Consider the following 576,716-nt stretch of genomic DNA (forward strand, 5'->3'; position numbering starts at 1 on the left):
AGAAAGAGAGAGAGATAGTAGAGAAGGCACAGTCTCCCTTGCTTGCCTCTTCCTAGAAGTAGCATACTTCTGGTCCATTGGCAGAAATATAGTCCATATGGCAGTAATAGCCCTATGGCCCCACCCAGATGTAAAGATGGTAGTGGGAAGCTGAAAACTACAAACCAGTAGTGAGCCAAGAAGAAGAAAGAGGGGGAAACATCTAGCCAGTCTCTGCTGATTGCCATTTTATCTCACAGATCCCACCAAATGGGAAAAGTCTAAGAATGAAGTTGAACAGAGATGAGAAAGGGAGAAGGCAGGAGGAAGTAAAAAAGAGAGGAGAGAAAAAGGGGAGATAAATCATCACAATCCTCGAATCCAATAATGTTAATAAAATTCTTACTTTTGTTTAAGTAAGTGTAATCAGGGATTTTGTCACCTAAAACAGAAATAACCTGGTTAACATACTACTTTGTCCTGGCCATGTTATGTCTAGCCCCTAGCTCAGTCCTTTGCATATATATTAGATAATCTAAGTATTTTTGGTATCAACGAGCATAAGAATGAATACTTAATATTAAGACATTGAGTTAAAACTGTGTATAGTTATTGGTGCGATCGATGTTAACTAACAAGCTTATCTCTTACATTATTCCTAAAAGTTGTAGTCTCAGGTAACTAATAAGTGTGCAACATTTATTCTATTATTGTAGTTCCTGTTTTTCTGTTCTGTCACTTACCTATGAATGTCACTTACCTGCTGGTCTATGTAAAAATTGTCAGTGCCTTTTATCTGGGTGGGTATACTAAATATAAAATGTTTACATTCGTAATTAATCAAAACCAAGACTTCCATTGTAATTCTATTATTCTAAGCTTGCCTAGTCTTACTAAATACCGTAATTATCTGTAAAATCCTGGAATGTAAGGACATTAACCTTCCTCCAGTGTTTATTCTGAAGAAATGTTTGGCTAGCCTTCCTCATCTCACTGCGTGACCTTGCAGTATAGAAAAATACCAATCATCGTGGCTCTTAAACAGTTAGAACTAACTGCCTAGCTGAACATCATAACAAAATTCTTCTACCAAACGACAAGGCATGGAAGGAGAACACTCCCCGTGTGCTAACTTTCTTTATGGTCGAGCACACCCTGCCAAAACAAGCAGCCAAAAGGCCTGACTTTATGTCCTAGCCTAGGCACTGTATGGGATCCTGGGGAAGTTATTTAGATACTTTGTGTACTTTTTTCCTCATCTGCAAAAGAGTGACAATTATAACACATGCCTCATTGGGTTTTTATGAAGGTTAGCAAGGTTAAGAATTTGAATTGGTGTGCAATACCTAGTACATGGCAAATAAATAATAAATGTATTATTGTTATTTTAAATTACCCACTATAGCAGTTAAGGGTTTTGTTTTAACTCTTTCATTTTCACTTAAATTTTGCCTCAGAGATTACCTCTGACTTTGTTCTGATAGAAGCTTTTGGAAGAGAATCACTAAGGCTGCGAGCAATAAAGAAGTTTAAGACATTTCAGTTACTAAGGCTGGAGAAAAGTCTGATGCAAATAAGTAGAAAATCCAAAAAGGTGTATAAAGATGCACAACTTCTATGTGGACTACATATAGAGAAGACTTTTAAGAAACAGTGCATCCTTTCCATTCATGTCCTTTTGTGTTTATAGTCCCTGATAGTGTTAAAGCCATTTGTGTGCTTATTTTTCTGTTGCTCCTGTCACATGCCAGGCTGCCATCACACAGAGCATGAGGACTCCATCTACACACATGGCACCTCCGGTGCCTAGCACAACATCGGACTTTACAATTTTTTGACAAACATTGGCTTAATTGATTTCAATTAAATCAATCTCATATAGTCCCATAGAGTTTAGGTGAGGAGAGAGAAAACTATATATATATATATATATATATATATATGTGTGTGTGTGTATATATATACATATATACGTGTATATATATATATATACGTGTATATATATACATATATACGTGTATATATATATACGTGTATATATATACATATATACGTGTATATATATATACGTGTATATATATACATATATACATATATACGTGTATATATATACATATATACATATATACGTGTATATATATACATATATACATATATACGTGTATATATATACATATATACATATATACGTGTATATATATACATATATACATATATGTATATATATATAATTTTAAAAAATCTTTAAGTTAAAGAAAAAGAATTATAGCTTAAGAAAGTAATCATGACTATCTATAACTTAGTTTAATAGAAACTTTTGTGTTCTAGAGCACCACACCTCAAAGAAAACTCAGGTATTGATATGGTTTGGCTGTGTCCCCATCCAAATCTCATCTTGAATTGTAATCCGAATTGTAATCCCCATGTGTCGAGGGAGGGACTTGGGGGGAGGTGATTGGATCATGGGGCCGTTTCCTTCATGGTGTTCTTTTGATAGTGAGTGAGTTCTCAGAAGATCTGATGGTTTAAAAGTGTGTGGCTTCCTTTGCTGTTCCTCTCTCCTGCTGCCATGAAAGATGGGCCTTGCTTCAACTTGGCCTTCTTGTGATTGCAAACTTGGGATTGCAAATTTCCTGAGGTCTCCCCAGCCATGCGGAGCTGTGAGTCAATTAAACCTCTTTCCTTCACAAAATACCCAGTCTCAGGTAATATCTTTATAGCAGTGTGAGAACAGACTAATACAGGTAGTTACAAATGGTATTGGTTGCTTTTAACTTGAGGGAAGAATCAATGACTCTCATCTTTCCCATCACATAATGTAATATTTGACCCTTAGGATTAGTGTATATGGTATTCACATTTTCAATCTCTGAGAGGTTTCCTGAAGAACTTAGATGGATAGTACATAGCAATTCATAATTTGAAATGTGATCAGCCTATGCAGTTGCATGGCATTTCTTGTTCTGCGTTTTGTTGGTTTGTTTGTCTTGGTTTGAATACTCATTGTTACATAGCAAGCAGCTAAGGTAAAGAGATTAAAGCAAAAGCTGAAGCCACAACTCTGTTTCTTTTAGAGAAATGCTCCTCCTAAAAAGGTTAGCTATTATTGTTGGTGGTGGAAGTGATGAGAACATAAATAAGTGCAAGACAGTTGTGTTTTAAGACAGAAAGTAGAACAGATAGATTTAAAAAGGGAATTCAGTAATGGCTCAAATCTACCAAGGGAATAATCTCAATTATGCTGCCCTCAGGTAGAGGAAAAGGTGGTAGATGAGATAGCCCCTTCCAGGCAGTTCATCCATTGCAGAATTCACTCATCAATAAATGCTTGGGAGAAGTTGTAAAATGGTCAAATGTGTTATTACACACAAAACAACACATCTGTGAGTTTCCATTAAAATGAGGTTGAAGAAAGGGAGTCAAGAGTGCAAACATTTCAACAAAGCTACAGGTGGTGAAGGCAAGTTGTAGGCAGCTAAACTAGGCACACCTGTAGTAAATGTTGCTTTTAAACTTCCAGAAACATTTTATAGTTTTTGCCACATGTGAGGTCAACAAATGCATTGTTTGACTTACTGCCCCACTTGTGTTCTCTTGACGGGAAGAAACTCCTAGAAGAGAAATAATATGTTTAATAAAGAAAATACTGGCCTATGTTAGAAGAAAATACTTTCCCAAATATTCATCCATGAGATGGGTAAGAAAACACGATGATTTAAGGAAGCCAAGGATAAATTGACTCATCTACTTTTGTGGCAATGCAGCATATTTTGGGATTAAGACTCACTTGTTTTCCTGTTCTGCCATTTCCCAGTATTAAGGAACTTGAATAGGAACTGGCTGAATGTTTATTGACATTCCATTAAAAAGAGCATAAGACACAGCCAGATTTTTTTTTCCTTCAAAAATGTCCACAAGTACATTGAGCTAAGGTGGTATTTTAAAACGTGGGTTCTCAGTATTTTCTTGACATATCTGTAAGAGTAGGAGAGCGTACTTTCTCTTTCTTTGTATGTCTATTGACCAAGGAAAAACAAACTTCCATACTCTAGAAAGCGGTGAATCTCAAATATTTTGGGGCCCTTTTATCCCTTTAAAAATTCTCAAAAACCTACAAAACGTTTGTTTATGTAGGTTATATCTACTAATATTTACCACAATAGAAATTACAACTAAAAAAAGAAATATTTGTTAATAACAATACCACAACTATGATATGCTAACGTAGGTAACATTTTTATGATAAGGAATCATATTCTCCAAAACAAAAAAAAATAGTGAAACAAATGGTGTTGTTTTATATATTGACAAGTTTCTTTAAAGAAGATAGCTGGATTCTAATATCTTGTCCTGTATTTAATCATTTTAACATCACATGTACCCTCCAGGAAACTCCACTGTAATATCTCTGTATTATTATAAGAACTTTTTTTTTTTTTTTAATCTTGGGGCTTTCCTGAAAAAGCTTCACAAATCTTGCTCTAGAAACTCGCTACTCAAAACCAGCATCTGCATGACCTAGAGCTGGTAAGAAATGCAAAATCTCAGGTTAGACCCCAGACCTACTGGATTTGCAGTTTCACACAACTTCCAGATAATTATCGTATGCATTAGTAAATAGAAGGATGCTGTTACTTTGTTTTCATTGCTTACTGACTTCTCCCCAGGGAAAAAGTGGATCAACTTTTTCCACTTCGGTGACATGATTGGTGGAATGAAAAGGTAGACAAATGTTGGCCTACATTTCCCAGTTGAATGTAATTAATTTGGCAAAAATCACTGGGTGTATGTGGCCTTTTTGTGTGTTGAGGTGGTTGGAGGGTGGGATGGATCCTCTGTGCTTAAAGTTTCATGTAGCAAACCTGCTAAATGTCGTGCTCTTCCCATAGCAGGTCCCAAGGCTAACCAAGGAAGTCAGAAGGATAGAGAATCAAGTTAAAGCACCATCCTTCAATTAAGCTTTACCAATTATATTTTGATCTGTATCCTGTTTCTAAGCTGGTTCAGAAAGGGAGAAGACTGTGATAATTTACTATTCCCACATATCTCTAAACCTAGCAAATGTCTTCCGCACAATGCCTAGCCCAGTCAGTGCATGTACCCATTATGTGTTGCTGCTGCTATTGGATGTAGAAAAATAGACTAGAACTTAATATTGGTTCAATTATTCTTTTTCTTTTTTTCTGAGACAAGGTCTCACTCTGTTACTCAGGGTGGTGTGTAGTGGTGCAATTACAGTTCACTGCAGCTTTGACTCCTGGGCTCAAGCGATCCTCCCACCTTAGCCTACAGAATAGCTGGGACTACAAGCACATGCCACCACATCTGCCTATTTTTTTTTATTTTGTTGTAGAGATGGGGTCTCATTATGTTGCCCCAGGCTGGTTTGGAACTCCTAGGCTCAAGTGATCTTCCTGCCTTGGACTCCCAAAGTGCTGAGATTTAGGTGCAAGCCACGGTACCCAGACCAATTATTCTTTTACTTTGAAAAAAATAGACTGTAAATATTTTTACAAGATTAGATATTAACAGCTAGGATCCACAAAGCACATAAAGTTTATACTTTTACACCTAAGTTACAATTAAAAATATATAAACTTACATTTTAAATTTATATTTATGCATGTTTACATCCCTCTACTCAAGCATGCAGTGAATATGGGTAACATAAAATATGAAAAGAGAAAAATAGAAAAACGCATTCTCTAAAGCCTATCTCTTTAGATCAGAAACAGAAACTCAAAGTTTTGAGATGAGAGGCTTTCTGGACTCTGCGATAAGCAGGCAATGGCATCTAAGTGTTTGGCCCCTGTGTGCTAATAGAGGCAAAAAAAAAAAAATAATAAAAAATAAAAAAAACCCAACTATATCACAATAAATGGAGACCTAAAGTCTGTCTCATTAGTTAAAGCTCAAACTTAAATCTTACTACTGATCCCTAGATTATGGTAGCAGGCTTAGGAAAATGGCAACTAACTGTTACCTGCAACAATGTTTTGTAGCAAGCTATGGTCCGGGTCAGTAACAGAACCAAGCTCGGAAACCATAAACTGAACCAAGAAACCTGGTGGACTAGTGAATACTTCTGTGATATCCCTAGTGTCTCCTCTGGCAGGAGCGCTGAAATCATGAAGTGTTAGGCTGTTAGAGCTAGTGACTGCTAAACAGAGATGGGTAAGTACAGAGGAAAATTTTAAAAAAATTCCCATCTAAGTGCACAAATGATATTACACAGAAATCAAATGCTAAAATTACAGCCAACAAAATCAAAATTCAAAATATAAATATAATTTCAGTGGAGGTTGACAAAAATTTTAAGTGAAGTTTCTGAGGATGTTTGAAGAGATAAATGAAGAAATAAGTTTGATTAAAAAGAATAGAATATTTGGTAAAATGAAGGTAAAATATAAAGTAAGAGGGCCAGGCGCAGTGGCTCACGCCTGTAATCCCAGCACTTTGAGAGGCTGAGGCGGGCGGATCACAAGGTCAGGAGATCAAGACCATCCTGGCTAACACAGTGAAACCCCGTCTCTACTAAAAATACAAAAAATTAGCTGGGCGTGGTGGCGGGTGTCTGTAGTCCCAGCTACTCGGGAGGCTGAGGCAGGAGAATGGCGTGAACCTGGGAGGCACAGCTTGCAGTGATCCGAGATAGCACCACTGCACTCCAGCCTGGGTGACAGAGCAAGACTCCATCTCAAAAAAAAAAAAAAAAAAAAAAAAAGTAAGAGGAAGTAATAAACTCGAAATCTTGAAAGTAAAAAATATATATTTAAAAAACATAAAACTATTTTAATGGATTCCGTAAATGGTGCATACATTTGAAGGGAATTAGTGATTTGGAGGAAGGTACCTTCATCTAAAGTTCTTCATAATAGAGACACAAAAGGCCAGGTAAATGGTGTATAGGTTAATAAGGAGGGTAGCAATAGAATAAGGGAATGAAAGGAATGATAGAAAAGCATATATGAATAGAAAATATTTGATAATTTTCCAGAATTCATTAGATCAAAACTTTACTCTGAATGAAAAATGAATAAAAATAATTTTAATTTAGACTCATCGTGTTGAATTTTACTAACAAGAGGGATAATTCATTTATCTTAATGGTTTCTAGATTGAGGAGAAATCCAAATTAATACATTTTAGGCAAATTTTTTTATCAGCAAAAGTAGATAACAGAAAACAGTATATTCATATCTTTAAAGGACTGAAAATTTAAACTTAAATTTTTATACCCAGCTATATTATTTTTCAAAAATGAAGACAAAATATTCTTTAAACATTTTTCAGAACTAAGAAATTTTACTATCAATTAATAGGCCTTTATAAAGGAATTGTTAAAAAATAAAATTTAGCAAGAAGGAAGGCCAGCACAGAGGGAAGATGATGAATGCAAAATTGATAAAATATGTTGATAAATATATTGAATTTTGATATAGAGGTAAAACAGCCCAGCTTGTGTGCTTTTTCTTATTTTGTTCAAGGTAATAAGATGGGAGAAATTATGAGCTTTAATATAGAAGCTATCCTGAAAAAGCTTCTAATGGCCAAAGATGGAACAATTTGAAGAGCAAAATAAATGACGTAGTGTAGGATTGTAACTCAAAGCAAAAAATAAATAAACATCTATAAGTCCATATTGATATGAACACATTATTAAACAAATAAAAGAAAGAAAAGATACAAATCTTCCATACAGAAGAATACTACATAACATGTTAACACTCCCTTTCTTAAGGAGTTAGTGCTTAGCTCTCTGTCTCTTGAAAATGGGTTACACTTAATAACCTGCTTCCAATGAATACAGTGTGGAAGGGGAGAAAAGTGTCTTCACAATAGAAAAATCCTGCCAACACTACCTTGCCAGGGGATCGAGATTAACTACATCACTGATAATTAATGTGGATAGTATGTAACTGTCATATGATATGATGAAAATGACACTTCATCTCTACTGTCTTCCTTTTTAAAAACTTTAGTCAAATCATGAGAAAACCACACTGAGAAAATGGGGGAGAGGGGGGCTAATGTTGCTGGAAATTTAGGAAGGAATAAAAAGAGGGGAGAGTTATGAGGGGCCCAGAAGGCTTTTTAGTGAAATTGAAATGTAAATATACGAAAATAAAATGAGGGAAAATGAAGGCCAGATTCAGATCCAACTGGACGGACAGAAAGAACTAGTGAGCTTTTAAAGCTTTAACAATGAAAAGAGACAGAAAATTGTCAAGTAATGTGTGGCAATATCCAGACAGGATTTAACTTTAAAAAGTGAGAACTCCTGGACAAGTTGAAGGGAAAGAGAAACAGATTTTGTGAATGGTGATGCTGTTTTGGAAAATTTGGTTTTCTAAACCAAGTTTGAGTGCCTATACCATGGGACAGAACTCAGGCTAAGTAGGTAGGATAAGGCTCCCTCGTTTATGATTTATACATGACGTTGATGGGAAATGGTTCCCTTTTTTAATTTCTATTTTTTAAGAGCAATCCATCATCTACAATGTTGTATAGAAGGCAAGTCTACATAATCTAAACATAGGGTGGCCATGGGAGTCTCAGATTCCAGATCTCAGTTTTCTCCAAAGAGGAGGCTTGGAAGAGAAGATTTTACCAGATACAGGTGTGGTAAGAGGGAATTCCTAGAAAGTACTGAAAGCAAGAGTTGAGGACTATGTACTTTGCATCAAAGGGATCACTCTTAAATGAATTTTCTCATGCTCTAGTAAATTCAATGAGGCACTTGTCTTAACTACAGGTGGTTCCCACTTACGGCAATTTGACTTATAATGAGTCATAGGCTCAGTGCTCTGCCAGTTACTCAGAGCCCTGGCAGAAGGCCACACACAGCTACATCATTGGCACTGTCTTCTTTCTGACAGGCACCAATATTTAAGACCCTTTTGCCTGGGTCCTTGACTTTAGATGACCTCTTAAAAGCCTTGCAGCTTCCTCGGTGTGGGTTCTCTATGGTACTTGTTTTCAAACATTCCTGCTAACAATCAATAATAACAATGTAGAATATATTATATAAAGCTTTGCTACTTACCCTTGTGGACATATTCTTTCATTCTGTACTAACATCAATAGCCAAGTATCTATTGAGCACTTACTATGTGACAGTCACTATAGCAGTCACTTTAAATAGATGAGTGTATTTAATCCCCTAAGAGACCTATGAGGAGGACATTATTAATTGTATTTTGCTTAAAAATGCTGATATGGTTTGGCTGTGTCCTCACCCAAATCTCATTTTGAAATGTAGCTCCTCTAATCCCCACGTGTCGTGGGAGGAACCCAGTTGGTGGTAATTAAATCATGGAGGCAGTTACCCCCATGCTGTTCTCGCGATAGTGAGTGAGTTCTTATGAGATCTGATGGTTTTATAAGAGGCTTTTCCCGCTTTGCTCGGCGTTTTTCTCTCCTGCCACCGTGTGAAGAAGGTGTTTCCTTCCGCTCCACCATGATTGTAAGTTTCCTGAGGCCTCCCCAGCCATGAAGAACTGTGAGTGAATGAAACCTCTTTTCTTTATAAATTACGCAGTCTTGGGCAGTTCTTTATAGCAGCATGAGAAATGACTAATACAGGGAAATTTAGGTTTGAAAATGATGTCTGACTTGGGTAAAGGCAAAGAGCTGGTATGTGGGAGAGCTGGGACTAATATCTAAGTTTCCTGATTCCAAATACAGTTCCTTTTTTACTGTACAATTTTGCTCCTCCTCAGGAAGACCCTTTATTGTTAATTTTCAGCTACAAGTCCTTCTACCAGTTATACTTTCAATCATATTTGTGTCTTATTATTGCATTTGTTCAAGTATATTAGCTTCTATGTATGTAAAAACCTTTATACCATACAGTGTATAAGTTTATGCTTTAATGACAAATAATTTTGATAGGCTGTGATTATTTCATTTACAAATTGAGCATCAGGCTGTTGATTAGGAAATAATCCCTTATTATGACATTGTACCTGTAAGAAAACTAAAGTCGACTTGAGTCATTTCATTTATAGCTTGAGTAATTAGCTTTACATTCAAGCACTGTCTTAGAATGATCTAGGAAAAGAATAGAGGGCAAGGTCTGAAAGAGAAATATCATCTTCACTTTTGATTTTTGGGTATAGAAAGTATGACATTAACTTGAAAGAGACTAAGACATCTAGCTATTTTCTTGTACTTTGAAACTGCCCTCATCAAGGACAACTCTTAATTCTGATAGGGTATCATTCTGAGGTGTGAGTGGGCTGTATTTTGAGTTCAGCTTACTGTTCACCAAAAATTCTCAGAGATTCTTATTACCTTGGTGAATTTTCATGGTCTAAGGTCTGGTCATTAGTCTTGAAGATAAGAAACTGGGCCTTTCATCTCCCCAGCTCACCCACTGTTTTTCTGCTGACAACCCTCCTTGATATGCACTTTCTTTGGCATATTAAATTTGCTGATAAAGTCAGCAGCTCCTTTAGTCCTGGAAAACATTTTTGTACCCTCTCATTTTGTGTTGAGTCCAATAACCAGCAGGGGATAACCTTTTATCCTGGCTAGTAGTAAGATGTAATATATATAAACATAGAAATGTATGTGCTTCTCCCTTTCCCCACCACTGAGTTCTTTCTTTTTAAAAACCCTTAAAATATTTTCAAAAATAGAATAAATTACAAAAGAAATTGTTTATCTTAAAGAGTCAGTAGTAAATTTTGAGTTATGTAACATGGAAAAAAGTTGAGGAAAACATGGTAATTACCTATAATAACACTTTAGTTGTTAAGCAATGATAGTTTTTACATATTTTTTCCAGCCTTCAATTTTACAATTTTGTTAATTGTATTTTTTATCACCTAGAATTTAAAAAAGGCTAAAAGGCTTAAAGTGAACAAATAATGTCCCCAGGCACCTCCAGACCCACTAGTTTTATTCCTCAGAAGTAACATTTCCATTTTCAAAGTGTTTTAGCTATTTCTTTTGATATTTATTTTCATATTATGAGGTGTATGTTAATAATGTGCTTTCTTTATCAGTTTTAGTCATCACCCAGTTACTTCTCACAGTAGCCAAAGACTGATCTTATATACCCTTCCCACTCGTTTCTTTTCCCTATATATACCCAATATAGATAAATAAAATGTTTGGGAAAAAACAGTAGTGTGCAGAAGTCCTGTTTTTTCAATAACAAGGAGCAAGGGTACTAGTTGAGAGTGAAGGAAATTCGAGGTCTGAGGTAAGAGGAGAATAAGAGGAAGGATGGTCTGGGAGTAAGAGAATAAATTGGTTAATGATTCATTTCAGTATGTTCTTGAGAAAGAAAGACAATTAATACATGTGATCAATCTCATATGCTTAAAGAACAACAAAAATCACAAAAATTTATTCACAAAACATGCATATAATTAAATGTTATGAGTTTTTATTTAGCTTAAATATGATGGTCAATGGTATACCATGGTTAAAAATAAATAAAGGCACTTTGAATTCCAGAGATGTAACATCTCTAGTTGAAGCGTGTATGTATGCCCTTAGCTACCTGCTTTAAACCAATCAAAGAAAATATCTATAAATATGCTAAGCTTTCATTACAATAGAAAAAATTTTTGCCCAAAGAACTAAATCTTGGTCAAAAGAAACAAAAATGTGTCGATTATTTAGGGATTTTAAGCAGCATGTTCATGAGGTAGCTTGTTTTGCTAAGAATAGCATGACTTTGGGGTTGAAGAGTCTCGTGTTTGGTTTGAATCTCAATTCTGCCAGTAAAATCCCTCATCTATTAAAATATCTACAATAATACTTTTGTCATTTATTAAAATGAGGAAATTACCAGTTTTCATATTTATTACAATAACTGTTCCTTTGCTGCAATGTTGGGTGGAGTAGAAGTCATTTTTACACAGTACCCAGTACATTGTAGGCCTTTAATAATTAGAAATTGCTCTGCCATAGAATTACACCATAGCAATTCTATGGAGCATCCATTGGAGGAAATGCATATGGCATGCTATCTGTATTTAAATCCAAAGCATTTCAAAGTCAATCAATTAAAGGTTACATTTTTCATTTCTGTTCAAGGCAATATTAACATTGGTATTGGTAACTGATTAACAACTTATTTTAACAGTTTCACATTTTTCACTTCCATGTTTACCATCCTCCTGTGTCCAGACTACAACCTCTTCACCCACCATCTCTCCTTTCCACACTGCCTGCCCAGTCAGAAAACAAAACAAAACACAAAAGTTCCACACTTCCAGAGTGACTTGTTTCTCTCCTCACCCTCCTTGCATTGCTTGACCTCCTTCTGGTCCTGGAATCACTCCAAGCTGAACATCATTAACCCAGAGCTCGGACAAATTAGGTAGATAGAAATATTTATCAAGTGAATGAATGAATCGTACAAAGAGCCCACAAGTCCCCCTATCATTCTTTTTTCAGTTAATGACATTAGTATTCATTCATCTGCTGAATTAAGAAGCCTTGGATTCATTCTCATTCCTGACATATATTTGATCAGCAAGTCCTGGCAGTTTGACTTCAGAAATAACTCTTAAATTCATATTCTTTCCGTCACCTCTGTCTTATAATCTCCCCCGGGATGTTGCCATTGGTTTTTTAACTGGTCTCCTGGTCTCTGCCTGACCCCACACTAGTTTCTTCTCTATATGTCTTCTAAGGTGAACACTATAACATATAAACAAAATCATATCTCATGAACCCCTATTGGCTTACTGCATTAAAGATCTTGAGAGTTCCCCATTTCTTACATATAAGTTCAAATTCCTTAGGACCACACAAAAAGTCATCCACAATAAGGTCCCAGGTTACCTCTTAAACTTCATTACTAGCCTTCCTTTCGCTTATCCCCTACTCCACTCAAATAGGCCTGTTCCACATTGTGAACACCTGTTACTATTTGATTGCCTCTGCACCTTTGTGCTATCTATCTAATCACCTTCTTTCTCTTACTTATCTGGATAAGATGAATTTAATCTGCAAGTACAGCTGAAAAAATTTTTGTGACATGACCTTGACTCAAGGAGAAAGCAGTCTTTCCTTTTTTGTTAATGATTCATTTCATTAACACCATTAATGTTGTTTTTGTAAAGGATTTTTATTATTTCTGACATGTCTGTGAACCCTACAAGACTGTGATCATCTCTGTGAAGGGATTCCTGTCTTTTCTTTGTACCTGTATTAATTTTCCATGTCTTCTTTAACAAATTATCACACACTTGGTGGCTTAAAAAAAAAAAAAAAAAAAAAAAGAAGACATTTGTTCTCTTCTAGTACTGGAGGCCAAGGGTTTAAAATTAGTATCTTTAGGCCAACAGCAAGTCATCAGCAGGGCCATGCTCCCTCAGGAGGCTTCAGGGGAGAATCTAATAAACATTCCTTCTCTTCCTGGTGGTTACAGGCACCTCTTGACTTGTAGCTGCATCAATCCATTATTTCCCTTCGAGGTCACATTGCCTTCTCCTCTCTTGTCAAATCTTTCTCTGTCTCCTTATGAGGATGCATGTGATGGTATTTAGGACCCAAGCAAATAATCAAGGATAATCTCTTTATCTCAAGACCCTTAAATTAATACCTCTGCAAGTACCTTTCCTCCCCTCCCCCCACAAATAAGGCAACAGTTACAGGTTCTTGATTCCTTTGAGGACCACCATTCAATCTACTACAGTTTACCCTCTGGCCTCCAAAGTTTCATGTCCATCTCACATGCAAAATACACTCAAACCATTTCATCATTTCTGAAAGTCTCAACCCATTACAGCATCAACTCAAGCCCAAAATTTCATTTAAACATGTCTGATTAAAAGCCCAAACCTCATCACCTTAATCATCTAAATCAGGAATAGATGAGACTGTGGGTATAATTCAACCAAAGGCAAAAAACTCACCATCTGTGGACCTGTAAAACTAGAAAACAAGTTATCTACTCACAAAATACAATGGTGAGACAGAAGTATAACAGTTATAGAAATTCCTATTCCAAAAAGGAGACAATGGAAGGAAGAAAGGGGTTACTGATTCCAAGCAACTTTGAAATCCAGCAGGACAAATTAATTGGGTTTCAAAACCTGGGAATTATTCTCAGTGGCTCAAGGCCCTGGCCTCTGCTTTTGAAGTTGTGCTTGCTTTTTATTGAAGGGTAGTGCATGCCTGAAACTGAGTAGTTTCATCATCCTGTTACCTGCTTCTAGAGCTTTGGAAGTCTGACAATCTTCTTTCATTTGCCTGTCTCTGTTACTTTCAAGACAAGCTCACAGTGTTTTTGCTGCAATAACACTCTCAAAAATGTTGTGGCTCTCCTGTGTATGTTATGGAATTCCTTCAATTAGACCAAATGATCCTCCAAAGAGCTTTCCTAGTTAATTCTGTCTCTGTTTTTGTCTTCTGCTGAGATGACCTGGTAGATCCATGAGTCATATGCCAAACCTCTTTAGTACCAGCAAAAGGTTGTCCAGCCACACTTTTGATCTTCTCTCCAGAGCACCCTTTCCTAATGAGTGAATCACCAAATTTTAGCATTTTTGTTTCCAATCTGGATAGGCTGAGAATTTACCCATAATTAAATGTAGATTCTTTTTTCCTTAATTGTTCTTTTTTTCACTCTACCTCTTTCCACCCTCATTTTACTATCAGCAGAAAGAAGCAATTGAGCTGCACTTTCAACATTTTGCTTGAAATTTCCTCAGTTATATAGCCAAATTCATTGCTTTACAAGTCTTGCTTTCCACACAACTATAGGGCACAATTCAGTTAACAAGCTGCCACTGTATAACAAGAATTACCATTCCTCCAGTTTCCAATAACATGTTCTTCATTTTTTCCTGAATCTTACCAGAAGTGTTTTTAAAATCCATATTTCTACAAAAAGTCTATTTAAGGCAATCTAGATCTTTTCTATCCTGTGTCTCAAAATCCATCAAGCCTCTACTCATTACTCAGTTTCAAAGCCACCTCCACATATTTACTTGTTATATTGGCATCCTATACCCTACCTGCTGGTACCAAAATCTATATTGTTAAATTTCTACCAGAGAAACAGAATGAATGGTTTGAATAGGTTCTGTTTTCTTTCTTTCTTTCTTTCTCTCTCTCTCTTTCTTTCTTTCTTTCTTTCTTTCTTTCTTTCTTTCTTTCTTTCTTTCTTTCTTTTCTCTTTCTTCTCTTCTTTCTTTCATTATCATCTAATCTACCTATCTATAGCTATCTATTCAAATATAAATATAGACAAAGATATATATATAGATACATTAAGAGATTTGTTGCAAGAAACTGGTGTATGCAATTATGGAAACTGGTGAAGTAGATAGAAAATCCATAGGGCGGGCCATCAGGAAAGCCAGGCTGTAAGTCTTAAGCACAATCTGAAGCTGCAGTCCACAGGCAGGATTTCTTGGTCAAGTATGTCTCAGTTCTGCTCTCAGGCCTTTTAAATGGATGAAAAATAATCCATCTGAATTATCTAGGATATCTTCTGTACTTTGTAGACACCTAATTATTATTATTTTTTAAAAGACTGGGTCTTGCTCTATTGCTCAGGCTGGAGTGCAGTGGTGCGATCATGGCTCACTGCAGCCTCAACCTCTTGGGCTCAAGTGATTCTCCCACTTCAGCCTTCTGGGTAGCTGGGACTACAGGTGTACCACCACACCCAGCTAATTTTTTTATATATTTGTTTTTTGTAGAGATGGAGTCTCACTGTGTTGCCCAGGCTGGTCTTGAGTCCTGGCTCAAGTGATCCTCCCACCTCAGCCTCCCAAAGTGCTAGGATTACAGGCATGAGTCATGATGGCTGGCCTAATTACAGATGTTAGTCACATCTACAAAATGCCTTTACAACAACACCTACATCTGTTTGATTGACTAACTGCAGACTGGGGATTGTAGTCAAGCTGACACATAAAACTGATTGTCACAGTATTCTAGTGGTTAGGACAGGTTCTGGTACATCGTAGGCCTTCGCTTCATTTATGCAAATAAATAAGTGATGTCCCACTTTATAAGCTATACTTCTGCTATACTTGACTCTCTGTGGAGCTTGAATTCTATGGTTAGTTTCTTAAATAATGCCATTGTGAACACATTTAGCCATTCCTCAACAAGGGGTCAGCCCCACTGTGCATTTTTACCACTCCTGATCATAGGTATTAGTCATGATACCAAGAACATTTGCATAGAAAAATCATAGTTAAGAAGGGAAAGAAGTCTATATTGAGTCTCTAGTTTTTAAAAGGTACTTTTCATAAACGTTTCAAAGGATTTATTGTTTTGAATCCATTATTTAAAAGCTTATTTATTTAAATAATCTTATGAGTGTATTTGAGATTAGTTTTTCCCTCTTATTAATTACTATTCTATATACTTACTATATTTGTTCCTTTTTCTCTACCTCCCTTCCAGAATCATGAATATGAGAAGTTATCTAGTGGTAGCAAGTTTCTACACACAGTTTACCAAGCTCTCCTAGAAAATTTCCAAAAAGTCAAACTAAAGTTAAATCCTTAAATTCCCAGAGATGTGAACTCTTCTTAATATACTGAAATACTGCAAGTATTCCACATAAGTTTATTACCTCATTAAAGTGGAAATCCCTACTCTACATTTTTAACCACTTTGAAAATCAAAATGATATGTTAGTATTTTGTAGTTTTCACATTTTCCACGAATTACCAAAGATTACCTATAGAGACTTGGCTCATTCTCTGCAATTTTGTTCAAGTTCCTACAATATAACTCAGCAGGCCCAGACACTAAAGCATATTAAAAAATTAATATCTGTATCTATAATCCCAGCATTTTGGGAGGCTGAGGCGAGCAGATCATTTGAGGTCAGGAGTTCGAGACCAGCCTGGTCAACATGGTGAAACCCCGTCTCTACCAAAAATACAAAATTTAGCTGTGGGTGGGGTTACATGCTTATAATCCCAGCTACTCGGGAGTTTGAGTCAGGAGAATCGCTTGAGCCTGGGAGGCGGAGATTGCAGTGAGCAGATATCGTGCCACTGCACTCCAGCTTGGGCAACAGAGTAAGACTTTCTCAAAACAAAAATAATCATATTATCCTTGCTCTTTTTTCACTAATTTGAGGCTTCAATTTTAACTAAATGATTCATCTGTGTTTGAAAGTTACTCTTTTGACAGAGAAAATAAAAATAATATATAAGATTGTTGAATCTCAGCTCTTAAACTTATACACATCAACGATGTATCTCCTCTATTTTGTTTGGGTCTTTCTTAGACTTTAAACAGTTGCTGAATGAATGATAAATTTTTACTGTTCTTAGCGTTTCTCAAAAGCCTCAGTTTTGTACTGTTTCTTCAGTAGTTTCAATTGTTATTTGTCTCTAGTAACCACTACTTTTCTTTCTTGTGTTTTTTTTTGGGGGGTGGTGGGGGGGTAGCGGGGAACGGAATCTCGTTCCTTTGCCTAGGCTGGAGTGCAGTGGCATGATCACAGTCTCAGCTCACTACAACCTCTGCCCACCTGGTTCAAGTGATTCTCCTGCTTCAGCCTCCTGAGTAGCTGGGATTACAGGCACCCGCCACCATGCCCGGCTAATTTTTGTATTTTTAGTAGACGGAGTTTCGCAATGTTGGCCAGGCTGGTCTCGAACTCCTGACCTTAGGTAATCTGCCAGCCTTGGCCTCCCTAACTGCTGGGATTCAAGTCATGAGCCACCGTGCTCGGCCTCTTTTGTGTTTCTGATTTGCAACTATACATGTACCCAGGAGCTCTTAGCCCAGATGTGTAGATTGCCTGAAGCATATGAACATTTTTCTTCTCCATGGGCACAATTTTTAATTACATACTTAGAATTTCACTTGCGATACACCCCAGTGTTGGTTCGTGGCTGGGATTCTTAATATTCCATCTTAATATTCCCTCCCTTGCAGAATTTTTATTCATGCGATCATCTTTGTGCTTTTTTCTCAATTTCTTGAAATCCTGGTTATTAACTCTAGAATTTATGTTTGATAGGGTCAGATGCCAGGCAGTATGGATATACCAAATTGTTAAAATGTATTTCAAGTTGAGTCAACAACCCAGGGAATTGTTGAGCTTGTTTGGTGTGAAAATTTGAGTCAGGTACATTCTGTGGAATATTTTAATCTGAGTTTCCGTTAAATTGATTGGAAAAATGCCAAACCATGTGTTATTCGTAATTTGTTTTTCCACCCTGCCTCCTCCACTGTTACCCACATTCACCTGACCGTAAAAGGCCTTTTAACTAGGACGAACCCATCCATGTTTTGGTTCCTCAAATGTTTCAAGTTATTTTTCCAACTGTTGGGGTTTGGCAAACTCTTGTCAGCTTTTTGCCAAGGTGGTTATTTTTTTCTTTTAAATTTTCAAACCTGAGTGTGTTTTCTGGAAATGTAGTCCATATGTTTCTTATTTTTTTATATATAACTCATAAAAATAGTTTTTAATAATTATTTTATGTTCACAATATCTGTATGCTATTCCGTATCGGTCTCTTAGTCCATCCAGGAATGTTCCACCTTTTGTCTTTTAACTTAGGTGAAAAATTTTGAACCAAATCTGAAACTTGATAGGCCAGTACATTGAACGGTTGGCAAAATTTATTTTTCATTTCTCTCATTACCTTTAATAGAAACAAATAGTGTCCCTTTTGCCTAATTCAACAAAAAGTCAGGTCAGCTCAAATAACTAACAAGGAACACATGCAAATAGTATGTTAGAAATCAATGGGGAATGAGTTATTTATATTGTATCTATAATTGCTAGACCCTTTTATTTTGGAAATCTTCTCCTTTCCACTCCCAGACAGACTTTTTTTCCAGAGACAATCATAATACTAATTCTCAAGTAGAACACATTTGAATTCTTTTCATTTTTTAGCATAAACCAAAAATGTTCAGTTGAATTTAAATCTTGATGTCTAAAGTCACTGGCACTTGTACTAAATTTTGACTTGTTTTCGTGTTTCATCTTAACTTATCTTACCTCCATCAGCTTACCTACTGTCTGAAGTGTGTTCTCCCTGAGTCTGCCCCAGCACATCACCGCACTAGTGCTGCCATTGCCCTCACCATTACCCTACAGATCTCTTTCCTTGCTTCCACCTCTCTCTGCCTCTAATCCAGCCTTCACACTGCTACCTGTGAGGCTGAAGGATTGTATTAGGTGCTTTATCTGACTCCCTGAGTTAATTATTTTTAATCCAAAAGATAGGTAAATAGATTTAAATTTCTGCAAGCATAAGAAAATCATTGGTATCCAGTGATCACTGCTCAATTTCAGTTTGCATATATGTTCAGATTTTTAAGGAACAAAATCAAATCCATTTAATTGCAATAAAATACAAATATAACCCTAGAAGTCGAGCTCAGGGGTAAATGTTAGCTACTTTTACAATTTCATAGAGAAGCATGGTATTGTCTATCAGTCAGTGAGCCAGGAGGAAACAGGTAATACATTTAAATGATGATCATTCCAGAAGGCTTTAATGAAGGAACTGTTGGCAAATGTGTGGGCATAGTGTGGGGGAATCAAGGGTTGGTGCAGGGTAATGAGAGATAATGACAGTGACAAAAGTTGGGCACAGCAGGAAAAGAGGCTGAATCAGTTTTCAGGACCCTGAAAAGAGTCTGTAGAAAGGGACACATGGAAAGGAGCAATGACCTTTGGTTGAAGAATGCAGCCAGCCTGAGGCAACCCCACAAGAAGATGGCTTTGGAGGCAAATAAATTCACTTGCCTCCTCTTTTTTGACCAAATGCAACAGAAGCCAGAAGACAATGATGTCCGCTAATATACAGATGTTCCTCAAGTTACAATGGGGATACATCCTGATAAACCCACAGTAACTTGAAAATATCATAAGTTGAAAATGTATTCAATACACCTAACCTACTGAACATCATAGCTTAGACTAGCCTACCTTAAACATGTTCAGAACACTTACATTAGCTTACAGTTGGGCATATTCACCTCTATTTTATAATATAGTGTTATCTCATGATTGCTACCCTTGAGTGTACGTGGCTGACTGGCAGCTGCAGCTCCCGGCCACTGCCCAGCATTGCGGAAGAGTATCTTCCCCAACTTCTCCAGCCCAGGAAAAGATCACAATTCAAAATTCCAACCACATTTCTACTGAGTGTGTATCCTTTTGTGCTATTGTAAAATCAAAACATCTTAAGTCAAACTATCATTAGGGCCCCTTCTGTCGTCCACACAGGTCAGCTTTCCAAGAGAGAAGGCAGGGTGGAAAAGGATGGGAAATGGATTTGGAGGGTCTAACAGAAATTTATCTGGGACATATTGCAAGGGCCACCAAAGACTTGTACAGTGAAGCTACAAAGGAGACACAGTGTTTACTATACTCACTTGACTAGATAGTTCTAGGTACCTTCAACAGCTTTATAATTCATTTGCTTTTGATAATTGTCTCTGGTGTTGCTGGTTGACATCTTCTATTGCATATGGACAATGATCATCTATAATGTCAGGATAATCGCAGGCCTCTAATTAAAAATGAGGAACATAATATTCTGTGACTATAAGCCTGGGAAGGATTATCCTGCTCAAGCACATGGCCTTCAAAGAATATACTGTACAGTCGCCCCTGGTATCCAAGGCAGACTGGTTCCAGGACCTCCATGGATACCAAAATGTGTGGATGCTCAAGTCCCTTAGTCAGCCCTGTGGAACCCGTGGATACAAAAAGCTGGTTCTCTGTATTGGGGTTGGGGGATTGTTTCACATCCCCCAAATACTGAACTGTGTTCTCCATCTGCAGTTGGTTGAATCCCAGGAGGCAGAACCCATGGATACAGAAAGCTGACTGTATTCAATTTTTGCACTAGATTGTATCAAGTTTCCTTGGACTATTCAGATCCAATTTCTGGGGCCATCACACATGCCCTGATCTTGCCTAACCCTTCAGAGAGCCTCTTCTGATGGAAGGAGCATGGGTGAAGGAGTTAACAACAGACAGGTGAAAATTTTGGTTTTGGTTCTTAGAAAAGCCATTTAACCTTGCTTAAGATTTATTAATGGGTTCCAGCCACAGGCATTCTGACTTGGTAGGTACAGGATGGTTTCTGGTTGTTCATGTCTTTTTGTAAAGTTCCACAAGTGATTTTCATGTGTGGTAGGACCGTTAATATGCAGAGTTCGATAAAGTGGAAGTGATTGCTTTGAGGGTTACATAACACTCCCTGCCTCTTAGCCACTGTAGCTTTTTGTTGAAATATTGAGTGGCCTTATTCACATTTATGAGTTTTTGTGAGAACCATGCGCTGCTAAAGAGATAAGACAGGCTACTGGCATCAGACAGATTTAAAGGTCTGAATATACTCTCCCTTACATCATTTCCAGACTGTGTTCCGTAAAACTCTAGGTCTCAACAAAAATGCTTCTGATTTTTTAATAAATGTTTGATTTAAATTTCATTTTTATTTATTATTGACAAAAATTTATATATTATATATTTACAGTGTACATTGTATGTATGTGTGTATATGTATGTGTGTATATGTGTATATGTATATTTTTATATGTATGGTTATATATATACATAAATATATATAGTGTATATATAAGTACAAATATACATGTTTAATGGTTCAGAGCCCTCAATAGACAATGCCATTATGCTCAAATTCAGCTAAATATTGACCCATTGGAATAACCAGCACATTAACTTGAACTTTATAGTGTATCTTTTTTGGGGGAGCGGGTGGAAGTGGAGTGGGGGAAGGTCAATCTTAGAAGAAATATTTTTCTGTAATATTTAAATGTCTAATAAATATATAATTGAAATAAAAGTATTAATTTTGCATTATTTTTAAATTATCCAGTCTAATGCATATCTGCAAAAGTAAAATAATACTAGAAAATGTACTCTTTCCATACCTGTCATTAGGGTAAAGATTAAGGTCATCTACTCAGTGAAAGATGTTAATTTCACTTGTGAAGTAACAACTAATGTCATTATATCTCATTGGGATGATTTGTTAGCTATATCAAGCACTTGCTATAGGTAAAGCATGACAGCCTTGTTTTTAAGTAATTCAACTTTGAAACAAAATTGCTCACTGCAACGTTTTTAAAATATTTGAATTGGCTTAGCCTGTCCTGAGATTGCAAAGAGAGACACTGAATGACTGGTGTCATTATAATTGCTTATTTATGTATGTCTGCTTTTCTTAGAGAAATAAAATATTTGCAAGGTTGATATGGAAACAGACAAGCATAATGCATACTTAAAAATTTTTTTAATAAATTTTTAAAAATTAAAAAAATAAATACTTTTTTATTTTAAATTAAATTTTAAAGAATAAATTTAAAAAAATTTAAAAAAGTGTCGGTATTTTCTTAGAGAAATAAAATATTTACCAAGGTTGATGTGGAAACAAACAAGCATAATCTATACTTAGTTTTAAAAAATTATTCAGCAGAGCTTCATTTTCTGAATGATTGATTCTGCCATAAATTTTAACTTACCAAACAAACTCATACCAATAAAAGCTGTTCGTATCTGATTGTGGACTGTGATGAGTGTATGAGTGAGATTTTATTTAGTAAACAGTTTTCCTTGCTAAAAATTAAAATATCTGATAACCGTGAATCTTATAGGCCTATACCCATTGAAAACCATGTTGTTTAATAGGCCTAAAAGAATGACTGTATAACATGAGTTGGCTAGTTGAGCCTTAATGACTATAATTGCATCCTTCTCTTTCAAAATAAACTCTATTTTCTCAATTCTGTCTCAGGGCTGTTTAGCACCTAAGCTATTTCATTTCAGATGTTTCTGGAACAATTTGGCATGCTGGTTTTCCCTCTATTTCTTCAAGTTTTCCTATAGAACAAGTCAATGTCTGGTTAATTAATTCATTGTTTCATTTAATTTTTATTATGATCTAGGCACTTTTCTAGAAATAGGATACAAAAATGATAAAAAGGACTTTAGAGATTCTTGTACTCAATTGTTATACCCGGTGGTTAATATCTTTTTCTTCCATGAGCCCATTAAGTTTTTGCTGTTGTCATTATGAATTCATTTGGTTGTTTTCTTTTCTTTCTCTGTTAATATCCCTTCAAGATATCTAGGCTATATATATTACCTTCCTAAATCACCGTGTGGAGCAGGGTAGACCAGCTTTTTGCTCCCACAGGTGGACCAGGGAAAGAAGCTAGACAAGTATGTTCAGGAGTTTCCCACAGGATATTGTGAAGCTTAAATCATACCAAGAGATTGTCCTGCCCAGAAGCCAGGGGGATGGACTGTTAGGTCCCTTTTCAGTTAGCCATTGGCTATGAGGCAGCCCAGGAGTGGTGGTGGGGCGGAGTTAACTTGGTATGCATCTCCAGTTGAGTTAGCTCCTGTCTTGGTATAAGCTGTTAGCAGCCAACTACCGCAGCATCTAAGGGGTGAATACAGTGGTTCAGTGAAAGGAATCTGGGTAGGGCACCAAGAAGTTATGTTGCAGATATTTTGAGAAGTGGGTAAATTTCACTGTAATAGAAATGTGATATTTGAGAAAGATGGATAACTGGTAGAGGCATATATATATATATGCCCCTAAGATTATATGTATCTGCTAATGTATGTGTGTATATGTGTGTGTGTGTGTATACATATATATATATGTATGTATGTATCTGCTAATGTGTAGACATACACATACACACACACAGACATACATATATATCTTAACGGAATACTTGGAATTTGAGGTTCCAGATAAACTTTATTGTAGGAAAAATACCAGCATCCCATGTTTAGTTTCTTTTTTTTTTTTTTTTTTTTTTTTTGAGACGGAGTCTCGCTCGGTTCCCCAGGCTGGAGTGCAGTGGCGTGATCTCAGCTCACTGCAAGCTCCGCCTCCCAGGTTCACGCCATTCTCCTGCCTCAGCCTCCCGAGTAGCTGGGACTATAGGCGCCTGCCAACACGCCCAGCTAATTTTTTGTATTTTTAGTAGAGACGGGGTTTCACCGTGTTAGCCAGGATGGTCTCGATCTCCTGACCTCGTGATCCGCCCGTCTGGGCCCCCCAAAGTGCTGGGATTACAGGCGTGAGCCACCGCGCCCGGCCCTGTTTAGTTTCTTTGTAAAAACTTTATCACCTAATAGTGCCAATACTATGTCTTGAATATGAAATTATACAATTACGGCACTAAGATGACTCATTAGTCCAGGGATATGGTTATATTTGATCACACAACCTACAAGTTCTGTCATTATTCCATCCCACATAGTAACAAGGGTATGTAATCCCTGGATTGCCATTACCAGGTCGCAAATGGACCACCCTCATGACCCCATCATCAGCCATTGGTAATGATAAAAGAATAATGGAGACACCCCGACAAGGCACACATTGATTCAATTTTCAATGAACACAGACCCTGAAAGTGGCAAGAGTCTTTGGTGTTTTTTCCCCACATTTCAAATACAAGTGCACCTGTGTATCCATTCATAGAGATTGAGCATTTAATCTCTATGAACTTTATTAATCTACCTGAAGACCTCCTAAATTCACCAGTCCAGTCTAATCTGGTGATGAAGCTGAAATGTCAGGAACTATGAGACATAGAATTGAGGCTTCATTATGTATGAGGCCCCACTGGGGCCAGGAACCTACTAGGCATCACTTGTTGGGGAAAAGAGCTCCTAAATTGAACATTGATTTCAAACTACAGTAAAAACTGGCTAGAATGCTAACTTTGCCCCCAAGATAAATCATAGTGTAGAGTTACTTCTAAATCTTACTTATTAACCCAAATCAACATAATGACAACATCTATCACTTCTGGAATAGGACAAGTTTCTATTAGATCCTTACAAGCTTCCACTGTTCCCTGACTAATTAGTTAAAACTTCATCAAGACCAAATTACAAGGAAAAAACTTACGGTTTCCAAATACTTCTAAGAAATCACCAGCTCTTCCCTCTGGAACAACACACTCAGTGATGACCCAATAGTTCAGGATGCATCACATTAGGCCAAGATCCACTGTTAGACCAAGATGCCACCAAAACCAAACCACAGCTTTCAGCATCCACCATGTCGTTCCTATGCCAAAAAGGCCACAGACAGAAGTCAGAGGCCTTGCTAGTCCCTAAAGAACAGCACTAGACTCCATGAATTGTCAACAGTTGCACAAAGGAATAAGTAAGTTCCAACCACCAGGCCCAACCCACAAGTTTCACTATTATAAATATCCAAAAGAGAGCTCTTTCACCTTTGCCTGGCAACAGACCTTCACACTAAATCAATGCACTTAGCCTTGCAATGGTCTGTGCACTGCCTTCTCCTCAAACCAGACTCAAGTTAAGGTTTGGCAGGTCATCCAAAGCTTTTGACCAATTTCTTCTTGCCAAATCCAAGCCCAGGGAAACTCTGCTTGCTCTTCCACTGAAGAGATTTCAGATCCCAGGATCCTCATCTTTCTAATGATAATCGTTTTCCTTATAAGAACCTGTATTCGTCCATTTTCACACTGCTATAAAGAAATACCGGAGACTGGGTAATTTATAAAGGAAAGACGTTTAATTGACTCACAGTTCCACATGGCTTGGGAGGCCTTAGAAACTTACAATCATTGCAGAAGGTGAAGGAGAAGTAAGTACCTTGTTCACCGGTGGCAGAAAAGAGAAAGAGAATGAAGGGGGAAGAACCTATTATAAAACCATCAGATCTCGTGAGAATTAACTCACTATCACGAGAACAGGATTGGGGGAAACAGCTCCCGTGATTCAGTTATCTCCACACAGGAAATAAGACACACGCATATGTCCCTCCCGTGACACGTAGGGATTATGGGAACTACAATGCAAGATGAGATTTGCGTGGGGACACAGCCAAACCATATTAACACCTAACAGTTTATACAAATTGAAAGCTCACACAGACTTTACTTTCAAGTAGAGATGATCCTAATGAAAATATAAGGGTCAAGTTTTCTTTGTATTATCCTTTCTTTCTGTTGCCACAGCCCCTGATCCTGACAGTACCTTCTTAGTTCAGCCCTTCCTGGTGCTTAAGCATGACACTTAGGTGTAATGATGTTTTTCAGGATGAAAAGTGTTATTAGTTCTATCCTCTCTTTGGCTTGCAAACTGGTAAACCTGATAAAGAAATGTGCTCCAGAAACATTTTAACTGTGGCTTTTTTATTTGTTAGTTTTTTTGAGGATAATGTCCTTACCTTGTTTGCTAATTTTCTGGTGGTTTTCACACACTAAGCCATGACAGGCTTAAATTACTTCAGCCACCATGGAAAGCAGTCTGGATATTCCTCAAAAAACTTGAAACTACCATTTGACCCAGCAATCCCATTATTGAATATATACTCAAAGGAGTACAAATCATTCTACCAGAAAGACATACGCATATGTACGTTCATTGCAGCATTATTTACATTAGCAAAAACATGGAATCAATCTAGGTGCCCATCAATGGTAGACTGGATAAAGAAAATGTGGTGCATATACACCATGGAACACTATGCAGTCGTAAAAATAATGAGATCATATCCTTTGCAGCAACATGACTGGAGCTTGATGCCATTATCCTTAGAAAACTGATGCAGGAACAGAAAATGAAATACTGAATATTTTTACTTGTAAGTGGGAGCTAAACATTGAGTCCATATGGACAAAAAGAAAGGAACAATAAACACAGGCCTACTTGAAAGGGGATGGTGGGAGGGGAGTGAGGATTGAAAAACTACCTATTAGGTATTATGCTGATTACCTGGGTGACAAAATTGTCTGCACACCAAATCCCCGTGACATGCAATTCACCGCTGTAACAAACCTGCACACGTACCCCTTGAGCCTAAAATAAAAAATGAAAATAAAAACATAAATTATAAAAGAAGAAAGTTATTTAGGCCAAGCATGGTAGCTCAGCCTGTAATCCCTGTGCTTTGGGAGGCCAAGGTGGGAGGATTGCCTGGGGGTTTAGTTCAAGACCAGCCTGGGCAATATAGTGAGACCCCCATCTCTAGAAAAAATTTTTAAACTAGCTGTGTGTGGTAGCACTCGACTGTAGTTCCAGCTACTCTGGAGCCTGAGGTGAGAGAATCATTTGAGCCCGGAATTTTGAGGCTGCATTGTGCTATGATTGCACCACTGCACTCCAGCCTGGGTCGCAGAGTGAGACTCTATCTCTTAATAATAATAATAATAATAAAGTTATTTAAAGAACCAAAATGATGAAGATGCAGATCACATTTTTGTGTTTTACTATGAAGATGCAAATACAGCAAACACTATGACCAATAACTGCCATTTATGAAGCACCTGCTGTCTGCCAGACATTTTAGGTGCAATATAATATTCAGCTGTAACAATAACCCTAAGAAACAACTACTATTATCCTCATTATACATTTAACTCAACTGATGTTCAGAAATGTACATCATTTGTCCATAGCCAAGTAGTAATTAACAGAACTGCTGTTAGACCCTGATTACTTGAGATGCTAGAATGAGGCCTCTTCTTTCACTGCCCTGTGGCCTCCCAGCTAAGTGAGATGAACTCAGGCTGGGGCATGTTTTCAGAATGTGGTTTCTCGGGAGGTTTTTGCTCCAAATATTCTTTCACCAATGATTATGATGCTTGAAATTTCTCCAAAGGACATTTATTTCTCTGAGTCAGAAGGGATTTTAGTTCATGTAGACTCTTAAACTAAAATACAAATGCACTTGAGGTTAAAATGAAGTTTAATTAGGTAACAACTTAACAATTACTGATGAATGGCTGGCCAGAGCTTCTGTGACATAGGAGAAAAAAGTCCACTGAAGGGATAAATGAGAGCAATCATAAAATTTGCCACTTTTACTTCTTAGAAATCTTGCCATTTTGGTTGCTTCTGACCTTGCTATGCAGTTTTCAAAACATCGGACTCGAAGAACAAAACATTTTGCTGAAGTGGAGTGATTTGTAACATTTGCATTTTAGAAGAGCAGTTGGGTATTCCCTTTGATGGAGTCTCTTAGAAGTGGTGGAAAGTAGGCCTTAGGAAATGGTCAATGGTTATCAGATGGCACTGGCTTATAAAACCACAGGGCTCTGGGAATCTGCTCTATCTCTAACTCCAACTTATGGACAAGCACGTTAGTGGTCTGGGAGTTCTAGCAAAGGCCATGATTATTTTAAAAGGAATAGACTTGTTACAGTTTTTGGGGTCATGGATACATATGATTCTGTGTGTCTGTGTGTATACTCTGTGTGTTTGAAATTTGAACTGAATGGTTTTCTTTACAACATTTCTGAATACACCGACAAAATAGAAAAGGAATGAAAATATTAATTACTTTTTTGAATAATTGCATCTAAAGTGATAATCTTACCTCAAACATAGTTATTTCAAAGAGGCAGTTTCCTTAATATCAAATTCTTCTATATGTAGATATTCACTATACATGAGACTCAATAAATTGTTTTTCAAGTGAATTATTAGCCTTGCATTAGTTTGTTCTCATGCTGCTAATAAAGACATACTTGAGACTGGGTAATTTATAAAGAAAAAGAGGCTTAATGGACTCCCTGTTCCACATGGCTGGGGAGACCTCACAATCATTGTGGAAGGTGAAGAGGAAGCAAGACATGTCTTACATGGCAGCAAGCAAGAGAGCTTGTGCAGGGGAACTCCCATTTATAAAACCATCAGATCAAGGTGAGACTTATTCACTACCAGGAGAACAGTATGGGGGAAACCACCCCCCTGATTCAATTATCTCTACCTGGCCCTGCCCTTGACATGTGAGGATTATTACAATTCAAGGTGTGGTTTGGGTGGGGACACAGCCAAACCTTATCAAGCCTCCATGATAGATGGTGACATATGCTTTCACCAGTAGCAAAACACATTAGAAAAGAATCAGATTATAGAACTAAACTTCTTTAATAACAGCGACTTTTTAGTTTGAATTGAGAGAATTCTCAACTGATGGACTTTAATTAAAATATTCAGAAATATGACTTTTGGAAATATCTCGATTAGGGTAAAATCATAACTTTTAAAAAATATTTTGGAATACTTCCAAACTTACAGAAAAGTTACAAAAATAGGACAATATTTTTACCCTTAACCGTTTTTCAGGAAATAATTGTTTGATGCCCTTCACCTCTGAATACTCTAGTGTATAATTTCAACAAAGAAATTACCCAACATAACCATGATATAACCGTCCAAATCAGAAAATTAGCACTGATAACATGACTGCCACCTTCTCCTCAGATCTCATTGAGGGTTTTCCAGTTGTCTTCAGAAAATGTCCTTGATAGCAAAAGAAACCATTCCAGGATTATGTATTATATTAATTTCATGTCTCTTTAATCTTCTTCAATCTGAGAGTTTCTCAGTCTTTCCTTCACTTTCATGACCTTGATGCATTGAAGATTATGGAACATATATTTTGTTCTGTCACTGCCTCTCCACCCGCCAAGTTTGGGTTTGCCTACCGTTTTCTTCCTGATTAGATTCGGATTTTGTGTATTAGCAGAAATATCATAGAAAGGGTACTTTGTTTTTGTTAGTGCATTCTATCAGAAGTTATGTGGTTTCAATTTGTCTCATTACTGGTGATGTTAACTTTGATCACTTGATTAACATGATTTCTGTCAAGTTTCTTCACTATAAAATTACACTTTTTTTGTAATTAATACTTTTTCTGTAGGGAGGTACTTTAAAACTAGGTAACTATTCTATTCTTCATCAGTTTCTGCTGTGACTATTTCTCCCACTACATTAAAAATTTATTATGACTGGCTTATTGGAAAGCTATTGATTTTATGTGTTTACCTTGTACTTAAGTGTGTTTCTAAACATTTATAAGTTCCAATAGATTTTTAAAAAACAATTCCCATGAATTTTCTGTAGTAAATTATTTGCCAGTATAGTATGTAAGTCTTTTTATTTCCTTCCCTTATTTTATTGTCATGCCCAAGAATTCTAGTAAAATGTTAAATTTCTGGCTTAAATGAAAGTGCTTCTGAATTTTCTCCATTAATTACTGTTTTTAAGATGAACTTTTTACAGATGTATAATCAAATAGGTCTAGATTTCTAAGAAGACCGTTTTGTTTTATAAATCAAGAATGGCTATGTAAATTAGTAAATAATTTTTGGCAACTGTTGAATTGATAATATCTTTTTCCTTCAAATTTTAATATAGTAACTTAAATTGACATATTTTCTAAAATAAAAAGGACCTTATTCTTGGAACAAACTCTAGATAGTTATAATATATTTTTAATGTACAGCTGGATTAAATCTGCTAATATTGTCATAGGATTTTCAAAACTTTATTCACAGGTGGTAGAGTCCTGTACTTGATTGTGTGTGTATGAGTGTGTCTATGTGAGTGAGTATGCACTTTATTCTTATTTGCTTGTATGATCTTTCTTTGTTATAATTCTTATTAATTATAAGAATTCTTATTAATTATAACTAATTTCAGGGCTACCCTTGCATTAACCTCTTTCAAGTCCTGTTATCTAATTTTGTATTCGTAAGTGTGTATTCTCTTCTCTAAAAAAGATATTCCATGATTATGTAAACAATGGATTCCAAAAGCTTGGATCACTCTTTGAGTTGAGCATATTAATGTTTGTCAACACAAGGAAATTCTAACCATAGAAATAGCCATATTGGTTTCAACTCTGGGGACATGGAAGATGCAATCATCATGCTTCAGTGGAGCTTCTCAGCTCTAACTTCCAGTACCTACCTACTCAATAGGCGGATATGGGACAGGAATTAGCCATGAGATAGCAGTTTATATGGTAGAAGGTGGATTGCTATGAGATTCTTGCATCTTATTTTGATAGATCTTTCTTGTTAAATCGTTGTTGATTATATCACAATAAATTAAATTATAGAACTGATTGTACTGCATGAACTCAAAATTTTGTCGATCCTAGAAAATGGGTTATAGATTTGATGAGTTTCCTTCCTTTTGCTATAAGCTCCATGATGGGCTCTCCATGATGGCAAGGACTGTATCTTGTTCGCTGTCTCTATTAGAATGTGAAACACATACTAAATAATCAGTGATTATTTGAATGATTCTTGAATAAGGTTTTCCCAGAACAAATAACATTGTTTGTTTGGAATACATTACAAACTCAATACACGGTAAAGTGTGGACAAGCGTCAGGAAGAGTTTATGTCTTGTAAAGCTGCTTAATGACTGCTAAAGATAAATTTTGCTTGGAATTTCTGGATTAATATGTTTAGATAATAAAATATTTTTATTTATTTTAAAAATTATTAGGTCTGTCTTACAATGATAAAGTCATCGCATCTTAGCAGCTTTGATTCAGAGATAGGAAGCAACCAGGCAAAAAAGTTTTGACATAATATAAGAACAAGAAACTTAAAAAGGAAAAAGAAATATTAAAAAATATAAGAACTCTAATTCAATTTATATTTAAATTTTGTAATCTAAAATATAAAAATTAAGAATATATAATCCATGGCTCAAATAATACCCATCTGGGCTTCAATATATTCCACGAATCAAATTTAGATATTGTTTGTCTTGAGCAGAGCGTTTTTTCACCAGAATACCTTTTTTAGTTGAAAAAGCAAAGGCAAATGAAAACTATAGAAGTTCTAATTGCTAATAAAGAAATGCCATCTGAAAATTACAGATAATTTTATTTTAAAATTTTATTTCAATAGTTTTGGGGGTACAGGTGGTGTTTGGGTACATGGATACATTCTTTAATGGTGATTTCTAAGATTTTGGTGTACCCGTCACCGGAGCAGGGTCCACTGTACCCAATATGTAGGTTTTCATCCCTCACCCCCCTCCCACTCCTCCTCAGTGAGTCCCCAGAGTCCATTATATCATTCTTATGCCGTTGCATCCTCATAGCTTAGCTCCCCCTTATAAGTGAGAACATGCAATATTTGGTTTTCCATTCCTGAGTTACTTAAAATAATGGTGTCTAGCTCCACCCAAGTTGCCACAAAAGATATTATTTTTAGATGTGTTGGAATGATTTGATTATTACTCTATAAAACAATGACCTGTCCCTTTGGTACAAGTCTTTAGCATACTTGCAGCCTTATAAAATATAATCAGATGATAGTAAGCCTTTTCTTTAATGAATTTGTCCTCACTCTACCCTTTTTCTCTTAGAGTATTTAACATAAAATAAAACTGATTATTTTTTCTCATACAATATTTAGCATAAAATAAAACATTATTAAACCATGTTTATGGCAGCCTTGTTTGATATCTCATTTTTTCTTAATTAAAAATTTTATGGCTCTCTGAATCACTTAGAATGAATTTTCTGAAGAGAAACATCAAGAACTTACATCTCATTTCTGTTGCTTTTTCAGGAAATCTCATTTTTAGAATCTGTTTTATTACCACTGTTGTTTACCAGACCACAGAAATATCTCCTTTGACTGTCTAAAATCCATCTGCACAAATTATTTACCAATCATCCTTTTAATGTGTCTGTGTGTTTCTTGAAGCTAGAGATAATGCTTTTTAGTCCTTTAAGCCATACCCTAATAGAGTAAGGCTTAAAGCAATGCATAAGAAATAGCAATACACAAGTAATATTAGTCTCTTTATTCACTCCCCACTATCATCTACTTCCTGAAAGCAGACTTTTGCTTCAATATATTCTAGCTGTCAAACATTATGGCACATTTTTCTGTTTCTGCCTCATTAGAAAGAATCACTAGGAGAGATTCTTTGCAGTAATTATCACACAAACTTCTCATCTTGATTAGGTGTTATCTTCTGGCTCATTTGGCAGGAAGATTTGAGGAGCAAATACCCATAAACTTCACGATCACCTACAGGCTATAAGGAATGAGATTGCATATACAGGCTGGATTTTAAGTTGATAATGTTTCATACTTTACTTGGAAACATAGTCCTGAAGCGTTGCATATTGGAAAGGATATTAATGTTATATTAATATTAGAGATGTCATGAATTTAACTCGTATATCTGCTATTTACTGGTTTTCTTTGATTCTGGGATAGTTACCTTAATTTTCTCATTTGTAAAAGTCTACAACATAGGATAGCAAGGCATAATATTTTGGGGTGATGAAATGAGGTGCTCTATTTAAAAGAATATTTCTTACACAGACTTATAAAGAAAGATATATTGTATCATCAGTGATATTAATTCATGGGACTCCAGTTTGGTGGCCCATGCCATATGATTGTAGACAGTATTACACAAAATGTTAACAACTAAACATCGCTTACCCTAGGAGAAAGATTTTTTAAGAACTCTATTACATTTTGTTCCATTTTAAGTTTTTTTTATGACTAAGAATGGTGTGTATCTTCTTTTATTATCTTTCAAATAAAAGATCCTAGAGAAGAATTTTAAAACGTACCATCAACCCAAGGGAAAAAGTACAGGTAGAAAACAGCCAAAACTGTCTAATGTGATCTATTTTGCAAACAGTATGGTAGTGGATCCAAAATAGAATATTAAACCACACCACATAATCAGGATGGCAGTATGCTGCCTTATCTTATACTTTTAAAGAAAAAACAGTAAATGATTGTGGCTAAGCAGTAGAGTGGGGAAAATAGGATTCCAAAAAAACACGGTAGCATCTGGCATTGTGTTTAAACTAAAAAAATCAAAAACTAAGGTTTTACCCTAATCAAGATATTTCCAAAACAGTCATATTTCTGAATATTTTAATTAAAGTCCATCAGTTGAGAATTCTCTCAATTCAAACTAAAAAGTCACTGTTATTAAAGAAGTTTAGTTCTATAATCTGATTCTTTTCTAATGTGTTTTGCTACTGGTGAAAGCATATGTCACCATCTATCATGGAGGCTTGATAAGGTTTGGCTGTGTCCCCACCCAAACCACACCTTGAATTGTAATAATCCTCACATGTCAAGGGCAGGGCCAGGTAGAGATAATTGAATCATGGGGGTGGTTTCCCCCATACTGTTCTCCTGGTAGTGAATAAGTCTCACCTTGATCTGATGGTTTTATAAATGGGAGTTCCCCTGCACAAGCTCTCTTGCTTGCTGCCATGTAAGACATGTCTTGCTTCCCCTTCACCGTCCACAATGATTGTGAGGCCTCCCCAGCCATGTGGAACAGGGAGTCCATTAAGCCTCTTTTTCTTTATAAATTACCCAGTCTTATGTATGTCTTCATATGGGAGATTTTAAGGACAGCTTGTGGTAAATATTCTCTCAGGTAAGAACTTTGCAATACTTGTACATTGTGAGTAACGTGAGAAAATAAGAAAGGAGAACATTAAATATGAGGTATACTTACTGCTTGGATTATGTTTCCTGTTTGTGTTACTACATTTCAACCATAACATAATTCAACATTTAGATTTCACATCTTATTTGTTTCTCTTGCTTTGTAAAAACAAAACATTTAAATTATTGTCATATATATGTCATACATATACATATTCAGACCATTTTGCAAATAAAATGGAAAATCAAGACAAATAATAAAACATTTATGTCAAAAAGTCTCAATCTCACAGTGACCTGAATTCCTAAAAGAATTAGCAAACCCAAAACCTGGTTCTGAAATTTTGGTAAATTTCTCCAACCTCTCTTATGCCTTAGTGTTCCCATATTTAAATAGGAATATTAATATGAATATTATTATTCTGTAGGATTTTTGTGATTATTTCAAAGGGTCCATTTATTAATTAAACTTGAGAAGCACTGGTCAAAGGTCCTCTGTTTCTATTAAATAGGGCCATTCAGTAATAATCTGTGTTCACTGTGGGGAGCAATTGCTGTTGATGTCCCCTGGTTCCCATCATACTTGTCTCCCCAGTCCCGCTCATGTCCCTGTATACCAAATGGCCAGAACCTGCATACCAATGCCCAAGAGCTTTGCCCTGATGCTGGAGCCCCTTTAATGGCCACTGAAGACCAGGACTGTGGCTTTCAAAAAATGCTTTTGTTTGTAAATACCATAGCCCTCTTACCCTCATGTATGATAACTATAGAACTTGTGTTCTACATTGAATCCCAGAGTTTCTCTAATGGAGTTAGTCTGTAGTCTCTAGTGCCACTAGTAGTAGACACCTTTTATTAGCTGCCTTCTTTTTTTTAAATCTCACTCCCAACCTCCCTACCTGGCCTCTTTAACTTCCAAAATAAATGATTTGTATGGTATACAAATTCTTGTCTCAGGGTCTGCTTTTGGGAAGCCCAAACCAAAACACCCTATTCTCAGGGTACTTTAACTTTACCATTTCCCAAAATAGTATACAAGATTTATGTAATTTTGATGTCCCTTTTATCTATTTAATCTGCTATGGAGAGGTATCAAAAATGTTCTTGGTCACACAATGATAGATGTCTTTGTGTCAATCTGCATAGCACTGAATTCTTGTGGGTGGGCACCACCAGTCACAAAATATGAAAACCATAGGAAGGAGATGCTCTTGCCAAATGAGATCCCTAAGGGAAAATATTTTAAAAATTTGAGCCAATGATCACATTGTAAATATATGAGGACTTGGTATACCAGAAAGCTGGCTCTATAAATCAATAGTTTAAAAAGCAGATTGTTTAATACATGCTATTGAGGAAACTACTTCCTCTATGGAAGAAAATAAAACTTTAGATGGATTAAAGAACTAAATATGAAAAGTACAAAACTATAAAATTGTTAGATAAAAGTATAAGAAATTATCTTTTTGACATAAAGTTAAAAACAAGTTGCCAGAATAGGAAAAATATTGAGATAGCTAAAATTGAGAAGAGGGGAACAAAACCTAAATAAAGTGCATGAAAATCAATAATTAAACGTAGAAAATGGGTAGTATCTAGGAATAGGAAAGTTAAAGAAGAGGAAACTTTAAAATCTTAGAATCATATAATAAAATACATTGAATATTTAATGCCAGGGAAATGCAAATTAAAATGACGTATACATTTGTATATCTAAGACTGAAAAAAATTTACAAATCCAGCTAATGTCAAATGTTGGTGTGATCATAAAGTCTATCTGTTTGGATGGGCAAGCATTAGCTATGAAGACGAATAACACAAAAACCTTGGTGGCTAAATACACTGAAGGTTTATTTATTGTTCATCCCACATGTAAATTACAGTGTTATAGTCCCCCACTCATGCACGCAGAAACCCAGGCTCATATATCACAACCAATTGAACATTGTTGATCATCATGCAGGTGGGAAAAGGAAAGCTCTCTGAGCTGAAAATGGGGGAGTTAGTTGTGGGGAACTGGGGCTTTGTATAAGCAAATAAATGATGCGTGTAACTTCTGCCCACAATTCACTGGTCAGAAGTATCCATAGGTTTCCAACTACATGGAATGAAAGGAACCCTCAAGCATTTCTGGTAGAAGTGAAGGCTGCTTTGACCCATTTTTGCAGGGCAATATAGCAATACTTAGTCAAGTTAAGAATATTTGTACACTGTGTTCCATTTTCTTCTTAGTGACTTTAAAACATCTCTCTGTTAGACTGCTCTCAGCTAAAGGTGCTGCAAGACTCTCAGTTTTGTGTCCTAGAGTATCCTTCATTGCATTAGACTCTCTTAGCATTTGGAAAGATATCAATATATTGGAACTATCAATACCACTGAAGCAAGATACTTACGCCCTCCTCGGTCTTTCTTACAGATCGAAACTTGTTTCTGTCACAGTTAACTTTTTTAAAGATGCCAGATTTTTAACTTGTAAACAAAAATTCAAAACTAAGCATATTTTTCATATAGATGTTTCCCAATAATACATGATGAGCAGTGATGTCAAGCTACCTATTTTTAGTTTAATAATTGGATTTTCTTGCTCACCTGGAAGGACAGTCTTCACGGGGACAGAGAACTCGCTGTCATCCAGCCTGTCTGTGTCCTTGTTGCTATTTTTGAGACTTAATGGATTTCTCCCCTTTCTCTTCATCTGCATGATGCTCATCCACTCCGGTCCATTTGAATCTCAACCTAGTGTGCCTCTTGAAGAATGGTTTGCTTAAATTGCTATGGCAAAAAACAAAGCATAAGGGGGAAACTGTTTCTAGAATGAATCTTCTCCATTCATATTTCTGAGCAGTATTTGTTCAAAGCCTTAAGGATATAATCCAAGCCAAAAATAATGCATCTGAGGCCGCTGGCCCACAGATGCTCAGCAAGCCCTTGAAATGCACTTTTGTGGAGTCTTTTCCTCTTGTTAGAACTAATCCTTTTGGAATGTCAGATTGTCCCCAAGACTGATAATTAAACATGAAAAATTAGGCTTTGGGGAAGTCATGAAAATTAGAGCCAACAAGCCTTGACTTCTTTCTTACTGTTCTGTACCTAGAAGAAGAATAGTTTATTCCCTTTAATATCTAAAATGTCCTGATTATGAACGTTTCTTTTCTGACTGTTTCCAATTTACCTGTCAGTTCACCAGAACTGGAGACACTTAAAGCTTGTTTTACAGTGTGTTGCTAGCACCCAGAAGAGTCCCTAACATATAATATAAGCTCAATAAATACATGTTTATTGAACGAGTAAATAAATTACAGGTCCGGTTTCATGGAAAAAAATGAAAATGCATTGGAGATGTGTCTTCAAAACATAAATAAGTAACGTAAATGGAGAAACTTGCAATTTAAGAGACTAGAAGCAATATCAAATGATGAATCAAGTATTTGTTACCCACAAGAAACTATTGGTCAGTTTTATGGGTTGAATTTTGTCCCTCAATAAAATTCGTATGTTGAAGTTTTAACCTCCAGTGTCCCTGAATGTGACCTTATGTGGAAATAAGGTTATTGCAGATGTAATTAGTTAAGATGGGGTTATACCAGACTAAGGTGGTCCTCCAATCCAATTTGACTAATGTCCTTAAAAAAAAGGGAAATTTGGATACAGACAGGCACAAAGTGAGAATGCCATTTGAAAACTGGAGATATGCTGCCATAGTCAAGGGAGGTCAGAGATTGCCAGCAAACCACAAGACCTTACAGAAAAGACCTCAGCCATTTTCCATGGTAAGCAGAAGAAACCAACTCTGCCAACATCCTGATTTTGGGCTTCTAGCCTCTAAAACTGTGGGACAACATATTTCTCTTCTTTAAGGTACCCAGTTTGTGGTTCTTTTTATGGCAGCCCTGGCAAACCAATACAGTTAGTAATGGTGATATTGTTTTAAAAAGTTAATAGAGGGTTGGGCACATGGTTCAGTCCTGTAATCCCAGCACTTTGGGAGACTGAGGTGGGCAGATTGCTTGAGTGCAGGAGTTCAAGACCAGCCTGGTCAACATGGTGAAACCCCATCTCTACAAAAAATATAAAAATTAGCCGGGCATGGTGACACATGCCTCTAGTCCCCGCTACTTGGGAGGCAGAGATGAGAGGATCGCTTGAGCCTGGGAGTGAGCTAAGATCACACCACCACACTCTAGCCTGGGTGACAGGGCGAGACTCTCTCAAAAAAAAAAAAAAAAAGTAAATAAAAAAACTAAGGTTGATACAGGTGCTTGTGACAAAGCCAATAGCTCAGACAACATTTCCCCTGCAAACTCAGATTCCATTAATTCACGGAAAAGTTTCTCTTTTTGACATGTGCAATTAGAAAAATTAGAACAGTGGCTGGACTCTATGTTACTGAAATGCAAGGGTGTGTACAAATGAAGGTTATGGAAGAGGATGTGCTCCAATAATAAATGAGAAAGCTGGGCAAGTTCATGAAATATTTCAATTTGAGAAGGTACCAGTTTGCCAGAGACTAACAGGTCCTACTCAAAGTCTTCTAGTGTTTTATCTACTTCCCTAATTTTAAATTAAGAATCTCAGTACATCCAATGGGGACCCTGGGATATTCAGACGTAGTTTAAGAATTGAGAACCATCCAGCTGCTGAATCTTGAGTAAGAAGGCAAAGACTACAATAAGCTGATAGGAACACATGTTCTCTTATCTTTATGCCTTTCTGCAGGGAGGCAATCATAAAACAGGATGAGGAAAACACTCTGATTTGGTTTGGCTGTGTCTCTACCCAAATCTCATCTTGAATTATAGCTTCTATAATTCCCATGCATTGTAGGAGCGACCTGTTGGGAGGTAATTGAATCACAGGGACAGGCCTTACCCATGCTGTTCTCATGATAGTGAATAAGTCTCAGGAGATCTGATGGTTTTATAAAGGTGAATTCCCCTGCACAAGCTCCTCTTGCCTGCCTCCATGTAAAACATCTCTTTGCTCTTCCTTTGTCTTCCACCATGATTGTGAGGCATCTGGAACAACTCCTGAACTAGGATTACATGTGGAACTGTGAGTCCATTAAACTTATTTCCTTTATAAATTACCCAGTCTCAGCTATGTCTTTATTAGCAACATGAGAACAGACTAATACATCCTCCTGGAAACTTTTCAGCTGACTTAGTCCAGCAGAAACACCATCACAACACCTAAGTGAAGGATGAAGGGTGAAGCCTGTGACAATGGCTTTCATAGTGGATTTCTCGAACAGGATTTATTTTCTGTGACAGAGATGTGTCTCTGATGCCATATCTATAAAATATCAATAAAGCTGATAAAGAAAATGCCAAATCGGAAGTGGCTGAGGGGAGAATTTTCCCACAATACTTTGAAAGAACCCCATTGATAATTTTTCTTCTCTTCATCAAAGATTGGGAAAACAGTGAATCAAAGTTGGGCACTTCAAATTAGATGGAGTAGAGTTGTTTATATGATTTTTTTTTAGTAATGTTGCTTTCCCACATCCTATTCTGACTCTTTTTAAACTTCATGTTGGCCATTCAAAGCAAGGGGACATTTTTAGAGGCATGTTAACTTGCTATGGAGACAGTGACCCTAGCATTTGGGGCTTCTGTGGGAAGGAAGGCCTTAGCCACAGGCAATTCCTGTTGACGTTCACAGTGAGGCAGCATCTGAGACGATCCTTCTACTCTTCAAAGTGTAATAAAAGACATATTTTTAAAAGTGAGTACTCATTTAGTGAATGCTTCCAAGTAATCTTCCACCTAACAACTTAGGGCAGAGAGTTTGTACTTCGGAATATATCGGGAAGATACATGTATTTGTTATCACCTATTTTTACATTTATTTTTATTGAAATAGATATTTAGGCCACTACCCTAGTTTTGTAGCTACATACTGGCAGAAAATTCTTAAGTTATTAGCAAGATTCATGAAAATAACAAAGATAGAACAAATATAGTTCGTGTGAAATGAAGAGTTAACGACAATGTCAAAGGGGAAGTCATAGGAAGATGCAGATTTACTCACTTCAGCTCTGTACTGGAAACTCTTATTTTTTCTCCTTTACAAAAATCTACGAACTATATTTTGCTTTGTTAATTTGAACAACTTAGGTTTCTTCTTTGTTATTTTTCACTCATGTAGGTGCAGAGATATAAAATCAGTGATTTTGAAGAGTAACTAAAAATGAATTAATAGCCATACATTTATGCAGACAGAACTTTATTTTTATCATCTGTTTGTCTAAATAAATAAAAAAGAAGTAACCAAACCAATTTTTCCTTTGCTGTTTGTTATTAGTCATTCAAATATTTGCCTTCTCATTGAGTTAGCGTTTTAGTCAAAATAGCTTTCAATATGCTAAAATAAGTAAACTATTAAGTTCTGGTGGAGTTTTTAAATTAAAAATAATTTATTATGCAGTGATGTATATTAAATGGATAGTTTAATATATGTATATGTAAATAATGTTTTTAAATAGCATTATATTTAATATAATATTTAAATAAATGTTGCCCACATTTAAAAATTTCTTATTTGTTTTTAGTTTAGTAGCTCTAAAAATTCTTTAAAATATAATACAAAATAAAACACAGTAGATTCTGTCAATTACTGAAGAGTGTATGCATATATAACATACCTATATGTTACACATATATAACATGCACATGTATAACAACATATAATGCTTTTCTTTGTTGTTTTTCCAAGGGCCATTATTATAAAATCAGAGATATGTTCTTCCAGAAAATGTTTGACTTGAAACATAATGGAAAATTTTAAATTAAATAACATTTAATTTTAAGTAAAAACATCTTCTGACATGATATAAATTCTCAACCTATTATTGTAATGAATTTTACCCTAATATATTAACTGGTAAAAAATATGAAAAAATACCTAAGGTTGAAATTTCTTCTTAAAATATACGTGCTAACTTTATTTATTTATTTATTTATTTATTTTCAGACGGAGTCTTGCTCTGTCGCCCAGGCTGGAGTGCAGTGGCGCGATCTCCGCTCACTGCAAGCTCCGCCTCCCAGGTTCATGCCATTCTCTAGCCTCAGCCTCCCGAGTAGCTGCGACTACAGACACCTGCCACCACGCCCGGCTAATTTTTTTTTTGTATTTTTAGTAGAGACGGGGTTTCACCGTGTTAGCCAGGATGGTCTCGATCTCCTGACCTCGTGATCCGCTGGCCTTGGCCTCCCAAAGTGCCGGGATTACAGGCGTGAGCCACTGTGCCCGGCCATATAGGTGCTAACTTTAAATAATAAAGTGCCATTTACCTCCATTAAAATAAAAAATGTTTAAATTATAATAGAGCAATTAAGGAAGATTTGGAAGAAATTGATATGCTCATGTGAAGAAAAACAATTCATTCAGAGAGACCACTGATTATTTTTTCTTGCAATTTATCCCGAGAGACTTAGCATGAGGGAAAATAAGAACAATAGAAGAAAGCTATTTCCCAAACTGTTCTTTTCTTGTATACAATAATTCAATATTTGCTAAATAGGGGAGTAGTTAATTAAATCAAGGCCTATTTACTTAATCAAAATATGTGCCATTAAAAGAAAATTTATAAATATTTTGTAAGAATATGGATATAGTGTTAAGTTGGAAAAAATAAAAATTGTTCTTGTTGTAATAGTGTTAACAACACATTAGAAGTACGTGTATATATTTGATAGTAGTCATTGCAGTGGTTAGGATAGTGAGATTATAGGTAAAATTTCTCTATTTTTCGTAATTTTATGATATCACGATATCACCTGTATAATGCAAAATAAACTTAAAGGTATTATAATACATTTGGAATTCTAAACCCCAGTGAAAGCTCTTTATTATTTCCTATGTACCAGACAGTTAAACCCAATGATACTTAGAAAGTAAAGGCAAAAAAGCAAGTGAGAATCTTCCTGAAGCTGGAAGCCATTACCTTCAGCAGACTAACACACAGGAACAGGAAACCAAACACTGCACGCTCTGACTTATAAGTGAGAGCTGAACACTGAGAACGCATAGACACAGGGGAGGAGAACAACACACACTAGGGCCTGTCAGGGGGCGGCGGGAGGGAGTGCATCAAGATAAACAGCAAACAGGGCTTCATACCTAGGTGATGTGGGTTGATAGGTGCCCCAACCCACCATGGCACACGTTTACCTGTACACAAACCTGCATGTCCTGCGCATGTATCCTGGAACTTTAAAAAATGTATTTTCTATATCCACTCTCATTATTCTGTGTTGTGCATTATTCACAATAGTCCAGGATAAGCTGTGATAAGAAACATGCCCGGCCTGTCAGAGTCAGAACATATCAACAGTTTATTTCTCAATTGCATGGTGCCTGGTGACTCTGTGCTGACTCTTCTGCTAGTAGCTACACTTGGCTTGTAAATTCTCTACCATCAGGGGAAGAGAAAGAGGAGGCACACAAGCTTTTAACTGACTTGTTCCAGAAGATACACACAACACTTCCACACACAGAACATCTACTGAAAGTCTGTTGATCAGCAGGAGACACAGTCCTGACGGTTAACTTCAAAGAGGTCTGGGGAATGTTGCAGAAGGCCATGGCCTATTAGATAATCTCTGTCACATTCAGAAAGCAATAAAGTTCTTTGTTCAAACGACTAAGACCTCCACAAACAATGATTCAAATTCACTTTCTATCACTCACCAGCAAATAATCAGACATGTGGAAATGACCATTACGGAATTCAAAGCTAGAAGTGATGCAGAAAGCTCCTCTCCTTAGAGGGGCAGCTTGAGACTTTATTTTCCTCAATTTGATGTATTCTGATTCATCAGGTGATAGCTGGAAGCTTCGAGTCTTATACCTCAGCCTGTCTAACCCTTGTTTGGGATAGTGATGTACTCTCTTTCGGGTATCCTCTGTTCTGTTTAGTTTCTCTCTTCCTTGGCATATGGCTTTCACTTAGATTTACAATTACTATTTTTCTCAACAGGAATGTCCTTCTCTGACATCATTTCTCCTTCTTTTACTATTCTCCAGCATTGTTTTAGGTGCCAGGAATTCTTATGTGATTAAGACCGGAAACAATGTGACCCTCTTGGAGATTACTTCCTGTTGGTGGAGGGGCCATACATGAGAAAAAAAAGAGGGCCTTCAGGCCTTCTGGAGAGGACTGCCCAGCTGCTATCCTCCACAGCTCTGTCCATCATTATTTGCCTTGTGACTAAAAGGACCAATCTCATCATGCGCTTTATTGCTGGAATGTCAGTCATCTCGTATGTTTATTTCTCATCTCCCTATAGAGTATGGGGTTACTTTTCTGATTGCATCTCCCACTCCCTGCTCATATCCCTCCCACTCAGCATCATTTTAATCCCTTCTATGGTTTTGATGACACAGTCAAAATGCTTATACCTTATCTTTCCAAAGAAGGTTTCATTCTCCTTCTTGCCCTGGCTTGCTGCTGATTATACAGCTCATCTTGGTGTGTCAAGTAGTAGCTGTATCTCACCAACAAGCTTGGCATCATGGGCTGCAAATGGAGTAAGTGTGCTTTTTGCCTCTCTCTGAAGTTCTGAAACAATTCTTACTTCCTCCTTCCTAAAGTGCCCCCCTTTTCCCCTTTAAATCTCAAGCCTTCAGACTAAACCATTTTCTCTCCTTTCTCGTGCAAGTGCCTACTGATCTCAAAACAAATCCCTTTATTCCCTGATGACATTAGCCCCCAGGTGAATGTCACATGCACCAAAGTATTCCTCTAATAATTTTTGTGAATATCTGTGTAAACCTTTCCTTCGATGGACCTCTTCATGTTTTACTTCCTTTGGAGTTATCTTATTCTCCACCTACGTCAGTCACTACTCGTACAGTCATAGTTAGGTTAACAGCAATTGAAAACCCTCTATACTCTCAATTTCAAGTGTGTCTCCTCCTGACCCTTACTTACTACCATGCTAACTTATGTCTTTCCGGTAGCCTGACTTCAACAATCTTCTGATCCCCACATAGACTCACAAGCCATTCATCCCATTGCCTTTTCATTGCCCCATGCCCCCTAATGTTAGAGTGATCATATGTTCTGGTTTTCCCAGGAGAGTTTTGGTTTAAACCTGGTAGCTCAGCATAATAATTAACAGTGCTCTAGTTTAGATAATAAATTATGTGGTTACTCTGCCTAATGCTCTCACTTCCCTTCTTATTTGGCCAAAATTCTGTAGACAATTGTTGTAAACATAACCTTGTACAGACAGTTGACCCTTAAACAATGTGGCAGATAAGAGTGCAGACTTCTTGCGCAGTCAAAAATTCATGTATAACTTTTGACTCCTCCAAAACTGAACTACTAATAGCCTACTGTTAACTGGAAGCCTTACTAATAACACAAACAGTCAACACGTATTTTGTGTGTTATTTGTATTGTATAACGTATTCTTGCAATTAAGCTAGAGAAGAGAAAATGTCATTCAGAAAATCATGAAAAAGGGAAAATATACTTACTATTCATTAAGTTTAAGTGGATCATCATAAAGGTCTTTATCCTTATTGTCGTCAGGTTAAGTAAGCTGAGGAGGAGGATAAGGAGGAGTTGGTCTTGGTATCTGAGAGGTGGAAGAGGCAGAAGAAAATCTCTGTACCAGTGGACCCATTTGAAATTCATTTACATGGTCAACTGAACTTTACAACTGCCTTGTTCCTCTTCCCCATAATCAATGCTATGCCAAAAGCCCCAAGTCAGGTTAAATTCAACTCTGCAAATGTCTTACATCTGCATCTGCATCTGCATCTCAGTGTGGCTGGAATTAAATAGAATACCATGCTGTCAGACCTCATGTTAAATTTGTGACCTCTAACTTTTTGCTGTCGAATAATTATACTATATTACCCCAGTTAATTTATTCATCCACTCTCCTAGGTGATCAGTTTATATGTTTAGTTTTTTTCCTCCGTGAACTTTTAAAACTTCTTAACCTATCTGCATACTGAGCTGATGATCTCGTCTTGTATTTCTCTAAGAAAAGGGAAGCAATCAGAAAATAACTTCCTCAAACTTCCACTCCATGGGGAACCTGCATAGCACCAAACCCTCCACCTGGGCACCAGCTCCCACCCAACCCCGGCTATTTGACTCTTCTCTTTTTTTCATATCCCAGACACAATCTACCTACAAATATTGTCAGTTCTATCTTCAAAATAACCAAAATAATCTCTCTATATTTACTGCTTCTACCTTAATCCAAGCCACTGACTTCTCTCAACTAGACAATTGCTTTTGCCGAATAACTGCTTCTGACCCAGAAGTCCTTGCCTATTTGCAGCAGAGTTGTTAAATGATATTGTTAGGATATAAACTACATCATGTAATTCTTCTTTTCAAATCCTCCTTGTGGTGACCCATCTCATTAGAATAAAGACAAAATTCAACAATGACTTACAAAGGTCTATAAATGTCTGGCCTCCTTCCCCATCCCGACTGTTTTTTGCATTGGCTGTTTCCTGCCCTACAAATGTCTTCTTACCTACTCTCAACCCCCACCCCACACTGTCACCAGGACTTAACTCAACAGAACACTTTCTCCATGAGGACTCTCTAGTCCACTCTGGTCCAAATGGAAGGACTCCAACCCAAGCCAGGCTCTCCAATCCCTAGTCCCTACCTTGTTTTTCTCCTTAGGATCTCTTGTCTCTTTTTTTTTATAACCACTTCTTTTATTTAGAGAATTAATATATAGTTACATATTTTACGTATATACATATTCCATTTTTCTGGAATTTTATCCATGACTTTCTAAAAATTCATTGGGAAAAAAACATTATTTTTGGCCAGGCGCGGTGACTCATGACTGTAATGCCAGCACTTTGGGAGGCCGAGGCAGGTGGATCAAGAGGTCAGGAGATGGAGACCATCCTGGCTAACATGGTGAAACCCCTTACCTACTAAAAATACAAAAAATTAACCAGGTGTGGTGGCACGCTCCTGTAATCCCAGCTACTCAGAAGGTTGAGGCAGGAGAATAGCCTGAACCTGGGAGGTAGAGGTTGCAGTGAGCTGAGATCACACAACTGCACCCCAGCATGGGTGACAGAGTGAGACTCCATCTCAAAGAAAAAAAAAAAAAACCATGTTATTTTTATGAATGCAAAATCTGATGGCGTGGTGGTGAGAGACATGGCTGGAAAACTCCCTTTCTTGGTTAGTATCGGTAATATCTTAGACAAATTGTATGGACATTTTGATGTTCAGTTTCCTTATTATTTTAATGAAGAAAAGACTAAAATTGCACTTTATCTTTTCTTTATTATTTGAGGGTTAAATACAAATGTTCATAAAATACTTATAAAACAAGATTATAATTGTTTTATACAATTATACAATTAAAACAAGATTAAATTGATAATAAATTTCTTTAATTAGCTGTTATTATTCCCAGAATTAGATTGGCTGCTAATAAATTGAATGATAAGTTCAGCCTATATTATATTTCAACCTTCATCAGGTCTTCACATCCTTTCTGTGAGGTTATCTGATGATGAGTGTAATGGATAAGTCTAAAATTGTTAGGAAATTGAGGCTTAGCACATTTTTAATTTCACTTTTATTATGGCCCGTGTTGAAATGCAAAATTTCTGTAGGTTTGATGTTTGCTAAAGGCACTGGGAAAAACACACACACACACACACACACACACACACACACACACATATTCCTTATATGACTAATTCAAACACCTTTATTTTAAAACTCTAAGTCAGCAACAATAAGAATTTTAGGTGGACCCAGTTACAGTTCTCATAATGCTTGGTTGTTCACTTCATCTGAATTTTCAGCAAAGAAAAAGCCAAGTTTAAAGTGATGAAATATTTAACTCAGAAAGAGTAGTTGTTTGAGCATCTCTGGATTTTTATAAAGCTGGATTCCAAAAGAATGACAGAAAACATGGCTTTATTTAATGGTTTCTACATAAGAAAACAATAGTATTACAACATTAAGCCTAAAAGAAACCTGTATTATTTCGTATACTTTCTAATTGGGTGAAATCTAAACTTCTTTGAAATAAAACTTTTATGACAATGCAGGGATGTTAGTAGGTCATTAAGTTTCTCTTGCAGAGAAAAATGAATAATAAAGATTGTTAAAATATTCACCATTATATAAAGATAGAGTGAAAAAGGCTTTCCCTTAAATTGTAGAATAAAATCTTTCTGTCCATTAGTGTCTACAATTACAAACATAACTATGCAGTCTTACACACATAAAAACATATTTGTTTTAAATGTTACCTTCAAAATGTCTTATAGTTAGGGTTTGGGAAATGAAAACACTTACATGTATGCATGCACACACACACAAACACACAACGCACACAAAAGATTGGTGATGAACCACATTTAAAATAAAACATTCTTGCTGATGAAAAGTGTTTTAAAGAGTAAGTCATTATTGGCTTTATCTCTGAAAAGCTCTATTCCATTGCAGTTAATTACTTCTCACTATAGGAGGAGTATTAGAATTGGAAACAGCCTTCAACTCCCACCATCTAAATACCAGTATAATGTACACCCACCCTTCTGCCAGAACTGATTGTTGCAAAAGGAATAATTTGAACCAGCAATACTTAAGTAAGAAGAACACACACCAATCTGGCCTTCTTTGTGAATTGCTTAAAACAATAGATTCTTGGCAGAATAACCTACAAAAGTTGCTCTTTACAGCAAGGATTAGTATTAGCCAATATTTCTTCTTAATTTCTTCAGGATAACCGAAGGGTGGAAATAATGTGAGGATAGGTCAACACTCCAACAGTCTTCAAATTGGCAATTAATATTTTGTGAAATGCCTGCTTTTAATTATCAATATCCATATTGGCCAGTTAACAGGTAAAATTCCTTAACTTCTCAAGGAATGCATGCAGACTTAAATCAGCAATTTCTGTTAATAATTTCTCCTTTGGAAAACCTATACCATATCAAGTGAAGCCTCTCCGCTGTCCCCATCTTGCAAACAGACTTGATTGCTATCATGTCTTGTAAGCAGTTGAAAAGCTATAACCGTCAAACCATGCACAACATCATAACTCTGCTTCAACAAATTGGAGGCAAACCAAACTACTACATGCAGTCAGCCTGCTCAGAATTCTCTTCTTCAGATGACATGGACTTTTTCACTTTCTGAGGCATGAGCAGCACCAGCCTGGAAAGGCATTGGGAAACATAATTGCACACGAAGCGTGTGCAGGGTAATGAAGCGAACGGCCCTGATGCACAAACATTGTGACCGTGCAGGAGCAAATCTCACAGGGAAATGAAAAGACCTTCAAAAGGAAAACTGAGCCAGTCCTGTGACCTGGCTTTCCTCTTACCCTGGTTTGAAAACTAGCATCAAGGGAGATAATCTCAAAGGCAATAGGTGATGACAACTCAAAATAGCTGGCTGAGTATAGTGACAGCAAGTGCCAATATATAATTCCCCACCCCTTTCACCACTACCATGCCTGAAGTTCCAGATTCTCTGCTAATGACCAATTCGTTTAAGTTAGGAACAACCCCTCCTTTCAAACAAAATCTAATCCTGGGACAGTTTAATGAGATTATCAGCCATATATCCTTTATTTGAATTTATTTTATTTTATCAGATTGCTTTCTTTCTAATATCTACTTGAAATTTACAGAAACAAGAAAAGAGGAATTTTTAATGAAGGAAAGAGAGAGAAAAGGTCATTTGTAACCAAGAAAACTATGAGAACAACTTTAATGTCTCTTCAAAGCTTTGGGCTTTGTAAATCAGAAGACAAAAATTAGAATGTGGGCTTCAGACCCTGAAGGATTGGATGCGGAGAAGCAGCCAGAGGGCTGAACACCAAGATCGCCAAGAGTTTTGCTGAAGACTTCCATTGCTCTCTAACTTATACTTCGGTACTTGTGCAATGAGAAAATGTGCCAACTATCTCAGTTTATTAATGAAATAGTTATTTTTCTTGGAATAGAATTTAACAAAAATTCATGGTATTTCACATTCGCCCATGTCTATTTTGAAATCTGGCATTGTTTATCCTCTTTCCTAGGCTTCTTAAAATTCACCCACCCCAAACAGACACACATTCCCACTTGATCCAGTTAAGGATATAGAAAACAGATTACTGTAATTCTTTGCTTCTGAAACTCAGACACATGCATCTTCTAGAAAGTATATTAATCTACCAAGGGTGAAAAAATACAGGCCAGGCATGGTGGCTCATGCCTATAATCCCAGCACCATGGGAGGCTGAGGCAGGCGGATCACTTGAGGTCAGGAGTTCAAGACCAGCCTGGCCAAGATGGTGAAACCCTGTCTCTACTAAAAATACAAAAAATAGCCAGGTGTGGTGGCGTGCGCCTGTAGTCTCAGTTACTCAGGAAGCTGAGGCAGGAGAATCGCTTGAGGCTGGGAGGCGGAGGTGGCAGTGAGCCGAGATCATGCCACTGCACTCCAGCCTGGGTGACAGAGTGAGACTCTGTCTCAAATATATATATACGTATATATTATATATATGTATATGTATATTACATATATTATGTGTATGTATATTATATATACATTTATACTACATATATGTATATATTACATATATACATATATATTACATATATATGTATATATATGTAATATATACGTAATATATATATTTCCTCTTTTTTGCAAGTAATGCAAAACAACATTTTTACATTAAAAGAGATATAGATCTATTTTAGATAGGTTTCAAAATTTACGCTGTTCTAAACACGTCCAAGAAATTTCCTGCTTCTGTGAATCACTATCATTTACATCTCTAGACCCTCTGTGTGTATTTTTTTTCTGTTTTAAATGTATGTTTGTGGGAAAGTTTTTAAAGCTCTTTGAATAGCATTCTTTTGGAACTAGTTCTGCCACTTAATAGTTATGTGAACATAGCACATTTCTTCTCTAGTCTAAATCTATTTCTTCATCTGGAAATTAAAGACATGGAAATAATACCCTCTCAGTTCCTTTGTGGAGACAGAATTGTAATATTATATGACTACTTTACATCATCAGTTATGATTGAAAGTGCTGGAGCTCTCAGAGCCACATTTCATGACCCTTGTTTGACAGGAACTTTGCTAACAGATGCAGGGAGGGACAGCCTTTGGAATTCCTTGAGGTAATGTTATGTTATACCAAAAATATCTACTAGGGTTTTACAGAAATGCCAAACATTTTCGTAGAGTCTTTGGAATTCCTGTAGAAGGGTTTTACATAGGAGCCATCATTTTTAGTGTACAAATTTTCTTGTGATTTCATCATGGAACATTTTAGTCTTCCAAATATATTTTTGAGAAACAACTTTGAGAGAGAATTTTTTTTTCATAAGATAAAGAGCCCTCATTAAGAAGTGTGAAAATTTTCTTAATTTCAATAGAAGAATAATATTCTAAAGTCTCAATATAGATATGTGAGAATATAGAAAATACTTTTCATTTTGGGACAGGTCATTTATAAAAGGTAATTTATTTGACAATTTCACCATTTTCAATGCCTAAAAAAGATAAGTTTGGCATGATGCACCACTATCATTTTGTTGCTTTAAAAAATACATTGCTAATTAGACCTTGGAAACAACATTTTTAGAGTTTGTTTTGCAGAGAAACACAGATACTCCTTAAGGTGACATGAACACTTGGTAGCAGAATAGAAATAATAGTAATCAATATATTGTTGAGTCTGGACACTCCATGACCCTTAAACTACTAAAGGACAGTGTTAATGACATCATGGTCAAAGATTCTCATCTACTGTAAACAGGCCAGTTAGCTCAGTAAAGCTCTACACCAGGGCAGATATGATCTTTAAATGGTGTGTGAAAGAAAACCTCACAACTCAGAATGAGTTATGAGAAAGTGTGTTCATCACATTCTAGTCAGGAAAAACAACTTTTCACCCTAAGATAAAAACAAAGCAAAATAAGACAAAGCAAACTCTTGCGGGAAGTCAGGGACCCCAAATGGAGGGACCAGCTGAAGCCATGGCAGAAGAACGTGGATTGTGAAGATTTCATGGACATTTATTAGTTCCCCAAATTAATGCTTTTGTAATTTCCTATGCCTGTCTTTACTGCAGTCTCTAAACATAAGTTGTAAAGATTTCATGGACACTTATCACTTCCCTAATCAATACCCTTGTGATTTCCTATGCCTGTCTTTAATTTAAGCTCTTAATCCTGTCAGTTGAGGAGGATGTATATCATCTCAGGACCCTGTAATAATTGCGTTAACTACACAAATTGTACACCATGTGTGTTTGAGCAATATGAAATGTGGGCACCCTGAAAAAAGAACAGGATAACAGCAATTGTTCGGGGAATAAGAGAGATAACCTTAAACTCTGATCGCCGGTGAGCCGGGCAGAACAGAGCCATATTTCTCTTCTTTCAAAAGCAAATGGGAGAAATATCGCTGAATTCTTTTTCTCAGCATGGGATATCCCTGAGAAAGAGAATGCGCACCTAGGGGTAGGTCTCTGAACTGGCCCCCCCGCCCGGGGCGTACCTGTCTCTTATGGTTGAGACTGCAGGGGTGAAATAAACTCCAGTCTCCCATAGCGCTCCCAGGCTTATTAGGAAGAGGAAATTCCCACTTAATAAATTTTGGTCAGACTAGTTGATCTCAAAACCCTGTCTCCTGATAAGATGTTATCAATGACAATGGTGCCCAAAACTTCATTAGCAATTTTAATTTCCCCTGTGGTCCTGTAATCTCACCCTGCCTCCACTTGCCTTGTGATACTCTATTACCCTGTTAAGTACTTGATGTCTGTCACCCACACCTATTCGTATACTCCTTCCCCTTTTGAAAGTCCCTAATAAAAACTTGCTGGTTTTTGTGGCCTGTGGGGCATCACGGATCCTACCAACGTGTGATGTCTCCCCCGGACTCCCAGCTTTAAAATTTCTCTCTTTTGTACTCTCTCCCTTTATTTCTCAAGCCAGCCGACACTTAGGAAAATAGAAAAGAACCTACGTGATTATCGGGGCAGGTCTCCCGATAGCAAACAATATTTACATTACTTGTAATGGCAAAAATCGCAATTTCTTTTGCACAAACCTAATATAAAGTGTTGTGCTTTCCAGCTCTAGTTCCTCTCAAATGAATGAAACATTGGTGGGATTGTTAATTTAAGGCATCAGTTTGATTGAGGTGCCCAGGTATTTAGTCAAACATTATTTCTGGGTGAGTCTGTGCAGGCATTTCTGGATGAGATTAACAGTTGAATTGGTAGACTAATTAGAGTAGATGGCCCTCCTCAGTGTAGGTGGGACTCATCCAATCCATTGATGGCCTGAAGAGGGTAAAAGGCTGAGTAAGAAAGAATTCTTTTTCTCTGACATTCTTTAGCTGTGACATCAGTCTTCTCCTGCCTTAGGAGTTGGACTCGAACTCAGACTTGGTTTGAAACTTTCACTATAATTTCTTTTGGTTCTCAGGGCTTCAGACTCAGTCTAGATCCACAATATTTGCTCTCTTAGGCCTCCAGCTTTCCAACTGCAGATCTTGAACTTCTCAGCCTTCATAAGATTATAAGCCAATTCCTTCTGGTGACTATCTATCTATTTGCCTATATTAATAGTCCTGTTTCTTTGGAGAACTCAGAATAATACACTTGGATCTTACTTGTAAGTTGCTGATTCCCTAACAGAAATAAACTTTATCTGTGCATTTTGCAGTGGTGATATCTAAAGATACATCCGTTGTGCATATGATAACCATGAGAGAATATTGCTAGGTTTAACAATGCAAAGATTAATTTATAAACTTAGTGACTTTGTTGATTTTCTATTATAGTTTCTCTTATTCCTCAGTTTCTTTAAATACATTTTGTGAATTTTGTTTGTTGTCTAATGGTAAGCCAGTCTTTCTGAAACAGACTTTCTTGCAAACCTTTTTTACAATTACGTGTCTTTTCTTTTGGCCTAAAAGCTTTTCTACCTAAGTCTTTCTTTGTTAGATATATTGCTAATTTTGAGGAAGGAAGTGAAAGAAAATGTGGAAATCAGAATAGACAATAAAAAGAGAGCATGTAAATTCAGCTATAGAAGTTAGCAGACATAAAATTTAAAAATATATTACCAATATAAAAAAATGACAAAATGGGGGATGTAACTATAGAATTGGAAGCTATTTTTAAAAGTACCAAATAGTATTCCTATAATTAAAAAAAAACTAATGCTTAGGAAAGTGTGTAACAAAAATGTGAGTAAAAATGAAAAGTTATAGCATACATAAAATTGGAGTCACCACAAGAGAAGAACATGAGAATGGGGCAAAAATTATATTTTAAAAAGTAATGATATAGAATTTTTCAAAACTGATTACAGACCTTGGGCCACAGGTTCAAAAACTTACAAACTTTGAACCAATTTAAATAAATTATGCACATTTACATCATAGTAAAATTACTAAAAACCAAGAAAAAAGAAAAATCTTAAAAGCAACCAAAGGGAAATAATGAATTATTCTCAAAAGCAAAAATACCCGTTGATATCTAGCTTTTCAATGGAAATAATGAAAGACAGAAAACACTGAAATGTCTTCTTTAAGGGTTGAAAAAATATAACTAATAAATCAGAATACTATTTCCAACACGAAATATTTATTTTAAAAGGATAGCAAAGTAGACATATTTTCAGAAAAACTGAAAAGTTTTTAGCTCTCTATAGTCATGCACTTTCTGTGTCAGCAATAGACCACATGTATGATGGTGATCCATGAGATTATAATGGGATCTATGTAATGTAAAACAAAGCATTATAACCTCATGGGATCACCGTCATGCATGTGGTATCATACATGTGATATGTTTAGCTACACGAATACAGTCGTCCTTCAGTATACTCAGGATTGGTTCTAGGACCTCCACCTATACCCCTATCCCCACATTCTCAAGTCCTCCAGTGGACCCTGCAGAACCCATATGTAGGAAAAGGAAAAGCTGGCCTTGCCTATACACGGGTTTTACATCCCGGGAAGCACTATAGTTTCAATCTGAGTTTTGCTGAAAAAAAAATATGCATATAAGTGGACCTGTCCAGTTCAAACCTATGTTGTTCAAGGGTCAATTGTGTTTACCATGGTGTTAAAATTGGCTCCAGCATTCAGTACAATAACATGCTATACAAGTTTTTTATCCTAGGAGGAATAGGCTGTGCTGTATAACCTAGGTGTATAATAGTCTATACCACTGAAATTTGTACAAGATGCTCTGATGTTCTCACGACTATGATATCACCTAAACATACATTTCTCAGAATGTTCCCATTATTATGTGACACATGAGTGTATATATAAACACTGCATTCAACAATTGCAAAATGCATTATTTTCAAGTGTACATGGAACATGTACCAAAGTAGGTCACTATATGCTGGGCCATAAAGCAATTCCCTACAAGTTTCAAAGGATTTGATAATGAAATTAAAGAGAGTATGTTCTGACAAAAATGAAATTAAACTGGAAATAAAAACCACAAAAACAGAAATATAAGTAATAAAATTGAACTTTAAATGTTAAATATTACATTTGGAAATCATCCATATGTCAAAAAAATCACATGAAAATTAGAAAATATTTTGGACTTTCATAATGTATGTAATATTGTCATAAAATATAATGACAATGCATAAAGTCGTCTTTGTTCTAGTAATGTGAGTGATATAAATTAAGGTAATTTACTGAATTAATAAAGGAGAAAAACATATGATCATCTGGTTAGGTGCAGAAAAGTATTGACAAAGTCAATATCTGTCTTTTAAAAAATGTCTTGGAAAACTGGTAATAAAGGGAATTTCATTACTCTGATAAAGAACATTATGTCAGTTTGTTATTCCAGCCTAACATTATCTCAAAACTCAATGACTAAAAATACATATTTATTTCATTTTTGATACTTTGGATTGGCCCATGTCGAATGGATTTGCAACTAACAAATAGAAAATAAAATATATAAATAAGATTTTTTAAAATAGCACCAAACATATTTAATGCCTATAAATAAATCAAATGAAAGATGTACAAAATCTCAACAAAGAAAATTACAAGACAAATATTACTGAAAGAATAGAAAAGTGCAAACAAATGCAATGATCTACCATGTTTATGGGTAGAAAGAATTATCACTTAAACATATCAACAACGTCCCTCCCAATAGTAAATACAATACAATATCGCTCAAAATCTCTGCAAGTCTGCAAGTGTGTATGTGTGTGTGTGTGTGTGTGCGCGTGTGAATGTATATTAAAAACTGATTCAAAAATGTTTCTGGAAATTCAAGAGGCAAGAATAGCAAAGAAAATTGAGAAGAATGAATTTGGAGAACGTACACTACCAAATATCAAGTTTCGTTATAAAACTAAAGTAAAACTGTGTGGTATTGACACAATCAAACAAATAGCATAGTGGGAAAGCAGGAGGAATACAAAATGATACATTCATAGAAACAAACACACCATTATAACAAAAGTATCAGAACAATGCAGTAATGAAAGGGTCATATTTTCAGTATATGATGCTGGATGAATTGGGTGCCTATATGGGGAAAAATAGAACTTGAAATTTTCATTAGATGATGCTGGGTCAATTGGATATCTAAATGAAAGAAAAATTGAATTAAATGTTTTGTCATGTCTTACACCATATTTAAAAATTATGTGTAGATGGATTGAAGATTCGAGATGAATTGAAGATCTAAATGTGAAAGGTAAAACAGTAAAGTATCCTCTCACCTTCAAATTGGGGACTGTGTTCATTGTTACAATGTGGATGAGTCGCTTTATAAATTTGACTGTGAGAAGTCAGATAGGACAATGTATACTCTGCGATTTCATTTACAGTATGTCCTTCTTAGTCTCATTGATAGATTCTTGGAAACGGAGACCATAAGCAAAGCAACATATAATAAAACCAATATTACCATAGCCTGATTAATATAAAAAAGAGTTAAGTTCCTACAGCATATTTCTCATCTGGAAAACATCACCAAACTCCTCAATAAAGACCCAAACACTTCTAACATTTAACATTGAAATAAATGTGAGCTATACATCCATTTAAGAAAGGGGAAAAGGCCGGGCGCGGTGGCTCACGCCTGTAATCCCAGCACTTTGGGAGGCGGAGGCGGGCAGATCACAAGGTCAGGAGATCGAGACCATCCTGGCTAACACGGTGAAACCTCGTCTCTACTAAAAAATACAAAAAATTAGCCGGGCGTGGTGGCGGGCGCTTGTAGCCCCAGCTACTCAGGAGGCTGAGGCAGGAGGATGGCATGAACTCGGGAGGTAGAGCTTGCAGTGAGCGGAGATCACGCCACTGCACTCCAACCTGGGCAACAGAGCGAGACTCCGTCTCAGAAAAAAAGAAAGAAAAAAAAAAGGGGAAGAAAAACAAGTAAGATAATTACTAGCCCAATTTTTGGTGGGTCATTGAGTGATGGCAGTCATAGTAGTGGTGGGTTATGTTAAGGAATAAATGTTTGCAAAGTGAAAATTCTAAGGAGCACTCCCTACCTCCACGCAGTTCAAAAACAAGCATTAACACATATGGCAGACTTGCTGAGTGCTTTCAGACCACATCATTGATTGTTATGCATTTGTATGGTAATAGTATAAACATTTTTATTTTGCAATAATTTGTATGCATTCATTCATTCATTCCTTTTTCAACCTGCTTATTCCAAGGTCTCGGGTGACAAGAGCCTATTCTTGCAGCTCAGGAACAAGGCACAAACTAACACTGGACAGGACGTCATTCCAACATAGGTCACACTCAAACACACACCCACACTCACTCAGACTGCGACAATTTAGACAGGCCAATTCACCTAATGTGTGGATCTTTGTGATGTGGAAGAACCCAGGGTACCCAGAGAAAACCCACACAGACATGGGGAGAACATGCAAACTCCACACAGAGTGGCCCCAGGAATCATTTTTTCCTCATCAGTGTTACAAGGAAACAATGTTGAATGAAACAACTTTATTCGAGAACCTGCTATATACAGAGATTCCCCCATAAAGTAAAATGAATCAGTGATGCTGGAAGTCACACAGTAGCTACCTTGGAGGGCTAATTATGTGAATTTGTATGAGGTGTCTTCTGTAGTGCTGGTTGTGTCTGTAATGTCGTTTACAATAGCCTAAAAAAGCTACCAATGCCCATGAATAAATTGAATAAAATATGTGAAAAGCTTCTCCATGGAGAACTACAATATTAAAAAACTAGAAAAATGAAAAAAGAATGCATGGATAAGTGACGTGCCATTTTCATGAGCTGGAAGACGCATTTCTGTACATATGGCATCTGTACCCTTAAAATAATAAATGCAAAGCAATCACAGTCAAGGGATGCCATCTTATATTTCAACATAAAGCGTATGTACTTTGTGCTTCAATAAAAATGGCACAAACAAGAAATAAAACACAAAATGAATTGTAATTACTTAGAAAAAAAGAAATATGTTGTTGTTGTAGCATATTCTTGTTCTTTCATGGTTTGGATGATGAGAATGTAAGACTGTCTAAATAATATGGTGCTAATACATTCCATTGCTCATGTCAAATTTCTCACCTTCTCATATGGCATGAGTGCACACACATTTCGGACCTTTATATCTATGACATTTTGGGAAATGGCTTTACCATGCCACAGCAATATTTTACAAGTGAACTTGATTTGGAAAGAATCACTGGCCTGAAATGTATTTGTTCTCTATTAGAACTGTTGGCAATCTTCTCAGTGACAGTACATCACAATCATATCCACGTGCATCAGTGTTCTGATGCCCATTGTAACGTACTTCACTATCACATGAGACAGGGCATAAAGGAAAGTTGGAATCAAAGTACTGTGTTCTACTTTTTTATTTCCAGTTAAAATCTGTGACCGAGCATAGCACATAGCAGGTCCAGTAATTTATGAATGTAAAATTATTAAAGAAGAGAAAAGCTATCCTACTTGTGTAATAATTTAATAGTTTGTTATAAGGCTGCACAGTATTTTATGACATTACTGAACAGATGATTTGTGAGTCTTTAGAGATAAATGAATCTGGCTTCTACTTGACACAGATTTCCCCTGACATGTGGCTTTCTAAATGCTGTTTGAACACCTCTAGAAATGGAAAATCCATTATGGAGCAGTTTATTAAATTTTATAGATTTCTTTTAAATTATTAGAAGACTTTTATGCTAATCTAAAGTATCTCTTCTTGTGATTGATCTTTTAAACAATTCTTTCTTTTGGTGCACACAGAATAAAAGTTTAATTTCAGGCTATATGTCACATACTCACTTTTTTTTTTTTTTTTTTTGAAACGGAGTTTCGCTCTTGTTGCCCAAGCTGGAGTGCAATGGCGAGATCTTGGCTCACTGTAACCTCTGCCTCCCAGGTTCAAGCAATTCTTCTGCCTCAGCCTTTCAAGTAGCTGGGATTACAGGCACCCGCCACCACGCCTGGGTAATTTTTTTTTTTGTATTTTTAGTAGAGACGGGGTTTCTCCATTGTTGGTCAGGCTGGTCTCGAACTCCTGACCTCAGGTGATCCACTGCCTCAACCTCCCAAAGTGCTGGGATTACAGGTATGAGCCACCGCATCTGGCCTAGTCACATATATTTTTATATTGTTTATGATATTTTTTGGTCTTTTAGATAAAATCGAGCTGAAATTCATATATTTTGAGCTAGGTAACATAGTGTGTTCAATGTACTGAGTTCAATAAAAATAAACTTGTATTTTGATTTTTCATAAATAAATCGATAATCGATTTCTATTCTAGACCTTCTTTACATATGTCTTCTTTATCCAAAAGTGTGGGATCATCAACTCAGTTACTAAAGCCAGAAATTCTTGACTCCTCTTCCTCGAACTCTCCACATTGAACTTATCAGCAGATTCTGCAGGTTGTACCTAACAGGTCTATCTGACCTCACTTTTGATCTCTCTATTCCATTTTTCAGACAGAACTAGCAGTCTTTTAAAGTTAAAAAATCATGATATTTTGTAGTACGCAGCCTTCTAAGGCAGACCACAGCAATCTCCATCTCCTGATAGTCATGTTATTGTGCAATTCTCTTCTCCTGAAAGTTTCATAGATATATTGACATCTAATGCATAGAATATGGATACCATTTCTGAGCTTATGTTGCAAAAGACTGTTACTTCAGTCTTGTTTGCTCTGTTTCTTTCTGGCTCTTCTCCATTACTCCCTCTGATGAGGGAAGCTGCCATGCTGCACATTGCCTTATGGAGAGGTACATGCAGCAAGGAACTGAGGATGGCACCCAGCCAACAGCCAGTGAGGACCTGAGGCCCTCTGTTCAACAGTCTACAAAGTGCTGAATCCTGCCAACAACCACGTAAGTGATCGTGGAAATGGATCTCAAGTCACGCCTTTAGATACCTATATTCCCAGCCAACACATTGCAGTCTTCTGAAAGACCCTGAGCCAGGGGTTCTCAGTAAGCTGCAACTAGATTCCTGAACTATAAAAAACATAAGATGTTAAATGTTGTCTTAAGCCTCTAATTTTGTAGTCATTTTGGACACAGAAATAGATAACCAATGCATACTCCTTTGCATTAGTAAAAAATACAATACAGTACAAAAATCCCTTTGGTTAACAATGCAATCAGTAGCCCACTACCTACTGATCCATCCTCCCCTTGTGCTTCTCCATTGCCTACAATGCTCTGGTCAGACTAGGCTTCTTTTAGTTCTTGGAGCAAGTAAAGTTCTTGGCCACTTAAGGCTTTTGTTCATGTTGATGTCTCTACTGGTGTGCTTTAAAAAAGTATTTTATTCATACACAATTTTACATATTACATATTTACGGCATACATGTGATATTTTGATACATGCATACAATCTGTAATGTTCAAATCAGGGTATTTAAGATATTTATCACCTTGAACATTTATCATTTTTTTGTTGAGAACATTTCAAAATTTCTATATACTTTGAAATATACAATATTTTGTTGTTAACTGTAGTCATCCTCTGGGCTATCAAACATTAGAACTTATTTCTTCTATGTAACTGCATTTTTATACCTATTAACCAACCTGTCTTCATTCCTCCTCTCCAGTCTTCTTTGGTATTAGTAGAGAGCAGAATGATAGTTACCAGAGACTATCATTCTACCATTCTCTCATTCTTCCATGAAATCTATGTTTTTAGCTCCCACATAGTAAGAATATGTGATACTTGTCTTCCTGTGTCTGGCTTATTTCACTTACCGTAATAATCTTCAGTTCCATCCGTGTTGCTGCGAACAACAGGATTACATTCTTTTCTATGGCTGAATAGTATTCCCTTGTGTATATATCTGTTTATCCTTTTATTCATTGATGGACACTTAGGCTGATTTTCTCTCTTCTCATGGCTGGCTTCTCATCACCCTTTGGTCCTCCTGTATCCTCTATGTAATAAAGCTCTTCCCCAATATCTCGATAGATACTTTAGTCCTTTGTTATGTTCAGAGCACTTTTCTAGCTTGATATAATTTCAATTATGAGGCTTTTTCCTTTTTTCTTGTTCTGCTGAAAAGAAACTCTGAGGCCTGGTCCAGCCAGGATTCCAGCCAAGGTCTTGGGCACCTGAAGCCCTGTATTCCCTCTGTGCCATGGCTGCTGACAACATTGGATTGTCCTTGTTTGTAATACTCTGTAAATTAATGCATTTGTTATCAGATTTTCATTGTAGTATTAGAGGATGCAACCTGAATATTTAAAAAGTTTCAATAGTATTTAGAATAACAATCAATAAAGAGTTACAACAAAGACCCAAGTCAAAATCAGTGCCATATGCTAGCCCTTTCATTCTCATTATGGAACTTAGTTCTGTTCATATATATTTGTAGAGTTTTTTTTCCGTCTAAGATTACATTATGAAGAGATAATTGAGACAGTTTTATTTTTTGTAATCCAAAATGTACCTTACAATTAAAATTTAAAAATTGCTCAGAATATTAAATTGGATTCTTAGCTGATAAATGAATACAGCATATTTTTCTCCTTCATCAGCCATCATGTCCAGCCTGTGGGACACTTGAAGCCATTTAAAATGCATTGGTATGAACTTTTAGAAAATGTTTTCATAGTTGTATATTAAGGGGAGAGTCATCTGAGATGAATAAATATTGAGAAAAGTATCAGGGAGTAGATGTATTTTAGTACTATACTACCCCTTTTTTAAAACAGTTGTGAAAACCTCTCGGACTAAGTAAATGTCATATCAATAACATTAACATCCCTGGAATATTTTCATAGAGGAACTCACAGAAATCCTTGGAAATAGATGGATGCATTGGTCTCCGTTTCGATGACACTGACTAGCATTAAGGATAAGATTCTATCACTTAAGAATTTACTATATTGAGTATCTAAGAGCCCATTGCCACTTTCAGTGTGATTTATCAGCATGATTCAAACTATATAAAATGAATTCATTCTTCAGTTGGTCAATTTTATTTGCCCGATTTATTGAATGGTTCCACCAACTACGAGGAAGGACAGTCAGTTCTTTCTTCTTTTTGAAAATATCTGAGCTTTCCCTTTCTCCTTCCTTCTGCTGCTTGCCTCAGGGCCATTTCATGCTGAAAAGCTTTGGATTGATTTCTGTGCTCACTGGTGCTTCCATTTACCATCTGTTGGCTGAAGCATTTTTATATTTAGAAACAGAGGAAGGATAGCCCGTGATAAATTGGAGAGGTTTGAATATATAGCAACTATCAAACATTTTATATGAACAAATAGTTATTCCTAATACATGGAGAGTTGTAATAAGACGTGAGATTTTAAGATCATGGGATAGCTGAAAAAGCACTGAAGCAAAGGGAAAACCAATGACTCAAAGAATGTGTAAAGAATGTTAGCATACACTGGAGTTTTTAAAACTAGAGTTTTTTTTTAAAAAAAAACTTTACTGATCATCTTAAAAACTGTTAACTTGTCAAAAAGTTTATTATTGGTGGAGGCAAATGTGTGCATTAAACCTGACTGAAAAATATTGTAACCCTGTCTCGTGTCTTGATCAGTTTATTGCTGCCTTGAGAGCATGAAGAGCTTCTTAGTGGAGTATTAAAATTCACCTGTATTAAGAGAAGGCAATAAAATGTTTTAATTTAATTGTGTAAATGCTTTGTAATTCATGAGTTGTGTAGATTAATCCTTTTAAAAGCATATTGGAAAGTAAGCATCTTAGAATAATGTGAAGGTATCATTCTGGGGTCCGAACAACTCCAAAAGAAGAACTTGTAGCATCTTTTGTTATTTAAGTTACTCTCTGAGGTTTTCACACATACACACACACACACACTCTCTCTCTCTCTCACACACACACACATTTGAACAACCAGTGAAAAGCTCATTCATTATTCTGTCTGTCTGGATTTTTTTGGCATTCTCTTTCCCTTAGACTCCCCTCGCTTCTTCCGATGTTTCACCTTATTTTTCTGCGCTTCCCTTCTGGTTGTCCTGTGATTCTGTGCACCTCCTTTTGGTGGACTCTGGCCAATGTCAACCATTGTTCCCATGATGTTTACTACCTCAGTTAAATCAAGCTGCAGCTGAGCTCTGCTTCCAAGATTTCTTTTCCCATAGCAGTAACTGCTCCCACAAAGATTACATTTACCTAATATGTCAGCATCTGGAAAATCTGTGGAGGTTACAGCTTATGATCCACAGTTAGAGCTCTGACATCAGCAAGTGCATGAGGCAGTGAAGAGGAAGGAACTCAGGACATCAAAAACAATACCCATGGGAAGCATTTGACCCACCCTGTCTCTGTGTCCCCTAAAGGGATTCAGAAAAAAAAAATTCCTTAAGATTTAATCTTTAGAAGAGGAGGATCAGAATAGAATTATGAGAATTTAGAACCAAAGAGGACCTTAGAGATTATATGATTTATATGCTCCTTATCCTAGTTTAATGATGAGAACGCGGATAATGAAGACAAGAACAAACAAACTTGGCAACTTTTAATTTTCTGGATTTTTTATATAGACACAATTTGAAACTTGAATAAAGTTAGTTTTTTGTTTACTGACCACTGCACTTATAAACTGGAAAAACTGTGTGTGTGTTTGTGTGTGTGTGATTGTGTATACGTGTGTGGTATATATACAAATATTTTTGTTAGCATAGATTTTGAAAATCTTTATCTACTTATGTAGCAAAATTAAGATTGTTTTTGTAGGCTTGACTATAGAATAATAGACATATTATCATGCAATTTGTTCATAAGATTAATACATAACCATACAAGAATATATTATGCTGTAACTCATAGTTGACATAGATTTACATTGTATAGGTACTTAATGATATAGTTATGAATTTAGCTTTGCAATATTCTTAGACATTTGGAAGCCAATACATATTCTCTACCCCAGGTCTCAAGCATTGTTATATGCCCTCAGAAAATCAGGGTGCTTAGGCAGTGTGATTGTATTGCCTAGTAAGTAAAATAGTCTTGAATGTAATATATTGGAAAGAGATCTGAACTAAGAAAGAGAATTGATTTCATGTTTGCCACCAACTAAATATATGTCCTCTGGAAGGCCACTTTTCCTATGTGGACCTCATCTGAAAAATAACAGAATTAAACCAATCATCTTTATATCAATTCCAACTCTAAGATACTAAGAGACTATTTTGAAAGAAAAAAAAAAAAAAAGGATATTCCAGTCTCATTTTTCAACGGACAAGCTTGCTTAGTCAACTCGAACTAAACAGAATATTGAATTGAAATAGGATTTGCAGTTTCTACTATATATCTCTTTTTAAAAATTAGTGAGTTTTAAGGCTCAGATAAAAATATCATAAACTCCCTTTAAGAACATCTAGTTTTCATTTATTTTGAGATTTTCTAATATGATTGATAAATATCTTGCGATATAGACATATACTATGTATATATACACGCACACACATATGTGCATGTATATATATACACACACGTGTTTTTGTATATATATGTATAGTATATGTATACATCTTGAGATACATATGCTATACATCTTGAGATACATGCATATACTATACATCTTGAGATATATACATATACTATACATATATACACACACGTGTATATATACACGCACATGTGTATATATGTATATACACATGTGTGTGTATATGTGTATAGTATATATACACACGTGTGTATATATATATGTATAGTATATGTATATATCTCAAGATATATATCTTGAGATATATACATATACTATACATATATATATACACACATATGTGTGAATTAGGCTGTCATTTCATTGTACTTTTATTTTTATTTTGTACTATGGTTGATAAATATCTTGAGATATATATATTATATATATATATGAACTTAGGCAGTCATCTCATTATTGTACTTTTATTTTTTTTTGTGCTATCTACTTTTATTTTTTTTCTTTACAAAAGTTTAAAATGTGCATAGTATCTGGATAAAAGCCACTGTAAGTTCTATTTTCCCTGAGAAAGGGACTGCCCAACTACCCCTATAAATGCCAAGTAGAGCACCCCATATTAGCAGCTGATATGCTTCCTATGCAAGCCTTGGGGGCCTGGCTATATGATGACAGGGGTTTTCACCTGGGGAATACGCCTGTTATATATAACATATTAAAAGTAGATAGTTTTTAAAAGGCCCTGATATGGGATGGAACATGGAGTGTTCCCAACACTAACAGCAGCCCAGGAAGAGAGGTAGTCAGCAGGGAGATGTGTGAAGGAGGGGTTTGGGAAAGAAGACTGGACCCAGGCAGTCTTAAAAGACATGATATAGATTTATCAACTTAAATTAACAATAATGAAATGACTGCCTGAGTTCTAATATCTCTACATATCTCTCAAGATATTTATCAATCATATTAGAAAGTCTCAAAATAAGTGAAAACTAGATGTTCTTAAAGGTAGTTTATGATATTTTTACTGGGGCAATGTTGAGATAAGTTAATCAAAATAAAGATCAACAAAGGACCTTCTTCCTTTAGCTCAACCCCTGGTAAGAACCCAAATTCTTTTTCACCAGAGAGGGTAAAATGGTTTGGGGGTAGAAAAAAAAAGATTCCTGGGACCAGAACATAAAATATAAAAGTTGATAGGATTATGAAAGTTAACATATTTAAACACACTTTGTATAAAGTAGTTGTATCTCCATCACCTAAATGTTTTCTGGGAATAAATATTGTATATGATTAGAGGATGTTCCCCCTAGGGCATGGTAAGCGCTGTAGTTAAGGGGGCCTCTAGCAGGCACCTGTTACTTAGGTCACGGCAAGTGCTATGGTTAAGGGGGCCTCTTCTATGTGGGCACCCCATGTTGTGATGTTCCCTTGGAGGAGCCTTATCAAATTTGGTGTCTCAGCTTTTCCTCATGGGTCTTATAGATGCTAATAAAACATTAAGTTAGTTAAAAAAACAAATGGAGACAAAATGGAGAGTCAAAGGATTCATCCCAGGGAGGTGAAAATCTTTAAATGGTTATTTTTTTAAATAAGGTAAATGAAAAAGAACACATTGAGAGGGATAAAACTAAAACGTTAAAAAAAAGGGGGGAGGGAAGTCATGGGACTCATCTCAGAAGGGTAGAAAATCTTTACTTGGTTACTAGGAAACCGAATGAATGAAAGGAAAATTGATGGGATTAAAACAAAAGTCTTAATACAACACTACTTAAGGTTGGGTGGACCAAAGAGGGTCCTTGCTGGTCCCCCAACATTAAAAGCGTACAAGCCAGTTTTCTCTATTTACTTCTGATTAGAAGAAGTTCTTAATAATAATCAGAAGGCAAAGACTGGAATGAGAAAGCTGACCAACAATTGCTTGGGGCAATGTTGAGATAAGTTCATCAAAATAAAGATCAACAAAAGGACCTTCTTTGTTTGGCTCAACCCCCCTGGTCAGATCCCAAATTCTTTTTCGCCGGAGGGGATAAAATGGTTTGGGGGTAGAAAAATTTAAAAAAAGATTCCTGAGACCAGAACATAAAATGTAAATGTTGATAGGATTATGAAAATTAAAATATTGAAACATGCTTTGTATAAAGTAGTTGCGTCTCCATCACCTAAATGTTTTCCAGGAATAAATACTGTATCTGACTGAGGGATGTTCTCCATAGGAAGGCCCATAAATCTACCCTCCCAGCAACTTTCTTTTCTTGAGGCTTTATGTATTATTGTGTTTCTTTCATTTTTTGAACTTATATTTACAAGTGGGAGTGACGTGCCACAAAACGATTGCAAACTCTGTTCACGGGTGGATTTTCCTAGAAGGTGATCTGGATTGGCTGTCCTGCTAGGGAACCCCAAGGAGCCTGTTAAACTAGTTGGTTTCTTCAAAGAGAAATTTTTTCATTTCCTTTATACAAGTTATAATTCTAGTTGCCAATTGGTAGATCTGTGTGTAAAGAGATCTAGTGTGGTCTTGCCATTCCCTGTGTAGACTTTAATTGTTCTCAGTATGTCAACTTACTCTTGTCAGAGGCATTCAAACCAGAGTCACTCCATCCTGAATAGGGGCTGGATAAAATAAAGCTAATACCTACTGGGCTGCATTCCTAGGTGGTTAGGCATTCTTATTCACAGGATGAGATAGGAGGTTGGCACAAGATGCAGATCACGAAGACCCTGCTGACAAAACATGTTGCAGTAAAGAAGCCAGCCAAAACCCACCAAAACCAAGATGGCAACAAAAGTGATCTATGGTTGTAGTCACTGCTCATTATATGCTAATTATACTGCATTAGCATGCTAAAAGACACTCCCACCAGCACCATGAGAGTTTACAAATGCCTTGGCAATGCCCAGAAGTTATCCTATATGGTCAAAAAGGGGAGGAACCCTCAGTTCTGGGAAATCCCTGCCCCTTTCCCAGAACACTCATGAGTACTCCACCTCTTGTTTAGCATATAATCAAGAAATAACTATAAATATATTCAGTCAAAGAGCCCCTGCCACTGCTCCACCTGTGAAGTAGCCCTTCTTTTATTCCTTTACTTTCTTAATAAATTTGCTTTCACTTTACTCTATGGACTCACCCCAAAATCTTTCTTGCGTGAGGTCCCAGAACCCTCTCTTGGGGTCTGGATTGGGACACCTTTCCGGTAACACTCTCAACTATAATTGCCGTCCACTTTTATCTACTTCTCTACAATATAAATATCTAATTTCTGCCAGGGTTCAGTTTAGTCTTTTTACTAGTGGATCATTTTTGGAGAAGGAATTTGGGAGCTAAACTGCATCTCATGTAGTCTCTCAACCAACACTTATATTTTCAGTCAACAACCCCACTTTAAAAGGTATCAATGCCTCCAAGTTTTGAGCATTTCTTGGGGCCTATAGCACAAATAATACTGTTTTGAGGTTCTGTTATTGCAAACATTGCTTTTTCACCATATTTTGTTAGTTGTTAGATGTCACTAATCCACCAGCTCTCCAGTTTCCAAAATACTCTTGCTCTTACTTTTTCTGCCTCCTTTTTATCCTCCTTATAAATTTGTCATTTACAATTTTTTTTTTTTTACTGTCATTTATGTGGAATTTTGGGGGGAAATAGAAATAAACAAAGTTTCAATTCACCATCACTTGCAGCTATCATTCTTTAATGTAATGCAAAGATCTCCTTTATTGGAACTTCAAAAAAATATTTTAAAAAGTATGTAATGTGGCCAGGCATTGTGGCTTATACCTGTAATCCCAGCAATTTGAGAGGCCAAGGCTGGCGGATCACTTGAGGCCAGGAGTTCAAGACCAGCCTGGCCAACATGGTAAAACCCTGTCGTTACTAAATATAAAAAAATTAGCCAAGCATGGTGGTGTGCATCTGTAATCCAAGCTACTTGGGAGGCTGAGGCACGAGAATTGCTTGAACCTCAGAGGTGGTGGTTTCAGTGAGCGGTGATCATGCCACTGCACTCCAGCCTGGGTGACAGAACAAGGCTTGGTCTCAAAAAAAAAAAAAAAGAAAAAGAAAAAAGAAGTAGATGAAAGGATGAATGAATGAAAATAAGCCTACTTTATGTAATACAATCTGATAAACACTTAGTATAAGTGTCTACAAATATACACAGAAGATGTATGCAGTTGCTTTAAAGTAATAGATCATTTCTATATTTCTAACGTGTGCTTAAAGCTAAATACAGATTTATACAAATGCTAGCGTCTAAGAATGGATAATGCTCCAATATGCAACTGTGTTTTCCATAGCTAACTGGGTACAAATTACCATAGTTCATGAAGAAAATATTTTATTGGCATGTGCCATGTACTAGGCTATTTGCTGAGAATACATTGTTGAATTAAATATAGGTCCTGCCCTCAAAAAATAGTTCATGCTTTCTGTGATGTAGTGTGATATATAAATTCTGTTGACATTTGAAAAACAGAAAACTACTCATTTAACTGCTTTCTCAAAGAATATGTCTTCAATATTTAAACAACAAAATTTACTCTAATAGTAATTGCATCCTGTGTCAAATTGTTGAATCCCTGTAGATGACATAGTATCTGGATTAAAATTCACTGACACGAGCTAAGGACCTACTATGTGTTAGACTTTGAGGTGCTTTTGCCTACCTTATTTAATCATCTAAGCAATCAGTTTCTGTAAATAGAATTATTTCTTTCAGGCAGAAGAAATGAAATCCCAGGTTATTAAAAAGAATGACTACATTATGTTGTGGGAGCAAAGAGTAAACTGCAAAGAAGAAAACTACAAAATTTCAGTGGCTTTAAACAAAAAAATAATTCCTCATGTATACAAAATGATTAATGAGTTTGCCTTTCTCACTCAGGGTCCTTGAGTTTACTCTCTAGAACATTGCTGATTATGGTAGAAGAAAGCAATAACCTGCTTGACCTTATCCTATAGTTACTTTAACCTATAACCATAGAATACAACTGGTTATATGACTTATCCTAATTTTAAGGGGTCAGTGATCCCCTTCTTCCCGCCTATAAATAAATGTAAACCTGACATTGGTGAATAGTTGTCATGCTTAGTGGGCCTGGTGGGTACTTCCTAACCAGAGCTTAAAACAGACTGCCATATATATGGCAGGTACCTTCTGCATATACTGGCTTCATAATCAAATCCAATACTTCCCAAACACTGTCCTCAAACACTGGACCATGACTGCCTGTACTTACCAGACACAAACCTGGGATGTCATTGAGAAGGGGATTCTGGGAAACGTAGTTCCAGACCTCTTCTCTGGGATATGTAGGGAGACATAGAAGCAGGTGGGGGTAATGAAGCATTGTAGCACACTCAGGAAAATTAAACAAAACATCTTAAATTCCAACAGGAAATGTGTGGCCACACATCCCTTATGAGACCAATGTTCTATAACTGCAAGTTCAATATTATTTTTATTATGCTGGTGTTTCTTAGGCTTTATTGCAATTATAATAACACCTTACCTTGCTATTTATATCCTTTTAAATTTTTGACATTATTTTTTGCTTAGAAGCTTTTTTTTAAAAAAAAAAAATCAGTGCATGAGAAAGTAAAAGACAGCGCCAACTTAGGAAGGACCATGGTCCCAGACAGAAATAGCAGTACCCAGAACTAGAAGAGAGAATCTAGGAATACTAAGGCAGGACAGAGAGATGTATCCCTGGTCCCATGGGAATGAGAAAATTAGCAATTTGGATTAGAGAGTGAACAGTTGAAAAGCAGACACACACAGGGTTCCTGATATTCTGCCAGAATAAGAGAGCTTGAAACCACGAAGGAAAGTTCTGCCAAGGATGAGATGGGAATAGACTGACATTTGAAATTCAATGTATGAGATGATGATGGACCTGGGAGAGCCAGGCCAGGTCTGAGAAAGCAGTGCTGGTGTTGAGAAGTGGATAGATCCTTAGGATGGGGGATAGAGGTTGGGCTAAGGGACAGAGTTGGCTAGGGAGGCATGGAATTTGAAGTTAAAATTATCATGAGAGATGGTTTAGGGAAAGGTGATAAAGGAAAAGTGTGGGTTAATATTATATGGGCCTTAAGTTGTTTTTGGGGTGAGGAGTAAGAGATGGTCTTGTGACTGGGGTGTGGTGGCTGAAGCAGTGAGGACCTGGGATGCTGCTGCAGGTTAGAGAGAAAGTCTCCTACATCATATTAGAGCAGTGTTGGGTTGGGAGATCCTGCAGTAGCAGGCATCTCTGCTCTTCTGAGCTAGGACCTTGAATGGACCAGCTTCTGTTAAAACTGGGCAAGGAAAGATAACATGAATACCATTTTCTTCTTTTATTTTCTTCTTAGTGCCTCATGGTTCCCTTTCACATCAACTCCAGTCAAGGCAATAAATAAATAGTGTATAGGTAATATCTTTTAATAAGCATTAGTTTAACAACATGTGCTCTCTGATACTAAGTAAAATATTCTTTAACATTTTTGTGGTTGCAATAAATAAATGGGAAAATGTATCAAGAAGATTCTAAATTGCTCATTTTTTTACCTTTGTTTTTAGATTTTACTCCTTAATTGAAACTGATGAAAATATTCAAAAGTTTAGTCAATGGAGTGTATGAATATTATTTCAATTTATGTAATGCACAATAGAAATATGCTTAGATTATTTTTAACAAATAACATGGTAGAAAGTGCTATCAACTTTTAATCAACAGAACTCAGCTATGAATATCAGTGTGTGTGTGTGTGTGTGTGTGTGTGTGTGTGTGTGTGTGTAGGATAAGGGTATTTTCCCTGCCTTTTCTTTTCTTTTTATTTTTCTTTTGAGGAAGCAAGACTGAAATTAGCACTAAAATCTGGACCATTTACAAGGTTGCTTGGCTTTATGAAGATTGCAGATATCTAGGCCTTGGGATCCGGTGCCTTAATGCATCTTGTTTTACCCTGAGAGGCACCTCCTTTTTTAGAAATCTTGTCCTTTCAACAAAGGAAAGTCACTGAGTGGTAATTTAATCTTGAAAACTAGCTTGGATTTTCTGGCAACAAAAAAAGAGAAAAACAGTATTGGAAAAAAATAATACTTGCAACTAAAAGCTGGAGAGGAAGGGGGAAAGAACTCCTTGAAAACAATTATGACTCAGGCAGTTTCATCTGTTAAAATGCGTGGTACTAGGTGAAAGAGCTTGAGCATTGTGGGATCTTGTCACCAGCTCCAATTAGGGACCAGCCCAGAGGTCACCAAAAAGAGAAGGTAACTCACAAAAGATTTTCCTCTTTAAGAATATTTTTGTTTTTTACTGATGGAAGAATGAGTTATTTACTTGTTTTTCTAGGACTGCAATATTTTTAGAGATAAGAAAAACAGCACAATAACATTTTTATTGCTCTGGAATAAGGCATGTCACATTTTTTTCATTGGATGTAATCACGGTGTTAAGAATCTGATTGGATTGTGGTTGTTTTTGCTATTGTCACTGAATGTCATATTGGCAACATTTAAAAGCCAGATGTGTCAGGAAGTGATGTGGAAGGGAACTACTCAAAACAAATGTGCGCAGCTGACTTTTAAAATATTTATGCTTTTTTAAACAGAAAGATTATACTTTTCATTTGGATGCTTCTTAAATGATTTATTTTTTGTAATTTACTCAGAAGTAGTGTATTAGTCTGCTGAGGCTGCTATAACAAAATACCACAGATGGGGTGGTGTAAACAACAGGAATTTATTTTCTCACAGCTCTGGAGGTTGGAAGTCCAAGATGAAGATTTAGGCCATTAAGTTTTGGTGAAGTGTCTCTTCCTAGCTTGCAGGTGGCCATCTCATTATATGCGCATGTGACTTCCCTGTAGAGAAAGGGAAACCTCTCTCTCCTTTTCCTATAAGGCCACCAGTCCTATTAGGCCCCATTCTTATGATGTCATTTAACCATAATTAATTATTTTCTAAACACCCTATTTCCAAATACAATCACATAAGGGGTTAAGGCTTCAAATACCAATTTTGGGAGGACATAATTTAATCCAAAGCAAGCAGCTTACACTAAAAGTGTTAGTGTCATAATAAAGACAGGGGTAAGATGTGAAAAATGGTGACTATTCTTAGGGTTCTAGGCATTCTTTTCAGAGTAGCCCTTTCCATTTACACACACACACACACACACACACACACACACACACATACACACACACATTTAGAGAGAAAGACAGAGTAGATTGTTGCCAATGATGGACTATAAAAGTTGACTTCTTTCTTGAAAATGCATTCGTATGAAAATCTGAAAGTGACTCCAAAGATAGCATTAGAATTTGCATTGCATGGCTATTGTTAAGCTTAAGATATACAACACCTTACATTTAGGTTTCATTTACTATTTTTTAAATCTCTCTCCAGGCGAAATATTTTGTGTGATCCTTGCAATTCTTCTGATAGGAAATCTGTCCTTAGGCCTTGGCTGTGTGGCTGAGGGAACTGAGTAATAGCATAGTAGAGACAGCAGTAAATACACTGTAAAATTAGAAGTTCCAGAGAGAAGCTCCAGCTCTTCACCTGCAGGAGGTTAAATTAGTAATCTGGGATATGGGACTCTCTCTCAAACATGAGGGTGTTGTATTGAATGAAATTCCAAGGCTTCTCCTTGTTTTAAAGTTCTGTGTTTCTATGAAACACTAAGAAAATGAAGAGATTTGCTTTTAGCCACACAGTGAATTAATAAAAGTTATGAATTTAAAACTATGTTTTTCTGACTTGCAGCTCATGGAATTTTGCAGAAATATCAAAGCTCTAGCGTCAAGGTTCCTCACCCTAATTCTCTTGACATCATTGGAGTCTTATGTTTCGCTTAACTTCAATGGTTAAAACACAGAAAGGACATCTCCCTTTAAGGCTTAGTAGGAGAAAATACCTGTTTTCTGTTCTATAGAGAGTTGTGTCTTTTCTTAGAAGAGAAAAAAATGATGACTGCAGATGTTTAAGAGGGCGGCTATAAATCCAGTGAGCTATAAACAAGAATTGTGATGAGAACAAAACCCAGTGCCCTTATAGGGAAACCCAGACATGCAAAGATTTGTACATGCGCCTTGGGCTATGGTTGAGTGTTTTAAAGCTGCTTGTGGTGGTGCTAAGAGTTTGTCTGTAAAATGAGACATGAATGATATCTGGCAGAGCTGAAGCTCAAAGAACAATCTGAGGCCGCTTGTGTTTACACTTGCACAATGATAGTTGTAAGCAGATCTTTTTAAACAAGGCAGAACAATTTAGAAGGATTAAGAGATCTAAACTAAGCAGAGTGTGTGCCACAATTTTCTTCCTTTCTAAAGCTTCTTGAAATTAAGCTCCCCATGGTGATAAACCTAGAAGAAAGGGATTTTGAGAGTTCCTTTTAAGAAATTTGCTCCCTATGGGATCTTGTTGCTTGTTCCTTGAGTTTATAATGTCACTTCTTTTGTTCCATGGGGCTAATCCATTTTGGTTATTTTCCATGAGGTAGCAAATAGTTTCAATGAGGTGGCTCCCTGAGGCTAAGGTAAAAGGGCACATAGATTTTCAGTCTCATTCTTTGTTTACATATGTTCAGAATATAATGGAAAATGTCCTTCAGTTCATAAATCATCCTTGTTTTGTCTCCATTCCAAGATAAATTTAGTTTAGGAGAAGTTGCAATACCATTCTCTGTCACTTTTGATTTATGTTAGAATGAAAGAAAAACTCCAATGGTGGATCCCTTCTCTACTGCTGTCCTGGGACTTCATTTAGTATTAGGGTTGCCTTTCCAGTGAAACCACATAATTAGTCCTTTGGCTACTATATTGAACAACAATCTCAATTTCTCACATTCACCCAATGTGGGGGAGAAACTTCAGCATAATACCTTTTGCTGCTTGGAAAGAGCACATATGTTTTGATACATCAAATTGGAAGTCACTCAGAGGAGAGTCATAAGTCCATGACTAAGCTATATATCCAGATGTTTCATCACTGAGTACTTTACCCTGAATAAGAGCATGGCTCAGAATATTACTATATATAAAAACATAGGACTGATTAGCAGGTTCTTGTGGACAGGGAATTCTATATATTTATACATATATAATATACCTTATACTAACCATATAATTACACTCCTATAATACAAGTGATAAATTAATATATTATATATAATAGAAACAATAAAATTAGATTATTGTCATAATATTCATACAATTATGTAGATCTCATTCAATGAACTGTTTTTTGAGTAATTTTATTAATTTAGCTCTCATGTTGACACTGCTAAAGATACAAAAGAAGGGTATGACAGTCCCCGATTCATCCAGAACTCTTAAAATGAAAGTGTTATATATGGTTCCACCAGGCTAGAGGGATATAATACAGCTAAATCGCTTGAATAATTTTTTTTTTTTTGAGACAGGGTCTTGCTCTGTTGCTAGGCTGGAGTACAGCAGTGACATTACAGCTCACTGCAGCCTCAAACTCCTAGGCTCAAGCAATTAGGCTCAAGCGATTCTCCCACCTCAGCCTCCCAAGTAGCTGGGACTGCAGGCACATGCCACCACGCCCAGCAAATCTGAGTAATTTTCATCAAGAAAAGAATAAATTTGCGATTTACTTTTTCAATGTGATTACTTTTTAAGATTGTCAATATAAATTGATGTATAACATTTTACTGCCCCAATAGCTTTCTCTCTCTCTCCCTACCTTACCCGACATCCCTGCATCTTTCTTTTCATTTCTTTTCTTCTTTTTTTTATTGATAATGTTCTAGGCAACCTCTGGTGTTATGCGGAGTTAGGTAGGGCAGGTAGGCTTCAATTGCTTCTGCCTCACCACATCAGTCCCCCTAAGTAGTTCAGAGACCTTTCTGTATGTTCTTTGTTACTGCCCTTCCTAACATGAATGCTCAGCTCAACTTTACTACAGTGAGTACAGTTGCCTTCTTCTATCATATTGATATGGAAGGGAAGTGCTGGGAAGGGAAGAGTGTGGTCCCTTTAAATGATACAGAACAGGGAAGGGAAGGGCATGGTCCCTGGCTGGGGCTCCATCTCCCAGGCCTGTGCCCACAGACCTAGGTGAGGACAGGTATTTTTGTTTTCCAGTCCAGATATTTCATTTCCCAAGACCACTCTGACCTGCCACGCCACCCATCTTGTGCCTATGAAAACTCTGGAGACCCTAGCAGGCAGGCACACAAGTGGCTGGACATCAAGAGGAGCGGATCGGTGGAAGAAGATACAGGTAGCTGGACGTCGAGAGCAGCACATCAGTGGAGGAACAGATGGGCAGTTGGATGTGGAGAGGAGCGCATCAACAGGCACCGATACACTGGCAGGCCACCGACCAGCAGAAGAACAATGCAGAGTTTGACTTGGGGCAGTAGGAGGAGAGCCCAGTGCCATGTGGCACTGAGAAGAATGTATATACTGTTGATTTGGGGTAGACAGTTCTGTAGACATCTACTGGTTTCACTTGATCCAGTGCTGAGTTCAAGTCCTGAATATCCTTGTTAATTTTCTGTCTGGGTGATCTGTCTAATACTGACAGTGGAGTGTTAAAGTCTCCCACTATTATTGTGTGGGAATCTAAGTCTCTTTGTAGGTTTCTAAGAACTTGTTTTATGAACTGGGTGTCCTGAGATATCCTGAGATATCTTGTATTGTGTGCGTGTATATTCAGAATAGTTAGCTCTTCTTGTTGAATTGTTCCCTTTACCATTATGTAATGCCCTTCTTTGTCTTTTTTGATCTTTGTTGGTTTAAAGTCTGTTTCTTCAGAGACCAAGATTGCAAGCCAAGCTTTTTTATTTGCTTTCCATTTGCTTGGTAAATTTTCCTCCATCCTTTTATTTTGAGCCTGTGTGTGTCATTGCACATAAGATGGGTCTCCTGAATACAGCACACCGTGGGTCTTGACTCCTTATCCAATTTGCCAGGCTGTATCTTTTAATTGGGTCATTTAGCCCATTTACACTTAAGGTTAGTATTGTTATGTGTGAGTTTGATCCTCTCATCATGATGCTATTTGGCTATTTTGCACACTAGTTGATGCAGTCTCTTCATAGTGTCATTGGTCTTTATATATTGATGTGTTTGTGAATGGCTGGTACTGGATTTTCCTTTCCACATTTAGTGCTTCTTTCAGAAGCCCTTGCAGGGCAGGCCTGGTGGTAATGAAATCCCACAGCATTTGCTTGTCTGGAAAGAATTTTATTTCTCCTTTGCTTATGAAGCTTAGTTTGGCTGGATATGAAGTTCTGGGCTGAAAATTCTTTTCTTTAAGAATTTTGAATATTGGTCCCCAATCTCTTTTGGCTTGTAGAGTTTCTGCTGAGAGGTCCACTGTTAGTCTGATGGGCTTCCCTTTGTAAGTGACCTGGCCTTTCTCTCTGGCTGTCCTTAATAGTTTGTCCTTCATTTCGACCTTGGAGAATCTGATGATTATGTGTCTTGCGGTTGACTTTCTCATGGAGTATCTTAATAGTGTTCTTTGTATTTCCTGAATTTGCATGTTGGCCTGTCTTGCTAGGCTAGGGAAGTTCTCCTGGATAATATCCTGAAGCGTGTTTTCCAGCTTGTTTCCATTCTCCTCATCTCCTTCTGGTACTCCAATCAATTGTAGGTTCAGTCTTTTCATTGAAGTCCCTTATTTCTGGGAGGCTTTATTCATTCCTTTTCATTCTTTTTCTTGTATGCATACCTTATTTCAGTAAGGTGGTCTTCAAACTCTGATATCCTCTCTTCTGCTTGGTTGATTCAGCTATTGATACTTGGGTATGTTTCAGGAAGTTCTTGTGCTGTGTTTTTCAGCTCCATCAGGTCATTTATGTTCCTCTGTAAACTGGCTATTCTAGTTAGCAATTCCTCTAACCTCTTATCAAGGTTCTTAGCTTCTTTGCATTGGGTTAGAACATGCTCCTTTAGCTCATCACAGTTTTTTATTACCCATCTTCTGAAGCCTACTTCTGACAGTTCATCCATCTGTTCTTCCATTCAGGCACCCTTGATGGAGAGATGTTGTGATCATTTGGAGTAGAAGAGGTCCTCTGGCCTTTTGAGTTCTCAGCATTTTTTTCTTTGATTCTTTCTTATCTTTGTGAGTTTGTCTAGCTTTGGTTTTGAGTCTACTGACCCATGGATGGGGTTTTTGTGGGGGCCTTTTGTTGTTGTTGATGCCATTGTTGCTGCTTTCTGCTTGTTTGTTTTTATTTCAATAGTCAGGTCCCTGATTTGTAGGGCTGCTGCAGTTTGCTGGGGATTTGCTTCAGGCCTTATTCATCTGATTCACGTTCCCCATGTGGCTCTTAGGTGGGCCACCGCACCACACTGTTCTTCCTTCTCTTCATGGGTCATGCCAGACTTCTAGTCAATTTTGATGAGAGAAACTGGATACCTTGGTTGCCAGTGAAGGATTCACATGCATATTATGGTATTTTTCGATGGGAGTCTCTGAACACAGCTGCTTCTAGTCTGTCATCTTGGCCTCACCAATATTGCTGATTTTCATTTAGCTGTAAAAATAACATCATTTCCTCTAATTTTAAGAAAGGACAATGGGGAAAAAGTATTTTGAATCTATCCCATGTGTTCCCATTATAAATGTTCTGATGGTTAATACCAAGTGTTAACTTGATTGGATTGAAGGATACAAAGTATTGATCCTGGGTGTGTCTTTGAGGGTGTTGCCAAAAGAGATTAACATTTGAGTCAGTGGGCTGGGGAAGGCAGATCCATCCTTAATCTGGTAGGCACAATCTAATCAGCCACCAACAAATATAAAAGCAGGCAGAAAAATGTGAAAAGGAGAGACTGGCCTAGCCTCCCAGCCTACATCTTTCTCCCATGCTGGATGCTTCCTGCCCTCGAACATAGGACTCCAGGTTCTTCAGTTTGGGACTTGGACTGGCTCTCCTTGCTCCTCAGATTGCAGACAGCCTACTGTGGGACCTTTTGCTCATGTAAGTTAATACTTAATAAACTCCCCTTTATATATATATATACACACACATATATATACACACAGAGGCATATATACATATACACACATATATACATATACATATATACACACATATGCATATACATATATACACACATATACATATACATATACACACACATATACATATACATCTACACACACACACATAGGATATATATATATATAGAACATATGTGTATATATAGGATATATATATAGATATATATAACATATGTATATATAGGATATATATATAGATATATATAACATATGTATATGTAGGATATATATCCTATTCTATCCCTCTAGAGAACATATATATATATAATATATATATATATAATATATATATGAAAAACAAACAAGGAAAAAGCAACAACAATGGCATCAACAACAACAAAAAGGCCCCCACAAAATCCCCATCCAAGGGTCAGCAGCCTCAAAGACCAAAACTGGACAAACTCACAAAGATGAGAAAGAATCAAAGAAAAAATGCTGAAAACCCAAAAGACCAGAGGGCCTCTTCTCCTCCAAATGGTCGCAACATCTCTCCATCAAGGGTGCAGAACTGAATGGAGGATCAGATGGATGAATACCAAAATCTGTATTTGTCAGGGTTCTCTAGAGGGATAGAACTAATAGGACACCCCTCTATAGAACCCTGACAAATACAGATCTTGGTCCCGGGAGGCATTCTAGACAAATAGAATATTAAAGATGGAGTTCTTTTGTTGGTTTTGGGGTTTCTGGAGTTGGCTGCTTGATATGATTAGAGCCCAAAATGCTAAGGACTCTACTTCTAACAGTATGGAGAATACTGATAGTCATTGGCATGAACTATTTAGAGAGTTTTGCAAAATAAATGCATTTGTCACTCTTGATTCACTGCTTATGAGAGGTGAGGAGTTTAGTTACACAATACCTTTGATCATATGTGGAGAACCAAGGAACGTAATGAAGCTGGTTGGTTGCTCCTAAGTTCAGTGGACAAAGTGATAAAAGAAAATGATGAACTCAAGGATTCTGTCTCCCAATTTCAGAAGCAGATACTGAGCCTCAAATCTACTAAGATTGCCCTGAGTATCTCCTGTAGAGAAAGAGTTCAAACTGTGGAAAAACAGTCACAAGCTCTTATCATGCGAGTGGCTGACTTGCAAGGAAAAGTGCATGCGCAGCCTTGCCAGGTGTCTACTGTTAAAATGAGGGCATTGATTAGAAGAGAATGGGACCTTGAAACTTGAAACATTCGTGAATGTGTAGGAGGACCCTGATGAAGCTGGGGACACTGAGTTTGTAAACTCTGATGACCCTTTTCTATTTGCCAGAAGGAACAGCTTCCCCATCCCCAGTAGTGGCAATATCCACTCCCCTCCCCGACCCATGCTACCATCATCCTTTCCACCTTTGTCTGAGGAGGTAAACCCTGTGTTGCCTGAGGCAACAGTAATGGCCTCCCCTGAGGCAGTTGCCAGGCAAGATAATGTTGATTATCCTCAGGAGCCACCCCCAACACCCTTGTTTGCTTCTAGACCTATAACTAGACTAAAGTCCTGGCAGGCCCCTAGAGGTGAGGTTGAGAGTGTGACCAATGAGGAGGTGTGTGCTATACTCAAAAAGAACTGTTTATCTAATTTATATGAACAGAAATCAGGGGAACAGTTATGAGAATGGGTATTAAAGGCATGGGATAATAGCAGAAAGAACATAGAGTTGGATCAGGCTGAATTTATTGATTTTGGCCCTCTAGTTGGGACTCTGTTTTTAATTTTGCAGCTCAGGGAGTTAAGAAAAGGTTCTCAATAGTTTATTTGCTTGGTAAGCTGAAATACGGATTAAAAGATGGCCCACTAGGAGTGAGCTGGAAATGCCTGATATCCCTTGGTTTAATGTCAAGGAAGGGACCCAAAGGCTTAGGAAGATTGGGATGGTGGAGTGGATTCGTCACTTTAGACTTACTCATCCCAGCTGGGAGGGTCCAGAAGACATACCCTTGACCAAGGCATTTAGAAATAGATTTATGAGGGCAGCACCTGCATCTTTGAAGAGGACTGTAATTGCTCTTCTCTGTATGTGAGATCTAACGGTGGGAACTGCAGTCACTCAACTACAGAATGTAAATACAATGGGAATAATTGGATTCCGAGGTGGCAAGGGCCAAGTGACGGCACTCAGCCATCAAAGGAAGGTGCATGTGGCTACTGTAATGGACAGCAGAGGCAAAGCAGTAATCAGAATAGTCTGACTTGTGTAGAGCTCTGGCATTGGCTAATTAATCACAGTGTTCCTGGAAGTGAAATTTATAGGAAGCCTACTGCATTCCTACTTAATTTATACAAGCAAAAAACTGCTAAGTGAAATTTACAAAAGACTAATTTGAATTATAAAAACAGTGTCATGGCTCCTCAGTCAATTTCCAGACTTGAGTCAGTTTACAGACCTAGAACCCCTTGAATGAAGGGGAGGCAGGGTTTCCTCTAAATTACTGACAATTTGTGCAGTGAATCTCTCTCCCATCCTTCCCTTCATAGACCTCTGGCCTTTTAGCAGGCTAAAGTGCACTGGGGAAAGGGAAATAGTCAGACACTTGGGGGTGCTACTGGACACTGGCTCAGAGCTGATGTTGATTCCAAGGGACCCAAAGCATCATTGTGGTTCTCCAGTTAGAGTAGGGGTTTATGGAAGTCAGGTAATTAATGGAGTTTTAGCTCAGGTCTGATGTACAGTACATCCAGTTGGTCCCTGGACTCATCCTCTGGTCATTTCTCCAGTGGCAGAATGCATAATTGGCATAGACATACTTAGCAGCTGGCAGAACCCCCACATTGGCTTCCTGACTGGTAAGGTGAGGGCTATCGTGGTAGGAAAGGCCAAATGGAAGCCATTAGAGCTGCCTCTACTTAGAAAAATAGTACGTCAAAAACAACGTCACATTCATGAAGGGATTGTGAAGATTAGTGCCACCATCTAGGACTTCGAAGATTCGGGGGTGGTGATTTCCACCACATCCACATTCGACTCTCCCAATTGGCCTGTGCAGAAGACAGATGGATTTTGGAGAATAACAGTGGATTATTGTAAGCTTAACCAAGTGGTCACTCAAATTGCAGCTGCTGTACCAGATGTAGTTTCATTGCTTGAGCAAATTAACACATCTCCTGGTACCTGGTATGCAGCCTTTGACTTGGAAAATGCCTTTTTTCTCCATTCCTGTCCATAAGGCCCACCAGAAGCAATTTGCCTTCAGCTGGTAAGGCCAGCAATATACCTTTACTACCTCAGTGGTATATCAACTCTCCAGCTTTATTCAGAGAGACCTTGATTGCTTTTAGCTTCCACAAAGATATCACACTGGTCCATTAAATTGATGACATTATGCTGACTGAATCCAGTGAATAAGAAGAAGTAGCAAACAAATTGGACTTATTGGTGAGACATTTGCATGCCAGAGGACAGGAAATAAATCCAACTAAAATTCAGGGAACTTCTACCTCAGTAAAATTTCTAGGGGTCCAGTGGTGTGGGGCTTGTTGAGATATTCCTTCTAAGGTGAAGGATAAGTTGCTACTTTTGGTCCCTCCTACAACCAAGAAAGAGGCACAACACCTAGTGGGCCTATTTGGATTTTGGAGGCAACACATTCTTCATTTGGGTGTGTTACTCTGGCCCATTTATTGAGTGACCCAAAAGGCTGCCAGTTTTGAGTGGGGTCCAGAACAGGAGAAAGCTCTGCAGCAGGTCCAGGCTGCTGTGCAAGCTGCTCTTCCACTTGGGCCATATGACCCAGCAGATCCAATGTTGCTTAAGGCTTCAGTGGCAGATAAGGACGCTATTTGAACATTTGGCAGGCCCCCATAGGTGAATCACAGAGGAGGCCTCAAGGATTTTGGGGCAAGTCCCTGCCATCTTCTGCAGATAACTACTCTCCTTTTGAGAGACAGCTCTTGGCCTGTTACTGGGCTTTGGTGGAAACTGAATGTTTGACTATGAGTCATCAAGTTACCATGCAACCTGAACTGCCTATCATGAACTGGGTGCTTTCTGACCCATCTAGCCATAAAGTGGGTCATGGGCAGTAGCATCCCATCATCAAATGGAAGTGGCCTATACGTGATCGGGCTCGAGCAAGTCCTGAAGGCACAAGTAAGTTATATAAGGAAGTGGCTCAAATGCCCATGGTCTCCACTCCTGCCACCCTGCCTTCTCTCCCCCAGCCTGCACTGATGGCCTCATGGAGAGTTCCCTAAGATCAGTTGACAGAGGAAGAGAAGACTAGGGCCTGGTTCACAGATAGTTCTGCTTGACATGCAGGCACCACCCAAAAGTAGACAGCTGCGGCACTATATCCCCCTTCTAGGACATCCCTGAAGGACAGCAGTGAAGGGAAATCATCCCAGTGGTCAGAACTTCAAGCAGTGCATTTGGCTGCTGTGCACTTTGCACAGAAGGAGAAATGTCCAGATGTGTGATTATATGGTGATTCTTGGGCTGTAGTCAATGGTTTGTCTGGATGGTCAGGAACTTGCAAGAAGGATGGTTGAAGATTGTTGACAAATTTGGGAAAGAGGTATGTGGATGGACTTTTTTGAGTGGTCAGAAACCATGAAGATATTTGTATCCCATGTGAGTGCTCACCAACAGGTGACCTCAGCAGAGGAGGTTTTAAACAATCAAGTGGATACGATGACTCGTTCTGTGGACACCACTAAGCCTCCTTCCCCAGCCACCCCTGTCATTGCCCAGTGGGCCCATGAACAAAGTTGCCATGGTGGCAGGGATGAGGTTACTCATGGGCTCAGCAATATGGACTTCCAGTCACCAAGGCTGACCTGGCTATGGCCACTGCTGAGTGCCCAGTTTGCCAGCAGCAGAGACCAACACTGAGCCCTTGATATGGCACCATTCCTGAAGATGATCAGCCAGCTACCTGGTGGCAGGTGGATTATATTGGACGTCTTCCATCATGGAAAGGGCAGAGGTTGGTCATCACTGGAATAGAAACTTACTCTGGATATGGGTTTGCCTATCCTGCATGCAATGCTTCTGCCAAGACTACCATCCATGGACTCATGGAATGCCTTATCCACTGTCACAGTATTCCACACAGCATTGCCTCTGACCAAGGCACTCACTTTACAGCTAAAGAAGTGTGGCAGTGGGCTCATGCTCATGGAATTCACTGGTTTTACCATGTTCCCCATCATCCTGAAGCAGCTGGATTGATAGGACAGTGGAATGGCTTTTTGAAGTCATAGTTACAACGCCAACTAGGTAACAATACTTTGCAGGGCTGGGGTAAAGTTCTCCAGAATACCATATATGCTCTGAGTCAGTGTCCAACGTATCATACTATCAAACTGTTTCTCCCCTAGCCAGGATTCACAAGTCCAGGCATCAAAAGGTGGAAGTGGAAGTGGCACCACTCACCATCACCCCTACTGGTCCGCTAGCAAAATGTTTGCTTCCTGTTCCTGTGACGTTACATTATGCTGGCCCAGAGGTCTTTGTTCCAGAGGGAGGAACACTGCCACCAGGAGACACAACAAGGATTCCATTAAATTGGAAGTTAAGATTGCCACCTGGACACTTTGGGCTTCTCCTATCTTCAAGTCAACAGGCCAAGATGAGAGTTACAGTGTTGGCTGGGGTGACTGACCCAGAGTATTAAGATGAAATCAGTCTACTACTCCACAACAGAGATAAGGAAGACTATGCATGGGACACAGGAGATTCATTAGGGTGTCCCTTAGTATTACCATGTCCTGTGATTAAGGTTAATGAGAAACTACAACAGCCCAATCCAGGCAGTACTACAAATGGCCCAGATCCCTCAGGAATAAAGGTTTGAGTCACTCCACCTGGTGAAAAACCACAACCTGCTCAGGTGCTTGCTGAAGGCAAAGGGAATACAGAATGGGAAGTAGAAGAAGGTAGTCATCAATACCAGCTATGACCACGTGACCAGCTGAGAAATGGGGCCTTTAATTGTTATGAGTATTTCCTCCTCCTTTTGCTAAAAATATGTTTGTGCATGTATACACTTGTACTAAGAAAATATCTTTATTTTTTTCTTTTCTTTTATCATGTGATATGAGATCCATTGACTTCATATCAGCCTTTAAATATTGTTAAGTTTATGTAATAGCATTTGAGTTGGGGATTGGTGTGTTTCCGGCTGTACAAAGGATAGTTGTATTATGTTAGGCATAATTATGACCTTATTGTTGTCTTCATTTGAAGATTATGTATGATCTCAGGAGATGTGTATGGGTTCAAGTTTACAAGGGGTGGACTTGTGATGGCTAATACCGAGTGTCAACTTGATTAGATTGGAGGCTACAAAGTATTCATCTTGGGTGTGTCTGTGAGGATGTTGATAAAAGAGACTAACATTTGAGTCAGTGGGCTGGGAAAGGCAGATCCACCCTTAGTGTGGTGGGCACAATCTAATCAGCTGCCATCAAACACAAAAGCAGGCAGAAAAACATGAAAAGGAGAGACTGACCTAGCCTCCTAGCCTATGTCTTTCTCCTGTGCTGGATGCTTCCTGCTGTCAAACACAGGACTCCAAATTCCTGTTTGGGGACTTGGACTGTTTCTCTTTGCTCCTCAGCTTGCAGACAGCCTATTGTAGGACCTTGTGATTGCGTAAGTTAATATTTAATAAATTCCCCTATATATATGTATACATATATATGCATATAGTGTATATATACACATATATATGTGTATATATACACAAATATATATATGTGTGTGTGTGTGTATATTTTTATATATATACATTTCGTATTAGTTCTGTTCCTCTAGAGAACCCTGACTAATACAAAAGTATTGCTTATAAGAGTTCTTTAGGTCTAGCCCAAGTGTGATTTTTTATGGGTTTACTGTCAAAATTTCTGAGTCACTTAAAAAAAGAATGTTCTCAGGTCAAAAGCAGAGACATTATTTTTGTAAGCTTTATTAATTGCTTTAAATGATTCAATGTTTTATTTTGCTTCACATTTGTGATTTTACCTTACTGTGCAAGTTTTAAAAAATGTTTTTCCAGGAATTTTGAAGTATTTTTCTTTTTATTGCATTATTTGCCTATGTCATATTTTTAAGTGTTTTTCCAAATGTTCATGCATTCCATAAAGGGGAATTCCCCTTTCATTCCCAGATAACTCTATAATTCTATCTGGGAATCCTGTTTTTTTTTTTTTTTCTCTCTCTCTCTCTAATATGCACTGGTTGCTCTTTAGTCCAGATATACTGATGTTTTAGTATTTCCTTTATTGCTCTTCAAGTTCAGATCCACTGTTTTTGAATTCTATATTTTTCCCTTCCTTAGTTTATTACCTTATTTGTGGGAATATATTCTCAAGTTACTTCTTAGGAAGATATAAATGGAGATAAACTCTCTACTTACATGTCTGAAAATATCTGATTTTACCACCTTCATTGGTAGTTTGATTGGGGAGACATTACTTGGTTTTATCAGTCTAGATGTTTTTATGCTGCTTCAACAAACAGCTCACAAATCTCAATTATTTAACATAAAACTTTATTTTTTAGTAAAGATACATGTCTAGTGCAGATTGGAAATGGAGCTCTGCTCATTATGGTTCAATTCAGTGGGTTTGGATCTCAACAAATGATTCTGCAATTACCATGGCAGAGAAAAGGAAATACAGTATACTGACTCGGAAAATTCCATTTGAAAGTGACACATTTATCTCATTTATTCTTTATTGGCCAAACAACTCACAGGGCCACCTTTATCAAGGCAGGTAAAAGGGAGGATGACACATCATGCACCTTCTACCTTGAAGTGATAGATGTGGCTATCACTCATACTTAACTGGCCAACACTACGTTTCCACATTTAATATTAAAGAGGACAAGGAAGTGTAATTCGCCTGCCTAGCTAGGAGAGGAGAATTAGATCACTTGTGAGTAGTCACTGCACTACAAATTGATTAAAAATAAGTTCATCTTTGATTTTCAAGGCATTATTCTATTGCGTTGTATCATCCAGTAAACTTTGAGTGCCGTTCTTTTGTATGTGATCTGTTTTACCCAGATAGGGTAAGATTTCAGGATTGTCTTTTTATCTCTGGTGTTGTGAAACTTGTGATATGACTCAGTGTGAATGTTTTAAAATTTATTTTACTTGGCATTAAGTAGGACTTTTAAGACAGAAAGCTTGCATCCTTCAATTCTGAATAAATCCTTGAATTATATCTTTGATGATTTTCTCTCCTCATTTCTTTATTCTCTCATTCTAGAACTCATACTAGCTTATGTAAAGAAGAAATAGAGCTCTGAAAATCTTATATGTGAGATCAGAAAACTGTGACAGCAGAAATTCCTGTAAACTCAGGTGAATGATGAAGCAAAAAAGATATCTGTCTCACAGTTAGTTAAGTGCCATGAAGAAGAAGTAAATGAATCAGGAGGCAGTATACCATATAGCTTTCTTAGCAAATTCTGTGACTCCATCTTCTCAACATCTCTCTCATCAAAATATTTTAATCCTAATTTTTCTATAATGGGCACAAAAACTGATAAATTATTTTTAAACATAGAAAATAGAAGAAATAAGTTCCATTACTGTATTGAAAATTATTGACATAAAATGAGAATGATACATGTTACATTTTAAGTAATTACTTATAAATATATGATCTAAGAATCATATTACATTATGTATTACCTATACCCTGTGTCAATTAAGATTATCTCAAGTGTAAGTAAAACCAAGCAATAATGGCAGTAGATTAAAGTAAAAAGAAAATTATTATATGCTTAATAAGAAGTCCAGAAGTGGAGGGGCCTAGAATTGTTTTGGAAGTTTTGCCATAATATCAAAGAACACAGCTCCTTATAGTGTTTCATTTCACCATTATGAGGCTTATGTCTCTAGTGGATATGAAACATTTATTGTAATGATATTATTTGTATGGGTGCTAGCAATTAGGTGACTTAAAATGACTAATATATTTTCTAGAGGTCAAAATTATAAACTTATGCCTGGGATCTTCACCTTAAACAAATAAATGAGCCAATTTTGCTGGGACATATATTATTCCAGACCAACTGAAGCCTAATTAAATACAATGCTTTGTCAGTACTTAGTTCTAAGATGTGTTTGGAGGCCGGGCACGGTGGCTCACACCTGTAATCCCAGCACTTTGGGAAGCCAAGGCTGGCGGATCACGAGGTCAGGAGATAGAGACCATCCTGGCTAACACGTGAAACCCCGTCTCTACTAACAATACAAAAACAAAATTAGCCGGGCGTGGTGGCGGACACCTGAAGTCCCAGCTACTCGGGAGGCTGAGGCGGGAGAATGGCATGAACCCAGGAGGCGGAGCTGGCAGTGAGCCGAGATGGTGCCACTGCACTCCAGCCTGGGTGACAGAGCGAGACTCCATCTCAAATAAATAAATAAATAAATAAATAAATAAAAGATGTGTGTGGGAAACAGCAATTTCCTTCCTCTTCATCCCCCTTTTACTAGGGACCAGTTGTAAGGTCTTCCTCAGCACCAGTAAGGGAATGCCATTTATCCCTTTGGGATCCAAGAGTTTGGATAAATGCTAACCCAAAGGTGACAGGTTCTGTCCTAAACATCAAATGCCTTGAAGAAAGTCCAGTTTCACTGTGTTCCAGGAATCAATGCCAAGAACAGAAGCCAAGTACAGTTGGATTGACATGAAAGAAATTCTATTCTTAGGGTGACTTAGCAGCAAGAGTCAAGATCCATAGAACCTGGAATAGAATAAAGTGCCAGAGATAGGGTGGCAAAAGTTACAGAATACATCTGCCAAGAAAAAAGAGACTGTCTTTCATTTTTGTAAGGAATCATTTTCCCCACTTTTGCTTCTATTTGTTTAACAACAAAATGAACGTAATGGTCCTTTAGCCTTTAATTTTAGAACTAAAAGAAGATAAATTAAGCCATAAGACAAAACCAGATTAAGAATCACCACAGTGGAAAGGGATAATCAGAAGGTTAAATAATATGTTCTTTGCACTTAAGGGCAATACTTTGTTTTATTAATGTATTTATATCTATTTCTATCCCAAAGTATGTTGTATTGTGCCCATTTCCCTTTTACCAGGTACATGTGTGGACTTTTTGAGTGGTATTACCAAAGACTAGTTTATTAAAATGTTACTTAAGATGTTGGCAGTATTTTAGAAATCTGAAACCTATTTCAGAATATAAAGTTGTCAAAGGAGCACTAAGTAAGATGAAGGAACATGGATTTTTTTTACCTGCTTTTGTTATGAACTGGTTATGTATATTTTGGCAACTGTGTACACTCCCTAGCCCTTTTCAGCTGTAATGTGATGGCTTTGGACCAGATGGCTCTAAACTCTTTCCAGTTCCAACAGCAATGAATATGCTTAGGCTTCCTCTTGGTTCACATTCCACCAGGCAACATGGGCGTGCAGCACATTTAACTTTCCTCTTCAGCCTGGCATAAGCCATAGCTTTTGGGGAAGAATGAAAGCAGCTAGTTTTTACCCCACTCCTTCCTTCTTACTTCATATGTTTTCATTCCTAGAATAATTTCATGCATTTCTAAATTTTGCTTCAACAAGTCACGGCCAGCACTTCACCTGAAACAGCAGAGAGCACCCCACAGTAAACAAAAATCACATCTATACCCACCTGCTTATGCTGCAGCTGGCTGTTACCTGCAAATGTCATCTTCTGTCATGTAGGTTGAACCACACAGCCCAATATAAAACCAGCTGACAGAAGTGCGTAGGACCATAACAGCAAAGCCAAAAAATCCCACCCAACACTTTCCCAGATGAGAAGAAACCAGCATAAGAATTCTGCCTCTGTGAAAAACCTCAATGTTGTGACACCATCAAAGGTTCACTCTAGCTCCCCAGTAAGTTTCTAGCCAAAATGGAGGCACAGAGGTGACAGATAGAGAGTTCAAAGCATGGATTGCAGGGAATCGCAACAAGATCCAGGGCAAGGTTGAAAATCAACACAAAGAAACTTCTAAAGCAATCCAGGAAATAAAAGAAGAGATAAACACTTAAAAAAAAATCAATCAGAGCTACTGGAACTGAAAACCTCACTTAGGGAATTTCAAAATATAATTGAAAGCTTTATCAGTGGACTAGACCAAGCAGAAGAGCTTGAAAATCAGTCTTTCAAACTAAACCAAACAAAAATAAAGAAAAAAGAATTTTAAAAAATGAACCAAGTCTTCGAGAAAAATGGGTTTATGTAAGGTGACCAAATCTATAAGTTACTGGTATTCCTGAGAGAGAAGCACCGAAAAGTAAACAACCCAGAAAATATACTTGAGGGAATAATTCAAGAAAATTTCCCTAAGCTGGCTAGAGGGGTAGACATGCAAATACAAGAAATCCAGAGAACAACTGTGAGTTACTATACAAAATGAACATCATCAAGACCTGTAGTCACCAGGCTAAGATCAGTCCTAAAAAAAAAATTCTTAAAGGCAGCTAAAAAAATGGTAAGATCACATACAAGGCCATCCAATCAGGCTAACAGCATACCTCTCAGCAGAAACCCTATAAGCCAGAAGAGACCGAGGACCTATTTTCAGCATTCTCAAAGAAAAGGAGCTTCAACGAATAATTTCATACCCCACCAAAGCTTCATAAGTGGATAAATGAATTCTTTTTTAGACAAGTAATCAATAAGGAAATTCATTACAACTCAACTAGCCTTACAAGAGAGTCGTAAGGGAGTTCTAAACATGGAGAGAAAAGACTTATGCCTGTTTCCACAAATCACACCTAACTACCTAGGCCTTTTAAAGCATCTACACAATACAAACTACAAAACAACCAGCTAACAACTTCATGATAGAATAAAAACCTCACTTATCAATATTAACTTTGAACATAAATGATCTTAATGCCCCATTTAAAAGGCACAGAGGGTCAAGTTGAATAATAAAACAAGATGTATCTGTCTACCATCTTCAAGGAGTACATCTCTCACATAATGAAATCTATAGACTCAAAGGGTTAGAGAAAGATCTATCATACAAACAGAAAACAAACAATAAGCAGGAGCCACTATTCTTATATCAGATAAAATAGACTTTAAACAAACAACAGTAACAAAGAACAAAATATTATCAAAAATGTTCAATCTAACAAGATGAGTTAACTATCTGAAATATATATGCACCTAACATCGGAGCACCCAGATACACAAAACAAGTTCTTCCAGAGCTACAAAAAGACTTGGAGAGCCACACAGGAATAGTGGGGGACTTCAATACTCCACTGATAGTGTTAGATCACTTAGACAGAAAACTAAAAAAGCTATTCTGGGCTTGCATTTTACACTTGAACAATTGGACCTATTAAACATCTACAGAACACTCCACCCATCAACCATAGAATGTACCTTCTTTTCATCTGTTCATGGAACGTATTCTAAGATTGATGATATGCTCAACCAAGAAGGAAGTGTCAAATCAAAAAAAAAATCATACCAACCATACTTTCAGACCACAGTGAAATAAAAATACAAATCAATACCAAGAAGATCTCTTAAAACCACACAGTTACATGGAAATTGAACAACTTGTTCCTGCTCCTGGATGACTTTTGGGCAAGCAATGAAGTTAAGGCAGCAATTAAAAACAATCTTTAAAATAAATGAAAACACAGACACAACATACCAAAATCTCTGGAATGCAGCTAAAATATTAAGAGGAAAGCTTATAATACTAAATGTCTACATCAAGAAGTTAGATCTCGAATTAGCAATCTAACATCACAGCTGGAGGAACTTAAAAAAAGAACAAACTAACCCTAAAGGTATTAGCGAAAACAAATAACTGAAATGAGATCAGAACTGAAAAAAGTTGAAACCCCAAAATCCATACAAAACATCAATGAAACCAAAAGCTGCTTATTTGAAAGGATAAACAAGATTGATAGACAGCTAGCTAGATTAATTAAGAAAAGTAGAGAGAGGATCCAAATAAGCATAATCAAAAAGAACAAAGGTGACATTACAACCAAGCCCACGGAAATAAAAAAATATTCCCAGAGACTATTATGAACACCTCTATGCACACAAACTAGAAAATCTAGAGGAAATGGACAAATTTCTGGAAATATACAACCTTCCAAGACTGAGGCAGGGAGAAATTGAAACTCTGAACAGACCAATATAAAGTTACAAAATTGAATCAATAGTTTAAAAAAAAAAACCTTCCAATCAAAAAGAGCCCTAGACCAGATGGATTTCAGCTGAATTCTACCAGATTTACAAAGAACAGGTAGCAATCCTACTGAAACTATTCCAAAAAACCGAGGAAGAGAGACTTCTCCCCAACTTATTCAGTGAAGCCAGAATCACATTGATACCAAAATCGGGCAAAGACAAAACAAAAAAGAGAAAGGCACAGGCCAGTAGTCCCTGATTAACATAGATGAAAAATCTTCAAGAAAATACTAGCTGACTAAATCCTGCAGCACATCAAAAGTTAATTCATTGTGATGAAGTAGGCTTGATTCCTCAGAGCTGGTTCAATATGTGCAAATAAATAAATGTGATTCACCACACAAACAGAATTTTAAAAAAATATTATCATGTAAATAGATGTAAGAAAACTTTTGATAAAATCCAATACCACTTTATGATAAAAACCCTCAACAAATTAGGCATCATAGGAACATACCTCAAAATAGTAAGAGCTTGTATAACATTCCACAACCAACATCATAGTGAAAGGGCAAAAGATGGAAGAATTTTATGTAAGAATTGGAACAAGTCAAAGATACTTGCTCTTTCCAGTCATATTCAACAGAGTACTGGAAGTCCTTGCCAGATCGTTCAGGCAAAAGATAGAAAAAAAGGTACCCTGATAGAAAAAGTAGAAGTCAAAAGATCTCTCTTCACTGATGACATAATTCTATATCTAGAAAATCCCAAATACTCCACTAAAAGACCTCTAGAACTGATAAATGACTTCAGTAGGGTTTTAGGATCCAAAGTAAATGCAGAAAAATCAGTAGCATTTCTATACACCAATAATGCTCAACCTTAGAGCCAAATCGATAACACAATTTCATTTACAATAGCCACACACTCACCCAAAATAAAATACCTAGGAATACATATAATCAAGGTGGTGGAAAATCTTTACAAGGGAAACTACAAACACTGCTGAAGGAAATCATAGATGATACAAACAAATGGAAAAACATCTCATACTCATTAATTGGAAGAATCATTATGGTTAAAATGGCCATACTGCCCAAAGCAATCTACAGATTCAAGGCTATTTCCATCAAACTACCAATATCATTTTTCACAGAATTGGAAAAAAATTTTCTAAAATTCATATGGAACCAAAAAAGAGCCCAAATAGCCAAAGCAATTCTAAGAAAGAAAAACAAAGATGGAGGCATCACACTACCTGACTTCAAAAAATAGTTTATGGTTACAGTAACCCAAACAGCATGGTATTGGTACAAAAACAGACACATAGACCAATGAACATAATAAGAACCCATAAGTGAAGCCACACACCTACAAGCATCTGATCTTCAATGATTTTGACAATAACAGGCAATAGGAAAAGAACTCTCTTTGAATAAGTAGTGCTGGAAAAACTGTCTAGCCATATGCAAAGAATAAAGCTTGACTCCCGTATTTCACAATATATAAAAATTAATACAAGATAAATTAGAGACTTAACTATAAAACCAAAAACTATAAAATCCTAGAAAAGAATTTAGAAAAAACCATTCTGGGCACTGGTCTTGGCATTCATGACTAACACCCCAGAAGCAATTGCAACAAAAACAAAAATAGACAAGTGGGACCTAATTAAACTAAAGAACTTCTGCACATCAAAAGAAACTATCAACAGAGTAAAAAAACAACCTACAGAATGGGAGAAAATATTTGTAAACTATGCATCCAGCAATGGTCTTATATAAAAAACCTATAAGGAACTTAAATAAATAAGCAAAAAACAAACAGTCTCATTAAAAAATAAACAAAAGAGATGAACAGACACATCTCGAAAGAAGACATACATGTGGCCAGGAAATATATAAAATAATTCTCAACAGCTCTAGTCATCAGAGGAAGACAATCAAAACCACAATGTGATACCTACCATCTCACAGCAGTCTGAGTGGCTACTATTAAAAAGTCAAAAAATAGCACATGTTGGTCAAGCTGTGGAGACAAGGAATTGCTCATACACTCTTGGTGGAAATGTAAATTAATTCAGCCACTGTGGAAAGCAGTTTGGAGTTTTCTCACTGTGGAAAGCAGTTTGGAGTTTTCTCAAAGAACTTAAAACAGAACTTAAAACCATTCAACCTAGCAATCCCATTACTGGGTATATGCTCAAAGGAAAATAAATGTTCTACCAGAAAAACACACGTCTCAGATGTTCATTGTAACACTATTCACAATAGCAAAGACATACAATTAACCTAGGTTCCCATCACCATTGGGCCGGATAAATGTGGTACATATATATCATGGAATACTGCACTGCCATATAAAAGAATGATATTATTTTTTGCAGCAACATGGATGCAGCTGGAGACCATCATCCTGAGCAAATTAATGCAGGGACAGAAAACCATACACTGCATGTTCTCACTTATAAATGGGAACTAAGCATTGAGTACAGATGAACATAAAGATGGGAACAACAGATTCTTGGGGCTATTTGAGGGGAGGGTGGGGGGAGGGTGAGTGTTGAAAAGCTATCTATCAGTCGCCATGCTCACTGCCTGCGTGATGGGATCACTCATACAGCAAACCTCAGTGACATGCAATTTGCCCATGTAACAAACCTGAACATGTACTCCCTAAAACTAAAATGAGTTGAAAAAAAATTTAAGATAGTTCTGAGAAATTCCCAGCAAACCTTTGGCTTGCTTGTTGGGTTTGTGAGTCTACACCCACTTTCTTTTTTACCTCTTTTACTTATTTCCCCTTTCTTCTCCAGAATGGTTTAGATGAACATATTCTGTCATATTCTATTTGCTTTTTCTTCAGTATTATACAACTTTTACACACATTAGACTGCATACCAAAGATATGTAAATATAGATTCTTCAACTATACACTTGTTCCATCATGTCCCAAATAAACCCATTTCTAAAAGCATTAACAAACTGGAATTTATCTGGAAGAGCTAATACAGATGGTTCTCTATTTTTCAAGTACAGTGAATTTTCTCTGGCAGTGAGGAATGGGAACATCCAACATCTGAGCTCATGGTGGCTCAGGCCACATGGAAGCTGCTGCCATGTTGCCTTGTCATCTGCAGCTTGGCATCACTTAATGGGTTCTTCATTTCTCTCTCATTTTGTGGGCACACTTCAGCAGTAGCTCAAGACACTCAACAGTTTGTATTCTACATTCATTTATAATTGATCTTTGTAAAACAAATATAAGAAATTTAAGACCAGCTAATTGGCTGGTCTTAAAATGGGGAGATTATTCTGGATGATTCTGCTGGGCCCAATATAATCAGAAGGATCCTTAAAAGTGAAAGAGGGAAGCAAAAGAAAAATCAGAGTTATGCAAAGTGAATAGGATTTGACCTGCTGTTGCTGGCTTTAAAAATGGAGGAAGGCACCATGATCAAAGGAATACAGCAGCCTCTAGATGCAGAAAAAGAGAAGGAATCACATTCTCTTCTAGGACTTCCAGGAAGAATGCAGTCCTGCCAACAGTTTCTTTTTAGCCTAGTGATATCCAAGCCAGACTTCTGACCTGCAGAACTAGAAGATAATAAACATGTGTTATTCCAAGCCACTAAATTTGTGGTGATTTTTCACCACTGCAATGAAAAACTAAAATAGCATCATATGATTAGTGTCAATGAGAGGTTAAAACCAGCCAAAAGATGGAGAGACAATGTATGAGTACTTTTTTGAACTTAAAAGCACTATTGAAATAGAAGTCCATTCTTTACTGTAAAAAAGTAAAAACAACAAAAAGGATAATAATACTTAGTACTTATCTCATAAAGTTGTAATAAACATTAAGTATTCCCCTTTCTCTTGAATATAAAACAAATATATAATAGGTCAGGTGTGTGTATGTTTATATATATAAATATATAATATATAAAAATATGTTTATAAATATATAAAAATATATGTTTATAAATATATAAAAATATATGTTTATAAATATATAAAAATATATGTCTATAAATATATAAAAATATATGTCTATAAATATATAAAAATATATGTTTATAAATATATAAAAATATATATAAATACATATAAAATATATAATATTTATGAATATATAAATATATAAATAAACAAGTATATACAGATATATAATTCAGTATTCAATTAGGAAAGCAGAAAAATTCCACATAAATATAATATTGAACACTAATTACACAGGTAAGGGAAGAACTGGGAAGCCAAACAGGAAATGCTGAGACACTCTAGAGATTAACAAGAGCGGGAAGTCACCAGTACCCCCAGGGCTAGAAGGGCAACAGAAGGAAGTGGCATTCCCAAACCCCAGATTCTGGTCATCCCACGGAGGCCATACCCTCCATGGGTGCTGGTGTGTGGTGCAGACTGTGTACCAAGCAAGAGCTGGAGTTTGAAAGGAGATGCTGCTGTCCAAGAGAAAGAGAAGGAGAATTGTCCTGTCTTCATCTTTCCTTCCATCATCTAATCTCACATCAGTGCCACCCGTTGGTTGAATCCAGCAAGAAACCAGCTGAAGTAAGTGCCTGGGAAGTGTAGCCCTCCTGTCAAGAAAATGTGGCACATATACACCATGGAATACTATGCAGCCATAAAAAATGATGAGTTCATGTCCTTTGTAGGGACATGGATGAAATTGGAAAGCATCATTCTCAGTAAACTATCACAAGAACAAAAAACCAAACACCGCATATTCTCACTCATAGGTGGGAATTGAACAATGAGATCACATGGACACAGGAAGGGGAATATCACACTCTGGGGACTGTTGTGGGGTGGGGGGACGGGGGAGGGATAGCATCGGGAGATATACCTAATGCTAGATGACGAGTTAGTGGGTGCAGCGCACGAGCATGGCACATGTATACATATGTAACTAACCTGCACAATGTGCACATGTACCCTAAAACTTAAAGTATAATTAAAAAAAAAAAAAGAAAAGAAAATTGCACCAGGAACAAAAAAAAAATAAGAAAAAAATAAAAAAATAAAAAATAAAAAGGCACATCAGTTTAGAAAAAAAAAAAAAGAGGGAATAGGGAGTTACTGTTTAACATGTACAGAGTTTTAGTACAGGATGATGAAAAACCCTGGAGATGTATAGTGGCGATGATCAATGTGAATGTACTCAATGCCTCTGAACTGTACACTTAACCATGCTTAAAATGGTACTTTTTATGTTATGTATATTTTACCACAATAAAAATCAATTAAAAAAAAAACCAAAGGGAAGCAGGGGAAAGGAGAGAAATAAGAGAGAAAGAAAAAAAGTGGGTACAAAAATAGTCCTTACATATTGCCTTGTTGTGAGGATTAAACTATCTGAATTGTGTGAAGCACTAATATGGCACTCATTAGCGTGTATTCAGTTGATGTTTGCTATTGTTATTATTGCCTTAGCTCTAATTACACAATTAAAGTAATGAAAGTGATGCTTAAAACTTCTCACATAACCTAGGATTGTAAACCATTCTAAATGCTTTCCAATCTATTATAGTTTCCTCTAGAGGGACATTATCATGTGCTGAGCTTTATTAGGCAACAAAACATTGCTGAAGGGTACACCAGAGACAACTTGATGAACGAGATACAAAGCTAGCGTAATGTGACAAGTGCAAACAAATCTTCCCCTCACTCAGCTCTATCATCTTGCTTTGATCACATGTTGGTGAACTCTACAAATAACTTTTAAATTATCTTTTGAGAAAATTTAATAATCGTGCTTGGGCTGTCTCCTGAGTTTATTTAAGAAACTTATCTACTATATTGTCAGCATGGAAAACTTAATATCTTGCCAACTAAAATATACTTGTAAGTCATTGGTAAAGTGTTTAATTTCTGTCTTGTTGCATGTCTGTGTTTGGTGTTTGCAGTTAAAAAGACTCCTACATAGTCTTTAATTTCATTTCACTTTTCATCCTTTTAAGACATCTACATCATGTCTGAGATTCTAGCTTATTTTAGGTCATGGAAAAATTCCTGTATGTGTATACTGAACAGACTCTCATGTTTATCCTTCTGTATTTTTGCTGAGCTCTAGAACCATATTTAGTTACTCAGTGGGGATTTCTACTCAGTTTTCCAACAGTAAATCATGCTTACAAGGCAACACATCATTGTTAAGCACAAATCTTCTGCTTTTGACCATGGCACATGTTTGCCTATGTAACAAACCTGCACATTCTGCACATGTATCCTGGAACGTAAAGTAAAAAGAAAAATCTTCTGCTTTTGCTCCTGTAATTTATATCTTGGTGAATGAAATCATCTTCCCCCTCCTAAAATCAGAAAGAGTCATAATAATGTCCCCCACTCACTTCCTCTTTTTCTTTCTCCTGACCCCATCCAAACAGTCAGTACATTGTGAATCCACCTTGTTCAAAAGTCTCCAATCTACTTCATCTTCTCATTTCCACAACCACTGTCTTAGTTCACTCTCATGCCACCCGTTACCCAGCAGACTCCCTAAGATATTGATCTTATCTCCTTGCTTCCAACATGACCCTTTTCCCATCTAGTCTCTAGTGTACAATTAGAATATTTTCACACACACACAATTACAACTTTTCCAAATTTAGAAGTATTTGCTTGTTTCCTATGGTTTCTAGTTAAATTTCAAAATATTAGGCTAATATGCAATGCTGATGAAATTTGTCATTGATGAACTCTATAGCATTATATCCTGTATGTACGATTTATAGCAACAATATGAAATTACTTTTATTACTCTAAGTAGCATCCCTTCCTCAAGAATGTCTTTTCTGCAAGAGCTATCTTACTTAGATGCTTTTTTTCCTTGAATATTCCTATCACTGCAATCATCAGACAGTGCTTTCTTAGTTTTTACATGTGTGCATCTTACTTATTTGACTATAAGCTATTTAGAGGCAAATACCATGGTTCTAGATGTTTCTATTGCAAGTACCTCAAACTATGGTATCCAATATGGTAGTCACTAGTCACATGTCTGTTGAGAACTTGAAATGTGGCTGGCCCAAGTTGAAAGGTGATATAAGGGCAAACTACCCACCAGATTTTGAAGACCCAATATGCAAAATTAAAAAATATATTATTTTTATATTTGATTGCATGTTAAAATAATATTTGGGGCATATTAGATTAATGTTATTGCTAAAATTAATTTCATCTGTTCTTACTTTTTTATGGCTCCTACAAAATTTAAATGACATACGTGGCTGACATTTGTGATTCTCATTAAATGTCTATGAGATGGCACTGTCACAGAATAGAACAGGATCAAGAAGCATTCACAAGTGAAAACAGGCCTTTGAAGGAACACTCTGGAAAAAGTCTAGGCATTTAAACAAGATCGAGAGTGCAAACTAAAGTAGAAAAGAAAAAGAAAAATAGACCACATACTCAGCTTTGCAGTTGAGATTGAGTCGTCTAGGAAGGAGCAGCTAGAAGTCCACATAAGATTTTTTTTTCTTTTTTTTTTTGAGACAGAGTTTCGCTCTTGTTGCCCAGGCTGGAGTGCAATGGCACAATCTCGGCTCACTGCAACCTCAGCCTCCCGGGTTGAAGCGATTCTTCCACCTCAGCCACCCAAGTAGCTGGGACTACAGGTGCCCACCAACACGCCCAGCTAATTTTTGTATTTTTAGTAGGGCCAGGGTTTCACCATGTTGGCCAGGTTGGTCTTGAACTCCTGACCTCGGGTGATCTGCCTGCCTCAGCCTCCCGAAGTGCTGGCATTACAGGCGTGAGCCACCGCGCCCACCCACATAAGTTGTTTTAAGCTTATTTGTCCTGGAGATGAATCTGAATTTTGATTCTGAATCTTGTGTGTATGGGAAAGATTTTTGAAACAGGTGAATATGAGCTACTTAAACATGGAAGAGTGATACATAAATTGTTCTGGAGCCACTTAAAGACTCTTAAAAAATAGCTGCCAAATAAATTTTTTGAAAAACAATACAACCACAATGACAAATAGAAGGGGGTAGCAGATAATAGTAATAACATTTTGGAAAAAGAAATCAGAGAGATAAGTAGTTAATAAGCAATGTGTAAGTAGAAGAATATCTCAAAGATATTAATATTCCAAGAGGGAAAACAAAACATGAACCAAGAAATGTGTCTTATGAAGCACTTCATAAAATATGAAGAAACTCTTGGAATTTCTTGAACCTGAGAGGCGGAGGTTGCAGTGAGCTGGGATTGTGCCATTGCACTCCAGCCTGGGCAACAGAGCAAGACTCCATCTAAAAAAAATAAATAAATCAATAAATAAAAGCTCTTGATGTTAAAAATATGCTGATATAAATGAAAAACTGAGTGGAAGAAATGGAAGATAACATTGAAGATAGCTAGAAATCAGAGCAAACAGAGACAGAAAACAGAAAAGAAGATAAGAAAATTAGATGATTTGCTTAGGAGAGCCTAATAATAGGAGTAACAGAATGAAAAAGTTGAGAAAACAGAGATAAGAAAATTATCATAGAAATATATTTTTAAAATATATTCATTACTAAAGAACGTGAGTTTTAAGCCAGGGGTGGTGGCACACTCCTATAATTCCAGCATTTTGGGAAGCTGAGGTGGGGGAATTGCTCGAGGCCAGGAGTTTGAGACCAGCCTGGGCAACAATGTGACACTCCATTTCTACAAAATATTAAAAAAAATTAATTGGGCTCAGTGGGACACACCTGTAGTCTCAGCTACTCAGGAGGCTGAGGAGGGAGGATCTCCTGAGTCCAGCAGTTTGAGGTTTCAGTGAGCTGTGATTGTGCCACTGCACTCTAGCCTGGGTAACAGAAAGAAATCCTGTCTCTAAAAATAAAAAATAAAATTTTTTTCTAATTAATAGGGTCCCAAATGTCTTACACAATAAATGCAAATAGACCCAGACCAAGAAACATAATTAAAATTTTAGAATAGTGGAGGCAAAGAGAAGCCTCTAGAAGCTTCTAGAGAGAGTTTTATGCAAAGAGTAAAATATCAGAAGGCCATCACACTTCTATTAATAGAACACTGGAACCCTGAAGACACAGGCGACATATTTTCACCTTCTTAGCACAAATAATCTACAACAAAACTGTTAAGCCAAATATCTAGTGTGGGTTTATGGATAAGATAATTTAAGAACTAAAAAAAAAAATATTGTCTATGATCCTTTTACCTTTCTCAGGAGGTTGTGTTCTGCTAAAGTCAAGAAGAAAACCAAGAAACAGGAAACCATGAGATGTAGCAGAAGAGGGAGGCAAAGTAAAATCCTAGGAAGATGCAACAAAAGTATCAAGACCACAGCAAGCCTAGATCAACCAGTCCAAGTCTGAAGGCCTGAGGACCAGGAGCACTGATGATGTAAGTCCCAGTCCAAGAGCAGAAGCCTGATGTCCCAGTTCACATAGTCCACAGAGAGCAAATTCTCCCTCCTCTGCCTTTTTGTTTTATTCCAGCCACTCAACAGATTAGATGATGCCCATCCACACTGTGGAGGGCAATCTGCCTTACTCAGTCTGCTAATTCAAGTCCTAATCTTACCTGGAAACATCCTTGCAGACACACTCAGAAATAATGTTTTAACATCTGGGCACCCCATGACCCATTTAAGTTGATGCATATTTTTAACCATCACAGATTCAATTACAAAGTAATCCATTAAAAGAGTTTAATATGTATGCTTCTGGAGAGGACAAAAATAATGAAAATATTAAGCATCTACTCTTTCTCATAACCTGTCTTACAGAACTCTTTGAGTTTTAAAAAATGACTTAACATGTATGAGTAAATATGACTAATTAACAAAATGTGTATGTATGCAAGTCCAGAAGCACTGCACAGTTAGAGCATATAGATAGTTAAATGAGGACAAAAAAATCTGTAAACAAAGTCCAGTTTATAATACATACCAGTTCATGAAAAATCAAGCAGTCTCAACATGGTGCTAGAAAGCTCATTTTCTGATTTTAGGAAGAACCATGGTTCCACACTCAAACTTCAGCTGGTTGGGTTTAAAACATCTTTTTCAGTTTTGTTTACACATTATCAATAAGTAAATGTGGCTTACATGAAACTTTACAGAGTTTATAATTTGTACAAATTTTGATACACAGTATATGTGAAATATGTCTTCACAATAGCAAGGTAGACCTATATATAAGCCTGCTGTAAGGCACCTATTATCAAATAATAGTAGGAAACATTACTGAAGATTTTGGAGGTGTGTGGCATTGCCATCAACCACTGATTTATGTATTTTCTCATTCAGTAATCCCATGAAATAGAGTGAGCTGTGTGTATCATTGATAGGAAGTTAAAGCTCAAGAAATAAAATAATTTGCCCAAAGTCCTGCACCTGCTTTTGATCCCTGAGCTGTAAAGACTCTTCTAAATGGGTGGTGATTGTTTCATAGTAATCATTTTAAGAGGTGTTACATTTACTTCGCTGATACTGCTACTATTGTTAAATCATAAAAAAGTGTAACAATTTACATTCGGAAACGTTGTTCCCATCATTCTTGAATATTTTCAGCTGGCAGATATTTCGGTCTTTGAGAATGGATTTGATTTTTCTTTAATAGACAAAATTCAATTGGAGTGAAGCCTGATAAACTAAATTAATAATTAACTTGAGAAATGTTTTCTTTTTTGGTCAAAAGCTGCATTTGTGAATAAAAGGTATGTTTTGTAATTAGTAACTTTGCTAGGAAGGCATTTCTCAAAGAACTCCAAATATGTGGTATGTAGATGATGTCATGAAAGTGTGTACAGCTTTGCATAGCAATATTCTGAATGACATTTGAATGCATTTCTCTCCCTCTCTCTCTTTCTCTCTCTCTCTAATTTATCTATCTATTCATTCATCCCTCTGTACTTGTTAAAAATTCCATGCATTTAGGAGTACATGTGCCATCATACTCATCAAGAACTTGCATTAGGGAAATTTATGTATATTTCTGGAGGACACGTCTTTTCTTCCCAGTCTCGGTCATACTTGCTTTGCCTTGCATTCCCTAGCACTCTGTGTTTGTGTTGTACCATGTCCATAAATGCTTACTGCTGTGAAGGGATCCACTATGAAAGGCATAAAAACATTCTACATTTTTGCACTAAAAATACTAAAAAATATTTGGAAATACTTGGAAATGGATTGTTGTTGTCCCTCCTTTTTCGTAAACATACCTAAAAAGAGTGAGGTTGCATCCCAGAGGGTATTTCTCAGAAGCTGGGTCTTCTGCTTGCTTATAGGGTCCAAAGTTCTCCTTGAAAGAGAAATGACTGCTACACTGTCACTTTCTAAAGAAGAGTCTTAGTTTTAAAATTTCTTGGTCACTTTTGTTCAGAGTTTGGTTTACTGAGCTGTAGAGTACCTGTAGAGCATACATTTTGTTTTAGCCTATTAGATGGTTAATATTGAGTGTCAACTTGATTGGACTGAAGGATACACAGTATTGATCCTGGGTGTGTCTGGAGGGTGTTGCCAAAATACATTAACATTTGAGTCAGTGGGCTGGGGAAAGCCGTTTCACCCTTAATCTGGTGGGAACAAGATAATCAGCTGCCAAGGAATATAAAGCAGGCAGAAAAAGGTGAAAAGGGGAGACTGGCCTAGCCTCCCAGCCTACATCTTTCTCCGGTGCTGGATGCTTCCTGCCTTCCAACATCACACTCCAAGTTCTTCAGTTCTGGGACTTGGACTGGCTCTCCTTGCTCCTCAGCTTGCAGACAGCCTATTGTGGGACCTGTGATTGTGTAAGTTAATTCTTAATAAACTCCCCTTTATATGTGTATCTATCCTATTAGTTTTGTCCCTCTAGAGAACCCTAATACAGGCTGTTAATTAATTTTATTGAATTTCTCCATAAAACAATGATTTTAAAGAACAAACCTGAATGAATATTAAATCCTAAAGTCCTCATTATTTGAATACAATAAATTATTTTACTTTGTTGGTTAAATGAGATCTAGCTAAAGCTTAATCACACTATTTAAGGAAAGAAGAGACGTGCGACCAAGAAGTCAGAAATACTTCCTGGAAATTGCTTCTTTTGATTTTGCCATTTCATCATGCAGCATGGTGACAGGTTCCTGGGCCTATTGCTGTGACAGCATGATCACGAGGCAGCATGTGCACTTGGCTCACTGTGACAATCATCCTAAGCCAATTATCCGCACATGATGAAATGCTCATCCTCAACGCTATTTCAATAGTGATTCAGAACCTATCTACTCATTTCCTAGTGCTCTCTTTCTATCCTGGTTTTCCTTTCGTCAGAAGTGATGTAAATAAAATACTTTGAGGTTTCTGGAAAGGAGAAAGGAGTTTATGTTAATATCCTTCTAATTTTCAGCCCTTAGTGCAGAATTCCAAATTATGGCTGAAACTTTGGGAGGTCAGCTAGATGCCTGCTTTGTGTTTTTATTACTCCCTTCCGGACGTACGTGCTTATTTCAGAGATATTTTGTAATCTCTGCTCTTACTCAGAAACTAAGTGGCAAGGAAGCAACCTTAACCATAGAACCCTTTAATAGCAAGAGAAAAGATTTTGCTAGAAAGACTAATCATTTAATAAAGGTAATTATCTCTGGTATCTATTAACTTCAGTAGTCTGAATTCTAGTTTATACCTCAGAATTAAAGTTTACACCTCATGATTAGACTCTGCATGATTCCTCATTCACTGAGAATGGCTCTCCAGAGAACATTGCCTGGCTAGAATAATGAAGCTTTCTATCCTCAAATACCAGAGATAAAAAAGCACAAGGAAAAAGACAGATATATCTCATACACAGGTGAACTATTCTATGTAAAAGATAAGTTGAAATTTTCTACCCAGCTTTCATTTCCAAGTCCTGGTAGAGACAGAAGTATTTGACCTGGCTGAAAAGCAAGCTGACTTAAGGGGTATGATTATGTCGTACTTTGAACAATGTGGCTTAAACCATTATTGGAAGTTGGTACAAATAAACCTCATAATTTGAGAAAGATTGGAAAATATAAGGCCTTCGACAAAATGCTCACGCAGAGAACTTTTCCATCTTGTACTTCTCCTTAACTGCTTCTACTCTTGCCTTGTCCCTGTCTTCTATCACAAAGGGATCATGATCTGTAATTGATATGCTAACTTTTGGATGGCAGCAAAGGCTTAATGAATTATTCCTTCTGGACAGTTTTTGAAGGTCAACGTTCTTCAGGATCTTAAGCTAAAAGATGAGTCAGGGGACATGTAAGCACCGCTGAGAATATTCTTGGTCAGAATTTTTAGAGAAAATATGTCCCATGTCAGAAACACAAGGACACACATTACATGTCTCCCCTTTGCTTTCAGAGGAAGGAATATTTCCTCTGCTTCTCTTTGTTTTCAGACACAACCTGCACTTTATAGCCATTCTCTTAGGAACAAAGAATATATAAAGGAAATAAAGCACACGGTCTCTTTGCTTTCGGAAAGCTATTTGTGAAAGTTATTTGCATATATTTTTCTCTTCAGGAGAGTTTAGAAATCACTGGAGAATTGCTTTGTGCTTTAATGGACAGTGGAGGGATTTAGTAATCAGAGAGATGGGGCACTGAATCCCAGCCCAACAGCTAACTGGCTTTGTGATTGGTCTCAGTTTGAATGTCCTCATCCATAATAAAAGGATGATAGAGATCCTAACAAGGTCCTTCTGAGCACCTGCCAGCAGACAGCCTTTGGACTGGAACGGAAACATCAATTCTTCCCTGGGTCTAAAGTCTGCAGGCCTAACACGTAGATTTTTAGACTTGCTAATCCCCTCCATAATTGCATAAGGCCATTCCTAAAATAAATCTTTCTCGCTCTCTCTCCCTCTCTCTCTTTCTCTGTCTCTCCACACACACACAAACACACACACACACATGCATGCATGGACACACACACTCACATCCTATTGGTCTGTTTCTTCAGAGACCCCTAAGTAACACAGATTTTGGAAGCAAGACCACTGATATTTGATAGATCTTAATTAAACTCTCATTTTGTCACATTTGTAATGTCTGAGAAGGATGATGGCTATCTTTTTTCCTTTATTCATTTTTACATCCTCAGTTTATGTCAGAAAGGTGACAAAACTGGATGAACACCTGAACTCAAATAAGTCTTAGGAGTCAATAATGAAGTATAAGAATAATTTATTGGGCGCCTACCAGATACCTGACTTCCTACTTGTTGACCCAGAAATTATATTGATTTATACGCATATCAATATATATGAATCAATATCATTCAAAATGAATGATTCAATTGTCCATTCACTCACTGATAAGCTCAACAAACATTAAATGAGTCACAATTATGTATCAGTGTGTTACTTGCAGAGGATGCATGAATAATTCTCTAGTGGAAAGATGCATACATAAATCATTACGATAATCCTCGCAATTAACATTTGATGAGTTCTTACTAAGTGCTGTGCTCTTTGCTAATCCTTTTACATGAATTATGTTATTTACACCTCAGAATGACTTTACGAGACAGGTGCTATTATTATATCAATTTTACAAATGAGTAAATAGGACACAGATGAAGGAACTTGTTTAAGGTCAAGTAGCTGGTTAGTATTTACAGCAGAGGCTCTGAAGCCTCTTAGACACTTTGATCTCAGCTGGGGGATAAAGGACATATGAGCAGTTTGAAGCCTATGAGTATGAATCAAGTTTCACAGATGAGATCATCTTTGAGCTTGGAGGGTGGGAGAAAATAAAGAAGGACAGATTCATAGGACCCGGGCCAGAAATGGCTTTATTTTTTACACCATCATGTGGAAGGAAACGATAGTTAAACTTTTCTTCTTTTTTAATCTTTTTTGAGACAGAGTCTCGCTCTGTCTCCCAGGCTGGAGTGCAGTGGTGCGATCTCTGCTCACTGCAACCCCTGCCTCCCAGGTTCAAGCAATTCTCCTGCCTCAGCCTCCTGAGTAGCTGGGACTACAGGTGCATGCCACCACGCCTGGCTAATTTTTTGTATTTTTAGTAGAGACAGGATTTCACCATGTTAGCCAGGATGGTCTTGATCTCCTGATCTTGTGATCCACCCACCTCGGCCTCCCAAAGTGCTGGGATTACAGGGGTGAGCCACTGCACCCGGCTGACATTTAAACTTTTTTAAAAGGCAAATTATATAATCTGATTTGGATTTTAGAAAAATAACTCGTAGCTGGAGAGAAGGAAGATTGGAAGAGAATTAGATCAGAGACAGGGAGATAGGTGATAGAATGCACAGTTATCTGGGTAAAATTGATGAGAGACTGAGGTAAAGTGGCAGGCTGGGTGGAGGGATGAGATATGTCACAAGGAGGGCTGAGTGGCTCGGTTAATGTATTGGTTTGGAGGCTTGCAGGAGAGTGAGAAATCTTGGATGACAATCACCATCCACCACCAACATATTTCTATTCCGGTTGACTAGGGTGGCGATGATGCCATTCTCTGTAATAGTGACCAGGGACAGTGCATAATCTGCTAGTGGGCAGGGGGCTGGGAGGATGGCTTCTGTCCCATGTTAAGTTTAAGCAGCCCATGCATACTGAGGAGGAGAGTCCATTAGTCTGAATATAGAGATCTAGACCTCAGAAGGAAGGCTGGGGCTGAGATATCAATGTAGGGATTATCAGCATTCAGGAGGTGGCTGAGGCATTTAGAAGGTATGAGGCCAGGGAGAGTGTGGACAGAGAGGAAAGAAGATGCTCAAGGTCAGAACCACGGTGAACTTTAATAGTTAAATCCAGAAAGGTAGAGGAGGCCACAAAGGAGACAAATAAGAAGTGAGGGAGGCCTTGTAACTTATTTTTTAAAAAGTTTTTTTGAATGGCTATGCAAACTAAAATGCAGTTACAGTTAGCCTTTCATATCCATGGGTCTGTGGATTCAGCTAACACTGGATGGAAAATATTTGGAAAAGAGAAAATTCCAAAAACCAAAACTTGGATTTGCCTTGTATCAAATACTATATATATTTATATTTATATAGTATATATATTTATATTTATATATTATATATATTTATATTTATATATTTTATATATATATATATATATATATTTTTTTTTTTTTTTTTTTTTTCTGAGATGGTGTCTCACTCTGTCACCCAGGCTGGAGTACAGTGGTGTGATCTCAGCTCACCGCAACCTCCGCCTCCTGGAATCAAGCGATTTTCCCACCTCAGCCTCCCGAGTAGCTGGGATTACAGGCACATGCCACCACGCCTGGCTAATTTTTGTATTTTTAGTAGAGACAGGGTTTCGCCATGTTGGGCAGGCTGGTCTCGAACTCCTGACTTCAGGAGATCCAATTGGCCTACCTCGGCTTCTCAAAGTGCTGAAATTACAGATGTGAGCCACCATGCCCAGCCTCAAATACTGCTTTGAATCCATATGAAGAAAGTAATATGTAGGCATTGTGTTAGGTACTATAAGTAATCTAGAGATGATTTAAAGTATACAGGAGGGTGTGTAGAGGTTACATGCAAATCCTATACCATTTTATATAAGGTACTTGATCATCTGTGGATTTCAGTATACTCAGTGGGTCCTGGAACCAGTCCCTCATGGATATAGAGTGGTAACAAAACAGAAAGTAGGTTCAGAGAAAGATGTCAACAATTTCTGAAATATGGAAGTAGATGAAATTCAGAGGAAAAGTGAATGGAATAACATCCCTACCATGAGAGTGATACTGAACTTTTTCTTCTGTATTCGAACTCTATTTACATATTTAAAAGGGTAATATATAGCTTTGGCCACTTTAGTTTTTTGCTTTTTTCTTTCTCATGATTCTTAACCATGTGAATGATGATGTATATGACTGCATTTTTTGTTATTTATAATGATTTATTCATAAAACATCTTATAGTGCATGGCCAGTTGTCTCCCAAATTTAATTTTTTAAATTTCTACACGTACAACTGTGCTTTTTTGTTACAGTGGAGAGGTCTTTGAGCTGACATCTTTTCATCAAAAGGTTATAGATTCTTCTCACACTTCGCAGTTTCAATTGACAAAAGAATTGCTTTTTTTTTTCATAGCATTTTCCCAACTGCTCAGGATATTGGAATGGCTACATGTATAAAACAAATGACTCTTCTGACATTGGACATTGAATGGCTCCACTTTCTCACACATTCTTGGACTATGCAGTGTTTTTCCTGTGCAGGGCCTGTGACCTACAGATGGCCATGGCAGATTCAATAAAATGAAAAAAGCTAAACAAAACACAAAGATGCTCATTATTACATTATTCTACGTTTTCCTTTTTCTTCTCATGGGATTGTTTGACAATGGCTAAATTTAGTGGTTGGCATTCAGCATAAATGATTGGTGGTACAGGATCTCGCTATACAGAACTCTATTTCAGCAGAATTGATTTCTAAAATGCTGTTCACTTATACGCAGGGGAATCATAAATTTTAGCACAGTGTTGATCTATATATACTTCCCAGTGGAAAAGGTCTCCTTTGGCAGTAGAAAGACTTGAAGTAAAAATTACTTAGAAAAGTTCTGGATTTGAGAATGGAGATATGAAATAAAATAATATTTTTATTAAATTTTTTAAAAGTTTATTATTTATTTTTTAGAGACATCATCTTGCTCTGTTGCCTAAGCTCGAGTATAGTGGTACAATCATAGTTCACTGTAACCCCCTCCTGGGCTCACATGATCCTCCTGCTTCAGCCACCAGCACATGCTACCATGCCCCGCCAAAATAATATTTTAATCAAATAGATGGTAAATTATAATCTTAGGAAGTGTGATAATTCTAGTACTCAAATATCTTTCACTATTAATATTATTTGAATAATCCTAGGTTAGATCATTATAACATATACTTGGAAAGCAAATAATAATGCTGATTCGTTGTAAAATAAATGCAAATACATTTTGTGTTAAAGAAAGCTGATATCTTCAAAAAAGCCAGTCCTGATATTCTTTGATTTTCTTTTGGCTTCTGTTTTGAGAAATGGTAAAATATTAGAGCATTAATGTCAGACTTGCCTGACACAATATTTTCTTCTTGTTTCGAATGGTCAACTACTAACATCATGGTGTTCCCTTGGTTTTGAGATGCTTTTCACAGCTAATAGGTGTGATGAGAAAGAATCATAATAATACTCCGTGATCTGGAGAAGCATTAAGAGGGCAGCGGGGCGGGGGGGTAATGTAGTGGATAAGGTCAAGGGCTTCAGTATTAAATAGACAGGGCTTCAGGTCCTAAGTTTTACTGTGTGATCCTGGGCAGGCTTTGTTTTTTGTTTTTTTAAAAATTTCAAAGCCTTGATTTCTTCATCTGCAAAATGCTGATGTAGTATTTCAAACACTAAGGTCTACCACCTTAGAAAAATCCGCTGTAAGTGGCAATTTGGGTCAAAACAAACATGTCACGTTAATGGAATCGTGTTTATCAAGCTGATTGGGAGAAGGCATTTTGGAGTCCCTAGGGCAGGACTGTGGTAGGGATGTAGGGATGCACATGGCCTATTGTGGGAGATACTGGGGTTTGGTATGCAGAGTGGGGTAGAATTTGTCCAAGACAACCCACAGTTGTTTGGTGGTGGGTACAGAGTTGACAGCAGAGCCCTGGTTGAAGGAAAGCCAGCTGTTAAGTAAGAAGCCCTTGTCTTTTCCAATGGCCACATAAGTACAGGAATGACAGGGTAAGTAAAGATGTTAGTACCTGGGAGAATGGTAAACAGGATATGGAATGTGGATAAATGGTTTGGAACTAACAGGGTGATGAAAGCAACTACCTCATACATAACATGAAAGAAGCATGTGAGGTGTCTACAGCTGTGAGCTTGGCCAATAGAACTTATAAACTATACACTTGTGTATTATTAGCATTATGATTTTTGAGCAATGGGTTGGAAAAATGTAGCCTCAGGGCCGACCTCCTGAGATTATGACTTGTGTAAAAGCACAAGACTTTGTGTTTAGAAGGAACTGGTGCTTGGTTTGAGGCTTCTTTGACATTTTTAATATTTTTTGAACAAGGAGCTTGCACGCTTATTTTGCATTGAGCCCTAGACATTTTGTAGGCAGTCCTGTGTAGCATGTCTATCACAGACATGTGGTTTTGACTCAGTCACCCCACCTCCCTGCCTGTGGGACATTTGACGATGTCTGAGTTGTTTTTGATTGTCACAGCTGGTGTATGCTCCTGGCATCTATTTCATAGAGCTCAGAGATGCTATAATTGGACTGAACATGGTGGGTCACACCTGTAATCCCAGCATTTTGGGAGGCCAAGGTGGGTAGATCACTTGAAGTCAGGAGTCCGAGACCAGCCTGGTCAACATGGTGAAACCCTGTCTCTACTAAAAATACAAAAATTAGCCAGGTGTAGAGGCACATGCCTGTAATCCTAGCTACTCTGGAACCTCAGGCAGGAGAATAGCTTGAACCCAGGAGGTGGAGGCTGTAGTGAGCCAAGATCATGACACTGCACTCTAGCCTGGGCAACAGAGTGAGACTTCATCTCAAAAAAAAAAAAAAAATGCTGTAAACATCCTATAATGCACAAGTGACAGCCCCGTAATAATTACTTGAATTTTTTTTTTTTTTTCTTTTTTTGAGATGGAGTCTCGCTCTTTCGCCCAGGCTGGAGTGCAGTGACGCGATCTCGGTTCACTGCAAGCTCCGCCCCCCGGGTTCACGCCATTCTCCTGTCTCAGCCTCCCGAGTAGCTGGGACTACAGGCGCCCTCCACTACACCCAACTAATTTTTTGTATTTTTAGTAGAGACGGGGTTTCACCGTGTTAGCCAGGATGGTCCTGATCTCGACCTCGTGATCCACCTGCCTCGGCCTCCCAAAGTGCTGGGATTACAGGCATGAGCCACTGCGCCCAGCCAAGAATTACTTGATTTTAACTATCAATAGTGCCAAGGTGGAGAAACCCTTATTTAGAATATTTTAATAAAAACAAATCCGTCTGTGGATCCTTGGACAACATTATTGTTAGCAAATCTGGGAAGGTGCAAGGTTGACTGGTAAACTCTGGAGGAATTAAGCTCCATCTAGTTCTGTGTTGCACATTTGGCATGGCATTCCTGCTAATGGGAGGATGTATTTTTATAACTGAGTCAAGGTATCATAAAGTTGAACCTAATGGATGCCAGAGGAGACTCATTTGACTTGGCAGCTATAAATAGCTCACCAGCAGCACCTGTGTAACTCTTATAAGCCTTATTTTTAAAATCTGGCAATGAAAAGATGGATTCTGGCTGAATGGTCACAAAAGCTTCTTTTCTAAGTGTCAAATCACACTCCTTGCTGTAGTTCACTTCTGGGTCAGTTTCCTATTAGCTCAGAAAAAAAAAAAAACCATCTCATTCCCTTACATGCATAGGTTAGAACAATGCACTGTTTAAGGCAGGGTTTTCCTAAAGAGTTTTGGAATAAATGCTTTACCATATAAACAGGGCCCTATCAGCTATTTACTCTGTTGTCGTGTTCATTTGTTTTTGTGGGTTATAAGGATTGAGCTAAACAGCCTTGTGCCCTAGAGATTATTTTACATGGACCAACATTGCGGGTTTCCTTCCTATGTAGGCAGGGCTGCTTCAGTCACAGGAAAACTATTTTATGGCCCCAGATCTATCACCTGTATCTAAGGGTCATGTCAGAAATGTGGGCAAGTATGACCAAGGATGTAAAAGGAAAACAGGTGATGGCAAATGGACAGACTCATTAACATAACTGGAAAAATAACTCAAAATGCATAACGTCATTACTGTGGGACAATCCCAGTCCATTTGTGCAAGAAAGCCAGCAGGGTTGTTTTAAATTTACATTTTAGACCATGGAGTTTTCTTTTATGTTTCTTCCCACGTGGCATCAACACTCCTTATCGCTTGTCTGGAAAGACTTGAGGATTAACTGCTAATAAATTACATTATCTCCAAAGTAAATTTAAGTGTAGTCATGGATTCTAAGTCTCGTTTCTCTGCTTTCAAATTGTTTACATATTGGTTGTCTGAACTTTGTAATCCCATTCGAATTTTAAAAAGTGATTTTCATGATTTATTACAATGACTGCATTTTAAATACATCCTAGAACTCAAGACCGCAGAGAAAGTTATACAACCTGGAGTTTCTCAGGCTCTTCAACATCTGAAATGTTTAACATGAGAGAGATTGTACACATCAGGATCTCTTATCCCTGATAAAATCTTAGAATGTCTACTCTTTACATATAGCACAAACTAAAAAAAAGACTAAATCAATCCCATTAAAGAGTGATTTTAATAAATAGGTTGGTGCAAAAGTGGTTGCGATTTTTGCCATTACTTTAAAAAACAAAACAAACAAACAAACAAACAAAAAAAAAATGACAAAAACCGCAATTACTTTTGCACCAACCTAATATTACTGAGGTTTAATTTTTTCTATGTGGACAAGGGAAAGTTTGTTTCTGGAGAATTTTTACATGTTTGCAATCTTTTAGTAGTATTTTTTACCCTAAAGGTATGTAAACAATAACTTTATAGTTGATTATGCTTTTCAGAGTTAAGTATAACTCAATCATTCTGATCTAGGGAGACTATTCTTAAGAATTGTTTTCGGCTGGGCGTGGTGGCTCAGGCCTGTAATCCCAGCACTTTGGGAGGCTGAAGTGGGCGGATCACGAGGTCAGGAGCTCAGGACCATCCTGGCCAACATGGTGAAACCCCGTCTCTACTAAAAATACAAAAATTAGCTGGGCGTAGTGGAGGGTGCCTGTAGTTCCAGCTACTCGGGAGGCTGAGGCAAGAGAATTGCTTGAACCCAGGAGGTAGAGGATGCAGTGAGCCGAGATTGCACCACTGCACTCCAGCCCCGGTGACAGTGCGAGACTCTGTCTCAAAAAAAAAAATTGTTTTCACAATGTATCAAAACATAATTTTAAAATAAAACTGGAGGAATAATTTGCATAATTTTTTCCATAGAAGAAAAGGAATAAGAAAAGGTATCTATTTTCTAAGATGTGCTATAGATTGAATTGTGATCCCCCCGGGTTCATATGTTGAAGTCCTAAACTCCAGTACCTCAGAATGTGACTGCATTTGGATATAAGGTCTTTACAGAAGGGATTGAGTAAAAATGATTGTTAAGTTGGGCCTGAAGCCTAGAGTGCATTTATAAGAAGAGAAGATTAGGACACAGACACACACAGAGGGAATGGCATGTGAGGAGACACAGGAGAAGAAGGCCATCTGCAAAATAAGAAGAGAGGCTTGGGACAGATCCTTCTCTCTTGGCTTTTGGAAGAAACCAACCCTGTTGCCACCTCAATCTTGGACTTCTAGCCACTAGAAATGTGAGAAAATAAGTATGTGTTGCTCCAGCTCCCATTCTGTGGAATTTTGTTATCGCAACCCTAGGAAACTAATACATCATACAACTATTTTTTGGCATGGAACATGGATTTTGTTTACCTTTGATTTTTTAGCATTGATAGCTGTATCTTGAAAATAACAGATGTTCAAAAAATGTTTCTGTTTTTGCATTGAGCTATCTGGATTGAGAGGAGGATTTATTTATCCTTTGTAGCACAGACCCCCTGAAGTCCATCAAAAGTTCATATGTCAACTTCTAGAGCAATGTAATTCAGAACTACATGTCCCACCCAGCCTCCTTGCATCTAAGTGGGCCACTTCATCATGTCTCCTTATCAGAGAATGACAGGGAATGATTGCCAAGTGGCTTTTTTTTGGCCAAGCATGGAAGGAGCACATGCACCTTCTTCATTCTCTTTTCCTTTCTGCCTCCTGGATGTGAATGCCCAAGGCAATCCGGTACTGAAGATTCTGAAGCCGCCTGAATCCCTAAGAGCATGAACAGAACAGAAGCACTTCCTCACCCCATGTAACCTTCTTGATGAGGCATCTCTAAGGGACTGTTACTTAAATGGGAAATAACCTCTCCTGCGTTTAACAACTGAGATGCTATGGCTCATTTGTAGAGCAGATAACATTACCCTAAGCTGTATAGATGTGGTTATATGCAGCATGTGCTACTAAAATAAAAACCTAAAATATATGGCAGTGGCTTGGCAGTCAGGCAGCAACCAAAGAGGAAACACGCTGCACAAAGAACCACTTTTCTTTTTTTTTTTTTTGAGATGGAGTCTCCCCTTGTTGCCCAGGCTGGAGTGCAGTGGGGAGGTCTTGGCTCATTGCAACCTCCGCCTCCAGGGTTCAAGCGATTCTCCTGACTCAGCCCCCGAGCAGTTGGGACTACAGGCGCCCGCCACAACACCTGGCTGATTTTTGTATTTTTAGTAGACATGAGGCTCTACCATGTTGGCCAGGCTGGTCTTAAACTCCTGACCTTAGGTGATCCACCCGCCTTGGCCTTCCAAAGTGCTGGGATTACAGGCGTAAGCCACCACATCTGGCCAGAACCACATTTTTTATGGCAAAACATTTGGTAAAATTTTGCTTGTAATACGTTGAAAGACTGACTACCTGTTTACTAAGCCTGTAGGGGGAAAAGTTTGGAAAAAGTCAGATATTAATAGCTTATGTTGGTTGTCATTTGCTGAGGTGAGCAAGTTATTACAAGGAAAGAGATGAGCTCAGGCAATAATTGGTGTGATTGAGAGCTTACAGAGATGAGAATAAAACAGTGCAGGAATTGAGGCCTCTTGGGGTTGGAAAAGCTTCCATTGCCAAAATGAGAAGACCTAAGGCCTAAAAAGCTTTCAGTCTCAAAGGCCCATTAAGACTCAGCACTGTGTCAAAGGCCGCATAAAATGTGGATTTTCTCATCCATCTGATTGTTATAGTAGCAGTGTAGTCAACATGATCTTGAAATGGAGAGCTATCGCAGTGAAACCAAGGAGTAGACCTGGTGTGAGGACAGTATCTACAAAGAACTTGGGGTATTATTCTTGATACATGGATGCAAAGAATTCACGGTAGGGTAGCCAGATTTAGCAAATACAAATATAGGACACTTGGTTAAATGTGGATTTCAGGTAAACAACAAATAATGTTTTAGTATAGGTATGTCCCTTTTAATCTATTCTATAGTAAATATAGTATACAATATGTGGGGCAAACTAACGCTAAAACATTATTTGTGGTTTATCTGAAATTCAAATTAAACTGTGGGCACTCTGTTTTATCTGGCATCCACAATTCATGGGCCATGAAGATTTTGAAGGGAGCTATATTACAAAGAAGCCATAAGCCCAGTACTCTGAGTATTAAAATCTTTAAATAACACTTGGGTCCACTCCCGAAATTTCAGAAGAAACAAGTGAGCATGGAAATCTGAGGAGCCTGCTATGAGGGCATGACTTCCTAATGTCTACTTCAGATGTGGCATGGAGAATAACATTTAAGGAAGAAATTTCCAGAAGGCAGAGTTACGGGCTATGGAGAACAATGAACAAGGATATTTCTCCTAGAAGTAGAATTAGGATCTACTCAAATACTCCCAGTGCTAGGACATTTGCACCTTCTTGTGTTTTTCCATGATTTCTGTGTATGTTGCTACTGAATCTCCTATTTTCCTTGTCATGGATGATGATTTTTCTCGCACCGATCCTTGCTCTGTTGTTTTATATTGACTGTGAGCAAATGCATAAAAGTTGATGATAACATAATTTATTATTTTCTGGTTTATGAAGAACCCTATCTGGATTGGAGGACAGAGATCCTAGACTTTGAGCTGGATGCTGTAATGGGATAACACTTAATGTAGTTCCCTAGAGAGAAGTATAAGAGTTCTGTATGTGGGAGGGAGTCCACACATAGACACTGAGAGGCTACAAGGGCTGAATATTCCAGCAATCTGCCTCTCAAGTCAGTTTTTTTCCCTTTGCATAGGAAAGGGTCAGCAAATTTTTCGGTCAAGTTCCAAAAAGTAAATATTTGACACTTTGCAGGCCAAGAGGTAAAATAGGGGACATTATGTAGGTACTTTAATAACAACCATTTAAAACTGTAAAACACATTCTTGGCTGGCAGGCCATATAAAAATAGGCAGGAGGCTGGATCTGACCCAAGCCTGTAGTTTTTGATTCTTGGTACTGAGCTGTTGGTAGGAAGCAGCTTCCTAGCTAGGGACTTTTTTTTTGCCCAGGCTTCTTTGCATTTTTTTGGGATCATGTGACTAGTTCTTACCAATGAAACGTGAGCAGAGTAAGTCACCTTTAACATGAAAGTGTGCCATTTTCACATTTTCTTTCCTGTCTTATCACCTGACTTTAATGCATAGTCAGCCTAGAAAGTCAACAATTAAAAATGCAAAATAGAGACCGAGTGCGGTGGCTCACACCTGTAATCCCAGCAATTTGGGAGGCCAGGGCGGGCGGATCATGAGGTCACGAGATCGAGACCATCCTGGCTAACACGGTGAAACCCCGTCTCTACTAAAAATACAAATAAAATTAGCCGGGTGTGGTGGCGGGCGCCTGTAATCCCAGCTACTCGGGAGGCTGAGGCAGGAGAATGGCGTGAACCTGGGAGGCGGAGCTTGCGGTGAGCCGAGATCGCGCCACTGCACTCCAGCCTGGGGGACAGGGCGAGACTCGGTCTCAAAAAAAAAAAAAATGCAAAATAGAAATCAGCTGGCTCCCTAAGGAGAGGCTAAAGCAGATGTCTACAACTCCAAGGACACATGCATTGGTCTATTATGTGAAAAAGTAATCCATTTCTATTACATTAAGCCAATGGATTCTTGAGTTTGATTTATTACTGCAGCTAGTGTTATAAAGCACTGCTCATTTCATTGATATGTTTTAAGATTGCTAAAGCATATTTAAATGCAGCGCCCCTCCAGAAGCCTAGCATTCTTGTCTATTAAACACTTGTCTTTCTTTTGTTAATTTTGACAGATCAAATGTTCATTCTTTTTCACTAATATATTGGATCCACTTTTATTACAGTAAGTCCCTATTACATTTTAGTTGGCTTTTACTCATTTAGTTTTCCAAATCTACACACAAATTATAAAGTTATATCTTTAGAAATATTATTAAGTTAATGCAAAAAATGCCTACTATTAAAGGAGATGTTCATGCACTGTGCAAACTTTTGAAGCTTTATCAAGTTATCTGTTTATATTTGTTATATATGTTCATTTTGTCACCCAACCAGTGAGAAATTGGCTGCTTTATGATATCATCATATGATCTGAATAGATAGTATGAAGATATGTGAACAGCAAGATTATTTTCTTTTAACTTTTTAATTCACATACTTGTGTAGTCATTAATTGTGGGAAGGGGAGGACTCTTACTGAAACATATATTATTTCCTACCTCTCTTTTCCTCTACTAATGAGAGATAAAATCTGAGGTCCTTTAATCAAATATTTTCATAAAAAATTATTTAAATCAAAATATTTTAATATTAAAATTTTTATTCAAGTATTTATTAAAATGACTAGAAATTATTGAATCTTAGAAGAGGTACAGATTAGACGCAGAAGAAAAAAGAATGAGGAAGCAAAGAAAACTGAGATGCTCTCAGAGCAACTCAGTATATTTGATGTCACCAAACAAAACAGATCAGATAAGTAAAGATGTCTTAAGGCTCATTCGGTGCACATGGGGAGGAAAGATTCACAAAACGGTCTGTCTTTCTCAGCATGTCCCCTAAACTAGAAGTAGTTTCCTGGTACCCTCTGGCCGCTAAAATTAACTTTCCCTTTGCAAAATCAGTTTGCCACGTATGAAATTTTAAAAGGCAATGTAAAGTTGTTGTGGACTTTAAAAAATGTATAACATATTTGAATGATGACACCGTATAGAATAAATTCAAGTGGATGTGATGTTTCTGGTTTGATGTTAGAAATATTTTATCGTCTGTGAAAGTTATAAAGGATTAGCTCTAGAAATAAGTATCATTAATATGGGTCAATAAGTCTTCCACAATTATAAAAATATTTGTTGATATAATAGATGTGACCCAGACTTCTATGAATTACATATATCAGATAAATAATAAATAATATGCTCCTCAAATGGTAAACAAATGCAAACAAAATTCCAGCTGATTGCTACCTCACCAGCTCCTCTATTTGCCTGTGGCTTTAGTTTCTCAGGTTTATTGGAGCCCAGCTTGCTGGGGGACACCCCAGCTCAGGTGTCTTCTTTCTATTGTCTGCTAATTCCAATAGCATTTGTCCATGAGCCTTCAGACTTCTCAAATTTTGTCATTGTCTTATCCTCTTCTATTCTTTCCATTTTTGTGGATGTATGACTTTTTTTGGGGAAAAATGTTTTGTTTTCATATTTGTCAAATCTTAGGAGAATGTGAAACTTGATATTGATCAAATCTATCATGCCTGTTTGTAAGTTCAGTGTTTTCTTTGATAGTAGGGTAAACACAGCTTGATATTGGTGAAAACTGGGTTTTAAATATGTGTGATAGTTTCCTCAGAGGGAAACATCTACATTTTATCAAAACAATAACAGTCCTCTTAGGAACAAACACTCTCTGACCACCAACCATCAGTGCCTAAATTACTCATGTCTTTAAAATAGCACAAGAAATGGTCAATAGAATCTACCTTGGTTTGTTATAAATAGCTGGAATCTTATATTAGGAATTAAATCTCATTCTCCTGGAGTCTTAATCTTGTACTAATTTACTCTAGGCTAGGAACGCACTTTTGTTTTTCTCCTAAGAGGAAAAATATAAAAATATAATTAGTTTGTTCTTGGATATGTTGGATTTAATGGACTCAGAGAACTTATTCTCCACAGAGCCAGATAAACATATTTGGCTTTGTAGGCCTTATGATCTCTGCCACAATCACTCACCTTTGTCACTCAAAAAGAGTCATAAACAATAGGCAAACAAACAGGACAGCTGGGTGAATTGCTTTAGCCTAATGGGTAAGACTCCAGGAAGACCATGGATGTATTTTAAATGAGGTTTTTCAGTAGTTCACATAACAATGACAAAAAACGCAACAAATTGTTGTTATCCTGATCATCACTGCAATCTACCAAGCAAACACCAGTTGACTGAAAAATAATTTTTAGCTAATTAGAAATTTCTTTATACCCAAGAGTTTCCCCCAGAGCTACTAAAACACAGGCAGTTATGTGAATCATGTGTTATAAGAGGGGGCTTAAAGGCATGGTTAGACATGGTTAGCGAAAGTCAAAATGAGAGATAATAGTTTATATTGACGTTTCCTTTGTTTTTGTTTTTATTTCATCTTTTCAAGTTTGTGTAGCTCTATGGGATAGTATATGATGATCATCTTCAATCTTTAGCATGTGTAAGAAATATCTACAGGACTTGTTGGGTGCCACTACAAGAAACTCTGAATTGATAGGTCTGGTTTGGTGCCCGAAAATTTGTATTTTGAAGTTTTCAGGTGCACTCTTTCAGTAAAATCACCCAAGGAAATCTTTGCCCTGTATGTACTTGACCAGATTATATGCTCCATGTTAGATTTTAGAATAGTGATGTTTTGTATTATATTTGTAGACTTATGACCTATGTTTTTCTTCTGCTGCTAACCTAACTGGGAAGACCAACTATCATTTTAAGATAGAGTCAGAGGGCCGCGCGTAGTGGCTCACGCCTGTAATCCCAGAACTTTGGGAGGCCGAGGCAAGTGGATCACCTGAGGTCGAGAGTTCGAGAATAGCCTGACCATGTGGTGAAACCTTGTCTCTACTAAAAATACAAAAATTAGCCGGGCATGGTGGCATGCATCTGTAGTCCCAGCTACTCAGGAAGCTGAGACAGGGGAATTGCTTGAACCTGGGAGGTGGAGGTTGCAGTGAACCAAGATCACACCACGGCACTCCAGCCTGGCCACAGAGCAACAAAGCAAGATCTGTCTCAAAAAAAAAAAAAAAAGAATCAGAGAAAAAATAAAAAAGTGCATGCTTTGTAATACCTGTAGATTTATGGCAACTGGTAGAATGGAGGATAGAAAATTGCATAATATTGGATTGTGCAATTGCATAATTAATCTCAGGAAACAGCAGTAATTCTTGTTTTATTACAAACATCATGTGGTTTTAAAAATTATCTTCAATGTGATTTTATATATTACATTTTTAGAAAAATATTTTTGGTCTTTTTGTGAGCATAATAGTATGCATGTTAGGGAAATAAGCTGAAAAGAGTGAAAGTAAGTATTCCACTTGTTCTTTTTTATTTTTTTCCTTAATGATTCTCTTGAATAAGTTAGGCATTCAAATCGGTTTCTTGGAAGTTCAGAGTTCTTTCTTGAAAAGTTTATCTTTCCTCTTTGCCTTTTCTCTTGCTAACTTTGACTAAGATTTAAAATTGAGCAAAAAACCACTGGATTCTTTGTAGCCTGTTTCTGCGTACAGGGTTCGTCACTCTCTTATCTCTTTAGCTTTGCTTTGACATTCCCCTTGTGAGCAAAATCATTAAAAAGCAAGAGAACCTTTTGGACTTTCCTTTCGGATGGTTTCTGATAACTCTGACCATTTTAATATATATTTTGGCTAACCTGTAGTAAGTACATGGTATTTACTATTACTACTGTTACTACTGATATCATTGGTCTATATTTATGGAATTCACCTCTTTTTCCCTTTTGGAATACTGGAATATATTTGCTTTCCTCCAATTTTCCAGAACCTTTTCAATCTCCACATTTTCACAAATACCTGAATCAAATCATGTACTATTTATTCTAAGCATGCAACTTAACACTTGTTTAAGGCAACCTAGGTGTTTGCGTATCCATTGCTCATGAATCTTGAGTTTAAATGATGTTCGTTTCTATTCCTATCTGCAGATCATTCTTACCAGATGGTTCACAAGAAAAATTACTTTATATCCATCAGTGTTGCATAACTACACACAATGATAAAAAATATTCTTTGTGTGACTCTGCTCAATGAGAAATATTTACCATATTTTGATGATCTTAGTATATGTAGAGTAGTTTGTATTAGCCTTTGCTACCCATATTCTACATATTTCCCTTTAAATAATTCCTAGAATTTATTTTCTTGTTGTATTTCAAATTTTAGTAAGTTTGGTAAGTTCTTTAAACGTATTAACTAATTTAATTCTCACAAAACCCTAAAATGTAGATAAGAAACTGTGGATAAGATTATGCTCCCTACATTTTAGATGAAAAAATTGAGGCACCAAGAGGTGGAGTAACTTGGCAGTATCACCCAGTGGCTAAATTTCAGAAGGAGGTGGGATTCAAACTCAGGCAGCTGGATTGCAAAACTGAAACTCCTAACTGCCCTTTTACCTTGTTTCTATAACTTCATTGTAGAGACACCATTTAAAAAAACTATTATCCCTTAATTGGGGATTGACAGTGTCTGTAATTACAGTTAGGATTATATTATTTTAAATGTATTCTTTGGACCGTCTTATCTTTCAGAATTTCATGCTTTGAAATTGTTTTTTTCCTGAATATTTTACAACCAGCCTTCCCAAAGATGGCAACCTGTTTTGGGTCATTTCTTCCTTCTAGTTTCTTGTTATTACAAACAATAAGGTGATATAGCCTTTTTCTCTCTAAGTCCCCACAATCATATTCTGTCCAGGAATCAATCAATTACTCCCTATTGATGAAAATTATATACACTGATATAATCATTCTAATGTCTCCTCTTTCCCTCTCTAAAATAGAATTGGAAAAGTCAAGAAGTATTTAATCCTTCTGTATTTAGTTGAAAGAGAGTTTGTGCAAATAAACTGAAGTTGAGATTCCTTCCTTACAATTCTGGTCCATTTTTGTAACAGTTTGTAAGTGTAAAGAATGCATCACTTATTTCTTTTAGCCGGCTGGAAATCCAAAGTGAAGTCTGTTATCATTTCTCTTTCTCCTTTTTGTCTGTACATATTATACTCTTATTTCTTCTTAACCCCTATGCTCCATGCAATTCTATACAGGAGTGGTTGGTAAAACCAATGCCCCTTGGGTAAATAGTCTTTAGAAAAAATTCCCTTTAGACACAAGATATAGTCTACAGCTTGTGGCTTTCAGTAAAATGTAATCTCCCAGGTATTCATCCTGCACAATCATACAAAAACTATGCTAATATTTTAAAACATTATTTCATTTAGTTCTTACAATCACATGAATTAGAGATAATACTGATTTACAGTTGGGGAAACTGATGTAACTATTTTACAGTGGCAGGTAGAGGGCTCTGTCAAGTTGTCTGGCTCTGAATCTCTCTCTCTCTCTTTTTTTTGTAAATAAAGTTTTTGTTCCCCCAGCTTAAAGTAAAATAAAAATGGTATATATTTATGGTATGCAGCATGATTGATATACATATATTATAAAATGATTACCACAATCAAATATATTCGTCACCTCTCCCAGTTATCATTTTTCAATGAGAAATTTCAGATCTACTCTCTTAGCAAATTTCAAGTATACAATACGGTACTATTAACAGTCACCATGCTGTACATTAGATTTCTATAACTTATTTATCCTGTCTAACAAACTTTGTACTCTTTGGCCAACATCTCACCATCTCCCCCTCACCCAGGCCCTGACAACCACTTTTTAAGATTTCACGTATATATGAGATTATGGAATATTTGTCTTTCTGTGTCTGATTTATTTACTTAGCATAATGTCCTCCAGCTTCATCCATGTTGCACATGACAGAACTTCCTTATTTCTTGAAGGCTGAATAATATTCTATTGCAGAGAGGTAGATAATCACATTTTGTTTCTGCAACCATTAATGAATACTTAGGTCGATTCCATATCATGACTATTGTGACTAATGCTGCAATGAGCATGAAATGTACGTATCTCTTTGAGATACTGGTTTCATTTCCTTTGGATACGTACTCAGAAGTAAGGCTGCTGGATATTGTGGCAGTTTCATTTTTAATTTTGGGGGGAACCTCCATACTGTTTTCCATAATGGTTGCAACAATTTACATTTCCACCAAAAGCATATCAGAGTTTCGTTTTTTGCACATCCTGGCCAACACTTACCTATTTTCTTTTTGGTAATAGCCATCAGTTGTGCATTTGCCTGGTGATGAGTGATGTTGAACATTTTATCATAAACCTGTTGTCCTGGTGCTTGAGCTGTCTCATATAAATAATAGGCTTTATTTAAAATTTGAGTCGTATAAAGTGGATGATAACTTTTAAATGTGTCTGCTCTATTTATTGCTAATAATTTGATATTTGGTCAAGGTAACTTTGACTTGAATTACTAAAAATTTGCCTGATGACTTTATTGATTTTGTGTTGTTTTATTTTCCAGCTAGTTTCAAAAACTGATGGCATGCAAAACAGTGATAAATTTGGCTATTTAAGTACTGTGCCAAAGTTGATGTGTTGGCTTATTTGTTGTTGGAGTAAATCAAAGACTAGAAAATATATTAAAATTGCTCTACCTACTTGCCGTGCAAATTATCATAATGATACAAATGACTTGGGAAATATTATATAAAACATTGTCTGAAAGTTAGTAGGCTATTCGCTCTCAAATTTATTTTCTACTCTTCCTCCGCTCTGTATTCATGAGACCCTAATTTACCATAATCCCTTGCCTTTTAACTTTCAGGGAAATGTTAGGGGGCCTGCCTTTTATCATTATGGAAGACTGAATATAAAATTCTGCATTGTCAGTCTTTTACTTTCTGGATGTTAAAGATGTTATTCATAGTTTTCAGTACTGTCTGCTGAAAAGTATGCAAATATATTCATGTTTGTTCATCTGAAGGTAATGTGTCATTGTTCCTCTGGCCACTTTTTACATTTATTCTTTATCATTGTTTTTAGTAATTTGATAACAAGCCTTGGTGGTCTCTTCCTTTCTTCTTTTCTTTCCTCCTTATTTATTTTTTCTGTGTGCAGGATAAACATGCATGCACACAGAAAAATGACTTCAGATTTGCATAGTTGTATCTTATTTATTTTTTCTGTGTGCATGTATGTTTACTCTGCTTGGTGTTTGTTGAGGTTCTCGGAAGTGTGGGTTGATAGTTTTCATCAAATTAGAAAAGTTTTGGCCAATATTTCTTTAGATATTTTTTCTGGTTCCTGATCCTTTCAGGGATTTTTGTTACACAGATGTTAGACCTTATTAATGTTCCAGAAGTCACTGAGACTCAATGACATATTATTAGGCTTTTCTCTGTATTTCAATTTGAATATATTCTACTACTATTTCCATTTCTTAAAATTTCTGCTCTTCTTTTCTCCTCTCCTCTCTTCTTCTTCTTATGTTTGTTCTCCTTTACTGGAGTTCTTAAATGTATGTTATAAACGCTGTTTTGACATGCTTGACTGCTAATTACGTTGTCTCTGACTTTGTTTTTAAATGTAGCTTTTTGTATTATTCAGATATTTCAAGACCAACAGATGAGGAGACAATTGCAATTGAAAAGATAGATTATTATACTCAGAGTTCCCAAAAGGGGGTGGAACCAGGGTTTGTCTGGAGGCAGAAGGAGCAAGGGGAAAATGTGGGCAATAACTTTTATTGTGGTTTTCATGGGAAGGAGTGGAAGAGGCTGTATAAACGGGTTTAGAATTGGCTAGCTTGAATAATTTCAGGGTGCTGCAAAACATGAGTTATCCCTAGTTACCTGGCACCTGACCTGGGGTCGTTAAGGCAGAGGAACAGTGGTCCTAAGTGACAGAGACTGTGAATACCCGGTTTAAAAGGCAGTTGGAGTGTTGGCTGTGGATTGGTTATTTTGCATATAAAAGGCATGCTTACAGAGAGTACTGTACTGTTTCTAGAACTGGCCAACTCTGGGAGGAGCAGTCCCTCACAGTCAGCAAGGCCTCAAGATGTCAAAGCATCAAATACGGAAACTAGAAAATGTAGTTATTACCAGATCTTTTTTTTTTCTTTTTTGAGACAGTGTCACTCTGTTGCCCACACTGGAGTGCAGTGGCACAATCTTGGCTCACTGCAACCTCTACCTCCTGAGTTCAAGCTCTTCTCCTGCCTCAACCTCCAGAGTAATTGTGATTACAGGTGCCTTCCACCACACCAGGCTAATTTTTGTATTTTTAGTAGAGACGAGGTTTCACCATGTTGATCAGGTGGTTCTACAATTTCTGACCTCAAATAATGCACCCTCCTCGGCCTCCCAAAGTGCTGGGATTACAGGCATGAGCCACTGCACCCAGCTATAAGATCTTTATGTCTGTTTATACTGATTGATTTTTCTCTTTGTTGTGAATAACATACCCTTGCTTCTAAGAATGTTTAGTATTTTTTGATTGGATGTTGGGCATTGTGAAGTTAAATTGTTGAGTGTCTGGATTCTGCTGTATTTCTTTACAGAGTGTAAAATTGGTGTTGGTATGCAGTTAAGTTACTTTCAGATTAGTTTGATCACCTTGATGTGTGTTTTTAAGTTTTGCTAAAGTGGATCTAGAAGAGATTCACTCCAAGGATATTTCAGCCCTCCTACTAAGGTACAAATTTAGTTTTCCTTATGGAATTATTTTTGTCTTATTATTAATGAATATCATGAATGCTTATAAGGTACCAAGAAGTGGACTAAAATATGCAACAGAACATGAAAAAGGTACAGCCTATATCATTTTCTCATAGAACTGTTAAGTGGAGATAGGCATATAAATAAACTAAATATGTGACCAACAGTGGCATATGAAAAGTGAGATACTGTACAAAGTTTTGACCAACAGTAAAATATGTACATGCAAAAATATTTAAATTACACTGTATTCAGTAAGGTAGGCCCTGAAAAAGTCTGTTAGGGCTTCATAAAATTGTATGTGCTTTAGCATTTGAGCATCTATTGTGTACTGCCAGCCTAGCATTGTGCTAAGTCATAGAGATACAATGGTAAAGAAAACACATCCCTGGCTACAAGGAGCTTATCATCTTATGAGGTACAAAGACAAGTAATAGTGCTTCTAGAAGAATAAGTCATTTGTGTCGTGAAACTGTATATGTGTAAGCCAGTCATTAGGCACCATGGAGACCTTCTAAGATGAAGCTGTATAAACTAAAAACAAATGATTATTATAATTTTGTCTGGCAAAGGAATAAGAAGATTGGGAAAGTGCTTAGAAGTGATTCATAGTAGAGGAAAAATCACACCTAAAAACTTAGAGCCCCGAGAATAGTGAACATTTATGGAATGAAAGTTATAGTAGTTTGTTTCTGGTAGGACCTGCTAGTCAGGAGTAATGAAATATGGCACAGAGCAAGACAAAATAGGCAGGAAGTGGTCAGCCAATGGAGAGTTTGCCATGAAATATGAAAGAGTCTGTATCTTATCTTGAGAAGAGTGGGATCCTTCCAATGGTTTTCAGCACCGGAGATTATGGACATGAAGCTCAGGAGAGAGGCCTGAAATGGTGGCTCATGCCGAGGCTTGAAGGATTAATGTATTAGTTCATTAGGGCTGCAATAATAAAGTAGCACAAATTGGGTGGTTTAAATAATAGAAAAACAACAAAAATAGTTCTAGAGGCTAGAAGTCTGAGATCAAGGCGTCATCAGAACTGGTTTCTTCTGAGGGAGACTCTGTTCCATTCCTCTCTCCTTGGCTTGTAGATGGCCATCATCTTTCTATGTCTTCACATCATTGTCCCTCTCTACTTGTCTATGTCCGTGTTTCCTTTTCTTGTGAGAATACTGGTCATGCTGGATTAAGGCCCACTTTAATGACCTCATTTTAACTTGATTACCTCCACAAAGACTATTCCAGAATAAGGTTATGTTCTGAGGTATTAGGGGTTACGACTTCAACATATGAATTTTGAGTGGACACAATTCAACCCATAGCACCCCCGTGTAAGAGCTGGGAAGGGAAAGTGGCTAAGTTGTGCAAATGTGCACATTGGTTGGAGATGATTAACTTCTGGCATGTAGATTCAACACCCAAGAAGTGAAATACAATGGATAAAAATGGCTAGAAGATAAAGTTGACAGTGGCAATAACAATATGGATTAGACTTGGCAAAGTTATGAAGCAGGAAAAGTGGGTATTGAGGCATCCTCTACTTTGATGTTAGGAAATTATTTTTTAATTTTCCACTGATTTTAATTTATAAATTCTCTGATTAAAAATTTGTTATAGTCTTACCTTTCTAGGGCTTGGTTACTAGGCTATAGTACAAGTTACTATACACTATATGTAAAGAGTATTAGATTGTATTTTTGTCTTGTTACCAGATAAAGTAATGGTCATTTAAAGCTATTTCTTCCAGCCATGAAGTCAGGGTATGATTAAACAAAATTCCATAAATAACTTGATCACTATGAAATGAAATCTGTCTTCTTATGTTTGGCATTCAATTGACTACATCAGATGTTGTTTCGAAAGTCTTTTCTCAACAACAGTAAAATACACAGCCTGATATTCCCATTGAGAATAGACCAAATTCTTTTGACCTAAAACTAGAACTAGTGAGAAAGTTGTATAAAAAATTACACCCATGTTAAAATGGATACATTGCTCTTACCTCTAAATAGACAAATACTGGAAGCATTACAAATGAAGTAATGTTTTAATATTTCACAGCTCAAAAATTAAGTGCTAATGTATTTTTCCCCTGAATTTGTTGAAAACTATTTTTATTGCTTGTGGTACTCCTGAGAAAACGAAGGTTCTGGATTTTGATTCAAGATTCTAATGTGTATATTTTCTATGTCTTTGGCTTCATTGTGTTTTTTCATAGCTGACCCAGCTTTCTGCAGAAAACAGGGCAGTCAATATATTTGGAGCCTTGACTCTCTAAACTTTAACCACACAAGAAGAGACAGACTCTCTCTATTTGTTACAGTTCCTAAATACTCTAGCTTAGGACTGATATTCACCCTTGACCAATCAACTGTATCTAGGCCCGGAATCTTGGGGAAGGGCCCTGCCATCTTGGGTCAGGTGATGACTAGACTAATCCGTTATGGTCAGGGTAACAGAGAATTAATCAAGTACATTGAAGCTCACAGGAAGCACATATGTAGGTGCAAAGAGTTAGGTGGAACACGAGGACAGAAGTAAACTCCAGAGAAAAGGAAGTGCTGGCCAGGCGGGGCGGCTCACACCTGTAATCCCAGCACTTTCGGAGGCCGAGGTGGGCGGATCACCTGAGGTCCGGAGTTCAAGACCAGCCTGACAAACACGGAGAAACCCCGTCTCTACTAAAAATACAAAATTAGCCGAGCGTGTTGGTGCATGCCTGTAATCCCAGATACTTGGGAGGCTGAGGCAGGAGAATCAACCTGAACCTGGGAAGCGGAGGTTACAGTGAGCTGAGATCGCGCCATTACACTCCAGCCTGGGCAACAAAAGCTAAAATCTGTCTCAAAAAAAAAAAAAAAAAGAAAAAAGAAAAAAAAAAGAAAGTGCTGAGTAGATATCCTTCCAAGTAGGTGTTTCACAATGTTGTTTCTTTACATAATGCTGAAATTAAGTATTTATTCTTAATTCATGTATTCTGTAAACCTTTTTGAGTATCTCTGTGCCCAGCACTGGTCTAGGGTTTGGAAATGAGACAGCAAACAAAGCAAAGTCCATAATATCATGATGCTTACTTTCTGGTGTGGACATGGAGATGGGAGGCAAACACAGAAATGCATGAATAAAATACCTTGTCCAAGACGGTAAGAGTAACAGAGAAAAGTGAAAAGGGGAAAGGAGAGAAGAGAACTGAAGTGCAGTGTGGCTGCATTTTATATGAGTAATCAGCAAGCTTAAGTGATAAGGTAGCATTGAATAAAGGCCAGAGGAAAGGAAGGAGTGACCCATGAGGATCTCTGAAGAACATTCTGGTAGAGGGAATGGTTTATGGAAACAAACAAACAAAACTACAATAAACAAAAACTTGTTTTTCTCTAATCATGGTATATATATATATATATATATATATATGTAGATTAGCATGCTTTAGAAATTTACTTTTCTTTAAATAATATATAACTGGATATAAAACAAAGTGAAGATTTTACTAACATTAGGTTTGGTTAATCATACCTATAGTAACCCTCAAAGTAAAACACACACTCTATTGCCCTCCTTATCCCAGCATGATACTTACAAGAACAGAAAATAGTCCAATGCATGTTAACATTTGAAACTAAAACCTAAAAAAGAATGATAAATGATATAATACTCTTCCCACAATAGGAATTATATTTCTAATTTCTGAGATATCAAAAGAAGTAACATTTTAAAAAAAAGTTGTATATCCATCCCCTAACCTTCTCTTGATTTATGTTAGAGTTTACCTTAGAAACAAACCTAACTTTACCTTAGAAACAAATATAATTCACTGGCGATGTAGCCACTCTTGCCATGGCAACTACCATGTATGGCCAATTACTAAGATATGGCCCAGTGACTTTCAGGGACGTCTCTATACTGTACTCTGTTTACACCCATTACAGCATTGAGCAATATCACCACAGTCTTAATTTTTAAGAATGGAAAATGAAAAGAACATTTACTGAAGAAATTGGAGGCCAGGTATGGATACTTTAGTCATTACATTTGTTTAGTGACTGTTGGCTGAATAACATACCAGGCAATGTAAACAGAGTATTTGCATTTCCCCCAAGTTTTCTCCAAGACTACCATAGACATGGAGCCTCAGAGTCATGCTAAATAAATATGGTTTAAAAAAGACTGACAATCAAGAATATCAAACATTAAAGAGAGCCTGATTAAGATATCTTGGGAAATAAAAATGTTGGCAGCTGCTGGCAGTGATGTCTTTGTTACTATTTTCTAATTTCTTGCAAAGAAAGAGATGTCAATGTATCTGACAGATTCCTCTAGTTACTACTCAGACTGGTGAAGACAAACTGCCAAAAACTGTGGGTTCTTTCACTCCAATTAATTCTCCCTTCTCCTATCTCCCTTGTTGGAATTCTATCAAGGCACCATTTTGACCATTTTAAATTGAAGAGTCTGTCATCCACTTCTGTTACTTCTGAAGAATTTTGATTTCAAGTTCAAAACACAATTAAAATATTTACTAAGGTTAAACTAGTGTTTGAGTATCATGTGATATATATTTATTTGTTCTTGGAGTAAACATAACATTTATTTTTCCACAAACAACACTATTTTATAGATTTATTATTTCAGAACATATGATCTGAAAAAAGATTTTAAATAACTTTTGATATAAAATGATATCTTCAAACTATTTTAATTATCAATTACTAAAATGGCTTAGGAGTTCATGATTAGAATGTATAAAGAAAATAAGGCAACTTCGAGCTTATACTACATTCTACTAAATGATAACAAACTTTTGGAATTACTATTTGTTCTATATCAGATAGAGTTTTACATGTTATAAAACAAAAAAAAGTTGATCAATTTTAAAACAATCTTTCTATTTATGGTTAAGTTATATCATGACAAATTCCTTCTAATGCAGAGCTTTCTGATTTTCTTAGAAAATATGTTCCAAGGTTTTAATGCCAAAACAGCGAGTAAATAATACTCCTTAAGCAGTCAACTGGCACACAACTACCAATCCATCAAGAGTTACAGCAAAAGGAAGTAGAATAAGCCTTGGTATTTATAAAAGAAAGAGCAATCAACTCGGAGAGTAACTAGATCTGGCTCTTTCACTAATTGAAGCTGCAGAACAAGGACCAAGTCATTTGACACTAAAATTACCGCCCTCACAAATGCAACTCCAAGGTCACATCTCTATTTTTTTTTTCTTTAAGTTGAGGTCGGACAGGGTGGCAGAGACATTAGTACTTGTTCATTTTTAGTTTTCATTTATTGTGCATTTGAAGGTTATACTTCTCTGTCTCCTTTTAGTTAGGTGGAGCTGAAGTGATGTGTGTCACATCCAGGAAGAGCCATTTAATTGCTTATGTGAGACTCTAGCAATCTCTTGGAAATTGTAGAGGAAGATCATGTTACAAGGGAGTTGCCACAAGATTGAAACATTCTTGATTTCTAGGTCACCAAATGGAAACAAGTTGTCCTGGATAGTCACTGCGATTCACAGTAAACTTTCTATGAACAGGAAACAAACTGTAAAGGGATTAAGTCACTCAGATTGTGTTCTGTTTTGCTACTACAGCATGATTTAGGTTATCCTGATGAATTCAGATATTGGAACTAGAGTTAGTATGACACTATAAAAAAAATTTGAAACGTAAGGCACTGACTTAGTTGTTGGGCAATGTTCAGCTTCTAGGAATATGGCATGAGAGGCTATAAGTAAGACAAAGGACTGCATTAGTTACGGCACAGCAAGCACCATTGTTTTGGCTCTTTTTGTACCCCGAATTCAATGGAGGTAATGTGGAAAGGCCCAGGTGGATGGTGCATACGTGGTTGGTTTGTATCATACCCGAAGAACCCTAAGTTTAAGAAATCTGAACCTTCTCTGGGCTGCAAGTAATCTGTTTGAGCTTTGCCCCAGAGAGAGAGAGAGATTGTCTTTATTTTATTGGAAAGCAAACCAATCTACCTTCTGATCCGTAGGGAGATAATATATCCTCCAAAGCTGTTTGCATGCTAACATCCTTAAAAAATTTATCTGGAACAAAGCTAGCTGGTGCCTGTGCTCAGAAGACATGCAGAAATGTAAGAAACCCATGAGAATTGCCTCCCAACCCACTATTTCTGTTTCCTTGCTTAGTCTTTCCCAATGCATCTCAAATTCTACTTCTTCATGAATTTTTTTTCTGGACTCCACCAGTCAAGTACATTTTTCTCCTTTTAACCTTGCTGTATTTTGTGTTTCTCTTTTAAGACACATATTAGTTTGCACTTTTTCACTGTTTATGTAGTTCTTTATCACCGAATTCTGAGTATTGGAAGTTTCTGGATAGCAGATACTGTGTTTCATTCATCCTTACATCTCTTGTAGGAGATGATACATCTTTTACCTAACTCTCATCCTATGTTTTAGAAACTGTTTTACTAACATAATATAGCATGGAATTCTTATGAATCAGATAAGCAACAGTCCTAAGGGAGATACGGTCAAGGCATCAGAATACAACAAAAATACCTAAAATACCTTTTAAAGTATAATTTGCTATAGTCAAATGACATTCCTGAAATATTCAATAATGAGATATTTTTAGTAGAGTGCAACCTGAAGAAAATCTAGATAACTTTGTAATTATGTTATCTGTTATAACTAGTAGCATGAAAACATTTTTCTACCATTGCTGCTGCTACCACCAGCATTTACCTCGATCACTTTTTGCTGCTACTACCATTAGTTTGTTGCTACAGCGGGTTTTCAAATTACATGTTTTAAACTTTGTTATTTTATTTTGAGATGGAGTTTTGTTCTTAGCCACACCTGGCTAATTTTATATTTTTAGTAGAGGCGGCGTTTCACCATGTTGGCCAGGCTGGTCTCAAACTCCTGACATCAAATAATCTGCCCACCTCGGCCTCTCAAAGTGCTGGGATTACAGGTGTGAGCCACCGTGCCCGGCCACATGTTTTTAACTTTAAAACAGTGCAAAAGCAATATGCATTTAGTAGAAACCATACTTCGAATTTTGGATTTTGTTCTGTTTCCTGGCTAGCAATATATGGTACCATACCCTCTCATCATGCCGGCGAGCAGAGAAAGCTGCAGCTCCCACTCAACCACGCAATCACAAGGGTAAACAACCGACACTTCTTACTTGATATCTTCCTTAAGAACACTGCACCTGCTAAACCATCAACAAGTGTTGATGCCCCAGTGCCTTCTATCAGCTATTCTCAAGCCTCATCAGAATAAAGAGAAATTGATGACCCTGTCACTTCAGTATTTCCATCATCCAGCAGTTAATTTTAGTTCAATGCTTTAAACATTCTTCACGCCTGGTGTGCTTTCAGTTGTGTATATTCATGGTGAGTACTCATACAACCATTCTGTTTTTCACTTTCAGTACAGTATTCAACTAATTTAATGAGATATTCAACACCTTATTACAAAATAGGCTTTGTATGTAGATTTTGCCCAACTGCCGCCTATGTAAATGTTCTGATCACATTTAAAGGTAGGCTAGGCTAAGCTATAATGTTCTGTAGGTTACGTGTATTAAACATATTTTTGACTTACAATATTTTCAACTTGATGACAAGTTTATTGGGATGTAACACCATCGTAAGTAGATGAGCATCTGAATTCTATAGGGTGCTAGAAACTGTGCTATACACTTCATGATATTGTCTCTTTTATTATATTTTAGAATTTTATATAGGGATATATGGATTTTTATAATCCCAAAGGTCAGATGAAGAAACAGAGGCTACCAGAATAACCTGCCCAAATTCACGTAGTAAATAAGTGATAGAGTTGAGATTCAATTTTTTTTTTTTATTTAGTGCTTAAGGCTGAATTCTTAACTATTATCAAAGTGGCCTGTGTATGAGCTTATAAAGATTCACCAGTAAATACAACATCAACCAAGGAGGAAGGATTCTCCCATATTGATTACATTTTAAAACAAGTATTTGATTCTGTTCAACAAATTGAAGTGCCCTATTCTATTCTTAGGTACTGAGAAAGGAACTGCCATATGACTACAGATGGTCTTCACTCTTTTGATTCTTTCAGTAGTGTTTGTAGAATACCAATTTATAAATCAACTGTAAAAACAAAGAGAAAAAGAAATCAGTCAGTGGCTCTTAGAACAAGTCACAATTTTGTGATAATAAAGTACAGGATATAGTGGGTAGATTTTCCCAAATGTCAATCAATGTGGTGATAATTTTTAAGGATTTTAATAGTTGAACTTTAACATTCAAAATCAACATCAAAGTGATATCTTGATTGTTGCCTGTTGATCATGGGAAAGGATGGTGAAGAAGGTTATTAGAGAATATTTTTTGGTGAGTGCTATTGGGCATCTTAACTCTAGTGTTCTGATTTGTACAGTCATAACCATGGCATGCTAAACCAAGCTTTCTGGATTCATTGCCATTCACTGAACCATGATATATAGAGATAACATTTTTTAATGGAAGAAATTAGGTTCTGTCTCATGTCAAGGCATGCTATTTAAATCTGGTGACTTTTGAAGTATGAGACAGGTTTTTTTTCATTGGCTTTGGCTTTGGTTGTTTTTTTCCTTTATGAGAGTCTCACACTGCCAAGTTTTGAATTTTGCATGTTCAGGTTATTGGGGATTTTGTTTTTCTGAGTGCACGAAGAGTTCAAGTTTCTTAAAATAGGGAAAATTATTGCTCCCATTCCCCTCCCACTTAAAACATGCTTATAGTTCAACACTATTTGGTTTAGGTTAAAACTAAAAATAAGTTCTTTCAAGTTATGACTAAACAAGACAAATTTCTGCTTAAAACTGCTTCTTAAAAAGTCCTATTTGAGTGTAAAGAAAGTGGATGAAGAATGACTTTTGCTTTTGAAATTTAACCCTAACAAAAAATATCCTTTTCTGGAAAATAACTGCAACCCCAAACTACCAGTGCTTTCTAGGTGTGTGAGCAACTGTTAATATTAAAACCTGATTTTTGTTATTGATTTACTAGCCTTAGTCAGCATATCTCATTTTTAATTTTTCAGTCTTCAAAGTAGAGAGTTGCTTGATTTGCACACATTCCGGAGAAAGTACATCACCAGAATACGTTGGTCAAAGAATAGGAAATTTCATTTAAACAGGAGAAATAGAGTCAAGAGATCCACATTTAATACAGCATGATTTCTATAGTTAGTAACAATGTATTTATTATATTCTTGAGAAGTGCTAAAAGTAGATTTGAAGTGTTCTCACCAGAAAAAAGAATAGGTGAGGGAATGCATATGTTAATTAACTCAATTTATCCATTCTGCAGTGTATACCTCTCAAAATACTGTGTTGTACATGATAAATAAATACAAATGTTTTGGTAAACTTAAACAAATAAATGAGGGAAAAAAAAGAAAATATGTTATTCACACTCTGAACATGAAAAGGTAGTTTGAAAATGCTTTCTCAGAAACACTGTCATACTTTAATAAGGCTGAGCTCATAAAAACATTGTGAGGAAGATCAATCATTTTAGCTTCCTCTCAATTGTGCTTTTTAATGTTCCTTCTCTCCAAAGGTCTCTGCCGGCTGTTCCATCGCTATCCCAGGCCCTTCTTTTAGAAAGTCTTACTGAGATTTTTTTCTTCCTTAACAATGTTGCCTCTGGATATAGAATGTCTCCCAAGTTTTTCTTTCCATGATTCCCTTTCACCTACATCTCTTCACTTTCAACTTCCCCTCCAAAGAACCACTCAAATATAACTTTCTGATATTTTATTCACCATTCATTCACTCAGCACTTACCAATATATATTCAATGTCTACTCTGGGTTAGACACTACTGTAGGCATTGAGGATGTAGGAATATACGAGACGGTAGATCCCTGACTCAAATAAGTTTATATTCTTTATAAATAAGTAGCCAAATAAAAATAAAAGAGATTCACTAATTGTGATGGTTGCCTTGAAGGAGGTAACCATGGAGATGATGGGGAGTTACTAGATTTGGTGGTGGGTGATGGAGGCAGTGTATTAGACAGGAAGGTCAGAGAAGGTCTCTCTCAGATATTATTCTGCTTAGATTTAAAAATCTGATAAAAACCAGTTGCATTTAAAGTCAGGGGTGAACAAGGCTCAACCTGTTGCAAGAAATGTGTCCAGAGAATGGTCTACATGTGATCAAATTATATGAGATAGGATGAAAAAGTGGGGAGGATCCTACTTATAAAAATGTCTTAAAGCCATTGTAAGATGTTTGGATTTTGCCCTAAGAACGGTGATACGCTATTGCAAAATCAGTGGTTTGACAGTTCTAAAATAATGTTTTGACCTAACAGTGTAAAGTCAGGTGTATTTCTTTGTTGACAATGCATTGTCTTGATCAAATTAGTGGTCCTACCATGAATGAAATTTCAGGCAACATGCAAAGCTATGTCTCACACTGAAGTTATAGTGAGTCTGTTAAAAATGTTTCTTTAAATCTCATTAAGTAGGCACGTGGTTATTTTGCCTAAATGAGGGGTGGTCCCTTGATAGTTTTTCCTCCCAAACACTATATTTTGAGAAACATTTAAGAAATCTGGAACATGCATTGACTTTTCGTCAGCGATATCTGTGACCTTGACATAGCCTGAAAATTTTATATTAGCTTCCAAAAATTTTAATTAATTCATTTAGAAAATTCGATTACTAAATACCATTCTCAGCATAATGCTGTATAGGTTAGTATCAATCACATCACAGAAATGGTTGAGAATAGGGAAGTTCCTATCCTGAAGTAGTCTATACATAAATATTACTAAGAGCAAGTCTTATTAGAAGTAAGTGTTAAGCTATATTTTATGTTTCATGTTCATTATTGTTTTTGGAGTCTTTCTTTAAGCTCCAAGCAACATTATCATATATCTCATAGTATAAAATTGTTGTTTTAGTTGACCTTTCTGCAACCATTTCCCTAGTTCTTGCCCATTAATTTTGGTATAGATAAATATGATATATAGCTGGTGTAGATAAACAGGATACACAGGAGGTAGATGAAAGACCACTGGACCCAGGGCTGACTTCACAGATGTGCATCCAGGTCCTGTGTTCAGAAAGACCTCACTCTGCTGTCACCATCTTGAAAAGCTTATTTATTTTTCCCTTGAACCCATGTTTCTTCAGAGAGATTTGATCGGACAATGGATTGGACACTTCACATTTTATTTTCCACTGACCTCCAAAAATTATGTCCTTTTAGAGCAATCATGTCATGCACAGGTTATTAAAGCCATCATTTCCTCTGTTTCTTTGTAATCACCAGACCATGCAACCACTGTAAATATCAGCTGGGCATCAACAGCTTTGAAAGTTTTGAGGAATGAAATAAGCTTCCACGGTGCATTCCAGGATGGTAAACTACAAATAAAATATATATATATTTTTTGTAAATTGTAATAAAACTTTCTTAAAACTGTAAATCTTTTACAAAACTGTTTTTGCTAAATTCTTATGCTGTTAGAACCAGCCTTTCAAACTAAGGGTCGGTAGGTCAAATTCAGCCCACAATTATGATTTGTTTGACCAACATAGAAGTTTACAAAATATGAATGTGAGTGCTTTTAAATGGGGCCTGACATTCCAGAGAGCCACTGGCCTAACCATTTAATTGTTTTTTACAAGATAATTTGTTTACCCTTCCTGGTCTTTCAGAGCATTTGAATTTGCAATTCTGAGCTCTAAAGTTTAATGTCTAAAACAGTGGTTCCTAAATTTTAGCATACGTGTAAGTCACCTGGCTAGCTTGTTAAAACACATATTCCAAACTTCCTCCCTGGTATATCTGATACAGAAGGGCTGGGGTAGAACTGGAAATTTCTAGCAAATTCCCAGGTGATGCTGGTATTGCTGGTCCAGGAACCACACTTTGAAAACCACTGATCTAAAACAGTAACTGCCATTCTTGCTATTTGCTATTAACTGCAATAAGCTTCATCTACTCAGTTATAAATGAGATTATCTAAATAAAACATACATTTTAATTAGTCAAGCTAGCTAAATAAAAAGTTTAGCTATGACAGCATACATTAACTGAAACAATTAGTGAGTCAGCCAAATTTTTCTCCCTTGAATAAAAAAGATCCTGCTATTCACTAGTATTATTGCAATCCTATTTCAGTGTTCTCCACTTTTTTATGCACATGCTTTGCTTTTTCCAAAATTAGTAATACAGCCTTAAAATAACCCAGTTAAAAAAGTTGTAAAGTTGTCTCACCCTCAGTAAATATCAAAAGCAACGAGGTAATGGAACAAGATTGTTAAGGCTGTTGATGATTGATTCACATTGGACAGGCTCTTATCCTACTGTCAAAAAGTGGTAAGTGCCCTAAGCCCAAGATGCCAATGTTTTCCTAGACATTTAAGAACTCAGGAATAATCATCAGATATATGCAACTCTAAGCTGAAATAGAATACAGAGTTCAACCTGGAGTCATTTCCCTCCTCAATCACCTTTTTGAGACTTACAGTCTCAAGTCAGTCAAAGAGGATTTCTCAGTAGTCATCATCAGTCATCAAACACTCACCTTTTAGAGGATATGTGATACTGCAAACTGGTGACTAAACTGGTTTTTCTCAATATAATGTGTCCTAAACTCCCTCTTTAGGTCTGCTTTCCATTTATTTAATAACTTTTCTTGGGTAATGGAATAGGAAATGACTTTAAGAGAAATTAACATCTTAATTTTCCCTTTTTTCATTTTTTTCTTTCTGCTTCTTTGTGTGAGGAGAAAAGGGTAATTATTAGCATGCTTTAATTTAAAGCACCAGTGGAATTTTCTCTAAATCTTGCCTTTAATGGGTTCATTAATTTTACTTATTTCTCTAACTATCATCAGGCTTAACTATAATTCATTTAGTTTTTATATTCAGATCATCCATTTTCTGTAATAAAGGGAGATTGTGAGAATGTGAATAAATTAATTCCACAGTCCTATAATTATGTGCATAGCTTTTTAAACCACTAGGCTTCAAATCACTTGAGGATCTGTCTCATTTATCTTTGTCTCACACAATAGTGAACATAAAGTTGGTATTGTAGTAGACATTCAATAAATGTAGATCAAATTGAAATGACCCCCCCAACACACACATAACTTTTTGCTTTCATTTCTTCTTTATTAAAGAAGGGTAATAATAATCTACATCTCGCGGGTTTCTCCAAGTGATTGTGTAAAACAATGTACTTAAAGCTCCATGCTAGGTAATAAATGAACATTCAATCTGGGTTTGCGTTTAATTATTAGTAGGCATTTTTACTACTTTCATGATTATTATTTGTATTAATGGTTCCAAACTCCCCTATGCTAAATGCTCTAATGAAGTTTATTTTCCTGAGCAAGTTAATTGAACTGGGCTACCTTGTATTTTTGTTTCTTCTGTTCAATGTTTTGTTAATTCTTTCATATTCCTGTAGTTCAATTAGTTTGATGTTGAATCTGACATCAATAAAACATTAATCTGTGGTAGATCCTGAAGACTTGGGAATATAAAATTATAAACTGTATATTTATTATATATATATATATAAACTACAATAGATCAAAAGTATACTTGAAAAACAGGACATTCCCTCTCTTTAACAGCTAATTCTAATCCCTATTGCATGTTTTACTAATACATGTCACCTCATTAAATTTCCTTTTCTCCGAAGATTTAGTCACAAAATCATGTCAGGACAAGAATTAGAAGACCTGGGCTATTCCCTACTCTCTTTCTTTGGGTCAAATAAATCATTCAGCCTTTTCAGGATATTGGTCTCCTCAACTGTAAACCGAGTAATCTCTATCTTAGAAATAATGCTGGCCTTATGGACTTGTGAACTTTCTTTACAAGGTTGCCCAAAAGGCTGCCCAGGTTGAGCACTGCACAACTCAGTGGTGCAATTCACATAGATGCACTCGGCAGGGATGACTGCTTCTTCTCCCTCTTTTCATCCATGGAGGAGTAGGTTAAGTAACCAGATATACCACTTTTTCCTTGCATTAAGAAGTATGGCCTATTACAGAAATTATTTACGCACATTACCAAAAACAATCAAGAGAACAGAGGATATTAACCACACTTAGAGGATTTACTTTCTGTTTTTACCACTTAATCCTTAAATGGAATGGCTCTTGGGGATTCTCTAGAATTGAGGATTTACAGCCAGCCATAAAGACTGTTTAGGGCAGGATTATAAAACTAAAAAAAATCAAAAATATATTCATCTAAGAACACCTTTTTTTGAGGAAAGGGTACAACCACCCACTTTTACATGCAGAATGTCCAGTAGATAGAAGAAAGCCCTAGCTATGTTTGCAGCTTATGGCACTTCACATATAGGAGAATGTGTGGCTGTGTTATAAACCCAAATGAGCACAGCTGTTAGAAATAAGGTGCTGTCTATGGAATTCAGGACTGAGGCCAGATTTGCCGCTGTAGCACATCTTTTTTTAAGCACGTGATTCCACATTTCACTTCACCACTTGATTTCAGGGAACTCAGAAATTGCTACAGGGGAAAAAAAGCATAATCAATTCTTACTATTCACTGGAATGATGCCAATGGAAAATTAATGAGCTTTTCTGTAATTGTTGAATAGTCTCAACTGATGAATTATTGGGCCCTCTAGGACATCATCCAAAGAGATCTACATGGTCACAGAATGTTAAAACTGGTAAAAGCCTTAGTCGTCATCTTGACTGTATCTGACCCAAGTTAAGCATGCGTGCCTCTGGCTCTGGGCTCTGCCCCTTCAGTAGGGTCTGCACTGTGCCTGCTGATGCAGGAGCAGAACTGGCTCTGACACCCCGGTCTGGCCCAACTGCACACACATTGGCTGTGCTTTTTCCATCATCTGCTGGGCTCAAAGAATCAGTATGGAGGGTGAGATATGGCTTCCCTACCAGAGAAACTTGGATGGAAAACCTAAAAGTACAGAAGCATTAACAACAATTGGGGCAAGCTTTCATAGTGAGATGCAGGAAACTGAAAGGAGCCTGAAGATGCCCTCTCCTCCCTTTCTTCACGTGATAAATTTTTGAAATCTAGACATACAACATGATCTCCTGGAGACATTTGTAATGTCTAAGCAACAGACTGTTTTTCTTTGAAGGCTGTGGCCAGTTCAATAACTTCCTACCTTTTACTTGCTTTCTTTCCTTTTGTGTCTTGTTTTCCTTCTTCTTCCATGCTTGTTGCCCTGAGATTATATCTCCTCTCTCCCCTCAAAATATAACTGTGCCAGCTTCACATGAGGCTTTTTTGTTTGTTTGTTTCAGAACTTGGGCAAGACTTGTTTACAGAAGAGGAAACTGAGACTCAGAGCAATTAAATTACTTTTCCATGGTCAAAGATTGCAAAGTATATATTTTTTAAAAGTTTGTTTCTTTTGCTCTCATTATCAGCTATGATAAAGCTACCCTGTTATCAATATCCAACTGAAGCACCCCGCTTCACCACATAGCGTTCCCACACTTTGCAATTTATGCTGATTGTTCTCTCGATTGAGTAAAACAAATGCTTTTTGATTTTGCCTTTATTTGCATCTTTTCATCTCACAATTTCAGACGGAGCATGCCTTATCTCCATGTGAATTAAGTTCCCTGAGAACAAGGAGCCCATTTTGATTTTTTTGTTCCCCAGAGTTTTGAGTACAGCGAGGGCCTTCCATGAAGGTTTTATGAAGAGCTCCGCTTCAGTGAAAGAGAACTCTTCTCTCCAGTAACAGCAGGACTCTGGGGGAACCCTGCACCAACCACCAGAACCTATTAGAAATACCAAATGACAAATGTTTCTTATCCTCCAGTTCTCAGGCCTAGCGTTTGGCTCTTTATCTTTAACATCATTTCGTCTGCCCTTTAGCTTTTTTTGAGTCTTGCATTAATTATTTTATATGAAGAGTATATTCTGTCTGAAGGTCAAAACCTATAAGAGAACATGCTGCTTCCACTACAGCTTCCAGAAAACTTGTAAAACCTAGCATATAGTTAAGTGCCTTGAAGGTACACATTATTAATTAAGATTTACTACATGCGTTTGATAAAGGAAAATTTGTAAAAATTATAAGTAAAAGATGATTATAGTAGGAAAAGCAATGAATTTGAAATGAGTAGCTCGGCATTCAAATCTTAGAGTTATACCATCTGTATAACTCCCTTTCCTCTTCTATAAAATGAGGAAGGTTCCTATAGGACCCTAATCACAGGAAAGATACATAACAATGTGATTTAAATATTGTTAAGAAAAAAATATATGTCACACTTTCAAGTCAAGTCAAGCATATCTCTTTGAAATGGATAAATGAGGTAGTGCCAAGCCAAATTGCAATTTTTTTTTTTTTTTTTTTTGAGATGGAGTCGCGCTCTGTCGCCCAGTCTGCAGCGCAGTTGCACGATCTCGGCTCACTGCAAGCTCCGCCTCCCGGGTTCACGCCATTCTCCTGCCTCAGCCTCCTGAGTGGGACTGCAGGCGCCCGCCACCACGCCCGGCTAATTTTTTGTATTTTTTTTAGTAGAGACCGGGCTTCGCTGTGTTAGCCAGGATAATCTCGATCTCTGACCTTGTGATCCGCCCGCTTCGGCCTCCCAAAGTGGTGGTATTACAGGTGTGAGCCACCGCGCCCGGCCCCCCAAGCTGCAAGATTACTTTCGGGGCATTTGTCAGTTTTGAGCTGTTCCATCTCTTGAAATACATTACCTTGACCAACAGGGCATCATTCTCCCTTTTTATCCTCTTTTCTCCTTCAGGATCCTTTTCAGGATTTTTAAGTCATTCCCTACACATATATCATGGGCTCATCTCATTTTACCTTCCATAGTAAGAACTACTTCTGGGGAAAAATAATCTGTTACAGACAGTCGCAATCAAGCAATCTCATGAAGCATGACTGCCAGTGAGTCTATGACTTATTCCAAGCCCTGTTAATGAATTCCATTTTGGGTCAGTTTCAGAATTCTGTTGTTTGTGAAAAAAATGAACTAAAAGAAACTCACTTAATATGAGTGCTCTGTGAGATAACCTGGAAAGTGAGGTGATTGTATAGGAGGGGTCATTTGAGCTGGATTTATGCAGACTTGGGATTCAAGTAGATAGTTTCACTTCCTGTGTGATACCTTCTCAGAATCCTCTCCTTTAATTTATTCGATTACTGTCTCGTTTACGTTCTCATTGTCTCTGAGCAAGACTGTAGAGACACTGTCTGCCCTCAGCTCTCTGTCTCTAATATTTCCAAGGGCAGCAGCTCTGTATTGACCATCTCGGTCACTATTTTTATTTGTACTACTCCTGTATCTAAATGTCTTCATCACTGTTCCTAGCCTCTTTGAAAAACTCATCCCAGCAAAAGCCCATCATTGACACTCCATTCTAGAGTACAAATTTGTTCTAGCAAAAACTTTCAAATAAAATTGATTTCTGTGGTGTTGCCCACATGCAAATGCTTATTCTAAACTGTGGCTTTGAGCATATTTGCGTAGTTGTTTTAGCTTTTGGTGTTGCTATAATGTTTGTTCCACTGTGTTTTCACTCACTGAAGAATAATACACATGATCTTTCTTAGGGCTGATTTTTCCTACCTAAAGTATATGTTGAAATTCAATTTCATGTTAAACTTTTGGAGTTAATTTTAAGTAAATCTAAAACTGACTTGTGGTGATGGGTGAGATGGGCATCAGGAAGTAGAATAACATCGAAAATTTATCAACACAATTAATGTATACCTTTAAGGGCCTAGAATAGTAATATAAAGAGGCGTATTCAGGTTGGTTAATATGATTAATTTTTTTGTATTTCGAAATAGAAAAGAGATGAGCTCTATATTTTTTTGATTTTTAACTTTGTTCTATTTCATTATTTTCTTAAAGACAGCTGTTCTGGAAGAGGATAGTAATATAAATGTGAAAAAGTAGCACTATTAATCAGATTATTATATGACTAGAATTTCAAATTTCTGTGCATTAATGGCAGGAATTAGTAACTCTCTTTTCCTTTCAATTATTTATTCAGAATTACCATTTTGTTTTATGCCCATCACTCTCTATATTTGTTTTAATTATTTTTATAAGCTTATATCCTGTATTTTATGTTTTCTGTATATGATACTGAGCTTGTTTCAACACATAACAGTAACTTATGCTTTCTTATCTAGTGTTTCTTCTCCCTTTTTTCCATAGAAATTTCTTGACTAAGTTTATTTTTAATTATAATTCTTATTTCAGACATAAAACTTTAATTATTAGGTAATTGCAGCTTTTGCCATTACTTTTTAAAAATGGCAAAAAACGCTATTACTTTTGCACCAACCTAATGCTATAATGGAGAATAGTCATTTTAAAAAGTAGCTCAATGTTTCCATATTTTAATCTTTATTTCTCAGGTGAAAGAGTATTAACATTGGAAACCACTTTTATGTAAGCCTAATTCCTGCTTTTAGGAGTGAAGTAATATTCTACCAACATTTACATTTTCTTGTACCTTTCCAACCCCATTTCCTTCTGAAAACATACATGAAGATTTCAGTATGTTAATCCTGTTTAAGTCTCTAGGTTAAGATTGCCAAGCACAGTTGGTTTCTTCTCTTTAATGTATCTTTCTTTCTTCATTAGACTGCAGTCAACAGCTCATTTAATTAACAGGAGTAAGAGACAAAATGCAAATATTTTTAGACCTCTGTAGAAAGACAGAAAAACTCGACACCTTGTCAAATCAACGTTAGATTTTTGACGTTAGATAGGATCACCTACTTTTTAAATCTGTGTAGTTACAATAATATCTTTTGAGTTATTGGAATTAGATTTCCCTGATGAAGAAAAGCTTGAAAATTGAATTATGATACGAACATTTAGTATGGTTGAATATCATGAGGCTGAGTGAGTATTAAATAGTTTACAGAAGAAAATGTCTGGTGTTCACTCCATTAATATGGATAAAAATGGAGGAAAATGAAGCATCTGATGTTGCATCAGTATGCAATATCATTAACACCATTTATTCATTAAATATGCTATATAGCGTACATCAGTTAGGTATTTATATGTCCATTTTTTCATGTCAGAAACAACTTGTGCCACTTAACAAGAGAACTTTTCATGGTTCTGTGTTTCATCCTTGATGCCTACATTATTACTTGGTTCTGAACAGCCCTGAATAGCTAACCAATCAAGGTTAATTGAGAAAAAAGATATCACTGGCTTTAGCCTTATCATGATTTGATGCTTTAGTCACCTGTGGTTAAGTAACTTAGACACTACCAGCTTGGTCATAATAGAGTGGGCATTCCTGGTTTCATAAAATCACTTCCATGGGTAACTTTATAATATTATGATAGATGTATGAAATATATTCCTGAAAAAAAGAAATGCCCTTTCCATTACATGCATTTGGCATTGATATGTGCTTTATAAAGGTCGTTTAAGATTTGGCAGTCCTCTGACATCTCACAATAATTTTCACAATTTTTAGTACAATAGTAAAATGTTCATTCTTCTAAAAATCATTCTTAACTTGGACTGACTGAATAATTCTTTGTCATTTCTTAAATGTGCATGGAAATTCTGAAGAGTTCTATTGTTCCTCCTCAAATTTTCTGAATTAATTCAATATGAAGAAATTATATTTCCTTCAGTCATTTTTAAATTAAATTTCTGGCTTCTTGAAGTGGAAGATGGAGGTGGAATGGAGTAGAGGTGTGGTGAGGGGGAAAATACATTTAATTCAACTATTAAGAAGTCACGTTTTGTGGCAAATGGTCACCTGCAGATCTTTTATTAACACCATTTATTTATTTATTTATTTATTTGGTTACTCATTCATCAGTCATACTACACACCAGTCATATATTTTGACTGTCTATTTTCAGCACCTATTTGAGATTAAAAAGGTAAATAAGACACGGTCCTTAAGCTAAAGGAATTCACAGTCAAAAGGACTACGTCCTACCTAGATTAAATTACATTATGCTTTTTACATTGCATTATGCTTTTTAGGAAATTAATGAAAACTTTTTACTTCTTCCACAATTATTAGCAATCAAATTTTGAAAGCATGAAACTTATGCAGAGCAAGGAATCTTTCAAAATCAAAACTGAAAAGGATGAATTATAGAATCTGGAATGAGGTTTTCAAAATGTAGATGGAGCTTATTTGAAAACAGAGACATTTTCATTAGCTTTGTTAAGCAATCTATCCAATGAATAGAATCAAATGAGAACCCTTAGATTTTTAATTTAGCCTTTAGTTCCAAAGAAATTTTGTATTTATGACTTACTTTATATAAAAAAGTTTTAAACATAACCAAAAGGCATTTATGCTTAAAATATTACCAATCCCGTATATAATCTATTATTTAATGTCTTCAATTTTTTCACTTGCTCTCATAATTTTATTTCTTTTTTTCTGCAGTTTATTTTTTTTAGTTAAGTTCCAAAATATGGCCCATGCTTTGCATCTCTTGGATATTCTCTGAAGTCTTTTTAATTTATACACTTCCTCTTCCTTTTTTTTTTATCCTTGCAAATTGTTTGCCAAATAAACAGGCTCATTTGATCTGTAGAGTTTTCTTATATTCTGGACTTTGCTGACTGCATCTTGCAAAGTCGTTAATATGTGGTGTTTTTGTGTGTTTTCTGAAAATTTCTAGCAAGATATAGATGCTTGCTCAGATTCAGCTCCCCAGTTTGTGATAAGAATCCTCCTCCATAGGTGGTCATGTGTCTTCTATTGGGAAGTATATAGTGTTAGGTTGTTTCTCTTTTGTGACATTAGGAGCAATTAATAATCATTGTCTAGTTGCGTTATTTTATTAGAGTTCAACAAGATGGTGATATTTTAATTCAATCATCACTTTTCTTTTAATTAACTGGACTATTTTTATAAAGACAATCTCCCCAAAGTATTAATTTACTCTAGGTATAACTCGCAAAAGAAAGGCAGTTAAATACTTATTTTTCCTTTATTAATCAGTTAGCAGAAGAGAGAATTGGCTCTAAACCATCTTCCAAATGTGATAAACAGCTATTTTCACCTAAATATCATTAGAAACTCACAGACTTTAGCATACCTGATATATTTGAATTTATTGCAGTTTTTATTAAATTGATGCTAAATTTGGCAGTGGACCATCATTTGTTTCCTTTTACAAAATCCCAGTAGTCTCTGATAGTTTCTTTGCTTTCTGGTAAAGCAAGATTTTCTAGACATTTGTGTGCATTTCCTGTCTGAGACCTCGACCAGTTCTTTTCCTGAAAATCTCTGATTTCTTGTATAATGCAAAATGATTATAAAAGACCATGGTCTGAATACTAGTACAATTTTTAAGCGTAGACCATTTACTGTGAACATACTGGCAAACATGAATATTTCTGTTTCTTCTTCTACTGCTAGAATATACTTCTCTGTGTGCTTTACTATTGACTTGGGATTCAACGGATGGAGTAAAAGGGGTTTTACTGAAGATGACACTTGTCACTTTCAAGAGAGAGCACTTAAGAACGAGTGTAGAATTTTCCTTGGGCTATTCCAGTGCAAGGAATAGAAACTGTTCAAAATCATAACAGAACGATGAATCTGTCATCAGCTTGAGTGATTACAGAGCTCACAGCCACTCCCATTGATCCACATTCATCATACTGCACACATGAGAGTTAACCCTTTGTCTTTGAAGCCTCTGAAAAATTTGTATAATATACTACCAAAATATAATTCTGACTGGTGTAACATTTTGTTTTTACACAAAAATGAATGCTATTTCAACTTTCTGCCTTACCTTCAATCCACAGTCTAAAACTGGTGAATACAGCTAAACTTCTATACCTCACTAAAGGCAGTTCATTCTCTTTTAGAACTTTCAGGTTATTTATACTTCTTCTGACATATGGTTTTTTAAATTGTAATATAATGACTCTAAGTGCTGATCACCTTGTAAACATACCTCTGGATTGTTTTCAGTAAGTCCTGATTTGAATCGCTTTGTCCTGGTGCTAGTCTATGAGACATATTAGATTCACTGATTTTGTTTAAGTGCAAATGTATATATTCTGTCACGTACATATTCTGTAAATTATATTGTGTTGATGATTTGACTAAATAATTCCATTTTTTTGGACTATGGAGATATAATGTTATGTCATAGAATATTTTCAATGTAGGTCATTGTAGCAATAAACTTACTTTGTTCTGGAAAATATTTTGGTGATGCATAAGAATTTCAGGCTCCAGGATATCTACTACTCCTGCTATATGACTACATATAATAAAGCCCTCTTCTCTGTGACAGAGTCAACATATAAGATAATGCTGGCACAGGCCAGGTACTTACTGGATATTTATTACATGAAAGAATAATTGTGGCTGCTATAGCTGGATCTTCTTTGAGCTCTTAGTTGATTTCTTTTGTCAGGAAAAATAGATTCATAATGTTAATATTTTATATACATTTACTTGAAAATTTCTGTTAGAGTCAGAATAAGTGCAAAAAATTGTGCTTGATTTATACTTTTTTTTGAAAGTATAGTAGGGTGCTACTGGTGTTCCACCTAGATCCCCTTCACAGGCTAGTATGCACATCCCCCCACTGCTAGAAGTGTTGGCTGCATATCCCCCAAATTTAACCCCTTTCCCACATGGGAAGTGCTTGGTAAATAGTTATACTCCAATGCCACCACCATGCAAATGACTGCCCATAGTAAATGACTTACTGATATGGGGTACAAAGGCCAACCCCCTTGCCTCAAGGTGGGCCAACTCTGTGGTGTGATTTTTCTCCAGAGCACCCTGTGAATCAGGCCAAGGTTAAACTTCACCTGAGACCTCATCCTTGCTCAGCTCTTTGTCTTCCTTATATTGTTTCTCTCACTCCCTTATGTTTTTTTTTTCCTTTTCATGATGAGCAATCCATCAATACAACATATGTATCCAAAAATTCCTGTTTTAGGCTCTGTTTCTAGAACATCTGATCTAAAACAGCTGGTTCAAGGAGTGGCCTTAAAAAGCAGTCTCAAAGGATAGATTTTGGAGTTGAATTTATCACTGGCTACATGACAGTGAGTACCACATTGCTGAAGGTAGGTGGAGAATCTGTGAATCACAGTTCCCTGGAATCCTGCAGCAATTAAATTGTTAAGATTTTTCATTCACAATGAACTGAGTGTATAAGTCTGTTCTCACACTGCTAATAAAGACATACCCAATACTGGGTAATTTATAAAAGAAAGAGATTTAATTGACTCACAGTTCCACGTGGCTGGGGAGGCCTTACAATCAGGATGGAAGGTGAATAAGGAGCAAAGTCACGTCTTACATGGTGGCAGGCAAGAGAGCTTATGCAGGGGAACTCTCATGTATGAAACCATCAGATCTTGTGGGACTTATTTACTACCACAATAACGGTACGGGGGAAAGTGCCCCCATGATTCAATTTCTCCACATGGCCCTGCCCTTGACACATGGGGATTATTACAATTCAAGATGAGATTTCAGTGGGGACACAACCAAACCATAATATTCCACCCCTGGCCCCTCCCAAATGTCATGTCCTCACATTTCAAAACCAATCACACTTTCCCACCTGTCCTCCAAAGTCTTAACTCCTTTCAGTATTAGCTCAAAAGTCCACATCCAAAGTCTCATCTGAGACAAGGTAAGTCCCTTCCTCTTATGAGCCTGTAAAATCAAAAGCAAGTTAGTTACTTTCTAGATGCAATGAGGGTACAGGCATTGGGTAAATACACCTGTTCCAAATGGGAGAAATTGGCCAAAACAGAGGGTCTACAGGCCCCATGCAAGTCCAAAATCCAACAGGGAAGTCAAATCTTAAAGCTCCAAAATGACCCCCTTTGACCCCATGTCTCACATCCAGGTCATGCTGATGCAAGAGGTAGGCTCCCAAGGCCTTGGGCAGCTCTGCCTCTGTGGCTTTGGAGGGTATAGCCCTTTTCCTGGCTAGTGTCATGGGCTGGCATCAAGTGTTTGCAGGTTTTTCCAGGCTCAAGGTACAAGCTGTTGGTGGATCTACAATTCTGGGATCTGGAGGATGGTGGCCTTCTTCTTACAATTCCACAAGGCGGTGCCCCAGTGGGGACTCTGTGTTGGGGCTCCAACCCCACATTTCCCTTCCACACTGCCTTAGCAGAGGTTCTGCAAGAGGGTTCTGCCCTTGCAGCAAACTTCAGCCTGGATATCCAGGAGTTTCCATATGTCTTCTGAAATCTAGGCAGAGGTTCCCAAATCTCAATTCTTGATTTCTGGGCACCCACAGGCTCTTGCATCCTCTGAAGCAATGTGCTGAACTCTATATTGGCCCATTTTAGACACTGCTGGAGCTGAAGCATCTGGCATACAGCGCACCATATCCTGAGGCTGCATAGAGTAGGAGGGCCTTGGGCCTGGCCCAGGAAACCATTTTTCACCCCTAGACCTCCAGGCATTTGATGGAAGAGGCTGCTGCAAAGGTCTCTGACATGCCCTGGAGACATTTTCCCCATTGTCTTGGGGATTAACATTTGGCTCCTCGTTACTTACGCAAATCTTTGCAGCAAGCTTGAATTTCTCTCCAGAAAATGGGATTTTTTTTCTACCTCATGGTCAGGCTGCAAATTTTCCAAACTTTTACACTCTGCTTCTTCTTGAAAGCTTTGCCGCTTAGAAATTTCTTCCCCCAATACCCTAAATCATCTCTCTCAAGTTCAAAGTTCCACAGATCTCTAGGGCAGGGGCAAAATGCTGCCAGTCTCTTTGCATAGCAAGAGTGTCCTTTACTCCAGTTCCCAGCAAGTTTCTTATCTCCATCTGAGTCCACTTCGGCCTGGATTTCATTTTACATATCACTATCAGCATTTTGGTCATAGACATTCAACAAGTCTCTAGGAAGTTCCAAACTTTCCCACATCTTCCTGTCTTCTGAACCCTCCAAGTATCTAGAAAGTTCCAAACTTTTCCACAGTTTTCCATTTTTTTTTTCTGAGCCCTCCAAACTGTTCCAACCTCTGTCACCCATTTTCAAAGTCACTTTCACATTTTTGGGTATCTTTACAGCTGCACCCCACTCTACTGGTACCAATTTACTGTATTAGTCTCTTCTCATGCTGCTAATAAGGACATACCCGAGACTGGGTAATGTATAAAGGAAAGAGGTTTAAGTGATTCACAGTTCCACATGGCTGGGGAGGTCTCACATTCATGGCAGAAGGCGAATGAGGAGCAAAGTCACATCTTACGTGGATGCAGACAACAGAGCTTGTGCAGGGAGACTCCTATTTATAAAACCATCAGATCCTGTGAGACTTCTTCACAACCACAGGAAGAGTATGAGCAAAATTGCCCCCATGATTCAGTTATCTCCACCTGGCCCTGCCCTTGACATGTAGAGATTATTACAATTCAAGGTGAGATTTGGGTGGGGACACAGGCAAACCATATCACTGAGATAAAATGCAGGTGGAAAAGAGGCACTGGCTTGGGCAATATGTGGTGTTTGAGAGATAGAGGGAAATGGTAACTAAAAGACTAAGATATTGAGTATTGTTCATGATTTGAGAAGTGAAAATAACTGGCCCTAAGGAGATCAAACACAAATTCAGAAAGACATGTGAATGTCAGAGTCTCACTGGCAGTACTTTAAAAGCCTGAGAAATGACCAATTTAAAAACTAGGTTTATTGCCTAATGATAAGAGTAGAACTTAAGAGATAACTGAATAATCAGATTATCAAAATGCTGCCAAAGTAAAGCCTCTCATAAGGAATAAGTGGGGACTTGAAACTTGGGTGGGAAGTGCTCTTAAAACTTTTGAATTTCTAGATTCTTGTAAACCCCCTGAACCTGAACAAGCATCCCCCTCCTCTCTGTTGAAAGACATAACCTCTCCAGATCCCACTTGCTTGAAGACATCTAAGAGCTCTCAAATGTGTCAGTTGCCTTACAAGACAATGCTTGCTGTCTTAGTCCATTTGGGCTGATGTAACAACAAGATACTATAGACTGGGTGATTTATAAACAGCATACATTATTTTCTACCGGTCTGGAGGATGGGAAGTCCAAGATCAAGGTGCCTGCAGATTCAGTGTCTTGTAAGGGTCTTCTCCTCCATAAACAACCAACTTCTCACTCTGCAATCACATGCAGAAGGGCTGAGGGATCTCTTGTAGTCCTTAGGAACACTGTTCCAACCCATTTATTATGTGATATGAAAGGTCATTTGCTGTAAGTGGGATCCAGAGAAAGATATTTCTTGGCAGCTATTATAAGCAGTCTTGCCCATACAGCCTTATCATCCTGTAGAGCTCGTGATACTAGAAGTATCAGTGGTTTAAAACAAAACAAAAAGATACCATGTGCAGTCTGAAAAATATCTAAAGGAGCCATGCAATGAAAATTCCTAGTGTCCTGCAGCAAGGTTATGCCATCTGTAGTAGGGAACCATGCACGCTAAAAAAGCAGTTTCTGGTATGCACCGAGCTCTGCTCCAGACAGAGCATGCAACTGTAGAACAGTAAGTGGCCCTGTCTCTAAAACTGACCAACATGAGCTGGATACGCTCAGAGCCCTTAAGTTATGAGTTTGGGTACATAGTGGGAGGAAAGATGATTTTCAATGATTAAGAGTTGGTGACTTCCAAAGTTAAAATAACATAGAAATCTCTCATTCTCTCTACTCTGCTAATAGGTATAGAAGCATGCCATGTTTTCATTTAAAGCATCAGCAGAAGGCAAGAAAGAAAGAATACTTTGTATTGATTGATTGATTATTTGGGTCAATGCCGCTTGACAGATTCTGAAGAACAAGAGGCGAGAATGTTTTAATCTACCGTGCTTTGTATATTAGGGAGAACAAAAATGAATTCTTATATGTATATGATATTTGAAGTTCTAGTGAGAGAAGTAGACTTTTTTGAAAGTGTGATGTTGTAGAATGAAAGGAGGACATTGTTGGAAATAATTTATGCAAAGAAAAAGAAGCAATAGTTCTAAACTCAATATGATATTAAACTCCATACTTATTCTATAACACTTCCAAAACAGTAAGGATAATTTTGCAATGGTCTTCAACCGATTTTCAGTTTTTTTATCCAAAGGAATATAGACTGGGTGATAAGCATCTCTCAATCTAAGGAAGATAGTAAATGATATGAACTCCTCTGAGAAGACTTTGGTACCAAAAAGAATATTCAAGATTAATTTGCTTCCCTTTCCTACTGGGGAGGATCCAGTAAGTAAGAATAGCAGCGTATATTAAAAAATAAAAAGACTGACTCATAATAATAGTTTTCCCCAAGCCACGACATCAATAACTATCTTTGCCCCTTCAGCATGTGTTCTGAAGGTAGAGGGATTGAAGTACTCTAGGTGGGCTCCAGACTTAAATGAACAAATGATATGCATGTCATCTCTGATACTCTGCAAAACTTGTGATTCCATGATCCTATGAGCTGTATGCCTTTACAGTCTCTTGGTGATCACTAAAAGGGACCAACTCTTTTTTTTTTTTTTTTTTTTTGAGACGGAGTCTCACTCAGTCGCCCAGGCTGGAGTGCAGTGGCTCGATCTCGCTCACTGTAAGCTCCGCCTCCTGGGTTCACACCATTCTCCTGCCTCAGTCTCCCGAGTAGCTGGGATTACAGGCACCCACCACCACGCCCAGCTAATTTTTTGTATTTTTTTTTTAGTAGAGACAGGGTTTCACCATGTTAGCCAGGACCAACTCTTTATTTAACACTTTGAGAGTGAATATTGGAAGTTTTTGTATATACAATTTTATTTTGGGTTGCCTGAGACACATCTCAGTGCTTCTAATGAAGACAAGAACTTGAATGAATGTACCATGAAAACTGAGGACTATTGAACAACAGATGTGAAATTGCAAGGTGTATTAATTTGCATTGTGTGACGATCACACAGATGTGTTTCTTGTTTATATTCAGTCCATTAAGATCTGTTTAGTTAATTTATTCTCTTTGTTTAAAAGGGAAAAAAGCAAATGAATGTGGTAAATAGACCATTAAAACCAAAAATGAAAAAATGCCTTCAATAGTTATCTATTTAATTTGGTAATTAGATCACATAGTTAATTTAAATGTTTAAAAAAGAAGCAATGACTAAAAACATGTACTGATCTCCAATAAAGTAGCCCCTTTATTGTTTGTTTGTTTTCAAAAAAACAAACAGGTTTGAATTTAATTCACTCAACCACTAAGGTAGAAAACAACGGAAACATAGAAGAGCACATAACACTATAATTAATCACAATACTTTCTAGAATATTTAATTCCTATTCCTTCATAGCTAATTATACATTATTCAATGAATCCATTTTAAATTATGTTTCCAGGTAAAAATACGTATTGCATGGTATGTTAAAATTATGTATTTCCCAATATAATAAAATCTTTTATAAGTTTATATCAGAAGTCATCACACTATGCTTCTGAGGGCTAGACACATCTTTTTTTGTAAATAAAGTTTTATTGGAACATTGCCATGCTCATTTGTTCTATACTGTCTATTGCTGCTTTCATGCTACAGCAGCATGGTTGATTAGTTGCAACCAAGACCTTATGGCCTACAAAGCCTAAGGTATTTACCATCTTTCTCTTGACAGAAAAAGTTTGTCAACCCCTAATCCAATACATAAAATAAGGTAATAGAGAATATATTTTATTAGCTACATTATATATTACTGCTTTTTATCTTAAATTAGCAAGGCAGTAGCTGTTTTAGACATCTCTCTCTCTCTCTCCCTCTCCTTCTCTCCTCTGCTAATAGGTATGGAAGCATGCCATATTTCACTTAAAGCTTCAGCAGAAGGCGAAAAAGAAAAAAATATTTTGTACTGATTGATTTTATTTGGGTCAAAGCCTCTTGACAGATTCTGGAGAAGAGGATTCTAATAATAGCCAAGATTACCGCTTTCTGGTGCTGAGACCTGTTTGCCAGTCTAACAAAGGTAGCCAAAAGGACTTAGAAGGGGACTCTCTATGGTGTTGTAGAGTCCTCAAGCTGCAAGTTACCTTGAATCTACTCTCAGGGTAGCCTTCAAGTGACAATAACACAATTTGTTTCTATTCTTTAAAATGAATTAAAAACTTGACCCATGAAAATAATTTATTTGCATAATTTGAAATAATTATGTTTATATATTTTATAATTATAAATATATAAGATAAATTTTGTAATATATAAACATAAATTATATAATCACTGATTATAAAAATAACTATTTTTATTTTTAGAAAGATGAACAAATAAGGTTTTTCTTCTCGGACTCTTAGACTATGGCAACATGTTAGAAATACAACCTGCAGAAACTTTGAGCAGGTTGTGTGTGTGCGTCTGTGTGTGTTTTGGCACCAACCATAAAGTGGATCCTTTGCATGGGGATACAACAAAGAAATCTTTAATTGGGTGGTGTGAGCTGTGGTGGTTAAATAAACTTGTCTGGCCAGAAAGAGTTGTTTAGGAGGGAATTCCAGGAAAAGTCACAACTGGGAAGGTCAACCAGTTCTGTGGGTGGGTCATTACATTCAGGAATTCAGTCAGTATGTGTGAGGTCAGAATCCTGGGAGGTCTGTCCATGCAGGAAAAGGAAGCCAACAAGTAGGTTTGAACAGGCAGGATATTGGCCCTGGGTGCCACATGGGAAGGAAGAGTAAAATTATACATTCAGCCATTGGTTTCTCATCACATGGTTCAAGCCTCAGGGCAGGAATCCAGCGTACAGAGGGCAGAGGGTACTGGGCAGTGACAAGTTTTTGGTCTAAAGGGAATATAAGGACATTTGACCCGAACCATCAAGAACTTAAAGAATTATGGAAAATAGAGGAATGAGCAAAGACAAAGATATCTCAAGCCTGAAGGAAAGAGATATTTGAGGGAAATTGTGTCTGTTTTCAAGTCCTAGTAGAATCCCTTGCAATGTCCCTCCTCCCTGGAAGGCAAGAGGAGATTCTGCTCCCAGAACAGGCCTTGGAGTTGTGGCTAGTCTAAGCTTTCAAGTTCACCAAAAGACACAAAACAAGACAGAGTCTGATATTCAATGGGGTTTCCCTTAGAGATATCAAACTCCTGTGAGTTACACAATCTAATCCACTCAATTTGGGAAAGAGAGAGAGTAATGGGAATACTTCTTAGACAAATGTCAAAATATACTTATTGAATTAAGAAGTAGTAGCCAAAATGTTCTATTATGAAATATTTTGTCTTCTCAGGTCAGAGTCAGAAATCATGAAACTCCCATGATGAGTTTAACTTGTCAGTCTGATTTGTATCTCCTGTGTTCTGGCTTTTAATTCCTTCTTATTGTCTCTATTTCACACCACATTCTGATTTCAGCATTTCTGACACCAGTATGCTAACCCCCAGTTTTTTCCAGGAATTCAGTTTGATATGTCTTCTCAACCTATGGCATATTCTGGCTCCAATTAACCTGCTTTAGTGCTTCAGCAAGAGGGGCTTAAATCCCTCCCATGTGAAAAATGATGACGATGCTATTTTTTACGTTACTATATTCTGCTTTTCCAAAATCCATCCAGCCAGATTATGTCCTGATAGCATGTTAACGCTGGTTTGCATGGGGGACTCTTTCAGAGTAAGGGTGCCAAGATTTTTTTTTATTGAATTATGATGATAATCAAAGGCTTTTAGTAACTATTAGATTAACTTGTATAATAACAGCAAATCATAACAAGACAGTGTCATGAACTCTAGCTTTCAATTCTGAAGTTTAGACAAGTGTGTACTTGTATGTGTGTGTATACCTTTATTTGTACTTCTGAGAATTTACGTAATTTATTTACTACTCATTCTCTAAGTCATTTGAAGAAAATAAGTTACCATCTAAAGAATGGAAATTTAAAGACAAACACCCTAAAATGAGAAATTAACAAGGTGATGTTAGTATTGACTTATAAACTCATGCTTCAAGTTGAAAGACAAACCATTGAACTTCATATATTTATATCAGTTCTCTTAGCCTTCATCAGTTCTCACAGCCTTTTAAAATGCTAGGTAAACATATATGCTTGCTATCTTTCAGGTTTATGTTTGGTTTGTCAAAGCATACACTAAATAATTTTATTCTGCATAAAATCAGAAAGATACTATTTTTAAAAATAAAGATTGATACATGCGAAAAATTGCATGGAAATTAGAGACAATGTGAAATGTAATTGAATAGCAGATTAGTTGGAATAGTTATAAGAGAAAATACAAACTGTGATAGTTAGGGAAGAGACGTAAGAAGTAAAGTAGCTTGGATGGTTCTTCCTTACAGTATAGACATTGAAAAACATTTTCAAAGCTTAAGTAAGAAAACAACTCAATAAAATTGAGAAAAGAGAGATGAAAATATCATGGAGGGATGACTGTTCACTTTTGGCTTAACTATAGTAAGACTCTACACCTAAACTTTTCATAAGCATAAACAAAATTTGGCCAAAAAATCTAGAATTCATTAAGTTATTGATAGCTACCTGATACTAGTTCATAAAGTAAGGGATTAATTTCTAATTTATAGGCTTTAACTGTGTTTTGCCATATGTACTTACAGCCAACTGGTGGTTCCTAGAATGATTTCAGATGGTATATTAATAAACATTTCAAAAAATGTATTTAAGTATTAAATATGTATTTTAAAAATATAACTGTCACAAAAAATGATCTGTTAGGTAGTTGCCCAAAGTTTGTTTGTTTTTTTCCCTTGGCTGTATGTATATAAGTTAAAAAAAAGAGAGTAAGTTAAAAATGAAATATTAATATATAATAAAATGTGATATAAAGATTCGGTCAAATATACGAAAGTGATGTAAAATTAACATCTTCAAAACCCCAACATAGAATGCCAATAAGGCTAGACCTTTCAGGGACTGAAGTGTTCCCATTCACCATTAGGCTACTTCCCTCATAGTTAAGGTATTTGGGAAATCAAACTGAACATGAAAAAGTTGATTAGCAAGCAGAAACTCAACAGCAAGGCATCTGGCTAGTTTTGATAACTATATCAGCAAGGTCATATAAAAATCTGGGATCCACTTGAGAACAATGTAGTCGAGTTCTATGATGTTGGAGATACTATATAAATACATTTTACGATATTCAGTAGCTCCCTGTATTATCAGGAGATGGTCTTTATAGGCTTAATTTTTAGGAAGGTCCAGAGAGCCGGCTCCTGAAAAATTAACATGACACCCTTGAAGAAAACAATGTTTATGTTGACTTCTGAGGAAGACAAGCGTCCTGGGAAAACAGGCACTCAGCCTGTGGGAGGTGTCAGCAGAAAATGTATCCCCAACAGGAAATACCAGGCTTTAATCAATGGAAAGGTGCTTTTATTGAGTACAAAATAAGGTCATATTCCATTTCTGCTCTCATTTCTCAGCCCGCTCTTTCCTAGTATGTAAAATAACTTACAGAGTTGCTTGGAACATTAAACAAAATAATGTCATATGGCAAGCACTCAATAATAACATTATGATTACTTGTCCTGAGAAGCTGGTCATATGTTGTGTGTATGTTTGAGAATGGTGATTGCGAAATTGAAGAAACCATTTTACTTGGAGGGACCTGTGGGGAATGTGGGCAGCCTTAAGCATAGATCTGAAATCACTCAAGGGAAAACATTCCTTCTACTTTGGCACTCTGGCAGCAACAGCTGCTGTGGTAAGCACTGAGGTCCTGGAAGCAACAAGGCTGAAGTGGCCGTGAGGAGTAGACAGGAGTGGGATGAAGAACACCTTGAGCTTCCAGGGAGTTTCTGGGGAGAGAAAGAATGAATGATTTTAAGTCCCAAAGTAGGGCCTTGAGAGCAGCATAACATGGTGCTGAGCTGATAGACTCTGAAGTTCAGCAGGATCAGTACTAATTGTGTGGCCTTGGACAAGTTATTTAACCTTTTGAAATCTGTTATCTTGTCTGTAATGTAACGAGGATGGTGATGGGAATGACTGTCTCAGAACACTGCTGTGAGGATTAAATAAGAAATCTGGGTGAAGTGCCCAGCTCAGTAAAAACACTCAGTAAATACTGGCTCAGAAGGAAAAAATAAAACAAAATGTAAAACAAACAAAAATAAAGCATTGTTATCTCCAAGGCTGTAGTGTAGAGAAACAAAAGAATGCATTTTTATAACTGAATGCATTTGTCCCAAGTCTTGACATTCTGCACACAGTGGATCCATAGTCACATATAAAATGCATGTGTCTTTCTTTTTTCCTACTGAAGCCATAGGCCCCTTTAGATTTTGGCACTTACTGTGAAAGCCAAACAGCAGGAATTTCTTGGCCACATTTAAGGTGATTGATCTTTTATTTTCAGAATATCTTTTGTCAGAATGTCGGTGAGTTGCATCTCTGCACGTAACCTTGAAATAAAGATGAGCAGCTTTTCTTCTCCACACTTAAAGTGTCCTTTATTTCCAGGGAACTAGCGACATGCTAATATCTCTGAAAATATCTTCCTTAAACTATTTGATAAGATGCTTCACAGAAATAGAAAACAAGGGGACTGAGTACCAGTTGCTCTAGAGAGTCACAGCCTTGAAGTTATGAGCCCCTAGGGAAAGGCCACTGGGAAAGTGCTGAGCAGACTAAGGAAATACTTCAATCAGAGCAGAATACCAAGATAGTTGCCTATGGGTTAGATTTAAAAGATTAGTGGAATATACCTCACTGTTCACAGGAAGGAAGGCTATCACTGAGGGTCTTCCTATACTGGAATCCTCATGGAACAAAGAAATAACATTGAAATGTTGACATCCAGGCTTGTATACAATAATTTTAAGATTTTCTGCCTCTATTTCTAGATTCTTGAGTATTTAGTTATGGTATTCCCAATGCAAAAATTAATCCTCAGGCTATGAAGGACAAATCTGGCTTCAAAAGTACTAAGGCATCAAGAAAAAAAGAGAATTAAGTCAACTAAAAGAAGGCTAATGCCTGAATGTATCAATCGAATTGGTTTTATTATGATTGCTTTGGTCCATGTAACATGAAATATTTACACAAATTGGAAAAGCTTGCATAGGTCCTTTTATTTGCATTTGTCAGCTCTATTGTCCTTCTGAACTCACTATGCAAAGAGAAAATTCCTTTTAAGCATTGAGAGGATGATGAAGGCATGCTTTCTAGTTCTACTCCTTCTCCCATTCATTCATGACATATTAAATGAGAGATAATGCTCAGGCTAAATACATAAAAGGAAATTGGTCAGTCTGCTCCAAAAAAGAAAAAAAAAGTTTGAGATCTAGAGAAAACAGGAGAGAGAGAGAGAGAGAGAGAGAGAGAGAGTGTGAGCTTAAGAAACATCTATCTGAATTCTGAAAAGGGAGAGATTAACAACTAGAAAGGTGTGAGTGACTTCCTGGAGGTCTTGGAAGGCAGTTTGGTGGCTATGGATGAGAGCAGAGTCCAGCTTCAGATGGCTGTTGTTCAAATCAGACTCAACTGTTTGCTAATCATGCAATGTTGGTCAAGTTACTTAGTATTCTGGGTCCTAATATTCTTACTTGTCAAAAAGTGGTAATAATACAACCTACTTCAATGCCCGGATATATTAATAAATTACAAAGTGGAAAGCACTTAAAACACTACGTTACATTTAGTCAACTCTACGTAAGTAGAGTTTCACAGTAAGTGCCAAAATCTGAAGGTACCTAAGTCAATAGGCCTGCCCTGAACTCAGGCAGGTTCCATTAATTTACATGGAAAAGTATGCAAATAAATTAGGTTTTGTGTTCTTGTTGTCCTTGTGTGTTCCCTCATGAACTTGTTTTCTGACACTACAATGCTAAGATTACGGTATTGACTATCATCTCTTCCCCATCTTGTGTACATTTGTAAAGATGCATGTTAGTCTTGGCTGCCAGCCATACCATCTGGTCCTAGTGGTTAAGGGAACAGAGAGGTAACTGAGGAGATAATTTTTTTTAAAGTGTTCATGAATTAGATATGTAAGAACTAGTTCCTTCTGAATCAAATTATGAAAGTTAGTATGTTTGGAATAAAAATAGCTAAGGATGTTTAAATATGGACATTTCTGAAGTAATCCTTTTAACTCTGTCCTTCACCTAAAGTAACAAAATGGAATGCTGAGACTAATTTAATTTTGATAGCCTGAATTTCTATGCTGTTTTAAATATAGTTTAATCACATAGCTTGTTTAGGAGGACATCTGTGGTTTAATGGGAAGTTGATTGGAATTGGAATTAGAATAATGCTTTCCAAACCGTTGTCTGTAGGAAACAGGTCCCGCAAGATGTTTGCAAGTGTTCTATGAAAAGAGATTTCTTCAGCAAAATAAGTAGGAAAATGTTGAATTAGCAGATCTCATTTCAGAACCCAACTTTGCCATTTATAGGTTATGTAACTTTGAAGGAGCCGCAAGTTTTCTGAACTCCACTTGTAATATCTCACAAGTTTGTTTGGCTTTTTTTTTTTTGGTGGAATAAATAAGATCATGTACATGAAAGACCTGAGAAATGTGTCCTTGATATATGTCAATGGACTCAGCTTCAGCATTCCAATGAAATGGGCCTGAAATTGGGCGCTGTTTTTCATGTGGTTATCATTCAAGTTTAGAGAGAAAGTAATGCCTGTAGGATATGGAAAAATTATCAGGTTATTAGAAAGAGTTCCATCTGCTACTTCTGACTTGGATATAAATAGAAAAACTGCTAATCCTAAAAAGGTTTTTTTTTTTAAAATGCTTGTTTTAAGGGCATATTTTCTCTTTAATGCTTTTTTTCTATTAAAAAACCCTTATGTATCTGTTTTACCAACCGGTAAAGCAAACCAAAAAATACAGAAAAACCAAACATCAGAAGAAAAAAATAATCTCACGCTTTATGATGTTAAACCATCAGTCAAGAATACATGCGATTTTAAAAACAGTGAATGTACTTAAAGCTATGAATAGTTATGAAAAATAGTGATTGAAATATTACTATGGGCTTAGAAAAAAAACTATGAAAAATAGTGGTTGAAAAACTAGTATTATTCAAAAAGCAAAACAGCTAATACCATGTTGGAAGATATGTGAAACAAGCAGAAGTCTCACATGCTGCTGGTGATGATATAAAGAGGTACAACCATTCTGGAAAACTATTTGGAAGTATACACTAAAGCTGGACATAGGCATACCCCATGACCCACAATTCTAGAAACACGTGTTTTCCAAAAGACAGGCACTAGAATCTTAATGGCAGTGCTATTTGTAATAGCCCCAAAGTGAGAAACTGTTTAAATGACCATGAAATGTATAGTGGCCAAATAAATGGTTGTCTATTCACACAATGGAATATTATGAGCAAGAGAATGAATAATCTACAACTTTAAGCAACAATGCAAATGCATCTCACAGACATAATTTGAATACAAACTCCAGACATAAAAGGGTGTGTAGTATTTAATTTTATTTGTGTAAAACAGGAAAATCTAGCTATGTTAGAAGTTAGGATAGTGATTACCTGAGAAAGGCAGTAACTAGAATAAAAGGCAATAGGCCTGCCCTGAACTGAGATGCAGGTTCTATTTCTTGATCTGGTACTGGTTACATGGATGTTTGTAAAAATGTATTGAGCTATAAACATAAGTTATGTGTACTTTTCGGTGGCATATTTCACTCTGGTAAAAAGATAAACGACCGGGTGCTGTGGATCATGCTTGTAATCCCAGCACTTTAGGAGGCTGAGACAGGCAGATCATGAGGTCAGGAGATCAAGACAATCCTGGCTAACACAGTGAAACCCCATCTCTACTAAAAACACAAAAAATTAGCTGGGCGTGGTGGCGGGCACCTGTAGTCTCAGCTACTCAGGAGGCTGAGGCAGGAGAACGGTGTGAACCCGGGAAGCGGATCTTGCAGTGAGCCGAGATCGCGCCACTGCACTCCAGCCTGGGCGACAGAGCAAGACTCACTCCGTCTCAACAACAAAAAAAAAAAGATAAACGAATAAAAAATCTAGCCCCTAAACAGAGTGTTTCCAGCTTCAAAACTGAAAATTATCTCTAGGTGTTTCCTGAGACATTCAGAGACTGATTTCTGTTTTGTATTAGTTGCTTTTTTTTTCTTTCTTTTTACACAACATTAGGCTTGTCCTGCTGCGGTATAATGTTCTATATTTGTTATTGTCTAATGAACTCTTTCTATCCTTAAGTTATTTTAAGTGCTCATCAAGCACCAACTAGTAAGAGCCTGAAGACCAGTCTGTGTAACAGACCATTTTTAAGTAGTGCCATAGCTGTCCTTGCTGCAAAAGCTCTCCTATCTCCAGTCACTATACGAAGACAAAGAAATAACAATACAGAAATTATCGCTGTATCAAATGCAGCTAAGTCAAATCCAGAGAGTTTAAATATACAAACAAATAACTGGATCTTTGTAATTGGTGCTGACAAGATATTTCAGCAAGCAGAGGAAGAATTCTAAAAATTTATAGTTTTTCGAAGTGAAATTTAAAGAATTTAACAGTTAATAAATTATTCTGCAAAATGAAAGGGATCTGCAATTGGGCATCAACTGTGTATTTCAGTAAAACTATAGGTTTATAAACACATTTTTAAAAATAAGCATACTTCTGGGGGTTTTCTCCTCTTCTTCCTCCTCACCTTCCAAAACATTAGGGCTTTTCTGCTATCTTCTTTTTTGCCTATTTTCGTATCTCACAGCTCACTTAGATGATGTAAACTTGCAACATAAAATCAGGAAGAATATGTGAGTAGCACTGACTTCATTAAAATGTATTTGCCATGAAAATTACAGGTTAGAAATTGGAGAAATAAAGAGAGGATTATAATTTCCAACTTTATAGTCTTTTAGGAAAATGAGAATGATTGCTTTTTCTTCAGTAGTGGTGTGTGCTAGCTGCTAAATTAAATTTAAATAAACTTAAATATTGCTAACACTGAAAATGTCTAAATAAAACTTTATAATATTAATAAGTTAAAATAAATAGCGCACATCACTACATGAGGAAGAATACATTTATAGTAGCATCCTTCTAATATGCAAGATTAAACTGTCTGGTAGGTTAGACTATCCAATAATTTAATAACATTGTGTTTTTAGGTTTTAGATCATGAAAAGAGAGTTCGTGATCATGAAAATATAAATGGGTTAACCCATTTATACCTAGTGTTCCATTATTGGAACACTAAGCCTGTGGGAGTTATTTATATCCTACTGCTCAAGGTCATCACCAAGGTCTGATTGCAAAAATTTAAAAAATTGCAACCTCAGGCCTAAATGGGATAGCCAAGTGCCTTAAATTTGCCTTCAGCTAATGATGGGTTCATGGCAAGACCTTGCACTTGGGATGTTACTTTTGAAATTAAAAAAATGTGATCAAGGAAAAAATATAAAAAGAAGACAAGAAAAACTTCTTTAAAAACATGATAACAATAAATAATCTGGATCAAAGTATGATTTAGATGAGAGGTTGTCTACTAAATCATCAGTGAACAAATATTCCATATTCAATTATACTTTTTATAGTATGTTGTTATTATTGTTGTACTTTTAGTAGTGAATTATGCTTCAATAGTTTGAATAGTTGTATCCACAAAAATAATTACCAAGGTATATGCAAGAACTTATGTACAATTATATTCCTCATGGTATCATTTTAACAAAATAGAAAAAGCTTTAAAGACTGCTTTCTAAAACTATTTGCATAAGAATTGGGTTAACAGTGTTGAAATTGAGTATTGTCCCAATTCTCTGAATAACCCGTATATCCTCTCTCTACCTCTATCTCTCATACACACACACGTTAAAACCACCTATAGCCAAAGACTGAGATGAATCTAAATCAAGTTTTTAATAAGAATTAACTATGAATGATGAAATTACAAATAGTTGTTTCAATATTCTGAGATTTTCTGAAATGCTTTTTTTGCCTTCTGTGAATATGTATTCCTTTTGTAATCAGAAAAATATTTTTTAGATGTTTACTCCTTTAAGTCTTTGTTTTAATGGTGTCTTATAGTTTTTCCCTAGTATATTGCCTAAAATTGTGAATCCTCTTCCCAATCTACAGACTTTAAATTTCCCTTCTCTGCTTTATTTTTTTCAGTACTTAATACTATCTAACAAACATATTATACATTATATTTATTTATTGTATTTATTGTTTGTTATCCCTTATATATATAAAATATATACAAATATAATGTATAATATATGTTATTAAGTACTGAAAAACATATATATATGTTTTGAAGGCCAGAATTATTTCCTGTTTTATTCATTGGATATCCCTAACACCTAAAATGAGCCCTAGTATATAGCATGAGCTCAATAAGTATTTATTAGTTGAATAAAGGAATTACTTTTCTATATATATATATCTCTCTGACATATGTATAATAATAAGCCTACTTCTTATGCTAAGCAATGGACATTGTAAAGGAATTAAGGTCTCATCCTCATGAAGGAGAGATTAAAAATTCAATGTTTGCAGTGAAATTATCAAGATCAAATGAAATATTGAACATGTCTTTTCCTTGTGAATTTAATACCATCTAGAAATGTCAATTCCTCTGATAAGGACTTTTATATTATAGCTTTTACTAATGTTGAGAACCGAGTATGTTCCCGTACCATGGTGTGAGGGTATTTAACTTTTGGAGAAAGGCAAAATACTCAGAGTAGAGAGAGCTGAGTGATCTTTGTGGAGAATACAAACATATTTTTGATGCTGTGGAAACTCAATTCTAAGAAAATTTGGCTTTCCAATGTTTGGACAATTCTTCAATTCCCAGTTATAATTGTATGGAGACTAAAAGGGTGGCAGCCTTGTAGCAGCTTCTACAAAGCCTGGCTGGTACCCCAGATACTGTTGAGTTCCATTTGAAACCTGGCAGGAAAATTAAACTCCAGTTCTTTCATCCCTTTCTCCTGCTGCTTGTTTGCTTTGGAGCTTTGAACCACACTCCTTAATAAGTGTTAACAAGAACTTTGAAAAGGAACAAGTAGCAAAGAGAAAAACAACAAGAGTAAAGAAGAAAAGTAAAACAAAAAGGAGAAACAGAATGGAAAGCAAAACAGAAAGGAGCAATTCCAAAATCTTTGAAGTGATTACACTTGATATGGTTGTATATGACAATCTGGTTCATTACCAAAACATGGAAATGGCATCCTCCAAAATTTTATCATTTCCTTTAAACTAAATTTCTCCAATGTGCAAGTTACTGAAAGTGAAGTCACATCATAACCAAATTGTAATAAACCAGATTTAACTACTGAATAGTAGATTTATCCTGGTTGTTAGTATCATTGAAATGACTGGACTGCCAACATCATCATCTTTATTTTCTTAAAAACTAGACTTGATGTTTGAATAACCTGATGTTAGTGATTAAAAAATTAAAAGCAGCAAAAAACTCAATTTGTTTTATGTGGATATCATTTGAATGAACAGTTACTAGAAAACACATGTCCTTAGTTTATTAAAATACTGCTTAGTATCCTAAATAATGATTTACTAAAAAGTTGTTACATGACCTTAAAGAGGGTAAACAATTATATAACGAACTAAATTAATTCTAGTGCATAATTTGTGCGCCAGACACCAACAGTTAAAATAGGGCTAAAAAGATGATTTAAAAGTCATTTACTTCTAACTTTTTATTTATTTATTTTTAATTGACATACAATAACTACATATTTATGAAGTACATAGTAAAGTCTTGATATGTATAATGTATAGTGATCAGATCACGGTAATTAGTATATCCATCATCTAAAACATTTATCATTTCTTTGTGTTGGGAATATTCAATATCTTCCTTCTAGCTATCTAAAACTATAATTAATGTTAACCATAGTCATCTTACAGTGGTACAGCTCGTTAGAACATATTCCTCCTATCTACCTGTAATTTTGTATCCTTTGACATGTCTAATTGGTTAATCAATTAAAATAATATTTATTGATCATCTCCAAACACAATTCTAGAGCCTGGGATGTACATCAATCAACTGCTTAGTGGAAGAGTTTTACATAATACACAACCCTGAATCCAAGTGAGTCAGAAGAGCATTTATGTCTTGCTCATGGATCTGTGAGCTGTCTGTAGGTCTGCTGAGCTTCTCTGGGTTAGGTTGGGTTTGGATGGGTACAATTCAGGCACTGGGTATAATTCAGATCTGCTGTACCTGTTTATTACCCTAAGAACATGGCCCAAGAAACAGAGACTGCCTTGGACATGCTCTTTTCATGGAGGAAAGCCTGTATTTAAAAGTGGCACACTGTCATTTCTTCCCACATTCCATTCACCAGAACAAGTCTCAGAGCCCAAGCCAACATATGAGGAGCAGTAAAGTGTACTCTTCCCGGGGGAAGGAGCAGGACATATTTGCTGAACAATAATTTTTTTGTTTTTTGAGACAGAGTCTCGCTCTGTCACCCAGACTGGAGTGCAGTGGCGTGATCTCGGCTCCCTGCAAGCTCCGCCTCCTGGGTTCACACGGTTCTCCTGCCTCAGCCTTCCGAGTAGCTTGGACTACAGGCGCCCACGACCACGCCCAGCTAATTTTTTGTATTTTTAGTAGAGACGGGGTTTCACCGTGTTAGCCAGGATGGTCTCGATCTCCTGACCTCGTGATCTGCCCACCTTGGCTTCCCAAAGTGCTGGGTTTACAAGCATGGGCCACCAATAATTTTTTTAAAAAAATCTATCAAGGGCCAGGCACGGTGGCCTGGGCAACAGAGCAAGACTCCGTCTCAAAAAAAAAAAAAAAAAAAAAAAAACAAACAAACAAACAAAAAACTATCAAAAGTATAGTAATGAACGAAACAGAAAAATATACTTGCACTTGGGAGAGAAAAATAATAGTAAAATAATAAAATAAAAATGCATAGATGTATATTAGAACACAAAATTTTAAATAAAGTGCTGAGTATAGCACTCATTGAAAAGGTGAGCTTTGAGTAAAGACTTAATTGTAATGATGGATTTAGCTGTGAGAATATTAGTAAGAAAATTATTTCAGGGTGAAGGACTAATCTTTGCTAAAGACCTCAACTGAGGATGTGCCTAGCATGTCAGAGATAGAACAAGGAGCAACAGTGGCTGGAATGACCTGAACGACAAGTACTGGGTGAAGTCAGAGACGTAATGGAGAAAGGAGCCCGAGGCACCGATTATGAGTCCCTCAAGGACATAGTAAGGACTTTTTGACTTTCACTCTGAGTGAATTAGGAAGCCACTGAGGTAGAGAACTTAGGCTTAAAGATACATAATTTAGAATTATCAGTGCCTAAATGGCATTTAAACTCATGGGAGAAGACAAAATCACCAAGGAGCTAGTGTACATCATGAAAACTGAAGAAGACTAAGGACACGGTAGTAGTGTCCCCAATATTCACAAAAAATGATTGTCTTGTAGGATGTTCCCTTCACTCGTGCCTACTCAACAAGAATTAAAACATTGCAAATTCTAAGTGGTTTTCCCATCAATTCACTCTTCTAATTCAGGAAATGTCTGCCTAGCTGCACAATCTATCTATTATAGCGAATTAGCTCTTGTCCATTCTGATTAGTAGAACTGTGCTTATTGGCTCCTAAGCAACTTCAACCTCACCCTGATCTGGGCATTCCTATCAATGTCTATTGGGCCTCTCTTTTTATGGTACCAATATACAAAAAAGTGATAAGTATTTTTGGAAGAACAATAGATGCGTACTCTCTTTTTTAGAATTATTAATATTTTCTGAATGCTTTAATTTTATAAGAGTAAAAGAGATTCTCCTTTTAGAATATGGCTTTTTATCTTAGGCAGATTTTGTAAAACACTCAAAATAATATTAGTTACTACCCATGAAAATAACTAATATGTAGATTCAATTCTTCTATCTGCATTTTCTTTCACTATTTAAAATAAAACTTTTAACAGCTTTATTAGCTATGATTTTAAAATCATTCCTGTTTTAGCCTTAAGTGGTCAGCTTATCCAGTATACACTATTTAGGTACCTGAAGGCCTTAAACTGTCCCTTAATTTTCTTTTTTATGACAATATGTAATTATGTAAGGGGAGATTCATTTCTGAGATGCCCCCTTATATTCTAGGTAAATTTACTCTTCATCAGTCCATGGAATCCCTCCTAAATTCATTAATTCTACAAAGCATGCCCCAAAGCTCATCTCTCTTGCTATTGTTATGAGCATAGTTTCCTCCTTTCAAGGTTTATATCATTTTTCATTTCATTAACCAGATAATTCTCTATTTTTAATAATAATAAAGTAAAAAAATACTTTTTTTTTTTTTTCTGCTGACACCCGGCACTTTATTAGTGGGGAAACTCGCCTTGGTTTGGCAGAGACTGGGATGGACAGGACCAGCGCCCATCTCGAGGGGGTATTTTCTGCAAGATCAGGTGTTCCTCCTTGCAGGTTTAGAGGAAACACCCTCATAGATGAAAACCCCCCAGAGAGCAGCGCTGCAACTGCCAAGCAGTCGGGGTAGGAGGGGCGCCCTAGGCACATCTGGGCCCTTGAGACAGCAGGGCTTCGATGTCAGGCTCGATGTCAATGGTCTGGAAGCGGCAGCTATACCTGCATACAGGCACACCGTCAGGGCCCACCAGGAACTTCTCAAAGAAGTTCCAGGCAACATCGTTGCGACACACCGGAGACCAGGTGATGAGCTTGGGGTCGGTCATGAGCTCAGTGGCGTCGTCCCTGGGGGCTGGCCGGCGTCCCGCAGAAAGGCGGAGAGAGGGTGCGCCCCCGCACCGTTCACCTCGCACTTCTCCAAGAGCATGAAGCTGGGCTCGAACCCACCACCAGGTTGGACGTACTTGAGGGAATTCAGAATCTCTTCGTTCTTGGCGTTCTCCTGATGCCCAGACTGGTTGCACGGGAAGCCAAGCACCACCAGGCCCCGGGGCCGAGGCGCCGCTGCGGCTCGTTCATCTGGGTGTAGTCCCGGACCGTGGTGCCTCCGAGGGACGCCACATTCTCGATAAGTAGTCCCTTGCCCCGCAGGGAGCCCAGGCTCACAGGCTCCCCGCCGGCCAGCGGGCGCGCGCGGAAAAGGCTTACACCGACTGGGCAGCCGCCGCCGCTAGCCCAGCAGCACACAGGGCGCAACTGTCCGAGAAGCTAGGGGAGCGCCCCGAACAAACACTGTCAAAAAAAATACTTTGAATAACAAAAATAATAGTAATAGCATTTATTAAAATCTTGTTGTATCCTAGAATTATCCTAAGTGCTTTATGTTTAACTCCATTAATCGTCACAAAGTATTTTCATTTTAGGAGTGAACTAATCACAGAGAGATGAGAAACTTTCTCATGGTTAATTAACTCAAATGAATTAGGTAAACAACTAGTAGGTGGCCATTCTGAGATATCATTTTAGGCAACCCACTTTAGAGGGTGTACTCTTTACCATTAAGTAATTTTCTTTGGTGTTTCCACAATATCCAGAGAGAGAAAGGTGCCACTAGATTGCTTAAACATTTACTGGATGCTCTCTTCATAGTCTAACACATTCCAGCATTCATTTAATCATCATCCATCCATATTTATTCATCATCTACTAATGACAAACATAATTCGTGGTACTCGTGATTCAATGATGGGTTAAACAGAATTATCTTACCTTCTTGGAGATTACGCTTTACATTTACAGTGGCTATTTAGAAGAGCGGTCACTGTTCTAAGTACTAGATATCTCGTTTAATCCTTACCAGCAAACTTACAAGGTAATAGATACAATTATCTTCACTTACAGTGAAAAGAGCAATACTCGGCTATATGAAGCGCCTTGCTCAAAATTTCAGAGTTGCTCTATCATATGTCAGTTAATACATTTGATTTCATTCAACATTCAGCTAATATTAATTGATCACATTTTGTTTTCAAGGCACAATTATAATCACCCTGTGCTACTACACAGTATTATGGTAGAATAGAAAGAGATATTACTGAGTCTGCAGATCTGAGAGTACTTAACAATGAACCTGATGGGAGTTTAACAGGTGAATTTAATTCCAGCACAGAGGGGACAGTCCGCTAGAAGTATATTTAATTCAAAAAAAAAAAAAAAAAAAAGGCGGGGGAAACAGATGTAGTTGCATGAAAGAAAATAAAGTGTAATAAAAATAGTGTGGTTGGGGCATAAGGTGACTTTGAGGTGACAGAAGGGTACAAGTAGATAAAGGTCAAAAGACAGTTTGACTGTGAGGCTATGATCCGGAATTTGGACTTGTCCTGTTAATAACAGGTTCATCTCTGAATGCTTGAAAGCAGAGGCATTATCCCAGTATCTGTGGACTTAGCAAGATAGCTCTGACAGTGTTATCAAAAATTACAAAATTTTATATGAGAATTCATAAAATGAAGTCTACGTCTCTTTAAAATATTAATTTGTGAGGGTTTTTTTGTGGGGGAGGTGTTCTCTCCTACTCTGAAAGTTCAAAAGTATTCTAATCTGTATCATAGCCTTGAATATATCAGTCAGTGCGACAGAACTGAGTATACGCGTTCAGGAATTTTTTGTAGTTACTCATTTATCCTGGTATTTATAACACTCATTAAATTTGAACCCAGCTCTTTTTGCAAATTCTAGTAGCTATACAATCGTAAATACAAGCATGTGAGGTTCCAGTGGTGATTTGCTTTTCAAGACATTTGAAAACTGCTTTTTATTTTTTTAAATTTTACCATGGTACATTATACAGCAGTAACTAAACATAGATCTGAAACTGGCACACAGAGGAAACTCTAAAAATAAATCTGTACCTGAGATAAGAAAGTGCTCTGGGTCTCTGCAAACACTCTCACTTTAGAGAGTGTAGTCTTAATCACCTTCAAGGTAAAAGAGATATAATAAAGTACCCAACCGTCTTCTAATAAAAACAAATATTTATATTCTATAGTACCTGAAACTGTATTAAATACCATTTTATGCATTACTTTGTATATGGCAACATATTTTAGCAATATTAAAGAATATAACATGAGCGATATGATTACTTAAACAGCATTTTCTTTAAAAACCATTTGTAAAATGAAATTGATTTTGAAGTTATCAAATAAAGAATTCTCATTTTTGAATGAGAAACTGAAGCCTCTTGAAGTAAAAACTCCCTTAAATTCACAAGTGCACTCGGATTTTCTGCATCCAACTTCACCACCCTTGCAGGCACATGACAACTTGTGAAACAGGCAGGCCCCAGGATGAAAGTCTCGAATTCATAGACAAATCTGAGAATCCTACAAATCCACTAGTTTTCTCAAGGTCAAGCGGTTAATGAGTGGCTCTACCATGAGTTTGTTTTGATGCCTGAAAGGGAGTAGTATTATCGTAAAATAACTGCATATTTTATCAAGAACTTTATAAAAAAGATATTATGATTCACAACTGGATTTTATGGAATAATTTTGGTTTTCAACAAATACCATGTTTACCAATATGTGGTAATATTTAAAAGGCAGAACCCTGGCATGGCCAGCTGAAGTCTGCAGGGCCTCCATTGGCTTTTGCTTGACCTTTTCCTTTACATATTCTATAATGTGACTCAGATAAGGCACAAAGAAATAATAAAATCCGGGTCAAATCAGATATTCCAAAAACTAAATAATTTTTGTCAACTAAGCATTTTTTGTAGTGACTTACCTTAATAAAATATTTTAGTTTTTCTATCTTAGTACATGTATCCAAGATAAAAAACACAATTTAAGTTTTCTTTTAAGATCAGAGGACTTCATTGGTCTAAGGTTATTTTTATTTTTTCCTTTCTATAATACTTTCAAGTATCACAGTTGGAGAGATGCTATCTATTGGGCTGGAGAGTGTGATGTGTCCATTTCATACTATTGGCAATGGAACTGATTTTTGATTGATAATTTTGGTACATAATTTTCAATTCCGTGTTGTATTCTGAAAGACACATTCTCTGAAACATCTTATATATAATCTGTATTTATATATGCCAAGAGTAAGGTTGTTTTATTAATTTTTTTTATTTTTTTATTTTTGAGACAGAGTCTCGCTCTGTCGCCGAGGCTGGAGCGCAGTGGCATAATCTCGGCTCACTGTAACCGCCTCCTCCTGGGTTCACACCATTCTCTTGCCTCAGCCTCCAGAGTAGTTGGGACTACAGGCGCCCGCCACCATGCCCGTCTATTTTTTTTTTTGTATTTGTAGTGGAGACGGGGTTTCACTGTGTTAGCCAGGATGGTCTCGATCTCCTGACCTTGTGATCCGCCTGCCTCGGCCTCCCAAAGTGAAGTTAAAAATAATTAGAAAACATACAATGTTTTCTGATGAAGTAGGAACGGTTAACTAACTTTTCACTATATTGCCAATAAAAATCCTATACTTCTTGGTGGCTTAAGCATTTCATCAGTTTTTTAGAGTTAAAGTATTTGGAACATAATTTTAGTGGTAGAATTTCTTTCTATAACTTTTGAATCATAGATTAACAAATACCTACCAAGAACTGAGAAGAAAAATGAGGAAATGTAATTCTAAACTATTTTACTCATTACTAATATTTTTTAATAATATGTAAACAGGTAACAATATAACTTGAACTATATAATTGTTTGAAAATATTTTTCTTATGCTTTAATTTCAATTTATTTTGCAGACTTTTTACTGGGTGTCTAGTAAGTTCTAGATGTTGTAATAGGTAGCAAAGACAAGACATAAGTAAGACATGCCCTTTTCCATTAAAAAGACTATTAGAGGAGACAGTTAAATCACTATCATCTGTACCATAGAATTTGTTAAGTTCATGATTGGGGTGAACAAGTTCTAGAATAGCACTATACGATAGGATACCAATGCCAGGAGAGCCACAAATATGAGCCACATATGTAATTTAAAATTTTCTACTAGTCACATTGAACAGATAAGAATTAACAGAGGAAATTGACTTTAGTGATATATTTCATTTAAGGAATAGATAAAAAATATTTTCATTGCTATATGTAACTAATATAAAAATGATCAATGAGACTGATATGGTTTAGCTGTGTCCCCACCCAAATCCCAATTTGAATTTTAACTCCCACAATTCCCATGTGTCATAGGGGGGAACCAGTAGGAGGTAACTGAATCATGGGGGCAGGTCTTTCTTGTGCTATTCTCATGATAGTGAATATGTCTCATGAGATCTGATGGTTTTGAAAAGAGGAGTTACCCTGCATAAGTTCTCTCTCTCTCTCTCTCTCTCTCTCTCTCTCTCTCTTTGCCTGCTGCCATCCATGTAGTATATGACTTGCTCCTCCCTTGCCTTCTGCCATGACTGTGAGGCTTCCCCGCCCATGTGGAACTGTAAGTCCATCAAACCTCTTTCTTTTGTAAATTGTCCAGTCTCAGGTATGTCTTTATCAGCAGCATGAAAACAAACTAATACAGAGATGTTTTACATTCTGTTTCTCTATTGAGTCTTTGAAATTCAGCATACATTTTTCACTTATAGCATAGTCTCAATTTGGGCCACCCACAGTTCAAGTGCTCCATGACCACATGTAGCTAGTAGCTACTGTATTGGACAATGAGGTCTAGATCAACAAAAGGGCTGATTACTAGCACTTGAAAAAAATCAAAGAAGCCTCTCTGAGGCAGGGACTCCTGAACCAAGACAGGGAATGTGCAAAGCTTTGAGAAGTGTAGTGTGAGGAGCCTCAAGTCATACAGTGATATGGTTTGGCTATGTCCTTACCCAAATCTCATCTTGAATTGTAGCTCCCATAATCCCCAAGTGTTGTGGGAAGGACAAAGTGAGAGGTAATTGAATCATGGGGGTGGGTTTTCCCATGCTGTTCTTGTGATAGTGAGTAAGTCTTATGAGATCGGATGGTTTTTTCGAGGGAAGTTCCCCTGCACATGCTGTCTTGCTTGCTGCCATGTAAGACATGACTTTGCTCCTCCTTTGCCTTCCACTATGATTCTGAGGCCTCCCCAGCCATGTGGAACTATGAGTCCATTAAACCTCTTTTTCTTTATAAATTATACAGTCTCAGGTATTTCTTCACAGCAGTATGAAAATGGATTAATACATACAATATGCCTAGAGTGAAGGAACAGGAGAGGAGGGGGAGACCAGCAGGAAACAGACTTGAGAGAACTTCATTACTACTCTGCACCTATATAGCCACTGTCCAATAATTTCTCAGCCCTGTAACAGACCTATGGCACTAAATCTCAACAACCTGGTCCTATTAGGAAAGAAAAAAGTTTAATTAAATTCCTTCTTTGTGTCAGGAAAAAAAAATCATTGAGTAAATGTCACTCTTAAGCAAAAATGCCATATGTTTTCATTTTGAGGCTGTTGTGGAAACCATCAGCCCAGTCCCTTTTCTTCCTAGCTGTTTCTTACTTTGAAAGGCAAATTTGCAAATAACTGGGAAACCTAAAGGATTAGCTCATGTTTTTCTTGGCCTCCTGAGATTTTGCTTTTCAGATGCCCATACTACATGCTTGAATTCCGTGCTGGCAGAAGATGGTAAAATATTTGGATTCATTTGGAGGAATGGAAGAAAAACTGTTGAGAATATTGGATGCCTTTAGTTTCTTTTACATGACATTCTTTCACACAAACGTTAGGACAAGCAACTCCTAATTGCTTAACACACAGTATTTACTTAAATATAGACTACTGGGAAGGGACAGAGTGCCCCAGAGAGAAATCATTCATTTTTCCGTGGAATACCTACCCTTTGTATACTTATCCAATTGAAGAAGTACATAGCAATAGTCCATGATCCCTAGAAATTTTGCCCAGCAACTTGCACCCAGGAATATTGCTAAGTTTGTTTTGTAAGTATTTAGTTTGGTTTTGTTTTCTTTTAATTTTTCAAATAGAAAAGAGGTATGAGACCAAGTAACTTTTCCTACTTTTTTGTTAAAAAAAAAAAACCATAATTTTTCCCATCAAATGAATTTGAGAGAATGTCACGTGAAAAATAACTACGTTTCCTTTGCTTATCTTGTTTTAAGCTCTTCTTTTCATATTTGCAATGCAAGTGTGTACTATATACAATATATATTTTATATATGTGTAAATTTGTGAAGCTAAGTACACATTTACTTTTCTTCTTCTATTTTTATTCTTAAAGTGAGTTTCTTCAACACTCCATTTTTACAACAATTTCTCTCTTAGCATTTATCCTCTGTTTCTCTCAAACCACACCTAACAGATGTGGCCAACTCTTATATGGAGTTTGTTTCCTTTTGCTTCTGTACAAAATCACCACAAACATAGTGTTTTTAAAAAAACACCAATTTATTATCTTGCTGGTCTGGAGGTCAGATGTCCTAAAACCAAGTAGTCTCCAAGGGCTGTGTTTCTGCTGGATGCTCTACCAGAGATTTCTTTCCCTTGCCTCTTCCACCTTTTGGAGCCCAACTGCTTGTGGCCAAGTCTTGTATCTTCAAGGCCAGGGGTACAGCATCTTTCAATCTCTCTATCACATCTGCTTCTCTTTTCATAGCTCCTCTCACTGGCTCCTGTCTTTCCCGGTAAAGACCCTTGCAAGGACATTTTTCTTCCTGGATAATACCAGATAATCTTCCCATGCTGTGATCTACAAATTAATCGCCCCTGCAAATTTCCTTTTTTTCATGTACAGTAGTATATTCACAGGTTGTGGAAATCTTTGGGAAGGAGGAAATTATTCTTCCTATCGGTGTTGACTCTCAGCCTCTATCTCTAGTCTCCTTTAATTTCCCAACTGCCTGTGTGTGCACACGCACATCAAACACAACAGGCTCAAAGACGAATGCCTCTCCCACAAAACTGATTGCTTTGATTCCATTGCTACGTCACGGATACACCACCTAAGTAAAGAGTTATCAAGCTAGAGAAGGATTGTCCTAAACAGGGCATTTTCATCCCCACTTGCACTAAAGCTAAAACCTTTCTTTAATGTACCTCTTAAAAACTTTAAACTGTATATTCTCTACTTTATTTCTACTATGAATACCTTTTTCCTGGTTTAGGTATGGTTTATTCTCATTTGAACTGCTACAATAGCCTGTGCTCTCTGTCTCCAAACCTGCTCCCTTAAAAATTTGTATTCTCTATGGCTTGATCTAAAATGCAAATTTGATATTTTCCTAGTGTCAAGTCTTTTAATATCTCTTCACTGCCTATATCATACACATTACTTTCCATTGTACACGAAGCCCTCCCTGATCTTGTCTCTAATTATTTTTCAACCTTATGTTTTAGGCCTTGCAGGACTTCCACATTGCAGGACTCATTTTCCTGCTTGTGATTCACTTTGCACTTGCACTCACTATGTTCCTTGATCTGTGTTTCTCCCATTGTAAATCTGGTCATGCCTTGGTAATAATATCTTTGCACTGTGTTGTAATTATCTGTGTATGTGTTTTTCTAAACTGTAAGCTTTTAGAAGACATTTCTTATTTGGTTTTACATCCCCATCATTTGGCCACGTCCTTAGCACAATGTATATTTGTAGTAATAAACACTGTTCTTTGGGTTTTGTAAATTCATGAGCAGAAGGCATTTAACCCTTTTAAATTATAAAGGTGGATTAATTTAAATATTCTTGGAGGTTGAATAATTTGTGAGACTTTTGGTTTCATGTATTCTGTTTGGGAGATGCAGGAAAGTTGAAGGAAAGTATAGAATTTTGTAATAAAGCAAGAATTTATCCTGGCCACCTGTAGAAAGCATGTGAGCTTTTGGCGAAAGAAATATGTAAACATACATTAAATACAATATGCTTATCTACAACTTCCCTGCGCATGAAATGTAGGTCATGTTGGTTTCTCTGTCTCTGACTCTCTTTCTCTCTTAAACACACACACACACACATACACACAAAACACTATGCTTGACAGACATCATAAGTCACTTTTCCCATCAATGGCTTGTTTCGGGGTGGTTTCAGGGATAGGACTGTTTTTAAAAGATCCTTTTACACTCTTTTTCACCCTTTCTTCTGCCTCACCCTGGATTTAACCTAACCACAACCTAAACAGTTTTCAATGGCAGCTCTGCTTCCATCCATCACATATGCTGCTTTTTTTTTTCTTTTTGAAGTGTTAATTTGGCATATGAGATTTAAACACAACTAGTTCATTTTGAGGAGTCTGAAATGTCCTACTAACTTTCACTGGTTACATTTTGGTAGAGAACCCACACAAGTTCTGAAGCAATTATCCCTGAAATTTAGTTTTGTTCAAGGTTGCTTAACATAGAGAGTAAAGAAGAAAAGATTAGTCACTGATTGAAATCGTATGAAATAATTTTTATCTCAAGCAGTTCCTGCTCTTTGTATATATATGTGTATGTGTGGGTACAATCTTGCTGTGTGTATATTTGTTTATACCCAGAACACACATGAGAATGTTCTAAAGACAAAAAAGACGTTGGAATGCCTTTCCTAAAATTCAGTATTTGCACTAATATCACTGCATGCACTAAAATAAGATCTATCCTATGGAAAGTTCTTTACTGCAAATGGCTACTGTGAAAACAGTGAACATTTGTATTCCCTTAGCTACCCAGTAGATCGACTTTCTATCTTGGGAAGATAAGTATGCACCATCCTTTACCCAGGGCTGCCAAGATGTGGCCATGTGTCCCTGTGTCTGCCAATCAGATACCCCACTCAGGACTTGAGAAAGTGGCACAAAAATACAAAGACAGACAAATCGCTTGAGAAAGGGGCAGCCAAGATCCCAAAGTGCTAGAGAGAGTTTCCAGTGATTGGGATTTTCTAAGCAGATAGTTTTTAAGGGAAAATCATGGCTATGTTCCCAAACACTCATCTCTCTTCATTTCTGTCATATTCTGAACCTAGTGCTACAGACTTTCATTCATTTCTGGAGCCATCAGATTGCCTTCTTGCAAACAGCCTCTACCTATTAATTTACTAGAATTGACTTGTGTCATTTGCAGTGAAGAACACTGACTAATTTGGTTAGGAGTTGGTGAGAAAAGAATACTGAGAAGAGAGGTGTCTTAGGAAAAGTTACCTCAGAAGCAAACTTCAAGGCAAGAATATGAGTAGCAGTGGTTTATTTGTAAGGTGACTTCAGTAATCATTGATAGGGAAGTGGGCAGGTGAGGCAGAAGGAAAGGATGTCATGAACAGTCTGCGGGTGAGGGTAACATAATTAATTCTGTTGGAGAAGAGCACCTGATGGGTACACAAGCTGATGTATTTATCCTCAAAGATCCATTTTTCATGGGCTGAGAATACTTCCTGGAGATGTTAGTTCCCCAGTGTTTCCATTCCATCTAGTGCACAGATTGAGGCAAGACTCCTGGCCTGAGAGCCACAAATGCTTGCAGTAGGACACTTTCTGCCCATGAGGTAAGAGTGAGTAATAAAGGCTTGTACAGAGAGCACTAACACTGTGGTGGCTATTGTGATGTTTCAACTTGCCTTTTTATACAATCAAACACAAATACAGGTGTTGCTGTGAAGGAATTCTGTAGTTGTAATAAAGATCCTAATGCATTGTCTTTAAGCAAGAGGGATTATTCTGGATAATGTGAGTGGGCCTAAGTGAATGAGTTGCAAAGCCTTAAAAGCAGGGTTGATGTTTCTAAGAGAGAGAGAGAGAGAGATAGAGTAATTGAAAGAGAAAGAAAAAGAAGAAATTTCTCTTGAGGACAATTTCAACCTGTTCTCAGGGAGTTCCATCCTGTTTGTGATCTTGCTTTCTTGTGGATGATAGCTTCAACCATAGCCACAGGTTCAAAACTGTGCCTTCCTGAATGTCTGCTCTATGGATTTAGGACTTTATTCCAGTCCCCACAACCATGCCATCCATCTATCTATCTATCTAATCTATCTATCTATCTATCATCTATCCATCTATCCATCTATCTATCTATCATCTATCATCTGTCCATCCATCCATCTATCAAGAGAGATATAATTCTAATACCTGTACAATCTTAAATGTTCTGCACCTCCGGTTGAACTCTGACTGGTGTAGATAATTTTGGTATTTGGAAGTAGGTGCTGCCATAACAAACACACACAAATATGGAGTTGGCTTTGAAACCAAGTGGATGGAGGCTGGAAGAAGTCTGAGAAAAATTTTGAAAGATCTGATGATAGAGAATGCCTAAATTGTCTTCAACCGATTGTGAGTCAAAATATGAACTTTATGAGCCTTTCTGGTAAGGGCTCAGAATGAAGTGAGGGGCATGTTATTGGAAACAGGAAGAATGGAGATGCTTGTTAGGTAATGGCAGAAAATGTAGTGGAATTGTCTCCTGTGAGAATAGTGGAAAATAGAATTTCCTCTGGCTGGTAGCAGAAGCGATTCAAGGTACTGGAAAGATTTGATGCACTATTGCTGATTCAAAGATGGAGAGGCCCATATACAAGAACCAGAGAGTAGTAGCTTTGCATTAGTTTTCTAGGGCTGCCATAAAAAATGACAGACTGGCCAGGTGTGGTGGCTCACGCCTGTAATCCCAGCACTTTGGGAGGCTGAGGCAGGTGGATCACTTCAGGTCAGGAGTTCGAGACCAACCTGGCCAAGATGATGAAACCCTGTCTCTACTAAAAATACAAAAGTTAGCCAAGCAAGGTGGTGAGTGCCTGTAATCCCAGCTACTCAGGAGGCTAAGGCAGGAGAATCACTTGAACCCAAGAGGCAGAGTTTGCAGTGAGCCAAGATTATGCCATTGTACTTCATACTTCAGCCTGGGTAACAAGAGTGAAACTCCAACTAAAAAAAAAAAAAAAAAAAAAAAAAACTGACTGAGTAGCTCAAACAACAGAAGTTTATTTTCTCACAGTTCTGAAGGCCAGAAGTCTGAGATCATGATGTCAGCAGAGGTAGTTTCTTCCAAGATCTCTCTCCTTGGCTTATAGGTCATCTTCTCCCTGTATCTTTACATGATCTTTCCTATGTACATGCCTGTGTCTACGTTTCCTCTTCTTTTAAAGATACCAATTATATTGGATCAGGTCCTTTCATATGACCTCATTTTACCTTATTTCCCTTTTCGAAGATTCTCTCTCTAAATACAGTCATATTCTGAGATACTCTGAGTTAGAATTTCAACATACAAATTGTGGTGGAACACAGCTCAGGTCATAACAAATTTCTAGCTGCTGAGAGAAGTTCCTAGCCAACAGCAGGCAAGATAACGGGGCTGTCAATTCTACAACTGCAAGGAACTGGACTCTATCCCAACAAGCTGAATAATCTCCGAGGAGGCTCTTTCTCATAGCCTCCAGATAAATGTCCAACTTGGCTGATACCTTAATTTTGGCACTTGCTGGTCTTCTGAATTATAGAAATGTGAGATTTTTTTTAAAAGCCTCTAGGTGAGTAGTAATAATGTGTTATGTAGTGATAGTAAACTAATGCAAACAACATGTACTAGTGGCCAGTCACAATTTCTTAAAAACCAAACCAAAACAAACAAGAAAGAACAAAACAAGAAACCTGGCCCTAGGATGCTCTGATCAAACAATCTATAGTCTCTACCACCGCAGTTGATCCCAACATCTTAATTTTCCTCTTCCTGTCATCCATTCTAGATTTCTTTATCTTTGGACAGACATCTCTTTGTCTAATCTTCTTGACAAAGGATTAAAAAGGAAATCCAAATACAAATAAATAGGAACAGAGGACCTGACACCCATACCACACCTACCTCAGATGCACTGACTTCTCTCCCTTTGCTAAGATTTTTATCCACTGTGGAGCTGGAAAGGGGCTTGGAGATTGGACGTTTCTAAGTGATCTGATGGAAAAGAAAAGATCCAGCTCTGGGTGGACATTTCATTACATTGTCACCTGGTAGTCCATGCTCTGGTGCACCATCTCTAGCAGGACCCAACAGCATAAGGAGCTTCTTTCAAAATGTGACTAGTTCTTTGCCAAAGATGGTATGACTTTGTTTCAATTCCTAGTTCTGTGCTGTGGTTTTTTTTGCTATGGTTCTCCAGAGACTAGACATAATGTTTTATCTACCAAAAAGACCTCCGACCTCCTGTACTATGTGATCTGCAAGTCATTTGTACAAAGAGGCAGAGCTACTTTTACCATAACTAAAACTGCTGAAGAATCTACCTTGCTATGGGCCACACTGAAAACTGTCAGCCTTCTAAGTCACTTATTACATGGAACAAAAGCAATATTCCCAGTGTAATATGCATTGTTTCCAAAATCCAAAGAGACCAACTGAGATTATCAGCACCCTGCTTCTCACCACCTATGATGGACTGAAGTACAAATGAAGAGGTAATGCATTCATTTTGTAATAGTTCTTTACATGAATTATATGGGCTAAATTACACTAATAAAGATTGTAAAATTAATTAGCAGTTTTTGGTAGCCACATACGCTCTGAAGGAAGAAAATAGACACTATTAAATAAGGTGGCAGAGTAAAAGCCAAAAGCCATTCTTTGCAGCATTTCAAGAGACTCACATTTCTTTCATGTGCAAAATGTGTTGAAGAGAAAAATGTGTTGAAAATCAGGTTCAAGATTTTAAAGGAAGAGAGGTAGAGCCAAAAGGAGACTAAATTCATATTTCTGTCAAATTCTTTATACTGAGTTCAGGGCCCTATTGGGGAGGAGTGGAATATTAAGCCTGGATGGAGACATTCGGGAGGATGAACTAAGAATTTCAATCCCTATGAGCCAGCAGCAATAAACACCCTCCCTCCATCATGACGAAAAGAGCATCTTCCCATTGCTTGAAACTGTGCAAAGGATTCACCCAAGATCGATGACTTCTAAGATGATGCTTGTCTTTCTTACTTTCTACCCCTACTTCCCCTAATTGCCTCTGAACCAATTACGTAGGACAAATCTCTGCATGACTTAATCAGGAAAATCATGTTCCTACTAGGAGAAGAAAGGGAATGTTCAACATAGAGTGATAGGCCTGACTAATATGTACTGATTATAACCAGGAAAACCTGCCTGGGAGTGGATCTTAAGGGTCTTAACTATGGAGAACAGAATATGAGCCTGGAGAAGAGTGACTATATTCATATAGGTACTATAGGTTGGTGCAAAAATAATTGCGGTTTTGGACTGTGAATTTCAAATTATTATAACTAGACTCAAACACATCTTTATAAATCAAAATAGGAACCATTATGATCAGCACATTTTTGCCAAGAAATAAGTCTGTTTATTCCTATAACATAAAAATCAGTGCTTCAGGATTTGAAGTCTTGGAAAGCATTTTCTGCATCCTGTTCATTGTGGAAATGTTTTCCCTGCAAAAAGTTGTCAAGATGCTTGAAAAAGTGTCAGTCAGTCGGCGAGAAGTCAGGTGAATACGGCAGAAGAGGCAAAACTTCGTAGCCCAATTTGTTCAACTTTTGAAGGGTTGGTTGTGCAACGTGTAGTCAGGCATTGTTGTGGAGAATTGGGCCCTTTCTGTTGACCAATGCTGGCTGCAGGAGCTGTAGTTTGTGGTGCATCCCGTTGATTTGCTGAGCATACTTCTCAGATGTTATGGTTTCACTATGATTCAGAAAGCTGTAGAGGATCAGACTGGCAGCAGATCAACAAACAGGGACCATGACCTTCGTTTGGTATAAGTTTGGCTTTGGGAAGTGCTTTGGAGCTTTTTCTCAGTTTAACCACTGAGCTGGTGTAGCTAATTGTCATATAAAATCCACTTTTCATGGCATGTCACAATCTGATTGAGAAATGGTTCATTGTTGTTGAGTAGAATAAGAGAAGAGGGTGCTTCAAAATAACTTTTTTTTATTTTTTATTTTTGCTCAGCTCATGAGGGACCCACTTATTGTGCTTTCTCACCTTTCCAATTTGCTTCAAATGCCGAATGACTATGGAATGGTTCACTATGAGTTCTTTGGCAACTCTCAGCTGGTTACTGTCAACTTCCGATGGCCGGCCACCATGCTCCTTATCTTCAAGGCTCTCCTCTCCTATGCAAAACTTCTTGAACCACCACTGCATTGTATATTCGTTAGCAGTTCCTGGGCCAAATGCATTAATGTTGCAAGTTGTCTCTACTGCTTTAAGACCCATTTTGAACTCAAATAGGAAAATCTCTTGAATTTGCTTTTTGTCTGACATCATTTCCATAGTTTAATTAATATAAAATAAACAGCAAGAAATAAGTCATTCACAAAACAAAAACTAAAGCCAGAAATGCACATTAAAATGATATATAACATAACCACATTTATTTAAGAATGTATTCCAATATCAAATGGCAAATTTCAAGAATACAAAAACCACAATTATGTTTGCACCAACCTAATACCTTAGCATGTTTGGGCTGCTACAACAGAGTACAAGAGACTGGGTAATTTATAAATAATAGGGATTTATTGCTCACAGTTCTGGAGGCTAGGAAGTTCAAGATCAAGGTGTCAGAAGATTCAGTGAAATGAATTTTCTGGTGAAAGCTCCCTGCTTCATGGAGGGAGTGTGTCCTCACATGGCACAAGGAGCAAACAGGCTTCCTCACACCTTTTAAAATAAGGGCACTAATCTCACATATGAGGGCTCCTAATATGATCCTAATTACCTCCCAAAGGCCCCCTCTTAATACCATTACCCTGGGGGATTAGATTTTAACACAGGAATTTTGGTAGGACATGAATATTCAGACCATAGAGGCTGCAATCAAGAAAACAAAAAACACTTATCCATTGTATCTACAGAAATTTATCTCATGTGTATATGTGTGTGTGTGTATTTTCTCAGAATCTGCAAGTCCACCTTTCTAAATGATTATAAATCTTTTGAGGCCCAGGACACAATTGTGGGTAACTTGGAGCTTACGCTCTACAATTTCAATAAATATGTGCTAAATAAATGATGTAGGAATGATATAGGAAGAAAGCAGTACACCACTGGAAATTACTATGATAACCATGTAAATGATTCTGATTTGTACCAGTTATGCCTGAAAGTAGATGTTTTGCATTATGAGCTAGTTCTAAAAGACTCTCAGATGATTCTTAAAAGGATGATTGCACTTAATTTCACTTATAGTTTTGATTGGTGATGACAAAGTTTTCATTAAAGTTGTAAATTTCCACTCATTGCAGGAATGTCAGATGATCAAAAAGAGTGGGTACCAACTGAGCTATATACAAGCAAAGTGTCACTGTTTGTTAAAAAAAAAAAAAGAAAAAAGAAAAATATTTCTTGATTCTAGAGAATAATTGACAGCTCGGAAAAAATCCACTCGGCCAGTTAGCTTTCCTCATTCTGCAAACATTAAATAGCATATTTTTATTACAAACTTGACAGCCAGGCCTTAAGAATAAGCTCTGAAATGCCTGCGATTACATGTGTAGGCAGGGACTGCTATGACTGGCTGGGTTTCAGATTTGAGTGTTTGTTTAGACAGAGCAAGACCAAAAGGTGTTAGATCAGACCTAATCTCCACCAGACAGCTCGGAGGGGGGCTACAGATTTCTTCATTTGGTTTCACCATTGAGTCTACGTCCCGTGGAAGCCATGTTATTCACCTTCACAGACCTCCCACCCATGAAAATAGGGACAGCCATTCCAAGAAAACAAGAACTAGAATTGCCACCCATGGAATAAAGCACATTTAGTGATGGTTGGGAGCAGCACTGTTTTTCTAAATTAACAAGCAGAAGGAAGCAAAGCGTGCTACTTTCTTGGCTTGGCTTATTTCTCACTTATTTATACACCTGAATCTCCACTGAAACAACACACTATTAGCTGAACAGAATCACCCTTTAGCCAGTGAGAGAAATTAGAAAACACACTTCATTGTAAGAGGTTTTATTTATTTATTACAACATGGCCAGAGGATAAGTATAAACATAACACAAACTGTTAATTTTAATTTTAATTTTAAAACATGTTAGAGATTTCATGTGATCTGAATTCTTTCTCGGTCACTTCCGTCTTGGTCCCTACCACCAACCTTGCCCTTACTCCCAGCCCTTCAAGCAGCTTCTTAAGGGAAATTGACAAGAGAAAAACATATTTTTGAATAGGCTAAATTTGAAGTGTTCATTAAAACAAGTAGCTGATTGTAGGCTTCCACATCTCTTGAAATGTTTTATGGCCGGTGTATGTCATTTAAAAAACCTTCCTTTTTCCAAAAAAAAAAAAAAGAAAGAAAAGAAAATTATAGGATCAAATTAAACGCTCCCATTTCTGCTGTAGAGCTTGTGATGTCGTCAAGATCCATTTCATTTTTATGCCCCTATAACCTAGTTAAAGTACATTTTCTCTGTCTCTCCTCTCCGAGTCTGTTTATACCTGACTCCAGAATTATTTCTATCAGGGAGATACAAGGTCATTTTTTATACTATTAAAATAAACAGTTCTCCAGTTTTATACAAGACCTCTTTCAAATATAGAACTTACGGGTTCTCTCTGTCAGATAATTTAAATGAATGTTTGAGACCTTTGGCTGGCTTTTTCTTTTATCATTCAAATATTGAAATTCTCAAAATACCGCTCTGATTTTAAATAAGGAGGGACCTCACCCTCTTTAATTAGGAGTGACATAATCGGCACTGTCATAGATGATAGAAAAATGAATTAAAATTTTTTAAAGCCAATAAACTAAAACATTTTATTAGGTTTAATATAAATCTGATAGATTTAATTTTTATTCTTAAGCCTTTGAAATAGTATAAAAACAAATTTTAGCTACCACAATGGATTCATTTTGTTAATACCTCTTTGCCATGAACCAAAGTCAGACATAGTTGATTAGAAATGAAGACATTTTCATAGATCTTTGGTCTTTCAAGTTTCTTAGTAGCAGTACCTCAATATTTTAAAGGAGAATTCTCCACATTAACTTAAAAAATACTTAAGGCAATTTTTGAATTAATTTTATTTTTTCTACAAATAAAGTTAGTTTTTAAAATAAAAACAAGAAAATTCATTAATTTTGTAATTTTCCTGTACAAATTTAGAAATAATCTCTCATAAATAAGATAATTGACTAAAAATTTATTTTCTAAATTCTACAGTGTTACAGCTATCATTTGAATGTCTGTGTCCCTTCCAAAATTCATAATGAGACTTAATCTCCTAATGCAGTAGTACTAAGTTATGGGTCATTTAGAAGGTGGTTAGGCCATGAGGGCTCTGCACGCATATATGGATAGGTTTAGTGCCTATGAAAGGGCTGGAGAGAGCTAGCTAGCCCCTTTTTGTACTCTTATTCTTCCATCGCTTCTGCCATGTGAGGACATATTATCTGGCCCTTCTGCTTACTTCCACCACATGAGAATAAGCAAGAGGTGCCATATTGGAAGCAGAAAGTGGGCCTCATTCAGACACTAAACTTACTGACATCTTTTTTTTTTTTTTTTTTTTTTTTTTTTGTTGAACCAGTCACTTGAGCCTGGCTTGAGTGCACTGTACTCTGTCGCTCAGGCTGGAGTGCAGTGACACTATCTCAGCTCACTGCAACCTCCGTCCCCTGGGTTCAAGCAATTCTCCCATCTCAGTCTCCCAAGTAGCTGGGACTACAGGCATGTGTCACCACTCCCGGTGGATTTTTTTGTATTTTTAGTAGAGATGGGGTTTCACCATGTTGGGCAGGCTGGTCTCGAACTCCTGACCTCAGGTGATCTGCCTGCCTCTGCCTCCCAAAGTGCTAGGATTGCAGGTGTGAGTCACTGTGCCAGGCCCCTGCTGACATCTTGATCTTGGGCCTTCAGCTTCAAAAACTGTGAGAAATAAATTTCTGTTTTTTATAAATTACTCTGTCTAAGGTATTTTGTTATCGGAGCAGAAATAGACTAAGATAATTATTGTAGGAAATTAGGTGCCCTCATTATACAATGACATAAAATGGTTGAGGAACTAATTTTATGTTCAATGATAATTTTTTTATTAATTGAACTTATTGAATTTTTTTCCCATTTAGGTAAAACTATACCATTTAAAAATTCTTTTTATGTCTGTCATAGAAACAAATAGAAGGGTTCATTTACTCTAAATGGGAAGTCAATAAAGAAAGAATTTCACTTCTGGAAGTGTGCCAGTTAGAGAAAATTTGGGACTAGCCAGTTTAACAAAGAGTCTGGACTATCCTTTGTCCTTTGCTGTGCAAAGTTTCGTGCGGGAAACATACATTCAGTAGCATAGTCTAAGACATCCAAAAGTATAACGAGAACTTTGAAAGTATAAAATAATGAAGTTGACAAAGGGGAGCAGATAATTTTTTCGTCATGAACAACTATGCCAGGAGCCAAGATACTAATGCCAGAAGCCCCAGGGAATGCCTAGGCATTTGAACATCATGCCTAATTGAGCACTTTTCCCCTTGGATCACATACATTAAGATTAAGTTACTAGAGAGATAGGACCTCCTAACATTTTATAACGATGGTGACAATAGCATTCCTGTAGCTCCATGTTCTGAGAGTAGAAATGTTTTTAAAATTGTTAATCAAGCCATTCTTTTGGTTTATAAGAATTCAAATTAATGCTAAAATAGCTAAATCATAGTGGATTTTAGGAAATGGTTTTAATCACTGCCAAAAGAAACTCTGGAGATTATAGGGAAGAAGGATTTCATGTTAAATGTCAACTCATTGAAATCCTGCAATTTAAATGAGTCATTTCTACACCTTGCACTGAGAATGTCTTTCTCCCTTTCATTTAGGATTACCTAACTAGTCTATTTTTACTCAAAATTCTTATTAAGTTTTTTCTGAGAAATCTCCAAACTGCTTTCCACAGTAGCTGAACTAATCCAAACTGCTTTCCACAGTAGCTGAACTAATTTGCATTCCCACCAATAGCATACACGTGTTTCCTTTTTTCCATAGCCTTGCCAGCATCTATTATTTTTAAACTTAATAATAACCATTCTGAGTGGTGTGAGATGGTATCTCATTGCAGTTCTTTTTTTTTTTTGAGATGGAGTCTTTCTCTGTTGCCCAGGCTGGGTGCAGTGGTGTGATCTCGGCTCACCACAAACTCCGTCTCCCAGGTTCAAGTGATTCTCCTGCCTCAGCCTCCCGAGTAACTGGGACTACAGGCACACACCACCATGCCCGGCTAATTTTTGTATTTTTAGTAGAGACGGGGTTTCACTATGTTGGCCAAGCTGGTCTCAAACTTCTAACCTCATGACCCGCCCCCGTTGGCTCATTGTAGTTTTAATCCAGCAATCCAACTACTGAGTATATACTCGGAGGGAAATAATTCATTCTATCAAAAAGACTCATATACATTCATCACAGAGCTATTCACAATAGCAAACACATGGAATCAATGTAGGTGCCCGTCAGTGTTGGATTGGATCAAGAAAATGTGGGGCATATACACCCTGGAATACCACACAGCCATAAACATCAATGAAATCTTGTCCTTTGCAGCAATATGGATGCGGGTAGAGGCCATTAAATTAAGTGAATTAATGCAAAACCAGAAAAGCAAATACTGTATGTTCTCACTTACAAGTAGGGGCTAAGTATTAAAAACACATAGACATAAAGATGGGAACAGTAGACACTGGGAATTACTAGAGGGGGGAGGAGAGAGGGAGGAATGGACTGAAAAACTACCTATTGAGTACTATGCTCACCATCTGGGTGAGGTGACAGAACCATTCGTATCCCAAACCTCATCATCATGTAATATAAACACAACCTTGCACATGTACCCCTGAATCCGAAACAAAAAAAATTACAATGTGTAAGATGAAAAGAATTCTCTTTTTTTTTTTTTTTGACCTGGAGTCTGATTCTGTCACCCAGGCTGGAGGACAGTGACGCCATCTTGGCTCACTGCAACCTTCACCTCCTGGGTTCAAGCGAATCCTCCTGAGTAGCTGGGACTATAGGTGCCCGCCACCATGCCCGGCTAATTTTTGTATTTTTAGTAGAGACGGGGTTTCACCATGTTGGCCAGGCTGGTCTGCAACTCCTGACCTCAGGTGATCTGCCTGTCTTGGCCTCCCAAAGTGCTGGGATTACGGGAGTGAGCCACCACACATGGGCAAATTCTTACAGATTTTTTTTTTAATCCAAAAGAAAGAAATTAATTTCTAAGATTAAGTAAATTTGAGAAGGTTGGTACACGTTCATCAGCTGATTAAAATTTAACCATAACATGTTCACTTAAGAGTCTCTAAAATGAGATACTGGATTTACCCGGGAATTAGTTTGCCCCACTATTAGTCTTATTTGTACTTCTCTCTGGCCTGACCTTGGTTGTCTTTGCATTGGTGGAGCCTGGGTTGAGTGATTACAGAGGGTGTGAAGAAGGGGCTACTTTCTCAGCACTCCACGTCACTACAACCTTTCAGATGCACACGTCCCTTTTGACCTAAGTAGCTTTCCTCAGGACAAGGGGTCAGAAGAGTGACAGACTTTTAACCCGAATATACCCAGGAGGTCTACATAGTGTCCTTTTCATTACAGTATTCAGGCCAGTATATTTTCTGCTTGTTTGTTCATTGTTCGTTTATTTTAAACAGAGTGTTTTCCTGCAGGTAGTAAGGAAAATATATTTTCCAACTTCATTAAAATCAATACTTACTGGTTCACCACTTAGTTGCAATGTCTTAACTCTTACAACTTAGCGGTGAGTTCTTAATGGATTTAGGCATGACGTCACTAACCAAGTTCTAGTGTCTAGACTATTTACAGTGTAGTTTCTATTTATTAGCTTTCTTTCCTGGACTACATAATTGAGTCACCAAATGATTTTTATACATGGCATCACGTTAGGTATGATAACCCCATATTTGTGATGAGGTGGGGAAATCTTGTTAATACCTTTCATCAGAATTCCTTTTATAAAAAGCTAGTGTATTTGCTCAGGGAAAAATACAAAGAAAATAACTACAGTCCCTTGACAAGTGATTGAGAGTGGAAGATGAGATCTTCAGGGACCTGGAAGTGGGTGGAAATGTTCTAAGTGAGATGTTAAAGTAATATACCTGTCAATCTAGAAAAAGGAGTGAGGAAGAGGGTTGTGGAGCTAGGTAGATGGTAGAGAGCTGTATGGAATTTAAAATAACTCCACCCATCGTCTGCTGTATGTTGAGTGAAGTTACCAAACTGAGAAATGCATGTCATTAGTAGATGTGAGTGTTTAAGAGTGATGTGTGTTTGAAGGTGTGTATATGAACCAGTGACGGGGCTGGGTACATATCTGTACTCGTGGAGGGCAAAAGTCCACACAGACAGGAAAACACACAGTCAGAAGAAAGCCTGAGGACCTGTCTCAGCAGCTCCCAGAGACTGTGAGGAGGGCTCTGTATAGTCACAGCCTGAAATTGTGTTTCAGGTCAGGTTTAACCAGATCTCCAAGGATCAGAAGGATTCAAGATAATGTATGTGTCCCTTGGGGCAGATAAATATATGAAAAATGGTTTCTAGGAAAGAACAGGATGGGGAGTCAACTGTTGGTTCTGGCTTTTCTCCTGATTAAGGAGAAGGAACTCCATTTAAACTATAAAATGAGGGTGGGAGGAGAGAGGATCAGAAAAAATTACTAGTGGGTACTAGGCTTACTACCTGGGTGACAAAATAATCTGCAACAAACCTTTGTGACATGAGTTATTGATAGAAAAAACTGGCACATGTACTCCTGAACATAAAAGTTTAAAAAAAAAAAACAACTATAAAACGAGAAGCGTTTTGGGACTAGATTAAGCCAAAATATTCTTCCCCTACTCTGGAACCAGGAAGATATTCTCTGTATTATCTCCTATTAGCAATATAATTTTCTCTTTTATATGTCGATATTTATTCCATCTGAATTTTCCTTTTGGATGTGGTGTGAGAAAGGGACTCAAATTTATTTTTTTCTTATAATGAACTGCTTTTGTTAATATCATTTAAAACTACTCCATCTTTTCCCTTATGGGTTGTGATGCCAACTCTATGCTTTCTGTCTGACCACATATTAGTTGAAATTTTATTCCCTATGAATCTTCTCATGATTTCTTTGTAGATTTATAGCTATTATTTCTTTCTCCTTTAAAAAATTAGTAGGAGGGAAGTCTCAGGATATTTAAATGGTGATGCATGTGACTAATATACGATCATTGAACTTTTCCAATGACATTGCAATTCTCTAAATATTAAATCCTCTAAATGTTAAAATTAAACTCAGACCTATAATGCCTGAGTAGGGGGCACCCACGTAACTGAGTCAGTTATATGTGTGTATTAATGCATCACTTTAAGAAACATTTATTGAGTGCCTGTGATATGCCAGGCACTGGCTGTCTAAGAATATGGAAATGAATAGGACTGATGGTTGTCATTTGCATCGCTATTGGTTTATTGTCTATCAAACAGCTTTGCCATGTAAGGCTCTATGCTAAGCAATCATTTTCATTAGATATTAGCTGGGTCTGGAACAAAAGAAATAAAATGAAATAATGTACCTAGAGATGTCAGATATTATGGGATCACCAGAGTTTTTCAATTGAAGGATTACATTAACTTGTGACAACCTACAACTTGTAAGATATGAATTTTGCTATCTGCTAAGTAAGCTAACCACTAAGCTGTCATACTCTAAAGAGAAAATCAGCACTCATACCTATAAAGTATATGAGAATTTATTGTTGAGGAAATATTTTATTTCTTATGTTTTGCTAAAACATATGAAATAATTTTAATTTTTAATTACTAATTTTTAATAAGACAACAAATGTCTCATTTATAGGTTAGTCCCTTTGGCTATCTACCCAAAGCAAAATCAAGAACTGTTGATTAAATAAAAAGCAATACTTCAGAACTAAAATAAATGTCACAGGCCATACACTAAAATTCATTGACTTCAGCCATAATAGACCTCGTGAATCCTTGCTTTGTTTGTATATATTTTTACTTCTGTAACACATTCTATAAATGTAGTCATCTAAATGTCCAGCTCACCACAGATTAGAAGCATAAAATAGAAGTGTAAAGTTATAAAAACAGCATCAGTAACTAGAGGAAGATAACCAATAATAGGAGAGAGTTATACCGGACAGCATGAAAGGTGACTGGGAATGCAGAATTCAAAACACAAAAGAGCATGGTAAAGTATAATCATGCATTTAACATTATAGCTAATGATCCCTGGCCCCTTTTCTATAATAATGGTTGTTGATGATAGTGCCCTTCATGCTTAAAAAATGTAAATTTAGGATAAGTATCTCTGGTTAAAAAGACAGATATGGCCTGGCGCAGTGGCTCATGCCTATAATCCCAGCACTTTGGGAGGCTGAGGCGGGCAGATCACGAGGTCAGGAGATGGAGAACATCCTGGCTAACACGGTGAAACCCTGTCTCTACTAAAAATACAAAAAAAAAAAAAAAAAAAATAGCAGGGCATGATGGCAGGCACCTGTAGTCCAAGCTACTAGGGAGGCTGAGGAAGGAGAATGGCGTGAACCCGGGAGGCGGAGCTTGCAGTGAGCCGAGATGGCGCCACTGCACTCCAGCCTGGGAGACAGATCAAGACTCCATCTCAAAAACAACAACAACAACAACAAGAACGACAGATACATTTGTTTTGTGTTTTGGAATGATTTATTCCAAAAAAATTTAGTTTTGAAGGGAAGAGTTTTGTATACATTATATGATACATATACCATATGTATAACATAAGTAATAGATTTATATATAATGCATATAACATATATGTTATATATAATATATATTTTTACATATATTCAGGTTCATCTCATTGAACCTGCCATCGTCAGGCATTGTGATGGATTTTCAAAAAGGTTATTTCATTAATTTTGATATGTACAGGGTAGAGTATATGTTATTGTTTATACGCTTACAGATAAAACTGTTTCAGTAATTCACTTCAAATCACACCACCAGATAGTGACTGAACTGCAATTGGAATCAGTTCCAATTACCAATTAATTAATTTTATTGGTAATTACCAATTACCGATAAAAATGGCCATTTTTATTGTAAGCGATGCAGTCTAGAACATTGGCTAGGACTGCTTTCAAGTCAGAGGACCTTGATTTTGAATCTCAAGTTTGGCATTACCTATTTGGCCATAAGAAATGACTTAGACTTGTGCACATGTACCCTAAAACTTAAAGTATAATAATAAAAAAAAAAAAGAAAGAAAGAAATGACTTAGACTTTCTGTGACAGAGCTTCCTCACCTGTAAAATAGGAATGGTAATACCCAATTTAAATAGTCATGAAGATTTGATGAGATAAAGTATGTAAGTAAACACTTTGCATAATGATTAGCACTTTGTAATCACTCGACAAAGGAAAATATTCCATGACTCTTAATTGGAGAAACTTCTATCATTAGAGAATGCAAGATTTAAAGATAGCTTAGTCTCTCAGAATTCAGAATAAATTAAGTCATATTTCGATTATAATTAATCTACAGCAAGTAGTAAATACTCATCTTGTTGTAATAGTTGGCCATTGAATAAACTTAAGACGTTTTTCTGAGTCATCTGTTTTCTCAATCTTTAACAGTGTAATCCTTTTATCTCTAAACTCAGGAAACCATTCTTCAAAGTCTTACTATTTATTGTCAGAGAAAGCATATGTTTGTTAAGAGATCAGTATAAAGCTATCCCAGCTAATTGAGAGGAAAAAAATCAAGTCATATATCATAAGTGGCATTATGTAAATAACATCTTATAGGCTAATTAGAAATAATTAGTTTTTAAATATTGGAGTTCACATTAAATTTATATTTTTTTTGTTAAATAATAGATGCCTACAAGTCAAACTGACTTTCTAACAATTAATATAAAAATAGATTTCCAATATTCTTCCTTTATTGTTCCATGCTGTTTTCCATTCTCTAGAAAGAACCTAGAGTGATCTCTTAAAGTACATGATAGTTCATTTGTCTTTCTATTTAAAACCCTCTGATGGCTTCCCATTACATGTAAAATAAGGCCTCATCTTCTTAAGGGCCCACAAGGTACTATATGATCTGGTTCTTGTCTCTGAATTCTTCTTCCTTCCATCCTCTTCCTTGCTTACTCTGTAGCTAACAAAGCATGTTCTTAACAATCCTTGAACATGTCCAGCTCATTTAAAACTCCACATCTTTTACCATGAGTGATATGATTTGGCTGTGTCCTCACCCAAATCTCATCTTGAATTGCAGTTCCCATAAGCTGCACGTTTCTGGAAGGACCCGGTGGGAGGTGATTGAATCATGGGGGCTGTTACCCTCATGCTATTCTTGTGATAGTAGGTGAGTTCTCGTGAAATCTGATAGTTTTACAAAGGACTTTTCTCCCCTTCACTCTGTACTTCTCCTTGCTGCTGCCATGTGAAGAAGGGTGTTTACTTCCCCTTCCACCATGAGTGTAAGTTTCCTGAGGCTTCCCAAGCATGCTGAACTGTGAGTCAATTAAACCTCTTTCCTTTATAAATTACTCAGTCTTGGGTATCTATTAGTAGCATGAGAATGGACTAATACAATGAGTGCTTTTCCTTACATTGCCAGCTTCTCATTCAGCTCATTATTTCCTTTTCTACTCAAATGTCTCATGATCCTTCAGGGGACTTGCCTGACACCTTCTCTTTCACCATTCTGTGTGTGTAAAAATACATACAAGGGGCCGGGAACAGTGGCTCACACCTGTAATCCCAGCACGTTGGGAGGCTTGGGTGGGTGGATCACGTGGTGAGGACTTTGAGACCAGCCTGGCCAACATAGTGAAACCCCATCTCTACTAAAAATACCAAAAATTACCTGGGTGTGGTGGTGGGTACCTGTAATCCCAGCTACTTGGGAGGCTGAGGCAGGAGAATCACTTGAACTCGGGAGGCAGAGGTTGCAGTGAGCCGAGATCATGCCACTGCACTCCAGGCCAGGTGACAGTACAAGACTCTGTCTAAAAAAAAAAAAAAAAAATACACACAAGGATATTTCAACGAGTGTTGAGTATGATAAACTTAGCAGCTTTTATCTCCCATTTCTGCCCAAAATTATTTTCTGTAGTACTTCCCTTCACCATCTGTTGATGGCATCTTAGGTATAACCTATAACTTTTGGTCAATTCCAGGTGTCAGTTCTATAATTACCATCCTTGACTTCATTTTATCTGTTCTGTTCTTTTGGCATTCCTATTGAGCTACAGAATACATTGTTATAGATATATAGAATACATAGCCACAGATACATAGACTTTCAGTATCTACTATTCATAGTATTTTTAAACCATCAGTCCTTGCTTCATCTAGAACCATTATTTTATTCATCCTATCCATAAATTTTTTCCAACATACATCTATATTTATATCTATACCTAATCTATGCATTTGTTTAAATTCAACATGGTGTGTGTGTGTGTGTGTGTGTGTCTGTGTGTGTGTGTGAATATATCTTCATTATCCCTAATGGATCCTTTTTTATGGCAATTTGCTTTTGTTTCATAAATTCAACATTAGCTTAATTAATTTCACTTGTTTTAAAGTCTTCTTCTGAGTGCTTTAGTATTATTTCCTTGTGTGTGAGTACTTTGGTTTGTTATTTGTTTATGTGGTCTTCATGCTTCTCAGATAATTTGGAATCATTGACCTTGAGCTTATCTTTGCGTTCACAATTCCTTAACAACTGCTTACTGCTGTTTACTGCAGAGTTCACCAAAGTGAGTGAGAAAAAAATTACTTCTAGAGCTCTTGTTCCTCACTTTTTCAGTAAGATGAGAAATTGTTGGAACAATAGCTTTACATCTGGTCTTCTTTATCTTCTCTCAGCTTTGCCTGGTTTAGACCTTTCACTGGGTGGTCCTTGTCAGTTACCTCTCTCTCACCCCAGCTTCCACCACCTCAAGATATAGAGATTTTTGAGATAATCCCACTTTATTTGGCATTGTTTTCCACAGGCTTGATCACCTGCCATTTTTCTCTTTGAATCTCATCTTCTTCAACATTACATTATGAGTATAGGGTTAAGAAGCTATATAGTGGCCAGGTGCGGTGGCTCACGCCTGTAATCCCAGCACTTTGGGAGGCCGAGGCGGGCAGATCACGAGGTCAGGAGATCAAGACCATCCTGGTTAACACGGTGAAACCCTGTCTCTACTAAAAATACAAAAAATTAGCCGGGCGTGGTGGCGGGCGCCTGTAGTCCCAGCTACTCGGGAGGCTGAGGCAGGAGAATGGCGTGAACCCGGGAGGCGGAGCTTGCAGTGAGCCGAGATTGCGCCACTGCACTCCAGCCTGGGCGACAGAGCGAGACTCCGTCTCAAAAAAAAAAAAAAAAAAAAAACAGAAGCAATATAGTGTAAAGAATCCAAGTTTATTTTGGGATAGATAAGGAATATAAAATACTTAATAATTAGAGAATATAGCCAGAGCTATAAAGATATCTGAGCTAAAAATAACATTTCTTTGTTTCTTTCTTTAGACTGAGAAAACGTGGTCCTTTTGTCGGTAAAAGAGTTTGGTATAACAACATCAATGCATGCGGGAATTGTTCCTTTCTGCCTAAAGTACAGTTTTGGGTAAGTTATTCAGTGTTTACTGGATGTCTACTCTGGTTAGAATATTGTCATAGTAGAAGAAAAAAAATCTCTTATTAGAAATCAACTTAGAGCCTAAGAACATTGGATCTTTAAACAATTGGTTTAAGCAAGTTCTTTAGGAGAAAAACAGTGTCTTTCATCTACAAATGTTAATTTCAATTCCACCTTTATATGATCTGAGGGAACAGATAATGGCAACATTAAAAGAGAATGTTCTTTAGGTTTTACTTAAGCAAATGCTGATAGAAAAGATTTAAGTAAATAGGAAATGACTTGACCATTAGCATGATTGTATTTTAAATAGCCGTTAGTTTTAGAGAGCACTCACCAATAAATAGCAAAACGTACCCCTGTAATTTATAAATTCTCTGTCTTTCCTCTGGTGAAGTATAAAACTCACTTTTGTTCCCTTATTTCAGTGCTTTACAGAGTTAATAAAATAATGACCTTCCCCACCCTTCATTTTAAGATCATAACTAGTGTAGAAGTTTCCATTGAAATTGTTAGATTTTTCTTTTTTTTCAGTTCACTGGATATGATCTTTGGCCTGGTTTTGATGTTACTCATTTGTTTTTGGATCAACTTTTACCATGTGGCTGAGATTTTTTGTGTTGTTGTAATAATACTAAGTTACATCACTGCTCTTCTGAAAAGTAGAACTGAATGAAAATTAAACCTTAAAAAACACTATGTTTGAGCAATGTTAAACATCTGCCTTGAACTTACAAGGGCAGGGCAGGGCAGGGCACAGCTTTTTTTTTGTAACTTAAGTCCTGAGTTGATCTGGTTTTTAAATAACTATCAGCTCTAAAATACAAGTGTCCGGGCATGTAAATGCAATTAATTTTATTTTAGTTTATAGCTAGAATTTTTAAAAAGTTAAATCTCTTAAGAGAATTTTTAACTTCTTAGAGGAACATATTAGGGCTTAGCATGATGTTTAATTGTCCTGTTTAAATATTCTGTCTTTAGTCAGCCTTTGGGCAAATTACATGTTATCATTTTCCCAGACAATACTTAACTCAATCATTTGCACTCTTATTTAAAAATGTGAATGAATTACTGACATATCATTGACACCTTGCTTTTATATGGGAAATTTGACTGAAAATGTAGGTGTTGCCATGAAACGGGCATTATTGTGGCAAAAATGAAGTTTTCCCATAAACTTAAGACCCTCTTCACCTTATTTTCTCCACCTCCCAAGGAGTGAAAAGTTGTTAGTTTTGCTATCACTATATAAATTTTAATCAGGGCCTGTTTGTTAGTATTAAATGGAATTCACATCAAATATAAACTGGTCTTTTGGTTTAATAGTTAAGAGTTTATTTTTACTATTTAGTTTAATAGTTAATTTTTTTCTTTACATTGAAACAAAACATCATTTCCAAGTTGAAAGTATATAGAAAGAGACATGTGGTTTACCTAAAACAAAAACTCTTTTTTTTTTTTTTTTTTTTTGAGACAGGGTCTCACTCTGCCACTCAGGCTGGAGTGCAGTGGTGCAATCACAACTCACTGCAGCCTCAACTTCCCAGGCTCAAGGGATGCTCCCATCTCAGCCTCCCAGGTAGCTGGGACTACTGGAACACACTACCATGCCCAGCTACTTTTCAATTTTTTTGTAGAGACAGGTTCTCCCTATGTTACCCAGGCTTACTTTTTTAAGAATCTTTTATTGAATGTCTACTATGTAAAATATAATATGGAACTAATGGGGGAAAGTTAAAAAAAAATACTGTGTATTAGAGAATCTTGAAATCAAGGGAAATTTTAAATTGACAATACTGATTACTTTTTGGCAAAAATGTCAAAGTTTTATGGTCTTACAAAAAGATATGATTGACTAGGAGGCCAAAGTAGTCAGTGGAAATAGCAATGAGTTTTGAAACCAACAACAAAAGAAAATGACCAGTGAAAGTAACCAAGCCAAAAAAAATTGAAGTTAAAGTAGTTTTCTCATGGTGCACACCCATGAAATAGCTTTGTCATGATTTTATATTGGCAAGTGTTTCATCAAGATCATAATGAGGTAAGAGGATAGACACTGCTTGAGAACTGCACTGATATTATCAGCCATTTTCCCTTTTAAATAGTCTAGTTTTGGAAAGTAATATTAGAAAACTTATAAATCCTCAGTTTAATATTTTAGTAAATATTTGTCAATTACAGAATTTTAGAAAATGACTTGAAAGGATTTATTTTTGTTTACAAATTACTCCTTTTCAAATAACAAAATTGAGACAGTGAAATGCTTTGCATTATATTTCCATGACAGCTCCATGAGATAGATAGGCAAGTTTATCATCCATATTTTACAGTTGGAAAAACTGAAACAGGTAAGTTAAGCAACATGACCAAGATGGCACAACTCGGGAGGGTGAAGTAGGGAAAAGAACAGCACAACCTCTCTGAGACAATCCTCTGTACCATGTCTATACTGCGTACCAGTGCCTGAGTTCATCGCAGGAGGAAGACGTGGGCAAGTAGGGCAGTTGATCTGTTGGGGGAAGGAGGAAGAAAGGGATTGTTTGTTTGATCTAGGGGCAAACTAATGTAAATTGGCATAAGATCATGGAGGGAGTGGAATGCTTATGGTAAAAATTTTGAATCTAATTTTGTAGGCAAGGAAAAGGCAGGCTTAGGCTATCTCTGAGCCGACAGAATAGCTTTATTCTAGGTTTGGAACTAGGTGTCTGGTAGTTGAGAATAAATTAATATTGGTCAATAGAGGCTTTATCCAGAAATAAGCAATTATTTCTTTATTGAATAATTCTACAAACAGTCGTCAGATTTACTTTGTAAAATCATATGTCCTTGAAGGCTATACATGAATTGATTTTTATTTGAAATTGTTAAAGAGAATATGCCTACTTGAAAAAGCTTATCAGCTGCCATTTTTTGTTCCAAAATAACAAATTAAAAATTTACATTGAAGTTTTGTCTTGTTTGCAAACCTCTCAGCTAGGGTTCTACGCAAAATAAATAGAAAGGAACAAGTTACTGAAGCCTTCACTAAACAGTAATTGAAAAATATTTATGGCATTTGAAAGATGTTTTAAAATGTATTTTGTAGCTCAAAGTGCCATAAATTAGAAATATGAAAATAAAGAAAATAGAATGGTATGTAGAAAGTAAAGAGCATAAGCTTTTATTTTTAATTTATTTTATTTTAATTTATTTTATTTTATTTTTTTGAGATGGAGTCTCACTCTGTCACATAGGCTGGAGTACAGTGGCGTGATCTCGGCTCATTGCAACCTCCGCCTCAGCCTCCCAAGTAGCTGGGACTACAGGTGCGTGCCACCATGCGTGGCTAATTTTTTTTTTTTTTTGTAGTTTTAGTAAAGACAGACAGGGTTTCACTGTATTAGCCAGGATGGTCTCTATCTCCTGACCTCGTGATCCTCCTGCCTCGACCTCCGAAAGTGCTGGGATTATAGGCATGAGCCACCGCACCCGGCCAGCTTTTATTTTCTGTATTTACGTTTCTCTTTAAACAATAAATTCATTACCCTTTGTTACTTGGAAGGCTATATATTTTATATTTCCAGTGAAATAAATAATTACATTTAATATCAAATAACAATTTTTCTCCAAAAAGATTTAAATCTAGCTTACCACCTAAATTTAATATAAAGGAACTTATAAACACAGTTTGATCAAATCATAGCTAGAAAACTAGGGAAATAATGGAGGAATTCTAAAATCTCTAGTGTTAATATGCTTGTATTCATGATTTCAAGTACTTATATGAATGTTTGAATGAGAAAACTTATGCAATTGCCCCAATTCCACGTACTAATGTCAAGTTATTTTTAATATTTTGCTTACATTTGTTTAAATTGTTAAATATTTGAAAATGAAAATATTTTATTATATTATAAAGATAGTATGCAATTATGAACAATATTCAAGTAATGTGAAAAAGTATAACATATAAGATTAATTAATGAAATCTTCATACTCATAGATAAGCACTCAGTTTTTTGATGAACAATTTCCGACATCTTTTTCTGCATAAAGAGAAATAAGCATATAAACATGTTATATAAATAATATCACTCTATTTTTTAAACTACATTTTCATTCAACATTGTTATAAATATCAATTAAAGTATTTTCATATAAAATGTTTTGCCTTCACAATATATTATTTCAATAATCTTATATTGATAGATATCATTGCATTTTCATAATTTTGATAATATAAACAATGATGCAATTAATATATTTAACTTACCTTTGTTGTGCCAGTTCAATTATCTGTTAAGAAAAATACCCAAAATGAAATTGCTGGATCAAATAATATATACATTTTTAATTTGAATCACAATATATTTAACATTTATAAATGTTCAAAAAACTCACATAAAAAGTAACAAGTTTTTTGTTTGTTTTTTTGTTTTATTATTATACTTTAAGTTTTAGGGTACATGTGCACAACGTGCAGGTTTGTTACATATGTATACATGTGCCATGTTGGTGTGCTGCACCCATTAACTCGTCATTTAGCATTAGGTATATCTCCTAATGCTATCCCTCCCCTCTCCACCCACCCCACAACAGTCCCCGGTGTGTGATGTTCCCCTTCCTGTGTCCATGTGTTCTCATTGTTCAATTCCCACCTATGAGCGAGAACATATGGTGTTTGGTTTTTTGTCCTTGCGATAGTTTGCTGAGAATGATGGTTTCCAGCTTCATCCATGTCCCTACAAAGGACATGAATTCATCATTTTTTATGGCTGCATAGTATTCCATGGTGTATATGTGCCACATTTTCTTAATCCAGTCTATCATTATTGGACATTTGGGTTGGTTCCAAGTCTTTGCTATTGTGAATAGTGCCGCAATGAACATACGTGTGCATGTGTCTTTACAGCAGCATGATTTATAATCCTTTGAGTATATACCCAGTAATGGGATGGCTGGGTCAAATGGTATTTCTAGTTCTAGATCCCTGAGGAATCACCACACCGACTTCCACAATGGTTGAACTAGTTTACAGTCCCACCAATGGTGTAAAAGTGTTCCTATTTCTCCACATCCTCTCCAGCACCTGTTGTTTCCTGACTTTTTAATGATTGCCATTCTAACTGGTGTGAGATGGTATCTCATTGTGGTTTTGATTTGCATTTCTCTGATGGCCAGTGATGATGAGCATTTTTTCATGTGTCTTTTGGCTGCATAAATGTCTTCTTTTGAGAAGTGTCTGTTCATATCCTTTGCCCACTTTTTGATGGGGTTGTTTGATTTTTTCTTGTAAATTTGTTTGACTTCATTGTAGATTCTGGATATTAGCCCTTTGTCTGATAAGTAGGTTGCGAAAATTTTCTCCCATTCTGTAGATTGCCTGTTCACTCTAATGGTGGTTTCTTTTGCTGTGCAGAAGCTCTTTAGTTTAATTAGATCCCATTTGTCAATTTTGGCTTTTGTTGCTATGGCTTTTGGTGTTTTAGACATGAAGTCCTTGCCCATGCCTATGTCCTGAATGGTATTGCCTAGGTTTTCTTCTAGGGTTTTTATGATTTTAGGTCTAACATGTAAGTCTTTAATCCATCAAAAAGTAACAAGTTTTAAAAACTGTTCTTTTCCAGTTTTGCAATGTGAAATATAATTAAGTTAAATTATCCTAACAAGGACTTGGAAGTGGGGTCTTTGAAATTAATGAATAATTCTATATTTATTCCTAGAAATTAACTTTGGGCAAGTATACTTTATACATTCTCCTTATTATTTTTCTTATTGCTTATTTTTTCATTATAATTCAAGTAATAAAGACCTAGATAATTTTATAATTATGTATCTATGTGGTTTCATTTTTTAAATGACATTTAAAAATTAAGAAACTTCACAGAATGCTTAACATTTGACAAATATGTTTCAAAAATGAAAACAATCTTGAGTATTCTTCTAGGTCATTTTTCCACAGATACATTTCATAATACTGTACTAAAATCAAATTTAATTTGTTAGATTTCAGTGTTTTAGGGTCTTACTTTGCAGCTGCAAATGGTAACCTCTCAGCTGCTTTGACGAATTCATGGGAGTTGGCCTGCCAAATGGTCTGATAAATCACTGTTCAGTCTGGATAAAAGCAAGGACTAAAATGTTCATTTGTAAGGATCCTGCAAAACAACTGAAACCAACTTGATTCTTGATTCTTACCAATATCTCATTTGTCCACTTCTTTTCAATTAACTCCCTGCTCAGACATGTATACCCAATTACAATTTGGTAAAGGAAAGGAGCATTATTATCTGTAGCTTCACACATTGTATACTAAACAAGATTCACCATTCATTCAGTAGGTGAGTATCCTTGAAGGCTTTATTTTACCTTGCCTTAGTTTCCTCATTCACAGAAGGCAGATCAGAGCTACTTCCTAATAATAGTTAGCATTTACTTACTTACCAATTTACTGTTTGGATTTGAGGCTAAACATTTTACTATCATTAGTTATTGTCATAAACACGATCTCCAAATAGTACGCACTCTTTAAAGTTAATGAAGATGCCAGAGTGCTTTTGTTTATGTGGATCATACCTATATATAGTTACCATACTAGAAATTAGAACATTATCTATGTATTTATTTTTGAAAGTAATTGTAATAAACTTATTATATGTTAAGTTACATATTTTCATGAACAATAGTATTATTTTAAAAATAAAAATAATGGCACATTTCATATTTGCAATTCTCTTTCTTGAGTTTCATAGAACTGGAATCTCCAACTGTTGTTGTATTTAGTTTATCAATACATTATTTTTATTAACGTATGCTAAGAAAATCCAGCCTCACACAATTATGTGGATACAAAAGAAACCAATATTTTAATTGTACTTTCGGATAATTAATTGTACTTTCGGATAATTGTGAACATTCTTCTTTAATATTTGACAAAAACTAAATAAATGATAATTTCATAAAGATTAGTTGCAGAGCATAATCTGAAACGGTATCAGTGAACATTTGATACTCTGTTACCCTATAATATTGGTTTATTTTTCGCTTTCAATGTATCATTTATTCATGCAGATTTTGGAACATCATGCATTGGTCATTTGGACAATATTAGTTCACTGAATTAGGCAGATATTCTAAATGTTGATACATTTTGTTATATAATATTAAAAAAATCAGTAATATCACCACTAATCTTACCTGAAAAGTCTTTAAGTATTGGGAAGGGGTCAAGCTCACAATAACAGATACAAATATACCAAAGTTCTAATTTTTGTTTGAAAACTTAAATTTGAATACTGTCTGTCTGTTGTTTGCATTTAAGACTCACTTCATTTCTGAGAAAATATCTATCTGCCATATATCCTAGTTTAAGTAACCGTAGTCTATCCATCAGTCATCCTTTCAAGTAATACTAGTGTTCAAGGAAGAAAACAGATGGTTTGGCTCATAAATCAAACATAAATTTATATTCCTTTAGACAACAATGATATAAGAATATGCAAAGCACTTTATATGTGTACTTCTCATTTCTTCATTTAATTACCTAATTACTTTGACACAGAATATGAGCTGAATAATATATTTTACATATGCATATATTCAGATTTATAATCTTTGATATTTTTGCCTTATTACATACTAGTGATATAAAATATGTTAAGAGCAGAATCTTACACACTTACATTAATTCTAACTCTTTACCTTTGTGGCAGTGGGAATTTACATTTCGTAAACTTCTTGAGTCTCAGTTTTGTCAACTAGGATTATTAACTATATAGGTAGATAGACAGGAAGGTAGTTAAAGATAAGATGGCCTGCATCATACAGTTAGTGTGAGGATTAAATGAATGTATACAACACTCTCAGCACAGAAAGCATTCAATATATGGTATTAAAATAACAAGATCAAGACTTACTTGCCCAGAGGCTGAACCCGTGTCTCCTTGTTCCATGTTCAAGGTTCTTTTCCATATGCTCGGACATCTTCTATAACAGTTTTCTATGCCAACAAAAACATACAAAGATGATTCGTTATTTCAGGTTACTTAATGATCTTCTGTCTACCAATGTGAGTTTTCCCTCTTCTAAATTGAGTTTGGTTTTGAGTGTAAAATTAGACCTTCCTTCATCATTTGGATCATCATATCACATTTCGCATAGGAGAGAAATGTACTTTCAAATGCCTTTTAAAGCATAATTGAAACTTGTTTTGAGTCCATCAGGCATGACACTTGTCTGTTAAGGTTTTTGCAAATAGCTCATTCAAGTTATCTACAACATAATCTCTCAGGTCAGATTCCTTTTTTTTTTTTTTTTTTTGTCTTTTTTCCCATCAGATACTCCTGTAGTTATTCTTATTGCCTTGAAGTAGTTATATCCCTTTAAACTCTCTGATATCCAAAGTTACTTCAAATTGTGTACAGTTAGACATATATAGACGTTTTAGATTGAGTTTTTCCATAGGATCTCGTTAGGGTAGATGCTTTAATTTTTCATTAGTCATAGTATAGAGAAATGTATTTTAATGGCTCCTGGTATTTAGCATAATGAAATTAAAGTAATAATGACAATAACAACTGCAACAGTATCCGTGGCAGCAACAACAACAACAACAAAAATCTGGCCCTAAATTTGCCTTTTTAATTTTTTTCTGTGACTTCTGTCCTCACTTAGAACATGTACTTAAGATTAGAATGTTGCATAGAAGAAGCCATGATCACATATGCTGAATTATATTCATTTCCAGTGGATTAATATGTTGAAGATAGGTAATTGTAACAACTATTAGTTTTGTCCTTTATCATTACAAGTTAGCCATCAAAACTTTTTCTTAAAATGATTAAGATTTTAATTTGCCATTTATAGCCAAGGGGAGTAGAGTGAGGAGGAAAAGCATTTTCCTCAGCACCTCATCTGTTGAATCAGTGTGACACTGAACATTGTCTACAATGCATCTCCAAAAATCCAAGCCAAAACAAACCTAAGTTTTCTTTTTCTTCTTCACTGTGTGGCCATTGAAAAAAGAAAAGGATATGATTGCCTTTGTTCTCCCCATTTTGTCTTCTTATGGAGGAAAATTCTGAGTCTATTTCATGAGCTCATTTTTATGTATTTAAAGGAATAATAAGATTAAGTATAGACAAAGGTATATGAGTCAACCAGTTAATGTGGGCTTGAAATGGGATGGATTTTACAACAGATAAAATTTTAAAGAAAGACAAAAACATCTTGCGCTATTGAGTCAGTGGGCACTTTCCAACATTTCACACTGATCTTTAGTATTTAATTTCTGTGTCATCAATTTTCTTTCACCACAGCCCTTCCCTTTTCTGTTTGCAGTGTCTGTCCTTTTTTTTTTTTTTTTTTTTTTTTTGTCTATGCAGACATTTGTTCTGTCTGTTTTAATATAATTGTGGCTGGAGAGAAATGAAAAATAGTTTGAGTAAGGGTTTCTTTTATATAACAAAAATTGTTATTGAATTTCTATGCATATGCTTTAACAATAAATCTTAACAACAAAAGAGAAGAAAATGTGTTTTCTTTTCTGTGAACCCTTTCTTTACAAAGAAAGATATTTCTAAAATTTCCAGAATAGTTAAAATGTTACATGATAATAATGGGAACATTTGTTATTTGACTATTCTCATATTAGATTGTTCTTTTGATCTAAAAATGGTTATTGTGGTGAAATTTACTATTATAGCTTATTAAAACTACATGCTTACTGTGACAAAAAATAAATAGCATGCATGATGTGATGTTTAGATAGGCATATTTTTAAAAGATGTCATTTACAATGTTATGTAGAATAAATAAATAATAAAGGGAATGGGATAAAATAAGAAAAATAAGTACAGAGGTTTGGGAGATAAATGAGATACAGGTTGTCCAGCTCCTCTTTTCTACTCTCCTTTACCAGACCACCCTCCTCTAACTAATTTTTTAAATTTTTATCTTAATATGAATGTCCCTTATTTACAGTCAAATATCTAAATAATGTAAAATACACCATATAAAATTAATCTCTGTCCCTCTGCAGACTTCCTCATGTATCCCACTCAGTCTTACATTAATCAAAGAATTGAAATGAAGCCTTCTGTGTCTCACTCCATACTTTCACCCAATTATCCATGCTCATGAATTATGAGCATGAATTATTAATAATAATTATGAATCATTAAGAAAATTTCCAAATTTCTATGTCAAGCTCACGTAATCTAATTTTATGCTATAATTGTCCATTTGGATAGCTAAAAGACACCACAAAACCGTAAGTCCATAATTGAACTCATGATCTTCACTCCCAAACCTAGACCCCTCCATGGCAGGATTCCCTCTCTCCATAAAACATATCACACAGGACTAACTGCCAGACATTATGTCTAATACGACTTTCTCTCCCTTACCCCTGTATCCAGTCAATTACCAGCTCTATCGACTTTATCTTCTAAATTTATCTCTAATTCTTATGCTACTCTCCATCTGTGGTGTCATTAGCATCATGTTCACTCAAGCTATTCTCATCTGATATTGGTTTCCCAAAATGTCTACCCACCTTTCTGTGATCTCTCTTTAATCCATGCTACACCTAACAGCTTGAGGGATCCTAAAATTTGAATCTGAGGATGTCATTTTTTTGCATACAAATTTTTATTGTTGTATTAGTCAAGGTTCTCTAAGGAAATAGAAACAATAGGATGGATCTATATTTAACCATCTATATCTACCTACCTACCTACCTAGAAAAAAGATATATATACAATAAATAATACATAAATCTATTAAATATATAAATTAAATACATTTATTTAACATATAAATACATATTATTTTTAAATATTTAATATTTTAATTAACTTAATAAAATTTAATTTTAATATTTAATATATAAAATATTTAATATATAAATATAAATTTATGTATATCTTATATAGAAAATATTTTAGTCAAATATCTAAATAATGTAAAATGTACCATATAAAATGAATCTCTGTCCCTTTGCAGACTTCCCCATGCATCCCACCCAGTCTTACATTAATCAAAAATTAAAATGAAGCCTTCATATATATACACACTATATATATACACAAGATATATATATACAAGATCTATCTATCTATCTATCTATCTATCTATATATATATATATATATACACACCACACAAGATCTATATATACATATATATACAAGATACATATATATATATATATATGTCTTGTAGTCTGCCATTAACCTGGAGAACCAGGAAAACTGGAAGTGTAATTCAGTCTGAGTCCAAAGGCCTGAGAATGAGGGGAGCCAATGTCCAGGGGCGGGAGAAGATGGATGTCCCAGTTCAATAAAGAGGGAGCAAATGTTCCCTCCCTCCACCTTTTTGTTCTGTTTGGGCACTTAGATTGGATGGTGCCCACCCACATTGGTTAAAGTGATCTTCTGTACCCAGTCTACTGATTCAAAGGGGAATCTTCTCTGAAATACCCTGAGAGTCACATCCAGGAATAATGTTTTACTGGCTATCTAGGTATCTCTTAGCCCAGTCAAATTAGTACATAAAATTAACCATCACAATTCCTCTTAGCATGAATACAAAAATGTTTCAAACAACTTAAAAAGATGCAAGATCTGGTGTATTTATAATTCTTCAACCTTGTTTGCACAACTCTCCACAAACTGAAATGTGTTTGTCTGTTTTGAGACAGGATCTCCCTCTGTCACTCAGGCTGGAGTGCAGGCTGGTGTGGCACGATCATGGCTCACAGTAGTTTCGCCTTCCAGACTCAAGTGATTCTTCCACCTCAGCTTCCTGAGTAGCTGGGACTACAGATGAGTGCCACCAAGCTCAGAGAATTTTTTAATTTTTTTGTAGAGATGAAGTCTCACTATATTGCCCAGACTGGTCTTGAATAAAATCTTTTAAAATCTCTTAAGAAATAGGTGAGTTTATGTTAAGTGCTTAGAATAGTGTAAAATACTTAGTATCATATAAATATTAGTTATTATTATTTAGTTTTTCTTGTAACTGTTTCTTTAACAATGAGCAGAGTACCTGGGACATAGTAGATGAATAACAAATTTTAATTTATACTACTAATAAAGGAGGATTGGTCTATGATTACAATAGTAAAAAAAAAAATTAAAGAAAGGATGGATAAAATTTTTACTTGAAAAAATCTGGAAAGACTTTGTGAATGAAATGTATGAATCACAAAGAAGGGTTTTAAGAGTTCTTGAATAGAAAGTTTGGCATTGGTCTTTGACTGAGATGATACATTCACCTGGCATGGTGGCTCACACCTGTAACCCCAGCACTTTGGGAGGCCAAGGTGGGCGGATCACCTGAGGTCAGGAGTTTGAGACCAGCCTGGCCAACAAGGCGAAACCCCGTCTCAACTAAAACTGCAAAAATTAGCCTGGTGTGGTGGCGCACACCTGTAGTCCCAGCAGGCAGGAGAATCACTTGAACCTGAAAAGAGGAGGTTGCAGTGAGCCAAGATGGCGCCACTGTGCTCCAGCATGGGTGACAGAGAAACTCTCCAAAGAAAAAAAGAAAAAGAAAAAAAAAAAGATGATACATTTAGAGGGTAACTTTGGTGTAGGGGAAAATAGCAGAGATGAGCTTGATTTGGAACTTGATGATTCTGAAATGATGATGAGGATTCCAAATGGAAATGCATGGCTGGCTTCTGAAGCTGTGGGATGTGAGGTGGTGAGAGAAAACTCAAGATTGGTGGTCGAGAGCATAGAGGTTGAATTGAAGTCATAGGAATTTGTGCTGAGGTAGAAATGCCTAAGTGACTGCAGAGACCCTTGCCTCCTTTGTTAAATGGTAATAGAATGGGAGCTGGGCACATGGAGGCGTAGCGAGACTCCATTTTCTAGCCTTTCTTCAGTTTACCATTCTACTGGCAAAACTTTTTCATGTGGCCTTTCCATGTCCTCTCTTCTATCCTGCTGACAGTTCTGGCTGTCAGTCCAGCCTAGGCCCTACATCAAAGCCCTGGGGATTGCAGAGCTACGAAATAAAACGAACATAGATTCATGGTTAAGGTACCACCTGAAAATCTTCCATGCTTCTCATGGACTTCTGCATAAGAAAGATAAATAAATCCTATCATTTTTTTAAGTTACTAAATGTGGAATCTGTTTGTTAGTAGATTTGTCTTTCCTATTAACCAATGGGAAGTATGTATTTTTAAAAATGTGTTTCCTGGCCCTAAGGTTTACTGGTGCTGTGACCTGAGATAAGTGACATAATGTCTTTGAATATATTTCCTGTAAATTGGAGCAGTGATAACTGTCAGGGTTGTTTAGAGATAACATGTGCATTACTGAAACCTGTGCCTGGCCTAGAATAGATGAGCTCTAAATTGTAGCAGTTATTATTATTGTTATCCTCCCATTTCTATATTTTCTCTTGCTTCTTGAAGGAAATGTAAACTATATACGTGGTGACATGTGCTAATGATAAACTTGCACACAAGTCTTTTTGATCATTACATGGCTTGCCATTTACATTTTGTCTTAGTCTGTTCAGGCTGCTGTAACAGAATGCCACAGACTAGGTGGCTTATAAACAACATAAATGTATTTCTGACAGTTCTGGAAGCAGGGAAGTCTAAGATCAAGATGCTGGCAGATTTGGTGTTTGGTGAGAATCCATTTTTTGGTTCATAGCTTTCTAGCTGTGTCCTCAAATGGCAGAAAGGGCAACAAAGGCAACTCTGGGGTTTCTTTTATGAGGGCACTAATCTCATTCATGAAGTCTCCGCCTCCTAATACTATCACATTGGGTATTAAGTATCAACACGTGAATTTTGGGGAGACACAAGCATTCTGCATATATATCACTTTTCAGTCAATGTTTGCCAAAGAAGCAGGATATTTAGGAGAAAAAAATATTTATGTAATATGGAAAGTTGGTTTTCCTCCTGAATTCAATATCGTCATTATCACATTTTACACTAGACATGAGCTTTTACTTAAAAACATTAATATATTACATGTTACATTTAGAATGTATTTTAGCTAATATATTAGAAAAAATACATACTATAAACAAGTAGCTTGCCTTTGCAAACTAATGAAGTTGAAATTCAGCATAGTCCATTTTCTTGTGGTTATGTTTTTATCACAATAACTTAATTTTCACATGTATAAATTGCATTGTGAATAATCATTTTTATGTAACTGCAATAAAAATGGGTAGCAGTAATTAATTGTTTATGACTTGAACTTAATGTATTTTATATTAAATTGTATTTGGGAAATTATTGAGGAAGTTTCTTAATTCATCCTTTAGTTAAATGAAGGGCATATTTTATTTTAATATATTTGAAGTATTCATATACATTTATTGAAATAGAGAGAAGACATTAATAAGATTTTTTTTTCCTCTTGGTACTAACCCCTGCTTTTTTTTTCCCCAGAAAAACAAAGATATATTTCCTCCTGACTAAAGTAGCACCATGTTAAAGGATGTAGCAATCATTACAGATATTTCTAAAGAATTCTCCTATGTGGATGGAAAATAATTTAGAAATTTTCAAGGTTAGCTTTACAATTGAATACAATCTCTCTATAATGAGTGGTCCTTTCTTTCTTGACCATTACCACTCAGACAGCTATGAATGAGGTAGTACCTTGGTTTTTGTTTAGCTTAAGTTTTGATTAAAATGCTTATGATTATGAAAAACAATTCCAAGATGAGTTTATACTTTCATGCCATTCCCAGTGGAATCTATTTACATATCTGACGAACACAGTACAAAGCTTCTACTCCAACCAGAGAATCACACTCATCCTCAAAAGATTGAAGAGTAGACCTCAACATGAAAAGCACGAAAAACATTAATAAACAATGTGCCGAACATGTGCCAGTGTTGGTAGAAATGAAGGCTGAATTTAATACAATTCCCCTGGAGTTATCAAAGATAGGAGCCAATGTATGTTAAGATTTTCTAAGTTTTAGTGATGTTTGTAAACTTCAGGCAATATTGAAAAGATAATGTATTTTAAAAGTGGCTATGGTGGCTGGGCTTGGTGGCTCATGCTTGTAATCCTAGCCCTTTGGGAGGCCGAGGTGAGCAGATCACGAGGTCAGGAGATCGAGACCATCCTGACCAACATGGTGAAACCCCGTCTCTACTAAAAATACAAAAATTAGCTGGCTGTGGCAGCCCGTGCCTGTAATCCCAGCTATTCGGGAGGCTGAGGCAGGAGAATCGCTTGAACCCAGGAGGCAGAGGTTGCGGTGAGCCGAGATCACGCCACTGCACTCCAGCCTGGTGACAGAGCTAGACGCCATCTTACAAAAAAAAAAAAAAAAAAAAAAACTGGCTATGGTGATAATAATCACAGTCATTTGAATCATTACTAAGTGTAAAGTGGTATTCGGAGAGTTTTAAATGCATTATCCCATTTAATACTCACAATAAAGCTTTGAGATCTGTAATGATATTGCCCATATTTCATAGATGAAAAAGCTAAGGCTGAGCAGTTACATGACTTACAAAATGTCCAGGCAGCTGACACTGCCAAGAATCCACACAGGTCTGTCTGATACCAACAACCATTCACTGCAATGCCTAACATGAATTCATGAACTGCCTGTTCTGTGTGTGTGTGTGTGTGTGTGTGTGTGTGTGTGTGTGTGTGTGTCTGTGTGTGTCTATGTGTCTGGTGTGTACATGCATCTGCACCCACTTTAAAGATACTACCCAGGGTATTGATTTACCGGGAGCATGATCTGGGCTGAGCCAGTATAATTTCTTTTTTGGTTTGTGCATACCCAGATTTGATGTTTTTGGAGATTGTGTCTGAGCATTTTTCTGAAGCCACAGTGCATTAAAAGATTAAACATCCATGAAGCCCAAAAGAAATCTGGAGCAAATTACAAACAAAACACCTACTACCAGCTTCTTCCAGGAGCTACCCACAAATTACCCACAAATGCACTCTCCCTCAACTTTCATGGAGTTTGTTCCATTTTTAATACATTAGAGAGAAATTAAGTTAGGAGTACAGGAAGAATAAGTTATGAACATCAAAAATAATCCTAGTGAGAATTTTAGCTTTGTAATGTTGATGTGTTAGGGATCTAGCTTCTTGTGCCTAAAAATAATTGATATTTTCATATTTTGTACTTTCCATCCTGGGGAGCAATAGACATAAATGTAACAAATACAATAATAACAGCTAATGTTTAGTAAGTGCTCTTAATTTTTTACATGGATGAATGCTTTTCATTCTGAAAGCAACCCTATGAGGTATATATTATTACTATTATCCCCTTTTTAAAGAAGGGACACATGAGGCCACACATGGCTAATTAATTTGCCTAAGCCGCCATAGCTCATAAGTAGCAGAACTGGCCTCTGAATGTAGACAAATTGGATCCATGAGTGTGGGAACTATGCTATGCTCATTATTTTGAGTGGCTTATTGGAGAGTTTACTAAAACGGTCGTATAGAAAGACTAATGAGTGAAAGAAAGAAACAGTTATCAATATCAGAACTAAAAAGAGTTTATCAATATCAGAACTAAAAAGAGTTTACCAGTATCAGGAATAAAAGGAACTCACAAATACTGAAAGAGCATTAAGAAAATATTATTAACCACTTTACTTCAATAGACTTGACAACTACATAAAAACAATAAATTCTTCAAAAACAAACGTACCATGAAAAACAATGGAAGAAATTATTTAAATGCCTCTATGTATTAATTAAATTGATTCTGTTGTTAAAACTTTTCCCATAAACTCCAGGTCTAGAGAGCTTCACTGGTAAATTCTTCCCAATACTCAGAGGAGGGAATTACACCAATTTTAGAGATTATCTCTGATAACAAATAATGACGACAACAAAGACAATGACATTTCTCAACTCTCTCTTTTTTTTTTTTTTTTGAGATAGAGTCTCTCTCTGTCATCAGGCTGGAGTGCAGTGGCGCAATCTCGGCTCACTGCAATCTCTGCCTCCTGGGTTCAAGTGATACTCCTGCCTCAGCCTCCCAAGTAGCTGGGACTACAGGCGCCCACCACCACACCCAGCTAATTTTTGTATTTTTAGTAGGGACGGGGTTTCACCATGTTGGTCAGGATGGTCTCGATCTCCTGACCTGGTGATCTGCCCCCCTCGGCCCCCCAAAGCACTGGGATTACAGGCGTGAGCCACCATGCCTGGCCACGTTTCTCAACTCTTGATGAGGACAGTATAACCTTGATATCAGCATAAAACAAGAACATTATAATATAGGGAAATTACAGATCAATTTCTCCAATGAACATAGATAAAAATATCTTAAGCACATTGCATCCAGCCACATTCAAAAATGGTAATATGTCAAGCAAGTATGTTTTAACATTTGAAAATTAGTTGTAATAATTCACTATGTTAACATAAAATTCACATGTTAACATAACAAGGGAGAAAATTCAACACACACTTACGATTAAAAAATCTTTACAAACTAGAAATAAAAGGGAAGTGATGAACAGTATCTACAGAAAACTTTGTAGCCAGCATTAACCTTATCATCCCTTATTGAAAACTTTCCACCTGAGATTGGAGAAGAAAGATTGACAATTTCTAATATCACTTTTCATCAACATTATACTAGAGAGAAACTATATAAAGATTGAAAATGAAGTAATAGTTTTAATTGATTGCAGACTATTATTGTGTACCTGGAAAATCTAATTTCAAAACTATATTAGAATTAATGAGTAAATTTAGTAAAGTATCAGAATGTAATAATAATATACAACATTTCCATTTCTATAAACCAACACTGTACAGAAAATGAAAGAGAATATTAAATACATAGATGCAAATTTTAAAATGATGCCAAAGATTTCTACAATCAATGCTATACCATCTTATTTAAATAAACTTAAGAAGACCTAAATATATCTAGAAATAGACCACATCCGTATATTTTATTGTAGATGCAAGACTCTGGAAAGTTGTCAATTATTACAAATCAATCTATAATTTTAATTCAATCCTAATCTAAACTTAATCAGCTGATTCTAAAATGTATATTAAATTGAAAAGATCAAATAATTGCCAAGAAACTCTGGAGAATTGATAACACCAATTATTAAGACCTGTTACAAATCTATAGTAAATAAGATTTGTGATATTGGGGAAAATGTCAGCAAATAGACCAATCACACAGAATACAGAGTTCAAAAACAGAAGAATTATATGCACTTATCTAATGTATGACAATTTTTTTTTTTTTTTTTTTTTTTGAGATGGAGTCTCACTCTGTCGCCCAGGCTGGAGTGCAGTGGTGCCATGTCGGCTCACTGCAAGCTCTGCCCCCCCAGGTTCACGCCATTCTCCTGCCTCAGCCTCCCGAGTAGCTGGGACTACAGGTGCCCGCCACCACGCCCGGCTAATTTTGTTTTGTATTTTTAGTAGAGACGGGGTTTCACCGTGTTAGCCAGGATGGTCTCGATCTCCTGACCTCATGATCTGCCCGCCTCAGCCTCCCAAAGTGCTGGGATTACAGGCGTGAGTCACCGCGCCCGGCCTTGAATATTTTAAAGAAAGATTTTTTTTTTTTAAAGAACATACGACATCTCATATGTGGCTCACAAAGCCTAGAATATTTACTAGTTGGTAAATACAGAAAATGTTTGCTTATCTCTGTCCTACAGTGTAAAGATCATTACTATTAAAATCAGAAAACTTTGGTTAGTATTCTAGACCTGTCACTGACTCGCCTAGCTTGACTATATGTGGCAGTGACTGGGAGGCACACTAAACCAGAACTAAGTGTATCCCCTATTCAACTTCCTCTTGATGGATCTCAAGTATTCCTGCAATCACTTTGACAACATTCTATGCCAGGTGAAGTGTGACGAAGATTAAGTGAGAGTGAAAAGACATGGCCCTCTTAACCAACTACAGTAAAAGTAACTTACTTTTGTGAATCTTTTAAAAACATGTGGTTATGTGAACCCACTTCATGGTCATGTGAACCCGCTGCTGACCCTCTCCCGGGGCGCTGGAAAGGACCTACTCAAATGAGCACCCCTGAAGTGTAAGTTTTATTTGCTTGCTGTTTCATGATCGACACACCCCACATGCATGCACATGCTTACATGTACACACACACAAACTTATTGCACAGGTATAAACAGTCGTTTTTGTGCTTACCTTTTTTTGCTGTAATGAAATGTAGACTAGGAAGTTATTATCTATAATAAGTGAATAAAAGGCTATGGCCTTTAAATTAATTATTTTATTGAGTGATTCTTTACAATCAGTCTGTAATTTGAAGTTTATTTCTAGAGTGGAGAAGTGGAATGAGAAAAGAAAAAAGGAAAATTTCCTAAAGTATCAGCTAGGCCCTGGGTTTCAATACAACACTAGCTGTGGAACTAACTGGCTGTGTGCCCAACAAAACAGAATAGGTGACTTTTAATGGCCTGAAGCTCTCTTGGAAGTGGCCATTAAGAGCAGTCAGTTTGGCAAGTCCCATTTGCCTATGTTCCTAACACTCTTTGGAACCCAGCCCATCGGAACTCTGTAAAGTATGAACATGCTGTGGTTATAAAGAAATATGGCCAAAAGTGAATCAGCTCCACAAAGAGATTATTCTAAAAGCCCAGGAATGTCTTTTTCCCCTAATGAATAAGTCAGTGGAGCAGTTGATGTGAAAGTTAAGGTAAGGTAAGCCATTCAATAAAATATGTAGTTCAAGAGGCATGTATTTCAATGCTACTTCTGTCACTATCAGCTTGGGGAAAGTTGGGCGAGTCACTTAACCTTTCTAAGCTTCAGTTTCTTTATTTTATATTTGTTATCACTAAGATCTTTCTGGCTATAAAATTCCATTTTTCATAATGTGGAATCTCTGTTAACTGTCTTTACTCATAAAGGAAAATCAAATATTGTTATTCTCTACTTACAGTCCCTGTGTGCTGTTGAAAAGTGGAGTTTCAAGGTTAAAATAACAGGTGTCTCGCAGTTTTTTAACCATTGTGGTTAAATATGTAATTGGTAAAATGAAAATTAGTATCTATTTCACAATTCGTTGAAATAAAACGAAGAAAGTCAGTAAGCGTAGCTTAGTCTCTTCTGAAACCTTTTACTTTCTACATTCACATCAGTCCTACAGGACGGGTACTGCCCTTGAGGAGGAAGCTAGCAGTTTGGGGGGTAAATTAAATTATTGGCTATGGTATTAGCAATGCAATTAAGTCACTTCTTGTGATCTGCCTTTTATCAGTATTATATGAGATACTCCTACAACCCCACATGCATGTTGATTCGTGTGCCCTTTCAACTATTTCTCTACTTGATAGGAAAAACATAAAGGTAATTGATCAACCACTTAAAATCAAAATGAATATTCAGTTGTTAATTTTATTTTTTTTCTATTCAAGTCTTCAAAAGACATTAAGAAACATGCTCTATGGTTGGTACCAAATTTTGGAGAAATCTGTTAAAAATTCAAGAGAACAATATGAAACTTTACATTTAGCCTTTTTTCATTAACATAAAATATGCTTGACTACAGTCAGTTCTGTTACAATTGACTTTTTAATGTGAATGTGAACTTACATATTAAATTAGTATAAAAATGTTGTTCTTGTCACAGTTTTATGAGTTGTTGATAATCACACATGAAGCAGAATCAGCTATTGATGTTATTTCAAGTTAAGTTAAAAGTGAGGATAGGTTAGTTCAGTATTATTTTGTGATTTTTTTTTCCTGCATATTCAGGAAAATGACCTTTCCCCTTATGTATAACAAATTGTTTTGGCAAGATTTAAGATATGATTGAAAATCTTAAAATGTGAATGAATTTGGTCTTAGAGAATACCTCTGGGGGGTCTTAGAGAATACCTCTGATTTTCAGTAAGTTAAGTTTATTACTGCTATTTTTTGATAAACTCTCAATATAAACAAACGTCTATATGAAAAGAGAAAGCATCAAAATATGTTTTATATACTTCTAAGTCTTTGCAAATCTGTGTAATATTTTTAGCAAGAACAGTTTCTGTGTAGCATGAAAACATAGCATGATGGCTTCCCTGTGTTATTTCCCATTTTGTCAGGGGAGTCAAGTAACTGCCAAGACCACATTGGTGGGCTTATGAAGGGTGATATCCCATACTCCCCACCCATAGTGAGTCATTCAATGGTGAGGTTCCTGAAGGGTGGAAAGAGTCTCAGAGTTCTGAGGCCTCTTGAAAGCAAACATACTTTGAAAGTGCAAGTCTGTTGTCCTACAGACGATCCTAAATTTGCAAGGATTCAGTGACATGTGGTTAAGACATCTTGAACTCATTATTGGAAAACTTGAAAAAAATTAGGATGGTTTCTGCCACACACTATTTTTTAAAAAAAATATGATTAAATACATGATTGCTTGTGTTTGTATAGACTTTTGCTTTTAGTCATTTTTTAAGTAGTCTAAAAGAGAAAACGTGTATTCTATTTTACCATAGGAATGTAAAATTCCTAAGGGCTCTATACTCTATGAACTTTACATGCACTGAAATTCCATCTAGAGAAATGGCGTTTAGGGGAAACTGTCAAGTGCACAAATCCTTTGCCTTTTAGTTTTTTTCATTCTGTGTATTTCTGTGTGTGTGTAATTTCTGTGTGTGTAATTTCTCTGTGTGTGTAATTTCTGCTATAAATTAGAAAGTGTGATAGTCTATATTTTTCCCATGAGTTGTTACCCTTAAGCAATAGCAGGAGAGAAATGAATTTATTTTAATTTCAAGCCATTTTAAGGTTTACTTCTCCATAGCATGGGGAAAAATGTATTAATTACTTTGGAGGATTCAGATACTTAATAGAGCAAAGGTTCATTTTGATTAAAATATATGAGAACTGGGGTAAGAAGAATTGTTCTTTTCAAATGTACACTCGGCATTTACCAAGATAGCTCATATTATGAAACATAAAATAAATCCCAATAAATTACAAGCATTCAAGTACTTTTATGTATTTAAATGTAATATGAACATATGATGTTAAAAGAAAATACATAATGTTCTCTAAACACAGTGGCATTAAATAGAATTCAGTAGCAGAGAAATACCTGAAAATTCCTCAAATATTTAAAAACTAAATTATGTACTTAAGACATCAAAAGAAAAATTGGAAAATGTTTAGAGTTGAATAAAAATGGAAATATAGTGTCTTAGTTTGCTTTGTGCTGCTGTAACAGAATACCTGAGGCCTAGGTAATTTATAATTAACAGAAATGTATTGGTTTACCATCATGAAGGCTAGGAAATCCAATGTCAAGTTGTGGGCATCTTACCAGGGCCTTTTTGCTGTGCCATGATGTGGCAGAAGACAAGAGGGTGAGAGAGAGAGAGAGAGAGAGAGCACGGAAGGGAGTCCAAACTTACCTTTTTTATAAAAAAAATCAACTCCCATAATAATAAACCTACTCCTGCATGACAACATTAATTCATTTATGAGGAAAGTGACCTCAAGGACCAATCACCACTCAAAAATCACAATGGCAACCAAATTTTAGCATGAGTTTTGGAGGGAACAAACATCCAAACCATAGCACATAGGATATCTGAATGTGGGCAAAACAACTAAAGCAGTATTTAGGGACATTTTTGCCCTAATATAAATATTTATATTATTACGTAACATAACATTCTTCACAGAGGTATAAAAAAATCTATTTTAACATTCACATGAACCAAAAAACAACCTGAATACTGAAGGCAATTCTAAGCAAAAAGAACAAAGCTGGAGGCATCAATCTAGTTAACTTCAAACTATGTTACAAGGATATAGTAACCAAAACAGCATGGTACTGGTACAAAAACAGACACCTAGGCCCGGCACCATGGCTCATGCCTGTAATCCCAGCATTTTGGGAGGCTGAGGTGGGTGGATCACCTGAGGTCAGGAGTTCAAGTCCAGCCTGACCAACATGGTGAAACCCCATCTCTACTAAAAATACAAAAATTAGTCAGGCGTGGTAGCATGTGCCAGTAATCTCAGCTACTGGGGGAGCTGAGGTAGGAGAATCACTTGAATCCAGGAGGGGGAGGTTGCAGTGAGCCGAGATTGCACCATTGCACTCTAGCCTGGGAGATAGAGTGAGACTCTGTCTCAAAAAAAAAAAAAAGCAAAAAACAAAAGAACAAAAAACAAAACAAACAAAAAAAACAGACACTTAGACCAATGGAACAGAATAGAGTGTCCAGAAAGGCTGCATACCTACAACCATCTGACATTTGACAGAGCTGACAAAAACAAGCAATGGGGAAAGGACTCCCTATTGAATAAATGGTGCTAGGATAACTGGCTAGCCATATGCAGAAGGTAGAAACTAGAACCCTTCCATACACCATATACAATAATCAACTCAAGGTGGATTAAAGACTTGAATGTAAAACCCAAAACTATAAACACCCTGGAAGACAACCTAGTCAATACCATTCTTGTTTTGGAATAGGGAAAGATTTCATGACAAAGACACTGAAGCAATTGCAACAAAAGCAAAAATTGACAAATAAGATCTAATTAGGCTAAAGAGCTTCTGCACAAAAAAAGAAACTATCAACACAGTAAACAGACAATATACAGGATGAGAGAAACTTTTTGTAAACTATGCATCTGACAAAGGTCTAATATCTATCATCTATAAAGAACTTAAATAACTTTACAAGAAAATAACAAACAACACCATTACAAAGTGGGCAAAGGACATGAACGGATGACTTTTCAAAAGAAGACATGTATGCAGCCAACAAGCATATGAAAAAAAGTTCAATATTACTGATCATTAGAGAAATGCAAATCAAAATCACAATGAGATACCATATCACACCACTCAGAATGGCTATTATTAAAAAGTCAAAAAATACCAGATGCTGGGACTGTTGCAGAGAAAAACGAATGCTTATACACTGTTGGTAGGAGTGTAAATTAGTTCAACCATTGTGGTAAGCAAGGTGATGATTCCTCAAAGAGCTAAAATCTGAACTACCATTTGACCCAGCAATCCCTTTACTGGGTATATAACCAAATGAATATAAATTGTTCTGTTATGAAGACACATGAACACGTATGTTCATGGCAACACTATTTACAATAGCAAAGACATGGAATCGGCCTAAATGCCCATCAATGGTACACTGGATAAAGAAAATATGGTACATATACGCCATGGAATACTATGCAACTATAAAAAAAAGGAACGAACTCATGTCCTTTGCAGGAACATGTATGGAGCTGGAGGCCATTATCCTTAGCAAACCAGTGCAGGAAGAGAAAACCAAATACCACATGTTCTGACTTAAATATAAGTGGGAGCTAAATGATGAGAACACGTAAACGCATAGAGGGGAACACACACTGCGGCATACCTGAGGGTGGAGGGCGGGAGAAGGGAGAGGATCAGGAAAAATAACTGATGGGTACTAGGCTTAATACCTGAGTGATGGAATATTCTGTTCAACAAACCCCTCTGACATAGGTTTGCCTATATAATAAACCTGTTCATGTACTCCTGAACCTAAAAGTTTAAAAAAGATTATGTAGAAAACCCAAAGGAATCTATAAAAAGTCTACTAGAGCTAGAGTGATTTTAACAAGATTTCAATACACAAATTCAAATGTCTTTCTATATATTAATGACAATCAACAATAAAATTTTAAAACATTATTAAAGTATAATGAAAATATCAACTGTTTAGGGAGAAATGTAACAAGAATGGTGAAGGACCTATACACTAAAAAGCTTCAATATGTTGTTGAGATTAACTGAAGAAGGTCTAAATAGATTTTTTTTTCATGTCTCGGAAGACTTAATATGTGAAGATACCAATTCTTCCCCAAATGATCAACAGGTGAAATGCAATCCCAATCAAAATCCCAGCAATTATTTTAAGGGGGAAATTGGCAATCTGATTCTAAAATTCATATGGAAAAAAACAATGGAGTTAGAATAACTAAAACAAGTCCGAAAAAGAAAAAGAAATGGAGGACTAATGCTACCTGATTTCAAGTCTTATCGTATAAATCTACATCAATAAAGGACAAGTTGGTATTGGGTTAAAGATAGATAAATACATCAGTGGAATAGAATATTGAATCCAGAATAAATCCACACATATATGGATAAAAATACCAGACAATTCAGTGGAGATGGTTTTGTTTTTACAACAAATGTTACTGGAACAAATTGATATATGTATTAGTCAGATATGGCTGCCATAACAAAGAACCACAAACAGGTGGTTTAAATAATGGAAATAAATTTCCTCAGAATTCTGGAGTATGGAAGCCCAAGATCAAGTTGCTGGGAGGATTCGTTTCTTCTGAGTGTCTCTTTTTTTGATGACAGATGACTATCTTTTACCAATGTCTTCACTTGGTTTTCCCTCTGTGTGTGCCTAGGTCCTATTCTCCAATTCCTATAAGGAAACCAGTCATATTGGATTAGGGCCCACTCTAATGGCCCCATTTTACTTGCATTATCTCTTTAAAGACACTATCTCCAGATGTAGCCACACTCTGAAGTACTTGGAATTAGGATTTATGGTGCAAGAATCTGCGAGAGAGCACAATTCAGCCCATGACAATACCCATATGTAAACAAATCTGCACACAAATCCTTGCATGCATATCTTTACAGCAGCATTATTCATAATTGCCAAAAACTGGAAAGGACCCAAATGCCCCTGAACTGGTGAATGGATAGACAGTATTTGTTGTAATCATACAATGGAATACTAGTCAGCCATAAGAAGCAATAAACTCATACACGCTGTGTTATGGCTGACCCTCGAAAACATTATGCCCAATGAAAGAAGCCAGGCACAAGAGATCACATATTTTACGATTCCATTTACACTAAATGTCCATACAAACAAATTTATACAACAGAAACTAGATTATTGGTTGCCTGAGGCTGAGGGTTGGAGCGGTAATTAATTGTAAATACAGATGAGGAATATTATTGATATGAGAGATGAAAATGTTATAAAACTAATTTATGGTGATAGTTGCATCACTTGGTAACATTCCTAAAAATCATTGAAATGCCACCTTAAATGGGTGAATTTTATGCTATGTAAAAGATACCTCACTAAAATTGTTTAAAATGCATCAATTCAAATTGGATCTTAGATCTAAAGGTAAAGCCTAATGCTATAAAACCTCTAAAAGAAAACAAAAACAGAGACTTTTGTGATCTTGGGTTAGGCATATATTTCTTGGATACAAAATCAAAGAGATGATTCAAAAAATGAATTTTGAAAAACTGAACTTCAAATAAAAATTAAAATCATCTGTCCTTTGCAGAAACTCTTAAGACAATGAAAAGACAATCTATAGAATAGAAGAAAATATTTGCAAGGAATATATCTTATAAAGGACTGATTCCAGAAAATAAAGCACAGTTAAAATGTAATATTAAGAAAATTATCAGCCAGGGTGCTTGTAGGCTTTCTTTTTTCTTTCTTTTTTTTTTTCGAGACAAGATCTCACCCTGTTGCCCAGACTGGAGTGCAGTGGCGCCATCTCGGCTCACCGCAACCTCCGCCTCCCAGGCTCAAGCGATTCTCCAGCTTCAGTCACCGGAGTAGCTTGGATTACAGGTGCGTGCCACTACCGCCTGGCTAATTTTTGTAGTTTTAGTAGAGACGGTGTTTCACCATGTTGGCCAGGCTGATCTCAAACTCCTGACCTCAAATGATCCACCTTCCTCGGCCTCCTAAAGTGCTGGGATTACAGGCGTGAGCCACCACACCCAGCCTGTATGCTTTCTTATTTGTATCCTTTCTAATATTCTTTGGGTCTCTAGGGTTTTTAGAACATTTACAATTACTACCCCTAAGGTATTCTGTAACTATTCTTTTGAAGAAATGAATTAAAGACTAAATAAAAAATTGTTAATCTGTGCTTCCAAATTGGTTGTTGAGGTCTGAAGAAGCTAGCATCAGGGAGTGATAGTGGATCTAAGGATTCTTGGAGTTGTGGGAGGACTTTGCTAGAATCCTACAGGGAAGAATTTACGAGGATATTAGGACAGTTTAGCAAGTGCAGATAAATGCAATAAACATGGGGCCAAAATATGTATATACATCGGTCATGCTTGGTCGCTAAGTAGATAGCTGGCATCAAAAAGATGTCGCCTAAAGAAATGAGAGTTTCTGTTTTTCTTTCTCCTCTCCTTTCTTTTTCCCTCCTCTCTTCCTTCTTTCTTTATTCTTTTTTTCTTGAGTGAAATATCATTTTTCTTTGTTTTTCTTGAGTGAAATATACACTACTTAAAGCAAAATAGCACATTTTGTTACATGCTAGAAAAGCATAGGAGATTACATTTATTCTCAAAGAGTAATTATTATTATTATTATTTTTTTTTTTTGAGAAAGTCTCTCCGCCTCCCAGGTTCAAGGGATTCTCCCACCTCAGCCTCCCGAGTAGCTGGGATTACAGGCGCATGCCACGACACCAAGCCAATTTTTGTATTTTTAGAAGAAATGGTCACCGCGTTGGCCAGACTGGTCTCGAACTCCTGACCTCAAGTGATCTGCCTGCCTCGGCCTCCCAAAGTGCTGGGATTACAGGCATGAGCCACTGTAATTTATTTCTTTATTCAACATGTAAAACATTCTTTTAAATACATCTCATGGAAACATTTGAATTCCTCCAGTTACAGGTATATTTACTGCATCTCTACTCTCTTTTGATAGTACTCTGAAGTACTTGGAGTTAGGATTTATGGTGCAAGAATTTGCAAGAAACCACAATTCAGCCCATGACAATATCCAGATGTAAACAAATGAACTTCAATATGTACCTCAACATATGTCCATGCATCTATATTGCAAATCTTTTCATGCAGATCTATGAAAAGTCTACTAGAGCTATAATGGCCTTTAGTTATATCTGCATGCAAATTTTTGCATTGAGATCTTCACAGCAGCATTATTCATAATTGTATTAAAAAGATTGCATTAGAAAGAATTGCGTTTTCTATTTATACAGTTGCTGATTTCTTATTTCTTTGATAAACAGGAGTTGAATTTTATACAAATCATGGCTTTTTTTGTGTAAGATATTGAGGAAATCACTGTGAATTCAAAACGGTTCATGTTCTTAAGGAGCTGGATAGTTATTAGGTAGGCAGATACTTAGATAACTACCAGTAATAAAGATTTGCAGTAGCTAGTTATTGGAACACAGAAGAGAAAGTAGCTAACTTTACCCTGGGTAGGTGATATAGTTTGGATATTGTCCCTGCCTGTCTCCTGTTGAATTATAATCCCCAGCACTAGAGGTGGGGCCTGGTGGAAGGTATTTGGGTCTTGGGGGTGGAGCCCTCATGGCTTATTGCTATCTTCATGATAGTGAGTTCTGCTGAGATCTGGTCAGTTAAAAAGGTTCCATTTGACCCAGCAATTCCATTACTGGGTATATACTCAAAGGATTATAAATCATTCTCTATAAAGACACATGCACACGTATGTTTATTGCAGCACTATTCACAATAGCAAAGACTTGGAACCAACCCAAATGCTCATCAATGATGGACTGGATAAAGAAAATGTGGCACATATACACTATGGAATACTATGCAGCCATAAAAAAGAATGGGTTCATGTCCTTTGCAGGGATATGGATGATGCTGGAAACCATCATCCTCAGTAAACTAACACAGGAACAGAAAACCAAACACCGCATGTTCTCACTCATAAGTGGGAGTTGAACCATAAGAACACATGGACATAGGGAGGGGAACATCACACACTGGAACCTGTTGGGGGGGTGTGGGGCAAGGGGAGAGAGAGCATTAGGACAAATAGCTGATGCATGTGGGGCTTGAAACCTAGATGACGGGTTGATAGGTGCAGCAAACCGCCATGGCCCATGTATACCTATGTAACAAACCTGCACATTCTGCACATGTATTCCAGAACTTAAAGTAAAAGGTAAAAAAAAAAGAACGTGACACCTTCCTCTCCATGACTGTCTTTCATGCTCCTGCTTTTGCCATGTGATGTGCCTGCTCCCCTTTGCCTTTCACCATGATTTTAAGCTTCTTGAATCCCTCACCAGAAGCCGAGCAAATGTCAGTGCCATCCTTGTGCAACTTGCAGAACCATGAGTCAATTAAATCTCTTTTCTTTATATATTACCCAGTCTCAGGTATTTTTCGTTGTTGTTTAATAAGGAAAGGATTTCACTAATTTTTGAAGCAAATAAGATTTGTGAGTTTCAAAGAAAAGGCTAACCTTCCTATATTAAATGTTTATGTCTAATGTTCCTCAATTGCAAATGCAAGTTTTGACCATTATGCAAAACAAAGTCCTGGAATTTACAACATTTTCTTGATGGTATTAACTCTTTTTTCTCTGGCATGCTATTGATAATAGATTAGATTCAAAAGATTGGCCGTATTGTTCCCAGTGTCTGGCAGTATGGAATGGTTCAGGAGCTCTAAGGTAAAACCTATAAGTGAAAAATCAATGAGATTTTCATTCTACAGATCAATAGTTTAAAATGGTACACAGGTACTCATATTTGGCAACTTTCTTCTTTATAGCAATGTAAGAATGCCTAGTAGAGTAGGGATTAGGAGAACTGGTCTTGCTTGGAAAGGTTTGAGGAGGAGAAAGTGGTTAAACAGAAAATTGAGTAATATTTTACTATATAAATGAGAGTTGAAGGAGGGCAACCAGGAGGAAAAAAAAGCATTACGAAAAACAAGGGATGATAGAGAATGAGATGTTTCAGGGACAGTTAGTGACTCAATGTGAGGAGTGTGCAGGGTATTCGATGGAACAGTGGTGCTTAATGGAGCCCCCAAAGCAGACAGAAAATAGAACAGAAATGGCCCTGCATGCCATGCTAAAGGATTTGGAATTGATCTTGTATTCACTGGAGAGCCGCAGGAGAAGTATAATAAAGGGAACAAAAGTGGACTTCAGAATGTAGTCTGTGTGGCATGAGAAGATAAATTCAGAGCACTTTCAGAAAGAAAGCAGAAAACCCTATACTACGGCTATTTTATTAATGCAGGGAAAAATTATGGTGTCCTGGCATAAGATAGCAGCAGTTGAGAATGAAGAGGAGGGGCTGGATTTGAGATATATTAAGAACATTGAATCAATAGGTTGGAATGGTTGAGCAGTGGGGGATTGAGGAATTGGTGAAGAACGTAAATGAGTCAAGGATGACTCATGGATTCCTAATTTATAAAAAATAAATATAATGGAGACATATAAAATATAAACATTCATTTGGTTTGTGTCATTTTACTGAAGAATCCTTGTTTTTAGCATACTTTTTGTATCATAGATATTCATTACCTTGATTGAAAATCGAAAGCAGAAGAAATACATAAAACATTCACAACAAAGTTGCAAGAAAATTGCTTTGAAGATACAGTTTCCTGTTATGTTGATTACTTTGTCCTAGGCTAGTGTCCTTCTTTATCTAAATTCTGAAATATTAGCTATTTTTTATCTGACTTACATTATACATCGTATTATGATGCATACATAAAACTTTAACTTTGGGAGTTTGAAATACACTGGACCATAAGTTACATGAGTTTCAGGGCTGTTTACCTCTATATTCCCAGCATTTAGCACAGGGTTTCACACATAGTAAACACTCATTCTTGTTAAATGAATGAATGAACAAATGAATGAATGAATGAAATAATTGTTCAAAAAATACCAATCAGCTGCTCAATTTGTCCAGAATCATTAAATAGCAAATTTCTTTCTGATAATAATGGCAGAAATATTTCAGTTCAATTAGGTTGACAATCATATTTGAGTTTCTGGTACCAATATACTACTCTCTGATACGCAATATAAATAATATCTGTAACCTAGTGTTCATTATCCATGAAGTATAAATAATCTTTTCAAAATTGTTTGGAAATGAACCAGTGGATATGCATTCAGAATTACTTTAGTTAAAACTCAAGACATATTAAATGTACATAGTACGTTCATGTCCTTCTTTATTTTGTCCTGTCCCCACTTTGGTTGTTGCCTGGCTGGTTCCCAAAGCAATTCCGAATTCCAGCATGCAGAATTTTATGTGAAACTTACCTAAGACAAAGGATGTTTTATTTTTTCAATGACCACTTTCTTTCATGGCTTGGCACATAAAAGATGTAGACTTTCTCACTCTATTTCTGAATAATGGATTTTAAAACCATATTAGACATCTCCAACATAATATAAACTGAGGGAGTACATGGTAGAGTATCTTAGGAATGTCCTGCCAGTAAACACAAGTAATTAATCAACCCACACATTTTTTTTTGTTAGCCTAATTTACTCCCATGAGATACAGCAGTAGTAAAATTCATTCATCCAACATTCTTTAATACTTGCCAGATAAGAAGGGCTACTTGCCCCCACTTCAGTGACAGGTTAATAGTTCTATTTTGGAAATGTTTGTCTAAATCCAAGAACTCAGGCTCAGTGCCATTTATTTATTTGGGAGATTGTTGGCAGGAAAGTACTATACCCTTACCTGGCAGGAGTAGTGCGGGTGAGGATTTTGCCTTCATTTTCATTTGTGCTTAATTCAATCTGATAGAAAATAGCTGCAGAGCACAAGTGAGAAGGAATATATACAGAATTTTCAAGGAAGAAAAATAAAATTGGTGTTAAAATTAACTTCACTTCAACATCTAAAGTGAAGTCTCATTATCCTGTGTACCTCAAGGACATATTCTCCAAACTTCTCAGCTATTTCTGAGGGGCTCTCCACTTATATTTCAACTTCCTTCTTTGTAGCCCCAGATATAGGCTTACACCTCCTGGCTTGACTGCTTCTCTGATGCTATGAACTCTACATTCAAGTTTCAAGCCAATAGAGCTCCAAACATACAATTTCTCTGTATCACATTCACAATGTTCTCTAGGCTTAAAGGGAGAAGAGTGACCTCCACCCCTCCTGCACTGGAGTATATTTCTCTCTCTTAAGACAACCCTCAATCTACCTCCTATTTAGTGATGTTTCCACATTTACTGTGCATTTCAGGTAACAGCAGCCACAGGTGGTTACATCTATCCTTGCTTTGTACTGTCTAGCTCAACTACCACCACACCTAACTGTACCATGCCATTCTACTCCAGTGGCCAGATGCCAGATGGGCACTAAGGTGTCTGGCACCATCCACAGACTGACCAGTATATGCCATAGCCTAGTGCAAGTGCAAGAGGCCAACTCAATCAGTCTGCCTTTGAATGCTAGATCTGGACACCAGAAAATCTGGACACCAAAAATCAAGATGTCCACATAAGTCATACTTTCAGGCTGCCCTGATTATTTCTCAAGTACCTCATAGCTAAAATGTAAAAGGCCTAGCTATTTTTAAAAAAATTTTAAATAGCTCTGAACCCGAGAATGCTTTAAGTTCACAGTAATATAGATGAAAGCTAAAATGTCAAAGGTACAGCTATAATAACTTAAAAGACAAGTACCTTTGTGAATCAGAAATAATCTAGAAAGAGTTTTAGAAAATATATAAATCTATGGTCATTCTTGGATCTGGCTGGAGAAGCAGGCAGAACCAGCTAAATGATAACATTGACTTTTTGATATGCCATTCTGCATACCGGTCTCACATTCAGGCTGGTAACAGGACGGGTGCAGTTGTTCCTGCCATCGCATCTCATATTCACATAGGACCGTATTAAGAATATAAAAAAACTAGAGGAGCACCTAGGTCTCCTTCGTAAGAAAATCTTTCTGGAATGCCTCCACGTAGACTTCCCTATATATCCTATTGGCCAGAATTTTGTTCTATATCCATTCTTTACCTGATCACTGGGAAGGCAGAAGGAATTGCCATAACTGGAAGAAAAAAACAACCTGTGGAATAGAATGTTTGGGAAGAATCCAGCAAAAATGCCCACCATGATACATCTTTTGCTCATACATTATGTTAAAAATGCTGATGTCAAAATTAAACACACTCAGTCCTTCTTCAAATAGAAACAACTCAAAGTTTCATCCTTGGTCAAATTCAGTATTTTGCATGATGTGTAATCCTCATCACATCTCTGCTCAGTTTTTCATGTTCTATATCAGAGGTCAGCAAAATATGGCCCTATAGCCAAATCTGGCCTGCTGCCTGTTTTTGTGTGGCCCACAAACTAATGTGTGTGTGTGTATGTGTGTTTACAATTGTTAATGTTTACATTTAAAACAAGAATAAATCATATTCTTTGTTTTTCCTTTTGTCCTGGAAATTCTAAAATATTTACCATATGGTCCTTTGCAGAAAATGTTTGCCAACTCCTGTTCAATGGGACTTTGAATGAAAAGACAAGTTTTCCACCCCAATATAACCAATATACAATGATACATCATTTTAAAAATGTAATTCTAAAAAGGGATTGTTGGGTGACACTCTTACATGAATTTTGTCCTAATATTGGTCTTTGTGAGGGTGGTGGCCAATGCTCCTTGGAATGTCCTGCCTATTCTTTTTTCCTAATGTGGCCTTACGTAAACTGAGGTCATGGAAGCATGAAATCCAAAATTTTCTAACAAGGCTTCCAAGGGTGGATCTTATTTGTTTCAGTAGAACAAAACTTGCTATTCTAATGGTCTCTCCACTTTTCCTTCTGCCTCTGAGCAAGATGAAGAAAAAAAGATGAAGCTGTTTTCCAGAGACCAGCACTTCATCCCTGAGAAAATGTCAAGATTATAGGCATGCTCTATAGAAGATAATGAGTTAATACCGGTAATTTGTTTACTCATATTTGAAACTCAGTTTCCCTATTTGAACAATGGAAATTATAATATCTTCTTCTCAAGTTTATGTATTTGATCCTTCATAAATATAGAAGAAATGTACCTGTTTTTTCTTGTTATCCTCTGTGATTTGCTTTTTCATAAATATAGGAGAAATGTCCCTATTTTTTCTTTAGTTATCCCCCATGAGAAGCTTGACAAACATCTGCACCACCCAGTGATCTATATTAAGGTAGTCTGATTCTAAAAATTCACAATTTGAGAAAAATATTCCCTCCTTCCAATTTCTCTCTGTCCATATTCACTGAGTTGGTAGAAAACCTATTATTTTAAAGTATATCATCAGATTGAATTATTCTCAGTCACTTCTAAGACAAGTTTAATCTGCCATGGCTAGAAATGTCATCTTTGTTTCATTATTGTTACCTGAGAGTATTTATACATAAGGAAACAATAAGTACCTGAAAGATATGTAATTTCGTTATAAGTACCTGAGAGGTATGAATAGCTAGATCACTAATACTTTTCAGTCATATAATTTTAGAATATTTTAAAAGGGCAAACACATATAGGGCACTTTCACATATGTTCCTTGAGTCTTGAAGGAGCTTTTACTGATATCTGTGGTATGTTTTTAAGTCATCTGCATGAATAGTTAGTACAGCAGCTTTAAGTCAGATAATTTCTTATAGTCAGAAAACAAAAAACAAACTTGCTGCAAACATAGGAATTTTAATGATAAGAGAAAAAAATATTTTTTAAAGCCTTTCTCTGACAAATCCAGGAAACATAATCTTCAAGTATCATGGATTTCTTTGAAAATATAATTATGGTAGAGCTTGTCATTTGCTGCTTTTCTAATAATTTCAACAAATTTATTTTCTATTTCATATAATTATAATTATCTCATTTTTAGTCTTGTTACAGAAATTAATTTACCTATTATATTTGATTTATATGAATTGTACATGGGAAGAAACCATCACAGAATCATAAAACTGGGGAGAGATGCTAATCTAATCCACAAAGTCTCCTATAATTTGAATGTGGTTGGACACTTCTAATTAAGCGTTGGATTGACATTCATTTTTCTCTGATTTCTATTTTCTATTTATTAATTATAATGACAATTTTCACCTTTGAAAAATGAATACTGTTAATCATATTTAGTAAAACTTCTAAAATAGAACAATGTTTGCTTTCTTGGAATTACTGCCACTTGTAACTTTTTTGTTGTATTAGACCTGTGGTAGATAATCTATTTAGGATTTTTACACTACCATATGTGAAACTGATCTTCCTTATTTTGAAGAATGGCTAAATCAGGGGAGTATTTGATTGGGGTTCCCAGAAACCAACAAGATGTGGATTCATATTCAAATGCTTCCAGGAGAATCAAGTAAGGAAGTTAAGAAAGAGAAAGAAAGGAAACAAAGGTGAGGGTTTTTTTTTGTTTGTTTTGTTTCTTTGTTTTTGTCAAATTCCCATTCTCAGCCCAATTCCACCAAGAGCTCTGAGTGTAAGTCACAATGCGGAGTATGTTACTTACAAGAGCAAGGGAGCTAGCTTGCCTTCCAGGGCCAGTCGGCTATTGGCCAAGGGGCTGCCTAGGAAGAACTGAGCACAGGTAATCTTCCAGGCATTTCTGATCCTAATAGATCTAGTAGCCCAGGAGAAGTCCTCTGAAGAATGTGGCAGAAGCCGGCTGTTAGAGGCAAACCACACAGAAGCTGGTAAATGTATCTCAGGGGATGTGGGTGAAATACCAGTGGTGTCCAATGAAGGGATAAATTCCAGAAGAGAAGGCTACACATATTTTTAGATTGACCAGTTTAAAGCGTGCATTAAATCACAAGAATTAAATTTGGCCCAGGGCAAGTAAATTTGATCACTAATTATCTTGAGTCCACTTTCTGAAGTTAATCCTTAAGATTACATGTATTATCTCCGCATTTAGCCAAATCAAATTTCCCCCAGCCCCAGAGTATATGTTAATAGAATTTTTCCAGGAAATACCAAACATAAAAGAGATGCCAAATTAAGAGTGTACAAAGCTATGGGTTTCACATGTGAAAAAGAGACTTTGAGAAATACTTTAAAAATATTGATTACCTTGGATTTTTTTTTCAGTTTGTACATTATTAGCTCAAATATCTTAGCAGTTGGTGAAGCATGGAATTTTTATGATGTCTTCCAGAAGGAACTAAATGTATTTAAGTACAGGCATTCTTTTTTTTATATATATACTTTAAGTTTTGGGATACATGTGCAGAACGTGCAGGTTTGTTACATAGGTATACACGTGCCACGGTGGTTTTCTGCACCCATCAACCCTTCATCTACATTAGGTATTTCTCCTAATGCTATCCCTCCCCTAGCCCCCCACCCCCCAATAGGCCTCACTGTGTGATGTTCCCCTCCCTGTGTTCACATGTTCTCATTGTTCAACTCCCACTTATGAGTGAGAACATGCAGTGTTTGGTTTTCTGTTCCTGTGTTATTTTGCTGAGAATGATGGTTTCCAGCTTCATCCATGTCCCTGCAAAGGACATGAACTCATTCTTTTTTATGGCTGCATAGTATCCCATGGTGTATATGTGCCACATTTTCTTTATCCAGTCCATCATTGATGGGCATTTGGGTTGGTTCCAAGTCTTTGCGATTGTGAATAGAAGCACAGACATTTTTAAGGCCTCTAAAATTAGTAGAAGAAATATTTTTAAGAAAAAATTATGTAAGAGTGATTAAATGTCAATGTACTAAATAAATATGGTTTCTGTTTTATAATCTATGATTGTGTTTTGAGGTGTTAACCACACAATTTTTTAAAAGTTGATGTTAATCAGCAAATATAAAATTTTGCCAGTATTTAATATGTAATTTTGAATTGTTGTGTTAAATGCATTGATGTATGTAAAACACTTAGTGGAGTATTGACCAGAGTGTAGTCTCATTTCATATGATTGAGTTCTCCTTGCCTTCCTATTTTAATCACATTAGCATTATTAAATAATAGCTACTTTGTTTAGAGAATCTATTGGTATTCTTCAATTAAGAAAAGCTCTTCGCTCTGTAACTCTGCCTTAAATAATGTTCGGTATTATATGTACAATAATATATATTTTCTAAAGTCTTCTGATCTATAAAATAATGTCATCAATTAGGCAATTATTTGATCATTTTTATCCAGAGTACTGTAATTCCTAAAATGAGCATATAACTGAAAGAGGATTTCTACAGAGAAAGAGTTGTTGTTTTCCTAAAACTTTGAGCTGATGTCCCTGAGCTGTCCTAGGGACATCTGATGTCCTAGCCACTACTCTGCCCCGATTCTGGCAGCTTCTGGGGGACTGGCTCCCATAACCCCCCTGCGCATCATCTTTTCTGCTGAGCCACGTCTTCTACCTGGCACCTGATCCGAGCCCCAAGGTAGTGATGCGACAGGAGCACTCAGGTTTCTGATGCTGGTTCTGTTTCTCTCTCATTTTTGTTTTGTCATTCCATTTTTTTACATCTTTTAGGATTACCTGGACTATTCCCTTTCAAATATTCTGGTAGGGCTAATTCTCTACTGACATATTTAGACACAAAAAATTGACTAATGTAGCTTCATTGGACCATTAGTTGTTGATTCTATCATGGGAATCCCACATGATACCCTGTGATCGGAGAAGGTGTGTTACCTCATAGGTGTGTTGACATCCTACTGACACTTTCCAAACTATTTCTTTTAGACCATAGAGATTTTAATTTTGATCTTCATTCTGCAACGTGAACTGATCCCTTAGAGCTAACTTTTGTCTAGAATAGAATCTCTAGTATCTTCCAAAATTCTTGAACTGTGGGACACTGAGTAGGGCTGATATACTGAACCTTTCAGATGCCAGCAAAAGCAGTGGAATAGCCAAACTGAAGAGCTAGTGGGCTTGGCTAAGAGCAAAGACATCAGGTTCGTCAAAGGGCCTGACATCTATTTTTTTTTTATCCTGTCTCAAAGCAGCTATATAAATATGAAAGGAGTGTGTGAGACAAAACAAAATTCTGCTTGGGCACAACAGCTCAAGCCTATAATTCCAACACTTTGGGAGGCCGAGGCCGGCAATCACTTGAGGTCAGGAGTTCAAGACCAGCCTGCCCAACATGGTGAAACCCCATCCCTACAAAAAATACAAAAATTAGCCAGGCCTGATGGCATGCGCCTATAATTCCAGCTACTCGGGAGGCTGAGGCAGGAGAATCACTCAGACCTGGGAGGTGGAGGTTGCTGTGAGCTGAGATCATGCCACTGCACTCCAGCCTGGGCGACAGAGTGAGACTCCAAAAAAAAAAAAAACTCTACTAGAAATAACTGATTTTATCTTTGTCATCTAAAGAGAAAACAATACTCTTGGTTAGTTATAATATATATTTATATATTATACATAATATTTATATATCATATTTTTATATATTTATATATTATAAATAATGTTTATATATTTATATATTATAAATAATATTTATATATATTTAATAAATAATGTTTATATATTTATATATTATAAATAATATTTATATATATTTATATGTATATATTTATACTTTCAGTATGTGTTAGTCATGCCAAGGACAGTTGCTTCTGCTTAGTTGCATTCTTTAGCTGGATTCAATTGTAGGTTTAGTGGATGATTTAAAATGAGCTCTAAAATAGCCCAGGGGTAGTACCAAATACACACTCAAAAGTTCCATTAATGCGTCAGATTAGGGAAGGCTTTGTAAAGCTTTCTGGAAGGTTTTAAAGCTCTGAATTATCATCTTTGTTTTAAATTATCTTGTCATGGTGCTTGGTTTACCTGTCATTTTTTTTTAACTAAAAGATATATATGATACAAATTTATCCCATATGTAAGTGTCAGTGTTTTGGGGATAACATTTAAAAGCAAGATCCATTAATAAAATCACCTTTGATTTTTGAACTGTATGTAGTTCTTTGTTCGTATGAGCAATTCACAGCTACAGTTTAGTAAAAACTTGGCTTGAGGATGTTCACTTCTGAAAAAATTACTTAAAATGTATGAAATGTTATCGCTGTAAGAACAGATGATTGGTTTCTTTAAAATTCCTAACATCAAACTGCCACAGCCAACAGAGGCCTAAGGCTTAAAGAGGCATGGCAAGTTAATGTAATGTGGTTTCCTAGATGGAATTCTACAACAGAAAAAATACATTCGATAAAAACTAAAGGAATCGAAATAAAGCATGGGCTTTAGTTAATAATAATGTTTCAATATTCATTCATTCATTGTAACAAATGTGCCATATTCATGCAAGATGTTAATATAAAAATTGTGTGTAACCATGCACATGAAAACTCTTTGTGCTATCTATGTAATTTTCTGTAAAACTAAAACTGTTCAAAAATAACCATTTTATTTTATTTTTTAAAAAATCTCACAACCTAAATCACTTTGAGATAGTCAGGTAATAAATGCCATTTTTTTTATTTTTAAAAATTATGTAATGGAATTGAGCTCATTACAAAATGCTTTTCTACATTGTAGCTGCCTCTCTTAAGATTAAAGTTTTTGCCTGTGTTTTTTAGACACAAGAAAGGATATCATAAACCCTTTTTACATTAATGATCATCTCCTTTGAGCCTCCTTTTTTTGACACCATTCTCCTCTGCTAATAGGAGTATTATTTTCTGGGGTATCTACCCATGATCTGAACCTTTCCTATTAGAAACTCCAGTGGAGATGATGGTTGCGGAAACGGCACAGTTCAATGAACAAGATTTAAATCCTGTCTTGCTCAGAACTAGTGATGTACTCTTAGTTACATTAATATACCATCTCCATGAGGTTTTATAGTCTTCACCTCTACAATGAGGCCAATAGTAACTACAACCTCATAAACATATTGTGAAGATTAAATCACATAATAGGGTTTAGAAAACTGCGTGGATCATGACAATCACACAATAAAGACTATTACTGTTTCTCCCATGTGGCAGTGTTTAGAACATCCTTGCAGTAATCCCTGCTAATTTTTTACTTTAGCATATTTTTGCTACAGAATTTACCAAGAATTTATACTCTCACATTTGGAAAATTAAATTTTCATTAGCTGTCATAAAATCAGCTCAAACATTGGCAGGTGGGTTACACAAATAATAAAAGTAACAAGAGAAAAGAAATAATATTAAGAAGAAAAAAGAATAAAAGGAAGAAGGAGGAAGTAGGAAAGATGTAATAAGCTTTTAGAGTGATCATCATTTTGCATATAAAAGGGGACTGAATGCTTTACCTACATAAGCCTGTAGAATCTTCCCAACATGCATGTGAGCTAGGCATGATTAATAGACCATTTAAAGTTGAGAATAATATGACTAAAACAGTTTCAATAACCTGTCCAAAGACCAAAGCTAATAGTTCATGGGACCAGAATTCAAACTCTACTATCCTCAACACAGAGCCACGGTCATATTGTTGGGCTCTGTGTCCATACCGAAAACTCATCTCCAATTGTAATCCCCACGTGTCGAGGGAGGGACCTGTTGGGAGGTGATTGGATTTTGGGGGCCATTTTCCCCATGCTGATCTTGTGATAGTGAGGGAGTTCTCATGAGATCTGCTGGTTTAAAAGTGGCAGTTTCCGCTGCCCTCTCTCTCTCTCTCCTGCTTCACCGTGTTAAGACATGCCTCGCTTCCCCCCTTGCCTTCCACCGTGATTGTAAGTTTCCTGAGGCCTCCCTAGCCATGAAGAACTGTGAATCAATTAAACTTTTTCTTTATAAATCTCCCAGTCTCAGGTATGTCTTTATAGCAGTGTGAAAATGGACTAATACACAAGGGCTGCCCTAACACCTTGACTCACTAAATATATCCATCTTAGAGTCTTCTATGTAGGAATACTGTCTTCATTGTAGATACCAGGCCTACAATAATACCATGGATTTTGTTACTCTGCCAGTGGAAGCAGGATCTCCTCCCCACACCTACCTTAAAATGAAATACTCGTGACACTTATACATATCATGGTGGTCTGTAACTGGAGAGATTTTCTTATAGTCAAATGTGTTTTCTAAACAGGTCAAACATTTAAGATACTAATATTGCCTCCCAAATTTTCAGCTCTTCACTGAATTTTAGCCTTGTAGTTCTTTCTCTTTCTGTTTTACATGAAGCAGGTTTGCTCTTTTATTTTCCTTTTTGCTACTGGATTTTTAAACAAAAGTCAGTAAAAGTTAACTGAGAATATTTTAACACTTTTTCTGGGAAGAGGTGCAGTCAGGCATAAGATTGTTAAAACATTTTGTAGCTTTGGCTTCACTCATTAAAATGTGTAGTATGAAGAATAAGCCTAGGGATTTTGTAATGAAATTATTTGATATATTCATGCTGTGTTTCATTATTCATAACAAAAAATATATCATCAGTGTGTCTTGAATTTTCTCTCTGATTCTCCACTTCTTTTTCCTTAAAGGAGAGAGAAGACCTCATTGCACAACCATTTCAGATGTGAATGTAGATATTAGAGTGGTACATCTGTTTCATGCATTAGGGAGCTTCTCTTGGGTCTATAAATAAGATCTCCACCGGTTCCATTAAATCCCAAAGTATGAATGGGCTTTTTTATGTCAAGTATGAACGAAATAGCATTTCCTTGGGTGTGGTAGGGAACACTGATACACTCTTGGAGCTGAACATGCTAGCAGATTTCCTATCTATGCCATTGGCTCTGATTTTTCTCCCTTTGGAACAAGAGTTAGAAGCCAAGAGTTAGATTCTCTTTTCTTCCTGGAAATTCTCTTTATAACAGAATTGAAGTGGTTATTTGCAATTTATATGGAATACAAATGTGCATGTGTGTGTGTAAATATACGTTTTATTGGTAAAACAATCTGTTGGCTAAAAGAGTTTTAATGAGCTGTTGAAGTTGGGGATTAGTGCAAAATTCTTTTTAGGCATAGAAATCATAGAAGATATTTTATTTTTCAAACATTTCTAAATGATTTTTTGGCTAAAAGATTTAAAAGGTCCCTGGAAAATAATTTTCAAAGTAGCATTAAACACATTAGAATGGGTTTGCAAATTCATTTCTCTATATTTCCTTCTCTGAATTTTTCTACATTTTGTTTCTTTATATTTTAATGGAGCTACATGATTTAAAAAGCAGAATTCAAAATATTTTGGTCTTGATTCATATTTTACTAGTTATAATGGTAAAATTTTCATTTTACTCCCTGAATAAATAAATAGTATCCAACTTAAAATATAAACTTGAAGATTATCATTAGGATTTAGATAACATTGTCTGCATTGCGAACATAATAAGCATATTTCTATGAGAAAGTTCAGAACTAATGAGATCCACTAAAGATAAAGTCATATTTACTTTCTCCTCAGCAGATAATGCTTCCTAATGAATCCAAGCTATCTATTTCTTGTTATTGCTAGATTTATGTCTTAGCAATGAGATGCATTGACTCCAGGATTCCAGGTCTCTGAGAAAGCTTTGGAAAGGGGCTTCTTGAGCTTATTGTTACTTCAAGCCACTGAATCTTACTCCCTCTTGTGGGCTCCTAGAGGTGCTAGAAAGAGTTATGCATGGTAGATATAGAAGGTATATAAATGATCATTACATTCCCAAAAGCTTCCTCTATTAAAAAAGAAAACATATTTTTCTTCCACAAAATAGGATATGTGCATTTCACACCCACCCTTCACTATTATTCAACTGATTATAACAAACCAGTATTTTACATAGAAAGTATACTTGGCTTCACTGGTTGGAGGAATTTTTGTATGCTTTGGTCTTTCCAGGTCCTTAGTACAACTGGATCTTCAGAGGATCAAAGAAAAGCTCTCATTTAGTATCATTTCACCTTTGAAAGAACATTCTATTTTTCTTTATGGTAATTCAAATCAAATAATGTTTAATTGATGTGTTATATTTCAATTCCATAGTTATATTATGTAAGGCTACGCAAATGTTGTTTTCACTGAATATTTGTGTTGTATTCTTTCTTATGTAATAGCTAATGTTTTCTTAACAAAATGACAAGTCCATATATAATAATGCCACTAAACACCTAAGGATTAAACAGCACTAGTAGTTAAAATAATGATGAATATTTGGCAGACAATAAGGGAAAAATGAAGCCACATTCTAGAAACAAATATATCTGTTTGTCATGGTGAATGCTATGAGTTTGTATTGAACTTTTCAGTGCCAAAACCAAAAGACAAATCTCTGTTCTTTAATTGAAACTGAGCTGTATTGAAGGCAATGATTAGTTAATGACCGGGTCCCCAGATGCAACTATCAATAGAGTATGAAGCAATTAAGAGAAATATCAGGATTTATAGAAAGTGTCAATATTCCATGAAATGTCACTCAATTGTATATTTCTGGGAGGTCAGACACTTAATTCCTTTCACATATGGTGCATTTTATCTGTGTTGAATTTTTAGTGCACCAGATACAAATGGAGTTAGCTTGCATTAACGTGGCTCCTTAAATATTATTACTCAGCATGACTACATGATAAAAACTAATCTTTCTTTTTACTAAGCATATGGGCTTTTTTCTATGGAAAGCAGCTGTGGCTAATTCAGTCACATCTAAGAGTAACTCCCACCTGTCAAAAGTATTTGAATCCATTTATTCTTCCATAATTAGAACATTCTATTGACTTTTTGCTATCTAAAGCAGGGCATAGTTCCGCTTTTATGAAACCTAAGTTATTAAAATTATAGTTTAATGTGTTATCATTATAATTTTGTATCCACCAAATACAAGGAAAACAATTCGAGAAAAAATAAAATTATTTCATGAAAAGCAGTTACTACTTACTTTATACAAATACAAACGTGTATTATGTTTGTGCAAGCATGTAAGTTTATGTTTGTCAATTAGCATGCAAATGAATTTCTTCAAAAATGATTTAAAAATTATTAAAATCCATAAGCACTGCCTCCATTGAACCATGCAAAATGAGGGGCAGATGTGTATGGCACAAATCTAGGGCCAGACAAGTGGCTTCCATGAGGTACTTTCAGAATTTGGGAAGTTCAATGCAAATAGATTCACTTCCCATGAGCCAGTGCCTCTTACATACATCACTGGTCCAGGGTGGATGGTTGAAAAATTCTTTATCTTTACATCTGAAGACTTGGAGTCCCGTGTCCCAAGGTCAGGGGATAGTAGAAATTCAAATGCAAATATGCATATATAAAATCTATCTTTCTCACTTATACACTTCTCAGGCAGTTATTACCCTTTGGTGAGATTTCCCAGACTGTCCTCTCACAGCTCTGTATCTCTTTCTGCCCATGAGGTTTGGGGTGGGAGTGGAGAAGGAATGAGAAAGTAGAAAACTGATATGGGATTTTAGCAGCACGGTGGGGTAATGAGTGGATGTGTATTAAAATGTCCCTCTATAAGTGAACAAGCTTCAGGTCATTTCTGCCTGACTAATGAGAGCTCAATAGGATCTCCCACAATCTCACCCCCTATTGCTGCCTTGAGACAGTACCTTGTCCTTTGTGTAGGATAATGTGTGGGCAGCTTTACCATAATAGATGTCATTCAAAGGAGGGACAACCAAAAGCTGAATGCTGCCTGCGTTGCAGTCTTGGTTTAGTTTCCTAAACCCTTCACCAGAGGAAAACAATAGTGTAAATGACTAACTTCCGTGACTAGCATAGAAGTATATTTAACAGATATGTGTTGGATGTATAGTTCATTCATATACTAATAACTGACAATAGTTCTCGAAGACCTAGAGTTTATTTATCATTATTGCAAGCCCTGTGGAGAATACAAATGAAATAAAGAACAAGCCAACAAGCCTTGATTATGGCTACAGAGTTTGACTTATACATATTGTGGCCCAGTACATTCATTTCAATCCTGAGTGTGTTTAAAAAAAAAAATCCCATGGCAATCCTACCTTTGCTTTTTTTTTTTTTTTTTGGAAAAAGAACAAACTACAACTAATAAATAGAGGAATGTCATTTCAAAAGAGTTATAATAAACCATTTCCTAATAAGATACATGAGTAATTTATTATTTTCTTTATAAGCAAAAAGAAGTTTAAATAACTGAATTTTAATTTTAAAATAGTGCCTTATAAACTTTAAAATAACTAGTAATTTTCCTCCATTCCTTTACAATATACTACAAGATGTCTAAGTAATTCACATTCATAGACAAGTCACCACTGAAGAAGTGCTATCATATAGCAATTGAGGAGTGTTAGCTATATCTCACCATTAACAATGGGGACAGTCTGATTCTACTTTAATCTACAACACATACTTATTTTTTAAATCTACATCTTTGAAATTTTATGTCAAAACTACATGGATGAACATGTATAGTTTTATACACTATAGGTTGTAGGGTTGACCAAATAATTCACAGCAAGAAAAATTGGTATTATTGAAAATAAGCTATTACTTATAATGTAAAAGCAAAAATTGCTGCAATCAATAAGTAACCACAATCAATTTAAGTTAACACGGAATGCACTGATAGCATATGATGTTTTTAAAATAGAGTAATTCCAACTATTCTTTCTACACAAAGCCTGTATGGCAGTCAGAAGTCTTAGAAGATTATGAAAATACTTAGGAACTCTTTGTAATGTATTAAATTTTGTTATGACTACAAGAATTTAGTAACCTCTAAAAGGTGGTCATAGATAGCTTTTAGTTGTGCATACAACCTATAGCCTATTGACCTGTTAATCATTTAACAATAAGGATTTAGGACATTGGGAGGGCTTCTGACCCCACTACTATTCATGCCCTGAAAACAGCCTTATGGAGGTGGCAGGATAATAATTCATGAGTCAGTGAGTGTAATTTATATGTTGGTATATGTCAGTCACAATACATTGAATTTTTTGTGACATTTTTCAGAGCAGTAACTATAAAAAAGTGAATTCTAAAGAAAACAAAAGAGTTGAAGGAAAACAAGATGTTTTATAGCTGGTGCTGGTGCAGAGCAAAACCCTCTCTGCTTGACGGTTAGCAACTGAAACACAGTTTTGATTGATACTTCTTTGGGCCATCTCTTTTATAAATGATAATGACAAACCATAACATAATTTTTAAAAAGAAAAGAGAGGAAAGGACATTTGGGCTTTCTTTCAGTAGTTAATCATGGGAAAGCTAAGGAAGGAAGCCTTCCTGGGTGGAGGGAATGATGTAGTCCATTGCCCGCTCTCTCTGGGACACCCCTCTCTCTGGGACTAGCTGAGAACAAGTAGGGACTAACTACTTTTGGCAAAACAACTGTCACAAGCCAGAAATGAAACAAAGGTCCCTACTTATAAGGAAACAGAAAGAGATGAGTGACCTAAGGCCTAAACTTCAAAGCAGTATCTTTGGAGTATTTTCTAAGGAAAATCAAGCAAGCTCTGAATAAAATGACTCATTTATTTCCTTCTCCTGTCTTTGGGATTGTCAAACGTCAATATGTTGAAGTTATGCTTACTAAAATGCAAAAATGCTGGTATTTCATTAATTGAGGCAGAATGCTCATACTTGTTCCCCAACTGATGCTATCAAGAGAGAAGGGTCGATGAGCTACACTTTGAGAAGCATTCCTGCCTCTCTCTACCCTCCTTCTTTGGGAGATCACCTCCCTCATACTTCACAGGGAAAACTGAAGAAATCAGCGTAAAGTTGCCTGAACTTCTCACTCTATAAAAATATTCACATTTGCAGCCATCCATTCTTTCTGACTGTCAGATAGGGGCAATGTGGCCTTTGTTCTGTTCCAGACTAATCTTCTCTCCTCTCTCCCACCCACTCTTATTTGCAGAGGGTCAACATGAATCTATACCCTTTCTTTCTCTCTCTCCCATTTGGTGGTTTTCCATCAGCTTTTAAACATCCATATCCTCCACCTCAACGTATCATCCCTTGATTATCCTCTGTTCATCCTTCAATCTCCCTCTATCTCTCTGTTTTCAATTGTACATTTGGAAAACATTTACCTATGCTCATTGCCTCTATTACTTTCCCATTCATCAACTCCTTATCCGCCTTTTCCTGGCTTATGCCAATGTATCCTCTAAAACTCCTCTAACAAGACCTGTTAGCTCCATGTCAGCACTGCTTTGGAAACTTTTTAGATCAAGCTTATTGAATTTCTTAAGTTTACCTCTCCCCTTTTCGTGACATATTGTTTTCTCTTTGTTTTCTTGGCATGTAAACAAACAAACAAACAAAATGGTTGTGCTTCTGTCTCTCTCAGAAGAGGCTTTCAGTTTTTTTGAGTCTCTTAGGCCAGTTGTCTTCCTGTTACACAATTATTCAACATCGAGTATCCTCTTAAACTTTTTTCACTGCTTGTTTTAAACCCTATTTCTATGTGGTCTCATTAATATAGTTATGTATATGCTAACAAGTCCCAAAGGTACATCCATTAGCTTGACTTGTTTTCTTAGTTCTAGACCTAGATGGCTACTTGTCATTCCTTACACATATATCTCACAGATACCTCAAACTTACTAAGTACAAAGTTACACTCATGATCTCTTTATAACTGTTAGTATTTGATATTTTGTTTCTTATTTTATGACCAGAAGATACCAGTTGTTCAGGCCAGAATTCTGAGAGTCATCATTTACTTCTCTATTAATATAATCCCCCCATACAAATAATAAATGCCGTTAACCTACATCATAAATATGTTTTTAATTCACTTATTTGTCTCTTATCTCTACTCACACCCACCATTGCCATCTAGGCCAACTCCATTTATTGACAGGATGAATACAACTATATTTTCATAACTGTCTATCTTACATCAATTATTGTCACCTTTCAACTTATTTTCTCTATCTTTGACCAATGACCTTACAAACGTGAAGTTTGTCATTCTCTGGTTTTAAAAAGAAGTCATGAACTCAAGTGTGCCAAGATCCAGGCCAACACATGAGTGAGTTGAGGACTGTTGAACTTGAGATTTTATGGTATCCTCTCTAAAGGGGCAGACACTACTTAACTTTGGCTGATTGTTCCCCATAGAAATACATGGTCAGTGTTTCCTGGTCATCTATTTTTTTTCAAGAGAAGAGGTACTTATTTGTTCTTTTCTAACAATAACCCACATGTAAGTATTTGTTTAATATATCATTCCCTACTGTGCTCTCAGCACCATGAAAGCTGGGGCCTCAGCTATCTTTTTCACTGCCTGGCACATAACATGCATTCAGAAAATATTTTTTTTCAACAAGTAAATGCATGAGTCAAATCAAGAGAAGAACAGAGGAGAAAGTGAGTCATAATGCCTACAATGGCCAAAATATTGGCTAACATAGCTGAATAATTTTGAAATTTTTTATTTTTTTCAGAGACAAGGTATTGTTCTGTCCCTCAGGCTGGAGTGCAATGTCACAATCATATCTCACTACAACCTCGAACTCCGGGGCTCAAGCAATCCACCCACCTAAGTCTCTGAAATACATGGGGCTACAGGAGTGAGACACCGTGCCCAGCTTTTATAGCCGAATCTCGAAAAGTGAATAGGATTTTCTCAGTTACACATTGTGAGGAAGTATATTTCAGGCTGGAAAAGAACATGTGCAAATATACAGTTGTATGCAATCATATGATCTATTAAGGGAACTCTAAGACATTTGGTGCTGATAAGATACGGTCAAGGGATGGGGTAGCTGCAGATTGAAACAGTGAAGTCCCAGAGAGCTCAAGTGGACAGTTATGCCGTATCTCAGCATTTGAACTCCATCTGACGAGTTAGAGAGCCAAAGATTCACCTTTTAGAAAAATAGTTGTATCAACATTATGAAGAATGAATTCTAGGAGAAAGAGGCCAGAAGAAGGAATGCTGGTTAAGAAACTATTACAGTTACTCATGTAGAAAATGATAAAGGAATTAGTTGAAGAAACAGCATGGAGCTGGTGGAGGTGGATTTGAGAGACAATTAGGAGTAGAATCCAAAAGCTCTACAAGCCGCCCCCTTAGCACAACGGCCACACTAGTTATTTGCTATTCTTAGATAAACATTGCATTTTGTTGCCTCTGTGTGTCTCCTCAAGCTACTCTCTACACCTGAACTGGATTTGTGTTACCCAAGAAGGGTAATAAATATGACTTTATTTGTTCTTTAAGGTTTTGATTCTCAAAGTGTGGTTTCAGAACCAACAGCAATGACCTCACCTGAGAGCTTATTAGAAATGCAGAATCTCAGGTCCCATCCAGACCCTAGTGAATCAGAAACTGCATATTGACAAAATCCTCAGGAGATTCATACCTACACTAGCCCACACTAGAATTTCACAAGCCCTGTTTAAATCTCAGCTTAAACCTCACTTAATCCAAGAAACCCTTTTTGGTTTTCCTGATCTTTCTGATTCATTAAAATAAATAAAGCTGACTAGTATTATGTTTAACAGTTTCTAGGTATCAGTTTCACTTATATCATGGTTATTTATACATGTGCCATTTGCCTTTTACTCCTTCCTAAATTATTAGCTCTAGGAGGCAGGAGCAGATCCCAATCCCATTGGTATTACCCATAGCTCCTATTCAAGACTTGACTTCTGATAGGCTTTCCCCAGAGATAGTGATGGTGACTTCTCTTGCTTCACTTGGCAGGCAAGTTGAGTCTCCAAGTCTTATGATAATGCATCATGCTGATTTCCTGACTTTCTTTGTCCATCCCTTGATAATGATCTCTTGGCTTTAGTAAAGCACTGTCCATGTTTAATTAATTAAATTCCTCTATTTGTATTTGGAAGTGTTAGAGATGCAAAATTTATTCATTTAAAAAACACAAAGGATCTAGACAATCTTACAAGGGACTTCTTAGCAGTAGTCTTCAAAATGTAATATTTTGCTGAATTTTGGTAATATTGGCTTGAAAGAAATCTCTTTCAGAGCTCACCATACTGTCAGCATGACTGAAAGGAATTAATACATTTTTCTATCATAAAAGCACTGAATTTCCTGTGGCCAATGTGATATAACCAGCACCCTTCTGAATTATTTTCCATTTGTTTTATGTTTAAAATTTAGAAGAAAATACAACGTGGTAGACTAGGCTAAATTTAACATATAATCCTGTGAAAGTTTTCCTTTTTTGGATGGCATATTGAGTTAAGGTTTTTTAAAAAGTGAGTCCCTCAAAACATCATTCTCTCTTAAGCAGCAGCGTGTACTTTGAATGGTTTGGAACTAAGTGTTTTAGATTAAAAAAAAAAGTCTTTCTTAAATAACATGCAGCTAACAGCTGGAAAAAGGGTAGTGAAGCGGTAAACTGTCCATTATGTTTAAAGAACAACTTGGCTAAAATCCTTCCTTCTCATTAAAATCACTGAGTGTGCCTTCAGAATTTATGTAACTGTACTTAGGGTTTCTGTTAAACCCATTTATTATTTTTTTTTTCATTTCTAATCTAGACTAAATAATTAATCCATGTCAATTTAGAATTCCTTACTACTTTTTAAAAGTGTATGTTAGCCTATTTTTAGTTTCCATGAGAATTAGTAATAATGAATTTTCAGAAAGTAAAAATAATGAGGCTTTCTGGAAGAAACCACTGGATGTTTTACAAGTTAGCAAGGTGTGCTTTCAGTTTAAAATCATTCCACTGTGTTTCTTGTGAGGTTTCTAAAAAATCAGATAGAACTTTAAATGACATTCAGAGTTGAGGAAAGAGGTGAGGAGAAAAGGAAGCAGCACCCATTATTATGGATTTGAGTAATTCATCGAGTGATTCAGATGTAGTAGTTCTATTACCATTTTCTTTGACATGGTCCAAAAGCAAAGGTCAAGGTCGCTACACTTGTGTCCTTTACCCAATGCCACAGTCAGTTTAGAAAACTGTGCTTTAACTTACAATGATAACATCAGAGTGGGCTTTAAATTCAGATCCACCTATAGGTTTAAGACTCATTAGATTTATCCTTGTCCGGCCGGGTGCTGTGGCTCACACCTGTAATCCCAGCACTCCAGAGGGCCAAGGCGGGTGAATCACTTGAGGTCAGGGGTTCGAGAGCAACCTGACCAATATGGTGAAAATCTGTCTCTACTAAAAATACAAAAATATTAGCCGGGCGTGGTGGTGCACACCTGTAATCCCAGCTACTTGGGAGGCTGAGGCAGGAGAATTGCTTGAACTCAGGAGGCGAAGGTTGCAGTAAGCCAAGATTACACCATTGCACTCCAGTCTGGGCGAAAACAGCAAAACTCCTCAAAAAAAAAAAAAAAGGGAAAAAAAAAAAACACCGTTTCTCAATCTTCTGTCTCCTTTATAGTTGCTCTTTGAAGATAATGGATATTTTTTCTATGCCTTCTATTTTCTATATATCTTCTTGCCCCATTCCACTCTCTGCCTCCTTAGTTTTCTCTTTTTCTTTTTCTTTTTTCTTTTTTTTTTTTTTTTTTTTTTTTGCAGTGGCTTAATCTTGGCTCACTGCAGTCTCTGCCTTCGGGGCTCAAGTGCGTCTCCTGCTTCAGCCTCCTGAGTACCTGGGATTACAGGCCCCTGCCACCATGCCTGGCTAATTTTTGTAGTTTTAGTAGAGACGGGGTTTCACCATGTTGTCCAGACTGGTCTCGAACTCCTGACCTCAGGTGATCCACCTACCTCGGCCTCCTAAAATGCTGGGATTACAGGCATGAACCACCGCACCCAGCCCTTTGTTTACTTTTATCCATTTGTTTTATGTTTAAAATTTTATGAGAAAACAGCATTGTAGAATAGACACTTTTTTTTTCTTTTTCTTGCTTTAGGTTTTCTGAATTTCTGGCATCTGGAACTTAGGAAACTATCAGCCATTATTTATTTGAATATTCCTTCTGCCACATTTTCTGTCTCTTCTAACCATGACACTCCAATTAAATGTATGTTGAAAGTTTCATGCATATTCTCACTTTTTTTTAATGATCTGTGCTGTTTCATTTATTCCTCTTTTTTTGGCATATGTTTCTGTTTAGGAATTTTTGTCCTAACATGTCATTTAGTTCAAAACTAATGTATATAGTCTTATGTTAAAGCCATCATTGTATCAATCTTAGATATTATATTTTTAGTTTTAGAATGCCCATTTGAATCTTTTTTATTAAATCCAAATTTTGGTCAAAATTATCCATCCTTTCATCTATTCTTTCCATTCTTTTTTTAATTTTCTAGCTTGTATTATTTCTATAGTTATCAGCCCTGTTATTTTCACAGTCATTAAGTAAAGTCCACATTTTATTATTCCAATAACTGGCTCTTCTATTTCCATTGTCTGTACTATTTTTGATCATGTTTCCATTTATCATATTGACTTATAATTTTAATATAATGCACAATATGGTGTATAAAAATCATATAGTCTTTGGATGATGTTATCTTCTTCCACAAAAGGTTGACCCTGAATTCAAGCAGGCAGCTTAAGGGGGAGCAAGTCTCCCTAATCCAATTAAGGACTGAGCTGAGTCCAGACATTTTTTTGCAGTTTGGTGAAGCTCATTCAATTACTCTTTCAATTTGATCTAAAGAGTTAGATCTCCAAGAACCACAACTGAGATCCTGAAATGTTTATTAAAACTCTATTTTTATGATCAGATCTGAACACCAATTTTAGCTTCTTAGTACTTTAAGATTACTAAATATTCATTCTATGCTTTTGTGGCATTTGACTTGGCTGCTTAATTTCTTATTTTGTAGAACTTAACAATTTGGCAAATGCCTCAGAATGACAGGCCTTCAATCCATTTCTCTCTATTTTTTTTTTTTTCTATATCGTCTAGGCACATCAATTTCTGACTATCTTGGTGGTTCTAAACTCTAAAGTTCTGGTTTCTTAAGCTTATCTCTTGCTTGATTTCTTTATAATTCTCATTCCGGAGGAGAGTGGAGCAACTACCACAAAAGCCCTTAAGAAAGAAACAGATTACAGATGTACTCAAATCAAATTGGCTTACTTGCTTATATTTTTGTTTTTCATGGATGTTGGCCCCTTAAGTCCTAGTTGCCTCAGCAATTCTCTAGAGCATTTACATATGAATATGTGTATAATTTATAAAGAATTGTGGTAGTTTTACATGCTGTAAGCTACCCCATCCTGGTCAAAACCATGGGGGTATAAATAGGTATGAAAATATATAGGTGATTCCATGCATTGTTTTTAAATAAGCACAGATGTAACAAGGTAGAGAATTAAGAAAATAAATACAAATATATTACTGTATACTTAGTTGAAGATGATACAATATTTATTTTTATATGTTAGGAAAAGTCAAAGAAAGAGAATGGAAGTTCATTTGACTTTTGTTAAGCACAAAAATTATGCAAGATTGACACAGTAAAATAAAATTTGAACCTTAATGTATTCCTAGGATATACTGCTGGAAGATTTATGATAGGATGACTCAACATTTCTACATACCTTCTTCAAAGGCATTACTGTTTATCAACAATTTTTAGCTTGGAATAATTACTACTAAATTCCAAAAATCTAATAGTAGGTAAAATCTGACACTAAACTTACAGTTTATAGTAGAATTTGCTCTAATAAAAATATTATTCTTAACAGTTTTATTTCTGTAAATGTAGATGTTCTTTTAATAATGAAAAGTAGTATATTATAAAGTGAACTAAAATAACATAAACAAGTAATCAAATGCATGCAGTTGAAATGATTCAAATCTTCACAATGGATAAAGTGCTCAGTGTTTCATTTGGAAATTTTGGGGTCAGGTTTAATAGTACTGCATAGGGAAAAAAGAGCTCAAGCCTTATTTATTTTAAGGACTTCTGAAATTGACTTTGAAAAACACTTACATTGAAATTCACACGAAAAGGAGTATGTAGTAGTTTAATTACACTATTGCATGGCTTTAGAAATTATATAGTAATTTTCCGTTTTAAACAGCTTTAAAGAATAAATTCGCTAAGCTACAAAATATTGGAATCACGTTAGTTAACAAAGGACATGTATGTTTATGGAATACTAAATTAATATAAAAAAAAGAATTGACCTTACCTTTGTAAATTAAATTAGGAAAAATTAAAGTTTGAGTTATATACATTTTGATATGCTGTAGCCATTTCAGATGTATAAGTTATTACTTGTTAATTTATTTTTTCAGTTTCATTAATCACTTTTACACAAACTATATGCAATAAAATGTTAAAATTACTTGATTTTTTTTAAATTTTAGACTCTGTAAGTTATCAGAGTTTAAAACCACTTAGCTACATTTTGATGTATTTATTGATATCTGGCTTAACTTTTGTTGCTGTTTTGATTTTAATATATTAAATGAAGCAACTTGCTTTCCCATGTTTTGCTTTGAGTTTATAAGGCTCATAGCTATGATGTGAGTAATTCAACAATTTTTGGCCTTACACATTCTTTTTACTGAAATGTCTTTCTTTAAGTCTCCAACCAGAGGGAAAATTAGGTAATTAAAGAATTTTTTCTTTTGTTTATAGTAGAGGAATGTGTGGACAAAATAAATATTATTTCTCTTGTATCTTTTTCTTTGCTTTTTTAAATACAAATGTTTCATTCTTTGTAATATCCATTTCAGTGAAAATGGTTAGTCCTCACATTGTGATAATATTTTGTTTTGTTTGTAATCATTCTTTAGTTCTGGGGAAAATTCTAATTTCTGATGGAATGTTACTTATGGAATTGATTTTACAGTAGAATACATACCTTTTAAAGGTTTCCCCTGCCTTAATCACAAAGAAAGGAAACTTTACTTCTGATACTTATGCTAAAACTAAGAGTCATAAAAATAAGATGACTTGATCAATTTTAAGAGTAAATGAGTGGTAGAAACAGAAGGAGGAGGGAGATAAAACATAGAACAAGCTTCATGCTAGTGCCTTAGAAATATTAGCTAGTTAAATCCCCTGATATTCCTGTAAGATAGATTCTTCCCATCTTACAGGTGAAAAAACTGGATCTCAAATCCAAGTGGGATGACGATGACAAATGTGCATTATTCCACAGATGTGAAATGTATAAAGATTTTCTTTTTAGTCTTACTTTTTATTATGGAAAATTTTATGTGTAAAGAAGCTTAAGAACCCATGGGAATACAGACAATAAATGTCAGTGCTGATAATTAATTGCTTGCATTGGCTCTACCCATCCTGATGTTACTCTAATTATCAGGATCCAGATTAGCACTGTCACTGTCGTGTATTAGACAAGGAGAGTTTTCTACATTAATGTCTGAAGGAAGCTTCATCTGTTCATAAGGTCCTGTATTCCTTTAACCTTCAAAGACAAAAATTCAGTCTCATTTTCTGCTTTGCTCTGGAGATCCAATCTTTCAATAGGTCCTTCTCCCCAGGTGTCTGTGGAAATCCCAGGAAGGACTTCCATTTGCCACACAACCCTCTGCTCTCTTGCCCAGCTGTTTGCCTCCAAACAGCTCTCCCTCTCTACTCCCGTTCATTACTTTTGGTCTGGAGACCAGCATTCTTAGACTATCTCTGCTCCTTCTTCTATAACTATTTTATCCAAGCTACGGATGCAAGCCTTTGATGTCTCACAATGAATGCAAGGCCAGGCCATAAAATTAAATAAAACTTTATTGCAACAGAGATAATTTAAAATCAATTGCTGAGCATGTTGCTTTTTGAGTTCAGAATCCCTGTAGGAATACACAACCCCCCTCCAGCTGGAGCTAACTTCTGCATTTTTAGAAAGATTGCCAAGTAAAACACAGAATGCCCATTTCCATTTGAATTTTATAGAAACACAGAATAGTTTTATAGTATAAAATGTATCAAACTATCAGGATATATTTATAATAAAACCGGAACATACTTATACCAAAACACTAGGATATACACTAAACAAGAAATTTAAAAATGTGATGCTTATCTAAAATTCAAATTGCACTGGGCAGCCTGTATTTTTATTTGCTGAATGTGGCAACTCTAGTTTCCCTAACCATAGGAGAGCACTGGACTAAGTCTTCCCCTTCCAGGGTCTAGGCCTCTAATTTCTCCAATCTTTTATCTTTAGATCTATTACTTACAGCATCAATGTAGTTTTATTTTTTGTTTTTGTTTTATGTTTTGTTTTGTTTTTGTAAGCATATGTAAAATACATAACGTTTTTGGGGGGTAAACTAGCATCAAAAGAGCTAGATTCTGACTCTTGCTCTATTTGCAAGTCTTTGGACATGAGGATGATCAAGGAACGCTTCTCAACTTCCTTTTATCCCTATTAGAATTCAGCTCAAACAGTAAGTCCTGCCTTGCATGGTGGCTGTGATAATTAGGTAAGAAATCAAGGGAGAAGGCATTCAGAAAGCATAAATTCTGACCCAACTATAGAGAAATACGTACAGCTTACATTGTCTTTTAGGTTATGTTTTACGTTGTGTTGTTTCATGGGAATGTCATGGGGGAGAATCTATAAACCGCAGCCAGATGGTAGAAGAGCATCCATCAAGGAGGGTAGACAACTTAGTCTTTGGTCTCCATTCTCTCTGGATGTCTTTCTGTGTCTACCTGTCAGCCTGGACCATGACATCTCTTCTAAATGGAATCTCAAATACTTCTGATTGGGGTTCCAAGCCATCTGCCCTCCTATGTTTCTGTCCAACACTGTTAACCTAATGTTTAATTATGTCTTCAGGCCCCTAGTCCTTAATCTTGGTATTTGGCATCACCTGATCTTAATTCCCAATCATTTTCGTGGTGGTTTTGTTTGTTTCTATTTCTGGATGCATGTGTGTGCTTGCTTTTCCTCTAGACTGTTTTCATATCATTTGAAATCTAATGTCCGCCCTCACTCCCCCCATTCTCAGTGGTATTAAAAGAAGTACTGTGTCTCTTCTCTCCGATGTTTAAAAAGATCTTTCCAAATCATTTCACCAAATTTTGCTTTCTCTAAAGATTTTGAATGTTTATTATCCTTCTGAAATGTTGGCATATTCCTGAAGCTAACTGATACCAAATGTTATGTAAAATCTGTGAAGTTGCTCTTAGAAGGTGGTATTTATAAACTATATGTAAATGTGGAGTTTCAGCTCAGAGAGGGCTCAGTATACCTCTTTCCAATTCCATGGTTCCCATGTGATGTGCTTTTGGATTTCAAGACAGTACTCCAAAGCTAACCATTCATTTGGGCCTAGAAATGTGTTTTCTGATAGTGTGGATGTTGTCAAAACAACTTGAGTAAAGCATTTGATTGAGTGCTGCTATGAGGACACCCCCAAGAAATTTAGCATTTATGTGATATTCCCCTTTTTCTTAGGAGAATAATATCTTCCAAGACTTTTAATTCCCACTTCTACCTTCCAACGTAGTTATCAGGTGATAAAGGTATTTTTTGTTTATAGCATTGAGTGCTAACAAGATTCTTCAAATAATTTAATTGAATGCCTTAAAATCTATGGATCTAATTTCTGTTTGTTGTTGTTGAATATGGATAAGCTTTCAAAGTGGAGCTAATTTTTTAGAAAAATAGTTCAAGTACTGAAGTATTGTGAGAAATGTTATTTCTTTGGCTGGACTGCCTCCCTGTTGCTGAATGGTTGGCGTACACGTCATGCTATCAAATCCTATCATTCTCCCATGCTAAAAAAAAAAAAGTCAGACATCCAATAAAATAATTTGGCAAACCCGGCTTATGTATTCTGTGAAAATAAAATCAGTTTCTACAATCAATTATTTGAAAGGTCGCTTAAAAAAATTCTGTTTCCATTAATATTTTAAACTATTTCCTTTTAGTTGGGGGAAGAAAGGAGCAATGCCATTCTTTGTAGACTTAAGTAAATAAATGACATTTCAGTGTATAAGATTTAGAGTCATTCCTACCCAATTTAGTTTTCTTCTGTAAAGTTTATATGGCAATAAAATTTTCTCTATTTTTCTCATTCCATTTTTTTAAGTGGAATACAGTATTTTAAAAATTGAATAAATACATACAGAATTTCATATCAATATTTGTTGGCATAATTAGAAAAAGGAGAAAAAATTTGCCAAATAAAATATAGGTTGCCTAGTTAAATTTAAATTTTATATAAACAATACTTTTAAAAAATTATATCCCATGTAATATTTAGAACATAACTTACACTGAAAAATATCATTGTTTATCTGAAGTTCAAATTTCATTGGATATCCTGTATTTGCTAAATCTGTTAACAGTAGAAAGAAGATAAAGCAGATGGTGAAGTTAAAAAAAATTGAGGTATTATCAATGAAGTTTTGGACAGTACACTTGTAATTTAGACTAGAACTCTAATTTCATTAGCTGCAAAGTAAGGAAGAAGATACTTAATTCCTGCGTCTTCACAGAAGTTACTACATTCCATGGACAGGGCCAAGATTCTGCTTGAATTTTATAGATAAAAGAGATGCAGAGAGATTCAGAAACTTGCCTAAGCTAGCAAGTGGTACAGTTAAGATTACTCTTTCTGACTATAGTCAGTCTGTCTCCAAAGACGACTACACCCCACCTCTCTAAATGTTTCATCCCCAAGGAAAGGATTGGAAATACCAGACAGTTGTTCACTGGCAAAGTTCTTCATCTGACAAGTAATCATGATATCCCAATCTTGCAATGTTACTGTAAAGGATTGCTGAAAGATATGAATATATATCAAAACATAAATGAGAGTCACTTGACATTAACATTTGTTTTCTTTGTTAAGCATGTAAGTTTCTCTGAATCACTGGGATCATGACAGGATTCAGAAAGCAGGACGTGGTATTAAGAAAATGAGAGGACAAGGAGATAATTTTGAATCTTTTATGGAGAAAGGCATTGAATAATGTTAAAATAAAAGAAACAAGGAGAGAAATGCATCCTCGTATTAGTGTATGATCCATAGCCAAGCAAAACAAAATTTCAGGTATTTCATGAAAAGCTGTAGGGCTAGAGATCTTAAAATATTTTCAATGAGAGAGAAAGAGAATTTATGTTAATAGGTCTAATGTTACTAATTTTAGGTGTGCATATGAATATTAGTATTGATGTTACTTATATTTACTGTTGTGTTGTAAATTTGTTATTTATTATGGCTCTCAAAGTTTTATCCCTAATTTTGTTTCCTAAGTCTTTTTTAGTCTCCTATAATAATAGTAGTAGTAGCTGTCATTACATGAGAGATTCTGTACAAGCACTTGACTTGCTAGCTCTTGGAAACTTAAAAACGTCTTTATTAGGAGTATATTTGTGTGTGTGTTTAGTTTCCCTGTTTTAGTTATGGGTAAACTAAAGGCCAGTGAGTTTAGAAAAGCACTCAAGGTCACACAGCTAGTAAGAGAGTAGCCAAGTTGGAACCCAACAGCCCCCACTTTCCTTCTATGTTGTACTATTCTGCTTCTAGTCATGTCTTAACTCCATTAATTATTATGATTGATGAATACCTGGGTTAAATTGTCAAATCAATGCTGAAAAATCTCAACTCTCACTCCTAGATTTAAAAGCAATTTTTTTTCGGTGCAATTTGAAACCCTTAGAGACTTTCTGGTTTTAGGGTTTTGTAGGTTTCTGTCTTACTTTTCTGAGTAATTATTTTAATGGCCTTTCTGATTTTAATTTTAATTTAATTTAACTTAATTTCACCATGTTGCCTAAGGGGAACACTACTTCTGACTTGAAATTTTCTGGAAGTCCTGATACAACTTTGACTCTTGTCATTTTAAAGGAAAAAAATGGCAGCATACTGAAACGGTAAATGGAAAGGCCATGTTTTTTGAGTGACACCATTAGAGTAAAAACTAGCCAGAGGCATCTGGTGGACAAGCATCTGAGCCACACAGGAGGGAAGTCCTGTCCATGAGATGCATTCACGTGAGTCCTGGATTCAACTGCTTAGCTTGGCTCCACCATGGGTTCTTCTCAAAAACCAACCTTACAAAGTTGTTGTAAAGGCTAACAAACATATTTATTTATAGAACAATATAAATGATAGGTACTTGATAAATGGTGGTTATTTTATTAGTATGCTTAAGTAATGGAGCTTAATCCATTCAATCAATTTCTCTATTTTTCACAGAGATAAGGAAATGAGCTTTTTGACAGCTTTTCCCTGCTATTAGATTAGTTGACAAGATGGTGTTAATACACCCATTCAACCACCGTGGCAGACACTGTAGTTCCCGGACAGTGAAATTTTTGTTGCACCAAATACGATTATTGTGGTTTTTGTTTACAATGCTATACATGTTTGTTGTTTATTTTATTTAACTTTAGTAGAAATGAGTTGCTTTATTTAAAAAAAATGACTGCTAATTTGATCACTGAAATAAAATTAAATGGCAGTTCAAGATGCAGACTTCTAACCAAGCTCTAGTATTAAACAATGCTGCTACTTTCCAATTCTCACTACTCATCAGATGTGTTGTATATATCCAAGATTGCGGAATTTGGGAAAAAATATTTTTTCATTTAAGATGTCAAGTGTATTTTTTGAGTAGATCATCGTGAACATTGAGAAGTTTTGGATCATTTGCCCATATATGTTAACTGAATAAATGTACTGGAAAAATCTCTCTCAGCATTTTAAACTATTGACTTGTTTGTTAATGCAAATTTAGAATATATCATGAGACATTCTATCCCAAGATCTGTTGAATTTTGTTGTATTATAGACCAGGGAATAAACAAAAAATCTACAAATCCAAAAAATAAGAGCATAGATGAGTATTTTCATAATATTTTTGAAAATCTCTGAGAAAGATGATTTATAAGAAAACATAATACTGGGTCATTTTGTCTCCCATCTTTATACAACTTGGTGAGTTGAGTGTCTGTTGAGTTTTGCTGTATAATAGACCAGGAAATAACCCAACAGTTCACTATAAAAGCTTAGATGGATATTTTCATAATATTTATGAAAATCTCTGAGAAAGATGAAAAGAAAACACAAAACTGGGTCATTTTGCCTCTTGTCTTCATACGACTTTGTAGGTGGTCATTAAAAATAATTCCATCCTAGTCCATATGAATGCTGTAATTTTGTTAAATATTACTAGAAATAATAGAGTTTAAAATATAATACTTGTTAAATATTACTAGAAATAATAGAGTTTAAAATGTCATACTTAACATTCTAAAAAGAGAAAATTATTAGGTTGGTGGAAAAGTAATTGTGGTTTTTGCCATTACTTTTGCACAACCTAATAAGTTAGATTATCATTATTATGGAACATTATCTTATATTATTTCCTTCAAAAAGGTGTAGCTTTTCAAACGCCATTAGACATTAAACCCTTTTAACACATGAGTTGTTTGTATTTTGCTTTTCTAACAAGACATCTAGAATATGCTACGTTTTCTACTTTAGCATTGTTTCAACTTTGAATAATTACTTTCTGATAGATTGAATGTAGGTTTATTGAGAGGAATTATCATTTTAAATTGTTTTGGATATTTTTTCCTTTACTACTCAGCAAATCAAAAACTATTGTCAATGCTCTAATTATGATTTATAGAGATTAATTCCCACTACCAAAGTGTTGATCATGATTTTTTTTTTTTTACAGGTACTAAAGCAGGTGTTTTACCTAACATCTCTGTGTTGCCAGGTTTTGCAGCCACTGAAGTTATTGATCACTTTTCAAAAATGTCTCACTTTGCATATCGACTACCCTCCGTTGCTCCCTGCTAGTTTTTAAATCTGCACTTTGGGGCACTAGAAGTGACTGAAATATCAGTTAAGTCCTATTTGACAAATACGTATTTAGAGTAACCAATTCAATAGGGCCATAAAGAAACTACGGGGTTAGTGCTAGTTAATATTGAGACATCAGTTTTGGGAATTTTGCTGTTTATTGGTGGAAGCTACAACGAGATTTTGTGTAGTTTCTATTAAAACAATAAAATATTATCTGATTCATAATTCAGTTCAAAATACGCTTTAATGTTTTGCTAGATGTGTTGGACACTCAGCTTCTATTTCCATGGGCTGAATAATTGATGTTTACATTTCCCAGACATCCATACAGTTAGGGTTCTAAAAGTAAGTTACATCTTCCACTTGGATTTGGAACATTTCCTCATTCCAGGTTCCAGACCGCTATATCAACAGACTCGTAGAATGTTACTGAACACACTGAACACACTGTTTGGTGGTGAACAGATGGTGGCTAAGAAGTTGCTCATGGTTCCTGGGAGTCCTAACCAGGGCCTGATACGGCAAACCTTTCAATGATTTGTAAACTCCTAGTGTATCTTATCTCCTTAAAACACATAAACACGTAAAACTGTGTCTCCTTAAAACACAGCATGGTTTTGTTTTCACCACTGAGCCCAAAGTAATTAAAACGAACTGCTATCACATTCATTTGTGTGTGTGTGTGTGTGTGTGTGTGTGTGTCTGTGATTTGCAAAATGATATAAATAGGTAGATAACATTGTTAAATAGATAAAGCCTTAGAAGACGAGAGGATACAAATTAATATTTATTATACCTGTGTTCACTACAACAATCCAGTTTGTGTTTTGCACTGTAAATCCCAAAATGTGTTATATTATTTTTGTCAACTAGCGTTGCCAACACAAAGCCAATATAAGTTGATTTTACAAGAGTATACATATAATATTTAACAGCTGGGTTTGAAAATAATTCAGGTTTTAAAGTTGGAAGTATCTTCGCTTTTAGTAGGTAAAGAAATAAAAATCTGAGAGGAAGGATTAGGTGATGTAATTTCTTCTGTTTGATACTTAAATTCCATAAGAGTCTATATTTGAGAAATATAAAAATATTGCTGAGTAGCACTTTTCTGGGACTTTGAGAAGTGTGGGAGACAGAATGCACTTTACGAACATTTTTTATGCCTTGTAAAAATAGCACTACATATATATGTGTTTAACTCTACATAGCAATGAACTTACTTTCTCTCTGCTTTTTATATTCCTTTATGGTTTACTACCTTAGGCATTAAATCAAGAATTTAATATGTTGAGGGGAAAGGGTTGCATATCAAAAGTTTCTTTCTTCAAGCAAATATGTGGTGGATTCCCACATGTCTACTGAAATAAAACTAGGGAATAATATGTATGTGTATTACAATATTCTTTTCAAGACTTTGGCAGGAGAATTATTTAAGTATGTCATTCTATCTTGAAAGCCAACTATGGGTTTATGAGGGGGAGGGGAATACATCTATACATTAATTCTTGCAAGGTTAAGAAGTTTTGGGTTTGAGTCTCGTAGCACTAATTAAAATTTTGTGGTTTTCAACAAGTGATGCATTACATTTGATTTATTCTGCATTGAAGAAGAAAGAATATCATCTCTCATCTCATCTAATGTTTATCAATCGGGTTAGCCATTCTAACATAGATTTGATGTTTTTAAGCATCTTAATGCATAGTTAATTGCAATTGGCAAATAACCTATAAATGCATTGTGCAATGGGCCTGCTGGTATGGGATGAGGTCAGCGTAATGCATGGCGAGAGGCAGCTTAGCTTTGTGGCTAAACACAGGTGTTCTGCATATCTGGGCTCCAATATCTGGGTTCAACTCCTAACTCCATCGAATACTAACCCTTTGATTTTGGGCATGTCACACAATTTCAGCTTCAATTATTTTCTGTAAAATGAGTATTATAATTGTATCTACTTTATTCAGTTAATGTGAGGATCGAATGGGTGATTCAAGATGTTGATGCATATTCTCTAAAAAGAGGAATTCTCCACTCTTAATTGATATCAAAGGTACGAAAAAATAAATAATTCTGCCAGTGCATAACCTCATCTAAATGATAGCTGCCTGAAAAATACCAGATAGAATCCTAAAATATAAATTTAGGATTATATTTTAAATAATGTATACAGTATCTCTTTAAAATGCTGCTTCTGCTCGGGGGTAACTTTCCAGATGCTGATAGGCAAGGGGTCTGGCTGTGGGGCACAGGCACTTCAGCCTCCTCCCACAGCCTCTGAATGATGAGGCGCAGACACACCCAGCAGCATGCAAATGCCTTGCCATCTCTATAATCCTGCCCTCCATGTGGGGCATCTTATTCTGTTCTGGTTGTCATAGTAAAATGCCACAAGGTGGGTAGCCTACTAATGACAGGACTTTATTTCTCACCATCGTGAAGCCTGGGAAGTCCAAGGTCCAGGCACAAGCAGATTCAGTGTCCAGTGAGAGGGACTTTCTGATTTATAAATGGTGCCTTCTTGCTGTGTCCTCACAAGAATGAAGAGAAAAGTAGCATTCTTGCACCTCTTTTAAGGGCACTAATCTCATTGCAAATCACCTAATCACCTCCCAAAGACCCCACTCCTAATATGGTCACCTTCCAAAGACCCCACTCCTAACACTGTCACCTTCCAAAGACCCCACTCCTAATATCATCACATTGGGGAATAGATTTGAACATTCGGATTTTCGAAGGAACACAAATATTTAGACCATAGCATGAGATGCCCATGTTAGATTTGTAGCCAGACTAAGGCAGCAGGGATGCTGGAAAAGGGATTTCAGTGGAATCTAGGAGCAAGGTCGGGCAGCCAGCAGTCTTGAATCACCACCCCGCCACATCCCTGTGGCCTTCCACTTCTACAAAGGAGGGCTCTAACCTGGGATTCAGCCAACAGGCTTGGAATCTCTCCCTCTGACCTCATATTTTGAGTTAAAGGAGGTCTTCAATGTGAATGCAGCCCTGTAGATGGGGCAGTCTTGTGCAGAAGATAATCCGAATACTGTTATGTGATATGTCTGACCAGAGCCTCATTATTTACTCAGAAAAATGGTTATGCTATTTGATACGGAAGAAGTGATTGATAGTGTAGTTGCTTTCGGTAAATAGGAAGGCTGCAGGTTGATGATTTCTTAGATACCCATGAGACTGGGTTCACTTCTATAGACATAGGACACACCATTTTATTGTCTAAAGAGCAAAGAAGTCCTATTATATTGCTGATTTGGCTCATCCTGATTCAGAGCCTAGATGAGGCTGTACCTCCTTGAACTATGTTCATATTTCAGGCATCTGGGTAGATCTTAGTGAAAAGGCAGTGGCACATTTTCTTCTCTGATGACAACCTCCCCTCTTTTCAGCTCTTCCACCCCACTACTCTTGGTGAACCTACTTTTACGTGCATCAAAATCTTTAGTCGTCCAACCACTCCTCCTCTCCAATTCATTCTATTTGGCCTCCTGATGCAAAACCACTGTATTAATAAAGTTGCTCTAAGCCCTTTAAACTAATTTCATGACTTATTCTTCTACTATAACTTTCTTAGGTGTTCTTCTTGCCTCTTGCACTTAAGAAGCAGAAAATCATTAAAGACTGTGGTAAAAGTACTGACGTGCTTAAATAAAACAGTTCCAGCCCACCTGGTTTATTACTGTTCAGAGTCAAGTAAACTTCTCATTGTTGAGGGACTATCTTCAGCAAAAATTTCAAGTTTTTTCTGCCCTAAGCAATCCTTCTATAGCATCTGGGTCTGCTCAGCAACTTACAACTTTCTACAAATAAGATTAACAACAACAGAGGACTCCTTTCACCTCACTTGAGAATTTATCTGTATCTTCTTTGTGTCTCAGGGAAAGTAATGTCTCTTCTCTTCTCTTTACTTATCCTCCTAACTTGCCCTCTCCTACCTGCACCAGTCATTCTGATCTTCCACACTTCTTCACTTTCTTCTCTTGATAAAGTTCATGCCCAGAGATTCTGTTCTACCTGATTTTCAGTAAGTCCATTTGATTTGACTATTCCTTTTTCCTGGGTTTTACTCTTACCTTATACATTATCAATTTTCCTTTCCAAATCATTTTGCTCTTTCTTCAAGATATGTGTACAATGATACTGCCCTATCTTCCTTGAAAATAAAACAGTATTTCCAGCCATTATTGAAAATACAACTTCCCAGACCAGTTCCTGAAGGTGCAGATGACAATGGGTCTAGAATGAGGCCTAAAAATATGTATTTCTAACAAGCTCCCCCCAGATGCTTCTATCAGTCTTTTTCCTCCTTCTTACTACAGTTTGGACCTGCTATTTTCTTGATGCTACATCTCCTCTCTAACTATTGTCATATTTGCCTGCTGTGCTAAAATTTCTTGAAAAAGAGGTCTATTCTTGCTATATTTAATTTACCTTTCCCTTAAACCTACTCCAGTCAGACTTTCAGCTCCATCATGACACTGAAACTCTTTCTGTCAATATCAGCTGTGATTTCCGTGTCAATAAATCCTACGGCCCTTATTCATTTCTTAGCTTTTTTGACATATCATACACATGTAGATGTTACTCCTTCTCATTGAATACACTTTCTCTTCTTGTCTTTCAGAGTGCCACCGTATTGGTTTTTCTACTATCCACTGTTTGCCATTCTTGATCTGCTTAGTGCTTTCTCTATGTCTTTTTGATGTTTTAACATTGCAGAGTCCCAAGACTGCCCCTAAACCTTTTGTCATCTCTATCTCTACTCATTCCTTTTGTAATGTTATCAAGTTTTGCAATTTTAAATATTATCTGTACTATGATGACTGCTAAGCTTATATCTCTGAAACAGCCTACTCTCCTGATCTTTGAATTCGTTATCTAACTCCCTGCTTAACATCCATCCTGAGTGCTTAATAGACATTGCAAAGCTAACATGTTCGAAAAGTAACTTTATGTTATTACCCTTGGTGCTCCCTCAGTATTTCCTATTTCAATAAATGACTATCTTCTTTTTCTAGCTATTTAAGCAAAAACAAACAAACAAACAAAAACAAAAAAAAACAAAAAACTGGGGGTCATTTTTGGCTTCTCTTTTTCTCATATTTCTCATAGAATCCATCAGTATATGATTTTGGCTCTATCTTCAAAATACATCCATAATTCAACCAATTCTCATCACCTTCACTTATTGCTATTATCCTGGTGCAAGTCACCATTGGCTATCTTCTGAATTTTTGTACTAGTTTCTTAACTGGTCTACCTATGTCCTCTCTTGTCTCAGTAAAATGCATTGTCTTCTCAACAGAGCAACGGAGAGATCTTTAAAAGAGGTGCAAGAATCTCGCGTTATGGTCTGAATATGTGTGTTCCCTTAAAAATCTGTATTTTGAAATCTAATCCCTGATGTGTTGGTATTAGGAGTGGGGTCTTTGGAAGGTGATTAGGTGATTTGTAATGACATTAGTGCCCTTAAAAGAGGCATAAGAATTTTACAAATCTTATCTTATATCTATATATTCTGTTCAGTATAGATCTGTTATATATCTGAGATATATATGCCTGTGATTATATATGATATTATGGTATTATATATATATATATCTCAGATCATCTCACTGTTCAAAACATGCCAATAGCCCCTAATCTCAGTGTAAAAGCCACGTTCTTTACTACGGCCTCAAGATCCTGCATGACCCAGCTCCTCTTCACTTCTTTGATCTTACATCCTCTGACATTCCCCTCACTTACTCTGCTGCAGCCACACTGGCTTTCTTCCTCATTACTTTTCTATCACACCAGACACACTGTTAGCCACAGGGCTTTTGCTGGTTTCCTCTGTCAGATACAGTTTCTCTCCCCTCCTTGGAAATTTGGCTTAAAGGTAAGAGGCTGCTCTTGACACTCATTGAAACTTCCACCTGCCTTCCCCTTTTCTTTCTTTTCTACTTTTTGTACTCCATAGCACTTATTACCTTCCAATCTAATACCTATTTTACTTATGTACTTTGTTTCTTTTCTGGCATTTTGCACAAGAATCTCATCTCCATACAGCAGGGATTTTATATATTTTTCAAAGATGTAGACACAGTGTCTATAGTTGTACCTAGCACATAGCAGGTTTTTAATAAATTGTAGATGAATAAATATCTTGCCTTTTACTTGGTTTTATTGCTGTTTGGTTATGTGTATTTTTTTCTTTTGGACCATAAACAGTGGTACCTGTGTCTAAACTTTTATAATTTCAAACCTCCCTAAACTGTACCTGGCATTTAACTAGATGTTCAATAAGCACTAATCAAATGAATAGAATAAATTTGCCTGTGAAGCACCATTCTACAACCAAATTCAAAACAGAATTTAGATTCTATTATTGTTAGTGTGATACTTCAAATAGTTATCTATATTGAGTAAGTAAAAATTTGGCAAACATATATTACTTTAAAATGAACAGTACATTAAATTTCAGTTCACTTTATGTGATTACAAAATTGGGCAGGCACACTTTAGAAATACTACTATAAAATCATGCTTATAAGAGAAAGGAAATTTTACATCCAATATACTAAATATTTTTAAGCATTTTGAAATAAAATAATGTATGAAATATAACAAAGTAGTTTTTCCATATAATTTAAAATAGTATATAAAATATAAAAATAGAAAACATATCTACTATAATTGAACATTAATTTTATAGGTTTAAGATTTCTGTTGACATAAGAATTATATATATGTACACACAGATATTCACACACATGTTGTTTCTTGATATATATCTTTATTTCTAGTTATAGTGATAAATAAAACAGGAGAAGGTAAACCTCTTGTCCAAAATCTTTGATGGAATTTTTTGTCCTCCTAGTAGAATCCCTATGTGACTGATTATTTTTTCCCATTTTTAAAATGAAATACTTAATTTAACTAATAAGTCTGTGTAGATAAATGCTAAAGGACGAACGCTATTACAGCACATCTTTGATATAACTAAATGTTTCGTTTGGTAGACCTTAGAAGACTAACCTTTCATCTTCAAGAAAGTTAATTTCAACAACAATTGTATCTCCTATTTAAAACTTCTCTTCCATAGCTTATTTTTTTGTTAGTGAGATATGTCTTTTTCAGAGGAAGAAACTGGATTTATTTTATCATTGTAACAAAATATTTCTCACTCATCCAACCCGGGAGTCTGGAAGAGTGGGAGTCTACCCAATTTACTTACACCTTTGTTCATAGCTGAAATTTACATTGGGTGGTCTTATTAATGTTCAAGAGTAGTGGCAAGGCCAAATCATAAACACATTGTGCTTATGTAAAACATCAGAACGTAACAGTAGGGTTTCCTAATGTCCTAACTGCCATGGTGTGTGTTATATGTCTATAATAAATAGGAGCTTACTGTAAGATGCAGAAGATATGTTATAAATCCCTACAATATAAGTTGTTAAATTACTTCAAGTTCTTGCCATAGTTTATAAGAATCTAATAAAATTTGGGTGGCCTGCATTTCGTACTATGGCCATGTGCTTATAAATGACCCATATAGACATAGATGTATTGGGAGATCCTGATCAAAGTGTTAACAGTGTACTTGACATCTCATCCTATCATACTTTTTTCACGATATGGGAATTATTTCTCCACCATCGCTTATTCTTTTTTGCATGTATGGACATCGTGTAAGACTCAAAGAGCAATCAGTTAGTACTATTAATCGCTACATGGCCACTGCACCTCTTTAGAGGCCCTTTCCTGCATGTATCTGCTAGGTGATTTTTTGATTTTCTCTCTGTATTTATGCTTCTTCTTACTCTGGCAAGGATTTAGTTATATCAAGATGAAACATATTGTAGGGTTAACAACACAGACGCAGGGGTTCAACAGCCAGGGTTTGAATCCCAAATAGCTCTTTCATTTGTTAAGTGCATAATCTCAGGAAGTACAGAACAGAGCAGGTGGGAAAAGCACACTGAGAGAATGGGGAGAAAGTTTGGGTCACTGTATGGCTATGAAGATTGTACCCCACTTAGCTTTGGGAAGGCAGCACTATGATAAATATAATGTGAATGGTAAACTGGGAGTTGAACTTGTACCACTTCTGCATCCCACAGTTTATGGACTTCATACTCACCAATTGGTTTAAAAAGTGTTTGGGGTCATTCCTTACACATGCTCATAGGGATAAGAAAGGGAAGCCTTGTAAAATGAGATGACTTGCAACAAGAATGTTAAAACAGAATACTTCCGTCGTGGAAAAATAGGAGAGGGACTATGTAAATTTAATCCATATTGTTAGTTGTTAAAATTGCCTTGTCTCCTAAGAATTAGAGAGAAAGAAAAGCTTCAAAGAACAGCTGTGATGTTGGAAGTTTTTGTGGAAAAAAAAAAATTGGTGTTCTCAAATAGCTCATGTCTTTCTGAAACTCTATATGAGATTTATGAAAAAGATAAAGCATAAATTGGAGTTAGGTGGATTGAAAATACACTAGGAATTTCTGCCAAGTAAAGCAGTAAGGAAATTTCATAACCCCTCATTGTTCTGGCTTCATTCCCTTTAAATATATCAAAAAAACAATAGATAGCCTTCACTTTCAGAAGAAACTAACTTAGAGATAGATTGCTTTATTTGTTTGGAATGGCGGTAGTTTTAGTGAGTTTAAATGTTCTTTAAAATTTTTATATAAATTATGCATATTAGAAAATATAATTTTTAAAAATTTTTGCTGCTGTTTTTACAATATTGGTGAAATAATCTTTTTTTTCCCTTCAAGGTTTTATTAGTCCATTTTCCCATTGCTGATAAAGACATAACTGAGACTGGACAATTTACAAAAGAAAGAGGTTTAATGGACTCAGAGTTTCACATGGCTGGGGAGGCCTCACAATCATGGTGGAAGGTAAAAAGCACGTCTCACGTGGTGGCAGACAAGAGAAGAGAGAACTTGTGTAGGGAAACTCCTCTATATAAAACTGTCAGATCTTGCGAGACTTATTCACTATCACAAGAATAGCACGGGAAAGACCTGCCCTCATGATTTAAATACCTCCCACTGGGTTCCTCCCACAACATGTGGAAATTGTGGGAGCTACAATTCAAGATGAGATTTGGGTAGGGATACAGCCAAACCATATCATAGGGGATGTCCCTCTCCTATTAACATTTTTTAAAATTAAGCCCTTAGTGAATCCACTATCCTGAAGTTCTTCCATCCTACTGTTCTCAAAGCAGACACTAAAACTAAGGCTTAAATGCAAATGGTTTATTTTGGTCTGTGATTGGGAATTAAAGGAAAAAGGAGTGAAGGTAACCAGGAGGCACTCTGGAATTGAGTTGATGCCACTGTGAACAACTGGGCTTGGATTCTACTGGGCACTTCTGAGATGCTCTTAAAAATGCACCTCAGAATTGTCTGCTCAACTTCACTGCAGGAAGGGAGGATTAGCTCTTGGGCTCCCCTTCTCCATTTAATAAATTTTGCCTCACCGGGCATTAGCTCCCTCATAAGCCCAAGTTGCACAAGGGCCAGAGGTAAAAGGCATACAATGCAGCTGAAGTGAAGTGCCACCACATAACACTTGTGCAAAACTGGTGGCTGTGGCAAAAATTAAAGAAAAGGTGATCCATGCAGATGTGAGCAGGGGACAAGAGTGTCTTACATAGCCTGCTATACTTGGAGAGAACAGAAAATGTATCATAATGCTCCAGCCATTTCATTTGAGTCTCATGCTGAACAAACCTGCTTCCTCAGCACAGTGAATGAACTCTCAGCTCTGCTATATTTGCTATTTTAATACTTGAGATATGCTTCTTCTATGGAAGATCCACATGTATTGACTCTCCCTCTATAGGATGAACACTTACATATTTTGACAGTTAATGATAGGTGTCAACTTGGCTGGATCAAGGAATGTCTAGAAACCTGGTACAGACTTCTTCTGGGGTCTGTCTGTGAGGGTGTTTTCCCGAGAAGATTTACATGTGAGTTTGAGTGGACTAAGCAGGAAGATCTGCCCTCAGTGTGGGCAGGCATCATCCAATCTACTGGGGATCCAAAGAGAACAAAAATAGAGAATAGGTGTATGTGTCAATCTATCTGCTACAACAAGAATACACTCTTTCTCTCCTGTCCTTGGACAAATCTGGGCTCCCCAGCCTTTGGACTTAAGATTTGAACTCCAAAACTTAAGACCAGTGTCCTCCCAGGTTCTCACACCTTTGGCCTCAGACCCTGAGTTACACCATCTGTTTTCCTGGTTCCAGGCCTTTGGACTTAGACTGAGTCAAGCTACTGGCATCTCAGGGTCTCCAGATTGCAGGTGACCTGTCATGGGACTTCTCAGCCTCTATAATCACATAAACCAATCCCCTCATAATTCCTGTCTCATATATTTCTATCTAATCCTATTGATTCTGTCCCTCTGGAAAACCCTGACTGTATCAGTGTTGATTTATAATTTTTTAAAATAGTCGCAGAAATTCATTTGGGAGAGTAATTTTTGATATCCTCTTAAAAAGTAGGGAACTGAGATCAAATAACTTGTCCAAAGTTCCTTTGTAACTTTGCCCTTAGTGTCAATATAGTCAGCCCTCCATATCTGCATATTCAACCAACACTGAAGTAGCTTTATTGAGTACAAATGTTCCTTTTACATTTTTTAAGCACTTGGAAGTTCTCTGAAAAAAATAAATAAATCTGCTAAAAACACAAATTTTTATTGGCTTAAAGTAAATTTTGGTTTTTTGATTACATTTTACTAAAAAAAGATGCCAAAATATACTAATCCTGAAAGAAGATCTGATGAGAGAAAAATAACCAATAAACTTAAGTCTGCAGCCATTCTAAGGGCATTCTGCTACTTTTACTTCCAAGACAAGAATGATTTATCATTAAATATAGTTGAAACTTTATGGTCTTATTTGGCTGTTTACCTCACTCACAAAAATAACTGCCCTATACATGACTGTATTTCATTGTCCTAATCTGGTTTCATGTTTTTTGTTGTTATTATTTAGTGTAAAAACTGAATGCTAACCCATGTTCATATGTGCATTTTTAAAAGCTATACCTGTTGAAATGTTGGATATTTTCACTAGCTCTCTTTTAGTCATATTAGCCTGTAAAAGTTTATTGAAGACTATTCAATTACTGTACATTGTTTCCTGCAAAAAAAAGTATTGAATTTTTTTCTGACCTCCCTTACTGAGAATAATGAAGACCTAGGAGAATAAGGTACTTATATTTCAAAGTCTCTTAAAGTTATTGCATTTATTTTCTTTCACAAAACAAAAGAAAGCAGGAAAGCAAAACCTAGTTTAAATGAGTTGTTTTAACTAACTACTTCTTGACAGCTAAGAAAAATTTCTTCCCAGTTGCCTTCTTTCCAACGTACACCATCTAATTCTTTCATAGACAGTAAGAACACATGGAGAGTGGGGAAGAATGTAGCTTGCAGAATTTAGTGATTTAATTGGTGGCCTTCTCAAGGGGTGCTACTGGAATTTAGGCAGTTTCTACCAAAGTCACCCAAAACCGAACTTGAACTGGCTGCATGAAGTTTTCCTACATGTTTGTCATCAAGAGTTCAAGCCGCTGCAGCACTTAGAGACCTGACCATTCTACTGAAGAAAAGAAATACTATAGTAAACTCTAGTTGGTTGTGAAATGAATGTTTTCAATTGCTAGAAGCTAATGATAAAATTTTTCTAGTAATACATTGATTTTTACATTTACAGATTTCCATAGGATTGACAAAGATGCCTCTTCATTTTTGAGAAAAGTCCCTTCATTGCAATATTTTATGAAAAGTTCTATGTGTAACTATTTGGTACAAAGTGTAAATTTAGGTCTTCTTAAAATGACTCTACCCTTAAATAATTTTGTTTTCAAGGGTCACGTCTCTTGGGTAATGACTAACGTTCTCCTAGTGATTAGTAATAACAATTATGTAGAATGGTGATTCTTGGTGACTTTCTGTCCCACTGAATGAAACAACATATTTCAAAATCAAGACTCTGGGACATTTGGTTCTTCTAAGTCACATTTTTTCCCCAGTATATAAAGTCAAATTTTTATGTAATTTTATATAAATCACTTTTAAATAAAAAAAATTAATAAAATATCAACAAGAATAATTGCTTATTAGTGTCTTCTTGAAATCTCTAAATTACCATTTGAAAATTGTTTTTCAATGTTTTTGGCTATGTAATCATTAGAATAAAAACTACGTTTCTGTTTAATCATTTGGACATCTGGACCAAGCATCTGGAAATTTTAGTCAATTGTTTTTTTTCCTTGATCCAATTTTTCTGCAGTTGTTTGGTGCAGTAAAGATATCACGAGTGGAATACATCAAGTTTGCATTCTTATCACTTTCTCTACATCTGTTACTGACATGATTTTCAGCCAGCTTCTATGTAGGCAGAAGCCAGTTTCTGGGCCTATTTTGAAACCTTGAGTTAGTTATCGTGGTTAATAAAGAGATGCAAAAAGAAACTTGCTGGACACAGAAATAATAATAGACTTATAGTGCACTACTTTAGTACTATGCTCCAGCCTCTATACGATGCAAGGTTGGTAATGTACTAAGAGCTGTTGGCTTTGAGATTCATTAGCTATTTAATATTGGAAAAATCACTTAAATTTTGTGAGACTTAGTTCCAAAATCTACAAAATATAAGGGTAACAGAGTACATTCTTTTTTATTGTGGTTAAAAACACGAGATCTACTCTCAACACATGTTTGTGTGTGGTACAGTGTTGTGAACTATAAACACAATGTTGTGCAGTAGATCTGAAAAACTTTTTCATCTTGAGTACTGAAACCTTATACCCATTGAGTAGCAACTCCTCATTTCCCACAGTTCATTTTTAAAGTCTCTTCTACGTCTGAATTTCATTTCTGAAAATTTCACATATATGTTTCAACCAACATTATAATCCAATAATATTTACTTAGTTCATATATATATGTTCCTTAATTTGTTTTGAGCAATACTATATGATACTGTTCAAAACCAATTAAAGAACATGACTTTTCATAGCTAGAGATCTTAGATTTCTAACAGCTGATTCTTATTTGAGCAAACAGAAAAAGGTACAAATACAGAACTATATACTTCTTCTACTGACCAGGAGATGATGCAGCAAGCTCTTTCCCAGCCCAAAATGCATGCAGCTTATCACACTTAGCTGCCTGAACTTTTTTTTTATGGAGATGGGATCTCACTTGTTGCTCAGGCTGTAGTGCAGCAGCTTTTCACAGATGTGATAACAGAGCATTGAAGCCTCAAACCCCTGGCCTCAAACAGTCCTCCCAACTCAGCCTATCAAGTTGCTAGGACTACAGGCACTCATTGTGCCTGGCTAAGTGTCTGAACATTTTGTCTACAAGAATATTTTTTGCATACAAGACTGGGGCAGAAAATTACCATTCCACTTCTATTTATTTATGGTAGGATAAAAAGCACAAAATTAAAAGTTTAGGAAACACATTGCAATAATAGATTTTCTACACAGGTAAGAAATTTCATTAAAGTACAATTTAAAATATGTGAATAGATCAAAATAATAAACTTATGTTGAAATCAACCAGAACACCTTCAGATACTTGACATTATTTTTTTAATAATTAGAGGAAGGCACAAACACACTCTCTGTTTTTCTTTCTTTTTACATACAAATACACACACATACACACACACAATTGGAGCACAGCTAAGTGTCCATTAGTGCTCATTTTCTACTTTTATTTTCCTCTGTAAATTTCCTCTGCTATCTCAGGATTCTTTAATTTAGCAAAGTGATGTCTTTGGAGCAACACTCAAGTGCTCCTCCATTTAAATTTGAATTCTGACTCAGCCATGTCCTAACTATGTGACCACTATAAAAGTCATTTTGTCTCTCTGTAAAATGTGGATGGTGATGACTAGGTTGTTACAAAGGTAAATGAGTTAGTAAATATTTAGTGCTTAGAACAGTGTCTAGCCTTCAGGAAGTGCTCAACAAATGTTAGTGTTTTTTAGTATGATGTTAGACACCCCTCAGTAGGACAGGACAAATTTTGGAAGAGGAAGGTAAAAGAATGCTCCGTTATAATGAGTACCGTAAAAGTCCCCTCTTATCCACAGTTTCACTTTCTAAGATTTCAGTTATTGGCGGTCAACCACGATCCTAAGTTATTAAACAGATAATTTCAGAAATAAACTATTTCTAAGTTTCAATTGTGTGCTATTCTGCGGAGCATTAGGGAAACTCATACTATTCTGCTTCTTCCCAGCCTTCTTGCCTGGGATGTGAATCATCCTTTTGTCCAGCGCTTCAGCACTGTAGACACTACCCACCCCTTAGTCACTTAGTAACTATCTAGGTTCCACTAGCTGCAATCCATGGTGATATCACAGAGTTTATGTTCGAGTAGCCCTTATTTGACTTAATCATGGCCCCAAAACACAAAGGTAGTAATTCTGGCAATTTGTATATGCCAAAGACAAGCTGTAAAATTTCTCCTTTAAGCAAAAAGGTGAAAGTTCTTAACTTAGTAAGGAAGAAAAAAACATTGTATGCTGAACTTGCTAGACCTACTGCAAAGACAAATCTAACCGCAAGATGGTGAAGAAGGAAAAAGAAATTTGTGCCAGTTTTGGTGTTGCACATCAAACTAGAACAATTACAGCCACAATGCATGACAAAGGCTTAGTTAAGATAGAAAAAGGATTAAATTTTTAGTTGGAAGGCATGAACTGATACTTGTGCAAATTGATGGGAATTGGGTTCAGTACTATCCATGCTTTCAGGCATCCACTGGAGCTTTGGATCATATCCTTGGTGAATAAGCGGGGACTACTGTAATGAGGATAGACAGCTCTACTAGGTGGCAAACTTTGGATGTTTTCAGTTACCCTCATATTTTATACATTTGGAAAATGAGGTCCAGAGAATTTAAGCAACTTTCTGTTATTAAATGCTTAATTAATCCCAAATTCTAAAACACACATTTTAAAATATAAAAGTCATAATATAATAATTCAGCACTTAAGTCTTCAAATATTGTGAGGAATGCTAATGGTTGAAACCAGAACCCTCTAGGAGTTGAGATTGAGGTTACTTTAAAGTTTCAGGCTCTGTCTCAATGGTTTGCCTCATGCAAGTGGGTCCAGTGTACAGAATTACATTAAAAAGACTCCAATTTTTGAAAAGAAGATGATAAACTAATGTAAGTTTTCTGTCCACATATTGCAAATAGAAGCAAGAAAGAAAAAGAGGCTAGGCAGAAAAACCAAGAGAGGTCATCAATTTTGTGAGCTTAGCTATGACTTAGTGACTTAGTTCACAAAGTGAAAGTACTGAAAAAAAAAAAAGCCTTCAGAAGCGAGACCAACATTGTCATCTAGTCCTATACCTTGATACTGAATCTTATTATAATACAGTTGACCATTGAACAACATGGGGTTGACCTACACAAGTTCACTTACACATGGATTTATTTTTCAATAAAAGTTATATGTGTGCCTGCTTCTTCTGCCTCCCCTTCCACCTCCTCCACCTCTTCTGCCTCTACCTTCCGAGACAGCAAGACAAACCCTTCTTCTCTCTCCTCCTCCTCAGCCTATTCAATGTGAAGACAAGATGAAGACCTTTATGAGGATCCACTTCCATTTAATAAATGGAATGACTTAAGACTTTTATCTTCTTTATGATTTTTCTAATAGCATTTGCTTTTCTATAGCCTACTTTAGCCTATCTTGCCTTAACTCTTTGAGACTACGTAGTCTTTTGGTGCTGCTTCCCTCTGTAACGCATCATTTCTTGTGCTCCTTTTGAGCCAGATTTTGGATTCATTTGCAAATCACCTAGCATGGCTGAACTAAAAGGATGCTATTATTTTCTGAATCTACATGAGCTGCCAGATCTACTGCTCACAAATAAAGTACTATGGGCTCTCTGTTCAGAACTGATTTGCTCAGGTAGATCAGACGATTAACCCAGTTCCATTAACCATTACAAGGGTGGATCTCCTCGGATATGTGGATACAGAAAAGAAGCCTTCCATGCTGGGGGGGCAATTTGTAGTGGTGGGTCATCAGAGGAGCAGGAATTCCTAAATAAATATACCGTATATCTTCTCTTCTAGCCACTGAACAGCACTGAGAGAATAAATGGCCCAGCCCTGACTTTTGGGTTCCCATAGCAATGTGTTTATGTTCTTACTTTGGTCATAGCACTAACCATAACATATTATGCTCATGTATTTATCACACTGTCATCCCAAGCAATTTGTGAACTCCTCGACACCAAGGATTGAGTCCTATTTATTCTTGTACTCCTGGCAGATCTCACAGTGTTTTTTACATAGTAGATCCTCAAAATGTGATGTTGACCTAATTTTCCATGGTGAGTCATTGAATCAATTATAACACTCAGTGAACTGTTTAGATGGAAAAGAACTTCCATGTGATGTAAGGGGTCAAATGTAGGTAGGGAAGCTGCAGATTATTTATAGTATCACATTTGATGCAGCTTAGAACAGAAATCATGACTTTTCACTTTATCCTCAGAGTCACTTTGCTGAGAAGGCATAAAGTGGCCAGGATTGATAGTTTTACAACATGATAATCAGCCAGGGTTTACAAGGCACTCTGCACAACTCTGAAATACGCTGCCATTTTTATTCTCTCCTGCAGGATGTACATTGCACATACTAAAGGCACTGAGTTACAGGGCACTCTTTCAGTTTGTTTCTACTAGAAGTTTCCAAATGAGTTTGAGCATAGACTCTCTCTCTATACCAAACACTACCTCTTGCCCTCATAAGAAATTAGCATTGTACAAAACACATTTTTCAAGATGGTGGTTCTAAGTCATTGGTCAAAACCACATTGGCATATGGGGATCAGAAGAAAACAGTGCCAAAAGAATAAGAAGACCAGCTGGGCGCGGTGGCTCACGCCTGTAATCCCAGCCCTTTGGGAGGCCGAGGCAGGCTGATCACAAGGTCAGGAGATGGAGACCATCCTGGCTAACACGGTGAAACCCCGCCTCTACTAAAAATACAAAAAAATTAGCCAGGTGTGGTGGTGGGCGCCTGTAGTCCCAGCTGCTCGGGAGGCTAAGGCAGGAGAAAGGCGTGAATCCGGGAGGGGGAGCTCGCAGTGAGCCGAGATCGCGCCACTGCACTCCAGCCTGGGTGACAGAGTGAGACTCCATCTCAAAAAAAAAAAAAAAGAATAAGAAGACCACAGGAGCTGGAAACCTCACAGAGACTCAAGAACCAGGAATCTATGAGCATGAGAAGTGGATGACAGAACCCAATCAAGGAGTATGCAGCCCAAACCTTTGTTGGGGTGATGTTGCAGTTTTGTAAAGACAGTCACTAATGCACAGGGATCTGCAGGTAAAATCTGGGGGGAACATTTTAGTAAAAACGTAAAGGTATAAAGGACATTTGCTGATACCCAAGTCAACTGGGTGACTCTCTTATTTACAGATCTTTGGGACATGAATTGCTCCATATCTAGGCCTGCATACACAAATAGATATGCTCTTATTAGAAATGTATTGGTGCAGGCCAAGCGTGGTGGCTCACACCTGTAATCCCAGCACTTTGGGAGGCTGAGGCGGGTGGATAACTTGAGCTTAGGAATTCAAGACCAGCCTGGCCAACATGGGGGAAACCCACCTCTACTAAAAATACAAAAAAATTAGCCGGGCATGGTGGCACATGCCTGTAGTCCCAGATACTTGGGAGGCTGAGGCACGAGAATTGTTTGAACCCAGGAGGTGGAGGTTGCAGTGAGGCAAAGATCATGCCACTGTGCTCCAGCCTCAGCTATAGAGTAAGACCCTGTCTTGTCTCAAAAAAGAAAGGAAAAAGAAATGTATTATGTGCAAAGCATTACACAAGACATTTGGAGAAATGCATAAGCACATTCTTACAGGTCATTTTGGTAGACCACAAATATATGTTTGAAAAAAAATCAAAGAAATAATTCATCCCAATGTATGGGAAGTGACAAATTAGAAGCAGAATAAATAGGGGCATTGAAAGTTCAGAGATGGGAGGGAGGAATCACTGTGGCCCATGACTTTCTGAGAATGATTTACCAGGGAAGATGGGTTTTATTTAGAATCCAAAGGCTGGGTAAAATTTTGGTAATCGGCAAGGAAAGAGGAGGACATTTTAGTGCTGGTGATTAATGTGAGTAAAGGTAGAGATGCTAGGCTGTGTAAGAAGTGTTTGTGATCAGGATGACGGAAATTTTTAAAAATGTTTCAAATTTAAAAAATAAAAAGGGTAGAGGGAGTAACGTCCAGACTGCTGTGGGTGAAACCTTGATTCTATCCTACAGAAAGAGGAACTATTAAATATTTTTGAAAAATAAAAATGTAACAGGACAAAAATGGTGGATAAAAATCAATGGGTAGTAATGTGGATCACAGGTTACATAAAAGAGAGGACCTAAATGAAGTGATTTTAAAAATAAACAGCTCTTTGTGCCTTATTTATATTTTTTCAAGTCAAAATCTTCAGAGAAAAAGCCAAATGAAAAGGACAAAGCAGGAAAGTATTTCTTGAGATGTACTTATAGAACCCAATAGGTATTTAAAAAGAAAAAGAAAAAGAAAAAAAAAAAAAGAAATGTATTTATAATGTCAAGGTAGTAAAATCCAGCAGAAAGATGAGAGAACAAATGTTTGGCTCAATCAGCATTAAGGGACGTGGATTAGGGAGTATCTAGAATAAACCTAATCTTACTCTGGTAAACCCTTAAAGTGGTTTTAATTTTCCAGGTAGATTCAGAGTACAGCAAGCAAATAGAGACTGAACCTCGAGGAACACTGACAGTTTGGAGGTAGAGATTCATAACAAGCTTTACCCTCCAAAGCAGTTTGAACTCTTTCAAAGATATCTCATGATCCGATTTCTTGACTGCAACTCTTATTATTGTTTCTATTTTTCTACAGGGGCGCGTCTTTCAACTCTTCTATGTGTCTGGTCTAATCCACCTTTCCTTTGGCCTCTCATCTCAAGATACTCTCAGCGTCTTCTTATAATTTCTTGTCAAATTAGCACATTCTCTTTTTTTTCCCCTCCTAAGTAGTTTCCTCCTCACTCATCCCTGAAGTAGGCTTTTCATCAATTAGTTTTTTTTGTTTATAGTACAGACATGGAATACTTAGTAATGTCCCAAGAGTACTCTCATCTCAGCTAAGCATGGTGTATTTACAATACTCCTACAATTGGAAGCAAAGATGGTTTCATCTCAGGACTAAACATTAGTTACTTTTAATGCATCTGTTTCATTTTTACTTTAAAAGAGGTAATATTACTGTAATTACATTAAATGTCTACTTTAATACCATGCCTTTAAAAGCAAGACAAATTAAAATTCCTTTCTTTCTAGAACAAGAATTGATATGTCGCTCCTGCTGATAAGAGAAGCTCTCTAGGGAGTATGGAGGCAAGAAACGCTTGATAGTCAGAGAAGCTTATTGGAGAAAGATTCTAGCCTTCTGTAAAATATAAAAATCATGTGAGACAAAAAGCCAAAAGATTTTTAGGAAAATGGAAAAGGTACATTAATGAAATAATGCTGAAACTTTACTTCATTAAGTTTATTCATTTATTCCTCATCTTTCCCACCTCTACCTACAGCCACAAATAGCTTTTCAAATTTTGCCCAAAACCAGTTTGCAATATTTATCAGGCGAATTTAATTTTCATTGTTTCCAAATACAGCACTCAAAAAATCCCACAAAAGGTTGTACTGAACAATCAACCTCTAAAAGGAAAAACAAAATCCATACCTGTTATAAATGTCTTTCTCTATACCTGGACATTTTTGCTATTATCTTGAATTTTCTAAGAAATGTATTCAGTTCTCTAGAACTAGAACACCAATTCACATCCACTGATATACTTCCACTGGGTTTGTTCTTCATTTGCTATATAGATAGTATGAGATACTCATGATGTTAACCCTTTTAAACACCACCAACCACAAAAAAATGGTACCCATGTACTTTTGGAGAATGGACAATAATCCTTATAATGGGATTCAGTATGTAAAATTTAGAAATATCGCACTTTTGGCAATCTTTGTATATCCCAAAATACAAAGCACTGCTAGTAAAAGCAATTTTCAATAGCGGAGACATTTGTCTTTTGAATATAAATCACCAAATCATTTGTGACATCTAGGCAGTTTTATTTGTTCAGATATCAATCTATATGTGAATACTGAGTGTGGAAGGGTTGCTTATAAAGTTGATAATAAAAGCAATAATGGGTAGACTGACAATATTTTGATAATGTCACCAAAATCTGGTGCTATATGGTTTGAATTTTATGTGACATGTAAAGAATGTGGTCATCAAAACAAGGATAGAAAAGGATATGACGTTTCCCTGCCCCTACCTCATTATGAAAAAGTAGTCTTACATTTTAGAAAAGATAAATGTATTAATATGTTACACTTCAAATGTTGTTCTCTGCTGCGCAGCGAAATTTGATCAGGAAGCTGCCAATAATAAATTCCGGTTGACAAATAGCAAATTCTACCGGGCTGAAACAAAACTCAGTTCTGAAAATCGTCAGAGAAATCTTTGTGAGTTGTAGAAAACTACGTAAGTTTAAATTCAGAAATACTGATTTCCACAATAATTAATTCTGCTTTATTCAAAAGAACCAATATTTATTAGACTATAGCAGGTTTTTTGATGTAGAGTTTAATACTATGGCAAATTTACCTGAGTACTCTTTTTGTATTTGCTATTTAATATATACAATTTTATAAATCAGAAGACCTTATTTATAGTTCTATAAAATCTATCATATCGTATCTTTTTTCTTTCAAGAAATATATAAGATTGATATTTCTTCCTTTCTTCTCATTTTTTGTCATGACAACTTTTCCAGATACAATGCCATGTGAGCATTCCCAACCTGCTTAACTGATGGGAAGAGATAAAATTTTTTAAAATGTTTGGGCAAAATCTGGGTCAATTTCTACTTTCAAATAAATCACTACAACAACTTTTATTTACTAAAATGTAGCATATGCTAGTTATTTTAGAAAATTTACGACAATGTTATATAGCTAGTTAATTTCAAAATTAAGATTCAAAATATTTATGTTCTTTCATGAATTACAGGAACTAAGTAGCAATTGCTTACAGAGAAAAATAATGTAACAAAATTTATCGCCACTAATTTTGAAACCCTGTGTGGGCTCCTGCCCTAGCCCACACTCTTTCTCCTTCATTCAGAGGTAAATACAATTCTAAATAATGTGTTCATCCTTCTTTTTTCCTTTGTTTTGCTTTTATCACGTATGTTAGATTCCCTAAGCCAAATGATATTTAGTTTTCAAAGCCTTGTACTTTATACAGGTAGGATTTTGTCTGCATTATCCTGTGATTTGATCTTTTGTTTAAGCATTATGATCCTGGGATTCATTTATGTTATCTTGTGTGTACTTTATTAAGTTTTCAGGCCTGGATTATATTCCATTCCATGCATATACATCAAGATATTTGTTTACTCCATTGTGGATGAATTTGGGTTTCTTTCCAAGATTTTTCTTTTAAGAACAGTGTTATTGTGAATATTCCTATACATGTTTTCTGATTCACAGATATAGATTCTCTAGGACATTGGATTTTATACTTTTGACTATAAAATGCATTTTATTCAACAACCCTATCTAAACATATTGTATAGTGTATAGGAATGAGTTATGTATGTGTTTGTAAAACTAAAACCAAAATAATATAAAATATACCATTAAAATTTCTATTCTACCTACTCTATTCTACTTAGTTCTATTTAATTAAAACAAACAAACAAATGAACAAAAACAACAACAACAACCATGCTGGTCTTGAGCCACTGGAAATCTTGAGCCGACACTAAGTTGTAACCTTTGGTTTCAACACATTGCTCTGTGATATATTTGGCTGCTTTAAGGTATATTGAAGAGTGGAATTAGGAGGCTTAGCATATTTTAGGCCGGATAAGTTACACAAGTGGTGGTAAAACAATCACCCAAACATATTGGAGTCCTCACTGTAGTAACTTTTACATCTCAACACTCATGTAACCTCTGCTACAGGAAAGGAGTGGCGCTTATATCCACATAGACACAGACCCAGATTTACCATGGGTCCTCCAGGGACAAGATAGACCCATGGGTTGTGCATTTTTGTGACTAATGTTTCTTTTGCTCACCGCTCAGTAAGTAAAATCTAGCAGGAAATGTGGCCTATCAGATGAATATCTGGTGAATGCTACTGTCTTTGCCACAGAGGGTATGTGTTTCTTCAACTTAATAGTATTAAACTGTTCTCCAAATGATTGTATCAATTTACACTTTCATTAGCAGTATATACTTATACTGGGAGCTCCACATTGTCACACATACTTGCATTGGCAGGATATTTAATGTTTAATAGGTATGAAATCCTAACTCATTGTGATATTAATTTCTACTACCTTATAAATGAGTTTGATCGTCTTTTTATATGTTTCTGGGTCAATTTCCTTTCTTTCTTTGTTAAATGCCTTTCTTTCTCTGCTGAAGGCATTCTTTGCTATTTTATCTCAGATTATTTGTCATTTTCCTGTTTGGTCTATTAGTGTTATTATATATTCATTATTCTTTTTGTATTCTTTATGTATTATTAGTTGTAAGTGGTGCAAATAATTTCTTTCCCTTTTCATTTTTTACAGTACTTTTGTATAAAATGGATGTAGTTGAATTGATCAGTCTTTTACTTTATGTATACTTTTTGGCTCTTGTCTAAAAATGCTTTCCTTTCTTATGTTGCACAGTGATTTTAAAAATAATTTCCGCTAAAAGTTTTTCCTTCTATATAAAAGAGCTTATTTTCATGTATGGTATGGGGAAGAATAAATTCAGGAAGTTTAATATACCAAATAAATGGGCAGGGATTAGTAATATGGAAAAAGAACAGAATAGAGACTCCAGAAATAAATTATTGCATATAAGAATATTTTAATTTGTAAAACCAGAGGCAGTTTATATCATAGAGGAAATGGTGAGCTTGTCATTAAATGGTGTGGGACAATTGTTCATCCATGTGGAAAAATATTGACATCTATCTGTATTAATCTGTTTACGTGCATTTGTATCTATGTCTAAACATATTCTATATTTATATTATGCTTGCACACCTTCCCCCATCATACATAATAATATGCTCTTTATATTTTTATGTTATGAAATTTTAAATTTTTACTCATACACATTAATCCTGGAATATAGAGACAGATTTGACTTTGGTATATTAATGTTGTATCTAGAAAATTTGATAAACTCATTAATTTTAACATTTATGATCATTTTAAAGGGTTTTCTATACATAGAGTAATGTTATCTAAGAAGAGTAACAGATTACCTCTTTATTTTCATATCTTTAATTTCCTTAATGGCACCATAAGCAGTGAAGTTGTATACTGTCCCATGTATACTTGACCAGAATACATATTCTGAAGTTAATGGTTCAGAATTATATATAAACTCAATCAATCTAGCATTTCATTTGTATGAAGCTGACATAAGTTTTCCTCTCTACTCTCATTGTTACTATTGAATCCTCACAATGTTAAGAGGTAGATTGGGCTGTTATACTCTCAGGCTTAGAGAAGTTGAATAACTTGACTTAGGCCAAACACTTAGTAAGTGGAAGATGATCACAGGTTTCTGTCTCCAATTGCCGTGCAATTAACCTATATGCTACTCTGGCAACTCTAACTGAAAAAAGGTAAGTTTACTCCAGGATAAAACCAGTGAAAAACAGCAATCTTTTTATTAAACCATATTCTTGTCTAGTCTCTTCTACAGAGTGACCTTGAAAGCAATCTCAGTGTTTTCTAGGGCAAACTAAATTGATGACACTTTTTGATAAAGTCCCAGAATCATCTTATTGACAACCACATTACACATTCAAGTTATTACCCTATTGCATATCCACATTAAAGATATTCAATTTGGTGATTAGCGGTTCAACTTAACAAATTAGCTAAATTCCTTCCTTTTTCTATTTTTCTTGATAATATAAATACAAACTCTGAGATGTCCCCTGGTCTCTGGAAAGGTGTAATTTAAATGACAGCTGAGTTTTGTATCACAAAAGAACTCAAATAGAGAAACGATTCGTAATGGATTTTATCACTTTGTTAATCATTTAAAGCTACCTTGCATGACAGAGACAGATAACTCTTCACTCTTTAGCCATTTAATATATGAAGATATTAAACCTCTTGAGTATTCTTGATGGAATACATCAGACGATATTTATTTTCTTACTGGGCAAGCACTCTAGTATATTAAAGAAGAAGAAGCTGTTATTCAACCGAAGTTTTAACTAGACTGACTCTGGGGCTCATAATGGTAATCCACAATTTGCCAAGATATTTATTCTATTCCATTTGAGCAGCAGCATGGTTTAATGAGAAACATTGCTCTTTCCTATGGCTTCTGTAGCACTGTAATTTTACCACATTATTTGTATTATGGGATATTTGATTGTCATTTCTAATCCTTCATTCTTCCCAATATCATTCTCTTTGCCATGTGACTTTATATTTCCTCTCACTAGTAGTGGAGTATATTTCCCCGCCCCATTGACGCTGAATTTTGCCATGTGATTTTCTTTGGTCACTGTCATACGAGTAAAAATGACTGTGGCAGTTCCAAATCTAGACTTTTAACAGCATTGCCCATTTATGCATACCCCTCTTGCATTTCTGCCATCGTAATTAGAAGAATATGCCTTGGCAAATCCGTTGATCCAAGGAAGATTAGAGACACATGTAATACAGCCCCAGTCTTCAGCTTGATTCCAAGGGTAGCCAAATTCAGCTCCTTAATCAGCCAGCTTCCAGCTGACCTGCAAGCACACGAACTTGAACAAGTGATTGTTGTAAGCCACTAGTTTTTAGGGAGTTTTTCTCTTCCAAGACATTATTGCTGCAATTGGTGGTTTATGTACATACGTTCAAGAAATGCCTTCAAAACTCTTGTATGTTAGACACTAACCTAGATGTTGATTAAATAGTAGATGAAAGAATAGTGATATATGTTCTCATAAACTACCATTTAGAGAGTGATAGAGACAAGTTGATGGATAATAAAATATAATATGGGTAAATGTTTTGATCAGAGCATGGTGTTGTGGGAATATATGAGCCTGGTGCCTCATTTATACCTGTGGGTTTGCCTTAACTCTCCATAAGAAGTCATGACTATGTCAACAGTGGGACTGGTAAAAACTGTATAAAGGAATGACATTTACTCCAAATAGAGTTAGCAGTGTGAGTGATCAGAGGGCATAGAGTACTCGATGAGCTGGAAGGAGATGAGATTGGCTATAGTGAATGTTGGAGGAAGAGTGGAGGGAGAAGCTTGTAATGTATGTGCTTTAGCTAATGCAACACCATGGTAACTATTATAGTGTTTGGACTTGACTCAAGAGCAATGGTACTGGTGGTGTTGTTAGGAGGGAATTCTAGTTTTCCTTTACTACACCTGTTATTATTTAGTTGTCTTTCCCATGAGAAGATGAGAATATCGGTATCCTCAGTGCCAGACAAATTGCTTTTTCCTGGAGCATACATTTAATGCATTCAATGTGTAAAATGGCATTTAACACACTGAATGCATTACAGATTTATATGTGCCAGTTTCAGTTTCTGGGAGGCAAATGGGGATGTGAACAAAACAAATGGTTAGTCATGTTTCATATAAGTTTAGGATCAACTTATTAGATCATCTTGAATGCCTTTCCCTGCCAATTCAGGATGAATTAAACTCTGGCCTAGCCATTTCCCAGTGGTTTGTCTAGCCTAATTTTAAAATAATCAAACGAAGGGACTTAAATTAGCTGGGGAAATTATTCCATGCTTTAATAGATTTTGATGCTAGGAATGTTTTTCTGACAGTCTAACCAAATTTTCCTTCCACGATTTTATCCCATTACTTTTAGTTCCGATTTAAAACCATCTGAATACTCTCTTTTCCTTTTAAGTAGTCACACAATCACCTAATGTTAATATCAGTGGTTTTCTTTCCTTCATTTGCCAGACCCTTGTTTTTTCACACATATTGAAGTTACATTTTTTTCTCTAGATTTATTAGCTTACATATTTTGGTCCATTTTACTCTATTTTTCATCCGGGCTTTAACACTTATATCCTGTTTATATCATCTTCCCCAGTAGTATTTGTATCATGTCCCCGATGAGGATAATTAGTGAGCTGTTTGTTCTCCTTTCAAAGCCATGAATAGAGATGTTCTGTAAAATGAAGCTCTTACGCTGATCTTCACTTGGTCCGCTGGGAGACTTCCTCACAGCTATGCACTCTGCCCTTATCATGAGTTGTTTTTTACATTTCTTCCAGTTTTCAAAATATGTTAGTAGCAAAACATGCAAATCTACTGAAAATTGTCAAATATGTGCTTGCGATGTGTTCAACAAAAGAGAACCAATTAAAATATGTTTTTGATTTAGACACTACAGAGTACAGAGTCTTAGTACTCAGGATCTGTAGTTAAGGTTCCTTCCAAGAGACAATAACTTCATGACAAATTGCACACTCAGCAAAGCTGTCGAGACTGGGTCTTGGCAGTTTTTGTCCATGGTGGGAAGTGTTAGCAGAGCTTTGACTTTTCGCAGCGCTTGGCGTATTGAGTTGAAGCAGGAGATTTTCAGGGAAGTGTTTTTCATGTCTGGCTACTCTCGATTTGGAAGAAGCATTAATTCTAGGGTGATCAACTCCTTTGCCATGCCCTAACATTAGCATTGTTGGCTACTCTTTGGTTCTAAAGAACATTTTCCAAAATTGTTTTTTTTTTTTTTGTATGGTCTTGTTAAAAAAAGAATGTTACGTGGAAATGTAAAGATGGAAACGGGGGAGGAAATGAACATAGAGGATGAGCAAATATTGAACTATTAGGCATACACACAAATATTTCCCTCTCTATATACAAAGACACTTTCCCAAAATGTTAGAAATGGAGAAAATCTCTAGTTCTGAATTAGGCAATTGTGTTAAATACAGTGTCTTCTGCCCAAAAGAACATACACTCCAGATATAACCAGTGGAGGACACACTAAGGAAGATCTACACGTTTTGAAAGGCTGCATGAATCATTTTTCTTCTGTCTCAGGACAACCCAGTTGGGGCACGTCTAGTGTTACTCCCAATTCTGAGATCAGGAAAATTAGGATTAGATAGTTGGACTGACTTGTCAAAGGGCCACCTATGAGTAAATGCTGCAACTGAATTCTAACTCAGGGTTGTCAGATAGCTGAGCCAGGTTTTAAATGCCATATATACTGCACTTAAATGAGGTAATCAACGTAAAATATCATGCCTGACAAATAGTACAAGCTTCTTATCCATTGACTGTTATTACTAATCTGGATGAATAGTGTGACTTATTGCTTCTAAACCAAATCCAAGATTTTTGAAACAGTAGCTGTTGCCAAAATGCTATGAGAAAACTCTTCTAAGAGATCCCCATGTGCTGATATGAAAAAAATATATTTTCTGCAAAAATAAGTTTATTTTCTTTTAGTTAAACACAAATAAAAACTTGAAAAAGTGTTATAGTGACTTTTTGGTAATCTTGCTTTGCCGTTAATTAGCTTTGTGAGATCTTTGAGTTAATTCTTCTAGCTTCAGTTGTTTTATTGTAAAATGAAGGTACTATGAGAAGTTATAAAATGAGAGGATTCAAATGAAAGTACCCTGAGGATGACACAGCACTGCAGAGATGCATATGAATACTATTACTACTGTTACTACCCTCAATTTCCCATCTAGACCGTTAGGAGTTGAATGGTGGCCCTGAAAAAGGTAAGTCCACATCCTAATGCCTGGAACCTGTGAATGCTGCCTCATTTGGAAGAGGAGGTTTCACAGAGGTAATCAAATTAAAGATTTGGATATGAGGAGATTTAAGGTGCATGATCTGGGTGGACCCTAAATCTAATGACAAATGTCCTTAAAGAGACATATAGAAAAGACACACACAGAGGAGAAGGTTATGTGAAGACAGAATCAGAGCTTAGACTAGTCTACAAGTCCAGGAATGTCAACAACCAGCAGAAACTGTAAGAGGTTTTCCTAGAACCCCCAGAGGAAGCAGGTCCCTGACGTTATCTTAATTTCAGACTCTTCATCTCCACAGTTCTGAAAGAATAAATTTCTGTTGTTTTACGCCAGCTAGTTTGTGGTAGCCTCATGAAACCAAAAATAAATAAATAAATAAATAAATAAATAAATAAATAAATAAAACAAAAAAACCCCACAAAAATGGTATGATTCTAATGCTTTAATGTATTTAATTTAACTTGAGCTTCTAACTTATCCATTAAAATGACAAGTTTAAATGGATCATTCTTAAATTCCTTTCTAAGGGCAATAACAGTTAATTAGATGTAAGTTTTCTTACCAGTGTGTTTTGAAAATGTACCCAGTTTAGAAGATAAAGAAAGAAACTTGGGATATTAAAGAGGAAGGTTAAAAATGCGCAGGGTACCGAAGCTGGTGGTGTTTAAGGAAAGCACGAAGGTAGAAAATAGAACAGTCCTGATCTCCAGGTATTCTTCAGGAAAAAAAAAAATTAAAAGCTATATTGACTCTAGATAATTAACACATTTTGTATATCTTACCTCAATAATTTAGGTTTACATTGAAGGTATCTTTTTTATGGCAAATGTTCCTATTTTTTGAGACAAGAAATAAAGTGCATATATGAAAAAAAATTCATAACGAATTCAAAAATTCATGTTTTGAGAGGCAGTTTTCAAGTTTAAATTATAATGGAACTACTTTCATATATATCTTAGAAGTAAAATTATGCATATCATATTTCCACATTTGATTAAGGTTTTCTGTGAAGTAGACAGCTTTTAGACTATTTACTAATTTAGCAGTAGCATTTTATTGATTAATAAACATTTTTAGTTGATCAGCAGGATGTAGAACTTAACTTATTGTAAAGTATTTTATTTAGATAGAATACTTTTTTTTACATTGGATTAACACAAATTGGGTAAAAATTGCTTTCCCTGTTAATTTAAATTAGCTCTAAAATGCTAATCCAGTCGTTTAATTATTCGACTCCTAGCCAAATTGTTTTTGTGTTTTTAAAGTTTTCAGTGTGTGACATGAAAGCAAAACAGAAGAAAACAAAGCCCAAACCACAAGCCTGTTAAAAGTTATTTCAGATGACTCAAGAAGCCAGGGATTAGAGAATTCTATGTACAAGTCCTATTCACTATGCTCTGTTTCTATCTTGAAAAGATGTGAAAACCCTAAGACAACATTTAGAATAGTAGTTGCTTAAGACTGAAATTAATTTCAGTTGCCTATACTCAAAATATACTATTAGAATGCCAAATTTTTGTGTATTAAACTTTTTTCTTTTTTAAAAACATAGCCATGTTTATTACCTAAGCAACATCTACTGCTTTCGGATTCCATGAGTGATGGATAATAGATATGTTAACAGAGGATTATTTTGATTGATAGACAGATTCATTCATTAATTTATAAACACTTTACACGTGTATTTACTGAACATATGTTATGTTCTAAATACTTATCTAGGAGCTAAACATACAATGGTGACAAAATTGGTGAAGATTTTCAAGTGGCTTCCATTGCAGCAGAGGTGGCCACACGTTAAAAGATAAGCAAATTATCATGAAGGCAATGACAGATAAAGTGATAGGAAGTGTTGATGGTAAAGAGGCAGGAAAGCATAACAGCAGGTGGGGTGGGAAATGTAGCTGGGGTCAGATCAGGGCCTCTGGGCCAGGGGAACATGCATTCATGTTGAATGTATTAACCTTGGTGAGATTCTGAAGCCTAAACATAAACTACCACGTATTATGATTGATTTCTCTGAAGTCACCCCATTGCATGTGGTGTCAGCCCCACAGAAAGATTATTTTGATTGCAAGGGTAAATGGGGACTAGAAATTAAAAGGAAAGATATCAAAGAAGAAGACATTCTACCAACCTTCACCAGAATATGTACTTTACCTTTATTGTCTCTGTAGGGTTCAAGTAAACAATTTGATTTTTCAATTACGTTTGGTGAGAGTTTAGTGATTTTTTTTTTCCGGTCATGTCACTGGTTTTGTAGCATGTGGCTATTTATTGATTAAATCAATAAGTCAATCAACAGATAGCCAGTTTCAGTTAGTTAATTTGTTGATTTAATCAATAAATAGCCACATGTTACAGAAACTGCAACTGGCCTGTAAAGCTCTCTTGATAAACACTTAATGGTCCTCATACTGCCTTAAAGGGACCACTGGAATGGGATTTAGTTTGTGTTCACTCTGTCAGGTCAGTTGACTCTTTTCCCTTTTAGGGAGGAATGGCTTTGAATTGGCCTTTTTGGGCTTTAAAAGGAAAGGCATCAAGGGAGTCTCCTGAGTCTGCGGAGACAGAGTTGGTGAGTAAGTAGATGGTAATATATACTATAGGCACCTTCTGAGAGGGCTCTTGGTGATTCTGCTACTGGGAGTCAGGCGTCCATACCCTTGAGTATGGACTAGACTCAGACTCATTTACAATGAACAGGAAATAGTAAAGGTGATGAGATGTTGCTTCTGAGGTTAGGTTAGGGCAATCATTACTCATATCTTGTAAATTCATTTATCAAATGTTTTCATAGCTCATATCTAGGTAAATCAGTTCAGCAGGAGGGTGGGCATTCTTCAGGGTGTAGGAAAGCTCTATTTCTTTGCTTTGCTGAGCACAGAAATGGCTTGGCCACACCTATCTTTCCTGTCAACATACATTCAACCATGTGCTATGCACACGTACACACATGTGCATGCACACACACATACATGCCTACACTACTTTCAGAGGTAAAACTAGAAAATTCTCAGAACATACAAAGAATCTTCTGGCCAACACTACACATTCTAGGAGGTAGTAGGTAGTAGAAAAATACCACCTCCATTTATATAAGGCAGCATCAGAGGTGTGATTTGTGAGGCCATCAGAGACAACTAGAAAGTGATCTGTAAGCAAGAAAATAGCAACTCATGACTGTTGTTTCTAATAGCACTAGAAGAGCAAGTATTGGAATTGTCCCTAATGACATGGATATTTCAAGATAAATATTTGAAAGCAATACTATGACGACCCTTTGGCCACCAAACAGTTTTACTCAACTCTCATCTTCTTACATTGGAGGAAAACAATCATACCTTAAAAGAGCTGTTTACCTTAGCTCTTCTGTGATTCACAGCAACCCAATTTGAAATTATATAGGGGAAGCTAAATAAATTAACTTCTGGCTTCTGTCTATATTTTATCTAAAAGTGGTCCATATTTTTTGGCTTCCTAATTCTAAAGGCATAACATTCATCAGTATTATATTTGAATATGAATTTTCTCAATGAATAATTCAAAGATAAAAAATTTACAGGTGAAACCTTAATCTAGGTTTTTTTTTATTTGTCATTCAAAGGAAATTTAATTCTCTCAGTAAGAATAAAAGATTATTTAATAGCCACTGTTCAAGGTGGAGATATGTGCCCTTATTCTCAGCCTGATTACAATCTAATTAGAGACAAAAAGCAAAGAAGGCATACTCAACAATAAGTATCATAACTAAGGGAACAAACAGGGATCACAGGAATTGACTGAATGCTGGTATTATTCCCAGCTGTGGAAATTAGGAAACTATTAATAGGTTACGTGCTGCAATTGGAAACGGATAATTAAAAGAAGAGCACATTTCAACAAGTATTAAGAAGGGGACATTTTTAGTCAGAGAGAAGAATGTGAATTGAAGGTAAGCATGCAGTATTTGGCTTACCTGGGTGACAGTACACTGATATGGTAGGAGTCAGGCCACAGAAGATAACGTGTGCCTCCTGAAGGGGTATGGAATCTGTCTGGGGAAGAGACAGATTTTAGTGTTAGCAACGTGGAGCATGGATTAAAGGTGTGGAAAGTCAGAGACCTGTTAAGAGGCTATTATGATATACCTTCTGAGGAATGATAAGAACCTAGACTAAAGCAGTGAAAAGAGAAGCAGAGAGTGAATAGAATGAATGTGAAAGATATTAGACAAAAGTAATAACATGATTGGCTGGGTAGTTTTTGTTGTTGTTGTTCTTTTTTTGAGACAGTGTCTCACTCTGTCATCCAGGCTGGAGTGCAGTGGCCTGATCACAGCTCACTGCAACCTGCACCTCCCAGGCTCAAATGATCCTCCCACCTTAGCCTCCCAGGTAGCTGGGACTACAGGCATGTGCCACCACAGCTAATTCTTATTTTTTTATTATTTTTTTTTTCTGTAGAGATGGGGTTTTGCCATGTTGTCCTGGCTGGTCTCAAACTCCTGAGCTCAAGCAATGCTCCCACCTCAGCATCCCAAAGTGTTGGGATTACAGGTGAGAGCCTGTGTCCGGCTGGCTGAATGATTTATGTAAGGAGAGATGAGACATAACGCAGATGTCTTAGGGTATTATATTGATGATGATATTGACAACCAAGACAGAAAAATAGGAGAGAGGAATATTTAAGCAAAAAGTTAATCAGAAAAATTTTGAATATTTTGAAGTATCTTTAGAATTTTTACATGAAATTATTGCAGTAGATTGATGCCTTTATGTCTCTAAAACTATAGAGACGTATGAGATAAAAATATAGATGTGGAAGTCATTGTCATATGCTACATTCGTGGTAGATGAACAGTTACAGAGAGAAGAAGGCTGAGAATATGTTATTAACTTCAAATAGAAAGTGAAGGAGATAGGAAATACATCTGCTATGTGGTAGGTTTTTTATTTTATTGGACACAAGAGCAGAGAGATAGGATGAGCCAGAGTAATACAAGTTAATGGAATCAATAAAAAGAAGCTTTGGGAAAGAACAGTAATATAAAATGCCACAGAGAGGGCAAAGAGGAGCATGAATGAGAAAATGCTGTTAAGCTTGATCAGAGGTAACTTTCAATAGACTGGTTTCAGTGGTGAGATGGTGGTGAGAAAAATGAAGGAGACTCAAACTGCATAGGCTTACAAAGACAGTATTTGGTTAAAGTGTAGGCAGGAAGCACTGGCTTAATTCAACAAGTTTATAGGTGAAAACAAAAGAGATAGGCTTAAGAGAAAGGTAGTTAGAGGACATGGAAATTGAGCATGTTTATGGGTAATAGAGTATAAAACCAGTAGAGAGACCGAAAAGACAAGACAGAATCTGTAATTGACATAGAACATTATTCAAGCAGGAATGTGTTAAGGGGAAATATATAGACACTTGATCTGTGGCATTTATAAAAGGGAGAGTCTTCCTCCAAACAAGCTAAAGTGAGGGAAGAAAAAAGTCCTAAGAAAATACAAAGAAACTCTAAGGAGAGGAGGGAAGTGAAGAGATCATATGCCAGGTGGTCTTGATAATTTCAGAGAATTTTCGCTGAGATCATTTGTTCATCTGTTGAAATTTATGCTCCTGGGGAGGGTTGGAGATTTCAAGATGTTGAAAAAAGTTTGGATCGGTTGCTATAGGGAGTGAAATACAGAGTCAACAGTGAAGTTTGAATCACTCTCATTTCTAATAAAATCAGTAAGTTGAAACCACTTTTTTTCCTCCAGCCATGCACATTTGTACAGATAGGAGCAAAGAAAACAGATAATGAGAATTTCCCAGGGCTGGAATTGGGGAAAAGAAGGGTGGACCCTGCAGGAGGCATTACAGATACATTGCAAGAGGGTTCTTAAACTGTTTGAATAAGAAGTTGCAAACTGGGTTGAAAGAAAAGTGAAATCAAATTGGCACCAGGGACGACTACAGCATGGAGAGATCAAAGGCACAAGGATCACAGCAAAAACACAAATCAGGTTCTGCATGGGTTATGAAAGAGCAGGTGGTATTCAGGTTGAAGCAGTGGCCAGAATCTGAGGACGTGAAGAGAAGCGGTTTCTGGAGACAGCTAGGGTGTGGACATGTTAGTAAAGGCTTGAGTTGGAGCGGGGATGGAGGCCACTGGAGTTCAATAATTTTAAAAAGTGTGAGGCCACGGTGTGAGAGTGATGACAAGAAAGGGAGAGAAGGGTATTGTAAACGAGGTGACTAAGCCAGTAAGGAAATTTTCCTGAGAGTTCTCTACGTAAGAAAGAGAGAGTGAGAGAGAGAGACAGAGAGAAAGAGGAGATTAGCTATTTAATTATTTCCATTGACATGGGGATTGTTTTCTGGGGAATTATTAGCCATATACATTGTCAGTTTTGGTTGCTATGCTAGGCCAAAGTTGAGTCCATGGGTTTTACATCAATTTAGTCATAATCAAAGTGCCTTATGGAAATGTAGGATCATAACTTGAAGCACACAATAACCACCAGAGCCAATCTAGACTGAGTCTTGTGTTTACCTTTTGGGGCCTCAATTTTAGATAGACTTTACACATTGAAACAGATCCAGTAAAGAGCAAACAGTGTAGCAGAGAGAACTCAAAGCCATTATGATACTAGTAGGCTGGAGGAGGTCCCCAAATGCCAGCTGGACCTCAATCTCAGCTGGTATCCAGGTTCTTGACCCTGTCACGGGAAATAATGCAAGGACAAGTTGGAAAATAGTGAAAGAACGGAGATTTAATATTACAAAGTGAAAAGTATACACTCAAGGAAACGGAGTGCAGGTGTACTCCAGAGTGTCACACCAGAGGCTTTGAGGTTTCTACCTTTATGGGTTTCTTTAACCAAGGGGTGGAATATTCACGATGGCCCCTGGACAAAGGTTAAGATTTCTTGGAACTGTGGTGCCACCCGTTTTTACACTAAATATGGTTGTTCTCAGAACTATCATGACGCTGGTGGGTGTATGACTTAGTATGTTAATGAGTGTATAATGAGGTCCTAGGTGAGACTTAGGTCAAATCCAGTGCATGTTGGGTCCAGTTGGCCTTAGCCAGATTGGTTCATCCTCTGTTTTGTTCAGGGTCTTGTCAGCCCCTAGCTTATGCAACTATTTCAATAGTTTCCTTTTGCTAGTCGTGTGAAATTGCTGCCTGGAATTTTCTATTCTCCTGCAACCACCCTGTCTTCTTCCTGTCTCAATTATCATATTGGGGATGTAATTTTTGAGCAATGAAAAGATTCAAGGGTGATACATTTCTCAAGTTCAATCTTTCCAGTAAAAATATAAATTTGACTTAGCAATTGTGACTCTGGAGGCTGGAACTAGGACCAATGGATGGAAATTATTGAGAGGCAAATTTTGACTTAATTCGAGGAAAAAAAAATTGTTTCTTCTTAAAGCAACGAGTCCCATGCCATGAAAAGTGTTCATAATAGACTAGTGAGACAATTCTTGCATACACTGAAGTCCACATGGACACAATTGGCATTGTTTTGGAACTTGTTATGAATGCAGAATCTCAACTGCCATGCCGAACCTACATTTTAACAACATCCTCAGTCCTGAAGATGCCATCTATGGTAAAGCATTGATCTAGAAGACTTTCCTCCATTGGGTACACAGTTGGGCTACACAGCCTATAGTCTCTTCCTGTTCTGTGATTTCTGTCATGTATTCTGATTTTAAAAGCAATTCTGTCCTTCCTTAGTTTGTCTCTGTCTTTTAAAATTTCAAACACTAAGTGAAAAAGCCTAGTGAACTTTTAATCTTCATGTTAAGTTTAATTTTATGAGATTATTTTCGTATGACATCACTACTTAAATCATCTACATAGTAAAAACTTCAAAGTGCAACTTTTTGAAAATAGCTTTGTGATTCATGAATGGTATAATTGAAATATTGTTTTAACAGTACTTCAAAACCAACAAAAACAATACTATCTGCAAAATGTATGTAACACTCTCCCTGTACCACAGCCCTTTCTTATAATTCACTGTTGACTCATGGAGAATCACTGTAGATTTTGTTTTTCTTCACTAATAATTTACTGTAGCTGGCTTGTGAAAACCGCATAGGGAAGAAGAATTGTTGCTTTCTTGCTATGTCTTGCTTTTACTTTAGTACCTCCATTTAAAAGCAAGTTAACTGTCTCCTATTTTAATTACTCAGCTTTCTCTAAGGTCTTGGAATTTTTCTTCTGAGACAACTCAAGCCTTGTTTTACTTTTAAATGCCTGCTGAAAGTAACAGTGATTTGTTTATCAACAGAGTAAAGAATTGATAAGCTATGGTAGTAATTATTTTTATTTTTTTGTTTAGAAAGCACATTCCTTGAGTTTTCCTCCAAATGGAAAGAATTTTTAATTGGCATAAATATGATACAGCTCCCTTGTAACTGAGAAACATCATAGAAATGAATAGGGCTTTGAGTAAAACAATGTTTCTCATGACCTGATATTGTTTTGTTTGTGTGTGCAACAACTGGGCTTTATAAAAAATTCTACTGTCAGCAGTGGTACATCACAGTTTACAATCTCTCCCTTCCAAAGGGAGTACTATCACTACTTAGAAAAGTAGCTGATTTATGGCAAGAGGCAACAAATAAGAAATCATGGTTTTTATAGTGAAAGAAAGATAGAGTTTAGTGTAAAGTTTCTCTTATTTGAATTGGAGAAAGATTTGCTATTTGTGATGAACAATATACTTGGCAATATAACTGAAGACTTGCTAAGTCAAATAGTCTATTGTCTCATGACAACTACATTGTGGACAAAAAAAACATGTAAAACATGTTTCTCCTTGCTTTGCAAATTCTTTAATAACACTTTTACATGTGAGGCCCAAATATGAGAGTGATATCAAACAGTTTACATTTGTGTTCAAGTGATAACCTCAAATCCTACTAATTAGTATATTTTTTTAATTTACCACTTATCCACTGTGTTCCTTTCCTTTCTGTTCCTACTGACATATCTTTAAAGTATCTATTTATTTAAATAAGCTTAGTCCTCTATTTGAAAACTATGAAAAAAAATCAACATAAACTTTTCAGCAGCATGGAAGACTATTTTTTAATTTTTGAAAACAAAAACATGTTTTAAAATCTTGCTGCTCAAATGGTATTCCTTTGGGGTCCTGGAAGTTTAAGGTATTTTCTCATTTGTTTACAAATTACAAATTTACAAATTTTCTCTTAAGTGAAACAACTTCTTGCAATCTTTTCTTATGCAATTCTTGGGATTTGCAACATGACCCTTTTCTTTAGCCAATCCACTTTTTCAGACTTGTCTCCTTCCCTCCCTCTCCCTTGAGTCACTAGTCCTGGAGCTTCTTGAGGTTGCTGAATCACCACTTATCTGCAGGCCTACTTGACCTCAGCATCCTTATTGACAGTATTCCTCTGCTTGAGGATCCTTTCTTTTCCATGTCATGTACCCATGCATATTCATCTTTCAATATCTGCATCTAATAGGTTTTATTAGGTTATTTTCACACTGCTATAAAGAACTACTTGAGACTGGGTAGTTTATGAAAAAAAATGATTTAATTGACTCACACTTCCACAGGCTGTACAGGAAGCATGGCTGGGAGGTCTCAGGAAACTTATAATCATGGCAGAAGGCAAAGGGGAAGCAAGTATTTCTTACCATGGCAGAGCAGGAGAGAGCAAGCTAATGGGAAGTGCACACTTTCAGACACACTTTCAAACAACCAGATCTCATGAGAACTCCCTCATTGTAAGGAATACAGTTGGTGCAGTGGGAGTCACCCTTGAATTACTGTAACCAGAAACATCAGTATCACTCACTGTCACAAAAACAGCAAGGGGGAAGTCCACCCCCATGTTCCAATCACCTCCCATCAGGTCCCATCTCCAACATTGGGAATTACAATTTGTCATGAGATTTGGGTGGAGACATAGAGCCAAACCATATCATATGTGTTATCTCCATAACTATTTCGATGGTAATTCAGCTAGAAATTCTCTTCTTCTGCTCTTAGAGCTTATGATTCTTTCTTTCACTAGTAAGCCCTCAAAACATGGAGATTTGGCTGATACTCTCCACTGCTGTGTATAAGTTCACTCACTGACTCATCCATGGCTTTATTATGTATTCATTATTGTATCCATTATTGTATTGAATAAGTGTTAAGAACTTTTGGAAGTCACTTTTTAGAAGGGAAAAAAGGCTATGGCACAATCAGTCCTTGTAAAAAGTGCAATGAATGTTATGGTAGAAGAGATATGTGTGATCTTGCCTGGTGGCTCCAGCAGATGAAACAAATGACATAGAAATATATTAACCTGCCATTAATGGGACATGTCACATCATTTTTTGAAAGCTTATAAAATAATGCAAACTTAGTGTATGAGGTTGGCCTGTTAGTATTTTTTATCTATTAGTAGGAGTGTTTTCGTTTGTTAGAGAGAGAAGTAAGAAGACATACACCACATCACAATGCAACTTGAGAAAAGGGAATGCAAATGAAAGCCAGGCGTTATCATTTGTGCTTTTCTATTTTGATCTGATTCCCTCTGAGTTTTAGAAGCACCAAGGATGTGGCCGTTTTCGAAGTAAAAAAGAGGTTTTGATTTGGTTTATTGATTCCAGGAAATGACAGGACAGCAGGTATACCTCAATCCATGACACAATTGACCTTAGCCAAGGTCTAACATAGACATATCCCTCTGTCATACCAAGACTTATCAATGATTGTCCTAAAAATAGTTAAAATTTGAAGATGTGTGTTGTGTTAATATCCATTTCAGCTCATCAATGTCTGCCACAATACTTTAATGCTTTTCTGATTTTTCAACTAGTGGGAGTATAATCACGAAAAGTTACCATTTATTGAGATCTATGTGTCTCACATCTTTCTTTGCACTCTAAATTTCAGATTAATTCTGAAAACTAGGCATTGTTTTCCCCATTCTGTAGCTAAATAAGTCAAAACTTAGAAATACTATATAACTTGCCCAGGACTACATGGTGAGAAAGCCACAGACATAGACTGGGAACTCAGAAATGTCAAATTTCCAAGACATAAACTTGGCAGTCTCCTTTATGCCACAGTGATTCTCATAGAAAAACATATCACTTAATACACATGAGATGTAGAAACTAATCCCATAGGAGCATTGGATCTCTTTGTGCCTGGTGGTAGAGTTTAAGTACAGTTAACAAGTATAATGTGAAATTAGCATTTATGGAGTTTCACAAGTTTGAAAAAGAACCCTTTGTAAGTTTTCCTGAAATTTCTTACTCAACAAAATAATTGTTGTTGATGTTTTTTCTTAATCAAGCTCTTAATATCTGTCTGTAAAACAAGACATTCCTAATGGCCTGTTATACAGTTTTATAGAATGTGGCTAGGACTTAGTATGATCTTGTATTTCTTTAGCTCCAGTATAGCCATGTTCTTTATCACAAGCTCAAACCAGATTTGTTAAATTTTGCCTGTTGAGTAATTGGATTCCCAGTAACATTGGGTGGAGTTCATATTATGACCATAATAATGACTTGTAATAATTTGAGCAGATGTTCTTCATATTAATTTATGGTGCATAGGTCCAATTTATTTATTTTGTTTCTAAGTGAAGGGTTCTTACTGGTTTCATATCTGCCAAAATGTGAATTCTGCCCTTAAAATAAAAAGGAACTGAATTGGTTGTCATCCCCATCGTCGTAAGGCATGCAGTTGGCGCAGTGGGTGTCACCTTTGAATTATTGTAACCAGAAATATCAGAGGATGATAAGAATAAAACAAGTGAAAATAGGCAACAGATTGTTAAGCCAAGCAGACAAGGTAAGAGTTATGGAACCCACAGTAACCAAAGAAATCTGGGAATAAGATCAATTAATCAGTGAAAGTCATCTTTAGCCAGAGAGGCCCATGAGTTGGACCTAAATCAGAAACAGGGCTAAGGTCCAGCTGGGGATTTTAATGAAATTTCTACTAAGAATGTAAGTCTCATGGTAAGATCAAAGATGATACTAGGTAGGGGAAGGGGTTTACTATTCGTGGAAGATCATAAAAAAAGAGAAACCATATGCCAACTTTCCAGGTCCCAAACCTGGATCTTTCTTTTCAGCTCAGAGAGAATGACCTAGACATACAGATAGCAAAATGCCAAGTTTTTAATTTACAAGGAATATTTGACTTACACGCAGACTATATCAGCATGGCCAGAACTTTCTCTTCCTGCAGTAAAATGTAAATGAAAAGCCAAGTTGTAACAATTGAGTTGATTAAGTACAATAGCAAATAAGACATAGAAGGGCTTGACCTCATTTGTTGTAGTAGAATGAAACTGACAATAGATCAGTATATCATCATATAGACAAGATGATATTAGATTGTGATGGGGGCTATAAGAAATAAATTGGGATAATGTGAAAGAAAGTTTACTGGGAAAGAGGATTTGCTATTTTATTTTATTTTTCCTAGAGCAGGCTTCTCTGAAGACATGTCATTTTACCCAAGACCTGAAAGATGAGGATGGTCAAGCCCTATCACAAAACAAGTGAAGATGTCCAGGCAAGGTAAAAAGCAAGTCTTATCAACAGATGCTGGGGTTTATACTGTAACTTTCAGAGCTTTGAGGGAAACTTTCTGGCACTTCATAAGTGGAAAACAACTAAATCCCTTCCTCTTTCACACCCACCATCAACATCACCACCATCACCACCCCCACTTCACCCCCAATATCAACAATATCAATAAAGTATCAAATTTTAATTTGTACCAAAGAGAATTTACTGCCTAGAGGCTTCCCCACACGGGTGTAGCAGGAGGTTTAAAGCTACCTGTTGTGCTCCACAGTTTCTAAAACACAGGATGTAAATATTCTCTAGAAGAGTTTGGTCTAAATAAGTTCTATTTAGATTAATGTTTAAGTTATTAATATTTGTTAAAGTTTAGGTTAGTCTTATTTAGGTTAATGTTTAAGTTGACTTAAAAGTAAACTTTCAAATATAATTTTAAAATAAGTATATAAAGTACGTGTAATATATAGTCAAAAATTTTTGTGTAGATAGAACAAAGAAATGTTTAAGATTGTATTAGATGTTTTAAATAAAATGGTCTGCAAGATGAGGAATATGAAGAGTGCTGAAATGAAGAAAAATAGCTAGGAGCTTTCATCATGGATAACATTTTGTCATCTTCCTGCTGTGTGACAGAGTGTTTCATTTTCATTAGCATTTTAATAGGGGAAACAATTTGTTTGTTCATAGGCTTTCAAAGTCTTGTATTTGGAGACTTTTTTTGGAGAAATGAATGATGAGATATTTTAAATACTATTATATATGAATAAATTATGAACATTTAAAAACAAAGATGAAAAACTTGGAATTTGAAATTGATGTCTTTATGATCACCTAAAGAAAAATTTATGCCAGCAATAAGATACTTCTTTAGGATTTCAGAACAGTCTTTCCCTTTGGGATTTTTTTCTTCTTATTTTACTTCTCAAGAAAACATGCCTCTAAAATACCTCTAACTTTGCATTTAAACAATGATCGAAGCTTCTTATCTTGTCTGCATGCTTTTCGGTCAAAAATTGAACCTGATTTGTAATCTAACACATTATAAAAACCTCTGATTTATTAAATATGTATGAATAGCACAAATTTCTAAAATACTGAATATATTCTAGGATGTTAATTGCCAACAATTTTAAAATTATATTAAAATGCAAAACAGCTTTTAGTAGAAACTTTTGGTGCTCTAAATATTTACTGAAGACATTTGCCATTGAATCATTAAAAAAAAGCATCTCATTGGTTTCTAGGTGAGTAGACTATATGATTGTTTAGAATTACAAAATATAAGTTCTTGAAAATGTTAAACAGAGGCTAGAAATACCTGAAAATTAAAACTTTGGGGAAAAAATATTAACATTTTTGTTAAAACACAGAAGCTTTAAATATTATTTAAAGAATTTTTATTTTATATTTAAAAATCGTTTCCTGTTTAGTGGACTACTTATCATATTTTATAACATTTTACTCACGTAAATTAAATTACTGGTGTGTTTTAGTAGAAATGACTTAGAATTTAAAGTCTGTATGTTTGGTTTATTCCAGCTGAATTAATTTCAGCTGAATTAATTTGTCTAACTGATGCAGATCTTGACATTCTTATGTAAAAATGAGGATGATGCATCAGAGGACTGCGATGCTCCCTTTGAGTTTGAAGGCCTAGGAATCTGAAACTGATGATGGTAAACAAAACTTCTGGAAAGTTGGTTGGATATGATTGGATAACATTTTGTCATCTTTCTGCTGTGTGACAGTGTTTCATTTTCATTAGCATCTTTAATAGGGGAAACAATTTGTTTATAAATATAAATGTTATTAAGTGATACTTTCAGAATAATGCTATAAGCAGTGAGAAATTTGCTAAAGCACTTTCAAATTAGGAAAAGAAGCAAAAGTAAGCTTCAACAGAAATAAAATCTACTATATCTAACTAAAACGAAACAAAAGCGAACAAAATGATCCAAAGCAGATGACAGAAAACTTCCGGAAAACATTATTGGGTATAGGAACATAGAAATAAATAAAGAACAGGTTATTTATAAATTGTAGCAAAATATTAGAAGGCAAAGGTACTGTAATTTTAGGTCACAGAGATAGTACTTAATGAATTTCAGGCCAAATTTTATAACCAATAACCTCTGTGATTCAGAGTCTTAAGTAGGTAAATTTAAGTTACATAAATAGATAATAAATAATTCTATATTTTGAGGGTTATTAATTGCAAAATTTTCAATTACCCTCATGATTTCCCCCAAACATATGGTTATAGCAGCTAACCATCACTGAGAGTTTGAAGAGATACTATGTGCCAGGAATTACATAACCATATTAGTCACTGATTCAATTCTGCAGAAACGAATGCCTGCATATGAGGTTTTTTTACTGTTGTAACTGTCATTTTTTTCAGATGAAGAAACAAGTCATGCAGGAAGTGGTGGAGACAGCATTTAGATTTAGGTTTATTTCACAGCCCTTACTGTTAAGCATTTTGTCTATAATTCCTTGTTTGTTATATTTGTGTTTTGTGATTATCTTGTATTAATGAATAGAACCAGAGTTTGTCAAGTTTGACCAAGTTTTGCAAAGCAAGATTTCATGAGTGTGTATCTGGAGTGGACTGCTCAGAAAAACCATGTTTCCCTTTGGTTTTCTATTTAGGCTCCAGAACCCACTGAAGGAACACATTTTTTCTAATGAGTAGGTCCAAAGGCTTGCTCTCTGTGCTTGTATTCTCCCTATCTGAATGTGATGGAAAAATATAGTTAACTTTTTAGTTGTTAACTCTGGGATACAGAATATTGTCTCACCCAGTGTGTTAATATTCCCAGAAGTTGTGGCATCACTGAAAAAGCACTTCTGTTAAAATGTGTTGATCTTCTTACATGTCACTCAGTATTATACTTAATTAACTCTCAAATTCACTTAGAGGCACTTGGCCAATTCAATCCAACTTTTCAGTTTATTTTTCAGTATGAAGTAATTTCAACTCATAACAATAGGTATTGAAATGAATATTTTTAGCCCTATATAATATTAAATGTGTTACTTTTACTTGTTTCAATTTTCATGAATCATAACTATGATGATTGTCACTTATTGTATAGCACAAACCAATAAGCATCATCCTTCTCTTTTGCAATGTTTGATTTTAGTCACAGATCAATTTCAGAATGTTAGGTGCAGAGGCTCATTAGAGCTCATTTGGTTCAAATTATCATTTTCAAAGATACCAGATCATGTAAATTACTCAGGTGATAATTATTTTTATTGTAATTATAATAGTAACAACATGATTATAATAGTAACAACATGTTTATCAGAAAGCTAATATTTGTTTGATTATTTGACTTACAAAGCACTTTTATATGCATTATTTCATTGAGTTTCCTATAAATTTTGTGAGTAGCAGAAGAGATGTGATTATTATTAATGTGTACCAGTGGGAAAAGACAAGTTTACTAATGTTAAGGGATTTTTCTCAGGCTCATATAAGCTATAAATAAAATAAAGTAGTTCAAATCAGAATTTCTGCTCCTTTCACCTTATAGTAACACCTTGTTTTTATTTTTTGAATGATTATCAAATATTTCAGTATTCCAAAATGAATAAAGAACCTAGAGTGAACATCATACATTCAGGATCCTCCTCAAGAAAGAAAATATGACTGAAACCATTGATGGCCTCAACATATTCTTCTACAATTGATTTGTTCATTATCTTTTAATGGACATTTTGCTCTGAGTGAGAAAGAGAGAGAGGCCGGGAGGGGGGAAGGGCACAGAATTGTATAGGGTATGCACATTTACAATTTTATTTGATTCACCAACTTGCTCTCAAACAGGGTTGAACCAATTGTTGCTCTCAAGCATGCATAAGATATTCTGTTACTCTTTGCAATCAGCCACATTTACAGTAGTGTATAGTAGTGCATGTGCCGGTGTAGTGTGTGTGTGAGCGCATGGGAGCGAGCGAGCGAGCGAGAGAGACAGAGAGAGAGAGGGAGGGGGGAGAAGTAGAGAGAGAGAGTTTTAATTTGGCCATTTTTATGGAGAGAGAGAGAGAGGGAGGGAGGGAGAGGGGAGAAGTAGAGAGAGAATTTTAATTGGGCCAAGTTTATGGAGGTATGAAATGATTATTTTTTTCTTATGGTTTTTAGTTACATGTCTCTTATTACTGCTGAAGTTAGCACACTTTCAGATAAACATGCAGAAACACACCCACCATTTGGATGTCTTCCCTAGGAATTGCCTGTACATAAACCTTGACCTCTCTGCTTGGATAGCTGACTTTTTATCTTGTTGATTCATAGGAGTTATTTACATACTTTGGATAAGAATTCTTGCAGATTATGTTATTTTTCCCAGAGCTTGGTTTTTTATTTTCACATACATACTGCCTGTTTTAATGAGAAGAAATTTTAAAAGTATCTACTTTTTATCCTTATCTTTCCTGTTTTAGCTATTTATATCTTGTTTAATAAACATTTCTTTTCCCTGAGGCAACAGAGACATTCAGACACATTTAAAAATTTTTACATTTTCAGTATTCACTTTTAGGTCCAACGTACCTTGAATTCATTTGTGTGTGTGTGTGTGTGTGTGTGTGTGTGTATCCTGTAGGTATGGATCTAACTTAATTTATCACAGGAATAACTGTCCCAGCTCCATTTAATGGCTACTGTGCCCTTTTCTACTGACCTGGTGCCTCTGTCACATGTTGAGTTTCCAACTGATTCAGCACTCTGTATTTCAGCTCTTCACTGTGTGGCCTTAGATTTGTCGCCTGTGGATTACTATTTAAATGTTCATTGTTTTACCTTTAAATAAAATTTCTTTTAGAACAGGGTAATTCCTTCTCTTTTTTGGCTCCTCCTTGCTCCTTCCACTTTCCTTCCCTCCTCCTCACACTTCTCTTTGTCTTATGAAATTATCTTGCCAATTTTTTGAACGTTTGCCCATCCAGTCAAGTAACAAAGACTTAGATACATTCATGGAGAAGTGACCTTGTTGAAAATTGAGAAATGGCTGCTTTCTCAATTTCTGCAAGTCTTTAAAAGTGTCTTTCAAGAATTATATATCATTTTTACCCTACAACTAATAAAGAAATGACAATTTTATTATTATTATGGATCCAGTATATCCTTAATAATTATTTTTAGTATAAAATCTGTTTTATTACATCAATATAGTTTGAATATTTTCTTTCAGTTACTATTCACTTGAGGTCTTCCTTATAAATAACATTTATTAATATATAGAGTCTTTTTTTTTTTTTGAGACAGTCTTGCCCTGTCACCCAGGCTGAAGTGCAATGGCACAATCTCAGCTCACTGCAACCTCCACCTCCTGGGCTCAAGTGATTCTCCTGCCTCAGCCTCCCAAGTAAGCTGGGATTACAGGCACACACCACCATGCCCAGCTAAATTTTTTTGTATTTTTAGTAGAGACAGGGTTTCATCATGTTGGTCAGGCTGGTCTCGATCTCCTGACCTCAAATGATCCCGCCCACTTCAGCCTCCCAAAGTGCTGAGATTACAGGTGTAAGCCACCGCGCCTGGCCTAGAGTCATTTTTTAATCCAACTAAATTATATTTGTTTGTATAACCAGTGAGCTTATCTTATTTTATTTCAATCAAAAATATATTTGTTTTTGTCTCTACATATTTTGTTCTTCCTACTTATTTGTCTTTTGGCCTGACTTAATTGTTCCTCTTTTCCTGTTTTCTTTGCAAGTAAAACATGTTTTTTCTCCTTTTCTTAATTACTTTGAGCTGGTATAAGAACATACCATAAACTGGGCAACTTGTGAGAAACAGAGCTTATTTCTTCCAGTTCTGGAGGCTAGGAAGTCCAAGATTAAGATGCTAGCTGACTCTGTATCTGGTGTGGGCCCATTTCCTGGTTCATAGACGGTGCCTTCTCACTATGTCCTCACATGGTGGAAGCGCCAAGGATCTCCCTTGGGCCCCATTTATAAGGGCACTAATCGCATCATGAAGCCTCCACTTTCATGGTCTGATCACCTCCCAAAAGTCCCCACTTCCTAATATTATCATCTTGGGGTTCATATTTTAACATATACATTTAGGGGAGACACAAACATTTAGACTACAGCACCTCTGTGTTCAACTGTTTACTGACATTTTAACATTCTTTCTTAAGGAATCTAAAGTAAATCTAATATTTTTCTAACTTCTTTAAGAACAATCCCCAAGCACATATTGGGGGAATACATTATTTATATAATTTAATTATTCCTTTTTGTACAATGAATCCTTCTATCTAGTAATTAATTTAGATTTATTTATATGTATATCAATTTCTTTGCCCATCATTTCTTCTAGTCTCTCAGTCTTCCTTCTGTGATCATTTAATCATTTGAAGAGTAATAATTTGCTGTTTTACAAAATCCTTATTTATTTGGCTTTGATATTTCTTGATAATTTAATAAGATTATGAATTTATGTCAAGAACACCACAAAAGTGATTCATGCCCTTCACAAGGCAGCATTTCAGGTGGCACATACTATTTGGGTGTCTCATTACTTGCAATGTTAAATTTATCACTTGGTTAAGTAAAAAAGAAGTGTCATGAGGATAAAGAACGATGGTGTACTTGTCCTAGAATAAAGGAGACGAAGGAAATCCCATAACTGAATGAAATGTGTGATCCTGGATTGAATCCTGGACCAGAAAAAGGAACACTATTATTAGGACAATAAATGAAATTTGCATAAGGTCTGTAGATTACTTCATTATATTGTTGTCAGTGTTTAATTTTTGGTGTTGATGCTCATATTGAAGTTGTTTAAATAGAAAGTTAGAAATAAAGATTGTTAAAATTGCCCTCATTTGACCTCCTTTCTTTGATTATCGAAGTGAAATATATACAGATTTGTACATTTTTTAATTTTTATTTTATTATTATTATTATTATTATTATTATTATTATTATTATTATATTATTTCAGACAGAGTCTTGCTCTGTCGCCCAGGCTCGAGTGCAGTGGCGCGATCTCAGCTCACTGCAAGCTCCACCTCCCAGGTTCACGCCATTCTCCCGCCTCAGCCTCCTGAGTAGCTTGGACTACAGGCGCCCTCCACCGCACTCGGCTAATTTTGTTTTTGTATTTTTAGTAGAGACGGGGTTTCATCATGTTAGCCAGGATGGTCCCGATCTGCTGACCTTGTGATCCACCCGCCTCGGCCCCCCAAAGTGCTGGGATTACAGGGGCGAGCCGCCGCACCCGGCCTGTACATATAAATTTTTTAAAAAGTGAACATATGTGTTACTAGAAACATTTGGAGCATTTTTTGACTTTCATTATTGAATTACTGTTGATTTGGGAACTTAATTCCAGGTTGGTATCTACTTTCTCTCAAAACTTTGAAATATCTTTCAATTATTTTCTGTTTGCACTGTGGCCATTGAGACCTTCATAGGCCAACCTAATAGACAATTTGTAAAAGAGCTATTAATACCGTTTTCTTTAAAAAGTCTTCTGTTTTTATTTGGTTTTGGTAGATTTAGTAATGTATACTATAAATAACATTTTTATCCTAATGGAAATGTTTTATGCTTATTGATCTAAATATCCTGGAACATTTTTTCATCTGTTTTGGAAAACAGTAGTATTTCTAGCTATTAATTTATCTTCTCTACTCTCTCTGTCTTATCTTGGTAGAAATCCAATTAGATCTTTTTGACTTTTTATTATACTCACCATTTCTCTTTAACTCTCCTTCATATTTTTCATTTATTGGTGTCTCTGTTTCTTTCAGGCAGGCTTTAGGCCTCAATCTGTCTTCCAGTTTATTTGATATCTTCAGATGTGATCATCTATTTGTTTTTTAAATCTATCCATTTAACTTTTAAAATATAAATAATTACATGTTTCATTTCTGCAATTTTTTGGTCTATCTTTTATTGTTTCATGTTCTGTGCTTGTATTTTCAATGCACTTTTGTTCTTTCAAAATTATACATTCTTTTTTCATATTCCAAGTCTGACCGTTTCAACCTCTTAAGTTAATACTGGTCTAATTGTGCCGTTTATGGTTTTTGTAAATTCGTACTTCTAGACACATAGCTCTTGTTAGTTGGGGAACATAGATTGCTAGTTTATGTTTTGCTGGACTTTGCCACTGGACATCATGTGAAACCGAGTCTGAGGGTTCATCTTTCTAATAGAGATTCCATTAGTTTTTGACAGGCAAACCAGGGTTTTAACAATTTAGGACCCACTTAAGTTAATAGTTGGCTAAAAGTATCCCAAACAATTTAGTTACTTTAAAATGAAATTCCAGCCTTCTCAGAGGACAGGTTCTGTTTACAAATTATTGTGGCAGACATATTTATATTCCTTGGAATCGAAAAAATTTTTATCTCTGACATTTTTCATATGGGAATTTTTTTCTAATTTATGACATTACTAATGATTGGCTCTCCAAGAGTTTCAGCTTTATGCAAGAGCACCAATTCCTATCTTGCCTAATCTATACCCCACACATCCTAATCTCTTCACCACATAGCCATTGTATCTCAAACATTATCTTATTTAATCTTGACGATTTTTAGTTCTCCTTTTTATGGATGAAAAACATGCTCAGAGATAAAATAGAAGGTCATTTGGTCAAGTTTACAAAGGTAAAAATTCACAAAGCTGAGATGCAAATTTTTCTGAAATACTTATCGTAATTAGATATTACATACACACACATAGTTATATATGTATATATACACACATACTTATGTATATATACACTCATTATATATAATGATATAAATAATATATAGCAAGAATTGTCAAACATAAAGTTTAACAATTTAAAACATTAAATTTTAGTGTGAATACACTCAGATGTCTCCCGTCTTCCTCCTATTATTATTTTACTATATCTGTGTTATTATATGTTCTTTCATCTATGTGTTCCTCTATCCATCAATAAGTCTATTTTATCTTTGATGCATTTCATGGTAATTGGTACATGTTAGTACATTTCCCTACATAGGCTTCAGCATGCCTCTTTTGTTTGCTGATGTAAAAGATTTGTGTAAACACAAATCATGAGTATACGTGCCGAGTTTTGATAAATGCATAAAATATGGAATACTTTGTGAATTTGTATGTTATCCCTGGGCACAAGATGATGTGCAAGATAATTTTCTCTGTATCAATTCAATTATAGTACATACCCTGCCAAAGAAAGTATTCACATACATTTAAAAATTCTACTTATCGTATCTTTTTTAAAAAGGATTTGAAGTTGGTTATAGAATACATGAGATACATAAAATACAGTATAATGTCCTTGTGATAAGATTGAATAACTTTAGAAAGGTTTAGAGTGATGATATTAAGTGGAACCAGGGAGAAGACTATCATGCTTATCACACAATTTTTGCACATAAATAATTCTACATGTTACTACTATGAACAGGTTATCAGAGTAATGAAAACCCTGATAATGAGCTGGTGCTAAAGGAGCCAGCCCCCCATCAAAACACAAACAAAACAAAACAAAACAAAAACAAAAACACTTCATTCCCGGCCTCTGTTTAAAAACTATTTGTGAATAAAATATATATAAGTATGCTCATTGTAGCAACCACATATTCGTTCTTCAAAGTAAAAAGTGAAATTTCAAATTGGAGGAACTTATGTATATTTTAGAAAGAGTAGTGGAATTTCCACAAAAAAGAATTTGTGCAACAGTTTTATTTTACAATATCCTTGGAGAATCTTTGGCTACGGTTAGGCTTCCTCCATGTTTTGGTAACCCCAGGGCTGACGTTTGAGGGTCATAATGCATTTTTATTTTTGTTCCAGTTCTCATAGTTGTATTTTCCTTCTCCATCACAAAAATGATTGGATCTCAATCTTGAATACTGTAAAAACTTAGCCTTGGTTTTGGCTATCAGAGATGACTTACAAATTGTAGTCTGTCTTTAGGCTGCATTCTTCAGAGCAAATATTCTCACAAATCATTAATTTTAAATAGAGGACTAAGATATTTATTAAATATCACATTTTCATTTTTTTCAATATAAATCATTGAAGACCCTTAGGATCATAGTTATACCCAGGGAGTTTATCAATAACCTGTAGAGGATTGAATTACATACATTAATAATTAAATACAGGTAAGCCTTTACTTTTCTACTGCAATCACTAGTTACCACAAATGTAGTGGCTTAAAATGACAAAAAAAAAAAAAAAAAGTATTCTCCGGGAGTGGTGGCTCATGCCTGTAATCCCAGCACTTTGGGAGGCCGAGGAGGGCGGATCATGAGGTCAGGAGATCGAGACCACAATGAAACCCCATCTCTACTAAAAAATACAAAAAATTAGCCAGGCGTGGTGGCGGGCGCCTGTAGTCCCAGCTACTAGGGAGGCTGAGGCAGGAGAATGTCAGGAACCCAGGAGGCGGAGCTTACAGTGAGCCAAGATCACGCCACTGCACTCCAGCCTGGGTGACAGAACGAGACTCTGTCTCAAAAAAAAAAAAAAAAAAAAAAAAAATTGACTTACAGATCAGAAACCTAGATAGGCTTTATAGGGTCCTTCACTTAGATTCCCTGAAGAGTAAAATCAGGTTGTCAGCATGGTTGCCTTTCTTACTGTAGGCTCTGGGGAAGAAGTTGCTTCCGTGATCATTCAAGTTGACAGCCAAGTTCAGTTCCCTGTGATTGTAGGACTGAGATCCCTGCTTCCTTGCTGGCTGTTAGGTGGCGACCAGCCTTTACTTCTAGAGGTTGACAACATTTTTTCTCATGTTAGGTAAGGTGACACCTTCTGCAATACAGCCTGATCATTTTCTCACTTTGAATCTCTCTGACTTTCCCTTCATCTTAGTGTTATTATAAAGAAATACTTTAGATATTCCTAAACCAAACTTTGAAAGCTGCTTCTTTATATTAGTGGTTTCTGACTGTACGTTTATACTGTAATTTTATCTCTTATTTCCATATCATATCTATGCAATTCATCCATATTAAGGCACGTTGCTACTTTTTTCACCATGGTATAGTTTTCCATTGCACATACATCACAAAACAGGGATTTATTCTGCTCATAGAAATTTTTTGTGGTTATTTTGTTTTACTTTAGGCATTTACATATTTTTCTACAACAATGCTGGTAATGTGTTCATATATCTCTCCATATTCCTATGTAAGAGTTTCTTCAGGGCACAAGACAGAAAGGGAATTTCTGAATCAAATGGTGTGAACTTACTCCATTTTTGATGACAATATCAAATTATTTTCCACAGTGGTGGTGCCAATTTGCATTCTCATAAGCAGTGTGAGTTCCTATTGACTCACATTCTTGCCAACTTGTATTGCTGAACTTTTATATTTCTACAATTATTAGTGATTGAGTCCTCTGAGTTCTATCTTCAAAAATATTTATAATGTAGCCAAACAATTCTGATCTCTTATGTGGAAGATAAAATAGTAGAGCCTGTCAACTAGTCTCAGTATGTTCACTCTCAACACAATCTGTCTAGTCAATTCCCTGTTAAGTCTTTTCCCTTCAGTAGATACAACAATCAAAGGAGCTTGAATATCAGGTCTTGTTAGAATCCTTCCTAAAATTCTGCAATGACTGTTCAAGGTACTTTGGCTAAATCTAGGGGCATTTTTTTTTCTATAGCCCAAATTATAAACTTCTGCCTTCCTTTTAAAATATTTCTCCTGTTCTCAAAATCCTTCTTTCAGTTTCTGGGAATGGCCAGCTCTCTCCTATCACAGGGCCTTTGCACAGACCCCTGTTCCTAGAACACTTTTCACCTTACCTGCCTTTTGCTCAGATATAAAATATCAGCTTACATTCAATTATTTTTTACCATTTGCTTTAGATATCAACTTACACTTCACCTCTTGTGAAACATTTTCTCTCACTCCATGATTTACACTAGGTTCCATCTCAAAACACATCCTTATTATTTGTTTCTTCATAGGTTTATAACATTTTGGAATTATTTATTGCCGGTTCACTTTTATATTCCTTTCTCTACTAAACTGTAAGCTCCATGAAAAAACTTTGCCCACCACTGTGGTCTCCTTTGCATTCCCAATCGTTAATACAGTGTAGGTGTTTGATCTTCATATATTTTTTGAATAGACAAATTAATACGATATATGCAGTTTTTCATAGCTATATCATTGCTAACAGATTTACTGGTTTCATTTATATATAAATATGCTACATTTAAATATCTAAAGAAACATTTGTCTTTATATAAAGTAAGTAAAATTACTTCAAAATAAATAGGTATGATGGAGATTGCTATATAACTGCTAGAATATATTGAAAGTAAATGTTAGGTGAACTTTTCATAGATGTACCCACCTTGATTTAATTACTGAAATACTAAAAATGAACATCATTTTAAGGCAGCCTACCTAGCATGGATTTCTATGGTTAGTAAAACAATCAGACTCTAGTACGCTTGTAGTTGGATAAAATCTTCATGTGAAAGAGGATTTTAAAATCACATGTCCTCACAGAATACCACTACTTCCACTACTAAAATTATTTTGGAGACCTTAATTGTCCTAAGGGCTCTATATACATATTTTATTTAATCCCTCCACCAATCTCATGAGTTAAACACTGTCATTATCCTTCTTTACACACAAGTAAGGCAAGCCTTAGGAGACATAATAATCTACTTAAAAGTATATGGCCAGAAATGATAGAGTTGGGACTTAAACTTGGAGTTTTCTTTTTTTTTTCCTTTTGAGATGGAGTTTCACTCTGTCGCCCAGGCTGGAGTGCAGTGGTACAATCTTGGCTCACTGCAACCTCCACCCCCTAGGGTCAAGCGATTCTCCTGCCTCAGCCTCCTGAGTAGCTGGGATTACAGGTGAGTGCCACCATGCCCCAATTTTTTGTGGTTTTTGTAGAGATGAGGTTTCACCATATTGGCCAGGCTGGTCTTGAACTCCTGACCTCAGGTGATCCATCCGCCTTGGCCTCCCAAAGTGCTGGGATTACAGGCATGAACCATCACACCTGGCCAAACTTGGAGTTATTACTTCAAAGTCTATGCTTTTAAACACGGTCCTTATCTAAGGCCTTCTTTCATTAGCAGTTGAGCTATGAAAAACATGTTATTATTTAGGATTCACTAAGCAATCAGTGCCTTCACATTGTTTTCTATATATTAGCTTGATTATGGTATTTTTTTATAGTAGGGAATCAGAGACAGAAAGAGGACTAAAAATTGCAGACATATTCAATGTGCAAGATATGGCTTGGAAGGGAGAGGGGGATACATAAAAGCAACACGAATCAGATCTTTAAACTCGGAAAGCTTGTAATTATTTTGGAAAGGAACACATTTTTCTGAATAAATAAATGCATCTGGGAAAAATAATAATTGCTATTCATTGTGATATCCCGAATCATGAAGAGTAATAGGTAATGTGCAATATTGTTTTAAAAAGATTTTCATACTACCCTTTAAAATTAAATCTGTCAGTATTAGAGATAAGCTTGATTATGTAGAAATTAGCTATAACTAAGATGATCTGTAGGGACTAATGGAAAAAAAGCAATAAGAGGTTATTACAGGTAGACGAGAAATAGTCTTATTTTTTATGTTTACAAAACTGCCTTGTCTTCTAGAGGGTAAAGTAGACATAAATTTGATTCTCATTTAAATACTTGCACTGTCAAATATATCAGACCATCACAAGAGAAACACACACTGTCCTCCAAATAAACAATTCTAATCCACTATACAATACCTAATTCCATTTTCCTACTATTGCCCAATCTGAAATCTTCTTCTCTTTTCTGGCCTGTACTAATAATTCAGTCTAGGCAGGGTCACATGTTTGCAACTGTTAGAATCTGTGTCTCCCTCCTGCTGATTGTTGGTCTTTCTCTAATAAACTGTTTATCTTGGCCATATTGGCTCTGAGAGTGTAGGGTTCACATGGAATTTCTTTTTGCTTTAGATCTTTTGCTTTCTGACAAATTTCTGTCTGTTCTTCTATTGTCCTACCTGTGAAAAAGGTGTTTTCTGCCAACTTGTAGCCAGTAGAGCAAATATATACAAATAATGGAGCATTCTATCAAACTGCCAGGCTAGACAATGTCCATCTTGGATGCAGTCCTACTCAAGATGCAAACCATACACATGTGCCTCACCAAGTGAGCCAGCTGGGTGTCTCCCTCCAGCAGGCCAGAAGCAGGGCCAAGTGTGTACCAACCAGCAGTTGCTTTTAGTAATGTGGGGTGGAATTTGAACTGAATTTCTACAGTCCTTCAATATATGCACTGGAATAATTAAAAAGATGTAAATAACAGCTATCAGAATGGTGCCAGACTCTTCACTCCACTGTCCTGCAACTGTCCTCCCCTGTTCATCACCAGAATAGTTTCCTGTGGGTCTCTGTTTTCCCAAGCAGGACTTTCAGATTTGGAAGAAAGAATGCATTCAGACTGACTTGCTTAGATACATTTGCTCCAGAGTTCACAGGGACTAATGGATGTGTATACCAGCTGAAGAAGATCACAATTAGAGTGCAGTTTTTTTAAGCTGAAAAGACTAGATTTATTTATAAAATGAAGTGAAAGTCATTATTAGGAAAGTCATCATTGGAAAGTCATTGTCAGGACATTCTATTTTAAAGTCTAAAAACAAAGAAGAAGGGAGGAAGAAAAAAGGAAGGATGAAAGGAAGGAAGAAAGAAAGATGAAAAGAGAAAGCAAGCAAGAAAATAACAAAGAAACAAACAAAGAAAGATGTTTCTTGGCATTTTTCTGGTTCTCCATTAAATAATAGTTTAGATAGTTGCCAGACTATAACTGTCTTCTAATAAGAAATTATGTGTCTGGACTTAACCACATTTGCTGTCTATGCCAGGTCAAGTAAATTAAAAAATTGTTGAGATTGTAAAAAGGGAGTCAAAACAATCAGAAACTCATGTGGTAGAGACATCACACCATTTGGAGAGACAGATATGACTAAATTTGCTTAGTACTTAATCTAATCTTGGAGAAATTACCAAATCTTTCTGACCTTCATTTTGTTATCCTTAAAATAAAGGTGAAAATGAACCTAGTTCATAAGGCTCATAAAAAATCAATAAGATAGTGTTTTAGTTTGTTCTCATGCTGCTAATAAAGACATACCAGAGACTGGGTAATTTATAAAGGAAAGAGGTTTAATGGACTCACAGTTCCACATGACTGGGAAGGCCTCACAATCATGGTGGAAGGCAAAGGAAGAGCAAAGGCACATCTTACATGGCGGCAGGCAAGAGGGCATGTGCAGGGGAACTCCCATTTATAAAACCATCAGATCTCATGAGACTTATTCACTATCACAAGAACAGCATGGGAAAAACCCGCCCCCATGATTCAATTACCTCCCACCAGGTCCCTCCTAAGACATATGGGGATTATCAAGGTAGATTTGAGTAGGGACACAGAGCCAAACCATATCAGATAGCATGCATATGTACATAGAAAATGTCAAATTGTTCACGATCAGAAAATGTTTGTTCTCTCCCCTATTCTTTTCCCTTTCCTCTGTAGCTGTGTGCACATATGTATTTTGATTATGAATGAACTCCATTTATTCTTTCACCTTCCAGCTGAGCTCTTATCCCTTCCCTGATTTTCTCTTTCACTTAAAAATGGACTAAGGAATTCCACTCTGTTTATATTTTATAGCATATATTTAAACATTTCTTTCACATTATTGTTGGCTAAGTTTTATAGTTCTTCAATGCTGATTGCTACAGTGTCTTTCAAATCCAGGAAAAATATGCAACTTTGATAGTCCCAATGTGCCTGCAGATTTGTAGGTGGAAGGACCGATTGCTTTATGATTAAGAGTCTGCAATAATTTGTTTAAAAACTTTAACTTGCAGGCTGTTAATGATTGGACTAAGTGACTGAGGAAAGATCAACTTTAATTGTATGACTTAACTCTACTAAGAGTTTCATAAACACATTTTAACAGTTTTGTTAGAATAGTTATCATAACATAAATGTATATATTTTTTTAAAATGTGTAATATTGGGAGTGGAATTTATATGAAAACCAACTAAAACATATTTACCCTGTGATGTAGCCCCTTAGCACTTTCATAAAAAGTAGTATGAATGTTCACTTTATTTCAAAAGGATATTATTAGATCACATATAAAAGTTAAATATACCTAAAAGATAGCAATAATCTAATTATGTAATCAGTTTTAGTTTGGGAATTATTTTTGAGTAATGATGTAATTCTAAGACTGAAGAAAGTTAAGGGATCATATATATATATATATTTTAAGAGGGAAAAAGGCCAGTTGTATAAAACATCAGAATCAACAGGCTGAAAATAATTTCAGAGAATGCATTGCAGTTTACTGTTTTCTGGTTGATGTAACGAATGGGAATATGCTTTATAGGGCCATGTCTGACTAAGACTACTCTGTCTTCATAATTAATTTTATATTTTCACTACCTCTTATAAAGTAAAGAAATTAAATTTCTGTAAGTTTAATACATAATAATAATTATTCAACTTTATATGCTTTAACATCTTTGGAAATTTCATTGTATTTCAACATATTTGTGAGGTGACAGGGGAGTCTCAATTTTATTCTCATTTTATTTTCCATTTCTTTGTAATTAAAAATCTCATGTGACATAACTACACCTCACTATAGGACATATCCAATCCTGACAATTTTTATTTGTTTGAATCAATCTTTACAAGAAATAATAACAATCTGACAGAATTCTGTAAAAGACGGCCAATCAGCAATCAACTTTATAAGGTACTACAATATCCTGTAAATACAAGTTAAACCAATTTTGAAATAAGACTGTCAGTGCTTCTATTCTTGTTTGATTTGTTTGGCCTGGGTGCAAACATCTTCTATATAAGGTATTTTATATATCTTAATTGATGTGGCAGTAAAAAATATTTTAGGAATTTCCTTGTCTGCCAATAAGATTCTGTGATGTATTATTTACAAACATATGTTCTTGCTGTGAGAGTTACTATTAAAAAGAAATATGTGAATTTTTCGTGAACTCCAATTATAGGAGAAATTGCTTTATATGCCTGTCTGGAATATAGTTTACCTTCTCTCTGTACCAAAATTATAATAGGCTTAACAATGCCTATGAAGAATCGGGGCTAAGATGTTATCAGTACTTAGATTTCTTAAGTGAATGACCTTTGAGCTATATGGCATTTCAATGTTTTATCAACATAGACAAACACAGAAAGAATCCAAAAAAAACCTACTGTAAGAGAAGCTGAAATACTCAATAAACCTTTGCATATTTCCTTCGAAATGAAAACAAAACAAAAATAGCATACTTCTTCTACTTTAAATAGTCTATTGCTATCTTCAGATATTTTAGTTTTACTTATGCTGCCTCTCAGTATACTAAGAGCAGTGGAAAGTAGCATAGCTAATCATGATGATTTTTTTCAGTATGCATTTCTCATGTGGTCATTTATTAATTTAAATCAAATTGGAAAAGACAGGTTATTTTTTGAACTTACAAACTAAAATCTTGAGTAGTGGGATATGATTCCTGCTTATGTGATTCCACTGACTTTTTATTTCCTCCTTTATTCTACCCATGCTTCCTCCTGCCTTTTCTCCCTTTCTTATTTCTTTGTACTCTGCTTCTTTATTTTTCTTCATCTCCCTTTCTCTTTCATTCATCCAGTCTTTTAAAATATATAAAATGTCAGCAAATATGGTATTATTAAACATATTCTTCCACAGAATCAGAGGCCATTTTTGGCTTACAGTCGAAATGATCAAATATACACCTCTGACAACAGCCAAAAATATTCATGTGTTACTTAAATTTATCTGAAATTTATTTCTACAGAATGATTTTAGAAAAATATCCCCTTCTTTAAAGAATCTAAAACAGAGCCTGTTCTATTTGATCCATAATGCCCTATGTGTCCTATTCAAACCCTTGTATTTTGACTTTCTCTTCTAGTCTCAGTGGTTAATTACCATTCCATCCCAAGAGGAAAATAATTTTCTTATGATCCAGTTTTAATAACATATTTTACTCCATGGAATGCCAACATTTATGCTTGAGATATTTTTGTAACAAAAGAAAATAGCTAAAGGTGTTGTCATCACTTGAACCTAATGGAATTTGCGTTTTTTTTTTTTTTGACATGACTCTAAGAATTCAGTCAGTGTGACAAATCCCATATCCTCCATTGTCTATGCTATGTTTCAAAAAAAGGTAAGGTGTTCTCAAATCTGGTAAACTAATTTATTACTTTGAAAAAACAAAACAAACCTCTTAACAACTAGAAAGTATGTGTAAGCGTGTATGTATGTATGTGTGTTTTATCAGAATGAAATTATTTTCCTGTTACCAATGATCCATACAAGTTTTAGTTTAAACTAACTTTTCCTGATTATTTTTGAATGAATCACTGAAATACTTATGTAGGTAAATTGAAATTCCTTAATCTTTGATCTTCTTAAGCTTAATTGCAATCTTCATGGCAAATTTGCGTATTCTTGGTAAATGCATTTATTTCATTTATGATTTAAATTTGTGCTTATTAAAATAACAGCTAACCATGGTTTTTGGTTTGCAGAAAGGTCTTTTTGTAATTCTATTTACTTCTCCAAATTTATGATGAACACATTATTATTATTATTGTCATTTTAAATTTAAAGAATCTAAATTTCAGGTAAGTTGATTTTCCATTGCCATGTAAAATATTCATTAGAGAAAAAAGCCTGGAACCCGTATGTCACAATTCCTCATTTAGTATTTCTTTGATATTTATCTTATAAAGATACAGCAAGGATCTCTACTTTGCTTTGTCTTTTCTTGTGTTTCTTCAATCTATTCTCCATCCTGATCCTTTCACAGTGCAAATCAGATTATGTAACTCTGCTGTTTAAAGCCTGTCTTTGGGTTCCCATTGCTCTCAAAATGAAGACCAAAGTCATGAACGAGGTTCATAAGTTCCTGCAGTATTTTTTTTATCTTTTTTCAACACCAACATACTTTCATTTGCCCTGGCGTCCTTTGCACTCTGGTCACGTGGCTTTTATTCAATATTTGGACTTCCACCAAAGGGATTTCCACCATTTTGATCATACATTCTGAAATGCTATCTCCACTCACTCTCAGATTCCCAACACTGTCTTTCTAACTTTTTCATTTTGATCTCCAGTGAATACCACTTCCCTCCATCCCTGAAGTTTCTTTTATACCCCTGGAATCTTTTTATACAGAGTATGTGGCTTCCTGCACTTATGTAAACCACTACTTGGAATGGCATAATCTAATTGCCTACTCATATCTGATCATTTTGAGTTAAGGTCCACTTCCTTGTTTCTTTTTCCTGCTACTAGTCTTTATCTTGATGAAATATGATTGGATGCAGGCTACAGAGAATTCTTCAGACAAGTGCCCTTGCAGAGTGCAGTGAAGCACTCTGGCTTTGTGGGAGAAAAAGCTATACCATTTCTTTATTTTGCTCTTTCCTTTCATTAAGTCTACATATTCTCCCTAGTAACATGCAGGTCAAATACTTTTTTTTTTAGTACAAGAAAACTTGATAAATATTGTATCTTTAATAAATACTGTAATGTTGACATCTAATGAAAAATTTGCTGCTCTATAAAAACTACTTTGATTGACTATTTCAAGTGGCTACTGATGTATGAGATGAATTGATACATGATTTTGTGCTTCACAATACAATTCTGTTTTTTAATGAATCTCAGCAGTTTTCTATATTCACCAGACATTGTGTTAGAGTTTCCAAGCGAGTTTCCAAATCCTGTTGACTTTAACAATAAATCTTGCTAATAACTATTTTCTGGAAAGAATATTTTCTTTACCATAAAAAAGTATGTATCTGCTTTTCTCAGCTTGGCAGACTCTGTATACATTGTTCTCCACTGCGTGGTGACTACAGTGACTACAACCTCAAATGTAGCCAAGGGCAAATGATCACTGGCCAACTTGATCAGCCAAAAGATAACTTTATTTACTAAATTGCATATTTCAAGGGAGTAAAAAGGGATAAACTTTTTGAACAGATTTTCAATTATTAATTTGTTGGATGCATGAATATTTAGTAAGGGTTATAAGTAATGAGGATATAAGTTGCCAGGCACAGTATAAGTGATATATTAAAAATTGTTGAATGAAATACACAGGACGATATGGAAGAATCTCACCAACATAACACTGAGTTGAAAGAAGCTAGATGCAAAGGAAGGATATTATATGATTCACATAAAGTACAAAAACAGGCAAAACTAATTTATTCTGAGAGAATGCAGGATAGCAATTAACCACTGGAGAGAAGCAATGCTTAATGGGAAACATAAGAGGGTGGATGTGGCCTTTGTGGGCCTAGTCATGCTCTGCTTCTGGTGTACATGCTGATTACAAAGTAATGCTCAGTTTATGAAAATTCAAGCAGCTGAAAATTTACAAAGTAGATGCATATTATAATTGAATAAATGAAGATATAGTATTTTCTATAACCTTAATATAAATAAAGAAATATATGTTAGGTTTATTGTAAAAGGAATCAAATATGTCTTTTCCTCACAGTTGCAAAATGCATTGAAATTTTACATATTGATAATCTTCTTCATATAGACATATATCATCAATTGACTATATTGTTGTTTCACACATTGTTTAGTAGTTTAAAGTTTTGGTTTTGTTTTGGTTTTTCAGAGACAGGGTCTCACCCTGTTACCAAGGCTAATGTGTATGGCCTAGTCTTAGCTTACTGCAGCCTTGAACTCCTTGGACTTAAGTGATCCTCCTGCCTCCACCCGTTGAGTAGCTGAGATACAGGTGTGTCACTATGTTCAGCTAATTAGAAAAACAACAACACCAAAAAACTGTAGAGACAGGTTCTGACTATGTTGTTCAGGTTGGTCTCAAACCCCTAGCTTCAAGCAATTCTCCTGTCTCAGCCTCCCGAAGTGCTGGGATTATAGGTGTGGGTCACCATGCCTAGCCTTGACAAATTGTTGTTGATTTAGTGGTGTATTAGTCTGTGCTCATGCTGCTAATGAAGACATACCTAAGGGAGTGGGTAATTTATAAAGAAAAGAGGTTCAATGGACTCACAGTTCCACATGGCTGGGGAGGCCTCACAATCACGGTGGAAGTCGAAGGAAGAGCAAACGCAAGTCTTACACAGCGGCAGGCAAGAGGCAAGAACTTCCCTTTATAAAAGCATTGTATCTTGTGAAACTTATTCACTATAATGAGAACAGCACAGGAAAAAACCCACCTCCATGATTCAATTACTTCCAACTGGATTTCTCCCACAGCATGTGGGGATTATGACAATTCAAGGTGAGATTTGAGTGGGGACACAGCCAAACCATATCAAGTGGTACCATAGTTTTTGCAGGAGAAGAGCAAGCAAATTCAAATACAGTTCTATTTTTCATTCTTCTCCAAATAAGAACATGTTTACTAATAGTTCTGGCCTTTTGGTTCCTTGATGTCAATAAATTGAAGATAGGATAATCCGACATCAGTTCCTTGAGATATTGTGTGCTCATTTTTGGGACAAGAATTATATAGATATAAGACACTTACTTTCTTTTAATAGCACACCATCTCCCAGCATACCATTCTTCTCTTTTTATTCATCTCTTAACAAGAATGTAACTACTCATATAGCATGAAAATGACATAGAGGACAAAAATTATTAAAGCTCCACTTGTTTAGCTCAAGTAAAGGGTGTTAATCACAATAATGCACAGAGAAATAAGGATACAGCCAACTCCATTAAAATAACTATACAATCAGATATATCTAGGAGACTGAGATATAATTTCAGAGCAGAAAAATAGTTGATAATCAGAGGGAGGTTATAATGGATATTGTGGTGACTTCCCAGAGCCACATTTAGAATGGAGGCACCCACTGTTATAGCCACTGGCATTGGTGCTCTTGGAATTGCCCTCAGCTGAAAAGAACTGCTTTGCCTAAAGTCAGGCCTCCTCTCTGGTGTGAAGACCTTGTCTAATGACAGATTAAAATAATGTGTGAAGGTCTGTCTCCTTTGGCTTAGTGAGTGTCAACTCTGCAGGGCTGGCTCATCTCCAGATCTCCTCTTGAGGTTGTTGTGAATGTATCACTGTTCATCATTGCCTCCTGCCCAATCCTATTTTTTTCACCCTCCACAGTCATTGTTCTTGCAACCACCCCCCAATAAAATCCCTGTGTACAAACATCTGTCTCAGGGTGTGTATTATTCTGTTCTCACACCACTAATAAAGACATACCTGAGACTCTTCCTTTTATAGAGGAAAGAGGTATAATTGACTCAAAGTTCAGCATGGCTGGGGAGGCCTCAGGAAACTTACAATCATGGAGGAAGGCAAAGGGGAAGCAAGGTGGTACCTTCTTCATAAGGCGGCAGAAAGGAGAAGTGCAAGCGGGGGAAATGCCCTCTCTTATAAAACTATCAGATCTTGTGAGACTCACTTATTATAATGAAAACAGCATGTGGGAAACGGCCGTCATGATTCAATTACCTTCACCTGGTCCCGACCTTGACACATGGGGATAATGGAGATTATAATTTAAGGTGAGATCTGGGGGAGAACACAGATCCAAACCATATCAGAAGGCATTTCTTAGAGAAAAAAAAAAAAGACAATTAATATCAAGAGTGGTCTGAGAAAAACATTTTTAAGATAGGATTTTGGAACTGAGTTGCATTCCTGCCAGTTCTCCCCAAAAACCTCATCACAGGTAGCATGTAGGACATGAGCAAATCCTTCAAGCTATAATGTTTCATAGTCATGGCATGGGTAAAATGTGCCATGACTATGAAAATGGATAGGATATTGGTGGAAGAGAATGCACTGGCAGGTCTAATAGGCTAGGCTTTTGAGAAATGCAGGTAAAGAGTTAAATATAAGGACTATAGTATTTTATAGCTATTGCTGGAGAAAATGTATGCAAAAGAGGAAGACAATGGAAAGATGAAGATAATCCACAATTAAAGACTAAATGTGAAAGCTACAGGCTTCATGAGCAAGATACAAAGTAGAGATTAGATTGGCTGGTTGGTTACCCATCTGGAATGAGAAATATTGGAAGATAAGGGACAAGGAAATCTAAGTATGTCTCATATAGAAATAGGCTTCTGGGAGAGAGAAAAAATTATTAAATCCTTTTTGCATGTCAATGCCTATCGGGAGCACCTTTTCTGAAGTCCCACACCTTCTCTTGCTCTCACTTCCTTTCTGTTTGAAGAACTTCCTTTAGCCATCATTTAACAGTTGGCTTGCTAGCGAAATATTTTAATTTTATTACATTTGAAAATGTCTGTATTTCCTCGTTACTCCTGGAAGATATTTTTGCTGAATATAGAGTTTATGGTTGACAGTTTATTTCTTTCAGTACTTGAAAAATGCTGCATCACTTCCTTCTAGCTTCCATTGTGGAAAAGAAAGTCACCGTTATTCAAATTGGTGTTCCCCTGTAACACTCATTTGTCTCTGGTTGGTTTCAAAATATTTGTCTTTGTCATTAGTTGACAAAAATTTATTTATTTAGGTGTCTTGGCATGGATTTCTTTGGGTTTATCATACTTAGGGTTTCATCTATGATATGGTTTGGCTGTATTTCCACCCAAATCTCACATTGAATTGTAATAGTCCTCATGTGTCAAGGGTGGGGCCAGGGGCCAGGTGGAGATAAATGAATTATGGGGGCAGTTTCCCCCATACTATTCTCATGGTAGTGAATAAGTCTCATGAGATCTGATGGTTTTATAAATGGGAGTTCCCCTGCCCAAGCTCTTGCCTGATGCTGTGTAAGACATGACTTTGCTCCTCATTCTCCTTCTGCTATGATTATGAGGCCTCCCCAGCCATGTGGAACTGTGAGTCAATTACACGTCTTTTCTTTATAAATTACCCAGTCTCGGGTATGTCTTTAGTAGCAGTGTGAGAACAGACTAATAAACAATCAGCTTCTGCGATCTCAAATTTCTGTCTTTAACCAATTCAAGAGTTTTCAGCCATTATTTTCAAATAATATTTGTGTTACCCTCTTTATTCTTCTGAAACTTTGCAGCTAGAAATCTCAGCTCTTCTGTTGCTGTTCCTCAGGTTTCTGACATTCTGTTCATTTTTTCTGTAGAGTTTATTTTTATTATTTTAATTTTAATGTAATTATTTTGAGACAGGGTCTTACTTTGTCACCCTCCAACCTCAACCTCCTGAGTAGCTGGGACTATAGGCACATGCCACCATTCCTGGCTTTTTTTTTTTTTTGTAGAGATGGGGTTTTCCATGTTGCTCAGGCTGGTCTCAAACTCAGGAGCTCAAGTGATCTACCCACCTTGGTGTCCCGAAGTGCTGAGATTATAGGCATGAGCTACCGTATGCAGCATTTACAATCCATTTTTAATCCATTGTTCAGACTGAGAAAATTTGATTGACATATTCTAGAGACTCCACTTTAATGACAAAGCAATCCAGTGAGTTCTTTTTCTTCTGGTTGTATTTTTCAGTTCCATAATTTCCAGTTGGTTCTTTTATATAACTTCTATTTCTTTGCTGAAATTTTCTTTATTTTTTATTTTAAGATAACTTATAATTGTTTTTTAAAGGATTTTTATGAAGGCTGCATTAAAGTCCGTTTCCGATCATCTCAACAGTTGATTCTTTTCGGTTTTGGTCTCTATCATTTTTTTCCCATTCAAGTTGTAATATTTTATTTTTCATTTGAATATTACATTATGAGACTCCAGATCCTATTTAATCTTAAAGTATAGTGCAAGAGTGGAGTGAGTTTCTATGTTCTGCTTTATTCTCATCCCCACTGGTACCACCCAAGCGAAGGCAGACAGCTGACTCACACTGCTTCATTGGAGACAGGTGCAGTATAAGCTCAGCTCCTTTCTAAGCCCCACTGACATGAGAAAATGGAGAAGCAGAGGTCTGAATAATACCGCTTTGTGCTTCTGGGTAGGAGTCGTAGGTCAGCTCCTTTCTAGGCCTCACTGGCACCAGGGGAGGAGAAGGAAGGAAGTGGAGTACAAACTAGCCTTGCCTCTGTCCGCCTTGTTCTGTCTCATTGATATTGGGTAGATGAGGAGACTTATTGTTCCCCTGGACCCTACTGATACCAGAGATGTGGGCAGAGTGCTGCCATCTGGAGATGGAGATTCAGGATCTCATTGGGTTCTGACAACACAGAAGGCTGAGTGGGTGTGTGGGAAGAATGATGCCTAGCTGTGAATATCCTGCCTCTGCATTGCCTTGTTGTTGGATTCCACCAACGCTACCTTGGTGGGAGAATTGCAGCATTACCTCTTGTACAAACAAGAGATTGAGATCAGTACCATTTGGTCCCTGTTATACTAACCCAGTAGGTGAATTAGATTGTTGTCATCTACTTCCACTAGAAGAGGTTTGCATAATAAACTCCTTTCTCTGCACTGTTAACAATATCCAGCTGTGAAATAGAAGCTCCATCTGCTTCTGCATGACTGGGAATGGAAGATTAGTTGTTTGCTCAGTGCTGCTGACACCATAGTTTTTCCATTGGGAAAATTGGAGCTCTACTCCCTGCCTCTGCAAGATAGCTTGGTGAGACAGAAGATCAGCTCCTCACTCAGCCTCACCGAAACTGTAGGGTGGGGAGAGGGTATGTTGATGTTTTTTATTGGTGTTTGGCTGGAGTAAGGCAGCAATTGCTGGAATGGTGTTCTGTTGTTTGGCCACCTGGCCACTTTTTCCTAGTACTTTGGCTAATAGGAATTGGTTTTTCTTCCAGGTTTTTTTTTTTTTTTTTTTGGTGTTCTATTGGCAGTTATAAGTGGGCAATTTAAAAAAAAAAAAAACCTGGGAACTCACCACCATGTTCCTCAAGTCTCAAGGTCACTACTCAGCCTACTTTCTTTGTTAACATTTCAGACTTTTTAAATGCTTGTTTGTTGTGTTATATCCAATGGTTTTTAGTTATAAGAGGAAGAACCTTGGTTGTATTAGGGCGATCCCATCTTGACTGTAAACTGGAGTACAACTGGTGATAAAGGAGTGTGAAAGACTGCCCTCTGAAGGGTTTGCTCAGTGCCAGAGATCTTTTGAGATTGCTAAGAATATATCAAATTTAAAGTCCTCCCTCTGTCTAATCCCAAATGTGTGACTCTTCTGAACGAGGTGTTCTGAAGAGCACTCCCTAGAAAACTGCCTGAAAGCAAATCTAAACCTCAGGGTCTGTTTTCCATAGAGCCTGAGGTAAGACATAGACCTATGAGCTTGTTACATCTCAGGAGGAAGAGGTGGTCATGTGATCTTTCCCAGTCTGCAAATATAATGTCCATGTTCTTTCAATCTCAGTGTCTGACATTTCCAAAGGAACTGTCATTATATTCTGCATATCTTTGTGTACTTCCTAATATTTAGTCATTGTTTCTGCTTATGTATCATTTCTATTCCTTTTTAATTTGTATTGGCTTATTTCATGAACTGGTGGGAATTTGGGTATCTGACACTCAAAAACGTTTGTGAAAAATTTGATTGATACAAGTTAATCATTCTCATTTAACAAAAGAACTAGCTTTTGTGTCAATGTACTCCATAGAATTCTGGTCACCCTAGAGTTTGTTAGGTTTGGATTAGATGCTCAGCTCACTCCTAGCCCAATCAACTATGACAAGCGGGGTTTAGAAATATGTTATAACTATTTCCATTTCCCTCAGTAGAATTCTGGGTTTGAAAACTTCCAGAAGGGCTCTGGGTGTGGCACATTTTCTCTCGTTTTACTTTTTTATTTTTGAATTCTATACTGGTCATTCTTTATTTACATTTGTTTTTCTTTTATTCCTGCTTCTCTGTATCTTTGGCCAGAAGCCTGTCTGTGTCTTATATACTTTAACCAAAATCTGGCACTTGGCTTGTTTTACTTTTCTGGGTGGCATCGTTACTTTACCCACACTGTTTCCACATTTTGGTGTATCCACCCAGTGGTTGAAAGGACTACAGGGCACTTTCTAGTAAATTATTCTAAGATACAGCAACTGAAGCACCACCGTATTTCAAAACATAATCAGAGACCTATAAGTCACCATGAAATGAAAGATTCGTTTACAATTATGACTGTAACAGAAATGTTAAATCCTGTAGCTTCTAATGCTTACTAAGTTTCGTTGAGGTTGGGTTTCACACATGGTTCCCATCTTCACAGGGAATATACATAAAACAAAAGAACAAAATACAATGAGTGGAGGAAATAGCCAATGTTTTTGGTTATTGGGCACATAATCCCCCTCAAATTAATCACATTCTTTGTCAGAAAGAGATTTATATTTCCTACCCAAGGAAAGGACAAGAGACCTTTTCCAAACTTGTAGATGTTTGACAGTCTCCTTTCACCATGATATACTCTCTTATTTCGTCTTCTCCCCACCTCTTATTCTTATTTTTTATTTTTATTTTTTTTTGAGTCAGAGTCTCGCTCTGTCACCCAGGCTGGAGTGCAGTGGCACTATCTCAGCTCACTGCAGCCTCAGCCCCCTGAGTTTAAGTGATTCTCATGCCTCAGCCTCTGAGTAGCTGGGACTACAGGTGTGCACCACCACACCCACCTAATTTTTGTATTTTTAGTAGAGAAGGAGTTTTGCCACATTAGCCAGGCTGGTCTTGAACTCTTTACCTCAAGTGATCCACTCGCCTTGGCCTCCCACAGTGCTAGGATTATAGGGATGAGCCACCATGCCTGCACCCCCATATTCTTTGATGTGTCTCCTCTGTCTCTTACTCACAGACCTTTATAATTCAGTGCGTATGTCTGTGTGTGTGTGTTTATTGGATTGGGTTTGATTATTTCCTTGATTTATATATGCAGAATTTCACAATTCCAACTTTAGTGGAATAATTAAATCAGTTTTTTTGTACCAGTAAGTATTTCTATGACCCTATCTCCTTGGTATTTGACACAGCAACCTCAAAGAGCTTGCAAATTCAATAAATATTTAATTTACATGGAAGTGAGTAAGGCCCTTGACATATGTTGCATTAAAAACTATATAGTCTAAAGGTCCCTTCCAATTTTGGGCACCTTTAAGAATGCTCTTTAAGTTCCATAATACCTACCCACCACCTTTGTTGTTGTTGTTTAAAAATATAGCTACCTATAACTTCATAAAATAACAATGTATTTAGAGAGAGGAATATCTCAAAATCAAGCTCTGGTAAACGTTGAATTTAACAGTCCATAACAGTGATGCAAGATACTACCTCACAGTCCATTTTTTAAAACACCAACCTTTGTCTTAGAAACAATTTGGCTTCAAGCACTGGCTTTCATAAATCAAGCAGTGTAGAGAACAAGAAGCTGAACACGCCAAGAGAGTTTTAGCAGCTCAATACATTCTTCATCCAGAAGTTGTAGGAAACTATCATATTTTTAGTAGATTTTTAAATGAGGAAAGCAAGATTTTTCAAATGAATCATACCTAAGTACTTTCCCATGTAACTTTTTAAACTAGGGATTGAAATACAGCCTTATAAAAGTGATCTACATGTAAGCTTGTATCGCTGGTTTGGGGTATGATGGAGTCAAGATAAAAAGATAAGGTTTAAGAATAACATACCTTATAAATTGCATTTTGAAAATTTTCTTTTTGTTTTGAATAAAATTATTAATATATTGTCAACAGCAAAATCAGATCAGATTGAAAACTTTAAGTTTATGGTACATACAAATTGACAGTTGATGAACTGTGAATGCTCAACCTAAAAGTGGTCAAAGGAAGTTCAGACATATGGTATTATAGGCTGGGGTATAAAACAAAAATGAAGAAGTCACTTAATCTCTACAATAATTGGCTATTGCTACTGAGGTTTCAAGATGGCAGGGAGTTAGTGGAAGGTGATCATATTATACCATTTTTAGAAGCCAACGTGTTTCATTTATGACTGTCAGAGGCATTTACAAGAAATCACCTAAGCTACGTTTCACTCAGGTGGCCTAACTGATTTTGTCTGATCAGGGGATTCTCAAGCTTGGTCTCCATTTTATTTTAACACTACCCACATTTTGGTCAGCCTCTCAGAAAGCTGAGCATGTGGCCAAATGGTATAGCATTACTCGGAGGTACCACAGTTGATGTAGTCACTGGAGGGATAGTCAGGAAGTCACTGTCACTGAGGCATGCATGACCATCACAGACATGGGTGGTAAGGGCATTGAGTTCTCTGAACTACATAATCCTGATAGATGCCATTTGATGTGTGAGTGGCTTCCAAAGGGCATTTAACACACTTGAGAAGATAGAACTCTCCAGAGAGATTAATACAATGATTATGAAGAGAGTACTAGTCAAGGACTGAAAAATTCCCTAGAGCAGAGATTCCCAGGAGCCAAGATTTAACTAGTTAAATACATTCATGAAAGAAGCCTCGCCTGGCCGGGTGCAGTGGCTGATGCCTGTAATCACAGCACTTCGGGAGGCCGAGGCAGAAGGATCACAAGGTCAGGAGATCGAGACCATCCTGGCTAACTCGGTGAAACCCTGTCTCTACTAAAAATACAAAAAATTAGCCGGGCGTGGTGGCGGGCGCCTGTAGTCCCAGCTACTCGGGAGGCTGAGGCAGGAGAATGGCGTGAGCCGAGATCTCACCACTGCACTCCAGCCTGGGCAACAGAGCGAGACTCTGTCTCAAAAAAAAAAAAAAAAAAAAAAGAAAGAAAGAAAGAAAAAGGAAAAAAGAAAAAAAAAAGGAAAAAAAAAGAGAGAGAAAGAAAGAAGCCTTGCCTTTTGGGGAAAAGATTTGCATCTGATCTTAAGTTATTTTAAGTTTTGGGTAACAATGCCTAACATATTAACATAGAAACAGCGTTTTCTCCCAGTAAGAGCATAATCTCCTTTTTGAGCAATTAGGGTATTAAGAACTCTCCTATACTGAAGCTAAATTGTTCACTTCAGATTGTATTACTTGAAGATAACTTAAGGCACTATTAGAAACATAAAAAAAAAAAGGTTAATAGTTGGAACAAATTATAAGATTAGTTTTTTTAGTCTGGATGGCAGTTAGTTGCAGTTTCTAGATTTAAACTTAAAGATTCAAATCTAAAAATGATGGAGTGAGAATAGCAGTTGCAATGTGATGGATTTTCCCGGTTTGCAGTTTGAGTGTTTCTGGTTATGACACGGGGTGTTATAGTGGCCTCTCTGAGAAGCCCACACAGTAGCAGGCATGAAAGTTGCCCATATATGATTTGTTATGGTAATTTTTTTGAGGTTTATACCAAGTGGTCCAATTTCAGTTTGCAGAAATTGGAAACAGATCCGTTTTAATTTTTAGTGAAAAAAGAAGAATTTGGGATCTACTCCAGTTTATGGGTAAACAATAAAACCTCAAAGACAATCAACAGGTTAGAATTATGTGAGGTGAAGAGGGTTGTGTACTAGGAAGTGGGCCCTCACCAGATATCAAATCTTCCAGGACTTTATCTTGGACTTCCGGCCTCTAGAACTGTGAGAAAAAAATTTCCAGTGCTTGTAAGCCATTTAGTCTATGATATTTTGGTACAGCAACCTGAATGGACTAAGACAACTTCTAAATGAAAAAAAGCATATATCTATAAAGCACAATGAGTAGATATGGACACTACTAGGAGTAAAGAAACATTTATTGAGTGGAGTGGTAGAAAATAATAGTGCTCAGCCATGTCTGATTGTTTTTTCTTCTATGGAAATATAGAAAATCACACCTCCTAACAGGCCCATAGGATTAGTTATGGCCAAGGAAAAATGAAAGGAAGTGATGTGTCTCACTTCTGGGCTGCAGGAACAGTAATCCCATATACAGTTCTCCTATCTACCACTTCCTCCAAGACACAGAATGTGGAGGCCACTGTTGAGGATACAATGTGAAAAGGATGAAGCTGCCTGGTATACTGAGTCACTGCCTGGTGGATCAAGTCAACCAAACGCATGGTGGACTTTACAGACATGAGAAATACATTGTGCTGTGTTCTGCTGCTGAGATTTTGGGATTGTAGCATATCCTCATCTATCCTCACTAATATGGGAAATGGTTAAATGATAACACACATCTATCTACCATCTATAAACATGAATAACATTTCTGAGGTATCAATTTGCAAACAGCATAAAACAGAAAGAAAAACCTCACACTCTGAAATTTGTCATTGAATTTAATAGCAAGTTAAGTAAGCTGTATCGCCATAATGCTACTTACGTAGACACTGTTGGAAATGGTTTGATTTTGTTGACTGCCTGCCCGTGTGGTAAATCCCTATAAGTTAAAGGCACACACAAAGGTCATATTTGCCTCAGTAACGAATTTTTTAGTAGCAAGCAGTAGCCACTGTCAGGCTACCATAAAGGATGGTTCCACGAAATGGCTGGAAATGATGCTCATGCTCTCATAACGAGTGGCAGGGAAATAAATCTCTCCCTCATTCTGATAGACTTTGCCGTGTTTGGCAAAGCTTTCTAAAGCTGTGATAGAGAGTGGAGTTAGCTTCAGGAATAAGCCAGTCCCGTAAGAATGTTAGAGGAGGCCTTTCCGTGTCCAGCAATAAATTGTCTATCTGATAGGTCAATTGACTCCTGTTGGAGCCCAGATCATCCTGATTGCTGCACCAAGCACCATCATCAGTGGACCATGCTATAGGAAATAACAGTTATTTAAGAAGTGGGGAGATTTCACTTGTGTTCTCCAAAATATTGGGATTTTTGATTCTGCAACAGTAAGATATACAATTTTTTTCCCCATTCTTCTCTGGATATATTTATTTAATTTGTAAAAAAAAAATCTCTCATGGCAAGTCTTCTATAGTTATCACCAAATAATTCTAAATTTCTGGGAAGAAGACTGGTTTGAAAATCCATTGATTGCGGACATTTCTAATGGTTGACCCCTCTTTTTCTCAGCCCCAAGAAGCTATAACTGGATGGGTGAAACATGATGTATATTGCCTTTATTGCATTCTATGAAGAAATGAAAGTCAAGCTGAAGCAATTAATGTTCTTTTAAAAATGGTCTCAAACTCAGTATATAACTGTTATTTAACTGATGATTTGATTAATTAACTGACTTATGGATCATTTTCTATCTTGGTGAGGAAAAAAGTATTCATTGTCTTTTGGTGGCAGCTCTTCACCACCAAAGGTTAACATCTGGAGTGACACATAGAAGATTTCTTCTTAATAAAAAGAAATCCAAGCTATATAACTTACTTTATTATTTCTGCTTCAACACTGCATAAAATACATGTCTTTTGTCTTGCAATGATTACATTCACAACTAGATAAGATAACTTTAAAACAAAGATAGCCAATAATACCCATCATAAAACAAGCACAGAAACAAGACAAGATAAATTCATGTAGGGGTAAATTATTTAGCCTTGTGACCAGCATATGTGTCTGATACTGGCATTAGACAGATATTCATATGCCATTATGTTTTGTAGTAATGTAACCAAGATCTAAAACAGGAAGTAGGAAAACAACCCATATGGTCTGCCTGAAATATGCTTCTTCCGGCCAGGCGCGGTGGCTGACACCTGTAATCCCAGCACTTTTGGAGGCCGAGGTGTGTGGATAATGAGGTCAGGAGTTCGAGACCAGTTTGGCCAATATGGTGAAATCCCATCTCTACTAAATACAACAATTAGCAGGGCATGGTGGCACGTGCCTGTAGTCCCAGCTACTCGGGAGACTAAGGCAGAAGAACCACTTGAACCCGGGAGGAGGAGGTTACAATGAGCCAAGATTGTGCCACTGTACTCTAGCCTGGGCAACAAAGCGAGACTCCATCTCAAGAAAAAATAAAAAAAAAAATAAAAGAAATATGTTTTTTCCAAAAGCCTCACTGCTGATGATTATGGAGAATTCTTAAACAGTGACTGACAACCCAACTGGGACTTCTCACTAACCGTTGCTGGAAAGTTTCATTTCACCCCCAAAAGTAGACTGCAGTAGCTTAGCACTGGATTATACATAAAAGTGCCCAGGCTACTCTTCAGGTGCAAGTAGTTGTGTGCTGACAAATTGGATGTCTGCGAAAAAAAATATCCGGATTTGTAGCCAATTTCCATGGTGTAAATACTCTTACAATGGCCAATTTCCAGCTACCAGCTAACTTTCAAAATTTCAAAATATTTCATAAAACCATAAGAGACAGTTACAAAATACCACTGGCCTGCCCAGGGGTCTTAAGAGAGGTCCCAGGACTCCATCCACAATGTAAGTTGTCCTTCATTCCATATCAGGAAGCCCTCAGTGTGTAAGCACCATCAAAAACCATTACTGCCTCCCTCTACATCTGTCTTTATTTTTCTGACAACTTAGTGTTTCTCTCTGGGGATGTTTAACAACTACCCTATTTAGTATCTGAGTCAGTGAATAGCAGAAATTTTAATTCCTATTTACAAGTAGATACATTGCTTGTTAAATATTTTGTAAACTGTAAAATGGAGAAACACTATTGTTTTTTTTTAATTACTATTTTCTCCTTAATTTCCTCTGTGAGATTACTGATCCCTGTATTGTTCTCTTCTTTCATAAACATCAAGCAAACATCAGACGTTGCTAAAATCCCAACTGCTACATTTCAATTTTACTCCTTTCTACAGACTGTGTTTGAAGAAAGTAATTTGAATTATTTATATCCCTAAGTTTACAGCTATTAAATGGGAATTATAATAGCTATTGTTCACATGAGCTGAAAATTACAAAATCGCTGGATTTATTCATGCTCCATGTCTAAAATGTCTTCGAATCACTGCATTTGTGCTTAATTAAATTCAGTTGTTTTCCAGTTTTTTGCCAAGTACATTAAAGTTGAAGTTAAAATCTGTTTTTATTTTTATTTGATGCCAAGGGAGCAAGATATCAACATATGTCAAATTTAAAGGGAAATATATCTATTAATACATACACACTATCATGCAAGATGTTCCAACTGTGCACATTTCTCAAGAGGAGAGGAGAAAAAATCTACAAAAATGACTTTTGTTGCAAGAAGAATATAAACAAGTTAAAATCCTTTCGTGATAACAAAAGTCTCACAAAAGAGGACTGGACTTTGTCCATGTTTTAGGAATTTGCAGATATAAAGAGTTAGTTATCTTCTACTCCAGCTCTGTAATGTGTAGTGTGAAAATATTTGCTGTCAGAAAAAAACAAAGTGGGAAGGCATAGATTTCACTGACAGAGAGAGATCAAGAATCCTTTCACCTCATATCTTTATATTTCTAACTTTCATCAAATGCTTGCAATATGACAAAAACATTGATTTTTTTACTACTCTCCCCATAACCCCAAACTTTTAAAAAATCCTGCAAGCATCTTGTTCTTTGGCATGAAATTCACTGTTAAGGCATGTTGTAAGGGCCCTGCTTGCCTAGCTGCATAATACTAAGCAGTTTAGTGCAGCATAGCTGATAGGCTACTCCTTTCTATTTTTTTCCACTAAAATGTCAGCAAGTTTTAGGCAAAGAAGCATATGAGGTAATATAACACATACGCCAATAAGGATATTAATTTCTAAAGAATGCATCCAAACAATTGAGAGTGTTACAGGAACACTTTCTCAGTTAACTCCCCAAAGGGTGTAACAAAAACTAAATCTATCTGTAAAAAGTAGTTTATAAAACATGTATTACATTATGTTTGAATAAATGTGGTTTTAGGAGTGTTTTTGGTACACTATACAAATCCAACTCTCCTAATCTCAGTATTTGTCATAAAGGTCCACTCCTCAAAAAAAAAAACAATTCAAACACTCAAAATTGTATCATTTCGGTAGTTCGAGACTTGGAACTTTTGAAGACTTTATGTCAACAGAAAAATAATTCAGCCCGTTCCTTAGCTTTTAGGAACATTACTTTCTCAATGTCGTATTAATTCATACTTCTAAACCCAGGAGATTCAGCGATATTTGTGTGCAGAAAAGGATGAAAAGTCCTTACTCCATTAGATAAAACAATTTGCATCTTAGCTCCATTGTATAGCACATCTTTATCTCACTTTGAGACTTAGAATGATTGGTGAAAATTGCAAGTGTTGTCCAGTAAAACAAAAACAACAAAAAACGCAGGGTGGTGATGGTAAGGGTGGGGGGTGTGGAACAATAGGACTGGAATTGTCCACTGCTCTCTGCACAGATAAGCTAACAGGAGAAAGCCAATGTCCTGAATTAGAAGGGTCCAGAAGCAAATTATTTTCACTGGAGACATTCCTTGAAGTCCCAGTCTAATGTGGGGTTTACCATTTTTCTCATAAAATTTACAATTTCCCTTCATACTGTCGAGCACTATTGGTTGTAATATTTGTAGTTCATGAGTATTTGTTTAATGATTGTTTTCCTTTTTTTTAATTATACTTTAAGTTTTAGGGTACATGTGCACAACGTGCAGGTTAGTTACATATGTATACATGTGCCATGTTGGTGTGCTGCACCCATTAACTCGTCATTTAACATTAGGTATATCTCCTAATGCTATCCGTCCCCACTCTAAGCTCCGTGAGGCAAGGCTATTATATTCAATGCCATGAACTGTCCTTGGCTTTTTCTGTACCTCAAATCTACCATGATGCTAACAAGTTTTCCTCTGCTATTTTGTTGTTATTTTCAGTGACGTTCACCAGACATGGCCTGACTGCTATCTCTTTTCTTCTATCCATATCCAAGATTCTCGATTGACCTGTGAATTGACTGCTCTTGAGTTAATGCTGAATCCTGGTCCAAGTGGTTGCTTTTAGAGGGAAGTCAGATCACGAGGGGCAGCATCTCTGCTGAGAGGGCTCCCTTCTATATAAAACTCTCTGACCAGCCAGTGTTCCTTAAACAGAGGAGCAAACATGTAAGCTGATATGCACCGTCTCCTCTTTTTATCAATGAGGGCTTTCAGGTACTTTTTCACGCATCTTAAAAATCCAGGACTGTATCTGGCACTTGAAAAGTTCCAACCAAGTCAGGTAATTTTCTATCTTTTTATACTAATTTTACTAGGTAATTAACTACAACACACATATATATTTAAAAATATGTTTATCGTAAATAACAATTACTATGTATTATGGAATATTCGTTTTTCACACTTATTTAATACATCAGTTTATATACATTTCTTCATGGTCTACATAAGAACATATTGGTCTGCATTGCTGTTACATTCCAAGAGTAATTCTTAAAATGTTCGTCGTGTGCATCTTTGACTTCATAATAAATACTTTAAATTATTATAATGCATGTTTGTGAATTTCTAGTTTTGTAAGGCAGAGTGCTAGAAATGTTTCTTAACAATTTGTAATAACTCACTTTATAATCTCTAATAAAAATAATGAATAATTGCAATGCATATCTCTAGAAATAAAATTTCTCTGGACTATATATTTGGAACGAACATTTTAGCTTCTTACATTGTGTATTTTAGAGGTTAAAATATGGAAACGATCACATATCACACATTTAAATTTAAGTAGCCTATGCAATTAATACTGGAATTAAGTGCTATGTTATAATATTAATTTTTTAGGTACAAGTGACCAATATTATGAAATTATTTTTATTTTTAAATTTTATTTAGAATTGGGGTTATATGTGCTTGTATGTTACATATAGTGCTTACTTGTGGTGTTTGAGCTTCTAAGTGTACCAACAATGAAAATATTGAACATTGTACCTGATAGGTAATTTTTCAACACTCGCCTCTTTTCCACCCTTCCGTCTTTTGGAGTCCCTATTGTCTATTAGTTCTATCTTTATGTCCATGTGTATGCATTATTTAGCTCCCACTTATAAGTAAAAGCATATGATATTTGGTTTTCCATTTCTAAGTTAGTTTCTAAGTTAGTTCACTTAGGATATTGGCCTCTATTCCAACTATGTTGCTGCAAAAAACATGATTACATTCTTTTTTATGACTGCAAAGCATTCCATAGTGTACATATATCACATTTTTAAAATTCCAGTCAAACATTAATGGACACTTAGTTTGGTTCCATGACTTTGTTATTGTGAATAGTGCTGCAATGTACAAATTAGTACAGGTGTCTTTTCAGTATAATGATTTCTTTTCTTCTGGGTAAGAAAATCTCACTACCCAGTAGTGGGATTTTTGGGCCAAATGGTAGTTCTACTTTTAGTTGTTTGAGAAATGTCGAAACTGTTTTCCCTAGAAGTTGAACTAATTTATATTTCTACCAACAATACATAAAAGTTCCCTTTTCTCTGCATACACATCAATGTTCCCTTTTCTCTGCATACACACCAACACCTGTTTTTTGACTTTTTAGTAATAGCCATTCTGACTGGTGTAAGATGATATTGCAATATGGTTTTAATTTCATTTCTCTGATGATCAGTGATATTGAGCATTTTTTCATGTGTTTGTTGGCCACTTGTATTTCTTCCTTTGAGAGGTGTTGCTCATGTCCTTTACCCAGCTTTTAATGGGACTGTTTGCTTGTTTTTTTTGAATTGAGTTCCTCATAGATTCTGATTATTAGTCCTCTGTCAGAGGCATAATTTGCAAATATTTTCTCCCATTCTGTAGGTTGCCTGTTTACTCTGCTGATTATTTATTCTGCTATATAGAAGCTTTTTAGTTTAATTAAGTCTCATTTGTCTATTTTTGTTTTTGTTGCATTTGTTTTTGGGGTCTTCATCATAAATTCTTTGCCTAAGCCAATGTCCAGAAAAGATTTTCTAATTTTTTTCTAGTATTTTTATAGGTTCAGGTATTAAATTTATGTCTTTAAACCATTGATATAGTTTGGCTATGTCCTCACTCAAATCTCATCTTGAATTGTATCTCCTATAATCCCCACGTGTCTTGGGAAGGACCCGGTGGGAGGTAATTGAATCATGAGGGTAGGTCTTTCCTGCGCCATTCTCATGATAGTAAGTCTCACGGGATCTGATGGTTTTATAGAGGGAGTTTCCCTGCACATGCTCTCTCTTGCCTGCTGCCATGTGAGATGTCTCTTTGCTCTTCCTTCGTCTTCCATCATGATTGTGAGGCCTCCTCAGCCATGTGGAAAAATTAGTCCGTTAAATCTCTTTTCTTTATAAATTACCCGGTCTCGGGTATTTCTGTATTAGCAGCATGAAAACAGACTAATATGTCCATATTGAATTAATTTTTGTATGTGATGAGAGATAGGTGGTCCAGTTTCATTCTTCTGCATATGACTAGCCAGCTATTCCAGTACCATTTATTGAACAGGATGCTCTTTCTCTATCATTTATTTTTGTCAATTTTGTCAAAGATCAGTGGGTTGTAGATATGTGGCTTTATATTGGGTTATCTATTCTGTTCTATTGATCTGTGTACCTATTTTATACCAGTATCATGCTCTTTTAGTTACTGTAGCCTTGAGGTAAAATTTGAAGTCCAGCAGTAAAGTCAGGCAAATCTAGATGCCTTCAGATTTGTTCTTTTTGCTTAGGATTGTTTTGGCTATTGGGGGTCTTTTTGGTTACATATGAAATTTAGATTTTTTCCCCCAATTTCATGAAGGATGATGTTGGTAATTTGATAGAGATTGCATTGAATCTGTGGAATCCTTTGGGTAGTATGACCATTTTAATGACATTGATTCTTCAAATCCATGAGAATGGAATATTTTTTATTGTGTCATCTATGATTTATTTCATCATTGTTTTATAGTTCTTCCTTAGAGATTTTTCACCTCCTTGGTTAAATGTATTTCTAGGTTGTTGTTGTTTTGTGGCTGTTGTAAATGGAATTGAGTTCTTGATTTGGTTTTCAGCTTGAATGTTATTGGTGTATAGAAATGCAACTGATTTTACGTTGATTTTGTGTCCTGAAACTTGACTGATTTTATTTAAGTCTAGGAGTCCTTTGGATATATCTTTAGGGTTTTTTGCTTGTATGATTATGTCTTCAGTGAACAGAGATAATTTGACTTGTTCCTGTCCAATTTGGATGCTTTTTATTTTTGTCTCTTACCTGATTGCTCTAATAACTGCAGTACTGTGTTGAATAGCAGTGGTGAGAGGAGACATCCTTGTCTTGTTCTGGTTCTTAAGGGGAATGCTTTCAGCTTTCCCCTATTCTATATAATGTTGGCTGTGGATTTGTCATAGATGGCTCTTACTATTTTGAGGTATGTTTCTTCAATGCCTAGTTTGTTGATGATTTTTATCATGAAGCAATGCTGAATTTTATTAAATGCTTTTTCTGTTTCTATTGAGGTGGTCATATGGTTTTTGTTTTTAGTTTTGTTTATGTGATGAATCACATTGATTGATTTCTGGATGTTGAACCATTCTTGCATTGCTGGAATAAAACTCACTTGATTGTGAAGAATTATCTTTTTGATATGCTGTTGCATTCAGTTTGCTAGAATTTTATTGAGGATTTTTGCATTGATATTCATCTAGAATATTGGCCTGTGGTATTTTTGTTGTTGTTCTTTTGCCCTTGCCTGATTTTGGTTATAAGGGTGATACTGATTTTGTGGAATGAGTTAGGGAGTAATTGCTCCTCCTTAGTCTTTTTTTTTTTTTTTTTTTTTGAATAATTTCAGTAAGATTGGTACCAACTCTTCTTTGAACATCTGGTAAAATGCAGCTGTGAATCTGTCTGGTCCTGGGCTGTTGTTGTTGTTGTTGTTGAAAGATTTTTTATTTCTTATTCTATTTAATTACACATTATTGGTCAGTTCAGGATTTATGTTTCTTCCTGGTTCAATTGTGGAGGGTCATGTTTCCAGGAATTTATCTATTTCCTCTAGGCTTTCTATTTTGTGTGCATAGAGGTGTTCATAACAGTCTGGAAATCCTTTGCATTTCTGTGGTATCAGTTGTAATGTCCCCTTCCTTATTTCTGATTTTACTTATTTGAATCTTCTCTCATTTTTTCTTGGCTATGCTAGCTAACCATATGTCAATTTTTCTTATCTTTTCATAAAAACACCTTTTTGTTTTATTAATCCATTGTATCAATTTATTAGTCTCAACCTCATTTAGTTCTGCTCTTTATTATTTCTTCTGATAGTTTTGGGTTTGGATTATTCTTGTTTTTATAGTTTCTATAGTTTATAATGTGGATCAACATTAGGTTGTTAATTTGGGATCTTTCTATCTTTTTGATGTGGGCATTTAATGCCATAAACTTTACTCTTAGTACTTCTTTTGGTGTATCTCAGAAGTTTTGGTATGTTGTTGTCTCTATTTTCATTCACTTCAAGGAATTTTTTTATTTCTGTCTTAACTTCATTGTTTGCAGAAAAGTCATTCAGGAGCAACCTTCCTTGCACTTGTGTAGTTTTGAAACTTCCTCTTAGTATTAATTTCTAATTTTATTAAACTGTGGTTGAGGAAGATACTTAATATGATTTAGATTTTTTGAAAATTTATTGGTACTTGCTTTATGGCCCAAATATATGGTTGATTTTTGAGAATGTTCCTTGTGGAGGTGGGAAGAATGTATATTCTGTGGTTGTTGGATAGAATGTTATTTAAATGTCTATTAGGTCCATTTGGTCTATAGTACAGTTTAATCCATAGTTTCTTTGTTGATGTTCTGCCTCAATGTTCTGTCTAGTGATGTCATTGGGATGTTAAAGTCCTCCCTTATTGTATTCCTATCAATACAATAGTGTTTTCTTAGATGTAGTAGTATTTGCTTCATGAACCTGGGTGCTCTGGGGTTGGGTACATATGTATTTAAGATATTTAAATTTTCTTGTTGTATTGAACCCTTTATCATTATATAATACCCTTCTTTGTCTTATTTTTCTGTTGTTGGTTTAAAGCCTGTTTAATCTGAAATAAGAGTGGCTACTCCTGCTCACTTTTGTTTTCTGTTTATATATCTTTTTTCTTCTAATTTACTTTGAGTCTGCAGCTGCCTTTAGCCAGTAAGTGAGCCTCTTACATGCAGCAGATGGTTGAGTTCTGGAATTTTTGTTTGTTTTCTTTGTTTTGTCTTCTTTTGTTTTGTTTTTTACAGTTTCCACTCTATGTTTTTAGAGTAGAGCATTCAAGTCATTTATATTCAAGGATAATGTTGATAGGTGAGATTTTATGTTTATCATAGTGTTGTTAGCTAGTTGCCTTGTGGTTTCATTGTGTAGTTGCTTTATGTTATCTGTGAGCTTTGTATTTCTGTCATCTTTTATGATGGTGTGGGTCATTCTTTCATTTCCATGTGTAGACTGCACATTTGTTGGTGGTCTGGTCTAGTGGTGACAAATTCCCTTGGTGTTTCTTTGTCGGGGAAAGGTTATATTTCTCCTTAATTTATGAAGCTTAGTTTGGCAGAACACAAAATTCCTGGCTGGCTTTTTTGTTTCTTTAAGTGGGCTAAAAATAGGCTCTTAATGTCTTCTGGATTATAGGGTTTCTGCTGAGATTTCTGCTGTTAGTATAATAGGATTTCAAAATGATTAGACCCCTCTCTTGATGCTCTTAGAGTGTTTTTTTTCCCCTCTCATTGACTTTGGATAGTCTGATGACTATATACATTGGTGAAGTTCTTGCAATGTATCTCTAGGAATTCTCTGAGCTTCTGGTATCTGAATGTCTAAATCTGTCCCAAGACTAGGGAAGTTTTCTTAAATTATTTCCTCAAATAGGTTTTTCATACATTCTTCTTCTTCTTTGTTTTCTTCTTCCTCTGTCATTATGTAATTATGTATAACTTGTAGGTTTGGATGTTTTACATAATCTCATATATCCTGAAGTCTTTGTTTATTTAAAATTTTTTTAAATTGTTTCTCACTGTTAATTTGAAAGACCTGTCTTCTAACTCTATAATTCTTCTTCCACTTGGTCTAGCCTATTGTTAAAATTTTCAGCTGTATTTTGTAACTATTTCAAAATTTTTTTTACTTCTAGAAATTCTTTTTATTTTTTAACGATGCCTGTCTCCTTTTCCATGTCCTGAATTTTTTCTCTGATTTCTTTATGTTGGTTTTAGTTTTCTCTTGGATCTCAATTATTTTCTTTAAAATCAGTATTTTGAATTCTTTATCTGTTATTTCAAAGATTTCATTTTGTTTGAGATCCATTGCTAGAGAGTTACTGCTTCACTTTGGGGGTGTTGTAACACTGTTTTTTCCTATACTTTTGGAGTTTTTTCTCTTGTTCTTTTACATCTGGATAAGCTGTCTCTCCTTCATATTTTTTGATTTTGCTTTACTTTGGAAAGGACTTTTTCCCTTCTTGAGGAGGTGTCTACAATGTATGATGTTGTATAAGGTCCTTTTACTTTGTTTCTGGGAGTTTTCAGTGGTAAAGAGTCTGGAAAAACTCCTTAGTTATTGAAGCCTTTCTATGGTGGCTTTCTCAAATGTTTGTTGTAGTAGCAATGTGTTAGGCATGTGAGTAGGCTCAGGAAGCTTATCACATTTTCCAGAGCTATGCATTTGTGTCAGCAGATTTCCTCTTGTTTTGTGGGGTTCAACCTCCATGCCAGTGGGTGGTGCTGTAGTGTTAGAACTGGCTGCAGCCAATCGGGATGGGTATACACTAATACTTGATCCTTGTTTACTATGGGAAGCTCTGTGTTACCCAAGACAATGGGTTGAACTGTGGAATTCACAGGGTTCTGAGCTCCCTACTTATCTCCAGAGTGGGGGACCAAGGTAGGCAGGGCCCGACTGGACAGGCCTGCCTCATGTCTCATAATGGCAGGCACAAGCACCAGCTGTGTTGGGGGATTCTAGTGCACAGCCACCAAATGCCCAGAAGTGTGCCTAGGCATGGAGTTGGAAAACCTCCACTGCCCCAAGTTTTCTGCACAGGTAGGGGAGTATGGCCTAAACACAACATCAAGAAGAGTGGGTACTCCAAATTCCTGGAGATATATCTGGGCTTTCAGCACAGAAAGCTCCACTGCACCAAGATCTCTGCACCTGAAGGGAGAGGTGGCTCAGGCTCCAAATTTGGGCAAGTGGATGTACCAAATGCCTGGAAACATGCCCCAGGAATGCAGAGTACATAAACTGTGGTTGCAAGAAGGTCTTTGCAGGAAAAAAGGGGAGGGGGTGGCTTGAGTGCCTACTGTAGGGGAGCAGGTGTGCCTCATGCCAGGTAATACACCCAGAGAAGGAATAGAGAAACTGCTGCCACAGCAAGGTCTGCATGAGAAGGGAGGGATAGATTGTACTCCTAATCTGTGAGAGTGGGCATGCCAAATGCCTGGAGTTCTATCTGAGTGTGGAGCAGAGGGAGTACTGCTCTACGACGTTCTTTTAGCAGAAAGGGGATGGCAGCTCAAGCTCTTATTCTCAGGGGGCAGATGCACCAAAGCCCTGGAGCTATGTCTGGGCATGGAGCAGAGAGTTTGCTGCTGCACCAAGATCTCTTCATGAGAAGGGAGGAATGTCTCAGGCTCCTATCCAGCTGTACAAGTGTTCTAAATGCCTGGGACTGTGTCCTGGTGAGGAGTGGAAAAGTCGTCATTGTACAAGTTCTTTGCAGGGGAAGGAAGAGGCAGCTTAGGCCACTAGTCTGGGACAAAGGGTATTTTGATTGCTTGGAAATATGTCCTCTGGCGAGGAGTGGAACTCTCCATGAGGCCATCGGTGCGGGCTGGGGGAAAGAAGGCAGGGTGGCAGGAGTGGAGACCATGGGTATTTGAACCACTTCCTCATGTAACATACTTGTGCCTTCAGGACTTGTTTGAGCCCGATAATATATATACCACTTCCATTTGATGATGGAATGCTGTTGTGCATGACCCACTTTATGGCTAGATGGGTCAGAAAGCACCCAGTTCACGACAGGCAGTTCAGGTCACATGGTGACTTGATGACCCACAGTCAAATATACAGTTTCCACCAAAGCCCAGTAACAGGCCAAGAGCTGTCTCTCAAAAAAGAGAGTAGTTATCTGCAGAAGATGGCAGGGTCTTGCTCCAAAATCCTAGAGGCCTCCACTGTGTTTCACCTATAGGGGCCTGCCAAAGGCTCCAAACAGCATCCCTATCTTCCACTGACACCTCAAGCACCATTGGATATGCTGGGTCATATGACCCAAGTGTCAGAGCAGCTTGCACAGCAGCCTGGACCTGTTGCAGAGCATTCTCCTGTTTCTGACCCCACTCAAACTGGCAGCCTCTTGGGTCACACCATCAATGGGCTGGAGTAACACACCCAAATGAAGAATGTGTTGCCTCCAAAATCCAGATAGGCACACTAGGTGTTGTGCCTGTTTCTTAGTTGTAGGAGGGGCCAAATGCAGCAACTTCTCCTTCACCTTAAAAGGAATATCTCAACAGGTCCCACACCACTGGATCCCTAGAAATGTTACTGAGGTTGAAAGTCCTTCAGTTTTAGTCGGATTTATTTCCCATCCTCTGGCATGCAAATGTCTCACCAATAAGTCCAGTGTGTTTGCTACTACTTCTTGCTTACTGGATCCAGTCAGCAAAATGCCATCAATGTAATGGATCAGTGTGATATCTTCATCAAAGCAAAAAGCAATCAAGGTCTCTCTGAATAAGATTATGACACAAAGGTGGAGAGTTGATATACCACTGAGGTGGGACAGTAAAGGTATATTGCTGGCCTTGCCAGCTGAAGGCAAATTGCTTCTATTGGGCCTTATGGACAGGAACGGAGAAAAAGGCATTTGCCAAGTCAATGGCTGCATACCAAGTACCAGGAGATGTGGTAATTTGCTCAAGCAATGAAACCACATCTGGTAGGGCAGCTGTAATTGGAGTCATCTCTTGGTTAAGCTTACGATAATCCACTGTCATTCTCCAAGATCCATCTGTCTTCTGCACAGGCCAAATAGGAGAGTTGTGGGAATCACCACCCCTGCATCTTCCAAGTCCTTGATGGTGGCAGTAATCTTCACAATTCCTTCAGGAATGTGACATTGTTTTTGACTTACTATTTTTCTAGATAGAGGCGGCTCTAGTGGCTTCAATTTGGCCTTTCCCACCACAATAGCCCTCATCCTACCAGTCATGGAGCCAATGTGGGGGTTCTGCCAGCTGCTAAGTATGTCTATGCCAATTATGCATTCGGCCACTGGGAAAATGACCACAGGATGAGACCAGGGACCCACTGCACCCACTGTAAGTTGGACCTGAGCTAAAACTCCATTAATTACCTGACCTCTATAAACACTTACTTTGTTTGGAGGACCACAATGATGTTTTGGGTCTCCTGGAATCAATGTCAGCTCAGAGCCAGTGTCCAGTAGTCCCCAAAATGTCTGATCATTTTCCTTTCCCCAGTGCACAGTTATCCTGGTAAAAGGCTGGAGGCCACCTTGGGAGAAAGACTCACTGCATTAATTGTTGGTAATGTAGTGGGGTCCTTCCATAAGGAGGCCAGCCTCCCCTTCACTCAGGCCGTTCTGGGTCTGTAAACTGGCTCAAGTCTGGAAATTGATTGAGGGCTGGGATTCTCTTTTTGTAATTCAAATTAGTGTTTTGTCCACTCGATCTAGAAGTTTTCTGCTTGTATCAATTAGGTAGGAATGCAGTAGGTTTCATATCAATTTCACTTCTAGGAACACTGTGATTAATTAGTCAATGCCAGAGCTCTATATGAATCAGATTATTCTGATTGCTGCTTTGCCTCTGCTGTCCATTACAGTAGCTACACCCACCTTGCCTTTGATGGTTGAGTACTGACACTTGGCCCCTGCCACCTCGGGATCCAATTATTCACACTGTATTTAAATTTTGTAGTGAGTGACTGCAGTGCCCACCATTAGATCTGACCTACAGAGAAGAGAAATTATAGGGCTCCTCAAAGATGCAGGTGCTGCCCTCACTACTCTATTTTGCAAGGCATTGGTCAAGGTTATATCTTTTGGACCCTCTGAGCTGGGATGAGTAGGTCTAAATTGACTGATCTACTCCACCATCCCAATCTCCCTAAGCTTTTGGATCCCCTCCCTCTATATTAAAACAAGGGAGATCAGGCATTTCCAGCTTGCTCACAGTGGGCCATCTTTTAATCCATATTTCAGCTAACCAAGCCAATAAACTATTAGAACCTTTTTAACTCCCCAAGCTGCAACATTGAAAGCAGAGTCCCTACTTGGTGGGCCCAAATAAATGAATTCAGCCTTATCCAACTCTATGTTCCTTCCACCATTATCCCATACCCTTAATATCTACCCTCATGCCTGTTCTCCAGATTTCTGTTTATATAATTAAAGAAATCAAACAGTTCTTTTTGAGTGTAGCACACCTCCTCATGGGTCACACTCTCAACCTCACCTCTAGGGGCCTGCTGGGACTGTAGTTATAGGTCTAGAAGAAAACAGGGGTGTTGGGAGTGGCTCCTGAAGAGAATCAACATTTTGCCTGGCAACTGCCTCAGGGGAGGCCATCACTGTTCCCTCGGGCAGCGTAGGGTTTATCTCCTCAGACAAAGGTGGAAAGGATGATGGCAGCGTGGGTTGGGGAGGGGATGTTGCCACTACTAGAGATGGGGAAGCTGTTTCTTTTCACAAAAAAGGTTCATCAGGATTTACAAACTCAGTGGCCCCAGCTTCATCAGGGTCCTCCCACACATCCCCATTCCAAGTTTCGGGGTCCCATTCTTTTTCAGTCAATACCCTCTAGACACTTTAACAGTAGACACCTGGCGAGGTTGTGCATGAGTCTTTCATTGCAGTTCAGCCACTCTCATTCTAAGAACTTGTGTCTGTTTTCCCACAATTTCAGCTCTTTCTCTACAGGAGATAGAAGCTCTGAGTTCATCATTTTCTTTCATCACTTTGTCCACTGAACTTAGGAGCAAACCATCAGCTTCATTATGTTCCTTGATTCTCCATATATGGTCAAAGGTATTATGCATAAAATCACTAAACTCCTTGCCTCTCACGAGCAGTGAATCAGGAGTATCAAATGCATTTATTTTGCATAGCTCTCTAAACAGTTCATGCCAAAGACTATCAGTGTTTTCCATACTATTAGTAGAGTCCTTAGCATTTTTCTGTCTAATCATATTAAGCAGCCACCTCCAGAAACCCAAAAACCAATGAAAGAACTCCATCCTTAATATTCTGTTCATCTAGAACCACTCCTGGTATCAAAATCTGTATTAGTCAGGGTTCTCTAAAGGGACAGAATAGGAGATACATAAATGGGAGTTTCTTATCTATTAACTTACACGATCACAAAGTCCCACAATAGGCTGTCTGCAAGCTGAGGAGCAGAGAGTCAGTCCAAGGCCCAAAACTGAAGAACTTGGAGTCTGATGCCTGAGGGCAGGAAGCTGATCCAGCACGTGAGAAAGATGTAGGCTGGGAGGCTAGGCCAGTCTCTCCTTTTCACGTTTTTCTGCCTGCTTTCTATTCGCTGGCAGCTGATTAGATTGTGCCCACCAGATTAAGAGTGGGTCTGACTTCCCCAACTCACTGTCTCAAATGTTAATCTCTTTTAGCAACACCCTCACAGACACACCCAGGATCAATGCTTTATATCCTTCAATCCAATCAAGTTGACACTCAGTATTAACCATCACAGCATGCATAAGTGCAATGCGAACAACAAACTTTACATTCCAAAAAAATACAATTGAAAAAATATAGGGTCAATTTGTATTCAAGCTTAGTAACATAGATTTTCAGTATAATCGTTTTTAAGTTTAATTATTTTAACATTTTAAATTCATGGAAGCGCATTAGGAAATATTTACTTGTAAATGTAGGTTTTATTTATTTATTTTCCCTATTCATTTCTCAGAGGACCTGAAATAATTGTACTTTCATTCTAACTGCTGCCTTTCTTGCTAATGTTTAACTTTAAATGTAATCAATCATTTAGCCTAATCTTAAAAATATTTTTTATAAAAGTAATACATATTCATTGTAGAAAATGCATTTCTTTTATAAAACCACATATTCCAGAAGGAGGAAACTAAAGCGAGATACAGCCGAAGTTGAAATGTTTGTGTTGCTAAAATCTTCTCTTAGTCAGACTTCATTGAACAAGCCAAACAATTAACTTTTGTTTGAGGGTTTGCAATTAACAATAAGACCCTTCGAAAGTACTATGTCAACATTATTTCAGACAAAAGACCTCTTTCAATATTTCACCTGACACAGTTTTACATTAATTCCACTTAGCAAATGTTGGTTGAGTATTGCCTATAAGCTTGGCACTCACTGATTTATCTAAAGTAATATTATTTTTCTCTATTGACTCATCTAAATTCCAATCTTTGTAAAATATGCTCATTGTAATTATTTAATTGGTTTTTACCTTCAAGGTAAATGTAAATTGTATCTTGAAAGAATTCATTAAAAATGAAAATATGGCATATTATATTTGTTCCTCATATATTTTATAAACATATAATTATCTATCATCTATCTTATCTATCTATCTATCTATCTATCTATCATCTATCTATCCACCTACCTATCTATCCTGATTATGCATCCCAATTTAGAGTTTCATAGACCTTCTCTCAAAGAGAAGGCATTCTGTCAATAAAATGAAATCATGTAGGTGTCTTCTATTTTACATAATAGTTGATTCAAAATGGGCAAAATTGTATTAACTACAGTAGCTACTGGAAACTTCATTTAATACAAAGGCTAGACCAAAAAAAAAAAAAGCCATGCCCAGTGATCTGAATACCTTACATATTAGAAAAAGGGCACAGTCTACAAAGGAAAACGTTCTAAAAATCCTTGGAGAAATTGAAATTCATGGGAAATATAAACCAAAGGCTTTTGAAATTAGAAAATTCATCTTTGTTTAAATACATCTAATAATGCATTATGGGCTGTAAATACATTTCCAAAACTTATAAAGACTAGAGGATAACATTCCATTCTAGTAAGTTGTCTTCAATGGAGGAAGTGTATAAGTGATGCCAAATCCTCAGTTGCCAATAATATTCTTTCAAGCAGCTGACCTACTTTCCTTAGGGCAAGGCTCTAGTTTTCCCAAATGATTGTCATTTGGATTTCAGAATAAAATAATTTATCCCTTCTGTTCATAGTTAGAAACAGAACTGAGAACACAATGGATATTTTTTCTTTTCAGACAATGGGTATTTTTTTCGTTTGCAAATCTGCATTTATAAAACAATGGTGTGGTAGAAAGTCAAACACCAAATTAACGAGGAAAAGTTTAGAAACGTTTTGTTACATTTTACATATTTCAACGTCTCAAAAGTGGCATCACGATAATGCAATAGCTTGTCTAAAAAATGAAAAAAATAAATAAATGTTATATTTTGTATATAATGCTAGAAAATTTGAACAGTTCTAGAAGATGCACAAAATGGTGATCTTGAGGAAATTACACATGGAGTTTTTTAAGGATTCGATTCCCATATTAAAGCCAATACCATCATGTGAGGTCCCATATTTAAAGTTTAATTTCTCTGTGATTATTTACATAAGAATAGCTCCATTTTTCAAAACTTTCCTTTCATTAGGAACAGAAACAAATGTCCTCTAGGAATGAATGAAATATTTTTCTCTACTATTGCTGTTGTTTTTAAAGTTGAAAATTTACCTATTTATTAAAGTCATTCCATAACCTTATCCAACCCCAAATCTGTACATTTCACACTTTGTAGAATAATGAGTTGAAAAGAAACCCAGTGGATTTATGTATGTGTGTGTGTGTGTGTGTGTATATATATATATATATATATATATATATATATATGTACATACATTTTTTATTATGTGGGTTCTGGCAAATATTTTAGGGCTAATTTTTTAGCTGATAAATTTTAGTACTATAGCAATATTTGGTTATGTCAAATTATGTGAAATTGTGTAGTGATTTCTAGGAATAAAATATTCTGAAAATAGCAGTTGTGAAGGGAAGTCTAGGTTAGCCTCAACTTACTGAAAGTGAAATCTTTTGAATATTCAAATGAAAAAAGTAAGAGTAATGGGAATGAAAAATAATCAGGACACACAATAATGAAAAAATGAAATAAAAAAATTGTGGAAATAGTAAATATAAGACAGAAAATAAAATCTAAAGAAATTTTATTTAACTGGGCTACTGTTGGTAGCACCAGGTATAAACAACCTTTACTTCAAGCTTCAGATATGTTTCAACTCTCATTCTTGTTGAAGGTTGATTCTATGACCTAAAATGTCATCATAAGAAGAATTTGTCTTTTATCTCGCTTTACCAAGCACTCATTATCAAGGGTGGACCAATTAATAACTATTCTAGCAACCTGCAACAACAAATATGACATTGCTACGTTTTCGCCATGAATCTCATTTAGATTTTTTTGAAGATATTTATCTAGTACTTTGTGTTGAGTTGTAACTCCACGAATTAGCCAAAAGTATAATTATGTCATGGGCAATAATTGCATGACTGACTGAAGTCTTAGGGATACAGTTATTCTTGCAGATCATAATTCCCTAAAAGAGAAAGTTTGTTCTAAAGTTGCATTTCTAGAATTCCGTTTGGCAGCAATACTATATTACTGTTGTTTAACTTGGGAGCCAAAAACCTTAGAACTGAGGGGATGATTCTTTTAAAAGCATAGCTGGAAGTTTAATAGTAAATACATTAAACAATTTCTGCTTATTTTCTCTAAGTGTTTGACATAGTGAGGTCATTTGAAATCCAATTTAATAGAATCTTCACAGAATATTGGGAAATTAGTACTATCTTGACTCAACACTGACTGCCCTTGCATTAGTAACTGATATAACATTGACCTTAAACATAGCTCTTGAAATGGAAATATTAAAATAGGAAGGATGTGTATTTTATTCCAGAGTGGCAATCTTTTACTTCTTAATAATCATGTCCTAATAATATTTTTTTTTGAGACAGAGTCTTGCTCTGTCTTCAGGCTGGAGTGCAGTGGCGCCATCTTGGCTCACTGCAACCTCCACCTCCCAGGTTCAAGCAATTCTCCTGCCTCAGTCTCCCAAGTAGCTGGGATTACAAGCGTGTGCTACCATGCCCAGCTAATTTTTGTATTTTTGGTAGGGACGGGGTTTCACCATGTTGGCCAGGATGGTCTCGATCTCCTGATCTCGTGATCCATCTGCCTTAGCCTCCCAAAGTGATGGGATTACAGGCGTAAGCCACCATGCCCAGCCTCCATTGTACTTATTATACTCAGAGGATGCTATTCAGACATGCTAATGAAAATTTATTTTATATTTAAAAACTAATGTTTTCATATAACACAGCCATGAATATCATTCAGAAAAACAAATTGACAGGATTAACAAATGCAGAAAGCAAATGCAGAAAGCAGCAGCAAGAAGGCAAATGAAGGCATGCAGAGAAAAAGAGACTTATGAAAGCTTTCCTGTCTAGTTCTTTGATAAGAACTTAACATCAGTGAGAAAATTGAAAAGCCCAGTCTTTGGCAAAAAGATTAAAACAGGCCTTGGCACTATTTGTAAGCAATTTAGATTATCAGAGGAAAGACAATTCTTTGAAATAATATATAATGAGAGACACTGATGCTTCTTTACAGCTTCATAGCAGATCAACAAAAATCATGAATGCCAATCATGGCTATTTCTCAATGTAATGTTTTGTCAGTAATTCCTTCAGACAGGTGTTATCCATGAAAATGAAGTGTATAATTTAAATTTTTCTAAATGCCACATTAAAAATGTAAAAAAGAAACAAGTAAAATTAATTTTAAGAAATGTATTTTTGTTTACTCAATATGTCCAAAAATTTTCATTTCAATTTGTAATCAATAAATTATTAATGATATATTACACATTCCTTTTTGATTATATGTCTGCATAATATGTTATGCATTATGCTTGCAACCCATCTCGATCTGAAACAGTAGCATTCCAAGTGTTTGATAGCCACTGCCTAGAAGTTACTATATCAGTCAGCATGGCGATGGACATTGAATACAATGTTTTTCAAAGATAATTTAATTTGAACTAATAAAAAATAAAGTAAGAACTTCTGAAAATATTTAGAATAGCTTGGATAGGAAAGCCAAATTAGTGCAAATAAGATTAAGGGGTCAAATGAAAAGGGGAGAAAGGAAGAGAGGTTTAACTTAACTGCAAAGCAGAATTTTGGAGAATTGCAGCTAATGACAACAAATTGTTCTCATAAATTATGACACTATATAGCTATGTGGTTATGATGATGACAACTTTAGAATAATATGTAAAGAGCTGTTCTTCATTTTATTTCCACAAATAATAACTGAACATCTATTATAGGCTTGGTCATGACAATATGATGGTGAATAAGCAGTGGTTCTTCCCTTCGGGGACATAAAGTCAAATAGGGAGTGATGGCATTTTCCATTTTTGTGACAGATTAAACTTATTTGGTAAACAAATGGAAGACCTAGCAAGGCAAATCTAGTGGAAATTAAGAAGAGCAAAGTTTGTTAAGCACATCTGTATCACAAACAGAATTGTTCAGAAAACAACTCAGTAGCCCTGACATTATATAAAAATCCTCTTTGGTTGGACTATTAAGGGACCCTGTGTAACCGCATATAGAAAAGGACATCAAAGAGATTCCTGAGTTGTGTTGGAAGGCGTTTTGCATGATACCTAAAATTCTTTCCAGCCATATAGTAGTATGATTATATAATTATTGTGAGAAATATCTTATTTGAATTATTTTTATACTGTGATGATTATTTCAAATTATTTGAATGAAATTAAATATACATAGAACTCACGAATCATTTGATTTATCAAATACCCTCAGGTATTATTTTGACATCAAGAATTTAACAACACATTAATAATGCTTGTTAATAGAAAGTTTAGAAAACCTTTTGCTTTCTTTAAAGCACTTTTCACCGTGATTCCATCCTTTGGAATGACTGTTTCTCCTCCAAATCAACATCTTATTATTTTTATATCAATCCCAAGTTAAGTCAAGAGAATGAGAGGAATAAGAAAATGCCATTGCTTTTAAACCAAAGGGCAATATGACAAAAAAGAGGAATTTTTAAATTATTTGCAAAGTAAAAATTCTAAATGTCTTTTTACTGCTTTGTTTAAGATATTGTTTAAACTCAAACAATGAGACATTTGATACTTTACTGTCTATTCAGCCGTGTGTCTGTAAACATTTACACAAATTTACATCAATTTCTATTTGTTCTATGAGAACATGAATCCCATTAAAATGGCTAATGTATAGATGGAAACTTCCATTGCTACTATTCTTCAGGTTTTTCTTATTGAAAAGTGATTTGCGTTTCCTTTTTGTTATATAAAACTTTGTATTTTGCTGGTTAGCCTTAAAATGATTCCCTAATCGAATATCTCTTCTTTCAAATTTCGGTGTTTTTAAGAATATATAAAATGAGTCTAGTAATAGATCTAATGGAAGATACTGAGCATTTAAAAGTTAAACTGTTTACATAATAGTAATCATTTGCTTATGTAAATAGGAAAAGAACGTGGTTAACTGCCTGCACACAGCAGGAAATGCAAACATGAAGACTCAGTTCTGTCTTAGAACTGATGGAGTGAATTGAATGTGTACAATGCAGAGGTGTTCATTGCAAAGCAGTAACGTCAGTTATTTCAATACAAGAGACATAAAAATCATAAACAACAAACATTAAGCATGCTATGAAACTGAAAATCTTTAAAGAAACATCATTGAGCAATGGTGTTGTCTTGTCTATTATAGTTATGTGGACTGAGCTAAATATTCACATGACACTGAAATAATAAGAACGGGAACAAAAGCATTTAGAGGGTTATAATCTAATATACGGTGTCACAAATCAAATCCTTTACAAACCACTGGGAGACAATATTTCTGTAGTGTTTTTGTTCCATTTGTACGTGAAGAAGTTAGTGTGTCTTTTGTTGTTTTTGTTTGCTCAATCACGTTTTTCAGCAATCAAAGTAAAATTTGCAAATACCTAAAAATAATGGCTTCTTTTATAAAGCAATATTGTAATTAAGTAAATGTGAAAATATAAATCAATTTTTAAAACAAATATGAGAAGATACGTTCATTTTCAGATTAGCACACACACACACCTATAAAAAATAAAGTAAAATATGCCTGTAAAAGTACCAATCTTGGTTTTTCTAAATATTTCAACAATTTCTAAAATAAATATTAAACTTTTACTCTATTAACAAGACATTTGTATATTTCTCATTTTGGAAATATATTTTAGTAAAACTTATTTTGAAGTAAGCATAGGTAGTCTACTACTTTCTAGTGCCACTAGTGATCCTCATTCTAGTTTTCTGCCCACAGCCATATCCTGTTCTGTTGTTGGATTTCATTCTTATACTGGTTGCCTCATTATAAGATAATTACCTTGCCTCAACATCATGTTTGAGCTCTGTCATGGTTTGAATTGTGTCGCCCCCCAAAAAGATATTGGAGTTTCCTGTTTTAGTTCTTTTGGACCGTTATAACAAAATGTCATAAACTAGATAGCTTATAAACAATAAAATTTATTTCTCACACTTCTGGAGGCTGGGGATGATCTAATCATTACCCCAAAGGCCCCACCTCCTAATACCATCACCTTGGATTTAGGATTTTGACATATGAATTTTGGGGGAACACAAACATTGAGACCACAGTACTCTCAGTGCTTCAGAATGTCACCATTTGGAGATAGGGTTTTACAAATTAAGGACTAACCCAATATGACTGATGTCCTTATTAAAAAGGGACAATTTGGACACAGAGACAGAACACATAGAGGCAACACGATGTGAAGAGGCACAGGGAGAAAATTGCCATCTACAAGTCTGCACCATATCCTTCCCTCACAGCCTTCAGAAGGAAACAAGTCTGTGGACACCTTGATGCTGGACTTAGAGGCCTCCAGAACTGTGAGACAGTAAAATTATACTCTTCAAGCCAATTCAAGCCAATCTCTCTGATGATTTCTGCTCAGGTCTCTTTGTCCGGAATAAGTTTGTATAATCACCCCAAGATGCTAATAAAGGTGTGGTGGTGATGGGAGACAAGAAAAGATAGCCCATTCTTATTTTTGCCTTTTAAAATTTCAGTACTGGGACATTTCTTCCTTGAAAAAATAAACTTTTTTGTTGACCCATACAAAATGGAATGATAGCAGTGCCCACCGTAACAGAGACTTCATTTATTTCACCACTTGTACACATTTTCACTTCATGTAGACATCTGATTGTTCTATGAGAGATTCTATGATTGTTCTATGAGACCCAGCTATATTTATGAAGATGAATATTATTTAAACAGATAGATAAGATTAAAAGAGAAGATAGACTGGGAAAAGGATACATTTAGTATAGATTTCGGGGAGTTTGAAGCAAGGCAACTATGATATAATTCTAGATGTATTATTTACATTTTATAACTTTTTCTTTCCAACCATTCTCCACACTTCATCTCACAGGTTTTTAAAAAACTAATCTATTTACTAAATAGTATGCCACTGATAATCTGGAAACATCCAATACCAAGTATTTTTGATTATAAACGTATTCTTGTCTTTAATAAAATAAATGATAAAATGACAATAGGGATTGAGTTTGGCACTGTAAATTTTTGTAATTGCTTGATTCCTGCTAATATTAATGAAATAATCTAATGCTTCAAAATTCACTTATTGAATAGTCATTTCAGTGCTGGTATTATCCTTGATTGAAGAAGACACTATTATCCAAAGTCTTTAAACAGATATTTACTAAAGAAAATATTCCTTGTGATGAGTCTAAACATTGTCAGAGGATAAATTTTCTATGTGAAACACTAGTAATATTTTGTATATTAAGGTATTTTTAAGCTTGGAGTTGCTTATGAATGCTGTTACCTGTTTTACTCATATTGTAGGGATGTCTTACTGTTCTCTGGTCTCCTCATTCATATTATAAAGTTGTAGCTGGAAAGTAGGTGCCAAACTAGTCATTATATTGTCTGTCTTCCCCACCCCTAACAGCCCCCTTTATTGCTATATGTAGAAGCTACTGGACCTGACTGAATGCAAGTACAAGTGGTATGTGCCAGTTTAGGACCAAAGCTTTCAATAAGTGGGTGTGCTCCTTTCTGAACTGGGTGCTTCAACTTCTGCTGTCTGATTGTTGAAGACAGTGAGGCCCAATGGGATGGTGGAACAAGAGAGTGAAAGGAGCCTAGGTACATGAATGGCAGCATGCCTGAAAGCAAATCCCTCAACTGGAAGACTTTGCCCAAGATTAAAATATTAATGGGATCAAAACTTCCATTGCTTCCACCTCTATCTCTTTGGATCTGTTTTTAAAGCAGTTAGCCTACTCAACCAATGAGGCTTTGTTTTTTTTTTTAATCACCATTCTTATAAAAACCTTTAAATGATGAATTCGATGTTTTCTAGATTGCAATTTCCAAAACAGCAGGGTTGGTGTGTAATTTGTGCACTTTTGGGAACGTACAGTGCTTGTCACTTTGTAAATGCTTAATAGATGTGTGATGAAAGAAAAAAGAAAACATTCTAGAATACACTGAAAAAGTTATGTTTAGTTTTGTCTGACTCACGAGTAAACATATGGCTCTTATGTTTTTAGCAAATATCAAGTTTTGAATTTCAACCCAAGTAAAATGTTTCTCCCGTGGCTCCCTGACAGAACATTCCCAGCTGTTTCAATGCAGAGCTCTGACAGCTTCTAGAGCAAGAGTCAATATTAGTTAATGGTCCAGCTGCAGTTGCGACTATTTTATTTCATCACAATGACAACTTAGATTCCTTCTCCTACTATTTCCTTTGAGATTAGTGCTGCTGAACTTTAGTATTCACAGCTACTCACAGAGCTGTGACTATAAACCCTTTCGAGTTATTCATTATTAGTTCCTACACAACATGTTCTAATTAACTCATAATAAATCCTCCAAAATACTGCATATGTTACATTTTTCATTAGGATCTAATTGGAAGGAAGCTGCATCACTTTCCTTCTGTTAGTAAGCCATCTTTCTTTACATTGCATGATGCATTTTAGTTTGACATGACGATTATTCCATTCCATCAATGACCCAGATTACGTTCTTCCTTCCGTAACAGAATGTATTGTAAAATAATGAAACTGAAACTGCAAGGCAGAGAAAACTACACACACACACCATGATGTGATCGCTGAAGACTTTTGGTATGAGAGTGAATATGTGCATGTGTGTGCATGCAATAATGTGCACTCTATTTTTATGTATTGTGTTCTGAAAAACTATCTTAATAGACTTCTTTTTTTTTTTTTTTTTTTTTTTTTTTTGAGACGGAGTCTTGCTTTGTCAAGACTGGAGTGCAGTGGCGCGATCTGGGCTCACTGCAAGCTCTGCCTCCCGGGTTCACGCCATTCTCCTGCCTCAGCCTCCCCAGCAGCTGGGACTACAGGCGCACACCACCTCGCCCAGCTTATTTTTTTGTATTTTTAGTAGAGACGGGGTTTCACCGTGTTAGCCAGGATGGTCTTGATCTCCTGACCTCATGATCCACCCGCCGTGGCCTCCCAAAGTGCTGAGATTACAGGCGTGAGCCACCGAGCCCGGCCTTAACAGACTTCTTAATAGACCCTTAATATTAAGAAAAACTTAATAGAGCCTCTTTAGATTTGTTATTAGAATACTGAATTCATTGGAAGAAATTCTAGCATTGTTCTTTTGATTGTGTGTTTTCTGGAAAGAACTTTACTTCCACAGTAGTTAAAATAACATACAGATGAAGAATATATATGCTTGTTAATCTTATGTGTTGTGTATGTGTGTGTTGTGTGTGTGTTTGGTTCTTTTGTGCTGTGATTTGTTTTAAAAGAATTTCAGTACAATCAGAGAATAACAATCTTAGAAGACATATTACAGTTCACATAATTAAACCTCTCACTGTTGGAGGTTCTTGCACAGATGTTGTAAAAAATAAAAACAAAAACAAAAAATGAAACATCTTTGTCAGATGAAAAGTGCCATTGCTAGTCTTTCTTCAGTAATGTTACTAAATAAATGTCAGGCTTACCTCATTCGTCTATGGTTATTGTCAGACTGACTCATGTTTCTGCTTAAAAATAATAATAAAAATAATAATAATAAAAGCTGCCATAGTTGTTATGAATGGTTTAGAATAGTGTAGTCACTTTTTAATTTGAAATACAGAAAATAAAGGAGCTTTGAAGCCGTGTTCAGAGTCCTATAAATTTGTATACTCAAAGATGAGATTATTGGCAGAGGGCATATGTAGGTAGCAGTTAGTATTCCTCAAAATACGTACACCCACATCTCAGAAATATGGGTAAGTTTAGAAGGTGGTAGAAAATATATTTACATAACTGTTAAAGCTTTCTAAAACAATTTTTAAAGCATTTCAAGTTTTCTAAAAAACAATCTAGCATTTAATCATCACTTTAGTTTAAGATGATGTACGTATATAAAATATTTAGTTATTTGAAATGCTTTCCACTGATGTCTTTGATAAACGTTTGATTTAAAGAAATAATAATATGGGCAGAGCAAAAACAAAGTGTTTCTCAAATTGTTGTAACAGCTATATTATTTATAATTGAACTAAACTAGTCAAAGCTCTTACCCTGTCTGGTTGTGACAACAAATGTTGTGGTCAGTTAAATTTACTTTGAAATTCTTTAGATGGAAACTATTTTATAGATTCCAATTTGTTTGCTTAAAAAATATACATGGCAATATCTATGTTCAATTGTACAGCAGAGATTCTAAAACTGTCCAAAGTTGAAAGTTAAATCCTATATGCATATGTATTGTATTTACTCAGCATGATGTTAAATTTTAAAGCAGCATCACAAAATGAATAAAATAATTTCATGTGTTCCAAAATAAGTGAAAAGCCAGTGTTTCACCACCACTTCTCTTAATCGCTAGGATTATGATATGCGGAATCATTTGAGAGGCAGGGCATGAGATTTTGAGTAATGAAAAACATCTTGAACAAAGGCTTTGAAATGGGGGTGAATCATGGCATTTGGATTTGCTATAGTGAGAAAATCTAGGTATAAAGGGATGAGAAGCAAGACTAAAATGACAATAGAGGGATTGCAAAGGAAATAACAGATACTCATATCTAGAACACTGACAGAGCTTGGAGCATTTCTGGAAGTAGGGAATTAAAGAGAAATGAAGAATCAAAGACAACAAAAACATAATTTGGACAGGGAAGATTAAAAGTATCCCAAAGATTATAGAGACTGTAAAAAGATATTAGCTTAAGCTTTAAGAAAGGAAACCACAGCATGTTGGACATTCTGGGTCTAGCTAATTATAGTTTCTGAGAAAACATGGTGGAGATAAAAAAAATTGCTCGTCTCTCAAATTCAAGATAAAATATGCACATTTTCTTCAAAATTATAAAAAAAAACCACTATTTTCACATGTTATTCATGGAGTCTGGAACATTTTTGAAACAAGTGCATTCGTCAGTCTTTATAACTGTAGAAAAATTATATGGTAAGTATGATTAGGATCAAAATAATTACCCTTGCAAATCAAGTAAAAGTAGACAAGCTTTTAATATTATATTTTCAAATAGCCTGAATCTAAAATTTTAATTTTACACAACTGTATTCTCATTTAAGAGGATTTAAGGGGAAAAATACAGTCCAGGCCAGGTGGCTCACACCTATAATCCTAGCAATTTGGGAGGCTAAGACAGTAGGATCACTACAGCCCAGGATTTCAAGACTAGCTTGGAAACATAGTGAGACCTCATCTCGTCAAAAACTAAAACATTAGCCAGGCATGGTGGTGTCTGCTTATAGTCCCAGCCACTCGGGAGGCTGAGGTAAAAGGATCTCTTGAGCCCAGTAAGTTAAAGTTACAGTGAGCTCTGATCCTGCCATTGCAGTCTAGCCTGGGTGACAGTGAGATTTCGTCTCAAAATAAAAGGGGTGGGGAATTAGTAACATTTTCTTATCTAGCCCATTCCTCTCTTTGACAGGTATTTTAAAAAGCAAACAACCACAACCAAACAAAACTTGATTGGCCAAGTCTCCTAAGTTGTAGTTGTTAGTGTCATTGGTTTCTCAAGTGCTTTTAGAAGTTTAGAAGGCTGGTGTGTGTGTATGTGTTTTCTACAACTTACTATTCAATTATTTTTTAAGAATGCGTAAATAATCACTTGATGTTATTATGCCTAATAGATGATGTTTAACACATTGACAAAAAGAAAATATGTACTCATACAGAAATACTGTGATTTAGGTCACTTACATACTTGGGAGGAGCAAATCCTGCTGATTTTGAGTGTGTTGAAATGCTGAAGCTATTTTTCACATGTTTTGGGTCTGTTTCTTTTTTTTAAGTTTTTTTTTTTCTCATTATTTGAAAACCCAATGGAACTGTAATAAAACTGGGAAAATGTGATCCATATGTTTTGGAATCTTTTACAATTAAATCATCAAATTACCATTCAAAATATTTTGAACATTGAATATAAATGGCCTAAATGCTCCACTTAAAAGACACAGAGTGGCAGAATGGATTAAAATCCACCAACCAATTACCTGCTGTCTTGAAGAGACTCACCTAACACATAAGGACTCACATAAACTTAAGGTAAAGGGGTTAAAAAAAGATATTCCATGCAAACGGAAACTAAAAGCAGGAACAGTTATTCTTATATCCATCAAAACATACTTAAAAAAACTATAGTTAAAAAAGACAAAAAGGGACATTATATAATGATAAAAGGATTAGCCCAACAGGAAAATATCACAATCTTAAATATGTATGCACCGAACACTGCAGCTCCCAAATTTATAAAACAATTACTACTAGAACTAAGAAATAAGATAAATGGCAACCCAATAATAGTGGGGGATGTCAATACTCCACTGATATCACTAGACAGGTCATCAAGACAGAAAGCCAACAAAGATACAATGAACTAAAACTAAACCTTAGAAAATGGACTTAACAGATACTTACAGAACATTCTACCCAACAAATGCAGAATATACATTCTCTTCATCAGCACATGGAACATTCTCCAAGATATACCATATGATAGGCCACAAAACAAGTCTCAATAAATTTAAGAAAATCAAAATTATATTAAGTACTCTGTCACTCCACAGTGGAATAAAACTAGAAATTAACTCCAAAAAGAATCCTCAAAACTATACAAATATATGGAAATTAAATAATCTGCTCCTGAATAATCACTGGGTCAACAATGAAATCCAGATGGAAATTTAAAAATTTTTTTAATTAAATGGTAATAGCAACACAACCTATCAAAATCTCTGTGATATTGCAAAAGTGGTGCCAAGAGGAAACTTCATAGCATTAAATACCTATGTCAAAAAGTCTGAAAGAGCATTAATAAACAATCTAAGCTCATACCTCAAGGAACTAGAGAAATAAGAACAAACCAACCAAAACCCTACAGAAAAAAAAAAAAAGAAATAATGAAGATTAGAGCACTCAGTTCCACATGGCTGGGGAGGCCTCACAATCATGGTGGAAAGTGAAGGAGGAGCAAAGGCACATCTTACATGGTGGCAGGCAAGAGAGCATGTGCAGGGGAATTGCCCTTTACAAAACCATCAGCTCTCGTGAGAGTTATTCACTATCATGAGAACAGCAAGGGAGGAACCTACCCACATGATTCAATTACCTCCAACAGGGTCCCTCACATGACATATGGGGATTTGGGGAGCCATTAGGTTGGTGCAAAAGTTATTGCTCTTTTTGCTATTACTTTTAATGGCAAAAACCGTGATTAATTTTGCACCAAACTAATACAATTTAAGATGATATTTGGGTGAGGTCACAGCCAAACTATATCAACATTAGTGAGATTAACCAAGAAACAAAGAGAGAATATCCAAATAAGTTCAATTAGAAACAAAATGGGAAATAGTACAGAAGATGCCACAGACATACAAAATATCATTCAAGGCTACTATGAACACCTTTATGTGCATAAACTAGAAAACCTGGAGGAGCTGAATAAATCCCTGGAAATATACAGCCCTCCTAGATTAAACTAAGAAGAAATGGAAACTCTGAACAGAACAAAAACAAGCAGCAAGATTGGAATTGTGATTTAAAAATTACCAACAAAAAAAAAATGCCCCCAAGACCGGATGGATTCACAATTGAATTACAGCAGGCATTCAAAGGAGGATTGGTACCAATCCTATTGACACTATTCCAAAAGATAGAGAAAGAGGGAATCCTCCCTAAATCGTTCTATGAAGCCAGTATTACCCTAATACAAAAACCAAGGAAGGGCACAACAAAAAAAGAAAACTACAGACAGATATCCCTGATGAACGTAGATGAAAAAATCCTCAACAAAAAACTAGCTAACTGAATTCAACAGTGTATCAGAAAGGTAATCCACCATGATCAAGTCAGTTTCCTACTAGGGATGCAGGGATGGTTTAACATCCACAAGTCAATAAATGTGACACACCAAGTAAACAGAATTAAAAACAAAAATCATGTGATCCTCTCAATGGATGCAGAAAAAGCATTTGGCAAAATCCAGCATCTTTTTATAATTAAAACCTTCAGCAAAATTGGGTTAGAAGGGACATATCTTAACGTAATAAAAGCCATCTATGACAAACCCACAGCCAACATTATACCAAATGGGGAAAAGTTAAAATCACTCCCCAAGAACTGGAGGAAGACAAGGATGCCCACTTTCACCAACTTCTACTCAACATAGTACTGAAAGTCTTAGCCAGAGCAATCAGACAAGAGAAAGAAATAAAGGGCATCCAAATAGGTAAAGAAGTCAAACTGGGAGGCAGAGCTTGCAGTGAGCTGAGATCGAGCCACTGGACTCCAGCCTGGGAGACAGAGCCAGACTCCATCTCAAAAAAAAAAAAAAAAAGAAGTCAAACTGTTGCTGTTAGCTGATGATGTGATTGTATACCTAGAAAACCCTAAAGACTCATTGAAAAAGCTCCTAGATCTGATCAATGAATTCAGTAAAGTTTCTGAGTACAAAATAAATGTACACATGTCAGTAGCGCTGCTATACACTTAACGGCGACCAAGCTGAGAATCAAATGAAAAACTCAACCCCTTTTACAACAGCTGCAAAAAATAAAATAAAATGCTTAAGAATATACCTAACCAAGGAGGCAAAATATCTCTACAAGAAAAAACACAAAACACTGCTGAAAGAAATAATAGATGACACAAACAAATGGAAATAGATTCCATGCTTATGGATGGGTAGAATCAATATTGTGAAAATGACCATACTTCCAAAAGTAATTTACAAGTTCAATGCAATTCACATGAAAACACCATCATCATTCTTCACAGAACAAGAAAACAAAATTCTAAAATTTATGAGACAAAAAAGAGCCCATATAGCCAAAACAAAAATGAACCAAAAGAACAAGTCTGGAGGCATCACATTACCGAAATTCAAACTATACTCTAAGGCCATAATCACCCAAATAGCATGCTACTGGTATAAAAACAGACACGTAGACTAATGGAACAGAATAGAGAGCCCAGAAATAAAGCCAAATACTTACAGCCAACCGAACTTCAACAAAGCAAGCAAAAGCATAAAGTGGGGAAAGGACACCGTATTCAACACATGGTGCTGGGATAATTGACAAGCCACATGTAGAAGAATGAAACTGGATTCTCGTTTCTCACTTTATATAAAAATCAACCCAGGATGGATTAAAGACTTTAATCTACAATGTGAAACCATAAGAATTCTAGAAGATAACATTGAAAAATTCTTCTAGGCATTGGCTTAGGTGAAGAGTTCATGACCAAGAACCCAAAAGCAAAAGCAACAAAAACAAAAATAAATAGATGGGACTTAATTAAACTAAAAAGCTTCTGCACAGCAAAAGAAATAATCAGTGGAGTAAACAGACAAACCATAGAGTGGGAGAAAACTTTTGCAAGCTATGCATCCAAGAAAGGACTAAAATCCAGGATCTTATAGGAACTAAAACAAGTCAGTGATAAATAATAATAATAATCATTATCATCATACTCCTCATCAAAAAGTAGTCTAAGGACATAAATAGAAAATTCTCAAAAGAAGATATACAAATGGCCAACAAACATATGAAAAAATGCTCAACATCACAAAATGCAAATCAAAACCACAATATGATACCAACTTACTCCTGCAAGAATGGCCATAATTAAAGAATCAAAACATAGTATATGTTGCCGTGAATGTGCTGAAAAGGGAACACTTTTACACTGCTCTTGGGAATGTAAATTAGCACCATCACTATAGGTAACAGTATGGAGAATCCTTAAAGAAGTAAAAATAGGAGTACCGTTTCACCTAGCAATTCCACTTCTGAGTATCCACCCAGAGGAAAAGAAGTCATTATATAAAAAAGACACTTGCACATGCATGTTTATAGCAGTATAATTCACAATGGCAAAAATTAGGACCTGCATAAATGCCCATCAGCCAATGAGTGGATAAGAAAATATGGTATGTGTATATATATATATATATATATATACACCTTGAATACTACTCAGCCATAAAAAGAAACAAAATAATGGCATTCACAGAAACCTGGATGAAGTCGGAGACCATTATTCTAAGTAAAATAACTCAGGAATGGAAAACTAAACATCATATGTTCTCACTAATAAGTGGAAGCTTAGCTATGAGGACGCAAAGGTATAAGAATAATATAATGGACTCTGGGGACTTTGGGGGAAGGGTGGGAGTGGGATGAAGGATAAAACACTACACACTGGGTTCAATGTAAACTGCTTGGGTGATGGGTGCATCAAAATCTCAGAAATCACCACTAAAAAACTGATCAGTTTAACCAAACACCACCTGTTCCCCCAAAAACTGAAACAGTAATAATAATGATAAATAAAAATTTAAAAAAACAAAAATTAAAATAAGAGCTCTTTTTCAAACATATACACCTACACAAGAAAATAATGTACAATTCATAGGATTGTGTTGCTTAAATATTTTATCAAATATTTATTTTATTTTTAGTGTTGAATGGCATATCAAATAAATCATTCCATGATATTACCAATAATATATGATTATAAAATGATCAAGTGGCTGGGCACGGTGGCTTATGCCTGTAATCCCAGCACTTTGGGAGGCCAAGGTGGGCGGATCACCTGAGGTGAGGAGTTCAAGACCAGCCTGCCCAACATGGTGAAACCTCGTCTCTACTAAAAATACAAAAACTGAGCCAGGCGTGTTGGCAGGTGCAAGTAATTCCAGCTACTGAGGAGGCTCAGGCAGTAGAATTGCTTGAACCTGGGAGGCGGAGGTTGCAGTAAGCTGAGATGGTGCCACTGCACTCCAGCCTGGCCTACATGAGTGAAACTCCCTCTCAAAAAAAAAAAAAAAAAAAAAAAAAAAGAGATCAAGCATCATTTACTACTAAATAGGCAAAAACTTTTTCTCAGTGCTCACTTATCTATCACCAATTCGTTATCCAAACATGTCAGCATTTGCTGTAAACAAATCCAAACATGGACAAAGGACTCTCAAATGCATTCAAATCTATTACCCTTTACTGATGTCCTTCAGAAAAAAAGGCAACCTTTTTAGGTAAACAATATGAGAATTTGATGTTTGGTGTCTTTATTAACATATCTACTGGATAAATTATTCATTTTGTCACATTTAACTTTAAAATACAGTATTTTTATAATCTCACAAAACTATTTTAGTAAAAAATTGTTTTTCTATTTTTTAATTTAATTTATTATTTTCTATTTTATTTCAGACAGAGTTTTGCTCTTCTTACCCAGGCTGGAGTGCAGTGGCGCAGTCTCCGCTCCCTGCAACATTTGCCTCCCGGGTTCAAGCGATTCTCCTGCTTCAGCCTCTGGAGTCGCTGGGATTACAGCCGCCTGCCACGCCCAGCTAATTTTTTGTATTTTTAGTAGAGACGGAGTTTCTCCATGTTAGCCAGGCTGGTCTCAAAATTTTTTAATTTATTTACTGAGTAAGATTATCTATTTCCTGACCTCGTGATCCGCCCGCCTCGGCCTCCCAAAGTGCTGGGATTACAGGCGCGAGCCACCAAGACCATCCTGGCTAACATGGTGAAACTCCCGACTCTACTAAAAATACAAAAAAACAGCTGGGCGTGGTGGCGGGCGCCTGTAATCCCAGCCACTTGGGAGGCTGAGGCAGGAGAATCACTTGAACCTGGGAGGCAGAGGCTACAGTGAGCCGAGGTCCCACAATTGCACTCCAGCCTGGGCGACCGAGCAAGACTCTGTCCCGCCCCCACCCCCGAAAAAGATTATCTATTTCCATATCTAATATCTACCACTTGTCTCTGGCATTGAACAGGGTATTTAGATAAACAAAATCTCATGTTGTTGGAAGAATTTCCTACTTTGCAATTTGCAGTAATCACGGCCACTGCTGGATCTGATATATCGTTTCACTTTCACAGGTGAGGTCAGTTAAGTTCCATTCACTGAGAATAATTCAAGGGTGAGGCTTTTCCAAGACATCTCTTCCTCACCTACCTACCTATCGGTATTGGAACTGTCCTTTATCTTTGGAGAGCTTTTCCTTTTCTTAGCTAAAATTGAAGGAATTTTAACAAATATTTCTGACATTAGCGATTATTTATTCAAGCAACTCTAAATTTGAATGCTGCAGGAAATTATAAACAGTGAAAGAGTAGCAGCATTTGTTATTCCTAACAAAGCATGTTTACTGCAGTAGCAGACAAACTTTGGATAAACACTTGAGAAAATATAAATTATAGGGCATAGCTAAGAAAACATTCTTAAACATAGTACGTTTCATTTATAGAAAACATTGGTGTAGTCTTTCTTATTATAAATATGCTTTGCATTTGAAACACAGTTTTTAATTTCCAAAAATCCTGTATTTTTACGATTCTATTTCTATTATAAGCAAAAATGTAAAAGAATGTCACATATTACTTCTGAGTAGCTGCACTGTTACGATTTTCTGTGTTTTAGGCCAAAGACTATTACCGTAATGACTACTGTGTGAATATGTAATTACACACGTACTGCTACTGTTGTGTAGAGATAACATGATCTATTTATGCAAGCATAAAATATGGCCATATGGTTTATATTCCGGACTTGCATATTATGAAATCATTTGTAGCCCTACCCTGAACTTCCACAGAGAAAAATCACACACATGAGATACACACATGGGCATTGTGGTTTCAAAACTCTTTGTGGAAAAAAGCTGACATAAACAAACGAAGCAGAAATCTCCTCCCTTCAAAGTGGTGAATATTATGTCTTGGAAAGAAAATGAACCTGGGATTAGACAGATGGAACTGTAGCATTACCTATGACAAATTATTCCGCCTCCCTGACCCTAAGCTGCTTCATTCTAAAAGAGAAATCAGATTATTCAACTTTTCTATACATCTGTTTGAAAATGCTAGGAAAATAGTAGACATGCAATAACTGGTTGTGAATGTTTTTCTTTTTCTTCCAATCATGCCACCATATCTAAAATGTCACTTTATGTCACTATGCTTTTTCACAAAAGGTTAATTAAAATCAAAGTAAAGGTTATAGGCAATATCATGAAACATGTTACATTCCTTATTTAAAAACTTGATAAGAAACTACTATTTACTAGCAGATTCAAATATTTACCAATGAGTATTTTAGCTAAACTTAAATTCTGTATATAAGAAAATTAAGATTATTATCCTTTAGTGAACTGATAATAAAATGTAGATGATGACCCAGTACATTCTGTGACATTTATCCAAATGAGTTGAAAACTTATGTCAACACAAAAACCTGCACATGGAGGTTTACTGTAGCTTTATTGATAATTCCCCAAACTTGGAAGCAACCAAGATGTCCTTCAGTAGAAGAATGGATAAATAAACTGAAGTACATTCAGATGATTAAATATTATTCAGCGATAAAGGCACTATCAAGCCACAAAAATACATGGAGGAAGACAACTTAAATGCACATTGCTAAATCTGAAAAGGCTACATAAAAGCCAATCTGAAAAGGCTACCTACTGTATAATTCCAACTCTATGATATTCCGGCAAAGAAGACACCACTATGAAGACCTTAAAAGGAAAAGTGGTTGCCAGGTATTTAAGGGGAGGAAGGGAGGAATAGGTGGAATACAGAGGATTTTTAAAGCAGTGAAACTATTCTGCATGATACTGTAACGGTGGGTACATGCCACTATACATTTGTCCAAGCCCATAAAACACACAGCTCTAAGAGTGAGAGTTAATGTAAGCTGTAGACTTTGAGTGATGATGTGTCTGTGTAGGTTCATCAGCTGTGACAAATGTACCACTCTGGTCAGGATGTTGATAATGAGGCAGGCTGTGCCTGCATGGTGGCAGGGTTATGTGGGGAGTCTCTGTACCTTCCTCTCAACTTGCCAGTGAAACAAAAACTACCCTAAAAATAATGTCTATTAAAAGTGCAGGTGATGAACATTAATTTAAAAATTTAGTATTTTTACAGGGACAATATATTCAGTTATTTGTTGTGTACATAAAATTAACATAATTTTTTTAAAAAAATGATGAAGACCTATATTTTAGCTGAAAATACATAGAAACAATAGTCATTACATTAAATATCTAAGAGAAAATATGTATTATGTCATGCAAAGAGTCAAGAAGATATACATGCATTCATGCATATACATTTTATAGCCATATGGTTCAATATCAAATTGAGCTTACGGAGTAAAAATGGATGAACAGAGATGTTGCAACAAGCACATAAATCTCACAATGTCCCACGTGTAACAGAAGTGTAAGCCAGCACTCCAGATAAGCATGTAACATTGCAGGTAATAAGAAAAAAAATAATAGACTGAAGGAGCATACCATTGACTTATTAAGCGACAACTATTGATACGCGCTAGCTGGTTGATACATGTAACTTCATCTTCATAGTAATATTAATTTTAAGTAAATATTCTTGTCATTTTATTGGTAACAGAATGGAGGCTCCAAGAAATTAAATAATCTTCTTGAGATCACATCATCAACATTACACATGTGAGTATGTTTTAGGAATTGGATTATAAAAACGGAGTAAATCTACCTCAGTGTCAATATGTTTTTCATTTTTTGTCATATGCCCTTCAACAGTTATGCTGCAGCAAGGAACAATACACATTTATCTCCTAAATAAATAGCCTATACGATATTTTTGCATCCCGATCTTTTAAACTGTTCAAATATTTGAAATTGACCATTATATAAACCAGCTCTTCCCCATTGCTTTTAAGATGAAAGTTACTTTCCTTCTCTGAGACTTGGTTTTTTCCTTTGTGAGGAGAATACTACTAATTACTTTGTAGGGTTGTTGTCAGAATGGGGCAGCTGATATTTAATGCCCCCTCCAAACACACAACCAAACCTGAATATGAAACATAAAAAAAAATACACTGAAGAATCAACTTATTTGTAATTTCATTAATTTCTTAAGAAAAAAAGAATAATGCCAGTTTGCAAGTCAGATTATGCTGGTATAATTAGGATACTTATGCTCCTGCCTTTCACTGGAGCATGTTTCCTATCTTCTATACTCATCAAATCTGAGGGAACTCCAACTTAAACACATTTTTACCCTTTGTGCTGCTGCCAATTTCAACCTTTGCTGAAAGCACTCACAAATACTATTTTTGTCATGCTTGTTTTGAGTGCTAAAATCTTCATACTATCTCCCTCTAGAAACAACATTTTCACTTTTGTCTTTTACTGCTTTTTATTATTTATTTTTTTATTTATTTTTATTTTTTGTTTATTTATTTATTTATTTATTTTTGAGACGGAGTCTCGCTCTATCGCCCAGGCTGGAGTGCAGTGGCGTGATCTCGGCTCACTGCAAGCTCCGCTTCCCGGGTTCACGCCATTCTCCTGCCTCAGCCTCCCGAGTAGCTGGGACTACAGGCGCCCGCCACCACGCCCGGCTAATTTTTTGTATTTTTTAGTAGAGACGGGGTTTCACGGTGTTAGCCAGGGTGGTCTCAAATATCCTGACCTCGTGATCCGCCCGCCTCGGCCTCCCAAAGTGCTGGGATTACAGGCTTGAGCCACCGCGCCCGGCAGCTGCTTTTTATTATTTTTAAAATTATTCTCCTTATTTATTCCTCTCTTCCACATTAAGCAACTTTCCCCAGCCAGTGAGATTTGGAAAACACTGCTATTTTTTTTGGTGAGGTATGACTATGGCTGCCTCATGTATGGCAGCTACATTAACTACTGCAATCTTCATAATGGCTCTGAGGTGGGTACTGTTATTACTCACCCCCGCACAGATGAGGAACCTGAGGCCAGGTTGGGGAAGGCCTAATCCAAAATCACAGAGCTAGCAAAATCTGGGCGTGACTGAAATCTTGGAGGGCTAGCTTCAAATACTGTGTGTTTAGCTGTTATACTAAACTGTTACTTATCTATACTCTTTTATGGACAATTTTATAAAGGAAGCTGAGGATATATTTTTAATAATACATAATGAGAAAGTTTATAGAAATGCATCAAATGCATTACGCATGAAGGTTAAATTACTAAAATAAAATTAAAAGCTGGATTTCCTTAATTATACATACATGTAGCCCAACTGAAATACTACTGTAATTTCTCTAACACATTTTTAAAAACTTTTCACACAGTATATTATTAGAAAGATATGAAGGATTTACAGGGAAAAACAGCCCCATTATTGTCTGGCTAACAGTTTTATTTATTTAGCCATGTGTAGAATTAAATTTCAGTCATTAATTTAGCCTTATAATCAAAACTTTTGAAAGACTTAGTAGATTCTTTCTTAAGAGATTACTAGGCTTGTTGTGAACCCATACAAGTTCGTGCACTGAAAATCTTCACTTAAGTCTCTTTCTAATGCATTTCTTTACACACAAAGGCTTATATCAACTCCTGTGTACACGCTAAACAAATATCCATGTAGAAGAAATTACTTAAACAGCATGAATTCTATGTGGGTAAAGAGTTCATAATTTGTCAATCTCTTAGAAAATCTAGGAAATATATATTCATAAAATCAAGAGAATACATTTATAAAATCAAGAGAACAGTGAGAAAAACAGGCAATCTGTAGCTTAATACAAAAATACTTTTAACAAAATAAATTAGCTAAAAGACAAAATTTAGAATGAATAATTTATTAATTGATTTTCATTGAAGAACTATGTCACCATCAGGGCAGATAATTGATTTTAAACTATACTAAATTATATTTTAGTTTTTATTTTTTTAGAAGTCAAGCCAGGTGTGGTGGCTCACACCTGTAATCCCAGCACTTTGGGAGGCTGAGGTGGGCGGATCACAAGGTCAGGAGTTCCAGACCAGCCTGGCCAATATGGTGAAACCCCGTCTCTACTTAAAAGACAAAAATTAGCCGGGCATGGTGGTTCACACCTGCAGTCCCAGCTTCTCAGGAGGCCGAGGCGGGAGAAGTGCTTGAACCAGGGAGGCTGAAGTTGCAGTGAGCCAAGATCACACCACTGCACTCCACTCTGGGCGACAGAGTGAGACTCCGTCCCCCCACAAAAAAAAGAAGTTAAAGTCAGAGATAGCAGGTCTAAATCTTGAATGTCAAATTTAGTTGTTGTTGTTGTTTAATTTGCTTTGTTTTAAAGTTATTAAAAAATTATCTAACCAGCAGCAGCAGTACAGATTACACATAGCCCCAACTTACCTGGGTCTTTGCGCATTTCTTTCAATTACACAAGAGTATTTTAACCACATTATTGGTTACCATAATTTTACTTGAAAAAATATGCAACTAGTTAGCATATAAAAGATCTGTTTTTATGGCAGTTTATAATTATATCTACTCAAAACAAGTCATTCAGAGAAACAGTAATTCAAACTTACTCTAAAATGTTCACAAAGCATTTATTCCATTAAATATTTATAATATTTAATATATAATACAAACAGTCCCCAACTTATAATATTGGCTTAGAATTTTTCAACTTTATGATGGTGCAAAAGTGATAAGCATTCATTAGATTCCATACAATCATTCTGTTTATCACTTTCAGTAAAGTATTCAATATGTTATATGAGCTATTGCACACTTAATTATAAAATAGGCTTACTGTTAGATGATTTTGCCCAATCATAAGCTAATGTAGATGTTCTGGGTATGTTTAAGGTAGGCTAGTGTAGATAAGCTATGATATTTGGTAGGTTAGATGTATTAAATGCATTTTGACTTACTATATTTTCAATTTAAGATGACTTTATTGGACAGAATCCTATTGTAAGTAAATAAGCATCTATATTACTTATAAATAATATATTTAATGTGTTAAAAATATATTCAGGTAGAATATTTTTAACATTAAATAATTCATTTTAGCCTAAATACATTTACAGCAAATGATCATTTATAGACAATAAACAACAGTGCTAGGTCAATGACATCAGAAGCATTTTGCGTGAAGGCTGGAATTATTTTGTTTTTCACATGATATCACAGGCTATAATGTCTTTAGCATAGTCGGTGCTAGCCATTTAGAATCATAATGATCTGTTCTAAAAGGCTGAAAATATTCTTTTCATTTCTGCAAATTTTAGAAATATATAATAATCGCACCTGGAACTAGATTTTGGACATTACTCCATTCTGCTACTCTTTTTTACTAAGATGAAAGCTGAAATAGAATGAAAATTTTTACTTTTTTGATCTCATTTCAATGGTACAGGAGAATATGAGTATTGCCTGGACACATGTATGTTTGTAATGAAGCCTTAAATATAGAAATGCAACTTGAAACTGATGTGAAAGTAGTTAAACCTGTTGTGTTCCTGTACTAAAAAGTTATATCGTTTCTATTGGGAATTGACTTAGAATATAGATATCTATTTTCTTCATTACAGGTTTTTGGAAAAAATATGACAAATCCAAAAAATTTACAAAAGACAATTCAAAGTCATTAATAAAAATTTGGAAGGATATATTACTTTTTATGAAATAATTGCATATTGTCATTTACACAAATATCTCTCTTTGAAAGACCAATGAGGAGTAACAGGGAATTAGAAATGGCAAACAAATCAACCCCATACAAAGAATGTGGCTGAATTTTCACCGAAGCAAATGAAAACAGTTCTCTCATTCATTCCTTGATGTCTAGTCATTGGCCAAACAGCCTAATTCATAAATGGATCTCAGAGAAGGCAAATTCAAAGTGTCTAAAGGAAATTCATTTTAATAAACATAAAACCAAATGTGTATTAGACTGTTTAATGTAATAAAGTCCAGAATGTTATATTTGATCATCACGAAGCTTTAGTTCTTAAATTTTGCATAGAAAAAGCAAGCCAATGATTCAGCAATTTCATTTGTTTGACTCATTTTGAATTCCACAGGAAGCAACAAAAGCAAGTGACTACATAGTAGAAATATATTTTATTTCTACTAAGAGCTTGCCTCTCATTACTAGAGTATAATTGTTACAGATATATGTGTACACTTGTAATAGTAATTTTTTTATTTCCATTTTAATCTGTTCTTTTTAAAATCAGTTCTTGACATAATTTTAAAAATTAGAGTTAGAAATTACAAACTTTCTCTTTTTACATTTTTTAGACAGTGTCTCACTCTGTTGCCTAGGCTGTAGAGATGGGGTTTCACCATGTTGCTCAGGCTGGTCTTGAACTCCCTGTGCTCAAGAGATCCATTCACATTAACCTCCCAAACTGCTGGGATTACAGATGCAAACGCCTGGTCTCCAAACTTTTTTTGCAACAAGAACATTTGGAGATTTAAAAAGTAAACTGAATCAATTTGCAGCTGGAACAGTGTTATTTAAACATCACTTGACCTACTAATGGAGCAGTCTAAATTAGATACTTCCAAGAGACAAGAGGAACTGTCAAAACTGGCATCTTTGGTGGAAACCCTATGATTCGGGCTTTCATTCATTGGCTTTCTCATTCACTTTGGGAATGAGTTTAACAAAGAATAAGAATGAAACTGAATCATTTCTGGTACCAGTTTTCGCCTTTTCTTTAATAGTCTTGGGCTATTGATGGCTAAGATGAAGAGACTTATGGGGGAAACTCTCCCGTCTAACCGTTTGTTTATGTAAAAGGTCCTTTGCCAGCCCTTTCTGGGGAGGATCTACTTATATTATATATTAGTCCATTCTCAAACTGCTATAAAAAATACCTGAGACTGGGTAATTTATAAAGGAAAGAGGTTTAATTGACTCAAAGTTCTGCATGGCTGGGGAGGCCTCAGGAAACTTACAATCATGGTGGCAGGTGAAGGGGAAGCAAGGCAGGTCTTACATGACAGCAGAAGAGAAGTGAGAGCGCAGGAAAAACTGCCACTATTAAAACTATCAGATCTCATGAGAAGTCTCTCATTATCACAAGAACAGAATGGGGGAAACAGCCCCCATGATCCATTCCCCTCCCCACAGGTCCCTCCCCTGACAATTTGAGATGCTATTTGGGTGGGGACATAGAGCCAAACCATATGACATGGTATGATTACAAGAATGACAGGCACACTGATGGCCTTTTCCCAGTGAACTGCAATGTTACTGGAATTATTTGCTTTAGATATACCTAAAGGGCTGTCCTCAAGCTGGCTTAAAAATTGATATTTAGAAGCTAAATATTAAGGTTTACTCTATAGAGAAGTAAATATCTTACCATCTAGCTCAAAGCAAGAATTGACGGATCGATAAACAGAATTACATAGAGTTTTGTAGAAAACGGGTAAAGAAAATATAGTAAGGGACTATTCAACTATTACTTACCTTCATTGAAGAATATTGTTATATTTATTTCATGTTTCATTGTATTCTAAAGATTATCTCTAAAAAGCTTACTAAAGTAACCAAAAAAATAGAAAAAATTTGAAAGAAAAAAGAAAGAAGAAGAAAAGAAAGAAAAAGGAGAGAGAGAAAGAAAGAAAGAGAAGAAAGAAAGAAAGAGAAAGAAAGAAAGAAAGAAAAAGAAAAGAAAGAAAGAAAGAGAGAGAGGCCGGGCGTGGTGGCTTACGCCTGTAATCCCAGCACTTTGGGAGGCTGAGGCAGGCGGATCATGAGGTCAGGATATCGAGACCACCCTGGCTAACACGATGAAACCCCGTCTCTACTAAAAAAAGAAAAAAAAAAAAAAATGAGCCGGCCGTGGTGGCGGGCGCCTGTAGTCCCAGCTACTCAGGAGGCTGAGGCAGGAGAATGGTGTGAACCCGGGAGGCGGAGCTTGCAGTGAGCCGAGATGGTGCCACTGCACTCCAGCCTGGGTGACAGAGTGAGACACCCTCTCAAAAAAAAAAAAAAAGAAAGAGAAGAAGAGGAAGAAGCAGAAGCAGAAGCAGAAATGGAAGAAAGGAAGGAAAGGAAGGAAAGAAGGAAGGAAAGAAGGAAGGAAGGAAGGAAGGAAGGAAGGAAGGAAGGAAGGAAGGGAGGGAGGGAGGGAGGGAGGGAGGGAGGGAGGGAGGAAAATTAGGCACACATGGCCAAAATGTCATACCTGAGATTCTATAAGACCTTCTCTGTTTTATACAGAGGGACAACTAGAATTGGTATGATTTCATAAATGAAATAAATAGATGTTGGTTTATATATTGTATATTATATATTCATCTTGAAATTGAACATCAAATTTAATTTTAATTTTATTTTGAAATTATTTTTAAAATAATTTTTATTTTTTAATTTAATCGTATTGTGGAAGATATCATTAATGCTGCAGAGAATGTATATTAGAAAGTATATTTTAAAGAATATTTGTTAAGTGAATAGAACTACCACATTGCCTGTGTCTTAAAAGCTTTATAAGTCCCTTCCAAATTGCCTCCCATTTCTGTTTGCAAAGCAAGAGAATCCCAGTGTGTTAGTCAGTGTTCTCCACAGAAACAGAACCAATAGACTGGAGACCTAAGGAAGGATTGATGTTGCAGTCTTGAGTCTGAAGGCTGAGTCTTTTCTCTTAAGGCCTTCACCTGACTGAATGAGGCCCATTGCATTATGGAGGGTAATCAGCTTTACCCCCAGTGCTACTAATTTAAATGTTAATTACATCTAAAAAATGCTTTCACATCAATGTCTAGGCACCAAGTCGACATAAAATTGACAATCACACCCAGGAAGTATCTCAAGCATGTAAATTTAGATGTTCATATCCAGGTGAAAAGAGATATATGGAATATACTATTATATGTTACTCTATACCTCATAATTATGCTTTTTAAACTTGGGGAGGCCTTAGTTACATGTTCAGTTGGCTTAATGAATGGCAGTCAGTATATTGAATCTATGAATAATAACAAACCCATAAATACAATGTTTACTTTTACAACTTGGCAAGAATTTGTTTTGAGTATCAAATTGGGGGAAAATCCAAAATGCATGCCAATTTTGTAGTGCTTAGCCCTCTAACATAATAATTAACTCTTATAAAAGCTATTGATAGCTTTTATTTTCTTTTGCTACCAATCATGCAAATGTGGAATGTACTTGAATTGAAAAATATTCACTTTCCCTTACTGCTGCCAACCTGTCTCTGTATCCTATCACAAACTTCATCCAGGATATCTGTGTTTATTTTCTGTTTCCTCATCACTGGTTAATTCTTCAAATTATTCTTATTTGGATTCTACCTCTATCATCATTTTATTGGAACAACTCATTTTATGCAATCTCTAAAAAATGTACAATACCTGTGACTTTGCCCGTGTCTTAAAAAAAAGCAAAACTAGTTTCAGTTGCCAAAGATAGACATCATTCACCTATAGCTCAGGCTGGAGGTAAATATTAGAAGTGCTGTTGTATCAGCTATCCCTGAATAGGTAGGATTGAAGCTGTGATTATATATTAAGTCAACCAGAAAGCGAGTATGGACTGCTAAGGAAGAGGAGTTAGAATGAAATGTCAACGCTCAATGCCTGAAGAGAACAGGGGAGTAAATAGAAAAATCAGCGGATGCGTGGTCTTTTAGAAGAAACAAGTTACTTTGAAAAAGGTAGTGGTGAACATTTTTGAAAGCGGATGAAATGTCAAGAAAGATTAAACCTTAAATATATACAATGAGAAGACATATAGGGGCCTAGCAGAGGGAGGCAACGGATTAAAGTGAGTTGAAGAATAATGAAAAATCTGCTAAAAATATACAATTCTGAATTATTTTGTACTGCATAAAATATGACTCAACTGATGTGACCTCATTCTATATCTAGCTTCATTTTCTATTGCTAAATTGACTTTCAAAATGTGCCCCGTAATGAAGGTACTTATCCTCTTATTTTATTCTCTCATTTCACCATTCTATTAATTCATCCAAAAATATTCATTGAGTTATAACTATGTGTTACTACCATCTGGGAACTGAAAACTCAGCAACAAACAAATGATGATGAAGTCTCTGCCATACATACTACATTTATTTAGTCAAATTGTAGCAGTCGGGATGGTTTAGCCAGGTTTGCTGGGGAAACAACCATCCATGTAATCTCAGAGGCTTACAATAATAAATCAACACTTACTTCATATTCAAACTGCATGTAGGCTGAAGTCAGCTGCAATCCTCATCCATATATTTTTATTCCAGGACCCATACAGAAGGCAGAAACAAACAGGCAAAGAAATTTCATTAGTACCTTTTAAAGTTTCTTCTCAAAAACAGTATACATCGTGCCTACATTTATTCCATTGACTAAAGCACATCACATAGTCAGGTCAAACATCAATGGAGCAGAGAATATATATTCTGTCCATAAGGGGCCCCTTAAGCCTGATGTCAATGAGCAACAATGTATAATTTTCTTACAGGAAAGGAAGAATGAATAACTGCACGATAAAACAACCTAGCACAGGTATTTACTCCTGTATTTTACCTACAAAGCCATCCTATAAATATCTAAGAAAATATGGCTCAGCTTTAAAGCATCAGCAATAATACTGCTGCACTGCTTGTGATTCTTAAAAATGGCTTGATGTTGGGCATCAACATTAAGACTTGTATTATTTTATCATTTTACTTAATACGATTACTTGTTTCCTTCCTTGGGAATGCTAGGAATTATTGATATACTGTATTTTTTTATTTCTACTAGGACATTCTGCATTAGGAAAAAGTTATACTTTTTATAAAGCATCCCAAATAAATCAATTCATTGAGTCATTAGAAGATATTTACTTGAGTTTCTACAATATATTCCAATCACAACTGGACACACACACAGTATAAACAAATTGTCCAAAATTTATTTCAAAATTCATATAAAACCAAAAGAACCAAAGAAGGTATACATGCAACCAACAATCACATGAAAAAGAAATCTCAACATCACTGATCATTAGAGAAATGCAAATCAGAACTACAATGAGATACCTTTTCACACCAGTCAGATGGCTATTATTAAAAAGTCAAGGCGGAGCGCGGTGGCTCATGCCTATAATCCTAGCATTTGGGTAGACCAAGGCGGGTGGATCACCTGAGGTCAGGAATTCGAGACCAGCCTGGCCAACATGGTGAAACCCTGTCTCTACTAAAAATACAAAAATTAGCTGGGCGTGGTGGCATGCACCTGTAATCCCAGCTACTTGGGAGGCTGAGGCAGGAGAATTGCTGAAACCCAGGAGGCAGAGGCTGCAGTGAGCCAAGACCACGCCACTGCACTCCAGCCTGAGTGACAGAGCAACACTCGGTCTCAGAAACAAACAAACAAAAAAACAGATGCTAGCAAGGGTGTGGAATAAAAAAGGAACGTTTGCTTATACACTGTTGCTGGAAGTATAAATTCACACATTGTGGAAGACAGTGCAGTGATTCTTGAAAGACCTAAAGACAGAACTACCGTTAGACTCAACAATCTTATGACTGGGTATATACCCAAAGGACTGTAAGTTGTTCTATTATAAAGACACATGGATGTGTATGTTCATTGCAGCACTATTAATAATAACAAAGACATGGAATCAACCTAGATGTCCATCAATGATAGACTGGACAAAGAAAATGTGGTACATATACACCATGGAATACTATAAAGCCATAAAGCAGAAAAAGATCATTTCCTTCGCAGGGACATGGATGGAGCTGGAGGTCATTATCCTTAGCAAACTAATGCAGAAAGAGAAAACCAGATACCACATGTTACCTTATAAGTGGGAGCTAAATGATGAGAACACATGGACCCACACAGGGGAGCTACACACACTGAGGGGCCTACTTCAAGGTAGAGGGTGGGATGAGGGAGAAGATCAGGAAAAATTACTAATGGGTACTAGGCTTAATATCTGGGTGATGAAATAGTTGGTAAAACAATCCCCATGACACAAGTTTACCTATGTAACACACCTGCACGTATACCCCTGAACTTAAAATAAAAGTCAAAAACAGGGCTTCCTGTTTGGTCTCTTTCCCACCCACTACGCTCTACAATCAGTGGAACACTGGGCCCCAGGCTCCTTCTAACAGAGTTCTCGTCAATCAGTCCCACGTGGGTCAAATCTGATTATCTTCCCTCACAACCACAACCTGCTATGTTTTGTTTAATGTCATTTCTCAACCTTTAGGAAAAATCTAGCCTCATTATTATGGTACACAGTGCCTGGGCTCTTCTTTTTCTTCTTGTTCATTTCCTGGGCCTTTCCTCTGTCTCACAACCTAGAGCAACTCTAGGCTTCTTTCCCTTCCTAGAGCACATGCATTTTGATGTCTCCTCATTTTCTGCCTAGAAGGCTGCCCTCACCCATTCATCTTTCCTTAGGACTTTTCCTGACCCTTTAATGTAAACAGGATCCCTATAATATTTGCTCCCATCACCCTGTATGTTTCCTTTATACTGATATCATAATATGTAGCTAGACATGTTTGCAGCATTTTTTAAATGTTTGCTCCGCCCTCTAGACCTTGGATGCTCAGAGCATGATCTCCTGCACTGGCATTGGTGGAGAGCTCTAAGGCAAGATAAATATAAGCATTCAGAGTAAGCATTTCAAAATATCTGCAGCAATTTCACATTGCCAGGCCATAAAGGTTTTTGATCAATGGGATTATTTCTGACCAGGGTATAGTACAGTTAATTGTTGTGGATCACATATGATCTAAGCTGTATGCTAGTCATATGTAGCAGAATCACATAGCAACAAATGACACTTTAAGGTTAGTTTGTGCACTATAACCCAAGTGTGTGTCAAATTTTGAGAAAATGTAAGCCTTTGTATGCTTAAAAAAATTTCTAGGTGCACTTTACTTTTTAATGATGCCTGTTTTTCAAATTATAATGTAACATTATTAGTTATACTAAGAAAATACAATTTACATTATTTAAGTTTAATGCCAATTAACACGGAGAGAAATAAGTTTCTCTGGGCTTGTTACGAGAAGGCATAGATTCTCAGCTACAGACATTTTAGGTTAAATAATGGTGAAGAAAAACAGTAGGGAAAAGCTAAAGACCAAAAAGAGTTCATACTTGTTTTACTTAGAAGTACGTATCCTAGTACATTGAGATCAGTTTTCTAACCATAATTGATGATACTATGCTAAAACTATGGTGCCTCATTTGTGGAGTTGCATTGCATAGTGAAGGGATGAAACAATGAACACCTATGTGGTATTTACATAAAAGATATAAATAAAAGTGTTCAAAACCACATTCTCTGTATAAGAGTATTTAATTGAAAAGCCTACAGAAGCAGATGCTCAACATTTCACATATGAATATTGATGCTATGTGTCTTATTGTAAAACAGCACTTTGGGTTGCTAACTAAAGAAAATGTATACAATTGCTGAGACAGTGAAGTATGGTATCAAAGATACTTGTTTGGAAATGCAATGTGAATCTGTATTACAAAGTCAATCAAATACCACTTTGCAGTAACACTGTATACTCAGGAGCTGAGTGATGATCTAGAAGACCAACTCACTGAACAAGTAAAACTAGTAAAGTGTTTTTCATTGTGATTAGACTAATGCACTGATACTGCTAACATGGCAACTCTTTTAGTGTAGTCCATTTTCAACATTATATTGATATTATGGAACTTTTTTCTTCATCGCTCATGTAAACTGACTAGATCTGAACCCTATGATATGAACTGTCAACTGGTGTAGTTTAGAGATTACGTTTCACATGCATGTTTCTGTGGCATAATATCTATTACAGAAAACATTCTTGAATGGTTACCCAGATATGGTGCTTTTGTTAAAATGCAAATCAACACAGTTTTCTTTATCAAAAACATCTTGCATGGCATTAAATGTCAGCTTTAAAAAGTCACTGATGGCATGGTAAAATTTTGTGAGTTAAGTAAATGTCAATACATTAAATTCAAGATTATTTTACATATCAAGTAATAATATGGAAGCTGATTACGAACTCAAATTATTTCATAAAGAGCCATGCAGTTCATGGAGAGCAATAGTTCTGTGGAAAGCACTTCAATTACTGAATAAACTTTTAATGTTTCACTTCTTAAGAAACCAGTTTGGTCTACCAATTTAAAGCTGTTCAGTGATAGCCAGGGTTACTTGTTTATCTGATATTTTTTATGTATTTAATGATATTAATATTTTTAGGTATTGTAGAAATAGAACAAGTTTTTCAATGACAGAAAATGAAACTTTGAGAATTTATGGAATCTAGTTTTACAGTTTATATATGGAATATAGTATGTATTTAATGATATTAATATTTTTAGGCATTGTAGAAATAAAACAAGTTTTTCAATGACAGAAAATGAAACTTTGAGAATTTATGGAATCTGGTTTTATGGCAAGCTAATAACAATTACCAGTGAGGTAGGTGTTAATGTTGTTATTGAACACCTGCAAAAGGTTATCACCAAACATTTAATCAAGGGTTTGGAATTTTATTTTTTTTACCAAAAATGTGTCACACATAAGAAATGCATGGATCTGAAAATCATTCTCATTGAAAGATAATTCAAATTTAATAATAAGGATAAATTTATAGAACTAGCTACTGGTGGAATCACTGAAGTTGTGTTTTGAAAGCACATCATCACTTACTTCATTTTTGGATATCAGTTAAAAACATACATGGTGAGCTAGATGAAATTACTTTAAAGGCTCTTGCTCTGTTTCTAACAATACAGCTCCACAGATTGTTTTGGGCACAATGAGTGTCACTAAAACAGGAACCTAGAAATAGTGCAGATAATTATGAGTAAATGAACGTTGTGAATAAAATGTAGCCTAGACATGTTAACGGAAGAAATGAACTGTTTGCATTTATTCATATCAAAATCTTTAAATGTGTTTATACAAAGTATTCTCAAAGTGTGCATATAAGTTTTCATTGAATGAAATCACATTTCACTTATACATTTTGTTTAGCTGAGATTGTAGAAAGACAAATAGTATATTAGCAATTCTCAATATTAATGGCTATGTGTATACTCTTAATAAAAATATATAGTCTTTTGGAAATTATTTTCTTCATATACCATATTTGTTCTGATTATATGTATAAAAATGGAGAGATATTCCTGATTCTACAAAAAGGTTTTGCAGTTTATGTATCTTTGTTTAATTTTAGTTTTCTAGTAATTTATTTTCATCATATTTTTCCATAGTATTCATTCACAATAAATTAAAATACTGGCTCTTTGCAATAAATACTACTTTTACCTTTTTAGTTTTGAAATAATTACAGATTCATTAGAAGTTGGGAAGATAGTACAGAGAAGTCCCATGTAACTTACATCAAGTTTCTTCCAAAGGTTACATCTTACAGAACTCTATACAATAAAAAACAGAATGTTGACATTAATACCATGTATGTATATTTTCATTTTATCACTGTTAGATTGGTATGACGACCACTCCAATCAAGATAACACAAAGATCTTACAGCGCGACCTCTTTAGAGTCTCATCCATCCCCTTCCACCTCCAATGTCCATAAACCCTGGAAAACAAAAATTTGTTCTTCCATGTCCATAGTTTTTTCATTTCAATAATGTTGTATTTTTAGGCTTTTGAGGAACCTCTATACAGTTTTCCATAATAGAAATTCTTCAAAAAAACTAAAAATATGGCGTTCTTAAAATGACAAAATTATAAAAAATGGAGAACAAATTTTACCATTTGATCCAGAAATCCCATTTCTGAGATTTCTAAAAAATTCCGTATATCTAAAAGACATCTGCATTCCCCATGTTCATCACAGTATTGTCTATAATAGACATGGGATCAATCTATGTCCATCAACAGATGAATTGATAAAGAAAACATGGTATTTATAAACAATGGAATACTACTCAGCCTCGATGAAGAAAATTCTGTCATTTGCAACAACATAGTTGAATCTGGAAGACATCATGCAAAGTGAAATAAACCAAGTACAGAAGAGAAAAACTGCATGTTCTCACTTATATGCAAAACTAAAACAATCTAAGAAGCAGATAATAGAAAAGAGGTTACCAGAGCCTGGAGGTGAGGCAGGGATGAGAGTGAAAGGAAGAATGATGATATGTCAGTCAAAAGATCAATTTGAAGTTAAATAGGAGGAGTAAATAATGAGTATTTAAGGTGCTAGATATATAAACTTATTTGATTCAATCATCTCACACTGTATATGATAGATATATACATGACTGTGTCTCCTATAATTATATATAATTATAATTCAAAAATAATTAAAGCTATTAAAAAAGAAACGAATGTTGTATTAATAGAATATTGAAGTATGTAATATTTTTAGATTTTTTTTTACTCAGAATAAATCCCTTGAGATCTATTTAAGTACTGGAAGTTAGAATTCTAACATGCATTTTAGTAGAACACAATTCAACTCATAACAATACAATTATGGCTGACATTGGTCTGTAATTTTCTTTTTCTTTAAGGTATTTTTCACCTTTTCATGTAGTATTAGCCTGATCTTATATAATAATAGTCCCTCTTCCTCTTTTTTTGCTGAAAAAGTGTGTATAACCTTGATTTTATTTATTTAGTTTTAGACAGAATTTACCAGTACAACTATCTCAGCGTGGAACTTTCTTTATGGAGACAAATTTAATTGCCTTAATGGAGATTAGGATTACTCAGATTTTCTTTCTTATTGGTAATTTTGATAAATTGTATTTTTTAAGAAAGTTGTCTATTTGTTTTATTTTGTCAAGTTTGTTGGTATATCATTCTTAATAACATTCTATACTATTCTTTAATGTTTGTAGTATTTAATGCCTTTGATTACACTGCTATCATTAAAAGGTATTAACCCACTTTTCCAACCACGCTATTATAATGAATAGAACTTCCTCGTAAGAATTTCTTCATCATTCATTCTTTCAGTATATTCACTAAACATCCTGTAAATCCCAGAAAACAGAGGCCGGGACAGATTAGATGTACTTTCTGCCTTCACAGAGCCAATGGTCTAGTGGATTATGTGGCTATTAAGTAAGAATTTGGAAGTGTGTTTGGTATAATGATATGAAGACCATATGTTTCAAGAAAACTTTAATGAGTCTAAAGGGTAAATAGAATTTAGTTAAACAAAGAGAAGAAGAAAGCACTGTCTGGTCAAATAGAAAGCTAAAGAAAAATTTCAGAAGCAAGAAATGATGAAGTATAATCCAAGAAGTTAAATTAAAAAAAAAAAAAAATCAGCATTGCCAGGTATAGACTGCAAAAGGGGGAGACAGCAATAAGAAATTATACTGAATAAGTATGTGTGGCCAAAGGATACAGTGCTTGTAAGTGTTCATGAGATGCGATATTTTCCTAAATGGGATGGGAAAGTATTAAATTCTTTTTAGCACATGGAAGTAATTATCAGATTTGCATTTTCCAAATGTTACTGAGGACTTGACGTATAGAAAGTATCGGCAAGAAAGCAGACTGTAAGCAAGGAGGTGAATTAAGACTTTGTTCCGATGACCTACACAAAAGACGATGATGGCTTGACCAAGAGGTAACAGGGCAGTTTTAGAAAAGGAGATGGATATGTCTACCAGAATTGACTCAATCTTATGATTGATTGAAATTGCCAAGTAAGGGAGACAATGCAATCAAGAGTGACACATAGATTTCTGGCTTAGGTAATTAGGTAGATGGGGTTGACATAAAACGAGAAACTTACAGGGGGAAATGTTCTCCCAGGGAGAGTGTTATTTTTGAACAAGATGAATTTGAATGGGCTCTAGGCTACCTAGTAGAAAAATTATGTAATATAATCAACTTACTTGAACTCTGTTGAGTTTGAAATAGGTAGCTTCATATTGATACCTATGCTCAATGCTTAGCTTTACAGGTGCTGGCAAAAAGAAAGTGGGTATGAACTGGTTTGGGGTTTTGCCAGAGTTCTTGGAAGAGCAGAATTCAGAGAGATCAAATATTCTCCAAGTAATTAAAGATTGGGTCATGAAATCTAAGCTTGATGGGTTGAAAAATAAGGAGAAAAGAATAGTGGGTGTAGAAAAAGTAGAGAGAGCCAATGAGATATAAGTTTCAGGGAAGTGGAGAAAGAGTTCCAGTGGAAGAAGATTAACAGAGTAACTTGAAAAAAGGAAAATTGTAGTTAAAAATTGAATGTATTTGTCTGGAACTTCTGACGCTATCCTGGATGGATGATGAAATTTTGAATGATGAGAGAGGAAAAGACAAATGTGTAGAGGAAGAAGAGCAGACATGAGAGCCTTGAGTGAGACTCTTAGAACTTCCTACAAATGTCTTTGTAATTGGACTCATGTGTCATCTCCTCTATGAAACTGCAGGTCGCTTAATGTCCAGGTCTGTAACTTACTCTCCCTTCAATCAACAGACGAGCCCACTAGCATGCTGTCATGTGTAAAACAAGGACTCCATAACTAAATCTTGTATCAATAAATGAATGTGGTGATTTGTCTAAAAGTCAGATTATAAAATTACTCAATAACAACCACAGAGCAAGTAGTTCCAAAATGATATAATTCCCAGAATTTTATAGAACATCATTGATTATCTCATAGCCAGAAAAATTCCAAATCTTTTCATGGCTTGTTATCTTCTTGAATTGCCTACTAAATCCTACTGATAAGGTCCTTATAGAGAAGTAATTCTACAGTAGTGTGATTACCAGGTATTAAAGTCTTAAGAAAAAAAAGATTTCCTGTAGCAATAGCTTCATATACAAAATTTTAGAAATAAAGCAGTAGAAAGCATTAGCACAGGCCTAGGACAACTCTAAGCAGGAAATAAAACCTTATATTTTATTTTCATTTTTATTTTCATAGAGAGTAGCAGAAGGGCACCCCTTCTTGAGAATCAGCTTCAAAGGGTGAACAATACTGTCTTTACTTAACAGACAGGCTTTTTAAAAAACAACCTTGAGAGTATCATGCAAACTGACTTTTTAATGGTTTTGGGCAACATGTTTACATTTTAAACTTGTGGGTTTGCATTTTTCTTTATTTTCAAAGTTCAATCTGTCAGCTGGTTGGAATTTGTAATTTATGGCTCTGCAGCAATCCAAAGTTCCTTATCCTTAAGTGATCCCATTCCCAAGGAAGTTTATGTTAGAGAGATTTCTAAAAAATCTTAAAAGTAAAGACAATATTTTGGAATCATTATGTGATGTTTCTAAATATGTTCTTCTATGTTGATATCCCTGTAATTTTTGAAAGATCTTTGATACTACACAATGAGGAAAAAAAGAAATCTTAATCAATGAAATGTCAAGTCCTTAAAATATCTCCCGTAATACTTCCCTTCTGAGTATTTTATTTCAGCTTCAGATGTGTATTTTTCCTCTTAAGTTAATTTCTCTAATCCTTATTGATTCCCTACTATATGCTTGTTACTTCACATAACATTAATAATTAAAAAGAGAAATAATATCAATAACAGTCTCTAACTTGAAGTGTTTATGGTCAGTTGCAGTGAAAATCAACATCAAAACAGGTAATATGAAGTTTAGGACACATTGTTGGGACTACCAGCCAAAAGTCTGGTGAGGTTGAAGATACAATAACATATAGAAGAATACACTGATCATCATTCAGCTGTGTTTTATTTGAGTAAGCTAAACTGCTTTACTTTTGTCCAATGCAGAATTTTTTAACGTTGTATTTATTTGCTTAAAACAAAAGAGTTACTCTATACAAGTTTTGTAGTCCATGATTTCTTTCTGAAACCTTTCAGGATTAAATCAAAATATGGCTTCAGAGTTACAACAGTAACTTAAAAGCACAGAAGCCAAATATTTACCAGAACTGTAAAACTGTAAAACTAAAGTGTAAAACACTTCAGTTTAAAACTATTCACATTATTTCTAGCTTGAAAGTGCTAGAAATACATCAAAATTGGCCTTTATTAATTGAGAAGTTAATTTGACATGTTAGTGACATTTCTCCAGGTTAATGTATTTATTGCAAGAAAATGTGGGTGCTTTATAGGAAAATATTTGCTTAATTTAGGTGAACTATTTTTTTCTTATTTTATTTCTAAAATTTTGTAGAAAGAGAAAATCTCATATTCTGTTTCTCGTTGGTTTCTCATTGGTATAAGTGTGCCCCATGGAGCATTGACTCATTCACATTTCACATAGAGGATGTGTAATTTGGCCCCTCTGGGTAGAGAGAAGCAGATACCCGTGGGTCCAGCATGACCATGTGAAGGTAAGTCTTTCCTTGTCAGCCAATGCATCGCATGAGGGTGCCAAACTTCTGTTGGTGGTAGAGCAGGGGGAGTAGTCTGGACCTGGGAAGTCCCTGAGTTATCGTTACGTCTGTCCCTTAGAAAATAGGCAAGGGCCAGGATCAAAGACAGGATGAATACATAAGCTGGTAGGTATGGGAGGATTTTATATGATGCGTAACTAGGTCTACAACACTATCATTTTTTATTGTTTTTAAAAAACCTTGATATCCTTCTTCACACAGAGTTAGTGGTTTTGTTCTTCAGCTACTTGCACTGAGGCTATAAACTTGTTCAGACTTTACCTTCTGTCTCACAGTATCAGCTATATTGATGATGGTGGCAATTGCTGTAAAATACAACCCCCTAGATGTTAGTGGAGAGTAAAATTTATTCTTGCTCCATCAAGTTCAGTGCAGATATAGTCAGCCTTCAGTGGTGCTCTTCCCCATGGTGAGCCAAAGTTCCAAGCTCCTCTTATGTAGTTATCTTCTACTGTTGCTAAGTATTTCAGAGTCATCTGGAGTCCTGAAGTCTTCTACAAATCCCTTCCATTTGGACATCAAACAAGAGAAGAAGGACCTTTAATGAAATAACTTACATTTTTTCTACCAATATCCCATCAGCCGAAACTACTCTCTCTCCCCACTCCTCCAACACTCTGGAATATAAAACAGATTTATGAGTAACCACCACTCTGTTAGGTGCACTTTGAATTTAGTTCTTTCAAAGAGAAACGGGAATGGGACTGTAGCCACCTCAAGAAATGATACTGGCAAAAGACACATTTGGTATTCCTATTTTATTGCCACAATATGCTGAATTTTGTCTATATTAAGGAAAAGGTATGCTGTATATCTATCAAGGTATATTGTGCTTGGAGATATGTAATACTCTTTGGAAGATTTTACCTTCTTCACTATTAAGGGAATTGGATTTTCCAGTCATTGTAAACTGATATTTTGTAACGTTTAATTCCATGCCATAAAAATAATATCAGGGAAAACAATAGCTGTAAGAAATTTATCAAATGCCTCATCTTAGCTCATTCTTCAAAAGGCGTATTAGTCTAGCTGGACTTCCATGAAGGTAATAAAAGTGGTAAATATCCAGCTAACATTTTGTAAGCTGAAAAAATTTTTCTCCGAAAGTAAAATACAGGTCACTGTGTGGTAAAAGAAAATACTCATACTAGCAGAGTACTTAATATAGTAGTTTTATGTGGAAAACATGATGTCTTTACTAGGTGTAGTTAGTGCTTAGCACATAATGTTATGAATACATGTCTGCTAAACAGTGCGATTCTGGCTATCTATAAATATCTGCTTTTGCTTGTATGACCTGAATATTAATGGCAAACTTTCCTATAGAATGAAAATGATTAATGAGACTCCTGACTAAGCTGGGGACCTAATTATTTAAGGCCAATTTTGTAATGTTCACTTAGCTCTCATGTCAATTACTATATTTCCAAAAGGAGACCTACCAATTGCTAATTATATCAATATTCATATAATCCGATGACAAATACTCACATTTTGTGGACGATTGCATCTTCCAAAATGGCCCGTCTTTCATGCTCTTGTTAATGTGATCTTGATTTTCCTCCCATTGCCCATGGTAATGTGCTGCCACCCCTAACCCCAAGTGTTTCAGCAGAGTAGATTTTTGTGACTATTTCAACCAATAGAATAAGCTAAAATGACGCCATGACAATTCCAAGGTCTGGTTGTAAAAATGCTAGGCATATTCACTTTGTTCTCTGAGGATGTTTGCTGTCAGCCACCATGCTAGAAAGAAGTCCAAATCTTCCTCTCCAAAAACACCCCCTCTAGATGTCAGTGGAGAGTAAAATTTATCCTTACTCCATCAAGTTCAATGCAGACATTCAGCCTTCAGAGGTGCTGTTCCCAATCATGAGCCAGGGGTCCAGGTTCCTCTAAATAAACTTCTAGGTAAAAATATTTCTAAATAAACTAACATGTTTTGCCCATTTTTAAATTGGGGTTTTAGAAAAGCTATTACTGAGTTTACAACTATTATTAAGATATGAATTAGACAAGAAGAGGCCACTTTAGGAGTTCTAATGCACAGCTCGGTTTAGGTTTCAGCCAACAACCTGCGTCAACAACCACACATGTGAGGAAAGATGTCTTCTGAAGATTCCAGCCTCCAGCCAGCAAGCCTTTCCAAGTATAACCCTAGGTATTGTGGAGAAGAGGCAAGCCATGCTGAACCTCAGAATCCGTGACAGTAATTTACTAGAATCCAATATTAGTAAAATAGTATTTTTTGTAAATACTAGATTTGAGATAATTTGTTATGTAGCCATGGTAACTGAAACATTCTTTATTCAAACATAACTAGATCCCAACTTTCCATTAAACTTTTTCATTAGTGTTTTTCCTAACTTTAACAGTATTTACATACATACTTTATCTTCAATTGTTCCAGTTGACTTGACTTCCACCAACTATATAGCACAGAAAAATTCTCCTTTAAAAATTATAAACATACATTCAGTCTTCAGGTTGACCCTGGTTTTCTTTCTGAATATTTTTGACTTAACTGCTGTTACATGTTTGATTATACAATACACTAGATTATGTAAGAGTAAAATTATTATTGATAATTTCTAAACTAATAGATTTAGTTCAGGGTCATAGCACTAATAGTCCCAGTGCATAGCATAGGACTTACACATGGTAAATGGTCAATAAATATTGCATGAATAAATGCATGCACAGACACTTTTAATCTGTTTTGAAAATTTAGTTAGAATACTGTAAAAAAAAACTATGTAATATTCACTGTTAATTCTAAATGCAGATTTGAGATTTAGCTTATATGTGCTTTTATAGTCTTATTCATTTGACCATCTAAATATTTGACTATGAAATTGAATAAATTTGTATTACTGTCTCATCCTATATTATAAAAACTGTAACTTATTATTTTTGTGGCTTATTATTCACTTATTAAAACTATTCTGGTCATTTCAATAATGGTGATGATGATAACAATAGCAGCTAGTGTTTCTTGGACACTTACTTGTACCAGAAATTGTCCTAAGTTCTTCTTGTGCTACTAAATTAATTTACATGTATTGGGATATAATTTACTCATAGACAAATTAATTCCTTTTGGTTGTACAGTTCTATGCATTCTGATAAATGCATGTAGTCAAGAAATCATCATTACATTTAAGACATAGAGCATTTCCATCATCTAAAAAAATTCCCTTATGCAAGTTTGTGGTCAATTCTTTCTCCCATATTCAGCCCTTAACAAACAATGGTCTCTTTTCTGTCCATATAGTTTTGCCTTTTCCAAAATGTCATACGAGTGAAATCATACTATATGCACTACCATTTGCTTCTGGTTTATTTCAATTAGTCTAATACATTTGTGAATCATTAATGTTGTTGCATTGCTGTTTTTTATTCCATTGTTTAGATGTACCATAATTTGTATAAATATTTTCCTTATTGATGGACATTTGGCTTTAATTTGGGTAATTAGGAGCAAGACTGATATAAGCATGGGTGTATAGATATTTATACAAACATATGCTTTCAATTCTCTTTTATATCCACCTAGGAGTGGTATTGCTGTGTTGTATGCTGAATAGATGTTTAACTTTATGAGAAAGCATCAAAGTATTTTCAAAAGTAGCTGCATCATTTTCAAAAATAGCTGTGTCATTTTGCATTACCACTAGCATTGCATGAGATTTCCAATTGATCTGCATGCTCACCACAACTTGATACTACCAGTTTTGCTTTAAAGCCATTCTAACAGATGTACGCTACCACATCGTGGTCTTAATTTGCATTTCCCTAAATAAAATGATGTATAGAATCATTTCATATGTTAATGTGCATCCACATATTTCCTTGAATAAAGTTTTATATTTTGCCCATTTTTAATTTTTTATCATTATTCAGTTGTGAAAATTTTAAATATATTTTTAGTAACAGACTTTCATTTTATATATATATATGTTTTGAAATGTTTTCTACCAGACTGTGACTTTTTCTTTGATTTTTTTAACAGTGTCATTCAAAGAGCAAATCGTTCTTTTTTTTTTAATTTTGTTGAATGCCAATATATTTCATTTTCCTTTTATGATTCATGTTGCTGGATGTTGAGTCTAAACTTAACCCAAGGTTGTCTCTTGGGTTTTTTTTTTTTGGACATCTCCTTGGAGATGTTTTATAATTTCTGCATGTGGTGCAAGGTGTGATTCACATTTATTTTTGCATATAGACGTACAATTTTTGCCACATCATCTGAAAAACCACGTTGAATTATTTCATCTACATAATTCTAGATTTTATAATCCTAAAACATGAGATTAATTAAATAACCCAGAGGTACACATTGTACACCTTGAATATATACAATTTTTTTTTTTTTTTTTTTTTTGACACAGGGTCTCCCTCTGTCACCAGGCTGGAGTGCAGTGGCAAGATCTCAGCTTACTGCAACCTCCGCCTCCCAGGTTCAAGCAATCCTCCTGCCTCAGCCTCCCAAGTAGCTGGGACTACAGGCATGCACCACCATGCCCAGCTAATTTTTGTAGTTTTAGTCAAGACAGGTTTTACCATGTTGGCCAGGATGTTCTCAATCTCCTGACCTCATGACCTGCCCGCCTCTGCCTCTCAAAGTTCTTGGATTACAGGCGTGAGCCACCACGCCCAGCCAAATATATACAATTTTTTATTTGTCAATTCTACCTTGATATAGCTGAAAAAGAGAAAAGGCAATTTATTTGCTCCATCAGCTGACAGTTGTTGGCATGTTGTGGAATACAGTATATAAGACCAATATACTTTGTGGTTGTATTCTCCTTCTTTTATGTTAATCATTTGTGTAAAATGATTCCCTTTATCTGAAGAGATTATAAGCAGAATCCTGTGTGATGGCTCAAATATTTAGTAAACTTTGTGGTAGTGTAACTGGCTTAGGTCTTGAGGTTAGGAACAGGAAGCCAATACCTAAAATATAATCAAGGTGAATCATGTCCCTTTTAGAGCAGAAGTCCAAGGGTAGCAACTTGCTACCAAATGCCTGGTTGGTTATCTTAAGGTGCCATATTAGAGACTGACAGTTGATCTCAGTTGCTAAGTTATTGGGAATTTTACTAGAGAAGTAGCCAGATCAACCTTATTGAGTGGGATTCTGTGCTGTCAGGCCCTGCATGGCTCCATCTCCACTACCGTGGCTACCCTGTGCTTGAGTCTCTGCTGCAGCAAAAGGGTGTCTGAGCATAGATGCGATGCTGGCTGATATCAACAAGCTGCTGTTAAATCTGCACTGTTAGTGCCTCTTCTTTGTGAATGTTCTGTGGTGGGTATTAAAATGTCATACATAGATCTTTATACTTTGTTCCCATTACTGTAAGTTCATCTGCGTGTCCCAGTTCTTCCAATCTTTTTCCTTCAAGCTCTATCAAACCAATCAAACCATTAGCTTCTGTAAATGTGTCTGTACATACTCCTACCATGGACTTTCTATTTCCATGTAAAGTGGATGACAACTTATACCACCCTAAGATCTGCCTATTGGGATAAATGTATAATCACCAGTCGTTTTGCAACATCTATGAGTGGGACTATTGTATAACAATAACTGATTTTCAGTTTGAACCCGCTTACAAAGGTGAGGCCCTTGGGAAACAAACTCAACCTTTTTCCTCCTCTGTCAGATGGCTGTAAAAAATTTCCCCCATACCAAAAGAGAGATGCTGGGTGCAACAAGGAAGAATGAAATGGTCTGGGCGACCCGCTGTGTAGATTAATCTCACCCTCCAAGATTCTTTGTGCCTGATCCCATATATATTGCTTTCTTCTTAAAATGCATTGTTGCTAGGCCTTCTTGACTTTGGAGCTTGTGAAAATAACATATATACAGTGCAAGATGGGCAGTTGTGGTCACATGGTCACTTGATGTGCTGGGTTCAGCTGCTCAGTCTCTACCAGAGCCCTTTTACTTGCTGGGAGATGCGTTCTGAATGCAGACACGGATGTATGACTTAAATACAGAATCCCAGGATTCTCTCTTGTGGTTCTGAGACCAGAGCTTGTCACAAATGCAAAAGAAGAAAAATAATTTTTCTTCAACCCTCATAAATTCTTAGTTAAAAAGGACCACTGTAACAAAGAACAGATTAACAAGAGGAAAACAAACAGAAGTTCATTAACATGTATATTTCATACAGATGTGTGAGACACCCAGGGAATGAGTAATTTTCAAAAAGTTGGCTTTGAATTTCTATTTGCATACCTAGCATCTTAAAAAAAAACAGTAAATTTTTAGATAAGTACTAAGACACAGGAAAAGGACTTTGAGACTCTAGAAGCAGCAACTTGTGGGAAGGCAAATAAACAGCAGATAAAAGCTAATTACCACATCTCATTTCTGTTGGTCCGTATCTCCATGCACAGCAGAGACAGTGAAAACCCAAGCATGCATCTTCTCAGTGAGTCAGCCCACCTTCCTTCGAGTGTTGGTGAAGATGACTTGCCTGGGTGATGGTCAGAGTTTCATACAAGTCACGCAGTGTGTCCAGCTTCCACTTCTCTTGTTCCACATTGATGCAGAATTGGTGGATACTCTCCAGGATCAACTCTTCCTTCTTGACCAGAATCCAAATGGGGTCCCTCATGAACTTCTTGGTCACCTCAAGCACATAAGAAAGCATTGTAGCTGACAGCAAACTACCTGGGTGTTGCTGTTAAACTTTGGAATATGACATAGATCTGGTCCTTGAATCCATGGCTTAACATTTCATCAGCTTTGTCCAGTACAAGCATTTTGATGTATTTGGGAGACAGGTATCTCCAGTGAACCATATCAAACATGCATCCAGGGGTATGCATGATGACATGGGGAGCTTCCATCTGCAATTTCTGCACCTCAGTACACACATTGGTGCCCCCAATACAGGCATTACAAGAGGTACTCATGTAGTCTCCAGGTGTTATGACCACCTTCTGTATCTGCTGAGCCAGTTCTCTAGTGGGTGCTAAGACCAAGGCCTGGGTGGCTGTTAGATCTAACTCAATCTGTGGCAGAATCGATATGACAAGTGTGGCCATTTCCCCAGTCCCAGGTTGGGCTTGAGTGATCACATCATAACCCTTGACACAGGTAGAATGGCTCGCTGCTGGATGGCAGAGGGTTTCTCAAAACCATAGGCATAGATGCCACGGAGAAGAAACTCCTACAGTTTCATGTCATCAAAGCTGTCAACCATCTCATTCTAGTTACTCTCGATGATGCCTTTGGGCTCCATGCCATCAGGGTCATTGTCTCAGGATGGGGAATCCTGACTCACACCTACAATCCCAGCACTTTGGGAGGCGTAGGCAGGTGGATCACTTGAGGTCAGGAGCTCAAGACCAGCCTGGCCAACATGCTGAAACCCTGTCTCTACCAAAAATACAAAAATTAGCTGAACGTGGTGGTGCATGCGTGTAATCTCAGCTACTCAGGAGGCTGAGGCAGGAGAATCGCTTGAACATTTAAACCTGGGAGGCGGAGGTAGCAGTGAGCCAAGATCTTACCACTGCACTCCAGCCTGGGTGACAGAGACTCTGTCTTTAAAAAAAAAAAAAAAAAAAAAAATGCTAATTAGCAAACCATGTTAATGTAGATTCTTCTGGTACCATGTACAAGCCAATAAAGGTCTAAAGTTGTCTTTGGTGATCTTTACCTTTGTTCTCCCTGGTAGAAGAGTGACATTATATGTTTTGTCTTTGTGAATCTATGTACTACTTTTATGCATGTAGAAAAGGGCAGAAATCTTTCCTGCAACTACTTCTTCATTGCCTTTAGCTCAACAATCCTTCATATTTTGGAGGGGCATATTCTGATCTCCCACATCACTAAAGATACTTCAAATGCATGAGCCTATAGGTATTATGGGTCAGGTGGCATGGCTGCTTTCATGGTAACCTGAACCTGATATGGATCCGTTTCCTTCTCCAGGCCCTATTTAAAGCTGGGAAACTTGCATGCTACTTAGGAAATGGGTTGGAATTATTTTCTTAAATGTGGAATATGTTGCCTCCAGAGACCAGAGAGGCCTACCAGTCATGCACAGGAATCAAAAGAACGCATGCACCATGCCTCATGACCTTGAAATTACAGTCTATTCATGTTTTCCAGGATCCCTCAAGTTTGCATAGAAGACTTTTTCCAGGATTCCTCTAGATTTTATAGAAGACAAATTGGTGGCATGGATACATTGAGAAAAAATATACCTACATCATTTAAGTTCTTTAAGAGTCTTTCTTTAAGATTAACACTAATATCTGTTGTTCTCCCTAAGACATATTATTGCTTTTTACTCACTCTCTTGGTGAGGCAGGAATAGTTGGGCAGTTTCAAAGGCTTCCACTTGAGTGTCCTCACTGTGCTAGGTCTTACCTTACAGGAGAAGTAACATTGAGGATCATGCCAAAGGCCAATATGATCATTTCAATTAAACATTCTTGGACCTAAAGAAATAACCATCAAGGGGGTCCATTTACCCAATGAATCTACTGTGATTCACAAATGGGCCAGTACTTTATCTTTTCTCCTAGAATGGGAGAGTGTGATGAAATTTCAGGTCCCTAGAATCAAGGTCAAAGTCCTCTATATCAGTGATTAGCAGAGATTTCCTTAAAATGGGCCAGACAGCAAATATATTAGGATTTGAGAGACATAGAGTTTTTGCATCTCAAATATTCAGCTCTACTGTTGTAGTGTGACAGCAGCCATAGATAATGTGTAAGCAAGTGGATATGGCTGTGCTCCCAGTGCAAGGGCATTAGCTGGCCTTCACATGGGAGGAGTGTAGCATTTCTGCAGGCCCAGAATGTTCAGAATAATCTGGGGACACACAATTTTCAAGGCATTGGCTCTCATATCCCTATATCAACTTGTAAGGTCTTCGTCCTCTTGAATAAGGACACTGGCATGACTTCACGGACTTGCTGATTTTGAGAATTCAACCTTTCTTTTATTTTTATTTTATTTTATTTTATTTTATTTATTTTATTTTATTTTATTTTATATTTGAGAAAGATTCTCACTCGATCACCCAGGCTGGAGTGCAGTGGCATGATATCAGTTCACTTCAACCCCCGCCTCCCAGGTTCAAGCAATTCTTGTGCCTCAGCCTTCCGAGTAGCTGAAATGACAGGCACACACCACTGCACCTGGATACAACCTTCTTTTTAGATCTGCTATTTTTATAATAAAATTGTGGGCTTGATCCTCAACTATTTCTGCCTTGTGGCTATAGGAAATGAGGATCTCTTTATGTGCTGCTAAAATGCCTTCTGACTCTCACACTTAGCTGTAAATTAATGAATTAATCACATTCAGCTTTTGTTTTCATTTTCTAAAATATTGAGTGCCTAGCAAAAATCAATCCATTTTATGAGCCTTATAGTTATTATCTTCCATGAACTCTGAAATCATGCTGCAGTCATTCATGTACTTCCTTCCATCAATGAAAGTTTAACAACTGCACTAGTACTTCCTACTGGGAGCTATCTGTGCTCCACCTATCAGCCATCTGGCCAACTATACAGATGCAAATTTCTCTTTATAGTCTATTTTTTAAGTCTACTCTTGGCATCTAAGTTTGTCTTCCTGTGTTCTAGAAATCATATGCAAAAATAGAGATTTGCATTTACTTGGTATATATAAAGGAGTGCTCTCAAGAACAACACCTGGAAGGAAGTGGAAGGAGTAGGATTAGTCAGAGTTGAACTGTGCGTGATGCTTCCGCAACAGAAGCCTTGGCCACTCCATGAGGAATTCTGAACCTTGCCATGACCCTTCAGATATGTCCTTTTGTACTTCTGAATTGAGCAGTCAATGAGTATCTGCTTTCTCCAGCATTAGGGGAAGCAAGGTGGCTTTGGTTGGCTGAGGACAATAAGCTCGCCTGCTACTAGGTTTCTTATTCTCTGTCATGCTAGTATGAACTTTTGCACATGAAATTGGCACTGGTAAGGTTCTAAAAGAATGGGCAGAATTAGATGAGACCTTTTCAGTTCTTAACTTGAAACTGGGCTAGCATCACATCTGCTGCATTCTATAGGACAGAGCAAGTCACAAGGCCAGTACATTTCTGAGAACTGGATCAAGACTCCACCACACACTTGCAGGTGTGAGAGGCTGCCTTATGAAAACTCACATTCAAAGGGTATGTGTACCAGAAACGAAATAATTGGAGACACTTTTACAATTAATCCACTACGTATAGAACTAAGATTTCAACTAATTATTATTTTTTCTTCCTATATGTTTCATAGCTTGTTCAATCTCTAAATTTTAGGATTTTGAAATAAAACTCCTTACTAATAGTTGGGGCTTCCTATTTTTTCTCCCACTTTTCCAAACCAAACCAAAGCATTCAAGGCTGTTCAAAGAAAAATATAATGCATCTTTGCAAGATTGAATAGTTGAGCCAATAATGCAAAACTCACTTTTCATTTTCCTTGTTAAATGTATTTTACTTGATTGCCAACCACCAAAATAAACACTGGCACAACTGCAGGATTTTCAATTTTTTCAAATAGGAACTGGAAGTAGCAGAAATAGAATCGAGGGAATGCAAGGTCAGCACGTGATGTGTGCTTATAAAGCTGCTCTGACTACTGTCCCCACTGATTTATACTTGTCACATACTGAGGGCTCAGTTGTGGCGCCAACTTTCTTTCATTATTATCTTTATTTTAAAGTGATTTGTGTGGTGGATTAAAAAAATGCATTGCAGGAAGTCAAAAATTCTAAGTAATCTTAGTGTAATTTTGGAAACTAATATGAAGAATAGAGCAAGAAAAAAATTGGTACTTGACTTCTAAATATGGGAGATAAGATAATCTAAACAAAAAATATATCTAATGTGCTTATGAAATAATGCATGTGGCAGGAATATAGATATTACTACTTTTTCCTTATACACAGATATCATTATGTAGAATATATCCAAGATCATCGATGGCCACAAGGCTAGGCTGAGTGTGGTGATTAGTATCTGTTTGTATTCTCTATTTATGTCTTATTCTTCAGTTTACTTAATAAAGCTCAGAACTTTTAAATTGTTGCTAATAGCAGCCCAATTTTTTGACATTGAAATCTCTCAGCTTTATAGCTTTATAAAGCTTTATAGGCTTATCTCTGTAAATGGCAGCTGTTTCACATTCTTGGAATTTCAACTTACGAAGGTCAGTGTTAAGAACCCATTCCTACTATCTGAAATTATTCAATCTATGTTAGAATAAGAGAGATCTGAAAAAAAGTTGACAGGTTAATTGTCTAGATTTCAAGGTAGAAATCAGTCTACAAAAGTCCTATTGCTGACATGATAGCTTCATTATTATTTGTGTTTGTGGGGTTTTTATTCATTTATGTAGAAGGAAATGATGTTTAAGGACAGTAGCTGTCTCCATGTGCTCTTTGTTGGTGCTGGGAATTTCTTATCAGTGTGAGGTTGATTGTGAAGACATGTTTGAGGGAGAAAGCACAGGAAAACAAGCTCTTGACTGCCTTATCTTTCAGTGAGATCATGCCTCATAGAATATGTTGAGTCATTTCAACATCTTTAAGGGTTATCATTTGAGTGGTGATTCTAAGCACTGACTTGAGGTCAACTGGCTATAGGGGTAAAAAAAGTTTCATGTAGCAATACATGTAATAGTTTAGATAAATTATTAAGTGATGATGGACACAGAGTTCTACAGTTCTGAGTTTATGATAAAATATTCTAATAGGAAAAGTCTTCCCATTATCCGTGATGTTACCCAGGCCCATACCTAATGAGAATAATAATATTTTTCATTGTATAGAAATTTCGTTATTCAACACTATTTTCATCTTTCTTATCTGTTTTGTTACACACAACAACCCAGTGAGATAGTTAAAGGGAATTTCCTCATCTTTTATAGATGAAGAAAGTTCAAAATATTCTACATACCTGACATTCTTGAATTGGTAAGATTCTACCACAATTAGATTGGCCCAAAAAAGGGCAATGTGTTATTCCATACGAGGGGAGACAGAAAATAAAGAAATAAATGCATAAATAAGATACTTTTAAGTAGTGGTACATATTATGATAAAAATGAAAGAGGGTAATTTAACCAAAAAGTAATCATTGGGCACCTCCAAACTATGTAAATAAAGCTGGCTGTAAGAGGGATTTAAGTTGAAACTGAGATTTTAATTGTATCATGGAATTACCCGTGTGGAGATGACAAGAGAAATCAAGCATTGCAAAGCCACCCTGATACACTCAATAACCTGGAAAAAGGTCAATGTGGCTGCAGTGAGCAAAGTAAAAGTGGTATAATGTGTAATCAGACAGGCAGGTAGGGCCAGATCCTGTAGAGACTGGTCATTGTAAGAGGTGTATATTATAAGCGAAATGGAAAGCTGTTGAAGGTTCTAAGCAAGGAGACATCATTATCTATTTTGAATTTTTGGAAAAATCATGCTATTTGGATTTTGGAGCAGGAAGTCCAGTAAGGATCTATGCGTAAACAAAACAGAGACCCAGGCTTGTGCTACAGCAATGATAGTGGGGAGTAGTGAACAGTTAGCATATACATTGTAGTAAAAGTGCCTGCAGATTTGCCTACAGATTAAAAGTGAGAATGAAGAGAAAAAAGGAATGAGGATTAATGACATCTAAGCATTTGGATAAATAACTGGGCAGATGATGATAATAACATTTATCAAGGCAGGGGGAAATGGGTGAGTAGGTTACAAGGTCAAGTTGAAATGCTTGTTACAATTAAGTCAAAGTGCCACATAGGTAGGTGATGTACATTTCTGAAGTTCAGGCAAGAGGTTGTTATTAATGAGGGTCTCATTGGTGGACTGCATTTAAGACATGGGACATGAGATAAATGAGATTAGCCGGAGAAAGAGAGTACAGACAGAGAAAAGACACTGGGACACTGAGCCCCTCAGAATTTAGGGTTCCTACTGGAATGCTTTTAGAGATAAAATTACTACTGCTTCAATTTTTTCAACTTTTATTAATGGCTGTAATCCTAACAACTCATAGTACAGTTATTTCATACTCCATATGTATAAAATCCAAATTATTAACTTTTTAATACTTGTATTAGATGCCTCGTTCTTATCCTTCAGTTTTCATCTATATTTATTTGCTTTTCATGGCAAAGGAATTTCTTCTTGGCCATGAATGGCAAGGCAGAATGAAAAATATTGGAAATTATAATAAGATGGTGCTTGGCACCAAACTTTCTTTTACTCATGACATAATTCAGTGACTACATTTTTTCCTGATAGAGAAAATACCCAAAAACCAAATACGGCTTCAAAATATGTAAAAATATTCTTTCTCTTATGATCCAGCAAGAAATAATTGTTTGATAAAATGAAATAACCTTTATGTGAAGCCCATTAGGACAATTACAGTTACTAGGATAAATAATTTTGTAAATATATTTCAAATGTTTCCACTGTGTAAAGTAATTGAAACTTTTTATTGCAGGTTTAGAAGGTTCCGTTCTTTAAAAAAGAGCAGGCTCACACGCACCCAGAACAACAACAATACCAACAACACCACGTGCACACGGCACAAACATTTCACAAAAAAAAAACAACAACGAAAAAAGAAGTAACTAAGGGACAGTCGTGGTGGCTCATGCCTGTAATTCCAGCACATTGGGGAGGCAATGTGGGAGGATTGAGTGAGCCCAGGTGTTCAAGACCAGTCTGGGCAACACAGTGAGACTCTGTCTCTATTAAAAATAATAATAATGATAAAATGAAAAAGAGGTAACTAAGCTTTTGACCAAAGGGGCTTGAGAGGTCACATACTGCAAATGACTGAAATTATTCTCGTTAATTAGTATGTGAAAACCATCAGTCAGCGGATTAGGTTAGACCTAGAAAACGTCTTTAAATGGGAAATGTAGCACTGTACAAAATCCTTGTAAGACTTTGCTAATTTCTAAACTAAGAAGCCTTTTGAGCTGCATGTGGGACATATTTGGGTTAAACGGATTCAATTACAGTTCTCTTTGAAGACCAAGAGGCATATAATATGGCAAAAGAGTGAGGAAGTAGAAGTCAAAAATTATCAAAGTAATTGCAACTGCTTTAACATTAGCCTGGGATCTGAATTCAGAAACTTTGGGACCCATATAAGCCCCATAAGTAGCATACTTAATACTAAAGTAATATATACTGTATTTTAAGTTGAAGTGATTGTTTTATAGCTCTGTCCTATCAAGGACGTCTTTTTTCACCTTTTCTTACCCACACATCTAATTCTTAAGCTTTCCCCACGTTCTGACGAAAAAGAACTCTGTAAATTCAGCTCCATACAGGCTGTGAGACAGTGTGATTTTGTAGGGGGGACAATGTGGCTCGGCATTTACAGCCTTTGGAAAAGTCTCTACACTATGCCAATGCTGCTAATGGCCATGTTTCAGGTCATAATTTATTGTGCAAAGGCCAGACAGAAACTCAAGGGAGGTCTCTTTTGCCTCAATGTTAATTTCTAACAAATGCAATAAACATTTCAAATTTTGAAGGAGGCAAACAAAATTCTGTTTCTTTGTATTTCTCCCACCACAAAATTTCAAGGTTGACTTGAAGTCATACAAGGTTAGTAATTTTCTGAGTGTTTTTTTTTTTCCTATTTTCTTAAGCATTTGCTATATAGTGAAATAACTTCCAAAGAACAGGATGTTCTCCACAGCTAAAGAACTGCTCTAGCTAGGCAAATACTCATATCGTCAATTACCATTTTAAAATATCTCAGAGAACACTCTTTGAAGTAATCCTTCCTCAAATCCTATTTGAAACTGGATTCGTATAATGGGTAAGTGGGTAAACATTTTGTGGAATGAAATGAATGAAGGGGAAAATGAATTTTGTCACGTATAAAGTTGTTATCTTTAAAGGAATGCCTGAGTGTTACTTCTTCTCAAAATTCTGGGAAAACCAGATAGAGTATTGTTAACCAAGTAATTCCTAACTCATGGTTTGAAAGTCTGTGAGGGTTTATGAGAATTAGGGTTAAGTGAAGAAAGGCACTGAAACAGTTCAGTGGATACAAAAATGTGCTTTTTAGTCACCAAATTTTACATGTTTTTATTTATCCAATCTTTCCATTTCTCTTTACCTAATATTTTGCCTACTCTTCTTCATCACAAGGACCATGTGTTACAACAATTTTGAAATCTATTAAGCAACTCGCTAGTCATTTAGTGATTTGCTTTTGAATGAAGGATTAATATAATTATAAATCGAATACAAATTACTTTCAGTGTTATATACAATGTATTTATATTACCGATAAAAATAATCCAAATATTCTCAGCCTTTCAAATTGGCATTAATACAGGAATGGTATTTTAAAAATCCCACTTAATCCAAATTACTTAAAAAACAACTCTGTTTTCTACAGTAATTCTGCTCTGGAAGTAGATGATGTAAGGATGAATTTGTAGCACTTATTGATATAAAAATAATTAAACCAGTAAAATATAATCATCTCATTCATTATCTGCACTGCTTGGCGTATGATAAGGCACTAACAATGGATTCCTAGCAAATGGATTGCAGTTAAATAAATGTAGACCATCCAAATAATCAAATATTACAGTGCACATCTTGGATTTAGATGTAATATATTAACAATTTGCAGCTTATAAAATTCGGAGATGTGAGAAGGGTTTGGAGGCATTGTCCCGTTTCTTTGTTGGATGTACTCCACACCCAGCTTGCCCAACACTGAACTTAGATACCCGAGATGATAAGATAAGGAATGTTTTAAAAACATGTATCCCATCTGACCTTAAATCTTAGAAGGAAACGTCAGGATTTCCTCTTTATATATTCCTTTCTCTATTTTTCCCTTCCCTCATTTCTTCACGTTTGCTTTCCTTGCTTTGGAACAATTTCAAATATAAACTAATTTTTGATGATTTTTCTAGGATTATTTAATTTTTGGTAGGAGATGTAATTGTGGTTACGAAAAAGAACGTACTATTTTTAGGCTATGGATGTTAAATTTTTTAGAGACATAGGGATATTTGTGTGCAATAGATTTTCAAAGGTTTTCAAAAGTACATGCAAATATGCACACATAGACACACAGAGCAAATTTGTTAAAGTGTTAATAGATTTCAGTTCTAGGTAGGGAGCATGTTGGTGTTTTTTTCTAAGTTTCTTCCCACTCTTTTGTATTTTTGACATTTTTTATTATAAAAAGATGGAAAAAGACATAGACCCTATGACAATCAATTCTATGTCAACTTGGCAGGGTTCTAGTAGCAATTTTTAATCAAACACCAATCTAGGTGTTGCTATGAAGATATTTTGTAGATGTGATTAAGGTCTATCATCAGTTGACTTTAAGTAAAGGAGATTATCCTAGGTTATCTGGATGGGCCTGATTCAGTCAGTTAAAAGGCTTAGTACCAGAACTGAGGTTTCCCTGAATAATAATAAGTCCTGCCTGTGGAATGAAGCTTTAGTTCATGCTCTAGAATTTCAGTCTCCTTTCTTGAAGGTCTGCCCTACGGGCTTTGGACTTGCCTAATCAGCCTCCACGATCATATAAGCCCACTCACGGAAATAAATCCTTTAACATATAGCTCCTACTGGTTCTGGTCCCCTGATTGAAACTTGACTGATACATACCCTTTCATCCAAAAGCTTCCTGTAGAGTTGACAGGCCATATGAGGGACACTTAGCTTAGATTGGGGACAATGTCAGAGAAAACTGTGTAACTTCCCCACGGAGGAGATACTTGATTCAAGATCCGAAAAGCATGTCATAATTGATAAAACTATGAAGAAATTTATTTATTTCGAGACAGAGTCTCACTCTGTCACCCAGGCTGGAGTGCAGTGGTGCGATCTCGGCTCACTGCAACCTCTGCCTCCTAAGCTCAAGCAGTCCTCCCACCTCAGCTTCCCAAGTAGCTGGGACTACAGGTGTGCACCACTATACCCAGCTAATTTTTGTATTTTTTTGTAGAGACAAGGTTTCACCATGTTGCCCAGGCTGGTCTTGAACTCCTGAGCTCAAGCAATCTGCCCACCTTGCCCTCCCAAAGTGCTGGGACTACAGACCTCAGCCACTGCGCCTGGCCAGGAAGTTATTTTTATATATATTTAAAACTAAATTGGTCCATTGACCTAAGAAAGTTAGGTGTAGGTATTAGATACAGGGACTAAAAATATTTGAAGAGGGTCACATGACTTTATTGAATATCATTTTGCGATGGGGTTTTCTAACAAACAGTCAATTAAACAGTGTGGAGTGCATTATGGGCAAGAAGTTGTCTTAGCACTCTTAGGGAAACAGTCAAAACATTGGATTTATATGTTTTGTGAATGTATTTACCATTCAATTAATGTTCTATGCAGAGGATACTTAAGGTTTGCATTCCTCATGTAGATGATAGAACTACTTGTCAAATAAGATTACTTTTTCATGCTTTTAGTACAATTTAAATTTTCCTAGCATGACAGATAATCCACAAAATCCATCTACTAATTTACACATAAATTATCTATAGAGATTGCAGATCTACAAGTAGAACATAAATTGTTTAAAATCAATGATACAGTCATCGGCAAGCAACTTTATTCCAGGATATCCCATTTTACTCCAAAGCAGCAAGAGTGAAATGGCAACGGGGAAGTGTACAGGGTGGTGGTGGAGAATGGAATGAAGAAAAAAAAGGCAAGGAATTTTGGCTGCGCCCTGAATAGTAGCATCATCAACCTCTAAATAATCAACAATCTGGATAAATGATTTAGCATCTGACATACTTATTTTGTCAATCCAAGTCATTTGATCTTGTCATGCCCTTTGTGGCATTCAATATATGGCCTTCAATATAACGCCTCTACTTCTTGTCTTTAAACAACTGCTACTGTGAATGTAAATTTCTAACCAAAGCCTGGTGAGATTGTTTTAATGACATGAACACAAGCTGCGTTTATGAAGGAAGCCTAAACATTCAGATGTCTTTTATTTTAGTCAAGAAGTTAAATGAAAATCGAGAGAACAATTTATTGGCAAAAGGTTTGTTTTGTCTAACCTATATGCAAAATAACCCACAATTTTGTTTTTATTCACCCATTGTTCAATCATAGGAAACTTTCATGGGAACCTAAAGCAAAAATTGCTGAACTATATATGTGGAAAATCAACCAACATGAATACAAAATGCCAAAATAAATAAAAATGGTTTTGTGAATACCCTCTATCAGAAGAACAGTTTCTGAAGGGAAAAACAGTGTAGAAAAGCATTAAACAAGGAGAAGTATAATTTTTGCTGGTATTTAGCAATCTAGGTTCAGTTCTTTAGAAGGACAGATCACAGATTGATTTTGGAAATCTGCTCAAGCTTAGAGGCTGGCTAAAGCTTTCCTGCTTTTACAATTTTAGATGCTTAGAAAAGGCATTTTCAAGACAACACTCGGAGCCTATGAGAGAGAATAACACACTCAAAGTGTTTCCAAACTGAATGGATTTAATAACCTATGCTTTTACAGAACAATAACTTTAAAAATGTCCCAATCTTTCTCGAAAACACCATGCTGCATTAACTACTTGAGGGGATTTTCTTGAAGAGCAACGACAACAATAAACAACATTTTTGGTTCAAGAAGATCCCTTTTCCTTATTTCCTTCTTAGGTTTTAATATAAAAGCTAAACCATAATAATCTTTTTCTTTTTTATATATTTTACAGAATCCAATGCATATCAACTTATTAAAGCATTATAATGCACAAGTGCTCCCAAGTGTTACTGTTTCCTGTCGTTTTCTCCTCCCAAGGTTGGTCAGAGAGGCACATTTAACGTGCTGCAGATCATTACTTTATCTATAAAGACTTCTCCCATGGGTGTGAGGCAGAAGAAGTAATTGTTGAAGTCGGGAATTGTATGTGTTCCCCACCCTTGTGATTAACTCAAACGAGAAGGGATGTGGCAAGAGCAGAGCCTGGAAAACTCAAATTTGAGATAGAAACCATGCTCTTGTTTTTCTCAACTGATTATGTTCAACAGTGCCAAATAAATAATTCTGCAAATTGGGAAGGGTGACTAGGAAAGCAGAGTGGGAAACAACAGCAAAAAGAAGGAAAATCTCTATTTCTCAAAGACTCTTTTTGTAATTTAAAATGTTATTAGAGTGCCATAAAATAAGTATTTCTGTTAATGTTTTTGCCTGATGAATATATGTGTCTTCTTTTTTTAATGTTTAAAATTATTTTACCTTTCTATGAAAATATTTAATTAAGGTGTATTATGTATTTGTAATTAAATCCAACAAAACTTAGATGATAATTTTAATGAATTAATTACAAAGTAAGAGAGTCATTAGGGAGTGCCTTCTAAGACATTTGCCAGCATTCATGGCCCTTTCCCCTGGATGCTGGTAGCATCACCTCTTTGATTGTGATAATCATAACATCCCCAGAGATTGGCAAGTGTGTCCTACAGGGCCACATTTCTCCCCCTACAGCAAACTGAGCTTTAAGGAAACAAAGCAATGGCAGTTAGGAAAACAAACAAACAAAAACACTAAAAAATGATATAACTATAGAGAAATAACACAAATAAAGTCAATCTTAGAAGGTAATAGAGTGAAGAAAGACAAAAAGAAGGATGGGTGAAGAAATGGGTTTGGGGAGAGTAAATGTATAACTGAAGGACTCAATATTTCCCCCAAAAAGTAAGAGCAGAACAGCTATGAAATGTGAGAGAGTGGTTTGATGCTAGCAGATTTTTAGGAGTTTGATAGAGGATATGATTTAGCTTTTGCAAAAATAACTTGCCAAGGAATATTGAGGAGCAGCTGAGGTTGAATAATAAGCTGAAGTGGTGCCAATCAGCAAGCTGATGAAATATTCCCCAACAATGTTCAACCTCAAGGGAATCAATAAATAGAAAACAAATGGTGAGACAGATCAGCGTTTGAGGTTTTAACAGGGCAGGCGTGGTTCTGGAATTAGATGGAAAGAAAGAGATCCCAGGATAGAATGTAGGTAAAATGATTGGTGATTAGATCCAGGCTGGGTTATCAGGAAGAGAATCAGTGATAATGGAAAAACTGGGAAAAAAAGCCAGAGAATTATTAAGTGTTTGGAGGCTTTGATAAATTACAAAAATATGCTTCATGTAACTAATGAAGTGGGACAAGTAAAACTCTAAAAAATGTAGTTATTAAGAGGGCTGGGTGCATGTATATTAATCCAAGGAACAGATCCCTCCTATTGGAAATATACAAACAGTCTCTGTGCATTGCATATATACTGACTTGAGTGTTTAGACACTCCCCTTACCAATATCTGTTTGTATGTGTGTGTGTGTGTGTGTATATATATATATATATATACACATACATATATTAAATAAATCTATCTTTTATATATTTATCTGTCTAACTCTAATTAATATTTGAGAGTTTTGTTAATTTTTTTTAAATCATTGACTTCTTACATCATGGTGAAGGAAAGTAAATGTGTGTATGTAATCTATGTTAATCAAGTAGGACTAATTAGAGCTAACAGAGAGTTTATTTTTGTCTTATTGTCTCTTTAAACTTGTACAGAGGATAAATTTTTTTCTCTACCACTAGATAAAAGTGGGGGGAGGATGCTATAATTTCTGGTCATTTTTAGATGGTATAAAATACATGGTCACTTTAAGTGGCAAACACAGTCTCATGTTTTCAGCAAATTAAAATGTCCGGTCATAGATATCATAAGGTAAGAGAGTCAGTAGGGAGCGTCTTCTAAGACATTTGCCAGCATTCATGACCCTTTCCCCTAGATGCCCGTAGCATCACCTCCTTAGTTATAGTAATCATAACATCTCCACACATTGGCAAGTTCCTCCTACCAGGCCAAATTTCTCCCCCTACAGCAAACTCACCTTTAAGGAAAAAAAGCAATGGCAGTAAGAAAGAAAAAAAAAAGATATAACTAGGCCGGCCGTGGTGGCTCTTGCCTGTAATCCCAGCACTTTGGGAGGCCGAGGTGGGCGGATCATGAGGTCAGGAGATCGATACCATCCTGGCTAACACACTGAAACCCCGTCTCTACTAAAAATACAAAAAAATTAGCTGGGCATGGTGGCCCGTGCCTGTAGTCCCAGCTACTCTGGAGGCTGAGGCAGGAAAATTGCTTGGACCTGGGAGGCAGAGGTTGCTGTGAGCTGAGATCGCACCACTGCACTCCAGACTGGGCAACATAGTGAGACTCCATCTCAAAAAAAAAAAAAAGATGTAACTGTAAAGAAACAGCACAGAGAAAGTCAATCTTAGAAGGTCAGAGAGTAAATGAAGACAAAAAGAAGGATGGGTGAAGATATATTATTTGAATCTCTATTTGAGATAATTTGCCTTTCTATTCCTCTGTCAGCTAGGATCAGCCTTAGGAGGGCTGTGGCTGTCAGAAAAATTAATTGGAGTGGGCTTCACTATTCTTGTCACTCAATCCTAACCCTGCTGATAGATGCTACTTCTAATCCCTAAGGATGGTATGAAACGAGAGAAGATGCAAAAGGAGGCAGAGAGCATTCCTCCTTGCCTGGCACTACTGCATGCAGCCTTCATATGTCCTGTATCTAGCAGGTATTTAAAGCTGTGGCTTCTCTTGCAAGGTATTTTGTGAGTTCTTTAAAGGCAACTAGTTGGTTTCCTTAGACTATAGCTTCCATGATGTAGGTGATGACTCTCTGTTGCCTTGCCAATGTTGATCTGCTTTAGCTTTCTCCACCAGGAGCCACTTACTGTTGTAATCTTGGGACTATAGGATGCTGCCCCTCTGGGTAGGGATCATTTTGGATGACCTCGTGGCTAATGTTCCTTCTGTAGGTGTCACATCCAGTCACTGGGATGCATGCATTTTGACCTGCCTGTCACCAGCTGGAAGTGCAGTTCCTTTCCAGCTGCAGCTCCCTACTCTGCTGCCAAGAATACGTCTTCTTCCTCTGGCATGAGTCAACCATCTGTTTCCCACTGGAGGGAATACATGTCGAGCTTTCTGAGTGTGCCTATTCAAACCCCTCTACTAGAATTGGGATGAGGAAGCAATGCCTGCGCCCCAAGCCTTTGTGGGAAAGGATAGTGAGAGTCCCAGCACAGCAGTCCTCTTCCCAAAATCCCACTTTGGACTCTGCAATTACCCGCATCCTCTCGACCTTTAAATTGGAGTAAGAAGCTTCTGGATGAGGAACCCAAGTACTGTGTAATGGGTTCTCATGTATTTTCATTGAACACTTAATTATAAGTTTTCACCCTGCTTCTGAGTTCACCTATTTTGAATTCCACATATAAGTGAGGTCATGTGGTATTTGTCTTTCTGTGCTTGGCTTATTTCACTTAACATAATGTCTTGCAGGTTCATCTATGTTGCCACACACAGTAAGATTTCCTGTTTTTTAAAGGTTGAATAATATTCCATTGCATATGTGTACCACATTTTCTTTATGCATTTATCTGTTGATGAACACAGCTTGATTCCACACCTTGGCTTTTGTGAATAGTGCTGCAATAAAGGTGGGAGTGTAGATATCTCTTCAATATGCTGATTTAATTTCCTTTGGATACACTGTACACCCATTAGTGGGATTACCGGATCATATAGCAGTTCTATTTTTAATCTTTTGAGAAACCTCCATACTGTTGTTCATAACAGCATTCTCAGAAAAAATGTACAAGGGTTCCCATTCCTCCACTTTCTCACCAACACTAATGTTTCATGGTTTTGATAGTAGCATTTTAACAGCTGTAAGGTGATATTTCTTTGTGGTTTTAATATGCATTTCTCCGAGGATTGGTGATGTTGACTTTTTTTTCATATGCTTGTTGGTCATCTGTATATCTTCTTTTGAGAAATGTCTATTCAGTTCTTTTGCCACTTTTCTAATTGGGTTATTTTAATTCTCACTATTGAGGCATTTGAGTTCCTTACATTTTGGATATGAACCCTCATCAGATGTATGGCTTACAAATATTTTCTCCTATTCTCTGCATTGTCTCTTTGCTCTATTGACTGTTTCCTTTGCTGTCCAGATGTTTTTGGTTGATGGAATTCCATTTGTCTATTTTTATTTTTGTTGCCTATACCTTTGAGTTAGTCTTGTTTTTTAATATTTGCCCCTTCTAAGATTTGTGGAGAAAGAAATGTTGAATGTTTTCAGCATAAAGAAATGCTAAATATTTGAGGTGATTAATAGGCTAATTACCCTGATTTGATCATTATACACTGTATACATGTATAGAAATATCACTCTGTACCATAAACATGTGTACAATTATTATGTGACAACTAAAAATAAAGTAAAATATTTTTAAAAGGTAAATTAATGATAATTATGGGTTTGACTATTTGAGGACTATTGAGGAAGAATGTCAGAGAGCCCTATGCTCTTATCACTTAATAGAAGAATTTTAAAACTTAGATGCTATAATAGATAGTTTAAAAATATCTAACAACTTTTAAAAACACAGACTATAATGTTTTAATTAAATTTATATACTCAAAATTCTATTCCTCAGAATCTATATTATAGGAGTAAAGTAATTGTATGAAAAGATAAATGTTGGAAGATATTTATTTTAGCATTGTTCATTGCGGCAAAACAATAAATAAAATAAAATGATTGCTCACTCATTTATAACAGGAATATTGAATAAATTTCAGCGCATTCTGAGCATGAAGCCATTTCAAAAGCATACATTAACACGATAGCAGTTGAATTATAGGCATTTCCATAATATATTATTGGCTGATAAATACAAGTTTCAGAAAAGTATAAAAACATAATCTTGATTTGGTTTAATCATAAAAAATATGTTTTGTATTTTTTGTTGTTTTCTTACTAAAAATCTATTTGGAAATGTTAATAAAAATAGTATTATGCTTGTGAGGGCATTTACATAGTCTAAAATGTATTATTTCCCTTGTCAAAACACATTTCTCAGTTTGATTTCATGGTTTGGGTTGGATAGTAATCAGTAATTTCATGATGATCATTTTTAGCGTGATGATGTGAGATTCTAATACAGAGATAAGCCAATTTTCTTTGCTTGAAGTCCACTTTGTCCAAGATACATCGCTAATCCAGCTTTATTTTGACTATTATTTGCATGAACATGATATACCTTTCTCCATCTGACAATCTGCCTTTCATTTGATATGTTTAACCGTTTATATTTAATATAATTATTAAAATGTTTGGATTTAAAACTGCCATTTTAATATTTATTTTATAATTGTTCCCTCTGTTATTTATTCCAGTTTTTCCCCTACTGTGTCCTCTTTTGTATCATTTAAACTTTACTTTTCATTCAGTTTTAATTTATTAATTGTGTATTCATTTATTTATTGTATATTTATTTATTTATTTTGAGGCAGAGTCTTGCTCTGTGGCCTTGGCTCACTGCAAGCTCCGCCTCCTGGGTTCACGCCATTCTCCTGCCTCAGCCTCCCTAGTAGCTGAGACTACAGGCACCGGCCACCACGCCTGGCTAATTTTTTTGATTTTTTTAGTAGAGACGGGGTTTCACCTTGTTACCAGGATGGTCTCGATCTCCTGACCTTGTGATCCACCCGCCTTGGCCTCCCAAATTGCTGGGATTACAGGCGTGAGCCACCGGTCCGGCTGTGTATTTATTTATTTATAGATGGTGTCTCACTCTGTCACCCAGGATGGAGTGCAGTGGTGTGATCTCGGCTCAATGCAACCTCCGCCTCCCCAGCGATTCTCCTGTCTCAGCCTCCCGAGTAGCTGGAATTACAGGCGGGTGCCACCACGCCCGTCTAATTTTTATGTTTTTAGTAGAGACAGGGTTTCGCCATGTTGACCAGACTGGTCTCGAAAAACTGACCTCAGGTGATACACCCACTTTGGCCTCCCAGAGTGCTGGGATTACAGGTGTGAGCCACTGTGCCAGCCTTAATTGTGTTTTTAATAATGTACTTTGTCTTTTTGTGGTTATTTTTAACATTTGTTTGAGGAATTACAGTATATTACAGACAGCAAATTTATGTAGGTGTGCAGCAACCTCAATTCTTGCCTCCTCGGAAGAAAGAATTTGACTGAGGGACGTAAGGCAGAAAGAGAGCCCTACCCAAGTTTTAGAGCAGGAGTCAAAGTTTATTAAAAAGCTTTAGGGAGGCTGAGGCAGGAGAATGGCGTGAACCTGGGAGGCAGAGCTTACAATGAGCCGAGATCATTCCACTGCACTCCAGCCTGGGAGACAGAGCGAGACTCAGTCTCAAAAAAAAAAAAAAAAAAAAAATGTTTTAGAGCAGGAATGAAAGGAAGTAAAGCAGGAGACTTGAGAGATCACATGCACAGTTTGACATTTTGACTTGGGGTTTTATATTTTGGCATGCTTCTGGGGTCTTGCCTTATTTCTCCCGATTCTTCCCTTGGGGTAAGCTGTCCGCATGTGCAGTGGCCTGCTAGCCCTTGGGAGGGGAGCATAGGAAGTGTGTTTACTGGAGTTGTGTACGTGCTCACTTGAGGCATTCCTCCCTGACCAGTCACATGTCCCTAGAAGGTCATATACCAGTTGAACTCTGCCATTTTGCCTCTTAATGTGCATGCTTGAGCCTACTCACCTGACTTCTGACATTGTATTGGGAAGCTGCTAATCACGTTTCAGGTTTTTTCTATCTATTGGGAGACGGCCGTTCCCTGGCGCCAGCTGCAGCCAATTATTATTTGAGAGAACCAGTGTAAATACCACCTGCCCATCATCTAATGGTTCCCTGACATTCCTGGTGGGGACACAGGGGTGCTTCTCTTGCCCTGCTCATGTCTAACTCCTACTATAACAAATATACATTATACTTATATTTGTAATGCCCAACTAAAATCAGTATTTCACCACTGCATGTGGAATTCAGAAAGCTTACCAGCCTTTGGGTCTCTATCCTCCTTTATTTTGAGTTGTCTTACGTATTACAACTACGTAGAACTAAAATACTATCAACAATGTTATAATTTTCTTTCCACTCTCAAACATGTTTTAAACACTCCAGAGGAAAATGATAGTCTATAACATTTACTCAATAGTACCATTTATGTTGCTCTACTTTCATTACTAACGTTTCAAATTTCCCTCTGGTATTCTGTCTAAAGGTCTTTGAAGGCTGGGCGCGGTGGCTCTTGCCTGTGATCCCAGCACTTTGGGAGGCCGAGGTGGGTGGACCACCTGAGGTCAGAAGTTCAAGACCAGCCTGGCCAACATGGCGAAACCCTGTCTCTACTAAAAATACAAAAAATTAGCTGGTCGTGGTGGCATGCGCCTGTAATCCCAGCTACTAAGGAGGCTGAGGGGGAAGAATCGCTTGAACCTGGGAGGTGGAGGTTGCAGTGGGCCGAGATTGCGCCGTTGCACTCCAACCTGGGCAACAAGAGCAAAACACCGTCTCAACAGCAACAACAAAAAGTCCTTTAATGATTCTCTTTGTAAAGATCTGCTAGCAATTAATTTTCTTAATTTCATTATTTAACTTTCATTTTTTAAAGATAGTTTCACTACATAGATAAAGTCTGGGTTGATAATCTTTCCTTTTAGAACTTAAAAATATTGCTCCCCCCCAGAAAGTAGGTAACTATGTAAAGTGATAGATACGTTAATTAAGTTGATTGTGGTCATCATTTCACAATGTGTATGGACATCAAAACATTATATATATCTTAAATGTAAACAATTTTTATTGTCAATTATAGCTCAATAAAGCTGGGAAAATATTGTTCCATTTCCTTCTGGTCTTGACATTTTCTAATGAGTAATCTGATACCATTCAAATATCTATTGTTTAGGACACAAATCAAAATTACTCAGAATTTGAAGAGCCAGGAAAATATCAACTTGAGTGGGAAAAGGCAATCAACATATGCCCTTTATTGTGCAAAACTCGGGTAACAGGTAAACAAGATTAACAGGGACCGCTAGGATCAAGAAATGGAAGATGCCTCCCTACATACATCTGAGATGAATCCACAAAGATATCAATGTGAGTATGGGATGGCTTCCCATATAGTGATCAAGTAGATTGTCATATTTAAAAAAATTAAATAATTATTTTATGTTTGAAAAGGAAAGTTTATCAATTAAATTTATAAGTTTCCAATCTGTTAGACCTATGCTTTGATCACCTTTCATCAGAACTTGCCATCTACCATCTACCCAACTTAGGGTTGCTAATTAGCTAGGATAATTATCACACTCATGTCCTTATATGCAAACCTTTATTTTTCTTGGTCACTGAAGAAGAGTCTCAGTTTAGATATAGGTTTTCTGTGTAAGAAAATCTGTTTTACAGAAATGTAAATACATTTTCTCTCTTACTCTAATGCTTAAACCAAAATATGAGCATAATAATACTATAGTTATATAGTATTATTAGTATATATAGTATATAGTATATATAGTTATATAGTATTATTATATAGTATTATAGTTATATAGTATTTATTAACAAATAAAAATTTAATTGTAAAACTGAGTACATTAATTTTGCTTCTTTAGTAATACACAGAAGGGGTCCTTAGTGAATAAGTTGTATTCCCAAGATAGCACAGCAAATTAATAATAGAGTCAAGTGGGAACCCTGGTTTTCTTTTTCAAGTATTAGTACAATACAGTGTTTAGAGGGTTCCAGAAGAGGAATATTCCTTCAGCATATTAGACACACCTTAAGATCAAATTGATACCAAATTGATTTTCAGAAATGTTCTACTTGCTGCATTGTGTTAAAAATAATCTTCAAAAGTAACAGTGGAAGATGTACGTATTTTGGGCCCACAGACTTCTGAGTTCAAATCAATCTTCTGTCCATTAGTAGCTAACAAGTACTTTATTTGAACTTGAAAATAGTGTAAGTTAAACTTATTCTTAATGAAGAATTTAGCTTGGAAGCTATCGCTATGTCTGACACATTTTCAGTAACCATTTATTTTCTGCCTTCTTTGGCTGAAATGTCATTTAATAAGATGCCTTTATAATTTTAATAATCGTGTAGTCTAATTCACCAATTATATAATACAATTGTTTAAAAACCTATTTAAGAACAATTAATCTAAATAATTCCTATTTTATTATATTTTAAATAAAATTTATATTCTGTTTAAAAATTTGCATATAGCTACCAATGATAATTACATTTAACATTTTTTGGCTATTGTATCCTAAAATTTTATAAGTTGATATCTCAAACACCAAGACTGATGACACAAAATAACTGTAATTTCCAGTTATTATCTCTAAAGGCGTGTCTACATTAGGCAGGATGTGGAAATGTTTGCTTAAAGGTGAGGAGCAGGTCTTAAAACAATAAAGCTGCAAGAGGAAAAGCTAAAATCCCTGACACAGCTCTTGAGAATGGGATGGTCAGGTCTGAAAGTGGGATCGGAAGCACCAGGTGAATTCACTGGCTTACTCAGTGTGTGAGAAAATGTGCCTCACCAGATTCTCTTGCTGATTCACATTTTCTGTATTAACAATATTTTTTTTTCTGATTATGTGAACTACACAAATAGAAATCTGGTAGCTCAGATGTGTGAAATGAGTGACTGCTCATCATATTTGCTGTGATGGTTGAAATTTATTTTTTCATTAGTCTGCTCATTATTACCAAAGAGAAAAGTGCATGCTTTGCTACACACAGCCACCGTCCATCTTGAGCTTATGCAGGGGAGGGCTCAGAGAGGAAGAAAGGGAGAAGAAAAACCTGAAAACAGGCTACACAGGGTCTGGGAAGAATGAGGGGGTTCAGGTTAAGCCAAGGAAGCCTGACTCTGTTCCAGGATGTGGCTACAACTACAAAACATAAACTTGCTTGTCTGCATGATTTTTTAGTCCCATCCACCTTCTCATACATTCTAAGAGCAGGAAGGTGTAGCAGGTAGGTTATGAAATAACCTCGCATACTCTGTCATTTTTTTTTTTTTTTTTTGAGACAGAGTTTCACTCTTGTGGCCCAGGCTGGAGTGCAATGGTGCAATCTCGACTCACTGCAACCTCCGCCTCCCGTGTTCAAGCAATTCTCCTGCCTCAGCCTCCCGAGTAGCTGGGATTACAGGCATGCGCCACCACCCCGGCTAATTTTGTATCTTTAGTAGAGACGAGGTTTCTCCATGTTGGTCAGGTGGTCTTGAACTCCCAACCTCAGGTGATCCGTCTGCCTCGGCCTCCCAAAGTGCTGGGATTACAGGCCTAGGCCACTGCACCTGGCCATACTCTGTCATTTTTAATAGAGAATTAGGGCCTGATATTCCCTGAAGTTCCTATGAAAGTAAGTTACTTGCTTTGGTTTTGTTTCTTTCCATAGGATGTCAGGGACAATGAGAGGACAAGCCCTGTTCTGGGTCAACCTATCATGTAGGACAGGATACTTTTCTCCCACCTTCTTTGTTACAGGCACCCTGTGTCAGTCTCCACATCTAGCTCTATGTGCCCTCTCAGTCTCTGCTATGGCTCCTTGCTCTGGGAGAGACCACATACCTCAAACTCAACATCATCTCTTACTTCCATCCACTCCACCACCTATCTATTGCATGTCAATAGACACATGGGGGAGGAGCATATTTCAGCTCAACTTACAAGCATTCAATTTCTCAGACACAGTGCTTATTCTGAGGGATGGATACCACTCTCGACACATGCTCTTCCCAGTACATGGTAGTTTTATATAAAAGTATAGAAGGGGCATACTTAAGAGAAAAATCAAACCAAACAAAAGAGACTTAAAAGACTTGAAAATAGCACAAGTCTTTTAAAGCCTCATTGAAGCAAATAACTACCACTGAAATTTTAAAAGTCCCTGGGAAAAAAAGTCTAACCATGCCCAGGGCCAAGGTCTCTGTGCTCCGTTGGCTCCATCCACTCCTCACTTGTACCCTCATGAGCAACCCCTGGACACCCAGCTGTGGCCTGTCTAAAGGGAAATGATCTCAGCAGTGCTGGGTTCTGCCCCTCCCTGCCTCAGCTGGTGATAGTGATCTTCCTTTTTCTTAGTTCTTCCACTTCTAGAAAACAACAATAAAAAATGGATTTACATTCTGATCAGTGTCTCAAAACTAGGTTCATTCTCCTGCCGCTTCTGGCTAGCTATATTGTTCCCAAATTAGTCAGCTATTCTCCATTTATACTAACTATGGTTTATGCATGTATAATGAATGCCTGTTAACATTGAATTTTTTTATTTTAAAGAAAATAATTTTTAATTGAAATTAGTCTTTATTTTATTATATTACTGGCATATGAGACTTGATATGAAGATTTTTTTTTTTTAACTGGGAGTGCTTTCTGCTTGGTCAGCAGGAGAAACAAGAAGAATGGGTTTTTAGGGTCACTTAGGAAGACGTATTTTCTATTATCCTCTTTTTATGACAATCAGAGTTGTTCTGATGTTTCCAGTTTCTATATTTCTTATTTTTTTTTTCTTCTTTCAGCATTTTGTTACCTGGAGGCCAGGTGATGAGATCTGAAATCATCTTATCTAAATCCAGCACACAGTTTATACCCACTGTACCTATCAAATTATTCAAAGGTCCCTTCTGATACATTGCAAAAATGGATACAACTTTTCCCTCCTTTTAGCTTCTTTCCTTGTGTAATGTGACTTTGAAGCTCTTACTATTATATCAAGAAATAAAATCTATTGTCTCTGGATTGGTCTTGTGACTGCTTTGGCCAATGGAATACAACAACAAAGCTGTTGATATACACATTCCAACTCTAGGCCTCAAGAGCCTTGCCGAATTCCACCTGCTGTCCTGGGATCTCCGCCTTCCCCATAGAACCAAGCGTGGGCTAGTCCCCTGGAGGATGAGATCTCACATAGTCCATAATCAAATGGGTCTCCTTCCTAGCCAGTAATACTGCAGACAAACGAGAGTTCCAGGTGAGACCAGGAGAAGTCCCTCCCTGAACCCAGTCCCTATGGCTGATGCACAAAATCATGAACTAAAAAATAGTGTTGTGTTAAGCCAGTAAATTTTTTATGAGTTTGCTATGCTGTTAGATGTTTGTTTTCAGCCACTGTATTTTGTGGTAGTTATATATTATAAGGTAACTCATAATAATCCACACAATAAATTCCATATATTTTGACATTATAATCAAGGCCTCTCTAGGTTTATATTTCCAGTCTCAATCCTGGTACTTTTCCCTTTGAAATACACTCTCAATTCATATACTTCACATGTTTTCTTCATGTGATGCTGTTTTCTGTGACTCTGTATTTCCATATTTTATATGTATTGTGCCTTCTTACCACAATACCCTCACCTATCTGTTCTCGTGAACTCATACATTTTCTCCAGACCTTGTTCTAATATTATTGATTTCATAAAGATTTTTCCAACTCTTCCAAAAGATGGAAGTCCTTGACTGTCTGTTTCTACAATAATTCTCATGTGTCTTTCATGTATGGCATTTATCATGACACTGCATTTTCTCCTGTCTCCAGCACCTAGCACAGTAGTAGACATAGCTGCAGTAGCTTCAACCACTAGTCACAACAATCTGCTGTCTACTCTCCAACCCCACCTCCACGGGAAGAACACACCTCCCCCCTGTAGCCAGTACCACTGTGTCAGTTTCAACCTAGGTCTTACGAAATGTGGTGCTTCTTCTCACCCTTGTAGGTGCTTCCAATCACCATTATTGAGTTCTTTCAGAAAAGCTCATATCAAATAAATCAAAGGGAAAAAGAGCTGCTAGAGCTTATGTGCTAAAGTGTGAGCAAGAAATTAATATCAAGTGTCATTGTTTCACTATATGTAGAAACAACTAACTGAGGAAATAGCTAAACTGATATTTGAGGGACAAACAAACTTAAGAGTTTGTGTGGTATCTTAAGATATTCTAAGGAGAAAGAAATTGAATCAAAACCTGGGACATTTTGGTTGAAAACAAATTAGTTTTCTTAAAACATATTAAATAGTCTTTATGTCCTCAAAGGAACAGCCAACAATAAATATATTTCACTTCTTTAAATTTGAACTCATTTTCATCAGTCTTTGTCAGAGATTTGTCTTTGAGCACATCTAGCTTGACTGAAAGTTATGTGTTGTTAAATTAATTTTTACCATAGTTTAAATGGACGCTAAGTACTCTCAAATGTTAAGGTTATATCTCTGATGGCATACAGCCCATGACAATATGAGAGAATGAAATATATTTTAAAAGGCATGACATTGCTTCTCCTTTTATGGGATGGAATTGGCATATTAAATGAAAATGCTGCTATCCTACAGCATTTTTTGTTAAACCTTTTTGATGAAAATATTTTTCTTGGAGAAAGGAGATAGTTATGTTTTAGTGAATTTCAGTATGAGGAAGCAAATTTTAAATGTCCTACTAAAACATCCTTTTATATATTAACCCCAATTTCTAAAGTAACATATGTTCAAGGTAAAAACATTTTGAGAATACTGAAATGTATAAGCTATAAGGTGAAATCCCATGATTTGGTACCCTAGAGCAAGTACAATTCACATATTGGTATATAATCTTTCAGGTTTACTTTTCTGTGTGTAGAATATCCTAGGCTGGGCACCGTGGCTCACGCCTGTAATCCCAGCACTTTGGGAGACTGAGGTGGGTGTGTCACCTGAGGTCAGGAATTCGAAACCAGCCTGACGAACATGGTGAAACCCAGTCTCTACTAAAAATACAAAATCAGCCGGGCATGGTGGTGCATGCCTGTAATCCCAGCTACTCAGGAGGCTGAGGCAGGAAAATAGCTTGAACCCGGGCGACAGAGGTTGCAGTGAGCTGAGATTGCGCCACTGTACTCCAGCCTGGGCAACAAGAGCGAAACCTCATTTAAAAACAAAAACAAAAACAAAAAAAAAAAAAAAAAAAAAAAAAAAAAGAAAGAAAAGAGAAGAAAAAGAAAAAAAAATCCTTACTCTTCCATAATATTAGATTAGGGATAGACATGCTAATACATTTTGTTCTCCCTTATAAGAGTAGTGAGTATACAATTATTACCAAAATAAAGTTCAAGTATAAAATGATTGTATTAGATTTCTAATGGAAAAAGTACATAGTATGCTTTGATTTTAATTCCAAATAAACTCAAAAAGGGAAGATGATTTGCATTTTTCTACAGAAAATATGTGTAATACACATAATTCTGTGATGCTGCTTTATGACCTATTAATTTAAAAATGTAAGTGTAAACAGTTGGCTTGTTTCAGAAATACAAGTGAGATTTTCCGTTAGCTCTTTCACTTTATGAGTTGTGGTTTAATATGATTACCGCACTGTAAACATCTGAGCTTACAAGACAGGGATGGAGTTGGCACATTACGTGAAAATGCTGCCATCCTACAGCATTTTTGTTAAACCTTTTTTGATGAAAATATTTTTCTTGGAGAGAGGAGATAGGTATGCTTTAGTGAGCTGCAGTAATAAGGAAAAAACTTTAAGTATCTTTTTATATATTAACAACTTAGAATGTTCCAAGTGAAATGTACATTTTTTCATTTATGTCTAAGTTTATATGACAGCAGAATTTCAGTACTTAGATATATATTTTTTCTGAGCCATTCAAGGAAAATATGAAACTTAATTTTTTTCCTTTGGCAAGTTATCTGGTCCATGCCAAAGGGTTTCCAACTGCAGAACCATGACTTGTTATTTGTTATGCAAGACTAAATGTGACTTCCTTGCTGCTTCTAAATTTATTCAGTCAAAGTTTCTTATGATCTACATGAACCATACAGAGAAGACAACCTACACTCCTTCAGGCAATTCATTCAATTCATCAAGAGAGAGAAATAAGGAGATTTAAATAAAGACTCTAGTGTAAATAATAACTACTATCATAAATAAGTTAATAGACTTTAAGCAAAAGTTAACATTTTACTTAGAGAGTGAAAGAAAATAGGCCATAAGATGGTCTGTGGAAGGTAAAAATAAACCAATTTTACTGACAGAACTATGGAATATTGATGTATTCATTGCTCTAAATGTGTCAGTTAATTCTCAGGAAGAAAGAACTAAGAAAAACTCAGGAAAACTATTTATAGCTCCAGATACCTATGTACTGATGGAAGAAAAATCTGAGTAATAAATCTAGTGAACAGGAACTTGAAAAGTGAACACAATAAAAGTATTTTGAAGGTATTAAATTATTATTAGGAGTCAGAATATAGGTGTTACTAACTCATTAAATCTTAAAAGTCTATTAGGTAGGCATACTATATAGTGGCAGAGTGTTTAACTCTTTTGCACAAAATCACACCGTTGGTAAGAGGCAAAGTTGGGATTCATATCCAGGCCAGCTGGCGTGACTCTCATCTCAAAATTTTGACTCTCATCTCAAAATTTCACTTTAGTACCTACTTACTTATTCAAGAAGGTAACTGAGATCTCAAATGAACACTAGAATATCTGGGTAGTCCTGACCCATGAAACATACCATCTTCACAGATTCATTCCATTCAGTGGGTTCAAACATCCATTCTATCTATTTCATTTTCAGAGGAAAACATATGCCATCCATGAAAGGTGTTAGTTAGAGAGAGGAACACACAGGCATGCAGCGATTTGCAAACAGCCTGTAATTTAGAGATTGAATTCTAGGTTTGATATTTATCCAGGCAGATGATTTTTTTAATTTGAAAAATGCCCATCCTTGCCATCTAAGCCACAAAGTAAGCTTATAATTATGAATGCTTTCAATTTCAGAAGCTGACGAAGGAACTTAACGAGTAGAATATGAAAATGAAAGCTTATCATGTGTTCAAAAGAAGCAAATCTAATTGAAATGAGGGGAGTTAGAATTATATCTTCAAAATATGCATGGGGATACAGCATATGAGCATAGCAGAGAAATTTTTATAAGATAAAATACAAAATTTAGGAGAACTTTATTTTTAGGAGAACTTTAAAAATATATATTTTTTATCATCCACAGCAAACGTCATCGTAATGAAGAGATCCCATCCTTCATGGTCACACTCACAGCAATATTTCATCTACTCCTCTCTCCTTCATCTGTTGTCTGTCTTTTCCGTGACTTTTCCTTCAACCTTCCTGTTTTTGAATGCATTTTGATGTTATCATATAGCATAATAGCTCTATGTCTCCTTCACTCTATATAAAGCTCTTCAGCAACGGGAAATTTGTCATGTTTATCATTATGCTCTTAATACTTAGCACAGTATCTGGAGCTCAACAAACATTTTTAAAGAGATTGCCTTATTGTAAGTAACAATGGGTATGTTGATCTATAATATGTTTTCTAGTGATGAAATTATTTAATTGCAGCTACCTAGAGTATTAAGAGAACTCATATAATTCATTTGTGTGGAAAATATGCAATGATGATAATGATGATATATTTAATTCTCATAGTTTGAACAGTACATCTCCATCTTCTGTGGCAATAGATCATGACGAAAGCATAGACTGAGTTTTTCATGGCCCAACAGGATGCAAAAGACAGACAATCAAACAAGCATTGAAGCCAAGCAGGATGGGAAATAAAATAAGAGAATCAAAAAGGTCTTATTTGGCATAATCATTACTTCAGTAGAATTTAGGAAGAACTGAGGTGGGATATTATTGGAAATCAAGTATTCTTATGAGGCAATTGTAATTGATCCTGATTTAAGAGTTCGGATGGCTAAACAAGAAGTGTAACTAAGGAAAAATCAAAGACCAAATCCCAGAAGCAGAGAATGTTAAAGGATAAAATTTAAAAAATCTAGAAAAGCCTGCTGACACATGATTTTGAATAATGGAATTCCAGGAGTTAGAGATTGGGACAATTGGCATAGTTATTTTAGATATTTGGAGGACAATAAAGAAAGATCCAGGGTTCACAACCAAAGGGAATATTTACTAAACAGGTAAGAGACCACTATGAATGTCGCTTTTGTTATAAACAGGTTTTTTAAATGACGTGATTTTAGCTTTGGAAACATAAACTTGTCAATAGCATTCAGGATGGATTCGAGGAAAAGCAAATACTGAATATGAAGAGGCCAGAGGTGATAGTTCTTGAAAATAATTAAAAGAACCTGAACTTTGGTATGCCTGAATTTTGGCACAGAGAATTACAAAGAAGAGAGAGATAATTAAGAATATTTGGGGAGTAACCAAAAGTACATTTTATAAGGCCATAAAAGCATTTACCCCAGATGATGCTATAATTAGAGATAGCATACAATGAACCTATGTTGTACTTAACAAGGTGTGATAATTAGAAAAGAGAGAGGCAAAATTAACCATACTCTCAAGGAAAAGCTTTATAAAACAATGAATATTTAGCTGTCTTGAAGGAAACACAAAACATAGATAGGTAAAGAGAATATGTGGAAGAATTTCCACATAAGGAGTCAAAGCATGGGCCAGTGTTCTAGAATCAATAGTTACTCATTCTGATTTTAAGCTGGCACGGTAGGATCCAGACTGATTGAAACTACATTAATACAGAGTAGTTGTAGGGGGAAAAAGTTGGGATAGATAAATGTTTCAGACATTATTAATCTGGAAACTACATAGATATACTTAAATGTAAAATGAACAGCATAAGGGAGGTTTGTAAGCTCTGAAACAAACAAGCAAATTAAAAAAAGACATTAGAAATCATTCTTATAAGAGTATCAGTGAAGAATTGGACTTAGGTTTCATGGCAGATTAAGGTTCCATTAGGAGGCAATTAGAAGACAATGGTATTGATTCGCTAAAGATGAAAAGACAAATGCAAGAAAAATACTGTCTTGGTGTCTTTTGACAGAGATAGGAGCAGGATTACCCGAAGATAGCCAAGTTAGCTGGGGGTGGTAAGCAAGCATGCAAGCAGATAAAGCACTTTGGAAGAGCAACTAGGTGAGTGCGCACATATTCCATTTGTGATGGTGAAAGAATATCCTATTTGTGTAAAGATCTTTTAAGCAGATAGAAATGAAAACTGAAACCTTAGTAAGTATTTGAGGCTAGAGAGTTAGGTTAGATAAGATAGTCCAACTTACTTGAGTGGGTGATTTTCATAAAAAGGAGGGAGTGGACAAAGACTAAAAGATCAAGAATGGATACTTGGAAGGCCATTACTACTATAGGTCAGGAAGAAGAAAAACCAACCAAGAAATTAAGTGATGATGATAATGATGATGATGTCATAATAGTAATATATGCCAGTTTTTGAGCAATTATTCTGAGCCAGTGACTACGATAAGATCTTTACATTAAATGCTCATAACACCATCTTTAAATAAAGAAGTAGAATTGATAGAATTCAGTAAAATGCCAAGGCAATGTCTCAGTTATCAAGAGAGGGCAGATTTTTAGGATGATCATCATCAGATCTTACTAAGACATCAAATGGATTAAAAAGTTCCTACGGTCTGGCTAAGGTAGGTACAACAAACTGGAAAGCCTGTTAAGGAAGAATAATGACATTAGAAAAGGCAGGTTAAGGGCCTCTCTGCTGTTCAGTTAAGGATAAGAGCCAAAAATGGCCCAAAAATTCATGTGGAAGAATGATGATTTTATGCTAACGTTGGCATGGTACTACTAAGAGTGTTTAAAGGATAAAGGATTACAAATGATTCCCAGCAGGCTGAACTCTTACACAAGTAATTCTATTCATAAATGTTCTTTACTGGTTCTCATAGAATCGAAAAATTAATAATATAGATTTTTCCAAAAAATAAATAGTAGTAAGAATAATACTTATCTATTATTCATTATAACAACCAAAGGGTTATATTAGCCTTGATACTAACAACCTTTCAAGTTAGATCTTATTACGTGATTTCATAGTTAATAAAATTGAGATCTGGACCGTTTAAGTAATTTGCCCAACTCACCTAGCTGTACGTACCAGAAACAGGCTTCCAGACCAGATATACAAAGTCCCATAGCACTCCTCATTCCCACTGTTCCACACTGCCTCCTGCAAAAGTTCGTATTTACTTCTCTGCTCGTTAAGATAGAGATAAAAGATAAATAATTTAAACCAACAAAGGCACTGTATATAATTCCCTTTTAACAGCTTTTTCATTAACTTGAGGTATTGGGGAACTGGGCTCAAATTAGTTGACAATTTAATGGTCTTAATCCCTCAAAGGTTTACTCAATTTATAAAGTTGGCAGAAACACGATTAATACCATTTGCCTTATGAAAACTATGGTTCCACAGTAAATAAACAAAGAATGTCACAAATGTGAGTTGTGCTCTGGAATAATAGGAAGATAGTTTAAGATGTGAAGAATGAGAGGTCACCATTATAGTAAACTATCTGCTGACAGATGATTGTTTTTATGTTTTTTGTAATTTCCACAAAATTTCCACCTGAGGTCATTTTTAATTTATACCACACATTATCTCTCTTGATCCACCTTTTTCTTAAGGTACACTATGCTAAGGTTTTGTTTTTATTATCCCACCCACATGCAGTTGGCCTACACAAACACACACACGCCCGGCCTGGGTTTTCTCCCAACACAAATACCCGTGGTATTCATACTATGGGAAAAAGAGTAGCTTGGTTAAAAGTTGATGTAGAAGTTTATTAATGTCCAAACCCAAACTTATTACATATTGTACAGGCAAATGCTACAAAATGATGAAGTTATGGAAGTAGAGTACTCAGAAGCTTAGAGGCCAAATATATATATTTTTATTTTGTCCAAAAAGAATATAAATATCATTGCCCCTAAACATGTGCATAATAGGAAACAAGGAAGGGCGTGACATCATTTGAAGAAAGTCAAGAATCACCTACACTCTTCCTTAAGTGTTTTTCTAATGGTGTGTTTTTTCACCTGAAAATACTACCTATAATTCTATTAATATGATTTTTTTTCTCTCATACATACACACACAGAACACAATCATATTAATGAAAAAGAATGTTACCTGTGAGTGAAGGGTATTCAGTCAGGAATGCCACCAGTTTTACCTTAAAAAACAAAGACATATATACAGAATGGTCAAGTATGAAACTTAGCTGTACAGAACCCAGACAAGAAGAAAGGTGGGTTTCACACTTAGGGAACTGCTGGTACATTCAGAACCAAAGAGAGCCTGCGAGGGGGAGCCCTGGGAAATAGGCGAGCTGAGAGGTAGGGAAAATCATGCATGTGCCAATGGATGTGAAAGATATTTAAACGGATAAAGAATGACAGCTACAAAGTGGCCCATTGACTCACAGGCACGTTTACAGGTGCCGAGCAACGTATCAGCTCTTCTTCCCATTTTGGGGACGCTGGTTGTGTTGTCATGCATGTTTTTGCTCAGCAACACCTCCCGCACCTCTGCTTACCAGTACATGACATTAAAATACATGCACTTTCACTTCTGAATTCCTTGTCCCCCAGCTGCAAGAATTTCATTTTGAGTGTATGTGGATTTTAAGTCATTCTGGTTGAGGATGATCACAAAAAGATGAAACTAGGAGATGGGGAGGGAAAAGGAAGACAAAACAGCAGGAAAAAACGCTTTGCCAAAGCAGCCACAGGAGAGATAAAAGAAGCCCAGCACTCACAATCTTGTCTGAGGAAGGCAGCTCAGACATATGTGAAAGGGACTGATAGTGCCAGACCATAGTTCTCTGCTGGCACGCAGTACCTTAGAACAGAAAGTTAAGCCCTGGGTCCTTGTGAACAGCAGAAGAGGGCTGACAAACACCTGGTCCCCAGTGGCAGACTGAACGCGTTAAAAATGGTTACATGCAACTTTTTTCCATCTGAAGTATTCAAATTGCACAGTCTCTCTCATAGAATTAAAAATCAAAGTCATCATCAGAAAGATATTAAGTGTTTGGATGGAAGATCAGACCCTGAGGAAAAGAAAGTGCTTCTTAGAGTCTTACACGCAAACTGTCTGCCACAGAGCGCAATTTATAAGTATCTCATTTCAACCACGGAAGGAAAGAACGAAGGGTAAAATGGAGATACATAAAATAATATTTATACTCTCTGGATCTAATATGTCATCTTTATAATTTTATTTTCATGAGTAATAAAAATCTTAAAAACAAACTTTTATTAACGAGGTTAACCTGAAAATTGTCTCTTCATCATCTTTCGTCCCATAAGGTAAGGATCACACGTTGGGGCGCCTTCCTGCCACAGCCAGGAAACCTCAGTAAATGACAGCTCTTAGTTATAAGGTGTTAGAGTGATGAGGATTGTGCTAAGTTTGAGAGCACATGCCCGGTTTTTTAAAATTCAATTTTCTTAAACCACTTGGTAAACCAAAGAAATAGGTCTGTGAGCCACAAGCTTTTCTCAGTCTGCCAGTTTTAACCTCTCAATGTCTTAAGTTCCTCAGCAGCAAACTGTCCTGCCACAGGGGCTTTTAAGTTAAAAAAAAAAAAAAAAAAAAAAAAGAAAAGAAAAGAGAAAAGCACTAAAATGGAAATACAAACAAAGCAAAACCTTCAACTTAAGAAAATATGTGTTTTCCTAGACTTGTGGCTTTCAAACTTCAATTTCTGCTGTTATTTCTTTTTTTGAACACTTTGTGCTGAGTTGTTTTTTTTTCTTTGTATTTGGTATGTGTTGATACTTCGACAGGAAGCTTATAAGGATGATATCCACTTTTGTGTGGTTTTATCAGAATGAATACTGGGGGAATAGAGGTATTCTACTTGTAGATTAAAAACACAACATGTACATACGTGAATATATAAAACATACGCAAACCCACAAACATATACACACATGCAGTCACAGATATACAAACGTACATGTATACACATAAATACATACACACACACATACATGTACACACACAGAGATTCAGAAACACATTTGAGAAGTCTGCCAGGCCTTCTGAAATGTATAAAGACTCCTGTGGGAGAATATTTTGGGCTCTCTGGCAAGGGTAGAGCAGAGTTTGTTTTTAGTATGGATCAGAGTCTGCCCAGAAATTACTCCATATTGCTGGCCCTGGTAACCCTTACCAACTTCCCTGCACCTCATTTTGACCTTGCCTGTAACTGAAAAACAAAAGCTGCTGCTTTTGTTACTCTTCTTTAAACTGAAATTTAAGGGAAACATGGCCCCGTTTCTTCCTGATCATTACGTCTCACACTTTCATTCTTGTTCCTCTGTCCTGGGTAGCAAGTATTTTTTTAAGTAGAAACTTCCTTCAAATGATTGGATATGCAGATGACTTTTCCGATCCTCAGCTGAGGTGGCCTAAACATAGATGTGTTCATTTGTCCTGTGTTATTTTATTACTTCTGCAAATTATATAAGTTGGGCAACATCTCCAAAATACTTAAGTATAACAAAACTAGAGCTAAGGTTTAGACTTAGCATTTCAGTAATTTTTTTTAATTGAATGAAGACACTGATTTTGTTTTATTTTCTTCTACTTTTATTATGTTTTAAACTTTTACTTTAGGTTCAGGGGTATGTGTGCAGGTTTGTTATATTGGTAAATTCATGTCACAGGTGTTTCTTGCATAGATTATTTTGTCACCTCAGTACTAAACCGAGTACCTACTAGTTACTTTTTCTGCTCCTCTCCCTCCTCCCAATCTCCACCATCAGGTAGGGCCCGGTGTCTGTTGTTCCCCTTTGTAAGACACTGATTTTAATGGCTATCAAACCATTAAGACTGTTGATATTAGAAAATTTTGTGAGGTTATTGAAAATAATTATATAAGTTGGGCAACAACTTATTGACTTTGTTCTGTACCATATAGGCAAGAAGAATTCTACAAGTGAAATTGTGGTTACAACTTTTAAACTATCTTAGATTAATTCTTGTGGTATGCAGAATCCTAAGATGGCCTCCAAAAATTCTGCCCCCTGTGTATATACCTTTTCTATCCCCTTCCTTAATTACAGAGGAAAGCTACACATATGATAGCTGTCACTGCCATGATTGTTATATAACAAAAGAGAAGCAGATTTGCACATACAATTATGGTTCCAAATCAGTTGGACTGAAGTAATCAAGGGGAGAATATTTAGCAGGCCTAATGAGACAAACCCTTTCAAAGTGGATCTGGATGTCAGAGACTGTCTCTCCTGCTGGTTTTGGAGTAGCAGGCCACCAAGAGTTAGGTAATCACACAGAAGTTAAATTTGCCAATGACTTTATGGCCTTCTAAACCTTAGATGAGACACCAGCCCCAGCCGACACCTTAATTTCAGCTTTGTGAGACCCTAAGCAGAAGACTCAATTAGGCCATTCCCAGGTTCCTAATCCACGGAAATAGTTAGACAATCTATGTATGTTCTTTTAAACTGCCAAATTCAAGATAATTTGTTATACAGCAAATGGAAACTAATACAACTCTCCTACTGAGTTTGCAAATACAGCAAAGCATAACCATTTAACAGTTAAATAATACTAAAGTAAATCATTCTAAAATTAATGATTTATACTTCTTGTATTAATAATTTTAATAATCAATATTAATTGGTTATTAAATATTATTACATATATAATAAGTAATATCAGTTCAATTCTTGCCGTATACCTAGTAAGACATGTCAAAACATTCTTTTTCAGTGTGACAGATTGATTGCTAAAGTTTTCCCATTTTTCTACTCTCTTGGTATCCATGCCCCAGGCAATTTAACTTTGTGTCTTTCATCAAGAGGTAGAATCTATTTGCTGTACTGGCGATGTGACTTGCTTTGGCCCATAGAATATGTTGGAAACGATGGTGTGCCAGTTTCAAGCCTAGGTCTTAGGGAAGCCTGCATGTCTCTGGTCTCTTGGGATTCTACCAAGACCTAAGAAAAACCTTAGGCTAGCTTGCTGTAGTATGAGACATGTGGACAAATCCTAATGGTTCCAACTATCCCAGACAGTCTGTGTTTAGCTAACTCTTCGCCTGATCACAGATGCTTGAGCAATCTCAGTTGGGAGCAGCTAAGCCTCACTAGCTCAGCAGACCTATTCAGTGAACCCATAGGTAAGTAAGAAACAAAAAAATGTTAGTTGTTTTAAGCTATTATGTTTTGGTGCAGTTTGTTGCTCAACAATATATTGGTTATAGCTAATACATACAATAAATAATGTTTATAATAAAAGCAAATACCATGATTGAATTTTATTTTGAATCTTTTTCATTTTTACAAAAGATAAAATAATAATTATACAGTATTTCCTGATACATTATAATTACTGTATAATATGTATAACTTTATCATATTTACTGTGAAATAATAAATTCAAAATATCAATTTCAATATATGTTTTACACACTCATTTTGTAGATGCTTTATGTGATTTATAAATGCAAATATAAAACTTCTGTCCTCACTAACTGCTAGCCACAGAGTCAATGACAGGGATATTAAAAGTTATAAAGGCTTATCAACAATATGATGCTTGGATGTGCGTCATTATAGTGTACTTCCGTATTTTTCAAGTTGTTCAGCCAGAGCGTGGAGATCTTCAGTAAGAAAACTCATTGTTCTTTGAAGACAACTTATTTTATCCTTGGATTGCTCTGTGCATTAAAAATGTTTTTCGTTATTTGGGCCAAACATTGTTGTCCTCTAATTTGTATGCACTGATCCTAGTTCTATCTGCTAGGGGGCTTAGGGCTCACGTAGGGCAGATTTAATTCCTGTTGCACCCAGGTTATGGTACTTTGTTATGGCAGCCATTAGGAAACTCATACACCAACTAACCCCATAATACCACTAATTTTGACTAAATATTCTAATGTAGCAAATACTTTGTTACCCAGAGCCATGCCTTCTATAGGCACTCGACTACAGGTATCTACAAATGATATTTTGGATAAATGTTTGCCACTGCATGCCGTGAACTACTAGTCCCCCTTTACCAATGGAAACAAGGTCATTATGCCTTTAATATGCTCAAAACAGAGAATCATAGCCAGAATATTCAGAACTAATTAAGGAGAGAACTTATCCTTAAGATTCTATTTCTCTAGGACCACTCTGGTACACAATTCTGTTTAAATCAAGTAAGAGAAAGGAAGAGAGAGGGAGAAATGTGTGTGTGTATATATTACATATATATACACACGTACATATATATGCATATACATACACACACACATACATACTTATACATAAATATATAATAGATTCTTTCAAATATATACATATATAATGTTATTACCAGAATTTGGTCTTGCACCTTTGGGGAAGTGGGTTACGCAGCCTCTATAAAGCTGTCATCTTGCAACTGATACTGGAGTTGAAGTCTACAGAGCCGAAAGTGAGGAAGGGAACATGCACGTAAGTTGGTGAAGTCAAGCGCAAGCTAGAACTCACAAGCACTAATTAGAACCTCATGAGGACAGACTGAAATTCACATTAGTTGTTTCTGCCTCTGACTCTAGTGACAAGTATATTCTGAAGAAGCTGGGCCTTTTTGTTGTGGAGATAAAGACAAAGACACACACACACACACACACACACACACGTCTGGCCTAAAAGTCAAAGAAGTGAAGGAAGACCTAGGGGAAGATAGAAGCTGCAGACAGCCATGGCTTCAAGTCAGTGAGATGAGTTAGCAGATCAGCAAAAGTCTCTATGAGCTGCGACATGTCTTCTCCTTTTCTTCCTTACTCCAAATAACCCTACAATCTTCATTTGTCCTGAAATTTCTATTTAATTCCACACTAAGTAGAAACACACACGAAAGGAAATTCTGGAATATGCAGTTCAAGTTCAGTCTAGCCAAGTTAACACATTACAAAGTCATCACAAGCATCAGGCTTTTTATGACCTAGCCTGGGGTGTCACAGTATAAACTTAGGGTGTTTGACTGACCTAGTCTATTGTCAATTCCACCTGTCTGTTCTTCACAGTCCCACCGGGAATAAAAAACCTCACATTTCATAAGGATAATTGTCAAATAATTTGTGGTCATATTTTAAGAGGTACACAGTAGATGTGTGTGTATGTGTGTTTGTGTGTGCATGTGTATGTGAGAGAGGGAAATCGACTGGCATAGAAAATATGGTAAAATGTTGAAAATTGGGGAATCTGGGTGCAGGAAGTAAGAAATATTATTTTTACTGCTTTTGCAGCTTTTTCATCATTTTAAATTCTTGAAAAGAACAACATGAGAGAATGGAGGTAGCAACCTAAGGAGAAGTAGATGTTTACTCACATGTATAAAGTTCATTATTTTTCATTATCATGTTTTAACAAATTATTTGAAGAGTTAATGAGAAAAAAACGAAGCATGTCTCTACTCTTTTTGTGTCAGATAGCTTCCCCACCTAAATGTCACTGGCTTGACAGTGCAAAAGAGAGTTGTACGGAACACGCATTTAATTTGAACCAGTAGATTAGCTTAGACGTTTAAATTATCTAGTTACTATAATAATTTACTATTTTTCTTCTAAACAGAAAAATATCAACTTTATATAGCCATATTTTCTAAACTTGAGGGTACATGAAAGGAATTTCTGCTAACCAGATGTTTTCTTCTTTGCATGTAAAGTGGGTCAGTTAAAATTTTGTTATCCAGCATTTCATGTTTTCCAAATAGGCTTGTTTCAGTGATTTGATGAAAATTTGCTAATTTGCCAAGATACATCTTTTTCTGAGTGCCAAAAGTTTTAATCTTTTTCTGATTGATTCTTGCTGTCACTCCTTCAGTTTCAGCATGAATGTCAGGGCCCCCTGAACTGCTTGCAGTCCTGCTCCACTTTCTCAGATAGTTTAGAATTACAGCTTCAGTCTAGGATTGAATGTGGTCATTTCAATCATTTTCCGTTCCCCGAAGAGACTATAATTCTCTTATAAAATGCTTATTAGGGAAGACATTGGGAATTCAGAACAATTTTATTTTCTGCTTATCTTCCAAGGGCCATGAGATCAGGATCCAGATGTTCTGACTCAGCCAAAGGCAGGACTGTTCCCTGGCAAAGGAAAAGTGAGATTATGCATGCAGGAAGCAAAGAGGACTGGGAATGCATATGCCTAAGTGATAGATATACCAGCATAGCCACTTCTAATATATTTACTGAGACAGAGAACATAAAGGCTTGTTAGAAGACTGAAGTGTCCTTTGACTGTAACCATTGTAAATGCAGTTGAAAAATAAAAGATTACATAACAAATTGAAACAAGTATAACAGGGTTATTGAGAAAATAGGTTATCTTGTTTCATACAGTTGGGAAGGTTCAAGTTAGAGTAGTAGCAGGGAAAGATTTTAAAAGCATCATTACACTTGCTATTAAACAGGAATCATCCTTGCTCTCCCTTCTTTGCTCATTTTTATACTCCCCAAGCATCCTCTTCCTGTTTCTACTATTTTTTTTTTCTGTCTTCCAACCAAATAAAATGCTATCTGAAAACAGCCGTTTTAAATCTATTTTTACTTCTTTTTCTTTGTTTCTCCACAGTTGCATTTGCTTACACTGAGAACATATTCCAAGAAGCAAAATAAATTCAGTTTGTGTTTTAATTTTTGAACAACAAATACAAACTACTATTAAAGCATTTGTCATCTTTTCTAGTTAAGTTCCTTCATGTCTCCTTCTTTGCCCATTCCAGCTCTCTATATACACGGTTCATCACATCATTCAGGCTTATACCCAAATGCCATTTCAGAAAGCATAACCTGTGCTACATGTTACCTGAAGCACGCTTCAATTTCAACTAACATGCTTCACTGAAATTTCAAAATAATGCTAAATATGATGTCATTTTAATGGCTTATAAGAAAAAGACTTTTGCACATGCATATGCAAAAGTCCATAAAGCAATATCTACGAGAAGTTTCCATCTTTAAATGAGACAGAGTGAAAAACAAAACAAGCAACTTTTGTCAGTAACCCTCAGCTTACTTGGAGACTTGCCAATTACTATAAGAATGCTGAGTTTTGTATTCCTAATTAGTGTGGAGCGTATTGTGCCTTGCTGTCAATTTCCACACAACGAATGGCTTACTGATTCTGACGCTTCCTTCAGCTGAGGGATTACTACTCATGAAGCTGACAAAGCTGTGAAAGATGGTGTTAGGCAAGTAAAGCTCAGCGGGCTTTTATGTTGAAAATTTTCTTGGAAGAATGCTAACTTCTATCAAAAAGTCCATGCCAGGCAGGATAGCTCTAGTGATTATATACATATACATATATATATACACACACACATTTATGTACACATACGCACACACATATATGTATATATATATGTGCATTTTATGTACATATATTTGCTATATAATACAGGTGATATATATAACACATTATATATTATATAAAATATGTATATATAAATAATATATATTATACATAATATTATACATCTCACCTATATTATATAGCAAATATATGTGATATATATATCTGATATATATGTATGTGATATATACATGCATATGATATATATGTATATCTTGTATACATATGTACATTTAATATATAATACAGTTAATATATACTTTATATATAATACCAGTGAAATAGTCAGTATATTGTATACTCTATATGTAATACCAGTGATATTATTAACCAGTCCTGGACGCAGTTAAATAGAGTAGGCTTGCAAACAATTTGCATGTCAGACTGAAATTAAACTTAAACCTCTGCCCCTTAACAAGCCATACTATTTCAAACTTTAAAAAGACTGTAAGGATCATCTAGTCTACTTGTCATCAGCTAGGGAACTCATCTCTTTTATGATGTTTTCAGTAGGTACCCAACCCATTTCTGCTTGTTGCAGTCTTTGCACTGTACGCTTAGGAGTCAGATACACTTGGCTTTACATGTTCACTGCAATTCTTAGCTCTGAGATCTGGGGAAACCTTCTGGGTCTGTTTTCCTCATTTAAATGAGGGTAATATTAGGCATTTCATGTGGTTCTGGGGATTCTGCAAGGTAATATATTTAACATTCCCATTATAGAGACCAGAACAATATTTGTTTAATAAATACGTTTCTTTATCCATTCCTTCCAGTTCTGGGAAGGTCATTAACTTCCCAATCAGTTTGTTCCACTGTTGAGCTGGAAGAGTTGTTAGAAAGTTCTTTCTTGTACTATAATCTGCCTTTCTGTTATTCTCATCTGTACTTTTCAGTTGTGGCTTTGAGCTTCCCAGAAGTAGTTTCTGTCTATTCCCATAAGTTAGTAGGTATTGTTTGAAGATGGTAGAATCACCCTATTTTTATCCAGAGTATATATTCTCAGTTACTTTTACTAATTTTCAATTGATATGGTTTCTGTACAGTTTAACTGTACAGTCTGTTAAAGCAAACTAAATATCACCTGAGAAGGACTCTGTACTTCTATATTTGAGTCGTTGTGGATGAACCATAACCTAGTTTAAGAGTCAGAGAAGATTAAAAACCTACCTTAGGAATATGTGCCTGTAACAATAGCTAAGTCCTGGCTAATCCCAGCCACCATACTTCAATTATTCACACATTGCTGAGTGTTTATTCTGTGTTCAGATAAGGCAAATGCCTAGCTGTAACCAGTCCAGGCATTCTGTAACTCACTTCTAATTTCTGTACATAATTTTTCTATTTTTGTCTATAAATCTTCTTCCACCACATGACTGTGGCTGTGCTGGAGTCTCTGTGAATCTGCTGCGATTTGGGGGCTGCTTAATTTGTGAATCATTCATTGCTCACTTAAACTCCCTTAAATTTAATTTGTCTGAAGTTTTTCTTTTATCAAGTCCTATCGTACTGGACAAAATTAAGTAGCTGAATGACCCAATCTCTTCTTCCTCAAACTATCCATATTCATCACTCGGAATTTCTGAACACTATATTTAAATTCATTATGATTTAACTATTTTTTAAATTACATTCAATTTCTAATCACATAAAACCTAGCGATTTTCATGGGAGAACCCACTGGAATTGTATTTTACGACTTCCTTGTCATTGTCACACAAACCCAAGCATGAGTCCTAAATCTAGCTCTATATTAGTCAGGGTTCTCTAGAGGGACAGGACTAATAAGATAGATGTATATATGAAGGAGAGTTTACTAAGGAGTATTGACTTACACGATCACAAGGTGAACTCTCACAATAGGCCATCTGCAAGCTGATGAGAAGGAAGCCAGCCTGTGTCCCAAAACCTCAAAAGTAGGGAAGCTGGTAGTGCAGCCTTCAGTCTGTGGTCAAAGGGCCAAGAGCCCTGGGCAAACCACTGGTGTAAGCCCAAGAGTCCAAAAGCTGAAGAACTTGGTGTCCAGTGTTTGAGGAGAGGAAACATCCAGCACAGGAGAAAGATGAAGGCTGGAAGACTTAGCCAGTCTAGTCCTTCCACCTTCCTCTGTCTGCTTTATCCTAGCCACGCTGGCAGCTGATTAGATGGTGCCCACCCAGACTGAGGGTTTGTCTGCCTCTCCCAGTCCACTGACTCAAATGTTAATCTCCTTTGGCAACACCGTCACAGACACACCTGGAACAATACTTTGCATCCTTCAATCCAATCAAATTGACACTCAGTAATAACCATCACAAGTCCACTCGTTGTCGACTTGAACCCATATACACCTCCTGAAATCAAACATAATCTTCAAATAAAGACAATAATACGGTCATAATTATGCCTAACATAATACAGCTATCCTTTGTACAACCAAAACGCATCGATCTCCAACCTAGATGCTATGACATAAAGTTAACAACACTTAAATTCTCATATGAAGTCAATAAATCTTATGTCACACGACAAAGAAAAAAGAAAGGAAATAAAACGAAGATATGTTAGTACAAGTGTATACATGCACAAACATGTTCTTAACAAAATAAGAAGGAAATACTCATTACAATTATAGTCTTCTTTTCTACAATTGGTCATGTGGTCATAGCTGGTATTGATGACTACCTTCTTCTACTACTCATTCTATATTCTGTTTGCCTTCAGCAAGCACCTCAGCAGTCATGGATTTTTACCTGGTGAAGTGACCCCAAACCTTCATTTCTAAAGAGTCTGGGCCATTTGTAGTCCTTCCCAGACTGGGCTGTTGTAGTTTCCCATTGACCTTAATCACACGGCTTGGTAATACTAAGAGATGCCCTAAGGGCTCGTGTATTCCACCCATACTCTTCCTTATCTCCATTGTGGAGTAGTAGACTTGCACAGCAGCCTGGACCTGTTGCAGAGCCTTCTCCTGTTCTGGACCCCACTCAAAGCTGGCAGCCTTTTGGGTCACTCGATAAATGGGCCAGAGTAATACACCCAAATGAGGAATGTGTTGCCTCCAAAATCCAAGTAGGCCCACTGGGCATTGTGCCTGTTTCTTGGTTGTAGGAGGGGCCAAAGGTAGCAAGTTATCCTTCACCTTAGAAGGCATATCTCAACAGGCCCCACACCACTGGACCCCTAGAAATTTTACTGAGGTAGAAGGTCCCTGAATTTTAGTCAGATTTATTTCCCATCCCCTGGCATTCAAATGTCTCACCCATAAGTACAGTGTGTTTTGCTACTTATCATTCACTGGATCCAATCAGCATAACGTCATCAATGCAATGGACCAGTGTGATATCTTGTGGAAGGGAAAAGCAATCAAGATCTCTGCAAACAAGATTATGGCACAAAGCTGGAGGGTTGATATACCCCTGAAGTAGGACAGTGACAGTTTATTGCTGGCTTTGCCAGCTGAAGGCAAATTACTTCCGGTGGGCCTTCTGGGCAGGAATGGAGAAAAAGGCATTTGCCAAATCAATGGCTACATACCAGGTACCAGAAGATGTGTTAATTTGCTCAAGCAATGAAACCACATCTGGTACAGCAGCTGCAACTGGAGTCGCATTTGGTTAAACTTATGATAATCCACTGTCATTCTCCAAGATCCATTTGTCTTCTGCACAGGCCAAATAGAAGATTTGAACAGGGAGTGGAATCACCTCTCCCGAGTCTTTCAAGTCCTTGAGGGTGGCACTAATCTCTGGCTTCCCTCCAGGGATGTGATATTGTTTTTGATTCACTCTTTTTTCTTTGTCATGTGACGTAAGATTTATTGACTTCATATGGCTGCTGTTGGTTTCCCATGTAATTAAAATGCCCTCTGGGTCAATAGAATCAAATATTTAAACCAATTAATGAAATAAATAATTATACACATCTATCACTGTATACAGTAAAATAAATATTATTTGCATTGTTCTTTAGTCAGTGAACAACGACCTCCTCTTTTCTTGAGTTGATATGAAAGTTGCAAGGTCGACAGTTAACTCATTAAAGAAAAAAAATCATAGAGATTAAGATAAGGGATAATTATATAGTTTTATGTGTATTTACCTGAAATGTTGTTAAATATTAACTACTCTTCTACGCTTTTTTTTTTTTTTTTGAGACGGAGTCTTATTCTCCCTCCCAGTCTGGAGTGCAGTGGCGCCATCTTGGCTCACTGCAAGCTCCACCTCCCGGGTTCATGCCATTCTCCTACCTCAGCCTCCCAAGTAGCTGGGACTACAGGCACCTACCACCATGCCTGGCTAATTTTTTGTATTTTTAGTAGAGAGGGGGTTTCACCGTGTTAGCCAGGATGGTCTCGATCTCTTGACCTCGTGATCCGCCCACCTCAGCCTCCCAAAGTGCTGAGATTACAGGTGTGAGCCAGCATGCCCGGCACTCTTCTACTCTTACATTAAGTCTACCTAGGTCTGCAGAAGGTATCAGTTACGATGCATTTTTAGTTATGATAATAAGTATAATATTAAAGGTGGAGTTTACATTTAAACTCAATACATATGCTAAATTATAAACTAATGGTAATTGTTTGAAAATTGAAACATTTAATCTCTAATACATTTATGTAATTAAGTATGAATAATAACTATGGAGTGGAGAGTGGTATGTATCTCTTAAAATAGAATTTTAATAATGATAGCATTGCTGGAAGTCCAATTTCTTCTTAAAAATTAGGCTTGTTCTAAGCAAGATTTGTCATTCTTTATAAATAGTATACAGGAGCTCAAGTGTAATACTTCTTAAACTTTGAAATGAAGATTAATATATGTTTGATAAAAAAAAACTTTGACTGCTTTAAACTTTTTCAAATTAAAATATCCTAGATGATTTATACTCCTGGAAACTGAAAGCTAGACAGACAATCAAAGATATATTTGTCTACCTGATCTAAAAATAGCCAACACCTTTTAAAATATAACAGAAGCTATTGTCAACAAGACCTAATTGCCTCATTCGTTTCCTTATTGACTTGATTCCCTGATGTTGTGTTACTCACTAGAAAGTTTAGTGCTATTCTATTCTCTGTTCCAATTTCATCTGAAAGGGAAGCATATTGGACAAATGTATGCCTTTTTTTTTTTTAATTTTTTGAGATGGAGTCTCGCTCTGCCACCCAGGCTAGAGTGCAGTGGCGCAATCTCAGCTCACTACAACCCCCGCCTTCCAGGGTTCAAGCAATTCTCCTGCCTCAGCCTCCTGAGTAGCTGGGATTACAGGCCATGCGCCACCACTCCCAGCTACTTTTTGTATTTTTAGTAGAGACAAGGTTTCACCATGTTGGTCAGGCTGGTCTTGAACTCTTTACCTCGTGATCCACCCGCCTTGTCCTCCCGAAGTGCTGGGATTACAAACGTGAGCCACTGTGTCCGGCCACCCATTCTGTTTAATTGGCCTTCTTATGGCTAAAGTGTTCATCCTCCTAGATTGGATGCTGTTAATTCCACAGAGTCCATTTGAGATAATGTGATCCTGACACTGACATTAAAATTTTGCATGCCATTAGTCACAGTGATTGTTCTGGAGGACATGGTATCCGATACAATGCAATGAGACTCAATTGCGAGTTTTTAGAGAACAACTGGGAAAAGAGAGTTGTCCTTTCTGCTAAGGGATGCTGTAAATATAAGGTATATTTCTGGGTCATTTTGCAAGGACATTATCACCAGAACTTGGAAGCCTGTAGGAAAAGAGAGAAAACAGAAAGGGTATCCAATGTAGAGTCAAGACATAGATAAAATTGAAGCTTGAAAGTTTTGGTTGACTCTCCCTCGGTACCAGCTATCTGGATAAATTCTACATTTTGCTTTTTGTTTTTGTTTCTTTTCTTAAGGTGGTTTGAGTTGAATTTTCTATTACATGTGACAATAAAAGGCTCAACATACATGTAACTCAACTTAGAAAACTTGGAATGACTTGTCCCAGTGATACTTGCTGGAAAATATGGCAATATTGTTCCAAGTCCAATTTATGCCAAAGCCTGGGACCTCTAAATATGACCACAGTTCACAGTCATGCAGTGACAGTTCTCTCTACTATGTATTTATTTACATTATGGACTGGTCCTTACACAGTCTTTTCTTTTAAGTGTCAACTTATTGTACTGCTACCTATTTCTCTCAAGTTCTCTTAACATTTGTTTTGTATATTTAAGTGCTCCATGAATGGGTGCACATATATTTACAATTGTTATATGCTCTTGAGATGAGCTGACCCCTTTATCATTATATAATGACTTTCTTTGTCTCTTGTGACAGTTTCCACTAAAAGTCTATTTTGTTTCAAATAAGCATAGCAATTAGTGCTCCCTTTTAGTTAGCATGTGAATGGAATATTTTTCCTTTCCTTCGCTTTCAGCTTATGTACACCCTTAAAGATACAGTGAGTCTCTTGTATGGTACATATAGTTAGATACTGTCTTTTCATTCATTTTAGTCACTCGGTATCTTCTGGTTAGAAAATATAATCCATTTACATTTAAATCAGTTATTTATTTCACTTACTATTGCCACTTTTTAAATTGTTTTCTGATTGCTTTTTAGTTTCTTTTCTTCTTTCCTCCTCTCTTGCTCTCCTTGTAATTTGAATTTTTTTTGTTGTTGTTTGCAGTGGTATGCTTTGATTCTTCTCTCTTTATCTTTCGCGTACCTACTACACATAATTTTTTCTTTGTGGTTACCTTGTTGCTTATGTAAAACTTTTTTTAGTTATAACAGTTTACTTTAAGCCAATAATAACTTTGGCTACATCTAAAAACTCTATATTTACCTTCTCTCACCACATTTTTTGTTATTAATATCACAATTTACATCTTTTTTATACTATGTATCCATTAACAAATTAGCATAAAGTTATTTTAATACTTTTGTCTTTTAACTTTTCTACTACAGTTAAAAGTGATTTTTACACCATCCTTGACACACTAGAATATTTTGAATTGGACTATATTCTTATCTTCACAGTGGGCTTTGTATTTTTACATATTCTCAAGTTGTTGGCTAACATCCTTTTATTTTAATTCGAGTAACTGCTTTTGTCATTTATTGTCAGGTAGTTGTGGTTGTAATGAAATCCCTCAGATTTTGTTTTGCTGAGAAGATCTTTTATCTCTCCATTCCTAAAGGTCATATTTGCAGAGTATGGTGGACGGATTGGCAGATTTTCTTTTTCTTTCAGTACTTTGAATAGATAATCTCACTCTCTCCTGGTTTCCAAAGTTTCTGCTGGAAAATTTGCTTATAGTCCTTATGAGGGGTTCCTTTACATGTGAAGAGTCACTTTTTCTTTCTCTGAGGAGTCAAAAATACAGTATGCTTTTACGACACTGTATTTTCGACTTTTGATAATTTGATTATAGTATATCTGGTGAAGATCTCTTTATATTCTACCTAACTGAGGTTCTTCAGGCTTCATGTATCTGGATGTTCATTTTCCTCTCCAGATTTGTGAAATTTTCTGTCATTGTTACTTTAAATAAATTTTCAGTCATTTTCTTTTTCTCTGTTACTTCTAGAATCTTCGTAATATATATATATTGTTTGCTTGATGTTCAGCTGTAACTTCTGTTGTCTTTCTTCACTATTTTTCATTCTTTTATCTTTCTGTGCTGCTGAATGGCAAATCTCAAATGACCTGTTGAGCTCCCTGATTTTTTCTTCTGTTTGATCAAGTACAAATGCTTCTCAAATTACAGTAGTTTGACTTACAATTTTTTGACTTTACAATGGTGTAACACCATCACAATTTTGTTATACTTTAAATTTTGAACTTTGATCTTTTTCCAGGCTAGCAGTAAGCGGTACATGAGATGTTCGGCACTTTATTATAAAATAGGCTTTGTGTTAGATGAGTTTCCCCAGCATGGGCTAATTTAAGTGTTCTGAACATAGTTAATATGGGCTAGACTAAACTGTGATTTTTGGTAGGCTAGGTGCATTAAATGCATCTTTTACTTACAATATTTTCAACTTACGAGTATACTGAATGTAACATTGTAAGTTGAGGAACATTTGGATGCTCTTGAAGCTTTCTAAGGGTTTTTTCTGTTCAGTTATTATGTTCTTCAGTCCCAGAATTCCTGTTTTGTTCTTTTTTTATAGTTTCTATTTTTTTGTTAAACTTCTAACTTTGTTCATGTATTTTTTTTAATGATTTTATTTGGTTGTTTTCTTCTGTAGTTCACTGAGCTTCTTTAAGAGGATTATTTTGAATTATTTGTCAGGCAGTTCATACATCTCTATTTTTTAGGGCTAGTTACTAGTTCTTTTATTTTTTTCTCTTTTAGTTATGTCAGATTTCCCTGATTATTTGACTTTTTTTTTTGTCTTGCATTATGATCTATGTATTTGAAGAAGTAAGCACCTCTTCCAGTGTTTTTTTTTTTTTTTTTTTTTTTTTTTAAACGGAGTCTCACTCTGTCACCCAGGCTGGAGTGCAGTGGTGCAATCTCTGCTCACTGCAAGCTCCGCCTCCGGGGTTCATGCCATTCTCCTGCCTCAGCCTCCTGAGTAGCTGGGACTACAGGCGCCTGCCACCATGCCTGCCTAATTTTTTTTTGTATTTTTAGTAGAGACAGGGTTTCACCGTGTTAGCCAGGATGGTCTCGATCTCCTGACCTCGTGATCCACCCACCTCAGACTCCCAAAGTGCTGGGATTGCAGGCAGGAACCACCACGCCCGGCCTCATCTCTTCTAGTCTTTACAGACAGGCTTCAGCAAAGAGAGTCCTTCACCAAGCAGCCCATGTAGAGATTCTGAGCAGGATGTTTCTGGGATATCTGTGTACACTTGCTGCTGGAGTCCTTGAAACAGCTGGCCTGGTACCTCAATAAGCAGATGAGTAGCCCTGGCTTTGGGTCCACTAGGTGCAGCCTGATGCCTGGGTCTGCAGGAGTAGGCAGACATGGAATTTGGGTTTGCGTAGATGGGCCTAGTGCCTCAGTGCACAGGGGTAAGCCTGAAGCTTGGGTCTACAGGTATAAGCCTGGATCCTGGGTACATGGGGTCTAGTGTGTTGCTGGGGTCCACTGGGGTGGACCTAGTAACTGTGTTCATGGTTACAGGACTGGAGTCTAAGTCCATTGGGATGGGCCCAGAGCCCGAGTCTATGAAGGCAGGTATGGGGCCAACATCTACAGGGGCTGGCCTGAATCCTGAGGCTGCAGGAGCTAGCCTGGCACTGGGGTGGGTCTGAAAGCTGGCCCTGAAGGGGCATGGTGGCGAAGACCACAGTAAAGTCATGTGTTAACTTCACTCTTCTTCCGCTCTGTGGAGGATATCACTGTTGGCACTGTGCTGTGCGAAACAGGCTTGGGGGAGAGGAGATGTGAGTAATGTGAAACTGTCCTTACTCCCATCTTCAATCCATCTTTCTTTATTTCTGTACTTTACCCAGGTGTTGTAATCTGTCATATGGATTCCTTAGCTCTTGGCAAAGTATTTTCATGCATGGATGGTTGTTTAAATTGATGTTTCTGTGAGGAGTGCTGGAAACTTCCTTTTCATTATCTTGCCGATGTTACTCCTTCAACATTATTTTTAACCACAGAAAGAACAGAAGCTAAAATATTAATATTTCATTTACTATAGTGTATACATAGAAGATTATTATGTATTTGTTCTTATCAGAATTTGTTTACTTTTTAATGTGCTAAGGGATTATCAATGGGGGAACAATTACTTTTACTAGGTTAGAGATTTATTTGTCATCAAATTAGTTGCCAAGATTTATGGTAATTTAAAATATGTCATAATTTTAAGGGGATAAATAGCATGACCATATGCAGTAGTTTGGGGTTTGTTAGTAGGATGATGAAGCATTTGATGTAACTGGAAATAGATAGTTAAACATGAACTATAATAATGAAAACATAATTTGCATGGGAGGTGCAAAAACCTGATGGCTACTACAAAAATCTAGCATAATGTTCTTACGTACTGACTGTGGAGCCCAGAGCCCCCTGGGCAACAGATGTTGACTGTTTCATGATAAGAAAACATGCTATAAAGTATAAAATAAAGTGCTTGGCAATGAGATGGCTTATATTTGTATTTAACTGTGGTCCTAAGATATTGTGAATGGTTGTTTTCCTAAACCTGGGATATTGTGATTATATTTCAAAATGTGTGGAGCTGATTTTAAGTATTATGAAATTTTTGCACTTAATAGTAAAATTAACAGCCACTAAAATTACTTTTCAAATGGAATTTGATAAAGAAACTTATTTACCCTTTTCTGTTTTCTCAACCTATATTAATGTTAAATGATAGAGCTCCTAGTTCTCTAGAATTACTCAATAGATCATGGTTATATTTGTAGTTTGCTTTGGGTGGGATTTTAGATTAGACTTTACTTGAAGTAGCAGTATGCCTTCTTTTAAGAAGCCATTAAACTTCATTCACTTTCTATATAAATATTTATAATTCAATGATTATTTGTTATTTTGGTTAATGTTGAAGGATAGTAATGGTATTGGCATATTTCCCACTGAAACTAATACTATATATTTAAGTACTCGTCAAAGTAAAAGGCCTTCTTTTAATAACTGAGTGCATCTATTCATTTATTTTATAATAATAGATTTCAAAAAGGGCCAGAAGTCCCAGCTCTATTTTACCAAGGATAGCCAAATGGATTTACCAATGGATATCCAAATTGGTTAAGTGGCTTGTCCAAGTTCAGCAAACATGCTGAAGTTCACTGCTTTTTAAGCTTCCCTAAAATGACCCAGCCCTCATAAATGCTTATAAAGCTTTAATCCAAAACATCTTTGGCATGTCTTCTAAGAAAGAGCTTTGAAAAAAATGTAAGTGTGCTGCAATAATGATGTACTCAGCTTTTTCTTTTCCCAGAAGTTTTAGTATATGACGGAAATGAGTTCTAATATCAGAATTATATTTTTATTTGAAAAGCTTTAGTTTGATTATTTGTATTTTACATAGTAAGCTATAATAATTCTCATGACTCACATGTATAAATATATAACATTCAAAATTGTCAAAGGCGGTAGTGAATGGGTCATTTAAGAAGTACAATAACATATATATTCTATGAAAGACAAAACACTTATGGATGAAATGAACAACAAAATCAAAGTTAAGTATCAAAAGAGAAAAGGAGTTAGAGAAATATTTTAATAGAAGTACCTTTTCAGTTTAATATTTCAAATGTAATTTTAAAATAAAAAACTACAAAAATGTATATTTCAGAAAGTATATGGTAGTTTTCAAATCTTTTAAAAAGAAGCAATTGACAAACTGTGGGCCAGGTAAAACCTGGGTGTAAAAGGAAAGTTAGTTTGCTGCCCATAAGGAGATTAATAACTTTGTGGGGTAAAAGAGACATTGAGCAGCAGTGTATTAGAGTTCATATTACAGAGGAACTGGAGATTTTGTAAGGTGTCCCATTTTTCTCTGTCACGGATAAGAATATTTTGATAATAGTGAAATTCTGATCACATCACAAGATGTATTTCTGGTGTTGAAACAAGACAATTAACTGGCTTTGGAAAAGACTTGGATAGTTTTCAAACTACCCACGTATAATAACAGGAAAACTGCATAGACAAAGAAGTCGATGGGGAGAAAAAATAAACACAGTGTAAGCTTAGCACCAGAGATTGCAGGTCATGAGGATCTGTGTAGTGAGCCACACAGTAAAATAAATACAATCTAAACAAATAAAGCATAGTGCATTCATTTAAATACTTTAAAATATTTAAAATAAATAAATGAAGCATAGTGTATTTGTTGGTTAGTGAGAAAAAGTAGCAGGAAAGGTGACTCTGAATAATATAGATATTAAGTTATGAAGTGTGAGGCCATCTCTAATATGTTAATAACATGAACACATACTAATCCATCATTGCCATGTTGAATGAACTTTCCAAAGGGTTCATTCCTTTACCTTTCTGTAGAGAGGTGGCTGTCAGTTTCCACTTTCTGAAGTTTTCAAATGTTCTTTCTCTCTTTCTCTTTCCCTCTTTCGATACAAAAGGAAGTATTGGAAGAAATGTCCTCAAAAATGTTTTGAGTTCACAGCAACTTTATCAAACACAAAAATAAATAAATAAATAAATAAATAAATAACTGGAAATATTGTTATGAGGTCAATTTTCCATTTATCAAAATTTCCTTTCTTGACAAACACAATTCACTGGTCATTTTAAGTTTTAAGGAAAGTGCTGTATTTAATGGCTCATGCATATTTTCATTGCTTGAAGTAGTCCATAGTTTATTGATTGCATATTCTTTCTCTTCAGCAAAATGGCAGTACATTGATGAAGAACATGGGATCCCGTGGGTTAACACCACACTAGATGTAACCTAACACTCTTAGATGCTCGATGTGTAGGCCAGAGCCTCCTAGTCTATAATGTGAGTAGGACATATACTATACAGCATGAGATAAAGTTTAAACAAGTTAGTGTTCAACTGTAGGATCTCAGAGCAATCTAAAGCACTGAGGTTGCCTAGGGACAAACATTTTCATGAATTCTATTTATTTATTTATTTATTTTTATTTTTTAGATGGACAGGAAGTAGGATTTATTGGTGAGTATTAAGAGGGGGAAGCACAGTGGAAGCCCTCATGAGTGCGGGGCCTGCCACTTGTCCAGAGGGCCATGACTAGGGATGTAGGCGACCCCACAGCCATCTGGGATGAGCTGCTTCTCAGCCACCATGTCTTCAGATTCATTCGCATTGAATTTGGTGAAGCCCCACTTCTTTGAGATGTGGATCTTCTGGCGGCCAGGGAACTTGAACTTGGCCCTGCGTAGGGCGTCAATCACATGCTCCTTGTTCTGCAGCTTGGTGAGGATCGACATGATAACTTGGCCAATACAAACCCCGGCCACAGTGCCCTGGGGCTTTCCAAAGGCACCTCGCATGCCTATTTGAGCCTGTCAGCCCCAGCACAGGACAACGTCTTGTTGATGCGGATGACGTGGAAGGAGTGGAGCCACACCCGGATATGGAAGCCATCTTTGCCACAGCTTTTTACCATGTACTTATTGGCACAAATTCGGGCAGCCTCCAGGGCTTCAGAGGACAGCTGCTCAAATTCATCTGACACCATGTGGCCATAAAGCGGAAACTCATCCACTTTTACCTTCTTCCGCCCCAGGTCAAAGATGCGAATCTTGACATCAAGGACACCTTGGCAGAAGCGAGACTTTGGGTACGGCTTGTTCTTACAATACCGGTAACAACCCGCGGGGCGGCGGCCCATGGCGACACCAGGATCTTCAGTAGTGCTCTCAAGGGAAAGAGAGCATGAATTCTTATTAATATAATAATTTATGTACTTTACCTCAATTTATTTTTATTTTTTATGTTTAATTGACAAATAGAAGTGTTATATGCATATTTTTTTTTCTTTTTTTTTTTTTTTGAGACGGAGTCTTGCTCTGTTGCCCAGGCTGGAATGCAGGGGCGCAATCTCGGCTCACTGCAAGCTCCGCCTCCTGGGTTCACGTCATTCTCCTGCCTCAGCCTCCCAAGTAGCTGGGACTACAGGTGCCTGCCACCAAGCCAGGCTAATTTTCTTTTTTTTTTTCGTATTTTTAGTAGAGAGAAGGTTTCACTGTGTTAGCCAGGATGGTCTCGATCTCCTGACCTCGTGATCTGCCCGCCTCGGCCTCCCAAAGTGCTGGGGTTACAGGCCTGAGCCACCACGCCCGGCTGAATTGTATATATTTATGCTGTACAACATGTACAATATATATCCAACATATATCTTGGGTATATATCTAGACACTATGGAATGGCAGAATCAGGCTAATTATCATATTCCATTTCCTCACACACTTACCATTTTTGTGGTGACAGCACTTAAAATCTACCCTTTTGGCACATAGTACATTGCTGTTAAGTATGATCACTGAGTCCTGAACTTATTGCTCCTAACTGAAATTTTAAAATTGATTTCTTTCTTATCTTCCTGTCTTTACTTGGAAGCCAACTATTGTTTTTCTTGGCTTTTAAATGATGGGTGGCATGCTAATCTGAGGTCCGTTTTGCAAGTTCTTGAGAACAGATTACCCAAGGAAACAACAACCATATTCCCTAGTGTCTTATGATGTAACCAGTGGAATGGTACCCATGGGAGGAGAGGGAAGAGGTAAAAACTTGGTTGTGGACCTCAGCTCATGCAATTTTGCTCTGTCGTGGGGACCCTCTACTGTTCGGCTTTCCAGTGTTACTGTGTGTATTCTTTTATATGCTGAGGAAGTTGTAGGAAAGTAAGGAAAATAAAACACTTTTTTTTTTTTTGAGACAGAATCTTGCTCTATGCCCCAGGCTGGAGTGCAGTGGCACAATTTCAGCTCACTACAGCCTCCACCTCCTGGGTTCAAGGGATTCTCCTGTCTCAGCCTCCTGAATAGCTGGGACTACAGGCGCCCACCACCACACCTGGCTAATTTTCGTATTTTTTCGGTAGAGATGGGGTTTCACCATGTTGGCCAGGCTGGTCTTGAACTCCTTGACCTCAATTGGTTCACCCATCTCAGCCTCCCAAAGTGCTGGGATTACAGGTGTGAGCCACTGTGACTGGCCTGTTCGTTTTTTACATCAGCATATCTGTTACTCCCCACTAAGGATGAGGAACTTCGCACTGGAGCAAGATGATTAGGAGAAAAATGAATCTGCTTTGCCACCTAGTTTGGGGGGAATTGATGGAGCACACACTTCTGAGGGACACATGATCTCTTTCTCAGCAGTAACTTGCTAATGCTGTACCAGCTTTCAGCTTGTCTGGAAATGGCAAGAGTGTTTTATGAGTGTCTTATGGACACAATGAATCAGCTTTACCTCAAAATAAAAGTTAAAAAAAAATACATTCTGGCTTACCCCATGATACAATGCTAAGTGCATTCATAGGCACACACACGGAGTCTTTCTGTCTAAAAAACAGCACTGTGTTTACATCCTGCCACCTATCTCAGAGGGACTGACTAAGACTTGGAAAACTCTGATGATATCCTTTAATCTTTTCCTTAATATGGGAATATAGTGTTTAATCTTTGTACCTTTTTATATAAGTTTTCATCTGAAATGGTTTTTTTTCAAATGTATTTCTCTTAGGTTGGGTGCATGGTGGCACAATATCATGCCTTATTATTTAACGTTCACATCTCCCTCCCAATAATTTAAACCATCCAAATATTTGTTGATAATTTTCGTATTCCCATTTCATGTTTGCACAGCCAAATAACACATGTAAAATTCCTTTAATCTCTCCATACAAAATAAATCCTCCATTGCTTTAATTATTCCTAGTAGTGCTTTCTGAACTTTTACCAGCCTTGCTTGGCAGAATTATGGTGAGAAAGTTGAATCCAGGCTGTCAGTAGCAAAGTGTTTGCCATGCTATTATCCTTGGCAACTGCAGGCCTCCTCCAGGCTACAAAACAGCTCAGTGCCTACCTCCTTTTCCCTGCTTTCTACTGGCCTACAAATTCCAGCTGTGGTCAGCTGGTGAGCTCTGAGCTACAGGGACGGCGTGGCGCATGTTTTGGGCTTGACTCAGGGATCATGTAATGTTGGGACAGTGAACTTTCCGATGGGAGCCAATAACACCCATGGTTGTTTTCACCTCCTGACCAGAATGTCTCAACTTAATTCAATCATCTGAACATCAATGAGGGTGACTGGAAAAAATTTTTTATCACAGCACTAAAATAAAAGCAATTCCAAGATGTTTTCTTTTCCATTGCACATTTTCAGAGCTTTGATTTTCCTGGTAAAATGCTCTTTGCATGTGCCATGTTCCCAGATTAGGAGAAGATGATACCCAAGGGAGAAGAGGTAAAAATGCACATAAATAATTTTACACCATGACACCGTGGTTAAGGCTTTCAAGGATGCTTTTAATGATGCTATGTGCCATGGTTTTAAAAGTCACTATCAAGTTATTTATTTGTATATATTTTGTTTCCTCTTAAAAACTCTTTAAATAAATAAAAGAGGAGAAATTGTACAAATTTCTTCTTTTACTGTGTACCTACTCTTGCTTTGTGTTTATGAGTGAAGAGAGATGGGGAACATACAGAATATTAAGTGGTATATTTAAGATACTTGTTCATTTTAAGATTTAGGCTTGCAATTTAGGTGTGCCTAATTTGTCTGCTTTGGGAGCTCAAAGGTCAAGTTGCCACCGCAATTAAGCATCAATATTCCTTAATTTGAAGTGTTAAAAAATATGTGTGTGTGAGCGTGTGCATATCTGTGTTCAACTGTCTGCCTTTATTAGTTTTCTAGTCCTGCTGTACATAACACATCACTATAGACTTACCACCTTAAATACATAGGTCCAAAGTCTGACACTGATTTCATTACTGGCAACAGGTTCTTTGATATGAGGCAAAAAGAGTTTTCCCAGACAAGTCTTCACTGGAGCTTGTGCCAGGGCATAAGGGAGACAGCAAGAGAGAAAGAGAGAGAATTCCCTAATTCCACTAGAAGAGCTGTAGGGCTTTTTTGTTAGGCAAAGCATGGAAATTGACATGCAAGTTGGGCTGGACAAAGCACATAAAGGGTAGAGCACAGGCTAGCATTATCTGGTTGCAATGGTTGAGTAATGAACCATCTGGTGGTCTGGCCAGTGGCAACAAGGCTGCATTCCTTCCTGAGGTGGGACACTCTGCAACCTTGGTTATCTCCTAAGGCCAGTTCCTGGAATTCTTTAAGTAAAGACATGTTTAAATGGTGATGTAAGTGAGGTAATGGTGTGAGTTCTGTGATCAGTGAGAATGCATAAAAGACTCCGCTAGGTGACTTGAAACTGAGCTTCGTCTCCAATCTGCCTCGGTTTCTCTGGATTAAAATTGAGGTATCAGAAGAGTGGGGCTTCTTACCAGAGACAGTGGGAAAGGATGAAGCTATTGACAGAATTCAGTTTCTTGTGGTTGTAGGCATGAGGTTCCCATCTCCTTGTACTCTGTCAGCTGGGAACTGGTTGTATTTCCTAGAATTCTCTTTCCAGTCCTTGTTTGTGGCCACCTCCTATCTAGAACCAGCAGAGGCATGTGGAAGTTGAATGGTTCTCATATTTGGAAGCTGTGTGACTTCCCCTTCTGCCTTCCTCTTTCACCACATCTCTCTGACACCAGGCAGGGAAAATTCCCTGCTTTGAAGGGCTCATGTGATCAGATTGTGTCTCTCCAGATAATTAAAAAAAAAAAAAAAAAAAAATCCCTACTTTGAAGTCTGTAACCTAAAAATTACCCTATATTAAAGCCTGTGTCCTAACATTTTATCTGCAATCATTTTTTTGTTATTGTTGTTGTTCGTTGGTTTCTTTCTTTCCTCTTCCTTCCTTCCTTTCTTCCTTCCTTCCTTCTTTCTTCCTTCCTCCTTCCTTCCTTCCTCCTTCCTTCCTTCCTTCCCCCTCCCTCCCTTTCTTTCTTTCTTTCTTTCTTTCTTCCTTTCTTCTTTTCTTTTCTTTTTTTTTTTGCCATGTACTATAAGCAGCTATTTACAGGTTCTAGGGATTTGGTCATGGATTTTTCTGTGTGTGTGGCAGAAAGGGGGCACTATTTAGCCTAAGACTTTCCAGCATCCTCTTTCTCTCTCTCACCCTCTTTCTCTGCAACATGGCCTCAAGAGCAAGAAAAAAGATAAGATGCCGAGTCAGAAAAACCTGACTTCAAAATTCTTTCCCCTACCAGCAGCTCACTAATTACCCAGCTGGTAATTTGATAACAGGAATTTTCTTCATCCTTTCAAAGATTTGTTTCATTTCTTGTTGTCGTATTTACTTCATCAGGTAATTGTAAAATTGATGATATAGTCAGATGTCTGCATCTAGTGCTATGCCTGGCATACGGCATGGGAGGGTGCACTTTTAATCCAATTTTATTTCAGAGGAACCATTGTACATCCTGTTTCTTATCAAAAGTTGCTTCATGGCAGTTACCCCAGGTCACTGAGACCAAGCCAGGGCTGTCATTCTCAGAGGGGGAGATGGAAGGGAGTGATACAGGGGAGGGCCTAGCAGGCAAAGGAAGTTGGAAACTGTCCTCTGTAAGCCCAGCACGTGGGAAGCAGCTGGGTGCATTAATTTCACCTTTGTCATCCCTGGCATTGAAAAACCACAACCAGCTTACACGGAAAGGATTCTCAAATGGAACTTTCTCAAATTTATGGTGAAAAACACTAGGAAACTGCTTTGAATTGAAGCATGGCGCTGATGGTTATCCAGTTCATCCTCTCTGCTAAAGCCATTTGACTCTCATGTGCTTAATAAGAGATCCTTGGAAACATTAAGTGCTATCCAAGAAGCAAAAATAAAGCAGAACAACCAAAACAAAATGAAAACAAAAAATAAGAGCAATAACCTGCATGGTAATAGGAGAAAATTTTATTTTTTATCTATTTTCTTCAAATCTTGCTTATAGGTAAAAGAGAAAATTATTTGAGTAAATATAATGCATTCCCTAAAGAAACAAAAAAGATACTCAGAGGTCCTCTGAAACCCAGCTCCCCATCTTCTTATTAGACTATGACTGAACATTTGCCCAATTGGACATATCACACCCTCTGGCTAGAATGTGGTATTTACATTGTTATAAATAAATTGACATGTGTGTATAGCTCTGGTGGGGGGACCGTGGACAATAGAGCACATACTGTTCCTGAGTTCATCTCATGTTCCCTCAGTCAGTTTCAGTCAGAGATGAATGTTCATTTAATCAGGAAATTTTATCTTGTCTTTAAAAGCCTTGGCAACTGTAAATGAGGGGAGATCTAAGATTAGTAATGTACTCTGACAAACTCTTCTTTTTAAAAATTATGTCAGATTTTCCAGAGCAGGATTTCAGTTTTCTTCTACAAAGTTTATTCTTAGCTTATACAAAATAGGCTTACTCTAAAACCCTAATCATGAAGTAGTACATTCAGATAATAGGGAAATTAAAATATATCAAAATGAAACAGCAGAAAGTAAACATGCCATCCTTATTTTATGTCACTGGAAAAAAGTGTGTGTGTGTGTGTGTGTGTTTAGCACTAGCATGTGGCATTACAGGACATTTAGGTTACCATTTAAAATTTCTCTAACAAATTATGGTAATAACCATTTATTGAATCTAACAAAATGACTTCTTTTGAAACATGGTAGCCTGAGCTTAATTGTCTGTCATCATCTCTATCTAAACCCCTATAAAAAATTTCTGTCTCACAACTTTTTTTTTGTGAAATGCTTAAGTTCAATTATTTTTAATTTTGTTTGCTTTTTAATAAATATATTGAAGGTTAATTTTATTTTAATAACTACCTTAGTCATATCACATACATTTTGAAAGGCAACGTATTCATTTCTAAATAATCTTTCCGTGATAATACTTATTTTTCAACTGCAAGTTTATTGGAAGAGTGTTATTTAAAAAGATTGTAGGGGTTGTAACTATCTGTTTACCCCTTCATTCATCGAGCTATCCATCAATGCAAGCATCAGTCTTCCAAATCAGTACTATTTATCTCTATCATTTCTTGTGTATATTTTGTTGTTAATTCTATTTTGACTCTATTGTACTCAGAGAATATATATTTGTGCTACATGTAGCACAAAAAACAATGAGTTGAACAACACAGTTTAGAAATGCTAAAGCAGAAATAAAGGTTTTTCAAGTTGTATCTCACAAATCTATAATAATAATGGAAGAAAATCCATAGCCCTTTTAGTATCAATAGTTGAACTTTATATTCTCTGAGTACAATAGAGTCAAAATAGAATTAACAACAAAATATACACAAGAAATATATATTCCCCCTAGCCTCAACTCCTCAGGCTCTGATAACCACGGTTTTGCTCTCTACTGCTGTGACACCAGCTTTTTTAGATTCCACAAATGCGTAAGATCATGTGGTACTTTTCTTTCTGTGCCTGGCTTATTTCACTTAATGTCATACAGGTTCATCTATGTTAATGCAAAAGACAAGATTTCATTCCATTTTATGGCTGAGTAGTATTCTTTGTGAATCTATATCTATACCACATTTTGAATGGAACTTGTAGTTTCTTTTAACTATTGATTAAAAAGTTAGAATTAAATGCGAAAAGTAAACGTATATATGATGTATACATGTATGTATGATGTTTGTATATATGTATACATATATATAATAATGTGAGTGCCATTTTAAAAGATTGTCTCTAAATATTGGGTCGTGTTACAAAGTAAACCTCAAGGAATTAGAAGTAAACATTTAAGACAGGCCGCACAATTAAATTTTGTATCTTTATTTTAGTGACTAAATATCTTGCTTCACAGCTTTCCAGCCTTAGTAAATGGGTGGTTGATTCAAGCTAAATTCAACATATTTAAATTTAAATTTCTTATCACAGAGCCATCTTTGTTTATCCTATTTTCTCCCACTCACTATTTTGTGCTTTGTAATTACTTACTACAGGAAACTGCACCTAATATGTATGGTACTTTATACAACTGAGTACTTTCTACCAAATCCCGTGAATGAAGCCAGGTTCTATTTATCTTCAATTACATAACTTAGGAAATATGAGGGATATTTTATATCTTCTACCAATTTATATTATTCCATCCATTCCTTCATTCAGCAAATACCCATTGAGTGCCTATGATTTGTCAGTGTTATGTTTCTGTGTCTTAATTTTCTTCAAAATATTTTGGTTCATGCAGAGTCGGAGCCTCACCAGACACCAAACCTGCCAGCATCTTGATCTTGGACTTCTCAGCCTCTAGAACTGTGAATAATAAATTTCTACTATTTATAAATCACTCTGTTTTTGGTGATTTATTATAGCTACATATGGTTAATACAGATGGACTAAGATATTCATGTTTACCCTGCTTCAGATAGAGAATTTTGGTGAATAGATTGTAAACTGAAGGAAGACTTTAGAGTCAAAAACGGAACCAGCGTGGGTCAATACTGTGAGTTGAGTTGATTTGGGCTTGAATACAAACCACCCTTCCAAAGGTGAGGTCAGGTGCACTCTCAGAGCCCCTCAGTTGAATATCATCCTGTGGCCCAACTCCAGAAGGAGACCTTTAATCCTCCCCAAGAAATCTGGGACAAGGGAAAAAAACAAAAAGGAAAAATCCATATTTTCAAACTTTTTACAAGTGACCTCTGATTTCCCCTTACTTTTCACATTCATTCATTTTTCTAGGTAGATCTAACAAATTACTTGTCAAAAATAAATCAGCAGTCAATAGTGCTAATTTAATGGCTGCATATTTACAGTCAACGTATGAGTTGAGATTTCCCTTATCATTCAGTTTATGGTCCTAAAAGTCTTTTTAAAGATATGCCACATAGTAAAATTGAAGATTGTTCTCTTTAGGGATGCAAATATGTAGAAAAGGTAAACAGAGTTCCCTTTTCAGTGAAAACTAGCCAGAAATAAAGCAAGTACTAATAATATACAAGAGCAGATTAACTCAAAGGTAGGTTTGTACCAGTCAGTTAAGTAGAAGTCATATTATCTGACTTTATCATTCTTCCCTCTAAGGATGTGGCGACAAATATATATATATATTAGCTTGTTTAACACACATATATATATACACATATGTGTGTGTGTATATATATATTTAGTGTGTGTGATGGGTAATCGTATGTGTCAATTTGACTGAATTAATGGATGCCCGTATCACTGGTAAAATATTATTTCTGGGTGTGTTTGTGAGGATATTCCCAGAAGAGATTAGCATTTGAATAGGTAGACTGAGTTAAAAAGATCTTCCCTCACTAATGTGGCTGTGGAGGGTGGGGTAGAGGGGGGCAGGGCATCATCTAATCCATCCAGGGTCCACCAGAATAGAACAAAAAGGCAGAGAAGATGGATGTCCCAGCTCTCTCCTTGAGAGGATGAGATTATCATTGAAAATCTCTTCTTGAGCTGGGACATCCATCTTCTCCTGCTCTTGAACAGCTGAGTTCCTCCTTGTTCTCAAGCCTTTGGACACTAGGCCTTATGCTAACAGCATTCCTAGTATTCGTGACTTCAGTCTTGGACTGGGAATTATGCCATCAGTTCCCCTGGTTCTCAGGCCTTTGAACTCTGACTGAATTACTTCACCAGCTTTCCTGGTTCTCCAACTTGCAGATGGTAGATCGTGGAACTTCTTGACCTCCATAATCATGTGAGCCAATTCCCATAATAAATCTCCTCTATATATCTATATATATCCTATTGGTTCTGTTTCTCTGGAGAATCCTGACTAATAAAGTATGCACACCAGCTTGCTCCATATTTATTCCCTTTGCACAGTTCATGCTGAACAGAGCTTCTTTAACTCTAATGTGGAAGAATTTCAAAGTGCTTAATGATTTACAAAAAATGCATTGTGCTGACATTACAGTGGCCAAAATTTTTCCCAGTTCTCATAGACTCAAGGCCAAGAAAATCTCACTGGTGTGATTAGAAATGAAAGGAAATTCTTAGAATCACTAAATAGTTGAAAAAGTATAGACCTGCTGGATTGTCGTTGCCCCTGTGAGTCACATTTCTATAATTAGGTCAGCATGCAGTTCTAAAAAAAATGGAGACAACTCAAATAAAATAAAATAAAGGCTTGAAGGAAGTTGGCTTGTGCAGAACACCAACTCACATGATTTTAATGTTCACACTATAAAGTAAATCAATGTTTGCACAAGCTGTAGGAAAAATTGTTAAATAACCACTCTAAAGAAGGCAATCTAGACATACAATTATGTGTGCCATTATTGAAGGGGTTAACCAGGGACCCAATCTGGGGGCCTTGAAGAGAAGTGAAAAATAGAATTCTCCAAGAATCAAACACACAGAATGGAAACATACAGTTCCCATTTGTATTAATTATGACTTTTTTGGTTGCAAGCAACAGATTCTTCTTATAGCTTGTTTAACTACCGTAGGGGATATGGTATAATAACACAAGGTTGCCACACATGGATAGGGATGAATCTGGGCTCCTGAAGAGATTTGAATCAGTGGCTAAGGTTAAAAGTTAAAATGTAAAATAGACATATATGAGTGCATCTATGAAGTAGTGAGATTAGACAGATGAATTTATGAGTTTTCGATTTGTTAGATTGAAAACATAAATTTGGGTATCTGTAAAGCCATAAAACTGTACAGGATTAACTCAGGAGAGTATTTAGATGGAGAATAAAAATGATTAAGTTCTGTGTGCTGAGGTCCTCCATCATTTTGGGCTCAGAAAAAGGAGGATAATCTCACAAAGGAGATGAAGAGAGAGAAGTAGGTGAGATAGGAGAAAGGCTGAGAGGCTGAGATTTCCTGAAAATCTAATGCAAAAAGTTTTCAAGAAGAAGGAAGTGATAAACGCTAACAACTACTGTATTGAAGTGGAGTGAATTGGGACTAAGAGTTTTGGGGTTAACAAGATAGAAGTTTGTGAAAATTTCGACAATCACATTTTCAGTGGCATAAGGGACGTAAAAGCCTGGCTGGGGGCTTTAAATAAAATGGAAGTGGTGGCAGTCAAATATTGATTTCTTTTTGAGGATTTTTGCTACAAGAATGGGAGTTAGGTAATAGACAGAGAGAAATGTGGAACCAAGGGAATGTTTGTTTTTGGTTTTGGTTGTTGTTGCTCTTGCTTTGTGTATTATTTCTATTTTTAATAGAGGAGAGAGTAATGAGTATCTGTATGCTGTTAGAAGTGATCCAAGATAAAGAAAAACCTAATTATGGAAGAGATAGAAGAGTCATTGCAAGAGTAAAGTTCTTGGCTGGGCGTGGTGGCTCACGCCTGTAATCCCAGCACTTTGGGAGGCTGAGGCGGGCGGATCACGAGGTCAGGAGATCGAGACCATCCTGGCTAACACGGTGAAACCCCGTCTCTACTAAAAATACAAAAAAAAAAAAAAAAATTAGCTGGGTGTGGTGGTGGGCGCCTATAGTCCCAGCTACTCAGGAGGCTGAGGCAGGAGAATGGCATGAACCCAGGAGGCAGAGCTTGCAGCGAGCTGAGATAGCGCCACTGCCCTCCAGCCTGGGCGAGAGAGCAAGACTCCATCTCAAAAAAAAAAAAAAAGAGTAAAGTTCTTAAGCTGATGAAAAGGTAAAGAATAAAAGGAAACAAGTGAGGAGGGAAAATGGGTCTGAGGAACAGGGAAGTACTTCTTTTTATTATTATTATATTTTAAGTTCTAGGGTACATGTACACAACATGCAGGTTTGTTACACATGTATACATGTGCCATGTTGATGTGCTGCACCCATTAACTCGTCATTTACATTAAGTATTTCTCCTAATGCTATCCCTACCCACTCCCCCCACCCCACGACAGGTGTGTGATGTTCCCTGCCCTGTGTCCAAGTGTTCCCATTGTTCAATTCCCACCTATGAATGAGAACATGCAGTGTTTGGCCTTCCGTTCCTGTGACAGTTTGCTGAGAAGGATGGTTTCCAGCTTCATCCATGTCCCTACAAAGGACATGAACTCATCATTTTTTATGTCTCTATGGTATTCCATGGTGTGTATGTGCCACATTTTCTTAATCCAGTCTATCATTGATGGACATTTGGGTTGGATCCAAGTCTTTGCTGTTGTGAGTAGTGCCACAATAGTGGATTGGTTCCAAGTCTTTGCTATTGTGAATAGAGCTGCAATAAACATACGTGTGCATGTGTCTTTATAGCAGCATGATTTATAATCCTTTGGGTATATACCCAGTAATGGGATTGCTGGGTCAAATGGTATTTCTAGTTCTAGATGCTTGAGGAATCGCCACAGTGTCTTCCACAATGGCTGAACTAGTTCACACTCCCACCAACACTGTAAAAGTGTTCCTGTTTCTCCAGCACCTGTTGTTTCCTGACTTTTTAATGATCGCCATTCTAACTGGTGTGAGATGGTATCTCATTGTGGTTTTGATTTGCATTTCTCTGATGGCCAGTGATGATGAGCATTTTTTCATGTGTCTGTTGGCTGCATAAATGTCTTCTTTTGAGAAGTGTCTGTTCATATCCTTTGCTCACTTTTTGATGGGGTTGTTTGATTTTTTCCTGTAAATTTGTTTAAGTTCCTTGTAGATTCTGGATATTAGGCCTTTGTCAGATGGGGAGACTGCAAAAATCTTCTCCCATTCTGTAGGTTGCCTGTTCACTCTGATGGTAGTTTCTTTTGCTGTGCAGAAGCTCTTTAGTTTAATTAGATCCCATTTGTCAATTTTGGCTTTTGTTGCCATTGCTTTTGGTGTTTTAGTCATGAAGTCCTTGCCCACTCCTATGTCCTGAATGATATTGCCTAGGTTTCCTTCTAGGGTTTTTATGGTTTTAGGTCTAACATGTAAGTCTTTAATCCATCTTGAATTAATTTTTGTATAAGGTGTAAGGAAGGGATCCAGTTTCAGCTTTCTACACATGGCTAGCCAGTTTTCCCAGCACCATTTATTAAATAGGGAATCCTCTCCCCATTTCTTGTTTTTCTCAGGTTTGTCAAAGATCAGATGGTTGTAGATGTGTGGTATTATTTCTGTGGGCTCTATTCTGTTCCATTGGCCTATATCTCTGTTTTGGTACCAGTACCATGTTGTTTTGGATACTGCAGACTTGTAGTATAGTTTGAAGTCAGGTAGCATGATGCCTCCAGCTTTGTTCTTTCGGCTTAGGATTGTCTTGGCAATGCGTACTCTCTTTTGGTTCCCCATGAACTTTAAAGTAGTTTTTTCCAATTCTGTGAAGAAAGTCGTTGGTAGCTTGATGGGGATGGCATTGAATCTATAAATTACCTTGGGCAGTATGGCCATTTTCACGATATTGATTCTTCCTATCCATGAGCATGGAATGTTCTTCCATTTGTTTGTGTCCTCTTTTATTTCGTTGAGCAGTGGTTTGCAGTTCTCCTTGAAGAGGTCCTTCACATCCCTTGTAAGTTGGATTCCTAGGTATTTTATTCTCTTTGTAGCAATTGTGAATGGGAGTTCACTCATGATTTGGCCCTCTGTTTGTCTGTTATTGGTGTATAGGAATGCTTGTGATTTTTGCACTTTAATTTTGTATCCTGAGACTTTGCTGAAGTTGCTCATCAGCTTAAGGAGATTTTGGGCTGAGACGGTGGGGTTTTCTAAATATATAATCATGTCATCTGCAAAGAGGACAATCTGACTTCCTCATTTCCTAATTGAATACCCTTTATTTCTTTCTCTTGCCTGATTGCCCTGGCCAGAACTTCCAACACTATGTTGAATAGGAGTGGTGAGAGAGGGCATCCCTGTCTTATGCCAGTTTTCACAGGGAATGCTTCCAAGTTTTGCCCATTCAGTAAGACATTGGCTGTGGGTTTGTCATAAATAGCTCTTATTATTTAGAGATACATTCCATCAATACCTAGTTTGTTGAGAGTTTTTAGCATGAAGGCTGTTGAATTTTGGTGAAGGCCTTTTCTGCATCTATGGAGATAATCATATGGTTTTTGTCTTTGGTTCTGTTTATATGGTGGATTACATTTATTGATTTGCATATGTTGAACTAGCCTTGCATCCTAGGGATTAAGCCCACTTGATCGTGGTGGCTAAGCTTTTTGATGTGCTGCTGGATTTGGTTTGCTAGTGTTTGACTGAGGATTTTTGCATCAATGTTCATCAGGGATATTTGTCCAAAATTCTCTTTTTTTAATTGTGTCTCTTTCAGGCTTTGGTGTCAGGATGATGCTGGCCTCATAAGATGAGTTAGGGAGGATTCCCTCTTTTTCTATTGATTGGAATAGTTTCAGAAGGAATGGTATCAGCTCCTCTTTGTACCTCTGGTAGAATTCGGCTGTGAATCTGTCTGGTCCTGGACTCTTTTTTGGTTGGTAAGCTTTTAATTATTGCCTCAATTTCAGAGCCTGTTATTGGTCCATTCAGGGATTCAACTTCTTCCTGGTTTAGTCTTGGGAGAGTGTATGTGTCCAGGAATTTATCCATTTATTCTAGATTTTCTAGCTTATTTGCATAGAAGTGTTTATAGTATTCTCTGATGATAGTTCGTATTTCTGTGGGATCGGTGGTGATATCCCCTTTATCATTTTTTATTGCATCTACTTGATTCTTCTCTCTTCTTATTAGTCTTGCTAGCGGTCTACCTACTTTGTTGATCTCTTCAGAAAACTAGCTCCTGGATTCACTGATTTTTTGAAGGGTTTTTTTGTGTCTCTATCTCCTTCAGTTCTGCTCTGATCTTAGTTATTTCCTGCCTTCTGCTAGCCTCTGAATGTGTTTACTCTTGCTTCTCTAGTTCTTTTAATTTTGATGTTAGGGTGTCGGTTTTAGATCTTTCCTGCTTTCTTTTGTTGGCATTTAGTGCTATAAATTTCCCTCTACACACTGCTTTAAATGTGTCCCAGAGATTCTGGTATGTTGTGTCTTTGTTCTCATTGGTTTCAAAGAACATCTTTATTTCTGCCTTCATTTTGTTATGTAACCAGTAGTCACTCAGGAGCAGGTTGTTGTTTTCCATATAGTTGTGCAATTTTGAGTGAGTTTCTTAATCCTGAGTTCTAATTTGATTGCATTGTGGTCTGAGAGACAGTTTATTATGATTTCTGTTCTTTTACATTTGCTGGAGTGCTTTACTTTCAACTATGTGGTCAATTTTGGAATAAGTGTGATGTGGTGCTGAGAAGAATGTATATTCTGTTGATTTGGGGTGGAGGCTTCTGTAGATGTCTATTAGGGGTGGAGACTTCTATAGATGTCTATTAGATCTGCTTGGTGCAGAGCTGAGTTCAAGTCCTGGATATCCTTGTTAACTTCCTGTCTCATTGACCTGTCTAATGTTGACAGTGGGGTGTTAAAGTCTCCCATTATTATTGTATGGGAGTCTAAGTCTCTTTGTAGGTCTCTAAGGACTTGCTTTATGAATCTGGGTGCTCCTGTATTGGGTGCATATATATTTAGGATAGTTAGCTCTTCTTGTTGAATTTATCCCTTTACCATTATGTAATGGTCTTCTTTGCCTCTTTTGATCTTTGTTGGTTTAAAGTCTGTTTTATCAGAGACTGGGATTGCAACCCCTGCTTTTTTGTGTTTTCCATTTGCTTGGTAGGTCTTCCTCCATCCGTTTATTTTGAGCCTATGTGTGTCTCTGCACATGAGATGGGTCTCCTGTAAACAACAACACACTGATGGGTCTTGACTCTTTATCTACTTTGCCAGTCTGTGTCTTTTAATTAGGGCATTTAGCCCATTTACATTTAAGGTTAATATTGTTATGTGTGAATTTGATCCTGTCATTATGATGTTAGCTGGTTATTTTGCTTATTAGTTGATGCAGTTTCTTCCTAGCATCAATGGTCTTTACAATTTGGCATGTTTTTGCAGTGGCTGGTACCAGTTTTTCCTTTCCATGTTTAGTGCTTCCTTCAGGATCTCTTGTAAGGCAGGCCTGGTGGTGACAAAATCTCTCAGCATTTGCTTGTCTGTAAAGGATTTTATTCCTCCTTCACTTATGAAGCTTATTTTGGCTGAATATGAAATTCTGGGTTGAAAATTCTTTTCTTTAAGAATGTTGAATATTGGCTCCCACTCTCTTCTGGCTTGTAGAGTTTGTGCTGAAAGATCCACTGTTAGTCTGATGGGCTTCCCTTTGTGAGTAACCCGACCTTTCTCTCTGGCTGCCCTTAACATTTTTTCCTTCATTTCAACCTTGGTGAATCTGACAACTATATGTCTTGGGGTTGCTCTTCTTGAGGAGTATCTCTGTGGCGTTCTCTATATTTCCTCAATTTGAATGTTAGCCTGCCTTGCTAGGTTAGGGAAGTTCTCCTGGGATAATACCCTGAAGAGTGTTTTCCAACTTGGTTCCATTTTCCCCATCACTTTCAGGTACACCAATCAATCATAGGTTTGGTCTTTTCACAAAGTCCCACATTTCTTGGAGGCTTTGTTCGTTTCTTTTTACTCTTTTTTCTCTAAACTTCTCTTCCTGCTTCATTTCATTCATTTGATCTTCAATCACTGATATCCTTTCTTCCACTTGATCGAATTACATACACTACCTGAAGCTTGTGTATGCATCAGGTAGTTCTTGTGCCATGGTTTTCAGCTTCATCAGGTCATTTAAATTATTCTCTGCACTGTTTATTCTAGTTAGACATTCGTCTAATCTTTTTTCAAGGTTTTAACTTCCTTGAGATGGGTTTGAACATCCTCCTTTAGCTTGGAGAAGTTTGTTATTACCGATCTTCTGAAACCTACTTCTGTCGGTTCGTCAAAGTCATTCTCTGTCCAGCTTTGTTCCATTGCTGGTGAGGAGCTGAGATCCTTTGAAGGAGAAGTGGTCCTCTGGTTTTTAGAATTTTCAGCTTTTCTGTTCTGGTTTCTCCCCATCTTTGTGGTTTTATCTACCTTTGGTCTTTGATGATGGTGACCTACAGATGGGGTTTTGGTGTGGATGTCCTTTTTGTTGATGTTGATGCTATTCCTTTCAGAACAGGGAAGTGCTTTTAAAGAAGAAAAAGAAGAGAGACAATGAATATAGGAACAGAAATATAATCAAAGTTGGCAGAGAAATAGAGGCTGTTCTACGAGAAAACAATGATGCAAAGAAAGAGAAAAGGAGAGATAAGAAATGGAGAGAGAGATGTTTTTAATAAAGGACACTTCATTTTCCTTTGCAAACCTGCTCTACTCACTCTTTCCTATCTCAGTGAAAAGCTCTATTATTCACTGAGGTATGAAGCCATAAAATTATAGTCAACCTTTCCTGACTCTACACATCCAATCCATCAGCATGTCCTTTTTGAATTACCTTCAAGATACCTTAAATTTCCACAATTACCACCATTTCTCAGCTATCTCTGTAGTCCCAGCAACCAACCTCTTTAACCTGATTACTGCAACAATTCTTCAAAAACCTTACATGGAGTAACTCTTAGCCCTTTACAACTCCATTGTCTACATAATACGTGAAACAATGTTTTACAAAAGCAATTCAGATTCTATCATTCTAATGTTCAAAACTTGGAGAGGCTTACAGTCATCCTTTGAATAAATCCCAAACTCCTTAGCATGGTGTCAAGGCCTAGCATTAACTGGCATTTTCCTACCTCTTTGAACTAACTTCTTACCTTGCTCCTCTGATCAGTGCTTTTCTGTGATGCTCTAACACACAATTTCTGCCTCAGGACCTTTACAATTGCTGTTCTGTCTATCTAAGATGCTCTTCACCTGGCTGTCTGCATTATTACGTCCTTTATGTCATCCACGTCTTAATTTAAATGTCATCTCTTATAGAGGCTTATCTGACCCAGCTTTCCACAGGATTCTTCTTTCCCTAGACTGTGCTATCTTAACACCCTCATTTATTGCCTTCATAGTCCTCATCACATTTAATCCTTGAGTGTTTAAATCCTCATTTCCTCTATCCTCCATAGCTGCATAAATTCAATGAGGTCTGAGACTCCTCCTTTACAAAGACTTCCCAATTTAATACAAAGTAGATACTTAGACGTGTTGGTTGAAAGATGGATGGATGAAAGGAGAAAGGAAGAAAGAAGAAAAAAAATGAACATTTTCAAGGGTGGATTTGAATTTTGAAAGCCAAAACTCATTTGGAATTTCTAATGTAAATGTACTTCATAATCATGCTGAATAGCTGAAAAATCAAGGTGAAATATGACACTGACTTTCTTGAGACTAATATCATATTTGAAGAAATTTTAAAAATTATTATAAATTGAAATATATTTTAGAAATAACTTTATATACATAAGTGTTTTTAGAAAACGACATATATAGGTGTAAAAGGTAATAAAATTAAAATACTTTGACTCATGTTACTCTTGTTCTTAAATTCCTTCAATGACAGTACAACCAGCAAATGCTTGAAACTCTCTAATATAAAGTTGTTTATTGTGCATTTTTAGCTTATCTCTCCTGCTTTATCTCTAGTTACACATTCCTTGTATTTTGTGATCTGACCATGGATAATTAGCCCCCTTCTGACTGCTATTCCCTTCTCATCAATCCATGGATGGTTTATCTAGCCCATTTTTATCTCAAAACTCAATTCATATATCACTTCTGCCTGTAACTTTTACCAACTGGACACCCTTCCAGTCTAGATATGAGACTTTGCACTTGGCTCCCAAGGCATGGTGCATAGAACACCCTCAGCCTGTAGCCTTCTCCTCTCCTCTTTCTCAGTTCGTCTTTCTTCAGGATACAGATGCTGATATGGTTGTTCAGACTTCAGGACATGTGGGTGGAGTCTATTCAGACAAGTTTGTACTCCCCTCCCAAGAAAAAGCTACCTCTTTTTTTCCTACATTTTCAAGCTTCATACTGCATTTTTTTCAGAATTGCCAATAGTAGCCTTATGGTTGTGAATGTGGAGAAAAGAAGCATTGCTACATTTGGGGGCTTATGTCATGTACTGCGATGTGATTTCTAGAATACTTTTACATGGGGTATTCTTTAAAGACTCAGTTAACACGCTCATTTGCTATTTTTTCTGTGCATGTGCTTCAAGTATCCAGAGAAGAAAAGGGAAAGCATAATTGTCAGAGATGTTTAGATGTTTAGAGTTAGAACTGATTTACTACATTGTATCAATATTCCCTTGAGGGTCACCATTTTCCTTACATTATTGGTCAATGTAATTCCAAGGTCTACAACTGAACTAAGTTCTACTGGGAACTCAATATAGTTTGGTTGAATGAAAGACTGGTTCAATGAATACATGAAAATGTTCTATGTATTCTATATGAAGATGTTTTAAAATTGTGCTGTTTTTTGTTGTTTATTTACTTGTTTGGTTAATTTGTTTAATGACTTCATTACCTTCTCTTTAGCCGGAATCTGTCCAAGAGAATTTCCTTTTAGGCTTTAAAGCTGAATGTATTGGAAGCATTTGAAACTACTTATAAGTCTAATAATGACCAACAGAATTGCCTGTTATTTATTTTCTTCAAAAATTTTAAATGTGATATTTAAACATATTAAAAGTAGTTAAACTGTTTCCTAGTTACATGTTTTTTGCTTAGTTAGGAAGGTTTTATGCTTTTGTTAACCTTCAAAAGCAAAGGAACAACTGTGTTGTCTGGTTTAGGTGAGATAAATTCCAGCTTTCTGCTCCTTAATTTTGTCATTTGTACAATAAACAAATGATATAACCTATTTCATACAGTGATTTCGAGGATTAAATAATATTATTAAATCACATAATATTTAGTGTTATTTGCTAACGTTCTTACCATAGTTCCCTAAATATACTAAAACTTAAAGTTTGTCATTGCCCAATCATAAACTGGCCAATTAGCAGCTTGATGATAAAACAGAAGTAGATGTTTTTAATTAAAATTAGACTATAAATATAGACTTTAAAATTTTTATTATGAGTTAAAATAAATTCAATAAATGAATTGGGAATGAAATACATATAGGCAAAGATTTAATTCTAACTGAAATCTGAACATTTGCCCTATTGATATGCACAGGAGACAGGGAAATACTGTGTAGAAGAGAGCTGTTCCCTGGAAAAGGCCCTACCCTCCAGCCTGAAGACCCAAGTCCCTAAATGAGGACAGGCATTTCTGTTTTCATGCCCCAAAAGTTGCCTTTTGGCCTGCCATACCCCCTACCCTGCACCCATATAATCCCTGAAACCCAGGCAAGCCAGCAGATCAGCAGATGGACGGACAGCAGAATGATGTGGCAGAGAAAGAGAGAAGAGGAGGAACATTTGAATGCCAAGAGGAGTTCGACTGGGGGTGGTTGGAGAGGAATCCAGCTGCTGGGTGACCCTCTTCCAGGGGAAGACCACCTTTTCACTCCATCCCCCACCTTCCATCTCCCCATCTATCCCATCAAAAGCCACCTCCAGGTGAAGACCACCTTCTCACTTGATCCCCACCTTCCAGCTCCCCCTCCATCCTACTGAAAGCCACCTCCATCACTCAAAATCTCACATTTATCCTTCAAGCCCGAGTGTGACCTGATTTTTTCTGGGATAATGCACAAAAGCTCAGGATACAGAAAGCTTTCACAGTGGCCCTCTGCCCTTTTGTAAGGGCAGAGGGTCCATTGAGTTGATTAATACTCAAGCTGTCTGTGGGTGGCAAAGCTGAAAGAGCTTTGGGGTTGTAGGCACCCACTCGTAGACATTACCTTGGGGCTAGACCCCAAAGCACTCACCCCCAGCCTCTGCCTGTCTCCATGATCCCCCTCCCACCAAGGATTTAAGCAGTAGGTGACTAAACATGCCAGCCACACCCCTGTCCTTAAAGGGGGAATGCTCCCATTTCACTATCTTCTGAAATGCAAATGTAACACGCAGCTCCTTCAGCTCCCAATCTTTCTCCTATATCTTTTATTCTACACAACCCTAAGAAAGACATTTTAATGTTTAAGGGAGGAACTCAACAAAGGAATCTATAATTTATTTAAAATAAATGCATTTTTACACGTAAGACTTAAAAACCCCATGTCTGTGTCATATATACCACTTTAAAGTGACATATTGTACTTGAGTTTATTTATAGAGAACATTTGTATGAAATGAGAGTAATGATAATTATTGCCTATCTTAGACTGCTTCTTCTGATAGCAATAGCCTCTTATGAGTGGAAGTCAACAGATGAATTTACAAAGCCCACAAAATCTTACAAAACCATCTTTCCTTTACCTAATCTAAATCTGACAGAGGTTTTAGTCTAAATGTCATTTTTATAGAGCATAGCTATGTATTACCCTACCTTCAACCCTTTCATTTTATTTTTAACTTTATTTTTATTGTTTTCTAACTTTATTGAGATGTAATTCATAATTTTTTAATATACTCACAGTATATAATGTGATGATTTGATATATGAAAAATTGTAAAATGATTGCTACAATCAAGTTAATCACCACTTCCATCACTTCACTTAGTTACTATTTGTGTGTTTATGTATGTGTTTGTATGCGTGTGTGGTAAGGACACTTAAGATCTATTCTCTTAGCAAATTTTTATAAAGTGACTTTTTGCAGGTGTACCTCTCCTCTCATTCCATTCTGCTATGTAACCCTTCCACATCCCATGTTGTGTTTAGTTGGTTGGAGAAGCTTCCTTAAGTATATCCTAGACTTGTCAAATTTTATGGTCATTTTTCTTCAAATTTTATATTTGGATTTTGATTGCCAACTGGTCTCCATAAGCATGATTAACATTTAGAAGGGTTTTTGGATTCTTAATCAACTAGGATTCTAAAGTTGACCAGCTTTTATTACAGCCTATAAAGCAATCGTGATCCAAGCTTAGAATCTTAGGTGTAAAATAAATATAAAATATGTAACTATTGGGCTTTTCTTTATCTAATCATATTACACAACAAAATAGCAGCTTCTAATACTTAATGTAAAACATTTCAGAACTTCCACTCTGCTAATCTCAAGAAATATATTTATTTCTCTCATCCTCAAAAAGTCTGAGGACTCTAGGGATGCTTATTTATTTCAAATAATTAGTACTAGTGACTATTGTATTATAGACAAGAGATTGGAATGTCTGAAAAGCCCATTCAAGAACCTTATTCTTATTTGACTTCTGTGACTTACATAGAGTTCCTGCTGAAACCCCCAAATATAGCAGTTCTGTGTTATACTTGTTTTGTCTCCACTGTTTGTTGTGGACCTATATATTCATCCCGGATGCATTCTTTTCTGCTTGTTTGTTTAGTCTTAGGATAATGATCTTGATACATAGCCCAAGATAGCTTAAAAGCAAGTCTTGATTTCAAGCAACAGCATGGACAAAGGTTGGGGTGGGGGTAGAGAACCTTTAAATAATACGGTATTAAAGTTGCACACGTCAATTCTTCTGACATCCAAATGCCCATAACTTAGTTGCAAGGTGTATTAGGGTTCTTAAGAGAGACAGGACTAATAGATCAGATGTATAAATGAAGGGGAATTTATTAAGGAGTACTGACTCACAGGATCACCACGTGAAGTCCTACAATAGACAGTCTGCAAGATGAGGAGCAAGCCAGTCTGAGTCCCAAAACTTCAAAAGTAGGAAAACCGACAGTGCAGTCTTCGTTCTGTGGCAGAAGGCCTGAGTGCTCCTGGAAAATCTCTGGTGTAGGACCAAGCATCCAAAGGCTTTAGAACTTGGAGTCCAATGTTCAAAGGCAGGAAGCATCCAGCTGTGAGATGGCCAGAAGACTCACCCAGTCTGCTCTTTCCATTCCTGCTTTTATGCTGAAGGCCGATTAGATGGTGCCCACCCAGATTGAGGGTGGGTCTGCCTCTCCCTTGTCCACTGACTCAAATGTTAATCTCCTTTGCCAACACCCTCACAGACACACCCAGGAACAACGTTTTGCATCCTTCAATCCAATCAAGTTGACACTCAATATTTACCATCACAAGTTTGGAACTCAGAAAATTTCAGCCTTTATTTTGTGTGGCCAAGGGCTATCCTAAGAATAATTTATTAGCATTAAGGTAACCAGGAGAAGGGCTATTGGGGTATAACTATTGCTGCCATTGTCCACTTCTCTGGATACCCCACAAATTCATTATATCAGTCTTCCAATTATAAAATATGCACCCCAACCTCCACGAGCAACCACTCATAAGTTCTATGCAACTGCTTAATAAGAGTGCCCAGCATTTTACAATGATATTGAGTGGAATCATAGCCAGTACCCAGAAACCTAAAATACAAACTATTTCTAAGCCCTTTCTTCTAATACAAAGCCAATACCCAAAGGGGGAGTAATCCCAAGATAGCTGAACTTAACCTCTTGTTTAGAAAAGGGTAGAGTCCAGATATAGAAGGCTCACTGAAGCCATAATAACTATCAAATGCAGCTGGGCAGGAACTGAGACAACTCCACCGGGCAGCAGAGTAAGCCACTGGTCTCATTAAGATTTTGTTCTGTTATGAGCGGAATTGTGACCCCCAAGAAAAGACATTTTGAAGTTCTACATCCCAGTACATCAGAATGTGACCTTATTTGGAAGTGTAGTGATTGAAGATTTAATAAGTTAAGACAAGGTCACACTAGAGTAGAGTAGGCCCATAATCCAATACAACTGGTGCCCTCAGAAGAGGAAAGAAACACAGACAAGGAACACAGGGAGAATGCGACGTGGAGATGGAGGATCAGAGTGATGTATCCACAGTCAAAGGAAAACCAAAGATTGCCAGCCCAGTAAACCATCAGCGGCTAGAAAGGGGCAAGAGAGGATTTTCCTACAGGTTTCAGAGAGAGCATGGCCCTGCTGACACCTTGATTTTAGACTTCTAGACTCCAGGACTGTGGGACAATACCTTTCCGTAATTTTGAGCCACCCAGTTTTTGATACTTTGTTACAGCAGTGGGAGTTTCCTTTGTATTCTTCCCTCTCCATGGCCACATCTGAAGTGACCTCTGGAAAGTATGCACTTGGAAGGGAAGCCCAATTTTTTTTTTTTTTTTTTTTTTTTGGAGACAGAGTCTCAATCTGTTGCCCAGCCTGGAGTGCCGTGGCGCAATCTCGGCTCACTACAAGCTCCGCCTCCCGGGTTCACACCATTCTCCTGCCTCAACCTCCTGAGTAGCTGGGACTACAGGTGCCCACCACCACACCCAGCTAATTTTTTTTTTTTTTTGTACTTTTAGTAGAGACAGGGTTTCACCGTGTTAGCCAGGATGGTCTCGATCTCCTGACCTCGTGATCCGCTCGCCTCGGCCTCCCAAAGTGCTGGGATTACTGGGGTGAGCCACTGCGCCTGGCCTGGGAAGCCCAATTTTTATAGCATGCTTCCTCATGGATCAAAGGCAGGGCGTCAAGAGCTATCTTGGATGTTGTATTACTACCGATTGTGGCCACTACAGCAGTGGTTTGAATGACAGGCAGGGAGGATGCAGATTTTGCAGGCTCTTGATCCCTGTTATGACACAGAAAAACTATTTCATAAAATCAATAAACAACAATTGGATAATAAAATTTTTAATAAAATGATTGTTGACAAGTGTTTACTGAAACAATAGAATTAAGAGCAATACTAATTAAGTATTGAAAATGTCAATGCATTTTGGATGTTTTTGGCCATTTTCCACATCGTTCTATGAGAAAGATAAATACGGGCTCAATTAGCCTACAGGCAGACGTAACAAAAACCATGATTCTGATAAGGAAGGCATTCCCTGCATGCAACCTGAAATACAAACTGACTGGGAGGCCAGTTATTTGCAGGCTGGCAAATTTAAAATCCAACAATTTCTGTATTTCAAACTAAAACAAGTAAAATAGAAACAAGAGGTTTAGCCAAAGATAACTCTAGCCTCACATTTTCTCAGTGTATCTCTGCTTTTGCTACACTGTTTCAGTGGACTCACTCACTTTACTCCTTTGTTGAGACACCTCCTCTAAAAATTGATGTGATTCCTTGCATCTTGCTTACAATTATTATTTTCACTTGCAATTATGTCCTATGTTTCCTCAATCAACAGTTTTCCCTTCTTTACTGGATGATCCTATTAGCAAACATGCTTCCATAGCTTCTATCTTCTTTTAAAGCATAGATTCAATTTTAAAAATCAAACAAACCCACATATCTACCATGATCTCATATTTATCGCTACCTACCATCCCATTTATATCTTCTTCTTTATATCATAACTCTCAATGATAACTAAGTAATTTATATGTATACTCTCTTCTTCCCATCTATACTTTTTGACCTTATTTCAGTCAGGTTTTGGCATCCACCACTGTCTTTAAACTATTCTTTTCATGGTCATGAATGATATCAAAGTTTCCAAATTCAATGGCCAATTCTCAGTCCTCCTTTTACTTTTCCAAGTCAGTATATTTTGACAGTTAATCGTCCTCCAGAAGTAATTGCCAAGTACTATTTCTTTCAAAGCCTTTACATTGATAAATTCGACATGTATTTTCCCAGTTTGTTTTTCCCATGACTGTAAAAGCCAATGCCTCTGATATAATTCCACTTTGATACTTAATAATCAAAACAATCTTGGCCATTCTAAAATATAATTCTTAATTCTTTGCACACCACAAGATAGAAGAAATGAAAACAAAAACAAATGAGCAAATAAAATTCTCTTCTTTTCCCAAGAGTTTTGTATTAGTCAGGGTTCTCCAGGAAACAGAAACAATAGGGATGGGTAGGTAGGTAGGTAGGTAGGTAGGTAGGTAGGTAGGTAGATGGATACATAGGTAGACACATAGATAGATACATAGATATCTTGTAGGAAAATCTGGGTTCTTGTCACACAACCAGGAAAGATTAGGCTTGCAGACACTTTGAAGGGTAAGGGGGATGGAATTTCTTGGGCGAAAAGGAGAAAGGAAAACAACACGGGAAAGCAAGAGAGGGGTTCCTGTTAACAGGCCCTCATCTCATAGATTGAATCCCAGTTTCCCATACAGGAAGAGGAGGGGCCAGGCTCCTCCCCACTGCAGACGGCATGAACTTCCGGTGGCTCCACCTTGTTCTCCCAGTGCACAGACTGTACAGAGGTTCTCCGGGCACCCCTTTATACTTGGCTGTGATAGATAGATAGATAGATAGATAGATAGATAGATAGATAGATGATAGATAGATAGATAGATAGACAGACAGATAGATAGAGGGATAGATGGATGGTAGAGTACTATTATAAGGAATTGGCTCATGTGATTCTGGAGATCGAGAAGTCTTAAAAACTGCAGTGAGCAAGCTCGACATCCAGCAGAACTAACGGCCTAGTTCCAGTCTGAGTCCAAAGGCTTGAAAACCAGGAGAGTTGATGGTGTGGTTCTAGTCTGAATCTAAAGACCTGAGAACCAAGAGAGACGATGGTGTAAGTGCCCGTCAGAGAGCTGGAAGGCTCAAGACATGAGAAGACTCAATTCTTTAGTTTTAGTCTGGAGGCAGAAAAATATCAATGTCCCAGATCAAGTAGGCGGGCAAACAGACATCTCTTACTCAGCATTTTTGTTCTATTCAGGTCTTCAATTGACTGGATGAGGCCCATCCACCATAGGGAGAATAGTCTGCTTTACCCACTCAAATGTTTCTGCTGATTCAAATGTTAATCTTTCTAGAAAAACTCTCACAGACACATTCAGAATAATGTTTGACCAACTGTCTGGGCATGCCATGGTCCAGTCAAATTGACACCTAAAATTATCACAGTATCATGTCACAGAAAATGGCACCATTAAGCTCCCAGTTGTTCAGATCAAAACATCTGAAGTTAAGCTTGACTCCCTTTTTTGTACTCCTTACATGCAATCCAGTAGAAATCCTGGGATCTCTATATTCAAAACAGCTCCATTATCCAACTACTTCTATCATCTCCACTGTTATTATTTTAGTCCAAACTAAGACCATCTCTCATCTTGGCTGCTGAAATAGCTTTCTAACTCAACTTTCTGCTTCAATTCTTGTCCCTCTAGAATTTATTCACACTGTATGTAACAAAATTCTTCTAAAATACAAATCAGATCATTTCACTTCCAGGAATGTAATCTTTCATTGGCCTTCCTTAATATTAGAAAGAAAATTCCAAATATGTATGTTGATTTACAAGGCTCGCTGTGCTCTAACCCCTGGCTACCCTCTGATCACATTTCCATTTACCAGCCCCTCTGCTGACTATACTCTAGCTGGAGTCCTGTCTCCTTCTTAAACAGACTTTTCCCTGAGGTAATTTTCACTGAGACATTCAAATGGCAAGATGCTTTCATTCATTCAGATTTCTACTCAAATGTAACCACCTCAACGTGATCTTTTATGACCATCTACCCAACTTCCATCACCATCACTCCCTCCCTGGCTTTATATTTATTCAGAGCACTTAATAATGCTTGACTGTTTATCACACATTTATCAGTTATTATCAAGGTCAACTGCCAAAATCTAAGCACAAAAACAAAATCTGTCACTGTTATCAATGCTGTGTGTGTGTGTGTGTGTGTGTGTGTGTGTGTGTATTTTAACTCAATGCTTTATTTTCCTTCCCTTTATCTGGTCTATATTGAAACGACTCCAGTTATCTTCATAAGTTTCAATACCTGTAAACCACAAAGTAAAGTCCATCTATATCCCAGATGACTCCTTAAAGCTTAGACAATACTGCAAATGCATACATGGAAACATTTAAGATATGCATGCAAAGAAATATGGAGATAACACAGCTCCATCTGAATTGAGTCCAGCCATCAACAAATATCTTGCCAACCATTCTCAAGAATTTAGAAAGATATTTGTCTTAAAGTAATGGTCTTATAATGACCATTTGAGTAATTTTTTTCAAAGCAGAGAGTTGCTGCAAGATAAATGTCACCAACAGTAGAAACACAATATTAGTAACTTTCAAGTGATAGCTCTTTCAGTGAAATAATAACTTTAAAGCACCGTTCTCCCCCTCACAGTTGGAAAATCCAACTCTTCTCAGCTCACAATACATCTGACAGCCCCAGTTTCTCCTAAATCCCATCCCATAAATCTCAATGATAACATCAGCCTGGGTGCCTTAGCCTGAGTCCAGCTTCAGACTCTGAGTAACTTGGAAACATTATGGGAGTAGACACATGTCTACTTCATTCCCCACTGTATACCCAGCCCCTAGAACAATGCCTGAATGCAGTCAGGGCTCAGAAATCACAAAGACTTCTTACCTTACTCATTCTTCTCAGCGGCTCTGGAGATATCTTACCTCTTCTTCCAACCAGAACTTCTTTGGTGAGCAATAACCCACTAACCCAGAAGCTTGAGGGTAAAACAGAGCTAATACTGCTGGAAATCAAGTCCAGAACTTTGATAGCAGTGGCTTTATTAGTGTAAGTGCCATAACATGCTACTCTATGTGTGTGAGTGGGCAAGAGACAAGCAATGAGGAGGCTGCATATCTTGTGCCTTGGGGTTGTGCCTATTAATTTCTGAGGTTCACCTTGTTATCCTAATCTTAAAAGGATATGGCATTTCAAATTTGAGCAAAGACCCAAGGATAAGAGCTCACAACCTTTTGCCATTAGGAATAATGACGTGGAAAGGATGAACAATATAAACCAATATGTTTGAAACATGTCCTCCTGTTTTTTATTATAAACTATTTTAAATGCTGACAAATTCATTTTTTATACAGCTATAGCATCTTAATGTTAGCTAATTTTACTATTTAGTAAATCTTCCATTCATTCCATCTCCTAGCCTCCAGTCACCCTTCATCCTGGGAGTGAAGGTCAGAGAATAGCAAGGAGGAACAACTAATTTAGAGGAAACCCTTAGACATTTCCTATGTAACCATTCAATTAGCAAAGAAACGCCAGCTTTAACGTCATCATTTGTGCCTTGACCCAGTGACTGCCCATTAAACAGAGGAAGGGCAAAGCCTATCAGTAGCTTAGCAACCAGCACATTTTCCTTCCCACTTAAGGTGAGCCTCTATTCAGCAGCAATTCCGGCCCAATTGACGTTCATCTGGCTGAGTAGTTTCCTTCCCCTACTGAAATAGGAAGATCCTACAATTATGTGCTTCCCCACGGTCGAGATGTCAGGGATTAGACTCATAAAAGGCAAATCTTAGCCAATTGGATGAATATCAAGAATAGAGTACAATTCCCAAATTAGAGAGTCTATAAAATACCGTCTATTTACCACCTTTTTTTACCCTCCGTGATCTTATAGCCTATTTGCCTCTTTTTCTAGATTGCCTTACTTAATTCTCTGGCGGGAATGAGGCAGATAGATAAAAGAAAAGCAATTGATATGCATGAATTTAATCTCACAAACGGAGTATTTTGTTTATCAAAGCAGAAAAGATACCCTTAGGGATAACTTTATTCACAATACCATGAGTAAAGTAAATTTCAAGACAACATTTGAGGGTAAATAAACTATTCTAAAAGGTCTGTCAAGAACCATTATCCTTGAAAATGTTAGCAATAAATAACATAGGTTTCAAGGAAGTTCTACAATAGGGTAAAGCAAATATGTTAAACTAATTTTCATTTTGGTAAAGAAATAATATTTTGAGAAATATTAATGTAACTTGGGTTTGAAAAATGCTGTATCAAATGTGAGATTTTTTTAATCTCATGGACAGTAAAATGCTATTCTCTGAAACAGATGAAAATATGCTTTTTTATTAAATAATATATTTCAAACGTAACATATTTATTATGAAATTGTGCTATGATCTTAAATATATTCTAAATTTAGGTAAATTAAAAATTATTCTAGTAATTGGACAAACTATTTCTGTCGAATTGTGATTTGTGTGCATGCAAATGGAGATAAATTTGACTAAACTCCATAATGTAACATTGTCAATTTTTTCTAAAACGTGTAACCTCTTCAGGTTCTGAGTCTAGGAACTAGGCAATTGCCTCTTTGCTTACAAATAAAATATTTGGGATATGTAAACAGTGGTTAACTGTCACTTGTGAATTATTATTGTTCAAATGGTAGGCTCTTAGGAGTAACTTCAAAATTATTTTAACAATATATTTTTCATCAAAAATATGTCTTTAATGTTGATGTTTCATTCTTTATTACTACAGAAATGGTACCTTAGTTTATTAAAGTTTTTCTACCACATGAAGCATACACAGTATTTAGTATATGGTCAGATGGTTTAACCTCAATTTCTGGTTGTTTTCTGTTAAGAACTGAAAGAATAGGAGTAAACCATGTGAAACAGGAAAAGAGGTCAAAGTTGGTCATAACTTTAAACAGCTGGGGCTCAATCGTTGGCCACCTTAAAGTTGCATGAGGGAGGGAAAACATGGGCTTTCCTTCACTGGCTTTAATCCTCCCGTGGTCAAGGGTATCCCCAAGAGATGTTAGCTTTTCTACATTACGAGGTTTTTTTTAAGCCTCACCTGTACCAGGCAGATCCCTTTCAGAAAAGCCTGAGAAAAATGCTAAGAGATTCTTGGCAGAGCTGAAGCAAGATGCTGTCAGGTTCAGCTCTGTGAAGCTGATTGTACAGCTGGAGTAGAGGTGAGCTGAGAGGACTTCACAGTAAATATAAGAGGTGTCCTATGGGGTGCATCTTTGCTCAGATATCCCCCTAACGAGCTCCATTAAGTCAAATTCATGAGAGAAACTTCAAGGATGCGGACCAGTTGTAATCTGTTCTAAAGCCTTCACACTGAAGAATTAGTGAAGTAAGTTCCAGTCTCCTGTACAGCCACTGGTACTGATCATTGTTTTCATTGCCTCTTCTCTCCACTTTTCCTTCTATATCTCCCTCACCTTTGAACAGCACTGTGGGATGCATAGGTTGTTTGCTTAGTCAGATAATATCAGTCTTCATCCTCAAAGGATCTAAGGTCTTAGTTGCTTTATATTCGCAAAGCTGTGGTTGCTGCAATTGTATTCTTACAACTAGTGCTGAGAATACAAGCACCATGAAATGAATGCCCTACTTAATGCCTCATGTTCAGAAAGTAGACCTTCTTACCCTCCTTAGTAGCAGCAACCTCAGCTCCTATATTCAAGCTGAATTACCCCTCAACAGTATAATAACTCTTCGTTTTGTCTGCTCATTTGCTACAAAAGCACAAAGTAACTACGTTTTACTTTCTGGTTGAGTGGTTCCTCTTCTGTACGAAACAGGTGCTCCTAAGCAGGACAAATTGTTCTTTTTATACTTACCAGTGTTGCCAGGCTATGGTCCTCTGTTATTCAATCAAAGACTAATCTAGGTGTTTCTGGGAAGGTATTTTATAGAGATGATTAAAATACATAATTAGCTGACTATAACTGAGGGAGTTTCCCTAGATCATCTGAGTAGGCCTGATTTAATAGTTGAAAGGTCTTCAGAGCAGAGCTGAAGTATCTCTGGAGAATAAGAGATTCTGCATGACGACAGCAGCTTCAGACTGTGCCCAAAACTTGTAGCCTGCCTTTCCTGATGGCCTGCCCTACACATTTTGGACTTTCGGACTTGCCTGACTGTATCTTATAATCACACAACATGCAGGCCAATTCCTTGAAAAAAAAAAAAAAATCCCTCCTTAACCCCTGTAGGTACTGCTTCTCCTACTAGATCTGTTTCTTTGATTGAATCATCCCGACCCAGTAGGTTCTGTCTCTTTCTGTCTCTAAGTTACCTATTGCCTGGCACATTGTTTTAAAGTAACAAGCTTGGGCAAATTAGTGATTTGTCACAATTTGTACTTACAGCTCTTTTATATGCCCTCTAAACACTATCAACTTTAATTTCTTTTTATACCACATCTTTTGTTCTATAACAAATTTCCATAAATTCTTGCTGAGATATTAGTTGGACATGTAACAGACAACAGATAGGATGTTAACTAAAAGAATGTCAATGTCACCAAGAAACTGAACAAGAGCCAAGTTTCTAAGGAATGCAAACAACATGGGCAGATGACAAGTGACGGGTCTAATATTTTTATATTAGCCATTATTTTTGCACAGACTCAATAAAGAATTAATTAAATACCCCTTTGGAACCAGGGCCATTTCAGTGAGTTACAGCACTTGAAACTAAAATTGAACATTTTAAAATGAACATGTCCCATGAGGTAAACATTCTCTACTGAAATATGGTCAGCTACTATGAAAACCTAATGATTTATCTTTTGAGACCCATAATTAAATAATAAGTCTCAAACCAATAGTATTGAGATAAACAAATATTTATAAATTCTGGGTCATTGAATGATAGAAGACATAGTATCTTAAATTTAGCTGACTGATTTAACGTGATCAAGCCATTTGTAAGTGGATACCAATATTAATGAATATCTTTTATTAAACCCTAATACTACTTTTGTTTATTTAATATATATATTTCTTAAGTATATGTAGCTGTTTATTTTATATATATATTTATTAAGTATATGTAGCTATACATTTAATATATATACATATACTTTAATATATATAATTTAGAAATCATATCTTTATATCTATACCTATATCTCCCATGAAGTTGAATTAATCTCAGAAAACTGAGGCAACATCTGTATTTGTCAGTATGAATTCCTGTATGCTACAGTAACAAACAGTTCCCCGTATATCAGGCAGAAGTTAGTATTTTGCTCATGCCACATACCCCATGCGCATTAGCAGCTGCCTCTGCTCACACAGGGCACACATTAGCAGCTCCAGTCTGCTTGATGGAGGCTCTACCACCTCAATCACAAGGTTTCATGGTTGTGTGCTGCCTCATAGCTCATCATCTTGTAACTATACCATCTTCAACATGTGGCCTTGATGTAAGCTCAGTAAGCTAAGAGAGAAAATGGAGAATTGTGTATAAACTTTTTATTACTTCACCTCCAGTGTGGATCATACTACTCTTGCTTACATTTCATTAGCTAGGAATAATTATGTGAACCCAACCAAGGTGACTGGAAAACACACAGAACAGTAAGTAACCAGAGTGCTTGTTGAGTACCCTTTCTTCATTACAGTCCTCTCTTACAGTCTGCAATGTACTTCCTTTTCTCTCATCTTCTTACATAAAGACTCACTCAACTTCTCCCAAAGAGGTACACCCAAAAGTCTCATGCACTCTTTATTTTCTACTCAAAAGATCTCCAGAGATGTGTGGCATATTAATTAATAAATAAAAATATGTAGTCAAAGAGGCAAAATAACTTATTATATTATTTTGATGTCTGTCAGAAGGTAGAAAATATAATAACAGCTATTAGAATCCAAGATATGTTACAAATACATGAAAGTATTTATAGATTTATACAGGTTACAATGAGTAATTTCCAAGTCTGACAATTGTGTTAATTCCAAGATTTGAAGTATCATTCTTTAAAAAGTTATGGTTAATGAAGAGTGAAATACATCAATAATTCTGGGACATAGGAACAAAATATTAACATAGGAAGAGAGAAAAGAAACAATTTGGTATAAATAAGCAGTCACTCTAAGTTTCTTAGGACTTACTATTTGATGACTAGGGGCTAAGATGATATGTACACTTATTTACTTAATTTAATTTTCCTTTCTTCCACCACTTGTTGACCTATTATAAATATAGAATTCCTAGCACATTAAGGTACTATGTGATATTTTTGTGTTTTTTCTTTGTCTGTATTAGTCACAATTCTCCAGAGAGATCGAACATAGGATATATATAAATAGATATATGAAAGGAGATTTATTAGGGAGAAATTGAATCACACAATTACAGAGACTGAGAATTTACTCATATAATTATGGAAGCTAAGAAATTCCATAATAGGCAGTCTGCAAGCTGTAGTACCAGGGAAGCCGTTAGTATGGCTTAGTCCAAGATGGAAGGCTTGAGAACTCTTAGTTTGAAAGCAATGGCCCAAGAGCCCCGGGGACCACTGGTGCCAGGCCTGGGGTCCAAAAGTCAGAGAACTTGAAGTTCTGATTTCTAAAGGCAGAAGAGTGTTCAGGCTCTGGAGAGAAATAATTTCTCCTTCCCCTGCATTTTTTGTTTTTTAACATCCATGCCCCTTACCAATTGGATGGTGCCACCTACATTGAGGGTGAATCTTCCCCATTAAGTCCACAAACTCAAATGCAAATCCCCTCTAGAAACACCCTCACAGACACAACCAGAAATAATTATTTACCAGTCATTTGGGATCCCTCAACACAGTCAAGTTGACACCTACAATTAATCATCACAGTATCTCAACAGTTGAAATGGAATAGAAGGCTAAGTTAACAATTGTTTCCTATACACTTTGCTTGACAAAATACATGAGCTGTTCAACAGTCATCTTTGCCTTTGGGGTTCCTTTACAATAGAAGATGGAGGAAGAATAGCAGGATACGTAGTGAGTAATATTTAAATTAGTGAAATAAATACAATTAATATTGAATCATCTTGCTATTCTCGTAGACCCCAATTGGAAACAGTGCAATGTAATAAAAAGTGCACATAACTCAGCTGCTTTAATTTCTACTTTAGAATGAAAAAGCATTAATCTGTCAACAAACAGAAATCATCAACTCAAACTATTGAAGATAATGCAAATGCAAGACACATTAATATTTTCAAAGTATTAAAAACCAGTGAATAAAAGAAAGTATATATAAAAATTGTATGCATTTCTCAATCAAAATTAAACATATTTGTTGATTATCATCATGAATAAATATGAGGGCTACAAACAAATTTACTGTGTGGAAGTACCTTTGAAACATCATTTAAGTAGAATTAAAATTTGCTAAATACTAAATTTGAATGTATTATTTTGTCTGGAAGTTACATGGAAATTCCTTAGCATACTTATCATTTCTATCTCTTATAAAAGTAAATTTACTTAATATAGTCTGTGCTCCCATTGTAGACATCAGTCTCTTATTAGGTATATGGGACTAAAGTTTAGACCATGTCCTGTGGGACCCAGTTAACTCTCTCCAATCCCAGCTCATGTTATTATCCTTCTTACACATGATGTGACAAATGAATGCCAGTGGCTACAAGGGCAGGTGAATAAAACTAACATTCCAAGATAGAATTAAGCCTCAGGTTGAAATTCTCTATGAAGTAAATGCTGTTTATTTGGTTTCTGTCCCCTGTGGCACCAAAATTTTAAATTTAGCCATTTGGTAGAACTAGGGTAGTTTCTATATGATGTTAACTTCAGAAAGTTAACTTGAGCAGGACTAAATGTTTCTTAACTTGGAAATTTATGGCCATGGTTAAACATCTGAGAAAGATTGATTCCCCCATTTGATTAAAATAAAAAACAAGTAAACAAAAATTTCTAGATAAATACATGTATGCATGTATACACATATACCCACATATTACACATATATCTATATACATAGATATAGACATACAAATATAAAGACTAAATAAATTTCTTACACTGTGTTAGATCATCTTATCATAAAGCCATAGAGTGTGGGGAAGAAAACAGTCTACATGTCTATGTATTTGGCTGGTGGAGATCCTCTTTTGCAGGTTTCATTTATTCCTGTTCAATAAAATCTTGTCTGTAGTGTATGCTGGGATTACATTTTTTCCCTCCCTCCCTCCCTTGCTTGCTTCCTCTCTCCATCCTTCCCTCTCCTCTTTCCTTCCTTCTTTCTCTCCCTTCTTTCTTTTTTCTTCCTCCTTCCCTCCTTTCTTCCTTCCCTCCCATTTTCTTATCTCCTTTTTCCTTTTCTTCCCTTTTTCCTTTCCTTTCCTTTTTTCTTTCCTTCCTCTCCTGTCTTCCCTTCCTTTCCTTCCCTCCTTCCTTCCTCCCTTTCTTCCTTCTTCCTTCCCTCTCCCCCACCTTTCTTCCTTCTCTCTGTCTTTCTTTCTTCAGACCCTGATCACTGAGATATAATCACTGCGTATGTATTTTTTCACAGAGTGGACCTTAAGTACCCATGTCTCACCAACCTGAGCCCACAAGTTCTACCAAATCTGAAATAAGACAAATTTCTGCTCTTACTACTGCAGGCACTCTGAATTTTTCTTCTGCTCTGAATGGAGCTTTATGCTTGAACAGTTATGTTCTCTGTCTCTCTTTTGAAGAATTTTTTTTTTTTTTTTGAGACGGAGTCTCGCTCTGTTGCCCAGGCTGGAGTGCAGTGGCGTGATCTTGGCTCACTGCAAACTCCGCTTCCCGGGTTCACGCCATTCTCCTGCCTCAGCCTCCCGAGTAGCTGGGACTACAGGCGCCCACCACCACGCCCGGCTAATTTTTTTGTATTTTTAGTAGAGACGGGGTTTCACCGTGTTAGCCAGGATGGTCTCGATCTCCTGACCTCATGATCCACCCACCTCGGCCTCCCAAAGTGCTGGGATTACAAGCATGAGCCACCGCGCCCGGCCAGGATATCTTATTAGTACAGCCACCCCACCTTCTCATATAAAGCATCATTAACTCAGGCTCTTGTTAGTTTCCTTCATATTACTTCTCAATTAATATTTATTTATTTGCTTCTGTGGTTATTGCCTATTTCATCCATTTGAATTTAACTTTCAAGCGGGCAGGGATCTTTTCTGTTTTTGTACCATTTTTCCCAGCACCTAACACTGTGTGGCACACAATGGGAGTTCAATAAATCATCTGTTAATGAAGTGATTATTATAATTATTGATGTAACTTTATGCAGGGCTTCTTGGTGAGCTGACCCACTTAGTGAGATGGCCTCGTTCATAAGTCATGCCTGATATTCTGTGGGATGATTGTAAGTTGTAAATCACAGGAGAGTTTTCAGCGGGGCAGGGTTTTTGGAACACGGTATTAGTTACTGGTGGCCTCCAGTAGAGGTGGGTGTAACCCTAGGAAACAACCATTATTCAAAGGCAGTTTTCTGAAATCAAAATGCATTGGATACCATTCTCAGCACTCACAATGGTGGGACCAGCAAAGGGGATCTGGGAAGGGCAGCAACAATTCTTATCACCATCCATTCAGCTGAATCAATAATGTGATTCTAAGAGCAATATTCTTTAACATATGTTCCTTAATCCAATATCTTCAGGGTACTTTTGAGTATGAGAACTTATGAAAGCTTTAACTAAACCAGATTGATAGGCATAACATAAAAAGAAATTAGTTTCTGACCTCTAATAGTAAAATTGAGCTTAGTTTTATTTCATTTGATAATAATTTCACAACCCATTTGGAGGAAAGATTCCTGTTCGTTAGTTAATAAATTAACTCTGAAGGCCTGAAAGTGTACCCAAGAATGCTCAGATATTCTTCAGAAGTGATTTTTCTGTTGGAAACTTAGAATAGGATACTTGGAACACTCTAGTTTGGCTAATGGCAAGGGACCCACTTCTTTGATGAAGTCATTCAGATCTGGATAGTGTCACCATGAAAAAAAATGATTCCTCCAATTTTTTACTATAAGGAAACCTATCCATTGGACATAATGTTCTCTTCTTTTGAAGGAACATAATTAAAATAGTGGAAAAGAAACTGCCACTTCAGAGTTGTTTAAAAATGATTTAACACTTTAATTTCTGTGTAAAATGTCTATGCTTAAAAAAAAAAAAATAAGGCCAGGGTGAGTGATGCAACTCTGTTGCTTTGGAGTCGGTGAGATGAGAGATTTGCCTTTCATCTATTTGGGAGCAAAAGATGAGCTGCCAAAATTAAACAATTTTTAATTTGTACTAAATATAAGAAAAGTCTATATTAACACATGTTAAATATAAGAAAAGTAACTTTTATTTCTCTTTTGGTAGACAAATTTTTATCAAGCACATCTACTGTTTTGATTAAATGTATCTGAAAACTCTCAAGTTATAGGTGCCACAGGAGAAAAAAATGACAAAATAATATTGTTGCAAATACATTATGTAATTTTAGAAGATCAGAATCCTATACCTTCAGAAGTAGGAAGTAAATGTCAAGCAGCATAGTCATTCTACTAACCTCCTGGTATAGTACTTCCTATTGGTGGGTTAAACTTTCTTCTAGAGTAGCAAATTGTTATGCCTTTTGTTCTGAAGACCTCTTTATACTCCTGAAGAATGTAAAACACAAAAAATACACCAGCAACACATTCCAATATCAGCCCTAGTGATGATATCATCACATGTTGTCACCTCTGAGAAGTCCAGCATACACTTGAAAGAGGATGAAAATAAAAAGACAAATAATGCCTTAGTATTACTCAGAAAATAAGTTATGTTCCCACAGACCCATTGAAAGAGCTACAGGTATTCTAGTGCCATATTCATTTTATAAAGAAAATCTAAGGGATTGACTAGAAGATGGGAATTGACAGTTGTTCAATATTACATTCTTTTGCACTCAGTATAACAATATTGTAATTATTACAGAAGAAGCTGAGGTGCATTAGTTGGCAAATAATCTAAACATAATTTAACACATTGTTATATTAAATGTATTCATTTGCCTAATCCCAATCCTCATATATTATATATTTTTCTTGCTTAATTATTTCTTAATATGTTTATAGTAAAGCAAACAATTTAATCAAAGTCCACTTACTTAAATTAAAAAAAAATCTATTACGCTCTTTGAATACCTAATTTATATTTTTAATATGAAATGTGGATTCTGAGCAATCTGTTTAAATACATACTATTTAAAGCCCTAAATTAAAACATACATACTACATTGAGTACATATCTGCTTGTACTATCAGGATAACTTTCTGTAAGGTGCGACTTTTCAAATGTTTACTGTACTAATCATACAATTAAATGGTTGCAATTTAGTAGTTCTTGTAAAGAATTTGCATTCTAAATAATAATCTAATGACTCATATATGTGTTTCTAGCCTTAAAGACTCCTTTTTACAAGACAAATTGGAAAAAGACAATAAATTTCCTATCAAGATTTGTATCTCCAGATGGTCTAGATAATTACAGAAAAATTCAGAGACATTTTGAAATGTCTTTTTCTTAAGGAGAAGAGACAGATTTAATTTAGGACTAGGACTGAAAGTCTGAATTCAGACAATACTCATCCTTAGCCAGTATGTTACTCAGCAAATCCAGGTGATATGAAAGAAAGGGAAATTCATTTGGCAGAGAGTTCAAAGGATATTTATTTAAGCCACACCAAAAAAAAAAAAAAAAAGTAATAAATAGTTTCTAATGAAACTTGTCATGAAAAGAAAGTTCCAACAAAAGTGTGAACAAATATATTCCTTTAAGTCCTAGTCACAGATTGTTACAGTTTAAATCTGAGTCACAACCAGGTATAGAAGATGATAATTTGGAGGTCCAACAATTACCTACTTTTAAGGTTTTGGGGATTTTTTTTTTTTTTTAGATAAAACCAATATCTATTTTAGAAATTATCTAAAAGACTCTAAGGCTTTGATACATCTTTCCTGAGTATATCACTTTGAGTTTATAGAATATTTAATGTAGCTGAATCTTTAATGAAATGCGACACAATTATTTTGAAAAAAATTTGACACGTATTACTCCCGTATTAAATATGTAATGGACGTCAGTTAAGATCTAGCTAGAATCATATTGTTTTTAGAATTTACAAATCTCCTTGTCATACCTTTTCATTGAGACTCACATTTTCACTGAAATGTAGGTATTAAGGCCATCGACCCTATTTTAGGTTTTAGGAGACTCAGGCTAAGGAAAAAAGAGTGACTTTCTGTGGGTCCTAGAGAGATAGGACTCAGGTCTTCTGAGTCTTAATATAATATTTTTCCATCACACCATAGCTTTGTCTAGATTGAGTGACCAACATACCGTTCTTTCTAGTTTCCTTATCCCCTTAGGAAATAAGAGATTAAACCTTGTTTAACTTCATTAGTAGCCTTATCAAAACCTATAACCTAAGAAGTCAAAAAAAGACTATCTCACCATCTCTCCCCTGAATATCTCTTGTTTCTTCACTAGTGAGTAAAATACATTGTTTCAGCAAATCGTTTTGCCATAACTAGACACCAAAATTTAAAACTGAGAAAAGAAAACGTGATAGAAAAGTAAGATGGCATATCTTCACATTACAAGAAAATAAGTAAATAAAAATAAATCTGCCAGAGTGACTCCTTGATAATAGGATAATAGGAGAAACAGTTTCAGCCAGGAGACTACGCCCTTCCGTTATGCCATACTTTCCTGGCTGAATTAAGAGTATCTCTCATCCCCCAGTGAGAACCTGTCTGAGCTAGCTTAAGATTTTTATCATTCAAGAAAATTCCATTTGGAAGTGAGACTCTCTAGATAACTTGGAGACACCCATAATAAATTATCGTACGTGCAGATAACCTTCCAAGATAGTATTTAGTGCTCAGACAGACTGCTTTTATCAGTTTAAGCTATATGAAATTGCCATTGTTTTGGGGTCAAACCAGTTCGATAATTTCATATGGTGCATCTCAGACTTCACTTGTATAAGAAAGCAAGATACTTTCATTAAGAGTATGAGCTTTAGAGTCTAAAGATCTTTATTTATATGGAAGCACTTGCTCATACTAATCAGGGAAGGTTAATTAACTCTCAAATGGACATGATTATAATTGAGGTAGGGCCTATAGAGTTGCTATGAGGATTAACTGAAACTACAAATACAGAGTCTAGCACAGTATGGTATCAGATTGCTATTCAATAAATAATGGATATTATAGGGCTAATATTGTTGCTGAGGTCCTGTATTCTAACTGTGAACCCTATCTAGCTGTTGCACCCAGAAAGACTTGCTATTTACTTCTGATAAACTTGGACTGCACCTCATTTTTTAGCATATTACTGTCATGGTTAGCCATACAGTCTCTTTCATAAATGGTTTTCTGAGGTCATCTATATGAGTGAACCCAGTTAGTGCTAATAATAGAATTTGGCCATGAAGCCTGTACCTGTTAATGCCAAGAAATCTCTGTGATTTGGAGGATAGAGCATCTTTAGCACTTGGATATATTTACACACAAGTTTTTGAGTCATTCAGAGATTTCACTTTTAATTCATATGTGGAGAATGTTTTAGTATTTATAATAAAATCAGGTACAAAATATAATATGTATTACTTCCAATATTTCACTGCTATTTACTCTTGGCTCCAGGCAATCAAGAATCTTTAATTTGTTACTCTGTTTTCTCAGATATTCTTTTTAAACTATTCCTTTGAACTCATAAGGAGCTATTACTTCTCTCAGCCATTAGCCTTTTCACACTTTTGCTCTTTCTGACCACTGTGTGCCAGAGATTGCAAATTCTTTGAGGTCAGGCTTTGTATTGTTTACCTTTGCATGTGACTAGCACATACACTTGCACATTACAAGAACCCCAACAATATATTATAAGTAGAACCAATTGGAAAATTCAAATGATAAGCAGATAATTGCAAAAATGTGTTTGCAAAATTATAGTTGGAAATTGGAACACTTGAAAATTTTTTTTTAATTTTTTTTTTTATTTTAATAGTGAGCCACATATTGGAGATGATTTAAGGCTTGCAGACCGACCATGACTGCCAATTGACCCACACTGTAGCTGAAATAATACTACCAGAAAAAAATTCTACCACTGAGTCCCAATGACACTTCAATCCCCCTATTTGATGTTAGACTCGCTTGCCTCTAAGGCATGATCTTTTTGATGTGTGGGGATATAGAGTGTTGCTTGGGTTGCTGAGAATAAAGTTTGCAATGGCCAAGGAGACCTGGTTATACCAAGGGAAGATTTCTGCAAAAGGAAAATTCTTCAAGTTTCGATGTCCACGTTTGCATTTATAAGGGGCTGAACAAGATGGTAGCCACTAGCTACATAAGCTACATAAGGGTATGTACATTAAAATTTCAATTAATTAAAAAGCCATTTCCTCAGCCATACTAAACATATTTCCAGTACTTAATAGTCCCATGAAGATGACACCTACAAAATTGGATAGCAGATATTTTCATCTCAGAATGTCTTATTGGACAGCACTAGTCCAAACAATTGATGGAGAAGATCATTTGGGTGTAGAGAGGCAGGTTGTAATTTATAACTCATTATCAGGGAGGGTGAGTATAGGGCTGTCACGATATCAGAAATGCCTTGGCAATTCTCAGCTGTTTGATGCATTAACACACTTCTTCCACCTGGAAATGGAATTCCAGCTCTTTCTACTGAGACACACACACACACACACACACTTTTTTTTAACAAGCAAACACAGATCTTTTTTTCTAAATTGAATGATTATCATTAAAATAATTATTCCTCGTGTATTTTTTCTTTACATTCTCTCTGTAATATCTTGCTGATCAGATTATAGAATTTCCATTACATAAAAAGTATTTTTGTCGTTTTATCAATCAACCAACCAAAAAACGAAACTAAAACAAAATTACAAAACAAAATTCAGACCTTTAGGTGATGTTTTTATTTTAAAAGGCTGTCCAATCTAGGAAATATTGCATAACTAACTTATTATTGTCTTGGCTTCTCAAGATGCAAGTACAAATTTTGACTTTAAGCAAATTCCCTCTGCTGTTATTAGCATGATCACTATGAATAAAAATATATCACAATTTAAAATACCAAAATATGAAAAATAGAAAGTTTGCCATCAAAAACAAAGATCCAATATTGATTTTATTTTTTCAGGGAAAATATTTCTGGAGGTTTAAGTCTTTACTACTGACACATTTGAAAATCAAGACAATGGAAAACCCCTACCCTTTTATTGAGCTCATATTTTTCATCTGTATATGGAACTTTTCAAGTAAGAAGATATTGTGTCCTATGAGTGACCTTAGTGTTCGGGTAAATTACTTTCTTTCTATGAAGAGTCTAAAACATGCATATAAATAGGAATGTGCATAAGCTTGCAAAGATATTACTGGCGTTCTGCATTTTCCATAAAAAGTTATGTATGCCTGAGGCTAAATGCCTAGCTGTATTTCATCCTAAGGTTAATAGAACTTCATGAAATATTTAGACTTTCATAATATGGCTTTTACATAATTTTTCAAGACAGTCAGAACTTTTTGACCATTTAAATGTTTTTACCTAAAACAGAGCAATCACCTGGCGTTTGGTTTACAACATGAATTCTTTGTCCAGACCTCTCTTTGGAGTGGCTGCTTCGGTCTTGTTCCTGGTTGATTAGACATAGATCTCTCTGATCTGACCTCAGATAACATCTATGCTTAGAACTCTCGTCTCTCAAATGTTGTGCTTTGATCATCAATCATCTTTGAAAATATTAATATAGCAATGCCCAACTCAACTCAGCTGACAATTCAGTCGTCCGGGACACAATAAAAACAAATCAACACATAACTGGACCAAAAGCTGAGTACCCAGTTTGTTTTTGATGGTGGTAGTGGTGATGCTTAAATACACGTGTGTGTATATGTCTGTGTATATTTTATCACATGCATACACACACACACACACACACATGGATTTAACTGGATATCACATATCTTAAAAATTCAGTTAGTTCTAGCATTTCTCCCATCTAAGCCAACTAAATAAGATTTTTGTAACTATTACCACTTACTGCTAGAAAATTTCCTTTAGTTTAAATTATCTAGACATTAAAAAGAGGGAGGAAATATTTTATTTTACTACAAAATAATTCTCCAGCCTTCAAGTAGTATTAAAGCAAAAACATATTATAATATTGAATTTCTAAGGGATGCTATGAATTTTTTGGTCTTATCTAAACCCATCACAAATCCCTTTTTAAACAATGGTCAACATTTGAATGAACTGGGCCATTGCAGAAACTCAGCATCTTACGAAGCATTTCCTTCCTTCTTTTTCTCTTCTCTTCTTCCCTTCTTTTCTCTTTCATAGATTAAATAATTAGAATTTAGGACCTATTACCTTTTTTTTTTCATTAAGAATCGATCTCAGAGCTACACCTATTTGTTAATTCTAAATCATTGTTTTCTGGAGCTAAACAGATCTAGTGACTTTTCATGTAACTATTCTTAAAATATACATATGTATAATATACACATATATAATTATACTTCTATAGGTATATTTCTATTATATTACATTTACATATGTATGAATATACTTTTATATATACACATAAACACACACACACACAAACATACGTATTTTTTTCCTCTCCTCTAAATATCACTCCCCACCCCAGATGATTAATTCAAAAAATAATCAATACCAATCTGACATTGTACCATGTGCCACCAGAGACAATGAGTTCCCTGTGTTTGAATAGTAAACAATATTGAACAAACATTAAATTCTGAACAATGTTGGACCCTAGGAGGCTCAAGCTTCACATTAGGGTTTTAAGTAGATTATCATCATATTTCATTTAAATCCTAACTTTCCATAATTGTGAAATAATCAAGTTAGAGAATTTTTCCACTTCCCCAATAACTAGAGATACATTTACAAAATTACTCTCAGTTATCAAAGCATTTACTTAACAGGCTATTTCCAAGGGATACATGAAATAATCTATGCAAAGCATGTAACACATTTCTTGATATATAGTAAGTGCTATAATTTTTATCAATTACTCTTGTGTTATTATACATAAACTAAACTCTAAGCAGTAGAGCTCTATTACACTTTCCAATTTATTTTTGTATCTGAAATACATGTTAACGTGATTTCTGGCTATTGTGTTTTTTCTTGACTGGTTAAAATGGGAAATGAATAGAAATGCTGTCATCTCACAGTAGTGAGAAAATCATCCCAATTTTAATGATATACAGCAGATGAATCACCTACTTAATGGCATGATCAAACAGACCTGGAAATACCAGTCACTCCCATTGCAGCCCACAGATTTATCTGTTTATGGATGGAAATAATGCAAACATTCTTCTTGAAACCACTCTATTACCACAAAATATCATTATTGACTAGACAGTATAATCCTTCTCAATATGTGTGCCTTGGCTTGTATAGTAGAGAAAATAATATAAAATTTAATAAGTAGTAATATTAAATCAAAGGAGCAGAAACAGAAATTCATTTCATGGTTTTATCTGGTTAATATTAAGCACTGGCATGGTCTTTATAAAATTAGGCTATTTCTTTAATTTATATCCTTTAGTTATAATTTTAAAAGATGTAAACCATTAATTTACATTTTAGAAACATTCTATTTGACACTGTATATTAACTTGCATTCATGTGAATAACATTAAATTGGATATGAAATAGCAGTCTTTAAGGAAATAGTGTTTTAAATACATAAAAGTAGGTAATAAAATGCAAAGTAACAGCCAATATATATAGAGAACTTACTATACGTGAGGCAATGTGCCTAGCATTTTGCACAGATTATTTCAAATTTCTCCCAAAATATCCCTGTAAGGTAAAGGGTTGTTTATGCTGACAGTAACAAGTTGTCTATTTATTTTGGGGTATCATACTTTTTTTTTTTTTTTTTTGAGACGGAGTCTCTCTCTGTCGCCCAGGCTGGAGTGCAGTGGCGCGATCTCGGCTCACTGCAAGCTCCGCCTCCCGGGTTCATGCCATTCTCCTGCCTCAGCCTCCTGAGTAGCTGGGACTACAGGCGCCTGCCACCACGCCCGGCTAATCTTTTTTTTTTTTTGTATATTTAGTAGAGACGGGGTTTCACCAAGTTAGCCAGGATGATCTCGATCTCCTGACCTCGTGATCTGCCCGCCTCGGCCTCCCAAAGTGCTGGGATTACAGGCGTGAGCCACCGCGCCCAGCCAGGGTATCATACTCTTAACTGATAATCTTACAATGATGGAAAATAGGATGTAAACAAAATATAAATGTCATCTACTTAAAATCCTACGATGAGGCCTGCACTGTCTGTGCACTGCTCCTACTAAGCACTGTTCCAATGTAGCATTCAGGCATGGGGACTCATTGCCTCTGGATATGGCCCACTCTATCTCTAAATAGTTCTAGCCGTTAGACAACTGGGGCCAACCCAAGAGAGATAAATTTTGGAGCAATTTCGGGTAGTGTTTTCTATTTTCTAGAGATAGGACAGAAACAAATTAGAAAAAATATCGGGAAACATGCACTGTGTCCTGCCTCACTATCCAAGACTTCTTTTTAACCAGACGAATCTTCCCAGTCCTTTAAAATTGTTCTGCATCTGATCTATGTCAGCTCTCATCAGCATTCTAGCAGTGCTCTTGTGAGTCAACTCTGGATTACCTACCTCTCTTTCTCTTAAAGACCAATACTGAGAAGAGCCCAGTTGTCAGCTACACAGACTTTCAATTTGACTGCCTAATATCTTGTTCTCTCTCTCTCTTAACTCTTGTGAGTGTAGCAACTTTCTTAAACTTCTCTGTTCCTCATCTATAAAGGAAAGATTGTAATAGCGTCCCCTTCTGGACTTGCTGTGAGGTTTCAATGAAATAATCTGTGTAAAGTTTCTAGCACAGTTTTTAGCACGTAAAGAATACTCAGCTAATGCTTTGTATTATTAGTGTTATTAATATGACAACTGTAATCAGTTTCAAGACTTGATCTACTCATAATATGATGGCAATTTACAATAATTCTTCTAATGTGTTTAAAATGGAGTTCGTTTTTGACAACAATGTAAGAGGGGTGATTAAAATTATGTATGTGTGTATATATATATATACAGTGTATATACACACTGTGTGTGTATATATATATACTGTGTTTATACACACACATATATACATATATGAGCATATGCATATATAATACATATGTAAATACATAATTTACCCACAAACACCCAAAACACTAGTAGTTAAAAAACCATTTTCAAATATATCACTAAGTATTTCTACCTTACCTAGGTCTAGATTTCAAATAGAGTTAGAAATTAACTTATGCAGTTGATAAACATTTATTGAAGAAATGAATTGTAAAGTAATACGCTTCTCCAGTCAGAAAGTTTTTCTCATGCTGTATATTCAATCAAATTGACAAGTGACCTTGATTTTACTTCCTCAGTCTCTTGAATTAATTCCTTCCTTTATTTCGTCATAACTGTTGTGAGCTCAACTTTTATATCTAACATGTAATCTAGGAAAACCTGAAAATCAGTGTCTCTGCTCCTTTCTCCTCAATTTACGTCCAGGACATTCCATGCTACTAGAATAATTTTTCTTAAATGTCAGTTGGATGATTTATCACCCACTTGTCAAGAACACGCAAGGATTCACTATTGCCGGCTAGTTACCCTCAATCTGGCCTTCCTCAGACAGTTCAACTTACCTTTCCAGGGTCAATCTCTCCTATTTTTTTAAATGTATACCTCAATCACTAGACCACATGTCCTCCTTGCTACTCTTTAAAGACAATGTTCATTTTGCACTGCATTTGTATTTGTTCACGTAGGCTAGCATTTTGCTCCCACCTCATCTTCATTTTTTGCAACTCTTCCAAGTCTCATCTCAACACCACTTCATCCATAAAGTCTCTCTGATCCTCCCATTCAGCACAACCTCCTGAGACATGAAATTCCAATGAACTTTGTTTGAACTATTTTAGGGCCCTTATCTTACACAATCGTGTATCCTAGTTATTCTTGCACTTATGTTATTAAACATAGATAGAGGGTTCTGTTTTTCCTAGTAGCCCCTCACAATATTTAGCCAAGTTTCTCAAAAATCACATGAGCTCAAGAAATGTCTGTTAAGCTGGAGGTTTGATGGATCCTACAATAGGCACTCATATTACATTTTTGAAATTTATATTTTTAGAGAAAATAGATCTTACTGTTTTTCTCTATTATAAAGATAGACTGAGATAAACAAATACTTTAGAAAAGAAACTTTGAAGAAATAACAAAAAAGCCCTCTGAGTGTAAATCTATTTTGTAAATGATTTTGAAACGTCTTACTTTTTATATCTTATTGACATATCAAAATATTCAAAACACCATTTACCTCAGTTGCTTTAACACAGTTCCACGAAGTATAATAAAAAGAAAACTAACAATAGAAAAGAAAAGCAAAATTACTGTCCTGGTTGGTACTACTTTACTTGAAGATCCAGTGAAGTTTCACCCAGGATTTTTTTCAAGTTTTGTGAGTTTCACCAACCACATAATCATAGCTTAAAACACATAATAAACATAAACTAATACAAGGAACTAGTTGGGGGATTCTTGGGACCTGCACACAGAAAATTCCCATGTTAGAATTAGGCCAACTGACTGGAGATCTGGCTACAATGGATGGCTATTTACTGCTCATTCAGTAATCTTCAGCTGGCCTTCGAAGTAAGGACTAACTTGTCTTTTCAGGGCTGGGAAGAAAAGAGAGAAATTGTGGTTTTGTTAAGTGCTGCAGGAAATATCCGGTCTTTTCTCTTCCTCCACTGTTTAGAAAAGAGCATGTATTGGCCAGGCACGGTGGCTCATGCCTGTCAGTAATCCCAGCACTTTGGGAGGCCGAGGCGGGCTGATCACGAGGTCAGGAGATCGAGACCATCCTGGCTAACACAGTGAAACCCTGTCTCTACAAAAATACAAAAAATTAGCCAGGCGTGGTGCCGGGTGCCTGTAGTCCCAGCTACTCGGGAGGCTGAGGCAGGAGAATGGCGTGGAACCTGGGAGGCGGAGCTTACAGTGAGCCAAGATCGCGCCACCGCACTCCGGCCTGGGGGACAGAGTGAGACTTCATCTCAAAAAAAAAAAAAAAGTCCCAGAGAGATACTCTTCCCCTCCCACTATGTGAGGAATAGCAAGAAGGTATTGTCTATGAAACAGAAAGCAGATCCTCACCAGACACTGAATCTGCCAATGCCTTAATCTGAGACCTCCTAGCCTTCAGAACAGTGAGAAATACATTTCTGTTACTCGTAAGCTATCCAGTTTGTGGTATTTTTTTTATAGCAGTCTAAATGAACTAAGACATTATGCTTTTAAATGATTTAGATATTTATGGTAGGATTCCTATAATTGCATATCTTGACGTTGCATTTCCTGAATTACTGTGTATAATATAAAAATCAGAGTACCACACTCATCTACCAGCCAAGCTGGGCTTGTCTGACTTATTCTTTGGTCCCTCACCTCCTTCTTGATTTGGGGGGACATTCTTCTATGCAATTCCGGGTTTTTCCTGTAACCAGGTCTTAGTTTTAATTTGGTCCACTCTGACTGCTATGCTATCCGGTGCTTGATTTCAATGAATAAATTCTAAGAAAGGTAGATGCATATTCATAATTCTTTTAAGTAAATGTGTAAAATATAACTTTTGATTTTCAGGTTGAACTAAAAGATGTAAAATTTAAAAGGACAGAAATGGCACAAATGCATGTAGCAAAATATCTGAGCCTCCTAAAACAAAACCAAATAAAAATATGTATTCTCTAAAATTTTGCATATTTCTCTGACTTCCTTATCCTCTACTCCAGTGGTGTAAAATTTCACTTAGCACCTGTTGGAGTGCTCTTGGCACTAAAATATCACAACTATTGCCAAAGTCATTTCTTATTTTCTAGAGCAGAACCAATCAGACATTTCTAAAGCTGCCTCCCTTCAAACTTCATTATGACCTCCTTAGCTCTCTAGGTGGGGTTTATCTTTCCTCTCTGGAGGTAAATTCTCTCACCTTAGCTAACTCAGGCAACTACACCCCCTATGTCAGCTTTTTCTGGTTTTGCTGTTAATATAGGAGGTAATTATCTGATACGGTTTGTGTCCCCACCCAAATCTCATCTTAAATTGAGGCTCCCATAATTCCCACGTGTTGCGAGAGGGACCTAGTGGGAGACAACTGAATCATGGAGGGGGTTTTCTCCATACTATTGTCTTGGTAGTAAGTAAATCTCATGCAATCTGATGGTTATATAAGGGGTTTCTGTTTTTGCTTCTCTCTCATTCTCTCTTGCAGGCGCCATGTAAGAAGTGCCTTTCAGCTTCCATCATGATTGTGAGGCCTCCCCAGCTACATGGAACTGAGTCCATTAAATCTATTTTTTTTTCCCAGTCTCGGGCCTGTCTTTATCAGTAGCATGAAAATGGACTAATACATTATCCTTGACCCAAAGTTTTATCACATTCCTCTTCCAAAATTTTATGAGTAACACTCCCCTTTTCTGTTATCACTACATCCATAATCCTGACACAAGAATAACAGATTTGCCATTATTTGAAATCATATGAGAAATGTTTAATGTTTTTGAACCGTGCGTAGAAAGAACAGCTGTCAACATTGAATACATACATCCACAATGTGAACAGAGTACTCAATCTGTATTGGGGTATAGGCTTAAAAAAGTAAGAGGAAATCCTGGGCCCTGCTCTTGAAATCCAAAGCTTTGAATTAAGGTGATAGGAAATGTATACCAATGCAAACTGAATGCTGATGTTATATGGTTGCTTCTTGTAGTAGTGAGAGTAGTTTCAAAACTGGGAGCTGCTATCATAAGCATTATGATAATATGGGAAACCAACTATACAAGAATCCAAAATATGAAGTCATATACTCAGGGGTGTCAAGGACCACAGATTAATGAGAAAATAATTCATAGGGGAAGTTGGCCTTAGCAGAGGTATTTATACATGGTTGAGGTAAGAAGGTTTGGTGCTGAAGGGCTCCTGTCCATGGCAGGGTTACTATTCCACCCCTAAGGCAGCTTGGGCTTTCCATCTACCCTGCCTGGGTTAATGCAACCTGAAAAGTCCAAAAATTAGAAGCAGAGCCGGGTGAGATCTTGATGTAGATGGCGAAAAAGTAAGTTTTTAATGTTTGAAGCTTAGAATATGGCTGGAAGTAGAAAGGAAACTGAAGGAAGCTAGTAGTGAAAAAGTGAAGTAGACTATTGACAAAGTAATAACTAGGAATTTTTGTTTCATTTGTTGAAGCTTTTTGTATTATACTGTGCCTGATATGATCAAAATATTTGAAGGAAGACTTCTAGATCTTGTGAGTTGACACTGTTTATGCTGTCATTAAGAATATCTATTCCAACATGCAGGTTAAGATAAAAGAAGAAAGTAGCTTGGACTATTTTAGAGTTTCTTCAAGAATGAGAAAAGTACGCCGGGCGCGGTGGCTCATACCTGTAATCCCAGCACTTTGGGAGGCCGAGGCGGGCAGATCACGAGGTCAGCAGATCGAGACCATCCTGGCTAACATGGTGAAACCCCGTCTCTACTAAAAAAAATACAAAAAAAAAATTAGCCGGGCGTCGTGGCAGGCGCCTGTAGTCCCAGCTACTTGGGAGGCTGAGGCAGGAGAATGGCGTAAACCCGGGAGGCGGAGCTTGCAGTGAGCCGAGATCACGCCACTGCACTCCAGCCTGGGCGACAGAGCGAGACTCCGTCTCAAAAAAAAAAAAAAAAAAAAAAAAAATGAGAAAAGTAACGGTGAAGTCTCAGTTCCATATAAAGGGTGCTGAAACACCAGAAATACACATAGGTGAGTTGTGGGAAGTAGAAAAAATACAATCAAAGAAAATTCCTGAAGGGTATTTTTGGGGGGAGTGGTGGTAATAATAAGATATTTTGATGTATTTTTCTAGCATCCACAAAGTCAGTTTTACTCTCCTTAAATTCTTTAAATTCTCCTTTTATTCTCCTTAATTTGACCCTTCTGTACGTGTGAGTCTAATCCTGACAAATCAACTCACATGAAACCAATTCACAGAGTCTCTGGCTGAATGGAGGCTTTAACCAATAACAACTTTCCTACCTCTCGAGTTGAACACATGCCTCACTCATTCCATAAAGGACCCTCTGTATGACAGGCACTGCTTTAGGCACTTGGGATATGTGAATGCACGAGTATACAAAGCTAAAAAACAAACACACACGCAGAAAAACCAAAGCCACCTTGACTTCACAAAGTTTGTGTGCTAGTGAGGGGTGGCCACAATAAACTACAAACAAGAAAGTTAAATTATATAGCAACTTAGAAAATGATAAATACTGTGGAAAAATAGAAATAGCAAAGGAGATTGGGTGCAAGGGCTGGAGAGAGGGTTGGAATTTCAAATGGTGTGGTCCCAATAGGTCTTATAGAAGTGATCTTTAAGTAAAACTTAGCACATTTTATGGACTGCCAAATATATTGTAGCTGCATGGAATACATAGTGAAGAAAATAGTCTGAGACTCCACTGTTTAAATCTTAGCACAGGGGTGGGGGAGCAGTCAATAACAGTAAAGAATTATGTAACGTATCAGGTAATGGGAATGTTAAGAGGATAGTGATCGGAATGAGGTGCTCTGTCTGGTAATGTGGACTGTGAGGCTTTTTATAAGGCGGTGTTTGAGCAACAGAACCTAATTCATATAATTTCTCAGTATGGGACCCATAGAAATTAGATACTCCAGCAATTCATATGTTCTAACCCTTCATTGGGGAAAGCAATCCCAAGGAAGGGGGTTGAAGATGAATCGATGTAAGGGAGGAAAGGAGAGCAAGGTAATAAAAATGGTTGTCTCTGATCTGGCTGCCACTCTGATCTGTAAGAAAACAGCAGGGTCTAAATCTTTTAGGAAGATTTTCTAAGATGCTGGCATTCCTGGGCTCTCCATTGGGAAAGAAGGGGAAAGCACTTATGTGCTGGTCAAGGGTCTCCTTTGTGAAAGTTGCACTCTACAGGGTGTTCACTTCCCAGCACTTCTGGGCTGCTCTTGTCCAGGTTCTAAGCTGGTCCCTGGTGTATCAAGCCTTAGCTGCACCAGAGAAGCTCTTGGGTAGAAGATAAGAGAGGATCACATGGAGCATAGGCATGATGTAACTCACTGTGCGTTGTGCGCATGTGAAGTTGAGAGGTAAACTTGCAAGCTCCATGGCCTCAAAGGTGGCTGAGTGGCCTGTGGTGCAAAGGTCCGCAGGTGAATGAAGCTTAGCAGACCTGATACAGTGCACAAGACGAAAAGTGCTTTATAGATATTAACTAATTTAATGCCAATAACAATCCTATGCTGTAAATGCTATTTTCATCCCTATTTAACAGAAAAATAATCTAAAACATAAAGATCTTTAATAACTTACCTGGAGTCACACAACTAGTGGGTGTCAAGATTCAAACAGGCCTTTCGCCTCCAGAAACATGCTCCTTAACCTTGTGAGTACCAATCTTACTCCACAAGCTAAATTGTTTTTAATTAATGGTGAAAAAATTCTCTTAAATCTTTTAATAGTTTTCTGTAAATTATGATTTCTAGTATTGCTTCATTTATCACAGAATCAGTTCATTTTAACTAAATTCTAAAGTAATGATATTTAATAGTCGTAGAAAGAATCACTGAGAAAGCAGCAAGAAGTGGAAGAGGAAAAAGTGCATAAATAGTACCTAGAAGGGAGCCTATTTTTATTTTATTTGATATATATTTTGACAGGAAAGAGGACTTTTACCTAAATACATTTTCTGGTATGTTATTTCTGCTCCATCAGATGAAGAAAATTGAATTAAAAATTTTGAATTACTTCAGTGGGTTATCTTGATGTAACCGTTAAAATTGTCTATTTCAGTCTGCATGTTAAAGTAAAAGAAGGACATAGTATACAAGGGGTTTGAATATCTTTTGTATATTATGAACAATTTGAACTCCATTTGCTTTGAGTGTTTCAGTTCCAAGCACCAGTTATCTGAGGAATGATAGGCAGAACAGACTTAAATTCAACACGTCAGTATGAAATTCTGCAGCCCTGGTAGAGAGGATGAAAGAACAATTGGTAATAGGTTCTGTTATCTTCTCAGTCCCTGTTCTGTTTGGGGATATTATCCATTTAAGTGAAGTCATTCCAAAGCACTGAGAACAAAATGTCTCTAATTTCACTCATTTTGAGAGATATTTGATTAACATTTTACCTATGCATGTATATCACACAGACACACACACACACACACACAGCCCTTCACAATTGTGCATAGAACTTAGGGTTTCTCTCCCAATATTAGTCTAGTCTGCATAGCCAGCAATGTTCTTCTCTTGAGGAGGATTGTAAAAGGATATTTTAAAAGTGCTTTTTCTAATGGAGAAGTGAATCAGACAAAGTAATCGTAAACAAGACATGCCATTTTTCTTGATGAAATATCTGTGACAGTCCTCGTTTAACTGGTCTCTTTGATTCAGTCTTGATGTGGTTTGTCCTCTTGTTTGCACTCAGCACTTTGTGCAAAGAGAAATCAGCACCTTTTCAAAATCAACAAGAAAAGTGGTAGTTACAATATTTTGGCCTTCATTTTTACTGTTGATTAAATGTGATTGTAGTTTCTTTCCTACTGAAGAACACCTAAATTCTGTCTCCCAAATAAAACAGAGAAGGGTGCATCTTTCTGTGCAATGTCACTTTTGGACCAATGAACATTAATTATGCTGTTTATTTCATCCAGAAAAACCGGAGATAAAATGTCATCCAAAGTCTTTTGATTTCTTATCCCATAGAACCCATGCTTTATCAGAACAGACATGTAGCTGACAAGGGCAATTTTTAAAATAAGTTTTAATTAGAAACTTTCCTGAAGTTCTACATTTATTTCTGCTTTAAAAATTACTAGCTAATGTCAAAGATGCTGAACTTTTATCTAGCCACTTCAATCGAAAAGGTTGGTATCAAGAAAAATACTGATTTTAGTCAATGAACAATGTTCACACAATGTAATAATAGAGAAAAAGTGATACTTGGGGAAAATAAAAATTAGTTTACTTCTTGTCCTTTTGTTCATAAAACAGTATAATTAAACTCAGTAAGTTACAAGTAGCATAATTAAGAACTACATGAGAGCCATAAAAATACTTGCAGATTCATTCAAAAGTTCTAACCACTGAATTCTGTATTATTTTTTGGGTCATAGCAGTTTCTTAAGATTTTCAGATTCAAGTTGAAGCAATGACTAATATCTTCTCATGAACATACTGACGTCAGTTACTCTTGCCATATCCCCTAGAAGAGTCGTCACGTTGGGTAGATTCTATTGGATAAATAACTCACAGTGCTATCCTTCTTTCATCTGTGACACTCCCCTCATATAACTAATGACCATTTATCCTTATCTTTTGTCTCATTATCTCCTAATAGATTATCTATCCTCCACAATATTACCAAGGTTGATTTATTTGCAAACAGATTTGTTGATTTCAGTGGCTCACTATCACCTACAGGAGAAGCCAGAATGCCTACAAGGCTCCCTCCATACCTTAACCTTCCCCATGACTACCTGGTATCTGGCAACACACACATACTCCGTATTTCCTGAACACCCCATGCCCTTGATCTGTGCCTTAGCTCTTGCTCTCCCTTTTGTTGGGAATACGCTCCCCCTGCTCTTTCTGCCTCCCCACATTTTTGTCCTTCATTGTATACACGATTGGCCTCTGAATGTTTTCTGGTCTCCCTAAAGAATCGGTCGTGTACATCTATGTGCTTCTGTAGAACATGCTCTACTTCTCTGTGGTGTGTGGGTCATGTAGACTACTTGAGGTTGTCAGTGACTCATTCATTCACTCAGCTCCTAATTAACAACAACTCACTTTGTGCCAGGCACTCTACTTCATGCTGTGTATGCAGCCGGTGAATACGTCAAACACAATCTCTCCATTATCAAGGACAAGTGGATCTCAATCTCAGCATCCATACTGACCACTTGGAGCACTTTGCAAAAAATGCAGATTCCTGAGCTACACCCCCCAGATATTTTGACCCAGAAGCTTAGAGTATAATGCAACAATGTGCTTGTTGTTAACACTTCTAGAGGATGATGATCGATTTGGCTCACTTACATGATGTGAGAGACAATGCAGTACAGTTTGTACCCTACTAGGCAAAAGAGATAACTTTCAACTTCCATTCTATTTTATTCTTCTAATTTTGTAAACTTTATACTCACAGCAAGCAGGCTAGTGCTTGGTACTTTTTATGTGCTCAGTAAATATTTTCGAATGGATGTATGACTCTCTCGTAGAATTTACAATCTAGTGAAGAACATGGAAGATTACAAAGGCACTTCTAATACTACATGCCATGGTTCAGGAATGATGGTGCTGGCCTAGAAGAGGATATCTAATTATGGTTTTTCAGTTAGAAAGTCTTCTCAGGAGAAAAGATAGGGCAACTGCTACCCAAAGGATAAGTATGTTACCAGATAAAATAGTTGATGTGTAAGAATGCCAGGCAAAAAGAAGTGCCTGCTCAGTATGTGGAGAGCATGACCTACTGACAGTGAAAATACAGTTATAATAAATGTGTGCCAAATGCACAAATAATCTGTGTATTGTTGGACTATGTGTTAGATATCCCACGCAATAGCTGGCAAACGGGAGGTGCTAAATAACTACTTATTAAATGAATAAACACTGTTCTGTCATAATCACTACATTTTAAATGAGATTGTAATTGCTATTTTCTAAAACAAATAAGCACAAAAAAGCACATATTTCTTCATTTTCTCTCAATGTGTCCTCATGCATATTTGAATGCCTCCAAGACCAGTTTTTCTACAAAGGAATGTTTACAATTAAAAAAATAACACTTTAGTTCTTAACTTATTTTTGACATTTTATGGCAAAAACAAGTTTTCTGGTTATCAGCTCTCCAGAGAATTCCATTTTAATTGTAATATATTGTTTATAGTAAAATACATTTGGAATTATTTTTTATGAATTAGTTAATTAAAGATATATGATCTAGTTGAGATGACAGTATTTTTTTCCTTTCATGTACTATCAGGAACTTCTAATAACTACTTTCAGTCAAATATAGTTATTTAAATCCTGTCATTATATACAATCACTAAGTTACAAAATTGTAAATTCAAAGCCTCTCTTCTAGAACTGCCAGGCATTCTACTAGGCAGAATAAACGTTAACAGTGATTTTCTTTCATAAGTCAATTCCTATGCTGCTGCCCAGCAATGCAAAACACTTACTTCCTCTAGTGGCTAATCATGTTGCCTACAAAAGAAGAATTTCTTTTTCTTCTGGGCTTTTAGATATTATCTAAGAAAAACAGTGCATTTTTAAAATTGGTTCTCTTCTTAATTAAAAAAAAGCTTTGAAATCAGTAGAAGATTTTATAAAAGTATAAAAGAGAAGCTGCTATTGTTATTTTTAAGAGTAAAATAAAGTACTACAGCCTATCATGAGTGTAAAATTCATGAGTCAAATCTGTTTCAGTTGTACACAGTCCTTGACACATAGTAGGCACATATAATGTATCTCCCTAGTTAGAGGTTTCTATAGAGTGGGGTTTTGAATATTTATTAAAATTGTGGGGCTAAGGGGGCAATTATTTTACCAGATTCAATCATAATAACAGAATGTGATACTAAGATACGAATGACAAATAGCTCACAATAATCCAGTTAAGAATTCTGAAAAATACAGCTGTGTGTATCAGAATTAATAAAATACCAAAATGACATTTCGAAAATGAGGAAAGCATGAATTTTTCAATAAGTGGAATGGTGAAAATTAAGTATACACTTGGGAGGACATGACAGGAAAGATATATCCCTATTTCACAACTTTTACACAAAATAAATTCCAATTGGATTAAAGATCTAAACATAAAACTGAAACCATATGCAAACTTACATGGCTTATTTAATATGATACCAAAGACTGAACTGAGAAAGGATTGTAGTTCAACAGATTTAAATGTTTAAAAATGTTTGCTTATCAAACCATATCAAATCAAGTAAGAAAGCAAAAGACAAGAATAGGAAAAATTTTGCATTGTGTACAAATAGTCAATATCTTTAATATAAATAACTCCCTTTTATGAATTATTTAGGAAAGTGCAAGTAATCCACTAAGGTGGTTAAAGAAACTGAACTAGTAAATCACAGGAAGAAATAAAAAATCAGTATGGCTAAGCATCTTAGTACTTTGCATTATGTTTATGAATTATATTACAATGAGGTCACTAAAGATTAAAACAGGGGACATTTTCCATTGTTATTAAGACTGAGGACAAAGGAGTACTCAAGGGTAACAAGTTAATGAAAGAACAAATTGTCTCAATTTTTAAGTTAATGAGAGAATAAATTGTTTCAATTTTCAAGTTAATGAGGGAATAAATTGTTTCAATAGTCTTCAATCATACAATACTGCAGTCAGTAAAATAATATCTATTTTTAGAACATTGACAGAGAACAATGTCTTGGACATATTTTAAGACAAAACCCTTGAACAAGGTAGGTTTGAACTGCACAGCTCCACTTATACATGGATTTTTTTTTCACCTCTGCCACCCTTGATACAGCAAGATCAACTACTCCATTTTCTGCCTCCTCCTCAGCCTACTCAATATGAAGTTGATGAGGATGAAGACCTTTATGATAATCCACTTCCACTTAATGAATAGTAAATATATTTTCTCCTCGTGATTTTTTCAACAACATTTTTCTCTTAGCTTACTTTAATGTAAGAATACAATATAAAATACACGCAGCATACAAAATATATGTTAATCAACTGTTTATGTTACCAATAGGCTTCTAGTCAACAGTAGACTATTAGTAGTTAGGTTTTTGGGGAGTCAAAACTTATACATGAATTTTTGACCATATGGGGTTTGGTATTCCTAATCCTCATGTTGTTCAAGGGCAAAGCATGTAAGGCATCTATATAGTTACTATAGCTATTGTCTTAGTTCATTTTGTGCTTCCCAGACAGAATTTCACAAACTGGGAAATTTAAGAGAAATGTATATCTTCGCAGTGTTCTGGAGGCTGGGAAGTCCAAGACACAGGTGCCAGCAGGTTCATTTATCTGATGATGATCTGGTCTCTGCTTCCAAGATGGCACCTTGAATGCTGTGTCTTTTGAAAATGGGGGAATGTTATATCCTCACATGGCAGAAGACAGGAGGGCAAAAAGCGAAAAGGGGCAAACTCCTTTCATTAAACCCTTTTATAATGGAATTAACTGACTTATGAGCAAAGAGCCCTCTTGAACTAAGCACTTCCCAAAAGATCCTATCTCCCAACACTGTTGCATTAGGGATTGTTTCCAACACATGAATTTCGGGGGACTAATTTTGACCATAGCATTCCAACCCTGGCTCCCCAAATTGATGTTTTTTTCAAATACAAAACACAGCTATTCCATCTCAATAGCCCAAAAAGCCATTCTGATGCCAACTTAAAAATCTGAAGTCTGGAGTCTTATCTAAATAAGTTATGGGTGAGGCTCAATGCATGGTTCATCCTGAGGCAAATTTCCCTTTAGCTGTGAGCCTGTGACATCAAACAAGTTACGTGATTCTAAAATTCAATGGTGGTACAAACACAGGACTGATATTTCCATTCTGAAAGGGAGAGATAAGCAAGAAGAAGTAACAAGTCCCAATTAAGTCCAATACCCAACAGGGCAAACAATCTTGAAACTTAAGGCCTTGGAGTAATCTATGTTGACTCCATGTCCTGCTGCTTGCACACGCTAAGGTGAGCGTTGGGTCTTCTATGCTCCCAGCAGCTCTGTTTCCGTGGTTTTGCTAGGCACAACCCATGCTTCAGCACTTATGCATTGAAGCCACATGGCAGTGACTTCTAGCTGGTATCGCATGCAGGTGGCTCTACAGTTCTGGGGTCTTGGAGGCAGCCCTACCCCATGGCTCCACTAAGCATTGACCTAGTGGGGTTCTCTGTGGCAGCTCAACCTCTGCACAGGTCTCTGCCCAGACCTCGAGGCTGTCTGCAATGACCTCTGAAATTTAGGAGAAGGAAGCCGTACCTCCACTGATTTTGTAGTCTGCAAACCTGCAGAATTAGCAGTACGTGCATGCTGCTAAGGCTCATCACTGTGCCCTCCGGAGTGGCAGCCTGAGTTGCACCTGCATTCACTGGAGCCATAGCTGGGGTGGCTGAGGAGAGCTGCACCAGAATGCAGAGAGCAGAGATCTGAGGCAGCCTGGACAAGTGAGTTCTCCTGCACAGGATCTCTGAAATGCCTTTCAGATCATTCTCTCATTGTCTTGATGAATAGCACCTGGCTTCCTCCTAGCCATACTAATCTCCTTATTACAATGTATCTCGGCCACATCCTTGGTTTTCTGTCCTCAACATGCCTTTTAAATACTTTACCCAACCAGGCTGTGAATTTTTTAAATCTTTACTTCCTGCTACTCTTTTGATTATAAATTCTATCTTTAAGTTGTTATTCTTTTTCCATTTTACTATAGGCAGTTAAGAGAAGCAATGCAGAATTGTGACTATTTTGCTGCTTAGAGATTTCTTCTGCCCAATATCCTAATTCATTTCTCTTAAATTTTGCCTTCCACAAAATTTTAGGACATAGACATAATTCAGCCAAGTTCTTTGCCATTTTATAACAAGGATGGCCTTTCCTTCAGTTTTCAACACCTCATTCCTCATTTCCATCTGAGACCTCATCAGAATGGCTTTTACTACCCATATTTCTATCAAAATTTAGTTCACAACGACTTAAGTAATCCCTAAGAAGAATGAGGGTGGAAGCCTTCTGAGCTAAACAGCTCCTAAAAGGCCACACCTTCCAACACTGTTGCATTGGGGATTAAGTTTCTAACGAGTGAATTTTGGGGGACACAGATTATAGCAATTATTTAGATATCTTGATAATTTATATATAACCATAACCATATAGGTGATAGGAGATAGTAGAAATATATAGTATAAGGTCTTTCATATTCAGCCATGCACATAAACACCACACACACACACACACACACACACACACGTCCACATACATGTTCATAAATATTTAGGTATACAGATAGTTTGCATCCTTTCCTGCTCTCACCAGCCTGGGTCAAAAATGTTATCATCAATTTCTTTCATGATAAGTGCCAAGTCCCCAATGTTTCTGATCATTTTGCCTTGCCATTAGCTCAAGTATACTCCCAAATTCTTCAGCAGTGACTCCTTTGTGGTGAAATCCTGTGGCTGTATTTGGTGCAGATTACCTTTGTTAGGCAATTGTGTTGTGAGACAGAGCTCTCTCTTTTACCACTGCCATTCATAACTTTGCCAAAGGTTTGAGAGAGGACATTCTTTCCCTAATACCTCCCAGCAAAACTGAGCACAGGTTATTGAGATAAACACTGCTAAAGCTCAGCCATAGAGTACATGTAATAGCAAGAGTGACTACTCTTTACTACTATTTACTTTAGAAAAGGTTGCTACTGTAGAGGTCATGAACAAAACAGAAGAACATTGACGCCTTACCTAACCACAAGAGTCCTTCATGTGGTCGGTAGTTTCACTCTCTGTCAGGTGGAATTAGCAGGTATTACCACACATGGAAATCTAGGCCCAAGTGCTTTCTCAGCCCCAGAAAAAGACAAAATCCTTCTGTTCCTCTTTCAGAACCAGGCTGGCTAACAATGGGTTATCTCTTCCCTGCAGGTGAAATCTTGTTCCTCATACAAAGGCCAATTCTTCCTCATGGTTTCAAAAATAACAACAACAAAAAGATCATAATATTATTATTCAGTCTTAGGCAGTACTAATGTGGGACAATATGTGTCCATGAAAGACTGAACTGTACCACATCCAATACTATTTCTTTTCTATAGTTGTATTTATATGGAGTGTGGGGGGGTGAATAAATATGTTAAGCATATTTACTTTTTTGCTGCACCCATCAACTCATCATTTACATTAGATATTTCTCCTAAAGGTATTTTTATCTACTGACTGCTATCTCCTCTTCACTATTGATTTTCTTGACCAAAGTTTCAACTAAAATAAGTTTAAAAGAAAAAAATAAGATTATACTTATTAAAATAAGTTTAAAAGAAGATTTGGGAAAATAGTAGAATATTTTTTCAGTTCTTCAGAGTAATGATTCTGTTAACTATAAGTCAATTTATGTTGCAAACACAACACTAAACGTCACAGCTTGTACTATGTGTGCTTTAATTACATCAAAACACTGTTAATTTCCAAGTATAAGAATGTTATTCTTATTATATAAAATAAAAACACATAAGGAAAGTTAAATTCCAATCTAGAATGAACCTAATTACTCATGTGACAAAATATTTCACAATTTTACAAGTGTATTTTTTGATATTTTATATAACTTTTCAATCCTATACCACTTCAAGAAGCTAAACCATATGACCCATATGAGATTTGACTCAAGTGATATTCTAGCAGTAGGTGCCTAGAAAGGGGTTTTCCTCCAAACATGAGCTTACTTGGCATGAATGGCTGTTCTAGTGTACATGACAAAAATTAGTGGCGTGAGGGGCTTACTTGGCATAAGTGGCTGTTCTAGTGTACATGACAAAAATTAGTGGGACTCGCACCTTCATTTCTGAGTTAAGTCATGGGGTAGGAATGCTGAGAGAATAAAGAGGTTTCAGGTAGCAGGTGTAGGCAGAGAAGGCCTGAGGCATGGGTGAATTTTTGCCCACTTAAATGGCACTAGAAGTGGCTGAAATAGAATTAGACCCATAGAAACTAGAATGAGAGAGGAATACAAAGGATAACAGAGCAAAGACTTGTTTGGAATGAAGAAATGAGAGCTAGTGGGATGGTAGATGTCCCATCGGGTGCCAGTATAAGGACAAATGACACCTTAGATGTCCATCTCACTCACACCTGAACACTATGTGCCCACAGTTTAGTTGCAAACCAGAGGCAAGCGGTCATGGGACCTTAAATTAACTCAAATTGTTTTTTTAGTCATCCAACATAAGGGAGGTTAAATGAGATATTGTGTAACTATATAAGCTAAAAAGATGTAAGCCTAAGACTTGGCATATACTTTAATTGTAGAAGATGACTACTGCTTCAGATAAAAAATTAAATCCATTTATTTATCCCTATAGTAAAAATAATTAAAATGACAGAAAAAAATATACAAATGATTAAATATATGTACTCATACATATACACACAAGTGAATAAACACACACACATATATATAAATCCATAGTAATGAGTATCTGTATGCTGTTAGAAGTGATCCAAGATAATGAAAAGCCTAATTATGGAAGAGAGAGAACAGACATTGCAAGAGTAAAGTTCTTGACTAGGCGTGGTGGCTCACGCCTGTAATCCCAGCACTTTGGGAGGCCGAGGCAGGAGGATCACGAGGTCGGGAGATCAAGACCATCCTGGCTAACACGGTGAAACCCCGTCTCTGCTAAAAATAGAAAAGCAAAATTAGCCAGGTGTGGTGGCGGGCACTTGTAGTCCCAGCTACTCGGGAGGCTGAGGCGGGAGAATGGCGTGAACCCGGGAGGCGGAGCTTGCAGTGAGCCGAGATGGCGCCACTGCACTCCAGCCTGGGCGACAGAGCGAGACTCCGTCTCAAAAAAAAAAAAAAAAAGAAAAGAAAGAAAGCTGGAAAAGTTAATGGAGGAGATGGAAATAAATGATAGATAGATGCTAAGGAGAATTTTAAAAGTTAATTACAAGAAATAAAATGTATTTCTCATGAACTCTTTCTGGAAAATACTTAGAAATAGGAGAAATCCAAAGAAGAAGGCAGCATGGGAAGCAAGACACACCAGAGCCAACCTGAGTATAATACAAATAAATACCTACATGATGGCAATGAAGTAGACTAAAGAAAAAGAAACCAATTGGATTATAAAATTGAAAGAAGTATTTAGAGTACCCATGAACAATAACTCCATTAAAAAGAGATAGACGAACACAATTTGTATCAATAAGAATTAATAATAATATTAAGGTGTATATTTTCCATTGCTCTTTGGAATAAAAGCAATGGAAATTAAAAGCCATTAGAGGAAAACAATGCTGAATACAAAAGCCACACTCCAAATAAAAAGGAAGATAAAACATAGCATGCTTTTAAGTAGAGATGAAATACAAAATTACTTCCCAATCAATAAAGAAAACCTTCACTGCTCAATCAATGCAGGAGGAAGGAAAGTGACAATTGCCATTCTGATTTAATGTAGTCACTTTAAAATTATAACATAGTAATAAAAATAAATATAATAATAATATAGTAATTTCCCACAAATTTTTCTCCTAGAAGTTATATGAGATCCCTGTATGTGTTTGTTGGGTGGCATGTGTGGGTGGTGGTTGGGGAGAGTGGGTACAGATCAAAGTTACATATAAATACTTCCCTGTTAGTTTGTCTTGGAGAAGCATCCTGAAAGTAAAATTTAGATTTACTCCTAGATAGTTTAATTTAATTTTAAAATCACATACTTTTGGTTTTTAAAAGATCATAAAATAAATACAAAACAAAAAAACATATAGTTGCAACACAAACTACAGGTGAAGAAAGATTTCCCTAAAAGGCGCCTAGTCAACATTGAAGACCTGACCAAGAGTGGTTCTAGAAATCAATTTCCATTTTAAAAAACTGTGGATCAAAAGTGAAGAGACTTTTACATTTTTTGATTATATTTCCTGCTTTTGGCAATTTTTATGGAGTGAGTTGCTTTTATAATTTCTTAATTTTATGCATTTTACATTTTGTGAATTGCACCTGAAAAGATCATTTCCCAAGAAGATATTAGCTATTTTTGGAAAGGGTACAATTTTTGAGGATAATGGTATACAGAGGGAAAATTCACAGAAATGTATACAGAATTGTTAAAGCTATAAAATGATGGCTCATTTTAAATTTACTAGCTGCTATACTTCAAACTGAGAGTCCGGTATGAACAAGACACAGGCACTGGTATCAGATACTTGCAATCTAGATTGGCAGGTTTAGAATGATTTTAACAAATTCTATAATTTGGATTATGTACAAATGTGATTGGTCCCTAAAAGAGAGTGATGAATTTTATTTTTAATCTTTTCTCAAAGAAGAAAAATTACTTACTTGGAGAAAAATTCAATGTGGAGTTTAAGATTATATGAGGGTGTGTTTTTTTTTTACAGAATCAGTGTTGGGGGCTGGAAGGAAAAGTGGAGAAAAGAGATTGGTGAGGGAAGTGTTAAAAAGATGAGGCCCATCATGCTAAGTGAAATAAGCCAGGCACAGAAAGACAAGTCCTGCATGACCTCACTTATATGCGGAATCCAAAAATGTCAAACTCATAGAAGTGGAGAGTAGAATGATGGTTACCAGGGGCTGGGGGTAAGGGAAATGGGGAGATGTTGCTCAAAGGGTACAAAGGTTTAGTTATGCAGAATGAATAAATACTGGATCTTTCATGTACAGTATGGTGACTATAGTTATTAACACCTCATTATATAATTTGCTAAAGGTACATCTTACATGTTCTCACCGCATACACACACAAAATGGTAACTACCTGAGGTGATAGATATATTAATTAGTTGATTACGGTAATCATTTCACAATGCATATGTTTTTAAAACATCATATTGTACATCTTAAATGAATACACTTTTTATTTTTCATTTATAACTGAATAAATTTGAAAAAAGATAGCGAAATGATCATAAGGTAGAAATAGACAAATAGAGGGCACTGGCAAACACAATCAGGATGTTACATTAGCTCCAGTAGTCTTTAGAAGTAGACCAGACACTCTTTCCAGAAATAATTTAAATTCAACACAGAAAGAAGGACTGGAGTGGTTATGATGTATAGATTGGAATGTTTCTGCCACTTGATCTGCAGAAAATGGCAAGTGTGGTTTTTCCCTGTTGGTGGCACAGGGAAAAATAGGCTTGATGTTTATGATTCTTTATATGGGGAGGGAAAGCTGAGAGAGGAGTGTCATTAGGCTGACACTATTTCTGTCCACTCAGAAGCTTTTGCCCAGGTACTGACAATAATCATGTGACTCTCAGTAGTTTGGTCATAAAGGATTGGCTACTACTGGTTGAGTAGAATTACCCAAATAGCACTATAATCTCAACAGCATTAGCATAATACTCTAATAGGATACCGTATTTATTAGAATATAAAATAAACATAAATATCAATAGAAATATTTTATTTTATGAACCCCGGCTAGTTGCAAAACACATTCTAATAAATGCTATACAAACTATCGCCAAAATTCCTGAGTTTAGCATGCTTACAGAATGAATATAGGGGATCTTCTAAATGGTATGCACGGAAAGTGTATGCTATTATTTGATTTTCAAAACTAAAAATCAATATGCTCCATATACTGTGCCCTAAAAGCAACAATATAAACAAAACTTAAAGATGCGTATTTTGGGAATGCAGGTCTTTGGGTTGGAAAACAGCAATGATGGAACACTAATGCATTCAAATCAGGTGTCCTATATTTTATTCCCTTAGGAATGAAAACATTGTAATGCTGTGATACACATTCTGATCTTAAGGAAACTACTTTGGAAAAAAAGAGAAATAAACTGTTAATTTATTTGTGGTATTATTTAGCCTATTTCTAAAAAATAGTAAGAGATTCCAAAAACATTTAAAGTAGTAAATTGAATAATCAGTGAGATAGAGCTGGTAATGAGAATAGTAAGAATAACCACATACAAGGATCAACATAACAGGGAAGTGTTCCACTTAGAAGTGAAGATAATTTGTTTTAATGTCTTTATTTGGATTTATGTCTCTTAAGTTTTCAATATTTGAATTTTTTTTACAAATGTAAACAAAGGGAAGAAATGTGCCACAGATATACATACATATATATATGTATATATATATAAAACTAATCATTAGAAGCACACAATATCTGCTTTGACTTGCACTGCTCTGGATATCTCTATACATACATATATATATAATTTATAATGTGGAGATATATATATCATATTGCTTCACAAATTATTTTTACTTAAATATGGTCTTAGATTTAAAAAAAATGTGAAATTTGAAGAGTAACATGTTTTAGCTGTGCATGACGGCACGTGCCTGTATCCCCAGCTACTTGGGAAGTTGAGACAGAAGGATCGCTCGAGTCTAGAAACCAGAGGCTGCAGTGAGCTATGATCATGCCATTGCACTCCAGTCTCGGCAATAGAGCAAGACCCTGTCTCTAATAAAATAAATAAATAAATAACAATAACAATAAAATAAAATAAAAATATATGTTTTACTAGTCAATAGTATTTGGAAAATACAATAACACAATTTTTTGACGTATTATAAGTTTGACAAATCTAAATTGATTTTTTCTAAAACATTCAAGGGCCTTAACAATAATAAATACATCCCTTTTCATTATTTATGAACCGGATCACTTTTATTGTTCTTTATTGTTTTACAGAAAATTTTTCCCCCAAGAGATGAAAGCAGTTTATAGATGTTTAGCCCATAATTTGCTATTTGAGGTTTCAAATTGTCAGTGGTCAATTATGTTTTGTAGACTACAAGGCATTTATTTATTTATTATTTATTATTTACTCTTTATTCTCCTGACTCATGTTGATGAGACTGTAGCAATATTAACTTCACAGAAGCTTTATTTTACATTTGGCTATGTACACTGCAGTCTCTGGATTTTAGCCAAATATCATAGAATGGAGGGAAGCCATCATATAACAGGTGCTACTGCTATGCTAGGAGATTTTTGTGCTAAATTATTAAATGAAAAGCTTACTAGAAAGTCCAGAGTAGACCAACATAAAAGTGATAATTCTTAAATTCATTATCTGTAATTTTGCCTTAAATAATTATTAACAATATTTTTCACAATGACTGCTTCTTCAAAAGAAAAACTAAAATGACTTGACATTCTGCACATTAAATATATAATTTTGAATATTGTCTTCAATCAATTGTTCAGATTTGTAGATATAGTTTGCAACAGACAAGATAAGGCATGTAACTATTTTTCATTAACGACTATCTTGCCAAATATTAATGCTCAAATCTTATTCATCGTTCCTTACATTTCTGTGTTTAAATCACTAAATCCATTCATGTTTTATTGCAAGATCTATAGTTGTCTTTGGCACATTTTCTTCAATCTTGGTTTTTTCCAAAGTCTGAGAAACCATCTGGAAAACTAGAAAACCCACAGACTTGTGGGGACTTTCTGGTTTATGTAATTCGGAATGTCCACAGTGAAAAGTTTTAAGTCAACTTTCTGAGTCAAAATTGCAACTCTTTGCCAATTTTTATTTTTTATTATTTGCAAGCCAACTCTCCATTATATAGTGTTCATTTCAATAACATAGATGGATTAGAGTAATTGACATAGTATATAAGTTATATCATAAATATGTACATGAAATAAATTATTGACATAATAAATTGTGTGATTTTTATTTCTTCATAGATAAATGCTAGGCAATCAAAAATTCCATTAGATTTTTCTAACGTGTCAAAATTGAATTTATAATTTTTCTACACACCCGATTGCTTACTCCTATATTGGAAAATATATTTTATCCTAAAAAGAATGTTTCACTTTTACCTTTTATTTTCTTCCTCTCTAAACCTAATCATTAGGTAGATCCTATCAGGTCCACATTCAAACACTCCTTTCCTTCCTCTTATACTTTGCAAGCCATCATACCTTACCAGTTTCATTTTCTCCCGGTCACTTTGCCTCCCAACATCCAAACACCTTCAGTGTTGATCAGGAGACAGACTTCTCAGTGACTAAAACTTTGTCCATAGCCCAGTATATATAGTTGAGCAGAATGTTTTGATGCAGGCTACGGCACTAAAAGCAACACACAGACTACATTCAGACAGATTGGTTCACTTTTTCTAGCATCAATCTCCAAATAAACACCATCAGGTCTTTTTTTTTTTTTTTTTTGTCATAATTGATTATTAACCTTGTATTTGTCTTTGATTTACATAAGGAATTTTTGGAAACATGTGTCCTTATGTCCCAGTCCTGGGTATTATAAATCTGTTATTCCGGGGTGGGCCCAGAATTGAATGTTTCTAGTTAAACACCATGAATTTCCTTGTTTCTTTGTATACAAAATGGTCTTCCTTTTATCACCAAATATGTGATACCGTGTGTAAAATGCTAAACATTGTAATTTCTATTAAGTCTCCTATTATAAATCTCCTCTTCCCCTAACTTGGAAAGCACCTCTTGGTCCTCTGAAATTCTACCTTACTTGATAGAGAGTGAATATCTCACATGGACTGCATTTATGCACCAAATGCCTTATCTCCTTTTTTCACTGCACTTTCTTTTTCTCTAAATACAAGCTCTGGCTTCTTCTATCTTTGGATTGCCTAAAGTCCCTTACAGTTTGAAGATGCTAAATATTTATTGTGTGGGATAAATTTATCTCGCAAAGAGCAATGTGTTGATGGCAAAAATTTCTCCAGCTGAGGTAAACAATATGTCTTAGACTAAATTTTGATCAATTTCCACATTTTGATTAAGTAATAAATAGTGTGTCCATTAATGCCTGACAATGCTTATACTTCAGCCAGAGTGTCAGCATTTTACCAACTAGAATATTAGACGGTTATCCTTCTTGGAGAGGGCTATGGCATTTCAATGAAGTAGAGTCTCCTCTCTGTATGATCCTCCCCATCTTTCCGCACCTCCCCCGACATACCTAGAAAACACTGTAGAAAATAACTGTCTTTGCTACTGACTGATCTGAAAGCAAAAAAGATTCAAGGACCAATACTGGGGAATAATTAGATTTTGTTCAGGTACGAAAAGATGATTCCATAAGAAAAGATGATTCCACGTGGTACATTGCCAACTGAAAGGAAACCTGGCACACTGGTCAGGGGATTCAGCTTGTGTATCACATCTTTCTAGAACTTAATGATTTTTTTTAATTAGAATCATGAGGTAACTATAAGATCTCAGTCCCTGAGTTTTCAGCTTCTCAAGGTGAACCCCAAAAATTATAGTCCTCATTGACTATAAGACTATGCTAAGGAAAATTGTTTATTTCTAAACACTGCAAATGTATTACTACTTCTCAATCATGATATCTCCCTACTTCTTCCCAGAGGGACCTTTCTATCTTATTTTGGCCATTTCTAACATCTCTGCCCCCTGCCTTTGGATCATAGAATATTTGGGGAAGACTTTTCTCCATTGACTGTGATTCTCCACTGATTGTGGAGAAATGCTCCTTTTTCCCATGTAACTCTGCATTTGGAAAAGCTATATTTTAAAATAACTGTATTATTTTTACAATTATTATTATTTTTTCCACTGTCAAACAGTTTACTAAGAAGTCAATTGATGGTGTGAGGGAAAAGTTTAAACAAACATCCTAGGGAATTAAACAAACATCCTTATAGAAAGTCTTGGAAGTAGATGATATGGGGGTAAAATTGAGCACCCGCTACCCATAACTTGGGCTGTATCATGTAGCTTGAAGTACAGGAAAAGCTACTGCCAAGCTATACCTGAACCTAATCTGGTAGTTCTGTAGTTCTGAAGAATATTTGCTAATTCAACAGGAGAAATTTATGGAATATTAATATAACCTCATTCAAACCCTCTAAGTATACCTATATGTTTTATTTCTGTATTTAGATATAAAATAAATAAAATATTAAAACAGTCTACCCCAAACAAAAAACCCTCTATCTGAATTTTGGTAGTTAACATCTTATTCCCAAGGATATCATTCACATTTTTAAAAATCTGGGTTATATCATACAGTCTCTGTTTTGATGATGTATATTTAAATATAACTATCGATAGTTTACTTATAGATAGAATACATACTTCCTTAAATATTATCTTAAAGAATAGATTACAATTACATAATTTTAATTCATTTGGAACAGACATTAAAACCTCTCAGCAAAAAGCAAAAATGATTGTGCCCATTGTCTTCATGATAGTCTTTTAAGGTCTACTTATACAATCAAATAATCCCCAGAAAACAAATACATTGAACACTCAGGACATGCACACTCTTTCAGGACAACCACGGCAGATTTTCTGAAACTGCTTAGCATAATTATGCTACCAAAAAGTAAGCAATTCACTTTAACTTTTTGAGGGGAGGCAAAGGGATAACATTGTTATGAACTGAATGTTTGCGCCCCTCCCCAAATTCCTACACTGAAATCCTAACCCTTCATGGTTTGAAAAAGAATGCATTTTAAAATTCAAATCAGTGTTGAATACATTTAAAGGTATACAGTTTGCTCTTATGCAGGCTTTACCCCATAAGTTTTGATTATATACATTTTTATTTGATAAAAGAAAGTCCACTAAATCAACCAATATTTATTAAATCACATTGTATCTATATAAAATGCCTGGTGTTTTGTACTAGAGCTAAAAGTGTCAGCAAACTAGATATGTTCTTTATACTGATGGAATTTATGCACAAGTCGGGGAACCAGACAATAAACATAAATAATTATAATTGTAAATTTTGAAAAGAGCGTTAATATAAACAAAAAAGAATACTGCGTGTTAGGGAATGTTAAGTATGTAGTAGTTTATTTTAGCCAGGATCATTAGGAAAGATTCTTTGAGGAAATGTCATTAAGTGAATATCTAAAAAGAAAGTAGTCAAATAATAAGCTCACTGTACTAGTTGTGCTTTCCTGTACTTGTTTAACCATTTACCTGAATGAAAGATTAGAAATGGCGTGACTTGGGACTACCAAGGAAATGGCTATCAGAGAATGGAAGGTATGAGGACTTGTAAAATGCTCGAAAATAAAACAAATTATAAGTTTCCTGGAAACCTGTTCCAAGGCAATTGAGATGTAACACGGATCTGGAAGGAATCCATATCTAGAATAATTTGAATACACTGGTAAATACATTACGATATCAAAAAGATGCCCCAAATCACTTTCTGAATGCTTTTAAAAGCATGGATTTCTCAAAAGAGTAGTTATCAAACTTGAACAAGTATAGAATTACAGACAGAGCTTATTAAAATGTATATTTCTGGGTCCTACTGCCAGTGTTACTGATTCAGTAGGTCCAAACATTCCACAAATGCAGATTTTATCAGAGCCTTTAAGGGCAAACAGTTGAGAAAAAGGGCATTTGTGTCAACTTTGTTGATTCAGCAAGTGATTAAGTACAGTTCTGCTGTCCCACAGTGTTGCCATTGGTTGGAGTTCCTACATCTTTAGAATGTGTTGTCCTCCTCCAGGCAGTGGTGCCCCCAAATCCATTTACAGACAAAAAACCAGCCCTTATTGCAAGCACACGTACTTTCTCTTCCTTTCTCTCAATTAAATTGGAATTAAGCAACATTTAATAAGCTGGTAATTTTCAGTGAAGGAATACACAGCCTATGGTTTGGTACATGAACGGGGAACAGAGTAGGATTAATTTAAAGAGAACAGTGAGTTTGGCACTCTGATGGTGGGCTTTGGCATCCTCATCTTTCTCGTTGTCACTTATACTCCATCAATGACAAAACTAATGTGGTTTTTGTTGCTCCCTTGAGCCAGGAGCTGTGTCTTACTAAAGAGGACCCTAGCTTTCTCTGCTGGCTCAGCAGTTCACTTCCTAGATTATTTTTCCCACAGGGACATAACCACTAGTTTGTCACCAGAACGTCTCTGGACCTGTCTCAGACTGGGATTAACATAAAGGAGTGGAACTGTACAAAAGAGAGAAAGAGATAAAGGAGGCTCCTCCTCTCCTCAGCTCCCGGGCCTGTCTCCCCTTCTGCCTTTCCACCTTTTTCCTTACCCTTTCCAGATTCCCAGATTCTGGGATTATGAATAGAAGCTTCTAGCTCCTGTTTAACTCCTTAGTTACCCACCCTCATTTGCCCTTCTCCAGGATCTCTCTTCTACTTTTTCCATTGTGCCTTGTACCTCCCTCTGCTCCTCACCAACACCACCTCTCTCTAGCTCCTGAGCTCAACCATCTTCTGAACTAGGAAGAAGGACATGAGGGGTTGTATATCAGGATGAAACCACATTGAACCCTGGGGAGGAAGACAGGGGCATCTCTGGGCTGAGACTGCCATCTCCTTACCACTGTCCTTTCTCCACATGAAACATTAGGGTGGGCATTCTGTTGGTGGATAGCTCAACCTTCAGTGCTCAGTTGTACTTTTTTATTAAGCTATAATATCTATTTTTTTCTTTTTTTTGTAAATATATAAATATTGAGTTTCATTAAAATAGATAACCCCCTCAAAAAAACACACTGCAAAGAACCACCGTGTGTGTGTGTGTGTGTGTGTGTGTGTGTGAGTGAACTTCATTGTCATTAGTAGGAAAACTTATTTTTCCATTCACACAATGTACCCAGACCAAAACTTCGATTTAAAAGTTTGTACACATAAAAAATAAGGGAAGTTTGCTTACCTATGCATTTAAATTGGCAAGCTGAATTGAGCAATGAACTGTGATTTAAAAAGAGCAGAGAGTGCGCTGATGTTTATTTTCATTGGAAGAAGACTATCAGATTCCACATTTTAATACATGTTCTCTAATCAGTTACTGTTTTCACATATATTTTCCTTAATCAGCTATATAGTATCACCTGGTTCCCATTCTGCTAACTATGCCTTTAAATATGTCACAGCTGTGTTAGAATTGCCAATGAAAAATTACACTTACTGTTTAACTTGCTTTCCAGTCTGATATATGCCATGGCTGAAGTAGATTACAAGTATTTTGGAAGACAGCCTTCATGCTCGACTTCTTGACCAGATATGTGCCCTATTTTATTTTCCGATGTTTATCACAAGCTTTCTATTTTATGTACTCTAATGACATATTTAGTAGCTGACTGATTGCCAGATGAGAGCAACACTAGCATCACTGAAAAAAAAATATAGCCAAATGACTTTAACTGGGTTCATATGAATTTCAACAGGATAAATGGACATTCATTTAACAGCTCTTCCAGTTTATACTGTTGAAATGCTTTAAAGGCACTCTCTCCCACAGGAGGACACTCCTAAATTCCTGCTACAAGCCTATGTCTGGCAAGATACACTGGTAGTAATCTTTATAACAGACTTTAAAAAATACATTCAAATTAAATGCTCATAAATATTACATGGGAAATCATTCTGCTTTAATCCTTCCAATGAGTGACACTCAGGTTTTGCTAAAAATAAGAAGGAATTTGCATTTTTGACCACCCTGATTAGGACAGAATAGACATATAAAATCTCTCTGTTGGATGAATATACAATGTTTTTTTGGCTCTTTCCAACCAGGGAGGGAACAAGAGAGAACAGGTTGAATTTTATAGGGAAAAGTATGTGCAATCATCTAAACCACTATTGCATATGTTCCATGATATTACACATGCTTAAATGGTCCCTATTTAAAAAGCAGAGAAGAATAAGAAGTAAGTAAATAAATAATTTTAAAATGGCTTTTGAAGAGTGCTTCAGTTATATTTCATTCACTGTTTGTATAAAAGACATGTTTTCCCTTTCTTTTCTAATGTTATTTTTTGGCAAAAATACCCTGTGTTGAATTACTTCCTTTATCTACAGAAAAGAAACAACATGTGTCTGGGTGAGAGACGGAATCTTTATTTCTTGATGCTATATATTGTTTTTACATTGCCATATGTTTTATTTATCTTTCTGTAAATAGGCTATATTTGGTGATAAAAGAAAAGCTGTATTTTACTCCTTCTCTAAAAGCAAGCTACTCTCTTTTTTTCCTAATAACTAAGCAAGACAAATCTCAAGCTTCCATTACTAAGACTCTGATTATTTCATCAATATAAATTGCAGGATGAACTATGTAAATATGCATTTTGATGCTGAATTTACTATACATCTACTTAAATCTTTTTGATTCCTTTTTTTATGTGTCAATATAAAGTTTATTTACCAACTCAAGTTTTGAAATCACTAAGCTATTTATCATGTTTGAACACTGTGTGTATGTGTGTTTGTGCACACACACACACCTATGAACAATCAATAGCACTGCATTTCTCGCTATTTATATGTTTATAATTTTATAAATTTGATTGGGCAGTTTGCTTTTTTCAATCAACATTGATCTATCCTTCTACTTATTAGTAATGTAACATACATACATGCATATGGTTCACGCATTTTAACTATAGTAGCTTATTATCTTATACATTGGGTCTTATTTTCAAGCTGTGTGCTGGTAAATATTTATGGAAATTTTCCTATGGTGCACATCAAGAATCAGAATTCTGAGCATTTGCAGGTGGGTGCAGGTAGCCTCAGCTACTCTGGATGCTGAGGCAGGAGGATCACTTGAGCCCCGAAGTTCAAGGCTGTAGTGTGCCATGATCACACCCGTGAATGGCCTTTCCATTCCAGCCTGGTCAACACGGCAAGACCGCTTCTCAATTCAAAAAAGAGAGTCATTTGAACTAAACATTGCTGACTGGCTGTCCCATGTGTTTGGACAGATTTGCATTCCCACTACCTGTTTCCAAGTTCTTTTTTCTCCCACCTCCTCTCCACTTGTGATATTAACAGATGGCAGCAATTTTACATAATAAAGAAGTAAAGCAGATCAATATACTATAATGACTTGGGAATATGCCCAGAACATACTTTATTTTGGAGAAAAAAAAAAGAGCAAACGTCAAATTGGAAGGTTTAGTATGACCTAATTTTGGTTGAAATATACAATAAGCATGTGTAATAACAAATTACAGGATTTCAGCTGATGCATATCAAATAGCTTGAATCATTTATAATCATTATCTCAGCAGCATGAACTTGAAGTATAAGAATAAAAAACTAATCTTTTACTTGTGATACTTTGTATTACTCAAAGTCATTATAACCAGCAAGAAATACTTAGTAATTATAAAGTAATTAATTGTTGTCAGTTAAAAAAATAAAGAGAACAGAAAGAGCATTCTAATATCCTTGCACATAAAATATTTCAAGGGGTAGCTCTGTTATTTCAAAAATAATCATGCTTCTAAGACAGTAGTGAGAGTCATGATGTGCAACCATACAAGTTGTGTGCTACACAATTCTAGGGACATCACTATACAGGTTACTCTTTAAATGGCACCTCCTAGAGTTGTACAGTGTATAACCAGACAAGTGGTAGGTAATAGTGCTGTTAAGAGATACTTCAATGAACAGCGAAGATTCTAGAATGTCTAAGAAATTATTTTTCTTGCTACAGATCAAAATGGTAAAATAACAGTCTTGGAACCTGAAATTCTTAGATGCCAGCTCTTTCCTCAGATTGGATGAAAAGCAGGGACAGTAGTCTTGAAAAAATTAGGTCACCACATGGCATTCAGATGCTCAGTTGGGTACCCTCAGGTTTGTATCCTGGCTGTCTATTCACTGGTGACTCAACTCTAAGGCCCTGGATCTCTGGGCAGCTACTGTCTGCTAATATGTTACAGTTAAGGTTTTACATCAGGTTCTATAGAGAATTAAATGCAAACTACATGTAGCTGTCACAAAGTTTTTGCTGTGTAGATAGGCTATTGGCCAGGCTGTTGTGCCCAGAGAGGCATCTGCACTTAGATTTCCTATAGAGTTGACAGGTATTTTCAGATATGCCTCATTTAAAAAAACAACTAAATTTTGACTGAAAAATTGTGTCTTCTGTTTGGGATTTAATAACTACTCTGTTAATGGAAGCCACCTAATGAAATAGTAGCATTAGTTTCAAAGCAAAGATTAAGACACATGAATGTAAAGTATTAACAGGCATAGAATATATTTTTTAACATAAAAAATACTGTTTCTGTCTGAAATAACCAACATTCTTTCTTTGTCTTTAAAGGTGGTCATGCAGAATTTTTGACACAGGTTGTCTTATTAGTATTGGCTTCTAAGAATTCTTCATTCACTATAAAAGCTTAAGAAGAACATATTAAAATTGATAATTGGCCAGGCATGGGGGCTCACACCTGTAATACCAGCAATTCAGGAGTCTGAGGCAGGCAGATCACTTTAGGCCAGGAGCTTGAGACCAGCCTGGCCAGCATGGCGAAACCCCATCTCTACTAAAAACTACAAAAATTAGCTGGTGGCATATGCCTGTAGTCCCAGCTGCTCGGGAGGCTGAGGTAGGAGAATTGCTTGAATGTGGAAGGCGGAGTCTGCAGTGAGCTGAGATAGCACCACTGCACTCCAACCTGGGCAACAGAATGAGACACTGTCAAAAAAAAAAAAAAAAAGAAAGAAAGAAGAAAGAAGGAAAGAAAAGAAAGAAAGAGGGAAAGGAAAGAAAAGAAAGAAAGAGGGAAAGAAAGAAAGAAAGAAAAAGAAAGAAAGAAAGAAAGAAAGAAAGAAAGAAAGAAAGAAAGAAAGAAAGAGAAAGAGAGAAAGAAAGGAAGAAAGAAAAAGAGAGAAAGAAAGGAAGGAAGGAAGGGATAATTATGGAATTTGCTTTGATAAATATATATGCATGTCATATTAATCTTGAACATCATAGCTCTTGGTACTTTTTGGACCCTGAGTGATTTTGCCAATACAATCCTAAAACATATAATGATATGCCATGTATTTTGATTTTAATTTAAATATTTTTAACACTGGCCTTAATTTTAGCAGGAACAATCAGTAAATATTTAACTATAGCTATTAACGCATACATATACTTAGTCATAATACATATGGATTTTATAAAGGGAGAAGAAAGAAAACACATAAAACTATGCCTTTGTTATATCAATTTTCTTTGCATAATTAAAACTTAATGCTATTTACCAGCCTCATACTGATCACAGGTGGCTGAAAATTTCTTCATATCAAATTTATTCTATTAATAATATATAGTATGTGACAGTTTTCTAGGGAAAGCTGTTACCAAAAAGGTAGAAAATGAAACTTACTTTAAAGTTAACTTATTAAATAATCAGTTCAAAATCTAAAAGATGCAAGAATTTCCAGCAATATAGCCATCATCATTGTCATTGTTTCAATGGTAATGGGAGCATAATATCAGAGTGTGTATATAAATTGAATGTAGTGTGTATATGTGTATATATTCAAAACACGATAATCAGTTTCACTACTTACACAATTTTTTCTAAGTTTAAAAGTTGTTCAAAATAAAGTTTAAATATATCTACTATATTTATACATTTATTATGCTTGCTAATAATTAGTAAATACTGAACCACTGCCCTGTGCATGAATACACATTCACCTGACATTTGAGAGAATTCTTTTGCAAAGTTTACTAAGGAAAAACAATTTAGCTAGCCTTGATTGATAGAAGTAGAAGTAGACTTTTTATAGTAGAATGCATGATGAAAGGAAGAATGGTATTTGATAGTGAGAAAAAAGAAGGTGGACTAAGAGTGATATAGAACCTAATCTTATCAAAAAATAGGGAGTTGGTCTTAAATTTGACATCAAGGGGATTTGAGATGATGTAGAGAGGAAGTCAAAGCCACTCATGTGACATTAGGTGATAAAACGTGGGAAAAGGAAATGCTGTCCTTCGAGTCATGCAAATAATTTTTGAATGGTTCATTACATTGGCTTTCACCCCTCCCAAACGAGTCTCTGTTACTGCCCCACCCTATCTGATCTTGCCATTACTATCTGTTGGTAATTTTCCACAGCACTAGATTCCAAAACATACACATATGTCTGCATTTGACACCCTTAGAATTCTCCCAGCAAAGGCACATTCCCATGCAAAGTAAATCAAAAGAAATTAAAAGAAAGCTTAGCCAATTCCTCACACAACCTGTTGCTTGGTTTTTGTTAGACCTGCCCAGATAATCCTCAGGTCTTGGGAAGAAGGAGAGTTGCTCATTTTCATGGATAGAATACTTGCAGTTTGTGCATATGGCATGTTTCTCCATGATTAAGAATGGTTACATTCATTTGGAAAAAGGGATCCTGAAGTGCACCACAGTTCACTTTTCTTCCTGATTGCTCTCAGCTTGTGTGCTGGGTAGTAGTCCAATTTTCCTTCATTTAGTTTAATTAATCTTCCTATAACACCAATATAAATGGTTCTCTGTTAAAGTCTCAACAGTGGTGCGACAATGTGTTTCCTGCTTTGCAGTTGTAATTCACTTAAAACCGAGAGAAATATTTATATTATAAATGAGATTTCTGATGTATTATCCTCATCTTTTAAGAAAAGAGATTAAATCAATTTTAGTTGATTTGATAGTTTTATTTTCACTGAATCCCTGAAGCTCATGGCTCATTACTAATTAAATTATATTTTGTAGATTAAATTATATCATTTCAATCCAAATTCTACTTCCCTTCCCCACTATAGAATAAATGTATCCAATGTAGTATAAAGCTGAATTTTATTGGTTATTTTTTTAATTTAGTTAGATTAATAATTTAATAAATTTTTCTATTTATGTTGATTAACACAATGTGTTACAAAATTCTATTTTGCTGACAATCAATAGTGTACTTCTGAACATATTTCTTATTATTGCTGGAAATATTAAGTTTCAGAATGCTTTTCCTGTGGAAATTTTTTTGTTTTGTGAGGTTTTAATTGCTTTCAGAAATCTTTCAGACATTAAAAATGTTGCAAATTAAGACAAATTCTTCTCTGATCTAAAATAATCCTGATCACTTCATAACAAACATGTAGAAAGAAGGTCATTAACTACACTTTACAGAGAATGGAAAACAGTTTATATTAACACTTTGTGTAAATCATCTTAGCTGTGCCTGTTTTTCTGCACCATTATTTAGTGCTTACTTTATTTTTTCTGCATTGCTTAGGCCAGAAGATCCCAAATAATATCATGATTTAGAGTTACCTTGGGAGATTGTAAAATGCATGTTTCCAGGCCTACTCTCAGAAATTCTAAATCAGTAGTTCCAGTTTATAGTTTGGAAATCTATCATTTTAGTGATGACTGTCAATTATTAAAATGCAATTTGTAGATTACACATGAAGGAATACTAAGAAGGAAAAATATGTTTTTGAGTATTTCTCAGTTAGAACCATTACATAGATAGATTTTCTGTTTTCTCTCCACTAGAATGTCAACTCCCTGGTCGAAAGGAAGATATTTCATTCATATTTACTATTCTATTCTCAAACACTAGGACCTGATCTATTCTAGGTGCTAAATACATCATTGCTGAATAAATAATAATGTGAATAATAAATAAAATGTGACTGCGTCTGTTTTCTACTTTGCTTTTGACAGTTGCTCAGGGTGAGGTCTTATTTGTATCCACTTCCATGAAACACAATGACATTTGTAGAAAACTCCACATAACTGTTGCTTGGTTTATTATACCTAACAGCACTACAGTTAGTATCCTTGTGATACTCCTCTTTTCAGTGAATGTGAACAGAAAAAAGAAGAAAGAGGAATAGCAGATATTTGTGATATTTAAAACAGATGCTTTTGTAGTGAAATTGTTTAAGGATTCATGTGTGGTTCTCATTGAGGAACAGAGTCCCAAACTTGTTTTTCTTTTGCATATACTTCATTCATAGAGTTCATGGAACAGTTCTTAGATTTTACTTTCAGCACATCCACCACCAGGGTCGGGTATATAATTCCTTAGGCTCAGTGCAAAATAAAATGCAGTGTCCCTACCATATTAGGGGAAGTCAATCTTCATTTCTTACAGGTGAAAAGTTCCAAAGGATCAAAACCTCCACATAAGATGTGCTTGGAACGTGGAGTGGGGGTGTGGAAGAATCTCCTGTTAAGTTGCCCACCAAATGCACCATGGGGCATGACATAGCTGGGGTAGTGATGGACCTCACTCTGACTCTTCCCAGGCCTACTCCCAAGTTCCTCATAGAGGACAAAGGGCAAAAGATACTTCCCTTTCAACATAACCTGACCTAGTGACTGTCCTGGATGGAGGCTGGCAGTGGTGGCAGGGTGGGGAGGGGGAGGGATCATGGGTTCCAGAGGATGGAGAACAAAGGCAGCCAAGAATGCATTCTAAGCAGTGGCAAAAAATGGAACCACATAAGAGCTGAGACTCTAATCCCTCAGTGCATGTTTCATGATCTCATAGGTCTTTACTTACACAACACAAATTCAAACATAAAGTTATTCAGAATGTCTCTTCTCAGGTGGTGAAATCAAAAAATTAAACTCCAAGCACAAGGTTCTTTGGGGCACTGACCCTGTGTGCCTGCCAGTGGCCACAAGTGTGTGAAGCAGGCTTTATCTACCATCCCGGGGGATGGAGTTTTCCTACTGTCTTTGTTTTGTGTTTCTATAACAGAATACTCGAGCCTGCGTAATTTAAAAAGAAAATTTATTTAGCTTGTGATTCTGGTGGCTGGAAGGTTCAAGATGGGCAGCTGCATCTGGTAAGGCCATCAGGCTGCTTCAACTCATGGTGGAAAATGGAAGAGGAAACTCTTAGATTCTATTATAATCTACATTCAAATCTGAGAAGTATTTCATCTTTTGTTTCTGTCACAATCCCTCCTTAACATTCCTGTACACTAAGATTTTCATGTAGTGTTAATCAATGCTAAAATATTTCTTTCTTTCTTTTTTTTTTTTTTGTTCTGAGACAGAGTCTTGCTCTTGTCGCCCAGGCTAGAGTGGAATGGCATGATCTCTGCTCTCTGCAACCTCTGCCTCCTGGACTCAAGCGATTCTCTTGCCTCAGCCTCCCGAGTAGCTGGGATTGCAGACATGTGCCACCATGCCTGGCTAATTTTTGTATGTTTAGTAGAGATGGGGTTTCACCATGTTGGCCAGGCTGGTCTCAAACTCCTGACCTTGTGATCCGCCCGCCTCGGCCTCCCAAAGTGCTGAGGTTACAGGTGTGAGCCACTGCGCCCGGCCACTACTAAAATATTTCTTCATGTCACTCTTGTGTAATAGCAATCCTACTTTTTTTTTTTGTAATCAAATCAATTATTCCAAACATAAGGTTCAGGTAGTACAGCTTCCTATACTTGGGATAATTTGGATGTCTTTTCTTTTCCTAGATCCATTGAAAGTTACTAGCCATAGAATTACTAAGTAAAAAGGGCCAAGTTATCATTCCCTTATATACTTTATGCTGCTCCCTAACTAAAAAAGTTTTCCAAGGATAGCTATGGGTTTCTACTTTATCTTACTACCAAAATAAATAAAATAAATCAATGGAATTGGGGGGAAAAAAAGACAAAAAAGTCAATGGAAAAAAGCTGTTTTTTTAAACAATCAATGAAAATGATGAGCCTTTAGCAAGACTGATGATGAAAAAAGTCAGAAAACACATACTACCAATATCAGAAGTGAAGTAAAGAATATCACTTTGTTGGGACGCGGTGGCTCACGCCTGTAATCCAAGCACTTTGGGAGGCCGATGTGGGCGGATCACGAGGTCAGGAGATCGAGATCATCCTGGTTAACACGGTGAAACCCCGTCTCTACTAAAAATACAAAAAAAAAAAAAAAATTAGCCGGGCGTCGTGGCGGACACCTGTAGTCCCAGCTACTCAGGAGGCTGAGGCAGGAGAATGGCATGAACCCGGGAGGCGGAGCTTGCAGTGAGCCGAAATCGCACCACCGCACTCCAATCTGGGCGACAGAGCAAGACTCTGCCTAAAAAAAAAAAAAAAAAAAAAAAAAAAAAAAAAAAAAAAAAAAAAAAAAGAATATCACTTTAGACCCTGCAGACATTGAAAGAATAATAAGGAAATACTGATAATAACTTTATACACAAAAGTTTGGCAACTAAGATAAAATGGACCAATATTCTAAAAGCCACAAACTGTCAAAAATTACCCAATATAAAGTAGATAATTTGTACAGCCTTAATACATTTTAAGAAAATAGAATTCGTAATATAAAAAACAATAAAGACATCTCCAGACCCATGTGGTTTCAGTGGAGAATTCCACTGATAATTTAAGGAAGAATTAATACCAATGCTACACAATATGTTTCTGAAAATAGAATAGGAAGAAATATTTCCAAATTTATTTTATGAAACTAGTTTTACTCTGATACTGAAACCAGACAAAGAGAGAAAAACACAATACAAAACAAAACCTACCGACCAATATCGCTCATAAGTATAATGCAAATATCCTTACCAAAATATAAGCAAATTGATTTAAGCACTATATTTAAAAAATGGTACACTGTGACCAAGTGGCCTTTATTTCATGGATACAAGAGCAGTTCAATATTCAGAACTCAATCAATGTTTAATTTTAAAAAGTCGTGCTGTCTTATATGAAAAAGTTATATGATGATGAGTAATACAACCATAGCACATGTTAAAGTAACAGAAAACATGGATGATACTTAGAGACTTGAGAATGATTGATAGTATACTATGTGTACTACCATGTCAAAGCAGTCATCTTCACCGTGCATATGCTTTCCCATCTTAAAGAATAAGAATGTGATACTCTCATCACTTTTCAACAGTTAAGCCATTTTATATCTTTATTAAATTGTATTCTTTAGATAGCATTTGATTTTAACACGAGGTTGTTTTATATATATATGGTCAAACAACATCTATTTTATCAAACTGCTTGACAACATTTAGTAATTCCTGTACTGTAAAATAAACTTTTCTATTTTAAACAGGACTTACACATCAGAAAAAGATGAGAAAACTTCCACTAAATTCAGGGTGAAGTTGTATGTACTTATAATCCTACGTACTGTACATTGTAACTTAGTTTAGCAATATTTTTCTCATCACGGTTTTTGTATAATAAATTGAAGATAATCTTCACCCAAGAGGTGGGTACAGGATTCTCGGCTTCAACAGAATCAGTAAGAGTAACTGGCTAATTACTGTTTTGTTTACCTGAAAACACTCAACGCGTCTGGTTTTACACTCCTGTGTCAAGATGTAATAAGATGCGTTAAAACCAGAAGAGTTTAAATCAACCAAGCAAGACAAATATTTAACATGAAAAGCCTGCATAAAAGATGGTAAATCTCACTATATTTCTCATTATTTTGATGGAAATCCACAGTATTACATACATTGTTGTTTTTATAGAATTTTATTAAGAACTAGGACTAGACCAGGCGCGGTAGCTCATGCCTGTAATCCCAACACTTTGGGAGGCCAAGGCAAGAGATGGAGACCATCCTGGCCTACACAGTGAAACCCCGTCTCTACTAAAAAAAATACAAAAAATTAGCCAGGCGTGGTGATGCGCACCTGTAGTCCCAGCTACTCAGGAGGCTGAGGCAGGAGATTGGCGTGAACCCGAAAGGCGGAGGTTGCTGTGAGCTGAGATCGATCGCGCCACTGCACTCCAGCCTGGGTGACAGAGTAAGACTCCATAATACACACACACACACACACACACACACACACACACACACACACAACTAGGAATAGGAATATGACAAGATTGTGTTGTTTTTCACATGAGAGATTTAAATCAAAGTAATGAAAGTATTAAGAAATGCTTTATTTTGTGTGTGTGACAATATTCAGGAAATACAACAAATTTTACTAATTAAAATAACTTTGAAGTATGAAAGCAAATTTTGCAAACAATTTGCATGCTTCTAAACTGACGTTTTAGGGCATTCTTAATAAATCTAAATAAAGTTTAACTTTAAGAAAATTTTGATCTAATGAAATTGGAGTTTCTGAAATTCTTACGCTTTATATTGATGTATCTTCTTTGTTGTTACTTTAGGTTATGATGTGTCGATTACTGTTGCAACTGTGTATTTATTATTTTGAGTAATAAAAGTACATGTTTTATCTCAGTTGGGCAAATTGAACGTATATTACTTCCTTGAGGTACTAAAATGTGTAATTACATTTTCAAAATGATTTTGAAAGCATATTAGCATCTTAATGTAGAAATACTTCTAAATGCAGAAACAGGCATTGAGGCAGCAATATATAGCTCACTTGAAATACAGACCAGTTAAACTGAATAGGATAGCTACAAAAACACAAAAACAAACAACAACTGATGTTTAAATAAAGAATACCTGTGTCATCTCATTAGGTAAGAAGACTTTAGAGAAAACTCAGCAGAGGTGTTATAGCATAAATTACAGGTTTTGGTATCAGAACCCCACTCTTAGAAGTACTACAACCTTGCAGAAATTACCTAACAGCTCTAAGTTCAAGTTTCATCAGTTATAAATTTGTAGCAAATACCTCATTGAGTTGTTAGAAGACAAAACAAATTAAAGCATTCAAAGCATTTGCCATTGCCAAGCATTGAGTAGTTGCTCCAAAGGAAAACAGTATAAGGAGGTAAGTATAAAAAAAAATTAGGGAGCATATGGCTGGCCATACTATTCAGAGAAATCTGTTTGCCTTCTTGCTAATCTAGTTGGCACAGAGGTCAGCTAATTTATTTTTCACTCATTAGAACTATTAATACTTTTGTTGCTAACTAACAAACAGTATCCCAGCTGGGCATGATGGCATGCACCTGTATTCCCAGCTACTTGGAAGGCTGAGACAGGAGGGTCCCTTGAACTCAGGACTTTGAAGCCAGCCTAGGCAACATAGTGAGATGCCCATCTTGAAAATAATATTTTTTAAAAAAACAGAATCCCTATGGGAATCTATTTCAAGTTAAAAAAGGCGTAAGTTAAGGAAAAAGTGTAAAAAATATTTATTGAAGTTAAGCATTAAAACGCTAAGAGCATACTTTACCATGCCTTGCAATGATGCTGCAGAACGGACTATAGTGATATGACACATGGGCTATAGGTACTCTCATTTATTAAACATAACTTTGTCATTTGCCAACACCTGCTAAAGTCTATACCAAGGAGCTGCTTAAGGGGGATCACTTTGAAAGTATAGAAAATTGTATTCTTTTTATGTGTTCTTCATGAATAAAGCCCCCTTGAATTCTGAAATCCTTTCATTCCTGTCAGTTAGTGCCAACTCTAGTCAGAACCACCTACACCCAGAATCTTAGCCAGCTATGCATAACACTTTGCCCTTAGCCATCAGAAAAGATCAAGCCTCTGAACAAATGAGTGCAGGACTTACCTTAAGTGCCAGTTATTGAAACTTGGATGTAAACCAAACCCCAAAAATGCTAGCTATGGATTCTGTGTTTTTTTTTTAAACCAAGAATGTATCATCTTGATCCAATTATTTTCCAAAGGGATTCTGGGGTGAAACTCAGGCAGTAACATATTTTTCTCCCAAAATAAACAAATAGACTTGACACCAAGAGAGAAACGTTGTAAATTTAATCCTTTCCCAAATAAGAAGGCATGAGTTCAGAGGGTATGATTTTCTATCCATCTTGATTGTGCTGTTTTAAAACCAGAAAGTGATATCCTGATTTCCCAAACTAATTTTAGATAGTTATTGTAAACGGATGATTTGAGCTGTCATTGTACTATCTGTGGAGTAATTAACCTATCAGTTCTTGTTCTAACATACAATTTGTATGGACTCTGTATTAGCCTGTTCTTACGCTGCTAATAAAGACATACCCAAGACTGGGCAATTTATAAAGGAAAGAGGTTTAATCGACTAACACGTCCTACATGGCCACAGGCAAGAGAGAGCTTGTGCAGGGGAACTCCCATTTATAAAACCATCAGATCTCAAGAGACGTATTCACTACCATGAGAACAGTATGGGGGAACCACCCCCATGATTCAGTTATCTTCTGGCACCACCTTTGACACACGGTGATTATTACAGTTCAAAGTGAGACTTGGGTGGGGACACAGCCAAACCATATCAGACTCCATATATTTTGAAATGTGAAAATATAAGCTATACACACAAGTAACAGGTCTAATAACAACTACCAAAGGAACAATGACTAGACTTACTTCTGAAGCTTTTTAAAAATTTATTTCCATTTGACATAGTATACCTAAATCTCAGAAATTGTGCCACTGGGAACTAAGTGGCTTAATTCCATGCATTAATGTGAAATAGGTAGTCAACAGTTGGAAGCTGGCTGGAAGCAAAAGTAGGTGTGAAGATTTAAGTAAGTGTATTTTGCTAGAAGGAAAGAAAGTGGGAAAGAAGATGAGATTAGGAACTGAAAACTGGACTTAGCCCAGAAACAAAATAGCAGCTGGATGTCACCACTTTGAATTTTAGGATTTTGCAAGAAATATAAGCAATGGCTGCCGAAATTGGGAGCACCACTAAAATATTTTAACTAAAGTGGTCCAAACCCACTAATGTCAAAATAATTCATTTAATGCTTACATATACAAAACATAAGGAGTAGATATATTTTAGTGTAACTGTTTAGGGTTGTATATTTTAATATTGATTTTATGTATCCTGTAAATAAAATCAATAAATAGAAATGGATCTTGAAAAAATGCAATACTTCTTTTTAATTAAAGAATTTGTTGATGATAAAAAATACACCTGTCCTATTTTTTAAATTTATTTTTAATTGACATATAAAATTATGTGTGTTTATCATGCATAACATAATGTTTTGAAGTACATACACATTGTAGAATGATTAAATGTAGCTAGTTAACAAATGCATTACCTGACGTAGTTATTATTAATATGGTGAGAACACTCTCTTAGCATTTTCTAAGAACACAATGCATTATCATTAATTATAGTCACCAAGCGGTTCAATCACGTGTGAGTCATTTTTTCAGACAAAGTATGCTGATATGAAAAGCCAATATTAAAAATACATTTTAAAATGCTTCATAATGGTTTTGTTGTCGAATGGGCCAATGAGTAAATGACCTTCCAAAATCTATAGAAAGGAAATTCCTGATTTTCATCTTGAAAGAAGTTTTTCAATGACAAATAGAAATCACCATTATCTTACTGAGGAAGGATTATATGATGAAGTGTCTTCTGGTGTCTATTCAAGGAAAGTTTGGAAAGCTTCTCAACTGGGATCTGAAAATCCTAACTTGGGATCAGGTAGACACAGCTTTAATCAATACTGTTGTATTATTTTGATATTTCATTTTTTGACTATGTTCTTGGATATGTGTTTTGTTTCACCAAGGACTTCTGCAATTTATTTTTTTATTTTTTATTTTTTATTTTTTGCTACAGAGTCTCACTGTCACCCAGGCTGGTATGTGGTGGCATGAAGGCCTCTGCCTCCCGGATTCAAGAGATTCTTGTGTCTTAGCCTACCAACTAGCTGTGACTACAGGCATACACCACCAGGCCCAGCTAATTTTTATATTTTTAGTAGAGACAGGGTTTCACAATGTTGGCCAGGCTGATCTCAAACTAGCCTCAAATGATCCGCCCGCTTTAGCTTCCCAAAGTGTGAGCCACCGTGCCTGGCCTACAATTTCTTGACAGCACTGATTCTTCTCTATCTTCCTAGGCCTACCAAGGGCCTTTTAGGTGTGTGTTTGACCCTGGCTGTTTTCTGATCTCAGAAACAAAGATCACCCAAGAGCTTTGAGCCACAGGAAGAAGCATAACCAAATATATTTCAGATTATCTAAATGTCCATTAAACACTACACTAATCTTGGGTTATTGTGTGAGGTCTTGAAACATGAGGTCTTAATCATGTCCAAATTAGTAATTGTATGATGGAAAATAATCTGCAATCTCTTTCTCAAAATTGTTTTCTAAAAAAAAACACTGAGGGCTTTTTTATTGTTTGAAAAAGGCAGTTATGAATCACTAAACAGAAATTAAAGCATTTTAAAGATTATTATTTTAGGAATTTTTTACTTGAAAAGTACTAAATAAAGACAAGTAGCATTTAAACAAAGAAAATTATGTTTAATAATTCTGTTGTTGAAAGCTTTATTTTAAAAAAATTGTGGCTATATTTTTAAGTATTTTTAATCAACTCCAGTATTGATATAAAGTTGGCACATTCATTTGTTTGTGATGTACTGTTTTTGCTGTTGGTGGTGGTAGTAGTAGTATTTTTAGCAGCCTTACTCTGAAATCTGGAATGAGAAAGACTTGAACTTTTATGATTGATAATGAACAAAATAATTGATTGGTAAAACAACTGTTAGTAATGGCATTTTTTTATTGCAGATCTTCTCTTTTAGAATTGGGTATAAAGTGATATGCTAAATGTCTTTTAATTTTACATACAAGCAATCAAAGGAGAAATGGCTTGGCGTTCAGATCAGCATGTCAGAGATAGGTGAAGTTACACTGGTGTGTTGGGTGTTTCCTGATGAATATCTCTGAAGACAATGGAGAAATGACACACATGAGACATTTCCAGCAGACCTGAGTTAACTCTACGCAGCTCAGCAGGACTCCATTCATCTGCCTCACAACACCACCAAATCACCACAAAATATTTATTTAAATTAGAATACAATATATTGGATTCTTTTGAAAAATTCACAATATTCTAAATTATATTTTAGAAATTATGCAATAGATAAATGAGAACATAATTACAAAAATAATTTTCAAATTCATTGCATTTATTGTAAACTTTCTTCTTCCAAGGGTTTGAATGAACAAAGAAAATCACTTTGCCTTTATAACTAATAAATAAATGTAAAAACTTTAACTTTTTGCAAGCTAGATACCAACTGCAGAGAAGATGAGACCCTGTTTTATGTAAGTGTTGTTAGTACCTGTTCTCATATTTTTTTCTCTTAGAAACAGAGAATAAAAAGCTAAAAACAAAGGTCTCATTATATTGTAATAAAATGGTACTACATAAATCTGTGCTTATCCTGTCTTCACATACTGCAATCCAAGAGGAAAATGAAGCAAGCTGAAAGCCACAAGGGGAATTCCACACAAAGATAATGCTACAACTACATAGTCATTTAGTATACACATGTATACACACACACACACACACACACACACACACACACACACTCCAAACATATTCCTAGTCAATAGACATAGAAAGGGAATAAATGGTACATTGCAAACAGCATTGATCTGAAACCTAACATATCCAGATTGCTTCTGTCACTACTTATTACCATGGCCTTGGTCATTTTTTACTTCTCCAAGCCTCGGCTTATGCATATGGAAGTGAGAAATCAGATTTGTGGGATTTTCTGCATTTTTTCTGGCTGTGTAAAATTGAGCCACCTAATAATGACCATTAATAGATGTCAAACATGCTACCGGGAAATAATTAGGCTCCACAGTCAAGTGCTACTAGGGTGAACACTAGTTAAGATTTGAGGGAGTTATAATTTTTTACAACTGTATAAAAATTTTAAGAACAGTAATGTGCCGTAAAATACTGAGAAATAACCTACTTTAGTAGACATTTTTTTAGTGCTTAAAGAGAAATTTTCACCTTACAAAACCTCAACAGTTGCAATGGACTGATTGTTTTACTCTGTTAGTTTTGCTTAAATATTAATTAAATATTAAATATTAGAATTTTCTCTGAGAGCCTGGGAATCTTGATGTTAGTGAAGCTGACCAGTGGAAACATGGGTCATAGTGGGGAATGAAAATGGAATATCATAGTGACTTACTTTCCTGTGCCTATGTCAGTTTGGAAGCCTCCATTTCAAAAATATATCAGCTTATGTTGCCAATGTTTAGGAAATATATCAGTTAGTTGGGCATGGTGGTTCACACCTATAATCCCAGCTCTTTGGGAGGCAGAAACAGGACAATCCCTTGAATCCAGGAGTTTGAGAACAGACTGGGCATGATGACAAGACTCTGTCTCTACAAAAAACTTTAAAAAAATTTAGCTGGGTGGTGTGGCACATACTTGTAGTCCTAGATACTCAGGAGGCTGAGGCAGGAGGATCCCTTGATCCCAAGAGTTCGCGGCTACACGGAGCTATGATTGTGCCCCTGCGCTCCAGCCTGGGTAACAGAGAAATAGTAAAACACAAAGATTTACCAGTGCATCCCACCAACCTGGGGGAGGCAACAAGGTTATCTTTTTACAATAAGGGATACAATTTGGATTTAAGAAAACAATTATTGAAATCACTTATTAAAAGAAGACTGCTTGCCACACTGTTTCTTAGTCTGCCATAATAAAATACCATAGATTGTCTGGCTTAAACAATAGAAATTTATTTTTATTTGACATTTCTGGAGGCTGGGAAGTCCAAGATCAAACACTTTCTGGTGAGGGTTCTCCTCCTGACTTGCAGATAGCTGCCTTCTTGCAGTGCCTTCACCAGGTATAGAGAGAAGGAGAGCAACATATCTGGTGTCTTTTTTCAAAAGGACTCTAATCCAATCAGATCAGTGCCCTGCCCTTGTGACCTCTTTTAACCTTAATTACTTCCATACACCAAATACAGTCACACTGAGGACAGGGTTCCAACTTATGAATTTTGAAGGGGACATAATTCAGTGCCTACCATTTCATCCCTGGCCCTCCAAAATTTATGACTTTAGTCAGATGCAAAATTAGTGCATTCCACTCCAACAGCTACCAAAATCTTAAGTTTTTCCAGAATCGATTCTAAATTCCAACATCTCTTCTAAATATAATCTACATCAGATATAAGTGAGACTTGAAATACACTTTATTCCTGGGCAAAACATCTGCTCCAGTTGTGAACCTATGAAATCAGAAAAGTTATGTACACAATGATGAGACATGCATGGGAAAGACATCCCCATTCCAAAAGGGAGAAATATAAAAGAAGGAAGGGAGACAGGTCCCAATCAAGTCCAAGACCTATCAAGGCAAATTTCATTAGATGTTAAGGCACAAGACTCATCTTATTTGTCTTGATTTTCTGCCTTACAGGCCCACTGGGCTGGGAACATCTGCCTCACACCTCTGCAGGGCAGCCCTGCCTCCAAGATCCTCTGCTAAGTCTCCACCCTCTAAAACTGAGGAGGATACAGCCTTGAGCCATGTGCCTGAGGTGGGAGTGGCAGCCCTGAGGCTTTCTGAATTGCCTTAGGCACTGATTCTTCCCTTTTTTTTTGAAGAATACACACTTTCAAAATCAAATAGACTTATGGGCCTGTTACAGATTCTTCCTGTAGAACCCAACAGGCTCAACATGCTTGCTTGCTTCATTCCATTCTGCTTTCTCCCTTAGTTCAAATTGGCAATGTCTCTGCTAATATAATCCCATCTCTCTTCTTAGATTCTGCTGTTGAAATAATTGATTAAATCTATTCATGATCTCTTTTTCAAATGGTTGTTTAGCCACACCATTAGTGTCCTCTTCAAAGAAAACTTTCTCTCTTCTTATTCTTTTTTTTTTTTTTTAATTTGCAATATGGTTAGACTGAGAATTTTCCAAATCTCAGAGTTCTGGTTTATTTATGCTAACAATTTCTTCTTCGATTTATCTCTGTCTTTTCACACTTGGTATTAGCAGCAGGGAGGACAAAAGCCACTCATTCAATACTTTGCTTAGAAATCTCACCACAGGTTTTCTTTCCACAAAACACCACAACTCAATTCAGCTAAGTTCTTTGCCACTTTATAACAAAAATTGTTCTTCCTCTAGTTTCTAATAACTTGATACTTTATTTCATCTGTGATCTCACCCATATTTCTAGTATGCACTTCAACACTCTTCCAATCTCTACCCATTATCCATTTCCAACACTACTTTCACATTTTTAGGTACTTTTTACAATAGAATCCCACTGCTGGTACCAAAATTATTCTTACTCAGCTTGGGCTTCCATAATAAACTACCATATACTGGGCGACTTAAACAACAGAAATGTATTTTTTTTATCCCACAGCTCTGGAGGCTGGGAACTCCAAGATCAAGGTACCAGTCAAATCAGTTTCTACTGAAGGCTCTCTTTCTGGTTTGCAGATGGCTGTCTTCTCACTGTGTCTTCTTATGGCAGAGAGAAAGTGTCTTTTATCATAAAGACAATAATCCCATTAGGTCAGGCCCCACCCTTAGGACATCTTTAATATTAATTGCTTCCTTACTCCAAAGATAGTCAAATGGAAGATAGGACTTCAATTTATAAATGTAGAGAGGACACCATTCAGTTTATAGAATCATGATCTCTTATTTAGCTACATCTCCTTGACTTTTAATCTTTAGCTTGATATATAAGCACAATATAATAACTACTCTACCACTTGGAGCAATGAATTGCTCAATCTCACATGACACTCTGAGAAGCTTATGGTGTGAATTTCAGAACAATCTGTCTGGGGGGAAGAAAGGAGAATGCGTTAATGTATTGACTTTCTTCCCACTCTCCTTCCCATGGGTCTTCCATATGGCAGTTCCTGGAAAGTCCCTGTGAGAAGTTGAAAATGAGATGCTGCCAGGTTGTGTCCATGTAAATTGGATAGAGCATGACTGGAACTTAGCATAGCAGTAGCTCAAATAGAAGGTGAATCTGAGAGTCTTTGAACTGGTGACCAAAAAATGAGTGATTCAGGCTGTTACAAATTTAAAATGGCCACAGATCCTTTTACACCCCTCCCACTGAAAGCAAGTGGTCTATGTTCCTTCTTTTTGAATCTGGGAAATTCCATAATGGATTATGGGAGAATGGAGGCTGTGCCAAGTTTCAGGTTTAGTCTTTAAAAGATTGTCAGTTTCTAGTGGGTTCTGTTTGTTGGAATACTAGTTTTTGAAAACCAGTTATCAGGCTGTGGAAAGTTCAAGTGATGTGAAGAAACCACATGTAGACAATTTGGACATTATTTCCAGCTAAACTCCCAGCCAAAGCCCACATCAACTGCCAGGCAACTGATTGTGCTATGCTGGGACATCCAACCCAATTCCAGCTGTCATCTGATAGCAGCTACACACAAGAATCCGTGAGAATGCCCATCAGAGGCTACTCAACCCATTAGACTGTGAGAGATAAAAATAAATCATTGTCTTGTGTCACAAGATAAGGGCATAAAATTGACATGGTATAAATTATTATATTAAATACTCAACAGTAGGAGTTTATTGATAATCAAAGTGGTTTTTACTTTACTTATTAACACTTTTATACTATTATTGCAGCTTATTTTGAGAGAAATGTCAGTGTATTCTGAGCTGTCTTTTTATGTTTTGTTTATATTTGCTTTGATGCACATACATAGTGAAGTTATTAGCACAAAGATGTGTTAATTAAAGATAATTAACATATCTATTATCTCACATAGTTATCCAATCTATTGAGGACAAAGTTTTTGTCTAATTTTTAAATTCATTTTTTTATATCACTATTGCCTGTCACCAATATTGGCACAGATTAGACATTTAAGGTGAATATCTTAAAAAAGGTAAAAGTTTACGACAATGTAATAGTATTTGAGAGGAAAAACAGAAGACCAGTTAGCGAGGAGGCCGTGAAAAAATCAAACCCTGACTATCCAATCTTTGTTTATAATAAATTGGTGAATTTTTCTCCTAAGATATGAACTAATCTCTTTGTAATTTCCTGATCGTAATCAGTAGTTAAAAATCTACTCTGTGAATTACAGATTGTTCAGACAAACAATTCAATTTGCCCACATTTTCTCTAGGCATGACTAAATTAGGGGGCATTCCGACTGCAAACCAGTTTTATCCAAACTACCCATAATGTGACCATTGTTTTGCTAGTGACTTTAACAATAAGATGCATTATACAAATATTTTAAAATTTCAGTTATGCAACCCATTATTATTGCTTTCAGCTACATTTACATAACATGAGTAGGGAACTAGGATATAACCCACAAAATGACCTAGGGCATTGAGTGAATGTTAAAATCATCAATGAATGTTGTCCTCCAAACTGATTAAGATAATATTTTTGATGTTTTTAATATTTTCCTGAATAAGTTTTTAACCACTGTCCCTTTATACATATAAGCATTTCTCTATTTTGTTAAATATTTGTATTTAATTAAATATGTATTTTGTTACCATATTTTTATTTATGTTTCCAAAAGGCACATAAAAAATTATCATATTAATTACATGTAATGTTGCTTTTTAATGATTTATTCTGCTCAATGAAATGAATATCATCTTCATAATAAAGTGTTGCCTAACATTCTATTTTAGGGACTACAGAAATGGGGAACATAGCTTCCTTTTAAAATAGAAAAAAGGCCACATTTTAGAAAGTGCATTACTAGGACATTAATTATAGTCTATGAAAGTTTGTAATGCTAATTTCATAATAAAGTCTTTCTTCACTGACATTGACATTCACATTAATGATCATTCTTTTATTTACTATGATAGCGTAAGGGCACTGTAGAATCCAGTTTAAGTCACATACACATGTGCAAACACACACACACACACATACACACTCAAGAGCGTTCTCAGCAGGCATTGATTATACAAAAAGACATATGCTCTCACATCTTTCTGTGTTCCTGATCCTGGAAAGATTGATCAAAGAAGATCCTCTTCTACTTTAAAAGCCAAGGTCCTTTCCAGATTTCCTTCCGCTTTCTTTCCAGTAGTTGTCAGGGCCTTAGAAATTGTAACTCCTCTAAGCATTAATGCCCCGCACAGTAGCACCTCTGTAAGACGGCAGATGCTGCTTTGAGAGAAGGTACCCTAATGTTACGCCAGAGCCTAATATTGATAGATAAACTCTATAATTATAAAATAATTATGTGAAAGTGGAGTGTTGCTGAATTTTGCATGTTGTATTATTTAATAATGTTTTACTATCATTTTGTCATTCAAGTAAAAGTCTCATTTTTCCAGGAATATTTTGCTGCTACATTTTCACCATTGAGAAGCAAAACAAAAACAAAACAAAACAAAAAAACAGCGAAACAATGCTCATAGTTCTTAAGAAAAGAAACTTTGTAGGTTAGTATCTAGGCATAATTGAGAATTATGATCATAATGAAACAACTACTAGCCTTTCAGAAAAGGTTAAAAGCTATACATGTTTGAGAAAAATACCTTTGCTCATTATAATACCTGGTACATCATGTTATAATTAAGATTGTGTCACTCTTTCCATTATAAATCACTATTTTAAAGACTCATAAAGCAGCTGTAAAAATGAGCTCCAGGCTCAACTTGGCATGTAAAATATTAACCCAAGAGAATTTATGTTTTTTATTTTTATTTTACTTTTGTACAAAACTGTCTTTCAGGCCTTCTTAAAATAAAGCAAAATTTCAAGTAGATTTTTTCTTTCAGGTGCCTTTTTGGCACTTCATAAATCAAAACCAGTCTTGCTTGTTAAAAACCAAATCTTGCAAGCACTTGGTGAATTAGGAGAGGTAATCATTTTGAGTGCTTCAAATGACTCTTTTAAAAGTGTCTTAAATATTTTAAACATTACATGTGATCACTAAATATCTGAAGAGTTTTATAAGCCACCTACCAGGAAAATTTTTGCTTCTTTCCTTTCCAGATGGCATTAAAAACATTAATGATGCCAAAGTATAGTGTAAGACACTTTGCTATTATTGGTGTGATTCACTATTTCAGAATTTAGTTTCCATAAGACAGCTCCCTATGGCAAGCCATTCCAGCCTAATAATCCCCTTGTGTAATATTGTCTACCTGTGCCCACCAAGTGTGCACAGTGCTTCACTTGGCTGATATGCACTTGCTACATACACCCTGAAAGTTCAACCAATTGCATATCTAGAGTAGAATTTTTACAATATTCTCACCATTACAAAGAATATACTTTGTCACCAATGCATATAGACTAAATATAAATCCAGAGTTCATTTGGCTGAGCAAGACTCAACTGCAGAAGCAATTGAATAGTTAACATGTAAAAATTATACACTATATAGAGCCAATAGCTAAGACATTCTATATGTCTAGATGAGGTCCTTTTTAATATGAGTTTTTTTTTCATCTCAAGTAGAAGTCTAATCAACTCTGAAGGTGAGAAAACTGATTTTTTCAGTGGGTTCTTGTCTGCATTGATATCTATCTTTCAAACCTGAAGAGAAAATGCACAAAGTTGGCTGATATTAGATGTCAAAATCATTTTAAGTTAAATAAATTTGCTTATGGTTTAGATATTTAAACACTTGAATTTAGGTCATTATCTGTGGTCATTAACAGAATTCCTTTTGTTAAGTGAGTCTTATTGTTCAGGTCCATGGATTATCTATACTTGTTGCACTCTTCCCAAGCACAAAACGCTTTTCTAAATGTTTTCGATTATATTCTTTCATTTAATTCTCACAGCAATTGATATGGTTAGGCTTTGTGTTCACACCCAAGGCTCATCTTGAATTGTAATTCCCAGGTGTTGAGGGAGAGACCTGGTGGGAGGTGATTGGCTCATGGGGGCAGTTTCCCTCATGCTGTTCTTATGGTAGTGACAGAATTCTCACATGATCTGATGGGTTTCATTTTTTTTTTTTTTTTTTTTTTTTTTTTGAGATGGAGTCTCGCTCTATCGCCAAGGCTGGAGTACAGTGGTGTGATCTCGGCTCACTGCAAGCTCTGCCTCCCAGGTTCACGCCATTCTCCTGCCTCAGCCTGCTGAGTAGCTGGGACTACAGGCGCCCACCACTGCGTCCAGCTAATTTTTTGTATTTTTAGTAGAGATGGGGTTTTACCATGTTAGCCAGGATGGTCTCAATCTCCTGACCTTGTGATCCGCCCGCCTCGGCCTCCCAAAGTGCTGGCATTTATAAGGGGCACTTTCCTCTTCACTTGTTTCACACACTCCCTCCTGCTGCCTTGTGAAGAAAGTGCCTACTTCCCCCTCACCTTCCACCATGATGGTAAGTTTCCTGAGGCCTCCTAGCCATGCTTCCTGTTAAGCCTGCAGAACTGTGAGTGAATTAAACCTCCTTTGTAAGATACCCAGTCTCAGGTAGTATCTTTATAGCAGTGTGAGAACAGACTAATACAGTAAATTGGTACCAGGAGTGGGGTACTGCTATAAAGATATCTGAAAACATGGTAGCAACTTTGCAATTGGGTAACAGGAAGAGGTTGGAACAGTTTGAAGGGATCAGAAGAAGACAGGAAGATGTGGGAAACTTTGGAACTTCCTAGAGACTCGTTGAATGGTTTTGACCAAAGTGCTGACAGTGATATGGACGATGAAGTTCAGGCTGAGGTGGTCTCAGATGGAGATGAGGAACTCACTGGGAACTGGAGCAAAGGTCACTCTTGCTATGCTTTAGCAAAGAAACTGGCAGCATTTTGCCTCTGTTCAAGAGATCTATGGAACTTTGAACTTGAGAGAGATGATTTGAGACTTGAACTTGTATTTAAAGGGAAGCAGAGCCTAAAAGTTCAGAATATTTGCAGCCTGACAATGCAATAGAAAAAAAGAAAAAGCGTCATTTTCTGAGGGGAATTTCAAGCCAGCTGCAGAGATTTGCAAAAGTAATGAGGACCCAAATGTTAATTGACTAGACAATGGGGAAAATGCCTCCAGGGAATGTCAGAGATCTTGGCAGCAGCCTTTCATCACAGGCCCAGAGGCCTAGGAGGAAAAAATAGTTTCATAAGCTGGGCCCAGGGCACTCCCTACTCTGCGCAACCTCAAGACTTGGTACCCTATAGCCTAGCCATGGATTAAAGGGGCCAACACACTACAGGCACTATTCTAGTATCATTATTCTCTGCATCAAGCATCTGGAAACCCTCCTGCATAGTCGATGGCTTGAGCACAAGAATTTTCAGGAAGTTGCTGCAGGAATGCTGCAGCAACATGTCTCACCAGAGTTTGTTACACTGTTGGTACAAGATTCAGGGGCATCCTTTATATATTTTAACTAAAACACATTGCTTGAAAACTCTTCTAAAACCATCAATAAGAACTATTTAAATTTTCTACCTGTCCATCAGTAAAGTATTAATGTGGATATGATGGCTGAGGCTTCATGCGTCTCGGGTTTCTGATATAATACTAATTGATGGTCTTTAGATCTAAATTCCTGAGTAGACAACTGATTACTCTAGCATTTCAATTTAAATTAATAAGCACAGATAAAATCCCTGTGTCCACGCCAATGTATTTACAATTGAAGACCTCACAACCAATTAGTATTTGAGGTGGAATCCCAAATTACTTAGCTTAGGAATTTTATGCTGAAGGCCATGGAGAGCTATGAAAGAGCTTTGCTAAAGTTGTCACATAATCAGAGTTTCCCCTTAAAAAGATCACTCAGGTTGCATGAAGGCAACATGCAGGAAGATTGCAAGAATAGATGATAGGAAACTACTATCATCAGAAAGCAGCCCAGGCAAAAGATGGACATGGATAAGTCCATTAAAAGAGATGTGTTCTACGCCTCATCCCACTATAGTTTACTTTTAACACTTTCTAGTGCCAGTCATATAGATAAAAATGATTAAACAGTATTTGGGTCTTCAGAAGAAATCAGAATTTTTTAAAGGCAAAAATACTCTACCTATTTTAGATATATTTCACTAAAGTACACACAAAAATAAATTATGCAGAAATAATTTAAAGTTAGAGTAAACAACTTGTGGCTCTTTAAGAAACTGTGACTCAGTGGTAACAGAGAGAAATAGACAATAAGTATAAAATCATTAATTAGGCCATAGAGCTAGAAGGGAACCTTAGGGCCAGTCTATACCTTCATGTTTTATTAAATTCTAAGTGCTCAGCCCACTATTATTTTCAGTAATAGAAAGTTTGGATTTTGATTATTTGTTTACTGTGTAACTCCTAGGACTCATTAAAAAATCTCAGAAACTTTATCATGTTTGAAGTAAATAAAAGTGTATTTTCAATGACTTTATTAAACTTAGGTATCTAATTTCCATTTTCTACCAAAAAATACAGACATACGAAAATGAGGGGTACAACTTCATGCCACGCGTTACCAGCTTAAAAGCACTTGGAAAGACTTGCTTTACTTATACTGTCTTTATCATGGAACAAAAACAAATGAGTCAGTTATGTCCCTATCAACACACTATAAATCTTTGATGTCTATACAATGCCACATTAAAGTACAAGAAGCTCTACTGTCAGTGTCTAACTACCAAATAAACTTGACAGTCAGGAAATACAGAAAGCAAACTTGGGAAATACAACACAGTCAATCTGTATCTGGGATGATACAGTGTTTTCATTTGGTAAAAGATAACATATGGCTCATGCAGTCTTTGAGGGTGATGTCACTGTGTATATACCCTGCCAACATCTCTAATGTTATAAACTTAGGGGCCAAGTAATTGTACTAGAGAAGTAAGGCAAATAAATATGTTGGGTTAACCAAAGGGAATGAAACATAGGTTTAGATTTTCCTAGTTATGAGTTAACATGCTTCTCCAGAAGATAAGGTAGAAAAAAATATCTGGGTTTAGAGTATTGAGTCCAAGACACTGAGAACACACAAGGCTCATAATAGTACAGACGTGAAGGAAGAGAAGCAATGAGTTATCACAGTCAGTAAAATTTATATGCAGCCAAATACAGAACCTGATGTGTTTTCCTCCTTTCTAGGAGGACAGATTACAGCCCTGGCAATGTAGTCATCTATACAAGAAAGAATAGATGCAATTAATTCTGTATGTTCACAATAAGCATGAGAACACATAGATTTAAACCTATAAATAATTCAAATTGTAATTTGTTTTAGCAAGAATATGTAACATTTGGGCAACCAAAGCTAATCAGACAGAGACCGACGTTGCCCATACCTGGCGCAATTCCTCCATAACTGTCATTTTGGTTTTATTTTTTCCACTCCATTTTAAGGATTTCCTTGTAAATTAAATTTTGATATTGCTTTAAAATATTAAAGAAGGAAGACAGTGAGTTAGATTAACCATCTTGTATGCTTCAACTTCTTGACCACCTGGAAGTGATTCTGGGATACATATTTCCCCGAAGGCTCAGTCTAAAATACAAACTCAAACATTATCTACACAGAAAACATATATTCGTTAATGAGAAGGATAGAGAACTCTTCTAATTTTCATTTCTGCTACTCAGAGACAGTTCAAACTTGATTAACCATGAGGCAATATAATACTGTGCTTGAAGCAAAGCTGTGTTTAAATCCCAGCTCTGTTTTTATTGGCTGTTTCAGCTTGGACAAGTTAATGTCCCCATCTTTAAAATATGAGGAATAGTAGTCCTTACTTTATAGAGATGGTTAAGGATTAAGTGAACTATTATTTAAAAGGTTTCAAATAGTGTTTGGCTCCTAGTAAGTACTATGTAAGTATTTATTTTAATTTTAAAAATTGAGAGCATTTCCTCTCAGAGAGCTATTATGTATTGTGATGATTAATTTTGTGTGTCAACTTAGCTAGACTATTTTGCCCAGTTTTTTGATCAAGTACCATTGTAGATGTTGTTGTGAAGGCACTTTTAAAGATGTGATTAGTTCTAGATCCTTGAGGAATTGCCACACTGTCTTCCACAATGAACTAATTTACACTCCCAATAACAGTGTAAAAGCATTCCTATTTCTCCAAATCGTCTCCAGCATCTGTTGTTTCCTGACTTTTTAATGATCGCCATTCTAACTGGCATGAGATGGTATCTCATTGCGGTTTTCATTTGCATTTCTCTGATGGCCAGTGATGATGAGCATTTTTTCACGTGTCTCTTGGCTGCATAAATGTCGCCTTTTGAGAAGTGTCTGTTCATATCCTTTGCCCACTTTTTGATGGAGTTGTTTGTTTTTTTCTTGTAAATTTGTTTAAGTTCTTTGTAGATTCTGGATATTAGCCTTTTGTCAGATGGGTAGATTGTAAAAATTTTCTCCCATTCTGTAGGTTGCCTGTTCACTCTGAAGGTAGTTTCTTTTGCGTGCAGAAGCTCTTTAGTTTAATTAGACCCCATTTGTCTATTTTGGCTTTTGTTGCCATTGCTTTTGGTGTTTTAGTCATGAAGTCTTTGTCCATACCTATGTCCTGAATGGTATTGCCTAGGTTTTCTTCTTGGGTTTTTATGGTTCTAGGTCTTACATTTAAGTTTTTAATCCATCTTGAGTTAATTTTTGTATACAGTGTAAGGAAGGGATCCAGGTCTAGCTTTCTACAAATGGCTAGAAAGTTTTCCCAGCACCATTTATTAAATAGGGAATCCTTTCCCCATTGCTTTTTTTTGTCAGGTTTGTCAAAGATCAGATGGTTGTAGATGTGTAGTGTTATTTCTGAGGCCTCTGTTCTGTTCCATTGGTCTACATATCTGTTTTGGTACCAGTACCATGCTGTTTTGGTTATTGTAGCCTTGTAGTATAGTTTGAAGTCAGGCAGCATGATGCCTCCAACTTCGTTCTTTTTGCTTAGGCTTGTCTTGGCTATGCAGGCTCTTTCTTGGTTCCATATGAACTTTATAGCAGTTTTTTCCAATTCTGTGAAGAAAGTCATTGGTAGCTTGATGGGGATGGCATTGAATCTATAAATTACCTTGGGCAGTATGGCCATTTTCATGATATTGATTCTTCCTATCCATGAGCATGGAATGTTCTTCCATTTGTTTGTGTCCTCTTTTATTTTGTTGAACAGTGGTTTGTAGTTTTCCTTGAAAAGGTGCTTCGCATTCCTTGTAAGTTGGATTCCTAGATATTTTATTCTCTTTGTAGCAATTGTGAATGGGAGCTAACTCATGATTTGGCTCTCTGTTTATCTGTTATTGGTGTATAGGAATGCTTGTGATTTTTGCTAGAAATACCATTTGACCAAGTGATCCCACTACTCAGTGTATACCCAAGGGTTTATAAATCATGCCACTATAAAGACACATGCACACGTATGTTTTTTGTGGCACCATTCACAATAGCAAAGACTTGGAACCAACCCAAATGTCCATCAATGATAGACTGGATTAAGAAAATATAGCACATATACACCATGGAATACTATGCAGCCATAAAAAAGGATGAGTTCATGTCCTTTGCAGGGACATGAATGAAGCTGGAAACCATCATTTTCAGCAAACTATTGCAGGGACAGAAGGCCAAACACTGCATGTTTGCACTCATAGGTGGGAATTGAACAATGAGAACACATGAACACAGGGCAGGGAGCATCACACACTGGGGCCTTTCGGGGAGTGGGGGGCTGCAGGAGGGATAGCATTAGGAAAAATACCTAATGTAAATGATGAGTTGATGGGTGCAGCAAGCCAACATGGCATATGTATACCTATGTAACAAACCTGCACATTGTGCACATGTACCCTAGAACTTAAAGTAAAATTATATATATATATATATATATATATATATATATATATATATATATATATATATATGATGTGATTAATATTTAAATTAGTAGACTTTGAGTAAGTAATATTATTCTCCAGGCCTGGTGCAGTGGCTCATGCCTGTAAAGCCAGCACTTTGGGAGGGCAAGGCGGGTGGATCAAGAGGTCAAGAGATTGTCCAACATGGTGAAACCCTGTCTCTACTAAAAATACAAAAATTAGCTGGGTGTGGTGGTGCGTGCCTGTAGTCCCAGCTACTTGGGAGGCTGAGGCAGGAGAATCACTTGAACCTAGGAGGTGGGGATTGCAGTGAGCCAAGACTGCACCACTGCACTCCAGCCTGGGTGACAGAGTGAGACTCCATCTCAAATAATAATAATAATAATAATATCTTCCAAGATGTGGATGGGCATCATCCAATCAGCTGAAAGCCTTTAGAGCAAAGACAGGTCTCTGAAGAAGTAATTTTGCCTAAGGACTGCATTTCCAGCAGGCTTGCTCTTTCTTGTGGAATTTGGACTCAAAACTGCATTATTAACTCTTACCTGAATTTCTAGTCTGCTGACTTATCCTATTAAAATCTCTATCTCTGTCTCTCTCTCTCTCTCTCTCTATGTGTATATATATATAGACTTATAGATATCTATATATACACACACTATATATACGTTCTATATGTACAAGATAATATACTACATATAATATACAAGATAATATATTATATATATAATTATCTCTCCATATATCTCTCCATATATCTCTCCATATATTATATATATAATTATCTCTCCAGATATATCTCTGTATATATCTCCATATATGATATCATATATATGATATCATATATCATAATATATATGATAATATACATATTATCATTTTTCAATTGATCTAATTTACTCACTCAAGAATTCTTTGAGGGCCTACTATGTATTAGAGAAACCATTCTCTATGCTGAGGAGTCAAGATTGAGGAAGTTTCCATCATAGATCTTTCATTTCTAATAAATAAGGAATAAATTAAAGAAAATACTTGATACTTACAAGAGCTATGAATAAAATAAACTAATGATATAATAACACCGCAGTGTGGCTACACATGACTTCAAAATACACTTGTTGGGAATTTGCCACTGCCTGTGGCAAGTTCCCTTTCTACTTCACTTGTAATTCTATTACAGTATTTATCACCTGTGGGGCATATATACGCATATATGCCCATGTACACCTGTGAATTCCTTAAGAGCAGAAACTCATTTAAATGCATATTTCTGGTACTAGCATATTGTCCTCTATATGTAATACATGTGTACTAAATATTTATTAAATATATATTTATTTAATAGATAAATTACTGCATCCTCCCATTCTGTCAATTTCTGGGAAACTCCGAAATTAACCCCTCATCTTTAAAAAGCTACCTTTATAATTTTTGAAAGGATATGCACAAGTATAAATATGTGTGTATATGAATTCAATACATGCACAGAGTTTCAAAAATCAAATCATACAGAATGGCTCAAAGGCAAATTATTAGTTTTCTTAGTTGCTTTTCTTAAAGCTTATCCTTGTTCTTCAAAACCATTCGTATTTAAATGCTTTGGTTTATAGTGGCTAAATAATATGTTGATATTACTTGTGTATGATTTATCAGGTTTGGCTTCTCATCTTATTCTATTCACATATAAATATTTACATTATTATTTTGGATATTTAAAACCATCTTTGAAAGTTGATATTATATTTAAATATTTTCCATCAACTATAGACAGAATCTAGAGGAATAGATTTTTAAGAGGAGAATAGCAGCTCCCCTAATTTTGCTTTCACTTCTTCACACACTTTCATCCCAACTTCTGTCAAGTAGAAATTTCATTGTCAAGTTTGATAACATTTACATTGTCTTTGATAAATGTACTTAAATCTTCCATTCCTCTCTACAAGAGGATTGCCAGAATTAAAAGATAATGATCTTCAGCATTACATAATAGCACAAAATGCAAGTAAAAAAGAAACAAAAACTTTAAGAAGAAAAAGGCTAATAAAACAGTTGTGATACAAAAATTAAAGAACTAGTCAATTTGTTAAGGAAGCCAGTGAGTCCAATAAAAAGGGTAAGATAGAATAATAGAAGATGCTAAGAACTGACATTAAGGTGGATATTAAGAAGGAATGATATTAAAAATATCGTCAAAACAGCGTATGTTCTTTCTCTTAATAAAAAAAATCGATCAATCAATCAATTAGAAATCCAGGAAGTATCAAAAATATATAACATATTACAAAAGCCCAGGTATGAAGTTAATTATACAGTCGGGTGATTGTCATGAGCAACTTGTGAATTGTAACGAGGGACAAAGAATCAATTTCAACATCGCCCTTTAAACGGCAAAGGCACTGTTAAATTTGAACCATAGGGAAGAAAATGTGCTTGTTGTCTCAGTACTTGTTCTATGGGGCATGTTTATGACATTACAGTAAGAGAGGAGTTCTTGGTCTTTTTCCCTCTAATGCAAAACTAACATCCCGCTAAATGCATTTTTTTTAAATGTAGTAGTGATACATTTGAAATATCTAATTAGTTAATGTCTTTTATTTAAACTGGATGGAACTATATTCCTAATCACTTTGCTATCTTAAGCATATAGATGTATAAATTGTAATTTAAAAGTTCGTGCTGATATAAAAGAGGACAAATCGAAATCATTTGGAAAAATTTCTTCAAATAGTTTTTATACCAATGACTCTGCTTAGTTTAAGCCAATTAGAGAATAAATGGGATTGAATTAACAGGCAGAATATTTTTGACTTTATCATCAGCAAATTCAGATATCATTTAAATCAGGTCAGTGACAAAATTAATTTCATACGCATTCTCTCTGCTTTTCAGTATCAAATTTAATTGATATTTTTTCTTATTTTCACTCCAAATACTTCCACCCTTCTGAAACTCCCACTCCCTGTCCACACCAATCCTGAACACATTACCATGATAGTAATGTCTTTACGTAAGTAACTTGATCTCCTCCCCCTAGAATATTATTCCCTAAATTTTCACAAGACTGACATATTGTGATTAAGATTTTGGTTTAAATGTCACCTCCTCAAGGAAATATTTTGTATTTTTTCAAATTAAACTTTAACGTGAGAATACTCTCAAGTACCTTCCAAAGAAAATAAATAGGTGACAAATTTCATAATCTGAACTATTCTTGTTCTATCCCACAGTTGATTGATGGTTTATGGAATTCTTGACTGAAAATAATTTACTCTTACAAATCTGAAGAAATTGCTCAGTGGAATTCTAGCATCCGGTTGGATGATAAGAAATTTTCTAGTAATCGGTTTCTCGTTTCTTTGTAACTGACTTGTTTTGCTTTCTCTCCAGGAAATGTTTAGGATTTTTGTTTTCAGCTTAACTGTTCATTGATTCTGAGATTAAATATCTAGAATATTTGTACTGGAAGGTTTTCTGGTGGGGTAGGAAATTTTCTTACATTATTTAAAAATATTTTCTTTTTTTCTGTTCTTTTTTTTTCTATGATCTCTTGTTAGATCTTCTGTTAACTAACAGAAGTAGATTTCTAGAACTCCCAGAAGTTAATCTTTATACGTATCTTATTAGTTGACATTTGAAAAACTATGGTTTAACAATCTAGAATGGCTAACTGATATTTCTAAAACTTTTTAGTTAGATTAGTGTTTCTAGAACTCCTACTTATTGAAATGATAATTTCTGTTTTTGTTTTTCTTTTTTATGTCTTACTACTTTATCTCTCTGTTCTAAATTCTGAGATATTTCCATGTCTTTATTTCCAGTGCCCTCAGCTTGATTTTTGTTTAAGCAATAATATGGTTTGGCTGTGTCCCCATCTCATCTTGAATTGTAGCTCCCCTAATTCCCATGTGTCATGGGAGGGACCCTGGTGGGAGGTAATGAGGTAATTGAATCATGGTGGATGGTTTTTGCCGGGCTGTTCTGGTGATAGTGAGTAAGTCTCATGAGATCTGCCAGTTGATAAAGGGGAGTTCCTCTGCACATGCTCTCTCTTGCCAGCTGCCGTGTAAGACCTGGCTTGCTTCCCCTTTGCTTTCTGCCATGATTGTGAGGCCTCCCCAGCCATGTGGAACAGTGAGTCAATTAAACCTTTTCTTTATAAATTACTCAGTTTGGGGTATGTCTTTATTAGCAGCACGAGAACAAACTAATACAAGCCGTCATTTTTTTTTATGTTTGACTTCCTTCTTACTCTCTTATAGTTTGCTTTTCATATTACTCTGGTCTTATGTTTTGTCTTAAACATAGTGGGTTTAACTCATGTTTACTCAGAACCTCTACATGCAAATTTATTTGGAAATATGATCTTTACAGATGTAGTTAAGATGAAGTCACATTGGATTAGGATGGACTGTAAATCCAATGACTAGTGTTTCTATGAGGTGAAATGACACACAGATACAGACCGAGACAACATGTGAGGATACAGCAGAAATTAGCATTATGCAGCCAGAGGCCAAGAGCACCAAGGATTGCAAGGAGCAACTAGAAGCCAACAAGAGTCAAGAACAGGTTCTTCCCTACGGCTTTCATGGGGATCATAACCTTGCTGACACCTTGAATTTGAACTTTAGTCTCCTAAACTGTAATTGAATAAGCTTCTGTTTTAAGCCACTCAGTTTGTGATAATATATGATGGGAGCACTAGTAAACTAATACACTAAGTTTCTATTCAATACTATATAGAGGTTTGTTTTTATTTTAGTTATTTTCTATTGTCTTAATAATTGTTCTTTCCACATTATTTTGTTAGCTTTTTGTTGTCCTTGAAGAGAGGCTATCAAAAGCATCTAAAATTCTTTTTATTAAGTGTTCAGATTTAAGAAAAAAGTAGTGTAAAGGCTAAGTAGGGTTCTGAGTAGATAGGGGAAACCTGTCACCTGTTAAATTTTAAATGGTTATGACAGATGCCGCATGATAGTTGGCTTTGTTCTGTGGCACTGACATCAACAATATTTGTCCTTCTGTTTCTCAGGGATTTTATCTACTTTCTTTGGAAAGAAAACCTCCAGTACTTCCTGTCAATAGCATCATTTTCCCAAACACTGTACTTCAGAATCATGGGCTCTTCTTTGAACCCTCCTGTCCATTTATTCTCCGTACCCAAATCTTCTTAACTTTTCCTTTAAATTCTCTCCCACCACTGTCAATGCATTTAATTTCCTGATGTTTTCAGTGAACTTTTAAGCCTTTGTTATTTGATGCCTGAACGTTATCAGGAAAATTTTATCTTCTTTTTCCTCCAAACCCCCTTTCATTTTATATGCCACTACCAAATTCATCTTAAAACACTTCCTTTTTAAATCACTTATTCTTTCCAAAACCTCAGGAGCTTTCCTTAACCTTAGACTAAGCCCTGTGCTTTGGGATCCCCAGGGTTTTCTAACCTCCTTGATCTGATCTTCAATGGTCTCTTAATCTTAGCATCCCCTAGTAGAGCTTGGATACTGGCTCCAATAATCTTACCATCCCCAGGTAGAGCTACTGGCTCCAATAAACTGATCTACTCACTTAAGTCCCCAAATGCTTCTATCTCACTTCCTTTTACCCATTTGTTTGTTTGTGTTAACTAACCAAGAGTACTTTTTCCTCTTTTTGGCAACCCACAATTCTAAAACCCTTCAGTGCCTCATCTATAAAAATATACCTACACACTTCATTCCACATGAATCCTTATGAAATATTTTAGTCAATGATGAACGAATGATCATCTATCATATCATTCATCATGGACCAAGGTGTGTCACAGTATTATCTTTTCATGTTGATTCATAATCTGAGAAGATCCTACTCTGCATTTATTTTACACATTTGACGCAAAGGCCTGAATACTTGATTCCTTAAATACATCTATAAAATTTTAAGGATAGAAAGTAACAATATAATAAGCCATTATTCAGTGTATTTGATTTTAAGATGAAGGCTTAAAGTAACCTTATTTATGTGTGTTTAATTAACTGAACGGTGAAAAGTTCTAATATGGATGTTCAACATTACACTTGGTAGAGTTACCATAAAGATGTGACTAAAGAGGCACAAGATGTCTCCTTAAAAAAAATAGATTATGAGTGTGGGTATAGTAGAAACATAAGAAAAATACTCAGTTTCTACCTCCCTTGCTAGAAGATCATATCTCTCATTACACAAATTTTAAACACCAGATACTTTCCCAGCCTGTTTTATTAGTAAGCCAGGGGCTGTGACTCAGACAGTATCTCCATTCTGTTAATATGCTTAGATTCAAATACACGGAATTATTCTTAGTTTATCTTTTTCTCTAACACCTCACATTAAGTCCATCAGTACATCCTGCTTCCTCTGCTTTCACAATAGTTCCAGAATCTAATAGTGGGCACCCACTTCCATTCTGCCACCATAGCACCTCAATGGTGTTAATCCAAAAGAGCCCCTATTTGATTTTTCTGCTTCCATGAATATCTCTCCAAGCTCCCATTCCCTTCCCAAAGTCCATACGCCACAGAGGAGCAGGAGTGAATCTTTGAAAATGTTGGTCAGATCATATCAATGCCATTTCCAAAACTCAACATCAATTTCACATTTCACTCAGATCAAAAGTTGGATTATTTACTACAGGCTGAGAGCTCTACACAAGCTAATTTCCTGATGCCTCTCTGATACCATTTTCTAACTTCTTCCTCCAGAAAATTTTCTTCCTTCTGTGTGCATCCTTGCTGGGCCCCAGGACTTTCAAAAGAAGAACATTCTTTAAGTATCTGTACATCTCATTCCTTTACTTCTTCATTCATATCTAAATTCAAATATGATTGTACCAAAAAAGGCTTCCTTTTTTTTTTTTTTTTTTTTTTTTGGCTGGAGTGCAGTGACATGATCCTGGCTCACTGCAACCTCTATCTACCTCTTGGGTTCAAGCGATTCTCCTACTTCAGCCTCCCGAGTAGCTGGTATTACAGGCCTGTGCCACTGTGCCTGGCTAATTATTGTATTTTAAGTAGAGATGGGGTTTTGCCATGTTGGCCAGGCTGGCCTTGAACTCCTGACCTCAAGTGATCCATCTGCCTCAGCCTCCCAAAGTGCTGGGATTACAGGCATGAGCCACCACGCCCGACCCAAAGAAAGCTTCTTTGACCATCTTATCTGAAACAAAATGTCTCTTGTTTTACTCTGCCATTAACTTGCTTTTAAATCTTATCACTTATCACAGCCTGCCATATGTTTATATTATTGTTTTGCTGATTAGTGTTTGTCCTTCCTAAGTAGAATATAAATATAAAAGCAGGGAGATTTTCTGTTTTGTTCACTACTGGATTACTAGTGCTTATAGCACTACCTGGTACATAGCAATGACTAAAGAAATGTGTGTTAAATAAGCAATTAAATTAATTAATCCTGACCAACAGAACTGCTTGGGAGATCTGAGAACTGGGATTCCATGATAAAAATCAAGAAATATGCAAGCGTCCATTTCCTTCCTACTTTTGATGATGTTTTTTGAGGATGTGATGTTGGAAACTCTGTAGCCTTCTTGGAACCATAAGCAGAGGCATCAGTAACACTCTATGGAAGGGAGAGTAGAATGCTCCAGAAAGCCAGGACATTTGGTGTTGTGTAGCTAACCAATTCTAACTTTGTTTCTTGATTAGTCAACAAAAAGTGTTTATGCCCTGTTTATTTCTCTATGATGTAACCTGTAGCCCAAATCATTCTGGACATGAGTAAAGCAAGCTTGATCCTGATGTCTACTCAAATAATATGGCAAACAATCTTAATGAGAGCCAAAAGGAGTGAGAAATTGGATGTTTGTGAACACAAGGAATGGGAATCATGAGAGAGGTTGCTAAAATTTGGGCAGTGAGAGACAGAATAGCATGAATAGGGGCACAGAAGCTCAGCCTGGTAAAGTAAGATCTGTGAGTATCTGGGTTCTAAGCTTGTTCTGTCTCTCACTAGTTTTATGGTTAACTAATTTAACCTATTGGGGCCTCAGATTCTTGCAAAATGGGAACAATAATAGTACTTAGAATGTTGCTGGGAAGATTATCTGTGACGATGAGTGCATGACACTTGTCTACACTGCTTGTTTTTGAGATTATTATTACGGTTTAGGATCTAAAATGCCAACATGGAGTGGAGTGTGGGGGGTATGCACTTAATTTGAGAGGCAAGTAGGAGACATTTTATTTTTATTATGTTAACTGAGAGCATTTTGCAAAAGTAGCAAAGAACCAGAGCTAATAGACTTCTTTCCTCCTTCCCTTACAAGGGAAGCCAAGTAACGATATATTGAATATAATTTTGTTCAACAAATATTTGAAACCATAGTTGGTTTTCTTTGTTTTGAGCAGTTAATTTTCTGTACCAAAGAGGTTTGAGAGGAAAGGATGAGAGTTCTCTTCCTTTTACAGCCAAAGTAAGTAATTCCTTATACTTTATCTAATGCCCAAAATGCCAGAAGCTTACAGGATAAGGGTAATTATTAAAATGAATACACTTCATTTTGCTTATAAACGTAGTTTGTGTTTCTCATTATTGCACCCGATCTATAACCACATTTACAGTAAAACTAAATGATCTGTATAATGCTGAATATGTAAATAAGTATATAATCTGTTGAAAATATCTAAAAACATTTTACAGACATTTATACTCTGTATTCTGGACTGATAATTCTTAATCATATTTAGTGTCTTTAATGTTAAATACTGCCAATGTTAAATGGCAGTTAAAATAGCAACCATGCTCATTTCTTCCAAATTTCTTTGCTGTGGACACTTTCAGGCTGTAGCTGAACTGTACAGAAAGATTTTTCTGGATCAAATCATCAGGAAGTTCAGTAACTTTTTTGAACTTGGAAAAGTTAAGGTTGATATGTGAACATATTTGTTCACAGTTGTTACATTCCATGTGAAAATAGCCAGTTCCAAGGGAATCATCTGCCTTTTGGCACCTCTTTCTACAAGAAACAAAATTGAGTGCAATTCTTTATTATCTCCAATTTGCTTTAACGAAGTCATTGGAAATTTAGGAAGTAGGGAGTGATACATTTCCTAAGAAATTTACTTATGATTCTTTGAACAACTTATAATACAATATGTTTAATGATAAAAGGAGACTATAGAGTCCAAACTTTCCTCTGCCTTTCATATTGTAAAAGTTTAGACCTACTGAATATATATTTATTTCTCTCTCTTTTTTTTTTTTTTTTTTTTGAGACGGAGGTTCACTCTTGCTGCCCAGGCTGGAGTGCAGTAGCACTATTTCTCTTTTCTACAGTCAACTTGACGAAAGTCGGACTTTTTCTGTAGTTTTTCTAATTAAATTGATGTGGTTTACCTATAGAAAGGTAATTTCGAAATAATTCAAAAAATATATCAGCATCCTTTATAAATGCAAAGAGCAATCACAGAAAATTTTCATAACATCCGATAAGATCTGGCTCTCCTTTTTAATTTGTAAATAACTAGAGGATGAAGCCCCTTTCACAGGCCACTTTCATGAAGCGGTGTTGTTTTCAGCAGGTTATCGTTTAATCATTAACTGAAGAGACAGATCTGGGACTAAAATATAGTTCAATTCCATATGGTGTCTGCATTCCTTGGGCATGACGCAAACATGTTCATTGAGGAAGTTAACAGTCACTACAAAGCCGGCCAAGCTGTCGTAGTGTAAAAATTTGGAGATTATTTGCAGTATAATTTTTACTAAAGAAAAAGAAATGAGAAAAGAGCAGAGTCATTCATGTAATAATAATACTGGAAAATGTTTTCACTGAAAATATTTTAAAATTCTAAAGAATAATTACTGAAATCCCTCCTTGATTAACAAAACTTTGTCTGCTGTGCTCACTTTCTTGACCTTATTTAACTTAAACTTCCACTCAGGTGCATTTTCTGCAGAGGATCTCAGAGTGGACGCACATCCTTTAAAGAGCCTGTAAGATTCCATAAAAGAATATTTTTCTCCAAATTCACCCAGATTCATCCAGCTCCCTATTTCCAAGATTCTCATGCATCTCACTCTTAAAAATTATTGGCTTAATAGATCTTTTAAACTGATGGAAAGGCAGTGTGTTTTGTTCTTTAAATGTTTTAAGGTATAAAAATGTTGACTACTATTAATCTTATGCCAGATTATTCTGATACAATTACAATTCATGTGTCTACTTCATATTTATTATTGACTTTCTTCCTCCAGCTTGTAGTCCAGGTCTAATTGCAAATTTCTCATCATATTTAATTAATTAATTAATTTTGACACAGAATATCTTTCTGCTACCCAGGCTGGAGTGCAGTGGTGTGATCTTGGCTCACTGCAACCTCTGCCTCCCGGGCTCAAGTGATCCTCCCACCTCAGCCTCCTGAGTAGCTGGGGCTACAGGCATACACCACCATGCATGGCTAATTTTTATTTCTGTTTATTTGTAAAGAAGGGATTTCGCCATGTTGCCCAGGCTGGTCTCAAGCTCCTGGGTTCAAGCGATCTGCCTGCCTCAGCCTCCCGAAGTGTTGAGATTACAGGCATGAACCACTGCTTTTGGCCTCATTATATTTTAAATAAATGCATAGGTTTTCATTTTTCCTCAACATAATTAACTTCAATACTACCATTGCCTCTGTTTTATCTATTTTCTCTCACATTCCTGTAGGGAGTCATAGGGAGTCATTACTTCAACAGAGTAGACTGTGATAGCATTTTAAAAAGTAAAATAAAATTAAATAGAATTGAAAAAATCAGAATACAAGGCACATGTTAACAGTATTATTATTACTTTGTGAGGGGTGTGTGTGTGTGTGTGTGTGTGTGTTTATGTGAATGTTGTGGAGCATGTGGTATTTACATGTCTACTGGGTCAGGATGTAAAATAAATTTCTTACAGTGGATCCTTTTCACATCTAAAAGATGTGAAAGCCACTACTTTAGTATAAATTACACTAACTTACTGATTTTACATTTCTATTTTTTGTGTGAATAACTGAGTTGTTTTTATAATTTTAGCTATTCCTATCACAGAAATTATGCATATATCTCTGTCCTTTTCATAAATAGTTAACTTATGACCTCATCAAGAGCCTTCTAACTATCTCACAGCTGACATGGATTGAAGTGAACATCTACCTTCTCACTGCAATACTTCCCCATTATCTACCTGATGTATTTTTGTTACCATTCTGAGTTTTTCCAAATCAAGAATGTTTAATATTTACATTATTTATCCTTTTGTTATCAATTATCTCTTCTTCAGTAAAACACTATATTACTTCAGGCATGTTCTCTATTATGCCTGAATTTATGAGTTTCTATCTTTTAGGGCTACATAATCTGTGTGTTCTTTGAATGTTTTAAAGCACAGAATGGACGTGTAGTAGACTGATCAGGAACACGCATACTTCCCAAGTGTAACTAAACTTGTATCTTATCCAGACCACTTAACAGCTATATGAACTATAGAAAGATAATCAACTTTTTTGTACCTCATTTTTCTCTGCAAAATGGGCCAGTATCAGTAAACTTTATGAGTATAAAGAACAAATGAGTTAATCTATGTAGAGCAATTAGTGTAGGGCCTGGTAAATGGTAATAACTTACTAGATTTTAAGAATTATTAGAATTTTTTGTGACAATACTTTTCCCTTGAGGGAGTCATCCAAAGTATATTTGTAGTAATAAAGGAATGCATTATGACGGCCTATTTAGTTTGCCCATTTTAAACATTTGCCAACAAAACATCTGGAGATGAGCTGGAATCTCAATAAAAGAAGTTGGAGGATAGCAGACAGTAGAAAAAAAATCCACTCTTATGTACAAACAGAGAATCATCCAGCAAGAAAAAAGCCATCACGATTATTAAAAGCAAAATAAACCAATAATTTTAGCCTGAGAATTAAAGGAAAGAAATGAGAAAGGAAGGAAGAAAGGGAGGAAAGAAGGAAGGGAAGAAGCCAGGCAGGCAATCGGTAAGTCAAGAATATTGAGAGCACTGCTGTGTTCTTGAATTGGAAGATTTAATATAAAAAAACACTGTCCAAAATAGACTTAATATAATTCAAAATTAAATTCAGACTTTTAAAATATGAAGCTCATATGAAATAATTAAAAAGTGAATAAGTTGATAATTTTTTTAAGTAAGAGTGAAACTTAATAGTTGTTATGCTATGGTTTTGTATAATAAATGTTATTTGAATGGCAAAATTAAATATGAAAGCATATTTTAAAGTTACAACAATGAAAACTGTGTCACTGAATCATAGACTGATCATTGAAACAGAGTAAATAGCCGTTAAATTGATTCTTGCTTACATAAAAACTTCAAATAAGAAGAATTTTTTATTAGCAAATGATGCAGTAAAATTGATCAGGTAGGCGAGAATGTTAGAGTTTTCCTCTGTAGCAAGTAAATTGTAAGAATAACAATTCAAAATAAAATAGCAAGGAATTGTTTGGATTAAAAGCAAATGTTGGTTAGTATTTATCTGAGGTAAGGACATCTTTATGTATCTAAAGTTCATTCCGACAGATGAAAAGAGGTACCTGTCTGATCTGAATAGCCAGAACACCAGGACGGGAGCATAACAGGGAGGTAGATTGCTTTCCTGGTGATCTGAAGGAGAGCTAGGCATCTCCCTCCCTTCCCCCTGAAAAAACCTCAGTGCATTACACTGAAAGCTTCCCCAGCCACCTCTGTCAAAGCTGGGACTTCTGCCCATCATTGAGGTGTTACATATACCCACTGGCGTTAGCCGCAGCCAGTTTTTATCCATGGACACTTACTACTGGCCTGAAGGCTGAACTATTTAACCCAGTGAAAAAAAATACTGAGAAAGAAATAAAAGTGTGCATGCCACTGGAGAACAAGGTATGCTTCATGGGATCTGTGCCATTCTGGCCTCATGGGAGACAGTGAACTTACCCATATATCCAGCACACTGCTACAACCAACATCTGAGAAAAAGTCATCATACAGATATTCTCTACAGGCAAGAAACTCATACAGAGCCTTTGCCACTGAAAGCATCCAGAGCCAGAGCTAGGTGACCATAAACTATACACATTAAAGTCACATCCTTAAGGGAAAAAAGTTTAAAATAACCCAGTCAAATCAAAAATAAATTAAAAAATAAGAAGAAGAAATAGTGTACCTAAATGAGAAGGAACCAGAAAAAAGTAATACAGGCAATATAAAAAAACAGACTTCCATAACATGCCCAAAATATCACACTAATGGTCCAGCAGTGGATTCAAACCATAATGAAATCGTTGAAATACCAGAGAAAGAATTCAAAATTTTGCCTATTAAATTGCTCAGTGAGGTCCAATAGAAAGTTGAAAACCAGCATAATGAAATAAAAAAAGCAATTCAGGATATGGATGAAAAATTTTATAAAGAGATACCGATTTTAAAGAAAAACCAAACAGAACTTTTGGAAATGAAAGGTGCATTTAGAAAATTACAACATTCAGTGGAAATTTTTAACAATAGATTAGACCAAGCAGAAGAAAGAATTTCAGAGCTTGAAGACAAAGGTTTTGAATTAACCCAATCAGACAAAAATGAAGAAAAAGAATGAAAATAAATTAATAAAGTTTCTAAAAATGTATATGATTATGTAAAACATCCAAACATAAGAATTGTAGGTTTTCCTTAAGGAGAAGAAAGAGCAAAAAGTTTCAGAAAACCTAATTGAAGGAATAAATGAGGAAAACTTCCCTGGTCTTTGTAGAGATTTAGACATCCAAATGTAAGAACTTCAAAAAACTCCTGGGAGATTTATTGCAAAACGAAGACATCATCAAGGCATATAGTCATCGAACTATCTGCAGTTGATGTGAAATAAATAAATTTAAGAGCAGTGAGAAAAAGCATCAGATGACTCATAAAGGAAAAGCTATCAGACTAACAGTAGACTTCTCAGTAGAAACTGTACAAGCCAGAATGGATTGAGCTCCTGTCCTTAGATAGGACAAAATACCTGTCAGACAAGAATTTGTATCCGGCAAAACTAAGTTTCATTTTAAGGGAGAAATAAAGTCTTTCCCAGACAAGCAAGTCCTGAGGGAGTGTATCCCCAAGAGACCAATCTTATAAAAAATGCTACAAGGAGTTGTAAATATCTAAACAAAAGGTTGAAATGCTCAAATACAGAAACAATAAAAAGCATAAAAGTATAAAACTCACAGGGCTTATAAAGTCGTAATACAATGAAGAAAACAAAGCAACTAAGTAACAATCAATATGATGACAGAAACAGTACCTCACATATCAACATTAAATTGAATGTAAATAGTCTAAATGACCCACCTTAGTAGATACAGATTAGCAGAATGGATTAAAAAACACAAACCAATGTCTGCTATCTTCAAGAGATACACCTAACTCATAAAGATTCTTACAGACTCAAGAGAAATGGGTAGAAAAAAAGTATTTCATGCAAATAGAAACCAAAAATTATCAGGGGTAGCTATCCTTATATCGGCTAAAAACAGACTGTATAGAAACAACAACAACAAAAAAAGACAAAGAAGGTTGTTATATAATGCCAAAGGGAACAATTCAACCAGAAAATATGACAATCCTAAATACATGTGCATGTAATTTCAGAGCTCCCAAATTTATAAAATAAATACTACTAGACCTAAAAAAAGAATTAGACTGCAACACAATAATAGTAGGGGATTTCAACACTCTACTGACAGCACTTAGCAGATTATTGAGGAAGAAAATCAAAAAAAGAAACACTGGACTTAAACTAAACTCTAGAAGAAATGGATGTAACAGAGATTTATAGAACTTTCTACCGCAAAACAAGAATAGGCATTCTTCTCATCAGCACATGGGATATTCTCCTTGGTTGACCATATGATAGGCCACAAAACAAGTCTCAATACATTTAAATAAATCAAAATCATATAAAGTGTCTTCTCAGCCCACAGCAGAATAAAACCAGAAATCAATTCCAAGAGGAAACCTCAAAACTATACAAATACATGGAAATTAGCAGTCTGCTCCTGAATGATTTTCTAGTCAACAATGAAATCAATACATAATCTAAAAACTGTTTCAAAATGAGTAACAGTGACAAAAGTTATCAAAACTTCTGGGATACAGCACAAGCAGTGCTAAAAGGAAAGTTTATAGTGCTAAATGCCTACATCAAAATGGCAGATCATAAATTGACAACCTAATGTCACACCTCAAGGAACTAGAGAGACAATAACAATCCAGCCTCAAAACAAGCAAATGAAAATAAATAACAAAGATCAGAGCAGAATTAAATGAAACTGAAACCACAAAAGCAATATAAAGGATTCATGAAATGAAAAGTTGGTTCTTTGAAAAGTTAAAAAAATAAAATGATAGATCATTAGCTGAATTTACCATGAAAATAAGACAGAAGATTCAAATCTCAAACAGAAATGAAAATGGAGACATTACAACTGATACCATAAAATACAAAAGACTATTTGAGACTATTTTCTTTAGTAGTCTCTCACTCTGTTGCTCAGGCTGGAGTGCAGTGATGCAATCACAGCTCATTGCAGCCTCGACTTCCTGGGGTCAAGCGATCCTCCCACCTCACCCTCCCAAGTAGCTTGGGCTAGAGGCATGTGCCACCACACCTGGCTGATTTTTTTCTTTATATTTGATAAAGATGAAGTCTCCCTATGTTGTCTAGGCCTGTCTCGAACTCCTGGGCTCAAGTGATTCTGTTGCATTGGTCTCCCAAAGTGCAGGGATTACAGATGTGAGCCACCCCGTCCAACTGAGACTACAATGAACACCTCTATGCATACAAACTAGAAAATCTAGAAAAAAATGGATAAATTCCTGCAAACATACAACCCCCTAAACTTGGATCAGGAGGAGATAGAAATCTTGAACAGACCAATAACAAGCAGTGAGATTTACTCAATAATAAAAAGTCTCCCAACAAAATAAAGTCCAGGACCAGATAGATTCACAGCTGAATTGAACCTGACATTCACAGAAGAATTGGTACCAATTACACTGAAACTATTTCAAGTGATTGAGAAGGAGGCAAATTCTCATTAACCCATTCTATGAAGTCACTATCACACTGATACCAAAGCCAGGAAAAGGCATCACAGCAACAACAACAACATCATCAAGAAATTACAGACCAATATCCCTAATAAACATAGAGGCAAAAATACTCAAGAAAATACTAGTCAACCAAACCCAACAGTACATCAAGCAGATAATTCATTATCAATAAGTGAGTTTCATCTCTGACATGGTTCAATATACACGAGTCAATAAAAGTGATTCACCACGTAAATAGAATCAAAAACAAAAAGCATGATTATCTCAATAGACACAGGAAAAGCATTTGATAAAATCCAGCATCCCACTCCTTTATTGTAAAAACCCTGAACAGACTATGCAGAGAAGGAACATACCTCAAAATAATAACAGCCATCTATGACAAACCCACAGCCAACATCGTATTGAAGGGTAAAGTTGAAAACATTTCTGCTAAAAACTAGAACAAGGCAAGGATGCCCATTTTCTCCACTTCTATTTAACATCGTACTGGAAGTCCTAGCCAGAACAATCCGGCAAAATAAAGAAATAATGCTCACACCAATTGGAGAAGATGCGTCAAACAATCTGTTTGTGGATGCTATAATCTCATACCTAGAAAACCCTAAAGACTCTCCAAAAGACTCCCAAATTTGATAAATAAATTCAGTAAAGTATCAGGTTAAAAAAATTCAATGTACATAAGTCAGTAGCACTACTACACAGCAATAATAACCAAACATAATTAAATCAAGAACTCAATCCCATTTACAATATTTACAAATAAAATGAAATACCTAGGAATATACTTAAGCAAAGAGGTGAATTATTTCCATAAGGAGAATGACAAAACACTGATAAAATAAATCGTAGATGACACATACAAATTGAAAACCATCCCATGCTCATAGATTATAGGGATAAATATTGTAAAAATGACCATACTACCCAAAGCAATCTAAAGATTCCATACAATTCCTACCAAAATACCTATGTCACCTATCCACAAAATTAAAAAGATAGTGGTGAAATTTATATGGAATAAAAAAGGGCCCAAATAGCAAAAGCAATCCTAAGCAATAAAAGCAAATCTGGAGGCATCACATTAACCAATTTTAAATTATGCTACAAGACTGTAGTAACCAAAACAGCATGATAATGGTACAAAAGTAGACATATAGACCAAAGGAAAGGAATAGAAAAGAGATCCCAGAAATAGAGCCAAATACCTACAACCAACTTATCTTCAGCAAAGAAGACAAAAACACACTGGGGAAAGGACACCCTATTCAATAAAATGCTGTGAAAACTGGATAATCACATGCAGATGAATAAAACTGGATTCCTATCTCGCACCATATGCAGAAATTAACTCAGGATGAATTAAAGACATAAAACTAAGACCTGAAATCACAAAAATTCTAGACAAAAACCTAAGAAAAACTCTTCTGGATATTGGCTTTGGCAAATAATGTATGACTAAGATCCCAAAGGCAAATGCAACAAAAACAAAAATAAATAAGTGGGACCTAATTAAACAAAAAGCTTCTGCACAACAAAATAATCAACAGAGTAAACCACCTACAGAATGGGAGAAAATATTTGCAAACCATACATCTGACAAAGGGCTAATCTCTAGAATCTACAAGGAACTTAAACAAATCAGCCAGAAAAATCAAATAATCTCATTAAAAAGTAGGCAAACACATGAAAAGATATTTCTAAAAAAAAAAAAGATATACAAATGGCCAAGAAACATGAAAAAATGCTCAACATTACTAATAATCAGAGAAATTCACATTAATACCACAGTGGGATTGTTCTTTACCCCAGCCATTATTTAAAAGTCAAGAAGCAATAGATGTTGTTTCTGATGTGAAAGGGAACGCTTATACACTGCTGATGGCAATGTAAATTACTAAAACTTCTATGGAATGCAGTGTGGAGATTTCTCAAAGAACTAAAAATAGACCTATCATTTTTTCCAACTATCCTTTTACTGGGTATCTACTCAAAGGAAAATAACGAATTATATCAAAAAGACACTGGACACATATGTTTATCATGGCACAATTTACAGTTGCAAAGGTGTAGAATAGACTTAAATGCCCATCAACCAATGACTGAATAAAGAAAATGTGGTGTATGTATGTATATGCACCAAGGTTACTACCTTAGCCGTAAACAGAACAAAATGATTTTTTTTTTGTATATGCACCATGGACTACTACCTTAGCCATAAATAGAACAAAATAATTTTTTTTTTTGTAGCAACTTGGATGGAACTGGAGACTATAATCCTAAGTTAATTTACTCAGGAATAGAAAACAAAATACTACATACTACATGTTCTCATTTATAGGTGGAAGCTAACTATGGGCACACAAAGGCATACAGTGTGTTGTAATGGATATTAGAACCTCAGAAGGGGGAAAGGAAGGAAGAGAATTACACAAGAAAAATTACCTATTGGGTCGAATAATCCTTTTTTTTTTTTTTTTTTGAGATGGAGTCTCACTCTATTGCCCAGGCTGGAGTGCAGTGGCAAGATCTTGACTTACTGCAACCTCCGCCTCTGGGTTCAAGCGATTCTCCTGCCTCAGCCTCCTGAGTAGCTGGGATTACATGCACCTACCACCATGCCTGGCTAATTTTTTTTGTTGTTGTTTTTTGTATTTGTAGTAGAGACAGGGTTTCACCATGTTGGCCAGGCTGGTCTTAATCTTCTCACCTCAAGTGATCTGCCTGCCTCAGCCTCCCAAAGTGCTGGGATTACAGGTGTGAGCCACTGCGCCCAGCCAGGGGATGGATATTCTCAAAGTCCAGACATCACCACCACACAATTCATACATGTAACCAAAAAACATTTGTATACCTGATGGTATTATAATAAAAAGACTAATAAGAAAATGTTGGTAAAGATTTATTTGACTTTTAGATAGAGATCTTTATTTAAAACACAAAGTCTGAAAAGATATAATTAATCAAGACTGAAAAAAGACAGAAGGATGATTGTATAAAAAATCCTACTTCATAAAAATATGGTTGAATAATCACAAAGAGGTACAGATACATACTTACTAGACAGTTAAAGATATAGAGCCACCGTTTTCTTATACATTGCCAACGAAGTATAATTGGTTCAACTTTGGAACATATTTTGACATTATCTACTAAGGAAAAAGATATACAGTTCTTAGAACATAGCAATTTCACCAACTAATAATATTATTCTAGTATTGTCAAGGAGAGAAATGTGACATTGTTTTTCATTTAAAAAAAAAAAAAAGAAAACCAACAGAGACCTCAGAAATAACACCACATATCTACAACCATCTGGTTTTTGACAAATCTGACAAAACAAGTAATGGGGAAATGATTCCCTATTTAATAAGTGGTGCTGAGAAAACTGGCTAGCCATGTGCAGAAAGTAGAAACTGGACCCCTTCCTTACACCTTATACAAAAATTAACTCAAGATGGATTAAAGACTTAAATGTAAAACCCAAAACCATAAAAACCCTGGAAGAAAAACCTAGGCAATACCGTTCAGGACATAGGAATGGGCAGAGACTTCATGACTAAAACACCAAAAGCAATGGCAACAAAAGCCAAAATCAACAAAGGGGATCTAATTAAAGAGCACAGCACAGCAAAAGAAACTATCATCACAGTGAACAGGCAACCTACAGAATGGGAGAAAAATTTTGCAATCTACCCATCTGACAAAGGTCTAATATCCAGAATTTACAAAGAACTTAAACAAATTTACAGGAAAAAAACAACCCCATCAAAAAGTGGGCAAAGAATATGAACAGACACTTCTCAAAAGAAAACACTTATGCGGCCAACAAACATGAAAAAAAGCTCATCATCACTGATCATTACAGAAATGCAAATCAAAACCACAGTGAGATATCATCTCACACCAATCAGAATGGCGATTATTAAAAAGTCAAGAAATAATAGTTGCTGGCAAGGCTGTGGAGAAATAAGAAAACTTTTACACTGTTGGTGAGAATGTAAATTAGTTCAACCATTGTGGAAGACAGTGTGGCGATTCCTCAAGGATCTTAGAACCAGAAATACCATTTGACCCAGCAATCCCATTACTGAGTATATACTCAAAGAAATACAAATCATTCTACTATAAGACACATGCATACGTATGTTTATTGCAGCACTATTTGCAATAGCAAAGACATGAAACCAATCCAGATGCCCATCAATGACAAACTGAATAAAGAAAATGTGGTGCACATACACCATGGAATACTATACAGCTAAAAAAGGATGGGATCGTGTCCTTTGCAGGGACATGGATGAAGCTGGAAGCCATCATCCTCAGCAAACTAACACAGGAACAGAAAACCAAGCACTGCATGTTCTTACTCATAAGTCGAAGTTGAACAATGAGAACACATGAACTCAGGGAGGGGAACAACACACTCTGGAGGCTTTTAGGGGCCGGGGGCGAGGGGAGGGAGAGCATTAGGACAAATAACTAATTCATGTGGGGCTTAAAACCTAGATGACGGGTTGATAGGTGCAGCAAACCACCATGGCACATGTATACCTATGTAACAAACCTGCATGTTCTCCACATGTATCCCAGAACTTAAAGTAAAATAATAAAAAATAAAAATAAAAATGAATAAAAAACAAATAAGATGTTTTGTTCTTTAGAAGGTGTTCTAATCTAGCCAGTGCTAGGAAGCCAGCTTACTCAAGGGTTAATGGACAAATGCTTTGAGGCATATAACATAGAAGATTCAACAAATTTATTTTTTAAACTTCATTTTAAAATTTATAATTGACACATTTTAATTGTACATATTTATGGGATAGAATGTGATGCTTCAATGCATGTATGGGTATTATAATTATCAAATCTGTATAATTACCATATCTATCAATTTTCACATTTATCTTTTTGTGTGGTGATAATTCGGAATACCATTCAGCCATAAAACAGAATCAACTTCTGTCATTTGCAACAACATGGAAGAACCTGGAGGACATTAGGTTAAGTAAAATAAGCCACACACAGAAAGACAAACATCGCATGATAGAGAATAGAATAGTACTTACTAAAGGCTTGAGAGGGTAAAGGGGATGGGGGCTGGGAGAAGTTGCTCGGTGGGTACAAAGTTATAGTTAGATAGGAGAATACATTTCAGTGCTCTATTACACAGTAGGGTGACTATAGGAAATAACATTACATTCCATTCTTCAAGATGGCTAGAAAAGAAGTTTGGCTTTGTTTCCAAAATTGACAAATGGGATCTAATTAAACTAAAGAGCTTCTGCACAGCAAAAGAAACTACCATCAGAGTGAACAGGCAACCTACAAAATGGGAGAAAATTTTCGCAACCTACTCATCTGAAAAAGGGCTAATATTCAGAATCTACAATGAACTCAAACAAATTTACAAGAAAAAAACAAACAACCCCATCAAAAAGTGGGTGAAGGATATGAACAGACACTTCTCAAAAGAAGACATTTATGCAGCCAAAAGACACATGAAAAAATGCTCATCATCACTGGCCATCAGAGAAATGCAAATCAAAACCACAATGAGATACCATCTCACACCAGTTAGAATGGCAATCATTAAAAAGTCAGGAAACAACAGGTGCTGGAGAGGATGTGGAGAAATAGGAACATTTTTACACTGTTGGTGGGACTGTAAACTAGTTCAACCATTGTGGAAGTCAGTGTGGCGATTCCTCAGGGATCTAGAACTAGAAATACCATTTGACCCAGCCATCCCATTACTGGGTATATACCCAAAGGACTATAAATCATGCTGCTATAAAGACACATGCACACGTATGTTTATTGTGGCACTATTCACAATAGCAAAGATTTGGAACCAACCCAAATGTCCAACAATGATAGACTGGATTTAGAAAATGTGGCACATATACACCATGGAATACTATGCAGCCATAAAAAATGATGAGTTCCTGTCCTTTGTAGGGACATGGATGAAATTGGAAATCATCATTCTCAGTAAACTATCGCAAGGACAAAAAACCAAATGCCGCATGTTCCCACTCATAGGTGGGAATTGAACAATGAGAACACATGGACACAGGAAGGGGAACATCACACTCTGGGGACTGTTGTGGGGTGGGGGGAGGGGGTGGGATAGCATTAGGAGATATACCTAATGCTAAATGACGAGTTAATGGGTGCAGCACACCAGCATGGCACATGTATACACATGTAACTAACCTGCACATTGTGCACATGTACCCTAAAACTTAAAGTATAATAATAATAAAAAAAAGAAAAAAGAAAAAAAAAAGAAGTTTGGCTTTGTTTTAGGATACCAAGTAAACAGGTTTTTTTGTTTGTTTTTTTGTTTGTTTGTTTGTTTTAAAAGGGAAGGCCATATAACGTTGACTGCATTATGTCTATGCTTGGGACACAGGGTATTTCCATCTGGCAGTTAATTATTCAAAGAATAATAATTTTATAATGGTATAAAGTCATCCAGACTATAAACAATACGGACACTTACAAAGTTGTTTTATATGTTTAGTATAGTTTTGATACCCAAATCAGAATAGGACTATTTGTAATAAAGGAAGGTTACAGGTTTATCTGACTTTTGAAAAAATATTTTAATATTCTACATAACAAATGATAAGAAGATTTCCATAAAATCCATCATAACCCAGAAGTTTAAGGATGATTTTCTAAACAAGTTACAGGCATGCCTACCTAATATTACACCCCATTTTCTACTTGCCAATGAAAGCTGTTTATTTAGTAAGTAATTCCTTTTTTTTATTTCTCTTTCTCGTCTTCCTTTGCAAGCATGCAATTTGAACATATTTGTGGCCAGTGAGATGTTATCAAATCTGGTTGGGCATTTGCATGAAAAGGTTGTTCTCTCTCAATGAAATGAAACAGGTTCTGGGACCACGCTTCCTTGTCTCTTCTTTTTTTTTTGAATAATGGCATGTTCTCCAAAGCTCTAGTAGCTACCTTCAAACACTTAGGTAAAAGCATGAGGGTGAAATCATAATAAGTTAAGCATGGTACAGTGAAAAGATGACAAAAGCCTTGATCCCTTATCTCATGTTTAAGAAACGATCTGCTTCATCTACTGCCATCTTTCAACTTACTCTCACTTGAAGAAAAAAACAAATACTTCAGTCATTGTTAGTTTTATTTAATGGCAGCTGGCAGCACTCTTAACTGATTAAAAATATGTATCATGAACAAATGCTATTCTCCATACTAATGGATCTGATGGATGAAATCCAGATGGTCATGTCAATAGATGTAGAGAAAAAATTCTTCTTTAAAAAAAGAAGAGCAATTTATAATTTAGACAAATGTAATGTAGGAATCAAGAAAAAAAAAACTCTCTAAATCTGATAAAGAGCATTAGCTTGAAACCTGAAGCAAACATAATTAATCGAGGAATATTTGCAGCATTAGCCTTGAAACCATAAAGTGAATTTACACAACACACAACACGTGCTGTAAAACATGACTATACCAAAATAATGCTTACTTATTAAAGTAAATGGATGCTGAATGAGGTATTTACTCTTTTTTCTCAATGTTTTGACTGAAGTTCGAAACAATAAGAATATTGGAGAACCACATCAATATTTGTAAGAGATGTGCAGTTAGACCGTGGCATGCACAACTTGCTAAACTATAGCTAATCTTCATTAAATCCATTAAAAAACAGCTGACCACACTCCCTAATTCCATAGAAGAGAAAGTGTAGATTATCCACAAACCGTAACTATTTTTTCTTAGTTCTCTCTAGGGTCAAAATGGGAGATTTTCTGGAGCTTCGTGAAATGGAAGGAAGTTGCCTGCATTTCCAATGTTTGTTATGGCCAGCAGAGCCACCCAGCTGTACAACTCCATGATGCATTCTTTCAACTTGTTCAGTGCACAATCCCATAAACTATGAAGCAAGTATGCTTTGACATGAATGCATGTGTTTCCTCTGGGCCAAGAAAATGCCATGGAACATAACTGGAATGAACTGTCTTGATATGGTCCCAAACTGGAAAGCTAGCTTCCTGAGCTACCTCTATCTGGAGGGATATTTCCAGAAGGCAGAAGATAAAAGTGGGTTATAAGAGGCTACCACTTATAAACTTCAGCGGTGAATCGGGGAATTCCAGTGTGTACACACCTATGGGAGAGATTCTGAAGACTCCATTGACAGAGGCCTTGGAAAAGAAAGTATTTGGATGCTTGTCACACTCAGAGATATTGACAAGGAAGGCAGGTCTGCAAAAAACCCTACTTAGATATAAAGAATTTTGCCCTGTTTCTAAGTATTCTTTTACTCTCAATTAAGGAGGATCTGGAATATCAACAAAAGAGAAGAAGTAGACAATAAAACAAAATCACAATGTGAGAGAAGCAAAACCCGGGGTTTTAACCAGTTCTCTGAAATGGGTTCCATAGCTATGACCTCAACTGAAAGGGAGAGAAGACGCGTTACATTAAATATAAGCTTGAGGTTTTGGGTTAAACTGGTAATTTCAACCCCTGAAGAGTAATGGTAATTATCAAAAATGAACTTATATTTGTAACTGTGACTCAAAAGCCAGGGACTTTTCTGAGTTTTTGCTATGCAGGGACAGATAAAAGAGGTTTGACACAACACATAGGAGTTAATGAAAGGAGGAAAAATAAACTAAGTTTTGATAGCATTTAAATCAGTTCAGAAATTTCAAAACCTGGGAAAATTTTAACTCCAAATATTTTTTAGAGACTTTAAACATGCTAACATGTTAATCTGTTTATTTTGAATAAACAATATCAGACTTAATTTATATATGAATAATAAAACATGCATTTAATTTTCTATAGTCAGAATGAAAGTTAAAACAACAAATAGTTGTGTGATTCCTAGTTTATTTCTTTGCCTTCTAAATACATTTGACAAATCATCTATTCTGTCTGGTTTCTTATCTCAAATTCAATATTTCCATTAAGGGGTTAAATCTTTATTTGGGTCAAGACGGACAATTAAATCATCTAAGCTCACTGTCAAATTTACTGATGCCATGAGTGAATGTGTGGGACATTTGGCTTCAGCAGTCAGCAAACGTCAGGGGACTGATATTTTCTTTCATATGCCATCTTTTCAGTCATATAGGATTAGAGGTTTGGAGTCTTTCAGATGCACATTGGATACATAGAGTTATATTAAAGGGATTTCCTTTCTTTCAAGTGGGCTCAGTAATAGGGAAAAATAAGAATTTTTTCAATATCTCATTTTATTGCAAATGTGGATTTTAGGACCATGATGATTAAATAAGCAAGTGAATGAGGTTGAGATTATAAGGTTGAAAGCCATCTCTGCTATTCGCAAAGGAAAGAAGAAGGCAGAGGTGGGGGTGGGGCAGAGAAGAAGGCTAGGAGGAGAGGACATGGCTGAAGGAGGAGATCATGGACTGGCATTCTGAATACTGGAACCAAATGCTTTTGAATGACATAACTGGGTTTGTGCTATAAAATCAGATGTTCTTCTGGTTTCTGAGTGTCATATGTTCACTGAAAAGCATTAGAAATAATAACAAAATAATTAATTTAATCAGCAGTCCATCCAGTTTCATAACAGATATTGAATTACTAAATCCTGTTTCTGAATTTTACCCCTCTGGTCGAATATAAAATGAATAGGGAAATTATTTTCACCGCTGAAGTTTATTATAGATATTCTCTGAACTTTGCTGCCCATTCAGAAGATCTTACCCTCTCAGTTATTGGCTATGTCTGAAGAGAAGCCTGTGGTGTTGTCATGAAAGCTGCGAAGACCCGTAAGTGAAAGAGATGAATATTAACCAAATGCCAAGAGCAAAGCAAATTATGTTTAGGTTAGGACCGTGTAACAACTTGGTTCCACTCATTTACAGTGGCTGTTCAAATTGATGAGCTGAAATGTTTATATGCTGATATCAACTCTGCCCTGGTTGATTTTTATTCTAGGGTATTTGCAGAGTTCCCACTTTCAAATGCACGTAGAGAAAATAATCCCCATCAGGACATCTGGCATTGTTTTTAAACTATCACTTCACTCAGCCTTTGACTGCTAATTTGTTTTTCTTTCTAACTTGTTTAATTTGGAACAATCTTGTTGTAGTCTTTACAGCCTCTCTGTGGTGTTTCTTCATTGTAAAAAACAATATGAAATGCAATACAAAGTCTTCCACCACTCACTCCATGAAGCATGCACTATAATATAAAACAGACAGGTTGCCAATGATGGGCATCCAATAGCCTATTATTTATTAATCTTTAGCATTGATATAAAAGAAGGAATAAATATATTATTTGGTAATTAACCATATTCTTCTGCTCCTGAATTCTAAATTTTTGAGAGGCCTTGATAATCAAAAATCAATAATACTTTACTTAATTATAAATTCTGGTTCACTTTGAAAAATGGTAGAGATTATTATATTTTTCAATTGTTTGAAACGATAAATTGTTCATTGGACTGAACAACGTGTCTTTTTCTCTTCAAATAATTTTATTTCCCCAATCTCCATGTAACCTTTATATATGGAAGTCGCACGCTAGAAACATGGATAATCATGTCATTCATCTCCTGATTGATTCAGATTTATTAATAATGGTACTTATGAGTATTAAAGGTATTTGACTTCCATCATCCACTACTGTGGTAGTTATGCTACTGCCCTATTTTTAAAAACCTAAATTCTAAAATCATTTTGATCAACCTCCAACCATGGACAAATTACTTCATACTTGGCTGTATGTACCTATTAAAAGATATACTATACAGTGCAATATGTCATCCAATGTTTTATCTGAAAATATGTATTCCAACTATAGTAGGTTACCAGGGGATCTAAAATGCCATATTATTTCAAAATCGAAGACATGTAGTTCATTTTAGTTAATGATTTTTAGAATTCAAGATTAGATATGGATCAGTCTACACTATTAAGTTTATTACATTAAGTCATCAGGAGAATAAGTAAAAGGGTGTTTTGCTTGTGGGAAAAAAAAAGAGACAAAAATATGTCTGGTTTTCAATTAGATAAAACCTTCAAACTGCTCAAGGCATGGTCTTTATTGATTTAAAAATAAAACCCAAAGTAATACATTATATATTCCTATTTAATTATGTATAAATATGATGGACTTAAAACATTAACTTTATTTCTTCTTATTTATGATCAGTTTAACTACAAATATAAGCTGTACCTTTGCATATCAAGTCCTATATTAAAAGATTATTCTTTTTGAGATTTAAAGAGCACATTTATAATATTTAATTAACTGTAGGAGGACTATTTTTGTAGATTTTGCAATTTGTTTCTCAGTTTAATATAATAGATTTTAATTAAAAATGTAGTTTCTATTCATTGGTGAGTATTGCATTATTCATCACCAGGGTACAGGATCTAACAAATATGTAACATTTTAAAATAGCAGTGTTGTCACATACTTTAGGGGCTCGATATTAAGTAGAAGGTGTTGTTTAATAATAGTAAAGGGAAAGACAAATAATTGTTTTTCTAGTCTAATTTGTTTTTGATATTCATAGCAAAAATCTCCTTTGGCTTCTATGATAAATACATATTTATCAACTGCCTTCCTTAGAGTATAAAGTAAAACAAAGAACTCTTGCCATGTCCCTAATCTAAAGTAAACCTGGTCATAAGCCAAATTATTCTGAAGTGCCTGCTAAATTTGAATCTTAGAATATTTGCCAAATGTGTAACTTGCCTTAACTGTGTATATTGTACAGTCAAATGTCAACAGTGTAGTTACATTGCTAAAAACCTTGGCTTTCAGCCTCATCTTGCAATTGAGTGCAGACATAACATATGAAAAATACATTTTATATAATCTAGTGTCAGTGGGCATGGTTACTATGATAAAATTAAATATCAACAAATAAAAAATAGGCCTTTGCACTAAAGCCATGCTTTGTCTTTCAGTAATATTAGATGTTAGTGAGAAAAATGTTTTCCTTTAAATGATGCAAAGATTAAGTAAAGAAACTTGCAGAACCTATTATACTTGTTCTCAAATTTGGAGTTCTAAAACACAATGTTCATGAATAGGTTATAGAAGTACAACAAAATTATCAGGGACTTTAATGGAGGTTCAATGAGGGAAAAATATATGCGTGTCCATCCAAAAAAGCAATTC

At 36.2% G+C, this 576,716-nt stretch overlaps 4 long non-coding RNA genes and 4 pseudogenes across 5 annotated transcripts, besides 4 other annotated features; 2 read left to right on the forward strand and 6 right to left on the reverse strand.

Moving 5' to 3' along the window:
* Nucleotides 51,929–52,757: an enhancer, noted in NCBI's record as "OCT4-NANOG-H3K27ac hESC enhancer chr21:28398443-28399271 (GRCh37/hg19 assembly coordinates)". NCBI's record gives its function as "activates a minimal SCP1, AML or CMV promoter by ChIP-STARR-seq in naive H9 embryonic stem cells {active_cell/tissue: H9 hESC(naive)}" and the evidence as "EXISTENCE:reporter gene assay evidence [ECO:0000049][PMID:30033119]".
* Nucleotides 115,955–116,124: an enhancer, noted in NCBI's record as "experimental_61891 CRE fragment used in MPRA reporter constructs". NCBI's record gives its function as "activates a minimal promoter by MPRAs in K562 erythroleukemia cells, with activity observed for the non-introgressed 21:28462554 or rs117927596 variant allele {active_cell/tissue: K562}" and the evidence as "EXISTENCE:reporter gene assay evidence [ECO:0000049][PMID:34662402]".
* Nucleotide 116,040: a transcriptional cis regulatory region, noted in NCBI's record as "Neanderthal adaptively introgressed variant 21:28462554 (GRCh37/hg19 assembly coordinates) or rs117927596 in the experimental_61891 CRE". NCBI's record gives its function as "modulates activity of the experimental_61891 enhancer by MPRAs in K562 erythroleukemia cells {active_cell/tissue: K562}" and the evidence as "EXISTENCE:reporter gene assay evidence [ECO:0000049][PMID:34662402]".
* On the reverse strand, nt 168,940–169,804 carry GPX1P2 (glutathione peroxidase pseudogene 2; annotated as a pseudogene).
* Nucleotides 199,500–377,150, reverse strand: LOC102724355 (uncharacterized). The gene is made up of 6 exons (XR_430359.4): nt 376,304–377,150; nt 290,297–290,375; nt 204,971–205,053; nt 201,328–201,350; nt 201,052–201,100; nt 199,500–199,584 (listed from the first exon to the last, which is right to left on the reverse strand). It is a non-coding gene; the product is annotated as an uncharacterized LOC102724355 (long non-coding RNA).
* LOC105372759 (uncharacterized) lies at nt 230,312–258,639 on the forward strand. The gene is made up of 3 exons (XR_001755130.2): nt 230,312–230,791; nt 232,115–232,238; nt 256,444–258,639. It is a non-coding gene; the product is annotated as an uncharacterized LOC105372759 (long non-coding RNA).
* Nucleotides 377,151–380,996: 3,846 nt separating the features above from the next.
* On the reverse strand, nt 380,997–390,337 carry LOC124905003 (uncharacterized). The gene is made up of 2 exons (XR_007067831.1): nt 386,719–390,337; nt 380,997–381,532 (listed from the first exon to the last, which is right to left on the reverse strand). It is a non-coding gene; the product is annotated as an uncharacterized LOC124905003 (long non-coding RNA).
* On the reverse strand, nt 392,817–393,756 carry EIF4A1P1 (eukaryotic translation initiation factor 4A1 pseudogene 1; annotated as a pseudogene).
* Nucleotides 419,623–474,445, reverse strand: LOC105372762 (uncharacterized). 2 transcript variants are annotated; one of them, XR_007067830.1, is made up of 3 exons: nt 474,183–474,445; nt 425,337–425,379; nt 419,623–424,370 (listed from the first exon to the last, which is right to left on the reverse strand). It is a non-coding gene; the product is annotated as an uncharacterized LOC105372762 (long non-coding RNA). The 2 variants fall into 2 exon arrangements; XR_001754990.2 differs by lacking the exons at nt 419,623–424,370; nt 425,337–425,379 and adding an exon at nt 453,829–454,651.
* Nucleotides 432,135–432,429: a silencer, noted in NCBI's record as "tiled region #7095; K562 Repressive non-DNase unmatched - State 24:Quies". NCBI's record gives its function as "represses a minimal TATA promoter and a strong SV40 promoter by Sharpr-MPRA in K562 cells {active_cell/tissue: K562}" and the evidence as "EXISTENCE:reporter gene assay evidence [ECO:0000049][PMID:27701403]".
* RPL10P1 (ribosomal protein L10 pseudogene 1) lies at nt 446,123–446,869 on the reverse strand (annotated as a pseudogene).
* Nucleotides 517,923–518,066, forward strand: NCSTNP1 (nicastrin pseudogene 1; annotated as a pseudogene).

Source organism: Homo sapiens, chromosome 21 (genome assembly GCF_000001405.40).
Source record: "Homo sapiens chromosome 21, GRCh38.p14 Primary Assembly".
NCBI lineage: Eukaryota > Metazoa > Chordata > Mammalia > Primates > Hominidae > Homo > Homo sapiens.